The sequence below is a fragment of the Panthera onca genome, chromosome A1 (assembly GCF_046562875.1).
Source record: "Panthera onca isolate mPanOnc1 chromosome A1, mPanOnc1 haplotype 2, whole genome shotgun sequence".
In the NCBI taxonomy this organism is placed as follows: Eukaryota; Metazoa; Chordata; class Mammalia; order Carnivora; family Felidae; genus Panthera; species Panthera onca.
Genome location: NC_138339.1, coordinates 173,201,221 through 173,731,162, shown reverse-complemented (window position 1 = coordinate 173,731,162; position 529,942 = coordinate 173,201,221). Strand labels below are relative to the sequence as shown.

The 529,942-nt window shown below is 40.5% G+C and overlaps 4 protein-coding genes and 1 pseudogene across 11 annotated transcripts; 2 read left to right on the top strand and 3 right to left on the bottom strand.

Annotated features, from left to right (window-relative positions):
- The first annotated feature begins 143,127 nt into the window (after positions 1-143,127).
- Positions 143,128-165,954, top strand: CLDN10 (claudin 10). 2 transcript variants are annotated; one of them, XM_060636839.2, is made up of 5 exons: positions 143,129-143,431; positions 150,198-150,359; positions 150,448-150,529; positions 164,898-165,005; positions 165,618-165,954. In XM_060636839.2, exons 1-5 carry the CDS (start codon positions 143,212-143,214, stop codon positions 165,739-165,741), a joined length of 696 nt encoding a protein of 231 aa, XP_060492822.1. In that variant the 5' UTR covers positions 143,129-143,211; the 3' UTR covers positions 165,742-165,954. The 2 variants fall into 2 exon arrangements, with proteins under 2 accessions (XP_060492825.1, XP_060492822.1); XM_060636842.2 differs by lacking the exon at positions 164,898-165,005 and having other exon boundaries at positions 143,128-143,431.
- Positions 165,955-167,292: 1,338 nt separating this feature from the next.
- On the bottom strand, positions 167,293-223,000 carry DZIP1 (DAZ interacting zinc finger protein 1). 6 transcript variants are annotated; one of them, XM_078432428.2, is made up of 23 exons: positions 222,716-223,000; positions 221,938-222,034; positions 221,348-221,575; positions 220,050-220,299; positions 219,378-219,938; positions 211,857-211,941; positions 209,043-209,167; positions 206,059-206,220; positions 200,459-200,596; positions 197,465-197,527; positions 191,205-191,345; positions 190,708-190,756; positions 189,502-189,558; positions 187,385-187,441; positions 182,265-182,324; positions 176,613-176,755; positions 176,006-176,168; positions 175,573-175,702; positions 174,731-174,784; positions 172,914-173,107; positions 171,316-171,446; positions 169,924-170,098; positions 167,293-168,352 (listed from the first exon to the last, which is right to left on the bottom strand). In XM_078432428.2, exons 4-23 carry the CDS (start codon positions 220,050-220,052, stop codon positions 168,276-168,278), a joined length of 2,568 nt encoding a protein of 855 aa, XP_078288554.1. In that variant the 5' UTR covers positions 220,053-220,299; positions 221,348-221,575; positions 221,938-222,034; positions 222,716-223,000; the 3' UTR covers positions 167,293-168,275. The 6 variants fall into 6 exon arrangements, with proteins under 6 accessions (XP_078288554.1, XP_078288556.1, XP_078288558.1 ...); XM_078432430.2 differs by having other exon boundaries at positions 221,348-221,497; XM_078432432.2 differs by lacking the exon at positions 182,265-182,324.
- Positions 223,001-245,460: 22,460 nt separating this feature from the next.
- On the top strand, positions 245,461-334,931 carry DNAJC3 (DnaJ heat shock protein family (Hsp40) member C3). The gene is made up of 12 exons (XM_060636831.3): positions 245,461-245,687; positions 263,941-264,051; positions 273,960-274,084; positions 276,244-276,318; positions 297,505-297,657; positions 299,164-299,345; positions 299,798-299,917; positions 303,172-303,277; positions 303,362-303,482; positions 328,107-328,239; positions 329,083-329,231; positions 331,169-334,931. Exons 1-12 carry the CDS (start codon positions 245,606-245,608, stop codon positions 331,324-331,326), a joined length of 1,515 nt encoding a protein of 504 aa, XP_060492814.1. The 5' UTR covers positions 245,461-245,605; the 3' UTR covers positions 331,327-334,931.
- LOC132682420 (guanine nucleotide-binding protein G(I)/G(S)/G(O) subunit gamma-5 pseudogene) lies at positions 252,693-252,900 on the bottom strand (annotated as a pseudogene).
- Positions 334,932-340,390: 5,459 nt separating the features above from the next.
- On the bottom strand, positions 340,391-529,578 carry UGGT2 (UDP-glucose glycoprotein glucosyltransferase 2). Of its 2 annotated transcripts, XM_078432418.2 has the most exons (39): positions 529,324-529,578; positions 515,045-515,127; positions 506,724-506,854; positions 506,148-506,260; positions 494,396-494,570; positions 489,579-489,675; positions 482,457-482,529; positions 480,044-480,144; positions 474,143-474,242; positions 471,855-471,915; positions 452,555-452,646; positions 447,661-447,811; positions 437,356-437,475; positions 436,440-436,525; positions 435,749-435,884; positions 429,288-429,416; positions 415,871-416,035; positions 415,400-415,523; positions 415,211-415,309; positions 413,025-413,119; positions 408,077-408,283; positions 403,231-403,362; positions 397,964-398,088; positions 392,319-392,414; positions 387,814-387,916; positions 384,410-384,489; positions 377,885-378,068; positions 372,195-372,353; positions 371,757-371,842; positions 369,999-370,083; positions 364,355-364,440; positions 362,397-362,489; positions 361,211-361,295; positions 357,304-357,486; positions 355,506-355,666; positions 354,505-354,619; positions 353,130-353,246; positions 348,501-348,627; positions 340,391-340,886 (listed from the first exon to the last, which is right to left on the bottom strand). In XM_078432418.2, the coding sequence occupies exons 1-39, from the start codon at positions 529,473-529,475 to the stop codon at positions 340,864-340,866; spliced, it is 4,530 nt and encodes a 1,509-aa protein (XP_078288544.2). In that variant the 5' UTR covers positions 529,476-529,578; the 3' UTR covers positions 340,391-340,863. The 2 variants fall into 2 exon arrangements, with proteins under 2 accessions (XP_078288544.2, XP_078288547.2); XM_078432421.2 differs by lacking the exon at positions 357,304-357,486.
- Between the last annotated feature and the right edge of the window lie 364 nt (positions 529,579-529,942).

The window sequence follows — 529,942 nt, the reverse complement described above, 5'->3', positions numbered from 1 at the left end:
TTGAGTCCCGTGTCGGGCTCTGTGCTGATAGCTCACAGTCTAGAGCCTGCTTCAGATTCTGTGTCTCCCTCTCTGTGCCCCTCCCCCACTCTGTCTCTCTATCTCCCCAAAATAAATAAACTTAAAAAAAAAATCATTACAGGACTCAAAGACCTATTTGCTATACAATTTTATAATTAAGAGACACTAGTGACCTGACTTTTCCATGAAAAGGAGGTAATTTCAAGGTAAACAGTCTTACTCCCAGAACAATGGAGCCTACTCATATATCTAAGTAGTAGCTTTGCCCTGTGGGCCAAGCCTCCATCTGAAACCACTGACAGAAAGTGCCAGTAATCTGGAAGGACATTTAGAAGGAATAGTAATCCTTTAAATCAAATAGGGTCTGTCTGGAAGAAAAGTTCTGCGAAGAAATCCGAAGGGCTTAAAGAAAAAATGTGCTTAAAGATAAGACAAAACAGAAAAAGCACTCAAAGTGAGTTGGCATCTCAGAGAAGAAAAGGCAAAAACCTATGCTAAGATAATTAAAATAGTTCGGTGACAGCAAAGTCATGAAACAGTGGACTCTAATTATGGACAACAGTGCATGAAGGAATTTAGTAAATGACAAAGACAGCAATCCAGACTCTTGAAGAAACATTCTTCAATAAATGGTGTGGCAGTAACAAGCTAACTGAGAATTCGATACATTTGATACAAATTCACACTGAAAAGGTATATGTGGATCAAAGATTTACACATTTTTAAAATGAATCTATAAAAATCTTAGAAATAAACATAGATTATTTCTTTCTAATAATCTTGGCTTAGAGAGGACTTTCTTAAAAAGGCATTAACCTGGACACCACAGAGAATAAGACTGTTAAAATGGATTCAGTAGAAGTAAAAGTTTGCTGCAGGGGGAAAGGAAGGGAAAAATTTCCTTGGCCTTCAAGGTCTTCCAGCTGGACTAAGAATTAAATTTACATGAGACAGATTATCAGGAGAAAAAAACCCAAAGTTTTATGTGCACACGGAGGCCCGATAATCAAACTGAGGCCTAAAGAAATGGCCAGGCAGGCAGTTTTTATACTTTTTATACAAAAAGACAATAGATCTGTGGGGAATTGACAGGATGAGAAAACTTAGCTTCAATTAGAAGGAATTCTAAACAGAGTTTTGCTGGCGTAGTAAATTAGGAAAAAGTAATAAGGATTGTCTTCACAGCCTGCTTGGCTCTAAATTTCCCATCTCTGGTGATAAGGATGTCTCTTGACCTCCTGATACAGGGAGGGCATCTTTCACATGGGAGGTTTATTTCCTGCTTTTGGGGGGGGGGGGGGACCCGGGAGGATCTGAATGTCCCTCCTGCACAGTCTCTTCAGCAACTTTTATTTAAAATAGGTGCACCTGAGGCACCTGGGTTATTCAATCCATTAAGCGACGGACTCCTAATCTCGGCTCAGGTCGTGGTGATCTCCTGTTTCATGAGATCGCATTGGACTCTGTGCTGACAGTGTGGACCCGGCTTGGGTTTCTCTCCCTCTCTTCTGCCCCTCACCAGCTGGCTCTTTCTCTCTCTCTCTCTCTCTCTCTCTCTCTCTCTCTCTCTCAAAAATAAAAAAAATTCAAACATTAAAAAAAAAAGAGGTACGATACTAGCAACCCTACTGAAAATTTAACAAAAGATCCAGAAGATCCTTCATAGGGGGAAAATGCAACTTGCTTATGACCCAGAGAAAAGATGCTCACCCTTGCTCATAATTAGGTAAATGCAAATTAAAACAACAGTGAGGTACAATTTTTCATCTCACAGAGTATAAAAGATCAAAAAATGTATAGTGTTGGCTAGAGTGTGGACATAAGGACCTTTGTAAATCTTGGCGAAAGTTTCTGAAAACAGAAATCTATCAAAATTTTAATGGATGTGTGTTTCAGCACAACTTTGTACTTCAGGAACACATCCTAAAGATAGAGTCATGCACGGGTGTCGGTATCTCTGAAGAGAGATGTTATCACAAAACTGGTTGTGGTTAAATTCATGTGGGGCATTAACACAGTGGAGATCTACCTCTAGGTGCTGATATAGAAGGCTGTCCATGAAATGAGAAAAGCATCAGGGAGAATAGTGTCTTCATATGTGCTATTCGTGAAAGACCAGAACCGCAAGCATATGTCACTCAGGTGTGTTTGTGAACAAAGCGCTTCACAGCACTGAACAGCTGCTGCCCCTGCAGAGGGTGACTGGGGGCTAGGATGGGGGGAAAACTTACCCTTCCTTCCTTAATAGTTTTGTTTTTGGTTTTGGTTGCCCTCAGAATATCTAAAGTGAACAGTCTCTTTAATTTAGAAAGGACTGGGAACGTGTTATTCTGTGACCCTCTTATAGCGACTATCCAGATAAAATATATTTTGATCATGACTTCATAAAAAAAGGTGTGAGTGGAGGGGACTGGGGTGGGTGAGGTGGGGTGGAGTAGGACACGCGCCAAGAATACAAAGGAATTTGGAACGACTATTTTGTTGTAAAATAGAGATACCTGTTGTAATACCTGTTGTAAAACCAGGTACCTGTTACAGACACCAGATTGCTCAGGATAAGTACAGTGTATCTGTAGCCCACAAGATTTGATATGTAATATTTTCATTCTTATTCAAATCTTATTTTAGGGATGAAATATATTTTGTATGATGTGACTATGCTTTCTTTTTTTTTTTTTAATTTTTTTTTTTTAACGTTTATTTATTTTTGAGACAGAGAGAGACAGAGCATGAATGGGGGAGGGTCAGAGAGAGGGAGACACAGAATTGAAACAGGCTCCGGGCTCTGAGCTGTCAGCACAGGGGCCCGATGCGGGGCTCGAACTCACGGACCGCGAGATTGTGACCTGAGCCGAAGTCGGCACTCAACCGACTGAGCCACCCAGGCGCCCCTGCTTTCTTTTTTTTAATTAATTAATTTATTTTGAGAGAGAGAGAGAGAGTATGCATGGGAGGGGCAGAGAGAGAGGGAGAGAGAGAGAATCCCAAGCAGGCTCACAGTGTCCGCACAGAGCCAGGTGCAGGACTCGAACTCAGGAACCATGAGATCATGACCTGAGCCGAGATCAAGAGTCAGATGCTTAACAGACTGAGCCATCCAGGAGCCCTGGTAAATCCATTTTAACTTATTATGATAACTGATGTATTTGGACTTATTTCAACCATCGTATTTTTTTTACTATATTTTCCAAACTTTCCATGATGGGTAGATATTAGGTTTAGGGTGAAAAGATTGGCTAGCAAATTAAAATCATTTTTATTTAAATAATAGAACTGATGACGACGGTGATGAACAAGACCATTCCCGTTGGCCGCCCTTCCTTCCATCCTGTCCAAAGAGCACTGAAGTCGGCTAGCATGTGTGTGCCCCCTCGCCAGTCCCTCGAGCGAGCTTTCCTCTCATGTCCACAAATGGCAATGTCCTCACCTGGCCCTTGACTCCTCAGGGTGTGGGAGGAAAGGGGAGGGTTAAGTGTTGGTGTGTGCCTCCCTGAACACTTAGGGCCTTATCCTGCCATTGAGGCTCCTAGGATATCAGCAGGATGTGGCCCCAAGGTTTTTCCTCTCCGGGCTTCCCCAAACAGAAAATACCGTCCTTTGTCTAGACAGTACTTTGATGGATTGTAGATACAATCATTTTAAAACTTTATCTGAACTAGATGAAAATGTCCTGCAGCCACTTAAAATTTAATTTGTGGAGGTAATGTTTGTTCACTCTTGGTTCCTAGCCTAGATGGAATTTGGCCTTCAATACCTTTTGAAGTGCTTAGTCTGAATTTAATTTTGAAGTACCCTTTATTTTTTGTAAATTCTTGGTACTGTTTGCAATGCGTTTCCATGTTGGTCTGTGTCTCTGTTTAATAGAGTTAAAAAAATTTGTTTTAATTTATTACTTTTTAAATGTTTATTACTTTGTTTTTGAGAGAGGGAGACAGAGTGTGAGTGGGGGAGGGACAGAGAGAGAGAGGGAGACACAGAATCCGAAGCAGGCTCCAGGCTCCTGGCTGTCAGCACAGAGCCTAACGTGGGGCTTGAACCCACAAACCGTGAGATCATGACCTGAGCTGAAGCTGGATGCTTACCTGACTGAGGCACCCAGGTACCCCCATTTTTTCAAATAAGTTAAGCCCAGGACCTAAAAGTAAACTGAAGCAAAGGGCAGCAACTGCTTTATATTGTTTTAGAATAATACACAGCTCTGTCCAGGGCTGTTTTTTTTTTAATTATTATTTTTTTTTAATAAGAGAGGAGACTTCTTTTTTTTTAATTTTTTAAATGTTTACTTATTTTGAGAGAGAGAGAGAGACATAGTGTGAGTGGGGGAAGGGCAGAGAGAGGGGCGGAGAGAGAGAGAATCCCAGGCAGGCTCCATGCTGTCAGCACAGAGGTCCATGTGGGGCTTGAACTCAAAAAAGCATGAGATCATGACCTGAGCCAAGATCAAGAGTTGGATGCTTAACCGACTGAGCCACCCAGGTGCCCCTATCCAGGGCTGTTTTAAAATCTTATTAAATTCTGGACAAGACCAGCTATATAATTTGTAGAACCGAGTGCAAAATGAAAATGTGGGGTTCACTGCTCAAAAATTAAGACTCTCAAAATGACAACAACAGAGCATTATACAATTTCGGGGCCCTCCAAACATGGGACCCTGTACACAGGTTGCACGCCCACAGAGTCAGTGTTGGCCCTGGATACTTTGCTGGGTCCCACCTGAGATTAGATCACATATCAAAATGCACTCACATCCTACATAAAGTATGTTTTTTGTTGGAATCATTTTTGAAAGGATTTTGCTTTGCAGTTGTGGGGCTACAAGTAACTCATTTATTTTATGATCGGCTCTGAGACCTCTCGCCATAGATATATCTACAAATAGTGTATATGTTTAGGAATTCTTATGCAGTAAGAAAATGAGGCCATTCAAATCAGTTTCAATAACAAAACATTTAGGAGCGCCTGGGTGGCTCGGTCGGTTAAGCGTCCGACTTCGGCTCAGGTCACGATCTCACGGTCCGTGGGTTCGGGCCCCGCGTCGGGCTCTGTGCTGACAGCTCAGAGCCTGGAGCCTGTTTCAGATTCTGTGTCTCCCTCTCTCTGTGACCCTCCCCCGTTCATGCTCTGTCTCTCTCTGTCTCAAAAATAAATAAACGTTAAAAAAAAAAAATTAAAAAAAAAAAAAAAAGAATAACAAAACATTTATAAATACTAAAACTGGCAGGTGCCTGGCTAACTCAGTCAGTGGAGCACACTACTCTTGATCTTGGGGTTGTGAGTTCGAGTCCCATGTTAGGGGTAGAGATTACTTTCAACAAATCTTAATTGGCAATGAATGGTGTTGTCACAGATTATGTTGTACACATATTTAATTAAATAACTATTGGGGCGCCTGGGTGGCGCAGTCGGTTAAGCGTCCGACTTCAGCCAGGTCACGATCTCGCGGTCCGTGAGTTCGAGCCCCGCGTCAGGCTCTGGGCTGATGGCTCGGAGCCTGGAGCCTGTTTCCGATTCTGTGTCTCCCTCTCTCTCTGCCCCTCCCCTGTTCATGCTCTGTCTCTCTCTGTCCCAAAAATAAATAAAAAACGTTGAAAAAAAAAATTAATTAAATAACTATAAATCTCAATATTATAGCTTTCTTTTGAAATTTTGAAGCTGATAATTATTTTGTGCACCCAAATATTGGCATAGGCCCTTGAAACACTCAAAATTCCATGTGCTATGACCAGAGCATGTAATGGGGGAAAATAGTGCCAAGCACCCCTGTTCCTATTCTCATATGTCCCTTCATGAGAGCAGGCCAGTCCCCCTCCCTAGTACATCTCTGTCTCTATCTCTGTCTCTGTCTCTGTCTCTCTCTCTCTCTCTCTCTCTCACACACACACACACACACACACACGCACACTGAAGCTCGGTGATTAACCACTTGAGACTTCAAGGCTCTGTTTGGTGCAGAGGACATTTAGGCCCTGTTGTCTTCTGCTTCCCTAAACTTAGAACTGAGTATCTTGGAAAGGTCTAAGAAGGCTCTGAGTGAAGAAAATTTTGCTTTTATTCTATGCTAGAAAGTTATGGGACTGAAGTCTTTTTGCCATTTAACAGACTTAAATGTGACAAAGCACCATATGGACACATGTGGACAGCCTGCCTTTGCTCAGGGGGTACCCTTGTCATCAGTCGGTGCCACTGTAATCTCATCCAGACCCGACTTGGGGAGTAAGGACAACACCAATGCTATTGTCCCCTGGCTTCTAGACAGATATGGGCAGCATCAATGGAAACCATGTGGTAGACTAGAAAAAGTATGGCTGTGAAGCCAAAGGGATATGTTTTTAAGTTCAAACTCGGCTTCTTTACTTGGTTTCCATGATCAGGTTGCCCTCGCAGAAAATGTTTCCTTACTTTCCTTACTCGTAAAATGGAGATACTAAAATGTGCTTCACAAGACTGTCGCAAAGATTAAAAATTATATACATGTAAATACATGTATATGTGTGTATCTATATATGAACACACACTCAGGAGGTTTGGCCCCAAGGCGCTAAATCAATAGTTTCTACTATCGCTGTTGTTAACACTTTATTATCATTAATCACATACAGCATGAAATTATGGCCACCTCCCTTAAAAGGAAAAAAGAGCTCTGCAGAGAATTTTAAATTTCTTATATTACCCCTGCAAAATTAGATTATTAATGTGTCAGTACAATCCAAACTCACTCATGTGTCTTGACTGACACTTTTCTGGTCTATATTCAACATTTGTTGTATGCCCTGATGCTGTGGTAACCCAGAAGATCTATGGACTTGTCTTCAATGAGTTTATTTTCTAGTTGGGGGCACAGATGAACATATGACAAATATCTAGAGAAGTATGTGATCTAGTGTATAACTGAATACTAAAAGGTCGTGTGTAGGTGCCACCTACAATTGGGTTTTAACAAAGGAGATGATTGTCAGGGGCTCAGATTCTCATAGCAGATTTCATACATGAGGCATGTACACATCTCTGTTAAAGGTGTGAACTTACTTTTTAATTAAACAAAATTCTAGGGGCACGTAGGTGGCTCAGTCAGTTGAACATGTGACTCTTGATTTCAGCCCAGGTCATGATCCCAGGACCGTGGGATTGAGCCCCTCATCAGGGCTCTGTGCTGAGTATGGAGCCTGCTTGAGATTCTCTCTCTCCCTTTCCCTCTGCTTCTCCCCCACTCACATGCATGCACTCTCTCTCTCTCAAAAAAAAAAAAAAAAAAAAAATCCATGTGTTTTTAGAAAGTTATTTAAACTAGGTCAGCCACAGTTTTCTTTCTATAAAATGGAATGATGAGTCGTCCTGTATTAGATGCAATGCTTCCAGCTGGAAATTACTTTAACTCAATTAATGGGCTTACACAAAATGAATTATATCATCTCCATAGGCATAGTTGTTATAAGGATGATTCAATAATATCTTTAGGGACCAAGATCCTTTCTTCTTTTCTGCTCTGTCATCCTTGGACTGTCAATTACTTTGCCTCTTGGTCACAAAAAGGCTGCAAAAGCTCCAAACATTGCATCATACCACATCAATATGTAGGCCGAAAAGGAAAGGAAAAGCCTACTACCTCTGACTTGTGTCTCTTTTTAAAAACAATTTAAATTATATTCCTAAAAAAATGTAAGCCAATTTGACAATAAATTATATTCATAAATGTTTTTTTTTTATAACTTTCCTCAGAAGCGCCCCTGTAACAAACTTATCTTCACATCTCATTGGTTAAAGTTGGCTCACATGTCCCTTCCTAAGTCAGTAAGTGACAAGGGAATAGAAATCCTGAAAGGCCTAAGATTCATTTCCTGAGGTGGTTGGATGCACCTTTTCCTTTTTTTTTTTCTTTTTTAAAGTTTATTTATTTATTTTGAGAGGTGGAGGGGGGCGCAGAGAGAGAGGTAGAGAGAGACAATCCCAAGCAGGCTCTGGGCTGTCAGCACAGAGTTTGACACGGGGCTCAATCCTGCAAACCGTGAGATCATGACCTGAGCTGAAATCAAGAGTGGGATGCCTAACCGACGGAGCCACCCAGGAGCCTCTGGATGCATCTTTTTCTAAATCATAGGACCACATTCAGTATAGATACCAGATCCAAACTGGAGCTGGGCCAGCAGGGAAGAAGGGTAACACCCAGCAGTGTCTTTTCACCAGCCCACTCGGCCAGATACCTGGCCCACCCCGCCAAGTGGACTTAGCCACACAAGATTTTGATTCAGGAACTAATGATGCAAAGGGGCAGTTCTGGGTAGAATCCACCCTTGCACAAGCAGTGTTACCCCAGCCAGCTTCTAGAGGTGTGGAGATAATAGCTCTAACAGGGCCTAGCATCCAGGAACGGTGTGAGGGGCCATGTCTGTGGCCAGTGGCAACAGCAAGGGCATCTTTACAAACCTAGCTGGGTGACCCAATCTCGGATATATTTCTCCTATGGACACAACTTCCAATCCTGGTTGTCCCCCTTCTCAACATTTTGTGAACTATTCAAAAGCCTTTCATGGTTTTTTCCCCCTTAAGTTAGTGGTTAGATTCTGTGGTAACTCTGAACCTGATCCCGATCACCAGTCCCTTTCTGAGGGGGGCTAGGTCAGACTGCAACGTGAAAAGACCGTGCAGAACTTGGATGTGCAAGTAGAGAACTTCACTTCAATGATGCTATTTTACTGCTTAATTGTCCAGGAAATCCTCAGTTTGAACTTTAACTTTCTTGCTTGGATAACACAAGGCTGAACTCAGAAGCTTCCATTCTGCTTTCAAGGCAGTTTTGTTTTAAATCCTGCAAAGGAAAGAGTAACCTATGTACAGTGAGCAAGACAACTTCTTCTCTGTGGTTTGTAATGCCTCTCTCACTCTCACTCTCTCTCTCTCTCTTTGTGGTGGCCTCTCTTCGAGGGGATCTCTCTTCGAAGGCAAGATGAGGAGATTCCATACTGAAAGAGAAGGTCCCACAGTGTCCAGAGACCAGCTTTTCCTATTTCATAATAAAGCCAGGCTGCGGGTGCCACACTGAGTCCTCAGCAAGGATGTGGTCGCACCCGCCTACGTACAGGTCATTCGGGGATGTGATGAATCTGTGTATTTGTCTGTGTATTTGTCGGATGCTATGGAGGAACATGTTACAGTATATGTAGACTAAAGATAACATACTAACAGAACAGAATAGAGGTCTCTACTGACCACTGCCGCTCATACCTAAGTATTATGGCCTGCAGTCTTGACCAGCCATTCTTAGGTAATCTTCACTGAGCTTCATAAGAGTAGGAGGCAACCAGACAGGCGTGAAGAAATACCCGTACGGAATTTTTTTTAATGTTTATTTGTTTTTGAGAGAGAGAGAGAGAGAGTGTGTGTGAGCAGGAGAGGCGCCAGAGACAGAGGGATATACAGAACTCAAAGGAGGCTCCAGGCTCTGCGCTGTCAGCACAGAGCCTGATGCAAGGCTCAAACTCATGAACTATGAGATCATGACCTGAACTGAAGTCGGACGCTTAACTGACTGAGCCACCCAGGCGCCCCAAGAAATACCCACGTGGAAAAGCCACATGAACCCGTAGCAGGCTTAGGGCATCTTAAAGCACGCAGGTGTCTAGAGATGATTATGGGATGGACTGTGGCTTAAAGGACAAGGATGCCAGCAAATGTTGTAGGAGCAAGGTCATGGGTCTGCAGATTCCTCCTCTTTCCACTGTGACAACGGAATTGGGTTCAAAATCTAATTCATTCACCAGGATGAGTAATTTCCAAACCAGATTTCCGCTCAAAACAAACGTCCGCATAATGTCTAAACACGACTACCTCCATGTTCTCTGTATCAACCACTGACTATCGCTTCCGTGGAAGGTGTTTGAAGACTTAGTTTAAGTGGGCCGTGCTGGGTGGGTTCGGACTCAAGACAGCTGCATAAAAAGAGAGCATTGCCCACTAGCATGCAGAGTGTGCTGACCTGGTGTTTATGGACTGTCCTTGGTCTTTGTTTTGAACTTGTGGTAACAGCTAAGTCCTCCTGTGGGCAACGACATGTGAAAGTGAGTGGTGCAGACAGTGGCCATGAGACGTTTGCTTTGTTTGAGTGCGTCCAGCCCTCACACAGAGTAAGGCTAACATTGTCTTCAACTCGGTTTTGCTAATTTTTCCAGCACATCAATGATTCTGAACTCAAAGCAAATGTTTATCTTGAACATCTGAGTTAGGCAAGATTTTAGGGGAATCATTTTGTCATAGTTACAAGCAACCTGCATCTTCTATGAAATAAATATTATCTTGACATATTAATCACATTGTTCTAAAGACTCCAATCTGTCGTCGCGAACAAATATGTGCCTTTATTATCTATAATAATTTTAAAGTGGCATAGATCCATGCCTTGCAAACTTTTCATGTTTACACAAATCACCTGGGACTCTTGTTAAAATGTTAATTCTGATTTAGTAGGTCTGGGTTGGGGCCTGAGAATCAGCATTTCTCGTCCTCTCCCAAGTGATGTTAAAGCTGCCGGTTCATGGGCCATATAGGGTAGGGGGCATTTTATCTATCTTTAATCATTATTTCAATTGAGATTTTAAAAACTCTCCAAAATTAAAACAGTGGCTATTAACGTTTTCCTCTTGCTACGAGCATGTCTTATTTTGTTTAGAATATATTTATTAAATGAAAACTTTGGCCTCTGTAGTTATCAGTCTCTTTCTTAAGATGAATAGTACTTATTAGCACAGGAATCTGGGAACTTTATCTGATAAAGAAAACCTTTGTTTACTTGATCTCCAGAAATCAGGCCAGGGGCCAGCATTTGTGTAAAGCTGATTTAGGTTTCCATGGCAATTCAGAGCTTTGCCACTTTTGCTGCTAGGTGGGAGAGGAAAACTCCAGAATAGCTTCTGGTTTTGTTTGTTTCCTCGGCTTGCAGCCTGCCGGGACACAACAGCTGATGTCCATGTTGTGCCTACCAGCTCACACAGGGCCGAGGTGGATGTTAAAGCCCTTTGTGGGCTAAACCCTGTGAGACAGCTTCTTACCACTTCCCTATTATGTGCGTGTTGTTTTATCAGAGGATTCCTCTTCCCCTTCAACAGTTTCTGATGGGATCTTCTGCTTCCTTGAACAGCTTCTGAGGTTCTCGGGGCCTGTTGTCTGATCTTGTGGGTCACACGCTCATCTGTCTAATCTCTCTTGTCTTCTTGAGCACCGATGGGAACGGCCAGCGTTGGGAACTTCCCCGTATTACTGGAAGGCTACTGTGCCTTCACACAATAGCACGATGTCATCTCTGTGTCCCCATAATGCCCTTGGTATCGCGTTGCTCTTCCTCCTTCACCGCTTGGCATGAAAGAAATAGAAGGCCACACCAAGTGCAAAAAGGAACAAGAGAATGGAATTCTTGAGTTTTGAGTTTGAAGGGCACTGGTGCTGGCGCGAACAGTGTAGTTTGCAAGAACAGCCAATCAAGTGTTCCTCCATGGGAGAGATTAAAACCCAGAGCAAACGCTTGGGAACTAGAGGCAGAGAGTTGGAGATCCCTGTCACCGACTGTCACCACCTCCACACCTCCAGGGAGAGGGGAGAGTGAGGGGGTAGAACCCATCTGAGTGTGGCTCGTGCCTCGCCTCCTGATATGAGCCAGCGAGCTGCCAGCTTGGCCAAGGGAATCCCGTGCCATCAGCGTGTGTTAAGAGTAAGTAATTTCCAGCTTGGGTCTAGAAAAATCAGCAAGGGCGAGGCAGCAGGCTTACAGGGGTCTGTTAGCCAGGAGAAGAGAGTGAGATAGAAGAAGATGAAGCATAAATTGTCCACCTGGGGAGTGGATGAAGACCCAGTTACATCCTTCCTTTGAAATCCATAGCAGAGTTGATTTAAAAAACAATGTAAATTTTATTTATTTATTTATTTATTTATTTATTTATTTATTTATTTATACCTATTTATTTTGAGAGAGAGAGAGAGAGCAGGGACAGGACAGAGAGAGAGAGAGAGAGAGAGAGAGAAAGAGAGAATCCCAAGCAGGCTCCATACTGTCAGTACAGAGCCCAATGCGGGGCTCGGACTCACGAAACGTGAGATTGTGACCTGAGCCGAGAGCCAAGAGTCAGACGCTTAACTGACTGAGCCACCCAGGCTCCCCAAAAAGCATCTGCCCTGGAAAGCTGAAATAAGACTTTGGTAACATTTAAGGAACAGCAACAGATAAAGATAGCTCTTTAGATAATAAATGCTCTTTAGAAGATAAATGAGCTCTTCTTAAATCCAGATAATCTGATTTACAGTTAGGTTAGATCTATCACCTCTGTTCTTCATCCTCCACATTATAAACACAGAGACACTGTTGCCTTGTTGATGATGCCATCTTAGCCCATCACCTAGAAGCCCACCTGGTTCTCTATGCACCCTAATGTCTAGGCTCTGTCCCCTCCATTTAACTAATATCCAATCTTCTTCCTCAAAAGAAGGACACGTGGATTATCACTCATTTCAGGAAACTAACTAACTAACTAACTAAAAACAAAAAATATTATATCAACACCTTCCCTATATGAGACCTTCTGGGATAAGAAAAGGAATTAGTCTGTTTCTCTTCATTAGGATTGCCTTCAGGGGTAACAAAGGTAATAATCATTAAAGGTAAAGTGTCCCTTTAATAGCCTCGCAGGCCATGCTGTGGTGGAACAGGAAGAAATCGAACCCTCTTCGCCCAGCAATAAGGTGTGCTATTTCCTAGAGACCTAGCTATAAGGGAGAAGCACTGGGTTAGTTAAGGAAATTATTTGTTTCTTAAATATGAGTGTAGTCTGCATTGTTTCCTTGAGGAGTGATGTCTACCCTCAGAAATTTGTGCCTCACCTCCTGATAAAAGCTAGGTGAGTTTTATAGACCAACTCGTTCTTTCAAATCAAAGAGTTAAAGAAACAGACACTCACAAACCTCTCAGAGGTGGGATTCTTGAAGGAAATCCATCGTCCTGGATGGATACCGATACCCACACTAGACCCAAAAGCCAATGACATCAGAGCATTTTCTCTCTCAGACACCCCTATGCCACTGACCTGTGGCCTGAAAAATGTCCCACCACCCTAGACTGAGTGGTTTAGACTTAATACTTGCACTACTAGCTAGGGGAGTGTAAATCTATTTAGGTGACGATGAGGTGTCTCTATGAGGATGGTTTCCTGAAGGAGATGGGTAGAGAGTCACATGAAGAGAACTGAAGAAGGGCCCTCAACAAAAACCCAAGAGTAAGGAGAACAGTGTTGGCATTGGAAGTTACTCCAGTAACTGGATATTGGTGAATGGCTGGATTAAATAATTTCCATTTTATACTTTGGGGAAAGACAAGTGGTGAAAAACTTTAGCCGTTCCTCTCCTGCACTGAAATACTCTTGAACTTATTCTAACTTTTGAGTTAACAGAATCAGAAGGTCCTTTCCCAGTGTAGTGTTGCAGTTTTAGGGAGGCTAAGAGGACAAGATGGTGAAATGGAAAGGGAGAAACAATCTCCCCCCTCTACTCACTGACCTGCTGGGAACAGAGTATCAATCTTTCAAGTAGACCATGACTCAGAAACTCCAGTGTGGGCCAACAGTTCCATGAAGGGTGACAGAGCACGGAGGTGAAGGGAAAATTCCACACAATATCAGGGAGCTCTCTTTAGTGTACAACTCAAGAATTTTGGTAGGAATGACTCAGTTATCTATTACTACATAACAAATCACCCCAAGACATCTGTGTTTTAAAATAATGGTTACTCGTTGGTTTGTTTGTTTGTTTGTTTGTTTGTTTTGTTTAGTACAATTGTCAGGGTTGATTAGGCAGTTTTGTTGCTGGCTTCACTTGGGCTCACCCATACACCTGCAGATGGCCAGAGGCCAAGATGGCACCCCTTTCATTGTAGCCTGAGCCAGGATGGCTGGAAGAGACGGATGGCCAGGTTTCTCTCACCCTGTGGACTTTCATCTCGGGCTACTTCACAGCATGGTGCTCACAGAGGGGTTCTCTGATGCAGTAACCTTTGAGCTGAGGTCTTCTAAAGGATTACAAGAATGTATTAAGTAGGTAAAAGTAGGGGATTGGTTCATAGGAGGGAGGGAAGAACATGTACGAGACCCCTTGAGGTAGGAGGAAGTACAGTGAAACCTTGGACTGCAAGTAACTTGCTCTGCAAGTGTTCTGCAAGACGAGCAAACGTTTCTAACAAATTTTAACTTGATAAACGAGTGACGTCTTGCAATCCATGTAGTACATGATGCCGAATGTCACATGATCACCACTGAGCCAATGGTGCTTGAAATTCGCTTTGATGTACAAGTGCTTTGGATTACAAGCATGCTTCCAGAACGAATTATGCTCGCAAACCAAGGTTTTACTGTATTATGCTTTCTAGAAAAAAAAAAAAAAAAACAGGGGTGGGTGGGGATAAAATCAGTTTGGTTACTGCACAGGATACAAGAAAAGAGGGCAAGTGGGTGCCAGATCAGCAATTCAAGGAGCTAAGAATTTTCTTTTTTAATCTTCATATTAAGAATAATGGGAAGGCACTGAGAATTTTTAAGCATGACCTGATTTGCTTTTTCAAGAAAAAGCATGGTCAGGTATCTGGCTGGCTTAGTCAGTACAGTATGTGACTCTTGATCTCAGAGTCATGAGGTGGAGCGCTACACTGGGGTAGAGTTTATCTGAAAAAAAGAAAGAAAGAAAGAAAGAAAGAGCGTGGGTATATATGTGAGGTATTGCAAGGGGCTAGAAATAGGGTTTCTCAACCTCAGCACTATTTACATTTTGGACTAGGTAATTCTTTTTGGTGGGGGTCTTGTCCTGTATCTTGCAGAATGTTTAGCAGCATCTCTGACCTCTATTCACTGGGTGCCAGTAGCACCCTTCCCTCAAGTTGTGACAACCAAAAATGTGTCCAGACTTTGCCAGATGTCCCTGGAGGGCCAAATCGCCGCCATTTGAGAAACACAAGGAATGAAACACAAGGAACACAAGGAATGAATAGTGGCCACTATTGCTGCTGTGCAGGAGAGAAATGTTCATCGCTGGGACTTGGGTGGGAGACACGGGGCTGGGATAGGCAGATGGGATTTGAAAGACAAGGATGTTTGGGTGGACAAACCCATCACGATGGTCCAGTCCTCAGCTCCTCTCCCTGCTTCCTTCCTTCAACATTCCACTTGCTCTAGACAAATAATCCAATCTTGTTTGTGTTGGGCAATACTCATAGTCAGATGGTAGAAAGATAACACGTGGACTATAGAGCCAGCTACTGTTCACTCCTTTGTAGTTTGCTGATGCAATGTCCACAAAGGGCCAACGTCTCTTCGAGGAATTAATTGGGGATCAGCCAAGCAGGGTATTTCTGGGCTTGCTTTTGAATGAGGGAAGTCTAGAGATTTGGATAGCAGACTGAGAAATGATGCTCTGGAGTGGAGTTATAGAAGTCACCTGCACACCTCACCAGTGAGGGCTGCGATTGTCCGATGTCTAGTCATCAGCCCGCCTTTCTGCAGAGACCAGCTTGGTTTTGTTTTGTTTTTTTATTTTTATTTTTTATTACCAGTGTCCTCCTTCCCCTTGGTTTTTACACAAAGACTAATGATTCTCTATCCTTTGTCTGCCCTCAAGGAAGTATTGTGAGGGATGGTGAGTCCCCAACCCTAAAACACTTGAATTCATCCAATAAAAGATCCTACCATTATTTTTCTACCCATAGTGCAGTTTTCTGTAAGAGAGGAAAGGTTGTGTTTTCTACTTCCATGAAGGAAAAAATAGAAGCCAAAATCCCTTTCAAATCGAAGTTTTGTTCTTCAGTCAAAGGCACCTCCTGTGCTTCTAGCCAAGTCCAATGAAAAGGCTTTGTTAGATTATCTAAAGCTATCAGAGTTCATAAAGGTCATCGTTTCATTCATGCTGAGCTTGAGAAGTGTGTCCTTTCTTTGCTTCTAACATGCAGGGAAAATTGAATGTGCAACGTTCATTTCATTTGTACCCTACCCTCATTCAGTCGTCTGTGGTGTATGGTCTATTCTGCTATGGAAGTGTCATCATTAAATCCATGGTGGTGCAATCATATAAAAATGTAGAGGACAATATGAAAACCTGAAAACCAATTCTTCTCTGCAGGGTCAGAAGGCCAGTGCCTTTTCATCAACCTCTGATTTCTCTCCTAGACAAAGGTGAGCGTGAATCATCACCACCAGCAACCCAGCCAGCCCCTGGAACACAGTCCTACCCCCTCCCATTGAGAAGTGAGCAGAAGACCCTTTATTACGGTAAATTCTAATTAATAAGCGTGGAAAGGATGGCAGGCATTAGAAAATCACCACGTGGCAAATCACAGTAATAATAGTTGCAGGCAAAAATAAGTGCTAAACTTAGTAGCGCAAATATGATCGGAAATAGGATATTTACACGGCCTCCAAGTATATCCCCACAAGACCCGTACGAAGTTCAATGGGAAAATAGTAAATTTATAGTGGAGGAAGCTGTGATCAAGTTGATGTCATCAGTATTGAAACATATGTAGATCATCCTATCTCCCCATATGATTTCAACTTGACTGGCCTGGAGGTACCCAGATTACACACTGGATGAAATTAATGTCTCAATGGGTGGGCTCAAGAAAGTATACTGTGCTCCCCAGTGTGGGTGAACTCAATCCTTTAAGAGACCGAATAAAACAAAAGACAGCAGGGAGGAATTTGCCCCCTTTTCCCTGCCTCACCTCTTGAGGAGGACATCTCATCTCATCTCATCTCATCTCATCTCATCTCATCTTTTCCTGCCATTCTCCTGAGATGGTTCTGTGTGTCCAGCCACGATTTCAGGAATTTTGACTGTCGGTGGGTTAACTAACTCTTGCCTCTAAGCTGTTGTATCTGTCTCGGGTCAACCTTTTAGTCAAGGGGCAGTCAGAGAACCTGCAAGTACAGAGAGCTGGGGCTCCATGGAGCTGACAGAACAGCTTAGGTGAACTGTTTCTATGCTTGCTTGCTCACAAATGTTTGTCTAACAAGTGACCCTGCATGTGGCAGAGTTCCACTGGAAGTCAGCACTCATTAAAATTTAGTTGCGATGTTGTGGGGGGGAGTAGTTAACCTCCTTCTATTTCTTAACCTTTGGCAGCTGCAGAATCAAATGGAGTCAGTATTTCCAGAAAAGAGGTCACTCCACCAAAATCTACTTCGTGTTTCTCTCTGAAAATCCAAAGGTAAGGGCCCCCTCGGTGGCTCAGTCGGTGAAGTGTCCAACTCTTGATTTCAGCTCAGGTCATGATCTCATGGTTTGTGGGTTTGAGCCCTGCATTAGGCTCTGCACTGACAGTGTGGAGCCTGCTTAGGATTCTCTCCCTCTCTCTCTGCCTCTCCCCTGCTCATGCTGTCTCTCTCGGTCTCTCTCTCAAAATAAATTAAAAAAAAAAAAAAAAAAGAAAGAAAGAAAGAAAAAAAAATCCAAAGCTAAGGATGATTTAGCAAAAACATTTTGGTAAACAGGACTTTTTTTTTTTTCCCTCTAGTAACAGTGATTAGGATTTATTGATTTCAGCCACTTTTAGGCATACAATTCTGTGGTATTAAGTATGTTGTTGTGCACCCATCACCACCATCCTTCTCCAGAACTTTTTTATTTTCCCAAACTGGAACTCTGTGTCCATCAAAACCCTACTCCCATTCTCCCCTCCTCTTACCCCCTGGCAACTGCCCTTCTCCCTCCAATCTATGAAATGTCTCCTGAGGAGTCTGAACAGTAGCCTGTGATGCCCCTCTTTTAGGCTTTGAGCTCTGGTGACCCTACCTCTTCAATTTTGTTCCGTCAGCCCAAGATTTAAATTGTTTCCTGCAGTAATTAATCTTGGGGTGACCTCAGCATCTCCATTTTGTTTTCAGACTTCCAATGCCTCAGTCATCCGTTCTCTGTATTAAGTCCCCTCTGTTTAAAATATGATGTTTTTTAAAAATGCTTATTTATTTTTGAGGGCGAGAGTGAGAGAGTGAGAGAGAGCATGAGTGGGGGAGGGGCAGAGAGAGAGGGAGACACAGAATCCCAAGCAGGCTCCACACTGTCAGCACAGAGCCCAACGTGGGGCTCGAACTCACCAACTGCGAGATCATGACCTGAGCCTGAGCCACCCAGGCGCCCCCTAATATATGAGTTTTTTTTTTTTTAATTTTTTTTTTTAACATTTATTCATTTTTGAGACAGAGAGAGACAGAGCATGAACGGGGGAAGGTCAGAGAGAGAGGGAGACACAGAATCCAAAACAGGCTCCAGGCTCTGAGCTGTCAGCACAGAGCCCGACGTGGGGCTCGAACTCACAGACCGCAAGATGACTTGAGCTGAAGTCGGACATTCAACCAACTGAGCCACCCAGGCGCCCCATATATGAGTTTTAAACTGTTTTGATTTTCTGTTTTCCCAACTGGGTTCTGACTTCTACAAATCCAGAACTCAGGCATTAGGGGAGAAAGAAAAGAGAGAGAGCCAGGCAGGGAGGGTAAGGAAGGGAGACCCTGACTGGAGGCACTGACACACCTCCTCCGCTCTACACTGGACCTGGCAGAAGCAAACTTAAAACTGCTAGATAGGACAACTTTTACAAACCGTGACACATGGAACTCCCACAGAGAAAGCACCTCCACTGGAGGCCATTACAATTTGTAAAATCATAATTATCAGATTTAATAGCAGTGTAGACATAGCTGAAAAGTGGATCAGTAACTTGGAAGAGAAATTGGAAACCATCCAGATGATAGTACAAAGAAATGAAGAGATGGGACACATGAAGCATGATTAAGAGAAATGGAGGATGGGGGCAGACTGCTCTATCAGTAGAACATGCAACTCTTGACATCAGGGTCCTGAGTTCGAGCCCCACGCTGGAGGTATGGTCTACATAAATAAAAGAGAGAAAAGTGGAGGGTAAAATGTGTGAAACGAGAGGGGAAGTAAGGGAGAATCTAGGTAAACTGGGAATTTTCTATAGAAATTGACTGAGAATTGCCCAGAACCGAAGAAAAGTAGGAACCTCTGTCTCAAGTAGGATAAAAAATGACAATAGAATGTGTAAGTGTAATGTTTTTTACTGATTGTGTGCATAATATATGTATTATATTGTTATATTTATCAATCATAAAAGGGATTTTCAGATTGGGCAAGAAACACCAGCTAAATATATGCTATTTATGAGAAATCCACCCCAAACATAATGAAATCAAAGGTTTAAAGTAAAGGAAAATGAATCTATAAAGAACTTATCAAACTCAACACCCAAAAAACAAATCATCCAGTGAAGAAATGGGCAAAAGACATGAATAGACACTTCTCCAAAGAAGACATCCAGATGGCCAACCGACACATGAAAAGATGCTCAACATCACTCATCATCAGGGAAATACAAATCAAAACCACACTGAGATACCACCTCACACCTGTCAGAATGACTAACATTGACAACTCAGGCAACAACAGATGTTGGCAAGGATGTGGAAAAAGACAATCTCTTTTGCACTGCGGGTGGGAATGCAAACTGGTGCAGCCGCTCTGGAAAACAGTATGGAGGGTCCTCAAAAAGTTAAAAATAGAACTACCCTATGATCCAGCAATTGCACTACTAGGTATTTATCCAAGGGATACAGGTGTGCTTTTTCGAAGGGGCATATGCACCCCCATGTATATAGCAGCACTATCGACAATAGCCAAAGTATGGAAAGAGCCCAAATGTCCATTGATGGATGAATGGATAAAGAAGATGTGAGATGTATATATATATCTATATCTATCTATCTATCTATATATATAGATAGATAGATAGATATAGATATATATATGTATATATGTATATATATACATACACATACATATTTACACACAATGGAGTATTACTCAGCAATCAAAAAGAATGAAATCTTGCCATTTGCAACTACGTGGATGGAACTAGAAGGTATTATGCTAAGCAAAATTAGTCAGAGAAAGACAAATATCATGTGACTTCACTCATATGAGGACTTTAGGATACAAAACAGATGAACATAAGGGAAGGGAAGCAAAAATAATATAAAAACAGGGAGGGGGACAAAAACATGAGACTCTTAAATATGGAGAACAAACTGAGGGTTACTGGAAGGGTTGTGGGAGGGGGGATGGGCTAAATGGATAAGGGGCATTAAGGAATCTACTCCTGAAATCATTGTTGCACTATATGCTAACTTATATGTAAATTAAAAAAATAAATTAAATAAAAATTAAAAATAAATAAACATTTAAAATTTTTTTAAAAGTAAAGGAAAATGATATCCCAAGAAATCATTCCCCCAAATAAAGTTGGGGTAACAATATTAAACATTATGGACTAAATGTTTGCATCCTCACCAAATTCCTATGTTTAAGCCCTGCCTCCCACATGACTGTATTTGTAAATCAGATTGTAAGGGAGGGTCTGGATCCCATAGGATTAGTGTTCTTATACGAAGAGGGAGAGGGGGCTGAATTAGTGGCTCAGTTGTTTAAGTGTCCGACTCTATTTCAGCTCAGGTCATGATCTCACACTTCACAGGTTCAAGCCCCACATTGGGCTCCATGCTGACAGTGTGGCACCTGCTTGGGACTCTCTCTCTTCCCTCTCCCACTCTCCCTGCCCCTCCCCTGTTAGCTCTCTCTCTCTCTCTCTCTCTCAAAAATAAATATAAACATTAAAAAAATTTAAAAAACAAAAAAAAAGAAGAGAGAAAGGGAACAGAGCTCTCCCCCTATCTCTGTGAGCACATGTGAGTAAAGGCCATGTGAACACATAACAAGAAGGCAGCTGTTTGCAAGAAAAGAAGAATATTTACCAGAACCCAACCATGCTGGCCCTCTGATCTCAGACTTCTGGCCTCTAGAAGTGAGAGAAAATATACTTCTGTTGTTGAAGCCCCCAGTCAATAGTATTTTGTTATGGCAGCCCAAGCTAATATACTAGCAGAAGGTAAAAGGATAAAGAGGGTCATATTAACAGGATTTTTTAAAAAAAATCACAGAATGCTAAAACAATCCTGAATTTGTACACATCTAATGGTTTAGCATCAAATATATAAATCAGAAGTATGGGGGGGCGCCTGGCTGGCTCAGTTGGTAGAGCCTGCAACTCTTGATCTCAGGGTTGTGAGTTAGAGCCCCAAATTGGGTGTGGAGATTACTTAAAAATAAAATCTTGGGGCACCTGGGCGGCTCACTTGGTTGAGCATCTGACTCTTGATTTCGGTTCAGATCATGATCCCAGGGTTGTGGGATTGAGCTGAGCACGGAGCCTGCTTAGGAATCTCTCTCTCTCCCACTGCCCCTCTCTGCTACTGTCACATGCTCTCTCTCCTTCTCTCTCTCTCTATAAAATAAAATAAAATAAAATAAAATAAAATAAAATAGTCAAAATTATGTAGAATAAAAAAATCATCTGATAAATCCACACTTGTAATTAGAGACCTTAACACATTCTCCTTAGAAATTTTGATCAAGCTTGATCTAACAGATATGTAGAACTCTGTGCCCAGCAAACAGAGAATTATTAAGTGCATATGAAACATTTTTATGAATTTATTTTTGAGTGGGATTTTGTTTAGGTTTTTGGATGCTCCAAGAAAACCTTATTTTTTTATTAAGTATATAGTTGTCACATTTATGAATTTATTAAGCTGCAAAATGATTAAAAGAATTAATATCATATAGAAAACTTTTGTTGACCATGATGCAGTAAAATTAAAATACATTTCAAAGCAATCACCCCGAAGACATACACCAAGAGACCCAAGCAGGCTCTTTGAAAAGGATAACAGCATAGATAAAGGCCTGGAAAGATCAATAAACAAAACAAAAAACAAACAAACAAAAAAAACAGAAAAAGAAAGAAGGCAAAAAACTTTAAGTTTGAGATTGAAAAAGGATGTGTAAAATCAGAATACGATAAAACAATTTAATGCAAATGAAAGTCAACAATATATTTTAGTAGTATATGATAAGTTTACATTAACAATCCAAAGATGGTTTAATACCAGCAAATAATAACAGATATAAGGAGAAAAATCTACATAACTATATTGATAGATTATAAAATCATTCAATACCAATGCACAATTAAGTCTCCGTACTCTACCCAAAAAGGTAAACTACAATTAGAAAGGGAAATCTCTTAACCTATTAAAGGGAATCCATGAAAAACCTGTATTAAATTTATATACTGTTAGATATTAGAAAATATCTCTTCAAGATCAGAAACTAGATAAGTACTCTCATTACCACCACTTCCATTAAATATGTCTATCTTCTTCCTGAATAGCACTTTAAAACACTTTCATTCAGAGAGGGCTTCCTATTCCCTGAATATATTACAAATATACTTTGATAAGAAAAATAAAACAGATCCAAAATGAAGATGTGGGATCCAAGAAGCAACACAGATCGATAAGATTGTCCAATGTTTTAGAATTATGGGTAGGGACACAATTATATTACAATTTGAAAGCTTAGGAAATTTATTCAACTCCTTCTTTTCTATCCAACAAACATTTTTCATATTCTATCGTGGTAAGTGTTTAAAGTTTTCATTTCGGAAAATTTCAAACATACCCAAAAGTAGAGAGAAGAGTACAGTGAACTAATGTTTTGTCCACCTTGTTTTATTACACTCTGTACTTTTGTTGGAGGTGCCTCTGGCATTTAACACAACCCCCAGACAAAATATAATTTCAACCACTGGAATTTCAGACATTCCAGTACATATCTCTAAGAGATAAAGACTTTTTAAAAAGATAATCATCAGGGCACCTGGGTCACTGTCGGTTAAAGCATGGGACTTTAGCTCAGATCGTGATTTCATGGTTCGTGAGTTAGAACCCCTCGTGGGGCTCTGTGCTGACAGCTCGGAGCCTGGAGCCTCCTTCGGATTCTGTGTCTCTCTCTCTCGGCCCCTCCCTCACAATTTGTCTCTCTCACTCTCAAAAATAAACAACAAAAAAAAAGAAATAAAAAAAAAAAGATAATCACCATACCATTATCACATTTCATAATCACCTTATCATCTAATACCTAGTCATCCTGAAGCTGAATATAGATATTTTGCACTATATTCTCAAGAATATCTTGAGAAACTTTGTCAGATGCTTGCTAAAGTCTTAACAGAATCTCACTACAGTTTTCTTCTAACCCATGAGCCTTTATGAGCAAATGTATTTAATTTGGCATTACATTTCTTTATTTATTGAACCTGAGAGGTTGTGCCAATGATCATTGCTTCCTTTTCTAAATCTTTAGAAGCCATCGGTTCAATAGTGCACTTTGGAATTTTACACGATGGGAGTTTGTGGAATGATTCATTTGTTCCCTTTGAAATACGGGATAAATAGCTGCGGTCTTATCTTGATACCACTCCTTTTGTCATCATGATGCAGTAACCTAATCAGATAGCTTTCCACCCAACATCTGAAGTTAAAAATTAAAAATAAGTTTGAAGAGAGGTATGGACATGCGGAGGCCTGCAGCGGTGGGACAGAGGCCATGGGCCCCCCATAGGCAACTCGCTCTACTTGTCACAGTTGTCGGGAGGCTGGTTCTGGTGAAAATGCCATGATGTCTACCTTTGCCCTATACACCCTGGTTTAAAAGCTGGGAGAAGTGACAGATCAGTACCTCAGACTCTTGTCACATTTCCATGCTCACATCACCTCCCTGTGCTGACTTCAAGCCACCTGAATATCAAGGGATATGCTTTAAGCAACATATAAGTTGGCTTAAGAAAGATTTCTGGGGCACCTGGGTCTCTCAATCAGTCAAGCGTCCGACTTCGGCTCAGGTCATGATCTCGCGGTCTGTGAGTTCGAGCCCCACCTCGGGCTCTGTGCTGACAGCTCAGAAACTGGAGCCTGCTTCGGATTCTGTGTCTCCCTCTCTCTCTCTGCCTCTCCCCTGCTCATTCACTCTCTCTCCCTCAGTCTCTTTCTCTCAAAAATAAACAAACATTAAAAAGATTAAAAATTTTTTTTTTTTAAAAAAGAAAGATTTCAGCTCTGGGGCACCTGGCTGGCTCTGTTGGGGGAACACACAACTCTTGATCTTCAGATTGTGAGTCTGAGCCCCACACTGGGCATAGAGATTACTTAAAAATAAAATCTTTGAAAAAAAGAAAAGAAAAGAAAGACTTCAGCTCGGAGACAGAACTCTAGGAGACCTGAGTGGAGTTAAGGGGAAAGGCCAAGGGCAGATACAAGGGCGGACAGGAATAGAAGTGGTTGAGATGGGGGAGGGGAAGGCAGGGGGAAGGCTGGCTTGGGGTCCAGAGGACACTCAGACACTTCATGATCTTCCCTATCTGTCATGGGCTCACTCAAAACTCAAGAGGCTGGTTACATAGACACAGTGAGCCTTCTTTTTTTTTTTTTTTAATTTTTTTAACATTCATTTATTTTTTGACAGACAGAGACAGAGTGTGAGTGGGACAGGGGCAGAGAGAGAAGGGACACAGAATCCGAAGCAGGCTCCAGGCTCTGAGCTGTCAGCACAGAGCCCAACGCAGGGACTGAACTCACGAACCATGAAATCATGACCTGAGCCAAAGTCTGATGCTTAACCAAGTGAGCCACCCAGGTGCCCCATGGTGAGCCTTCTCTTGCCCTCAGTTCTGCTCTTCTGGGAAGGGGAGTGAAGTATTCTCTATGTCTGTGCTGGGAAACCGTGGTCACAAAGGCGTGCGCAGTGATGATCCCAGAAGTTGGGCATGGCCCTCAGCGAGGTGTGGGGAGTCTCTTTCCCCCAGGTCTGGGAGGCATTGTGCTTCAGCTACCCACGGTGTTTCTGACAGGTTCTCCTGTGACCTCCAGGGCAAGTTCTTAATTTATTTGATCCACTTCCCCAGGGCGCTCCCCCATGGCTCTGTCTAATCTGAGTTCTCCGAGAGATGTCCCTATACCTTGCCAGATTTTCCCTGAGCCAACTTGGGCAAAAGCCAAAGGGGCTTCAATTAATTCCATCCTTTTCATGTTCTGGGTTTATCATTGAAATCAAGACCTTTCTTCCATAGGGAAATTGAAAGCTCTCTTATTATGAATGAAAACAGAAGCAGCTTGTTAACAACATCAGTTCTTAATTACCTGTTCTTTGTTTTATGGCTTGGCAGGTTTTCCTGATTTGAAAGGAAAGAAAAAAGGATGTTTTTGCACGGGCGCATGCACACGCACACACACGCACACACGCACAAGAAAAGTGCTAGTGCTCTCAACAGTTTCTTTAACATACATTTGGGTTTTAATGCTGGTCTTCAGGTGCATAGAATTGGCTTTGTGGGTCTCCTAGTGTTGAACTGGGTAAACTCAGGATCAGGAGTTTACCAGGATGAAAAAGTAATCTGTGTGACAGAACGGGCCTATAGCTTTTGTCTTCCCACTGTTTGGTGTTTTCTCCACCATCTGTGAATTATTCTATCTGGGCTTTCTGGAAAGCCTCCACAGATTTATTCCTTCCTTCCTCCTTCCCTCCCTCCCTTCTTTCCTTCCTTTCTTCCATCCTTCATTTCTTCCTTCCTCCCTTTCTCTCTCTCTTCCTTCCTTTTCTTTCTTCCTTCCTTCCTCCCTCCCTCTTTCCCTCCCTCCCTTCCTTCCTTCCTTCCTTCCTTCCTTCCTTCCTTCTTTCCTTCCTGTCCCTTGTGGTAAAATACACATAACATAAAATTTACCATCTTACCCATTTCTTTTTTTTTTTTTAACGTTTATTTATTTTTGAGACAGGGAGAGACAGCATGAATGGGGGAGGGTCAGAGAGAGAGGGAGACACAGAATCTGAAACAGGCTCCAGGCTCTGAGCTGTCAGCACAGAGCCTGACGCGGGGCTCGAACTCACAGAGTGCGAGACCGTGACCTGAGCCGAAGTCGGCCGCTTAACCGACTGAGCCACCCAGGTGCCCCACCATCTTACCCATTTCTAAGTGTACAGCTCAGTAGTGTTAAGTTCATTCACACTGATGTACAACCAATCTCCAGAATGCCTTTCAGGTTGCAAACTGAACTACACACCCAACCACTCATCCCCTGTCCCCCAGCCCCTGGGGACCACCCTTCTCCTTTCTGGCTCTATGAATTTGACCACTCGGCGTACCTCATGTAGGTGGAATCCTACAGTATTTGTCCTTTTGTGTCTGGCTTATTTCACTCGGCACATGTCCTCAAGGTCCACCCGTGCTGGAGAGTGAGCCCACACAGATTCTTCCACCATCCATTTGACTTTTTCTGGGCTTTCTCCTTTCCTCCACTTTCATCCAGTTGTGCTAACAACAGATAAATCTGTCAATTTAGAGGTTTATTCTTTTCAAGACGGAGAGAAACAAGAGAGTTGAAGATAAAAAGGCATAACTGAGAGAAGGGCAAGGAAAAGAAGGTGGGTAGGGAGGGTCTGGAAGCATCGCTGCAACAGTAGAAACTGGGTGGAGAGGGAGCCGCAAAGCATCAGAACTGGGGGTGACAGAAAGGGACCCTGGTCACCATGCCCCCAGGGAAATTCTGAGCGGGGAAATCTTCCTTATCACATGTCCTGCCTCCAGGTAAAGAAATGGCATTTTGGGGCACCTGTGTGGCTCAGTCTGTTAAGCGTCTGACTTCGGCTCAGGTCAAGATCTCACAGTCCGTGAGTTCGAGCCCCGCGTCGGGCTCTGTGCTGACAGCTCAGAGCTTGCAGCATGATTTGGATTCTGTGTCTCCCCCTCTCTCTGCCCCTCCCCCGCTCGTGCTCTCTCTCTCTCAAAAATAAATAAACATTAAAAAAATTTGAAAAATATCTGATAACCGCCCCCCACCAAAAAAAAAAAAAGGCAGTAATGGGAAAAACAAAACACAGATAAAAATAAATAAATAAATAAATAAATAGCAAAGTGAAATGCTGAAATCCAGTCACATCAATATTTACACTAAATGTAAAACACACTAACACTCTAATTAGGGGTGCCTGGGTGGCTCAGTCAGTTAAGCGTCCGACTTCGGCTCAGGTCATGATCTCATGGCTCGTGAATTCAAGCCCCGCATCGGGCTCTGTGCTGACAGCTCGGAGCCTGGAGCCTGCTTCAGATTCTGTGTCTCCCTCTCTCCCTGTCCCTCCCCCACTCGTGCTCTCTCTCTCTTTCTCTCAAAAATAAACAAGCATTAAAAAAAAGAAATGGCATTTTATTTTTATTTTTTAAATATTTTATTTTTAAATAATCTCTAAACCTAATGTGAGGCTTGAACCCAGAATCCTGAAATCAAGAGTCTCATACTCTACTGACTGAGCCAGCCAGGCACCCCAAGAAATTACATCGTCTTTTTATTTCATTTATTTATTTAAAGTTTATTTTTATTTATTTTGAGAGAGAGCACAAGCATGGGAGGGACACAGAGAGAGGGAGAGAATCTCAAGCAGGTTCCATGCTGTCAGCCCAGACTCCTATGTGGGGCTCAAACTCACGAACTGTGAGATCATGACCTGAGCTGAAGTCAAGATTCTGATGCTTAACCGACTGAGCCACCCAGGTGTCCCAAGAAATTACATTTTTAAATTGATCTGAATCAACCTATAATAAATTTGTAGTATTATCAATTACTACCTGTGTTGTATAACAAAAACCTCCTATTTCTGTTGCTGATAAAGGGTTACAGACTAAGAAAGAAAGAAAGAAAGAAAGAAAGAAAGAAAGAAAGAAAAAGAAAGAAAGAGAAAGAAAAGGAAGAAAGAAAAGAAAAGAAAAGAAAGAGAGAGAGGAAGGAAGGGGGGAAGGAAGGGAGGAAGAAAGGGGAGAAGGAAGGGGGGAAGGAAGGGGGGAAGGAAGGGGGGGAAGGAAGGGAGGCCCAGTCTGTGGTGTCCAGCATTATATTAGAAAGGGCCAAACTCCAGGGATGGCCACAACAAATCTTGAAATTTTCCCTGTCTTAGTCTAGAACTCACTCTTCATTTATTAATACGTTGGATGTCAAGAAACAGGTTTTTATTGGGCTCTTAATTATAGTGATGGCTTTAGAAAGTTGTTACTTCTCGGAGATGTTGAAGGTATCTGATATGTGTGGATCAGCTAAAATAGCTGGAGCCTTGCCCCTCCCCCACCCGTGCACATCTTCCTGCCTTATATGAACACAGGAAAAGTATCTACCGAAGCCTCCAGCCTGAAGCTCTTACAGATGGGGCCTGTGGCTTCCTATGTCCAACCATACCAGAGGAAAGGCACAGAATGTTGCCTTGGCAAAGTGGCCCAAGTGAATTCTTTGTAGAATTGCAATATGTAGGTTGGAATTCCTGTGTATTGGCAAGCCTTAGCTAGTTGATGCTGTGGTTACAATTTCCTGACTTTCAGTGGCTTACCATGATCAAGGCTTATGGAAGATGGGCTGTGGGCCTGCTGAGGTTCTGGTCTTCATTCCACAAGGCCGTCAAAATTCTCTCTGGGATATACTGGTCTCAGGACAGGGGGCAAAGAATGACGGTGGAACCAAGGGAAAGATCTTAAACGAAGCAGCACCTATCACTTCCACTTGCTTTTCATTCGCCAAAACAAACCATTTGGCCAAGACTGAGCTTGCTGCACCAGTAGCTAGGAAGAGAGACAAAAATACAGCCTACCAATCGTACAGTGTCAGAGAACGGGGAGGGGACTGAGCTCACAGAACCTGCTGTGTGAACTAGGTTATGCCTTCTTTGCTCACAACTCTTTGCCCAGTAAATATCTGTGTCTTTCATCCTAACCTTGTGAGGCTGTGTAATGGGTGGGGTGGATGGTGGCGGGTGGGAGGGTCTGGCTAACCTTGACCCTGTGTCATTTCTTTATGGCCATCCTTTTGTGGTAAGAGGGAACTCAGTTGTGCACACCCAAACCAGCTCAGGTCAGACCCCTTGTCTAGGTTCCCCGACAAAGGCCGGTGGCTCCACGAATGTGCCCAGTGTGAACCTCATCCCTTCCCGCCTTCTCAAAATTTGGCTTCTGTTCTTTTCCCTGAATCTCTCTTCTGCATCATCAAATTCTTCCTTTTTCCTGAATCCTTCCCATCAGCACACGAACATGCAGAACTTTCTCATCTTAGAAACAAAAACATGGCCCTTGAGGACATTATGCTAAGTGAAATAAGCCAGACAGAGAAAGACAAATACTGTAGGATCTCACGTATATGTGGAATCTAAAATAACTGAATTCAGAGATACAGAGAATAGGTTGGTGGTTGCCCAAGGCAGAGCGTGGGGTGGGCAAAATGGATGAAGGGGATCAAAAGGTAGAAACTTCCAGTTGTGAGATAGATAAATCCCGGGACGTAAAGTATTATGCTTAATACCGCGGTTAACAATACTGTGTTGTATATGTGAAGGTTGTGAAGAGAGTAGATCTTAAAAGTTCTCATGGCGAGAGAAATCATTTGTACCTATGGGCGGTGATGCAGGTTGACTAGACCTATTGCGGTGGCCATTTTGCAATACATACATGTATCGACTCATTTTGTTGTCTACCTTAAACTAATACGATGCTCTATGGCCATTATATTTCAATTAACAAATAAAAACAAACTCTTGTAAGCCCTCAGCTCCTGTGGTCACTGCCTTATGTCTACTTCTTTTTCCAGAAAAGCATTTTCAAAAAATTGTCTATCCTTAACTCGTTTTACTCTTCTAACACTTAGTCATTCACTAACCCACCTCCATGTGCCTTCACCTCCATAATGCCACACAGCTCACATGTGCGGAGATCACCAGGGATCTCCATGTTCGAAACCCAGTGGATGGTGTTCAGTCCTCATATGTTGGTGTCTTCAGGGCACTCGATGCCTTTGCCTACGGGGTTCACTGAAACACTCTCTTCTCCACGCTCCTGTGACAAGACACCTCCTGGTTTTCCCTTATCTTTCTAGACACCCTCTTCAGAAGGTGACTGACTGACTTCTTTTCTGAGCTCCACACATTTATATCCCACTGATCACTTGACCTGCCCACTGGGACGCAGCCCAGGCTTTTCAAGCTCATAGGTCCAAATCTGAGTCCTTGACCTCCCTTCCAAAACTTGTTCTCTGCCCTTCTCCCTCATGTCATGGCACTTTCACAGGTCGAGATACACACTCCAAAAATGCTGTAATTATTCTCGACAATTTCTTCTCTCCTCCCTCACCTCTAGCCCATTTCCAAGCCCCAAAATTTCTACCTAAAAACTACCTCTTGACTCTGTCTCTCTCTCTCACCACCACACAGTCTAGGCTGTCATCATTTTGTGCCGATAGAATTACAAGAACCTTCTCAAGAAAGCCTTGTTTCACTATTAGTGAAAGAGGATTTTGAAAACCCTGAGAGATTTGTTTTGGCCAGAATTTGAAGAGTTTACAACGTCACCATTTGGAATTTGTGATTTGAAGGAAGGAAGGAAGGAAGGAAGGAAGGATTAAACACTGTTGTGCTTTATTCAATAATTCCTAGGCAAGTTCCTGTAAAACATTTTGAACACACGAACACACACAAGACATATCAACACAGCTGTGCATTACAGGTATAGTTTTCATTGGACCAACTCTTGAAGAGGGGCATTCTGGGTGTGCTGGATTGGAAGGGAGAGGAAGCAGTTCCAGGTTTTTCCAGGTGATCTGGGGGGGACCCACTCCCACCCCAGCAGGGATCTTGGGGTTCTGTCTCTGGTATCCCCCAGGACCTAAGGCAAACTAGAGAATGGAGTTCTCCTCATCCACCATCTGCCAGGTAATTCTCAAATGAAACCCAGAGTACCCTGGGAGATGATGCCTCCACCAGGCAGATTAGAAAAGTGTCAAGCAGTCTATCTGGCACGGTGGCATTTACAATTGAGTCAATAAGCATCTTGACATATAAAAATTGTTACCTTTTGGGGCACCTGGGTGGCTCAGTCAGTTAAGTGTCTGACGTCAGCTCAGGTCACGATCTCGAGGTCCATGAGTTCAAGCCCCATGTCAGGCTCTGTGCTGACATCTGGGAGCCTGGAGCCTGCTTCAGACTCTGCATCTCCCTCTCTCTCTGTCCCTCCCCTGGTCGCACTCTCTCTCTCTCTCAAAAATAAATAAAGATTAAAAAAAATTTAAAAAACTACTAAAAAATTGTTACCTTTTTATTTTTGAAGGAAAGTAAACCACACAAATGAAACCATAGCTTTCATTCAAAACGAATGACATATCTGAACGTCAACCAAATTATAGCTCTGATTAGTTTTTCTTACGAGTCCCTATTTCTGATCATTATTACAGCCAGTGATACTGTTCAGTTGTTAATGAAACTAAAACATTTAAAAGTTAATTTTAAAATATGAAAGGGGCCTATAAATGATCCATGCTGTGAAGCCAATTGCTTTTTTGTTTTTATGTGCATTTATAAAGAAAGAAAGAGAAGAAAGAAAAAGCAGTGTCCATTCTGGGTCTGACTCATGAACTTCCTTTTCTCTCTCCTCTTCCTTCCTCTTCTTCAAAATAAATAAACCATTAAACTGATAACCTGAAACACCCCCCTTCAACACCTCCTGATTCTCTTTAATAAGCGTTAGTCAGTGGTCTTTTGGTTGGGGAGAGGAGAGCAGAACCTGGTCTCAGCAACAGTGGGCACTTTCTGGAGAACGAGCACTTCACCTTGGCAATACTTGCTCCAGCGGCGTTGCTGACAGAGAACGGAGAAGAGGGGGTACATTTCAGGGCTTTATGAACTAGCTGTGGATGAGTCAGTTCAATGGATCAGGCTTTCAATTTCTCCTTTCTACAAAATGAGAAGTATTAGAGAAAATGGAGTGAAAAGCCCTTTGTGGAGCTGCATCAGACCTATAAATACGGAGGACAAACTGATGGCTGTTGGGGAGGGGAATGCACAGAAGCCAAGAAGGGGACGGGGAGCTACAGGCCTCGGGGTATGGAATGGGTAAGTCATGGGGATGAAAGGCACCGCACAGGAATTATCACCGGTGAGACTGGTAGAGATGTGGGATGACCGATGGTAGCTGTGCTTGTGAGCTCAGCACAACACAGAGAGGTTGAATCACTATGTTGTATACACAGGAAACTGCTGTAACACTGTGTGCCAACTACACGCAAATTTAAAAGAAGTTTTAAATGACCATTAAAAAGACACATTTTTACGGATGCAGTCTCATTGGTGTTTCCTTTTTTTTTTTTCCTAGTAATTTCTACCCCCAACATAAGGCTCAAATTCACGACCCTGAGATCAAGCCTGGCATCCTCTACCGACTGAGCCAGCCAGGCACCCTGCCAGCAGATCTTCTTATCTTCTCTATAAGAAGACTAAAATGCCCAAGACTACCAGGCTAGGGAGGTGGCAGAACTGGGGTTGGAAAGTCAGCTATTTGATCCCAAAGTCTGCATTCTTAACATCTGTTCTACACTACCTCCATGTTCTCAGCCTTCATTCACTTCCTCAGGGTCATCGTCCTGTCGGTGTCCCTTCTCAGGGTCCCCACCCCATCATACCTTTCTGCAGCCCACCCAAGCCTGCAGAACCGCCGGGCCCAGCAGCCGCTGTGGTGTCTTACTGGTGCATGGCGCCATCTCGTGGCCAGATGGGACAACTGCGGGGATCAATGTTCCATCTATTAAGGACGCTTAGTCCTTTATGTCTGGGTGACAGCAGAGCGCTCTAGCTGTTCCCCCCCTCCCTTTTCTTTAAACAGAGTAACATCGATATGAATCTGATCAGATAATTTATGTTCCTGTGTTAACTGGACTTATAGGCAGGAATAAGAAGTACACAAGCCAATAGAAATAGAAAAGTTGGGATACAAGGAGCAAAAATGTGGCTAGGGGCATTTTAAAATTATTACTATTATTATTATTATTATTATTTTAATGTTTATTTATCTTTGAGAGACAGAGACAGAGCATGAGCAGGGGAAGGGAAGAGAGAGAGGGAGACACAGAATCTGAAGCAGGCTCCAGGCTCCAAGCTATCAGAGCCTGATGTGGGGCTCAAACTCATGAACCCCAAGACCATGACCTGAGCTGAAGTCAGACACTCAGAACCGACTGAGCCACCCAGGCGCCCCGGGAGCATTTTATGGTTAACATAATACCGATGCGTCTTTTCCTGACATGTTCAAGGACACACAAGTACAATCATGCACAAGGTAGTGTGATAGTGTTTTTCCCAAGAATATATAGCATTGTGAGAACAGACCTCCCTATGTACGTATATTCCCAATTTCAATAAATTTCAAACATAAGACAGCAATTTCAAAACCCAGTTACATATCTGCTCACCCTTACTTGCACACCGAAGAGTGGTCCATGACTCTTCTGTGGAAGTCTGACTGAATTCCCTGCCCGGGGATGTGATTTCAGGAAAATCTGAAGGTGCTCTGTTCTCCCCAAGCCTCTGGTACATGACTGTGAACGCTGGGAATTTCTCTGATAGAGACCAAAGCCTGTCTGTCAAGCATTGTAACGTGCGTTTGCCGAATTATTTGGCAATTGGCACTTCTGCTGTAGAAGACAAGGAAACAGACGGGAGAAAACTCCTGTGTTAAGTATAGATAGTTTGTAAGAAAGCCACTCATGACAAGATAAACAGAACTAAGAAGATATAGTAAATATAGCTAGTAAGTCAATTGGCAGTCTGAAAGCCATGCTGAAGGTAGGTAGAATAAAAAGAATATAGAGCAGAACGATTAATATTCATCACAGACAGAAATACAAAAAGATCAAGTTTCCAGGCTTGCTGTAAGCTGTCATGTTTACATCAATCACACACTGGTGATGCCCAGTAGAGCTTCATTCTGGCCCCATACGTGTGCTGCCCAAGAAAGGGAGACAAAGTGCTGAGTGGTTCAGCAGGCCGGCTGGCGAGCTCCAGCTGTGGTCAGGTGTGCATGCCCATGTCTCTGATCTAGCAGGTGGTGTAGGGTGTCCCTTGCACCTGCTGTCTGCCATGGCCCCTTGCTCCAGCTGAAACACTGGTCCTCATGTCTATGCTGCCAGGAGGCTGATGCAAGAGAAAGAGAGAGACAGAGAGAGAGAGACACATCGAGGGAGAGACACCCTCTATGGAGAACTTTGTGTGATCCAGGATTCAGGCAGTGTGGTCCATATATCCCCTTTATACCCTGTCCTAAGGCCTGTGCACCTTGGGCCTCTGAGTCTTTCTGTTTTATGGGTCCTGGGGTAGCTCGCCTCAGAGGTGCTCTTGGAGGCTAACATCACACTCAGGTAATTACATGACAAGTACAGGTAAGGGCTGAATAGTTGGGGTGCCAGAATTTCTATATAGGAGGGGCTAAAGGATAACAATGTGTTGGGAAAAGAGGCCAGGAGACTGTCCTGAAGCTGCGTTTACTTGGTAGATGCACTTTTTATTCAGAGTGATGGAGTTAAGGGGGGCGGGAGGGGCAGCTTTAAAACATCAGTCAGTGAGCTTAAAGACGTTTATCCTGGGACGGTTCAGTCGGTTAAGCCTCTGACTCTTGGTTTCGGCACAGTTCATGATCTCACAGTTGGTGAATTTGAGCCCCTCGTCGGGCTCTCCACCGACAGCGTGGAGCCTGCTTGAGATCCTCTCTCTTCCTCTCCCTTCCTCTCCCTCTGCCCCTCCCCTGCTCTCTTTCTCTCTCTCAAAAATAAATCAATAAACTTAAAAACAATTATCCTGGGAAGGGCACACACAGACTTAAATCCACACTAACCTCCAGATGATAACAGGTCCCCTCCGGAGAGCAGAGAATGGCTTGGGTTAGGCAGAAGGAGGAGGGGAAAACCGCTAAGGAGAAAGGGAAGGGTAAAGAGAAAATGGCCATCATCGGGCTGGGAACTTGGCAAAGGCAAAAATCACAACCTAAATCACAACTTGGACTCAAGTGGGTCCACGTCTGGCAAGTTTTAGAAAAGAAAATCGTTCTGGGCCTCCTAGCTAGCAGTTTAGAAATCTACATTTTCTCCCAAGTTACTAAAAAATGTATTTTTCACGCCAAAGAGACATGGCCATCACCTGTGGTGCCCCTGCCTCGTATCGCAGTCCCCGAGTTCCTGGAGCTGTGTCTGCCGGCTCACCCCGAACTCTGCCGCGTGCCAGGGGCCAGCAGGTTCTGTCTGCAGAGGTCAAACAAATTTTCCTGCAAATGAGAGTTGACCCAGTGCTTCTCGGCCCTGTCGTCAGCCCCCAGGGGCACCAGAAAGCTGCTCGGCAGGGTTTGAAAGAGAAGACCCTCCCAGGAAGAAGTACAAAGCTCTCGCACATCCCTGGGGCAGGTCCACGCACAAACCAGGTACCTGCGCACAAGTAGCCTACACAGGTGGCGGCTGGTGTTTGACTTGTACGCTTATCAGATGAGAGGTTTGCCTAGGCCTCTCTGTGCTCATTGGACCCTAGTGGGGTCTCTGATCTACCGGCCGGATAGGGTGCAATTTGAAGACGGAGGATAAAGATGAGGCTGCTGGGATGACAGGACTGACCTGGGGCACGGTGGGGAGGAGAGACGGCAGGCGATTATTGGGTATCAGTTACGTGCCAGGTGCCGTGCTTGCTTTTCGCGCACACTCATGAATTACACCCCGGGAGGGATTTTATCTGTCTTGTGCATCGTGCCCTGTACAAAGTAGGCACTCCGATGGACCGAGGAATCACCTCAACTGCCCTGAGAAGATCGTAGTTTTGTCCCCATTCTACAAAGCTTAAATAGGTTTTTAAAAATTTTTTAAATATTTTTGTTTGTTTTTGATACGAAAAAGAGTGTGAGCAGGGAAGGGGCAGGGAGACAGGGAGACACAGAATCCGAAGCAGGCTCCAGGCTCTGAGCTGTCAGCACAGAGCCCGACTCGGGGCTTGAACTCACTGACCGTGAGATCATGACCTAAGCTGAAGTTGGACACTTAACCGACTGAGCCACCCAGGCACCCTAAATAATTCTGATAACAAAATTAGTTTGTGTTGCCCAAAGTTGGGCGAGTGGGGATTAGTGATGTGGGGCAGAAGCCACAAGAGCAGGACAGGTGGTGCCTGTGGGCCCACTGGTGCTCAGTGGCGACAGGTCAATACAGAGCACGCTTCTGCTCATTTCCTAATTGTACATCCCGCTTTAAATTTTTTTTTAACGTTTATTTATTTTTGAGACAGAGAGAGACAGAGCATGAACGGGGGAGGGTCAGAGAGAGAGAGACACAGAATCTGAAACAGGCTCCAGGCTCTGAGCTGTCAGCACAGAGCCCGACGCGGGGCTTGAACTCACGGACCGCGAGATCAAGACCTGAGCCGAAGTCGGACGCTTAACCGACTGAGCAACCCAGGCGCCCCTGTACATCCCACTTTAATAGTAAGCTAAAAATATCCTCCAACAATGAAGCATGGCACTACTCTATGCTCCAGAAATCCCACCACGAGGTACACAGCCAGGAGAATCGAAAGCAGGGATCCAGCAGACGTACATTCACGTTCCTAGCAACATTATCCACAGTGGCTAAAACACAGAAGCAGCCCAAGCGCGCATCGACGGGTGAATGGGTAAGCAAAATGAGTTATGTCCACACAATGGAATATTACTCAGCCTTAAACAGGAAGGAGACTCGGACTCGCGCTACAGCACGGATGAACCTTGAGGACATTATGCTCGGCGAAATAAGCCAGTCACGCCAGGACGACTGTAGCGTATTTTCCCTTGTAGGAGGTGATGAGAGCAGTCAAATTCAAACCAGAAGGTAGAATGGCGGTTGCCAGGAGCTGGAAGGCAGGGCAGTTATTGTTTCATGGGTGCCGAGTTTCCAAGTTCGGGAAGATTAATTAGCGATTGCCGATGGGAAAGTACTTAATGCCGCAGAACAGTAGACTCAAAAATGGCTAAATGGGAAATTTTACGTAACCTATATTTTATTACAATTAAAAATTTTTTTTTAATGTTTATTTATTTTTGAGAGAGAGACAGAGACAGAGACAGAGTGTGAGCGGGGGAGGGACAGAGAGAGAGGGAGACACAGAATCTGAAGCAGGCTCCAGGCTCCCAGCTGTCAGCACAGAACCCAACTCGGGGCACAAGCTCATCAACCACAAAAACATGACCTGAGGCGGAGTCAGACGCTTAACTGACTAAGCCACCCAGGCGCCCCTATTTATTTATTTTGAGAGACAGAGAGTGCGAATGAGAGGCAGAGAGACAGAGAGAGAGAGAGAGAGAGAGAGAGAGAGAGAGAGAGAGAGAGAATCCCAAGTAGTCTCCACACTGTCAGCACAGAGCCTGATGCGGGGCTTGATCCCACGACCATAAGACCATGATCTGAGCTGAAGTCGGACGCTTAACCGACTGAGCCATCCAGGCGCCCCTACAATTTTCTTTAAAAGTTAAAAATATATGAACTTGCCCAAGATCACACTGGCTAGTGGGAGTCCAGCCCAGCTCTGCCATTTCCACAGCCCCTGCGCCTTCCTTGCCACCACAGTGCCCTGCTCCTTTCTGTTACCGCCTGGCATCAGTGCCATTATAGAAGCAGACGTTGATCTGGTCACACGTGTCATTTTCCCCTCTTTGCCCCAGCGACCCCAAGCCTCTTGCTCACAGTGCATTGCTGTACCTGGCTTGACAATGGGACCGTCTCCGTGTGACATAGAATTCTATTTTTAAATTCCAGGTTGAGAGTTGATTCACTACAGAATAACCAAGAGAAGGCAGTTCCAACACCAGATGATCATATGGTTATGAAATCATCATCCAGAATCCTGTCTAGAATTTACTCAAATCCGTATTAATTCAGAAAGATGTGTGGGGAGAGGATGAGGTTTTTGATAAAGAGTCCAGAGATGAGGATTCATTTCTGGAAGGAGCTGTCAAGTGGTAGGAAATATTGAAGTGGCATAGGCATTTTCTTTGAAAGATCTTTAATCTTCCTAAAGAAGCCAGAAAGTTTCTCAGGGGAAGTTCGGGAGGTTTTCTGTGAGCCAGCAGGCTGACACAACGCATGCCGTAACTCACACCATTTCTCCACCGGTGCGGGGAGGTGTAGACGCTGTATAGGATTCTGGAGTGGTCTCACCAGGCTTGGATACTACTGGGGTGACTTGGGGGGTGTCAGCCCGAAGTCAAGAAGGTCCAGTGATGTGTTAACCAATGACAATGAAGAAGGACAGAGGTCCAGAAGGTGCTAAAAAAAAAAAAAAAAAAGTTACTACCAGGCCCATATAGACAAAGAGTGAGACACCTGGGCCAGGTAACTGATGTCCGCAAGAAACAGTTTGGAGCTAGACTTGTAGAAGGAAGTGCTGAAGTTAGTGAGCGTTAGAGCAGAGCGGTTCTCTGAACGGGGCTGCGGGGACAACCCTATGCAACCCGTTAGCCACTTGCGATCCTGAGCTGTGTTTTAGGTCCTGTCCTGAACGTGTGTTCTATTTCACAACGAAGAGAAGGAAAGGTGCACTGTATGTGCACAAGGACTGGGGTTTGCTGTGCTTCGGGCTGTTTTAGGCACCATCCCTGCTGTGGCCCATCTTTGTCGTTGCAGTTCAGTTAGGAGCTGAAGGGGAGGCTGTTCCCGGTTTCATGTTCTGCCTCCTTTGAAGTTTCAGGGTGTTTGTGTTAACACTGTGGTCTGGGGTGGGAAGCCTGACTCAGTGCCACTCTGGCCCTTCCCCCCCCCCCCCCCCCCCCGCCCCAGGGATGTGCAGGAGGAATGTCCCCACAGGGTCTCCATACTGTGCATTCAAGGACAGATTTGGGCGACATCGAACATCAAGAGAACCAGCACAGCTCATGCTTGTCTGGGCCTAACAAAGGCTCTTCCCCAACTTTATGACAACTCCTAATTTTGTTTATTTATTTACACGAGAAAGGCCTGAGTCTTTCTACCCTGGGTAAAAGCCAAATCAAGCAGTTTGATTCCACTATATATGGTAGCATCTGACCAATGTGAAAGTGGGAAGGACTTGGCTGTTTGGAAAACTCAGCTCCGATTTATAAATCTGGCTCTTTCTGAGTGTAATACTGTGCATCAGACTTATCGAATAAAGGGACAAATAATTCAGTAACACTTTTCTGATGTAACCACCACAATCCCAGAGCGGGTTGCGTTGTTAATTTCTCCCAGCACTGCTTGCTTTAGCAGACCACCGTTCACCTTACCACCTAGCAAGAGTCCATTATACTTGCTTGAAAGCCACTTAAGAATGAGGGTGGCCAAGTGAAAACACATTTGGCAAGACGATACATTTTATAATTTCCTGCAATAAAACTAGAATCATCACTTGTGATTGTGATTACATTAGTATAATATCAGAGAGATAGATATGGGACATCTACTTCCTGATTTTAGATAATTTTCAGTGACACAGAGCAAGAAAGACAGTTTTTGTTCATGATGAGTTTCACTAAAGGATACATAGGAACATGGACACATCTCTTTATCTCCTCGTATCTGCCCATTGTCAACATATCACTATTTCTCAATCAGGCTTCTTAAGAATATCTGATAGCAGTGAAATCTTTTTTTTTTCTTAAAAATTTTTTTAAAAAATTTATTTATTTTTTGAGAGACAGAGAGAGACAGAGCACAAGTTGGGGAGGGGCAGAGAGAGAGGGAGACACGGAATCTGAAGCAGACTCCGAGCTGTCAGCACAGAGCCTGATGCGGGGCTCAAACTCACAAACCGTGAGATCATGACCTGAACCGAGGTTGGATGCTTAACCGACTGAGCCACCCAGATGCCCCTGATAGCAGTGAAATCTTAAGCAAAGGGTTTAAGAGATTGATTTTTCCCTAAGTCCGAGTAGAGAATAATTTTTTCCAGGTATTTCAAGACCTAAGAATGAAAGTATATGTCTAGAGATCCACTTTATTTCATTTGCATAGTTCCCTTTATCTTACTGTTGCCTAAAAACAGTAAAATTTCATTGCACTATGATGTTGTGAAGAATTGATAAACTTACTCTAAAATGTATGTAGGAAAACAAAAGTCCACCCGAATCAAAATTTAGATAGTTTTGAGAGCTTTCCTGAAGAAATTAGGTGTGAAAGTGAGTTTTTTTTTAAGTTTATCTATTTTGAGAAAGAGAGAAAGAGAGAGAGAGAGAGCATGTGCAAGTGGGAGAGGGGAAGAGAGAGAAGTGGAGAGAGAACCCCCAGCTGACAGTGCAGACCCTGATTTGGGGCTCAAACTCACAAACCACGAGATGATGACCTGAACTAAAGTCAGACACTTAACCAACCGAGCCACCCAGGCGCCCCGTGAAATCAATCTTAAAAGGGGAAGGCAGGGATGTTTAGGCTACTGAGGCAGCCTTGGGGGGGGGCGGGGTGTGGAACTTGGGTTTCTTCCCCGTGAAGACCTGAGAGCTGGGGGGAGTCCTGGCCGATACAGGCCTGTTCCGCCCGGGCTCCAGAGCGCAACACTGAGGTGGGGGTGGGGGTGGGATAGACCTGAAGGAAGTAAAGAGAATCAATCTGCACAGCACTCTGTTCCTCTCGGGGCAGAAGGACACCCACCCATAGTCACAGAATGTAGTCTCTGCTCGCGTCTAGGAAAACTGACTACTTTGTCACTGAGGCAATGGATGCCTTCACACACGCAGTTCTCAATTTGCATTGTTGTTTTGTTTTGTTTTTAAATATTTTAAGTAGTCGCTACATCCAATGTGGGGCTCGGATTTATAATCCTGAGATCAAGAATCGCATGGCTGAGCCAGCCAGGCGCCCCTCCATATGCACTGTTAATGTTTCTGTGATTTCCTATTTCTTCTCCCCCAGCATTTTAGTTTGGAAATTTTCAAGCCAGAGAAGTTGAAATTATGACACAAACAACCTTCAGGCTGGACACCTTCATCCATGTTCACCAAACACCGACATCTTGCTTTATATACTTGATTTGCTTTATGAGCTTATTTTTCAGAACCATTGGAAAGTAAGCTGCTGACGCCTCAACCTTACTCCTAAATACTTCTTTTTTTTAATTTTTTTTTCAACGTTTTTTATTTATTTTTGGGACAGAGAGAGACAGAGCATGAACGGGGGAGGGGCAGAGAGAGAGGGAGACACAGAATCGGAAACAGGCTCCAGGCTCCGAGCCATCAGCCCAGAGCCCGACGCGGGGCTCGAACTCACGGACCGCGAGATCGTGACCTGGCTGAAGTCGGACGCTTAACCGACTGCGCCACCCAGGCGCCCCATAAATACTTCTTTTTTTAAATGTTTATTTATTTATTTTGAGAGAGAGAGAGAGGGCGTGTGTGTGAGCGAGTGGGGGGGGGGGCAGAGAGGGAGAGAAAGAATCCCAAGCAGGCTTCTCGCCGTCAGCGCAGAGCCCGATGTGGGACTCCATCCCATGAACTGTGAGAACATAACCTGAGCTGAAACCAAGAGTCGACCGAGCCACACAGGTGCCCCCTAAGTATGTCTGTCCACCTAAGAACAAGGACATTTTCTTACATTACCACAGCGGCACTCTCACACCTGAGGAACATATCGTTGCTACACTAATGGTGTTTATATAGTCAATCTATAGATTTTCTGGATTATTCCAATGATGTGTCATGTGCAGCCTTTAAAAAAAAAATCAGTCCAGTTCAGGATCTAGTCAAGGATTTACACTGCTTTAGTTTTCAGGTCTCTTAAGCCTGCTTTCACTTAAGCAGAACATCTGCCTGGGCTTCACACAGAGGTATGATGTTCGAACCGCTCTAATTTAAAGCAATTTTATGTCTTTAGAAACTGAAGCAATAGGTTTCATCTGAAGATTGAAAAATGTAAGGTATTAGCTTGTGTGTTTTGTATCAAAGACTTTTTAAAAATATCTATTTATTTCTTTTGTGGAGGAGACAGAGAGCACATGCAAGTAGGGGAGGGGCAGAGAGGGAGGGAGAGAGAGAATCCCAAGCAGGCTCCACCTTGTCAGAGCAAAGCCCATTGTGGGGCCCAAACCCACGAACTGTGAGGCCATTACCTGAGCTGAAGTCAGACACTTAACTGACTGAGACACCCATGGGCCTCTCGTATCAAAGACTTTTTATAATATATGATTTACCATTCTTTAACAGGACTGATGTACTCAAAGACGCTTTGTTGAAGGTAGCTTTTTAAAAATGTTCCTTCTGGGAAAAAAATATGATATCTGGCTTTAATAAAATTTCTATCAAAACCACCATGTCCTGGGGCACCTAAGTGGCTCAGTTGGTTGAGTGTCTGACTCTTAATTTCGGCTCGGGTCATGATGCCAGTTTGTGGGATCAAGTCCCACATTGGGCTCCAGGATGAGTGTGGAGCCTGTTTAAGATTCTCTCTTTCTCCCTCTGCCTTTCTCCCCTGCTTACACTCTCTCTCAAAAAAAAAAAATCATAAAAAACCACGTCCTTATTGTCTTCTAAAAATGATATTCATATACAAAATCTTTCTGATAAAACTAACAATAAAAATTATTTACTATTAAAAAAAGCAGAAAGAGAGGACTTTCCTACCAGATATTAGGATATATGTAGACATGGAAGTAATCAATATGGGTAGTTTCTATTACTAGTAGAAGAATACACAAATGGACCAGTAAATTGGAATAGAGACATAGGACCATGTGTTTACACGAGAACTTAATACGGGATGAAAGTCACAATGATAATGAGAACAGCTTGGGTTGTTTAGCAGGTGGAGGAGGGGATGGGCTTGTTACACGGAAACAAATAAAACCAGATCCTTACCTTGAATCCCGAAATGACAGACTCCAGATACGCTTCACCTGTGGGTGAAAGGTGCATTTCCATAGTTACGTATTTGAAATGCATGTAGCCAGATTCGCTTTGGAATTCAAACCTTTTCAGATTTAAAAGGGCAAGATGGTATATATACCATACATATTACATAATACCCCCAACAGGATCTCGGGTAGCATCTCGCACAGTCAGACACTTCAGTATTTCTGTAGTAAATCATACAAAGACTAAAGTAGACTCAGCTTGGTTCCAGCAGCACTTTGCTGGGCTGAGTATCCAAATCCACCTTTTTGCCTTCTCCACCTTGCTCTCTGCCTGGGAGGTAATCTCTCTGGACCTCACCACAGGTTCCCCTACCCTCTGGCAGAAAGAAGAGGAGGAGGGAAGGGTGGGGTTTCCCAGGCCAGCTCTGGCTCGTCTTCCCACCGAAGGACCTAGTTTTGGTAAGGTGGCCTTCTCCACAACACCTGTCACCTGATTCCAGGAATCATGCCCTTTCCCTCACCTCTTGTGACCATGGCACCGTACTATCTCACCTGGGCTGTCTACACCATTGTCCCTGTCTGGGAGCAACACGTCAATGTCTGGGCACACTCTGGGTTGTCGTGACTGTTGGTGTGGGCATACTACAGGCGTCGCAGAGAGCAGGGCTGCTGCTGAACATCCTACAAGGCACAGGGCAGCTCCTCACAAAGTAGAATTATTGTTTGGCCCAAAACGTCAATAGTGCTGAGGTTGAGAACCCCGTTCAACACTTTAAATAAAGTCCCTTATTAAAGTCCTCTCAAATTACCCCGTGTGAGTGGGCCATCCGTTTCTAGCTGACGGACACGGTGCCAGGTTTGTGAAAGTCTGGAATACTAGATTTCAGAATTGTGCACCAGAGATTATGAACTGCAAAAGAATACACAGGGGGACATCTTGCTATCCTAGGGCAATGAAGGACTCTAAGCAGAACTTGAAAAGCACAGAATACAGAGGAACGTGATCACATTAAAATTGTGAGGCTGCTGGTCTCAGGAAGGACACCACAGACAAATGAAGGGATGCCAGGTTGGGGGAAGAGACAGGAAATGTGTAATACTGGTAAGGGGCTACTCTTCAGAGTATAAAAGAAATGCCTGCAAATCATATAGGAATCCTAAAGGAAAAATGGGCAAAGTCAGAAGAGGAAAAACTAAAAGGTTAAAAGCATGTGAAGTGACACTCAAATTCAAGTTTCCAGATAAATGCAAATTGAAGCAGTGGTATCACTTTGTACTCACTAATCTGCCAAAAATGTAGAGGTTGCATAATGCTAAGTGTTGGCAGGGATGCAGGGACACACAGAGACTCCTGTGTTATATGAAGGGGGAATGGGGATTTCAAAAGAACAAATTAAGAGAGCAGCTTCATACAGGGCAGAGAGGATGTTAGATCACGAATGGGTGTAGGACTAACCCAACCTTCTGCACCTAAAATCAGAAATGAAAGGGAGCGCGCGCGCGTGCGCACGCGCGCACACACACACACACACACACACACACACACACACACACAAGATGAAGTTAGGAGAGACAGAAAAGAGGAGGAAGGAAGGGAGGGAAGAAGGAAGGAGAAAAAGAATCTGCACATCTTATCTTGTTAGAGCAAGGTACTAAAAGATGATGGGAGGTAGAAACCACGTGTGATTCAGCAGGAGCGACCGCGAGCAGGGTGTTCGGAAGCCTGCCTGCTGCTGGTGACTGTCGCAAGGCGCGGAGAACACGCGGTCCCGCCCTCTTCAGGTCCAGGTGCGCAGACCAGTCTCTTCCGGCAAGAATTTACTTCCTTTTGCAGGCAGGTGGCAGTGTGAGAGGAAGGAGGGTAGGAACAGGAAATATGCTGGGCCCGTGACAGGAGATACTGTTTGATTTTGAAAAATGAAAATTCATTAAGTTTCCTCCACCCTCCTCCACCCCAATAAAAGCTGAAAACCTGGAATGATTTGTTTCTCCAGCGCTGAGAGCGTCCACAGGACCCAGGGCATTCAGTGCTAAAACGTAGAAGGACTGGGCGAACCGGAAGGATTGGTTGGTGTCTCTAATCTCAGGATCTTCATTTTTCTAGGAAGAATCATAACAGCAATAAATGATGTATATTTAGCACTTTCTCTGTACTCTACATGTACAATGTCATAATCCTCAAACCAACTTAGAAAGGAGGTATTTGTGATATAAATTTATTAGTCTGGAAGAGCTCACGGATTCCACCACCCCCCCTTCAATCACAGCTGTGTTCACAACACCTTGACAGTCCTCTAGGTGTTTTGTGATTTAAACAGGCTTTTTCTCATATGTCTGTCTTTGCAGGCTTAGTTCTTTTTATTTTTCTATGGTTAATTACAGTGGACTCTTCCCCCTACCTCCACCTGCAATTATGCTTCCAATTCCAGGAAGCTTTACACATGATCAAAAAAACATTTAAAGTTTGGTGTCTCTTAGTAACTTTGACAATGGGATAGTGAACAAAATTTGGTTGAATTCTTCCAGAGAAATAATTTCTTCTTTTCTCCCCAGAGGAAGGTAAACTCAAAACACTTGCAGACTAACCCAAGTGGTACATCTCTTTTTTGTTTGTTTGTTTCTCAGATTCTAATCCTGTAAATCTTTATGCCAAAAAGGAGACTTTAGAATGTATTTACATCTGAAAAGAAATCAAAGTGCACAAAATTCTGGCAAAGTAAGAGACAAATAACTATTTATAGACAGAATTATTTAATTTTTATTGCTAGTTATTGGAAGAATGTTTTATAGTGTCCTAATTAAGCCCTGGAGTCAAGATATTGGCAAAAGAGTTTTAAGAAATCTAGTTGAAATCTTATTATATTTATTTTATTTACGTTTATTTATTTTGAGAGAGACAGAGAGAGAGAGCACAAACAGGGGAAGGGCAGAGAGTGGGGGGCAGAGGATCTGAAGCAGGCTTTGTGTGGACAGCAGAGAGCCTGACTTGGGGCTCAAACTCACAAACTGCAAGATTATGACCTGAGCCAAAGTCAAATGTTTAACTGACTAAGCCACCCAGGCACCCATAAAATCTTATTTTCATGATACAAGAAAATAGGTGGAGTGTTTTTGGGTGGTTTTTCATTTTAAATTGCAGGATTTTCATCTTAAATGTAGAATCAGGCATACCTTTTCTGGGAATTTAACTCACAGTGTGATGAAGAAAAATATAATGTACTGAAAAAGAAGTTTATTGGACTATTTTTTTTTTTGAGAGAGAGCTCTTTCCACTAAAAACATGCAACTAATTTCCAAAATAATCTAAATAGGAATTGAGACTAGGTAGCACAGGAAAATCTGCACAAATCTGAACTTCCAGGATTCTCCTCATTTGGGAGAGATTCACTTATTGTTACTTCCTGATAGGTTACTTGATTTGTTAGAGGTAATTTCTTTTTTTTTTTTTTTCAATATATGAAATTTATTGTCAAATTGGTTTCCATACAACACCCAGTGCTCATCCCAAAAGGTGCCCTCCTCAATACCCATCACCCACCCTCCCCTCCCTCCCACCCCCCATCAACCCTCAGTTTGTTCTCAGTTTTTAAGAGTCTCTTATGCTTTGGCTCTCTTCCACTCTAACCTCTTTTTTTTTTTTCCTTCCCCTCCCCCATGGGTTTCTGTTAAGTTTCTCAGGATCCACATAAGAGTGAAAACATATGGTATCTGTCTTTCTCTGTATGGCTTATTTCACTTAGCATAACACTCTCCAGTTCCATCCACGTTGCTACAAAGGGCCATATTTCATTCTTTCTCATTGCCACGTAGTACTCCATTGTGTATATAAACCACAATTTCTTTATCCAATCATCAGTTGATGGTGTTAGAGGTATGCCCAACGTGGAGCTCAAATTCATGACTCTGAAATCAAAAGTCTCATGTTCTATCACCTGAGCCAGACAGGTGCCCCATGTTATTTGATTTTTAGGGATATTTTTAAACATAAGTGTTTACTTTATTACATTTGGCCACTTTTATTTCTGGCATAGAGTGGATTAGGTATCCTATGTAACCTTCCTGAAACAAAACACCTACAGTCAATACAAAAAAATGGAGGGGCACCTGGCTGGCTCAGTCAGTTTAGCATCCGACTTCGGCTCAGGTCATGATCTTGTGGTTTGTGGGTTCAAACCCCACATCAGGCTCTGTGCTGACAGCCTGGAGCCTGCTTCAGATTCTGTGTCTTCCCTTCTCTCTGCTTCTCCCCTACTCACGCTCTCTCTAAAAAAAAAAAAAAGAAAAGAAAAAAAAAAGAAAAAGAAAACATTCAAGGGGTACCTGGGTGACTTGGTTGGTTAAGCGTCTGACTCTTGGTTTTGGCTCAAGTCATGAATTCATGGTTTGTGAGTTCGGGTCCAGTGTCGGGCTCTGTGTTGACAAGTGCGGAGGCTGCTTGGAATTCTCTCTCTTCCTCTCTCTCTCTGCAGCTCCCCCTTCCCCCATACGCTCTCTCTCTCTCTCAAAATAAATAAACTTAAAAAATTTTTTAATCCAAAAAATATTTTTTAATTGAAGTTTATTTATTTTTATTTTGAAAGAGAGAGAGACAGACAGAGAGCACAAGTGGGGGAAAGACAGAGAGAGCAAGAGAGAAGAATCCCAAGCAGGCTTCACATTGTTAGTGCAGAGACCAATGAAGGGCTCAAACCCACGCACACTGAGATCATGACCTGAGCCGAAATCCAGAGTTGGATGCTTAACTGACTGAGCCATGCAGGCGCCCCTTGAAAAATATTTTTAAATGCACACCTGAGCTAGTAAAAAAGCAAAGGAAATCTTTAGAGGCAAAGAAATGAAGAGAAAACACAAATATAGAAAGGTAAGCCATCTTTGAAGCCAGTGGCTACCCTAAGGGATCCCTGGTCACCGAGATTTTAATTCCAAATTGGCCATAACAGGGGATCCTAGTGCCAGGCAACACTGGAGACTGGATCAGAGAACTCTGAAGTTGTTCCCGCCCCAAAGTAATGACTGCAGTGGGCAAAATTAAAAGGCAGTGCTTCACTACCTCTGCCACCATCGCCATCACTGTCCCCTGGGTGATGGTAAAGGAATGTCCTGTCTCAACCTTGCATTTGAGTATGGGGACAAAAGGAAGTTACCTGAGAATTCCTAACCACAAGTTGACACTCACTTGGGTGTGGCACTAGAATTCACGCTTTGAATGGCTAGTAAAAGATGATAATTTAGTGTAAAGCAGTCTGGGGCGCCTGGGGCACCTGGGTGGCTCAGTCCTTGGGCAGCCAACTTAGACTCAGGTCATGATCTCGAGGTCCGTGGGTTCTAGCACCATGCTGGGCTCTGTGCTGACAGCTCAGAGCCTGGAGCCTGCTTCGGATTTTGTCTCCCTTTCTCTCTGCCTGTCCGCTGTTCCTGCTCTGTCTCTTTCTCTCTCTCTAAAATAAACATTTAAAAAATTTTTTTAAATTAATTAAATATCTGTACTCACAGGACACCTGGGTGGCTCAGTCAGTTAAGCTTTTGACTCTTGGTTTCAGCTCAGGTCATGATCTCCCGGTTTGTGGGTTTGAGCCCCGCGTTGGACTCTGCACTGACAGCGTGGAGCCTGCTTGGGATTATCTCTCTGCCTCTCTCTCTCTCTCTCTCTCTCTCTCAAAAATAAATAAACATTAAAAAAAATAGTCCTGGGTTGATAGCTCACCTAAAAAACAGGCAGAAGCAAATATAAATTCTATCTGGGAGAACAAATGTCCAACTCAGACCTCAAAACATTTTCATGAGAAAGTTGTCAGGAACACGAGCTTACAATCCCAAATCACAAAGCACATGTGTTTTTTTTGTTTGTTTTGTTTAAAGAAAGCATCTTTCATAGGTTTATTGGTCCATTACTTTTAGTTAATTGACATAAAGAAAACTTTTAAATTTATGAGCAAATAGTTTACCAAGCAGTATAAATTCTTTTGTTTACCTTAAAATATAATACTAATTTCATAGTAAACAATGCACAGAATTTTTTTTATACCCAGATATATGACAAAGCACATGTTTTAGCAAACCACTATGAAAGGGTCAGTAAAAAAAAAAAAAAAAAAAAATCAATCCAACTGGCAAAAACTACAGATATGAGAGTAATGAGATATAGAATATAAATTAAGTATCTTTAATACTTAAAAAAAAATAGGGCACTTGAATTATGACTAAAGAACAAGAGATTAGAAAACAAGAAATAGGAGGATACAGAAAAGGATAAAACAGAAACTCTAGACATTTTTTTTAAAGTATAGTATTAGAAATTAGAACCTCTAGATGGATACTAGCAGATTACACACAGCTAAAGAGAAAATTAATAAATTAGTACATATATCTTTTAAAAATCTAGTATACAGCATGGAGAGATAAAGTGGTTAAAAATATTAGAAAGAAGTTAAGAAATAGGACAAACAGAACAAAAAAATAGATCTTATCAGAGTTCTAGAAGGAGATAAAGAAAGAATAGGGAAGAGGTAACATCTCTAGAGGGAAGGGACCAAGAGTTTTCCAGAATTGATGAAAGATATGAATGATTAGATTCAAGAAGTTCAGTAAATCCCAAAGGAGATTACCAAAAATAATCCATACTTAGAACGTCAAATCGAAACTACCAAAACCAAAGAGAATCTTAAAATCAGTCAAACACAAAGCACGAACTAATCTATAAAGAAATGACAAATCTAGTTCTTGATTTCTCTACAACACTGGAAGTCAGATGGAAGTGGAATTATATCTTCAAAGTGATGAGTGGAAACAATTGTCAACTTATAACCGTATACCCCCCCCCCCAAAATTATCTACCAAAAGCAAGCACAGAAGAAATATATTATTATCTGGCAAACAAAAACTAAGAGAGGTAACTACCAACAGTCCCTCACTAGAGAAACTTCACAAGGATAGACCTTAGGAAGAAGAAAAATAATAAACTCACAAGGAAGGTTTGAGAGGCAAAATGGAATAGTGAGCCAAAAAAGAAAAATGACAATATGTAGTAATAATGGCAAGTGCGGGCTAACATCTGGGGAGATAAAACTCTAATTCATGGGACTAAAAAAATCAAACGACATAGAAATAAAGTAATGACATAGGCCAGAAGAGGAGTTATATTAATGTTAAAACATCTTAAGGTCCTTACATTATTCATAAGGAGAATAAAGACAATGATCGATTTTATTTATTAAGTTAAATATGCATTAAAATTTCTAGAGTAACTATTAAACAACACAAATAATGTGCAACTTCTAATTTAATAAGTGGAAAAATTGAAATGTGGAAAAAAACTTAAAAAAATGCAAGAAAGAAGAAAAACGAAATGTTCAAAACCTTTGAAAAGGGTTTGAACCAAGCACGTCTGCTTACGTGTGGATTTTTTTGATAAGTAGAGTACAGTATTATAAATGTATTTTCTCTTCCTCATGATTTTACTAATAACATTTTCTTTTCTCTAGCTTACTTTATTATAAGAATACAGAACATGATACATATAGTATATAAAATATGTATTAATCAATACATATTTATGAGTAAGGCTTCTGGTCAACAGTAGGTAAGTTTTGGGAGATCAAAAGTTATATGTGGATTTTTGACTGCATGGGGGTTGGTATCCCTAACACTGTATATACAAGAAGGAAATCGGATTAAATATGTTAGACAAAAAGATGCTAGAATGAGTCTTAAGTTTAAGAATAAATCTAGCATGGGGCACCTGGCTGGTTCAATCAATGGAGCATGTGGCTCTTGATCTCAGGGTTGTAGGTTTGAGCTCCATGTTAGGTGTAGAGATTACTTAAAAATAAAATCTTGGGGCGCCTGGGTGGCTCAGTTGGTTAAGCGTCCGACTTTGGCTCAGGTCATGATCTCTTACTTCATGGGTTCGTGCCCTGCATCAGGCTCTGTGCTGACGACAGCTTGGAGCCTGGAGCCTGCTTCAGATTCTGTGTCTCTGTCTCTCTCTGCCCTTCCCGTGCTTGTGCTCTCTCTCTCTCTCTCAAAAATAAACATTTAAAAAAGAAAGAAAGAAAATCTTAAAAGAAATAAATCAGGCAAAAAAATGTAACAAGATTTAATTAAAATATTCAATTTTACTGAAAGACATTAAAGAAGGGTTAAATGAAGAGATATACAACACTCATTGGCAGGAATGCTCAACTTTATAAAGTTATTTACTTTCCTCCAATAAACATCCCAGTAGGTATGTATATATGTATAACTTCATAAGTCTATTCTAAAATATGTAAGGAACAGCAAAGAGCTAAAAAAAAAAGTCTCAGATACTCTTGATAACAAGAGCAAAAAATAAGAGACATCAACGAGATCTCAAGAAATATTTATAAATTAGAGTAATTAAGAGAGTATTATATGGGTGCAGGAACAAGCAGATAAATGTAACAGATTACGAGAGTCCATAAACAGACCATGTAAATATTTACATCTGATATGACAGAAGTGACATTGCAAATCAGTAGGGAAACCAGAGACCATTTAGTAGGAACAGAAAAATTCGGTTTCCATGTTGAAAAATGAAATAGATCCCAAATCATAAAACAGAAAAATAAATTCCAGTTTAAGCTTATTTACTTATTTTGAGAGAGACAGAGACAGCTCAAGTGGCGGAGAAGCAGAGAGAGAGAGAGAGAGAGAGAGAGAGAGAGGGAGAGAGAGAGAGACTGAATTCCAAGCAGGCAGCACAGAGCCCCACATGGGGCTTGAACTCACAAAACTGTGAGATCATTACCTGAGCTGAAACCAGTATCAGGAACTCAACTGACTGAGCTACACAGGTGCCCCATTTTTTTAAGTAGGTTTCATGTCCAGCACAGAGCCCAACGAGGGGCTCGAATTCACAACCCTGAGATTAAGACCTGAGCTGAGATCAAGAGTCAGATACTTAATCAACTGAGCCACCCAGCTGCCCTGAAAAATCAGTTCTAGAGGATTTAAGAACTTAAATGTAAAAGCTAAAACTTTGAAATAAGATTAAAAGGTAACGTATTTACTATCTCTGAGGGAGATTTCTTTTTTTTTTTTTAATATTTTTTTAAAGTTTTTAAAAAATTTATTATGAGAGAGAGTTGTGAACTGGACAGGGGCAGAGAGAGGGACAGAGGGAGACTCCCAAGCAGGCTCAGAGTGTCAGCACAGAGCCTGATGGGGGGCTTGAGCTCACGGAGAGTCAGAAGCTTAACCAACTGAGACACCCAGATGCCCCTGAGGGAGACTTCTTAATCAAGATCTCAAAGCACAAATCATTTAGTAAAAGCTTGGTAAATTTAAGCATGCTAAAATCAAGAGTCTTTATCAAATACCTGAATAAAGACAAACCACAAACTGGGAGAAGATATTTACAATGTAAATAATCAACAAATGATTGCTATCCAGGATGTATATAGAACTAAAAATAAATTATAACAAGTCAAGCAACTCAACGGATAAAATGAGCAAAAGCTACAAATGTCTGTAGACAAAAACACAATGAACCAATAAATATGCGAAAATATGCTCAGCTTCATTAGTAATCAGGAAATACAAATTAGTCATCATAACGGGAGAGCTTTACACTCATCAGAGTGGCCAACCCCCCCACTACCCCCCCCCAAAACAAACAAAACCCAGCAATTCTGAAACACCCCAATGCCACATGTCATGAAGTGAGCCAATGAGGATTCACCCACTGGTTGTAGGATGGTAAACAACTAGAACTACTCAGTACAGCAACTTAGTATTGTCAATAAGGTTGAAGATTAGTTCCTACTTATTTCCTGCTTCCTAAGATTTCTGTTTCTAAGATTACCCTGGAGAAGCTCTTGCAGCAGGTGCACAAAAAGAAATGCATGAGAATATTTACAGCTGTTCCCACTGTTATTGAGGGGGGGGGGGGGTGAGGAAGAAACAACACAAATGTTCATCTCCAGGAACATGGATAAATAAATTGTAGTATATTCACTTAATGAAGTACTATATTTCCACCAACTACATTCTTGAACATAGATGAATCTCACGAACATAACATTGTGTGAAAAAGTTACCGAAGAATACCTGCCATATGATTCCATTTCTATAAAGATTCAGAAGCATGGGAGACTAAAGCAATTGGTCAAATAAGCCTTAACTGTTACTGTATAATTTGTACTTTGTAATATCTGCTCGGTGCACGGTTCGTTAAGCTTCAGGCTAACAGAAAATTAAGCATTAACTATGGTACCAGGAAAAAAATATCTGCGAAATCAAAACCTTTAAAATCCATCTAAAATTTTTTAGTAAATCTCCGTGTAGGAAATTAGAAAGATCATCTCAAGCTATCTTTAAAATGCCATCGGTGAATCAGACTCTATCCTGAATTCCGGTCCTTCTGCAGGCCATCTGAGCATGAAATGCTGTTCCCTACCCGCGTTAACCTGCCATAACACCTGTCCGAGCGCTAGTCGCCCGCTGCATGCCTAGCCCACCAAAGCGTTCTGTCTGGACCGTGTCACTGGAGAAGACAGAGCGACATGTCCAGGGCGCAGATCTCAGCTCTTGTGTTTGGCGTCGGAGGGTTTGGAGCTCTCGTCGCAGCCACCGCGTCCAATGAGTGGAAAGTGACCACCCGAGCATCATCGGTGATAACCGCCACTTGGGTTTACCAGGGTCTGTGGATGAACTGCGCAGGTAACGCGTTGGGTTCTTTCCATTGCCGACCACACTTTACTATCTTCAAAGTAGAAGGTAAATATAATGGCTTTGCTCGGGGTGGAAGTAAAATGTCGCTTTTCCCCTCACTGTGCCGAAGCAGCTGCATACAGTTGGCTGTTAACTCTGTAAAGACTGAGTGCTTGTGAAAGTGTCGAGGATTACCTAGGATGGGGCGCCCGGTTGGCTCAGTGGGTGGAGCATGTGACTCTTGACCTTGGGGTTGTGGGGTCCAGCCCCATGTTGGGTGCCACGATTACTTAAAAATAAAATCCTAAAAAAAATTGCCTAGGATGGATGAGGTATATGAACGTGGGCTGAAAGAATTAAATCATGTATTTTATATGACAAAAGGAAGTTAATAATCTCATGAATCTTTTACAAATACCCAGTGCAAATGATAGACTCCAAGGGACAGGGCAGAAATGACTGTTTTATTTTATTTATTTTAATTTTTATTTTGTTTTGAGAGAGACAGAGACAGCACAGGTCGGGGGAGGGGCAGGGAGACAGGGAGACAGAATCTCAAGCAGGCTCCACCCTGCCAGCGCAGAGCCTGACTTGGGGCTCGAACTCTCGAAATCGTGAGACCATGACCTCGGCCAAAACAAGAGTAGGACACTTAACCCAATGAGCCATCCAGGTGCCCCCAAAAGTGATTTAAAAGCTAGTTTCAATTTGCCTCACATCATGGAGGAATCTTTTCCAGACAGGTGTGTATACATACATTATACATCTATAGACACACATATATACATGCACACATGCTGTCAGTAATTCATAGGTTATTCCCAATTCCTATACTTCCCCAGGCCATCTGAGTATATGAAGTACACGCACACACATATATATGTATACTCCTGTACATATTCAAGGGGGTAAAAGCATATGACAAGGAGGACAGTGCTGAGTGAAAAAAGAATTTTGTTTACAGAGGGGTTTCTATTTTTTTTAAATCATATTTAATGATAAAATAGCAGAGCAAGAAGAATTTAAAAAGTAGTTACGTGAAAGAAAATGCCCATGAACTGCCTTTTTGTTGCTTGGTTTTACTTTGTTTAAACATGCAAGCAAGCTTTCATCGTTATGCATGTTAGAAACTCTATTACAAGTATCCGTATCTTAGGGACATTTTTTTCTTGGAAGGCATTTCCATACCTTGGGATACCTCCGGGGAGATAACTACCTGCTCTTATGTCATCACAAGAATCACTATCTGCCTCGTGATTTGATGCCTTTACAAATCTGCCATAAGTTGTGGGTTTATTATGTTAAAAAATTGCCCCTGGTATTTAAAAAAATTTTTTTAATGTTTTTATTTATTTTTTTGAGACACAGGGAGACAGAGCATGAGCAGGGGAGGGGCAGAGAGAGAGGGAGACACAGAATCTGAAGCAGGCTCCAGGCTCTGAACTATTAGCACAGAGCCTGACGCGGGGCTCGAACTCATGGAGTGTGAGATCATGACCTGAGCTGAAGTCGGACGCTCAACGAACTGAGCCACCCAGGCACCCCACCCCTGGTATTTTTTAAAATGTAGTCTTTCCACAACTAAATGGCAAAACTGTACCTTGGACTCAGTAAAGAAAATAAAATTTTAACTAGGAAGTTACTAAAGCATAATATTTTATGGGATTTTGTGTCAAGTACCCCTGTCATTAGTGCACAGTGTGTGCCAAAGGATAAAGAGAGAATACTTAGTTAAATCCAGGAGACTTCTAATGACAAGGGAAATGTTCAAGCTCGGATAGCCCACGTAGGCCCTCAAATAATGAACTTTCTCAAGCACCCATTTGAAGAATGAATGGTATATTTCTTTTCAGTCCCAACTTACAAACTTACTTTGAGATACTTCAGAATCGTTCCCTCTCCTATGGAAGGCCTTGTTAGGAACAAGGGGGAAACTGTAAAAGAGAGGAAGAGTGTGGTGGAGACCACTAGCGTCATTCTGCACATCTCTGGGGTTCTTCCTTCTCTATGGCCCCCTTTGGCCCACTGCCATCTTGGGCAGCAAGCAGACGAGATATTGCGTGGGTAAGTGTATTTCTTTGTTCTTTCTTGGGTTCATTTTTAAAATTTATTATTTTTGTATTTTATTTATTTTTGGGGGGGTTCATTGTTTTTGAAGGAAAAAAACTTTCTTAGAGAGAGAGAGAGAGAGAGAGAGCCAGTGGTGGAGAGGGGCAGAGGAAGAGAGAGAAAGAATTTCAAAGTAGGCTCCATGCCCAGTGCAGATGAGATCATGACCTGAGCCAAAATCAAGAGTCAGGTACTTAACTGACTGAGCCTCCCAGACACCTCAGGATTTTTTTTTAAAGATTTAATTTTTATGTAATCTCTACACCCAACATGGGGCTCAAACCCACAACCCTGAGATCAAGAGTCATATGCTCTATTGACTGAGCCAGCCAGGCACCCCTAGTGGGTTCATCTTTTTAAAAAAATATTTTGTCTTATTATCCCTCATTCTATATTCCTTAACAAAACCCAGTTATTTTGAAAAATTAACACTTAACCTTAGTTCCAAAGTGGGCTATAAAGAATCATGGTAGATTTCTGTGTGACTTCAATAGCTACTTCTCCAAATGCATCTTAGAAAACACGGAGTGAGAAGTTATAGTTACTATGTAGTTCATGGTGGTCTAAATAATCTTCCCCCCCACTTAAAATTTTATCACCCTGGGGCACCTGGGTGGCTTAGTGGGTTAAGCATCTGACTTCAGTTCAGGTCATGATCTTGCGGTTCATGGGTTCGAACCCTGCATCAGGCTCTGTGCTGACAGCTCAGAGCCTGGATTCTGCTTCGGATTCTGTGTCTCCCCCACTCTCTGCTCCCCCCCTGCTTGCACTCTGTCTCTCTCTCAAAAATAAATAAACATAAAACAATTTTTAAATTTTGTCCCCCTGATTTTGCTTTTTATATTAAAGATAATGTATTCTAGATCTGCTGTGTACCCTGCACATGAGAGATATTTTGAAAAATCTGGTCCACTGACAGTGCTTTGATTAGAACATGTAAAATTAATTTAACATTCTCTCTCCCCTTTCTTCCTCCTGAATAAAAATCTTTATAAAATAAACAAGTTGCTACAGAAATCTATTTTCAAAGTCAGGAACACTGATTCATGTTTCCAAAGGAAATGGGGACTCACATTTGGATTTCCTTATTCACATGGAATCATTGCTGACGATACTGGTTGCTTTTCCTTTGCTCCTATTTGAAAACACAACAACAGGGGTGTCGGGAAAGCCTCTCTGCCAGTAGCCTCTCGGACATCCCAGTAATTCCAAATTGAGACAAGAATTCAGAAGTCAATGAGGAATGAAAATGAGTATATCACATTTTAAAATAACAAACTATTGAAGCCCTGCTGTGTCAATTTGAGACAAATCTGCTTAGACTTAGGTCAGATTAAGCCTCCTTTGAGAAAGAAAAAGAAAAAAACTTTCTGAGCTGCCAGGGTTTCTGTTTGTTTACTTTTTGCCTTGCTGGTTACATAACTTCATTGCCAGAGTCGTACCTTGTTGTTGCTAACACTCTCCGCTGTCTCAAGAGCTGCAGGTTTTCAGGGACCCATTCAGAGGACTAGTGACTACAGCCTTTAGAGACTTGATGTGAGCCAGCACCCTCTCTGGACAGGGAGCATTTACAGTATTGAGAAAAATAGAGGCCCTCTTCAACTGCAGTTCTGTGGGGTGGATTTCAGAAACACACCCTACGGATCCTTGTAATTCAGTCCTCATCAAAGCCTGGGAGCTCCTTGACTCAATCCCCAAAGCACGTCACTTTCTTTGGGGGCAATATCCACCACAGGCTATGTCTCTTGTTCCGTCATGTTTTGATTTTCTCTGTCACTGTTAATAAGGATATTTTAACTGTGAAAACAGGGCATCGCTCATAGGGAGGGAAGCGGTCCTTTCTGACGGGGAAGGTTGGGTCCAGAGAGCACTGCTAAGGGGAGGGACTGAATCTGCCTGGTGGGGGTTACCTCGAAGACTAGACTGTTAGGCTCTCCTTATGCTCCTGGCACACACTGGGCTCTGGACAGATATTTGCAACATGGCTGAATGAACAAAATTATGAATGAGATAGATGGTTCCTGATGAGGGCAAAATTGTACTCCTGGAGGAAGGCCAGAGTGTCGTGAATTGAGTGATTGAGGACATGTACTCAGGCAACAAAAAGGAAGATCACTGAATTGCAATTCAGCATACCAAACTTCAAATTCTCTTTTATTAACCAGTCGCCAGACCTTGACTTTGCAAGTGAATCTGTCTCATTCATAAATTTCTTTTCTGTAAATTGAGAGAGCTGGACTCCAACAGTCCCTTGAAGTATCCTTCAACCTGAAGTTCAATTCCAGGGCTTTGTGATGCTTCACCACGTTGCAGTTCACCGAAGAATTACAGCTATAAAAGGCTCCTGGAACATAACTGCTCCAGAGATTAGCCCTTCTTTTTCTCCCCTTATCTATTATCTTAGCTGGCTTCCTGTGTTCCTTACTGTTTAGAATCTTATCTGCATCTGGGTGGAGATAGGTTTAATGACCTTAAATGACCTTATGAGTTACAAGCAAAGTAAAGGTGCCAGGATTTCACTGGAATGAAACCAAACACTATTCTGGACGCTGGCCGTCAAGTGATGCTGGCTGCCTACAGGAGTACGAAGCTTCTTTCTCTCCTCACTTTCTGCCACCTCCGTCTCTCTCTCTCCCCTTACCAGCCATGCCATAAGAATGGGGGCAAAGGAATGGCATTTGCTAGAGAAAAGGAGTTTTCTGTGGATGTTTATTCACTATATGGGGAACAGCTGGGAGCCATCTGATGTCATAAAAGATTTCTTGCTCGCTGAAATGTGTGTCTTAGTCTATGATTAAATAACAGTAAGTAAATCTAGAGGCACCTGGGTGGCTCAGTCAGTTAAGCCTCTAACTTCAGCTCAGGTCATGATCTCACGGTTTGTAAGTTCGAGTCCCAAGTTGGGCACTGTGCTGACAGCAGAAAGCCTGCTTGGGATTCTCTCTCTCTCTCTCTCTCTCTCTCTCTCTCTCTCTCTCTGCCCTTCCCTCCCACCTCCCTCTCAAAATACATAAATTAATGTAATTTTTAAAATATTTATTTGTTTTGAGAGAGAGCATGCACGCGGATGAGTATGCTCCTGCCCATAAGTAGGGGAGGGAGCAGAGAGATAGAGAGGGAGTCAGAGGATCCAAGGCAGGCTCCGCACTGACAGAGGAGAGCTGTATGCAGGGCTTGAACTCACAAACCGAGAGATCATGATATGAGCTGAAGTCAGACGCTTAACCAACTCAGCCACCCCAAATAAATAAACTTAAAAAAAAAAAAAAGAAGAAGAAGAAAAACTCCAAGTTTTGTCTTAGGCTTATTTTGGGGGTGAAAACTGCCAAAGAAACATTCGACATGGTTTTGTCCCGGCAAAAAATGGCATAATTTTTTATGTGTGCTGCCCCAAGGTAGGTGAATTGTATTCTCACCACAGAATCTGGACAGGATGAGCCACCATAAAATTGTCTCTATGCCGAGAGAATGCCATGCATGGGGCTGACACGTGCCCGTGTCGTGGTGAAGGTGGCACTAGAGCTAAAGCAGCCACGGTTGGACTTGGAATTCTGCATCTGGGTGCTGTGTGCTCCTTCCCGGAAGCCCCAGAGATTGTCAGGATGGCTTGTCTCCATTACCAGTCTCTTGGAGGCCAGGACCTTACCTTATTTATCCTGGTATCCTTGGTACCCACCACTGTGGCTGGCTCCTAGCAGGCACTCACTAAAGTTTTGTGGACCAAACAAATGGAAGAAGAAATTGTTCACGGAGCTCAATTGTAACATTTAATGGATGGAGAGGGCATCTCCTGTCACCAAGCTCTGGCCAAGGGAGAAGGCCCCAGGGAAGTACTTAAAAGGAGAAGAGCCATGAGTGTTTTTTATGACGAGATGCAAGACGCATTTTTCGAGACACATAATGATTTAGAGCCTCGCTTCGTAACGTATGGTCCTCAGACCGGCAGCATCTGTATCGCTTGGGAGCTTGCTAGAAATTCAGAATCTCGGGCTCTACCACAGACCTACTGAATCAAAATCTGCATTTTAACAACATCTCCGGGTGTCTCCTATGCACATTAAAAGTTTGAGAAATCCTGTTTAGAGCTTGGTCCTGGAGTCTAATGGACTCGCCACTTACTAACTAAGGGTCTGAATCTCTCTGTGCTTCAGTTTTCTTACCTGTTAGATGGTGTGTACACAAGATAACATAGGCAAAGTGCCTTATACGATGCCAGACAGAGACACTCACCATGGAGGGTAGCGCTCGTTACTGTGACCAGGTCTTTCAGTGCCGTGAAGCTCACATCTCAACTGTTGGGAGGTGACTGTTCCTTCTGTTCCATCAATTTGCTTCTGGCCAGACCACAGTAGCTGCTTCCTGGAATCCAAAGCCTAACAGAAGGATGCCTCTCATCCCTGTGTCACATTTATAATCATGCAAAGGTTACAGCGCTCATCAGAGTCACACCGTTTATGCTTGGGATTCGCTAGGCCTCATAAGGTGAGAGCACGCTGTATTGGGAAGTCAGGTTCTGACCGCAGATGTGAGCCTGTTTGTCACGGCAGTCATGTGTCACATCTGTCCGAAATGGGAAGAAAAGATCCGCTTCGTGCTCCATTTAGGGAAGCAGTGCTGTGTTCACACGTTGGGCAGCCAAGAAAAGGACAAAGCTTTACTCAGGTGCTGCTAGCCCCGAGGACTGAGAAAATCTTTGTGACGGTATAATACATTGATTTGAGTCATATTCACATTTCACAAAGCGCTTTCACAGACATTATTACTTTTATCCAAAAGATAGTATTCCATGGCCCCCATTTTATGGGCAAGGTAACTGAGGCTCACAGGGGAGCATATTTATAACTTTGCATGGTCATCCACAGGTTTTGAGGGGAAACGTTCAGCATTTGGTACTAGCCCCCAAACTTGTGTTTAAGTCCCAGTTCTGCCACTAATTTTTTGTGTGACCTTGTGTAAGTCATTTAAATTCACTTTGTTTCCCCCCCTCTTTTTTTTTTTTTAAGTTTATTTATTTATTGAGAGAGAGAGACAGAGTGAGCACAGGTAGGGGAGGAACAGAGAGAAAGGGAGAAAGAAACCCAGGCAGGCTCCACGATGTCAGCACAGAGCCCCATGTGGGGCTGGATCTCACAAACCACGACCTGAACTGAAGTTGGACGCTTAACCGACCGAGCCACCCAGGCATCCCTGAAATTTGCTTTAATCAGGGATGGTAAGACACACGGACACAAAATGCTGTCCTGAAGGAAGAAGTTTTTATACTCACAGACCCCTAGAGGCAGGAGGCATGGCTCCCCACACTGGACCAGTAGGGACGCTCCAGAGCCTGTCGGGAGGCCGGAGTGAGAGGGAAGCCTGGCCGACGCCGGCACCAAGGTTTTCCCGGGAGGGAGCGGGCGGAGCAGAGGAATCGGGTTAAACAAGTTCCGGATTGGCTGGCCTGAAAGATCTCCGCGGGCTCTGGGGCGTAGGGGCCGTCCTAAATTGTCTGTACAGGGCCCCTGGGTTGATTAGGGTAGAGACCGAGGCTTGCAGTGTGAAAGCTTGAGAATTGAGGTCGTTGGGGGAGTGGGCCTTGGCTTTGTTGATTTGCATACGAAAGGTGCTCTAGATCCGGAGCCTAGGTAAGCCCCGAAGGGCAGTGTTTCCCCCAGCGGTCACGTGAGGCTCTAGCCGCCAGAGCACTGAGAATGCGGTAACTAAGAACACGCAGTCAATATCGTATGATAGCTGCTCCCGGGGTGTTTGCAGAGGTAGGTCAGCGAGGCCAGCGCTTTCCCATTTCGCTTCTCCTTCGGGCTTCGCGTGCTTGCCTGGTTTTCGGCGCTGGTTTTCTCCTGGTAAATATTTCTTGTGGAAAGGGTTCAGGTTTATTTTTCACAGGGTTCACTGCTCTTCTCTCTGCCCACGGCCCATCTGACCACACATGCGACAAGTCAGCTCTACCGTGTCTCCTCCGCACGGATTCCGTTACTCGTTCGTTCTCTTCCTAAAAGACACAAAGGACGCTGTCGGGGCAAACGGTATGGTGGCGTTAGTAATTTCAAAACGTCCTGCTGCTGCGCACTTTTAGGTGATACCAGGGTGCTTCGTAACTCCGTTGCTCTTAAATGAACCTGGGATAATGAAGCTTCCAGGAACCAGCTGGTTTACAACTGGGCTTTGGCCAGATTTTTGTATGTATTACGGGAAAATTGATTACCAAAGGTTGACAATTTGGCAAATTGCCGTGATGCCTTATTACAACTACAAAGGAACCCGGTAAATAGTTCATTCATTTATTCACTAATAAGTGCCTTCATAAAAGCGTTCATTAGAGTCCTTGGCACACAATATAGGTCTGGGGACTCAGTGAGGAAAAGGACATAAGCTTATCCTCAGTGGAGGTGCTGACAACCGTGTAGCTGACAATTAGCTCAGAATGAGAAGTGAGATCTGATGGTAAAGTTCAGGGGGGAGGCAGACTTCCCAGAAGAACGAGTGCTTGATCCGGCTTGAAAGATGGGTAGAAGTTTGCCAAGGAGAGAGACAGGGAGTGCATTTCAGGCTATGGGACTCCTCCAGCTCTACAATTTATTAACTGCACGACTCCGGGCAAAACGCTGGACCCCTGAGCTCTCCATCTGTAAAATGGGAACCATATCCCCTCCTTCAGAGGCTGGTGATGAGGATTAAGTGAGTTAACTTGTAGAGAGCGTTTAGAAGAGTGTCAGGCACAGAAAGCAAAGGCCTCAGAGCCAGAGGGAACCAAGTGCCTCAGGGAACTGTGAGCAGGAAGGGGGGGGGGGGGGAGGGACGTGAAAAGTCAGCCTGCAGGTATCGCAGAAGGGGAGCTTGCCAAGGGACCTTTAAGCTCCCTGAAGAAATGTAGACTTTGTCTCAGAGAGGCTGGAGAGCTATTGAGACATTTCAAACAGAGAATACCGGATAGGGCCTGCATTCTAGAAAGATCGTGCCGTATTTCGTGTTAGAACCTGAACCAAGGGGACAGCAGTGGGAACAGACAAGGAAGATACTTAGGGGTAGAAGTGATAAGACTTAGCAATGTGGTGACTCATGAGGGGCGAGATGCATTAAGGACGCTCCTGAGCACTCCTGTCTGGAGATATGATGAGCGGTGACAGAGAAAGCTGCTGCAGAGCAGGTCGAAAGCTTAATGCAACCTCAGGGAGTCACGTAAGAATATCAGAATTAGGAGGGTAATAGTATTACCCCATATTCTGTAGTTCCATTGTCTTGTGCTGGTCTTGGGCACCATATTTTAAAGGATCTGGACATAAATCACATTCGTTGACTCTAGAGGACAATGAGTTGGAGGATGAGGGTTCATGAAATAAATTCACAATGGCAATGGTCTAACCTGGAAAAAAAGGGGGGGGGGGAAGAATATGGTCGAGGAGGGGGAGTGGGAAAGAGACAAGTATTACCACTGGGTAAACTTTGCTTTGGAATCAGATGTAGGGGCTCTACAAAGAAGAAACTTCTACTGGAGCTGCCCAACAATAGAATAGGTTGTCCCACAAAGAACTGGCTAGAAGGATCCAGGGGAGGCTGACGATTCTCTGCTAAAATTTTGGTAGAAATAATTCCTGCACTGGCTGGGAAGGTAGAATAGTCATTTCCAGTTTGAGATCTGAGATTCCGTGAACATGTCAAAAGAGAAAGAGATATTTAAACATCAATTTTCCTGATTTGATGTTGACTTAAATATTTTTGGACAACTGTTGGGGTCTGTGCTGGGCACTTGAGAACATAGCAATAAAAAGGCTTTGTCTTTGCCCTAGAAGGGAACATCAGTTAAAGTAGTAAATGTTCTAATATATATGTTATATTAATGTTATTATATTTGAACCAATGTATTTATATGTTAGAATTAAAATAATGATTATGTAATTCCCCATCTATATTGATATTTTACAGACTCTTAAAAATTTTTTTTTTAATATTCATTTATTTTTGAGAGAGAGAGAGAGAAAGAGAGCAAGCGAGCATGAGCAGGGGAGGGGCAGAGAGAGAGGGAGACACAGAATCCGGCAGGCTCCAGGCTCTGAGCTGTCAGCACAGAGCCCAATGCAGGGCTGGAACTCACGAACCATGAGATCATGACCTGAGCCGAAGTCAGATGCCCAACCGACTGAGCCACCCAGGCACCCCTATATTGATATTTTAAAAGGTCCTAAGCAAATCCAAGGGATGCCACCTAACCCTTGCCAGGGAAGGAATGACTCCTAAATTTAAGCATAAAGCTAAGTGATGGGGACTGGAGATTTGACAGGACAAGTCTTGCCTTTTTTTTTTTTTTAATGTTTATTTACTTTTGGGAGAGAGAGGGAGAGAGAGTGCGTGCAAGAGGGGGAGAGGCAGAGGGAGGGAGACAGATCTGAGGCAGGCTCCACACTGACAGCAGAAAGCCCGATGTGGGGCCCTGGGGCTCGAACTCACAAACCGTGAGATCACAACCTGAAGTGAAGTCCCACGCTTAACCAACTGGGCCATCCAGGCACCCCAGGACAAGTCTTACCTTTAAATTTCTTTGGCTCAATATTTTTGGTTCATATGTACTAAATATAGCCCATGTATAAAAACCAGACCAGCCATCCTCTTGGGAGACTGATTCTCTCCAGAACACAAAATGTGGACTTTTGGCAAGTGGGGCAGAGGGAATGAAGGCTATTTTCTATCTAACTAGAGCCAGATGTTTTCATTTAATCCACCAGCAAACACTGAGCCAGTTTTATCTGAGGGTTTCAGCCCGCTCAATAGGATTCCTATAAATGTCCCTACCAAACTGATTCTCTGCTATGTCGAGATCCTTCCTTGGCCCTATGCCCTGGCTCCATGTGCTTACTGCTTTGCTCAGCCTCCCAGTTCCCGGAGATCAGCTGATGCCCACTCTCCCTCCTGTTTGAACCTGGACTTCAGACCCCTTGTTTCATTCTGCCGGCTAATGTTTGGGTTCCAGGCCAGACCTGTCTTATTACTCTCCTGCATGATAATTCCAGCCTGCTTGCCCACTCAGCCCTGACCCATTGCCTTCTCTGAACTCAACTGATCTGCCTCCTGCTTCCACTCCCTCACCAGAACACGCTCTCCTGCCACCCTGTGCCTTGGGAAGAACTACCGGGGGATATCTCCAAGCTGTGAGCATTTGGGGGAAAAGGAGAAGCAGGTGGGAAAGGGTGAAGCAGAAATACAAAGCCTAGTTGACAAATGGAAGTGCCAACAGTCGGTTGTGGCTTTGATAGGAGGTGGAGCCACAAAGAGGGACCAGCGGACACTATTATAGAATTATCTGGAATCCATTTGTATTATATTATATTATTAATATTATATTAATATTATATTGTATTATTATATATAAAATATTATATATATGTATATATACTATATATACATATATAATATATATATGTATATATAGTATATATACAATATTATATATTGTATTATATTATATTGTATTATAACATGGGAAAATACCAGTGTTATCCTACTGACAACCTCTATCCCAGATTCAAGTTAGGACTGGGAACAACAGTCCTAGTTAGGACTAGGAACAAGTTTGAGCCTGAGAGAAGGTAGCGCTTTCCCCTTGAAACTTCCTATTCCAGCTGTAGCTCCAACTCTATCCTGTAGGGGGCGCCGAGGTCCTTGTGGGCTCAGTATTATGGCCTCTGCTCTGTCTCGCTCTTTCTGCTTCTGCTTCTGGTGCCTTCGTTAATCCTTCCTGGGAGTGGTGGGGGCAGGGTGGAGGTGGGGGTCTGCCTTTGCCCAGGGTGGTGAGCCATCCGGTTTGTGGTCCAATTCCACTAGAATTATACAGCAGATTCATGCTAGCGTGTTCGTGCCACGTGGACATGCACATGTGGACCCAGCTGGTTCTTCAGCCAACTATACAGCCGTACCACTCTCACCATGCAGACACACTTACACATTCCACACACACGCACACAGGCTCACATTCACCGTGTGGGTACGACACACACACACAGACACCAACCATTCAGGTTCCACGTCGAACCACACACAACCATCCACCAGTGCAGAACCTCGCACGTATCGCACACAATACCCAGAGGAGCCAAAAGACAGACTCCGAGACCGAGGTTTTCGCGAACAGTTAGAAATGTGGAACCACTGGACCGAAAGTTGAAGATCGCTGCTTGTCAGCACCAGAATAGGAAGAAATTCACACTGAAGCAGGGGTCAGCAGAGGAAACTTAGCTTCTGGCCTCATCCTCAATGCCTCTCACAGCCCTGGAGTACAGTCTCCACCACACTGTCCTCTTTGTCTACTAGATGTACTTTTAATCACCTTACCTCCTTCTGGGTCTCCTAGCTTGCTAAATACAGGTGAAATTTGAGGCCTGGCACGTTGTGAATCCTCCATAATGATCAGTTTCCTCCCTCCCTCCTTTCCTTTCCTTTTCTTATCTTCCTTCCTTCCTTTCTTCCCACCTTCCTCCTTTCTATTTCCCTCCCTCCTCTCTTTCCTTTCAGAGTAGGGACCTTGAAACCTGACTTCCTGTTCAAATCCCAGGCCTGTCATTACTAGCTGCGTGACCTTGGTCTAGTTACTTAACCTCTTTCAGTTTCCTTATCTTTAAAATGAGGTTAATAATATTTTCCCTATGAGAAAGGTTAAATGAGTTGATATACATATGAGTTAGCCATTATTGTTGTTTGCTCCAAGCCACAATTCTAGTCTTTTAAGACTGCCTTAAATCATGAAATTTGGTCATCTTTATGTCAGCTACTTTCCCAGCTTAGCATCATCTAAAAACCTGCAGCATATTCCCTGTGGTCTCTGTGGGTTTACTCCTACCCTTCCCTGCTCCTGCCCCAGAATTCCAGATGGCTGCACATATTTCTTTTCTTTCTTTCATTTATTTTTGAGAGAGACGGAGCATGAGTGGGGGAGGGGCAGAGAGAGAGGGAGACACAGAATCCGAAGTGGGCTCCAGGCCCTGAACTGTCAGCACAGAGCCCGACGCAGGGCTCAAACTCACGAACCAGAAGATCATGACCTGAATGGAAGCTGGAGGCTCAACCCTTGGAGCCACCAGGTGCCCCGCCCTTGCTTCTTTCAAACTGCTGGCTCCAGGCTTTCACCAAGTCTTCCCTCTTCAGAATTCCATGCTATTTTCTTTGTCTCCTCCCCACAACCCCCTCCTGACTTTCCTGCTTGTTTGGATGAAACCAGCACTCAGCTGGTCACCTAGGCTAGAAACCTGGAGTCACATAATGCCTGCCTGGGCTTCTTCAGACCCCATATCCAGTCACTTGCCTAATCCTGCAGAATCTGCCCACCACACCCTCCTCTTCTCCTGGTTGGGACGTTTGCCTTGTCTCTGGTTCAGCCAATTGCCTACCTGGGCTCAGTCTCTGGGTGCTCCCTGCTGAACTAGATTGGGACCAGATATTAGAAAGACAGATTTTTCAAGGCACCTGGGTGGCTCAGTCGGTTAAGTGTCTGACTTCTGCTCAGGTCATGATCTCACCACTGGGGGTTTGAGCCCCGCATCAGGCTCTTGCTGACAGCTCAGAACCTGAAGCCTGCTTCCAATTCTGTGTCTCCCTCTCTCTCTGCTCCTCCCCTGCTTGCTCTCTCTCTCTCTCTCTCTCAAAAATAAATAAACATCAAAAAAAAAAAAAAAGGTTTTTCTGCTCTTCTACTTGCTCTAAAATTCTCCAGGTCAAATGCAAAGGGAGACTTTCCAATTTAATTTTGGCCTTTATTCACTGCATTTAGGAAGCACTTACTCTGTGCCAGACCCCACTTTACATAGCGTCTCATTTAATTCCCAGAGTGACCATCTGAGGCGGGCACTACAGTCACATCTGTTCTATAGGTGAAGTAACTAGAGTTTAGGGAAGTTACATAAGTGGCTCAATTTCATGGCTAAGGTGGTGTCCCGGGCAGGATTCAAATGTCAGACTGTGACTCCTGAACCCAGTCCATTGTCCATCTACCGAGGATGTGCCGTGGATAATTCCCAGCAAAAGGAACACACCACGATGGTGCTGACTTTCTTTTTTTTTTTTTTTTTTTTAATTAAAAAAATTTTTTTTTAATGTTTATTTATTTTTGAGACAGAGAGAGACAGAGCATGAATGGGGGAGGGGCAGAGAGAGAGGGAGACACAGAATCAGAAGCAGGCTCCAGGCTCTGAGCCATCAGCCCAGAGCCCGACGCGGGGCTCGAACCCACGAACCGCGAGATCGTGACCTGAGCTGAAGTCGGACGCTCAACCGACTGAGCCACCCAGGCGCCCCCGGTGCTGACTTTCTAGTCTCCCTGCTGCAACCAGACTGCCTTGTGCTTAATCTTTTTCCTAGTCTGTGCCTCTGCTCACGCCATTTGGGGCAAATGCCTTTCTTCGTCATCCCTCATGTCTTTCTCCCTTCAACCTCTACCTTAGATTCCACCTCTCATGCAAAGGCTTTTTAATCTTCTAACCAGAAGGGACCTTTGTCTCCATCTGCCCCCCCGCCCATGGCATTGGGTACTTTCCTTATTGTGATTTTGTTTCTCTGGCTTGTATTGTGGTTACTTGTGTACTTGTTTTTTGCCACCACTCGATTATAAACCCTGTGAAAACAGAGGTTGAACAAAGTCTTTCTATCCCTTGCCTGGAAGAGTGCCCTGCATAAAATCCATGCTCTGAAGGTGCATGCTGAGTTAGTGAATTTTTGGTCGGGTTGAATGAATGGTTGCAAGGATAGGACCACAGGGGCTGGCCGCTATCCTTGGTGCCATCATTGAGCCTATCTGGGGGTCTACCAGGCCTGTGTCTCTGCTTCCTGTCCCAAAGCATGGTGTGCTAGAAGTTGTGAGGCATCTTAGGAACCCAGTAACCACTCTCATCGAAAGGGAGTGTCTAATTCGGTGCTTCTTGCTCTTAGGAATCATGCTGGCTCCTGACAGGACCTTCTTTCTTTACTAAGAGCAAACCGTCTCTTAATTATCTATTCTAGAATTTACCTGGGGTTTGCTACCAAGCTTACCAATGTCATTTCTGGCATTTGGGACATTTCCGTGATCCCTACCCTTCTCCCTGATCTTGTTTTCCTTCGCTGTAAGATCACATATGGTCCTCTCATTCAGATGTTAACATTAGGAGAAATCTCAGGCACCATTCACAATGTTCTCTTTGGGCCATCGAAAACAGCCTGCATTTGAAAGGTGAACTGAGAAATCAGAATGAGATCAAAAGGACTCTGATTATTCTAATTATTTGAACAGACTCACTCTCTGAGGATTTTCTATACTGTGAGTGGTTCTGGGCTGAGTCCGCCTCTTGGTAGTTAATGACTGGGAGATATGGATGTGGCTGTGGGTCTTGTCCATAAATCACGCAGCCACGCGTGGCCACAGTCAGCGGAAAAAAGACCTCTCCAGCTCCTCATCTGCTGGATTCTGAAGACTGGCGGGACCGCATGGCCATTTCTGTGAGGGTTCAAGTTTCTGCACGTTATGAGCAATCGGTAGAAAGTGCAGGGTAAACAGAAAGTGCCATTCACTGACAGCAGAGCCTAAATTACAAGCCCTAACCTTCTCGAGATAGCTGGGTACCGGCTGGGTTATCTGTATTACAAAACAGGTCTGAGGATGATTGCTTTGGAAATAGTCCCGCTTTTACGTGTCTTACTTTATTTTAACTCACACGGTGGAGATGAGGAGCGGAAAATCATTTTCTAACAATAAGCTATTTCCTTCCTGGAATTTTTTTTTCTGTCAGGATTTTCTCTTAGTTACCCGGTTCCCCAACCCCACACACATCCTGCCACTCTGCTGTATTTCCTTAGCTTCGTAAAGTATTTGTGATTCTCTTTTATTACGAACTTAATTCACAGGTCTTCTCTTCCAATTTATAAATCTTGACTCGCCCTTTAATCAGCATGTATTTATTTATTACCTTTTAACCTCTCTTATGTCTCATGACTTTTATTTTGTTTTTCCTATATGTAAAAGTGATGCTCTCCACTGTACCAGTGTGTGGGGACCCAGGCTATCGTCGTACATTTGTGCCCCAATTCAAGTGCAGTCCAGGCAGAAATCAGACTTTTTCGGGGGTCTTGCTCTCAATATTTTGGAGCTTCCCTGGTGATGCTTGTAATCATCTCCTCATCTCCTACCTGCTGTTTTCCTATGTTTTCTATGCAGTTGTGGCTTCTAGAGAGACCCCTGCTTCCCTCTCCCCACAACACTGCTGTGCATAAGCTCCTCACACTTAGAACTCCCCTGCCATCTTTTCTCCCTCAAGGTCATATTCCCACCACTGCTGGCCTCGCATGTCCCTGTATCTACTCTGTCTCCTTCTCTCCTCCCTCCCTGTGTTAATTTCAGGTAGACTGTCCCAAGGATCCCAAGACTGGTAGCAATTTCAATTCACCTCTGGGTACATGTTTCTCACAAAATACACCCACAGCCAGGACGGCGAAGTCAGGAGATGGCTCATGTTGGGGCCATGTTGGGTCAGGACCCTGCAATCCTCTCTAACAATTTAAAGAAGCCTGATGCTGGGACCAGGTCATGGCCTTAGGCTCTTCTCCCTCTCTCCCCACCCTTTTTGGGGGTTGACTGCAGGCTGGGAAGGAAACTGTTGCCCTTTTTGCAGTCTGGCCCCATCTTGGGGGCTCAGTGGAGATGGTAGTAGAGGGCAGTGTGTGTATGTGTGTGTGTGTGCGTGCGTATGTGTGTGTGTGTGTGTGTGTGTATGAAAGGAAGATGTAGAGAGGCTGTCAGGGTCCCAGTTCCTTTCAGAAAACTTGGTCCAGTGAAAACCTGTGGATCTGAATAGACACTGATGGCAAAGAGTGCTGTCCAGCTCTGTGTGCCTGCAGTATGTGATTTTTAAATGCAAAGGGATATTTTGGGGGCAGTGTGGTACCTAATTCCATCCCCCCTTCATAATCAAGTTTGAATTTCAAGCCTGCAAGTCCAGTTAAAAAAAAAAGTCATTTTACAGAAATCCCTGGCTTGTTGATTTTTTTCTGCTAGTGGGACTTTCCTGCCTTCTCTACAGTTTGTTCTGTACTGCCTGGGCTCTGGAGCCACAAAAGAAGTTGAATATTCCCATTTCTGGAGGCTTTGATGATTCCTGGGCTTACCCTGTCTTCATACATCTTTTTGTGGTTCTCTGAGCCTGTGTTCCACCTGGTTCCCAGGAAACAGGCCACAGGAACGGGCTCAGGCAGTGGCCTCGTTACCATTAGAAAGCTGCCTCCCTTCTCTCCCTAGGGACCAACTGGGCAAGTAAAGCCAAGGGCCTCCAAGGACATGGGTCCCTTGATTTTCTCTGCCTTGGGCCTCCCCTCCATGAAGCCTGTGATCTCCTAGGGAACTGGTGCCCCTCCCCCAGGCTTTCCCTTCTTTGCTGTATTTGATAATGAATTTGAATATTGGAGGAATATTTCCACCATTTTTTGTGCTATCCACAATGCAGTGACTGTAGACATGTCACATTTTGAAGTCTGATCTGCATTTAAAACACTTTATCATTTTCTTAAGACAAGAAAATGAAAACATTGAACTAAGTCTAGGTTTGCAGCACTTGCCAATCTCTGTGGTGTAAATGGTGTAAATACTCCTAACATGGCAATTTCAAACTACCCACGTGATGTTCTTGAACACAGAGTTGGAAAGATATGTGCACTGGCACAAAGTCGTGTGGATGTAATAGACCTGAAAGCCTCCAGAGCATAGAGAATGATTTAGGAAGTGATGTGTTTTGAGTATTTATTACCTTCGTCTTCAAGATAACTTATTTCATTGTAACTTTACATACTATTTTATTTTATTTTATTTTATTTTATTTTATTAGAGAGAGAGAGCATGTGAGTGGGGGAAAAGGGCAGAAGGAGAGAGAGACAGAGACAGAGAGAGAGAGACAGAGAGAGAATCTAGAGCAGGCTCCATGCTCAGCATGGAGCCCAACTCAGGACTCGATCCCACGACCCTGGGATCATGATCTGAGTCAAAATCAAGAGTTGGATGCTCAGCCAACTGAACCACCCAGATGCCCCAATCTTTTTTAAAGGCTGTGTTTAAAAATGGGCACGCGTCTCCCTCTCTCTCTGTCCCTCCCCCGTTCATGCTCTGTCTCTCTCTGTCCCAAAAAATAAAATAAACGTTGAAAAAAAAAAAAATTAAAAAAAAAAAAAAAGAAAAAAGGGGCGCCTGGGTGGCGCAGTCGGTTAAGCGTCCGACTTCAGCCAGGTCACGATCTCACGGTCCGTGAGTTCGAGCCCCGCGTCAGGCTCTGGGCTGATGGCTCAGAGCCTGGAGCCTGTTTCCGATTCTGTGTCTCCCTCTCTCTCTGTCCCTCCCCCGTTCATGCTCTGTCTCTCTCTGTCCCAAAAAATAAAATAAACGTTGAAAAAAAAAAAAATTAAAAATGGGCACGCAAAGTTCCTGAAAATTTAACAATTGGCTCTCAAGAGCTGGTATGAGCCAGGGAAGTCAGCCTCAGTATATGGCTGGTTACAGATGAACGTACTGTATCTCCCCTAGACTTAGATCTAGCAGGACAGGCTCCAGCCTCATTGCCTCTGTTTTCCATTTAGCATCTTACACATAGCATGTACAATATGACAACATGGAAGCCAGCCAGAGAAAATATGCTTCCTCCTTTTGATCTGCCTCACAGGTGACAGCACTTTTCCTATGGCTCCGGTTTCACACTACTTTGTCTCACTATCACCAGTACATCTGCTTCGTTTCTCCTGCTACATGTTAGCTTCTTGCAGCTTGGAACTCAGTCTTGATCATGGTCCTGGACTCCTGGGATCCAGGACATATTAGACCTCCTCATTCCTTGATCTTTTCAATGATGGACAGTTTACCTTTGTCCAATCACAATTCACCTCACTTTCCATTGTTCTCTTGGATTCCTTCCTACCCAGAAACCCTGCTAGTCCTATGTTTCACATTTGGGATGTATCAGTTCCCTTCTCTTCTCACCTTTCCTCAGGGTCCTCTCTTAGAATGGAGGTTGCGTTCTCCTTGAAGCCTTGTGCCTTATTCTTTTCAGCTTTATAAGTCCAACAGGTAGCAGAGCACCAGGAAAATGAGGCAGGGTCAGTGCAAAGTGCTGGGTGGATGGATGAAGTACAGCAGAGGTAAGTCAGATGGCACAAGGGGCACGGATGAAGCAAGGAAGTTCTCTTTTCTTGGTCTTTAGCTTCCGATCCAACATTTGTCTTAGCCAGGGCAGGAGAAACATTAATCTGCTCACTCATTCATTGTACAATATTTATTGAGCCCCTACTATGTGCTACCTATTGTTCTGGGCACTGGAGACACAGCAGAAAACAAGACAAAGGTCTTTGTCCTCATGGAGCTCAGGTTCCAGTGTGAGCAAGAGGACATGAGGAGGGTGCAATGGTCTGAATGTTTGTGTCCCCTCACCCTGAAATTCTTATGTTGACTCCTGACCCCCAACGTGACGGTATTAGGAGGCGGGACCTTTGGAAGGTGATTAGTGAAAGGATTTGAAGGGATTAGTGCCCTTATGAGCCAGGAGCTCTTTGTTCTCCTCCATGTGAGGGTACAGTGAGAGGTCAGCAACCAGGAAGCGATCTCTCAGCAGACCTGCCCGTGTGGTACCCTGATCTCAGACTTCCAGCTTTTGGAACAGTCAGAAATAAATTTCCATTGATAATCCACCCTGTCCGCGGTACTTCGTTACAGCACTTGGCACTAAGACATGGGGACAGTGGAACAGCCCTCAAAATGCCATCAGTGTCATAATCATCCTTTCTGTGTGAATGTTCAGCAGCCTTAGCTACCTTAACCTTTTCAGGAAGACTGCATCATGGCATTTCTGTTGCTTTCCATACTTTGTTTCATTGAATCTTGAAGAACTATTGTTTGAGAAACAAGAAGCAAGGTTGGGCCATAGATGGGTGAAATGGAGATTTTTCTCAATATGTTTCAGAACTATAGGAACATTTGGTTCTACTTGTCTATTAGTTTTTGCTAAAGGTAATTCCTCCTAAAGTTACATGGGCTCACAGCATTGCTCAAAGGAAAACGTACACCTGATATACTGTACTAAGGATTATTTCCTATAGCCCCTGATGGAAAAATATGTTTTAAAAATTCTCTTCCTGTAGCCTACTGGCTAGCGGCCATGGAATCCAATCCAACCAAAACACACATGTCCTATCCTGGGGTGCAGTGTGACTTGTTAGACTTCCCCCACAAAGAATGTTCAACATCTTCTCAAAGGTGCAAGGAAATTGTTCATATTTATTTCTTTGTGACATTTTTGATTAGATTAAACACCAATATAAGTTGAATTTAAACTAATGGTAAATTTTTTAATAAAAAAACAAATTCTAAGCTCCTGAAGAAAAGAAACAGTAACTTATATTTCTCCCTATATTGCACAGTACTTCCCTAGCTCAGAGCGTGGCAAAAATAAGGGCTCTGTAAGTTCATTTGTTGGATGAATGAATTTATTTATTCATGAATAAATTCTTTATTCATGAATGAACTTATTTATTCACTCATTACTTTTCTTCCTTCCCTTGCATTTTATCTGCTGTTTTCTTTATTCTTTTGACTCAGTAATACTTTTCATATCATTTTCAATAAGAGAGCTGAATAAATGCATATTGACCTGAATTGAAAAGAGAAATGGAAACAGACAGAAAATCTCTAGCAAATTGGACCAAAAATCTCCCAGTGAGTTGCAAATTAATCCAGTGAAATATTCCGATGTTTTGGATGAGGGAGTTCTAGCCCAGACAGGTCACACTCTCTTACTAACCTTGGGTCTGGTTGAAGGAAGATCCCTCTAATCCAAAACATCCTGTGACTTTAATTTAATTTATGAAGCAACATATTGTGCCAGTGAAGTTGGGCTTGGAGATGACTTAGCAGAAAGTCTCCAGTTTGATACTGAAAACAGATGCCATCTGACGCAGCAAGAAGGACTGTGTCAGGCCAAACCGTCGGAGACAGGTGCAAAAAAGCCAGAGGTGGCTTTTATTTAACATGATGTTAGGAGCAATAAAAGTTTGTGTCACCTGGGGTTAAACTTTAATTTCACATCCTTTGAATATAAACCACACATCTTGCTATCTGCACAGCTAGTAGATCCGCTAGCCATCTCTACACATTCGCCTTACTTTTTGAAACCCAATTTATTTTTAGGTTCCGCCAGCTCTCCTTTCCTATCTTTTACATCTGTCTAAAAGTCTTAAATTTGAAGGCAAGGTTGAAACAGAAGGGAGAATAACGATGGAGCTGATGTACACGCAGGTAAGACACGCAGAGACCCTAGATGCTACCAGGCTGTGAACAGCAGGTCCCCAACCAAACTCCTCATGTTCCCCCACAAAAACACTTCCTTTCTAGCCTCCCTTGTGCTGCCATGCCCTCCAACCTCTCCTCTGTCTCCCAGTAGCATTTTATTGTGCCCATCTTGTATCTGGCTCTATCGTTGTCATCCATGCATTTATCTACTTGAGGATGGTATCTTAAACCTGGAAGAGGATGGCAGGTCTGATGCCTGGTCACCTCCACATCTCTGGAGATGACTCTGGCTTCCCCCATAAATAGGGGCTCAAAAACCAGTTGTTGAGCTAAATTAAATCCTTAGAGTTTCATAAATTTAACAAAATCTGCTTCTGATGAAACAACCATCTTCTACAATGTGGAGTTAGTTTTGGATGCAAATGGATCCTCTTTCTTTAAAAGGCCAGGTGTGTGGCTCAGGGAAGACCAAAGCAAAGTTGTCTGGGGTTCTGTGCTTTGCATGTTCTTTTTTCCAAATATCTTATGTAATCTGTATCCCTAGTGTGGGGCTCGAACTCATGAGCCCGAGATCAAGAGTCACATGCTCTGCTGACTGAGCCAGCCAGGTTCCCCTCTGCACATTCTTGATAACTGATAGGAGAGCCTTGGTTGTCTGTTTGACCTTCTACTTGGCCAAGCACATAGGGGCATTCCCTGTTGCTACCACTGTTTGTTCTATTCTATTCAAGCTTCAAATACTCTGCAGGTAGAAATTACCTTGATTCCTCCCAGCTAACAGATATCATTTTTTGGCCCTCAGTTTTCCTGGAAATGCCACTACTAGCCTAGAATTTGATGGTTTCCAAATAAATATCCCTCTCAAATAGGAAACATAGCCTGGATTTGTAGTTATGGTATCTGACCCTTTTCCCTCCTGGTGGCCTCGTGGGAAGCCAGACTCCCTGAAACGAACCAGCCATTAACGTACGAGTATGCACAGAGATCTCTCTCATCTCATAAGGGTCTGATAAAAATGGGTTGGCATATGAATTAGCATGGGCAGAAAATCACTAGGTAACAAACACCCATAGGCCCTCTTGGCCAATAGCCATAAATATTCATTTCCTGCACCTGTGATGTTTAGCCAGTCTGAGCTGGGCTCAGTTGGGTGGCTCTGCTGATCTCAGCTGGGGATCTCATTTACTCCTCTGGGGGTCTGATGGGGGTTGGCTGATCTTAGGTGGGACTGGTTAGAGTAATTTGGTTTTGCTCTACCTCTCCATCCCCTACAACTGGGCGGCTCATCTGGGCGTACCTTTTTCATAGCGAAAGCAGAGCGGAACAAGCTGGCAAGTGGTTTTGTAAGCCTCTTCTTATGTCGTATCTTCTGACATCCTCTTGGCCAAAGCAAGTCATATGGCTGAACTTAGAGTGATGGGATGGAGAAATACCATCCTCATTGTGACGGAAGACACTGCAAAATAAGGGTGTCCAAGGGCTTGGTTATAAGAAGCGATGAGTTGGAGCCATCAGTGCAATATGTCACAGTTGGAAGAACATTTAGCAGTGACCTCCATTCATCTCCTCTCCTTTCTTGATGTTTTGTATTCTTTGCTCTTTTCAAGTAATAATAGCATGGCCTTGAGTGAAAAAAAAATTCAGCTACAATAATCCAGTACCTCTTTTCTTTACCATTCCACAAGTCCTCGATGTCTACCCCTCACAAGGGAATTGTTGAGTAAAGGGAAGGACTCTACTGAAGGCCCTTATTTATGCCAAAGATCACTTTACTTTTTTTCCTTATCATTGATCCCCATTTACTCTCCAAACTTTTTTGGCTTTTCTTGTTTTATGGTCAAATCTCCAGAATTCTACCTTTGCGTTCTTTCCATGCTCGGACCCTATGTCTCCGTGTTGTTTGCACGACTGTTTTCCTGACCTACTAATGGTTTATGAAGCCCAGCTTTCCCTGGGAGGTCTGAACTATTCCAGGAAAAAAAAAAAAAACCTCTGAAATGAAACAATGTCAACTTCCTAAGCCAAATTCCTGAAGGTAACTTGCTTTAAAAAAGATTTTTTTTTTAACATTTATTCAATTTTTGAGAGTCAGAGAGAGCACAAGCAGGGGAGGGGCAGAAAGAGGGGGAGACCCAGAATCCGAAGCAGGCTCCAGGCTCTGAGCTGTCAGCACAGAGCCCGATGCAGGGCTTGAACTCATTAAACGCGAGATCACGACCTGAGCCGAAGTCGGACACTTAACCGACTAAGCCACCCAGGTGCCCCGGTAACTTGCTTTTTAAATCAAAGTGAACCATTCCTGTCACAGCGCAAGTGCTTGAGTACTGTGTCCTTCTGTGCGATACAGAACAGAAGAATCCACTCTTTATAAAACACTTTACATGTGGGATTTAAACTCGCTTACCAGGTTGGGTCTTTTTTTCCTCCACATCCCTGTAAAATGGTCACAAGCTCTCCACATTTTCATGTTGTCTAAAATATACACAGAAAGCATTTACCCATGCCTAGGATGTCTTGTGGGTTGGGGGGGAAGGATAAAGGGACAGGGATGCGGTGGGAGACCTTCGTAAATGATCACAACTGAGGGAACAACTGTGAAGGGTGTGGAAAGGGCAGGAGGGTTACCAAATATCTTTTCGGGGGAATGTTGGATTATGATCCTTTGCAGGACTGTGTTACCCTACGGAGGTGAAAGCCCTTGTCTTTCCTAGGCTATTTTACAACTCCAGGAAGGTAGAAGTTAACTTGTAGAAATAGTCATATAAGGGATTCCTGTTCATGGCAATGCAAACAATCCCTGCTCAAGGCAATACAAAAGAATCTTGTCAGGTAGAGACTATATAAAAACCGGGTGTAATGTTTTACTGATTCCTTCATAAATTAATAATAATTAATAATAAAAAACTCATGGGGCTCCTGGGTGGCTCAGTTGGTTAAGTGACCCACTCTTGATTTCAACTCCAGTCATAATCTCACAATTGTGAGTCTGAGCCCCAGGTCTAGCTCTGTGCCAACTGTGAGGAGTCTGCTTGGGATTCTCTTTCCCTCTCTCTGCCCCTCCACTCATGCTCTCTTTCTTTCTCTCGCTCTCAAAATAAATAAATAAACTCAAAAAAACTTTATAAAAATAAAGAATGATGGCCTTTTAATATTTGCATGAGAGTCATGATTTTACTTATTTTTCTTTTTTGTTTTTGGTTTTAGTTTTTTTTTTAAATTTTTTACATTTATTTATTTTTGAGAGACAGAGAGAGGCAGAACACAAGTGGGGGAGGGGCAGAGAGAGAATGAGACACAGAATCCAAAGCAGGCTCCAGGCTCCAGGTTCCGAGCTGGCAGCACAGAGCCTGGAGCCTGCTTCAGATTCTGTCTCCCTCTCTGTCTGCTCCTCCTCCGCTCATGTTCTGTCTCTCTCCTTCAAAAATAAATAAAAACATTTAAAAAAATTAAAAAAAAATCACTACCACTAAATAAATATGACTTAAATGGGAACCCTCCCCATGAGATAGAGGAGGAGAGCTAAAATCATATGGTTTAGGAGCAAATAGAAATACATTCATAATAGACAAAAAGGAATAGGTTTTGACTGGTGCCTTAATATTCCGTGTGCTCCTCAGTCTTACTCCAACCCCAGCTGAATTAGTTTTAAGTGTCAATATCGAAATAATATCGAAATTATTTTATCCATAAATATTTTAGTCTTTATCTGAAAAAATAAGGACTTTTAAAAGTATAGGCTCATAAACACCATTGCACCCTTCACATTTATGGTATTTCCATAACTCCATCAAATATCCAGGCAATGTTCTGAATATCTCTGATTCTCTCATAGATTAGTTTTTTTTTTTTTTTTTACAGTTAGTTTGTCCAAATCAGGCCCGTATATTGCACTGAGTTGATGTCTCTTAAATCTCTTTTAATCATAGGTTCCCCATCCCTCTTTCTTTTTTATGCAAGTTATTTATTGAAGAGCAATAATTTCTACAAGCCTGTAGAATGTCCTATACTCTTTTTTTGTTGTTGATTATCTCTCTGTGGGGATGTAATTCCTATAACCATTTACCTTAATCCATTATTTCACTAGAGGTTGCAAAATAGTGATATTCCAATTGTAGTATCCCTCTGCATGTATTAGCTTAAATTCTTCTAAAAGAAGAAATTTACTTCATAAACTGTTTGGTTACCTTGTATAGCAACTTTAGTTCTGTAGAAGAAAGAATCAAGCAATTATTTTGCCTTTCCCCCCCAGTTTTTTACACTTCTATTTATTTATTTATTTATTTATTTAGTCAGCACAGAGCCTAGAGCCTGCTTCAGAGTCTATGTTTCCCTCTCTCTGCCCCTCCCCTGCTCGTGCTCTCTCTCTCTCTCAAAAATAAATAAACATTAAAAAATATTTTTTTAATGAAGGAATCACACGTTCCACTGATTGTACCAGCCAGGTGACCCCCCCTAGTTTTTAAAATAATGAGTTGGATTCCTAGTTTCCTTCAAAGGTGTGTGTGTGTGTGTGTGTGCTGTAATTGTATGAATTCACAGATTTTTAACATATTCAATGCGTTTCAATCCTTTGCAGTTGTTATTGTTTCTCGTGCTGAAATTGTATAATCTCTAGCCTATGGGCTCTTCAACTTGGTTCCTAAGCCTTTTGGGCATGATTCTGTAGTCTTCAGTAACTTCCTTGCTTGCTGCTTTGACAAGATGTTCCAAGCTCATCCCTGAACCCAAATTAATCAGCCATTTCTCCAAGGAGCTCTGTTCCTTTTAGCGGGAAATGGTGTTTAGAAAGCACACTCTGGGGGCTAAGGGTGCTCATTGCTATCAGTTAGTCAAGGTGTCAAGGCCTTTTCAACAGACAGAGCTAAAAAGAATTTTATTTATTTATTTTGAGACAGAGACAGAGAGTGTGTGCACACACGTTGGGGAGGGGGCAGAGAGAGAAGTGGAGAGAGGATCCAAAGCAGGCTCTGCACTGTCAGCGCTAGCCCAATTCCCGGGTCGAATTCACAAACTATGAGATCATGACCTGAGCCGAAATCAAGTCAGATGCTCAACCTACGAAGCCACCCAGGCACCCCTAAAAAGAATTTTTTTAACCAAAAAACATACTTATTCTTAATAATATTTCTTTTTTTCCTCACTAATATTTCTAATTTAAACTTAGGATACAGGATTTTGATCCGATATTTATATATTTTTTTTCTTGCACTGAAAATCTTGGTTCCTAATTTAAAAAAATACTTAATTTCCTTAGCTACTAAATATATTATTGTTTCATAATAACTGTACCTGACTATCAGGAAATATGATAATATCAAGGGGGAAATCATGTTAAAAAGTAATTACTGACAATCATTTGAGATTTCTTTGCAGTTTGGGGTATTTCTTTTTTTTCCTCTTGGTATATACCCTACCAGGACTGTATGGTCTAATTACTGTGGTTTAAAAATAGAAACATTTAAAAAGTCTAGATTCAGCTGACAGCTGGGGAATTTTAGCCAACATTGAAGGTAGAAATGAGAGGTTATGAGCTTAATGATGTAGCCAACTATTAACTCAAGTTTCTGCTAATTCAGGGAAGGGTATGTACATAGTTACATTTACCATAATTGCTTTAACTTAACCATCTCCATTTAGTAGGAGTTAGACTCTTGCTAATGATCAATTACCCTGAGAGTTCATTTCACTCATGAGGCTTTGGTCTTTAGGCGGAAAGGGCAAAGTCCTAGAACCAAGGAGGGTTGGCTACTGAACCTTACAGGTCATCTGATTGAATTACCTCTGTTTGCAGAGGAGGAAACTAAGATCCACTAGAGTCTAACATGTAATTTGCCTACATGGCACAGCTGGTTAGTGGCAGGGCAGGGACAGAAACCATCTGCCATCTCCATTCCACGTCACTGCGCCCTGCTCCCTTGTTCTCCCAGGTCAGTGCTGAAGGATATGGTCATTCTTGCCACAAGCAAAGCAGGTCCATTCTGAAAGTTTAATCTCAAGACTCAAGATAATAAGTGTTTATGAGAATTTGCTCAGTCATTTGGTAAATATTTAGTAGTTGGTTCTGAGTACGTAGTAAGACAGCCTTTATTGTCTACTTTTGTTTTTGCTTATTTTTTATTTTTTAATGTTTATTTTTGAGAGAGAAAGAGACAGAACACCAGCAGAGAAGAGGCAGAGAGAGAGAGAGAGAGAGAGAGAGAGAGAGACAGAATCCAAAGCAGGCTCAAGGCTCTAAGCTGTCAGCACAGAGCCCGATGTGGGGTTCGAACTCACAAACTGTGAGATCATGACCTGAGCTGAAGGCCAATGCTTAACCAACCGAGCCACCCACATGCCCCTACTTTTTGTTTTGTTTTTGCTTTTTGACTTGTCCAGGTAATAAATCAAAGAGAACCTGTATCTGGTACAATGTGATGACTGGAGACTATTTCAAACATTTAAGACAATTTTCCCACAATCTTTTTACCAAGAAACATTACTTTAACATAATTTCTATTGTCCTGATTATAAATGTTCCTTTGTGTTTGTTTATCTAACTCAATACACCATGACCACATACAAAGCACTGAGCTCAAGAGGATTTTCCAACAATTAGAATCCAACATGGAGCTAGCTGCCATGGACAGAAGGCTGTGAATTGTTATCAGAGACCTACAGAGGGAATTCCTGCAGAGGTCAGAGGAGGGGATACAGTGATATCCAGTGTCCTTTCCAACCCTGAGATTGGGTGAGAGATTTCATTCTGTAATTTGTGTGATGTCCCAATGACAGTGGCTTGCTTGTGGCAGAGAGAAGCCAACCATTTCTACAAAGACACACAATCTATGTTTCCCTCCAACTTCAGTTCTATATACAGCCTTGCCCACAGACACAACATTTCAGAGAACAAGCCAGAATGAGCCCTTTGGGGAAAGTCTCAGTGCCATTTTCATCCAAGGGACCCCTCTTCACAATGAAAGGAGAGGCTCTATGGGAATCACAGCAACTTTCCATTGTCTGTACACTTCCTGAAATGCCAAGTTCTTTTCTTCCTTCTTTCTCCAGATGTCTTCTGTTTAAATCATATACTTGTCTCTTCTTCTGAAACCCTCCTCTCATCTGAGGTCGATTAGCATCTAAGTTCTTAGCCCAAGGATAAAAGAGAAGCCAGTGGACTTGGAAAGTTATCCGCCTACAGCCTGTGTGTTTTCAAAGTCATCCAACAAATACTTGAGCCCCTACTTTGTGCTCTGAGAGAGGTGCTGGGGGCCCAAGAAGGAGACTCCATTGGTGCTCTTCCAGGCTAACTGAGGAAAGAAGAGGAGAAAGGAACAGATACAGGAAAGTCGATGAGGGGGAGATCAGGGAAGGGGAAGGTCCTAATCTCATGGAGGAGGAGATTTGCTGGCCAAAGGGTATTTCACTTTCCCCCTGAAGGAGGAGGAAGAGTCAATAAAAAGGGGAAAGGAGCTGCCAGGCAGGGGAGAGGCTAGTCCAAAAGTCCAGAACAAAAGAGACTTTGGTGAATTTGAGGATCTGAAAGAGGTTAAGAACTGTTGGAGTGTAGGCTAGAGAGAGATAATGTCTTGAAATGAAGCAAGGGAGGAAAACAGACACCAGATAGAGGTGGGGCTTTTCACAGAACTCTCTCAAAGTGTCCACAATATTTCCAACTTGACCTGTGGATATATTCTTCAGTACTAAAAGAGCTCTTTCCCAGCTTCTTAAATGGCAGATCAGAATTTTTCACTGAGTAGTCAAAACTCAACATTTGTTGAGCACCTACTAGGGTGCCAGGCATGGTACTAAGTCATGGAAGAAAAACATTGATAACCAGTGGCTCTCTTATTAAGGAGCTAAAAAAATAATGTTCTTTTTAAAACACCAAATATTAACCACAACAAATATATCCAAGCATCAAGAGATAAAGGGTACCCGCGTGGTTTAGTCAGTAGAGTGTTTGACTCTTGAGTTTGGCTCGGGTCATGATCCCAGGACTGTGGGATCAAGCCCTGTGTGATTCTCTCTGTGTCTTCCTCTCCTTTTGCCCCTCTCCTCCACTCTCATGATCTTTCTCTCAAAAAAAGAAAAAGAAAAAAAAGGAATGAACAAAAAATTAAAGGCTAAAAAAAAACCCTACATCAATTCCTTTAGACTAAATTAAAAAACATTTTTTTTTTTTTAATTTTGAGAGAGAGTGAGCATGCCTGCAAGCAGGGGAGGGGCAGAGAGAGAGAGAGAGAGAGAGAGAGAGAATTCCAAGCAGGCTCCACACTGGCAGCACAGAGCCTGATGAGGGGCTCAAACTCACAAACTATGAGACCATGACCTGAGCTGAAATCAAGAGTTGGATGCTTCACGAACTGAACCTCCCAGGTGCCCCCAGACTAAATTTTAAAAGAATAGGATACTTATTACTACAGGTAATATGGTAAATCTAAGGCAATAGGGTTCTAATTCCTTTGATAGAATGCTTATTTTTAAAAATTGAGATATAATTGACATATATGTGTTTCTAGTATAAAACATAATTTGATATTTGTATATATTACGAAATGATCACCACAATAAGTGTAATTAACATATACCATCACAGTTACAAAAAAATTTTTTTTGTGGTAAAAATTTCTAAGATCTTAGTAACTTTCAAATATACAATATGGTATTATTAATTACAGTCACTATGTTAAACATTACATCCCTAGAATTTCTGTATCTTTTGACTGGAAATTTGTACCTTTCGGCCCACTTCACCCATTTCACCCACCCCTCACCTTTGTCAAACACCAAACTGTTCTCTGTATTTACAAGCTTGGTTTTGTTTTTTGGCTTTTTGGTGGGGGGTTGACAGAATGTTTGAAAATTAAGAATGTAAGAAGAGGGGGACCTGGGTGGGGCTCAGTTGGTTAACTGAGCAGGGGTGAGACCTGATCTGATTTGCCTTTGTGGAAGAGGCTGCTATCCCATAAACCCTGCTACTTGTAGTCCATGGACCAGCAGCGGGGCAGCACCTGGGAGCGTAGTTAGATGTGTAGAATCTCATCCCCATCTGGACCTGTTGAATGGGAATCTGCATATTAACAATATCCCCGGGTGATCTGTATGCACATCCAAATAGGAACAGCGCTGGCACCAATTATAGACCCGTGGACAGATGGAGGAGAAGAATGTGTGGTTACTTAATGGAGGCTTCTTGGAGGTGGCACCTGGCAATGAAAGCCAGTTGCCATTTGGGAAGAAATGAGATCTTTTGTCTACAACCATGGTTCTCAAACTTGGCTGCAGTGTGGAATCGCCTGTGGTATTTTGAAAAGTATTGATTCCTGGGGCCCCTGGCTGGCTCAGTTGGTAGAGCATGTGACCCTTGCTCTCAGGGTTGGGAGTTCAAGTCCCAAATTGGGCGTGGAGTCTACTTAGAAAACAAAAAAAAGGGGGTGTCTGGGTGGCTCAGTTGGTTGAGCACCTGACTTTGGCTCAGGTCATTATCTCACGGTTCGTGTGTTTGAGCCCCACATTGGACTTGTTGCTGTCAGCACAGAGCTTTGGATCCTCTGTCACTCTCTCTTGCTGCCCCTCCCCCACTTGCTCTCTCTCTCTCTCTCTCTCTCTCTCTCAAAAATAAATAAAACATTAAAAAGAATATAAGTAAATAAAGATGAAGACCCTAAGATTTAACATAAAGAAATAAATAAAAAGTGTTGATTCCTGCCTCCGCACCCCAGAGATTCTGACTTCATGGAGACCAAAACTCAGCGCGGGGATTTTACAGAGCTCCCCAGGTGATTCAAATTTGCAGCTAAGCTTGTGAACGACTGCGCCCTTCGCCCTATTTAAGATATAATGGACTATACCTGGATGAGGCAACGGTACACAGTGGTCAGGTGCTTCCAGTGCAGGACCAGCAGCTCCTGTTTAGGTGTTTGGAGGGTGGGACGCGTGGCAAGAGGAGAGGAGGTTAGGACCTGGACCCCTCCTGCCCTTCCTGTGCCCTTCCGGGTCCGCGCGCCACACCTTTTCACGCTCCTCACACGGAGGTGTGGATTCTGCTTCCCCCTAGTGGCGGTTTTCTAGTATGACACAGCTGTCTCCGGTTTCCTACACATCCTGCGTTCCTGACAAACCCGAAAGCCTCCAGGTGTGCTGTCGATGGGTGGGAAATCCTAGGAATTGTGCCCAGGGAGCAGCTGGACAGTGACTTCAGGAGTTGCTTCTTCACAGGAAAGCTCAGGGAGTTCTTTTTTTTTAATGAGGCTTCATTCCTTGTTGTTGTTGTTGTTGTTGTTTTTTAGTGTTTATTTATTTTTGGGAGAGAGAGTGTGAGGAGGGGAGGGGCGGGGGGGGGGGTGCGGGTGGAGGATCCGAAGCGAGCTCTGTGCTGACAGCAGTGAGCCCGATTCCGGGCTTGAACTCATGAACCATGAGATCATGACCTGAGCTGAAGTCAGATGCTCAACCGACTGAGCCACCCAGGCGCCCCAGGGAGTTCTTTTTCTGTTTCGTTTCGTTTGTTTTTTATTTTTGAGCGAGAGAGAGTGTGAGCAGGGGGAAGGGCAGAGAGAGGGGGCACAGAGGACCCACGCTGACAGCAGAGGACCCAATGCGGGGCTCGAACTCATGAACCATGAGATCGTGATCTGAGCCAGCTGAAATCAGACACCCAACCGACTGAGACACTCAGGTGCCCCACGGGAGTTCTGTGTCTCTGGCCAAGCACTGGTCTGACACAGGGCTGTGACTGGAGCCTAAGTGGCTTCCTGTGCTTGGGGTTTAGGGAAATTCACCTTATCAGCCAGTGGCAAGTGCCTATGACATCAAGCATCAGGAAACCAGGAGGTATAGGTAACATTCTTCTACAAAGCACAGCCAGCCCTTATCTGTCTCTGTGTGGCAAGGATGTGTCTTTGCTGAATTATCACATTTAATATGAACCCAAGCCTGGCAGGTGTTAGGATCCCCATCTTATGGACAAGGAAACAAGCCCACGGAGCGTCAGTAACCTGCTCCAGGCCGTACACCTTGCATGTGGCAGATGCAGACTCTGAACCCATGCCGGTAGGACTACACCATCGGTCCCAGCTGCTCCTATGTCCCCTGCGTGGAGGGGGGACCCCGGACGTCTCGCTTGCCCAAAGACTTGCACTGTGGCTTCAGCCTGAACTCCATTTGAGTTCAGAGGGTCCCTCCAGGCACCTGCAGCTCCTTTTTCTCCCTATGATGCGTGGACTCTTGTACTTCTCTCTGCAGGGCAGCCCCTGGGAGCCCCCCATTTGGCAGGGGGACACCCTTGCCCTGTTCTGGCAGAAAGCCTCTCCCTGCAGCCGACTCTGGGGTGGGGAGGATCAGGCCGTATTACGAAGAGCGTCTCCCTTTGACCTGGCTTCCCCCCTCTTTTCTCTCCTGAAGCTTCCTGCTTCTCCACTCCGTCCTCACTGCGAGTGCTTCTGCAGCTCTGGTGTGGGTCAGAATCACCAGGGGGAGCTGGTTTGAATGCAGACTCCTAGGCTCCAGCCCCAAAGACTCTGATTCAGGGGACTCACAAGTGGGGCCTGGGAGTCTGCATTTTTGAAAATTCCGAACCCTGTGGATTCTGATGCGGGTGGTCCTCAGAGCTTACTCTGAGAGCATTCAACACACAAGCCAGTAAGATTAGTGGGCCCCACATCAAGAGCAGAAATGAAGGCCCATACTATATGTTTAAGTATTTAGAAGTTAGGAATCAAGCTCCCAAATGGTGAAATATACCTTCACAAGTACCTGGCAGGCTGGGATTCCTGCAGTCTGGAGTTCCCAGCCGGAAGGTTGACAGCACGGGGGGAGCTGACCCCAGCCCCTAGCATCCCCCCCCCTTTCTCTTCCCACCTCTGGTTCTGACTGACCCTTTCTGTGCCCTGTAGAATCTGCTACTCAAGCCAGAGGACACCCTGCTTCACATCCAAGCCCAAGCCACCTTCTTCCCACCCCATAAACAGCTTATCTTGACCCCCTGACCGGCTAGGAGATGGACCCTGCAGAGACGGTCTGCTTTAGCTCTGGAGGCAGGAATTCTAGGGTTCTAGGTCCTCAGGGCATGACCTAGATGGGGGAGGGGAGCTCCAGGTAGACAGCCGCATGTCCCCACTGGCTGCTGCACCCTTGGGATGGTGCGACCAGAGGATGAGGTGAGCAGAGCCATCTAAACCAATGCTCCTCACTTTTTTTTTAAGTTTGTTTATTTATTTTGAGAGATTGAGAATCAGAGAGAGAGGGAGAGAGAGAATCCCAAGCAGGCTCTGAGCCGTCAGCGCAGAGCCTGACGTGGGGCTGGATTCCACGAACAGTGAGAACGTGACCTGAGCCGAAATCAAGAGCCAGATGCTTAACCGGCTGAGCCCCCCGGGTGCCCCTGTGCTCCTCAAATTTTAATGTGAGGAGGAATCACCTGGGATCTGAAGATTTGGAATCAGTAGGTCTGGGGCATAGACCAAAATTCTGTGTTTCTAACAGCCTCTGGGCAAGGCCAGTGTTGCTTGGTTTACAGGCCATACTTAGAACAGGGCAGCTCTGGGGCAGTGTGGGCAAGGTTTCTCTGTAAAGGGGTAGGGGGTCAATCTTGCAGATTTGTGAGCTACACAGACTCTGTGCAAATCCTCAGCTCTTCTGGCAAAGCACAAAGCAGCCAGGCCCAGACAAAACGTAAATGAATGAGCAGGGTCATGTTCCAATAAAACCATACTTATGGGCACTGAAATTTGAATTTCATGTAATTTGCCTACGACACAAAGCATTCTTCTTTCGATTCTTTCAGCCCAAAATGTAAAAACTATTCTTAGCTCATAGGCCAAACAGAAACAGATAGTGGGTCAGACTTGGCCCCAAATCTCTAAAAGATAAGGATGTTGTAACGTAACCCCAACACCAACATCACACCTAAAACTAATTAGCAATAATTATTTAACAGATACCTTTTAAATGTTTGAATTTCTAATTGTCTCATAAAGATAGGTTCACCACCATTTAAAAATTTTGTTTTACTCAGTTAACAGTGCAATGTTGGTTTCAGGAGTAGAATTCAGTGACTCATCACTTAGTACAACACCCAGTGCTCATCACAACAAGTGCCCTCCTTAGTAGCCATCCCCCAACTAGTCCATCCCTCATCCAGCTCCCTCCAGCAGCCCTCGGTTTGTACAGAGAACAAACTGTCTCCTGTGGTTTCTTTCTCCTCTCTCCACCCACTTCCCATACGTTCATCTGTTTTGTTTCTTAAATTCCACATATGAATGAAATCATATGGTATTTGTCTTTCTCTGACTTATTTCACTTAGCATAATAACCACCACCACTCTTTTTAAAAATGTTTATTTATTTACTTATTTGAGAGAGAGAGAGAGAGAGAGAGAGAGACACACACAACAAAAGTGAGCAGGGGAGGAGCAGAGAGAGAAGGGAACAGAGGACCCAAAGCAGGCTCTGCTCTGACAGCAGAGAGCCTGACATGGGGCTTGAACTCATGGACTGCGAGATTACGACCTAAGCAGAAGTCAGATGCTCTACTGACTGAGCCACTCAGGCACTCCATAGCCACCATCATTCTCAAATACAGAATCCCTGTCCCATCTGTCCTTTTACTTGACTCCTCGTCCCCCATAGTAACTCTGCGTCTCAGACCCGGTACATGTGGTCATACTACATTTCACCAGTAGATGGCACTAATAATCACGACATTTGCTGACCTCCCTTGGCATTTGCACAAGAGAAAACATCATTTGTATGCAATTTGCAATTACAGGTGAATATATATATGAACACAAAAAATTGAAAATAGGCTGTTTGCTCCGTGTAACGTGTTCAACCTCAATACATCCCAATTCCGAGGAAAAATTATTGATGTCAAACAAATTTTCAATTTGTTTTCAATGAAGAGAGTATGGGAAGCCCTTTGCTCAACGTTGAGGTTTATCTCTACTATGTCAACATTTTCAGTGTTAAATCATCGAGGCCACTTATGTTTGTATGTTCTTCTGTTTAAGAAAATAGCAAATTGAATCTGTTTGCACAATTGATCTGTGTGTTGAATACTCATTACAAATGAACTGCCTGAATTGTACTAAGTGTGCCAACCTCTGAACAAAATAGTTTCTTTTCCAAACTTCCTCTAGCATGTTCTGAACAACAAGGAATCAGGATGTGAGATTTGGATGGAATGCATAAGGCCCCCTCAGCTAACAGCAGACATGAAATCTTCCTATGTGATCATATAGCAATTTGACTGTTTTCTGTTGACATTTGCCATCATTCTGCCGGTGATCTCCCTTCTTCCTCCCCCCACCACCCTGCGAGAAGCTTAAACTGTTAAAAAGATCTAACTGCTCAATTATGATTAATATTTCATTTTAAGGACACAAACCCTGAATTGTGCCTTTTTTTTTTTAATTTTGAGAGAGAGAGAGAGAGAGAGAGAGAGAGAGAGAGAGAGAGAGAGAATCCTAAGCAAGCTCTGCATCGTCAACACAGAGCCGATGCGGGGCTCAAACTCAACAACCACGAGATCATGATCTGAGCCGAAACCAAGGGTCAGACGATTAACTGACTGAGCCACCCAGGCACCCCCCATATGATGCTATTAATCCTTCCCTTTTCTGTCCTTTCAATATCTTCAGCAAGAACATTTATTGGATACTATAAATGGCCACTTTTGTGGCCAAGCAAGACCTTCTTATTTTCTTGCCCCGCTGGGTCTTTTATTTGAGGTCTCATCTTGTAATTCCCTAGATAGAAATTAAGACATGTTAGGACATCAGCCTGTGTTAAATTTCTAGTGGGTATCACATATGGCCGTTTCTGGCAGATGATACAATAACTCTGCGATTTATTTGTATATCCTATTCTCCTATATTCAAATTTACACAATACCATAATGGCCTTTCTGCTCTTAAAGTCAAATCCTCTGTCCAGGATAGGCCCTAACTTCGCTCTTGGAAGTTAGTTCTCACCAGATTTACCCTGAGAACAAGTTCCTTATAGTAGATCTTCCCACTTACCCTCCCGGATGTTCTGGAATATCTGGGCTCTTCTCCCCCCTGCAGGGCCACTCACTGCCTCTTGGCTGCAGTCCTCTGCCCTGCGTTTCTCAGGCTCTGCCTGTATCGCATCTCCCCTCTTGGTCTCAGCTACCAAACCTTTCTCTACATAAGCTTCTGACTTCACCGGGCAGTTACATTCCACCTGGAAACAAGCACACAATCCTACCCGAGGCATTCAGCCCAGGAACACCTTCCAAGTGTGTTCTGTAAAGAATTCATACGTGGGGAATTTCCACACTTCAAAAAGTTTGGGAAGCAATGGGTTTAACAAACTTACTTATTTTTATTATCTTTTTAAGATTTATTTATTTTTGAGAGACAGAGAGAGACAAAGCATGAACAGGGGAGGGGCAGAGAGAGAGGGACACACAGAATCTGGATCAGGCTCCAGGCTCCAAGCTGTCAACACAGAGCCGAAGGTGGGGCTCGAACCCACTAACTGTGAGATCATGACTGGAGCTGAAGTCAGATGCTTAACCGACTGAGCCACCCAGGCACTTCTGCTTTAACAAATTTAAAGAGCTTTCTTTAATGCAGGACTTTCCAGAGCCTTTGATTTTCTAATAGACATTGCGAGTCCTTTCAGATAGTGAGTAAATAATGAGCATTTTCCAAATTGATTTGATTAAGGAACACCCTCCCCTATATTAGTCAGCTCAGGTTGCTATAACAAAATACCACAGACTGAGTGGTTTAAACAGCTGTAACATTTACTTCCCACAGTTCTGGAAGCTGGGAAGTCCAAAGTCAAGGTGCCAGCAGTTTGGGCTCCCGGTGAAGCCCACGTTGTGGCCTGCAGAACTTGTCTTCTCACTGTGTCCTCACCTGGCAGAGGGAGGAAGCAAGCCTCATCTAAACCTAACTGCTCCCCTTGGCTCTGTCTCCAAGTACCGTCACACTGGGGTTGGGGCTTCAACATTCTGTCCGTACATCCTCCATCTTTCTCATTGTGTTGTCTGTAGTGTGTTGTATGGAACAAACCCTGGGACACTTACTCCAGTGCAGGCTCTGGAGTCAGACTGCCTGAGTCGGGGAATCAGACAACCCGGTTTCAAGCCCAGCTCCGCGTCCTAGCTGTGGGACTTTGGATGAGTTTCTCCATCTCTGCTTGCCACAGTTTCATGGTCTGATGGGATAAAATGGGGATAATAATGGTGCATAGCCCCCAGGGTTGTTGTGAGGGTTCAAGGAGTTGAAACATAGCAAGAGAGTGCAGCACAGAGTAAGCATTCAAAAAGGTTAGGTACAATTGTGAAATATTATTACTGACAACGGATTGTATCATTAAACCATTTATTGTACTGACTACTAGTAAGCATGATTAATAATGAATAACACTTATTATAAGGCAATATTTAATTTCAGTTTAGGGTGAATACTGTATTTTACAGCTGGGTCAGGGGCAAGCCTCTCTTTTAGGTCGCAGGCTCCTAGAGGGCAATGCAGGGCTGAAGAAATCGCGAGAGGGGATGTTGCAAATATGTGCCAGGAATGTGGAAGTGGTGTGGCTGCGTGTAAGGGAGAAGGGGCTGCCGACCTCTGTGCCAAGGCTCCACGCCAACCGCCACAGCCCTGGCAGGAAGTGGAGCTGTGAGTCTGCAAAGGACAGACCGGCCACAAAATGAGGACAGCAGGCCTGCTTGCCACAGTGGTGCTCGTGGTGAGTAACACTGCCATTCGTGTTGTCTTTGAGCACAGCAATTACACGTCCACAAGCACCTTATCCAATAACCCTCAAACAGGGAGGCTCCAACACTGTGTTCCCCTGGAGTTTCAAGGGTGCAGAGATTCCTTTATGTAACAAGGCAAGGGATTTGTGCCAGCCAGGAAACCCAAGTGCTCAAGACCTGTTCAACATTTTTGCAGCCAAAGAGCAAGCTGCCAAACATTTTTCTCTCAAAAGAAAACAGGCCACTGAATGAATACTAGTGGGGGAGAGTCCAAGAGAAAAATCAAAGAAGAGAGGGAAGGGATGTCTTAAGAGAATTAAAAAGATGCTGAGTTTAAATTGAGAAGATATTGAACTTGAATATGTTTTAAAACACACACACACAAAGAGAAAAAACAGAATGCAAGCTGATTTTTTAAAGCCAACTAAGAGAAAATTTTACAATCTAAAACAGGAATTCTTTGTTGGGGATCCTGAGATCGGGATGTCTTCCCAAGCAAGGACTTAAAAGGTCAGAATCATGGTCTGAAGCAAGTATGTCTTTGGAGTTCACAATTCAGCTCTCATTGCCTGGCATTGTTGGTGCCTCCCCCCACCCCCAGCCCATTAATGTTTTATTGAAATCTCACTGGATGCGCGGTGCCGATCCCCAGATCCTCATTACTTACATAGTCCTTTAGTAGAGTCATAGTAGAAAATGTTCCAAAGATGTTCTTGTCTTTCCCTAAAGACTCTGTGAGGAGCAACCTGCATGGATCAAAGGGGTTACCATGCAGTGAGCAAAGAGAAGAGCATGCCTTGAAGAGGGAACAGCAAATACAAAGACCTTAAAATGGACTAAGTATGGTGTATTTGAGGCCAGGGTGGCTGGGATACAGTGAGAGAGGGAGGACAGGGAGAATGACAGGAGCTAGTTCAGGTAAAGTTTATAGCCAAGTACAAAAGGATGCCTAATTGATGTGTGGAGGAAATGAAAGGAGGGGATCTTGGCAAGTGGAGGATCTTTGACAGATGCACTGAGGGAAGCATCGTGTGTTCTGGAACAGGAGTTTTTGCTGTGAATGATGATCAATGGGAGACAAAGCTGGATAGTTGGGTTGGGACAACTATAACAGGCTAAGGAAGGAATTTGGACTTTACCCAGCTAGTGACCATTAGAGGTTTTTGATTAAAGGACTGATCTTATTTTTATTTTAAAAATGCACTTGCAGCCAGGATGGGTTAGAGTAGAAGAGAGATATCATCCTGCTAAGGAACCAGGAGAACCAAACTGAGCCAAGAGATAAGATGAAGTAGAGAGGAGGTAGCATGTAAGGCAGATATTATCAAGGGCAGATTTACTTGGTCTTCTTGAGGAATTGACCTTTCATCATTATGAGATGACTCTAATCATCTCTAGTAATTCCCTTTGTCTTGAAGCCTTCTTTTTGTCTGATATCAATATAGTTACCCTAGCTTTCTTATGATTAGAGTTTGCATGGGTATCTTTTTCCATATTTGTACTTTCAACTTGTCTGTGTATTTATATGTAAAGTGCATCTCTCATAAGCAACATATAATTGGGTCTTGTTTTTTTTTTTAATATTTTTTTAATATTTATTTTTGAGAGAGAGAGAGAGAGAGAGAGAGAGAGAGAGCATGAGAGGGGGAGAGGCATAGAGAGAGGAAGACACAGAATCCAAAGCAGGCTCCAGGCTCTGAGCTGTCAGCACAGAGCCCAATGTGGGGTTCAAACTCAGGAACCATGAGATCATGAACTGAGCTGAAGTCAGATTCTTAACCAATTGAGCCACCCAGGTGCCCCAGGGTCTTGTTTGTTTTTTGGTTTTTGTTTTTGTTTTTGTTTTTGTTTTTTTTAAGTCCAGTCTAATAACCACTGCCTTTAATTGAAATGGTTGTTCCATTTACATTTAATGTAATCACTGATATAGTTGGGTATAAGTCCGCATCTTGCTGGAGTTTTCTCTCTTTGTTCTATTTTTTTTTTTTGTTCTTCCTTTCCTATCTCCTTTTTAGTTACTTGAATAGATTTTAGTATTCTATTATTTTTTGGAGAGAAAGAAAGAGTGGGGGAGGGGCAGAAAGAGAGGAGAGAGAGAATCCCAAGCAGGCTCCATGTTCAGTGTGGAGCCCAACACTGGGCTCAATCTCACAACCTTCAGATCATGACCTGAGCCAAAATCAAGAGCCAGATGCTTAACTGACTGAGCAACCCAGGTGCCCCAGATTTTAGTATTCTATTCTATCAGCTCTATTGACTTTTAGCTATACTTCTTGGTGTGTTTTTTTTAATAGTTGTTCTAGGGATTACAGTACATTACACATACATAACTTATTACAGTCTACTTTGAATTTATATCACCTAATGTAAGAATTTTATAAGAGTAGTCCCCTCTCTTGCATCCTTTGTGCTATAGTATTTTTCTTCCGCACAAGTTATAAAGGATGGGTTTACATGGTACTCACTAGATTTCAGAGATGAAGAAAAGGGACAAGTTTAACTCAACTCCTAGGTTCCCAACTTGGGCAGTTGCCTGCAATTCATTGAGAAAAAGGAGCTTAAAAAAATCATCACTCTGAGAGTATAAATGAGATCATAATTACAGTAATATTTCAAATCTTGATGTTCTGTCCTCTCACCTGCTGGATTACAGAGAGTCTCATATTCTGGGAGCTCCCTCCACTCATGTCTGAGAAGCCCCAGGGGGTGGTTTCTTTCTCTAGAAATTTGCCTCAATGCTCATAGTGTGGGACGTTTTAGGTCAGGGAGATGCATACTTTCCCAATGCATTCTACTCAGTAAAAGGGGTCTCTCAACAAAGATGATGTTTCTGGAGCCTCCACTCTTTCCAACGGACATAGTCATATACATGATTGAAAGGGTGGGAGGTAAAACTCACAATCTCATAGATTTCCAATGCTCATTCAAACATGCTGGTTTCTTGTGAGGCCCACCCTGTGGTGTGGTTGAACTTGTTGAAATACTTCCTGTCCAGGTCAGAAGAAATGGGCTCACAGATGAAACTTGTATTGGGTCTGTATCTTGGATATTTCTTCACTGGAGATCTCCAGTATGCAGCTAAAGATGTTAATCTCAGGACAGAAGTCAGAGCTGAATATGTAGATTTGCATAAACGTGATAATAGAAGCCATAGGAGGTGGATCTGTTCACCAAAAGGGAGAATCTAAAGGAAGAAAAATAGAAGGCCAAAGACTAAACCACAGGAAGTGGCCTATGTTGGGAGTTAAGAGGCTTTAATAAACATCCAGACACCAAATTCTGAAGAATGTATTTCCATATAAGGCCAAAGGAAAGGATGCTGTAAAAAGGAGTGGTTATGGATACTTCATGGAATTACAGGAAAAAGTACATGTTCAAATATACCCTGGATTTGGAAATTAGGAAACCATTTGAAGTGGAGAAAGGTTGTCAAGAAAACCAGCAAAGTAATCAAAAGGATTCCTGAAGAAGCATGTCAACCAAAGGAGAGAGACATAGTTACAGAGGGGAGTAGAGGACTTCTCCTTTCCAGTTCACAGGTAAGGAGCTCGGAAGTCACCACTCCACTCTAATAACAAGTAAAAAGGTGAACAGACTGAAAACTCAACAACTTTTCTTGGATCCATAAGAGACAGGATTACACAGGGCAAATCCTGTGCCCTCCAAGACTGGAGAGACAGGCAGGCCAACGCAGGGAGTGCCAGCTTACCAGAGCACACACTCAAGGAGCAGAAACCGCTTTGGGAGTTGGTACTCAGGGACGAAAACCAGAACTATCACTGAGAAATTGCTGGAGTCTCAGTGCAGACAAATCTGAAAATTAAAAACTCCAGTAGGGCCCAGTCATAACCTCTGAATTTTGTGAGATTCACCTCCAGGAGCTCAACCACATTCCCACGGTACATGTTGGAGAGAAAGAAATCCCCTCTTGCTTCTAGGAGGGGGAAGGGAAAAGAAACCATTTTTTTTTTAATATATGAAATTTATTGTCAAATTAAAAGAAACCATTTTGAAATATACCAGAACACTTAGTTCCTCTTAACGGAGCCTACCCTCAGGGGAAACTAGTTAAACAGAGCCTAACCTGTCAGGCATTATCAGCCTGTCGGGGCATTATCAGAAAGGGAAATAGAGTGAAGTGTGTATTTTGTTAAGATATGGAAAACTATATACGGGCACACTTAAAGGCAGGAGAGAAAGAACATTCTGTCTACATCTATTTTTAATTTTCCCACTAATCCTCTACAAGCAACACTAATCATGAGTATCAGAATATGATGTGATCTTTACCCATTCTTTAAAAACGTCCATTTGTTTCTCTACGTAAATCACTGTTGAATATTATTACATTGGAAATTCTCGTCAATTTCAAGGTATTAAAAACGTAAAATTGGATTTCCTGGATCCGTTTCTCTGGAAATTTAGCATAACCCATGAGTTTGAAAATGTAGGCATTGTTACGGCCACATGGTTCATTTATTCCTTAGATGCATAGAAATATATGCAAGGGCCACAGTCTTTGGTTGATTTTGGTTCCCGCCCAGGCCACAGTCTCTTTGCGGCTTATCTGAAGGATAGTTTTGGCTCCTTGAGAGAAGCCAAGATGGCTGTTGGCAGCAGCCATTCAAATACCATTCAAAAGCTCTCAGCTGTCTGTCAGATTACTGCCACAACACACTTCATGCACTAATGAGGCAGTGGGCAAAGCACATGTTTGCAAAGGGAGGTTGACCTGTGTGAATGCTTGAATGAAATACAATGGAGGCACCAGTAACTTTGCTTGTGGCAAGGCTATGTGTTAAAAAGGGGATGAGTTAATCCTTGGTAGGGTGTGCCTGGGGAATTCAGCCTCACTGCCTAGTGTCTCAAAGGGTGTCCCCTGCTGCTAGCCAGCCTAAGGGGTCCCTGTAGCTGCTGCTGGGGTGTGTGTGTGTGTGTGTGTGTGTGTGTGTGTGTGTATGTGTGTGTGTGTGCGTGTGCGTGTGCGTGTGTGTGTTGAGCCCGGCAAAATGATAGGATCATCTCTGTCCTTGCCAAGTCCCTTCTGCCACATTAACCTTCCCTTTCCAGACATACAAGAACTATGATAGAGTTTTCTTCAGAAGAGCCAGGCAGATCTCAAAAGGGCAAGCAAGGCCAGTCAGGGCAGGAAGAATAAAAGGTAGACTCTCATCCCTGAAGCCTCAGGCCTCCAGAAGGGAGGTGCTCCCCACCATGGATGCTTCTCTCTCTCACCCAGTCTTTCTTGTGTTACTCTGTTTGCCTTTCTTTTAAGTAGGCTTCAAGCCCAGCCTAATGCAGGGCTTGAACTCATGACCCTGAGATCAAGACCTGAGCTGAGATCAAGAGTCGGATGCTTAACTGACTGAGCCACCAAGGCACTTCTTATCATATTTCTGACATCTCAGGTTTGACATCATGTCTGCTGCCCCTCTCTTCCGGAGACTCCACTCCCTCTGCCTCCTGGGGAAGTACTTTTTTTTTTTTTAACTTTATTTATTTATTTTGAGAGAGAGAGAAAGAGAGAACAATGTGGGGAGGACCAGAGAGAGAAGAGAGGAGAGAATCCCAAGCAGGCTCTGCATCGTGCAGGGCTCGAACTCACGAACCATGAGATCACGATGCCTCCCGGGGAAGTTCTGCCTTCTCAACCCACCTGGTGCCTGTAAACCCCCGCCTCTCCAGTTTCAGCCCCTCTTGCTCCATAAAGGGGAAGGTGGACCTGGTCCTGTTGGAAGGGACAAGGGTCAGTGGGCCAAGTCCAGTGCATTATCCCCAGTAGCTGATTTCTTTGCTATCCTATCTAGGAACAAGAACATCTTGCTAAAGTGAACGTTTTATCTCTTCTGAGGCAGGAAACACTGTTTCCTTACGAGGTGGCCAGCTGGCCGGGGAAACTCACACTTCTTTGGCACAGTAGGCAGCTGCGGTGACACTCTCCCAGGGCCACCGTCCTTCCACACCCAGCAGCGCTGGTGCCCAGCATCATTCTGGGAAGAGATGGTCATCTGTCTGATCTTGATAAGAGGCACAGGCTAGGTTCCACTAATCTTGTAAGAAGATCGCTGGAGAGGGGCGCCTGGGTGGCTCAGTCGGTTAAGCCTCTGACTTTGGCTCAGGTCATGATCTCATAGTTCATGGGTTCGAGCCCTGCGTCTGGCTCTGTGCTGACAGCTCAGAGCCTAGAGCCTGCTTCCAGTTCTGTGTCTCCCTGTCTCTCTGCCCCTCCCCAGCTGCACTCTGTCTCTTTCTGTCTCTCAAAAATAAAGTGTAAAAAAAAAAAAAAGATCGCTGGAGAAACCAGGTCAAATCCCCTCTCTCCCCAAAAGGGAGGTGAAGGAAAAGGAAGGTTGCTATACCACATACTCAGCAGCCCCCCAAAGGTGACCTCCCTTTTATCTCCCAGCCCTCCTCTTACACTGATGTGTGGAGTAGAGTCTGGGGGCAACAGAGCTGAAATGGAGTTTTTCAGCAGGCCATGGGGGATGGGGGCAGGTGTGGACAGAGACAGGTACTCTGCTCTTTATTTTCTCCCCACGGGCCCTGGGAACCTGGTGCTATCCCGTCACATGTGCTCGCAAAGCCTCAACACAGCGTTAGTTCGACCAGTGAACGCCACTTTCCATGGGCATTAAAAAGAGGCATAGGAAGGTGCATTTGCCTTTGAAAACACCCAAGTTTCTCCATTGGGAAAAAAATGCTCCATCAATCCAGATATGAATTTTAGCTCTTATCCTAATTTCCAGCCACCTTCCACGGATAAACATTTATGACTTGAGGGAAGGGTGGGGTCGAGTCTCGTTACTTTCCACCTCCTTTATTCCTACATCCTTTTCTATGTCAGTAAGAACAGTGTGGTACAGGGGAGGTATGTGGTCTTTCAAGGGAATGAACTGGGTTTGAATCCACATCAACCATTGAGAAGGTAGGGCTCAGCATCTGGCATTTGGACCTCTGAGTTTCAGCTTCCTTGTTGGCAATATTTTTAGTTTCTTAAAGATAAACCTATTTAGGGGCGCCTAGGTGGCTCAGTCGGTTGAGCATCTGACTTCGGTTCAGGTCACGATCTTATGGTTCATGAGTTCAAGCTCCGTTTCGGGCTCTGTGCTGACAGCTCAGAGCCTGGAGCCTGCTTCGGATTCTGTGTCTTCCTCTCTCTCTGCCCCTGCCCCACTCATTTTCTGTCTCCATCAAAAAATGAATAAACGTTAAAAAAAATTAAAAAAGAAAAGATAAACCTATTTCGCAGAGTGGTTGTGAGAATGACTTGAGATTATGTATGTGAAGCGTCCGGCATCCCCAAAACTAACAAAGGTTCAGCCTTGTCCCCACTTCCTATTCCCCGCTGCCTTTCATATTACCCCTCTGAAGCTACCTGGCCTAAGGCCACCATTAATGTCCTTGTGCCTACGTCCAGCCTTACCATCACTCTCAATCTCTCCTCTGCATCAGTATTATTGAAAGACGATCCCCATGAAACATACATCTTTGTCTTCCCACCCCTTACATTGTGGTACCACACAATAAAGTCAAGTACATATCACTCCCCATACTGTATTCCTCCTGCCTCATATGCAACGCCTGTACTCAAGCCACCTGCCCCAGCTACAAGGAAAATCAAGTCCAGGACAAACAGTTATGCAAACATGTCTCAAACATCAACTAAATGTTAGGCAAAGGGGACACAAGGCCAAAGAGGACATGGTTCTTGCCAAGTAATAAGAAAAGCAGACAGGTACCCGACTGTGTATGTACTCAGGTGCCATAGGAGGCAAGAGCCTGGAGAGGGAGACCCCTGGATCAATCTGGGTGTCATGGACAGTTTCTTTTTAGTGGTGATTTTGAGCTGTATTTGAAGGATGAGTAGGAGTTAGTGAAATCATGAAGTAGGTGCAGAGACTAAGGGAGTCCGGTGGCAATTCCAGGCTGAAGGCACGGACCGTGCAAATGCACTGGGGTGTGGCACAGCACGGTGTAGCTGACTATCTGGAGAGCCAGATGGAAGGGTGGCTGTGAGGGAGTTGAGAGGAATGTTGAGACTGGAGGAGTAAACAAGCCTGGTTTCATGAGGCTTTGTGAGCTGATGTGAGGAGCTTAAACTTTATTGTGAAAATTCTAGAAAACTTTTGAAGGAATGGGGAAATGGGACACGATCAGATTTGGGCTTTCTACATGCGACTCTACTGTGGAGCATAGGTTGGAGGACATGGAGGCTAAAGGCACAGACCCCAGATAATTAGGACATTTTTGTGGGATTCCAGGGAAAAACAGATGAGAACTTGGCATAAGGCGGTGGTAGTCCCAGCGGAGAACAGGTGTTAATGATAATACGTTGGCTGCTTAGATGTGGGCAGTGAGGGAGACAGAAGCCAGAGATGACACCCAAGGTTTTATTTTGGATAACGACTTAGAGGATAATAAACAAGTTTGGAATGTAGGAGAGGGTAGAAGCGTTGGGGGAGAGATCATGAATGTGGTATTGGATGGGCTAGGTCTGTCCAGAGGCAGCAAGTGTATGAAGGTCCGCCACACCGTGTGGCCAGTCAAATCTGGACGTATATACTCCACAGGAATCAGGCCGCAGGGACACAGGTGACATCCTTGCATGAAAATTGAGTGTAATGAGATCATGGCCACCTTACTTCAGAGGTAAGCAGCAGGAGTGTCTACGGGCAGGGCCAAAATTCTGTAAGAATTGTTCAGACTCTGCTCCAATGACAGAGAAACAGGTGGTCAGGCCACATGGCAAAGCCACAATAATTTTAGCTTCATAAACATGTTAGGAGTTAGGCAGAATATTGCCAGATTTTTTAGAGAAATCTTTAAAAAAATTTTTTTTAAATGTTTACTTATTTTTGAGAGAGACACACGAAGTGCGAGCTGGGGAGGAGCAGAGAGAGAGGGAGACACAGAACCCGAAGCAAGCTCCAGGCTCCGTGCTGTCAGTACAAAGCTCGATGTGGGGCTAGAACTCATGAACCACGAGATCATGACCTGAGCCAAAGTCAGGGCTTAACTGACTGAGCCACCCAGTTGCCCCAAAAGAAACCCTAATTGAGCTCTCCTATAATACAAAGCTCAAGCAACTCTGCCCTCACCTAAAGATGTAAAGTAAGTGGTCCCACTCCTCTGGAGGCACACCTCTCTCCTGTTGGTTCCTAGGTCATGCACTCAACCTTCTAGAAAGTCATTGGTGGTTTCCTGCCACCTTGTCTTTGTTGCTATGCCTCTGCCTCCTTATTCCTTTTTTCTACCCACTCATGTTGATCTCCTTTCTCTTCCTCACACACAACCACCATGATGGTTCTTTGACCATAAGCCATGCATCTTCAGGTGGTGGGTGTGGTGGGCACAGGGGGCTGATTTATAGAGTCTGCCATTTCTGTTGCAAACTACGTAGACACGTTGTCAATGGCCTCTCAAAATCTCTAAAATTTGAGCAGTGGGAAAGCCTTTGCAGAGGGCTCTGGCACACCACTGCTGAAATGGAGAGTCACGTTGAATGTGGTGATGGTCCTTCCACTGCCCTTGGGAGGAAGGCTGGAATGAAAATGGATAGCCTGGCTTACAACTGAGGATGTCTCTCAAGGGATGAAGTTTGGAAATTTCTACCTTTGAGTTTGGCTTCGGCCAATCTTCCATATTCCCTGTCTACCAACCTAACAGAACACTAGACCCCTTTAGAAGCCTTCTGTGGTTGTCCTGCCCTCTCTGAACAAACATTAACGCGTGTGAATTCCTTCCTCACTTTGCCAGTTTGCAGAACTTTGTATTTTGCTCCAGGAGTCTCATTCTTCTTTTTTTTTTTTAATGTTCTTATTTATTTATTTTGAGAGAGAAAGAGTGCACATGCGTCCAGTGGGGAAGGGACAGAGAGAGAAGGGGGGAAAGAGACAGGCAGAGAATGGGGAGAGAGAGATTGGGGGAGAGAGAGAGAATTACAAGCAAGGCTCTGCCCTATCAGTGCAGAGCTCAGGCTCGATCTCACAAATCGTGAGATCATGGTCTGAGCCAAAATCAAGAGTCAGATGCTTAACCACCTGAGCCATCCAGGCGCCCCTCCAGAAGTCTAATTCTTTGTGCTAGCATTGATTAGAGAATGTTTGTTTTCTGTCTTCCCAGGTTGGTGGTAGACTTCTTAAGGGTAAGGATCTTATCTCTACACACAATTGATTCTGGAACATTTGACTGCCTGCTTATTTGTTAAGCCCTTCCCTGATGTGCTCTGTCGTAATCTTTACTACGCCCTGCATTTAAAAAATTTTTACGGCTTAATGATAAAATGGGTGTATATTATCTGTTATATACTATGAAAATTTAACTATGTTTATAATCAAGCAAAAAGTCTGCACAGTCAAGAAATCTTTCAATATTGATAAACTCATAAATTATGTTGCTAGGAAATTTATGTGATAAGATATGCCAGTTCGTTGGAAATGTACCTCTATGACTGACTGCTTTGCTATCTGAGGCAAGTTATTCAAACCTCTGGCCTTCAAATATAAAACAAGAAAAATAAGAAATCTTTCAGGACATTGGAAAGGCTGTGTCGGCCAAAAAACCGTAGTCAAACTCTAAAGTAAAAGTACCCTATGAATATGATGTATTTGTCAAGCATAAGAATTTTATAGAAAATAAAGCATCTTGCACTGCAGGGTTCACTTTTTAAAACTCAGAGATTCTTGGAACATCTACAAGATTTAGCATTTGACAACCAGTTTTGCCAGAACCTCGTCCAATCTTTTCATATATCTGAAAGTCAGTCAGCTGGAAGAACCCAAAACAGCATTAAGTAAAATAAGATACTATAAATACAGATTAGTATCATTTGTCCAAGCTATTGTGGGATTTTCTTTGGGTGAAAAAAGCAAAGCCTACAATAGAATGGCAGAGAACTAAAAGGAAAGAAAAAAGACGCCCCAAACAAGGTGATCTTTCAAACCTACGTCTGTTTATTAACAGAAACAAGTGTTAAGAAACTTGGGTGATGCGAAGGGAACTGGCTTCACAGAAAAGCATTTCTTTGTGCAGGGGTTTTCTGCAGGAGGCATGAGTGAGAGAAAGAGCTGAGGACCCTCCTCTCAGGGGTGTTCAGACCCAGGCCAGCAGCATAACTAGGAAAAGGCATTTCATGTAAAGATTCTCTTCCTTCCTCCCTGTCTCCCTCTCTTTCCTCCTACTTGCTTTCATGTATGTGGGAACAATATGTTGGGTCAACCCATCACAAGGCTCAGAGGGAGAGAGATGGGTGAATGAAGACCTAGGGAATGTTTTCACTCCCTTTGAGGTAGGCGGCTGCACCCAAGGACAATCACTTCATTTCTTCCACACAGGATGCTGTCCTGGAAATTTCCCAGAGGCGCAGGGCAGCTACGGCCCGGTGCCATCTACTCCCAGATACCTGGTGCCATCTCCTCCCTGCCACCTCCACTGCTTGTGCTTTCGGGTGAGCTGGGAGGTGGTGCCCTGTGACCCGGGCTTCATGTCCCTACGGCTGACCTGGGAGACCGGACTGAACCAGAATACAGAAACTCTAACTTTCTGCACATAAAGTTGTTGGCTTTGTTTGTTTGTTTGTTTGTTTGTTTGTTTTTACCAATACCTGATACTCAATAAATGTTTTATTAACTTGAATTTTGAATTTTCCCACCATTGTAGAATGGTCCTTATAATCCAAAGTCATGAGGTTCTACATTATTCATTACTCAATAAGTATTTGAGGGGCGCCTGGGTGGCTCAGTCCGTTAAGTGTCTGGCTTCGGCTCAGGTTGTGATCTCACAGTTTGTGAGTTCTAGCCCCACGTCGGGCTCTGTGCTGACAGTTAGGAATTAGATTCTGTGTCTCCCTCTCTCTCTCTGCCCCTCCCCAGCTCACACTCTGACTCTCTCTTTCTCTCAAAATAGATAACCATTAAAAAAAAAAGATATATATATGTATTTGGGTATCCACTCCCACTCTCTGCCGGGCACTGTGCTAGGTGGTGGGTACACAGTGGTGAATGAGAAATTTATATTTTACATAACAAAAAGCAGGGCTTACTCTATACCGAAGGTAGGCTTATTTTCTAATAACATTAAGGCTAAAAATCATTTCACTGAAGGAGTTCAACTATAAATTCGTTCTACTTCATACCATCCGACATCCCTTCCAGCCCTTTCTCCTTCTGTGCCCTCTCCTTAGCCAACATCCTATCTTTTTATTGGCCTTATGGATTTTAAAAACAGCAAATAAGAGGTTTTCCCCCTGAAATCAGGAAATAATTTTTTTTTGTTAATATAGGAAACCTAAGAAAAGAAAAAGTCTTTGAAAAAGAAAACCCTTGTATGTGGAACGAGCTCTTACCATTAACTCATAAATATATTTTTTGTTTTTTAAAATTTATTTGAGTAATCTCTATACCCAGTGTGGGTCTCGAACTCACGACCAAAGATCAAAAGTCAGTTTTTCCAACTGAGCCAGCCAGGTGCCTCAACCATAAATATGTTTTGAAAACTTACTAGACCGAATAGGAATGGGACTAGGGTTGAGAGAGACCCTCCCTCATAGACCTTACATTCCAATCTCTGTCTATGAGCTTTGGAGACAAACAAAACAGTAAATGTATAAACACACTATTCGCGCTTTTCATGGGTGCCATAAAGGAAACAAGCAGTCACGTGTGATACACAATAATGCACTGGGACACTGGAGCCAGCGCATGTTACCTCTCAAGAGCAGATTGCTACGTTTCAGAAATTTTGCCCGCTTATGGACTTCACGTTGGTAGCTTCAACTCAGCTGTGTAGTATATTTACACCACAAAAATCGTCAAACACTAGCAATCAGGGATTCTCTCCCTGCCCTCAAAGGCAGTGGTTAAACATCTACCAGCCCCCCACAGATAATGGGGTAGAGGAACTGGGTGGGGTTTTTTGTTTGGTTTTTTATTTTAGAAAGACAGAGAAAGAGCATTAGTCGGGGAGAGGGTGAGAGGGAGAAAGATAGAGGCTCCATGCTCAGCGTGGAGCCCAATGCAGGGCTCGATTCCACAACCCTGGGATCATAACCTGAGCCAAAATCAAGAGTCAGAGGCTCAACCGACTGAGCCACCCAGAAGCCGGACTGTGTTCTTTTTATGTAGAGTGGTAGAAGGTGCCCGGTCTATGGAGATAACATTTAAATGGAAACTCAAAAGTTGTAGAAGAGTCATGTTAAATGCTTCAAAGTTTCAAGAAGCACAAAGGCCATAAGGCAGGTGACCTGAAGGGTCTTCTACAAATTGTCAGCAGATGAGGGTGGCTAGAGAAGAACAAGTGAGGGGAATAGAGGCCAACATGAGCCATGGATCACAGGATACCGGGCTTTGTAAGTCAAGGCACAGCGTTCTGGTGTCCTTTGGGAGGACACTGAAGGGTTTGAGGGGGCAAGGGATGTGTGTGACATGATGATTTTAATGTTAGGAAGCCCCCCCCCCCCCCCCCCCGGCTACTGTGCGGAGGGTGAACTGTAAGGCCATAGGGCAAGCGTGGAGGCCATCGAGGTGTCTGAGATGTGAAGTGATGTCATGTGGACTCACGCAGGGGTGGCCCGGAGGCAGAAGGAGTAGACAGGCTGGGGACACACTGTGAAGGAGGAGCTCCAGCTTGCACTCATCATAGTATTTTTCAAGAAAGAAAAAGGTTACACACAAGAAAGGGATGACTACATTTTGTGGCATGAAAGTCTCTCCATTGCGTGAGGTGAGGCTATGAGTTCAGCGTCCCTAAGGACGAGGAGCTGTAGTATTTGAGAAGCCTTGGGTTCATCTCAGAGTTTGCCTTCTCTACTGTGTCAACAAGCCTCCTCCTTTGGACTGGATGCATCCCGGAAGAGGTGGTCCCGGCTCCTCCGCGCCCCCTTCCGGACCACCCACCGAGGGGAAACAGCGCCACCTGCTGAAACCCTGGACCTCGGCTGGCTTGAGGACAGAGTCCCTTTCTAGTCCTCCACTGAACTTGGGCCTATTTGGCTCCGGATTAATTTAAAAGCACATGTTCCTTTCTCTTTTCTGAGAGAAACTCAGTTCTTTCTTTTTCTTTGAAATATAAGCACTAACGAGGTGCTATAAAATCCCCACGGTGACGAGACTTACTTGTGAAAATGATGTTGAGCTCCTTGCTCCAATAACCAAAGGGATTTATTTGGCGACTTCTTGTTTCCTTAGCGGCCATAACGCAGACAGTGGGTCCCATATTGCTATTTGACCCATTTTTAAATATTCAACTCCCTAGAAGAAAAACAGGTGAAGGAGAGCCTGGAGTTTGTTTTTGTTCTTTTTTGTATTGGGTAAGGAGGGTTTGGCAGGCTATCTGGGGAAAGATTTTGTAGTGGTGTTTTTATAAGGCTTTTCCTTTCAGAAATACTAGGGACTTTTCTGACAGATCGGTGCATTCTTATTAACTACTAGAAGAAGTTTTTATCGTGACAGATGGTAACTGCACAACACGGTGAACGTTTTGTAATGTATTATCGAATCACTATGTTGTACACCTGAAATTAGTATAATACTGTATGGTATGTCACGTATACTTCAATTCAAAATAAATCTAAAAAAACTGAACTATCCAATGGGGGAAAATGGCAGGTGTCCCAAGCTGGCTTGTTTTTTAAAAGTTTTTAAAAAATGAAGACATTTTGTAATTTCAAAATAATAGGTGTTAAACTATCCAAATAAATAACTGCGATAAATGTATACCGACTAAACAGAGGGAAAGTACTAGAGCTTCACGGTAATAAAACATTTGTCGTGTGTATCAGGTGGTGCGGAGCCATGAAAATTGTACAGTATCGTTACATTCTAAATCTTCGGGCCGACTAAACGGTATTTTATACTATAGGAAACAATGTGCAAGTGCAATCCTCTAGAGAACTTTGAAGATCATAGCTTGAGGCAGAAAGGATCCACAGAGAAGGCTTGTGCTGACTAGAGGTTTGCATTCAGACTAAAGAGGACATACCTTCAAATACGTGGCTGTGTTTTAAGGGCACATTACTTTGTGATGCCTTCAAGCTTTCTTTTTTTAAAAAACTTCCTCTGAAATCCAAGAGGATAATGTTTTTACTAAAAATATTTACAAGGAAATGGGAAACTTTAAGTGATTTCCCAAAGAAAACCAATTTCCAAAAACACTTAAAGCCCCTGTTATTAGGCAAACAAATACTTTGCAAAGATTCTGGGTCCCTCTGCCATTCCCAAGGACTTGTCTGGGGTGGTCACAAAACTTGCCCAGCGGCTTACAGAAGACTTCTGGTCTTTGCGTTCACAGAAGGGCGATGAGGGGATCCTATCTTCTTATAGTCTTCATACTTATATTATGAATACTGTACTGTATAAATTAAGAAGTTAATCAGGACTTATGGTGAGAGGAGAGGTTCCTTCCTGCCAGATACATGACTAACCATATCCACTAACCATAGGCAATATTTACCCAGAGTCACTTGTGAGGAAGCCATTCTTCCTTCCTGCCTGCCTACTTCCTTCCTTCCTTTCTTCCTTCCTTCCTTCCCACATTTTTTTCCTTTCTTGCATGGATTTTACTGAGCACTCACCCCTGCACTGTGCCAGGGGCTAGAGATACAGCACTTGCCCTCCGGGAGCTCTTCCGACAACAAACAATGAGATGGGATGAAAACCTACTGGCCTTAGGCATATGGAGAGAGGAGAAGGGTGCAATCAAGGAAGAAAAGTTGATAAACTGAATCTTAAAAGCTGGATGGAAAATTGCCAGTGAGACAAGAAAGAATAAGTGGTCTAGGTGGAAACTAAAAATATGTCCTGGGTGCCTGGGTGACTCAGTCGGTCAAGTATCTGTGATTTTGGCTCAGGTCATGATCCCAGGGTCATGGGATTGAGCTCCTCACTGAGTGTGGAGCCTGCTTGAGATTCTCTCTCCCTCTTCTCCCCTCCCCTGCTCTTCCTCTACCCCACTCGTGTGCTCTCTCAATCTCTCTCTCTAAAATAAAAAAAATAATACTAAAATATGCTCTATTTTTTTCTGGTAGAATTATAAATAGGAACCATATTAATAGCTTCTGGGAAGATATTGGCTACTGGAGTCTTTAGCTTGGATATTTAGACAGTATTAATAGATCCAGTATTAAAAACAACATCTTTAAGGCTTTATGTCCTTCTTTTTTCCAAAAGAATTTTCAAGCAGCTTATAATAATATACCCAATATAAAAGAAAACATGAGTGAATGAGGCAAGAAATATAAGGAGAAGATCATATTAGGAAAATGAAATAAAGCTACTGCCTATCACAGGTCTTTTACAGTTAATGTGGGTGGGTCAGCAGATATGGCAGCCGGCCTCCCTACCGTGTGGGAAACACAATCAGGTACATTGGTCACAGCGCCCATAAAATAAAATCAAGCAGAATTTCTCTCACAGATGTAGAAAGTGGACTGTGGTGGAGTAGGCTAATTTTGCTGCGTGGTGTCCAGCTATTCTTGCCTGATAACTAAACAACAATTTTCTTCTGGGGGTCATCCGCTACTCATCCTGATCTGTGTGTATCTTGTGGATTTGACTCCATCCTTCCGTCTCAAGCAGGGATCAAATACATGGCTCACGCAAGCCTGGTGAATGCATTGCATCTGCCTGGCCTCCAGGATTGGTTCAGAGATAAGCACATGACCCAGGCACGGCTACTCAGATCACCTGGATTTCTGGGAAAGATTCTGAACTTGCACATGAAAAGGCGTGAATGCTGGAGCTGCTCCTGCTATTTAGAGACCTCAAGAGCAGAGCTTATCTGAAAGGATGGGGTCAAGATAAAGACACAGAATGAGAAAAGTAAATCCTGCTGACATCACTTGACCATGGATCAAGCAGTCCTTGAACTACATCCAGACTTCTAAATTCCATAAGCCAATAATTTCCAATTTTGCTTTAGCTGGTTTGTGTTGGATTGTTTGTCCTTCATTCATGTAATGACATTGTGTGATAGAACAGAAAACACTTCCACTAAGATCATTGCAGTAAACACAAAATTTTAGAAAACTTTTTTGTACCATCCCTCAAAGCAGGTCAATTGCAAAATGACAAAGCACAGTCAAGTCAATTCTAAAGGGAACCAAAGCAAGGTAGTCTCAAATGACACCGTCGGCTTGAGCCAAGAATACGGATACACTTCATACTCTCCAGTAGATTGTCAAAGAACATGTTGACACCACACTTTACAGCATGCAATGAGGGTTTTCTGATGCGACTCTAAAGGGTAGCTATTCTGTGTTACCAACTAAGAAATCGAGTGTATGCTTGATAATCAATGAATATTCTCTTGTTAGACAGGACATATTCCTAGGGTTCAAATTCCTTTTCTGTCACTTATTAGCATTTAAGAATTGTGGGACAAGGAACTTAACATTTCCTTGGTCTTGGTTTCCTCATCTGAAAAGTGGAGATGATTATATTACCCATCACAGAGTTGTTGTGAGGATAAAATGCATGTATGCATTCAAGTGCTTAGCTGTACTAATCATTTCTGGGAAGATATTGGCTATTGGAATCATTAGCTTGGATATTTAGACAGTACTAATAGATCCAATATTAAAAATAACATCTTTAAGGCTTTATGTACTGCTACACACCTAGCACATATTTTGCTCAATAAATGTTTAGAAATCCTTGTCTTTATCACTATCACATCCTCACAGAGAATCCTTGGGGGCAGGGCTTTTGAGATTTTACTCAAACAGTTCTGATATACTCTAACACCCAGAAACGTTGGTGAGCTGTGTCCCAAAGTTCTGTCTTAGATCACATCAGGATTATTTACTTGAGAACATTAACAAGACCTGCACTTACCAATTGCAGCCATTAAGGAAAAAAGAATTCCATCCAGGGGACATCTGATTTTAGAAAGGACAACTTCCGGATGACTGCTCTAAGACAGAGTAGCTCCTGAATGGACCCTAGGAAACTCAACAATACTAATGTGACCAGAGCTGTGAAACTGTCGGTAGATGTTGGTCACGAGAAAAATATTTTTGTTCAGGGTGTGATCTTGTATCATATTTCTGACAATAATAAAATAATTGAATCAATTGTTGAGGCCTTCCTGAGTACGTGACAGCCATCAGTAGGGCCACGTGACATTGGGTAAACTGGTTAATCTCTCTGCACCTCAGTTTCCTGTAGAAGGGCTGTCCTGGGGGTTAGAGAGGATAATGCATGTCAGGGGCTTGGCACATAGCACAAGCTCATTAGAGGCTAGGATGTCAGGAGAGTTGTTTTTCTCTCACCGAACAAGAAATCTGAAGGTTGGTAGCCCAGGGCTGGTCCAGGGGCTTGAGAAAACCGAAGCAAGGTCTCTGTGACTCTGGGCCTTTCTCTCGTGTCTGGTCACAAGATGATTGTTGCAGCCACGCATCCAGGCTTCATGCTTTAGGCAAGAACATCAAAGTCTGGGGTCTGTTGGGGTTTGTTTGTTTGTTTGTTTAAATGTTTATTTATTTATTTTTTTTTTTAATTTTTTTTTTTCAACGTTTTTTATTTATTTTTGGGACAGAGAGAGACAGAGCATGAACGGGGGAGGGTCAGAGAGAGAGGGAGACACAGAATCAGAAGCAGGCTCCAGGCTCTGAGCCATCAGCCCAGAGCCCGACGCGGGGCTCGAACTCACGGACCGCGAGATCGCGACCTGGCTGAAGTCGGACGCTTAACCGACTGCGCCACCCAGGCGCCCCAATGTTTATTTATTTTTAAGAGAGTGCAAGCAGGGAGAGGCAGAGAGAGGAGGACGGAAAATCCAAAGTGGGCTCTGCGCTGACAGGCTGACAGCAGGAAGCCTGATGGGGGCTCAAACTCCCTAACTGTGAGCTCATGACTTGAACTGAAGTTGGAGGCTCAACCAACTGAGCCACCCAGGTGTCTCTGGGGTCTGTTAGTTTTTTAAGAAGAGGGAGGATTGGTGTGACAATCTTCACTGCAGTTAGCTGTTAAGCATGTTGGAATTTATCACACCAAACTTCATAATAGCCCCGGAGAGAAACAAGGGCGGTATTATCTCTATTTCATTAATGTGAAAACGGAGGCTAGAGAGGCGCGGAAATTTGCCTGGGGCTGTATAGTAGTGAGGGGCAGAAATAAGCTGCTAACTCAGGCTACCATGCCTCTTGCTTTTAGTTCGTATCTCTTGCCAGCATACCAGCCTGTCACAAGGGGCGATTCTTTGTTGGAGGTACATGAATGAGTTTTAAGCCATCAAATGAAGAGGTTAATGGAAGGCAGTGTCATTAAATGTAAATTGAGATAATGTGCTGCAAAATGTTCTGAGCATCTCAGGGTCGAGGTGAAGAGGAGAGGGAGGAGAGAAGTTCAAGATTAAGATGGGAAGTAAAGAGAGAGTAAATGCAAATCAGATATGAAAAGCATATGAAAATCTAAAGTGCAAAGAAAGAGTTGCTCTTATAATTATGACTTTGCGTTTTCCTTCGATGTGGCTTGAGGGATATAGTGTAAGTACATGCATGTAGATGAACATACCTTCACGTGCTCAAATGAGTGCATCCAAATGGTGCCTGATAGACACCACCATGTTAACAAAATCAGAAATGATACAAGGTTAATCTTTTTAGATTAATAGTAAAAGCTTTCAGCCCACGTACATCAACTTTATGCAAAAGTTCTATATTAAAATAGATTTCCCATACATTACATATATGCTACATTTGATATAATTTAAGCAACTTTTAATATTTAAATACATATTTCATATCAAATGACCCCACAATAACAAAATTCATTTTTGTGCATTTTAAAATAGGGAGGAAGAAGATGACCATCACCATTAGAAATCATCATAAAAATTAATCTTACCTGAAATCAGAGTTTAATTAAGTATTTCTGTAATGATGAAAACAATTAGCACGATAGAAGGAATTGTGGGTGTTGTAGCCAAAGAGAGCTGCCTGGATCGAAGTCGTGGTTGCATTGTTTCCTCTCGGTTTCTTCATCTGTAAAGTGGGGATGACATTTACCTCACAGGGTTGTTTTGAGAATCAAATTCGATAATGTACATAAAGTACTTAACACAGTGCCTGACATATAGAGAACATCCAGTATTAGTACATTTTCTTATTTCAGTAATTGGATTTTAGTTTCTCTTATCTTATAGAATTGGCAAAAACATTTCTAATGTTTTTTTTAGAACAACATTAACATTTTATTTTAAAGCTTTAAAATTTTTATTAAGGTTAAAATTCCAAAGGGTGTACCTCCTTACTTAATCATACAGCTGCTTAAAGAACGCTAGGCGTAGAAATAATTTCATGGTCATAGTTTATATGTTAAAGTGCAACATTATTTTTCTAAATTTCAAAATAAACTTATTTTAGTGCTACAGAAATGGCCTTGGGATTTAAACTCCATTGTCCATCATTAAAAAGTAAGAAACCTAGGGGTACTTGGTGGCTCAGTCAGTTAAGCGTCTGACTCTTGATGTTGGCTCAGGTTGTGATCTTGGGGTCGTGGGATTGGGCCCTGCATGGGGCTCAACACTAAGCATGGAGCCAGCCGGGGATTCTCTCTCTCCCTCTCTCTCTGCCCCTCCCCCACTCGTATGTGTGCACTCCCACTCTCTCTTTCAAAATAAATAAACAAACCAAAAATAAGAAACCTAGAATCATTTGCATTATGGAATCTGAACACACTATCCCTGCCTTGATTGGTTACACCACAGTACTTACTTGGGCTTAAATCCAGTGTGCAGCCATCTTGACCTCTCAGTGCTAGGGGTCCATAAGAAACTTTTCAAACTGAGTGGATATAAAGGCTTCAGCCAACTGCTATTACTTTATGCAATGTAGAGAATTCTGTTCCACTGGGATCCACATCTCCAAAGATTTCCTTTAATCTCAGTAGTAAACATTAGAATTTCAAGCTTCCCAAACTACGCAAGCATTTAAGCTCAAACATGAAAGACTGATTCCTCAAGAACTATCAGCCACAAAGTTCCTCTTATTTTGTAAGACACCTTCCTCTGCAAAGGAGGGGGCTGGGTGCTGCAGGTTAGCCTCAGGCTTCTGAAGAATTGGAAAAGCTGGGGGGGAAGGTCTTTTGGAATCATTTTGACCCAGTTTGGGCTTACAATTCAAGTACACAGACTCATGCTACTTATTTTAGCCTTTTAAGACTTTACTTTATTTTTTGCATTACCATAATGCCATTTTCATACATAGCAGGGCCCACAAACTGCTTGATATTTCTCTAAAAGTTTTTTTGAGCTTGTAGTAGTTTCCTCTGCTTTTTTTTTTTTTTTTTTAATGGCATTTACTTGTTGAAGAGATCAAGCCATTTCTCTTATAGAACATCTCATAGTCTGGATTATTTTGCCATTCACATAAAGTACACAATCCACTTGGAATTGGTTTATGTGTGTCATGTGATATGGAGAGTTAGTTCATTTTTTTCCATATGGATGTCTTGTTGCCCCCAGCAGCATTTACCGATTTACTGAAAGATTTGCTTTTTAGAATCAAAAATCTATCATCTATCTATCTATCTATCTATCTATCCATCTATCAGTGCAGGACTATTTTAGTGCTCTGCATTCTTTCCTTTTGGACTATTTGTCTAACACCACTGTGTCTGAATTCCTGCATTTATATTTGTATTTGTATCTGTAATGAGTATTTTATATAGTAGAGTAAGGAGTCGCAATTTGGGGCTTCTTTGAGAGTACGTCAGCTATTTGGGACTTTTGCATTACCATATAAATTTTAGAATCAACTTGTCAGGTTCCACAACAACCTGTTGGAATTTTTATTGGGGATAGCATTGAATTATCAAACAATTAGGAAGAATTGCCATCATTATAATATTGAGTCTTCCAATTAACGAACACGACATATGAATAAACATAATCCTCAGACTCAAGTGAGTGGGGCCTCTGCCATGGACGCCAATCTCAGGCCTTCTGTGGATTGTACCCCTTTCCCATGGGATAGAGTCTTCTGGGTCAATGGGATATGTCACTCAGAGCTGTCACTCCCTCCTAGACTGTAATCTGGGTGTCAAGATCCTGGAATTTCCTGCTCAGTGGCTTTAACCCACTTCCAGAACCTGCACAGCCTCTTCCCTAGCGTGCTCTCGTCAAGGCAGAAATCCATAAGGAGCGCAGATCCTTATTCCTGAGGATTGGCTAAGGGGTAGTCAAGTGGTTGTCAAGGGACACAGGTGTACAGGTAGAGCTTGAATGTGTGGACTGGTGCGTCCACATACGCACATGAGAGTCTCCTCCCGGTAAAGTGTAAGATGGAGCCAGGCAAGGAAGGAGAAGTGGGGTAAGTGGGGGCTGTGAGCTAAGGGCTGTGTTCCGGCACTTTTAAATATTTAGGTGTAGGACACGCAGGCCTCTATTTGTGTTCTTGCCCCGGGTCCCACATAAAGTGAGAGCAGGGCTGATAATGCATTGTTTTATTTTAATCTTCCTTAATTTCATTCAATAATATTTTAAGGCTCTCCACCTAAAGATCTTGAACATCTCTCTTAAAATTTATTTCTGGTTCTTTGATATTTTTAATTCTTTTTTTTTAATGGAAAAAATAATTTTTTAGCTGTTGGCTACATTTACATAGAAATTTAATTTTTGTATGTTTGGATTCAACAAACTTGTTAAACTCTCCTATTTTATAAAAAAGACTATTTATTTATTTATTTATTTATTTATTTATTTATTTAGTAAGTAATCTCTATACCCAACATGGGGCTTGAACTCACAACCCCAAGATCAAGAGTTGCATGCTCCACTGACTGAGACAGCCAGGTGTCCCACTCTCCTATTAATATTAATAATTTATCTGTAGATTCTCTTGGATTTTCTATACAGACAGCTATATGTCATCTGTGAATAACAACAATTTCATTTCTTCCCAATTTCCCAGTACCACATGTTGTTTATGCATTCATCAGTGGGTGGAGATTTGGGTTGTATTCACCATTTGGCCATTATGAATAATGCTGCTAAGAGCATTTGTATACAAGTTTTTGTATGAATATATGTTTTCTGTGCTCTTGGGTAGATATACCTAACAGAGGAACTTTGGGGTCATACAGTAATTCTATGGTTAACTTTTCAGGGAACTGGCATATTATTTTATACAGTGGCTGCATCATTTTACTTTCTGACCAGCAAGTTATGAGAGTTATAATTTCTCCACATCTCACCAACACTTGTTTTTTGTTTTTTTGTTTTTGATTAAAATCATTTCAGTGGGTATGAAATGGTATCTCATTCTGGTTTTGGTTTGTATTTTCCTAATGATTAATGGTATTGGGCATCATTTCATGGGTTCATTGGCCATGTATCTTCTTTGGAGAAATGTCCATTTAAATCCTTTATACATTTCCAAATTGGGTTATTTGTCTTTTTATTATTGAGTTGTAAGAGCTCTGAATATATTCTAGATACTGGACTCTTATCAGATTTGCAAATATTTTCTTTGATACTGTGAGTTGTTTTCTTAATCCAAAGTGATATGTAATGTGAGCAAGAAATAAACCTATATTGTTGAAAGCAACTGAGATTCTTGGGTTGTTGCTGACTGTAGAATAACTTAATGAAAATTGGCTAGACAACTTGTGTCTAGCTTTGTGTACCTGTACTATCTCATACCCCATTTGCATTTGCCCCATTGGGCAGGGTTGAGTAGCAACTATGTGTGTCACATTTCTTCTAAGTAGACTTTCAGTCACTCCTGCTGTTTTTAGTCCCACTTCTGTCTCTTTTCAAATATGCCTGGGACCTTCTAATTGTGGCAGTTCTACAATATAATTTGGGTTGTTTTTGGCTTTCCTCACTGCCAGTTTAGGATTCAACCTTCTCATTTCTGTTAGGCAACTTGTCATTTGTGAATCTTACTTCCAGATTCCAAAGTTTTATGTTCTTGTTTCCTCTACCCCCACTTTTTGCTCTTGATGGTTTTATGCAATAGTGTTTTTTATGTTTATTTATTTTGAGAGAGAACGAGAGTATGAGCAGGGGAGGCACAGAGAGAGAGGGAGAGAGAAAATCCCAAGCAGGCTCTGTATTGTCAGCACAGACCCCGATGCATGGTTCGAACACACAAACTGTGAGATCATGACCTGAGCCGAAATCAAGAGTTGGATGCTTAACCGACTGAGCCAGCCAGGCGTCCCTATGCAATAGTGTTTTGTTTTTTGTTTTTAGGTCTGTTTACTGTTTTTTTAGTGAGTTTCAGGAGGAAGCAAATGTAAATATGTATGTCTACCATATTTACCCAGAAGTCTATCTTCTCATTTCAAGTGCTAATCGAATACAGCCAATCTGTGGCCAGTGTATTATCACCCTATGGCCATGTGCAATTCTATGTATCCAAAGGGAAAGCACATCCTCATCCATAAACAGGTACAGCTATTCACTCTAGGAGGAATGTGGCATTTGTAAGGGAAAGCTTTTTGCTCATCAACTACAGTTGAACTGGATGTATGCTGAGCTACCGACCTCCAAGTTTGGTGGCAACATGGAGATTTTCTGATTCTATGATCAAGTACCATGATCTAAACGTGTGTTTGGGGGCCATATGAAGTACTTACTGGCATGCTTTGTTCAAAATCCTTTTGGGGCGCCTGGGTGGCGCAGTCGGTTAAGCGTCCGACTTCAGCCAGGTCACGATCTCGCAGTCCGTGAGTTCGAGCCCCACGTCAGGCTCTGGGCTGATGGCTCGGAGCCTGGAGCCTGTTTCCGATTCTGTGTCTCCCTCTCTCTCTGCCCCTCCCCCGTTCATGCTCTGTCTCTCTCTGTCCCAAAAATAAATAAAAAACGTTGAAAAAAAAAATTAAAAAAAAAAAAATCCTTTTTCTTCTCCTGTGTGACTATATCTCTATAATGCCATTATATTCAAGTGAGTCAAACATTCTGGTGTCAAATATTTCTTGGTTTTCAAATACAGTATAAGAAAAAGCAAGCAAGCAAGCAAGAAAGAAAGAAAGAAAGAAAGAGAAAGGATATCAGCTAAAGGAAGCCAAGGCCTAGATGAATGAACCATTTGCTAAAAATTAAATGCAAATAAGATATTGGTAATGAATAAGATCAAATAGAAATAAATATGATGATTTTCTTGCCCCCAAAGGACTGACAGGCAAATTGCATGAAGAAGCTAGCTCTAAGGAAAGGGAGCGTGTCCCCACCAGTCAAGTGTGGTGTTCGTGGGAGCAGGAACAAGAACAGACACCACAGCAAAATCAGTCAGTGAGATTGGACTGCGTTAATGGGCCATTTTATTAACTGGGTAGTTGGCAAGAAAAATACAGTTTCATTCAACAAGTTGGTAACACTGAGTTAAAGAGAGGAATTAGCTAGGTCATTAAGACACCACACAAACTGATCTCTAGAACTTGAACATAGCAGGAAATGTTTCTTTACAGAGAATTAGAAAAGGTGCCAACGTACATGACTGATTGATGGCCAATGGGATGCTTTGTTTCTTTTTGAAACAAAGCTGGAAACAAAGATTTTTTTTTTTAATGTGGAACTGGTTGGGTCAGTGAAATATTACTGCCCACACCTAGTTTTTTTTCTAACATATATTTTTGTGTGACTATGATCGTAGAGATCCATGCTATTATATGTACATTTCTAAACTGAAAAACAAAGTCAAAATAATCAGGAGAGGGAAATTCAACAGAAGCTCTTAAAATCTCTTCTTGCTTTATGTACCGATTTACTTCTTCACCCAGTAAGTCAGTGCTACTTTCTTTTCCAATGATTAGGAATGTTTTCCCCAGAGCTCCTGAAATATTTCTTCCCTGGCAAGTGAGATTTCCAACTAATTGAAGTGAATAAACACGCTTCTTTCCAAAGAATGTGCCATGTTACATAGAAAACAGGGCTTGAAAGGAATTGTTAAGAGCCATTAGTCTTATTAACATGTTATTTTTTTGATATTGTCAAGGGCATAGGGAACTAGTCCTTCGCAGTGGAGTTCTTAGCTTTTAGGTGAGCCTGCCTCCAGGCTGGAATAATTTAGTCACCTGACTTTCCTGTAACTCTTATTACTTTTGGCTTCATGAGGCAGCATTCATGCTCGAGTGGTCCTTTTCCACTCCCCAAAAGTCTTTTGTAGGACACTGCTAACCTTTTTTCTTTGCCTACTTCTCTGCATGAAATGTACAAAAATCCCTAGTCAGACACCCAGGGTTGATATACAAATAAGAGATACAACTCGGATTCTGTCTTTCTATTATTTGTTTCAATATTGTTCTATTTATTATTTGTTTATATTTCTTGGTTTAGCAAAAGACTTCTCTCCCTCAAAACTAGCTTATTAGATCTGATCATCTGATGCTGCTTTTAATAATTATAGTGAGGAAAATATTGTAAATTATCCTATAGTCAAACCAATAAAATTGTTATGGAGGGTCACTTTTATTATTTAAAATGCTGCATTTATTATACTTAAATTAAAAAAATGGATACTCAGAGTATATAAACTTCATATCCTAAAACATCAGGCCACATTCATAGAATGATTTTTAATGCACACCAACACAACTAGAAAGTTCATTTCTTGGTTCACATCTCCAAACACTCATACTTGTTTATTTTTGAAACTGGAGGGAAGAGAGAGCATCAGAAAGTTTGCACAATGCCCCACAAATTATTTAAATCCATTTCCTGTGCAGTGAAAGCCCTATGACATTTCCAGAGCTGCTGTTTATTTTGGGATGTGAAGGATGTTAAAATTCTTTGTGTTTAAACCACAACATTTGTGAGTGGCATGAGACAAAGACTCATGGCAGACTGTAAGTGGCCAGACAATCCCTACCGGAAGGAAAGAGGCTATTGAATTACCAGAGTCCAGGGCAGGCAAATTCACCTGGGTTGGCAAGCTTAGCGGAGGCTGCGAAGAAAGACTGACATCCATTGTTCCTCTCACCTGCCTGAGTGTATTCAATCTAAAGGAGCAATTTGTTTCTCTCTACCTTCATTAGTGCAGAGACCAAACTCCAAATTGCATAAAGGAGAATGTTAATATGCTGGTTATAAGTTTTTACACAAAGAGGAATACCCACTACACAGATGTTCGAGGAAAACACCTTGTGTTTATCAATTATCTCATACCATATATTTTTGGACTGTTTTATCTGTATGTTTTACTAAAGTGTTTCCCTGAAACTCACTAACCTTTACAACACCCTGTTGTAATAGGAACAGTCTAAAAACCACTTTATTTTCTTCTTTTTTTATTAAAATTTTTTTTAACATTTATTTATTTTTGAGAGACAGACAGAGTGCACACAGGGGAGGGGCAGAGAGAGAGAGAGAGAGGGAGACACAGAATCTGAAACAGGCTCCAGGCTCTAAGCTGTCAGCACAGAGCCCGGCACGGGAATTGAACCTACGAAGCACAAGATCATGACCTGAGCTGAAGTCGGATGCTTAACTGATTAAGCCACTCAAGTGGCCCTTTATTTTCTTCTTTATTTTTTCTTTCTTTCTTCTTTTCCAATGGAGTTATAACCGACACATAACATTATACTAGTTTCAGGTATACAACGTAATGATTCAGTATTTGTATATACAGTTGATCCTTGAACAACACGGATTTAAACCATGTAGGTTCACATATATGCAGATTTTTTCGATGAATACAGTATAGTAATGTAAATGTATTTTCTCTCCCTTATGATTCTCTTAATAACATTTTCTTTCTTAAGCTTACTTTGTAAGAATACAGTATATAATAGATATACAAAATATATGTTAATTGACTGTTATGTTATTAATAAGGCTTCCTGTCGACAGTAGGCTATCCTGATTTTCAGGAATCAAAAGTTATAAGCAGATTTTTGGGACACCTGGGTGGCTCATTCAGTTAAGTGTCCGACTCTTGATTTTGGCTCAGGTCCTGATCTCACGGTTCATGAGTTTGAGCCCTGCCTGGGGCTCTGTGCTGACAGTGAGGAGCCTGCTTGGGATTCTCTCTCTCCCTCTCTCTCTGCCCGTCCCCCTCATGTGCACATGTTCTCTCAAAATAAATAAATTTAAAGAAAAGTTATAAGTCAATTTGACTGCACAGGAGTTGGCACCTTGAATCCCTGCACTGTTCAAGGGCGAAATCATCACAACAAATCTAGTTAACATCTGTCCCCATAGTTTTCTTTTTTCTTTCATACTTTTCTTTCTTTCTTTCTGCTTACAGAAAGAAAGAAAGAAAGAAAGGAAGGAAGGAAGAAAGGAAGGAAAATCACTTGTCTAAGTTCATATACCGAAGTCTTAGAAATACCCCTTGCTATTCAACTACTTTAGACTCCTCTTGGGTCATCTTTATTAAAATATGGTGAACCTCAAATTAGGATTTAATGGTAGTAACATCATTCTTTATTTTGCACTTTAAAGGCCCCCTTCCAAATACAAATCAAAACCACACTCAGATATCACCTCACGCCAGTCAGAGTGGCCAAAATGAACAAATCAGGAGACTATAGATGCTGCAGAGGATGTGGAGAAACGGGAACCCTCTTGCACTGTTGGTGGGAATGCAAATTGGTGCAGCCACTCTGGAAAGCAGTGTGGAGGTTCCTCAGAAAATTAAAAATAGACCTACCCTATGACCCAGCAATAGCACTGCTAGGAATTTACCCAAGGGATACAGGAGTACTGATGCATAGGGGCACTTGTACCCCAATGTTTATAGCAGCACTCTCAACAATAGCCAAATTATGGAAAGAGCCTAAATGTCCATTAACTGATGAATGGATAAAGAAATTTATATACACAGTGGAGTACTACATGGCAATGAGAAAGAACGAAATATGGCCCTTTGTAGCAATGTGGATGGAACTGAGAGTGTGATGCTAAGTGAAATAAGCCATACAGAGAAAGACAGATACCATATGTTTTCACTCTTATGTGGATCCTGAGAAACTTAACAGAAAGCCATGGGGGAGGGGAAGGAAAAAAAAAAGAGGTTAGAGTGGGAGAGAGCCAAAGCATAAGAGAGTCTTAAAAACTGAGAACAAACTGAGGGTTGATGGGGGGGTGGGAGTGAGGGGAAGATGGGTGATGGGTATTGAGGAGGGCACCTTTTGGGATGAGCACTGGGTGTTGTATGGAAACCAATTTGACAATAAATTTCATATATTGAAAAAAAAAATAAAGGCCCCCTTCCTTTTCAAATAAGGATTTCATTGTATTCAATGATCAATATGAATGTAAAGTCCTTAAAAGAGAGAGAAGTTGATTCCTACTTTAAAGTTACAAGTTCTCATTTTTTCCAATAGGTTATTAGCATTTATTATTATTATATCCTCCTTATGAAATTCTTACCCATATTGTGGTGTGTAAAGGTTAAATAAGGAGATGATCTTTAAGAAAGAAACTTCTGGATGTTGATTGCTCTGTACTGACATTAAAAAAATTTTTTTAATGTTTATTCATTTTTGAGAGAGAGAGAGAGAGAGAGCATGCGAACACATGAGCAGGGGAGGGTCGGAGATAGAGGGAGACACAGAATCTGAAGCAGGCTCCAGGCTCTGAGCTGTCAGCACAGAGCCTGACATGGGCCTCGAACCCACAAACTGTGAGATCATGACCTGGGCTGAAGTCAGATGCCCAGCCTACTGAGCTACCCAGGTGCCCCCTGTACTGACATATGTTTAAAGATAGATAAGTAGACCTGCACTTACACAAGCATTTTATTTTCAGCAGAGGCACCAAAGCAACATAAGGGGAATTTACACAATTGGTGCTAAAATAACTGGAGAGTCTATGGAAAAATGAGCCGTGACCCCTAACTCACACCAAACATAACATTAATTAGGGGTAGATCATAGGTTTAAATATAAAAGCTAAAACCATAAAGTTTGAGAGGAAATTATAGGGGCACATTTTCATGACTTGGGGGTAGGCAGTTATTTCAAACAGGCCATAAAAAGCAATAACCATAGGGAGAGAAGCAAGTAAAATGTCAATGTAGCATCTAGATGGTGGGTCCAATGTACAGGTATATTAGTCAGCCTGGGCTGCTGTAATGAAATACTATAGACTAGGTGACTTAAGCAACCAAAATGTATTTTCTTACTGTTCTGGAGACTAGAAGTCCAAGATCAGACCAGCTAGGTCAGTGTCTGAGGGCTCTCTCCTTGGGTTGCAGACAACCACCATCTCACTGTGTGCTCACATGGCAGAGAGAGAGATTGCTTTTCCTCTTCTTATAAGGTCACCAATTCTATCAGATTAGGGCCCACCCTTATGACCTCTTTTAACCTTAATTACCGCCTAAAAGCCCTTTCTCCAAATATAGTCACAATGAAGGTTAGGGCTTCAGCACATTTGGTGGGGATACAATTCAATCCATAGCAATGGGTGTTCACTATACAATTCTTTCAATGTTGCTATATATTTATACCTTTTCTTAAGAAAATGTGGATAAAAAGAAAGTAGATTTTTAAGAGAAAGAATTAGTTTTCTAGTGATCTTTACATACACCATGTCCCTAATACTGATTTGCAGAATTGCTTTCTGCTCAGACTATTTTATGGAAAATGATTGACTAATTTGTTCAAGCCATTAAAAAATAAATCAGGTTGGTATTTTTGAGTATCTTCTAGTAATAGAGGTAGAAGGAGGTAGAAGGGAAGAACCTTAGGTCAAGTAAATTAAGAAGCATTCATTGAGCATTCCCGATCTGTATACCCTGTGAGATACAAAGATATGGGAGACCTAGATCTTACTTGTAGGGGCCACGCTGTCTTTGGGCAACCCCAAAGAATGGGTCAAAGTTCAGGTCTATAGACAATCCAAGTGAAGGCTAAGTACCCGGTGCCTAGCAGTGCTGATGGCTAGCCTCAGCATGACACCTCCTTCCACACTCACCCCCCTCTGACTGCCTCTTACCTCAGATCCCTACACAGCCTGCTGGCTGTATCTGCAAGGCTTTCCTTCTATACCCCTCCTGAGTATCCTCCTTCGTTCACCAAGCCTCAGACCTAGCTTACTTCCTCAGGGGCATTCTTCCTGACATAGAGGACAGGTCAGGTTCTTTGTTATATAGCTTCAGAGTACAGTAGTCCTTTATTCGTGAGCATTTGACTCTGTTCCTAATTATAGGGTCATTGAAGGGATCATTTGGGTAATGTGCAATCTCTGCTAGGTTTTAAACTCTGTGACGAATAAGCTGTATTTCCTGTTTAATTCCAATCATATCCCTAGCAATTCACAGCATCAATTATATAGGAGGTTACACAGGAAAACACATAGGAACTGTTGTTGGGTTTGGGGTGTGTGTGTGTGTGTGTGTGTGTGTGTGTGTGTGTTTTCTCTCAATAGGAAAGAAAAAAATCTCCACATTATTATAACCATATGAACTATGGCTAGGATAGCTTGTTAAGAAAATACATTTATGAAAAGACTTTTTTTTTTTTTAAGTCAAAAGAAGAAAAATGTTTGTAGAATCAAGGAATCTTGGGCTGGAAAGGAGATTTGAGGTCATTTGGTCCACCTGTTTAACTATACTCCTGTCAAATTTATGAATGTCTTTAGTAAAATTTTTTAAAGAACTATTTATATCAAACTGTTGAAGTGAAACCAAATAAATTCTCAATTCTCCAGAAACTGATCATTGTATAAAGCATTTAGTAGAATTCTTGATTCACAGTAGTAGTTATAATACTTATTATTGGTACTAGCAATATTACCAAGAAACCTTCAATTTATAGTGCATTATTTCAAAAAGAGCACAGCTTTTAGACCTAAAAACCCCAAGATTAAGTCACAACTCTGCAACCAACTGGATACATATGGCTTTGAACAGTTCACTTAATATCTCCAAACCTCATTTTTTTCCTCCTGGCATTCAATAAATGGTAGCCAGTATGGTTATAACAAAAACTACAATAAGGATGAATCAGATTCTGTGTTGACTCCCAAATATCTCTTAGGACAGTGGAAAAATAGGTAAAAACTCCACTTCTGTGTGGTTGATGCAACAATGGAAGCGTGCTGCCAGGAAGAATGGGGGAGTAGCCCTCACACCTGGCCTGTTGAGGAGGAAAGAGTTTGTTTAAAAAGTTAATGAAAAGCAATTCTCCAGACTGATGAAGAAAAAAAAAGACAATCTTGGCAGAGGAACACTGTGAAGTGGTTTTGGTACGATCCCAGCTGAGTGTTCCAAGGTCAGGTGTGTCAGAAGATGGGCAGCAGATTCTGGGATATGTTTTATGTTATGATAAAAGTACACAGATTTCACACTGTGGGTTCTGGAGAACCAGTAAAGGGCTTTAAAATGGGACAAGACACAATCAGATCTATCTTTTAGAAAAGTCACCTGGGAGTCATATGGCTTAGAGGGGTAAGGCTACAGGCAGGGAGACCAGTCAGGAGGCCATAGCGATAGTCAATGAAGTGATGAAGGCCTGAATCAGGAAGAGTAATGTGGGCATGGAGAGGGGAGAATGATTCAAGGGATGGTTCAGGGATAGAGTCAGCCAGATGGGGTGATGCGGAGTACAGAGGACATGAGGGCCCCAACATGATTCATAACGAATCAAGACTTGCTAGAGAGAGTTGGTGTTTCATAAGGACAGAGAAGGAAGAAGGGGGAGGAGGAAGCAAAGGAAAGCTGAGTTAGAGATGAGAGGTTTGATTTTGGATAGACTGAGTTTGCAGTATCTATAAGGTCCCCAACAAAAGGAGAAGGTGTCCAGCAGGGACTGGAAATTGGGACTGGGTCAGGGAATTCTGTTTTGGAGCCATTAGTTTGCCCAGGGAAAGGGTGTGATGTGAAAAGGGGTAAGTGCCAAGCACAGAATGCTGGGGATGGCACCCAGTAAGCAGGAGATAGACAAAGAACCATGGACAGACAGAGAAACAGAAGTGAGAACAGACTTGTAGAAACCAAAGAAGAAAGTATTTCACAAAGGAGGAACCACTGGGCCTCTGTGTCAAAAGGTACAGAAAGGTCAAACAAGATGCAAGATAAGGAAAGGGAGAGGGAGATGTCTACTAAATCCCATCACATGGAGCCACTTGTCACCTTGCTTGTGATGTTTCACTCGAGTGAGAAAGGTAGCATTGGCTTCAGAGGTCAATGGGATGGTGGAGAAAGAGATCGTGATGATAGACAACTCTACCGAGATGCTTGGATGAAAAAGAAAAATGAAGAAAATTTTCAAAATGTTCCCCAAGGTATCTTTAAATATATTTATGTATTTCCCTACATCTGAAAGAAACATCTCCTTGAGATCTGCTTCATCCAGGCAGAAAGACCACTCAAGGGACAATTTGTCCCTATCCATACAAAAATTATAGTCTTAAGAGGAAGGTCGATGCTTACCACTGTTTTCTAGAGAAGACTAGCCCTAAGAAACATTGCTTTGTAATTTAACATAGGGCAAAAATTCCTAACACATTTTGATTTAAAAGAAAACGATAGATTCCTAATGCTGGGTCCTTCACATAGCCGTTTTTGCCTTGCAGTGGCAAAATCTTGACCTTGAAGCTCTGCTAATATTGTCTCCACAATGTCTTTAACATCTGTTCTTTCTCCTCCTTTCCCACGGTCTTTAAAACAAAACTGTGTTTATTTTTAAGCCATTGACTACATTTTTTAAAAGTTCACATTTAAATGTCTTGACAACTTTTATCCAAAAGAGGGCGCAAATTTCTCAGGAAATATAGTACAGTATTTTACAAAATTCGCTGACTCCTGGTAACAGATTTCACAGCTGCTGTAATTTAATGCAGAAACATTATTTCTGTGGCATATGCCTATGAATTAAGTCCCATTGTGTGAGTGCTAATTAAGAGCTCTTTGCGTCTTTAGGGTAGTTTCAGAGAAGAGCCAGACTAAGTTGAAGCCAACATTTTTCTATTTTGGGTAGCCAAATCAAATTAAGATAGACATTTTAAAATTAAACATTAAATGGGATTTCAAAAACCCAGTTTGTTTACAATCTTCTAATTTTAGGGTGTATTTCCATTCTACTATGGCTGAAAGAATCACTAGAGAAGTAGTATAGTTCAGACCTGTGTGTGGGTGGTTAATAGCTAATTGGGGGTATTTTTTTGTCTTGTTTTGCTTTGATCACAGCTGGAATTGTTCATTTTTTTGAGTTTATTTATTTTATTTTGGGGGGGGGTGCATGAGCCGGGGAGGGGCAGAGAGAGAGAGAGAGAGAGAGAGAGAAGGAGGGAGAGAGGGAGAGAGAGAATCTCAAGCAGGCTCCACACTGTCAGCACAGAGCTGCATGCAGGGCTTGAACCCATGAGCCATGAGATCATGACCTGAGCTGAAATCAAGAGTCGGACGCTTAACCTACTGAGCCACCCAGGTGCTCCGGGAATTGTTCATTTTTTAAACACCCAGTATGTACAACTGTTCTCAGATACAAGAAGCCTTATGACTGGTGAATAGAGGGGGATAATGTGAATTCTGGTCTTCCTTTAGGTTGAATCTCACCATGATTTGCATATGTTTTCTCAGGGAAATGATATGACAAAGGTGTGCTAAAGTTCTGGTGGGCTTCCTAAATACAAGTTATGGAAATCAAAAAAAATGCAAAGGGGAAGTCATTTTTTCTTTCTTGCATTTTATTATTATTATTATTATTATTATTATTATTATTATTATTAAATAATCTCTACTCCCAATGTGGGGCTCAAACTCATGATCCTGAGATCAAGAGTCTCATGCTCTACAGACTGAGCCAGCCAAGTGCTCCAAGGAAGTCATTTTTTCAATGGTAGTAATATACTATTGGTACCTTTTACTTAACAGAAATCCACTTGACCAAATTCTGTACTTCAGATATACATATTAAGACAGAACCTCACTCCACAGATGGCACTTCCAAATCCAAAAATTCTACGCATGTATTAGCTTACTTTTGCTTCTATAACTGGCTTCCCTAGATATAGTATCTAACTGGTAATTTGCTGGTGCTGGTAACAATGAACACTTAAGTGGGGGAAACAACACCATTTTGATTGGCTTCTGGCCCTCAAAATGAAACGAACTATGAGTAGAGAATCACTGAAACTTTATTTGTGAATTGATTAGACACTGAGGACTATTAACTAGGATCCCAAACAACCACATCCTCCAGTGGCAACACACAAGTAGCACTAAATGAGAGCAAAATGAAATTCATGGTCCTTATTTATGCACCACTGTACAATGACATTGCCAAGAAGAACTTCATGTGGATAAGGAACCCACATGACAATAAGAACCAAACATAATTTCCAGTTTTCATTTAATTACATACCTAAGACCCACTGCCAAACAATTTCTAAGAATTACCAACAAGTGCTCATACCTACCCTTCTTATAGGATCATGAAGTGTTATAATTTGATATATCACATTGACTTCTGCTTGTGTCTAGCCAAAACTTCCTTCATTATGTACACCATCCAATGGGAAGGCCAATGTCTGTGTTCACCCAGAGATTCCCATTCTGCATCTTGTCCAGATTCTTCCTTTCATGACTATAAGATCTAATTTCATCTTCTCTCAGGCCTGGCCCAGACCACATTTTCTTTTCTGTGTTTGGGAGGGACCATGACTTCTTTCCTTTGCCCCTGCCACAGCCTACACCCTCGCTCTGTTGTACCCCATATGGTAACACCCCTCACCCCCTTAGATTTCATTCCTGTAGACTCCATCAAGGAGGTGCTTTTTAAATACTCTACTTGTTGGATGATGCCAAATTTTGGTACATTCCTGAAACTTTCTCTTGCTCTTCAGTAATAGAAACCGGATCAACCAACCACCAAAAATCGTTTAAGGACAGCTATGTGAAGGTGGATGGTGTGAAGGAGTCAAAGACACAAACGCTGCAACAACAATAGAGAAGAGAGACTGAGGACGCTGGTGATAGGATTGGATTTTGAATCTGTTTTTGCGTCCAGTATTTACATAGAGGCATTTGGGGATATGGCATTGTTTCAGTATATCTTCTCTGAAATGACCATTTTCCAGTTGGTACATGACTTTAAAAGGCTTGCCACCTTCACTGGTGTAAAACTCACATACCAAAATCGATTTGTTTAGAAAATGAATCTGATTTATAATAAAAGTTAAAAAATTTTTCAGTCAGAAATATGCAGTGAGAAAAAGACTGTTGCATTATAAAAGAGCTTTAATAATATATAAAGGTAAATGGGTAATAAAAGCCAACTATGAGATGGCTTAATTTCTTATTGAAGTTATATTTTCTACCTTTCCAGAATATTGTCATGACAACACTTGCACATTCCCTTTTTTTTTTTAAAGGAATATTGTGAACATAAGAAGATGTGCATTATTTTGAGCTCAAATGCTTATGATTCTTTTGGTTCTTATTCATCTTTCAAAGGATAATCTTGATCCTTTAACAAACATTTACCTTAAAGAACAGTCTACCACTGAAATCTAGCAGGATATATATTAAGTTACAAAAGACTACTTCTCAGGTGTTAGTCTGGATTAGATAAGAAACACATGGCATACTTGAAAATATCAGAAAAAGCTAAACAAAAATCAGGTTCTGGCTAGTGCTTCAGAATGCAAAATGATATTAATTCTTAAAGTCAGCTCCCTTTGTTACCTGTAAATATATGGCCACACCTCTAACTTAAGAGCTTGAGTAATTGAGTAAAATTTCATGTTTGTTAGAATATTCCTTCTTTCCATGAAACTGATAATATCAGTTTACTACCTATGACACTTTTTGCTTAGAACTGAAAGAGGGGTGCCTGGGTGGCTCAGTCAGTTAAGCATCCAATTTTAGCTCAGGTCATGATCTCACGGTTGGTGGGTTGGAGCCCCGCGTTGGGCTCTGTGCTGACAGCTCAGAGCCTGGAGTCTGCTTCGGATTCTGTGTCTCCTTCTCTCTCTGCCCCTCCTCTGCTAGTGCTCTGTTTCTGTCTCTCAAAAATAAATAAAAGTGTTTATATATATATATATATATGTATATGTATATATATGTATATATGTATATGTATATACATATACATATATACATATATATACATATACATATATATATATATGAACTGAAATAGGTATTCAGTCCTTTTAAAGTTTGGAAGTTATGGTAGTGAGGCTTTTTTGAATGTGTTATGTTTAATCAAGCTTGTTTCCAACCACGGGCGTAGGAAGTTCCTTGCAGTTGACAAGTATGAGATTTGGAACACTGTGTGGAACAGCCTGGTGGCCCCACGGCCCCATGACCCATGCACACAATGAGAACTCAGCAGCTGTGCATGATAAACCTGGTTCCAGCATTAACCTGCTGTGGGACCTTCTACAGATTGCTTAATTCTAGACATGAGAGTAAATATTGTTACCAGTTTCCTGGAATAGATCTGCCTTTCCTTCCTAACACTTTAGACAAGGAGGAATTTGGAATGAGCAGGCTGTAGGCTACTGTTCTTTGCTCCCAATTAAGAGGCAAATATAAGCACGTGACCATAAGTAGGAGGGAGTTGGGGTAAGAATGAACAAAAAGTAAGCAAAATTTGAGACTCAAGTGTAAATGTCTGGAGTGGTAAGGAAGATTTCTCAGCGACTGTAACTCTCCTGCTGGTTCCCGATATGGACCATAGCTGCACCACACTCTAGCTACTTTTGCTCTTTTGAACCGTTCTTTCTCCATTTCTCTTCTCCTTTGACTCTCCCATGCCTTCTCGTTTTCCCTTTGTTGACGTTTTTTGAAGGGTAGGAGGAAATAGTATTCTCCTATGCAATTAAAAAAATTTTTATGTTTATTTATTTTTGAGAGAGAGAGAGAGAGAGAGAGTGCAGGGGAGGGGCAGAGAGAGAGGGAGATACAGAATCTGAAGCAGGCTCTGAGCTGTCAGCACACAGAGCCAACACGGGGCTTAAACTTGTGAACCGCAAGATCATGACTGGAGCCGAAGTCGGATGCTTAACTAAGCCACCCAGGCACCCCAAAATAAATAAACTCTGAACAAAAAAAGTAAGGCTCATAGTCATAACCATAGTTTAAAAAAAGTCATAATCATTAAAGTCCCCCATTCACATTTGTTCAGTGAGTAGGTAAGGCAAACATTAGTATATATATATGGGGGTCTAATATCCACCCTTTTGAGAACTCTCCTGCTCTGAGAGTCAGCCAAAGCTTTCCAGGCGGTGAAGAGACAAGAGCAGCGCCATTTTAACCAGGTAGGCTTGTGGAGATGTGTGCTACTTAGAGTTGAGCTTTTTTTGCTCAACTGAGTTGAGTTTTTTGCCTAACCCAGTGAAACACAGTGTCTTGAAAGTCAAAATTGATTGGCTGTTAGGAAAAAGGATGTAAGAAACTGGTGATCCTAACCTATGCATCAAGTTGCCAAGTAGCAATTCTGGATGGATTATAGTTAGTCAACTCTGCTTACAAACAGAGCGAAACAGGGGTGTCTGGGGGGCTCAGTCAGTAGAGCACACCATTCTTTTTTTTTTAAAGATTTTTTAATTTTTAAGTAATCTCTACGCTCAACGTGGGGCTTGAACTTAGAACCTTGAAATCAAGAGTCCCCCAGTTACACTGGGGACTGACCCAGCCAGATGCCCCAAGCATGTGACTCTTGATCTTGGGGTTGTGCATGCAAGCACCATGTTGAGTACAGAGATTGTTCAGAGACTACTAAAACAAAACCAAAGACAGCAAAACAAACTAATGAAAAAACATACTGTGTGTTCCTGAATTCCTATTGTGTGATGCCAAACCATCTGTAGAAAAATCATTTAGTGACAAATATATTATTTATAAATGTATATACAAATGTGTTTTAAGAGACAAAAAGAACAATTATTTGAGGATTAATTTGATCATTTGAAGTATAAACTAAGGCCCTATATTTGTTGCAAGATTATAATTTGAAAGAATATGACTTTCCCTTCATTTAAAGATTATTTACTTGAAAGGAGTAAAATTAGACAATTACAGATAGTTTTTGAGAGTATGCTTAACATTCCGTCCAACATTATAAGCTGTCCTTTTTGACTGATAAATTAAATTCAATGACTATCAAATGCCCATAATACTGTATATACAGCTTAATAACATCTGTGCTTTGACTTATTTGATCCTGCCTATCTCATCTGGAAATTAACATGAGATAATGGAATTTTATTATTCACTTTTCTCCTCTATGGTATATAAAATCTAGAAACTAACAAATAAATGATCAGCTTGCTTAACCAAATTTCATTGGCTGCTTTATTCACCATGTCAAAAAACTACAATATAATCTTTCACATAATGTTTTGATTGCAAGACAAAACATTGCTTAACTCTATAGAATCACATATGTGCATGAATTGCACAGTGGGGAAGTCGTTGACTTAGGGCATATTTGTTTGTCAGGAAGATTTATGTCCCAGGTCCTAGAGGTGTGGCAGTTTGTAATAATCACAGGCAAAACATGACATCAGCCTTGTTCTTTAGATCTTTTTATTAATTCTTTACAAACCCTAAATCAAACATAGAAACAGCTATTGCTTTGAACCACGAAGAAAAGGTGTGTCTATTATCTGTCTACCATATTACCGGTATACAACTTCATTGTTACTTCCTTTCTTTTGATGTTACTATTCAAAAGTCATTTATAAAGATGACTTTGCATTAACCTGAAACAAAAACCTCCTGGTGATATACTCGTAAATAGTTTGTCAGCACAGATATATCATTGAGGAGAACAGTTTTCAACTTCTAAATAGTCAAAACTTGCTTGTAATTCAGATTTTTCTTCTGCACTGAAATCAGGTAGTTCTTCAAATTTACCATTTTTGAAGAGTAACATACACAAAATGTCATTGCAATTGGTACAGTACTGCAATATTCACTTTACAACTTAACATATATTAAGAAGTCACTTAGGGATTCTGATTTCCTCATCTATAAAATGTTGAATTAAATATATATATATATTTTTAATTTTTTTTAACATTTATTTATTTTTGAGACAGAGAGAGAGAGCATGAACGGGGGAGGGTCAGAGAGAGAGGGAGACACAGAATCCGAAACAGGCTCCAGGCTCTGAGTGGTCAGCACAGAGCCTGATGCGGGGCTCAAACTCACAGACCGTGAGATCATGACCTGAGCCGAAGTCGGCCGCTTAACCGACTGAGCCACCCAGGCGCCCCTGAATTAAATATTTTAAAGTACTTTGTAACTCTCATATTCTAGAACTATAAAATGTGTGTGCCATTGTTTTTAAATGATATCAAACTAATGTGTTTTAGTACAAAGTCAGATAGACATAAATATAGATGGAAAATCTGCATCTGAACTATTTTCTTAAAGAATTTAACCAGGTGACAATACACTGGGGAAGGGGGTGGTGACAACAGCAGTTGTGAGGCGGGGCTGCATATGGCCTGAGACCCTGTGCCCATAGTCTGCCCTCCAAGCTGCCGTACAGAGGAAAGGGCACCTTTCCTGAACTTACACAAAGGAACACAGCAGGAGGTGATTATTTCTCTCATCTTAAAAAATAAAAAGTTAAATAAAAAAACAAAACACCTTTCATGATTCACTTTCCTTCCAGTCCCCACACCATTTCTCTCCTCTCTTTAAGGAGCTGTTCATACTTCCTACCCCCAGTTTTACCTCCCATTCTCCACTGACCCCACTCCCATCTGGTGTGTGCCCCACCCTCTCCATAGAACCGCTCCCGTCAAGGACCACCATGGACTTCATTCTTCGTCTTCCTTCAGCTTGTCCCCTCAGCCACATGTGACACCATCAATCACCCTACCTCTTCCTCCTTAAAAAAAATTCTTCACGTGGCTTCCAGACTCTCTGCCCCGGGTTTTTCTATGACTTAGATGGCTGTGCCTTCCCAATCACTTTTGTTGTTTCATCCTCAATGCCTAGAATATCTCTTTCCCATCTACTTTCAGTCTGAGAGACTGGCTAGTCTCACGGCTTAAATGCCACCTAACCACAGATGACTCCAAAGTGTACTTTTTAAGCCTGAAGCTCTGCCCTCAACTCTGGACTTGTAGATACAATCGCCTGCGTGGCTCCTCCTTCTGGATGTCTACTGGGAAGCCTAACTCAAGATGTGTGAAACCGGACTCTTGGGGCGACTGCGTGGCTCAGTTGGTTAAGCATCTGACTCTTGCTTTCTGCTGTGGTCATGATCTCACAGTTCATGAGTTTAAGCCCGGAATAGGGCTCTGCGCTGATGGTGCAGAGCCTGCCTTGGGATCCTCTCTCTCCCTCTCTGTCTGCCTCTCTCCCGCTTGTTCTTGTTCTATCTCTCAAAACAAACAAACAAACAAACAAACAACAAAAAGAAACTGAATTCTCCTTTTCACCCCTGAACCTGTTTTCTAGAGCTTTCCTCAATTTAGGAAACAACTCCCCCCTTTGGCTGAGGCCAAAACCCTGATGTCTTCCTCTGCTCTTCTCTCTTACTCATACTTCACAGCCAGTCATTTGTGAATCTTGTCAGCTCTACCTTCAAAAGAGAACCAAAAATGCAAAATCTGACCATCTCTCACCACTGCTCTTGTACCAGCCTCATTAAAGCCACTGCCATCATTCAGCTGGATTGTTGCACTTGCCTCCCAACTGGCATCCTGTTTCCTACACTGACCTTCCTATTCTGAGTGATCCTACCTAACCTGGATACCTCTTCTTCTCACAGAACATGCCAGTGTCTCCCCATTGCAGTCAGAATAAAAGCCAAAGTTGTTGTTGGGACTTACGGAGCCCTCCACAAGCTGCTGAGACTTATATACAGCCCCCCACATGTACACACTCACAAAGACACACACAAAGATGCATGGGCACACACACAGACCCACAGAGACGCAAGAACACACAAACAGATTAAGTACACATAGAGACACTCAGAAACACACAGACACTCGGGTGCACACATGGACATACAGGGTCACACACACAGACCCCGTTCCCTCTCTCCGTCCCCATCTCCCACTACGTTCCCCTTCACTTTCTCTGCTGCAGCCACACTGGCCTCTCCAATGTTGCCAAGACAAGGCGGATGTGCTCCCTGCTCTGGGAATGGCCTGCAGAAAACTGGCCACATGGCTAACTCCCTCATTTCCTTCAGGTCCCTACCCAGAAGTCATCTTCTCAGGGAGGGCTCCTCTGGCCACCTAACTAAAATTTTAAAACCAACCTCCCCCTTCCCCACCCCCACACTTGGTATAACACCCCCAACTCCCCAGTGGTTTAAATTTTTTCTCCCTAGCATATGACATCCAATATACTAAACATTTCTCTTTCCTTATTCTTGCCTCTTCCAGTAGAATTTAAGCTCTGTTTGGGTGGAGATTTAGTTCATTTTGTTCACCATATCTACAATGTGGGGGAGGATGCCTGGAGCATAACAGGCACCCAATGAGTCTATTTTGAATTGCTTCAGTGAATGAATAATGCTGTTCTCAAAATGAAAGCAAAAAGTGAGTGAACCATATGGGCTGTGTGAACATCTCATGGCAATGAGTCCTAACTTACACTGGCTTCTCCAATCCTTTGACTCCCCCATATGTCAAAATGACCATCTCACTGTAGCTTTTTCAGGCCACTATTCCCAAAATAATTGGTCATTCCTCCCAGGTTTCAGTGATGTTCAGCAGTTTCTGACCACCTCTGTTTTCTCAATCACTTCCTCAAGGCGCCTCCAACAAGCTCTGTGGCCAGTGGGGATGCCTTCAAGGGTGGAGTAGAGGAAATGGAACACAAAGATTAATGGCCAAGAAAACGTGCATTTTGGGCACACCTAGCAAATAAAACATAATATTCGGCGTAGAGGAGATTCTGATTACAAATTTGTTTTCTAACACTTGGACCATCAGTTCTGAAGGAAAAAAATAAAGAAGAAATGGGTTGTGCTAACATGACACTAATGCTTAATTCAGTCATTGTGTTCTACCTTTTCCTCATCTTCCAAACATGAACTATCGCTCTTCAGATACGTTAAATTTCCAATGCTATATATCTATATCTATATCAATATTTGAGAGTAAAAGAGGGCTAAAGCAACACAGTGAAGCAGAAGTTGGTCAGTGGTCCTGCCTCTCTCCTCAAGCCCCACATATATATAAGCTCATACTGAACATTCTTTTCATCATCTCCTACCTTTATCACTTTCATTCCCAATCAATGTTTTAAAGAGAAAACATCTTGGGGCACCCTGGTGACTCAGTCGGTTAAGTGTCCAACTTCGGCTCAGGTCATGATCTCACAGTCTGTGGGTTTGAGCCCCGCATCAGGCTCTGTGCTGACAGCTCACAGCCTGCAGCCTGGTTCAGATTCTGTGTCTCCCTCTCTTTCTGCCCCTCCCCCGCTCTTGCTCTCTCTCGCTCTCTCAAAAATTAATAAACATTAAAAAAATTTTTAAGAGAAAACATCTTCCTTTGTTATTACATGTCACTCTTGTTTCCCTTTAACTTCTGTCTCTTTATTTCTTTGACACACACACACACACTTGCCTCTCTAAGATCTCTCTTCCTATACCCCTATTTTTCTCTCATAACCAGATAAGAGGTCAGTGGAGAACATAAATAGTAATGGACCTCAAAATATTCAAATAATGACCTGTCTTTTAACTGTGGATGTAGTAATGTCTAGAACTTTTTTTTTTAAGTTTTATTTATTTAAGTAATCTCTAAACTCAACGTGGGGCTTGAACTTAGGACCCTAAGATCAAGAGTTGCACGCTTTTCTGACTGATCCCGCCAGGCACCCCTGGAACTTTTTAGCATTTGTATTTTTCATCTTTAAAAACGTATCTTTGGGGCACCTGGGTGGCTCAGTCAGTTAAGTGTCTGGCTTCAGCTCAGGTCATGATCTCGCGGTCTGTGGGTTTGAGCCCCGCGTCGGGCTCTGTGCTGACAGCTCAGAGCCTGGAGCCTGTTTCAGATTCTGTGTCTCCCTCTCTCTTTGCCCCTCCCCACTCATTCTCTCTCTCTCTCTCTCTCTCTCCCTCCCTCCCTCCCTGCCTCCCTCCCTCTCAAAAATAAGTAAATATTAAAAAAAAGTTTAAAAAGGGGTGCCTGGGTGGCTCAGTCGGTTGAGCGTCCGACTTCAGCTCAGGTCACGATCTCACGGACCGTGAGTTCGAGCCCCGCGTCAGTCTCTGGGCTGATGGCTCAGAGCCTGGAGCCTGCTTCCAGTTCTGTGTCTCCCTCTCTCTCTGCCCCTCCCCCGTTCATGCTCTGTCTCTCTCTGTCTCAAAAATAAATAAACGTTAAAAAAAAAAATTAAAAAAAAAAAGTTTAAAAAAACAAAACAAAACGCATCTTTGAATGCCCTCAGAATTTGAATGACTGGGATATTAAATAAAATAAGAACATGAACTCTGGAGATGGATAACCTTGGGTTTTAAAGTAATATAATAATTATATAGTCAGATAAAACAAGTATTGTTAGAACTTGAAAGAACAAGAACCATTCCACCCTGCTATGGTCATGTCATGGGATACAGCTCTTCCAAAAACAACCCAACAGTACCTAATGAAAAAGAAAAAGAAAAAGCTTGCATTTTATATCTGAATGGGACACTTCTCCTTTGTTTTATCGTAGCACACCCTTTGTTAGCTAATATGGGTCAAGACTTCATCAGAAAACAAAATAAAGAAAAGACAGTCCATAGCGAGGTAATACCACACACCAGCAAACACCAGTTCAGGATAGTAAGGGAGGAGGGTGGGTACTCATCAAATGCTAACTGGCTGAGGATAGCACAGGACTCAAAGCATGGAGAAGACAGAATTAACAGCACTCTAATGAACTTTTTATAATGTGTGTATACACATACATATGCACATATATTTATACATCTGCACACACACACACACACACACACACACCCCTTTTAAGAGAAGTATTCCAGACACCAACTGTGATAACAATGAATCATTGCCTGGGACATTGTTAAACAGCATGTTCATGAACTTCAGTTCATCCGTTACAAGACTTAATCACACAATGAAATTAAATAAGGAAATTAGGTATCCTGTTTAAATACTTCTGATTATTAAAGCCATTATCCTGAAAAATGAGGATAAATACAAATTATCTAGAATTGTTTTAATTCATTTTGTGTCTACGTTTGGTCGTATACCCAGTGGTTATTGACTGACTACATAACTACGCAGACTGTGTTGGTAGAAGGCAACATAGTACAAAGGAGCATGACTCCGGGACTCTGCGGGCTAAGTTGAAACCCAACTTCCACCATGTCCTAGGGCAAGTTACTTCACCTCTCTGTGGTTTGGTTTCCTCAATCTCTACAATGGAACGAAGACAGTACCCACTCCTTCGGGTTGTGCTTAAACGGGTGAAGTACTTTGACTGCTAACTGGTCCCTGAAAGGTACTCATGTAAGTTTTAGTAGATAAAAACAGGAGAAAGTCTACCTTTTGAAAGAAATCATCAGTAATCATTTGCTTATGGGCGTGTTTCTGTCAGAATTTGCCTCTTGAACTCTTAACGAATTCATTGTAAACTTCCAGTAATGTTTCCAATGACGTGAGCCAAATGGCAGACATGGTGCTCCTGAGTACTTTGGAAAAAATTCTCACCCAGCTCTATTCTGAGAACCAGGGAGAGGGGAAAGTCTCTTTGTGTGTAGCAGTCACTGGAATGTTCTGCTTCCTGCCCTTACACTCATGCGGGAAGGTGAGGGCTGTGGACACAATTCTCCACTCTCCCTCATACCCTGCCATCTCCTTTTCACCTCTATCTTGCTCTTCTTGGCCGATGTTTAATGGTCGCTCAGCCCCCCCCCCCCCCCCCGCCCAAGTCTGTTTCCCTTACTCTGTCATGTAGCTGTCCACCCCCTCTTACCTTCAACTGCTCTCTAGTTATATTTTTCACTTTTGCCGCACTTCTCTTTGGACATTCCCCCATCCCAGTTCTTTCCCTCGGACTAATCCTGCTCTTGCTTCCTGGTTTCTCTCTTCTTTGTGGGCACTCTACTGAGCACTTTGTTTCTCTTGCCTATTTCCTCATCTGCCCTCTGTCTCCTACATCACCCTGCTTCATAAGCAAATTGAACTACTCTGCTTTATCACATGTTTCTAATAAACAAAAATAAGAGTTGAAAATAAAATTACACAGAGATTTTAGAAACGTTATCTTCATGCATCCCCCCACCCCCATGCCCATACATATAACAGCCCTTTCAATATAGCGAAGGAGGGAGAGCAATGGCAGAAAATGGGGGTAGAAAAGAAAGCGGGGGGGGGTGGTGCGCCTGAGTGACTCAGTGGGTTAAGTGTTCAACTCTTGATCTTCGCTTCAGGTCATGATCTCGGAATTCCTTGGTTCAGGCCACACATAGGGCTCTGTGCTAATGGTGCAAAGCATGCTTGGGATTCTGTCCTTCTCTCTGCCCCTCCCTCACTTGTGTTCCCTCTGTCTGTCTCTCTCTCAAAAAACAAACAAACAAACAAAAACTTAAAAGTAAAAGAAAGGCAGCAAGGAGGACAGCAAAGGAAAACTCTTGCCTCTCTTCTCTCCTTGCCGATTTGGTGTGTCACTGGTCAAGTTCATGAGGAATCCGACTCAGAGACTTTGAGTTGAAAGTGGTTTTGGATGCCATCCAGAATAACTCCTTCATGTTACAAACGAGGAAGCTCCACCTCAGACAAAAAACCCCAACTTAACCAAAACATACTGATTTACTTGCTGCCTAGTCTCAGTGGGTAGGTTTTAATAGTACTCATAAGATGGTTATTGACCAGCAAAATACAACCAATCCATCTGCAAGCACTGGAAGGTTCCAGCATCCCAGAGTGAGAGTAGTTCCAGGCTGAAGTATTCACCAAGACAGCCATGAGCTGCTGGGGGCCAAACCTTATCCCTCTGGGGTTTCAAGTGGAATCTAGATGGCCCTAAGATACCTTAGAATTGGGAACGCGTTGGGGCATTTGGGTGGCTCAGTTGGTTAAGCGTCCAACTTCAGCTCAGGTCATGATATCACGGTTTGTGGGTTCAAGCCCCATGTGGGGCTCTGTGCTGACAGCTCAGAGCCTGGAGCCTGCTTCAGATTCTGTGTCTCCCTCTCTGTCCCCCCCCTCTCAAAAATAAAGAAACATTAAAAAAATAAAAAGAATTGGGAATGAGTGCATTTTAAATGAATGCAGGAAAAACAAATTCATAAGATACATGCCACCCACTTGTAATAGGCCCACTGAAACATTCTGATACAGTGCAGCCTCAAAGGATACCAAATGCCAAAACAAAACACCCTTATAATTTGCAGAAAAATCACACACACACACACACACACACACACACACACAATTAGTGATGCAGTGATAAGCATGAGTGTTCATCCCCATAGTATTCTTATCACTCTGTAGCTTTCATGCTAAGGAGATTACAAGTATCATAGAATTAGTGTAGAGCATTAAGATAAACAGAGAGTCTTAGGGAAAACGGAAGGAAATAGAACACAGACATGCTATTTTACTATCTTAGTATCGGCATTAATGTCTTCTCTAACACGGTGTAACAATATTTGGCTCCTGGGCAGTTGTTTTTTTAGTTAATACCATATTTATCAGGACTTCAGTTTCTTCCCACCTGATTAGCAGCACCCGCCTCATTGGAATCTAGGAAGGAGCTAATGTATACTGAAACCAAATTTGATGCCTAGAAAATCCTTGAGTTGTTAAAAGGCACACCTGTGTTGTTTGGCAGGTGAGTTGAATCTCAAGTAAAGAATTTCTGCAAATCTCCTGTTTAGTCGGCTAAACTGGTTTCACTCCTATTGAACAACCCTGGGGTGGGGGATCCTCTATTTTCCCTTAATAACCATAATAATGCCAAAGAAATAACTTCCAGTGTTAATCTCAGTGGTTTAGGTCTCAAAAGTGGAAAGGCTCAGAATATATTTCAGGACATTAAATGTCTTCATGTCAAATTTATTAATTTATGGATTAATTATTAGTTTTCATATTGGAAAGAATCTAGGTTTTTTTGTAAAGACCAAATTATTGTTAATTAAGATGTTAATCTGAATAATTTAGAGGGATGTAGTCACTTTATATTCAAATTAAGGATAGATTGTTACAAATAATTAAATAAAATTTTCAGTTCACTGAATCCTAAAGAAAATAAGGAAGCGATTATCAGTGGAAAGGTACTCTGTAAATGGGTTTGCAGATTAACTGCAAAGGTTATTTGGGATTCTATAATCTTAAAGTGAAACAGGCCACTTACGTATTACTTCAAAAAAATCCCTATTCAGTCTGTTTTCATTTTCTGGACATTCTTATGCTGGGTTATGTTGTGTGTGCTACACTTAGGTTTCTTCGGAATAAACCGGTTTTGAAATGCTTAAGATATAAGACATTTTAAAATAAATGCTTGATTCATTACATAATATTCTTTAGGTATTATAGAGAAGTTAACATTTTCATCTTTTGGTCAGTGTTTGTGGGCTCTAAAATATAACTCTCTATAGCAATTATGCAGTATGTGCCAGGGAAGAAAAAGAAAAGAGTTTAGGGCTGTCCAACCTCACAGAACTGACAAAGGATAAAAGTAGAGGAAATTAATCAAGTTCACAGGCGTGACGACCCCAGTCTGTTTCAGCTTGCAAAGGAGCTAATAGTGCTGCCATCCAGATCTTAATTTATAGATTGCTTACAGTATTTTCAACTCCTTTGAAGTTGAAATTGTGTGCTACAGTCTCTACAGTAAAAGAATATTTCTTTTTTCAAAGTTTTCAACCAAGAGATTAATATTCTCTCGGTAATGCACACCATCTGTTTTACTAAATTAACAGTTTATATGCATATATATGCATCTTGACCAGTCAGAGCTGTGGTTCCCAGCCTGGCTATGCATTGGAAGCTTTGTAAAAATCACTACCAGAGCTACCCCCAGAGAGTCTGGCTTAAATGGTCTGGTGGTGCAGCAGAGAGAGAGAAAGCCTTTCTTGGAGTTCCAAGTTGGAATTCTGAATTTATTTTCTCTGGAAACGATGTTGCAGTGGTGGTATGGGTTTACAGATTTTTTAAGGACAATAAGTAAAGCTACATGATCTGTTAAATAAACTTTTGGGGTCTGGTCTAAAACACCAAGCCATTCTTCATAGTTCTTTCTTTAAAACAAACAAGGAGCTTTGGGTTCTAAACAACGAAATTTATAACCAACCTGTTGATAAATTAGGAACTGCTTGAGTCTTCAGAGTCACAATGCCATTCTTTTTGGTGTGTCAAAGTGGCTCAGGTTTTGCCTTAAAAAAAAAAAAAAAAAAGGAGAAGGAATCAGTAATTTTAGTGAGTACCTACCATGAGGAAGACACAAAGAGACTCTGAGACAAGGCCAGAAACAAAGTACAAAACCAAAATTTGTGCAATTTTGAATTTTTGGAAACTCCTGGTTCATGACTTTTTGTGTTTTCTGAAGAGTAAACTGGGTGAGAAATAGGCAGATCATTCAGAAAGGGATATGACATAGAAATAATGGTGGAAATATGCTGGAGGACAAGAAACCAGATAATAAAAGCACTTTAAAAAGGCAAATCACGTAGAAGAATAGAGGACAGTTTGTAGTCAACAGTCAAGGGTGATCGATTTGAATGGGAGAAAAAATGAGAAGGATGAGGCTAGCTAGGTGCTTCCCAAACTGTTTTTTAGCTTGATACGCCAGGACAAGTTGGGACCAAGATCAGTAGAGAAGTGGAACCATGTCTGCATCCTACCAATGTGCAAACCACCTTCACCCGCATTCTCATTCACACAAGCCACAAGATGACCACGCACACACAAACACACCTCCTGAAGCTGCTGCATGGCTCAAGGATAGGACTCACCCTGTGTTGACTATGGCAGGTAGGTGGGAGAAAAAGAGACAGATTGGAATTCATTGTGAAGAAAGACTTTCTACAAGGTTGTCAATACTATACAAAACAAAACCAGAACATATGCACTGGACCCCATGACCTGAAGGTTGGAGCATGAACTAAATATCATCTCAAGAAGTAGAATAACTGGGGGGAACCCGGGTGGCTCAGTCAGTTAAGCGTCCAACTTCGGCTCAGCTCACAATCTCACAGTTCCTGAGTTCGAGCCCCGCATAGGGCTCTGTGCTGACAGCTTGGAGCCTGGAGCCTGCTTCGGGTTCTGTGTCTCCCACGCTCTCTGCCCCTCCCCCACTCACACTTTGTCTCCCTCTCAAAAATGACTAAACTTCAAAACAACAACTAAAAGGAACAGAATAATTGGGCTGAGTGTGGAGCGGTGCCCTAATGGTCTCCAATGGTTCTTCCAAATATAAGTTTTGATGATTCTATAGTCCAACCTCCTCTTTTCTCCACAGACATCTAATCACTTCTAGTTTCATTCTGTTTGGTTTGGTTAAAGCCAAAAGTGACAAGGGTACGCTTATCGTGATAAGCGCTGAGGAATGTATAGAATAGTTGAATCACTATATTCTGCACCTGAGATATAGAACACATTAACATATTAACATATATAACCCCATATGCTAATTATACTGGAATTAAAATGTTTAAAAAGAAAAAATATGCATATATTAAAAAAAGTGACAGAGAAGAATTGAGAAATTCTTCACAATGAATGAAAGTGTGAAACAGGGTTAACAACTAGCTTTATTATAGAGGACTGATTCATAGGTTTCAGACTTTACTTTGGCAAGATGTGACTCCTGAGAGTCACTGCAAGAACTTTAAATGGGCAAATTAAAAAAAAATGGACAAACTTTAAATGGACAAATAATAGCCCTCTAGTAAAGCCAGTGTCTTTGTTCCCCGATTTATGCGCAGGTTTATGGCCTCAGAAACTGAAAATACACGCTGATCTTTATGTTTAACTCTTGAGACAGCAATGAAGGAATGAATGAGTTTATTCTTCAATTACGTGCAAAAGGTGGAAGTCCTTAAAAAAACCCAAAACAACACAGAGCGGTTTCCACTATGACAGAACCACCTGTCGATAGAACAGACTCCCAAAACTGGGAGCTGGAAAGGACTTACCTGGAAAATGTCTTAAATACATGTCCTATGTGTAGCGCGTTAGCACAGGCAGGCCAGCTATGTGGCTGGAACATTCAAGATCGAAATCGCAACGACGGCTCCCATGGAGCCTGCTTCCCCCACACGCTGCTGTCTTGAATTTAGGCCTATGCCACACACCTGTGTACAATGACTTTCCGCATATCACGGAGCCAAAAAGAACTGCAGGATTTTAGGGCAAGGCCGATTTCAAGCCCGGAACTGCAGTCACCCCTCCGTGACAGGCTGAGGAGAGTCACGCAAACGAATGTAGCACGAAAACCTTTAGAGTTCAGCAAGGCGAGGGCTGTGGCATGACCAGGCCGTGTCCTTTCAGGGCTTACAAAAGGCTTTTTCTGCTCTGCTTTTACAAGGTACTCTAGAAGCCAAGCTATTTGCCACAGGTAGGGCTGGGGAGCGGGAGGGGGGGAGGGGAAAGGGTGGGGGTAGGACGCTACAGGTCGTCCACATCCGGCTCCCAGTCTGTCTAACAGGATACCCGCTCTCCGAGTTCCCGGCCCCGAGACGCGGGAGCGGGGGGCGAGAGGAGCGCAGGCCAAGTTTTTCCCGACCGTGGGCGCCAGGTCAGCTGGCCCTAGAGAACCCGAGCGGCGACAATAAGGGCGCCCCGCGAGCCCTCTCCGCCCCCGAGGGCGCGACCCGTCCTGGGGCCCGTGCGCGCCCCCTAGCGCCGGCCCGCGGGCGGGGCGGGGCGGGGCGGGGCCGGGCGGGCCGGGGGGCGGGGCCGCGGGGCCGAACGCGCGGGGGTCGCGGCGCCCAGTGGGAGCGCCAGCGCGAGCGCTAGCGCGGCTGCAGCGGGCAGCATGGCGAGCACGGCCTCGGAGATCATCGCCTTTATGGTTTCCATCTCGGGCTGGGTGCTGGTGTCCTCCACGCTGCCCACCGACTACTGGAAGGTGTCCACCATCGACGGCACGGTCATCACCACCGCCACCTATTGGGCCAACCTGTGGAAGACGTGCGTGACCGACTCCACGGGCGTCTCCAACTGCAAGGACTTCCCCTCTATGCTGGCTCTGGATGGTCTGCATCCCCTCGGGCCCCCGTCCCCTGCCCTCGCTCCTGTCCGGCCAGGCAGCCTGGCGCCCTCTTGGCCCGGGCCGGACCCTTCCGTGGCCGAGCCTCGCCTTCCCCCCCCCCCCCCCCCCAGAGCCTGAGGGAGCCGCGGAGAGCCCCCGTGCCCGTCGGTGCCGTACTGGGACGCGTGTCCCGCGGGGCGCCTGTCCGAGCCCGTCGCCCTGGGACTGGGGTGGGGTGGGCGACTCAGGCGTTGGGGGGGTTGAGGGAAGCACCTTTTCAGTCCTGAGAGTCGAGGACACGGTTGTAGGACCCCCATCTCTCGGGGACTGTTAGGATACGGAGTGACGCTTGGCTCCTTCACCCAGCACTCCCCGAAAGAGCTGGATCCTGATTAAAATGGTATCGACTTGTCAAAGCTAATTCTGCTTGTCCTGAGCTCCCATTAACCGTTTTGTTAGTTCTTTTAAAAGTAGGCAAGAGAAAAAGTAACATGTTGCAGGGAGTGTCACTCCAAGCCCCCTCCCCCTAGAAAAAACAACCCCACGCTTCAACAAACGTGTCTGCCTGGGCTTTAATGCTTCCTCCAAGTTTTAGGAAAATAAATAACCCTTGTCTGTGCCGCAGTGGGTAGAGAATCCTGGCTAGCAGGAATCTTGTGCCAGAGACTGCCAAGTTCTGTGTCCATGCGTCCCGCGTCAGCTCTCCAGGTCACTTACCTGCTGTTCTTTTGTAGGTTGTTTTCTACATTGTTCTTGCTAGTTGGGCTCTATACTGTATTGAATTAGAGCAACAAGCGGATGTTCTAGAAAACTGGCTCTGTTTTAGTTTCAAGAGAACGGTAGATGTCAACGCAGGTGCAATGATTGCTCAAGTTCTAGGCTGGTTTCTTCCAGGATTTTATAGCACAGGACTAGATAGAGCCCAGCAGAAAGTTAAAGATAGTCATTTGCATTATCTCTAGATTTGAGGTGTTTCTTTTTTTTTTTTAACTTAAAAAAAATTATTCCACTGCAGGTTTTTATTTGCATAGCTGATTCAATAAAAGACAAGAATTAATTCCCCTAAGATGGTGCTTGCCACGAAAAGCAAACTGTTGTTGCTCAGTGTGGTGGTATTTGATGGAACCCCCCATATCCCGGGAATATGTGCCTGATTTTGAATGGATGACACTCAGGTCTTCGTCCTCTTGTGTAAAATAAGTATCTGGGTCACTGTTGATCCCCTAGAATTACTGTTGAGTTTCCTGTGCTCTGTAGAGCACACATTCAGGTAGATGCTTTGAACAGGCAGGCTCTTGTTTCTGTGGTTTACGTTGAGAATTTGGGATTGATGGTTACGGTCCAAAGTGCCCTCTTACTGTAACTGCTGTACTGTAAGGTAACCGTATTGTTACCTGGGCTAGCTCACCAGATATGCCTGCTTCCTTCTGTAGGACAGTTGGGGGAGGAGAGAGGGGAGTGAGAAGTAAATGCTCCATGAAGAGCGTTGGGTGCAGAATAGAGAAGTTTTCACATTGTGTCTCTGATGTGGGAGTGGAGTTGGCATGGGGACTTGGGGGCGGGTGGGGTTGTGAGGAGGAAGGAGGGCAGAGCCCTCGGTTATGAGGCTGTGGAGGGAGTTGAGGAGGGAGAAGAGAAAGGAGTGACATTTATACACAACCCTGGTTGCAAAATGGCCTCTCGTGGGTGCTCGTGTGTCTAGAAAATGACTTAAAAAAAACCCAAAACACAAATGTCTTCATACTCCCCCTTGTTGTACAATGTTCTAAAATTAATTAACGTATTTGTCCAAGTCAGTACGTAGAGAAGTAACTCTAACAAGTGCATGGTATTCATACATCTGGACAGGCTGCTGTATTTAGCTGCTTTCTCACTGTTGGGGAATGGACACTTTCCAGCTTTTCACTGTTGTCAGTGCTATACTGAAAATCTTCATATTTGTCTCTCTGTGCACGTGTATATTTCTGTGAAGTAGATACTGAGAAATGGTACCTGTCAGATTATTCATTTTAATGTTCGGTTTATACCTCCAAATTACATTCCACCACCAATGAGCGAGAATGCCTATTTGTCCACATTCTCACCACAGAGTTTTTCATCCAGTATTGTGGGTGACATATTATCATGCTATCATTTTTATTGGTGTTTCCCTGGTTTTTACCAATGATTTTTACCATCTTATCCTGTATTTATTGACCTTTTTTTTCTCTTTCATGCATTGCCTGTTCATATCTTATGCCCAGTCTGTTTTTTCCCCTTGATGTAAATGATTTGTTTTTTAAAATTCTGGGTGTCAATCCTCCTTGATTTTTTATTTATGTTGCAGTCTTGGCCCATTGCTTGTCTTTTAAACTTACGATGTCTTTTCTTACACAAAACTTTGAAATGTGTACTGTGATCAGATTTATCAGTTTCTTCCTGCCGCCTCTGCTTTCTGTGGCTTAAGAAGGCATTGCCTATCCGAAAGTGATAAATCTTACTCTTCTGTGTCTCCCAGAATAACATATTGAGGGATTTAATCACACCGCTACGTTTTCACCTAGAGAGTTGATTTCTCCTCCTACAAGGTGACCTTTCCAGAGCAGGCCTCTCGGCTTGTAAGCTGTCTGCTGCGTCCCTGGAGCAGCCACATCTGCTGGGTGCTGGTTCTGAGGCAGGTCCCGCCGACATCACACTGCACATTGGACTTCCTGATGCTGCTCTGAAGTGGCAGGAGAAGGCTACATTACTGTAGGCTGTGGTGACCACAGGCCTGAGCAAGCCAATCCTCCCCTTAAGCCAGGAAGAAGCTCTAAGTTCAAAAGAGAATGCAGAAAGGAGGGAGAAGGCCCACGGCTCTCTCTCATCTAGCCTGAGGTGGGAGAAGGAGCCTCTTGGGCGCAGATGATGGAGACATTATTCTGAATTTTCTGTACGAGGTCAAAGCTCTGATTCCTCATCCTCAGGGGGGTATCATTGCAACCCCAGTTTTCCCTACAAGGAAAATGAGGCCGAGAAAAGCTAAATGTGTAGATTTGATTTTATGTCAAGATCCCAACTCCAAGTTCTGCTTAGAATTAATCTTAGTATGATGGAAGGGAAGCTTTGATGAGATTCTTACAAATCACCAGGCACTCTGTTCATATTATTCATCCTGTGAAGTAAGTGGTCTTATCCCTGTTTTACAGATGAGAAAACTGAGCCTCAGAGAGATAAGGTAATGTAATCAAGGACACACAGCAGGTAAATAGAAGAACCAGAGCTGAGATTCATAGTTCGTGCCTTCCTCCGATCCCACCCTTCTTTCAGAGGATTTGCAAAAAGTACACAAAGCTACTAGCGTAGGAAAAGGCCATTCTTTTCTCTCCCTTCTATCCAGCAACAGGCACATGTGCTACTAGGGAATTGTCTCCACCAAGTGGATATTTTCATTTTTGCTAGTTTGAAATGGAAAATGAGGTACACATCATTTGGAAAACGCTTAATTTTTAAGGGACGCCTTGAAGGTTTCCTCCAACAGAATTCGTTATTGTAAAGTCACTGTATTTTACTAATTGGAACTTTCACGGTTGAACGAGCTAGTGATTTCTGTTTATCGCCAGCTCATATTCCTTTCAAAGCACCACTTGAACTTCAGCTGAGAATCATTTTCAGCCAGGTTGTTTTTAGTATATGCCATCTATTTTTGTTCGTGGAAATGTTTGCCGTTTCTTCCAAGAGAGTGAACTATAAATTATACTTCAGAGAACTTCTGAGTAAATATGTTCATGCCTCAGCACTTTAATGTGTTAATTAGCTATTAAAGGTGTCAGTAAATTCAACCTGTCAAAAATAATGGCCTCCTTGACTAGGTTTTTACTACCACTCCACTTGCTGGTGTTACTTAGAAGTTTTGCCCTCCGGAACTGTTAAAAGCAAGGTTGTAGAGGTCTGCCTTGCAAAAGATAAACTCTGAGTTTGTTGGAAGTCACCTAAGGCCTGAGTCTGTGGATGTTTTAAGGACTGGTGGCCCCTAATTTACACAACCAGGCTTACCAACACCTGGATTCCGTTTAGAGCTGGCAGTGGAGGGGGTGCGGTTTATCCCCAGGAAACCCAGTGTCTGCTCTTTGTTCCCTGTTTCAGAAAATCTAACCAATGATTGTGCATGCAGTAAGTTAGCATAGTTAGCCATGTTAGCGTAGTTAGCAAGTTACTGCTACCGTTCCAGGCTGGAGAGAGGTGCCTTTCCCTCCAAGTCAGGGTTCTGGTTGGCACGCGGGGAAGGACCCGACCACATCAGAAACAGTATTTCTCCTCTCATATTCATGCCAAGAGACCAGTCCTGCTGCAGGCACGGGGGCTGAGACAGGAGAACAGAGTGAGAACCTCAGAAAAAAAATACTATGAGTCATGGTTGAATAAAGTTTAAAGACTACTGTTATTTTCATATTAAGTCATATTAAGGATTGCATGCACCGGCCTGAGGTTCATACCACTGTTTTCATCTGGGAAAACACATTTGAGTTCTAAATGATCAGAGTGTAGGCCTTAACCATTTGCCAGGCTCCTGCATTTCCTGTTCATAAAGACTATACGATGACTCGAGTAAATGATAAACTTGGCTAATTTTTTAAAACATGTATCACAGAGGCTACGTCTACACACATGCTGTTTTGTGTAGTGACTGCAGTGAGAATCCGCTAACATACCTCAAAACCATAGATTACTATAAGTCTCAGGAGGAAATGAAACCACACTGTCCCAGTAGTGGTTGTCTTGGTAGATGGTCTTTAATCTTATAGGGAACCAGCAGCCTTCCCCTCTGTGCTTATGCCTGCTCCCTGGCTTCTGGCAAGGGGACTGAGAGTTGAAATTTTTAAAAAACCCGGGTCATCAGAGACCCAGATAGCCCTACGGTATGATTATTGCTACTGAAATTAGCCTCCATTATCTTGTTGGGCTAAAAATAAACTTGTTTTGCTGTTTTTGACAGCCTCACCTCCAGTGGAATTATTCCTGGAGGCTGTTCACACTATAAAATAGAAGTTCGTTGTCTTTGCAGTCTGCATTGGTGGAGGCCGAACTTTGTTGCAATTAAACAGAGTATCTTCTTTGTACTCTTTAAAATGGACCCTAGGAATAGTATTAACACTTTAAAATTTCATTCTTTCCCAAAGGAATGTGGGTTGGAGGCTCCCTGCCAGGATTATTTCTTGAATTTACAATTACTGTAGTCTTAGAATTATTATTTATTGTGGGTTTTACCTGAACACTAAGAATGAGTGACTTGCTGTCTTTATGAGGTGTTTTTTCAAATTAAAAAAATAATCCCACATGTGAACTTGATGTACATGCCTATTCATTGGCTCCACGAACATCTGCTTATACCTAGGATCTGCCATTGCTACTCCAGATTGATACATGGCACTGTTTCCCGCTGAAAGGAAAATGACCTTCTGTGCTAAAAGTGTATTGGTTTAAATTCTATTGATTTAGAATTTGTTAGTGTCTGGACAAAAGCCACATTGAAGTTTACCCCACCCTGGCTGTGCAAATAAGAATAGGTGATTAAGAAAATCGGTGGTGGGGCACCTGGGCGGCTCAGTTGGTTAAGTGTCTGACTTCGACTCGGGTCATGATCTCATGGTTGGTGAGTTTGAGCCCCACGTTGGGCTCTGTGCTGACAGCTCAGAGCCTGGAGCCTGCTTTGGATTCTGTGTCTCCCTCTCTCTGCCCCTTCCCTGCTCTCTCTCTCTCTGTCTCTCAAAAATAAATAAACATTAAAAAAAATTTTTTTAATTAAAAAAAAAATGGGTGGTACCAAAAGATGATCAGACAACCCAATAGAACAAGGTTTTAGGGTGCTTAGAAAGCATCCACTTATATGCACCCAGTGAATTTCATAATTATGAAATAGTCTTTTAGTAAACAACCACTGCTTTTTGAAACCTAGTTTTATTCCATGTGCCCTGAAAGTAATAATGTCATTAAAATACTTCTTGATTTAAACTCATCATTGGTTCCTGATGATATTCTAGTTGGTCTCATTTGTAAGCTTTCACTGATATCAGAAACACCTTGCTGCCCAATTATAAATTTTATAATGTCAAAACCATTAAAGCATCTATTTAAAAGGTCGAATGTGGGATGCCTGAGTGGCTCAGTCAGTTAAGCGTCTGACTTTGACTCAGGTCACGATCTCATGGTTCATGAGTTACAGCCCTGTGTTTGGGGCTCTGTGCGGACAGCTCAGAGCCTGGAGCTTACTTTGGATTCTGAGTCTCCCTCTTCTCTGCCCCCCCCCCCGCCCCCCTGCTCGCTCGCTCTCTCTCTCTCAAAAATAAATAAACATTAGTAAAAAATGAATAAAAGGTCCAATGTACAAAGGAGGAGGAGGGTTGAGATGGTGGTGGATGGTATTTCTTACAGAGAGGGGTAGCGTCGCATGGATTTTATAATCAGAAGCGGATGGAATCCGTTTCAGCCTCTTACTAATTCATCTCTGACATAGCCTATATAACCTTTGGTGCCTCAGTGTCCTCCTCCGTGAACGTGGGAATAATAACACTCAAGGAATCTATCCTGAGGATTATGCATAGGGCAATCCTAAAAGTGGGTGACATAGAACAGGCACTCCATATAGATTAACTTGCTTTCCCTTCTGGCTTCTCTTACTATGTGTTTTAACCACTATGGGTATTTTTTTTTGGAGAACGGAACCCTCATTCAGAAGGATGGTACAAAATGAGGAGGATGTCTCCCTGGAAAGCCACGTGTTTTATGCTAACACAGATGACCTCTAATTGCAGGTTATATCCAGGCATGTAGAGGACTTATGATTGCCGCTGTCAGTCTGGGCTTTTTTGGTTCCATATTTGCCCTGTTCGGAATGAAGTGTACCAAAGTCGGAGGCTCAGATAAAGCTAAAGCTAAAATTGCTTGTTTGGCTGGAATTGTATTCATACTGTCAGGTAAATAGTAACTTTCTCCCAAACAAGGCACTTCACGATGTTATTGAAATGACACTAACCGTGGTACTTTCCTTCTGATACTTTGCAGGGTTGTGCTCAATGACCGGTTGTTCCCTCTACGCAAACAAAATCACAACGGAATTCTTTGATCCTCTCTATGTTGAGCAGAAGTAAGTCCTCTTCTTGGTCTGTATGTTTCTAGCTTCTAGGAAATGTATGCGAGTGACTCTTCTAAATTAAGATACATAAATTCCTTACATGGCTCGTGAAAGTGAGACACTGATAAATACTATTTGATGACATCATTTCAAGAGTAAACATTTCATGTGCTACGTTGGCAAAAGATGCATTTAATTACTGCATTGGTGTCACATAGTGTCTTGTCTAAAAAGCTCAAGGCGTAGCATTTGAAATTCTGGACTTCATCCACTGTACGTCATTAAATTGGGGTGAAGTAGAGGACAAGTGGAAGAGAGACGTAAGGTGGGGAGGAAAGGATGATGATGTGAGACAACAAAAAACTGACAGCTTGCTTCGATTGTTGTCCACCCAGATTGACATTTGCCGGGTGCTGGTGTCTGAGCCGGTTTCCATCATGGTTTCAAACACTGACATGGAACATGCTCCTGAAGATTAGCAATCTGTAAATGACATTTAAATGAAGTATCATCTTTTCATGTTTAAAAAATATTTATTCATCAATTTTGAGAGAGAGAGAGAGAGAGAGAGAGAGAACAAGTGGGGGAGGCAAAGAGAGGGAGGGAGAGAGTATCTCAAGCAGGCTCTTTGCTGATGCGGGGCTCGATCTCACAAACCAGGAGATCATGACCTGAGCTGAAATCAAGAGCCAGATGCTTAACTGACTGGGCCACCCAGGCGCCCCTCATGTTTTCATTTTTAATTAGCCTTTTAAATTAACTCCTTAACAAGCTCCACTTAATAAAGCTTTATAAAGAAACTACATTATGCAGGGTTTTTATTTTATTTATTTATTTAAATTTATTTATTTTATTTCTTTTTAACATTTATTTATTTTTGAGACAGAGAGAGACAGAGCATGAACAGGGGAGGGTCAGAGAAAGAGGGAGACACAGAATCTGAAACAGGCTCCAGGCTCTGAGCTGTCAGCACAGAGCCCGACGCAGGGCTCGAACCCACGGGCCGTGAGATCATGACCTGAGCCGAAGTCAGATGCTTAACCGACTGAGCCACCCAGGCACCCCTGCAGGGTTTTTAAAAAATGCCCTCGGAGTGGTACAGACACCACCCAGGTGTGACCGGTCTGGGTTGCAGGCAGTTGCTTTGGCATTTACAGATCAGTTTGTTGTTGATGGTTGTTTTTTTTAACTATGGGCAATTGCTTTTTATAGTTTCTCTAGGCTTATTTCTTTGCCTTGGGAAAACCCCAGGGATACCAAATTAGAAATAATGATATATGCAATATTTTGTCTTCCATGAAAATATACCTCTGTAGAAAGCCACATCAGTATGTACGTGTATAGTTAACAATCAGTCTGGTGCTTCTCTTTCAGTCTTCAGATAAAATGTGACAGGATTTTAAAAAACAGTTGCTAAAATAGCTGGTCAGGTGTGCATTACTTTTTTCTGGTGGATTTAAGTTTCTTCAGGGAATTGGTTTTTTAGTTCTGTCTTTGGTGTCTTTTATTTATAAATAATAAATGCTTATATAATGAAAATAGCAGCTAACACATGTTGGGCCCCTCCCATGTACCAAGCAGAGCATTGCAAATATTATTCTGTTTTATTATTTTGTTTTATTCTTGGAACAGCCTTATAAAGTAGGTTCTCTTGGTACAACCTTTTTTTTTTTTTTTTTTTCAAATGAGGAAAGAGGTCAATTAATGTGTGCAATGGAACCTAAACTCAACTAGGTACTGTCTGATTAGACTATGAGTCAGACCAGGAATGCTTGCTCTAAGACCCATGATTTATAATACTCCGTTTCATGATTTTTGGTGACAGTATGCTATATATATTTTTTGCATGTTTTCAAAAACTATTTTAACTTTTGTTAAATGGGAAACAAAAATGGGTGTTTGAGACACCAGTGTAATTTTTACTCACCTGCTTATGTTGGAAAAATGCGTTCTGATTTTTAAATTCTTAAGCATCCAACTTTGGCTCAGGTCATCATCTCACTGTGAGTTCAAGCCCTGCATCGGAGCCTGGGGCTGCTTCACATTCTGTGTCTCCCTCTCTCTCTGCCCCTCCCCTGCTCACGCTGTCTCTCCCTCCCTCCCTCCCTCCCTCCATCCCTCCCTCCCACTTTCTCTCTCTCTCTCAAAAATAAATAAAAATTTAAAAAAAATTAAAAAAAAAAGAAACACGTTAATGATATTTAAACGAACTAATAATTTTCATTAAATGATACATTTTTATTTCAGGCTTTGGTATCCTAAATCTACAACAAAACTGGTTTATTTTATTAAAGACATTGCTGCCTTTTCTGGATTATCTTTTCCACATTGCTGTCTTTATTTTCCTGACAATTATTAAGGATGTCTTTGGCAGAATCTTAAAAATCATTTTTATCATTCCTCAAAAGGTCAAGCAAGGCTAATTCATATATGCCCAGTAACTTGCGTCTGTCCTTTGTGTGACTTTTCTTCTGTGTTTGCTGTATGCTCAGTCGCCTAACTCAGTTTGGTGCCATTGGGATTTCTGATTTTCTTTCAGGTTTTGGTTAAACTCAGTTCAGTAAATATGGACTCGGAGGGGTTTTCCTCATCCCCCCCTCATGTCCTGTCGGCACTCACTCTCTTCTCAACTTCTGCCTCCTGTTTCCGTATTCTCATCCTGAAATCAGGCTAAGAATAGAATTTTCTCATAGACTTAATGTGGAAATTAAGAGAGTGTATATAGATGCTCAGAACTGATTAGAAAAGAGGAAATTGATTACTGTATTGTATTAGCTGTTAAGATTGATTTTTAATTGTAGCTTATCTTTATAGATATTTTTATTAGCCTTTTCTGAAGTGACTTAAAAATATAACACCTGGGTGCTCAGTCGGTTAAGTGTTCCACTTGATTTTTGTCTCAGGTCGTGATCTCATGTTTTGGGGTTCAGGCCCCACGACAGGCTCTGTGTCAATAGAACCCAATGTGGTGCTTGATCTCATGACTGTGAGATCGTGACCCGAGCCAAAATCAAGAATTGGTTGCTTAATCGACTGAGCACCATCCTTTTATCAGGTGCCCCATCCTTTTATCAACATTTCTAGTAGAGGACAGAGAAATAAAAATTTGAAAGATTAATAAGTTAAAAATTGGCTACCTACACAAAATAAACTAATTTCATAGGTCTTAGAATTTTTAAAGTGAGATTTTGATATTTTTTTTTAATGTTTATTTTTGAGAGACAAAAGGAGACAGACTGTGAGTGGGGGAGGGGCAGAAAGAGAGGGTGACACAGAATCTGAAGCAGACTCCAGGCTCTGAGTGGAGCTTGAACTCAAAAACCACAAAATCATGACCTGAGCCGAAGTTGGACACTTAACCGACTAAGCCACCCAGGCGCCCTAAAGTGAGATTTTGATTTGGCATATTCTAGGGGCTAGTGTTGCCTCAGCTAGCATTTGCTAAAAATTCAGCCATTGGTCTTTGACTTAGTTTGTGCATGAACTGAGGAATGCTTTGGAGAATCAGGGCTAAAGGCAGGACAGCCCTAGGTGGGTTGAGATTTGGAAGGTACTACAGCAGGAAGGTTCTGACTTTCTTTGGTGTCTTCATTCACTTGCGTGAGAGTAAATTCTTTGAGATTAGAAAGTGCCCCTTTCATCGCTGTCTTATTAGCCAAGCACAGTGCCTGGCAAGTGAGTCTTATCTGCAGAGGTAGTCCTTTCAGAGTTAGGGGAAAAGCTTCCTGTGGTGTCAGCCCACTGAGGAGAGAAGGAAGGACACTCACTCCTCTCTCCCATCCGTATCACACACTCCGCTTCCTAAAACTAGCTACCACCAAGTGACATCTCTCCCTGTCCACAGTCACATGTGTGCTTGGCCTTTAGGAAGGCAGTGAAGACAGCTGCTTGTGGTGTGCTCTACTTTAAATTTCTGGTGAGCAAATCCTAGCTATCCCATACCCGAGCCCTGAAATGCACTGGAAGACAGTCTGGGCTCAGAATCTAGTTTTTTTGATGTTTGTTTTGTTTTTCTTAAGGTTCTGTGCTATATTAGGGCACCTGGGTGGCTCAGTCATGAAGCATCTGACTTTGGCTCAGGTCACGATCTCACGGTTCATGAGTTCTAGTCCCATATCGGGTGAGCTCGAGCCCTACTTCGGGTAAAACATGAGCCCCGCTTTGGGTGACCCTGCTTCTCTCTCTCTCTCTCTCTCTCCCCTTTACTCACTTGTGCCCCCCCCTCAAAAAAATAAAAAGATTCTGTGCTATATTAATTGAATCTTTTCTGTGGATTTCCAGGACATTCCTATGTAAGACCTACCTTGGTTGCCTAAGTTAGAAACACAGACTAAACTCATCAACAAAATTCCTGCTAGGTTCCTACTATGTGCAAGGAACTCAGTAGGCACTTTATTGGTGAGAAAAGATGAGTGGCTTCTAGTGCAGCTGGAGTAAAGATCAGAGGCTGTAGCACTAAAAACAGTATCACGCTCTATGCTCCTGGCTCTGTATTTCCGAAATCCTTCCTCTCCCTCCATATATCTGGGAAGTTCTTTCTCCCAGGCTATAGTCACAACACAAATGTAATTCTTTTTTTTTTTTTTTAATGTTTATGTATTTTTGAGAGAGAGAGGGAGAGAGACAGAGTGCCAGAAGGGGAAGAGCAGAGAGAGAGGGAGACACAGAATCCGAAGCAGGCTCCAAGCTACCAGTGCAGAGCCCATGGCGGGACTCAAACTCATGAACCATGAGATCATGACCTGAGCCAAAGTTGGACACTTAACCGACTGAGCCACCCAGGTGCCCCCACAATTGCAGTTGTTTAAAGAGTTACATCTGACTGTGGTCGTTTCTGCCATGCCCCCCAACCCGGCCCCCGCCTTTTTTTTTTTTTTTTTTTGGCGTTTGTTTTGCTTCTCTTGCGTTCATTCAAGTTGTGATTATGTTTCATGACTCCAGGATGGGCTGCTGCAAAGCCTTGAAAAAGATTTCCCAACTCTTCCCTTTGGCTGTTTCAAACCAACTTCCTCCTTTTTATTAAAATAAAACCTACCAAATCCAAAAAAGTCTACCATTCTCAAGTTTATGGTACCAGGCATCCACTACCCTGTGACCCACCCTCCAGGGAGTTGAGATTTAATTCAGTTATTATTTCCACTACTGCTTTGTTGTCCGAATGACTTAACTTCCTAAAGGTCTTGATTTGTTTTCTTAAATAAACTGTTCCAAGTAAGAATTTATTGACACAAAGAAACTTCTTTTCAAATTCGTGCAATGTTGGAGCATTAAACCAAATGCCCTAATTGAAGAAATGGGACGTCATAATCTTAGATTTATTCTCTTTTAGTATATGAAATTTATCATTAGTATTTTGGCTCAGATATTCTCATATTCAGGTCTTATCCTTCAGGCTTTTTTATTTTCAGAGTGTTTAAAACCGTGGACTTATTTATCTCTAACACTCATTCTTGGCATATATTTAGTTTCTACTTTAGGATTTCAGCTTTACTTGGGAAAACCTGTTCACCTCTGTGGCTATTTAGTAGTTAGAAATAAACAGCTGTCTACTCTCTGATAAATGTTCTCATGCTTGCTGTCTGTCCAGTTAAATGAACAGTAGATCATTCAAGTAGATCATTCTAGAAGGTACCTTTCTAGATTACACATTTTCCTGGGTGAAGTTCAAAGGAATATCAATCTCACTATGTGACCTTGCCAGCATATTTGGCTTCTGACTTCTGTCATTATTATAATGTAATGAATTATGGATGTTCGTTTATTTAGGCTTACTCCACTCGTGAGTTATTTGGAGAATGAATTAATGTTGGTAAACAGCTCACAGATTCTTGGATAAGGGCTTCCTTGGAGGTACCATGTATTAAGAACAAAACAATTCAGCTGTTAAATATTAAGAAGCGTTACCCTGTGCCTTCGCTGTTCAGTGGTGGCTCAGATCACCATAATGGCTCGGATGCTTTTGTTAACACTAGCGTGACTTTAAAAATATGCTTGCGAATCAAGTGTTGGGCAACTGTGTTTTGTTTTTACTGGCCAGTACATGGAGTCACAATTCCTGCCAGTTTGCCATGCTTCCTGGTGACTCCACTCGGACCCCTAAGCCCCCTTTCCCTTTCCTTTTCACATGCTGGCTGACACCAGCCATCCTGCAGGACTTGTGTTCTGGGTGAGGTGCCCTCCCGTGTGCTCCTGTTCCACCACCTGGTGCTTCTGTCATAATGCTGCCATGCAGTTAGCACTTACTTACTGGTTCCTGTCCCAAACCAGACCAGGAGCATCTGCGGGCAGAGACCACATCTTGCTGATTTTGGAGTCTCTTGTGCCTAGTGCCTGCTCCATGACATTTACAGCAAGGAGGCCGGTCAGCAGTGTTATAGGACTGTCTGTCTGCATCTCTCTTGGAGTGGGAGGACTGAGCATGTTTGTGGATGTCTGGGACCTACGGGCATGTCATGTGGACATGAGGGCAGGAGGCAGCATACACACAGTGTCAAAGAGCAAGGCCCTGGGTCCAGCACCTCCTGGCTGCCTGGGAGGAAAGCCCGGCTCTGCTGCTTATTTGTTGTATAACCTTGAAGAAGGTCCGTGTCTTTTCTGTGTCCTGCGTCCCTCCTCTGTGCTATGGAGGGATATAAATATTCAGCTCTTTAGAAGCATGCATCACACGGTAGGCACTCAGTAAATGTTCACTGTTATTTTTAAGGATACTGGCCCTTAGCAGCGTGCATCAATGTCGCAGTTCATTACTTGAGGTCGTGTACTAAGGTGAGCCATAGAGTAATGAATATTGAAATGTTGGAAGCCCGGTAGAAGTGATAACTGTTGTTAAGACGCTTGGCTCTCAAATAGAAGGCAGGTTTGAAAGGGACCATTTAAAAGAAACCATTTAAAAGAAACAAGGCTTGAGTAATTTCTTCTTTTTTTCTAATCGCCTCAGTCGTAGCATTGAGTTGGAGACGTGCAACCCCCAGGAACTGTCAAATTCATAGACATTCTTGAGACCCTTCCCAAGAGAGCCATCCTGCATACATCTGTCCCTGGTTTGATTCTGAGACACTTTCAGGTAGCCCGTGGGGGATTCTGAATAAAATGCGGGATCTGCTTTTAAATGACTCAGGCTCTTTTGCTGCAAATTCATCCGTATGTTTTTTCTCTTAACACAAGCAGATGCGCACACTCACCTGCGCACGCACGGACTCTAAGCTCTGGCCATGCCCTCAGGGGTCGCAAGGCAGCTTCGACGTTCCAGGAATTTCCTGTCTTGAAGCACAGCCCCCTCTGCAGTGTCTGCTTGTTCAGACTTCACAGCGTGTGTGCGAACACGTTATCACGCCTGCTGCCTGCTTTGAGTATAAGGACTCGGCACATCATTTTCACTTAAAACCAAAGAGGGCCCAGGAAACCCCCCAATTCTCCATATGACTGGAGATCGAGCTAAACAACAGATTTGTTTTGGAATTGGCCTATGTGATTTTGGGGGACAGGACATATTTCTTTTAAGTTGTAATTTACCTTAGCTAATATTATATTGTTACACTGTGAATTTTTTTTTTTTAATTTCCGTGAATACTTGGCAGGAATTAGGGCTTCTGTAAAGATACTTCCTGTGCGTGCAGATGGTTGGAGGGGGGGTGGCGGCAGATAGGCTAAGAGGCAGGTTTCAGAGTTACACCCCGGCTCAGCTCCTGTCCCTGCCCTCGCTCCTCTGGGATCTTAGGGGAGCTGCAGTTGTCTGTCTGGATAAGAGAGGTAATCCCTCCTGCTTCTCAGTGTGAAGAGGACGGAAGAAAATAACATAGCTAGAGCACTTACCACATCAGCATGTTATTAATATATAACGTTTGTAGAATTTTGTTGATAAATCACAGCACATAGAAAAGAAACGCATGTATGTCTGTTTTAATCTAGCCACAGGAAAGCAATTTAGAACTGACACCAAAAAGATCAATCTTTATTTTGGGTTTCCTAAATGTGAGAATTCTGCATGAAGTTTCCGTGTAGAAGTGGATGCTTATTATTTAAATTCTACGTTAGCCGCCATTTGGGAGGTACCTGTTAGTACTTTGTAAGTCTCCTGGAAGCTTCGGGTGAGAAATCCTGTGGCATCTTGTGGGCAGTGGGAGAGAAACCATTAGCCGATGGGATTGTGTAAGGGAAAGCTAGACTGTGAGCAGGGTGGGGAGGTACACAGGCTGGGTGGGCATGTGGCAGCCCATCCTTGTAACTGGGCCCCCAGGAGAGGGTGGAGGGGGGGGCGGGGGGGAGGAGTGTTTGTAGATAATACCTGCAGAATACTTATTTAATATAAAATCTACTCATGTAGTTATCTAGACCTTGGATTATATAAGCCTATGAGCTGAAGAACGTTTATTTTAGGTAGTAATCTTTAAAACAATGCCATGCCAGTGGAATTCAATTTTAAAATGTTTATGTTGGTAATACGTGGTATGCTTTCTAAACTTTAAACTCGATAGAGATACATGATCGATCAATTGATCGATCGTTAGTTTTCAGTTAACTGGAATATTTATTTTGGCTGCTACCACTCTTGTTAAAATGAGGAGTAAGACAATGTGTTTGAAAAAATGCTATCCCAGATGCCAAAGACCTGACTCCTAGCTCTGCGACTTACAGCAAGGTCACTTCGCTCCTCTGGGGGTCGTACAAGGAGATTTTTTTTCACTCGCTAAACACTTTTTGTTTTGTTTTTGGAGGCGCTGCATTTTCTGTTTTTTCCAGTCCAACATGCCCTGATTTTAATTACTACACTCACCTCTTTTTGTGCTGGGTGAAAAGACAGCCTGAGGGGAATTCAGAAAAAATTCCATACCCTGGAGCTTGTGAGCCACTGAGAAGGCAGTGAGCCGCAGAGAGAGAAAACGCCCATCTCTCTGAAATGACAAATAAGAATATATTGCATTGATGGTATTTTCTCATATTGATAAAATCTTTTACTTAGCTAAGGTATACTACGTAAAGGGAAGAAAGAGTGATGGTTAAGAGCTTGAGTTTTGGAATCACAGTTATGGGTTTTAAATCCTGGTTTTACCATTTACTTAGCTGAGGTATGTGGCAAGTAACTTAATTTCCCTGAGCTTCAGCTTCCTCATTTGTAAAATGAGGTAGCAATACCTATCTTTCAGGATTGTAATGAAGATTGAATGTAATTATGCAAAAAAAAATTCTCAGCACACACACAAAAATCCTAGTACAGTGAGCTGACAGTAATGCTGGTTATAGTTGTAGACACTCACCTGAATGACGTCTGGGTGGATCTGGGAGAACAGGTAATGTTTACTTGGCAAAAACATACTCTTCTGATGCTGTTGTTAAATTTCATTGTACTTTGCTAGTGTTACTTGCTTACTATCTGACTATTGTCACTAGACTCTGAGATCCTTGAGACCAGAGCTGTCCTTCTCTTGTACACCTCAAAACACATGATGAGCACAATGCCTCCTGGCACATCATTTCTGTGGTGGTGACCTGGGTAGGCTACACGAGCTCCCCATAGATGGCAAATAAGTCATAATGGGTTTGGATGCAAGGAAGACAAAAAAATAGGAGGTGCAAATAAAAGGGGTTCTTCAGTCCATTCCCTCGGATTACCGTGAAGGTTATAGGGCTGAAATATGAGTTGAAGTATGAGATGATTAGAATGAAGGCCTCCAAGTGTGGTACTAGCTCTCTAGGGCTCCAGGCACAGCCAGGCGGGTGAGAATAATTTCACCCAATACTTCAGAGGGTGTTTTATTTATGTATGGTTGTATATATGTATGTATGTGTGTGTGTATGTATGTATGTATGTCTATTTTTGAGAGAGAGAGAGAGAGAGAGAGAGAGAGAGCACAAGTGGGGGATAGGCAGAGAGAGAAGGAGACACAGAATCTGAAGCAGGCTCCAGGCTCTAAGTTGTCAGCACAGAGCCCAGTGCAAGGGCTTGACCCCACAAATCCTGAGATCATGACCTGAGCTGAAGTCGGACACTGAACTGACTGAGGCATCCAGGCGTCCCAGTTCAAAGGACATTTTAATGCCTTAGTTCTTTATGGTTCTTTTTTGGGGGAAATTTTAAGTGATTATATATAAGTAAAGTTTTCCCCTGCTTGCTAACTTACATTCAATTACATAAGTGAATTAAAGTCATATAGGCAGCTTTTTATTAGTCCTATCAACTGAGAGGATTATTTGAGATACTGTAGAAACAATATTTTGATCCATAAAATGGAGCTCTGTCCTCCCCCTGACAATCATGGATCTGTCTGGTGCTAAGCAGATTTAGAGCTTTTCAGAATAATGAAGAAATGTTGGCGATCGTAACAGTCCAATAAAGAGGGCACGCTCTGAGTGGGGAAGCTGGTGTGGGTCCAGGAGGATATTGTTAATGGAAGAAAGCCCTGCAACAGAGCATCTGAAATTTGGTAATCTTCGGAGGCATTGAAGTCAGCTTCTTAGTATTACCAAATAAACGGAGAAAGATTTTCCAGGCAGAGACTAAGCTTCCCAGTCAGTGTCAAAGGAAACATGCTCTGGAACAGATTTGAGTGGATATTATATTGCTCTCTCAATCCTGTGTTTCAATAATACCAGCCAGTTTTTGCCAGATCATGCACACTGATAGGTGCGAATTTGAGTCCTTGCTGAGTAAGTCTGCTATCCGTGTCTTTCCACAGAATGAAGAAGAAAAAGTCTCTGCAAGAGAAAGAACCAAGTCACAAAACCAAATTGTTAGAAATTGCTGATGTAGATGTGGAGTCTCTTAAAGACTTCAGCTCTGAGTACTATTTGTCTCTGAGAGAACTCACAAGGAACTCAAATGGAAATGGTACTTTTCTTGGAATAGAGTCTGAATTTACTGACTTAAAGTTAAATAACATGAAAATATATTAAAAGTCAGGAATAAGCGAGCCAGTATTTTAAAAAATTTTTTAAAAATGTTTATTTTTGAGAGAGAGAGAGAACGAACAGGGGAGGGGCAGAGAGAGAGGGCAACACAGAATCCGAAGCAGGCCCCAGGCTCTTAGCTGTCAGCACAGAGCCTGATGTGGGGCTCAAACTCATGTACTGCAAGATCATGACCTGAGCCAAAGTCAGACACTTAACTGACTGAGCCAACCCGGTGCCCTGAACCTGTTTTTAATATAAGACAAACTCATGATTCTTGCAGAAGGTTCAGGATGGCTTAAATGAGTATAAAGACACAAGTCCCAACATTTTTCCTGCCTGAGTAATTTATCCTCTGATTTGTGACGACACTGTGTACATGTTTGCATGCTCCTTTGAGCGAATTCACAGTGCCAAGCTGTAGTTTATGATTTCTATGATTGTCACCCCTGATTGACCACTATTAATAATTAGAGACTTATTTTTAATCGACCATGGTATCCGGCCCTGGAATCTGATTTTAGAAAGCTCAATATTTTTTAAGAAAAACCTTAGACTGTTGCTTCCGGGGGTATGTACACTAAGAGTAATAACTAAGTCACGCTTTTATTAGGAGTGAAGACAGCCTGAACTCTAATGGGAGGCCCACGATAGAGAAAAACAGAAAGTACCATTAGACCGTAATCCCACAGTCCTGTCCTCCAAGTAGAAATGTTCAGTGTGCTCACTGTTAGCCGTCTGCAGCGAAAGCGTGACGGGGGGCATCTGAGAGCAGCTTGCTGTAGGACTCACGGATGTTTTGAAGAGGTCGGATGACCTACATCTAACGACCTGGCAGGCAGTCTGCTGGTTTTATGTGCATAATTGTGTTCAAACATCATAAAAGAAGAGCTGGTGGTGGAAATCCAGGATATCCTTTTTAGGTGGATTGCATGGTGTTTAATGTAGGCATCTTTTATAAAACCGTGAACTTTGCACTCTTGGTCCGGCCAGCTCTTTTTCATCAGTGCACTTCAGCCTTGAGTCCTTTCGGTCCAGTGTTTTTGTGCACTGAAGGTGTTTTGTTGCACTTTACCCCAGTCTTCTGTTTCTGCCATCGCCACTAGTGGGAGCGGTTGGAGAAGATTCTTGTTTACGGGAGCATAATTAGTGCTGTAGTGCGGGATGATGTGCTGCCCCCTGTTGTTGTACTCGCTTCAGCTGTCACCTGGGTTTCCCAGAGAAGGCAACACGACAGTGAGAAAAGAAGGGACCACAGGGCAGCATGTGTTGTGTGCATCACTTCTTCCCAACTGTGAACACAGGCTGTGAAATTGCCTCTGTAGCCAGATCTGAAAATGAGCGAGTGGACGATACCTTCCTGATCTTCTGTTAGGGTCGCTTCCTGCTTCCCCAAGCTGGCAGTCAAGGTCACTCTTCCATTACCATTACTGTGACTCAGATCATGGGAGAGATCCTGTCCTGCCCGGCTGGGAGTTCAGTCAGTGATATGGCACGTAGAAACAGACGAGGCAAAACTCGGGACAGGCACAGGTGGTGGGTGCATGCCAGATGCTGTCAACAGCGTGGTGTGGCCTCGAGACCTGAGTCTGGCCCTGCACCTCCTTTGGGGGGCAGGCTGGGGAGGGAGCCCACCTCAGACCTGTCTTGTCCCTTCTCACCCTCGCCCCCTGCTTTTCTGTCTCAGCTCTTCTGTGGATTCTGCATGACCAAAAGAGACCCCTCCCACTTGGGCTTCATTTTATCCTGAAAACTACCATTAGGCTGGGAATGGCATCCGTCAGTTTTTGCCTTGCAGTGGAAGTCTGTGGGCCAAAAAAGCTTGAGGATCACTTCTTTAATTAAGAAAAAAACCCTATTCTTCAGAAAAAGCATAGGCAAGCATGAGAACACACAGCCCCTAACGTTTTGGCATACTTTTCTCATTCCTTACTTGTTTTTCTGGGTGAGTGTTCCTCCCCTAAAAGGATTTCCTCTGGCCCTCCACAGTAAGTGATTTCCTTTCTTGTTCTCTGTAGCATTATTTGCCCCTTTGTGTGGGGACATCCCCTAGGCAGCAGCTGCCTTGTCTATCTTTGTATTTGCTCAAGGCATCAGCAGAGTACTGTGACCAGCCATATAGGAGGTGTTTATTGTTTATTAGCAATCTATCACTAAATAATGTTATTTTGTATTTGTCTCCCACTAGATTGTGGTGGTAAGCAAGATAGCACTTATCTAGCACGGACTTTTCACGGGCTCTGTAGAGGAGGAAAAATTTAACCTCTTTCCCCCTCTACTCTTCGAGGTTCTCAGCTGAGACCCTATAAATTAGACTGACAAAAGATGGTTTAACAGGAGAAAAACAGTTGGTCAACCTGAGCATCATGCATACACGTGGGAGCACCCAGTGATGACTAACTCAAAGGGCCAGTTAGAACTTGGGCTTATATGGCATCTTAACAAAAGAACAATACGCTCACAGGTGACAAGACAAGGGACAGGGCTTCTGAGCTCCTAGGGCGGCAAATTGTGGGAAGGCAGATCTATGGAGGAAGTACTGGAAGGCAGGGCTAGTTAGTAAAGTGTTATGGAGAGCCTCCTGGTGCCGTTTGTGAGCTGATCAGAGTGTATTGTTGTCTCTGGTGATTAACTTCTGTCCTTCTTGGTAGGAGGGGTAGGCGGCACAGGGGACATCTTTACAAATTTATGTCCTGCTTTTAGGCAAATGGGGAAGGGCAGAGAGCTTTTCTTGTATCTTCTCAGTTGCCTTCCACTCAAGATAATCCCCATGCCCAAGTGGCCTCTTTGGGGATGGCACATTCTGCTGATCTTCAACGTGTATTTGTACGTGATTTGCAAATAGATGTTTATGAAATGGAATTAAACTGAAAGCAAAGGCAACCTTCCATTTTCTAACCAGAGTCTACCTGAATAATTTACCCTGTGTGGGGTGCCTGGGGAGATCAGTCGGTGAAACGTCCGACTTTGGCTCAGGTCATGATCTCGCGGTTCGTGGGTTCGAGCCCCACATTGGGCTCACTGCTGTCAGCACAGGGTCCACTTCAGATCCTCTGTTTCCCTCTCTCTGCCCCTCCTCTGCTTGCACTGCCTCTCTCCCTCTCTCAAAAATAAATGAACATTAAAAAAAATAATAATAAATTACCCTGTGCAACAGAATAAATAGATGGAAAGCTCTGTGAGCCTTAGAGCCCAGAGGAAAGATACTGGTTGAGTCAGGAGGCCTGGGCTCTGCAGTTGGCTTTGCCTCTGCCTCGCCTGCAGGGATCACTTCCTCTTCCTTTTGGGAGATTGGGGAGATACAATCAAGTGATGGCCAGAAAAACACTTTGAATAGAGTTTAAGGCGTTATGCAGATACAAGTGTTCTTATTTCCTCTGCAAGCTGCAGCGGCAATTTCTGATGAGCATTAGTAAAGGTTGGCTTGTTAGGTCTTAAATACTGTTTACTCCCCAAAAGAAGTAAGCCGTAATGCATGTGTAATGCTTCCTCACAGGTATGAATTAGGAGCTGCTCTGTTTATTGGATGGGCGGGAGCCTCACTCTGCATAATTGGTGGTGTCATATTTTGCTTTTCAATATCTGACAACAACAAAACACCCAGGTATGAAAAAGAGATAAAAATGACCTGTTAAAGTTACTACACGTGCGGCAGGTTCTAGATCGCTCACACGATTCTTAGACACGTCGAAAAACAAAACACAACAAAAAAGAAACTTCAAAAAACTAGAATTGGCAAAAGTGAGGAATATATAGTGAATATAATATTCAATATAATAAATATATTGAATGGAATAAATATATACTTCGTTAAAGTTAGTTTAAAAAACAGAGCTCATCATTCTTACATTCCAAAGCTATTTCTGTAAGCAGAAAGACGGGTCTTATGACAGGGTGTGGTGTATTCTTCACCTTGACCTCATCATTTTCACATGGGCAGACATTACTGATGAAGGTCACTAGGGTCCCCCAGGGTCCAGGAAGAGGAGTTTTAAAAGAGAAACAACAAATGAACAAGCCATGAGTTTCCTCTGCTGAGATTCCCGTGGTCCCGCTAACTGGTCAGAAATGGCAGTGAAATGTTTGGGGGTACAAGAGAGAGTGCTAACTAAAAGCAGTCAGGGAGGCTCTGAAACTTGGCTGGGACAGAAATGGGGGAAATGGTTTCTACTTACCCAAGTGTAAGAAAACGGGCTCTCGGTGTTTTGCCTTGCAGAATGGGATACGCATACAACGGGGCCACATCTGTCATGTCTTCTCGGACGAAATATCCTGGCGCAGGAGGAGATCTTAAAACCACAAACCCTTCAAAACAGTTTGATAAAAATGCTTATGTCTGAAAGGAAAACCGCCGCGAGCTGTCTTTACTATAAAAGTGAACTGTTCACAGATGATCCCCGCAAGGCCCTCCTGTAATTCACACTCAAACTATTTTCAAAACATGAATTTGGAGAATTTGCTGATTGTATGGATGTAAATGTTCTTACACAGTTATATACTAATCATTTTCTGTTGTGGCTTTCTATAAGAAAATAAACAGGTTATTTACAGGATTTGTATATATCTGATACATTTATAGAACATGCATTTAGCACCGAAGGATCAAGGATTTGTAACGTATCCTTAATCATTCAGACGTTGCAGTCTTTGCCCCCATTCCTTCTTTTCCTTCATATATTAAATAGAAGGGGTATTAAGGAGTGGTATCTTGTGAACAGTGTGGGGGCAATCCGAGCCTGTTCCTCGAAAGATGCGTGGGTTGATGGACAGGTTACAGTCTGCGTAGCATTGACTTGTGGTTTCTTACGCCTATCACTACTGCGATCTCTGTGAGCGCTCAAGGAAGGGCTCCTGCCCATTGCCTGGCATGTCCACCTTCAATAACTGCTTGGGTGTCTCTGTAGAAAGCAGGTTCTGGAGCGGAGCATCAGCACGAGCTGAGTGAGAGATGCTGATCATGCCTGACTTTGGAGCCCGCAGAGGAAGGTCCTGGAGCCTGGGTGGCACCTGCTTTTGCAACACAGATGTGCCAACTTAATTTAAATTTGGGGCTCACTTGGCAGAAGTCCACCCCCTTCCGTCAGGAGTGAAGATGTGGCAGACACGGAGCTTGGAGCCCAGGGAAAGCCTGCTCTTGTCACTTCCTAGCCGAATGGCCTCCGGCAAGTTACTTAATAATTCTTCTTTTGTCACATCTTTTTTTTTTTTAAGTTTATTTTGAGAGACAGTGCGCACAAGTGGGGAAGAGGTAGAGAGAGAGCGGGAGAGAGAGAATCCCAGGCAGGCTCTGCGCTGTTAGCACAGAACCTGAGGCAGGGCTCAAACTCATGAACCGCAAGATCATGACTTCAGCTGAAGTCGTATGCTTAGCCAACTGAGCCACCCAGGCGCCCCTCCTTTTGGCACATCTTCAGGATGAGGATTATGAAGTTGTTCTGATTAAAGGAACTAACGATGCATGTTAAAAAAGCAAAACAGACCCAAGGTCTGTTACATAAGTATCTGTTAAATAAGTATGTTAAATAAGTATCTGTTTAAATAAGGTTGAAATAACACAGTGGCCCCTGTGCCTTTGCAGGCAGGATGTGGCTTTTGTGTGTTGCTTATCTCTGTCCTACTACATGAAAATTTGAAAGCACTTACATACAAAGTGAGTACATCTGCATAAAATGGCCTGGGGGAAGTGTTAGAAAGGGTGCAAGCAGACAAGTGAAAGGGACCCCGGAGGAAGGGGCGAGGAAGGGGCAGGGAGGGGCAGAAGCATAATAAATTGTTGTGACTTTAGATTAGGCTGTTGTGGCACAGCTAACAGGGCAAGCCTACCCCCCCCCCCCAATAAAGTAAGTTTAGCTCAGAACTGTCTTTAATGAGTAACTCAGCTACAGTCACAGTGATGTAATGGAGGCCTTTACTTAAAAGGTTGGCAAATTGAAAAAGACATCCAAAACCCAACAGACCATTAGTTAAAATGTTACCTTTTTTTTGGAAACAAGAGTACACGTAGTACCACAAAGTACAAAAAATGCAAAAAACAGTTTATATGAACTTTGCGACCATTGACAATTGTTAAGAACAGAACTAATAGTTTTGAGGTATTTTATAATATGGGTTGGGCATTTGAAAAAAGGGGGAAAAACCCTACATACACATATGAATTCAGTAATGACCCAATCTTTTCATATTCTGATAACTTGATGTTTAAAACAGCTACATTTTATTCATAAAATATCCAAGGTAAAGGTTATACTGCAGAAATGGTGTTTAAAGTTCTAAAATAATTGTTTAATAACAACATGCTTACAATGGCTCAAAGCTGAGTCTGGTACAGGTACTTCTGGAAAATGTATTTAGCGTGGGCCTAGCTATATTTTTATAATTCTAAACTTATTTCTATGTGAAAAATAACCAGTCTACTCGTAAGATTTCACTGATTCCACTAATTCAGTTTTAAGCATACTAACAGAATTTTATAATAAATCACTTCCAGTGTGACAATGTATATAAGAAAGGTATTTAAAAAAAAAGCTTTAATTCGAACCCAAACTGGCTATAAGTTTAAAAAAAATTCACTTAAAAATTAGTCGAAAAAATGCGCTTAAACACTAGAGTACTGCTCTGAAGAGAAAACTTTTTATGACTTCAATGACACATTATTTTTAAGCAGCAGAAGTCTTAAACACCTTTGTATGCTTCGAAATACTGTTGACAGTTTTTGTTTTCAATACTGAATTAGGTGCTGTTAAAGAGACCCTTGTTCTTTGAATCCGCTTCCTTGTTCTTGTGGGAAATACCGTAGGGCAAGAGCGTTAAGGATCCTGTGGGCAGATTACTGAAATCCTGTTGGCGTCTGGACCTTCTGACTCTTGGGCTGTAGTCACACATCTGAAGAGTCACTCCAATCAGTCACAGTTACTAAGCTGCTTTTCAACGTGCTTGATTCATCTTGAAGTCCTGTGGGGGGAGGAAGAGGAGGCCTGAGTGATCAAACCAGCACACTGAGGAGCCTGTAAAACTCTGAAACTTGGGTGTCTGAGTCTGTTCACCCATCCGCAGGCCCCAGCGTCCGCAGGCTGTGGAGGAGGCTGGGTGCAGTCTGGCCACGGAATGGCCACGTCTCCTGGACACCCTCACTGGACCCCTACGTGGAGGCTTCCACTCAGCATCTCTCCTTCCCTGCATTCAGCACAGGGTCTGCATCCTGACTGTGCTCGATAATGTTTTGTCACTGTTACGGACTCTGAGTAGTAGGTGTAAAGAAAGCAGAATCAAATTATAATAAGCCAAGTAGGAATTAAATGGTGGGGAAAAAAAGGATTTTCTAGGGGATGTGGGCTTTAATATGATGTTAAGAAGTGTGCTGAGCCACCAAAATAGTGTGGTGCAGAGATTTCCACTTGAGTGTCCTCTAGACATCTTTTCTTTGAGGGGCGTGAGGTCATGCCACGGGGAGAAGAGAAAGGGAAGGTATTCAGAGCATCCTCTCGGTCCCGTGTGCATACAGTTACTGTAATGTACACACGGTCGTCAGGTTGTGACTGTCAGAATCAACCTTCAGACAGCACAGGCAACCTGGTGATGGGCACGGTGTGGCAGTATAGGCACGGCTCCCACCCTGGAGGAGAGAAAAGTTGACTTGAAGGGCGGACATGGCAATGGCTCCTCTTGGCATCTTACAGAGTGAGGTGGCAAGAGATCTTGCTGAAAATGGAAAGGACAAAGGGAGAGGTCTGCATGTATTAAAGCTACCAATAGGGGCCTGAAGACCCTGAAGAGGGGTCATGAGAGGTGTAGTGAGGGGAGAAAATGAGCCAGACCCCCGTCTGTCTTAGCAGGACACCAACAGTTAACGTCTACAGGTGTTGAGTCTGGACACTAGCGTAACCCACTACTCACATGTGGGGGAACTCGAGGTAACGTACGAGGTGAGGGGCACACAGAGGAGCCCTTCTGTGACCCTTGGCTTTCACCATGGGCAGAATTTCTTTGATTAAAAAATACATAGATTACATTTTATAATTTTAAAAATTAAACATACATTGAGACTTAAGTTCCCGGACTTAGCCAGATGCTAGGTCTCACCCAAGAACAATGTCACCTCAGGGTTTCATTTGTAATTCATCCCACTGGCTACGATGTTGCAAGAGAAATCTTTCTTCAAAGAAAATAAAAACATTTGATGTGTGAGCAGATTAATTCAGGAAGACTGCCAGAAGAATGGCCCCACTCAGGTGTGTGATCAGAAATTCTAATTTTCTGCGAGGCATCTGCATGAAGCATGAATATTTGTATGGGCGTTCTCAAAAATAATGTTAAAATTAAAGTAATAAAATTAAAATCCAAAGATTAGGCCCAAATTAAATAAATATATACAGATCAGATGTTGTGCACATTTAGTCCTTTTTAAAATAACATAAAGTATCGATACTTGTATGATATATTAAGTTTAATTAGATATTTATAAGGAAGAAACACAAATAATTAGAAAGTAGACCAAGCTCCTGTAAGACGTTAAAGCAGCAAACCTTCTCCCTTTGGCCCCTGGAGATTAGATGCAACCCAGGCATTTGGCACTTGAGTAGAATTTGGCTCATTCTTCAAAGGTAGATGTTCCTTCTGTTCTTGCCCAGTTTTTTTCCCTAAAGATTTTTCTTCCTCTAAGGATGATATGTCCCAGTCTTCATCGTCCACATCTGTGCACTAAAAGAAAAGGAGAGTAATGAACGTTTCATAAAGACGCGGTCCATGTTAGCGCCCCTTGGTCGTTCTGTTGGCTAGACTGAGCTGCTGACACAGAATGACTTGAATTTGGGGAATCTCGGAGGATTGCCCATCTGGTCATTTCTGGAAGGGAATGAAACGAACTTGGAAAGCTGTGTTTTGAAAGCAGACAGAACCACCTCTTTTATTGTTTTTGTTTTTTGTTTTTTGTTTTGCCATGGAAATGTAGGTTTCCTACCTCCTCTACCAACCATGAGTTTCCAAAATCCCAGAAACACTATGTTGTAGTAGTAAAGTAAGGGTGCTCCCTAAGTAGGAACTAGGCAGGGTCTGGGGCTCTTCCCTCTGTGATAATGTGACACTGAACTTCAGGAGACGCCACATAAGGGCCCTGCAGAAAAGGCCCCGACTGAAGGAGCACACATTTCTACTGCCCCTTTTCTAAGGAAGACACATTAGCTTTCTCTTGCTTGAGTGATACGTTTTGTCACTTTTGGCTTGTACAATACAAATAACACTACTAAAAGTAGTTTGGCAAAATGCTCTGGGTCCCTAGATGGGCAGGAGAAGAGTTAAATCTAAGCAAGCAGTGACTTGGAAGGCCCACTGGAAGACCCAGTCGGCACAGATGAGCGACGCCCGGAAATACAACAGGAGCCCTCCATCCACAGAAACACTTCCGGTGTCCTGGCGTTGGGACCTCAGAATGTGTCAGGGCCTCTCCTCCCTTCAGGAGGAAGAGCTTGGGCTCTGCCCTCAGATCTCTGATGCATTTCTCCACCAACGCCAGCTCCCAAGTGGGGCCAGACCTCGACAAGTCCCCATTTTACGGTCAGGTCATGCCACCGACTCGGATCTGAGGCCCCAGGTTCTAGTCAGTCACACGTTTCTGTGTACAAACCGTCTAACACCTGCAAGTGTCAAGCCCGACATGTGACAGGCATTTGAAAACCTGTAGAACTTGATAAGCACATGTTGCCTTATTACCAGTTAGCACCCCAGTATCTTTGATTCTCTACAGAATGGAAAGAAAGGCAAGATGGCAAGTGAGATAAGGTAAAAGTCTCAACCTCTGGCTACACCAAGTAACTAGGTTTGTTTAATATTTCACTACAAAAAGGACATACAATTAGTAAGGATAACCCGTTAAAAGATGAATTTCTCTGTGTGTGTCTAGCAAGCAAAAGTGATTTCACCTTCAGGTCTTCTTTCAGTTCTTTCTTGATGAACGCCTCGGCAACGTTAATCCCACCAAATGGCTTGTTCACACTTCCATGATTTGAAACCGTCTTTTCAACTTTTTCGGTCAGCGTTTTAATGGAGGTTCCTATGTGACCAACAGGAAATAGGTACAGTTAAAAAAAAAAAATCATTATCTATGTTTGGTTCCAAAATAACTTTACAGGCGACTTTGAAAAAAATGTAAGCTTTGCAAAAAATCATATTTATTAAATTAAAATCAATTGATATATTTTGGGCATTGACAAAAAGTTACATTAATGCCCTTATAATAATCCCTTTTAAAAAGATCATGATCCCCTAGACTAGAAGTAATAAAGTTTTCATTTTAAATCAAAGAAGGATGGTTTCATTCAAGTTGTGGTCAGAAACGTTCATTTTGGACGCCTGGGTGGCTCAGTCGGTTAAGCATCTGACTTCGGCTCAGGTGGTGATCCCGCAGTTTGTGGGTTTGAGCCCCACGTCGGGCTCTGTGCTGACAGCTCAGAGCCTGGAACCTGCTTCGGATTCTGCGCCTCCCTCTCTCTCTGCCCCTCCCCCACTCACACTCTGTCTTTCTTTCCTTCAAAAATAAATAAACATTAAAAAAAAAAAAGAAATGTTCACTTCAGCAAGGTAGTCTGTATAAGTGGAATATTCACATGGGTATTTTCAAAAACAGTATTAACTGTTTTGAAATTAATTATATTTTACATAATTATGTGTACATATATAAATTGTATACAATACGATAAATTAATGATATCTGAGGTGTTTGAAATATATAATGTTTAACTGCATTAAGCAGAACTTCTTTTTTAAGAAATGACCCTTATGCCCCACTTCTCTTCAAATTATCAGCAGTCCTACACTTGGCTTTTCTGCTCCTCTAGAACTGCCACACCCAAAGGCAGCACGGTGCATAAGAACAGCCATTCTTACAGGCACCCAGTGTATGGGCTGAGTTGTATCCCTCCATGTGCATATGTTGATGTCCTGACCCCCAATATTTCAGAACATGATCTTATTTTGAGATAAGGCCTTTAAAGGGGTAATCAAATTAAAGTGAGGTCATTAGGGGGCGGGGCATAATCCAGTATGACTAGTGTCCTTATAAAAACGGGACATTCAGACACAAAAACGAACAGGGGCAAGGTGATGTGATGAGACACAGGGACCAGACGGCCATTGGCAAGCCAAGGCCAAAGGCTCACACCAGATCTTTCCCTCGTGGCCCTCACAAAGAACCAACCTTGCCACCCTTGATTTTGGCCTTTCAGCTTCTGGAACAGAGACAAGAAATTTGTTCAAAGCCACAAGGCGTGCAGCACTTTGTTCCTAAAGCCCTAGGAAACTGACACACTTAGGTATCCCCAGCTCCCTCCTCGCCTTCCACTTGCACATCAGTCAGTTGCTGTGCCCTGTCTGTCTTCCTTCGGCAACAGTAGCTTTTGGATTAGCCCCATCCTTCCTGTGAGCACTTTCCCAGCTCAGACTCCCAGTGCTTCGTGCCCCTAGTTAGGAAGCACTGTCCTAAACAAAATTTCCTGAAGGATTTTCAATGACAACAGCTCACCTGTGGGCTTGGGAGAAATATCGGAGTCCTCGATTTCACTACCCTCGGTCCAGTCAGTGTCACTTTTGACAGTGTTCTTTCCAAAGCTATTCTTGTTGCTTTTGGATGACTGCACGAGAAGTAAGTCTGGGGATGCGCATGCCTGGATGAGGTCCTCACCATCCAACTCTTCCTCTGAACTGAAGGGCGGCGTCCTAAACAAATGAAAACCCAAACGGCATTGTTTTCCCATTTCAGGATTTACAATGATTCAGGATTTTCAGTCACTTCACATTACAGGATATGCCTTTTAAAAGAGCATTCTATTTTACAGTGAGAAGTTCAGAGTAGTGTTTGTTCATTTAAGAATATTCTTTGAGCACTTAGGGCTCCTGGGTGGCTCAGTCGGGTAAGTGTCTAACTCTTGATTTCGGCTCAGGTAATGATCCCAGCATCATGGGATCAAGTCCCGTGTGGGGCTCCATGCTAAGCGTGGAATCTGCTTAAGACTCTCTCTCTCCTGGGGTGCCTGGGGGCTCACTGGGTTAAGTGTCTGACTCTTGATTTCAGCTCAGGTCGTGATCTCACAGGCTCATGAGAGCCCAAGCTGGGCTCTGCACTGACAGCATGGACTCTGCTGGGTATTCTCTCTCTCCCTCTCTCTCTGCCCCTCCCCTTCTCTCTCTCTCTCAAAAAAAAAATATTCTTTGAGCATTTAAATTCCAGACAATGTTGTTATACTACATCCCATGAAATAAGGCTCTTCCTATGAGATTATGTACATGAAGAGTGCTTTTGAAGGGTAAATCATTTTTATTGCCTCTACTATATTTATACTGTCTGTAACTATATATATATAAGTTAAATATATATTTATATATAGTTATATATATAGTTTATATACATATAGTTTATATATATATAGTTTATATATAACTGTATATGGTTATTATATATATATTTATATATAGTTTATATATACATAGTTTATATATATATTTATATATAGTTGATATATACATAGTTTATATTGTCTCTACTATATATACACAGTGCCTCAAGAAGAGATATTTACAGTATTAATAACTCCAGAAAAACTTGATGATAAATTTCAGTTATGATAAAATTAAATTTACTTATAAATACTCAAATTTATATTTAAATTATATTCCCTTAAATATAAATTATAAGTAAAATAACAAAACTAAAAAACATTATAAGTAAAAACAAAAATATACCTATAATTTATTAAGCCCCCATGAACTGCCAAGCACTGAGGCAAGCCCTTTTCATGTATTAATTTGTAGTAGAACTATCCTGTGAAAAAGGCAGCATCATCCCATTGAACAGATAAGGAAACAGGCTTAAACAGGTAAACTACTGAATCAGTGGCACACAGTTTATGAGTAACTCAGCTAGGATTCTTAGTATCCCGAGAGGGCCGAAGACAGTAAGGTCTAGGGCCATTCCTGATTTCCACAAGGAGCGAGAAGACTGAAATATCATCTGACTGTGCTACCAAGAATCCAGCCGCTAAAAGTTGACATCATCCATTTAATTCTTTGTGCTTATTGAAAAGTACTGGACACTGAGGGGAGTAACGGAAATGACTCAGGGCGGTCTCACTTCTTAGTGGAGGTCAAGATGTGATAAGTGCTACTGACTTACATAAAATCTGGTAAAGAAACAAAGACATGTCATAAAAGAGTAACAAATCAATTACGATGTTTAATCATTAGGGCTTTAGTTAATCACAGTGCACACACTAATTTACGATAAAAGGAATGTTCAGTGAAAAGAATTTTTTAAATGGCTGCTCCCCGCTCCCAAGTACTCACGTAAGAGTTGAAGACTTTTTGGGAAAATGATCTTCTGTGATATTTTTCTTAATTCTAAAAAACAACAGAAAACGATTTCTAAACGGCATGGACCAATAACATAATTTAATGTAAATTTCTATGGGATTGGTGATTGTGGCTTTGAACGTATGTTAACGAGGATCAGCAGCAACGAGTGTGCCAGTGCCTGTGACAGGCCGGAGCTGTACGTGTGACTCTTGGCTGAGTCAAACCTTGTTGTGGGGTGAGTGTGTGTCCCCCTAAAATCCGTGTGTGGAACCCCTAACCCCCAATGTGATGCTCTCAGAAGAAGGGGTCTTTGGGAGGTAATTAGGCTTATCTGAGGTCATGAGGGTGGGGGCCCCCATAAATGGATTAGTGTCCTTTTTAAAAAGAGGAAGAGGGATCAGTCCTCTCTCTGACTGCCATGGGAGGATACAGTGAGAAAAAAGGGAAAAAAGGCGTCTGTCTGCAAGCCTGGAAGTGAGCTGCCACCAGAACCCGACCATACTGCACGCTGATTTCAGACTTCCAATCTCCAGAAGTGTGAGAAAACATATTGCTGTTGTTTAAAGCCACCCAGTCTATCAGGGGTGCCTGGGTGGCTCGGTCGATTGAGCATCCGACTTTGGCTCAGGTCATGATTTTGCAGTTCAGGAGTTCAAGCCCCGCATCGGGCTCCATGCTCACAGCCTGGAGCCTGGAGCCTGCTTTGGATTCTGTGTCTCCCTCTGTCTCTGCTCCTCCCCGGCTTGTGCTCTGTCTCTGTCTCTCTCTCTCAAAAATAAATAAACATTAAAAAAAACCTTTTATACAAAAATTTTAGCATTAAAAATACTCACTTGGGAACAGATGTCCTATCAGTGAAAACAGGTCTTTGCCTAATCAGTTGTCTGCTTTTGGGAGGAAGTTGCACTGCCTTGGGTATTTCTCCAGTTGAGAGGGTATCCATTTGAGAAGCACCATACTTATCTGGAATAGTAGTATCATTCATGAATCTCCATTGCCTTGATGATCAGTGAGTGAAGAAGAAAATACCACAATACTGTCTACACTGGCAGTTGAAACCAACAAACTCATCTCTTGGGTCTAGAGTCCACACCACAGGCAATTTTTAATATAAAAATAAAATCCGAGACCCAACATATAAATGGTTCATATGGTATTAGACTTGCCAATCAAGTTCTAGAGTTTGTGAGACATTTAAAATTATGAAAGAGAACTGGATTTCGCACCTATGTGCAGAAATGCAATGGCAGCCAGTTACGGGCTTACCTGAGGACAGTAAGTTTCTCTCCTCGATTTTACAGCTGACCTCACGTTCAAGGAATTCTCGAATTTGCTGAATGTTAGGTATTTGTCTTTCTCGCTCATGTCTTGCTGATTCCACAGTTCTTAGCACTCTACTGAAGTGATCACTTGAAATACCACGTATATCCTGAAGAGATGAACCGTTAACCGAATTATCCTGGCATGTTCTTCATTTCATGAACATTTGTTAGCACGAACTATGCCAACCTCTTGTCTTTATGGCTGCGTGTGAGGTAAGCGGATGCCCTAACATACCACAACACGCTATTCTGACCTCGAAAGGCACTCCCAGCGCAGTGGGACAGGGGATGTGTGAATGACTTTACATGATTGGTTAGCGGTGAGAGGCTGTTGAGTGCTAGGACCAAATGCACAGAGGGGTGTGTGTGTGTGTGTGTGTGTGTGTCTGTCTCTGTCTGTCTGACTAACCAACAATGCAAGGTGGGCCATCAGGACAGAATGAATCCACAAGGACAGAGCAGACATGCCTTCTTCTCTTCTCTGATCCCTTCCCATTGAGAAAGCAAAATAAAGCAAAACCAACAAGTGTTCCTGAAATGAATGAGCTTACCGCATTAATCCCCAAGGTTTCCAGTTTCTCCAGCAAACTCTGCTCCAACATGTTTCTGATTTCCTTATTGAGGGAGGGGTTACCCTTCAAAGCTTTCCTTAAATGTATCTTGTTGTTACTTAATTTCTGTTCATTCTCCCTTCCTGAAATAAGGTTTACAAAATGTGTTAAAAAAAATTAAATATTCCTGAACTGGAGTGTATTATGCTAAGCGAAAATAAGTCAGAGAAAAACAAGTATCATATGATTTCACTCACATGTGGAATTTAAGAAACAAAACAGACTGAACATAGGGAAAGGGAAGGAAAAATAAGATAAAAACAGAGTGGGAGGCAAACCATGAGACTCTTAAATACAGAGAACAAACTGAGGGTTGCTGGAGGCGATGGGGGGGTGGAGGATGGGCTAAATGGATGATGGACAGTAAGGAGGGCCCTTGTGATGAGCACTGGCTGTTATATGTATGTGATGAATCACTAGATTCAACTCCTGAAAGCAATACTACATTGTATCTTAACGAACTTGGATGTAAATTTAAAAAAGAAAAGAAAAGAAAAAAGAAAAGAGAAGAAAAAAGAAAAATACATAAAATCCCTAAGCAGAAAATGGCAAAACACCACTTTTAAACAGCAAGCAAGCATTTTGTAATACAGTTTTTGGGTCGTTTGGTCATTCAAGCACAATATATAATGCTGAAGTATCACAACTTTCAAAACTATCTTAAGTTTGCTTTAAAACTTCAGTGTCTTGGGGCGCCTGGGTGGCTCAGTCGGTTGGGCGTCCGACTTTGGCTCAGGTCATGATCTTGCGGTTTGTGGGTTCAAGCCCCGCGTCAGGCTCTGTGCTGACAGCTCGGAGCCTGGAGCCTGCTTCGGATTCTGTGTCTCCCTCTCTTTCTGCCCCCCCTGCCCCCCATACTCTGTCTCTCTCTTCTTCAAAAATAAATAAACATTAAAAAAAACTTCAGTGTCTTTAGGGGCACCTGTGTGTCTCAGTCGGTTAAGCGGCTGGCTCTTGTTTCTGTCTCAGGTCATGGTCTCACACAGTTCGTGGGTTCAAGCCCCATGTCTAGCTCTGCACTAACAGGTGCAGAGCCTGCTTGGGATTCTCCCTCTCCCTCTTTCTCTGCCCCTCCCACTTAACTGAATTATAACTAGATAAATAATGCAAGAGAAATGTCTCTATAGAAGCACGGTAGAAAAAATAAATTCTTTAGAAGTTCAATGGTTTATCCTAAAATTATTTTGCTACTTTCTGAAGAATTCATCTGTCTTAAATTCAGTTAGAATTTATGTATCATTTTATGAAGAAGCCCAGTTTACATTAAATAATTAAGTTTTTATTTAATAAATTCGGTAGAAGTTTATACAAAAATTTCAAAACATGAAAATTATAACCCCTCCCAAAATATTTACCAAAATGAAAAAGAGGTTAATACAGGTCTTGGGAGAAGTATATTCTGTTTAAAAGAGCCTTTCTAATTAAAAGCAAAGAAAAAACAATAGGCCATATTCTAGCTTTTCCTTCCCACTAAAAAATGTCTACTTCAAGAGCATTTGGAGAAGGGGCATGTCTACATGACCCTGAACTGAGTCCGATGTCAAAGGAGCTGAGAATTTGATGCAAGAGGCCTCACAGTGGGCTGTTCAGACCCTTGGTGAATGTCCCAAGCCAGATCTGAGAGAACACATCACCAGTGCTATCATTTTGGAGTCTATTCTCCAAACAGGGGTGTTTCACCCAACAAGGGTAGCACCAGATGCCAGCATCTAGTGGGTCTGGGGCTCCAGGGGCTCCAGAGACACCCATTCTTCCCTCCCCCACCTCAGTCCATGGGAAGTGTAGGGACCCACGGCACTCAGATTGACAGAAGACCCTCAACAAAACGCTCTGTGGTTCAGATGTTCTCTAAACCTTAGTGCGATACCAGCAGGTAAAGAATGTTTCTGCTCATTAATAACCGGTTTTGCTGAGGGCAAAATCAGTCAAATGATGATATGTACATTAAATAGAAGGAAAGGTCCTGCATGATAATGCTTTGCTATACTTTGGTACTGCGGCTTGCTAAACTGAAATTATGAAATTTTGTAAGATTATATATTAATATAAGTCAGAAGTAATCTCAAATTTTATAGTCTCAGCATTCATGCTGTTTTCCCACCAATGTTTTCCCGTATTCTGTAGCCACCTTAAAAAAAAAAAAAAAAAAAAAGCACTTCTGGGACGCCTGGGTGGCTCAGTTGGTTAAGCGGTTAAGCGTTTGACTTCAGCTCAAATCATAATCTCACAGTCTGGTCTGTGAATTGGAGCCCAGTGTTGGGCTCTGTGCTGACAGCTCAGAACCTGGAGCCTGTTTCAGATACTGTGTCTCCCTCTCTCTGCCCTTCCCCCACTCACATTGTCTCTCTCTCTCTCTCTCTCTCTCTCTCTCTCTCTCCCTCTCTTTCAAAAACAAACAAACAAACAAAAAAGCACTTCTGTCCTAGGAATGGATAATGCATCAAAATCCAGAGATAATGCACCAAAATCCAGCTGCAGCCATGGCCGTGTGGTTGGCTTTGGCTGCTAGTTGGCCATCAAGTGCACAAATATCTAGGGCTAAAATGAGAAGAGGTACCAAGAGATGGCCTGGGAGTCATGGCGCTACCAGTGAAACAGACACACCTCTCGCCCTGTTTACACAAAGGTAATTTTGGGGTCAGTATCCAGGATGTAAAAGGAACTGAAGACAAGCACAGCCAGAGAGGCTCCAGGCTCTGTCTGCTCCAGGACTGGGGTCAAGTGAACTGAATTTGTTTGCTGATTGGTCTGGGTTCATTCTCAACCCTGATGACAAATTCATTCTGATGACCGAGTTTCCCAAAATGACTGCAGATTAAACATTTCCCTCTGTCCTCAAATTCACTTTATATGTTGATGCTTGCTTTGGATTATTCATTTATGAATAATTAGAAACCTCTTGGTAGGAGGCTCTCAGAAGGCTGGAGCTGGCCGATAAGAAGCAAAAGAAAGAATATAGAATGAACAGGAGAAAAAACATAAAGTTTTTATGTAAAGGTGGAATTAATCACTTGAAAGCCAATCACAGCTGAAGACTTTAATTAAAGCACATACCGCTCACAAGATCAGTAAGACAAAACTTTCTAAGGATCAGCATTTCCTCTCATTAAAAAATTTAAGGCATGGGGTGCCTGGGTCAGTCGGTTAAGCACCTGACGTTAGGTCAGGTCATGATCTCACCACTTGTGAGTTCAAGCCCCGCATCGGGCTCTGTGCTGACACCTGGGAGCCTGGATCCTGCTTTAGATTCTGTGTCTCCCTCTCTCTCTGCCCCTACTTCTCCCTCTCTCTCTCACACAAATAAACATTAAAAAAATTTTTTTTTAAATGTAAAGCATACCCAGGTAGGTGGCCAGTGGATAACAGCCCACACAAATGATCAGTTATATCAGACTAATGACACAGCATTCATGGTGAGCAAATAATTGCAGTGCGAAGCAAACAGTAAAAAAAACCAAAACAGAATTTCTGAGTCAGAAGGGACTTCATCATCTAGTAATTAATTGTCTCATTTTTCACCTGAAGACACTAAAAACAGAGAGGTAAAGAGACTGCTCCAAGGGCACCCTGCCAGTCCTGGACCAGCCTGCCTTTCTCACTTCATTCCTTGCATTAAACTACGGAAAGCAGAACACCTGGACTTTAGTTCCAGTCCCGTCGCTAATGAAGCCCAACAGCTTGGAGCAAGCTCCCGATCCCCCTGTGTTTCGAGGTTCTGAACAATAAAACGGCCCCTGAGAGCCCTCCTGGCCCTCACATCCTAACGTCCTATAGGACAGCAAGATCAAATATGCCTCTCTGGGACTGTCAAAAAAGTACGGACGCAGAAATAGTCATGCATGCCTTACTTCTTGGTAACAGCCACAGCGCTTTGCAAACAAACCACTGCCAAAATTTAGCTGCACAGATATCATCGCAAAATGTTAGCACAGCTGAGGAATTTATTGATGGCAATTAATCTGCTGGCCCCATGGAAGCACTGGAAGGATTCACTGGGTCCCTGGCTTCTGTAACAGTGTGCTTGGGACTCAGGGCTTTCTGGTGGTCTCCAGCCCTTTCCTATGTCCCACTAGAGCTGTGTCTGAACGCAGTCGAGGGTGGCAAAGATTATTTTCTTTCCCAGTCTGGTCCCGTGCATGTGGCAACACAACCAATGACGGTGTTTGCTGCCCATACTCACCCCCTACATGGTCTGGGTAGAGAATTTTAAAAGAAACAGAGGCAGAAGGGTGCAGCGGGAGGAAGCAGGGCCCCAAGTGATGGTGGACAAAGCAGGACTCCTCTTGGAACCTAGCTGACTCGTTTTTTAAATGAGTGTGAACCGTATGATTTGGGGCTCCTGTTTAAAAATTTTGGACCCTTTCTATGAACCTCCTGATGCATTACATAGATTCTTCACAGAATAAGATATTTTGTGTTCCAGACATCAGTAAATGACATGGAGGAGGGAGAAAGCATGTTACTTGAAAGCAAATTGAAAATACACATTGCATAGATTTTATAGATGTGCCTGGTTTAGTCACTTCTCAATTTCCAAACAATTTGGAAAAAGTTGTCTAGATAACACAGAAGAAGTTATAACAACTATTAAGAATTTGCAAATTGGAATATATAATTTTAATTCTCGGGGCAGCTGGGTGGCTCAAGTCTGTTAAGCCTCCAACTTCAGCTCAGGTCATGATCTCATATTTCGTGAGTTCAAGCCCTGCGTTGGGCTCTGTGCTGACAGCTCAGAGCCTGGAGCCTGCTTCAGATTCTGTGTCTCCCTCTCTCTCTCCCCCTCCCCCACTTGTGCTTTCTTTCTCTCTCCCTCTCTCTCTCTGTCTCTCTCTCAAAAATAAAGATTAAAAAAATTTTTAATAAAAAAATTTTAATTCTCTAACACAAATGGCAAGGCCAGAATCTATATACATATTAACCATTTGCTTTCTCCTGAAGAGGTGATAAATGGTCAAGCATTATCACTGTTAAGGAGAAAATGATGATAAACAGATTCAGATGTAATGGTGTTAGGATCTACAAGTCTGGCATAGAAAATACTCTTAATAATGTGGAACATTTTTCATAAACTTCAAAATTAATGGACAGAAAGTGATTTTGAGAACTGCCAAATGAATAAGCAACAATTGCTCTAATTATCTCCCCAAACCTTGAATAGCTCCCAAATTTGCCCACACAGATATTATTCTGCACCTAAATATTCTACATTGAGAGCTTAAACATTACGATTTTCTTGCTATTAAAATCATTTTGAAATGGGTACTTCACCCACTCCTTTCCCAGATCCAGGGTGTGAGAAATACCTACTGTGCGACGAATATTTTTGTTATCTTTGGGCACACGACTGACACAAAAATGTCTTATTCAGATGCTAAGAATGCAGGAACGCAGGGGAAAGAAAATATAACAGCATGTTCAAGGAGTAAGATGACAGATTACTACAGATAGACAGAAAGCATAATCTCCAAACCTAAATGTCTTCCCTACTTTGGATACGGTGTGACAAAAACCACTGGATCGGATTCAAGGCTTGCGTTTTGGCATCTAAATAGACTCTAGGCAGGTAGGACCCCTGATGGAGCCCTTGGTTACCTTTTTCTTCCTCTGAAAGCTCTTCTATTGGTTCCAGTATGTGCGATGGGAATGCCTGTTCTATCGATGAGGAAAAATAAGAACAGTACAAACAGGACAACAGCAAAGTAAAATTAGTTTCCTTGCAAACAACTTTGAGACCCATATAGTTCCGCAGTATTTTAATCATGCCCCAAACAGCAGGATTCGCTGGGGGAAAATATATGGAGGCAGTCAGTTAAAGCTGGTCACTTTTTCATGATATCTTCTCTTTCCACGTCTTTTCCATCAAGTCCCCTCTCAGGAAATTATATTTTCAAATAATTACACCCAGTTTCTCACTCAGCAACCTCGTGCCTGATGTGATTCTTTTAAGGACACAACTGCAAAAGGTCTTCTTCACTTATCCACCCCCCCCCCCCAAATACTTTCCTTATAAGGTATTTTGATAGGGTGGCTAAAGAGAAAATTAATGAAGCGATTTCAGTTCCAAAAATAAAAATATTTGAAAATGCCCAAGGCTCTGGGATTCCCACTTGTCATTAGCCCCGGGGCCTTTAAGTGGGAGGACCGGGATGGTGGAGGACGGGTGGCCCGAGGGGCAGTGGGAGGACTAAGACCCTGTCCTTATACGCCTCTGTGTCCCCAAACCACGGTTCAACACCTGCTTCCACTCCGGGAAAGCCACCAGGGCAAGGCTGCGGACAGACTGCACGTGAAGGCAGGCTGTTCCCAATCCCACCCCAGAACAGGGCCCGGTGGGAGGGGGGGGTGCGGGGGGGGGGGTGCGGAGATGAGGCCTCCTGGTGACTGTGCACTAGGAAACCCATACGCAGCACAGATAAAGCTAAATGCCATCCCATCAATAGAGGGAAAGTTCCTTCCTGGGGAAGGTCAGGTTTGGGCGTCAGGCAGTCAGGTTTCAGACACGGGATAAAATGCAGAGATCTAGCTTAGGAAGTGCGTGCTTCGCTCGTCTTCAGCTTGGAGACTGCCACAGGGACCTCCCCAGGGAGCTCTCCACCTGCACCCACAGGGCCGAGGCCATTTCATTCCACCACCTGACCCCAGAGTGGGTGACCTTGAGGGTAGTAACTGCCAACAATTACTGAGAGCCCACCAGCTTGTCGGGCACAGATCTATGTGCTTTGCACAGATTCCCTAAGATTTAATACCCCCTACTCTGATGTTCTAGATTTAATTTGCTGAAGGGTACTTCTGGTACTCTGTTTTAGGCATCTACAAACATATGCACACATGTACAGGGACACACAAATAAATACATATATGTTATACTTAAGTATATATAAATAGGCTCTTATAGCTTATTCAGCAACCAAGTCAACCTATCTAACGTTGACTGGGAGAAATGCATTTTAAACTTCTGGAACTTCTGGAACACGGCCTAGCAAATAGTAGTCTAATTTTGAAACATGAACATGATCACACAAAGAAGCATTTAATTACATCCATGGACCACGGCTGCTGAACATTAGAAATGTGCTTTCGAATTTGTCATTCAGCAGCAAGATTTTAAAGTCATATATAAATAAAGAAAAAATCCTGTAATTATGTGTGGCGATGGATGTTAACTAGACCCTGTGGTGATCGTTTCACAATATATACAATTACCAAATCATTATGTTGTACACCTGATACGTGTTATAGATCAATTTTATCTCAGTAAAATATTAAAAAAATTAAAAGGTAAAGTTACACAAATAGACTATTTACTAGTTTGAACTGCTGAAAGTAGGGATTTTCAGGAGGAGAGCTAATTTCAATTTTTAAAGTCACATGGTATATATTTTATTATACTTTGTGAAAATGACAAAAATAAAGTTATGAGGAAAATCTCCCTAAAATCTCCCCAAACCATCATATGCATATTTATTATCATTGTATTACAGAGATCATCTTAGGACTTATTTCTCTGGAGTCAGGATAAATCTTCAAAACTGTGACCTTTGCTCCTGTGGGGCAGAGGACAGGGTTCTAGGGGAGGGAAGCCAGGCTCCTACAATAAAGCAAGTGAGGCCCACCAGACCCCAGCTCCCTAAACTAGCAGACTGATGTCCAAGTGTGAAGAGAAGGGCCTGCCATTCTTATGCCTTATAAGCCACAGGTCCAGCCTCCAAACGACCCAGTTCCTGCCCTGGTTTGAGATCTCCATCCAGGGTGAGAGCTGAAGTCTCTCCCCTGTGAACGCTCCAGAGGCTTCCAGAAAAATCGTTATGTCAGTCTCCTACCATAACCTCCAGAAGACAGACTCTTAGATCTCTATCCAGCCCTTTGGCACTTGTCGGCCGCACCCCAGAAGCTAACGTTTGGCCAGGGCTTGCTCACTGGCTCCTGTTCCAAAGGTCCTGCTTCACCTGATCCTCACCACAGCCCACCAAAGTAGCCAATACTACTCTCCCCATTTGTCAGGCAGGGAAACCCAAACCTACGGCTTCCTGAGTCAACTATGAATCCAGACTGTCTGCTTCCCTTCAAAGTCTAGGCTCTTGGCCATGAAGCCATGTGCCTTCCCACTGGCAATGGCTGCATCTGTCTCCCAGAGTCCTCTAAATGGCACGGTCTCCGTGAGCTCATCGTGTTCTTAACCCTTCCCTCATCCTCACCTGAACCATCTGCACCTGTACCTTTCCACCAATTCCCGGGAATGGCTGGTATGTCTGCCCCCTCTTGTTTCAAAACCTCAACCCCAATTCCTAGGTGAAGAATCTCCTGTAGACCACTACTCGAGCCCCAGCTGGTCTCTCCAGCTCTGATTCTTTGAATACACTCTGGTCAGGCTAAGCTTCCGCAAGCTTAGCCCTCCAAGTCTGGCCACACCCAGCCTCAAGAACATTCAGAAGCTACATAATGTCACAAGAACGGCCTGAACAGCTATAGTCTGGCACACGGCGCTTGCCATGAACAGTCTCAACCAACCTTACTTCCTTCAAATCTCTTCTGCATACTCTATGCTCAGCCAAATAATTCATCTGCACCATTAATTCACATCTAGTGCGTTCCTGTTACCTTTTGCTTCTATTTTTTGCTTTGTCTTGGCTGAAAGGAGTGGCCTACACCCCTGCCTCCTCTCTGGGACAGCCCACATCTTGTAACTGATCGCTCGATCCAGGAAAATTCTGAACTGCCCATCCCAGCTCTAAAGCCCCCGGTGAGATCTGACGAGGCCTCCACTGCAGCTGTATCTGGGTTCAACGTCCCCTTCCACCCACGTCTTCTCTCACGGGGGTTGTCCAAGAGCACTGCCCAATAACCTCCCACCTGCAGATCTCCAACCTAAGACAGTGAGTAATCACGACATTTCTCACAGTAAAGAACCTCATCAAGCTCTGAGATGGAAAAGGAAAGACTGAGACGTAATCGGCCTAAATAATGTTATGCAATACAGACTTACTCTCCCTGCCCCCTCCCCCACCCCTACCGTTGGGGACACTGCCATGGCCGGGGGTGGGGGGCAGGTCAGTGGGCCCCCGTACTAGCCTCCTCCTTGCTCCTGCCCATTGAGATGCTCACAAATCAGCTCAGATCCCAATCCAAAGACTGCAGGCCTCATGCCAGGTCTGGCTGGCATTTAAAACTAGCATTTTAATCCCAGCAGATGCCAACAAGGGGGCATGGCTGGTTCATGCAGTCCAGCTCCAATCAGGGCAAAGTCCATAAGGAACACAGTGCTTTGAAACTGATGGATTTGTCAGGACTCTTGAATTAACTCCAGACAGCTTACTTACTTACTTACATACTTACTATAGGGGTCCAAAATACTAAACATACTTACTATAGGGGTGCCAAAAATATTTATATTTTTTGTTTTAACAAAGAAAATGTAGACCTCAGACACTGTCACACAAAAGGCTAATGATAACAAAGTAACAAAAGACAGAAGAAGAAACTATAGCACGCTGTGAAAGTACAGAGAAGCAGTCGGCAATGCATTATAAAAATCAACCCTGAAAAAGAAGGCAAGACAGAGATTTTAGACCCAAGATAAAGAATATGAGTAGAGAGCAATTGCCAGGGGAAGTTTTCTTGTCTATTCAATATTAAAGCAAATTGACATAGATGCAACATACACTTTATCTCTTTTACTGGCCCAGAGGGAGAAAACCCGAGTGTTCTATAAACACTTGCCAATAATAACACCCACTAAGTAGGGAATTTATGCATCACATAGTGTGAACACATATGCTCAAGGGTATTGATCCTCCTGAAATGCCTGAAATGACCTTTGGAAAAAAAAAGTGAGGGGCAATAAACACTTCATGAGTCCATCAGTGAGCAAAGAGATAATTACAAAAGGCCACGATCATATGAACCACAACACTTCTGAAGACACAAAGTCTGATATGACTGACCATGGATTTAAGTCTAACTAAAATGCAATGAAGTAATCATTTACATTCCAGAAGCATTTGTAGATAGCAGAAAAAAGTTGATTCCTCTCCCATTTTAATTCAGTTAATACACAGGTGACCACAGGAAAACAATGTACTAAAAACATGCTTGCAAAGACTGTAAACACTTTAATAGTATAAAAATAAAATACGGCTACAAAAATTCACCCTATCTATTGGATCATGTGATTAACAATTATCATCCTTGTGCCCCTGGTCCAAGAATGGACTCCTGGCAGTGATTTCCACCAGTGGTTCCTACTTTTCCCTTTGGTTTCTGTCACATGTCTTTTCTAGATTTTTCCAACCAATCGCTGAAACTGTTTGTTTAAAAAAGGTGATTTGCTGCCACACTGAAAGTTACAAAAACAGTCACACATGCCCTGTGGCACATGCTGGTTGGCTGGTCTAGTAGAAAATCACCTTCTTACCCAACACCTACTACTTTCCGCCCGAAATCACACATAATCAAAGTACTACTCAAAGTTAAAAATCTCTGCTTGTGAGTCCAGCAACATATACAGGTTTTACTTTATGCCTTTAGTAGGTATATTCACAGTTTACGATAATATTACATATGAAGGCTGTAGTTTTATTAACTGTTTTGCATTTGCTAAAACGTCTTCTGTTTTGTTTTGCATAATTACCCTCACAGAAGCACTTTTAGTTAATAAGTTCTCTGACTCAGGGCAGAAACTGCACATAAAATGCTGAGACTTGGCTGAAACTTACCGTGTGCCATTGTTAGACTTGGTTTAGCATCCAAAGTCTGTGGGGCTGAGGCAGTCACTGAAACAGCACAAAGAGAGAAAGCTCACAGGCTCCCGTAACAAAAGCATAAGCATCTCAACTTGATAATCAAGCACTCCTCCAATAAGTCAAGATATATACAGATCCTAAGGGACAAATGTTTCAGGTGACAGTCACCAGCTAACCTAAACCAATTCTCTGTAACAGCTTTATTGAAATGCGGTTTGCCCTTTGAAAATACAGAATTCAGTGGTGTTTAGTGAACTCAGAGCTGTACAACCATAACCACTACTAATGTTAGAACATTTTCATCACACGCGCCCAAACATCCATTAGCCACGACTCCCCATTTCTTCCTACCCACGGTCCCTGACAAGCACTGATCTACTTTCTGTCTCTGTGGATTTGCCTCATTTTGGGGCATTTCATATAAAATGGACTCAAACATTGGGGTCCTGTGTAAATGGCTTCTTTCACTTAACACCACATTTTCAAAGTTCATCTGTGTTGCACATCGCATGTTAGCATCAGCCAATTCCACTGTATGGACTGACCACATTTTATATATCTATTCATTAGATGACGGGTATTTGGGTGTTTCTACTTTCTGGCTGTTGTGAATAATGCTGATATGAACGTTCATGTACAATAAATCAATTTTAAAAATCCAATCACTGGGCTGGAACACATTGTGAGAAGGCATTAACTCAGTCAAAGCCTTTAGAGAGAAGTCTGATTCAAGGAAGACTAAATGCTTTCTACTTTTAAAATATCGTCAGAAAATTAGATTCCACAGCCTCCCTTCCAATATTTGACAATTCTTACCTGAGGTTCCTCTCTGGACTATGTATTTGTCTATCAGTTTTCTCTTCCACTAGCTTATTACGATAAATCTTTAATTCTAATCCTACTCTGAAAAATACTGGCCACAAGCCTTAGCTTCCTCCATGGGCATACATTTTTGTCTTTACAACGGCCACTGGTGAAAGTGTTCAACTCCTAGCTGTGTGTAAATGACACACACAGACCCTAGAAACAAGACCCTGAAAGCCATTTGCAACTTTCATAATCTAGATCAAGGTTTGCAAAAGTAAAACCCATGGAACATACTAGTCCACCATCTGTCTTTGTAAATAAAGTTTTAGTGGAACAAAAGATTGTTCCAGTACTGTGCCAAGTACAAAGTATGAACAATAACAATTTAATGCCTTTTAACCTTGTCATCCTTCTACAAAATGCATTTTTTCCATAAGATGTAAGCCCAGCTTTTACCATCCCCTCAACCCCACTCTTGGCACGAACCTGCCCTTCCCTCCTCAGCACTTCTCACCCTCTTCTGCTTGCAGAAGTAACATCGAGAGGCCTCCAGAAGCATTTGAGAAGACTGAGCGGTGAAAACCATTAGCATTTCCCAGTCAATTGTGCCAAATTCCCAAACATGCTCATCACTACTGTCCTGGGCCCATATGAATGGTACCGTCACTCAGCGCCTAGCCTCAGCCTGAACCCTTCCCTGGTATTCTGATCCCTGTTTGCACACACGTCCTCTCTTGTCCAGGATCACCCTTACTTCCTCCATCCTTACGCTTTCCTGAATGGACTAAAAGAATAATAAGAATATTTCAACTGTTTAACTATTATTAGGAAAACAATCTTTCCGTTTCTAAACTCTTCAGATTATGTCTTTGTGGATTATAGCCAAACCCTGATGGTTTTGCCGAGCCCTCCTCAAGTGAGTGACTGACGGAACACCAGGTCAAAGCCTGCAGCACTGACCCTCAGCGATGCCAAAATGTGGTGGCCACCCCACACAGTCACATTGTAAACCCACAAGTACAAGCATGGGAGGGACACAGAGAACAGACCTGACAAATAATAGGTTAGGTATGGCTAACCAAAAATCACCACAAAATTACATAGATATTTACAGTCTTGTCTTGGGTTTTAGAACTAGGTCAAAGCCAGGAATCAAAATAGATTATTATATACTTTGCAAACACACTGGTTTTCAAAGAAGAGTCTCTAAAAATAATAAGTCATGTATTGGTTTAGCACTATTAAAGTATCTTTTGAACCCTGAGGCTATTATAGAAACTTACTAGATACAGCTGGGGCAGTTGGCTTAGATTCGAATGTTTGCCAGGTTAAAGGATTCCCTGAAATAAAAAAGTTAATTAATTAATAACAAAAATCACAAGCTATGGGTCATATTTTGCCAGCCCTTATACTAATCTTTTCCCTCAGGAAAAAAAAAATTTACCAACATATAGTCACTCATCCAACAGAGTAAAGGTGTTTAACATAAATCCTTATAAAACTTTTTCCTAAAATTATGGTCAGTCAAATATTTATGCTAAGTAATTATACAGGTATTGCTCACTACCTGGACTCTCACCGTTTGAAGAGAAGTTATAGGGGACAATAGCCCTTCTCAAAGCTTTATCTCAAAACAAGAGGGAACCAAGTATGTAGGTCAATGAACCCCCAGGACCCCCAGATTCAAGGAGGAAATGTAGCTCATGCACCCATTACCAATCCCCAACCTGTGCTCCTCAAGCAGACAAGTACCCCTTTAACAACCTGAGACAAGCAGGACCTTGGATTATTTGAAAGGGGTCCAGACAAAGGTAAATTTTACGCTTTATCAGGAAACCCTGCACTTCTGGCTCCAGCATCCCTTCTAGACTCGCTCCCGAATGAGACGGGGATTGTCTGTGCCCCAACTGTGCCTAGAATAAATCTTTAATCTCCAACTGCCATGGCTGAGAATGACACAGGAAGCCTCTCCAGTACTTTAGAGAAACTGAGGTTAGGGTCATTAACAATAGTTGTTGCCAGTGTTTAACAGGTGCACTTTATGTATGCTCTCCCATGTAATCCTCATAACAAGACTATGATGTAGCTAACTCTTCATACTCCAACTTTAGAGCTGAGGAAACTGAGGCAGAGACTCACAGAGCCGCACAATGCCGGAGATGGGCGCCGAGCCCAGTCTGTCTCTAGACCTTTTGCTTTTAACTGTAAATTCACCTTATGGCACATCAGTCCAGAGGTATGGTTACTAAGGATGCATTTTGTGCATAACAGTATTCTGATAAAAAGTATATAAGGCCATTCAACAACAGTCTAGGTATTTAAAATTCTTCAACTTTCTGGATCTCAGTAACAGATCGCTAAAATTAAAGTCACCACAGGAATGTCATCTTAGTGCCTGTCAACCATCGGGACCCCACATTCTTCTGATGACTGGTGCACGGTTAGGGAGGCCTGCCTTGCCTCCAACACTGGGATCCTGGTCCACTCACCTTTGGGTTCACTGACACTGTTTAATGGTCTACTGGTAAACTCTTTAATCTGCAAAGAAAAACAGTTTTCTAACGATTCATGTTTGAAACCGGATAGGGACATGCTAGATAATGGACAAGATAACTGTACTTAGCAAATTAACTTTTTTCATGAAATCCCCCAAAGACAGGGGACAAATGGACTTTAGAGACATGAAGGCAAAAGTTTAATAGAAGCAGCATTTGGATTGGGCTTCTTCTCAAAGTAATCACGAAGAGAAATTCTTCTCTTCAAATTTATTCTAAATTCCAGTTGAATAAATCTGCTTGCTCTTTACAGGTTTTTAAAAATACCTTGAAAAAACTACTGGATGTGCTTTTACAAACAACCATATGGAAGAAAATATCCTACGTCCTTTATCTTATCCAACTTACAAATGCTCTAAAATAAAACAAAATGTTCTTAGATAAATTGCGCTACTTAAGGAAAAACAGTGCCAATATATAGCCCCAAATACCTGTTGTCTCTGCGTGATAATCAGTTCATTCTGTTCCTGGAGTCTCTGCCCTAGATCTTCTATCCTTTTCTTGTAGAAAACATTACTTGCATTTAGATCGTCTATCATGGAGGTTCGAAGTTTCTCTATATGTGACAAGAGCTGGAAAAAAAAAAAAATCAAGGCATCGGTCTGCAAACTGTATGTGAAATGTCTCCATTCTGCGGTTTGTATGTATACACCCTGTGGCTCTTTGCTGGCCTTAGGTTATCTGTGCACATCAAGTCACTGACTCCATCTTTGGGTACTGTATACCATGGCCTTGGCTGTATGAGGGCTTCATCTCTGTTCCTGGGGAGCTTGTGACCCACGACACACAACACTGATAGCATGAACAGCTGTGTGCACCTGAGCACACCGCATGCAATACCACAGGAATGAGCACTGATAAAGGGTCAGGGCCCCCCCCACTCCACCCCACAGAGTGGTTGCAACCCAATGCGGTCCTGAACCCTCAGGCGTCCACATGTGCCTGGGGTGGAGAGTCCACCTTAATTATTCATATGTCCAATGATCAAGTACCATCTCAGGCCCTTGGCAGGTTCCCAATAAATATTCGCTGAGAAAAGGAAGGTGGAAGGAGGGAGGAGCGTGGGAGGGACACAGAGAACAGAAAGATACAAAGATTCATAAACAGATTCATCTTCAGAGATTTCATTTCAGGAAATGGAATCATATACTAGACATAAAAACCTTCAGGAAGAATTTGCTTTCAATAATTTAGGGAAAGATTATTAAAGCAATTTCACTACTCATTAAACAGAGGGGAAAAACACATGGGTCCTTGGAGCTAAGGACATTCCAAGCCTACACCCTGGAAATGGAGAAGGTTGTGTAGGCCAAAGAAAGGGGGCCGGTGAGCGTGCCTAGGAGAAATACAAAGAGCGTCTAAAGCAGCATTTCCCAACTTGCTTGGCTTTTTAAATCAGGGGTTGAGGGTGGGATGAATAGACAGAGCACAGAGAATTTTTAGGGCAGTGAAACCATTCTGTATGATGCTATAACAGTGGCTACATGTCATTTGACACTTGTCAAAATCTATAGAAATAGGAAGTGCAATACCAGGAGTAAACCCTAATGTGAACTATGGACTTCGGGTAACAATGATGTGTTAATGTAGGCCCAGCAATTCCAACACAGGTACCACCGTGGTGCAGGATGTTGATAATGGGGGAGGCTGTGCGTATAGAGGGGGGAAGGGGTATTTGGGAACGTTCTGTGCTTTCTGCTCAGTGTTGCTGTGAACTTAAAACTGCTCTAAAAAAATCTATTTACATTTAAAACAACAGCAACAAGTTAATGCTCTCTCTCAATACATTGCATGGTCTTCCCACTGGAGTGCTCTGTGCCCAGAGAAGGTGAGACAAGCACTGGGTTGAACCAAGTGGAAAAGGTTTCCTGAGTAAGGATGAAGAAGAACCTTTCGTGTCCTAGCAGATGCCAAGAACCTCCCCCAGGAGAACACTGCCAACAACCTTCCCCACATTTTCTACAGACCATGAGGAGAGTGCCCCAAAGCAGTCTGGGAAATGCTGAGCTGGAAAATAGAAGGAAAAGCCAGTGAAAATGTCCAGGGGTCTGGGTAGGAGTTTCTGATCAACAACATGTAGAGTCCGTCCAGACTCCCAGAAGATGGAGACACAGGACAAGCTAAGGGTTGGCAACATTTTGATATCGGAATTGAGAATGGACTAGAAAAGCCCAGAAAAGAGTCTGCTGAGAGAACAGTCTAAGCAAGGGACAGCCACAGATTATTTCAGAAAGTTGGAGCTCTTGAGCCCATTTCTTGTGGCCTCCTACCATTCCAAGCACTATGCTCCTTTCTCTACCAGAACACAGTACTCTGTCCTCCTTTCCTTTTGTTATGTGACCACCATACAAACTCCCAAGCTCTACAGTCTTCTGTCGGGTCAAAAGCGCATGCCATCGTTTATCTGTGACTCCCTTTGAACTCCTACCAATGTTATTTAAAAAAAAAAAACAAAGAGCTGCCAAGAGGCCTAGGTAAAGCAATAAAAAGTTGGCAATCACAACTTCCCTTAAACAGAGAAATACAATATGTGCATTGTAGGAACAGTAGGCAGCAATCATGTGGAATAATTAATAGTTAGGTCTCAGGCAAAGATTACTAAACCTGATTGAATTCTCCCCTCTGTTAGGGTTTAAGAGAAGTTAAGGAAGGAGAAAAGCAGCTTCTGAACAGGCAAAACCAACAGACAATGGAGCAGCGTAGCCTAGCGGCAACACAGACTCTCCACACTCCCAATACTTGGGGCAGCTCAGCCGACTCGGAACCAGGGAAGGCCTCTCCTCCCTCCACCAAACCACCAACAGTCCATCTTTCCATCACGCCTCGCAGTGGCCAAGAGTACAACTCTGCAACCTGCACTCTATTCTGGCCGGAGGGCCACCGGAACTCCTACAACGGTCTGGAGCACAGGAGGCTTTAAAGGAGCAAGGACTAAACACCATCCGCATTTGAAAGGAGGCCTGAATTCTGTCCCTAGATACCAACGCTGTAAGACGTCCTGAAGGACAAGAGTTGAACCTCAAATCATAAGAGCAGTTGTTCAAACCATGGATCCAAAACAGAAACCATCCTAGACTAAATCAGAATCTCACTGAGTGGAGCTGGGCAAGAGTATTTTGGGAAAGAGCCTCTGGTCATGCTGAAGTGCATCCTGGTTAGGAACTACTACCTTAGAGCATCTTGAAGGGAAGCTAGAACATTCTCCCAGAAAAGCAACCGCTCTAAGTTGTCACTGCCTCTTCTCTCAAGCTGACTCAGTGCCTGAAGCATGACAGGTGAGCAGGGCAACAAGGTAGACCAGCATGGCCTTGAGTTTAAGGGGGCCCGGGTTCATACCAGGGGCCTGTGCTCATACCAACAGATGACTCTTTCAACCCTGCTCTTCTGACCCCTCCAATCAGCATTCCTCCATCCATAACAAGGTTGAATGATCTCCTTGTTGGCCAACTAGCAACCTTCCACATTCATTCGGCAAATATTTAATGAATGCCAATCACACTTTAGGTTAGTCAACGTTGGGAATACAACAGAGAACCAGATAGGCAGAGTCCCTCCCTCGCAGGGCTAGTGATCCGATCAGAGACAGTAAACAAGTGAATAAATAATCTAACTATGTGAAACAGCAATCAGAGTTACACTTATGACATGATGGGAACCGTAAGGGAGGAGGCTACCTACTTAGATGGTGTCAGATGACTTGTAAGCTAAGGCAAGAGGGGGGCTGAATTCTAAATGGCCCTCAAGTTTGTACCCCCAGACTACACACCCTGCGTAAAACCTTTCTCTTGGTAGAGTTATGAACTGAATGTTTGTGTCCGCCCCTCCATTCATGTGTCGAAGCCCTAATCCCCCACGTGATGTATTAGGAGGTGGGGCCTTTGGGAGGTGATTAGGTTTGGATGAATTAGGGTAGGGTCCTCATGATGGGATTAGTGCTCTTAAAAGAAACCAGAGAGCTATCTCTTGCTCTCTCCCTGCCCCATGAAGACACAGTGACAAGGCATCTGCAACAGGGCTCTTACCAGGAACTGAGCCGGCCCCCTGACTGTGCAACTTCTCAGCCTCCAGAACAGTGAGAAATAAACGTCCCTTGTTTAAAGCCACCCAGTCTATGGTATTTTGTTATAGCAGCAAGAGCAGACTCGAAGACATGAGCTGGTTAGAGTCTGAGATGTGCTTCTAACCAACACAAGACAGCAAACGTGAAGAGACTTAGCAGATACATTTAAAGCCCCCAGTCTGGGGCGCCTGGGTGGCTCAGCAGGTTAAGCGTCCGACTTCGGGTCAGGTCATGATCTCATGCATGGCTCATTAGTTTGAGCCCCACGTTGGGCTCTATGCTCACAGCTCAGAGCCTGGAGCTTGCTTTGGATTCTGTGTCTCCCTCTCTCTCTGCCCCTCCTCTGCTCAGGCTCTCTCTGTCTCTCTCTCAAAAATAAACATTAAAAAAAAATTTTTTTTTTAAGTCCCTTATCTGCTGACTCTGAGTTAATGCAAAGGGAGATTACCCTGCACGGGCCTTAGTCAGGCGAGCACCTCTCTCCTGCTGGCCTTGAAAAAGTCGACAGCTGGGTAGTGAGCTGTGGAACTAAGGGTCCTGATCCTACTGTTAACCCTAAGGAGCTGCATATTGCCAATAACCTGAACGGGCCTGGAATGACCCTGAGCCCCAGATGAGAAAGCAGCCAAGCCCACGTCCCAAATGCATCTGTGAGACTCCGAGCACAGGACACCACCAGGCCTGTGCTCACGGACACTTGGAGAAGATGAATTGCTGGTAATTTGCTACGAGGCACAGAACACTAATACAGAGGGGAAGGACAGCCATGTGAAGAGCAAATGGAAGGATGTCCCGGCAGCAAAGACCTTGTGTGAAGAGAAAAAGGCTGGCACGTTCTACAAGTGTCCCGAAGGCGATTGTGGTCAGAAAGTGTAGGTTCGGAGAGAGGATCCGGGATGAGGTGGCAGGTGGTGGCCAGCAGCCAGATGGTCTTGTCTGCTCCTTGGAGAGCAAACTGGGAAAAGGGAAGGTTGGAACTGGGAGACCAGTTACAGGGTCCTTTTCGAAATGGCGGGGGCTCGGTGGAGGGTAGGAGCAATGGAAATGGACAGAAGAACGTGGATATGAGACACGCGGCAGGCCCTGCTGATACCCCCGCGCTGGGTGCTGAGGGAGACATGGCTCAAGGCGTGCTCCTGACTGCTCAGACCAGGATGCCACCGAACAACAGAAAACCACATCTGGGGACGAGCCCGAGCACCTCATCTGAGACATATGACACCTGGGAAGCCCGAGGAGATACCAAGTACAAAGCTGGCTATCTCATCTGGAGCTCAGAGGGTAGTTTAGGCTGGAGAAATCAACATGGGCTTTACACCTACACGCAGCCACGACCTCACTTTAACAAACTCTCTGCTCAATCCCTAGAGCCCCAGAACTATGAGAAATAAATATCTGTTGTTTGTAAGCCACCCGGTCTACTGTATTTTGTTATAGCAGCCAAACCGACTAAGACACAGCAGACACAGGGCTACAACGTACATATGAAGTGAAAAGATAGATCCAAGTTTTCCTGTCTCAAATAAAAGTACTTTAGATTTTCTGCACCAGTGCAATAATGCTTAAATTTGGGATGTACTCAGTTGAAAGGCAGTATTATAATCAAGCTGTTTTCACTAAAATGGAAGAATTGTTCACATTAAATTATCTTTATTTTTTTCTTAATTTTTTTAATATTTACTTATTTTTGAGACAGAGAGAGACAGAGCATGAACAGGGGAGGGGCAGAGAGAGAGGGAGACACAGAATCCGAAACGGGCTCCAGGCTCTGAGCTGTCAGCACAGAGCCCAACGCAGGGCTTGAACTCACGGACCGTGAGATCATGACCTGAGCCGAAGTCGGACACTCAACCGACTGAGCCACCCAGGAGCCCCAAATTAAATTATCTTTAATAAAATTAAAGATTATTTAGACTACTGACGTGCAATGTGAAAAAATCAGAAACGATGGGTTCAGCAATAAAGGGATGATTAATAATAACTTACGATACATCTACAAGATCATTCTATAGCCATTAAAAAAATTATGATTTTGAAGAATATGTTTAAAAACACGAGAATACTGGGGAGCCTGGGTGGCTCAGTTGGTTGAGACTTCGGCTCAGGTCATGATTTTATGGTTCATGGGTTTGAGCCCTGCATCAGGCTCTGTGCTGACAGTGCAGAGCCTGGAGCCTGTTTCAGACTCTGTGTCTCCCTCTCTCTACCCCTCCTCTGCTGGTTCTCTGTCTCTCTTTCTCTCTCAAAAGCAAATAAACAATTAAAACACATACACACACACACACAAGAATGTTAAAAAAACAACAAATCCCCAAAAAACCAGAAGTTTACAATCTATTAAGTGAGAAGCGTACACAGTGATAAAGCATGATTCAAAATTTGTAAGACCCTAAGTATGGGTTTCAAAACATACAGAAATGCTACATTTATGGCACAGAAAACAGACCAAAAGAAGTTACAACAAAGTAGTTAGCAGTGGTTATCATTGGTGTAGAAATTATAATTTTCATTTCTGTCACACATTTCTCCATAAAATTTGTTAAGCAGATAAACACTACCTTCGCCATAGAGAAAAAACATATATTCTTTTAAAAAATGACCCACCGACAGACCCTGGCTTCTTAGTCTTACCCGACCCTTCTCTTTCTTGTGTTCTTGGTGAAGAGCTTGAACTCGGGCGGTCCACTTGCTTTCCTACGACACAGTAAAACAACAGTAATTTATGTGCAATAAAATTGACTCAAAATGGAAGCTTCCTTTGTAGTGAGTACCTCTGGAACCCAACTACCTACTTGGTAAAATTTTAGCAAGCATTTTTTAGATTATAGACGTTCAAAAGTGTCTAAATACATTTGCACATGGTTATCATCTTAAACTCTAAGGCAGGGGTCAGCAAACATTTTCTCTTAAGGGACTAATAGTAAATATTTTAGGCTCTGGGGCCAAAGGAGTCAGTCACCACTACCAGCAGTAGGAGAACATCCACTAGATAATACATAAATGGTGGGCATGGCTGTGTTCCAATAAAATTTTGTTTTCAAAAATAGGTGCTAGTTTGGCAGTCGAAGGAGCTAAAAGGAAACACCAGGGTTTCTTTTCTTTTTTTAATGTTTATTTATCTTTAAGAGAGAGAGAGTGCAAGATGGGGAGGGGCAGAGAAAGTAGGAGGGAGACAGAGAATCCGAAGTTGGCTCTGTGCTATCAGCACAAAGCCCAATGCGGGGCTTGAACCCACGAACTGTGAGATCGTGACCTGAGCCAAAGTCAGGTACTCAACTGACTGAGTCTCCCAGGTGCCCCAAGAAACACCAAGGCTTCTGAGGCCTTGGGTTCTGACCTGACAACACAGCTCACAGGAAGGAAACAAAATAATTTTAGGTGGGACTTTGGGATTCATAATTAGGTCCTTCAATTCCTGAGCCCAGCTCACAGGGAGCAACTGTCAACAGTTCAATACAAGACACAATTCGCAGTTCCCTACCACATGCCAGGGGCCTCACTGGGCTGTCGTGGCCGGCTGGGCGAGGACTGAGGGACACACTCTGCCTTGAATAGGAGGAAAGTGGACCTAACAATAGACAGCCCCCCCATAAGGTGCATGTGAGCGAACTTCTCAGGACCTCTGCTTGAGGGAACTACCCAAATGCAATAGCCCAGAGGTCCAGGAGAACTCTCTAGAAGAGGTGCTGCCCCAGCTGAAGAATTAAGCCGCAGGTCCTGAAAACTGAGAGGTGTGTGACAAAGAAAGCCACAAGGGCAAAAGCAGAACCACAGAATGCTGTCTCCTGGGACCCATGAGCTGTTTGGTGCAGCTGGGAGCGTTGAGGTAAAGCCGAGAACAGTGCGGGATACCACAGGGTCCAGATCCTCAGGGACTCTGGCTGCTGGTTAAGGATTCCAGACTTGGCTCTGTGAAGAATGGGGAGCCGTGGGAAGATAAGACAGCACAGTGACGTGACCGGCCTGGCTGCACGGTGGAAGGGCAATGGCCAGGGAGAGAGGCAAGATGTGAGCAGCAACGTAAGAAACAGTGGGAGTGGTCTGTATTACAAAAATACACTTACTTTTTAAAATGATACGTATATATTTTTAAATATAATTTATTGTCAAGTTGGCTAACACACGGTGTGTATGGTGTGCTCCTGGTTGGGGAAGTAGATTCCCGGGGTTCATCGCTTACATACAACAGCCAGTGCTCATCCCAACCAGTGCTCTCCTCAATGCCCATCACCCATTTTCTCCTCTCTCCCATCAACCCTCAGTTTGTTCTCTATATTTAACAGTCTCTTATGGTTTGCCTCCCTCTCTGTTTGTAACTATTTTTTCCCCTTCCCTTCCCCTATGGTCTTCTGTTAAGTTTCTCAAGTTCCACACATGAGTGAAAACATATATCTGTCTTTCTCTGACTGACTGATTTCACTTAGCATAATGCCCTCCACTTATATCCATGTTGCTGCCAATGGCCAGATTTCATTCTTTATCATTGCCAAGTAGTATTCCATTGTATATATAAACCACATCTTCTCTATCCATTCATCAGTTGATGGACATTTGGGCTCTTTCCATAATTTGGCTATTGTTGAAAGTGCTGCTATAAACATTGGGGTACACGAGCCCCTATGCATCAGCACTCCTGTATCCTTTGGATAAATTCCTAGTAGTGCTATTGCTGGGTCGTAGGGCAGTTCTATTTTTAATTTTTTGAGGAACCTCCACACTGTTTTCCAGAGCAGCTGCACCAGTTTGCGTTCCCACCGACAATGCAAGAGGGTTCCGTTTCTCCACATCCTCACCAGCATCTGGTGTTTCCTGAGTTGTTAATTTTAGCCACTCTGACTGGTATGAGGTGGTATCTCAGTGTGGTTTTGATTTGTATTTCCCTGATGATAAGTGATGTTTAGCATCTTTTCATGTGTCTGTTGCCATCTGGATGTCTTCTTTGGAAAAGTGTCTATTCACGTCTTTTGCCCATTTCTTCACTGGATTCTTTGTTTGTCGGGTGTTGAGTTTGGTAAGTTCTTTATAGTTTTTGGATACTAATCCTTTATCCAATATGTCGTTTGCAAATATTTTTTTCAACAAAATCCTAAATTCATAAACTTTAATCTCCATTTGTTTCCTGGTAAAAAGCAATGTTCCCCTAAACCAGGAGGGTGAAAATTGCCAGAATGACAACTGCGCTGATTATGGACGCCACTTTCCACATGACTGTAATTAGGTTTCATAAATGAAGAAGACCATCAGTATAGCAATGCAGCCAGATATTTCAGCTCTAAAAATAAAGTTAGTGCTTCATTATGCCTTTCTAGGCCTTTTGACAGCAGGGACCTACCTCTGAAATACGAAAAATAAACTCTAAGGTAATCCCACACAATTCAAGTTGATACTGTGTTAGCCAAAAATGAAATAGTTTTGCCAACTAGTCTATATCTGCATCTGTTGGTCAATCAACAAGCATCTAATGAACGGCTATGATTAATTATATGTGTATTAGGAGACAAGAAGAAAAGAACTAGCTTCATGGTCACGGGAAGAGACAAACCCTTTTTTTGTAGGAAATGCTTGTAAACTGCTTCAGGAAGAAAAATCAGGCCCCGGCTGCAGTTACTGGCCACTGGCACATACCTGACTATCAAGAAGTTGCATCACATTCTGGAAATCCTGGGGATACTGAGGACGTTCTTCTTTAAACTCATGTGCGTCTTTTAATGTGCCAATATTGGACTTGATCTGCATGTTGGACTTCTGGATTTCTGACAATTGCTATGAAAGAAAATAAATGCAAACTCACTGGTGCAGATATTTATACTTTTAAAAGACTGAACACAAATAAAATTGGGGAACATGTAGCCACTTTTATTTTCATTTAATTTTTTTTAATGTTTATTATTTTTTTTCAGACAGAGAGAGAGAGAGAGAGAGAGAGCAGGGGCAGAGGAGGGGCAGAGAGAGGGAGACACAGAATCTGAAGCAGGCTCCAGACTCCACATTGTCAGCACAGAGCCTGACGTGGGGGTCTAACTCACAAACTGTGAGATCGTGACCTGAGCCGAAGTCGGATGCTTAACTGACTGAGCCACCCAGGCGCCCCAACATGTAGCCACGTTTAAATCCGACTATCCTTACTAGATGCTTGTTGTGCTTTCTCCTTCTCCCACCTACTGGTTTTCCGGTTTTCTTTCTGCTGCTTTCCAGTTTTTCCAACAGCATACGTACAGGGTGATTGCAACAGAAAGGACAACCTAACTTTCTAATCTTATACAATGGGTCTTAAAATTTCTGATGGGCACACAACAGTGTCCAGGAACAGAGGAACTGAGTGCAGCTGGTTCTTATGATTATTTATTTTTATTTTTTTACTTATTTGTATTCCTAATATAAATACAATTTTTAATGTTTATTTATTTACTTATTTATTTATTTTGAGAGAGGCGGTGAAGGCAGGGGGGCATGTGCAGGGGAGAGGTAGAGAGAGAGAGGGAGATGGAGAATCCCAAGCAGGCTCCACCCTGTCAGCATGGAGCCCGATGCGGGGCTCGAACTCATGCACTGTGAGATCATAACCTGAGCCGAAACCAAGAGTCAGATGCCTGACTGACTGAGCCAGCCAGGTGCCCAGGTTCTCATGACAATTGAGTGGTGAGGCCACCATCATCGTGCAACTGTATCCGTGAACCCATTAGGGACAACATGTTTTAATTTTACCTATTGCTTGTTATGTTATTCCTAAAGTTAGCAGCGGTAAAAAACCCTCAGAAAAATCACAGAAGGTAATACGTTAACTGAAGAAACAAAAGGGTGGGGAGCATCGCTCCCCTGCTTAAATCTGGGCTGAACACAGCAACTTCTTTTCAAAGAGTACAGTGTGAAATTGGTGGAGGCTGACTTCTCAGCAGAGAAACTTGACCGACACAACCTGAGCCGGGTGATCAAGGTCAACACCAACAACCATTAATCATGAAGAGAGTATTACCCTTCAGATGATGTGATGAAAACTGTAACTTTATCAGTGAGGGTTTCATCCCCCATACCCATAAGCCCAGTCTAACCAAGAGAAGACTCCTGGGTGAATTCCAGTAGAGGGGCGTCCTACTGACAAGTAAGGTACTCCTCAAAATTGTCCAGGTCACTGAAAACAAGTCAGAGAAACTGTCTCAGACAAGCTAAGGAGGTGTGACAACTAAATATCATGTGGTATCCTGGAGAGGACCCTGGAGCAGAAAAGTGACATTAGGTAAAAGCTAAAGAAGTGGAACCACAGTATGGAGTTTAATTAATACTAATATATCAGTATTGGCTCATCAACCGTAACAAATGTACCAGACTAAGTTGTCAGTAAGATGGAAAACTGTACAGGGTAGGAGAGGGGGGTGTTACATGAAATTTTCTGTACTGGATGCTCAATTTTTCTGTAAGCTTAACTATTCTAAAAAAATGAAGTCTATTATAATTAATAATTTTAGGGGCACTTGGATGGCTCAGTCAGTTAAGCATCCATCTCCTGGTTTCCACTCAGTTCATGATCTCTCAGTTCATGAGTTTGAGCCCTGCGTTGGGCTCTGGGCTGGCAGCACGGAGCCCGCTTGGGATTCTCTCTCTCTGCCCCTCCCCCACTCATGCTGTTTCTGTCCCTCTCAAAATACATAAATAAACTTAAAAAATAATAATAATTTTAAAAACCATCTATAGCTAAAAATGGGTAAACAACCCACATGTTGTCAACTGATGAACAGACAAATGAAATACGATATTCATGGTTGTTGGCAAGGATGTGGAGAAAGAGGATCTCTTTTGCATTGTTGGTGGGAATGCAAGCTGGTGCAGCCACTCTGGAAAACAGTATGGAGGTTCCTCAAAAAACCAAAAATAGAACTCCCCTAGGACCCAGCAATTGCACTACTAGGCATCTATCCATGGGATACAGGTGTGCTGTTTCGAAGGGACACATGCACCCCCATGTTTATAGCAGCACTATCAACAATAGTCAAAGTATGGAAAGAGCCCAAATGTCCATCGATGGATGAATGGATAAAGATAATGTGGTATATATATATACATACATATATATATATGTATATATATATATGTATGTATATATATACACACACATACATACATAATGGAGTATTACTCAGCAATCAAAAAGAATGAAATCTTGCCATCTGCAACTACGTGGATGGAACTGGAGGGTATTATGCTAAGTGAAATTAGTCAGTCAGAGAAAGACAAAAATCATAGGACTTCACTCATATGAGGACTTTAAGAGACAAAACAGATGAACATAAAGGAAGGCAAACAAAAATAATATAAAAACAGGGAGGGGGACAAAACAGAAGAGACTCATAAATATGGAGAACAAACTGAGGGTTGCTGGAGGGGTTGTAGGAGGGGGGATGGGTTAAATGGGTAAGGGGCATTAAGGAATCTACTGAAATCATTGCTTCACTATATACTAACTATTTTGGACGCAAATTTTAAAAAATAAAAAATAAAGTTAAATTAAAAAACAATCTGAAACTCTACATAAAAAAAAGAAAAAGAAATACGATATTCATGGAATGGAAAATCATGCGGCAACTACAGGAATGAAATAGTGATGTATATACATCCTTATGACGTGGATGAATCCCAGAAACATTATACTAACTGGGAAGCAGCTGCTCACAAAAGATCACATATTGTATGATTCAATTCACACGTAACGTCCAGAATAAGCAGATCCACAGAGACAGAAAGCAGATCTGTGGTTGCCAGTGGCTTGGGGGAGGGAGTGCCAACGGGCACAAGGTTTCTCGTGGTGATGAAATACTCCAAAACGTCTATGAGGATGGATGCACAACCCTGTGAACATACTAAAAACTACCAAACTGTGTACTCTAAGTGGGTGAATTTTATGGTATAGAAACTATATCTCAATAAAGCCATCTTTTTACCCCCCATCCCCCAAAAAAGGTAGGAGTGGTAAAAAAGCCCTATGTGGGGAAAAGTCCCAATCCACTATTAAAATTATCCCGGGAGCAGGGAGCTGGGGGCAGGATCCTGGATGGAACCTTAGGCAAAAGAACTCTAATTAGCAGCTTATCACAAAGGGAAAAATGAGTACAGCCTTGATGAAGAAGATGTGAAAAGCCAGTCTTAAATTGGTTAGTATCGCAATCCACCAGTGGGTTATACGGCATCCCACTTTGAACCACAGATAGGAGTTCAGGAAAGGTCCCTGGTGCAGGGGTCGAAAAAGAAACCACGGATAGAAAAATTACTGCCTAGGTGTTCTGATGCTTAGAAACAACAACCAAGGATAGGTGATATGGAATGACTGAACCAACAGGAAGTTGTAGCCCTACAAAAAAGACACAGTGAACCATCCAAATTTATTCCCTTTCAACTTTTTATTTGCAAATTACAACTTATAGAAATGTTGAGGGGCACCTGGGTGGTTCAGCTGATTGAGCAACTGACTCTTGATTTCGGCTCAGGTCATGATCTCACAGTTCATGAGATTGAGCCCTGCATTGGGCTCTGCACTGACAGCATGGAGTCTGCTTGAGATTCTTTCTCTGTTCTTCCCCTGCTAGTGCTTGTGCACTCTCTCAAAATAAATAAAAATTTTAAAAAAAAAGGAAAAAGAAAAGTTGAAAGAATAATATAACGAACACCCATTTGGACCAATTGTTAACATTTTGCCATGTTTGCTTTATAAAGATATGGCGGGGCTGGCAAATTTTCTGTAAAGAGCCAGACGTATTCTGGCTTCGGGAGACACATAAGGCCTTGGTGATAATCACTCACCTGTACGGCTCTAGCACAAAAGCACCACAGACAAAGTGTAAAGGAACACATGTAGTCGTATGCCAATAAAACTTATGGACACAGAAATGTAAACTTCATGTAATTTTTATGTGTTGTGACATATTCTTCTTATGACCTTTTTCAACCATTTAGAAATATTAAAACCTTTCTTGGCTCACTGGCCATACAAAGATGGGTGGTATGTCAGATTCGGTTCACAGGTTGTGGTTTCCCTACCCCTATGCAAGAGTTCAAGGCGCTTTAGAGAAGGCCTTGAGCCATATTCCAAAAATATCTTTCCATTTTAGTTTGTAAAACTTGTTGGCCCCTAGAGGGAGCTCAAGGATCTTGCTTCCTTTCCCCAAGGGTGACCCGGGACTGGGCTGCCCATCCAGCTCAAGTCATTCTTCGCTGGAGGACAGTGATCACTGTCACAGAGGTTAAGGTCCCAGCCCAGCAAGCCACGTCTCTGTCTATGCATGTGACCAGGGCAGTGTGGAACAAGACTGCTCCTATAAGGGATGGAGACTCATTTAGTTACATTCTGCTTGCTCAGAACAGCTGTCCTTCCCACCGGCCAGGAAGGGACCTGGCAAAAAAAATTCTACTTCTGTCTTTGTGGGTTGGCTTTCTTCTTCCACATTGGTGATCTGTGTCAGTCTTTCCAGAAAGTCCCTTTGGAACTTAGAAAGCTTCAGAATTCAGGGAGGAGGCTTATGGCTTATTGGCTATCCTAATGAGCTAAGGAAACAGAGACCCTCTTCTATGATCTGACCAAGGGTACCAAATGTACCAAGTGTTCTTTTTTTTTTTTTAACATTTATTTAATCTTTATTATTTTATTTTATTTTATTTTATTTTATTTTATTTTTAAAAATTTTTTATCCTTTATTGATTTTTGAGACAGAGAGAGAGCATGAACAGGGGAGGTTCAGAGAGAGATGGAGACACAGAATCTGAAGCAGGCTCCAGGCTCTGAGCTGTCAGCACAGAGCCCGACGTGGGGCTCGAACTCACGGACTGTGAGATCATGACCTGAGCTGAAGTCAGACGCTCAACCGACTGAGCCACCCAGGCGCCCCATAATCTTTAGTTTTTTAGTTAATCCCTATTCCCAACATGGGGCTTGAACTCACAACCTCGAGATTAAACATTGTATGCTCCACCGACTGAGCCAGCCAGGAGCCCCTCAAATGTACCAAGTGTTCTGCACATGCGTTTGGAGCCAAAGCTCCCACTTTCAAAGAAATGACTTTCCTGACTTGCTCTGTCTTCTGTATGTCTCAAGCTCCCTCAGGACTCTCAAGAAAGGGGCTGTCTGGACCAAGGCACAATAAAGTGATTTCTAGATCCACTGGCCATAATGCCATTCTAATGTTACCTCTCAAGGCAACAATCCTACCAATACTATGAGGAGTACTTGGTTTAATACTTACATATTCTAATGCTGAATTCTTGGAGGTCAATTCTTTAAACTCCTTCATAAACATTTCCTTGACTTTTTCCATTTCATCAACTAGTTTCTCCTTTTCTTCTTCTTTCCATCTATCAAATAACTTCAGAAATTCTTCCTCTTTTGTTTTCTGCATTTCATATTCCTGAAATTATTTGAATGCATGGTTTTAAAAGTTCTATATGAAGCAAAATTTTAAATAAATGGACATAGCTCCAGCTAGTATTGAGTGTATCAGTTAGGTGTGCAATAGCACTTCATATAATGGCAACGTCCACAGCGATTTTTCCAAACCAAAAACAGCACATGGCATCCTTTCATCCTTACACCTCTTAAAATACAAACACAGAGGTCCAAAGTCTCAAGAGTTCGGTGATCTATGAACTTGTATAGTAGATATGCAATATGTAAAATGTAAACATCCTTTAAAAGAAAACGTCTATTGAGCAGAAGAACCATTCTCAATACTGTATCAATTTGGATAGAGTAGCCCCATCTCACTCCCAAAACACAAATTCCTATTTATACAAGCTAAATTCATGTCTAGTCAATCAGCCTTTGATTTCTCAATGACCTTCAGTTTTGGGTTTTTTTGTTTTGTTTTGTTTTGTTTTGTTTTTTTACCTAACTGCAGACTTAACACAATAAACAAACTTAGTCTGACATATACAGAACACCCAAGAGCAGCAGAACATACATTCTTGTTAAACGCTCATGGAAGATTCACCAGGAGAGAGCAAATGTTAGGTCACAAAAGAGTCTCAAAAATTTTAATTATTTATTTTTAAGTTTATTTATTAATTTTGAGGGAAGGGGGAGAGGCAGAGAGAGAGGGAGAGAGAATTCCAAGCAGGCTCCCCCACTGTCAGTGCAGAGCCCGATGCGGGGCTCAAATCTCATGAACCATGAAATCATGACCTGGGCTGAAATCAAGAATAGAATGCTCAACCGACTGAGTCACCCAGGCTCCCCTCTCAATAAATTTTAAAAGATTGAAAGTGTGCTAAGTGTATTTCCCAACCACAGTGGAATGAAGCCAGAAATCAATAACAGAAGAAAATCTGGAAAATTCACAAATACTTAAAAAATTAAACACTGTACTCTTTTTTTTTTTTTAATTTTTTTAACGCTTATTTATTTTTGAGACAGAGAGAGACAGAGCATGAATGGGGGAAGGTCAGAGAGAGAGGGAGACACAGAATCTGAAACAGGTTCCAGGCTCTGAGCCATCAGCACAGAGCCCGACGTGGGGCTTGAACTCATGAACCGCGAGATCATGACCTGAGCCGAAGTCGGACGCTTAACTGACTGAGCCACCCAGGCGCCCCTAAACACTGTACTCTTAAGCAACCAATGAGACAAAGAAAAACTCACTAGGGAAATTAGAAAATACTTTGAGATGGATGAAAATTAAAACACAACATACCAAAAAACAAAAAAAACAAAAAAAAAAAAAAGAGAAACCAAAGCAGTGCTAAGAGGGAAATTTATAGCTGTAAATGCCTACGTTAAAAAAAGAAAGATGTCAGGAGACAAAGGTTACTTAACAATAATAGAGATCAATTTATCAAGAAGGTATAAGAATTATAAATATTTATGTATCCAACATTGCAGCATCTAAATTTATAAAGCATATACTAACAGAACAAAAAGGAGAAATAAACAGCAACACAGTAATCATAGGGGATTTTAATACCCACTCTCAACAATGGATAGATCACCCAGACACAAAGTCAATAAGGAAACCCAGGATTTGAACACTTCATACCAAATGGACCCAATAGACATATAATATCCAACAGATAGTATCCAGCAGAACACACAGTCTGCTTAGCTCATGTGGAACTTTCTCCAGGATAGATCATACATTAGATGACAAGTCTTAACAAATTCAAGAGGACTGAATTTATATCAAGTATCTTTTCTGACCACAATTGTATGCAACTAGAAATCAGTAACAGGAAGGGGGAGAGTGGGAGGCTCATTTGGTTAAGTGACAGACCAGCTCAGGTCATGATCTCTTGGTTCATGAGTTTGAGACCCACATTGGGCTCGGTGCTGAACAGCTTGGAAACTGGAGCTTGCTTTGAATTCTGTCTCTTTCTCTCTCTCTCTACCCCTCCCCCACTTGTGCTTTCTCTCTTTCTCCCAGAACTAAACATTAAGAAAAAGAAGAAGAAATCAGCAACAGAAGGAAAATGAAAATTTACAAATATGTGGAAAATAAACAATACACTCCTGAACAACCAATGCATCAAAGAAGGAATCAAAAGGGAAGTAAATAAGATCTTGAGATAAACAAAAACGGAAACACAACATACGAAAACGTATGGGATATGGCAAAAGCAGTTTTAAGAGGAAAGTTCACAGCTAAAAATGTCTACATTAAGAAAAAAAGAAATATCTCAAGTAAACAATCTAACTTTATGCCTCAAGATCTAGAAAAAAAAAAAAAAACAACTAAGCTCAAAGTTAGCAGGAGGAAGGAAATATAAAGATTAGAGCAGAAATAATAAAATAGAGAACAGAAAAACAATGGAAAAGATGAACAATACTAAGAGTTGGAGCTTTTGAAAAGATAAACAAAATTAACAAACTCTTAGCTAGACTAACCAAGAAAAGAAAAAGGACTCAAATTATAAATGAAAGAGGAGACATTACAACGGACACTATAGAATTACAAAAGATTATAATAGCCCACTATGCATATGATTATATGCCAACAAATTGGACCATCTCAAAGAAATGGATAAATTGCTAGAAACATGCAACCTACCAAGACTGAATCATGGAAAAACAAAATCTGAACAGACCAATGAATAAGGGGATTGAATCAGTAATCAAATACCTCCCAACAAAGAAAAGACCAGGACCAGATGGCTTCACTGGTGAATTCCACCAAACATTTAAAAGGAATTAATCCCAATCCTTCTCACCATCCCACCGTTTCCGAACTCAGTACCATACCTTAGAGAACCTGACAGCATGGGCGTGCTGTGCAGCCTCCAGCTGAGACTTGGTGAGCTGCAGCTGCTCCTTCAGCATGTCAATCTCACTCTGGAGCTTATCAGTCTGTGCCTTTTTCTTATACTCTGTTGCAACAGAAATATTTTATTAAAATACCACCTCTACTGAAACCTATCTGAAAACTTACAGGGTCTTATTGATATGACAAAGACAAAGGAAACTGCTCCAACTTGGGATATTATTACTTTTTTGTGCCACATGAGCCAATTTTTGCTCGCAGCCCATCGTGTTACTGGGCACTGAATTACTTTCAGCAGATTATTTCGGCCACCGTATTGGATTACCCTCCAGAGACAGTGTGAGAGCCCATTCAGGGAATAATAACGGTGACAAGGAATAATCCCGGGCTCTTCTTTGAGATGCCTGTCTCAGTGAGAGAAGGGAAGCTTCCACGGCAGGTCACTATCTTTCTGGCTCCCACCACATTCTCCTGAGAACCCCATCAGTGCTAAGACAATCAGAGGCTGGCATTCAAGATGCAAACTGGGGCCATAAACTGTTCACAGGGCCAAAAAGAGGTAGCAGAAGGTTGTAAAAGGAAGCAACAAGTGAAGGGAAGATACTTATGTACATGTACTTACATGAAGATGTGCACATGACTGAATGGATGTACATGTGTCTGTGAGTGTAGACATGCAAGGTATGAAAGCCAAAGTGGAAAGTCAGAATCTCAAAGATGACCTGAAGAAATAATACTCATTTCAGAGTCCGAAATACTCTCTGAAACGAGTATGAGATAGAATAAGATACTGAAACAGAAGAGAAAGAAGGTCAGTTTCACACGGAAGAATGGTAGATTAATTAAACTATTTAACCTTCCCAATCTCTCCACTATATTGCTAAGTAGTATCAACGGTCCATGACTTCCATGTGGAATTTTATGTCATTCGTATTGTTTACACAAAGCTTAGCTATTTTCCTAAATCGATCTGTTTGTCCGAAATAGGCAGGAATGGAAACAGACTGGCAAAAAAGGGAGGTTTCGGAAAGCAAGTACTTAGTGACAAGTTAGGAGTACGTACATCTAGATATGAAAACATTAAGATCATAATGAGAATTCCAGTGGGTTACTGGTCTGTAGGCAATCTGCAGAATGCTTTGATCTGCAAGAAGAAATAGACCTGGTGCTTTTTATTTTTAAGAATATTTAAGTAACAGGAAATCTAGTTGATAAGCCACCGAACTCCTGCCCTCTCTTGCTTATTTTCCTCCTCTATACATGGTTAATTCATATCAGCACCCAAACACATCTTTGTATCTCCCGCATCAAATGAAACAAAAATTTTCCCTTTGTTCCACATTTTCTTCCAGACAATGCTTCATGTCTCTGCTGTCCTTCCCAGCAAATGTTACTGAAGCAAATGTCTACAACATGACCACTTGCTCACCTGATTGTCAGCTCAGCTCACTCCCCTTGGGCTTTTGTCCACACCAATCCACTGAAGCTGCTATGTCAAGGTCAACAACAGCCATCGTGACAGCAATAACCAATTCTCAGTCTTCATCTTACTCTACGCCTCAGGTACATTCAATAAATTGGTCACTGCCTCCTTTCTGAAACACTTGTTTCCCTTGGTTTCCATGACAACACACTCCCCAGGTCTCCCTCCTGCTTCCATAACTATTTCTCACCCACTAGGCTGCTCCTCCTGAGCTCCTGATGTTGGGAGAGCCTTGAGGCTGGCCCCTAGCCACCTTCTCTTCTCTGTCTAGGTGAGCTCATCCAGCCCCGCTCTGCTAACGACTCCTGGATTTGTATCTCCACCCTGGGCCTCACCTTGACCTCCAGAGCCCCTGCATCTCCACTCGCATGGCGTTTGTATGTGTGCCTCAGATTTACCCTGACCAACACACACTCTCATTCTCCTTCCTTCCTCAGCCCACCTCCCACCCCTAGATCCCCTCAGTAGACGTCACTGCCACTCACCCAAATGTACAGGACAAAATCCAAGACTGTCTTTCTCTTATCTCTCGTTCTCATGCTAAGTCACATGTCTGTGGGCTCTGTGCAGAACACACGTCCTCTCCATCTTCACTTCTCTGGTCTTCCCTGGTCCCGTCCTGGTCCTGCTGCCACATCACTCACCTGCATTACCCCAGTAGCCTCCTCACTCTTCCACCTGCTTCCACCACCACGGCCCCTACGCTCTTCACCAGCCGCTACCCACATTCCTGGCCCGGGCCTTCAATGTCCCACGTGACCTGGCCTCCTCCCTTCCAATGTCCCCACACACTACTGCCTTGCTCGCTCTATTCCACTGATCTTCTCTCTGTTCCTCAAACATGCTGTGCTGCCTGCCCCTCACACCTCCGACACTCAGAGCTCCCCATGTCTGGGATATTCATTCCCCAGCTTTTCCCCGGGCTGGGACCTCCTCATCAATCCAGTCTCTGATCAAATAAGGCCTCCTCCATGAAGACTTTGCTGACCACCTCCACCCCATTCTTGTTTTATTTTCCGTGTTGCATTTGCCACCGTTTGAAAGGAACCACTCATTTATTTAAGTGTGTTTCCTCTGCCCCTCCTAACAGAATGTAAGACCCCAGAGGGCAGAACTTGGTCTGTTTCGTGTGCGCCCATAGCCCCAGGCCTGGTGCTGTGCATGGCACATAGTAGGCGCCCAATATTTCATGAATGAACAAAGACTATGATACTTTTAGAAGGACTGAGAGATGCACTGGACCATGCCTCACTGAAAATAGAGAAAGGTACCAAAAGGAAAACAGCTCTGTGAAGCTGAGCTCGTGACTTACCAAGGTGAGAATCTTCAGGGTGGCGGCGCTGAATGTGACTTTGTAGAAAAGCTTGGTTCATAAAGGCCTTATCACAAAAATGGCACTGAAAAGGAGACAGCAACAAATATGAATGTCTGTAACAAGTGCTCTCCCACCTAATTTCAATTAAAATTGGGGTACCTAAAGCACCACCTCTTGGGAACAGTCCCCCAAAAGATATCATCCTGGCAAGGGATACTAAAAGCAGGACTAAAAAGACAACTGTAAACCAGGGTGTTCTCTCCAAACTGAGAACAAGGCAGTGACAGCTATCTCCCGACAGCCAGAGTAGCCCATTTGGGTGCCTGCAGGAACCCCTGATGCTGCTCCTGTTCCACAGCTGGTTCCCAGCCTGTCACCAACTTGTTCGAGATACCCCAGCCACGCCAGTCTTCTTTCTGTCCCTCAAGCAGGCCAAATTCAGCCTCTGCATGAGCTCGTGCCCGGCCTGAACCTTGCCCAGACCTTCCCCCCACTGGCTCCTTCCTGACATTCAGGAGTCATTCCGGGAGCATCTTCCCCACTGGGCACATCCTCAACAAGACCTTGGCAGATGGCCCTCCTGCCAGTCACTGTCCCACCACACTTACTTTCATCATTGCATGTCTCACCAGTTACTATTTCCACGTTTAGCCACTTCACTTGTTTATTGTTCTCTGCTCAATCCCTCTTGGTTCTAGAATGTCACATTCCTGACAGTGTGGGCTCTTGTCTATCTTATTCATAGCATTATTCCCAGAGCCCAGCATTAATAAATCATTGAACACATGCTTAGAAATACTTGGCCTCCTAAAATGAATTTTACTGAAAAAAAATCCACAAATATTTCTATTTTCCACTTTAACACAGATTCAAATTTTAAGCAAAAATTCCACTTGTTTCATCTATATCTTTGTTCCTGGATTACCCTGAATTAAAACCTGGATATTATATATTTCATTTGTTAGTATTTCAGAATCCATCTCTAAAAGGACATTTTTTTTCTTAATTTTTTTTAACATTTATTCATTTTTGAGAGACAGAGCGTGAGTGGGGGAGGGGCAGAGAGAGGGAGACACAGAATCTGAAGCAGGCTCCAGGCTCTGAGCTGTCAGCACAGAGCCTAAAGCAGGGCTCAAATTCACGAACTGTGAGATCATGACCGGAGCTGAAGTCAGACATTTAACCAACTGAGACACCCAGGAGCCTCTAAAAGGACATTCTTAGAAAAAAATTTTATAGTTTGTTTTGAATCAGGATCCAAATATGCTGCAACTGCTCATTATGTCTCTCCACTGTCTTCTGGTCTATAGACCGCCCCGGCCCCCCATATCTTTTTTATCTTTGCAATTCTTTTGCTGAAGAAACTAAACACGTGTCCTACAGAGTTTCTTCCAGTTTGGATTTTGCAGTTTCATTTTCATTGTGCTACTAACATGTTCTTCTATTCATGTGCAGTATAGCTTACTCCAAATCAGTATAACTGCATCAGAAGTTCAGGGTCTCTTTCCCAGAAAGCCAACATTATGGCATATTTCTTGGCCTTGCATTTTGGGGAGTCTTTAAAGTATCTTTCCAGCTTTCTCTGCTCTTGATGACTGCTCAAGTTTAGTATGTCATGGCCTGCCCACTGGACTCAGATGTCGGTGTGGGCTTTAGGGCCAGGCACAGCACTGGAGAAAGGAAAGGATGAGGCTTTCTGGAAACTGTGACTTTTAATTTCTAAAATCAAAAAATAGATATTTGAACTATTTGAACAATACAGAAAAGCCATGAACTCAGGGTAAGAAGGGGTAGGAAAACCTAAACTGTAATTGACAAATTGCTGGAGGCTCACAGTGGAAGAGTCTAAGAGTTAAAAACTCCAGGGAAGAGGGGAACTTTCCCAACTTGGTAAAGACTAGCTACAACAAACACCTACAGCTAATATCACGCTTGGTGGAAAAACTCAAAGCTTCCCCACTAAGATCAGGTACAAAGCAAGGAAGACCCTTTTCACTGCTGCTTTTCAACATTGTACTAGAAGTCCTTGCTAATGCAATAAGGCAAGGAAAGGAAGTAACAAATACACAGATTAGGGAGGAAGATACAGAATTTCTTTGTTTGCAGATGACATTAATGTCTTTATAGAAAATCCAAAAGAATTGGCAAAACAAACAAAAACCCACAACAACCCCAGAACTAACAACCAGGTATAGCAAAGTTGTGGGATAGAAGGTTAATATACTAAAGTCAGCTGCTTTCCTATATTCCATAATGGAAAGGTAGAATTTGAAATTAAAAACACATCACCCTTTACATTAGCACCCCAAAAATGAATACTTATGTATGAACCCAACAAAGTTTGTATGAGATCTAGGGGCACCTGGTTGGCTCAGCAGGTAAAGTGTCCAACTCTTGATTTTGGCTCAGGTCATGATCTCATGGTTGTGGGATCAAGCCCAGAGTCAGGCTCCATCCTGGGCATGGGACCTGCTTAAGGTTCTCTCTCTCCCTCTCCCTCTGCCCCTTCCCTGCTCGTGTTCTCATATGCATACACACTCTCTCTCAAAAAAATAAAATAAAATAAAACATGTAAAATATCTATAGGAGGGAAACTACAAAGTTCTGAAGAGCAAATCAAAGAACTAAATAAATGAATATCTGTGTTAATGGATAAGAAGACTCAATATTGTCAAAATGTCAATTTTCCCTACGTTGATCTACAGAATCAATGCAACCCTAATCAAAATCCCAGCAAGTTACTTTGTGGATAACAACAAACTGATTCTAAAGTTTGTATGAAGAAGCAAAAGTCCTAAAATAGCCAACGAGGTATTGAAGGAGAAGGATGAAGTTGGAGGACTGATGCTACTCGACTTTATGACTTACTATATAAAGCTACAGTAATCAAGACAGTGTGGTATTGTCCAAGGAACAGACAAACAGATCAGTGGAGCAGAAGAGAGAGCCAAGAAATAAACCCATATAAATATCACCACCTGATCTTTGACAAAGGAGCAAAAACAATACAATGGAACAAAGACAGTTTCTTCAACAATGGTACTGGAAAAACTAGACATCCACAAAGAAATGAATGTTGACACAGACTTCACATCCTTTACAAAATCGAACTCAAAGGGATCACCAACCTAAATGTAAAATGCCAAACTATAAAACTCCTAAAAATAACATAGAAGAAAACCTAGATGATCTCGATGATGCCTTTTTAGATTCAACACCAGAGACACAATCCATGAAAGAAATAATTGAGGGCGCCTGGGTGGCTCAGTTGGTTAAGCAAACAACTCTTCATTTTGGCTCAGGTCACGATCGCATGGTTCATGAGTTCAAGCCCCACACGGGGTTCCGCAATGTCACAGTGTGGAGCCTGCTTGGGATTCTCTCTCTCCCTCCCTCTCTGCCCCTCCCTCATGTGTGCATGCGCTCTCTCTCAAAATAAATAAATAAAATTTTTAAAGAGAAATAACTGATAAACAAGACTTCATTAAAATTGAAAACTTCTGTTCTGCAAAAGACAATGTGAAGAAAATGAGAAGACAAGCCACAGACTGGGAGAAAACATTTGCAAAACACACACAACTGATAAAAGACTGTTACCCAAAATATACAAAGAACTCTTAAAACTCAACAAAAAGAAAACAAACGACTACAAAATAGTCCAAAGACTATAACAGACACCTCACCAAAGAAGATACACAGATGGCAATTAAGCATAGGAAAAGATGCTCCACTTAACGTGTCGTTAGGGAAATGCAAATTTAAACAATGAGATACCACCCTACACCCATTAGAATCACCAAAATCCAGAGCATTGACATCAGCAAATGCTGGCAAGGAAGTGGAGCAACAGGAACCCTCACCCATTGCTGGTGGGAATGCAAAATGATACAGCCACTTAGATTACCTATGTCCATACAGAAACCTGCACACGTATCAGTTTATAGCAGCATTATTCGTAATTGCCAAAGCTTGGAAGCAACCAAGATGTTCTTCAGTAAGTGACCAGATAAATGAGACATGGAAGGACATTAAGTGCATTTTATTAAGTAAAAGAAACCAATCTGAAAAGGCTAAATCCTGAGTGATACCAACTATATGACATTCTGGAAAAGGCAAAATTACAGAGACAGTAAAAAGACCAGTGGTTGCCAGAGGTTGGTTAAGGGTGTGGGGAATGAATTGGGTCACAGCATTATAAGATGCATATTTTAACCTATGTCTCTCTGACTGCAAAACGCATGCTTTTTTTTTTCTTTTTGTTTTTCTAATGTTCATTATTTTTGAAAGACAGAGCAGGGGAGGGGCAGAGAGAGGGGGAGACAGAGAATCTGAAGCAGGCTCTGCGCTGACAGCAAAGAGCCCAACGCAGAGCTCAAATTCACAAACCGTGAGATTGTGACCTAAGCTGGTCAGATGTGTAGCCAACTGAGCAACCCAGGCACCCCAAAATGCATGCTTTTTTCTACCCCAACACTATCTCCACTGAAAAACTGCAACCAGGGTCAGAAATTCACTGACATAGATTCCAAAATCTGCCTGTAGTGCTAAAGCATGGACAGGAATCTGAGTCTTCCAGCTGCGAAAACAAAAGTTCTTCTTAAAATGAGTCTAAGTCCTGTTATGATACACTGGTATTTTTTAATTTCATTAAAAAAAATAATTTGACAACCACATCATTGGCACACACTGGCCTTTACACATGGCCATGAGACTTCCCCAGCTTTTGGAGGTCTCCATAAACACAAATTCATGACTGCAGGCTAAAGTCAAATAGCTATTTAAACAAAATCAATTGTCTTCCTATAAATCTTATCATAGGCCAAATATCCCCACATGTCCGAACCTGGAGTTGAAATACTTGTAACATCTTGGACCCCCAGCTGGCCTATGTGCCAACTATTCTTAGAAGCAGACTTGACTTCCCCTCCCTGAATCACCGCTTCTTACAGCATCATCACTGCAACCCCTGGCCTTCTTCCGGTACCACCGCTATTCACCTCCTAGGAAAGGCGCGAGGCCTTGCAGAGATCCTGAGGAGTCACAGCTCACTACCAAGAAGCCAGTGTGGAAATCAACACCACATGTCAGATGCCATTTGCTGAGACTTCCTTATGCTGCATGTGCATTAGCTCATGGAATTCTCAGAACAGCCCTAAAAGATACCTACTACTAATGTTCTCATTTTCCAGATGAGGAAACTGAGGTCTAGATGTTAACTGACTTGCATGGTGGAATAGTTAGGATTCAAACCCAGACAGTCTAACTCTGGAATTGTCACCCTAAAGGGCTCACACTGCTCAGTCCATCAAGAGACAATGGCAAGGCACCTAAGAGAGCAGAGTGTATCTATACCACACTAAGTAGGAATAAATGGTCTGGGCAATCCTACCTCTACATGGTCACACTGGGGCACGCCATACACCCAACACTGTTATTCAGAGGCTCTGCTGAGTGGCCAACTTGGCAGGTGTCAGTCATTAAATAAAACGAAGCCCTTACCTTTATTCATGTGTATCATTCAAACTTGAAAATCTTTACTAATAGCTATTTCTATAGTAACTAAAAGAATGAAAAAATGTTCATAAACATAAAATTTCTGTATGTCATAGCTGTTAACATATCACTGATTGCTACCAAAGCTAAATTATTTTTAATGTCTAAATAGAACCTATTCTATTCGTTGTTTAATAGATGTATTTATCAAAGGCCATATCAACACTATTTATAAATATGTACATGGCATTTATGAAACAAATAGGCAATTAGCAACATTAGGTGTCATTTGAGTATTATATCTCAGGGTTGTGTACCCAAGGCTAAACACTAAGCCTTTCTAACAGTATTCTGTCCCAATTGTTCACCTATCTTAAGTACACTTCTCTCAAGACTCCTGTTGGGTCAGTCCTAAGCACTAATGACCACATCATAATCTGTGCCTACATCCAGTTCTCTGCATTTACTCACGCCCCTAGTACCTAAGTGCACTGAGGCTTTTTTTTCCTCCCAGTAAACTCTACTCCTACCATGGGGCTCGAACTCACAACCCTAAGATCAAGAGTCACATGCTCTACTGACTGAACCAGCCAGGCGCCCATTCACTGAGGCCTTTTAATTCATATTTAGCCAAAGTGACTACAATGTAAGGATATGAAATCAGTCTTGTCAGCCTGTTGCTTCTCTGATAACTTTATCAAACATTGTTGATACCCTTTGCATTTTCTCCATCTAATCAATAAAAAAATATATACAACTGATTTCTATTATACTAAAAAATTACAATATTTATCTTAGCTCAATATCTAACCTGTAACAGTTAGAGATTAAACACAGAAAAGCAAGAGGTTTCACTTTTTTTAATACTATTCTTACATTAATAAAATATATTTTATTTTACTTTTTAATGTTTATTTATTTTGAGAGAAAGAGAGAGAGAGTACACATGCAAGTGGGGTAGAGACAGAGAGAGAGAGGGAGAGAGAGAATCCTAAGCAGACTCCATGCTCAGCACAGAGGCAGCCCCCAGGTTAGATCACTGGGCTAGATCTCATCACTGAGCCAGAAAATCAAGAGCACGATGCTTAACCAACTGAGACACCCAGGCGCCCCATAAAATATACTTAAAATACTACATGTTCAGGGGTGCCTGGGTGGCTCAGTTGGTTAAGCTTCTGACTTCGGCTCGGGTCATGATCTCGTGGTCCATGGGTTCAAGCCCACAAAGTCAGGCTCTGTGCTGACAGCTGGGAGCCTGGAGCCTGCTTCAGATTCTGTGTCTCCCTCTCTCTCTGCCCCTCCCCCACTGGCACTCTGTGTGTGTCTCTCTCTCTCTCAAAAGTAAACATTAAAAAATTTTTTTTAAATACCAGTTCAATTAACAAATACTGTTGTTCTATATCACTAATATTGTTACATTAGTCAGTGTTCTTGGTCTTAGGAGATATGCAAACTGAACTACTTAGGAGTCTGGAACTCACTGGCCAAGGGTTCAAAAATAATATGTATATATAGAATGAGAAAATAAAGCAAATGTGGCAAATGTTAACAACTGGAGAATCTGGGGGAGGGGTTTATGAATTTCTTTGCACTATTCTTACAACTTTTCAGCAAGCTTGAGAATATCTTGAAATAAAAGCCCCACAAATTTAATCATTCCAGATCATCTGGGGCCAGACCTCGACGGCAATTTGTACCTGGTTTATTTCTCATTACATCAATTAGGGGGAGGACACAGTTTCTTAAACAGCCAGCGTTTATAAAAAGGACTTTCAGCAAAGCACGACAGACAACATTGCTTGTTTAATTATTAATCCTCTGGTTGTCTACAGAAGGTAACGAACCATGTCAGCTGTTGGTTAAAATTACTATTTTGCTTAACTATGTTGTTTCTTCTGATTTGCAGTAAAAATCTCACAAAGGGGGAAAAAAAATCGGTGATCTAGGAAAGGACTCTCAATACCGAGGTGGGAATCGAGGATGTTAAACTGGATTATGATTCGGAATCACAACGCAGCGTCCCACCTGGTAATAGCTGGCTTTGGTCTCGATCATCAGCTGCTGGGTCGAGATTATCTTTTTCCTGCGTTTACACTCTTCCTTGAGTAACTTGATCTCGCCGGCCTGCTTGGTGAGGAGCTTCCTGCTCTGCTCGCCATCGGCCAGGCTCAGGCGCAGACGCTCTTCCAGGTGGTGCAGCTGCGAGGTGAGGAACTCCTGCGAGTGCAGCAGGTACTCGATGGTGAGCTGCGCCAGGCGGATGAGCTTCAGCAGCACCGGGTCCACCCCCGACTGGCAGTGCGGGCACTTCTCGTCCTCCAGCTTGCAGAAGGTGATGTTCATGATGTTCTCCTGCAGCGTGAGCACGTCCACGGCGCCCGCCACCTTGTCCACGTCGATGGCGCTCAGCCGCCGCCAGTCGACGCTCTCCAGCCGCGGCCGGAACTGGAAGAAGGGCAGGGGGACCGACGCCACGCTGGGGGGGCCACAGGCCATCGTGGCCGCTCCCGCCGCGGCAGCTGCTGCGCGGGCGTCGGGTCCTTCCAGGCCGCTGCCCAGCGGGTAGTAGACGTGCTTCTGAAAGGGCTGAGGGGAGGAGGCAGCGTAGGGGTGGTGAGGGAGCTGGGAGTCCCGGGGAGCCCCGGCCGCCCCCAAGTCCCACATCGCCAGCAGCCCGACCTCCCCGCTCTCACTTACCATGCTTGGAAGCAAACCCGCGGCCTCAGCTGGTATCCGAGGATGGGGCGGTCCCGTCTACCCGGCCCCGGCCGCCTCCCGGGCCGCCGCCGCCCCACCCTTCGGGAGCGGGAGATGGCCGGGTCTCCGGCGGCGGCGGCGGCGGCGGCCTAAGGTCTGGGCGTCCAGGCCGTTGCTATGGCAGCGCCCTGACCCGGACTTAGAGCAAAGGGCGCGCCAGCCCCCGCACAGTCAGCGTGCGCCCAGGGCCCTGCGGGACCAGAGGAGACCTCGTGGGCGAGCCCGTCCACGGAAGAGGGCACTTCCTGAGCGCCAGCTCACCGGGCCACCACCCTCCCTGGCTCTGGGGCTGACCCTCCCTGTCCTTAAGGAGTGGGGAGCCACATCCCCGGGAACTTTCCGTTCCGGCCGCTAGCCTCCGGTTATTCACCCCTGTCCTCACCTTAGATTTTGAGATCAGAAATGCCTATTCATCCTCCTCTTTTACACACAGACTTAAGAAACGTTAAACAACAAAACTATGTAAAATTAAATGGGATGGAGGGGAACTGGCTTCAAAACAGCAGGAAGACACTTTTGGGGCTATAACAGAAATATTCTGTTTTGATTGTGCTTACTGTTTGTTGATTACCGGGGTATATACATTTGCCAAAACTTATCGAATTGTGCACTGAAAATTAAGGGTGCATTTGTACATTATATCTCAATAAAGTTTTAAAAATTAAAATAGTGGCAGAGCTAATTATATCTGACGGCAGGCTTTCTAAATTTCTTACACCCGAAATACTTTTTAAAATGGGGTCTCTTTTCCTCTATGGATTGCCTACATATAAAAATAAGGTACTGGTAAGTACAAGACACTGATAAAAGTACAAATTAAGGGGCGCCTGGGTGGCTCAGTCGGTTAAGTGTCCGACTTCAGCTCAGGTCACGATCTCGCGGCTTTTGAGTTGGAGCCCGGCATGAGCCCCGCACGCACTGGGCTCTGTGCTCACGGCTTGGAGCCTGGATCCTGCTTCAGATTCTGTGTCCTCTCTCTCTGCCCCTCCCCCGCTCATGCTCGCTCTCTCTCTGTCTCAAAAATAAATAAACATTAAAAAAAAAGTACAAATTAAGGAACTTCCACAGATATTATTAATACTTTTTGTACTTGTCTTCCCAAAAAGATACCTTTTCAAAATGTGAAGGTAAAAAAATTACATATATATATATATATATATATATATATATATATATATGGAGGGGAACTTTAACCATCAGCTTTGTACCATCAAGTTTTAGAGGGCCCCGGTGTTTACCTTACAAACTTGTGAGGCAGCTGCATTCTGTGATCTGCAGAGATCTGCAGCATCTGCTGCTAGTTGCTCTAACAGCAACTTGTAGACATCAGGCCTTTCATTCTTGGGGTCTTTTGGGTGATGCCTGTGGCTACCACAGAGATCAATGAGCTGAGGAAAAGCCAGACATTCCTCAATCCACCGGGGTGTCCCTGCGTGGACCAACCATCAGGAATTTTTTTTTCTTTCCTAACAGCCAGATATGTGAGTAGGAGAAAGGAAAATACCATTCAGAGTAACTTCAAGCAAAGTTGTTATATCAAATATTTTTAGCACTCCCAGATATTGTGAACTAGAAATAAATCCATATAAAAACATCCAAGAAATAAAGCATGCAGTTCATATGACTTCATATAAACTGTACATCCAAACAACTTTTAATGGGCCTTTAGGAAAAAAGAACTATTAACGGTTCACTGCAGCCAGTATAAAATTAAAGATCTAGGTTCAAAGTTTGATTTTTCCATATACTTGCTGCTTGACCTAGAACAAGTTATGTCAGTCCTAGGCCTCAGTTTCCCTATCTGTTTAAAGGACGTCAGGTTACCGACCTGGCAGGTCTGTGTCCTGTGGGCTCCATCCACTGGACTGCAGGATCAGCGGGAACAAGGGCCGTGATTTCTTTTGCTCACCGTGTGTCCCCAGCACCTAACAACGGACAGGCACAGTGAGGAGCTGAGAATTTGCCAAATGGACACGTGGATAAAGAATGATTGAATGAATTAGACGCTTAAATAACTGTTGGCTCCCGGCCGGTATCCCTCCTATTTTCTGTGCCTCTGGCCTCTTAAGGGATTCACCCGTGCTCTGGGCCCAGGCCCTCGGAGCTGAATGAGAGGGCTGGTCCGCACGCCCCCGCTGCGGTCCAGGGAAGAGGCGCGCGGGACTGAGGTGCCCATCTCCGTTCGCCGCCACCACTCCGGCCCAGAGCGCCGCGCTGCTGGCCATCCTTGCCCCTTTGGTTGAATCTCGGTCGCAAGATGGCCGGAACAGGAAAGAAGGGGGCACGCTTTCCCGTTCCCTCCGTCCCCCATCCCGCGGCTGGGCAGCAGCCCCGCGCGGCGCAACCAGTCCTTGGTGCACTGCAGGGCCGGCCAGCTGAACCCGCAAAGACAAAGGCCGAGCTAGGTGGGCTCCAGCGAGGGCTCGGCGCCACCCGTTAGAAGGTAAACTGAGGGTGGGGGCTGCCGCAGCCTTGCCAGCGGGGTCTGCAGTGCCTAGCCTCGCAGCCGGGGAAAGCGGGCGGAGGCCCTGGCTTCGCGGGCCCCGAGATGCCCGGTCCGCCGCAAGCTCCCAAGGTCTCCGGGCGCATCCCGGGCCTCGGCTCACCCCAGTTGCGCGCTCCTTGGCGGGAGCCGGGCGCCGGGCGCTGCAGGCGGACTGGGGCGACGCTGGGGGGCCCAGACCCCAGAGGCGCTGCTGGCGCAGGCGGGGCCCGCGGAGGCAGAGGAGCAGCCGAGCGGGAGGCGGCGGGCCGGCTCCTTCTTCCAGGGCGCAGGATGAAGCCTGTCTGGTTTGGGCAAGTTGCGGCGTGGCGGGCCTGGCGCTGTTCGGGCCTTTCCAGACTCGCGGCCGCTGGCGCCTCGGGATCCCCCACCCCCCACCCGCCCCCCTCCCCTCTGCGATCTCCCTCCGGCCTCTCCTCTCGGCGTCCCAGCTCCTCTGGCAGCTGGGCGGGACCGCGCGCGTCTAGACCGCAGCACTAAAATGCGCTCCGCCAATCCCGCCGTTGGTGCAGACACGTGGTGCCGGGGCGCGCTCTGTTGCTGGCGTGGGATGTTCTTCCCAGAAAGGCTTTTCAAAGAGAAACCAGGTTCAGTCCAATCCTTCGGGTGGCCTGGCCCTCACCATAGGGGCTTTCTGTGAACTCGCTCCCAAGAAGAGAGGAGTTTTCATTGCAGAAGTCTGCAGATGCAAGGAACCTTGAAGAGGCTATCTAATGCAGCTGTGCATTTGAGTGACGTGGAAAACGGGATTAGGGTCTGTGCACAGAAGCACACACGGAGTAAACCCACGTAGGTTTCCGCGTTCTTTCGGTTTTGTCCACTTCAGGACGCGAGGCACGTATCTCTGTTGGTACAAAGTTTGACAGTGGGGGGAGACGGGATATCGCAGTTCAAGAGTAGTGTAGTTATTTTTTTAACCTAAAATTGGAACACTTGGTCTGACAATTGGACAAAATTCAGTATTTTAAAATAAGTAGTAATCCGGAAAGTATGTATTCATGTATCATTTATAACAGCCATGAGCTTGACCCAGATTGAGAAATTTGAGTGCGTATTTTGCATAATTTTAGCGTCTGCTCTAGCAAAAAAATGTTCTTCACTTAGAAAGGAGTAACTACAGAATCTTTTCAGGATGGTAACATGTTTTCCCTGTGATTCTCCCTGACCCAATCAATTTTGTACCGCATTTTATTTAGCACAAGTCTTCAAGCATAGTAGTAGCTTAATAAGTATTTATGTGAATTCCTTTCTTTAGTTTTTACTTGAAATCATGAGGCCTTGCACAGCCTTGTGAGATTTTTAAATATGTTGAATTTTAAAATGCTTCAATTCGAAAGTGAATCCAAGATCCCATAAGAATCCTCTAAAGTAGAATGGTTAGAGGGCACCTGAGTGGCTCCCTCGGTTAAGCTTCTGACTTGGGCTCAGGTCATGATCTCACAGTTGGTGAGTTTGAGCCCTGCCTCGGGCTCTGTGCTGACAGCTCAGAGTCTGGAGCCTGCTTCAGATTGTGTATCTCCCTCTCTCACTGTGCCTCCCATGTTCATGCTCTGTCTCTCTCTCTCTCTCAAAAATAAATAAACTTAAAAAAAAAAAAGTAGAATGGGTAAAGATCTCTAGGTAGAATTTTCAGGCATTATGAAGTAGAAAGGCCATTGCTTTTGCAAAGTCTATAGTCTGTAGCCCTTTCTGGTATGTGTGTGAGTGTGTGTGTGTGTGTGTGTAGCATGATTGTTGAACATTATTTGATGATACACTATTTGAGTTCCTCATATCCATCATTCCCCACGGTCAGTACCTTACTCCACATATATGGAGTTGGAAGAAATAAAGTGAACCAGTTGACTTTGGTAAGGCATGGCAATCATTCATACACTCTTGATTCTTTCAAACTTCTCATACCAGTTAGCACAGCCCAGCAGGAAGTGGTTATGATAATTACACAATTCACTTTTAAGAAGGTATGTAGGGGGGCACCAGGGTGACTCAGTTAAGTGTCAGACTTCAACTCAGGTCATGATCTTGGGGTTCACAAGTTCGAGCCCTGCATCAGGCTCTGTGCTGACAGCTCAGAGACTAGAGCCTGCTTCAGAATCTGTGTCTCTCTGCCCCTCCCCTGCTCATGTTCTGTCTCTCTCTCTCTCTAAAAACAAACAAACAAACAAAAAACTATTTAAGTATCTGTCTCCAATAGACAATGAGAACTTCAGGTATTCTAGCATGTTGAGCATGTAGTAAATGCTCAAATAAGTATTTTTTGAAGACAGAAATATCCTAAAAAAGGAAAATAGAAATATTGGTGAATATTGATTCTTATAGTAAGTAAACAAAAATGTAGTTTAATTTATTTCAAAATTTTGTTTCTATTTCTCTTGTTTGAAAATAGCAAGTGTGAGAAAATGAAAATTACATTGAGGTAGGCAGTTGGGGTAGTGATTAGCACCCATTTATTATCATTTTTTTAAGTGTATTTATTTTGAGAGACAGAGAGCAAGAGAGCGTGGAGAAGGGGCAGGGAGAGGGGGAGACCGAGAATCTCAAGCAGACTCCACACTATCAGCACAGGGTCCGATGTGGGGCTCGATCTCATAAACTGTGAGATCATGACCTGAGCCAAAATCAAGAGTTAGATGCTCAACTGACCGAGCTACCCAGGTACCCCCACATCGATTTATCATTAAACACAATCAGGCCTTACATGAGTAAAAACAAGATTAGATACCGAAAGTGGGACTATGAAGCAAAATACTTAAAATGTATTGAACCAGACAATACATGTCATGTATGCCCTTATCTTGATCACCTGACTAATGTCTTTTAGTCATAAGTATAATATCCTATATATAGTATGAACAGTCTATAAAATGTATATGCACAATTTGAGGAGTAATAGAATGAATACTTGTATACTCACCACCCAGGTTAAGAAATAAAACATTCCTAGCATTTTGGAAAACCCTCTCTATGAACCCCCACTATCACGTCCCTCTCTACCTTCCTATTTAACAATTGTCCTAACTTTTGGGTTAAGTCATTCCCTTTTCCTTGTAATTTATACGCTATATGTATATCCATTATTATACACTATATTCTTTACTTTTGAAGAACTGAGTAGCAAGCCCAAACTCTGTAAAGATGAGTCAGATGACTACCTGGGCCCATACTGCCTTTACACGTCAGCAAGAGGACTTTCACCCCAGCCTGGCTGTTTAGAAAAGTCCAAGGAGCTAGTGGACCAGGCCCTCCAGTAGCCTGTGCTTTCCCATTCTAGACCATGTCCCAGCTGCACGGAAGCCCAGAATTTCCTCCGTAAACAGCCATGCTGACTTCCAGAACCTGCATGGGCTGCTTCCCGAGTCTGCTCAGAGATGGACTGCTGCTTCTGGTTAGCACATGGGATGGCCTAACCATTTTAGCACTTCTAACAGAGTTATTTAAAAGCACTAGATAGTGTAGACATACAGGTTGGTGCTTATACACCTGTGCACACAAAGCCCCTCACTTGTTCGGATGGTGCCAGCTGGGAAGAGAAGAGTTGCTGCCCTGGGAGCTTGTCTGAGAATCCAAGAATTCTGCCTTCAAACCTGGCTTTTCAGCCTTAGCTTCCTTTGAGTAACTTAAAATGGGGTGCTGCTGGCAGGCAGTTGTAGATGTATATTGCAAACTCTAGGGTAACCATTAAAAAAGTTAAAAAGAGAAGTATTACTGATATGCTAAGAGAGAAGATAAACAGAATGATATATAAAGTGCTCAGTAAAGGGGCACCTGGCTGGCTCAGTTGGTAAAGCGTGCGGCTCTTGATCTCCGGGTTGTGAGCTCGAGCCCCATGTTGGGTGTAGAGATGACTTAAAAAAAATCTTTAAAGAAATTACTTAAAAAATAAAGTGAAATAAAATAAAATGCTCAATTAAAACCAGAGAGGGCAGGAAAAGAGGGAGAAAAGAAATAAAGAACAAGTACAATGAATAGAAAATAGTTACAAACATGTAAGATGATAACCCAATTATATCAATAATCATTTTAAATGTGAATGGCCTATGCCATTTGCAACTAGTGGATGGAACTAGATGGTATTAAAGCAGATTTCAGAACAAGGAAGATGGTCAGGGATTTAAGAGGTACTACATAATGATGAAGGAATTTATGTTCCAAAAGGACATAATGATCCTTAACATGTACGTACAGTTGACCTTTGAACGATGCAGGGGTTAGGGGTGCTGACCCCCAAACAGTTGAAAATTCATATATAACTTTTAAATCCCCCAAAACTTAACTACTGATAGGCTACTATTGACTGGACATCTTACTGATAACACAGTCATGTTACATACTGCATTCTCACAATAAAGTAAGGTAAAGAGAAGAAAATGCTATTGAGAAAATCATAAAAGAGAGAAAATGCATTTACAGTACTGTACTATACTGAAAAAAAAATCAATGTATAAATGGACCTATGCAGATCAAACCCGGGTTGTTCAATGGTTGACTATACTCCATCCAACAACAGAACACATGTTCTTCTCAAACTTACGTGGAACATTCAGGAAGATAGACCACATTCAAGGCCATTTAACACACCCTAACAAATGTAAGAGAATAGAAATCATGCAAAATATATTCTCAGGTAACAACAGAATTAAACTAGAAATCAATAGAAGAAAGATAGCTAGAAAATTCCAAAATATTTGGAGATAAAACAACATACTTCTATGTAGGACATGGCTCAAAGAAGAAACCTCAAGAGAAATTTTTAATTTGGGACTAAATAAAAAAGAGAACTTATCAAAATGTGTGAGATGCAGTGAAGGTAGGGCTTAGAGGGATATTTGCTGGTTACAAGCAAGTCACTTTTACTTACACCCAAGGGGACAGCAATTAGTTTTGCCTTTTCAAGGGAGGACGCCTCAAAGATTTTGAGGCCATATTTTGAAATCACCACAGCAACCCATACCTCCCTTTGGTTGTTCACTGTGGCCTAAGTAGTGAAATGGCCTGGTGGCAATTTCAAGTTAGAATTCAACTGAGCAGGGGCGCCTGGGTGGCTCAGTCGGTTGAGCGTCCGACTTCAGCTCAGGTCGTGATCTCGCGGTCCGTGAGTTCGAGCCCCGCGTCAGGCTCTGTGCTGACAGCTCAGAGCCTGGAGCCTGTTTCAGATTCTGTGTCTCCCTCTCTTTCTGACCCTCCCCCATTCATGCTCTGTCTCTCTCTGTCTCAAAAATTTAAAAAAAAAAAAAAAAAAAAAAAACGTTAAAAAAAATTAAAAAAAAAAAAAAAGAATTTAACTGAGCAGCTCATGGTGGCTCAGTCGGTTAAGTCTCTGACTTGGGCTCAGGTCATGATCTTGCAGTTCGTGAGTTTGAGCCCCACATCGGGCTCTGTGCTGACAGCTCAGAGCCTGGAGCCTGCTTTGGATTCTGTGTCTCCCTCTCTCTCTCTCTACCCCTCTGCCGTTCATGCTCTGTCTCCGTCTCTCTCAAGAATAAATATTTAAACAAATTAAAAAAAAAACAACAATTTAATTGAACCATTAATGTATTGCCTTGAACTGACTCAGATCTGGAAGACAGGTTAAAAACAAAAACAAAATCCCAAACCTAACTGTCAAGGAAGGTGGCTCAGTCCTGGCGCTTGTGGTGGTGGGGGAAGGGATCATACGAATCAACTCAGGACGTATGGTTTCATGACATGCCACACTCTGGAGCTACCTAATTAATTTATCACAACTGGGGGAGGGGGGGGATATCCACAGGGGCCGGAGTATTTTAATTGGAATCTGATTGCCATGGCCACGGTACTGCCTGCCAGGATAACCAAGTGCAGTTTACCCCTGGTGGTTAGCAGCTTTCACATGGGCACACGCATCTTGAGCTCCTCCCGTTCCCCTGAGATCTGGGAGCCCATCCCAGTGACAGCGCTTGCACTCAGCATTCCGTGTTGAGAGAAGGCTTTTTGTACTGAGCTGTCACCTCTCTTAGGAGACGGATACAGAATCTGTTCACTACACCTTCATGCCTCCTTCCTTAAATGTATCTTCTTGCTCTGCAGAGGCTGGAAAGCTAAAACCCATGCCTTTCTCAGACTCCTTTCTAGCTCATATTCTGGAAGCAAATTGGTTTCTGCCAATTAGATACACTCTTGAATGACATGAAAGAGAGAAGTGGGACAGGAACTATTTGCCTGCCGTCGTTTTTGCTGGCAAGCAAGGCTGTGCGATCAGTGTCAGTAGGTAAAGGCAGCTGTTGAACTAAGTGTGTCTAGGCACAACTCTTGACAGCATCAAGTGGCTGTTGAGACAGCGGTGCCTTTTCCTCTTATCGGAGGATCAAACTCCAGAATTTCACAGCTCCGATGCTGTCCTGCCCTCCACACACTCCTGCATCTCTGTTATGATTTTGCAAGCATCTAATTGGGTGCAATTATCTTACTGCTTAAACTACCTGCAGTGGTTTCACTTTTCCTACCGTAACACTGGTTCCCCTTAACAGTCTATATGTTTTGCTATGAAAATGAAAGTTTATGTCAAAAATGTGGTGGTGGGGAGCTGCCTGGACTAGGTGAGCATCATCTATCCAATCCTTTATTCCCTTTTCCTCGAGTCTCTGTATTCTTTCCTTTAGACTTGTTAAGGGATTTCTGACTTTTGAGATGTAATTGGTCGTGGGACAAAGTTCTGTACACATTTACATCGAATGGTCTTTCCCCAACTTGTTATGCACTGAATATGCAATCTCTGGAGGTTCCCCGTATCTGTACATTCTTCCACGTAGAATATGGGGACCATACTCCTTATCTAACAACCTCAAAGTCTAGTTCCCCATTCTCCAAGTTTCGGAGGGGACATAGGTTAGCAAATTTCTACAACTTCTTCTAGACTTCTAACTCTGGTGTATCAGTTGTCGGGATTACCTCCCCCTCCCCCTACCAGGGCCATTTGAAATTTGTGGCTGGTTGCCATAGCAACCGTGTGACTTGGGCTCTGAGGAAAATTATTAGTTCTCACATGCAAAGGTGGCAACGTGCCCTTGGCCAAAGAAAGCAGGGTGAGGGGTTATTTCAAGATGGTTTGAGGATTTCAGTTTCTTTTATGTCAGTTCCTCTCAAACTTTCATCACAGTCCCCCCGCTCCCCATCAGAGCTGTGAAGACATCCTAAACCTGACAGCTATGAGCCCACCTGAGAGTCTCTGATTTAGTAGGTCTGGGGCAGGGCTAGAAAATTTGCATTTCTAACAAGTTCTCAGGGGATGCCAATACCATCTCAAAGATGCACTTCATTCAGTCCTACAAATCCTCTTCAATGTTGCCTTTCCCACTAGCCTGGATGCACTGCCTCCTGATCATTTCTCCAACCTTCATGTGAAAGACGTACAGAGACTTGTGAAGTCAACTCGCAAAATCAGTTTCTGGGTTTGGTTTGTACGTCCTCAACCTTACAGCTTTAGAGAGGAACCAATTTTTTTTTTTTTTTTTTGTCAAAGTTGCAGAAAAAACTGGCATATCACCAAGGTGAAATTTTGAGATTTGATTTTGTTCTCTTGTTTTAAGTTATACATTGAGTGAAAAAATGACCATTATACCTGGTTGTCCGCCATTTGTCATCCCTTTAATTTGGTCAGTGAAGCAACTACGAGGCTCCCAGAGCCCCAAACTTATTGAATATTATCAGGAGTCTCAGATTCTTTTGCCTCATAGTAGTCAAATAACTAATTCCAAACACCCCACATTTCCCCATGGGTGCCCTTTTTCTGGCACCACTTTCCCTGTTAATTAAGGTTCTTTGCTTGTCAATAACAGAAACTGATTCTGGCCTGGGATGACTGGCAGGATAGTAGGTAGTTCACATTATCAAAGGAGAAATCGATCAGCCTTCATGAAAGACAGTAACCAGGTGAGATCCAGAGCTCTCTGTAACTCAGGGCAATCCCACTGCCCCATCTACCCTCAGTCCTTTGAAATTCTACTCCAGATTCCATTCCTGTGAGAGGGAATGTGACGGACCTAGTGTGGATCATGTATTTGATGGACCCTAAGGTGGTAGTAGGAAAAGGGGCTTTGATAGAGATACAGTCAGTGGTTCAGGACCCAACACGACTGCATGGAGAGTGGAGTGAAACTCCCCAAAAGGAAGATATTCCAAGCAGAAGGGTAACAGATGTCTGTCTAGTCTGAACAGTACTGACTCTCTTTTACCACCCAGCTCTACGACCTTGCTTTTAGGAAAGGTATCCTGATGCTTTTCTTCAGCAGGTTCTCTCTCCCTAAAGCGAAGGGTCAAGATTTAAAGATGCAGATAACACAGGACAAAGGATAGCATCTTTCTTTCTTTTCTTTCTTTCTTTCTTTCTTTCTTTCTTTCTTTCTTTCTTTCTTATTTTGTAATTTACATCCAAGTTAGTTAGCATATAGTGCAACAATGATTTCAGGAGTAGTTTCCTTAATGGGCCTTAGCCATTTAACCCACCCCCCCCACAACCCCTCCAGTAACCCTCTGTTTTTTCTCCATATTTAATAAGAGTCTCTTACGTTTTGTCCCCCTCCCTGTTTTTATATTATTTTTGCTTCCCTTCCCTTATGTTCATCTGTTTTGTATCTTAAAGTCCTCATATAAGTGAAGTCATATGATATTTGTCTTTCTCTGACTGACTAATTTTGCTTAACATAATACCATCTAGTTCCATCCACGAAGTTGCAAATGGCAAGATTTCATTCTTTTTGATTGCTGAGTAATACTCCATTGCGTATATATACCACATCTTCTTTATCCATTCATCCATCGATGGACATTTGGGCCCTTTCCCTACTTTGGCTGTTGTTGATAGTGCTGCTGTAAACATTGGGGTGCATGAAGATAGCACCTTTCTATCCCTTTGAATAGTTTGGATTTTTCTGTCTCAGGGAGGTACATACTCCCTACTTATTGATTCTCCATCTAGATTCTGGGATCTTAGCTTCCTTCATACAGATACTAGGATCCTAACCAGCTCAAGACAGGACAGTCACTGTTGCTTAGAAAAGCATAGAAAATCAAACACATTCATAGGAATTTTCCCATTCTTTTTAGGGATGTATGCTGTTGCTTATTTTTTCTTCTTCTGTCTTGTTCTCCTGCCTTCTAATTTTAGCTTCACCTGCAATAGTAAGGGGAGACAGCGTCCTGCTTCTGCCTCTTGGCCCTGCTCCTTGTGAAAGCCAGTCTCCCCCGCACCCCCTCAAGCACACATCGAGTCTTTATTCCAAAGGACAAGATGGCTTTCAGGTACCAGTACATAGTATGGGTAGTACCAGAGCGGCTGGCAACCAGAAACTGTATCAGTTGGCTTTCAGCAGAGTAGCAAACAATCCCCCAATATCATATTGAGGATAGGAAAGTCTACTGTTTATGTTTTACATCGGCTGTAGGTTGCTGTGGCGTTGATGCATGTGGTCTCCTTACAGGACCTAGACAAGAACAGCAGCCCCTTTTCTGAGACATGCTTTTCTTTTGGCAGAACAGCTAAGTCGCATGTTAGCTCTTGAAGAGGGAGTGATAAACCCAAAGTGGCAAATGGGGCACTCCAGATGAAGGGTGTATGAGGATATTTTGTACTATCTTTGGAACCCTTTATAGTAGGATATAGGTTTCTCCCAACGCTGAAAATACGGCATTCCTAGGAAATCTTCTGTAAGCTGCAATGATATAAGGCAAACAAGCAATTACACTAATTTATATGGAAAATGTTTTGAGCACTCCCAGACCCCAAAATTTACCTTTCTTGGGCACATCTTATGGATGCACAAAATACAGAGAGATAAAGCACAGATGCTTGCAGGGACATTTCAGAACTCTGGTGGCCTTATGGCTGCAAAGCCGAGTCTAGTTCCCAGGGATCTAGGGGCTTGCACGCTTGCTGCTCACAGCACACGCTGCCGGTATGAGGGCTCCCTGCAAAACAAGTGCTGGACATTATTTCTGCTTTTTTTTTTTTTTTTTTTTCATAAAAGAGAAATCCTCTTCAGGTTTCTTTTGGTTGGAGAAAACAGTTACTAATGTTGGTCTTTCCTAAAAGTGGAGTGGCATACCATGAATTTTTGAAAGGGTGGTGGGGTGAGGGTAGCTGTATAAATGTGTCTCATGTAAAGGTGTCCTGAGGAAGTGTTGGGTCACTATACTGTACACCTGAAACTAACAGGATACAGTATGTTAACTAACTGGAATTTAAATAAACACTTAACAAATAATAAGGGCAATCTCGAAGAAGGCAGTGTGGGTCTATATACTGGCTCCATGAAGTTACCAGGCTCCCAGCTTCTCCCAGCTCTCTGCAACTTTCCATGTGCCCTGCCCCCTTGTGGTTGAAGATGGGTGCTGCAGTTCCCACAATCACCCTCTAGGTCACTGCATGGAGTAAGGGGAGACTATGCTTGTTAACATTTAAGTGTAAAATTATGTCAAAATAAAAAGTTAGGAAAAACAAGTGATTTGTGTAAACATTTCTCTTTTTTTAAGTTTATTTATTTTGAGAGAGAAAGAGAGCACAGGGGAGGGGCAGAAAGACAGGGAGAGAGAATTCCAAGCAGGCTCTGCACTAATGGCATAGGGCTTGAACTCAGAAACTGTGAGATCATGACCTGAGCAGAAATCTAGAGCAGGACCCTTAACCGACTGAGCCACCCAGATACCCCAACACATTTCTTTTTTAAGTGAAATTTTAATAATTATTTTAGCTAGGTATCATAATGGGAGTCGTGACAGTGATGAATCCAATCATTTAGGATTTCTAGAAATTTGAGGGACTAGAAATTTAAGATTTTGACAAAGGGGATCATCAAATGGGAAAGAGGATCTAGTAAGAAGTGAAGCTTCATTATTTTTCTTGGAGGTAAATATAATATATAAGTCCAGGAAAAATTTCTTCAAGAATGACTCATAGGAACAATATCCTGGTGTTTTCACATGTTAAAAATGGCTGATCTGTGGCCTTTGTTCTTTTGTGTGTGTGTGTGTGTGTGTGTGTGTGTGTGTGTGGCCTTTGTTCTTACATAAGTTTTGCTCAATTGCCTTATAGAAATGAATGCCCAGCAATACAGAAAGTATAGACCCACCCAGTCTAAACTTACTTTATCTAATATATGACCTGAACTTTTTGTCTGGCTGTTCATAGTGTTACTTCTTTTTCTTTAGAATTTAACATTTTTACCTGGATATGTCTCAAGAGTGATAGCTTTGAAACAGTTTTTCCTGGTACAAAGCGTGTTCTTTTAAGGTACAGATTCAAATCCTATTCTAATCTTGGAGAATTGTTTTATGTATTGATACATGTGTTCTCTTCCTGTATTTCCATTTTCTCTGTTGGGAACTCAGAAGTGTGTGTAGAATTGGATATTGCTTGCCTGCTTTCTCATCGATATTCTCTGCCAATCCTTATTTTAATTAACATTTTTATTGAAGTATAATATTCCTATGAAAACTGCACAGATCATAAATGCATAGCTCATTGAATTATCATACCCATGTAGCCACAACTCATACTTTAATTTTTACAAACATTTTATTTAATTTCATTTTGATTCCTTTTCTCATTCCTAAACTGTACGTATCTTTCTAGGTTTTCAGCATGATTTTCCTTTCCAGTTTGACCTTCAATGCTGTAACTGCTTCTTTTTTCTTCCACATTTTTCCCCGAGTTCTGTCAGCTTTCAATTCTCCATTTCCTCCCCAGGCTCTGTATCTCTACTTGTTCTTTTGATGTATTGCATATTTACAGGAAAGTGCTACATACTAAGTATATCCTACCTATGATCATGCAATATATGCAACATCTAAATATATCATGATCTGTGGTCCATCAAAATACATAATATTTCCAATATGTAGGACCCCATATACTCTTCACAGGTAATACCCATTACCCAGAGGTAATTTCCATTCAGGCCTTTTTCACTATAGATTAGTGTTGTTTCTTCTTGAACTCTTTCATATAAATGGAATTATCCAGTAAATTGTCTTTTGTATCATTATTTTTAATTGTGGTAAAATATACATAGCAAGGGGCACCTGGGTAGTTCAGTCATCTGACTCTTGATATTGGCTCAGGTCATGATCTCGCAGCTCCTGGAATCAAGCTCCACGTGGGGAACCTGCGCTGACAGCATGGAGCCGGTGTGGGATTCTCTGTCTTTCTCTGCCCCTCCCCTGCACATGTGCACACACTCTCTCTCCCTCTCAAAATAAATAAAAAGTATATATGTAACAAAAGCTTACCTTCTTAATCATTTTAAGTCTACAGTTCAATATTATTAAGTATAGTCACATTGTTACAGTACGCACTCCTTTGTGTTTATATTTGTAAAGTCATTATATGAATGAGTTTATCATTTTTTAAAAAATTCATTCTCCTGTTGAGATATTTTCAGTTTGTGACTATTATACATAAAGCTGCTGTGAACATTATTGTACAAGGCTTTTTGCGGACATATGTTTTCATTTTTCTAATACCAATGCCTAGGAATTTCTAGGTCATCAAGTAGACATAGATATAATTAAAAAAAATTTTTTTTAAGCTTATTTATTTTTGAGAGAGAGGTAGGGGGGAGAGAGAGAATCCCAAGCAGGCCCTACAGGGCCGCACGAAGCCCAGTGTGGGGTTTGAACTTATGAACTGTGAGATCATGACCTGAGCTGAAACCAAGAGCAGACACTTAACGACTGAGCCACCCAGGCGCCCCAGATATAAATTTAACTTTGTAACACATTACTAAACAGTTTTTCCAAAGTGGTTGTAACATCTCATGCTCACCAGCCTTGTGTGAAAGTTACTGTTGCTCTAAATGCTTGCAACCCTTGATATTGTCAAACGTTTTTCATTGTAAGTCATTCAGATGGGTGTGTAGCAGTATCTCATTCAGGTTTTAATTTGCATCTCCTTGGTGACAAATCATGTTGTGCACTGTTTCATGTGCCTATTGGCCACTTGATTCTGTCCTTTCTGATTACTTATCTTTAAATGAAGTGAAGTTTTCCTAAAGCTGTTTTTGTAGGAAGTTTGTATAGAGGAAAATATGGGGCTGTGTTCTATGCTGGTCCTCATTTTTCTTATGATCCAAGGATTGGTATGAATTGATCTAGTTTTCACTACTTCTGTGCAAAGGGAGACATGTAAGCACAAGGCTGTTTATCATGTGAAGTTTCTCTTCTCTTCCATGGTGATACACTGCTTCTGGGAAATGATAATCAATTATCATTTATTGATAATAAATAACATCATTTATTTCAAGTCTATATCTTTTGTTTCTTGGAACTAGAGTGTGCTCTAAGTAGCTTCTGTCACCAACCAGTGTATCTCATTCGTCTTGTTGCAAGCCAGGTATTTGGGTTTTGCAGTATAGGAAATGCCTCTACCTTGGAGAACTATCTTGCTGCATTTTTAAACTTTTTTTTTTTTTTTTTTTTTTTTTTTTAGATGTGCATTATCAGGCATCCTCTCTCTGATTCCTCTACCGTTTGGCATTTCTCCCGCTTACTTTGGGAATTGGAGATTCAACATTCTTCTACATTTTGTTGAGATTGCAGTTAGCTTTCCTCTTTCTTATTTGTTGTGGTGATGCTGGTGACTTTGGGTGATTTCCAAGATGGAAAGGAGATACTGACCTGACACTACCACCTTCAAAGTAGAAGTTTTGGTAAATATCAATTACCAAATTAAAGCAGTTAGTTTGCTTCCATATTTTGCTGAGATTATTTATTTATTTTTAAAGTTTATTTATTTATTTTGAGAGAAAGAGAGAGAGAGAGATCGCAGGGGAGAGGGAGAGAGAGAGAGAGAGAGAGAGAGAGAGAGAGAGAGAGAGAGAGAATCCCAAGCAGGCTCCACACTGTCAGCCCAGAGCCCAACATGGGGCTCCATTTCAGGAACCATGAGATCATGACCTGAGCTGAAATCAGCAGTTGGATGCCCAACTGACTGAGCCACCCAGGCACCCCTATTTTTTTTAAACATGAATGGGTGCTGTATGTTATTTAAGGATTAAATATATTAGAATGATTTTTCATCTACCTGTTAATTTGACATATTTCATTGAAAGACGTTTTGATACTGATCTATCCTTGTATCCCAGGATAACCTCTTCTTTATCTTTCATTTTTAACTACCTGAATTTGATCTGGAAATATTCCATTTAAGACTGCTTTATCTAGTCTCATAATTTAGTTGATGACTTTCTTTTCTTTCCAATTTTATCATCTAGCCTCTTAAAATGAGTTGGAGAAATTTTCCTCTTTTTGAAAATACTCTGAAATACTTTGTATATAGCAGGGATTACAAATCTGTGAGGGCCAGGTGGCTTTTTTTAGGAAGAGACACATAATTACTAATTTACTTTCTTTAACACCTATTGGCTTATCCAGACATTCTATTTTTCTTTTCATCTCTACTTTCGAACTTATTGGCATAAAGACAATGTTTTATTTATCTTTATCTTATTTATCTTTCTCTTATTTATCTTTATTTATCTTATAAATTAAAACATCTCCACCATATTTGTAGTTGTGTGCTCCTTTTGAATTCTAATCTGCCTTTTCTCGATTTTTTTTTTAGCTTGTTCTATTTATGTCTATTTTGTAACTTCTATCAATAGTGAGCTTTTTGGTTTAGATCCCTCATATTTCTTTGCCACTCTGAATACAGTAATTTCTGCTCATTTTTTCATTATTTCTTTCCTTCTATTTCTTTATTCCTGCCTTATAGTGTTTCTAGCATCCTGAGCTGAACATATCGGCCATTTCACTTGCTGTAGCAGTATTCCACAAATTACAATAATGTAGCATTTTCATTATCATCTTGTTTTGTGTAATTTGGAATTTTCGTGATGATTTTGTTTTTACCATGAGTAATTTAGATATATATATATTTTTTTGTTTCCAAGCACATGACTTGGAAAAAAAAATCTGCTTTTTGTGGACTTTCAATTTAATTGCACTAAAGTGAACATGAAATGAACATGAAATGAATGTAAAATGAACATGAAATGAAAGTAAAGTGAAGTGAAATGCGTGATAGTGATTTTTTTAATGTTTGTTTGCTTATTTATTTATTTATTTATTTATTTATAGCATGAGCAGGGGAGGGGCAGAGAGAGAGGGAGAGAAAATTCCAAGCAGGCTCCAGGCTCAGCACAGACCCCAACTCAGAGCTCAAACTCAGGAAAGGTGAGATCATGGCCTGAGCCGAAATCAAGAGTAGGATGCTTAACCAACTGAGCCACCCAGGTTCCCCTGTATGATAATGATTTTTAGGAATTTGTAAAATTTCCTTTGTGAACTAGGATTTGGTAGATTTTTGTAAATGTTGCGATTTGAAAAAAAAAAGTCCTATTTGATAGGCAGAACATCATCTTTTTTGTCATACAGAGCTCTTAGATAAAGTATTAGAAAAGCTTGTTAATTTTTGTTCACATTTACTAAGATTTTCTGGGGGTTTCCAATCCTTACTAAGATTTTTGTGTGTGCCTGGTCTAAGAGTTTCTGATAGTGGTATGTTTTAAATTTCAGGAACTAATCTTTTTTTTTTTTTTTTTTTAATTTCCAAGATTATTTATTAATTATTGTGGTGGGTTAAATAATTCCTCTTACCCCCAAATTCTAGTTTGCTCAGAGCCTCAGAATGTGACTTTATTTGGAAATAGGGTCTTGGCAGATGTAATCAGTGAAGAAAAAGAGGAGAGGACACACACAACAATGCCACACAAAGGTGGAAGCCAAGATTAGAATGATGACTACAGGCTAAGGCATGCCAAGGATTGCTAGGGACCACCAGAAAGGAGGGAAAAACCAGCAAAGATTCTTTTCTAGAGCCTTCAGAGAGAGGATGGCCCTGTCAGCTCCTTGATTTTGGACTTCTGGTTTCCAGAACTATAAGAAAAATAAATTTCTATTGTTTTTAAAGCACACAGTTTGTGGCAATTTATTATGGCAGCCCTAGGAAGTTAACACAATTATTCTTTTTTATATCCTCCTGTTCTCATTTCATTTATGCCTATTTTGTTCCATACTTCCTTTCTTGCATTTGCGGATGTATTGTATTGGGTGTCTTGTGTGGATGTTCTTGTATTTCTTGCATTTATGTCTATAAAGCATCCTTAGTCTATAAAGTTAATTTCCTCTTCTGTGAATTCAGGCTCCATTGCCCGTCTTTCTTGGCATGACAGCTCTTGATATGTTTTGAACTTTTATTTTGCAGTTCCATTTTGGGTGGACAAGTAGGTTTGTATTTGCTATTCCTCTGTGAGCCTCCTAAAGTGGCTGGCTCCTTTTCATAAACGAGGCCTCATTTACTGCCCTCCATCCATCAGCAGGCCTGTTGGCTCCACCTCCAAAGTAGATTCCAAATCCTACCACTTCTTTCCATCTTGGCCATTACCACCTTGAGCTATAAAACTTTCTGACTGGTAACTCTGTTATCACTCTTGCTCACTGAATCAGATACACTGATTGTCAACTGTGTGGGTGCCCCAACAAACTCCCCAGTGCCTTTGAAGTTACATGGAGTCATGTCTCTAGTTATGGCCAATGGAAGTGTAAATGACATGTGTTCATTTCACATGGATTCAAGCTCTATTTTTCTTTCTATGCCTGGGCAACCAGAAGACGTCGGATACATTATTGCCTACTTGTAGGGAGCTGTACAGGAGTTGCCTCATGGGGAGTTTCATAGGAACTGTGTTGGAATTAGTGTACGTTAACTGTATCCCAGAAATTTTCATATGTTGTATTTTCTTTTTTATTCAGTTCTAATGTTTTCTAATTTCTGTTGAGGCTTCCCTTGTGACTCATGGGTTACTTAGAAGTGTGTTGTTTAGAAATATTTGAAGATTTCCCTATTACCTTTCTGTTATTGATTTCTTGGTTAGTTGTATCATGGTCAGAGAACATACTTTATATAATGAGTTCTTTTATTTTATGATTGCAATTATTTTAAATTGGTGAAGTTTTGTTTTATGATGTAGGATATGGTTTATCTTGGCGAATATTCCATGTGCACCTAAAAAGAATGTGTATTTGTGGGGCACCTGGGTGGCTCACTTGGTTGAACGTGTGACTTTGGCTCAGGTCATGATCTCACAGTTGCTGAGAGAGCATTGGGCTCTGTGCTGTCTCTGCTATCTCTGCACTTTGGATCCTCTGTGCCCCCCTCTCGCTGCACCTCCCCTGCCCATGTTCTCTCTCTCTCTCTCTCAAAAATAAATAAACGTTTTTTTTAAAAAAAGAATGTGTATTCAGTAGTGTTCTATAAATGTCAGATGGATTCAGTTGGCTAATGAACAGTTCTTCTCATTTTCCTTGCTGATTCTGTGTACTCATTCTATGTATTACTGAGAGAGAAGTATTAATGTCTCCAACTAAAATTATAAATTTCTCTCTTTTACCTTTCAGTTCTGTTAGTTTTAGCTTCGTGTATTTTGAAGATCTGTTGTTAGGTGCATATCCTCTAGAATTTTTATGTCTTCTCATTGAATTGATCCTTTTATCATTTGTAACGTCCCTCTTTATCCCTGGTCATTTTGTTTTGCTTTGAATTCTACTTTGTCCCATATTAATCAGTCATCTGGCATCTTTCTTTCTTTCTTTCTTTCTTTCTTTCTTTCTTTCTTTCTTTCTTTCCACTTATTCATTTTTGAGAGACAGAGAGAGACAGAGCATGAGCAGGGGAGGGGCAGAGAGAGAGGGAGACACAGAATCTGAAGCAGACTCTAGGCTCTGAGCTGTCATCACAGAACCTGACACGGGGCTCGAACTCACAATCAGGTGGAGATCATGACCTGTGCTGAAGTCGGACGCTCAACCAACTGAGCCTCCCAGGTGCCCCAGCATTTTCTTTTTTTTTTTTTTTTTTTTTTTTTTTTAAATTTTTTTTTTAACATTTATTTATTTTTGAGACAGAGAGACAGAGCATGAAGAGGGGAGGGACAGAGAGAGAGAGGGAGACACAGAATCTGAAACAGGCTCCAGGCTCTGAGCGGTCAGCACAGAGCCCGACGCGGGGCTCAAACTCACGGACCATGAGATCATGACCTGAGCCGAAGTCGGACGCTTAACCGACCAAGCCACCCAGGTGCCCCAGCATTTTCTTTTTTTAAATGTCTTTTTCCACAGCTGTCCTGAGATTTAGTACATTTTAAAAATTGTGGTAAAAAAGGTATAGCAAAATAAACCCTATTAACCACTTTTTTAGAAGTTATTTTTACTTTGAGAGAGACAGAAACAGCACAAGTGGGGGAGGGGCAGAGAGCGAGGGGGTGAGAGAGAGAATCCCAAGCAGGCTTTGCTCTGCCAGCACAGAGCCTGATGAGGAGCTTGAACCCATGAAGCCACATGCGCACGCTAAGGAAGCCTTTTCAGGTTGTTCCTGGAGTTGGAGATTAGGGAGAGAGAGAACATGAGCAGGGGAAGGGCAGAGAGAGAATCCCTTCTTGACAGTGCAGAGCCTGACATGCTTGATCTCATGAACCATGAGATCATGACCGGAGCCAAAATCAAGAGTTGGGTGCTTAACTGACTGAGCCACCCAGATGCCCCTAACCACTTGAAAAAAAAAAGTTTATTTATTTATTTTGGCAGGGGGGAGGAGGCAGAGAGAGAGAGAGTCTCCGGAGAGAGAGTATATCCCAAGCAGGCTCCAAGCTATCAGCACAGAGCCCAACGCGGGGCTCAATCCCAGGAACCATGAAATCATGACCTGAGCTGAAACCAAGGGCCTGATGCCTAACTGACTGAGCCACCCAGGGGCCCCATGTTAACCACTTGTAAGTGTACCATTTAGTAGTCTTAAGTATATTCACAATTATTATGCAATAGAGCTTTTCCATAATGTAAAACTGAAACAACAGCTCCCCATTCTGTCTCCCTCAAACTGCTGAGAACCACCATTCCACTTTGTTTCTATAGGTTTGCCTACTTTAGATACTCACCCCAGCTGTCTTTCTTTTGATTAGTATCTGCATGATAAATATTTTTTCCATCCTTTTACTTTTTCTTTTTTTTTTTTTAGAGAACTCTATTGAGTTATAATTGATATAATTTACTTATTTTTAAAAAAAATTTTTTTTAACGTTTATTTATTTTTGAGACAGAGAGAGACAGAGCATGAACGGGGGAGGGTCAGAGAGAAGGAGACACAGAATCTGAAACAGGCTCCAGGCTCTGTGCTGTCAGCACGGAGCCCGACGCAGGGCTCGAACTCATGGACCGCGAGATCATGACCTGAGACAAAGTCGGCCGCCTAACCGACTGAGCCACCCAGGCGCCCCTATAATTTACTCATTTAAAGTGTACAGTTAGGGGTGACTGGGTGGCTCAGTTGGTTGAGTGTCTGACTCTTGATTTAGTCTCAGGTCATGATCCCAGGGTCATGGGATTGAGCCTGGTGTCAGGCTCAGTGCAGAGCATGGAGCCTGCTTAAGATTCTTTCTCTCTCTCCTTCTGCCCCTCTCCCCTGCTCACATGTGCTCTCTCTGAAAAACAAAAAAAATAAATGTGTACAATTAAATATTTTTAGTAAATTCATGGATATGTGCAACCATCACCACTACCTAATGTTAGAGTATTTTCATCAACCCCCTGAAAGAAACCCTATCCACATTAGTAGTCACTCCCTATTCTTTACTCCCAGCCCCAGGATACCACTAATCTTGCCTGTATGGATTTATCTATCCTGGTCATTTCACATAAATGGAAGCCTACAATTTGTGGCCTTTTGTGACCAGCTTCTTTCACTTAGCATAATCTTCTTCAGAGTTCATTGATGTTGTAACGTGTATCAGTACTTTATTCCTTGTTTATAGTCAAACAATATTTTATTGAATGGATTTAGCACAGTTTACCCACTCTCTTGTTGATAGGCACCTGAACTGTTTTTGATTATATAAGTTAGGAACGTCCGTGTAACAAGATTTTGTGTGAACATGTTTTCAATCCTCTTAACTATATATCTAGGAGTGGAATTGCTGGGTCATATGGTAAGTCGACATTTAACATTTTGATGTTTGTTTTCTAAAGTGGCTGTGCCGTTTTACATTCTCAATAACAATATGTGAAAATCCCCATTTCTCCATATCCTCACCAACTCTTGGTTATAGCCATTCTATCAAGTATGAAGTGGTACCTCATTGTGGTTTTGAATTGCATTTCCCTAATGGCTAATGATTTGGACTATCTTTTTATGTACGTATTGACCATTTACATATATTCTTTTGAAAAATGCCTATTCAGATTCTTTGCGTATTCAATTGGGTTGTCTTTTTATTCTTGAGTTGTAAAAGGATATATATATATATATATATATATATATATATACACACACTTTTTTTTTGGATACAATTCCCTTATCAAATCTACAATTTGCATTTTTTTTCTTCCATCTTGTGTATTGTCTTTTCATTTTCTTGGTATCCTTTGAAGCACAAAAAATCTAAATTTTTATGAAATCCACTTTAATTATTCCTCTGTGCTTGTGTTTTTGGTGTTGTATCTAAGAACCCTTTACTTAACCCAAGAACATGGAGATTTACTACTATCTTCTTTTATGAGTTTTATAGATTTTATACTTTATGGTCTAAGTAGGGAAGGGGTCCAACTCCATTCTTCTGCACATGGATCATTTGTTGAAGTGACTACCTTTGCCCCATTGAATTGTCTTGGCATCTTTGTTGAAATCACCTGGCCACAAAAGGAAGTTCATCATACCATGTAGACAGCTTTATAATTGATACGTTATTTCCTTTATTGTCCATTTTGACATTATCTGTCCTTTAATTATTGTGTTTACAAGATTAAATGCAATTGTTTCTATGCTTGGAGTTAGATGTAAGGATATAATTTAGATATGAGATAGATATTAATATCTATAAGTATATTAGATTTAAATATTTAGATATCTAGATATTCATTTATATAAATCTATAGACATGAAATCTGGAAAAAATAAAGTCCTTATTATTTGTTATCATATTTTCACAAGAAACCTTTATAAAGACATTGACTATTAGAATTCACTTTAGAAAGTTTGTTTTGAAGAGTTTACCCATTGTATGTAAAACATTTTATCACTAATTCCATATAATCAAAAATCAGAAGGCATAGAACTGTACCAATTTTTACATTTTTTTATTGAGCTATAATTGACATACATTGTATTAGTTGTAGGTGTACAATGATTTGATATGTGCACATAGTACAAAATGATTATAGGTTTAGTTACTATCCATCACTATAGTTACAATTTTTTTCTTGTGATGAGAACTTTTAACATCTGCTTTCTTAGCAACTTTCACATATACAATACAGTATTGTTACTTTTTCAAATTCAGTATTATTAACTATACTCTCCATGTTGTACATTATATTCACAGGACTTATCTTGTAACTGGATGTTTGAAACTTTTGACCACCTTTGACAACCACCAATTTGTTCTCTGTATCTGAGTTTTTTAGATTCCACATACAAGATCATATAGTATTTATTTTTCTTTGACTTCTTTCACTTAGCATAATGCTCACAAGGTCCACCCATGTTGTTGCAAATGGCAGGATTTCCTTTTTTATGCCTAAATAATACTCATGCAGGCATGCCACATTTTCTTTATCCATTAATTCATTTGTTAATGGTGCTTAGATTGTTTCCATGTCTTGGCTATTGTAAGTAGTGGTGCAATGAACATGGGGTGGCCACAGAGCTGTTTAAAAAAATCGATATTAATTCATTCCAACTGTCCAAAGATTCATCTATTTATTATCAGTATTACATGAACGTTTTATTTATTTAATACTCAGTTGTATACTTATTGGTAAAGTAATAAGTTTATGCTTGGCAATAAACACAGAACAGCATTACTGTTTTACTCCACCTAAAACATCACTGATGTACAGCTTGCGAGCTGGATTGTGTTGGGGACGCCAGAGAAAGTGGCTTTGAACAAAACTTAACGCTAAAGCGAGTGACTTGAATCTTATCTTGTTCAACTTCCTATCTCTCTTGTTGAGTTTCCTTTGATGAGGACATGATGCAAGATCCTTTCTAACAGGTCTCCCCCCTCACCCCCCCTTATGGTTGACGTTGGCTACACTCTCCAGACCCCCTTGCTCTCTTAGCAGCTGTGCCTCCCTGGTTGTTTCTTCGCAGAATCTTTCAGAATTGTTCTCTTTTCTGGGCACGCTGGTCCGCTGGCCAGTGGTGGGGAGGGGGTTCCCGGGCTTCCAAACCATTCTCGCGGGCCTCGGGTCACTAACGTATTTCTGCCCGGCTGTCCCCGAAATGCTCCGGGCCCCATCAGCTCACCCTCCTCTACCGAGCCTGGGCCTCTGGCCGTTTCTCGAGCACTCTTCAGTGGAGTCTGTACTCGGCTGGAGGTAGCAGGCTCTGAGAATCCTGCAGTTCGCCGGTCCATTCCGAGACCTCCACTCCAGGCGCTCGGACTTCCTGGGACCTGGCTTGGCCTTCTCATTGCGGGCGCGGCGGCTTCACCTAGCTTGCCAAACAGCACACCGGAAAACCTCCTCCTCGCTAACCTCCGGCTCCAGGAGCGACCCTAAAAGGCTTCCGCGGCCTGCGCATGCGGACTCGGCGGCCGCCACACAGCCGGCCCGGCCGCCTCCCTCCCGCCGGCCGCGGCCGTGTAGAGCTCCCTGACAGCTCCACGACCAGCGGACGCTGCCTCGTCTCGTGCCTCCACGTTGTCCTATCAGAGACGGGGCGGGGCGGCGGCCCCCGCAGCCTATCAGCGCGAACCACGATCCCGGCGAGCCCGGTAGGCGCGGGTCCAGGAAGAAGGCGATTGGGCGGCGGCGGCGCTCGGGGCGTAGCGTCGCCCGGACCCCGCCCACCGCTGCCTTCCTCTGCTGGGCGCCAGCTGCCGCTTAGGCCTGAGCGAGAGCCGACGGCGGGCGGGCGCAGCTGCACCCTGAGCGCCGGCGGGGCTGGTGGGCCCCGCACCCTCTCTCCTCCTTACTGCCCGCGCCCTTGGACATGGTGGCCCCCGGCTCTGTGACCAGCCGGCTGGGCTCGGTGTTCCCCTTCCTGTTGGTCCTGGTGGACCTGCAGTACGAAGGTGAGTCCTTCCCTGCTCTGGCCGGGGGAGCGGGCGCCCGGGCCAAGCCCCCTGGCGCTTCCCCGCCTGCGTCCCGGCGCGAGTCTTCCGGCGGTCGGGGCCGCGGGGCGGGCGCCGGGGACTCCGCGCGGACCGGCTGGGCCTGAGCCCGCCCCGGGGCGGGGGCCGGCGCTGGGTTCCGGGTTTGTCCGGGGACGGGGTGGTGGGACCGGCGGGCCGCCGGGCGGGGACGGCGGGTTTGGAGGGAGGAGCGGGGCCGAAGGGGGCCGAGGGGGTCTAGGGGAGCGGGGCACCCGGCAGCGACTTCGGGAGTGTCCTGGGACGCGGAGTCTGGAGCAGCCGTCGGGCCCCGGCCTCGCTTGGACCCTCGCTTGGCGCCTGGAGACACTTGGTCAGTGGTGCTGGGAGGAGGCAGTGAAGGTGGCCAAAGGGGAGGCTTCTTTCGTTTTGGAGTTCCGGGGGGAGGGAGCAGTGTGTCCGGCCGCGTGAAGCGGTGGGGGGGACAGTGTTGACCGTAAAAAGTTGAGTAACCATCGCACTCCTGTACTCTGCGGTGGATAGAAGTTGTTTGGTTGTTGCCGGTGCTGGAATTCAAGGTCCCGGAGGGCAAGGCACAAAGTTTGTGGTTTTACTATGCCCAGGATGGTGTCCTTCTACTTAGGGCTGGTTTTCCTTTTTCCGAGTTCTCTTGGGGGGGGGGGGGGGAAGGCCCCCTTAAAGGTGCAAACGCTTAAATTTCTCTTGGGTCCTACAGGTTGGAGTGTTGGTTACTCTAACAATAGCAAAAGTAGAGGGCTGTCCCATCCTAGAGGTCAGCGAGTGGAGTAAGAATTAAAGTTGAAGGTGCCAGTTGAACTAATGCTTCCAGCCTGGTGACTGTGACAAATAATTGGGCATAATGACCTATTAGAGTCACTGATCTACTTTCCTATGCAAAGGGCTAGTAGTCAAGGGGTCACACATTTCAGTATGAAACTTAATGTTAGATTTAGAGGAAGTGAGGAGCTGAGGTTGGGACTTGTTTATGGTAAAATCCCCTCAAAATTCTCAACGTTGTTGATGTTGTTCTCCTGGTGAACATATTCTTTTCTGAACCCCAAATCAGAACATATAGCGTGACAGCACTGGGACAAAGAATTTGACATTTGTATTGCGCCAGTCTAGGAAGTTGAGATTTGAATGCCTGGACCACTTTTAATATGGGTCATGTACCTATTCCAGTTCTCTTGCATTTTCTAATGCTAACCCTCCCCCGCCCCAGTGTCACATTTATGTCCAGTTACTACTGGTGGTTTATTTTGACCACTTAAGAGAAAGTTGCCTATGTTCCATTTAATGCTTTTTTTTTTTTTTTTTTTTTTTTTTTAATGAAAGTGCACACTTCTATGTGATTTTCTTTTCCTGCTAGCTTTTGGACTACCTTTTTGGAATTGCTGTTCTGTATATCGTTCTGTAAGACTCTTTTATTTTTTTTTTTAAGTTTATTTATTTATTTTGAGGGAGAGAGAGGCGGGGTAGAGAGAGAGGGGGAGAGAGAGAATCCCTAGCAGGCTCCACACTGTCAGTGCGGGCCTGACGTGGACTGAAACTCCTGAACTGTGAGATCTGAGTCACCCAGGTGCCCCTGGTTCTGTAGAACTCTTAATATTTCATTTCCCTCCTACAGTATTTTCCAGAAGGAAAACTTTGTTAGGGAGTTTTTCTGTATAGGAGCTATTGGTGACAGTTCTCAGAGGAAAGCCAGAGTGCTGTTTTTCAGGAGCATTGTCTGTATGAGGGTAACAGGGACTTGGTACAGGTGGCAGGGAAGAAAGGGAAAAGACGTTAAATTTATTAAAGGTCTGTGTGCCAGGCACCTTTCTATGAGTGATCTCTTATGGAGGTATTTGATACTATTCCTCCTTTACAGATGCATTTAATTAAGCGTAGCTATAAGGTCACAGAGCTGTTAAATCTAAGAGCCATAAGTTAAGCTCAGTTTTTCGACTCTGAAGTTCATCTTGTGTGCAGGCTGGAGGCAGAAGTTAAGTGGCTGACAGCATCATGTGGGCCCAAACATTTGTAACTGGTGGCAGCTGGGAAAAATCAGCATTTTGTTTGTTTTTTTTTGGCCACTGGCGGTAATGAACAGAAAGTTGATTTCCTGGCATGTTTAAAAGTGGTCCCCAAACTTGAGTGTGCATCAGAATCTGCCTGGAGGGCTTTTAAAAACTGAGTGCTGGGTTCCCCTACCAGTGTTTCTGATTCAGTAGGTCTGGGTGGGACCTGAAATTTTGCATTTCTAAAAAGAAATCACTGGTGAGAATCACTGGTCTAACAAGACATATAGAGGAGTAGATTAGGTGTCTGCCATGTACCAGACACTAAATTTGGTGATGAGGATATAAAGATAAGAAAGAACCTCTTACCTGAATTGGCAAACTGTTAGCTCCTGTTTTCCAAAATAAGTTGTGTTTGGTTTCAGTAACCTCAGAGTCCTTCAGGGGGATTTAAGTCTGAGGTTTGGAGGGAGAGGAACTGAAGGAGAAGGGTGTGAGAAGAGTGAGTGTGAAGCAACGAGAGCTGCATGTGACTGAGAGGGTCACCAGTAATTGGCTTAGTTGGCCTAGTTTCTTCCCTACTTAAAAATACTCGTCTTTGGTTTTTTCTAGGCTTTTCTGTTAATTGTAATCCAAAGAAAGAAACTATGTAGCAGTCTTATGAATTGAAAGATTACATCTCTTAGCACCCCCTTTTAAAAAGGCCCTTGAAAGAAGGAAGTCTAAAGCACTAGGTTAGGAGTAGAATTTTTGGAACAGAAAGAAAACTTTAGTAGTGTCTAGTATTCTCATGTTACAGATAACGTAGCTATTTTAATTCTTTGCTAATGGTTTGTTCTGTTTCAATGGGAGCACAGCCTGGGAACCAAACTTTCTTTTAACTCTTTTTCTTACTAACATGCTACTGGGACTCAATTTTTCTTTATTTCACTGAACTGACCTGACTAAACTGTTTATTTGGCCATAGGAAAAGAATAGTTGGAAAATTTTAAGTATAAGTGATATTGATAACTTCTATATTCGCCTAACCCACTGAAAGTATGTTTTGTCTTCTCTAAGATTTTCTGACATTATTTAAATTTGGAAAGAAAAAATAAAGCAGGGAAAATGAGTGACTTTAAGTAATATATATACATTAAGTATTTATTTTTATTTTTTTTAATGTTTATTTTTGAGAGAGAGAGAGAGAGAGAGAGAGAGAGAGAGCGTGAGAGAGCGTGAGCAGGGGAGGGGCAGAAAGAGGCAGACACAGAATCCAAAGCAGGCCCCAGGCTGTCAGCACAGAGCCTGACGCTGGCCTCCAACTCATGAGCTTCGAGATCATGATCTGAGGTGAAGTTGGACGCTTAACTGACTGAGCCACCCAGGCGCCCCTATACCAAGTATTTTAGCAGGTGGTCAGATAGCTTCTAGAATTATTTTAATGCAATATGCTGTAGTTAGTAGTGTAAAAGTTCCAATTTACCTGACTAGTTATCGTTTGCTGAACAAGAGCCTGAAATGTAGTTTTGATTCTGTGGGACAGGTTGTTCTCTGATGGGATTCTTTGTAGAAATTATTAGGCTTTATTTTCTCATATGAAGTGAATTAATTGTGGTTAAGTTGAATTTCTAGTGTCATGGTTTTCCTCTGATTAATGTCCAGCAGTTTATCTTTGTTCATATGGAAGTATCATGGGAACCCAGTCACCTGCTTTTTAGAACTAAGACATTTCAATTATAGATTTATTTTTCTTCCAAGATCTTTAGAAAGCTGTTTTTAAAAAATTTTGTTTATTTTTTGTTTTGTTTTGTAAATCGATGAGTTTGTGTCATTTGGAGTTCTGGATATGGGAAAGACTCATTTAATCAGTCAGCAGAGGCTTACACTGTAGTGCTTTCTGATGAGATACACATAGTGTGGAACTCACAGTTTTTGTCATTGAGCTTACCGACCACTTGGGGGTATAAGACATGCTTTGTAAAGCATATATATTCTTTTCCCTCCTTTCTCAGTTTAGATTTAGTGGTCCACCTTGTAGTTGCTCTATTGAAAACAGCCTTTAATTTCCTTGCTTCTGTATTATTTTGTCTTACTCACTTGGCAAAATTTGACACCTCTTCAGTCCAACTTGGCAGACTTGTTTGTTGTACCTCAGAGTTGAACATGGCTGGAGAAAAATGGAGATAACCTTGCTGACTGGTTTCATTTTAAGCACATAATCTCAATTTCAAATGCATATGCAATACTGCCAACATTCCTACAATTGCCTTGTGTGTCTGTTCTTGAAAATCTGCATTTCAAACCTTTTCTTTCCTTAAATCTCCAACGTAACCCTCCTTTCCTCCCTTCCTTTACCTCATTCTCTTAGAACGTGTCGTTGTTTGAGAAAATGAAGGCCATCACAGGGTAGTTTCCTTTTCTTTCTTCCACTAAAGGCACTAGCTTACGTGTATCTGTACCCAGTTTGCTACTTTTCTTATGTTAAAATGGATAAAGCATCTCTATTCCTGGCAAAATCCAATTCGTATACTTATGTCCTGGATTCCATTTTCTCTCATCTTCTGAAAGTATTGCTCCTATAGTTATCGTTTTTCTCCTGCGTCATCACTTTGTTCCTCTCTGTGGGATCCTTGACATCAGCACTCCCAAGATGCTGTAGTGTTTCCATCCTAAACTGTTCTTTGATGTAGTGTGTCCCTTCAGATACTGAACTGTATCTTTGCTTCTCTGGACAGCAGGACTTTGAAGAGTTGTGGATAGTCTCTATTTCTTCCTCTTCTGTTCTCTCTTCAACACGTTACTCCGCTGATAACTGCAAAGCCTTACATATCAGACTCTTATTTACTTACACCTATTTCGTCCTAATCTTCCCCTCATCGTTAGGCTCCCACCACACAACTTCTTTTACTTCCAAATGCCAACCTCATTTCTGACTGAGAGTCTTGATTCTTGCTGTTCCCACGGTTTGGAAAGCTTCATATGAGGTCTTCAAATGAACATTCGTATTTCAGAGAGGCCTGACATACTATGTTAAAAAGCATGCTCTCCTTCAGTTAATAGTCTCTGTTTACCTTTTTGAATTTTCTTCATAAAATTTCACATTGTCTGAATTACCTCGTTTACTTTTCTTGCCTGTTATCTCAAGAATATAAGCTTTGTGGAAAGAGCTCTTATCTCTGTACCTAAAACATGTTGAGATGAAGTAGATTAAATATTTTTTAAATTGGTGAGTGAAGTTGACTGAGCTTTTGTTTGTTTGTTTTTTGTTCTGTTTTGTTTTTGCAAGGACTCTTCATACTTATTTTCTACATTCCTTGAGCAGGGGATCACATCACAACATTTATACCTTCACAGTTAATTGAAGCAAAGACAGGCAATGTCCACTGAAATTGAGCAAACCTGGTTACAATAGATTTTATTTTCCAAGTTCATCTAAGGAAGATTTCGGTGCAGACATTTAGTTCAGATGTATTACACAACTACTCAGCCTTTTTTCCTTTCATTTTGGCTGAACCACTTTTTAGGTCATAATGACTTTAGGGTTTCCAGCTCAGTGTATTTTTATTGAAACTCTTTTGTCATTGGTCCTTAGTTGACTATGGAATTGCTAAGATAATGCACTTTTTGCTCTTTCTGTGGCCAGTTTCCACTTTTTCTGTGTTTCTGCCATGAGACTTTCAGACTCTGCCCCCCTCTTGCTTGCGTCTTGGATTCAGATCAGATCTTTTATAGACAGTATTTTGTCCTTTTTTTTTTTTTTTTTTTTTTTTTGGCCTCATGTGCCTTTGTAGAATGACCTTTGGGTTTTCCTCATCCCTAACATTTTTTTTCTTCCCTTTTAAAGATTTTATTTTTAAGTAATCTCTACACTCAATATGGGGCTTGAACCTACAACTCCAAGGTCAAGAGTTCCATGCCGTACTTACTGAGCCAGCCAGAGGTCCCTCTCATCTCTCACGTTCTAAGTGCTCCAACCTGAATAGCCATCCTGGGCTTGCTTCTGGCCCTGTCACCTGGCCTTAGCTTGAACCTTAGTATCTTTGACCCTTGTTGTTGCCTTTTTTGTTCTTGTTCTTCAGTCTTGATTGTGATTCTCACCACATCATATTCTTTTTTTTTTTATTTTTTTTTTAAACGTTTATTTTTGAGACAGAGACAGAGCATGAACGGGGGAGGGGCAGAGAGAGAGGGAGACACAGAATCCGAAGCAGGCTCCAGGCTCTGAGCCATCAGCCCAGAGCCCGACGCGGGGCTCGAACCCACGGACCGCGAGATCGTGACCTGAGCTGAAGTCGGACGCTTAACCGTCTGAACCACCCAGGTGCCCCACCACATCATATTCTTAACCCCTCAACTTTACATTTCTTAAAATTCTTTAATTTTGCTCTTCAAAATATGATGGATTTCAGTACTAACTTCATTGAAGGACTTAACTACTCTACCTTTTTTCTTATGCTTCCTGTATATTTTGCTGACCTATGGTTATGCTCATCTAAGGAGGAACCTATTGTTTCATGCTGATTAGGCAATGGCATGATGTTTGGTTGCCTAATCAGAAAACAGGAGATAGCTTGTTACCACTGTCACTGTTATGTGGCAAAGGAATAAAAAGTATCCATGGCTGAAAATAGGGTTGAGATACTACAAAAACAGCCATGATTTATAAATAATTTTTTCTTTTTACATATTAGTGTCTTTATGAATCTTTGGTAGCATCAGTTTGATTTGGTACTTGTTATCACATATTACATATTACACTAAGTATTTTGTTGTATGCTGCTGCCAGTGTATGTAAAGTATACATATTCTTGTGAAATAGAAATTTATGAAAATGCAGAGAGATGTTAAGGATTGACAAAAGTAGAATTTTAGTATGGCATATGTTTAGGGATAAGCTTTTCTATAGGCTTCAAATGTAGTGCTCCTTTGAATATTCACTGGTTCATGAAAAGTGGGTTAGAAAACCATCCACAGATTCATTTTTCTACCAAAAGGAACAGACCTTCTGGGGTCTGAAGGGATTCCTACTTGAAGTTACAGTAGTCAGCAGGGGATTGTGTTGAACCTTGTACAGACAGAATTGTTTCAAATCTGCAGCCGTTTGAGAAAACTTCACAAGCTTGCACTCCTGCTTCCAAGGGAGCTGTTGAACCCCCTGCTTCATAGCCACAACCAGTGGAGGAACCAGACATTGGATTTTATTATTATGATGAGTTGTGATACATTTAAGAAGGAAGATAGTTACATCAGTCAGTGAATATTGAGTGTCCACTGTGGGCAAGGTACTGGATTAGGTGATATAAAGAAGAAAAGATGGTTTCTTCTCTCAAACACGCTTTTTACCTGGGTTGGGTTCTCAGGGGTTGTGAGAGGCCAGCAAACTGTGAAGGTCAGTAATTGAGACAGTGGTATTGCAACTTAAACTCATGTACTTTTGAGTGTGGAGATGTCATAGGAGCACAGAACAGGCTTTCTCCCACCCACCCTCTCACTGCAGTAGTTAGGGGAGGTCTCACAAAGGAGCCAGCATGTGAGGACGGAATCCTATTGGGGTAGAAATATCCCAGGGGGCAAGTGGGAAAGTCCTTTTCATGGAACAGCAAGTGCAAAGGGATGTGGCATGAGAACACAGTCTCTTCAGGGAAGTACAACCAGTTCATGCTGATACAGGAGTGTAAAGAGGTGGAGGAGTGGTCATGATGAGACTGGACACACATCATGGGATCTGATCACGAAGGGTCTTGTTTGCCTTCAGAGCTGAAGGGGTTTATTTTTATTTTTATTTTTTAAAAGTTTTTCTTTTCTTTTCTTTTCTTTTCTTTTCTTTTCTTTTCTTTTCTTTTCTTTTCTTTTCTTAATTAAGTAAGCTTCATGCCCAGTGTGGAGCTCAACATGGGGCTTGAACTCATGACGCTGGGATCAAGAGTCAGCTGCTTAACTGACTGAGCCACCCAGACACCCCAGATCTGAAAGGGTTTAGATTGAACTTAGCCAGCGATGTGAAAATACCGCATCCTTTTTATTAGGAGTGCGTTTTTGAGGGATCACTTTGGCAGCAGCATGGGGGGCTGGATTTGGAAGAAGGTGAGAGAAGATCCCAGTTAGAAGGCACACCACCTCTTGCAGAGAGAAAGGCGCCTATGCAACAACCTTTATGCTGTGGCAGGGTCTGTTTGGGAGACGTGACCAAGGTGCACTGAAGGCATAATCATTCTTTCTGGATGATTGGAGAGGGCCACAGAAAATTCTTGTAGAGGAGGTGGTATTTACTTATCACATTAAATAGAAATTATATTGGACAGAATTGTAACGTAATAAAGATCTGAGTTTCATTTAGAAGGGACAGAGAAATGCTGGATACCTCTTATAATCCTAGAAGGTGAGAGAAATTTAGTTTGAAGAGTAACTTAACTTTTGGGGTGAGAGTAAGGCATAACTTTTTTGGAGGGTATATACCAAATTAGATTTATCTGAGGGAACAGTACAAATGAAATAACTTAAGTGGAAGTGTTGGTATAGTTTACAGAAAAGTTAAAGGTAACTTCAGCGTGCATGCTTATCTTTGGTGACCAGGGAAGTCAACCTCATGACTATGTGAAGCCAGCCTAAGGCTTAGCTGTCATTGTTACTTGTCTCCCAGGATGTGCTTATCAAAGAGATACTCTGCCATACCAATTCTGGGGCCCCCATTTTTTGATGGATTTCACCTGCTCATTCAGGTAATAAATGTCAGTGAAGTCACATAAGTAGGGGTCATTTTTGTCAGTGACCAGTTTGTGCAGTATTGTGCATTCAGTAGTGACAGATTTATGCGTTTTTCCAAGGTAACACTTGCACACTCTATTGCCTTCAGTCAGCTCTCTCACTTACTATGGTTTAGTTTCTTGATATCCTGAAAGATTTGAGATTTGGTCACCTGGTTGGTTCTGCAGCTTCCTCAGTATCTTAGCATGTGTCCTCTCTTGAGATTGGAGAAGAAAATATCTGACAAAGTTCTTCAAAGCCACACCATTGAGGTCAAAGTAGTAAGGCATGGAGGCAGGAGTAGGTAGAAGTAGGAGGCAGAGAGCTCCAGGTTGATCTGGCAGTTGATGGTGGTCCCTGGTTCCTGGTTGTAGTTCTGGCACACCTGCAAGGGTAGCCAAGGAGGGTTCTTCTAAGGGCACTGTGGGGAGGTGGTGGAGAGTCAGTTGGCTGTTGAGCTCTGGTTCTTCCAACTACTGTGAAAGCAGGAAACCACAATGACTCAGTGAGGAATGTCTGACCCAAAATGACTTGATAGAATAGTTCAAAGAACTTGGCAAATGCATTCCTTGCTTCTCACTAGTCCTAGGTTCAAATCAGCCTTGGAGGTTGGAAACCATTGTGCTAAAATGTCATATTAAATGATGGGTCGAGTGAATGAAGCATACCGGGCTTAGTAACTGAGGGACACCTAGCCTAGATTAGATAGGGAAAAGGATCATGGCCTATGCTAAAAAGAAAGTTGGGCTTTGGAATCGAATTTTGTTTTGACAGATACTGTGAGTCTTCTAGCAGGATGGGTAACTTCTTTAAACCTCAGTTTTCTGAGCTGTAAGAGTATGAAACATGTTTATTTTCTAGGGTTGTGAAAATTAAGTGAAATTATGACACTGAAAGTATCCAGCCCATAGTAGGTTCTTAATTCCTTTTGTGTTACATCTTTCCTGTTAAACATTTTCATAGTTGGATAAGGAAAGCATTTTCACTAATAGTTTATCTCATGCCCAAATTTCTTCCCTCCTCGGGCAGTCTGGAATCTTGTATTGAGTACATTGATCTGATCCTCCCTTTGAGAAAATGTATCAGGAAAATGTTTTATTTATTTTTTTTTTTTATTTTTTTTATTTTTTTAAATTTTTTTTTTTTTTCAACGTTTTTTATTTATTTTTGGGACAGAGAGAGACAGAGCATGAACGGGGGAGGGGCAGAGAGAGAGGGAGACACAGAATCGGAAACAGGCTCCAGGCTCCGAGCCATCAGCCCAGAGCCTGACGCGGGGCTCGAACTCACGGACCGCGAGATCGTGACCTGGCTGAAGTCGGACGCTTAACCGACTGCGCCACCCAGGCGCCCCGGGAAAATGTTTTAAATGAAACCTTCATACTATTTTGAAGACTACCCCCTTCATACCCCCTGCATTTTGAGAATACACAGAATCCCATCGACATGCCCCTGTAATTACTTGAGCCTCCTGTAATGGGCTGGATTGTTCCAGAGTTCACACACAGTGCTTTCACCATTCTTATTTGATTCTTAGTCATTCTCTACTTTAATTTACCATGGTTCTGTACACACATTTCTCCCTTCATGAGCGATGCACAAATTTTTGTATTTTACACTAGGCACTATAAATGTTTATGGATGGATAGCTTATATTAGAAATTATCTTTTAAAAAATGAAAATGAGCTATCTTTAACTGTTTTAATATTCCACCCCTAATCCCTTAAAGAGATTTAATATAAAATTTTATTGTGGAAAATTGCACACATTTACAAAAGTGGGGAATGGTATATGAACCCCTAGGTACCCATCTCCTAGCTTTAACAGTTACCAACTCATGATTGATCTTATTGCATCTATACCCATGGATTATTTTTAAACCTATCATACATGCTCTCATTTCATTCATAAATATTTTAGAATCTGAAAAGATAAGGATTGTTTTAAATTTTAGGATCTATATCACCTATATTCTCTGCAGTATCTGATTATAATGCTGTCCCTTTGAACTACACTTAAACAAGTGAGGCAGGGTGTTATTGTTGTTGTTGTTTTTGGGGGTGGGAGGAATGAAACCATTTTATTGAAGTGCTTGGGGGAAAGGTCCAGGGGTAGGAAGACAATGAGATCTAACATCCTCCGTCCTGTTGGAATCTCTCCAGCTGCACAGTCCTCTGAGAAAGGAGGCAGGGTTATTTTGCTTTTCTTTCCTGACTTAATTGGCTGCTTAGTTGTAAAATATTATATGTATATAGTGTTTGCAAATATGCTTTACAAGAGTTTTCAGTTGCAAGTGATTATTCATTCAATCGAACATCTTTCTCAGTTTATTAAGTTTGTACTGTATTAGTACATGAGTACATTTTTACTGGAAAAAGTTAATCTAAGAATATATGTTATATATATATTTTAAGCATAAATGAAATCAGAGTGTATACTATAATGCAGCTTGCTACCCACCACACTTCTTCACATTCTTGTCTGCCTCTAATCTCTTTTCTACACTGCAGCCAGCAGGGGTCTTTTTAAAATGTAAATCAGGTAGTGAGTTCCTTAGTAAGACCCATCTAATGATGTGTCTTTGTACTTTGAATAAAATTAAGTTTCATACCTTGGCCTGAAAGGCCCATTGTGATCTATCTTGCCTGCATCCTCTATCCTTTTTTTTTTTTTTTTTTAAATTTTATTATTTTTAAATATTTATTTTGAGAGAGAGAGAGAGAGAGAGAGAGAGAGCACACATGTGCTTGCACATGAGCAGGAGAGGGTCAGAGAGAGAGGGAGAGAGAAAATCCCAAATAGGCTCCACCCTGCCAGTGCAGAGCCCTACATGGGGCTCTGTCTCAGGAACCGTGAGATCATAACCTGAGCTGAATGGGCTCTATCTCAGGAACAATGAGATCATGACCTGAGCTGAAACCAAGAGTCCGAAGTTTGACTGAGCCACTCAGGCACCTGTCCTCTATCCTTCCTAACATGCTGGAGCCTCCTTTTGATTCCTCGAAGGTGAGCTTGGTCCTATCTAAGCCCTTTGCACTTGTTTTGTACTCCTTGTCTGGACATATTTTGGCATTCTGTAGGCACTTGTCATTCAGGATCCTCCCTATCCCCATACCCCTTTGTGTTTTAACTCAAACATTATCTTCTTAGAGAAGACTTATTTGACCCCTTTGTATTAAGTACTCCTCCTTTCCTCTGGCAGTTTGTTATGGCACTTAGAAATGATTTTATCTGTCTTTTTCTCCACTGCTACAGCAATAAATGAATAAATAGTTGGTCTGTTCTGTGTGTTATGAATGCTGCATCCTTTTGAATTTGTAAGAATGGCCATTATATTCATTTTTAGAATTTTTTTACTATTTGTTCCACTAATTATTTCCCCTAAATTCTCTTACTTGGTATTAGTTTCTTAAAGATTGATTTTATGATTATCTTTGTAAATTTCAGAATTGCTCATTGCCAGTGTGAGAGCAGTTTGTGGGAGAAGGCCAATTGTCTGGAGGCTGGGAAATCCAAGGGTCCCTTCCTTTTCCTTGTATTGGAGTTTGGAGCACAAAGGACTGCATCTACCTCCATGGCACACATTCCCCGGAATGGTGTTTGTATGTGATTTTGCCAACTAACCCTATTCTGTCCTTTCTACATCTTTCCCCTAAGATTTCTGTTTCTCTGATGGCCTTCTTCTTTAAATAAAAATTCCCCCCTTACCCCCAGCAAGGTTATGCATTTATTCTTTAAATAGCTTCTGTAAATTTGAGTATGTTGGGAGGTAGGCTCATGTGCTAGTCCCTGTGGTCCACTTACTTCAAAACATTTTTGATGTAAGAGATTTTTTTTTTTTTAATGTTTTATTTTATATTTGAGAGAGAGAGAAAGAAAGAGAGAGCGCACGAGCAGGGGAGGGGCAGAGAGACAGAGACAGAATCTGAAGCAGGTTCCAGGCTCTGAGCTGTCAGCAGAGAGCCCAATGCGGGGCTTGAACTCATGAACCATGAGATCATGACCTGAGCCAAAGTCAGATGCTTAACCGACTGAGCCACCCAGGGGCCCTAGTGTAAGAGATTTTTATAAGCCAGTTTTCTCTTTATTGAAAGGATTTAAATTTTTTAAAAACTTGATTTGGGAAAATCTTAAAAATATACCAAAGTAGAGAGAATAGTATTGTGAGCCAGCTTCAGAATTTATCAACATATGGCCAATCTTATTTCACTTATACTTTCATTTTTCCTTTCAAGATTATTTTGAAGTCAGTGCTGTTCTTCATATTATATATTCTGTAAATACTTCAGTATGTGGCAGAGATGCCAGTGTAATGTTCAAAAACAGCCTTTCTCCAGAGTCACTGATGGGAACCCTGCCCGCTAGGGCATTCTCATAAATGACTAAAGCCTGAGGGATTCTCCTCATTGCCTCTTTGAGGAAGACCACCCTGTTCATCTCTGTTATGGCCACAGTTTAACACATAGTGTATATTCAGTAACATTTGTTTAATGAACTACCTTGGTTTCCGTAGTCTTCATTATGAAAAGCAGGTTATTTTTGGATATGGTATGGAATTAGGTGGAACTACAGGTGACCCTCACTGTCAGAACGTAACTGGTTTCTGAATCGTTACTGCGTAGTGAATTTACAGAGCAAGAGCCTATATTCTCATTTTTAAAGGGAAAAATAGGGGTGCCTGGTGATGAGGTTTTGGGATGATAGTGGGGTTTGTGGGGTCTGGAGCCGACGGCCAAGAAAGAATTCTTGAAGACATCTTTGGTGCAAAAGTAATTTTATTAAAGCACGGGGACAGGACCCATGGGCAGGAAGGGCTGCTCTGGGACCCTGTGGAGAGACTGCTTATAGAGTTGGGATTTGGTGGGAGGTAATGTCAAGAGGAAGTTACCAAAGAGATTTTCATCTGCTAAAGAAGACTCACAGGATACTGGAGGCCTAGCTATTGTCAAGCTAAGGTGGTTTTTCCTCTAGCAAAGCATTAGCATTAAGACAGTAGGGAGTTCCTGGAGAAACTCTAGCCTCAGGTAGTTGTTAATGGGTTGCAGGTTATAAGGAAATTTAATTTATCTGCGGTTTCCTTCTGCCTTTGTTTCCCACATCACCTGGGGGGCTCAGTCAGGCGTCAAACTCTTGATTTTGCCTCGGGTTATGATCTCATGGTTCATGGGATCTTACAGTGCTTGAGGCCTGGAGCCTGCTTGGAATGCTCCCTCCCTCTCTCTCTGCCCTTCCCCCTGCTCATTTTTTCTCTCTCTCTCTCTCTCTCTCTCTTTCTCAAAATAAAGAAATAAACATTAAAAAAAATAAAGGGAAAAATAATGCTTTCCCAGCCCATTGAAAACTCCCAACTAATTTCTCTACATGTTACTCACACACTCTTAAATAGGGTAGACATCTTCACATTGTTGCCCCAAACAAACAGGGTTCACAGGATCCTAAGTTTTTGAGGCCATCAAGTTAAGGTTTTCTCCTTCCCTCCCTCCCCTTCCTTGTCTTCCTTGTGTGGAGGGGTCCATCAGGCAGCCAAGGTAATAAGACACTGCACAGAAACTAGGAACACTGGAAGCTGAAAAAGCTACTTTGTTTAGTAGGGAAAATAGCAAGATAGAGTGCATTTCTTTCAGCTCTTTGCTATGTTAGATGAAATAAAGAATTCAGTTGCTTTTGATGGCTAAAGTGGCAGGCTCACATAGTTGCCCACATTGTTGTGGATATCCTGGACCCTGCACTCCTGGTCTTTCTTCACCTGCCCTCCACATCCAGCCAGTCACCGCAAGTCATGTGTAGTTGTCTTTCTCTCTTCTATTCCTCTGAGCAATCTACTCTTCTTTTTTTTTCATGGCTTCTACTCCACACTCCTACTCCACACTCTCGATCGCCTCGCTGTCAAGTTACCTGGGTTGTTGTAACAGGATACCTTATGATTTCCCTCTTCTGTGCTGGCTATTTATGAGACTCACCTAGCACTTAAAGTGACCCACTCCAGAATAATTAAATCATGATGGAGAGGAGAGAGAGCTGAAATGCAGGACTTTAATTTCTCTGATTAATTTCTTTGAAAGCCTCATTAATTCTCTTCTGTCTGGGCATTTAAATGTGATGTCCTTTGTGTTTGGAGTGTTGGGTTTTTTTTCCCTCTTAAGGCTTTTTCATGCAGGCGGTATTGTCCCCATTTTTCCTTTGGGTTTCGGGTGATACTTCGGTAAAACCCCCCTCAGTGCCATCTAGTAGAACCTTCTATGATGATGGGAAGTGTTCAATATTATGTGCACTGTTTCCTGGACTAGCTGGTAGCTTTCCAGCACTTAAACTGTGACTAATGACTGAGAAATTGAAATTGTTTTCATTTTTTAAAAAATTTATTTTTGAGAGAAAGAGCAGGGGAGAGGAGGAGAGGGAGGGAAGGAGGGAGAGAGAGAGAGAGAGAGAGAAATGAATGAATCTTAAGAATCTTAAGCAGGCTCCACGCTCAGCACAGAGCCTGACACAGGACTCCATCCCATGACCCTGGGATCATGACCTTAGTTGAAATTAAGAGTTGGACAATCAACCCACCAAGCCACCCAGGCACCCCAAATTTTAAATTTTATTTAACTATAGGTGTTAGGTGCCCTAACTTGTGTCCTTACAGCACCCTGCGTGTATTCCCTCACTACAACACTATATTGTATATTTTCTGAAAATTGTATTATTAAAACATTTCATAAAGTTGAAAGAATTTTGTAATGTATGCTCCTATATCCATCATCTCGATTCTGCCATTAATATAATTATCATACTTGGTTTTAACACATATTTATCTGGGCATTTCTCTACCCATTAATTCTTTTCAAAAAAATATATTTCAAGGGGCACCTGGGTAGCTCAGCTGGTTAATCGTCTGACTCTTGATTTTGGCTCAGGTCATGATCTCATGGTTTGTGAGATCGAGCCCTGTATGGGGCTCTGCACTGACAGTGTGGAGCTTGCTTGGGATTATCTCTCCCTCTCTTTCTGTCTCTTCCCCCACTCAAAATAAATACACAAACATAAATATATATATTTCATAATAATATCCGTGCAGATTTCCCTAAACACTTTAACATGCATATCATCAACAGCTTTTTGGGGGGTAAAATTTATGTATAATAAAATGTCCGTATTTTAAGTGTCTATTTGCTGAGTTTTGATAACTGCACCTCCCTGTGTACCCAAACCTCTATCAAGATTACAACATTATCATCACCCCAGAAGGTTCTCATCTGCCCTTTCCCAGTCTGTCCTTTCTCCCACCTTCCCAAGTGATGATTGTTCTGAAATTTTTTCGGGCAGTGTCTATTTTAGCATCATTCTAAGTATCTGAATAGTGGAACCTCATGCTCACCATAAATGAGAAATGCTTTGGCTTCTTAGTTTCCATATACACCCTTCTACACACGTTACATTCAATTTTGTGTTTGATTTTCAGCTCAATCGGCTGTGTGGCTACAAAAATAAGAAATTGTTTCAGGGCTGACATGGAAGCTCGCAGAAAGAGACTTGAGCTGAGGGCTCGGGCTGAGCTGCTTCTTTCTTTGTCTCTGAAAGTGCTCTAATGCACTCAGAAGAATCCCCTCGCACCACAGTCCTTACCTTCATCACAACTGTTATTGGGGTCAAGTGCAACAACAGTCTCGGTTTTCTAGTTAGCATGGGATTACTGTCAACCACAAATGGTATCTTGATTAATTATGATTCTAATACCTGACATCTTATTTCTCATTACTGACATCTTATTTCTCATTGACAATGAGCTCATCACTACATTCAAGCTCAAGGATATGACCAAACTTGTCCTTAAATCCTGTCTTTGTGGGTCTGCTAGGACCATTCCCCAGTGCCAACTGTATATAAGTCTGGATCCATTCAGGAGACAGAGACCACAGAGTAATTTAAAAGAGGGAAGTTTAAAGAATTGTTACACTATGATAGGAGAATAACTATAAAGATGTAAAGGGAGCTCTAAAGGATACTCTGGGGCTAACAGATGGTCCCCAAAGAAGGGCCAACTTAGAGGGGTGAACTACTAAAGTCTTGGGTTTAAAATCTTATTAGAGAAGGTAGAGGTACAACCTTAAGTTGCTGGTAGAAAAGTTTGCTGAGTTGCTGAGATTAGAGCTGGTCCACTGTAGCTGGGCAAGCAGGAAATAACCCTCTTAAGTGTAGTTGAACCTGGGTTGGTTGGCCTGTGTGTGGGGGGGAGTCAGGGTGCTGTGTGTGGGCATAAAACCTGGACTTCATGGTGTCCTCATTGGGAGGTAGTGCCTGGTCAAGGCTACCAGGTTGCTGAGGGACTGGACCCAGGGGCATATGGCTAGGACTGGGAGCCACTGGGTATTCTCCCCATAGGTACCGTGCAGTAGGAACCAGAACAAAATAAAGATAGCAACAAGACCCTGAAGGTGTCTTTCCTGCAGTGCCCCTTCAGTACCTTTTACTTGACAGAGTGTAATATTGTACTCAGTATAAAGAAGAAATGCTTAAAAACTCCAGTCCATTTTTAAAGCCAGGTACTGAAAGATGAATTCAGAGGAGAGAGGTAGCACATTGATAACTGGCCTGTTCCAGTCAGAGGAGGTTATTTTACTCACAGTTCCTCACGAGCTCCCCATTTTACCCAGAGTGAAACCAAAGCCGTACATGGCCCTCTGCTTCTTGACTTCATCTTCTAGTACTGTTTTCCTTGTTGGCTCTGGGGTAGCCATCCTGGTCTCCCTGCTGTTTCTGAAACATAAGCTGGCATTCTCCTGACTTAGGGCCCTTGCACTAACTGGTTCCTCTTAGAAAGTTCTTTTTCTACATATCTGCCTGGTGAGTTCCTTCCTTTCCTTTGTCTTTGCTCAGATGTCTGCTTCTCCATGAGGCCCGCCCTTGACCATGTTCTTTAATACTGGAAGCACCAGCCCTTCTGGTGCCCTCATGTGGCTTGACTTTTTCCATGGTACTTCTCACCTAACATACTGTGTAGTGTATGTATTTCTCGTGTCTGCCTTCTCCCTTCATAATGTCAGGTGCCGTGAGTGGCAGAGGTGTGTGTGTGTGTGTGTGTTTTGCTCACTTATCCCAAATACCTAGAATAGTGCCTGATGCATTGTAGATGCTTAATTAGTACTTGAATATTAGAGTGGACTCGGTGATAATACCCATTAAAATGAGATTCCATTTTAACAAAGGAATTCTGACTTTGTTGTTCGATGTATTTTTACTACTGGGTTATGCAGTTTCCTTTATGTTTTGGAGACAGTTACATTCTTTTGATATGACCAGGGTGTATTTTTGGGTGGCTTATATGCTTTAAATGAAGCACTGTGCTTTATTAAGTTACCTTTTCTATAGCTAAAGCTATGTCTTTGGCTTCTGTGACTCTTATCTGGGCAAATGCTTGAGGGAGATAACTGTATTTTTAACATTTTATTCAGAATTGAATCTTGGTCATGGAGAGTTAACTGATTTTTGTTGTTGTTTTTAGGTGCTGAATGTGGAGTAAATGCAGATGTTGAGAAACATCTTGAATTGGGCAAGAAATTACTTGCAGCTGGACAACTAGCTGATGCTTTATCTCAGTTTCATGCTGCAGTAGGTTTGTATCTTGGAACCAAAACCCTCAGTGGCCATCCTAGTTATTTCTAGTTAACAGCATTTGGATAACATTTAAAATAAACATTATTTAATGTTGAAAGAAAACATTTAAAAATATTTGCAGGATTCTGGGTGAAATAGATTAATAAAATAAATACACAACACTTAAATGCATATGTATCTAACACAAGAGAATTTTCCAGATAACTACATTTTCTACTCTAAGTATCAAGAATAAGTCAAGATAATTTTTTTTTTAAGATTTTTTTTTTAACCTTTATTTATTTTTGAGAGAGACAGAGTGAGAGCAGGGGAGGGGCAGAGAGAGAGAGGGAGACACAAAATCTGAAGCAGGCTCCAGGCTGTCATCACAGAGCCCGATGCGGGGCTCAAACCCACGGACTGTGAGATCATGACCTGAGCTGAAGTCGGACGCCCAACCGATAGAGCCACCCAGGCGCCCCAAGTCAAGATAATTTTGACAGAAAGCTTTTCTCACTGTATTATATAGTTTTTTACCCCCCCTTAAAGATTTCACTAAAGACGGTTTAATTTTCTTGATGACTTGAGATCAGAAGTATAGTTCTTTTACTTTGAGGCCCTTGGGGGTTCCTGCAGTCCGTTGCCTCTTCTGTGTTGGTCAAACTTCCTCACTCCCTTAGGCTGGACATCCTGTTGCTCACTTATGTTTGTCTATAGTTTCTACTCTCTGCAGCTTTTAATCTATTGGGACTGAGAGGAACGAGATGGCCACAATAAATAGGTTCTAAGTGAGGGCTTAAAGGATTTTCTATATGCTTTTGTGCAGGACTTTCTGACACTGACTTTTTGGAATCCTCTCTTAAATTATACATTCTCACTTTTATTTGGGATGGTTAAGAGTGACAAGTTAACCTGTAGGGTAATGAGGTGGGTTTTTTTGTTTATTTTTTTCTATGTTTTTGATAAGATAAAGTTCTCACCAGAAGAATGATCATCCCACTCCTGTAATTTACTTTGTAAACAGAACATAATTAGATTTTGGTTTGGCAGTATTTTTCTTAATGCTTTTTTGTAAACTCACACTTTTATTACTGGTATTATTAACCCTCTGGAATAACAGGAAACCAAGGTTTTTAATCTTGGGTTTGCCACTTGATAATCCTATGATTATTGGTTAAGTTATGTAAGTAAATATAGACTTAAACAAGTTACCTGCATATTCCTAGCAGTTTTCACTGTGCCACCTAAAAGGATTTTTTGTGAAGATTGGTGAGAATAATGTATATAAAGATTTTTTTTTGAAAATAGGGTACAATCACACATGTAGGATCTGTAGAAATATAATTTTTATATCTCTGAAAATTAAGACTTTTAAAAAACAGACTTGATATGTTAATAGAATTTTCTTAACTATGTGAAATTTCTGTTAGGTAGGATTTTTCATTTTAGCAATTAGCTCACCTTGGGAGGTGGTAGGTAATCGGCATAGCAATTTGTACCAGTTAATTTTCACTGGAGACCATATACTAAATGACCATGTCACTACTGAGTCCACACTGTTCTGGTGGTTTGAGCTCTGCTGCAGCGTGGTAGTTAAAAAAATTTCAATTATTGTCTTAGATAAAGCATATCTTAAAAAATATTGATTCTTCCCTAGTACTGCAAGAATATTTGCAGAAACTTACACCTCCTACCTATTTTCTACTTTATTATTTGCTTTTTTAAAATCTCCCTTTTAGCAGAAACGTTAAGGCCATGGCATATTGTTACGGTCGTTTAAAATGACTTCTTGCTTTTCTTTAGCTTCACTGCTGTACTTGAACTTTTGAGATGGTTCTTCCCCAAAATACCCAATAAAATATTATATTCATTGTCAGATGTCAGTTAGTAAAGCTAAGAACTGATAATTTATTTGTGAAATTCGGCGAAGGGAGAAAGTGAAGCAGTGCTAATGCATTCAGAGTTCAGAGAGCTGTAGAGCTATGTGCCCTTTTGTTCGTCATGATTTGGCGACTTACAACAATTCTCAGAATGTTCACATGTCTTAATTTCTCAGAAAGACCTGTGTAGTTTGGGACATTCATCATCTTAGTTTGTGTCAAACACAGATTATAGCCCACTGTAGAAAACAAAGATTAAATTGTATATGATGGCAGTATACAGGAGATGGTGAGGGGGGTGGTGGTGTCATGGCCTACTGACCCTCCTATTAAAAGTGTGTTTATCAGAAAAGAACGTTAGATCCTCTGTTTCAGTTGTCTGGTTTACCAGACCTCACATTTAGCATGGCCACACTGGCTGCTTCAGGTAGCCCAGTGAGTTAGGGAAAGCGTCTCACCAACAGTGAATTTGTCCGGGTCTCCTGACTTGTAGACTAACAAGTTGTGTGCTTGTTGCTGTAGGCGGTAGAGCTGGGCTGCTGTAAAATATATGCCAATCTTCTGTGGTGAAATATCACCCATGGTTTAATACATTGCTTTAAACTGACTGTGTAAAAGAGTTCATTAAATGTTTATTCATTTGTTATACTTCCCAGCTTCTAAATTTTGTGATGTACTTTATTTAACTTCTGTGATTAGAAATTGATGTGAAAGTTTGTAATAGAATTTGGCTGGCAGCATTGTAAGTATCAATGAATCATTTCTTATTATAATGCTGTAGTTGACATTATTTATGGTTGTGGCACCCTTCCATTTTCATTCTTGAAAAATTACTAGGTGCATTTTGAAAATTACTTGGGCTTGGTATGTTTTATGATTACATTTTTAACACAAGAAAAGGTTTATGTATTAAAATTCAGTAGTGTCACATTGTTCCTACAGAGTGATACGGGTCTATCAGTGATATGAAGTTTTTTTGTATCTGGCATATGAATATTTTTTGGCAGGAGTTTTAAGATTTAAGATGGGGAAATATTCTTGATCTGTCGGAAACTGTGATTTAAGGAAGGATGTTGATTATCACTTTCCAATTAGTCTTCTAAAACAGTTGCATCCATTTCAATGTTATGAAGTAGTCAGACACAAGTATTGTTTAGAGATTTATCATTAGAGAAAACTGCAGTGCAATGTGAAAATGACCTGACTCTCATTCCTGCTGCATGGTCTTAAGGAAATAATGAATTCTAGGGTCTGAAATCACTTTTTTGATAGACCTAACAGAATGTCTGAGCTATATTGGGCAGGAATGCCTGTCTAATGTGGTGGATTAAATGGTAGGCATGTCTGAAATGATAGTTTTCTCTATTTGCTTGGAAAGAAAATCAGTATCACATTTATAGTTTTGCTAAATCAGAAAACAAAATCTATGCCTACATTTATTTGTCACAAACGTATCATGGTGCTTTCTCATCACATTTGGACCTCATTTGTGAAATGGGGATGGGCATTTACTATTCACATTTACAGAAGGAAAGAAAGTACCTTAGTGACTTTTTAAACATCGTGTTCTAATGCAAAAGATTGTGAACTTCTTAAGGATAGGTAGAATCTCATTGTTGTTATTACCATTGTCATTATTTTTACTGAAGTATAATTAGTATACAATGTTAGTTTCAGGTGGATGGACAACATAGTGATTGACAATTCTACACATGATTCAGTGCTCACCACAATAAGTGTAGTCATGTCATCATACAACATTATTATAGTATTATTGAGTATATTCCCCTACTGTGTATTTCATCTCTTTTTTATAAAATAAATAATTCTTTTTATCTATTTTACCCATCTCTCTACCCCACCCCATCCAGTAGTCATCAGTTTGCTCTCTATATTTAAGAGTCTGTTGTTTGTTTGCTTATGCTGTTTTTTAGATTCTACATATAAGTAAAATCGTATGGAAGGTGCCTAGCTGGCTCAGTTGGTAGAGATGTGACTCTTGATCTTGGGGTTGTGAGTTCAAGCCCCATGTTGAGTGTAGAGGTTTATTAAAACTAAAACCTTTAAAAATAAAATAAATGAAATCGTATGGTATTTATCTTTTCCTGATTTATTTCAGTTAGCATAAAGCATAATACCTTTTAGGTCCATCCATGATGTTGCAAATGGCAAGATTTAATTCTTTTTTTCATGGCTGAGTAATATTCCTGTGTGTGTGTGTGTGTGTGTGTGTGTGTGTGTGTGTGTGAGAGAGAGAGAGAGAGAGAGACAGACAGACACACACACATCTTAAAGATAGGTAGTATCCTATTTTGCCATTATTATTTTAATCTCCGGTAGGTGCTCAGTAAAAGTTTAAATGAAGGGATAGAGTTGGGTTAGCTGGGAGCAAGAATAACATTTTTCTGTATTTAGACAAGTGTGGTCTTTCTGTTTTCCACTACCACTGTTTATAACATCATTTGTAATTGGCTTTCTGATGTATTTTCTTCATTAGTTGTATTTTATTACAGCTTATCTTTTCATATTTGAATAGTAGTTTGAAGATTAGACCTTAAATCCATCTCTCATGTTCAAGTTTCTAATAAACGAGTATAACAATTTGAATGGCATGTTTTCACATGAAATCTAGTATTTCTATAGGTAGGCTTGCAAGTATTTTAAATAATGAACTGTATTGTGTATTGAATGGATAACAGGATAAGTGATTATTTTCAAGGTTGTCAGATGTTGTTTTATGAGAAATTAAGCATGAATTTTTAAACCGATCCTTGTTCAGTTGCTACTTCATGCACAATGATACAGGAATGGACACTAGTTCTAGGAACTGTTGGTATTTTAAGATGAAGATCTAGGGAAAACTATTTTGTTTTGCCATTCACGTGACCTCATACGACTAAGAACATTGATTTGAAGGCAAGGGAAATAAAAGGACAAATTAACTATTGGGACCTCATCAAGATAAAAAGCTTCTTCACTGCAAAGGAAACAATCAACAAAACTAAAAGGCGACTGACAGAATAGAAGAAGATATTTGCAAATGACATATCAGATAAAGGATTAGTATCCAAAAACTATAAAGAACTTACCAAACTCAACACCCAAAAAACAAATAATCCAGTAAGAAATGGGCAGAAGACATGAATAGACACTTCTCTAAAGAAGACATCCAGATGGCCAACAGGCACATGAAAAGATGCTCAACGTCACTTCTCATCAGGGAAATACAAATCAAAACCACACTGAGATACCACCTCATACCAGTCAGAGTGGCTAAAATTAACAACTCAGTAAACAACAGATGCTGGCGAGGATGTGAAGAAATGGGAACCCTCTTGCACTGTTGGTGGGAATGCAAACTGGTACAGCCCCTCTGGAAAACAGTGTGGAGGTTCCTTAAAAAATTAAAAATAGAACTACCCTACGACCCAGCAATAGCACTACTAGGAATTTATCCAAAGGATACAGGAGTGCTGATTCATAGGGGCACATGTACCCTAATGTTTATAGCAGCGCTTTCAACAATAGCCAAATTATAGAAAGAGCCCAAATGTCCATTAACTGATTAATGGACAAAGAAGATGTGGTTTATATATACAGTGGAATACTATTTGGCAATGAGAAAGAATGAAATCCTGCCATTTGTAACAACGTGGATGGAATTGGAGGGTATCATGCTGGGTGAAATAAGTCAGAGACAGATCTCATGTTTTCACTCATATGTGGAACTTGAGAAACTTAACAAAAGACCATGGGGGGAAGGAAAGGGAAGGGGAAAAAATAGTCTCAAACAGAGAGGGGCAAACCATAAGAGACTCTTAAATGCAGGGAACAAACAGAGGGTTGATGGGAGGGGCAGCGGAGAGGGGAAAATGGGTGATGGGCTTTGTGGATGGACTTGTTGGGATGTGCACTGGGTGTTTTATGTAAGCGATGGATCACAGGAATCTATACCTGAAACCAAGAGCACACTGTATGCACTGTATGTTAGCTAACTTGACAATAAATTATATTAAGAAACAAAACAAGGTGTTCACTGAAAACATGAAAAAAAAAGAAAAAAAATAAAGAGCACATTTATTTATTTTGAGAGAGAGAGAGCAAGTGAAGGAGGGGCAGAGAGAGAAAATCCCAGGAGGGGCAGTGGGAGGTGGGGGGAGGAAATAGAGAGAGAGAGAAGCAGGGGCTCTCCTGAAGCAGGGTTCGTGCTCACCTGAAGCAGGGCTCGGCCAGTGTGAGACTCAAACTCGTGAACTGTGAGATCATGACCCGAGCCTGAGTCAGATACTTAATGACTGAGCCACCCAGGCACTCAGAACATCGATTCTTGATTCATATGTTGAGCCATTGTCATTTGATTACTCAATTTTGTAGGTTCATTGTTATAAAATGGGTCTCTAATCTGATTTCATATCTTAAAAATACCTAAAAACTGAAGAATAAAGTAAATGAAAGTGTTCCAGATTATTGTATATAAACATTTTTTAATATATGTGTAATCAAATACTTAAAAGCTGTGTCATATGTAATCCTCATTAGAGGTTTTTCTGCATGGACTGAAATGGTCAGTTTTTCCCCAAATAGAAGTGTAGGTACCTTCTTGATAAGTTGCCCAATGCTAGCATTAAGCATTCGTTTTTTTTTTTTCTTGAAAGAACTAGATACAGAGGTCAAAATAACCGACATCTGTTTTTCAACATGCCATTGCTGATTTCATATGGGAGAACAATCTGAATATCCTGGTGAGGCACATCTTTTTAAGAGCCAGGTCTGTTCTCTGGAATCCCTGCGTGGGGTGGCTGGCAGGGAGAAAGGGAACTGGGTGACCAGATGTTTGTTTGCTTTGCCTCCTGGATGGAAAGCACTCCAAATGGAAAGCTTACCCGGACCAGTGAGGTCAGAATCTACAAGCAGCAACTCTTTGAAAAGCAAGAGATGGCAGTGTCTGTCATACCCTCTGTGCCAACTTGGGAGGACTGCAGGGACCAGAGGGCGGGCAATGCAGCAGAGACTTTAGCCCCCTTCCTCTTTTGTCCCCTCTGAGAAAAACCTCTTCTGGACTGGACAGAGTGTGACAACAAAACATTTGCTCCCTGGGTTTACAGACCTGGCTCTGGAAACAAGACCCATGGGAAGTGGACCATATTCATCCGGAGGCTGGGAAATGTTTCTCTTGGTCTGTGGCAGGGCTGATGTTGGCGTGCTTCCTCCTTGTCCACAACAGGATGGCACTAGGGAAAGCAAACAGAACAGAAGCCAATGTGAAGGATTTCTTGGGCTTTCTCAATGAGAAGGACCCAGGAATCAAAGCCAGAAGCAAGGGAGGAGCTCCTGGGGTATGGTAGGGCTGAGGAGACCCTGTGAGAAAGCTGGCTAGCTCCAGGGACCCGCTGAGTACTACAGTGTCCTGTGGAAATGAAAGAAAGACCAAAGAAGCCATGTCTGTACTGACTTTAGCCCCTTGCTTGTCCTAGGCAGGTCTCAGTGTTGGCATTTGTTGTGGTGATCAGGAATTTGTTTCCATTTCCTTTTATTTGAATACCTTGGGCCAGGTCATATGGAGACACTCGAGTGAATTCACTCAAGGAGTTTTATTTTCTCTAGACTGAGGTGTGTGTATAAATAATTGATACCAGAGGGAGTGATAAGTGTTATGGGCACAGTAAGAGGTATACTGTATTATAGAATGTTATGGAAATTGAAGGAATGGAAGGTATATATTTCACATGTGTCATCAAATGAGTCATTTGAGCTGTGCCTAAAAGATTGAGTAGGATTTGGACATACGAAGATGATCATGTGTGATGTAAACTCCAGGTCTTAAATCATGTTACTTCTAGTATTTTTTGCTTAGTGTAAATAAGTCATGGAAAACTTAATTTTTTTTAAATTAATGAATATAAAAGCACTCTGTTTATTATGAAACATTTTGGAATGTGTTTGGTATAAAGAAGAAAATCTGATCTCTCTGCCCAGATAACTACTGTTGACATGTGGTGAATTTCCTTTTACTTTTAGAGGCAGTCACTTAAAAGTGACTGGTATCAAGTCATTGTTCAGGCCAGTTATGCTGCCCAGACTCACATATTTTTAATTTATTGTACATTCTAAATCAAATATAAACTGAACCTAAAAATATTATATATCATTTATGCTCTTAAGTATAGTTACTCTATATCTTACTTTTTCCTCAGGCTAATTATAGCATTTTGTAGGAAATACCCTATATACAGGCGGCTGACTATGCTCTTTTTTTTTTTTTCCTGGTCTCCTGAGCAAAATTGATCAGGAAAGAAATTTCAGTGATGCTTAGCTGGGATCTATGGATTGTTTTTGGTTTTTGTTTCAGATTTGAGGAAAAAATAGTTCTTTAATTGTTAAAATGCCCAGTTTTCATAGCTTTTCAAAAATATGATCCTAATAAAATAGTATAATGAAAAGTATGTTACAAAATTTTACTGTTTTGACCATTTTTAAGTGTATTAGGTTAGTGGCACTAAGCGCATTCACATATTTGTGCAACCTGCATCGCCATCCATTTCCAGAGCTTTTTCATCATCCCAAACTGAAACTCTACCCATTAAGCAGTTGTTCCCCATTTTTCTCTCTCCCTTTCTCTCCTTCCTTCCTTTGTTTTTGTAATAGCCATCTTAATGGATGGGAAGTGGTATCTCACTGTGGTTTTGATTTACCTTTCCCTAATGATTAGTGATGGTAAGCATCTTTTCATGTGCTTTTGGCCATTTGTATATCTTCTCTCATATATGGTTTTATAGCTTTACTTTATCCTCCTGCCGTCTTTTGCTCAGCAGTGGTTCAGGTAGGTTAATGCCATTAACAACTGCTCAAAACCATGATTTTGAATGATGACAAACCATTCTGTCATAGATTGCCATTGGTCATGTTTTTCAGATGATAAGACCTTCAGGGGTAGAACTTTCAGAGAGTTTTAGTTGTAAATCTTATAATGATAGAACTGTGCATAAATAAATATTTGTTTAAGACACGTGGCTGGATTTGGTCAAGATATATATGTATATATCTATATCTATATATCTATATATACACACACACACACATATACACACACATATGTATTTCAAAATTGCTTTCTAGAAGGACTGTTTGGCAGCACAAGGTTTACTTCCACTGAGTAAAGTAGAATTAGCTAAAAAACCTAATCATCCATCTGTTTTCCTTCTTTTAAATATTGGTAACTTAATTAGTCTTGTCTCATTTCCCTTCTCCTCCTTTGTCCTAAGGTTTGTACCTTTATTTCTTCACTGCCATTTTAATTGGAATTTGTGAGGGAACAGAGATTGTACATTTAATATGTCAGTTTAATTGGAAGTCTATAATTTTCTTAACTCTGAATAAAGCATAGTCACATTCTCAGTCAGTATTTTTAAAAAAAAATTTTAATGTTTATTTTGAGAGAGAGAGCATGAGTGGGGGAGGGCAGGGAGAAAGGGAGACACAGAATCTAAAGTAGGTTCCAGGGTCTAAGCTGTCCACACGGAGCCTGACACAGGGGCTCAAATTCACGAACCATGAGATCATGGCCTGAGCTGAAGTCGGATGCTTAACTGACTGAGCCACCCAGGTGCTCCTCAATCAGTATTTAACTTAAGGAAATTTCAGTAAAGACAAAGACTGAATTGCATACTTATAAAAGTTGTGAGTCGAATATAGTTAATATTTTAGATCAGAGGTTGGCAAACATTTCCTCTAAAGAGCCAGATGATGAATATTTAAGCTTTTCAGCCATACAGTCTCTGTGCATTTATTTTTATTTTTATTTTTTGACAACTCTTTAAAAATGTAAAAGATATTCTTGAAGCCTGTGGGTTGGATTTGGCTCAGAGACTATAGTTTGCCAATCCTGTTCTGGATTTATTTGTAGTGATCTTGCTAGTCAACTGGACCCATTATTGATGGAAAGACTCTTAATGCCTTAAGGGAATTGCAAACTCTAGTATGGTTCAGGTGATTTGTGTTTTTAAGGAAATTACCGAGAGCTAATATTATTTATTATTTTAATTTTCAGATGGTGACCCAGATAACTATATTGCTTACTATCGGAGAGCTACTGTCTTTTTAGCTATGGGCAAATCAAAAGCAGCACTTCCTGATTTAACTAAGGTGATTGAACTGAAGATGGATTTTACTGCAGTAAGTGCATCTAAACTTTCTTTAAAGAAAACTTAAGGAAGTTTGGAAGAGGTAATTTGTTTTTAAAGGTGAGGATCCACCTGTTAGGCATAGCTGGGGAGCATAGGAAGCTGCTGTGGTGTAGTAGACTGGGCAGCAAGAACAATCCAAAGTCCCTGGAATCAAAGATCTGTGTGAAAAAGGAACAGTGGGTAAATTTGGTGAATTTTAGAAGCTTGGCAGTGACATCATCCTTGTGGCTTAGAAAGACCTCTGTTTTTGGGGGGAGTGTAGGGCAAGATGTGAGGCTGAGTAACCAGTTGATCAAGAGGCTATTGAATTAACAGGCTGTCAGGTGACTGACAGTAGTTCCAATTAAGGCTGTCATAGGAAAGATAAAGAAAAGGAGATAGGTCACTTACATAGTGGTTTGTAGTAAGGACACAGTTCTGAATTAGATGGCATCCTCCCCTGCAACCAACACACAAGCTTCAGAAATGGAGGAATTTACAGTCTAATGGGATATCCTGATGTTTGGCATTTAGTGTAATGGCTTAAAATAATGGGATAAGTTAGATGCTTTCAAAATTAATTTGGTAGCCCGTTTATTGTTTATATCCTGCCATAATCTAAAAAGGACTTGGGATAACTGATTAGATATGGGTGAATGTTTGGTTTGAAATATTACTATTATTTTAGGATGGAATTGCCAAGTGTCAGACTTTCTTTTAATCTGTTACTTTACCTAGCTAACTGAGCACAACCTTTCACAAAAGTTGAGTAGTTCATTTTCCTAGTATTATTAGTTAAAGTGGCTTCATTTTCCTTTTTATGTGTGTTGATGCACTTAACAGAGGATCAGGGAAATTTTTTGTACTGTCAAAGTAATGTGTTTTTTTTTTTTTAAATTTTTGTTTCTAATGTTTATTTATTTTTGAGACAGAGAGAGACAGAGTGTGAGTGAGGGAGGGGCAGAGAGAGAGGGAGACACAGAATCCGAAACAGGTTCCAGGCTCTGGGCTGTCAGCACAGAGCCGGATGCAGGGTTCGAACCCATCGACTGCGAGATCATGACCTGAGCTGAAGTTGGGCACTCAACCAACCGAGCCACCCAGGCGCCCCAGTAATGTGTTAAGTTTTAGTGGAATGTCAGTGTGGTTTCTGTCTTATGGTCACATTGGTCATCAGAGAGTTGGTATTCTTGGAAGAGATGGGATCATGCACATGAGAAAAGGAATACCAGAGATGGAGGGGGAAAAATGATGCATGGGAAAAGGGAAGAGGTGTTATTCGGTTGTAGTAGAGTGAATATTTCCAAAGTTAATAAAAACAAAATTATATCTAGAACTTTGATTGGTAAAGTCCCAAATTACACAGCTTTTTTTTTTGTGGTGACAAAAAAGTTATTACGATGGCCAAAAAAAAAAATATTGAGATAAAATTCACATATCATCAAATTCATCCTTTTTTAAAGTGTATAATTCAGTGGTGTTTTAGTGTATTCACAAGGTTGTGCAGGCATCACCACTGTCTAGTTCCAGAACATTTTTATCACTCCCAAAAGAAATCGAGTACCCACTAGCAGTCACTCCCCATTTATGCCCTGGACTCTGGCAACCACTTTTCTTTCTGTGTGGGCTTGCCTATTTGGACATTTCATATGAATGAAATCATTCAGTATTTGTCCTTTTGTGTCTGACTTCTTTCACTTAGCATATTGTTTTCACGGTTCACCCATGTTGTAGCACGTGTCAGTACTTCATTCCTTTTAATGCTGAATAACAATAGCAATATTCCATTGTGTGTGTGTGTGTGTGTGTGTGTGTGTGTGTGTGTGTGTGTATGTCACATTTGCTTATTGATTTATTAGTTGATAGGAATTTGGGTGATTTCTACTTTTTAGCTATTGATTTGAACATCCATGTACAAGATTTGTGTGGATACATATTTTCAATTTTGGGGGATATAGCACAAAAAGTATTTTTAAAGAAGCATACTTAATGCTTAAAAATTGTACACATTCATTGGTTCCAGGAATTGTTCTCAAGAGTGCCAAGTCAAATGGGCATTGGAAAAATAAATATTTCGTTAATAGTTCATTAGTGTATTTGGTTTCATTCTTTGTGTTTAAAGAAAATTTGGTAATGCGTGGTTCTCAGAACGCCCTTTCTTTTTTCTAGGCAAGATTACAGAGAGGTCACTTATTACTCAAACAAGGAAAACTTGATGAAGCAGAAGATGATTTTAAAAAAGTGGTAAGTTCAGCTTGTATTTGGCTTTATGAAGATGTTGAACTCCTTTATGAAGATGAGTGAACATGTTGGACTTATTTTTTTATATAGTAAGACATTTAGTAATAACTTTGTGGCTAAAAGGGAAAATCATTTGATTTGTATATATAAAAATCACAGTTTCTGTATTAATACATAGTGGCTGACATGAAAGAATCACTTTAAGAGTTGGAAGATAAAGTATATGGAATGAATATATAATTTTAATTCAGTTTATATAGCTCACGTGTTCTGCTTTGTTTTCCGTGAGGATCTAGAGATATCAACTGAACTATTCTAAAACTCCTCTAGATACCCCTGGGAAACACTTCATTTGATTTAAAGGAATAATGAGACATTCTTAAAAGGGAGTTTTGTAATTTCCTGTATGGCTACTCTACAAAGTGTAGTGTTTTGAATTCATTGGGGGATGTTATAGATTACCTATAATTGAAAAATGATTTGTTGGAGAGACAGCCAAAGTCTTTATGCCCTCATGAAGCTTATTTTAAGACCTGCATTTTCGTTCCATCTGGATTTGTTTCTGAAGTGGTCTAGAAAGGGCATATGTACAGTTGACCCTTGAACAAAATGGATTTGAACTGCATGGGTCCACTTTTATGTGGGCTGTATAAGTACTGTTAATGCATTTTCTCTTCCTTATGATATTCTTAATAACGTTTTCTTTTCTCTAGCTTACTTTATTGTAAGAATACAGTATATAATACGTATAACATACAGAGTATGTGTTAATTGACTATGTTATTGTTAAGGCTTCTGGTTAACAGTAGACTACTAGTAGTTTTGGGGGAGTCAGAAGTTTTATGAGGATTTGACTGCATGGGGTGGGTGGCATCGGTGCCCCTAACCCTGTGTTGTTCAAAGGTCAACTGTATAAAACCCCATTGTTCATTATTTGCATTTTTGTAGTTTATAAAAATACTTAGTTACTAGATGATAACCACTATGAAAATAAAACTGAAATTTCTAATATTTTCATAACCTCAGTATTTTATACCCTTAGTATTTCATAACCTCAGTGTTTTCACAGTACTCAGTCATATGCAGAGAAATTAAACATTAGACTTAATTGTATTAAAATCTAATCAGCAGCTGTCTCCTGGTCTCAGTAAAACTGGATGTCCTTTTATGTTTATTTAATTTTCCTTACTACTTGAGAAGGTGCTTGAGAACAGGCTGAAGGATAGGTCGTGGGATGTGATGGCAGCTGAGTCCCCAGCCTCGTTCTTACACATAGCAAGTGTTGTGAGAAATTTGTTGAATGGATGGATGAATGATAAAACATAAGAATGAGTTTCCTTCTTTTTAACAAATGCCTAAATCTATTATGTAGAATTGTTTTTCAATCATAACATTAGAGTAGCCTTTTAGGAATAACACAATTTAGAAGAAAGCTTTAGCAAAAATTAATCCTTACTGGGCATTGGATATATCCTTCTGGAAAAGTGAGTTCTTTGAATTTTGGGTATGTCTTCAGTTAATGTCTTTTCTGTGATCAATATTAAAACCTCACAGAGGGGTGGCTGAGTGGTTCTGTCAGTTGAACATCCGACTCTTGATTTCAGCTCAGGTCATGATTACAGGGTTGTGGGATTGAGCCCTGTGTCAGTTTCCACATTGAACATGGAGCCTGCTTAAGATATTGTCTCTCTCCCTCCCCTTCCCCCTCCTTCTCCCCTCCCTCTCCCTCTCTCTCCTCTCTCTCTTCTTTCCTCTCCTCTCCCTCCTCCCATCCCTTTCTCCCTCCCGCCCCCCTCCCTTTGCCCTCCCCTGCATTTGCTCTCTCTCTAAAAAACAAACAAACAAAAAAAACCCTCCCAAACCTCACAGAAACAAAAGGGGGACTTCCCACTTTTATTTATTTTTTAAAATTTATTTATTTAACTTCAAGTAAGTTAACATACAGTGTAGTATTGATTTCAGGAGTAGAACCCACTTACATATGACACCCAGTGCTCATCCTAACAAGTGCTCTCCTTAATGCCCGTCATCCTTTTAGCCCATCCCCCTATGCACCTCCCCTCCAGCAGACCTCAGTTTGTTCTCTGTAGTTAATAGTCTTATGGTTTGCCTCCCTCTCTGTTTTTATCTTATTTTTCCTTCCCTATGTTCATCTGTTGTGTTTCTTAAATTCCATGAGTGAAATCATATATTTGTCTTTCTCTGACTTATTTTGCATAGCATAACACCCTCTAGTTCTATCTACATTGTTGCAAATGGCAAGATTTCATTTCTTTTTGATGACTGAATAATATTCCATTGCACACACACACACACACACACACACACACACACACCCACCCACCTCTTCTTTATCCATTCATCAGTCAGTAGCCATTTGGGATCTTTCCATAATTTAGCTATTTTTGATAGTGCTGCTATAAACATTGGGGTGCATGTGCCCCTTTGAATCAGTATTTTTGTATCTTTTGGATAAATACCTAGCAGTCAAATGCTGGGTAATAGGGTAGTTCTATGTTTAATTTTTTGAGGAGTCTCCATTCTGTTTTCCAGAGTGGCTGCATTCCCACCAAGAGTGTAAGAGGGTTCCCCTTTCTCTCTTGCCAACGTCTCTTGTTTCCTGAGTTGTTAATTTTAGCCACTCTGACTGGTGTGAGGTGGTATCTCAGTGCGGTTTTGATTTGTATTTCCCTGATGATGAGTGATGTTGAACATTTGTAACTTCCTGATGAGTGATGTTGAACATCTTTTCATGTGTCTGTTAGCCATCTCGATGTGTCTGTTCCTGTCTTCTGCCCATTACTTCACTGGATTATTTGTTTTTGGGTGTTGAGTTTGATAAGTTCTTCATAGTTTTTGGATACTAACCCTTTATCTGATATGTCATTTGCAGATATCTTTTCCCATTCTGTTGGTTGCCTTTTAGTTTTGTTGACTGTTTCCTTTGCAGTGCAGAAGCTTTTTATCCTCATGAGGTCCCAGTAGTTCATTTTTGCTTTTGTTTCCCTTGCCTCTGGAGACATGTCAAGTAAGAGGTTACTGTGGCGAAGGTCAAAGAGGTTGCTGCCTGTGTTCTCCTATAGGATTTTGATGGTTTTCTGACTCACATTTAGGTCTTCCATCCGTTTTGAATTTATTTTTGTGTATGTTATAGGAAAGTGGTCCAGGTTCCTTCTTCTGCATGTCGCTGTCCAGTTTTCCCAGCACCATTTGAAGAGACTATCTTTTCCATTCCATATTCTTTCCTGCTTTGTGGAAGATGAATTGGCCATACATTTGTGGGTCCATATCATATCTAGGTTCTCCATTCTGTTCCAATGATCTTTGCGTCTGTTTTTGTGCCAGTACCATACAGTCTTGATGATTACTGCTTTGTAATACAGCTTGAAGTCCAGGATTGTGATGCTTCCAGCTTTGCTTTTCTTTTTCAACATTACTTTGGCTATTCAGGGTCTTTTCTGGTTCCATACAAATTTTAGGGTCTTTTCTGGTTCCATACAAATTTTAGGATTATTTGTTCTAGCTCTATGAAGAATGCTATTATTTTTGATGGGGATTTCATTGCACGTGTAGATTGCTTTGTAGTGTCGACATTTTAACAATATTTGTTCTTCAATCCGTGAGCATGGAATGTTTTTCCATTTCTTTGTGTCTTCTTCAGTTTCTTTCATAAGCTTTCTATAGTGTACAGAACTTACTTTTTTGGTTATTAGGTTTATTCCTAGGTATCTTAAGGTTTTTGGGGCAATCGTAAGTGGGATTGTTTTCTTAATTTCTCTTTCTGCAACCAGTTTCATTATGTTGATTTTATATTCTGTGACTTTGTTGAATTCATATATCAATTCTAGCAGTTTTTTGGTGGAGTCTTTTGGGTTTTCCACGTAGAGTATCGTGTCATCTGTGAAGAGTGAAAGTTTGACTTCTTCCTTCCTTCCTTGTATGCCTTTTATTTCTTTTTGTTGTCTGATTGCTGAGGCTAGGACTTCCAATACTAAGTTGAACCACAGTGGTGAGAGTGGAAATCCCTGTTCTTGACCTTAGTGACAAAGCTCTCAGTTTTTCCCCATTGAGGATGTTACAGCTGTGAGTCTTTCATATATGGCATTTATAATGCTGAGGTATGTTCCTTCTACTCCCAACTTTCTTGAGAGTTTTTATCAAGAAAGAATGCTGTATTTTGTCAAATGCTTTTTCTGCATCTATTGAGAGGATCCTATAGTTCTTTTTTTTTTTTTTTTTTTTTTTAAATGTTTGTTCATCTTTGAGAGACAGAGAGAGACAGAGCATGAGGGGGGAAGGGGCAGAGAGGGAGACACAGAATCGGAAGCAGGCTCCAGGCTCCGAGCTGTCAGCACAGAGTCCAACGCAGGGCTTAAACTCACGAACTGCGAGATCATGACCTGAGACAAAGTCGGACCCTCAACCGACTGAGCCACCCAGGTGCCCCTGAGAGGATCATATAGTTCTTATCCTTTCTTGTGTTAATGTGGTGTATTGCATTGATTGATTTGAGAACACTAAGCCAGCCCTGCAGCCCAGCAATAAATCCCATTTGATCATGGTGAATAGTGCAGTTGAGTGTCTCTTAGTTTCGGCTCAGGTCATGATCTCATGGTCCTTGGGTTTGAGCCCCCGTGTCGAGCTCTGCACTGACAGCGTGGAGCCTGCTTGGGATTCTCTCTTTCTGCCCCTCCCCAACTCACGTGTGCATGCTCTCTCTCTCTCTCTCTCTCTCTAAATAAATAAATAAATAAACTTAAAAAATAAAATAAAAAGAGAATACTATTTAAGAAAATGAATGTCTGGTAGAATTCCCCTGGGAGGCCATCTGGCCCAGGACTCTGGGAGATTTGTTTGTTGGGAGATTTTTGATAACTGATTCAGTTTCTTTGCTGGTTATGGGTATGTTCAAATTTTCTGTCTCTTACTGTTTCAGTTTTGGTAGTGCATGAGTTTCTAGGAATTTGTCCATTTCTTCCAGATTGCCTCGTGTGTTGGCATATAATTTTTCATGGTATTCTCGTACAGATGTTTGTATTTCTGTAGTGTTTGTTGTGATCTCTTTCATTCATGATTTTATCTATTTGGGTCCTCTCTCTTTTCTTTTTTATAAGCCTGGCTAGGGGCTTATCAATTTTGTTTATTCTTTCAAAGAACCAGCCAGCATTGCCACTTTTCGATTGTTTTCTGACGGTCATACTTCTGCTAGTGCATTCTTAAAATTGCCGTTGCTATTGTTATTACAGGATACTTCCATGACAGTGTGCAACTGAATTGAATGATTTTTTATTTTTAATTGAAATTTGTATTGAGATAATTGTAGATTCCCATACAGTTGTAATTAATAATACAGAGAGATCCTGTATACCCTTTACCCAATACCTACTGTCACCCAATGATAACATCTTGTAAAACTGTAGTACGATATTACAACAAAGATATTGACATTGATACAATCTGTCTATTCAGATTTCCTCAGTTTTAGTAGTAGTGTTCATTTGTTTTTGTTTTTTTTAATGTTTGTGTATTTATTTTGCAAGAGACAGTGATCGGGGGAGGGGCAGAGAGAGAGGGAGACAGAGAATTCCAAGCAGGCTCCTCACTGTCAGTGCAGAGCCAGATGTGGGGCTCCATCCCACGAATTGTGAGATTATGACCTGAGCCAAAACCAAGAATCAGATGCTCAATGGACTGAGCCACCCAGGCCTAGTGTCCGTGTCTGCGTGTGTGTTTAATTTGATACACGTTTTATTTACACCACAGTTAACATACTGAGCATTTCTGTTGCCACAAGGATCCTTCCTGTTGCCCATTTATAAGCACACCCACTTCCCTCACATACTGTTTTGGCCCCTCATCCACTTTCGGCAACCACTAATTTGTCACTCATTTCTTTAATTTTGACATTTCAAACATTATACATGGACAAATGTTATATAACCTTTTGGCATTGACTTTTTTTTACTCCATATAATTCCCTGGAGATTCATTCAGATTGTTGCATATATCACTTAGTTCCTTTTAATTGCTAAGTAGTCCATGGTATGTGTGTGACACTCATTCATCAATTAATGGACATTTGGGTTGTTTCCACTTTTTCACTATTATGAATAAAACTGGTATGAACTTTTTTTTTTTTTAATGCTACAGATATTCTTGTCTAGGTTTTAGTGTGAACAGAAGTTTTCATTTTCCTGGGATAAATGCCTAGAAGTGCAATTTCTGGGTTGTGTCATAATTGCCTGTTTAGTTTTATAAGGAACCACCAAACTGCTTTTCAGAGTGACTGTGCCATTTTATGTTCCTCTGCATCTTTGCCAGTATGTGGTTTTGTCACTGCTTTTTTCTTTTTAAAATTTATTTATTTTGAGAGAGCACATGGGTGTGCCTGCTAGCAGGGGAGGGGCAGAGAGAGAGAGGGAGGGAGAGGGAGAGAGAATCCCAAGCAGGCTCCACACAGTGGGCACAGAGGCTGGGAGCTTGGTCACATGAACCATGAAATCATGACCTGAGCCAAGATCAAGAGTCGGATGCTTAACTGACTGAGCCACCCAGGTGCCCCTCTTTATGTATTTTCAATACTTTATCACATGTGTGGTCGGCAAATATGTTCTCCCAGTCCATAGCTTGTCTTTTACTATTCACAGGGTGTTTCAGAGAGAAGATGTTTTTAATTTTGATGATATTCAATTTATCCATTTTGCTTTTTCTTCTGCATACACTGTTTTTGGTGTCCTGTTGAAGAACTATTCTCCAAGCCTTACATTCCGAACGTTTTCTCCTATGTTATTTTTTTTTTTAAAGTTTTATGGTCTTATGTTTTACATTTAAGTCTGTGTTCTATTTTGACTTAATGTTTGTGTAATGTGTGAAGTTTAGGTTGAGGTTGATTTGTTTTGCCTTTGGATATGCCATTGTTCCAGCACCATATTTTGAAAAGGCCTTCTGTCCTTCACTGAAGTGCTTTCACACCTTTAAAAATAAGACGTTTGCTGTACTTGGGTGGGTGTATTTCTGGGTTCTCTCTTCTGTTTTCTGTGTGTCTATCCCTCTGCCATTCCTGTACTCTGTTGGTGTTTTAGCTCTATAAGGAGTCTTACTAGGGAGTGGAATGATTCCTTCTCACTTTATTCTTCTCTGTCAGTATCGTTTTAGGTATTCCCTGGCCTTTACCCTTTTATGTAAATTTAGAATAAATTTCTCTATGTCTACAAAACCTTGCTGATATTTTGATAGGAAAGGAATCACAATAAGCCTAAAAGTCAGTTTGGGGAGAAATGAAATACTTATTATGTTGAGTCGTCCAATCCATGAACATAATATGCCTCCCCATTTGTTTAGGTCTTTGATTTCTTTTATCAGTGTTTTGTAACTTGCAATGTACAGATCCTGTACATATTTTGTTAAATGTATATACCCGAGTTCTTTTTTGGGTGTGGGAGGGATGATTTAAAATGGTACTGTGTTTTTTTGTTTTTTTAAAATGTTTTTTACATTTATTTATTTTTGAGAGACAGAGAGAGACAGTGTGAGCAGGGGAGGGGCAGAGAGAGAGAGTGAGACACAGAATCAGAAGGAGGCTCCAGGCTCTGAGCTGTCAGCACAGAGCCCGATGCGGGGCTCAACCCCACAAACCGTGAGATCATGACCTGAGCTGAAGTCGGACGCTCAACCGACTGAGCCACCCAGGTGCCCCTGGTACTGTGTTTTTAATTTCATTTTTCACATTGAATAATCTTTGTGATTTTTTTTTTCTTCAGGAAAGTGTTCACATATTTAAATTTGTAGAATAAATTAAAAAAAATTTTTTTTTAATGTTTATTTACTTATTTAGAGAGAGAGAGTGAGCAGGGAGGGGCAGAGAGAGAGGGAGAGAGAGAATCCCAAGCAAGCTCCACACTGTCAGCGTGGAGCCTGACGCAGGGCTCGAACCCACTAACCATGCGATCCTGACCTGAGCCAAGATAAAGAGTCAGACACTTAACCAACAGAGCCACCTCAGTTCCCCATGGGAATACAGATGGGAGGCCAAGTTAAATCTTAACACTGCAAAAGCTATGTTTAATATGTAATAACAATTTTGTTGTGTGTAATAATAATTATATTAGATTGGATTGGGTTTAGAGAAAGATACAAGTACAGAATTTATTATTTTACAGTTATTTTATGTTTCACTTGGAATAAATTGGAAATACCTGGACTTAAGATTCAGATTAATAATTAGAAAATCTGACATGTGTATCTTTTGTCTGAACAGTAATTACAGTGTCCCAAGGGTGTAGGTGTTAGAGCATCATGAAATGAGAATATTGAGAAGAACTTATCAGTTAACATATGTATACAAATGATTAAATTTTAAGCATTTGGAACCTTGATTCTACTGGGAAAATGATAAAAGAATGTTATCAGATGGACAACACGAGATATAAACCCAAACCCAGTGTCTACAGTGTCCAGTCTTTCTAAATGTAAAGATGAACATTAGAACTATTCACAGGACCACTATCTCTTATGTTTAGCAAAAATAGATAACATACAGCCCAACCCTGATTGAGACTTTAAGGAAATGTTTCCAGTTATATAATACTGTTGACATTGCAAGTATAAATAGAACTTTTACAGAAAAATCTGGCAGTAAGTATTATGAAAGAAAAACATTTTGCCCAAAGATACTTATTGGAGTTCTATTTGTTTTGGAAACTATTAGAGAATATTGTGTCAGTATGATGGAATAATATTCATGAACAAGAATTATTTATGTTTGCTATTGATTTATAGACCTACATTACAAAATAAAGTCAATTAAAGGGCAAAATAAAAATTGTGTGTAAATGCTATTTCTGATTACAGAAAACTTTTGTGTGCTAAACTGGTATAAGTGGCAGTTGGTTAAAATTTATAGTTTTTTTCTGTTTTAAAGTTGTATAAAACAAATTCTGAAGAAAAAAGACAAGTTTTGGAACAAGAGGCAGGAAGGAGCGTTGGGTTTTAGATCTACTTTTGTACTTTAGCCATGGTTTGTACAGCACTCAGCATGCACGGGGCGTATTGCTAAGGACTTGTATGGATTATTTCACTTAATCGCTATTCTGCCTCTGTGGTCTGGTATACTGGTAGTCTCATTTTCAGCTGAGCAAATAGAGGTTCAGAGAAGTTTGGTGACTTGCCCAAGATTACACCAGTAGGAAGCAAGTAGGTTAGAAAATTCTAGAACCTGCATTCTTATGCACTGTACTGTTGCTCTCTGCTGTCATTAGTAATTGTATGCATGCTCTGAGGGCTATTCCTGTCGAATATGGGCACAGGACTCAAACGTGTATGTGTTTCACATGGTGCAGAACATTTGTTGTTATTCGCGTTAAGAAGTGTGAGAAAACATGTATTTGCTTATATACAGACAAAAACCTCTGGAAAGATAAGCAAGAAACTGATAACATTGGTACTTCTTGAAAGAAAGGTGACTTTGAGAAGTTCTTCCCTTCTGAGCACCTTGCTTTCCTCATTGCAAAGCATAGAAATTGTATAGATGACATCCTATCTTTAAAGTTTGGTACCATAAAGTAGATGATTTCTGGGTCTTGTTTGAAAAGATAAATTTTGTGTTATGACTGTATTTTATTTTTAAAAATTAAAGAATCCTTATTAATTTTTAAAGATTTGTGAATATAGATGATCCATAATAACTTGTTTGCTTTATATATTTTTTAGTTAAATGGACTTTTCGTGGTATTTAGGAGCATTTACGAGCCTGTTACATATAGTAAAGATTTAATCATACTAGTAAAGTGCTATATACAACCAGGTAGATGTATTCAACTACACTTTACATAACGGAACAGAAATTTGAATATACTTAATCTCTTTTTGGGCTACAGTGAGAAACTCGTTCTTTGTTAGGTGTACAGGTTACTCTACTGTTGGAGGCTGTCCTGTAAATGAGCATCACGTCAGGTCCATACCAGCTATCCTAATCCTGATCAGTACTTTACGTGGTTTAGTTTGTCTTGGAGCCATCAGTGACTCCTGCTGTAGCCAGTGCATGTGGTCATTTGTTAGGTCAGTGAGCATTTGAGTGCATATTATTTGCAAGGCAGAATAGTAGGTGTTAGAGAATTGCTGATGAAGAAAACTAGTCTCAGCCTTTGGAGAGATTGTACTAGGGTAAGAAATAATCTGGCGAATATGATACCATATGACAAATGTTGTGATTTAGCCCTGTGGGAACAGACAGAATGGTCACCTAACTTAGCTGGGATTTGGGAGTCTGGAGTCAAGAAAGGCCTTTTTAAAGGAGGATGTACTTGAAGTCTGAATGGTAAGAGAATGAATGAATCTGTGTTAGCAAAGTGGCTGGGAGGGCCATCCAGGCAGACGGTGAGCATCCTGTCATTTAAGAAAACAACACCTCTAGTACCACTGGAGTAGGGGTTTGAGAATGCTGGACAGGTAAGCAGGGGTCTGATTGCAGAGAGGACATATGTAGTGCTGGGACCTGGGTGTGTGTTTGTTCATTCGTTTAATAGCCATTGAAGGTTTATGCTGGGAATGTCATGATCAGGGTTTTGCTTCAGTAAAACCCAGACTACTCTGGAAAATGGGTTGGAAGAAGACGAGAGTGGAAGTAAACAGTCTGATAATTAAGCTGTTGCAGTAAGTAGTCCAAGTGTGACTTTATGGAGGCCAAAGATTAGGCTGGAGTAGGTGGGGATTGAGAGAAATAGGTGGACATTTAGGAGGTTGGATCAAGAGAGATGCAGTGATTGTGCTAAGGGAGAAGGAACAATTAGGTATGATGCCCGGGTTTCTGGATTGTTCAGATTGGTTACATGTCCATGCTATTCCCTCAGATAGAAACTCAGAGAACAATTATTTAGGAGAGAAGGATGGGTAGAGAAAATATGCCTGTCTTATACTTTTTTTTCCTCAAGTTTTTATTTTAATCACTTAGTGCTCATCACAAATGCACACTCCTTAATCCCCTTAATCACCCACCTACCCCGCCCCCATCCCCTCTGGTGACCATTAGTTTGTTCTCTGTAATTAAGAGTCTGTTTCTTAGTTTCTCTTTTTCCCCTTTGCTCATTTGTTTTGTTTTTTAAGCATCTTTTTAAAAAAAATTTATTTATTTTGAGAGAGAGCATGAGAGTGAGTGGGGGAGGGGCAGAGAGAGAGAGGGAGAGAGAATCCCAAGCAGGCTCCGTGTTGTCAGTGCAGAGCCCTATGTGGGGCTTGATCCCACGAACTGTGAGATCATGACCTGAGCCAAGACCAAGAGTTGGACACTCAACCGACTGAGCTACCCAGGCAGTCCTGTTTCTTAAACATCTTCTTTATCCTTTGATTAATCGATGGACACTTGGGCTGCTTCTGTATCCTGGCTATTGTAAATAACACTGCTATCAATATAGGAGTGCATGTGTCCCTTTGAATTAGTGTTTTTGTATTCTTTGGGTAAATACCCAGTAGTGTGATTGCTGGGCCATAGGGTAGTTCTATTTTTAACTTTCTGAGGAACCTCCATTCTGTTTTTCAGAGTGGCTGCACCAGTTTGCATTCCCACCAACAATGCAAGAGGGTTCCCCTTTCTCTGCATCCTCGCCAACACCTATTGTTTGTTGCGTTGTTGATTTTAGCCATTCTGACAGGTGTGAGGTATAGTTTTGATTTGCATTTCTCTGACAGTGAGTGACGATGAATATCTTTTCATATGTCTGTTGGCCATCTGTATGTCTTCTTTGGAGAAATGTCTGTTCATGTCTTCTGCCCATTTTTAAATTGGATTATTTGTTTTTGGGTGTTGAATTTTATGAGTTCTTTACATATTTTAGATACCCTTTATTGGATATGTCTTTTGTAAGTATCTTCTCCCAATTTGTAGGTTGCCATTTAGTTTTTGCTGATTGTTTCCTTTACTGTATAGAAGCTTTTTATTTTTTAAATTTGTTTTATTTTTTAAAGTTTTTATTTTAATTTCCATTAGTTAACTTACAGTGTTATATTGGTTTCAGGTGTACGATACAGTAATTTAGCACTTCCACACATCACCGTGTAGTCATCACAACAAGTGCAGAAGCTTTTTATTTTGATGTAGCCTTAATAGTTTATTATTGCTTTTGTTTTCCTTGCCTCAGGAGACATATCTAGAAAAAAGTTGCTCAGCTGATGTCAGAGAAATTACTGCCTGTGCTCTCTTCTAGGATTTGTATGGTTTCAGGTCTTACATTTAGGTCTTTAATCCATTTTGAATTTATTTTTGTGTATAGCATAGGAAAGTGGTCCAGTTTCATTCTTCCACATGTTGCTATCCAGTTTTCCCAACACCATTTGTTGAAGAGACTTTTTCATTGGAGAGTCTTTCATTGGATGGTCAAAGATTAATTAATTGATGATATAATTGTGGGCTTATTTCTGGATTTTGTATTCTGTTCCCTTGATCTATATGTTTCTATTTTTGTGCAAGTACCATGCTGTTTGATTACTACAGCTTTGTGATATAACTTGAAGTCTGGAATTGTGATGCCTCCAACTTAGTTTTTTTTTTTTTTTCCTCTTTAAGATTGCTTTGGCTATTCCAGGTCTTTTGTAGTTTCATACAAATTTTAGGATTGTTTGTTCTAGTTCTGTGAAAAATGCTGTTGGTATTTTGATAGAGATTGCATTAAATGTGTAGATTGCTTTGGGTAGTGTAGACATTTTAACAGTGTCCTTCCAATCTATGAACATGGAATGTCTTTCCGTTTCTTTGCATCATCTTCAGTTTTTTTCATCAGTGTTCTATCGTTTTCAGAGTACAGGTCTTTCACCTCTTTGGTGAGGTTTATTTCTGGGTATCTTACCATTTGGGGTACAGTAGTAAATGGGATTGTTTTCTTAATTTCTTTTTCTGCTGTTTCATTATTGATGTGTAGAAGTGCAACAGATTTCTGTAGAGTAATTTTGTATCCTGCGACTTTACTGAATTTGTTAATCAGTTCTAGCAGTTTTTTGGTAGAGTTTTTCAGGTTTTCTGTATATATAATATCATGTCAGCTGCAAATAGGGAAAGTTTGACTTCTTCCTTATAGATTTTTATGCCTTTTATTTCTTTTTGTTGTCTGATTGCTGTGGCTAGGATGTCCAGTGGTATATTGAATAGAAGTGGTGAGAGTGGACATCCTTGTCTTGTTCCTGACCTTAGGGGAGGGGCTCTCCATTCTTCCTCATTGAGGGTGATGTTTGCTGTGGGTTTTTCATATATGGTCTTTATTATGTTGAAGTCTGTTCCCTTTAAACCTATTTTGTTGATGGTTTTTATCGTGAATGGATGTTGTACTTTGTCAAATGCTTTTTCTGCATCTGTTGAAAATGATCATATGGTTTGACGCTCTTATTCTTTTTTTTTTTTTTTTTTAAAGTTGACTTATTTTTGAGAGAGACAGAGACAATGTGAGTGGGGTGGCAGAGAGAGAGGCAGAGTGAGAGAGAATCCCAAGCCGGCTCTGTGCTGACCTGAGCTGAAACCAAGAGTTGGATGTTTAACCCACTCAGCCAGCCAGGCGCCCCCGACTCCCTTATTTTTATAAAAATATCCTGGAGCGCCTGGGTGGCTCAGTTGGTTAAGTGTATGACTTCGGCTCAGGTCATGATCTCATGGTTAGTGAATTTGAGCCCTGTGCTGACAGCTCAGACCCTGGAGCCTTCTTTGGATTCTGTGTCTCCCTCTCTCTCTGCCCCTTCCCTGCTCATGCTCTGTTTCTCTCTCAAAAATAAAAAATAAACATTAAAAAAAATGTTTTAAAAATTTTCCTGATTCTCAGCAACTCATTTTATTTAATAATTTGTGATCTATAAATTCTTCCTTCTTATCAACTTCAAGATACAGTAAATGCACTTTAAACTCATTTGTTTTTGGACTTCGGTGTTTTATCTTTTCCTTATTTATCTTTGCTATCAATGCTTTGGGTTTAAGTGAAAAATCTTTAGATCAAGGCAGTGTTCCATGTGATCCAAATACAGTGAAGGTAATGATCAGTTTAAATGTTTATTTCATATTTCGGTATTTTTTATTTTGATGAAATTGGCAACTCACATTTTGTTTTTGGTGAGCAGCCATATTATTAGATAAATATCAGTGCCAATTGCAATGTAATTTTTAATTTAAGTACAAAGCTTTGGTGTGATTTTTAATAAATAAACTCTTCATTGGTAGTTTATGTTACTTGAAAACAAACTAACATAAATCTACCAAATGCATCAATATAACTTTAGGCATTGTTTTTTCCATCTTTAATCTTTTAGTACAGAAAGAATGATTGTGGTGCTTCAAGTTAACTAAATCAGAAATAACCAAAGTTAAAAAAAAATACTAAGTATTATGAACTAGGAAGAAAAGGGAGCAGTACTTTTAAAGGCATGAAATAAATTTGGTTATAATTTAATATAAAGATAGCAATGTGTGCTATAGCTTGCTACAGTTGCTCTTGTTCTTTGAATCAGAAATAATGCTATAAATGGGTAATAGTATAAATATGCCATAATTCATCAGATATAAGGAGCTATCAATTGTAAGACATGTTATTATTTTATGCTGTATTAAAAGAATAAATGCTGCTGGTTAATAATGCCTTCTTATAACTTAATATTTTTATTTTGTGCTTATAGAAAGAGCTATTTGAGACTTAGACACAAGCTTTTATTTCACACTGCTCTCTCTGCTCATTGCCTTTCTGTTATACATTAACTTCATGAAGACTTTGGCAGTTAAAACCTGTATGTATAGTACCAACGGTGTTAATACCTGGAGTCAAGCGTGCTAGACCATTTTTGTGCATATGCAGTCATGTTGATGGGCTGATGGTAAGACTCATTCCACTGAGAGAAATCAAAGTATGCTTTATCACCTTGCTTTAGATGTGAGGCAGAAAGGGAAGAGGGAAGGATGAGGCTTAAAAGATAGCAGCAGTAAAATGGAGTTGGACTCCTCATTACATCAAGGAAAGAGGAATCTAACATCCTAAATAATAAGAGGAGCCATTTTTTAAAAAAATTTTTTTTAACGTTTCATTTATTTTTGAGACAGGGAGAGACAGAGCATGAACAGGGGAGGGTCAGAGAGAGGGAGACACAGAATCTGAAACAGGCTCCAGGCTCTGAGCTGTCAGCACAGAGCCCGACGCGGGGCTCGAACTCACGGAGCGCGAGACCATGACCTGAGCCGAAGTCGGCCGCTTAACCGATGGAGCCGCCCAGGCGCCCCAAGAGGAGCCATTTTTGAACAGCATGGGATGGTGACAGTGGCAGTGGGTTGGGAATGGGACGTGGAATTCTTCTTAGCGAAACGCTGTTAAGATGTCTTGCTGGAGATGTAAGGTGGGCAGTTGCATGTTTGGCGTCAGTGTACATGTAAGAGGGAGCGGTTAAGAATGTAGGCTCTGGAAGTGACTTTGAGCCATAGTTTCCTCCTGTGTAAAATGGAGATAATCCAAAATGCCCTTTAGGGCTTTTGGTTTAGCTTTAGAATATTGCCTGAAACCTAGAGAGGACTCAGTAAATGTTTTCTGCTGTCATGATTGATCTTCATCATCACCATCATCCAAAACATGGGCTTTGGAGATACAGACCTTAGTTGGAAAGTAAGCAAGACTTCTGGCAAGTTACATAATCATTCAATTTCTTTATCTAAAGTTGGGGTAGTAAAATCTAGCTCATGGGTAATAGTATAAATGAAAAAAGAAAGATAGGCATGCAGTGTAGGCATTAAGGCATATGTCCTGTTTTTAGCAGTTTATACTTTAGTTGGAGGAAATAAGCGCTAAATATGTAAAAAATTAATAGCACAGAGATATTTATAAGAAGTGACATAAAGATTGGATAAAACGATAAGATTAAGAATTAGGAACACGACTAGAAGTTGGGAGTCCCACCTCACTTTTTCTCCTGATTAGCTGTGTGATGTTGGGCAAGTTATCATTATCCTGTCAATACTGTGAGACTCAGTATTTTCATTTACAAAGTGCGAGTTGATTGGGCAAGATGATTTCTTAGGTTACTTCCTTGTTAAGGGTTTCTTACGTGATTTCGGCATTTAGAGAGAAGCGATTACTACCATAGTATGGAACAGTTAGGGAGGCTAGGAGGAGATGGGACGTGAAAAGGGTGTTGGTTTGATGAAAATTGTATCAGGGAACAAGAGAGTTTTGGAATCTTGAAGATACCTTTTTTCTTGTGTTATAATTGTGAGAAATTAGCCTATCCTCACATTTCCATGTTTCATTTCTGGTAGGTTTTATTTATGAATTTCACAAATATTTGAATTTATATTTTGTCAGGTTCATTGAACGTTCTTGCTCGTTTTCCTTATACGTGCTGCGTCCCTCTGGGGCAGCAGTTCTTAGGATGGCTCTCAGGATCCCATTATACTAGTCAATATGGAGGCCTCCAGAGACCTTTTGTTTAGCAATATTTACGGGATTAGAAGTTAATTTTAGAAATTAAAAAATACTTATTAATTTAAAAGTAACAAACCCATTATGTTAATATAGATTTTTTTGCATGCAACCTAACTATATTTTCAAAAACAAAAAGTTTAATGAGATAAGTTTTACATTTTTACAAATCTCTTTAATATGTGGCTTACTTGAAGACCATCAGATTCCCAGATCTGATTTATATTTTGGTTGAAGTACTATTGAAGAAAATGTGGTTTATACATATAAGCAGTTGGAAAAGGAAGAATGTTTTAACATCTTTTTATATAATTGTGGATACTCTTTTTTTTTTTTTTTTTTTTTTTAAATTTTTTTTTTCAACGTTTTTTATTTATTTTTGGGACAGAGAGAGACAGAGCATGAATGGGGGAGGGGCAGAGAGAGAGGGAGACACAGAATCGGAAACAGGCTCCAGGCTCCGAGCCATCAGCCCAGAGCCTGACGCGGGGCTCGAACTCACGGACCGTGAGATCGTGACCTGGCTGAAGTTGGACGCTTAACCGACTGCGCCACCCAGGCGCCCCTGTGGATACTCTTTGATGTTACACCAAAACTCCAGTAGTTGTTATTGGTTAGTTGCAATGTGGACTCTGAAATCCTGCCAGTGAACTTGTAGTAAGTACTCTGTCATAATGAAATCCATTAGTTTAGCCTGCATTTTGAATGAGTACTTTGTCTTTTATCCATATGTGTTTTGGCCCCACAGACCCCCGAAAGAGTATTAAGGATTCCCAAGGGTCCCTGGATCATACACTGAGAATCACTACTATAGGATATATACCTAAGAGGATAATTGCTACTTTGAAAGTTATGGGCATTTTAAACCTGGTCAGTTTGGCACTGTCTCGTTAAGTGGTTATTCCAATTTATATTCCCACCAGCAGTTTAGGGGGGTTCTATGAGCCCCATAACTTCAATACCACTTGGTATCAGTAGTATTTTTGCTGGCTAGGTTGGTATAAGAAATGCAACTTTACATCTTTTGTGTCTGTTTCTCTTAGATTCTATTTATCCAACTGTTCTTTTGTGTCAGTGAAGATAGTCCTTAAGAATATCTTTTTCTCTTAGTCATTACTTCAGGAATTTCAACATCCATGCTTACTAAGGTTTACAGGTAATCAATATCTTTAGCTTCCTCCAGAAAATTACAGGGGCCTTAGAATACTTTAACTCAATCACCTACTCCCTGGCTTGGATATAATTATTTTTCAAAAATTGGGGCTTTTTATTGACATTCAAATTAGTATTACTTTTGTATAGATCCTTTAAAGACTTAGGAAAGAATTGGTGAAGGCAAATTCTAGGAGTTGCTAGAGAATATTGCAATATACCTCAAATATTACATATTTTTCCATGTTATCAAATAGTAACAAATTAAAAATGTAAACTTGTGCTACTTACCTCTTAAAACCATAATTAAATTTAATAGAATTGGAAGATTAATTTCTTGAGCAACAGGCAGTTTGGTGAATATATTTTATGCTAAAGTCTAATTTTATTTTGACCTTGAGTCAAATTAAGGTTTTATTATTCTGGGGCTTTAATTGTAAAGGCATCCAGTTCAAGTTGGCTGGTATGGAATGCAATGATAAATAAATTGAATGGCCTTTTAAAGTGTGTATTATGTCTTGCATCCTGTCCTCATTATGAATTTATATATTATAGAAAGTTCAAAAAAGGAGCTTGGAATTTTTATTAGCATTTTTTGGAATACTCGCTATGTGGTGGTCCTTTTGATTTCTCAATGACTGCTCCTCAGGGTGTAAGCATTATTATTCCCCTTTTATTGGTGAAGAAAATGCAAATAATATATAGATAGTAAGTGATAAAGCCAAGGTTTGGGCTGAGGGTTTGTTTTTTTTCCCCATTTAGATTTTATTTTAAAACATTAATGGTAGAAAATCTGTTTGGAAATACTCACAATCTGGCCATTGAAAAATGGTAAAACCATTATATTAGTTCTCTGTTGCTGCTTAACAAATTACTCAAAGTTAGCAGCTTAAAGCTTCCTACCTTTGTGATCTTACAGTTCATGGGGTCAGGAATCTGGGCAGGTTTAGCTGGGTCCTCTGCCCCAGGGTCTCTCCTAGGCTATAGTTAAGGTGTCAGATAGGCTTGCAGTATTATCTGAAGATTTGGCTGGTGAAGGAACTACTTCCAAATTCACTTTGTTGTTGGCAGGATGTAATTCCTCTTGAGGTGTTAGGTTGAGGCCTTTGTTTTTTCTGAGTGTCAGCCAGAGGCTTCCCTTGGTTCTTTCTTTTGTGGGTCTCCCCATAAAGCATCCCACAGCAGGCAGCTTGCTTCGACAGAGTGAGCAGGTGAGAAGGCAAGAGATGCCAGCAAGAGAGTGAGTGCTAGCAAGATGGAGGTCACAGTGTTTTGTACCTAACTAAGGAAGTGATGTCCTGTCACCTTTGTCACATTCTGTTTCTTAAAAGGAGTAGGAGAGGGGATCACACAAAGGTATGAATTCCAGGAGCCTGGGGGTTTTTTGGGGCCATCTTAGAAGTCTGCCCACTACCACTACCAACCTGTAGTTTTCACTTGAAATCCCAGAAATGGGAGTGTATTTAGATTAGATTAGAGAGCCGCTCACCCCTTTTAATAAGCCCCCCATCCCATAGTTATTACGGGTTTATATCCAAAAGCTCAGTGATCGCAGTAAATGGTAAGAAATAAGAAATAGAATATTGTCATAGGTAGCGGTTTGGTTGAAAGGGTCTGAAATACGAAACACTAAAGAAGAGAAGGGATATCAAGAAATGTGAAAAAAGGAGAGGGAAATGCTAGCAGGGTCCATTCCGTACATGTAAATATCTTGGAGGAGCCCGGCCTGTGGTAAGAGTGAAAATTTTCATCTCCTTTAATCCTCTTTGAAAGTCCTCAGGGTTACAAGTAAGTCCTTAGTCTCAGACTCCTTTCTTCCCTCCTTGCAAGAATCTCCTCCCTCCCCTAGTTCCCTCCAGCCTCAAAGAGCTCCAGACGACCTGACCTCACCCCCTCTTTCTCATTCCCATTCCCATTGTCTGAGCACCAAGTGAGCCTGAGCTCCATCCTCAATCTCAGGCTTTCGGACTTTACCCGCTCTCACCTTCCAGCAAGAAAAATTGTGTGGTAGAGATTAGACTGTAAAGTTTGAGAGAGAAAAGGTGCAAATTCCATACAAGAGGCGATCTCTAATCCATTCTAATGTATCCTATTCAAAAAGGAGTGGTAGTATACGTACAGGAAACAAGTTATCAATAAACTACTTTTACCCAGAGCAAAGTGATGGTGCCTGCACATTTTCCTCCTTCCAATGTGGTCTGGCAGAAGTATTCAAGACCAGCCCGAAGATGATGAAACAGTCATAGATAAACATGCCACGGCCTCTCAGCAGCTCCCTTCAGCTGGATAATTCAGTCATGCAGGGACAGTCCTTGCCAGAGCAAGCTGAGGTTGTGAGTTCCTAGTTACCTATGAATACTTAGAGTCCTGTCCATTCCTTCAAAGCTAAGGATTAAACAGACAAAACAGAATACCTTAAGTATCCTGAAAACCAAATGGAGAAATGTAGAGCCTCTACCAAGAAATAATATGCTCAAGGTTTCTCATGTGGAGTGTTCTCTCCTACCAGGTAGCTAGTAGGGTGTTTTTTTAAAAAAATGAATCCACTAAAAGGAGAAGCAGTATGATTGGTCAGTCAAAGGAGAGACATTTCTAGAAATAATCTCCCATTGGCACTACCTCACCCCAAATTGGAACCCATCAACTATGATTCCCATCTTGGTAAGAATATTAGATTTCAGAAGTTATTACATATAAACTATAATTGCCATGAAAAAAGTCCCCCCCTCACCCAAGTCAATAGCTTTTAAATGTAGGCACTCAATTTTTCTAAGCCATTAAGGTTAAGATTTTCCATATGGAGGAAGAAATTGTTCAGAGTCCCTGTGCCTAGGCTGGGCTGGGAGCAAGAATGAACTGTAAGCAGTCACAAGGGATCTTAAAAGTTTGACAGAAATGGCCTAAAACTGTGGTAGCGGTCACATACTTGGTACATTTGTTAAAAATCAGAATCACATATTTAAAATGCATGAATTTTATGGTATAAATTATACCTTTATAAAGTTATTAAAAAAGAGAGACAATGTGTACATGTCTTAAAACTCCATTCGAAGCCTTGTAATAAAGTATTACTCTCATTTTCCCCCATAAATTCTTCCTTACTAATTACACCTTAGCCCCTCTGGTGCCAAATCTTTGTTCTATAACCTCTAAAAAATACTGCCATCTCCTCAGTTTCCCTATGTTTTTCATTATTTTGGTAAAATCATTTTATTCTTAAAAATACACATTTAGGAAATAGAACTAGAAGGCCCACTACATGAAACTCTCGTTACTCCGCAGAGCTTAACCTAAGAGTGAGGAGGGTGCTCTCTTTACTTCATTCATCTCTGCTCTTTCACAGTCCTAAGTGTGTTTGCATCCTAGGAAGGTGCGGGGACCATAGGTCATTTCACAGCTCGCTCCTGTGTACCTTACAAATGGAGGTAAAGGTGCTCTCATGCTGGTCAGCCCTGGGGGCAAGTTCTTGCACAAGCCAGTTTTGCCAGCGTCTCTTACCCTTTTTTCCCCTGATGAATTTAAGTATTTACGATGGTCAGATCGTTGTGTGTACTATGGGTATTAGATTTAAGAGATTAAAAATCCTGCTTAATTTCTCTTCTCATTCTTATAGCTCAAATCTAATCCAAGTGAAAATGAAGAAAAGGAAGCCCAGTTTCAACTTGTGAAATCTGATGAAATGCAGCGTTTGCGCTCACAAGCGCTTGATGCTTTTGAAAGCTCAGATTATACTGCTGCTATAACCTTCCTTGATAAGATTTTAGAGGTAAGTTTCTTAGACATTGCAGCTGGCAAGCCTGACACATGCTGTGTTTTACTCTGAGGCACATTCATGCACTTTGACATGTTATGTATCACAAGCAACCTAGAGAGGATAAGATCACATTGGTCCTTGGGCTTTTAGCTCTTAAGTGAGAGATGGTGTTTATGTGGAACAAAATTTGGAACTGGAGTTTGCAGTAAATGTACTCGATGTGCTGTGGAATGGGAGTTACACATTTTTATACATTGCTTGCTTTACTGTTTTTGTTTGATTTTGCATTGGGGGGAGGCTGGAGAGAATTCTAGAAGTTAGATAAAGGGGGTGAAAGATGAAAGAACTGGTTGAAGAAAAAGGAAAAGTAATGTTTCAGGGGAAGAAGGTTTAGAGTGAGAAGTCTATAGGGAAGAAGCAGATGGAATGTTGACAAGCCCCAGAGGTCAAGACAAGAGCTCAGTCTATAGTTTCCTTGCCTCTGAAGCACTTAATGACAGATGGTTTCAGAAGGAAGTCTACTGAGATATTCAAGTAGGAGCAATCCTAATTCTTGTTTATTTATCATTTTCATGGCACTTTGATGTACAATTGCATTTAATCATGGCAGGAAACTTAACATATGTAGAGTAGGTGCTTCTTTGATAATTTTATAGAGGAAATTGTGTGATACAGTCGAGTGGAATTCATGTTTTATTAAATTATTTTGTTTATGATTTGTTAAGGAAACATAAAGTTATAATTTTTATCTTCCAGGACTTAGATAACTATTTTTACCTACTTGATTAGCCAAGATATTTAATTTATGTACGTGTTGATTTTGGTATCTAAAATATGTGAAAAGTTGATATGACCTTAGAACAGCTCTAAGAAATGTGTAAAGATACTTCCACAGGCCCTATTGGTGACCTTTTGGGTTTACATTTTTAAAAAAAACTCATGCATTTATAAACATTTTGACGGAGTGGAAATGGTGAAGCCTCCACCTTCTCACATTGTTCTCCTCTTTTCTTTGTTTTTGTGGCATGAGAATTTAATTTCAAGGAGATAACATTTTACAAAAGAGAGTTCTATTTAGTTATTAGTAGAATAGAAGTATTTTGCAGGTTTAGAACCTAGATTTTATGATTTGGAACTAGAAATTAGAATTGTTGATTAAGTACAAAAACCTGACTAAAGAATATTCTTTTCAAAATCAGATGTGCTTCACTGGGAGCAGCCTTCTAATAGTAATGCCATGTATTCTTATTTTCAGAGTTTTAAAATTATATAATTGAAGGAAGTAGGAAAGGGGCCTTGTTAGCGTATACATCCCTTCCCCCATTAGAATTGAAGATATCCTTGGAGAAATTATTTTGTCGCATCTGAATTGTATCGGCCTTTTTAATACCTTACAATATAGAAATCACAGTAATTGAAGATGGTTTCATGTTGATAAGTGTCAGCAAACTACGCGGGATGAAGTATGGGTGTGCATAGTTTACTGCTTCTTAAAGTCTAGTTCTCTTGTTTCTCAAGGTTTGTGTTTGGGATGCAGAACTACGGGAACTTCGAGCTGAATGTTTCATAAAAGAGGGGGAACCTAGGAAAGCGATAAGTGACTTAAAAGCTGCATCAAAGTTGAAGAATGATAATACTGAGGCTTTTTATAAAATCAGCACACTGTACTATCAACTAGGAGACCATGAACTGTCCCTCAGGTCAGCTCTAGTGACATACACATCTCGTCCTCATCCTCTTTTCACTGTTGGCAGTAAGAAAATAATCCCGTTTTTAAAGACTTTAATTTTAAATTAAAACTGTGGTTAAGGTTGTTTTTATATTCTTTATTTGTATATTTTGTATTTTCCCTAAGTTATTCTATTTCCACATAGTTTATTTTCATGAGCTATGCTTATTAAAATAGAGGTATATTTGCAGAAAGAAAATAGGGTGTTTAATGTATAATTCTACTTAAGTTATTATAATTTGAGTTAATACGTGTGTGTGGCACAATGCCACATGTAAAAGTATAGGGTCAGTTGTTAAGTCAGTGTGTTTTGTTTAATCGTCACAAGCAAAAAATACCTTTAATGTGATTTCTGTATTGTGGAAAACCAGTCATTAATTATTTTGACTTGGAGTATTTTCCTGTTTTTAAATACATGAGCAGTGAAGTTCGTGAATGTCTTAAACTGGACCAGGATCATAAAAGGTGTTTTGCACACTATAAACAAGTAAAGAAACTTAATAAGCTAATTGAGTCAGCTGAAGAGCTCATCAGAGACGGCAGGTAAGAATGTGCTTGTCTGCAGTCTACAGCCTCCCTTCTCTGGCTTTTCTGGGCACAAAAGAACAGTTGAACTGCTTGCTCTTTTACTCATCAGCCATTGAGGATAGACTATCCTAGATAGCCCTGGGCCTTGGCAAAACTACTGCAGCTCTACTTAATATTATTATTTTTTAAATATTTATTTATTTTTGGGATACAGAGAAAGAGAGAGTGCGAGTAGAGGAGGAACAGAGAGAGAGGGGGACCCAGAATCTGTAGCAGGCTGCAGGTTCTGAGCTGTCAACACAGAGCCTGACGTGGGGCTCGAACTCACGAAGCATGAGTTCTGTTGGATGCTCAACTGACTGAGCCACCCAGGTGCCTCTGTACTTATTTTTAATAAGGCAGGATATAAGTAATAGTAACTGCATAATATTCTTACCAGCAGACTTATTTATATTTCACCAGATATTTATTGAGTATCTCCTGTGTCAGGCACTGACAATGTACTAAGGGGTGCAGAGATGAATATGACATGGTTTTTGGTGTTAAGAAGCTTAAAGATTCGTGTGGGAGATGGACATTTAAACTGATTGTTAAAAGATAATGTGGGATCTAGAGTGATAGAGATGTATACAGAGTATATAGAGACTTCCTTGTGGTATAAGATTCTCAGTTAAGTCCTTTTGTTAGAGCACCTGAAAAATATTGTACCACTTCTTTGTGGCCTCCATGGTTCCTGATGAGAAACCCATGGTCATTCTGATTGTTTTTCCCTAAAATAACATATTTTCCTCTGACTGCTTTCAAAATTTGTTTTCTATGTTTTTAGTATTCAGAAGTTTAATTATGGTGTATCTTGGTGTGGATTTCTTTGTTTTTATCCTATTTGGAATTTATTTAGCTTCTAGAATATGTAGGTTTGTGTCTTGTCAAACTTGGGAAGTTTCAGCCATTACTTCTTTTTAAAGATTGCTTATATTTTAAATATTTATTTATTTTTGAGAGAGAGAGACAGAGAGCGTGCAAGTGGGGGAGGGGCAGAGAGAGAGAGGGAGACACAGGATCTGAAGCAGGCTCCGGGCTCCGAGCTGTCTTTAGCGCAGAGCCGGATGTGGGGCTCGAACCCATGAACCATGAGCTCACGACCGGAGCTGAAATCAAGAGTTTGATATTAACTGACTGAGCCACCCAGGTGCCCCTTAGCCATTATGTCTTGAAGTATTTTTTTAGCTTTACCCTCTATCTCTAGTTTTTGTCTTAGATTCTGATTGACATAAATGTTAGCTCTTTTGTTTCAGCCCCACGGGTCCCTGAGGCTCTGTTCATTTTTCTCCATTCCTTTTCTTTCTGATCAGATTTCGTATTTTTTTTTATCATTCCAATTCACTGATTCTTTTCTCTGTCCCTCCATTCTACTGTTGAGCACGTTCAGTGAACTTTTTATTTGGGTTTTTCTAGTTTTCAGTTCTGATAACCAAACGTTATTCTTGTATCTCTTCTGTTTCTTTGCCAAGGCCGTCTATTGCTTTCATTTCTTTAAGCATGTTTGTCACTGCTGCTATTGCCAAGGCTACTTTAAGGTCTTTGTCAGATAATTGGTTTTGGAATTTATTGTCTTTTCTCGTTCAGTTTGAGATCTTACTGTCTGTTGGTATGATGAGTGGTTTCTGATTGAAACCTGGACACTTTCATTTTATAAGACTGTTTTTTAATTTAAATCTGTTTTGCCTGGCTTTTTTCAGACATTGTTCCAGCAAAGCAGGGGCGGGTATCACTTTGTTGCTGTCTGGGAGGTAGAAGTTTTCCCCGTTGGCATTTGTTGATGGCTGAGGTGTGGGGTTTCTCACTACTGCTTGGAGCAGGTGGAGGTTGGGGGATATTTACTTCCAGCCATGGATGAAAGTCCTAGCTTCCCACTTGGCCTTCTCTGACACCACCATGGTGGGGGTGTGGGCACACCTCGTCATAGCCTCTCCACTTGACCTGTTGGCATTGGGAGGGAGCCTTATTTTTTCTTCTGTGGCATTTGGCTGGAGTGGAGCTGTTATTGTCATAAATTTTCTGTCTTGTCAGGCTGCCCTTTGCAGGTCCTGTGGCTTGAGAGAGCAGGCTCTTGCTGGGTTTTGGATTTTTTGTCTGCACCCATTGGCATTTCTGGGTTGCTGGTCTCTTCAGCTCCAAGTCTGCAGTATATGAAACAAACAAAAAAACCCGGGAAGCTTTCCCATATTGTGTTTCCCTCAGGCCGCATGTCCTGGGCTGGTCTGCCTCCTTCTCTCCCCTTGCTGAGTTTTTTCATATGTTGACAAATACGTAATGTGTAGGGGTATTTAATTGTACCTAGTTGGCGGAACTGGGGAAAGTACATTCACTCCACTTTCCCAGAAGCTACCTTTTTTTTTAAGTGAGGTTCAGTATTTCTAACTGAACTTTTTGTTTTGATCTAATCATCATTTCATATGTAGTTGTAAAAAGGAAAGCAAGGTTTTGCATGCTCTGTACGGCTTCCTACAACTGTTGTACTATCTTGGAAAACTACACAACACTATCCCAGCTAGGATTTTGACATCAATAACTTCTGTTTTAAGTGTTCTGCTGAAATCTGTGTTTTAATACATCAGCATTTAAATGTGAAGATTGTAATGCATTTTGGGAAAAATGTGCCACAGTGGCATATAAATATATTGTTTAGTGTGCCATTACTGAGGAAAGTAACTTCGTGTATAACATGGCTAATATTTTTCACCAGTTTAGAAAAAAAGGCTGAAATAGCTTTTATTGTTCTCAGAAAGCTAGTAAGTTGGGAATTTAAGCAGGTTCTTTTTGCAGGGAACCACATTGTACTTAGTTGTGAATATTGACATTCATTGTATAAAATGACATGTAGATAATGGGCTTTGTTATTTCATGAAGGTGTGTAGGGACCAAGAAATAAACCTGATCTCTATTTTGCTGAAAAATGCCATGTGTAAGTCAGACTTTAACAAGATGTTTTACTCCGTTTCAAAATCATAAGCATTATTCTGTAAAGAAATTCATCATTTTGTTTGATTGGTATTCACAGGTATGCTTTGATTTGTACATAGACATTTTCTGTGGTCATGTGTTTTATTTCCCAGCTTTTGACTGATAGTAAGGTAAAAGTCGTGTTTGAAGGCATGTACTCATTTAGGTGAATTGATTAAGCAATGATTAGTGAAGAGTAGAGGGCTCTTTCTTTAACTCCTGAGATAGAATTTCATTGTTACTCATCATGATTTGCTCATTAATAGATACACAGATGCGACCAGCAAATATGAGTCTGTCATGAAAACAGAGCCGAGTGTTGCTGAATATACAATTCGCTCAAAAGAAAGAATTTGCCACTGCTTTTCTAAGGTAACAGTTGATTCATTCGCAGAAGTGTGAAAACTTAATATATGGCAAAACAGCCATAAATCCTTTTCTCACATTTACTTATAGGATGAGAAGCCTGTTGAAGCTATTCGAGTGTGTTCTGAAGTTTTACAGATGGAGCCTGACAATGTGAATGCCCTGAAAGATCGAGCAGAGGCCTATTTAATAGAAGAAATGTATGATGAAGGTTAGTCTTCAAGGAATTTGATTTGCAGTATCTAAACGTTGATGTATATGAAATTAGCACATGTTTAACATCCTTTTGTTGAGAACAAGTTTACCAGAGTTGCTGGAAGTGTTGATGACTTTAGGAAGATGGCATTGAGTTTGAAAATTAGTCTTCCTTAGTGGAACTAGTACACCATATGAGGAGAGATTTCTGCTGTTGAAACCAGTTCAGGGGGATATAAAAATAAAAATTTTAGCCTTTTTTTTGTTGTAGACAAGTTAGAATAGATAAATAGCAAAATAAAAATTTAAATGATAGATTTCGTATCATCCAGAGATAAATGCCGTTCATTTGGGATTTATATCTTTCATACTTTTTCTGTGCATATATATTAGTCTATGTTTTATGCATATATATGTGCGTGTATGTATGTATAGATATTCTATGCATGTGTACAGTATACATATTATACTATGCATATATTCTATATATATACATTCTATGCATGTGTACGGTATACATATTATACCTACAACATATATATGTCATATATGTCCTACATATAAATGATCTTTTTTTAAATTTTTTTTTTTTTTAAGTTTATTCTGAGAGAGAGAGAGAACACGAGTGGGGGACGAGCAGAGAGAGAGAAAGAGAGAGAATTCCAAGCAGACTCCGTGCTGTCAGCGCAGAGCCCGATGGGGGCTCAGTGCCATAAGCTGTGAGACTGTGACCTCAGCAGAAATCTGGAGTCGGTGGCTTAACCGACTGAGCCACCCAGACGCCCCTAAAATGATCTTCTGTGACCAAAAGCAGATTAGTAACATTAGGGTAGTTGCTTATCCTTCTTTGTTCAAGTTGAAGTAACAGAGTTTCCTGTTAGATGTTTTAAGGACCTTGAATAAGGGCAGTGTCCTATTTTCAGAAGATAACTAAAGTATATGGTAATATACATTAAAAAAAGGAATCCTTTCATATTTATTGTTTTGTGGCTTTTTTTATGTGACCGTATGCCATGAACATTTAAATAAGATGGTTTTTAAAAGAAGTGAGGCTTACAGCCCTTATTGCAAAGTTTTCATTTCAATCAGGTAAAGCATTTTAAATTGAGAATGGTAAGAGTATTTTTCTGGTGAAACTTGGGTTGTGGTATTCTTCCCCCCCCCCCCCCCCCCCCATTAAGTGCTGAATATTTACTTAATAAAAAAGCATGCAACTATTAATATGTATTACATTTAATGTCATGTTAAAGTAATTATGATATGGTAAGCGGTAACCCTGGTTAATACTTTAAACATACCGAGAATGTATCTGTAACAATGATAGATTACATAGGTTTGTGGCACTCATTTTCTTTTAAGACAAACTGATCATTTGTTTTCTGCTTTTCACAATTTGAAAAGAATCTTGCTCCTAAGTGGTTTCCTATGAGTGCTGACAATTCTAGTTACTGCTATTTGTGGGACATTTTATAGTATAGTCCTTGAGGTTTGGTTGGGGCTTGGAATGTACATAATCCAAATGATCTTCAAGAAGATCCTATTAGCATCCTTGTTCTTTTCACTTTTGAGCTACTGTGTCTTCTCAATGAGATTGGCCATACTGTAGGATTCTGCATTCCCGTTAGTGTTTGGAACTCTTCATCAAAGGGACTTTTGCCATTTGTATTTAAACCCTCAGCTCTAATTGTGAAATTAGAGAAGCCACAGAAGAATATGAAAAGCACTGTTAAAAAAATGGTTAAATCTTGTAGGCTACTAAATATAATTTGAAGATGCTTTTGTAACTTGAAAGCTAAACTGACTTGCTTTTTAGGGAAACTTGACAGCTTAATTCTTAAAAAGATGCTTCACACTAATTTAATAGAATAGATCTGTCTTCAGAGTCTGTTTTTTCTTTTAAAATTTCTTTTAAATAGGAGTCTATTGGGGTGCCTGGGTGGCTCAGTCACTTAAGCGTCTAACTTCGGCTCACGTCATGATCTCATGGTTTTGAGCCCTGCATTGGGCTCTGTGCTTATAGCTCACAGCCTGGAGCCTGCTCCCGATTCTGTGTCTCCCTCTCTTTCTGCTTCTCCCCTGCTTTCTCTCTCTCTCTCAAAAATAAACAGACATTAAAAAAATAAATAGGAATTTATTCTTTGTCTTTGTTGGTGGGTTTGGATTATACACTGGGAATCTTTCTGAATTAAGGTTTTCAAGTAAAATGGCTGTTTGAGTCACAAATATGGCAGTTAAGCAACCTCATGGAGAGACTGAGAATGGATTTCTAGGCCTCTCAATTTGGGGGGAGGTGCCGAGGACACCTGTATAACTAAAACTGAAGGCTATTACTTATTGAATTGAAGGTTTAGTAAATGATGAGATGAGTAAGTAATCTTACTTACCTAGGCTAAATAATATTTTGAAATCCTGAGTTAAAATATGAGGGCTTTCCATATTCTGTTTACTGGCTTAGCCTTTATTTAAATAAGCAATTAAAAATGATGGTAGGAATGTAGTGAATAGAGAAAAACAAAGTTTTAGGTTAGTGAATAATGGAACATGGAGACTTATTAATTTGGAGATTCTGGCAGAGTTATCAGGAAAGATATTAGGGGATTCCACTCATGAGAAAGTAAGATTGTTGTTTGAGGATGCCTCTGAGATCATGAAAAATGAAGGAGGCTCTTCAGATAGATGAGTAATTAAAAAATTTTTTTTAATGTTTTTTATTTATTTTTTGAGAGACCGAGTGTGAGCAGGGGAAGGGCAGAGAGAGAGGAGGACAGAGGATCCAAAGCAGGCTCCATGCTGACAGGCTGACAGCAGCAAGCCCAATGCAGGGCTCGAACTCACCAACCATGAGATCACAACCTGAGTCCAAGTTGGAAACTCAATTGACTGTGTCATCCAGGCGCTCCGAGTAATTCTTTTCATAGCTTTTCAGAGGAACAAACTGACATTGAAGCGATACTAAACAGTTAGCAAAGTTCCTTTGAATATAGGGATGATTCAAGTGCCATCCTCATGAGATAAGGAGTTAAACTGGCTAGAACTTAAGCTACATGACAACCTGTGTCTTTCTTTCATTAACTGATCCATCTCGGCTACTTGTGCCTGGCACATAGCAGGCACTCCTATGTTTGCTGAATGAATGAAGGTAGGTAGTTTATCAATAAGTTCATAGTGGAAGGAGTATGGGATTTAGAATTAGTCCTATATTTGAGTCTGTGTCATTTATTTTATTTTTTGTTTTTACTTGTAGGAAAATTAACATAACAAAATTGGCCATCTTAGCCATTTTTTTTTAAGTTTTATGACTGGTGCTCATCACCACAAGTGCACTCCTTAATCCCATCACCTATTTCACCCATCCCTCACCCACTTCCTTCTGGTGACCATCACTTTGTTCTCTATAGTTAAGAGTCTGAGGGGCACCTGGATGGTTCAGTTGGTAGAGCATGACTCCTAATATCAGGATCATGAATTTGAGCCCCATGTTGGGTAGAGAGATTACTTAAAAAAAAAAAGTCTATTTCTGGATTTGTCTCATTTCCTTTTTTCCCTTTGCTCATTTTTTTTTTTTTTTTTTTTTTTTTTTTTTTTTTTTTTTGTGTTTCTTATATTCCACATGTGACTAAGATCATATGGTATTTGTCTTTCTCTGGCTGACTTAGTTCACTTAGCATTATGCTCTAGCTCTATCCATGTCATTGCATATGGCAGTATTTCATCCTTTGTTATGGATGAATAATATTCTGTTGTAGATATATACCACATCTTTACCCATTCATCTATTGACACACACTTGGACTACTTCCATATCCTGGCTATTGTAAATAACGCTGCTATAAATATAGGAATGCATGTGTCCCTTTGAATTAGTGTTTTTGTATTCTTTGGGTAAATACCCAGTAGTACGATTACTGGGTCATAGGGTAGTTCTATTTTTAACTTTCTGAGGAACTTCCATACTGTTTTCCAGAATGGGTGTACCAGTTTGCATTCCTACCAACAGTGCAAGAAGGTTCCCCTTTCTCTGTGTCCTCGCCAACATCTGTTCTGTCTTGTGTTGTTGATTTTGGCCATTCTGACAGGTGTGAGGTGGTATCTCATTATAGTTTTGATTTGCATTTTTCTGATGATAAGTGATGATGAGCATCTTTTCATGTGTCCATTGGCCATCTGTATGTCTTCTTTGGAGAAATGTCTGTTCATGTCATCTGCCCATTTTAATTTTTTTTTAAATGTTAATTAGGAGTTTTAATGCATCAAATAATATGATAAAATAAAAAAATGTAGGTGAAAAGAAACATAACATAACATATAGAAATTTTTAGCATCAATTTTTCATGAAAAACCAAGTGGTCAAAAAATAAACAACACTATATAGAGGATTTGAGAAGTATACCAGGACTGTAAATTTTGAATTCTATAGTATGCAAGTAGAGACTAACTCTTTTCATAGTCCCTCTGGACATTTGTTAAAATTAATCCTAAAATAACACTCAAAGAAAAATTCCATAAACTTTAAAAATAAGAGATAATATTCTAATTTTGTGCATTCAACAGATTTTTTTTCAATTAATTAAAACATATATTTGTCACAAAACTTAAAATAATAAACATGAAGCTGTATCTTTAAAAATTACTGATAATGGTTTCATATTGATGGGAGTAATGACATCTTTTGATATCTTTCATGAGGTGTCTATATGCAACTTGGCAAAAAGCTTAGGTTCTAGGTTAAGTTTAATACCTGGTCGGTTTATTTCCTGAGATTTGACTTCTGTCAATTTTTAGAATACAGATTCACTGTAATGAGTCAGGATGGTGGCAAGTGCTGGGGGCTCTGTTAGATGGAAATGATGGACAGAGCTTACTGGTGACTGCATTCAGATGGTAACCCAACCAGCATGTCCACATATGGTGCCATGGAGAAGGATTCCTACTCCAATCTGGCTTCATTCAGTCCTGGAAACTCATTCTTTATGTTCTACAAGCATCTGCATATGGTGTGAAAATATGCTCAATAACATGCCATTGATTTTATTCTTGAGCAAATGAAGAACCATCAACGGTAGCAAAAGAGCCAAGCTTCACAATTAGTTGTTTGCACATGTGTCCCTTATTCTTTTTTAAAAAATTAATTATTTAAATTTACATTCAAGTTAGTTAGCATATAGTGCAATAATGATTTCAGGAGTAGATTCCAGTGATTCATCCTCTATGTATAACACCCACTGCTCATCCCATGAAGGGTCTTCCTTAATGCCCCTTACCCTTTTAGCCCATCCCCCCACCCACAACCCCTCCAGCACCCTCAGTTTGTTCTCTGTGTATAAGAATCTCTTATCCTTTGTCCGCCTCTTTGTTTTTATATTGTTTTTGCTTCCCTTCCCTTATGTTCATCTGTTTTGTATCTTATATTCCTCATATGAGTGATGTCATATGATATTTGTCTTTCTCTGACTAATTTCGCTTAGCATAATACCCTCTAGTTCCATCCACGTAGTTGAAAATGGCAAGATTTTCTTTTTGAATGCTGAATAGTACTCTATTGTATATATACACCACATCTTCTTTATCCATTCATCCGTCAATGGACGTTTGGGCTCTTTCCATACTTTGGCTATTATTAATAGTGCTGCTATAAACATTGGGGTGCATATGCCCCTTTGAAACAGCATACCTGTATCCCTTGGATAAATACCTAGCAGTGCAATTGCTGGGTTGTAGGGTAGTTCTATTTTTAATTTTTTGAGGAACCTCCATACTGTTTTCCAGAGTGGCTGCACCAGTTTGTATTTCCATCAGCAGTGCAAAAGAGATCATCTTTTTCTGCATCCTCGCCAACATCTGTTGTTGCTTGAGTTGTTAATGTTAGCCATTCTGACAGGTGTGAGGTGGTATTTCATTGTGGTTTTGATTTGTATTTCCCTGATGATGAGTGATGTTGAGCATCTTTTCATGTATCTGTTAGCCATCTGGATGTCTTCTTTGGAAAAGTGTCTATTCATGTCTTTTGCCCATTTCTTCACTGGATTATGTTTTTTGGATGTTGAGTTTGAAAAGTTATTTATAGATTTCGAATACTAACCCTTTATCTGATATGTCATTTGTGTATATCTTCTCCCATTCTGTTGGTTGCCTTCAGTTTTGCTGAATGTTTCCTTTGCTGTGCAGAAGCTTTTTATTTTGATGAGGTCCCAATAGTTCATTTTTGCTTTTGTTTCTCTTGCCTCCGGTGACGTGTTGAGTAAGAAGTTACTGCGGCCAAGATCAAAGAGGTTTTTGCCTGCTTTCTCCTCGAGGGTTTTGATGGCTTCCTGTCTTACATTGAGGTCTTTCATCCATTTTGAGTTTATTTTTAAGTATGGTGTAAGAAAGTGGTCCAGGTTCATTTTTCTGCATGTCGCTGTGCAGTTTTCCCAGCACCACTTGTTGAAGAGACTGTCTTTAATCCATTGGATATTCTTTTCCGCTTTGTCAAGGATTGGTTGGCCATACATTTGTGGGTCCATTTCTGGATTCTCTATTCTGTTCCATTGATCTGAGTGTCTGTTTTTGTGCCAGTACCATACTGTCTTGATGATTACAGCTTTGTAATACATCTTGAAGTCTGGGATTGTGATGCATCCAGCTTTGGTTTTCTTTTTCAGGTTTGCTTTGGCTATTTGAGATCTTTTCTGGTTCCATACAAATTTTAGGATTGTTTGTTCTAGCTCTGTGAAGAATGCTGGTGTTATTTTGATAGGGATTTCATTGAATATGTAGATTGCTTTGGGTAGTATTGATATTTTAACAATAATATTTGTTCTTCCAATCCATGAGCATGGAATATTTTTCCTTTTTTTGTGTGTGTCTTCTTCAGTTTCTTTCATAAGCTTTCTATAGTTGTCAGTGTATGGATTTTTACCTGTTTGGTTAGGTTTATTCCTAGGTTATGGTTTTTGGTGCAGTTGTAAATGGGATCAATTGCTTGATTTCTGTTTCTGTTGCTACATTGTTGCTGTATAGGAATGCAGCTGATTTCTGTGCATTGATTTTATATCCTGAGACTTTGCTGAATTCATGGATCAGTTCTAGCAGTTTTTTGGTGGAATCTTTAGGGTTTTCCATATAGAGTATCATGGTGTCTGCGAAGACTGAAAGTTTGACCCTCTCCTTGATGACTTGGATGTCATTTTTTCCTTTGTGTTGTCTGACTTATGAGACTAGGGCTTCCAATACTGTGTTGAGTAACAGTGGTGAGAGTGGGCATCCCTGTTGTGTTCCCGGCCTTAGGAGAAAAGTTTCCCCATTGAGGATGATATTAGCAGTTGGTCTTTCATATATGGCTTTTATGATCTTGAGATATGATCCTTCTATCCCTACTTTCTTGAGGGTTTTTTTTTTTTTAATCAAGAAAGGATGCTGTATTTTGTTAAATGCTTTCTCTGACTCTATTGAGAGGTTCATGTGGTTCTTTTTCTTTCTTTTATTGATGTGATGTATCACACTGATTGAGTTGCAGATATTGAACCAACCCTATATCCCAGGTATAAATCCCACTTGGTTGTGGTGAATAATTCTTTTAATGTATTGTTGGATCCAGTTGGTTAGTATCTTGTTGAGGAATTTTGCATCCATGTTCATTAGGGAAATTGGTCTGTAGTTCTTTTCAGTGGGGTCCTTGTCTGGTTTGGAATCACGGTAATGCTGGCTTCATAGAATGAGTTTGGAAGTTTTCCTTCCATTTCTATTTTTGGAACAGCTTCAAAAGAATAGATATTAACTCCTCTTTAAATGTTTGGTAGAATTCCCCCAGAAAGCCATCCAGCCCTGGACTCTTGTTTTTCGGGAGATTTTCGATTACTGGTTAGGGGTCTGTTCAAATTTTCTATTTCTTTCAGTTTTGGTAGTTTATATGTTTCTAGGAATTTTTCCGTTTCTTCCAGCTTGCCCAATTTATTGGCATATAATTGCTGATAATATTCTCTTATTTTTGTTTGTATTTCCACAGTGTTGGTTGTGATCTTTCCTCTTTCATTCTTGATTTTATTTATTTGGGTCCTTTCCCTTTTCTTTTTGATCAAACTGGCTAGGAGTTTATAAATTTTGTTAATTATTTCAAAGAACAGCTCCTGGTTTCATTGATCTGTTCTTTTTGTTGTTGTTTTTGTTCTTTTTTTTTTTTTTTTTTTTTTTTTTGCTGTTCTTTTTCCAACTCTTTAACGTGAAAGGTTAGGTTGTGTATCTGAGACCTTTCTTCCTTCTTTAGGAAGGCCTGGATTGCTATATACTTCCCTCATATGACCACTTTTGCTGCATTCCAGAGGTTTTGGACTGTGGTGTTACCATTTTCATTGGCTTCCATGTACTTTTTAATTTCCTCTTTTACTTCTTGGTTAGCCCATTTATTCTTTAGTAGGATGTTCTTTAGTCTCCAAGTATTTATTGTCTTTCCAAATTTTTTCCTGTGGTTGATTTCGAGTTTCATAGTGTTGTGGTCTGAAAATATGTATGGTATGATCTCAATCTTTTTGTACTTCTTGAGGGCTGATTTATGTCCCAGTATGTGATCGGCTCTGGAGAATGTTCCATGTGTACTCTAGAAGAGTGTGTATTCTGCTTTAGGATGAAATGTTCTGAATATCCATCTGGTCCAGTGTGTTGTTCAAAGCCATTGTTTCCTTGTTGATTTTCTGTTACATGATCTGTCCATTGTTGTAAGTGGGGTGTTGAAGTTCCCTACTATTGTGGTATTACTATCCATGAGTTTCTGTATGTTTGTTATTAATTGATTTATGTATTTGGGTGCTCCACGTTTGGAGCATAAATGTTTACAATTGTTAAGTCTTCTTGGTGGATAGACCCCTTAATTATGATACATTTCCCTTCTTCATCTCTTATTACAGTCTTTATTTTAAAAAATCTAGTTGTTTGATGTAAGTATGGATACTCTGGCTTTCTTTTGGTGACTATTAGCAGGATATGGTTCTCCATCCCCTTTTGTTCAATCTGAGGGTGTCCTTAGGTGTAAAATGGGTCTCTTGTAAACAGCATGTAGATGGATCTTATTTTCTTATCCATTCTGTTACCCTGTGTCTTTTGATTGGGGCATTTAGTCCATTGACATTTAGAGTGAGTACTTAAAGATACAAATTTATTGCCATAATGTTGCCTGTAGAGTTGGAGTTTCTGGTTGTGTTCTCTGGTCCTTTCTAGTCTTTATTGCTTTTGGACTTTTTTGTTTTTGTTTTTGTTTCTGTTTTTTTTTATCTTTTCTCACAGAGTCCACCTTAAAATTTCAGGGCTGGTTTAGTGGTCATGAACTCCACTAGTTTTTGTTTGTCTGGGAAACTTTTTATCTTTCCTTCTATTTTGAGTGACAACTTTGTTGGATAAGGAATTCTTGGCTGCATATTTTTCTAATTCAGCACATTGAATATATCCTGCCTCTCCTTTCTAGCCTGCCATGTTTCTGTGGATGGGTCTGCTGCAAATCTGATCTGTCTTCCCTCATAGGTTAAGGGCTTTTTTTTCCCTTGCTGCTTTCATGATTCTTTCCTTGCCTGAATATTTTGTGAATTTGACTATGATAGTCCCTGCTGATGGTCAGTTTTTGTTGAGTCTAATGGGAGTTTTCTGTGCTTCCTGGATTTTGATGTCTGTGTCGTTCCTTGGTTAGGAAAGTTTTCCACTATGATTTGCTCACATAAACCTTCTACCCCTTTTTCTCTCTCTTCATCTTATGGGACCCCTATGATTCGGATGTTATTCCTTTTTAATGAGTCACTGAGTTTTCTAATTCTTAAATTGTGTGCTTTTGCCTTAGTGTCCCTCTTGTCTTCTGCTTTATCAGTTTGTCCATAACTTTGTCCTCTGTATTGCTGAATTCCTGCTCTGCTTCATCCATCTTTGCCACTGTGGCACCTATTTGAGATTGTATCTCAGTTATGGCATTTTTAAATTTTGACCTGACTGGATTTTACTTCTTTTATTTCTGAAAAAAGGAATTCTATGCTTGTTTCCACCCCAGCTAGTATTTTTATTATCGTGATTCTAAATTCTGGTTCAGACATCATGCTTGTATCTGTGTTAAGTCCCTGGCTGTCATTTCTTCCTGTTCTTTCTTTTGGGGTGAATTCCTTTGTGTTGTCGTTTTGAAGGAAGGAAAATAATTAGTAATGTAAAAAAATTAAAATTAAAAAATTGAAAACAACACACAAAAAAATCAAATAAAGGATGCTAGATCCTATGTGTGTTTTCATCTGGTTGTTTTAAGAACCTTGATAGAATAGAGAAAAAAGGGAAAGAAGAAAAAAAAAGGAAAACATTTGAAAATATAAAAAATGAATACAATAAAATAGAATGAAATGATGAAAATAAAGTAGAATTTAAAAAATTTACAAAAATACAGTAGAAAAATTAAATATTTTTTATAAAACAAAATAAAAATAGATTTATCTTTCTGTATTCAAGAATAAGAAAAGGAAAAGGGAAAATAAATTGGATACATGGACCAGTGAACAGAATGAAATACAATTGAAATTATATCCAGTTTCCGCTAGAAGTCAAACTACGAAGCACTTTAGAGTCCATAAACTAAGCAGGCGGAGAGACTTGTGTTCCTCTAGAGCAGTTAGCCCAGTTGGACAGGGCTTGGTGTAACACTTTGTTTTCCACTAGATGGTGCTGCTTAATTACTAGGGTGGATCGTTGTGGCGTGTGTAGACATGTATGCCTCTGGGGGAGGGTCTTACTGAGCAATGGCTGGGTGCCGGCCCACCCCCAGGAACGTTGGGGCGACTGCGCTGCTGCAGATGCCCCAAGACTGCAACTGGGTTTTGGCCCACCCCAGAAAAAACCCAGAAAAAGTTCACGTGATCGTGTAGCAGCAGGGTTTCAGGGATTATGGTAAATCACAACACGCATCTGGCACCAGATTTCACCCTTAATGTCCTTCTTCCAACACCAGTGAACGTGGCTGTTGCCCAGGGTCTGCTGGGACCTTTGCCTGTGGCGAGGCTGCACAGCCTCTACCCAGTGTCCTCCCAGCAGGGGAACCACCTCTCCCCCTGTGGCCCAAGGACCTCTCAGACCTCATTCTCTCTCCTGGGGATTCGTCCTTCCCACCAGAGCTCTGCCAGATATTGAGCTGCAGGGTTTCAGACTCTGCACTCCCTATAGAGTCAATGTTATTTAAACCCTCTCCTTTCTCCCTTTCTTGTTCAGTCACTTGCGGGTATTTCCACTTTTTCTCTTTCTCCTCAGCTGCTCTCAGGGGAAGTGCTTTTCCTGTACTCTCCTCCCTGTCTCTGTCCTCTCGACACAAACAAAAATAGCTCCTTACCCTCCATGGCTTCTCCCTCCCCCAGTTAACCTCTCTGCACTACGTACTTGCTGAGTTCTGTGGTTCACATTGTGCAGATTGCTGTGTTAATCCTCAATTCAGTGTTCTAGGTGTACAAGATGTTTTGGTGTTGATCTTAGCTGCATTTCAGGGACAAGAGAGGCAAGAAAAAACCTTCCATGCTGCTCTGCCATCCTGGCCCCTTGTCCATTTTTAAATTGGATGATTTGTTTTTTGGGTGTTGAGTTTTACAAGTTCTTTATATACCCTCTATTAGATATGTCATTTACAGATATCGTCTCCAATTTTGTAGGTTGCCTTTTAGTTTTGTTGATTGTTTCCTTTTGCTGTGCAGAAGCTTTTTATTTTTTAATATTTTAATGTTTATTCAAAAATTTTTTAAATGTTTATTTTTGAGAGAGACAGAGCATGAGTGGGGAGGGGCAGAGAGAGAGAGGGAGACACAGAATCCGAAGCAGGCTCCAGACTCTGAGCTGTCAGTATAGAGCCTGACGCTGGGCTTGAACCCACGAACTGTGAAATCATGACCTGAGCCAATGTCAGACGCTTAACCGACTGAGCCACCGAGGAGCCCCAATGTTTGTTTATTTTTGAGAGACACAGAGACAGAACACAAGTGGGGGAGGGGCAGAGAGAGATGGAGACAGAATCTGAAGCAGACTCTAGGCTCTGAGTTGTCAGCACAGAGCCTGATGTGGGGTCGATCTCACAAACTGTGAGGTCATGACTTGAGCCAAAGTCCAGAGTCGGACGCTTAACCAACTGAGCCACCCCGGTACCCCTGAATGTTATTATGTTTGTGTCACTACATCTGATGGAGTCATGAGTTCCCTGGGTCTATTCTCATTTTGCATAATTCTTTTTACTCTCTTTTGTGTTCAACTAGATCTCTTTCCGTTCTTGTCTTCTAGGTCATTAGTTCATTCCTCTGCTTCTTCCAGCCTGCTGTTCATTTCATCAAGTGTGTTTCTCACTTAATTTATTGAGCCCTTTATCTCTGCTATGTTATTCTTTATCTCTGTTGTTTCACTCATGTTCTCCACTCTTTTCCCAAGTCCAGTGATTATCCTTAAAGTCTCCCTCCACCAGGCATGTTACTTGTATCCGTTTTGCTTTAGATCTCTGGCAATGGCCTTGTCCTATTCTTTCATTTGGGACTAATTCTTCTATCTTGTCATTGTGTCTAAGTCTCTGTGCCTGCTTCTGTGTGCTAGGAAAGGCAACTATCTCCTGTTCTTGAGGGTGATGGCTTTATGAAGAAGAGGTCCTGTAGTGCTCTGTAGTGTCCCCTGTTCCCCAAGGCCTGGCTCTTCCAGGAGCGTCTCCAGTGTGTACTGCGTGTGCTCTGCTCTTGTGCCCCTGCTGCTTTATCCTTCAGGCTGGTCATCTCCAGAGCCTTTCTTTGCCTTTTGTGGACATTGCTTGATCCCTGGCCTGAACGTGGTGAGTTCTAACTAGTTGTGCTCTGGTCGGCTTGTGAAATGTGAAATGTTGTCGCTGCCGCTGGAACTGAGGCCTTGGAAAACTCCTGGATGGGGAGATGAGGTGTCAGAAGGGGTTTCGGCTTGTCTGGGGGAGGGTGCCAGTCACACTGGGACTGAAGTGGGCCTGACTGGGAAGGGCAGTTCTTCTGGTGCGTGGGGGGAAGGGGAGCTTGGTGTAAGCAAGTTAGGTAGTGAGCGTCCGGGCTCTGTGCTTATGCTCAGGGGCAGGGCAGGGAAATGGTGCTGACCGGTTCCTTTGTTCCCAGAGGGGGCCTATGTTTGAATGCTGTTTCTTGGGGACACACTCTGAAATGAGCAGCTAACCTCCCACTGTGTGCCCCTGGTGCTCTTCCAATTGCTGTTTCCATGCTGTATGTCCGCGGGCTCTTTGCCCAGCCTTTTCTCCAAGAGCAGTACAATGTGCTCTAAGTTCTCCCAGAGCCAATCACGCTGACCCTAAAATTCCAGTCTGTAAGCCCCGCTGGTTGTAAGAACCTGCAAAATTCGGGTCCTATCACTTTCCTAGCCAATTGCTATGGTGATTTATTTTCCCTGCGTGCTCCTCTGTGTGGTACTCTGTCTCTTGCCCTTCTCTATGACTCCAGCACTGTCCCCACCACAGTGGCCACAATCTGTTTTTCTCCCAAAGAGTGTCTTTGCACTTCCTGCCTCTTTTGAGGTGGCCTCTTCTCCACTCTTAGTTGTGGAGTTTGTTTTTCCTGTCTTCAGATGGATTTTGGGGGTATTGAGGATGACTTCATAGTTATGTAGTTGTATTTGTGGGATGAGGCAAGCCTAGGGTTCTCTTACTCCTGCTGTCTCCAGCATCTTTAGCTGTTTTTAAGGTACGAGTACGTTCACATTGTTGTGCAACCACACGAAATGACAGGACAGTTTGTGGCCTCAGCTGGAAAACTCCAAAGATAGTGGTTGGAGTTATCTGAAGCCTTATCTAGTCACGTGGCTTGAGGTTGATGCTGGCTGTTGGCAGAGGCCTTAGCTGGGGCTGGTGGCTAGAGCACCTGCCTGTACCTTCTGCATGTGGCCTGGGCTTCCTCACAGCGTGCTGGCTAGGTGCCAGGGCAAGTATTCTGTAATCCCAAGCCAAAGACTTTCCTACACTGGGGACCTCGTTCTTACCCATGGTGTTTCTCCACCTTCTCTACCATCAGACGGGGAGAGGATCACTGGCAGAAGCCACAGTTCCAGGTCATGTTGTTACCCTCACCCCAAAGACCAGGAAAGCCCCAACTCCAAGAGACCTCTCAGACTCCAGAATACTCCTCCTATGTTTTTTGGTACATTGTTTCCATTATATTCATTTTCAGGACAGTTGTTTGGACCTTGCATTGACTTCTCTCTATAAACAGTTGTATGGGATGCCTAGCTTCTAGGTCCAATCTGTGACTGCTGCATTAACTCCATTTGACACAGGTGTTCTGGCATTACTATGGATATCCAAAATTCTAAGAAAAGGAGCCGAGTAGTACTTTTTCTAGATAAAGAGCTGGTCTGGGCAGAATTGTAAAATAGATAAAGTTTGTCTTTGATGTCCTGTGTACAGATTCTTGTGTCCTCTTGCTTATCCTATCTCATGACACTCTCTAGGCTCACCATCTTCCACAAAAATATTCTGTGTTCAAGATTTATACCACCTCCTTGCTTCAGTGCTCTTATGCCCCCCAGTACAGTAGTATTTGAGGAACAGTGGCTAATTTTAGGATATTTACATAAAACACGGATAGATTTCTATTCCTCATGATATAAGCAAGTGCCTGTGCCACCACTTACATGTTAGGCAGTGTTGGGGGCAGGTATAGAGCTACAGGGCTCATCCTGAGTCAGGAAGGACTGAGAGTGGATCATATTTGTCATGGCTGCTGCTTTTTTTTTGAGGTCATTGGCCAGATTCCCTGGCTCCTAATATATGGGGAGAAGGAAGGGAAGAGATTGGTTGTATTTAAGATCATACCTAAAGTTAGCTTTGTAAGTTGGAAGCTGCTTGTATACAGTTGACCCTTGAACAACATGGGTTTGAACTGCATGGGTTCACTTACATGTACATTTATTTTGATAAATACAGTACAGTAGTGTAAATGTATTTTTTCTTTCCTAGGATTTAAATTTTGTTCTTTAGCTTACCTTATTGTAACAATACAACGTATAATATATATACAAAATCTGTGTTAATCCACTGTTCATGTTATGGGTGAGGCTTCCGGTCAGCACTGGCTACTATTAGTTAAGTTTTTGGGGAATCAACAACTATATACAGATTTTCTTTTGTGTAGGGGGGGTCAGTGCCCTAACCCTGACAATGTTCACGGGTCATCTGTTCTGATGATGCTAGTCATATAACTATGGGCCCACGTAGTCAGAATCTTGAAAGCAGGTATTTTTGAACCTTCCACGTCTTGAAATAGGTGCATCTCCCTTAGCTTCACCTAAGGAGTTAGAAGCAGGTTGTTAGCCTAGAAAATGGCTTAGTCCTTTGCAAAGACAACTAGTGTAAGATGCTGTATATGTGGATTGCTTAAGTCCTTTGGTTATAAATTCATGAACTGTATGTCTGGCCTCCATTTTTATTTACATACAGACTGCTTAGCCATAGCCCCTTCTTTTCTTTTTAAAAGTGCATGGTTTCAGGGGCGCCTGGCTGGCTCATTTGGTAGAGCCTCCAACTCTTGCTTTTAGGGTCATGAGTTTGAGCCCCACGTTGGGTATAGAGATTACTGAAAAAAATAAAAGTGCATGGTTACAGGGGAGACTACGAAGCTCCCTGCTCTGTGGGGATTAGCACATTTACCAATCAGCTTAGATTTAGCACATTTGCATATCATATATTACTGGGCAAAACATGGTACCACTTGTATCTTGGCAACACTGGGACTTCCTCTAGGAAATACCAAGGAATCCATGAGCTTAATAGGAGATGGAGAAATGGAAATATTTACAGTAGTTCAGCAGCATTATGCGGCAGAAAAAGATACGTTACAAGCTAATTTCCAAATGATCAAAAGCTTAAAGTATTGGAAAAAATATTAAGGAAAAAAATTGGGACAGACACCAGGTGTGGGAGATGGTAGCTGGAACAGAAGTCCAGGGGCAGGAGAATGATAGGGTCCTTTGCTTTTCCAGTGGTGACAGGCACATCTGACTGGACAGAGGGGAAGTTTGGATAGGGGGAAGAAAGACATTTGATAGGTTTTTGTGTAACCTCAAATATTGAAGTGACTTCTTTAAGAGAAATAAAAACAAACCCAAGTATTTATCATGTTACAATAGAGACAGACTAAGTACATGGAACAAGGCCTATATTTATGTCTGTCTACTCCAGGGCTTAAATACAGTTGGTGAGATCTCCTGACTATTGATAGAGAAATTATAGTGCAGGATTTAGAATTTCATAGTCTGACAAACTGAAATTCTCTCTTTGTATTTTACTGTTGACACTATCTCTTTTCCAACTGAAAAATTCAACACCTATGTATAGAGCACATTGATATATAGCTTCAGTTAGTGTGCAGGCCATGTTATGTCCATGTTACGGACTTCCTAGAGGAAGTCCCAGTGTACAGAATTAAACCTCTACACTATTTAAATCAGCCTAAAATGTAATGGTTAAGCTTGCCTTCAGTCTAATGTTGGAATGCAGTCTACTGTAGGAAGTAGTTACATGCATGGAGTTTGACTTTAATAATATCAGAAATAGCTCACTGTTTTCTTACATGATGACGCTATATTATAAGAGTTCTTGGATAAGGTCGTTGTCTTAAGAATGAGTATGTAGAAAACAAGGTGGTAGAAAATTTATGATTTCCATTGTCTTTATTAGGACAGCCTCAAAGCAGGGAAACATTCCCCCTTACATGTGATTATGAGAAATTTCAAATACAGAGAGAAGTAGAAAGAATTTTACAGTAAGCACTCATGTCCTCACTATCTAGATTCTGAAGTTAATATTTTATTATGTTTTGTCATATTTAATCTGCCTATCCCTCTATTTTTCTGTCAGTTCATCTTTTTTAGATGCATTTCCAAACAATGTAGACTTTAGTTTACTTTTCCCCAAATACTTCAACTGGCATATCATTAACTAGAATTTGTTTACTGTTTTCCTTTTTATTCCTTATTGAGGGAGAGTAGTTTTAGATACAATGAAATGCACAAATCTTAGGGATACCAATCCTGAGTTCTGATACCCATGTCATCTATTAAAAAGAAAATTATTTGTGACACTTGTTAAAGACCTTAAGGAAGGCTTTATTCTTGTGAAGGGGAGTGGCTAATCACCATAGGTGTAGGGACCACTACTGCGGTGTGGGGTCTTGCAGTGAGTGGGAGACTGGGTTCAACTCTGACACCAACAAGGACAAGTGGGGATTTATAACCAAGGAGCATCGTGGGGGTCACTGGATGGAAAATTACCAAGAGGAAACATCATGGAAAGGGGGGATTCTTGCTAGATGGACTCAACTGGATTCTTGCTGATGGCAGGCCAGGGTAGGGAATGAGAAAATTGATCAGATACAAATTCAGATTTGGTCAGATACCAAAATCAGGGAGAGGTTAGCTAAACTGACTTAGCAGGATTTTTGCTCAAACTGGATTCTATAACAACCAAGAGGAAAACCCAAGATCAGGCCCTTAGAAAGAGGTCTCAGAGGAGCCTGACTAAAATTTTGGTTAAAGAGAGTGTCAAACGCAAACTCCTATCAAGATGCAGAACATTATATTTTCCTCTTGTCCCTTACCAATCAGTCCCGATCCACTGCTCAGGCAGCCCTTGTCCTGATTTTCCTCATTTAGTTTTTTCAATTCTAGATCTTCATATTAGTAGAACCATATCGTATATCCTCTTTTTTTTAATGTTTATTTTTGAGAGAGTGTGCATGAGCACAAGCAGGCAGAGAGGGAGACACAGAATCTGAAGCAGGCTCCAGGCTCTGAGCTGTCAGCACAGAGCCCGACGTGGGGCTTGAATTCACAAACCATGAGATCATGACCTGAGTAGAAGTCGGATGCTTAACCCACTGAGCCACCTAGGCGCCCCTCTTTAACTTCTAATACTGATAGTTTTGTAATTCTTTTTTTCCTTCTTAATATAGCTTGAGTTTGGCCAAATTTATTGGTCTTTTAAAGGCAACAACTTTAGGGATTTATTGATGTTTTCTATGATTTTCCTTTATTTCATTGATTTCTTCTTTGTTTCCTTCCTTTGACTTATTTTGGGTTTACTTTGTGCTTTTCTGGCTTTTTGTGGTTGAATTGCCACTGATTTTAGGTCTCTCTCTCTTTCTTTTTTCCTTCAGTATAAGCATTTAAATTTTTAATGTTTTTATTTATTTTTGAGACAGAGAGACAGCGCATGAGTAGGGGAGGAGCAGAAAGAGAGGGAGACACAGAATCCAAAGCAGGCTCCAGGCTCTGAGCTGTCAGCACAGAGCCTGACGTGGGGCTCAAACTCACGGACTGTGAGATCATGGCCTGAGCCAAAGTCAGATGCCCAACCGACTGAGCCACCCAGGCGCCCTTCAATATAAGCATTTAAAGCTGTACGTCTCATATTTTGTTTTCATTATCATTTGGTTTGAAATGTATTCTAATTCCCTTCTTTTTTGACACATGGATTATTTGGATTTTTTTTAAATTTTGAAATGTTTGATGGTATCTTATTAATTTTATGTGGTCACTGTACATACTTCATGTGATTTCCTTCCTTTTAAATTTATGTATACCTGTCTTTTAGTCCAGTATGGTGTCTGTTTTTGCTGACTGTTCTGTGTGAACTTGAAAATAATGTGTATCTGCAGTTGTTGCATGTAATGTTTGTTAGTTTTCCCATCAATTGCTGAGAGAGGAGAGTTTTCAAGATCTTTAATTACCTGTTGTGAAGGTTGCAAACTTTCTTATCTCTCCCTTTAATATTGTCCATTTTTCCTTTAAGCACTTTGAAGGTCTGCTATTAGCAACGCACGTATCTGTGACTGCTAAATTCTGCTCGTGAACACCGCTTCCTGTCTCATATCCCCTCCTACCAAGTCCAGAAAGGAGTATTTCAGTACTCTCAAAAAACTCTGAGGAAGAATTATTGTTTACCCCAGATTTTTATATACAGCAAACTATCAATTAGGGTAGTTTTTTGTAATTATTTGGAAATTTTCCTTTTCAGTTCCATATCTTTGTGGAAAGCCTGTGACTTTATTTCTCTGTGAAAATTGTTCTGTTTAGTTTTTCTTTTAGGATCAGTTTGTGTTACTCATTTGAGTTTTCAGATTTAGCAAAGTAGTCTCATTATTTTAATTTCTTCTATCTTATTTGTCACTTATTTCTTATTTTTGGTTTTGATCCTGCTTTCTTTTCCTGATTAGGTTAGAGATATGTATTGATTTTTGCCAAGAACTAAGCCTTTTGACTTACCAGTTCTATTCTTTTTCTTCTTCATCCCTCCTTTGGTTGTGGTTTCTCTAGCTTTCTCCTTGGTGAGTTCATCCTCGAGGGGTTCCTAGGAAAATTTATTTTCTCATTTCTTTTACGTTTGTATCTTTATTCTTAAAAGGATGGTTTGGTTAGATAAGAAAATCCTTTGCTCACACTTTTTCTGTATCTTGAAGTTATTGTTCCATTGTCCCCTGGCACAGAATATTGCTCTGGAAAATCTGGGGCCAGGTTCAAAGAGCCCTCATCTTTCAAATGCATAATTAGACTAGCCAGCATAGGTCTTCCTCTTTACTGTTACCATCCAGTTTGCCCTGACACCTAGTGTGCCCTTTCCTGAAATAACAAATGAATTTACAGATTGAAAATGTCTTAAATTTAATCTGGGGGCGCCTGGGTGGTTCAGTTGGTTAGGCGACCGACTTCAGCTCAGGTCATGATCTCGCAGTTTGTGAGTTTGAGCCCCGCGTTGGGCTCTGTGCTGACAGCTCAGAGCCTGGAGCCTGCTTCGGATTCTGTGTCTCCCCCTCTCTCTATCCCTCCCCTGCTCACACTCTGTGTCTCTCTGTCTCTCAATAATAAATAAACTTTAAAAAAATTTTAAAAATATTTGAATTGTTTTGTTCTACTGGTTTGGTTTTCTCCTTCCGAGATCTAATTATGTGTAGATTGTATTCCCTTTGCTTGTCAGGTATAGCTGCTGTTTTTTCTCTAGTCTTCTTAAACTCTTTATTTCCATTTCATTTTGTTAGATCCTTATTTTTTTCCATATGATGCTGCTTCCGGTGCTCCTTCTCATTTCATCTGTAATTCTATGATAGTTGTGATCTTCTTGAGTATTGACTACTCACGTTTTTGTCTCCTCTTTGTCTCACTCTCTCTTTGCTGAGTTCTTATTCTGCTTTGTGATTACCCTTACAAGAGGTGATTGGATAAGTTCTAAAAATTCATGGCATGTTTGCTCAGAATTCTCATGTGTTCGGCTACTGTTCTGATGTGTGTTCATCAGGTAAGTCTTGGTGCTCTTTTCCTGTCTCTATTTAAAAGCTGTCCTTGAATTGATGCTATACCATTTTCTTAAAAATCTATTTTGAGAGAGAGAGAGCGCATGAGCAGGGGAGGGGCAGAGAGAGAGAGAGGATCCCAAGCAGGCTCCAAGCTATCAGCATGGAGCCCAACATGGGCCTCGAACCTAGGAAGTGTGAGACCATGACCTGAGCTGAAACCAAGAGTCAGGCACTTAACTGACTGAGCCACCCAGGTGCCCCGATGCTGTACCATTAAAATGAATTATCCTGCCCTAGCTATTTGTGGGCAAGTCCTTTGGTGTGTGTGTGTGTGTATAAGGGAGTGCTGGGGACAGGGCAGCCTTCTGTACTTAGCAGTTGCAGTCCTGTCTGCTTCACTGTTTCCACAGACATTCTGCCTCCTGCTAAAATGGCCTTTCTACATAGCTCTGCCCTCTCTGCTTCTCTGAACCAAACCGTGTCCAGGTCATCAGCTGCCAGCCCTGCTACCCCTCTGCCCACTTCCTTTGCTACCAAAGGGGTATATCTTTTACACTTGAGGGTGAGCCCTCACCTTCAGAGAGCACATAGTTGCTGGGGTTTTCTGAGATGTGCTGCTCAGGGCTATTTTCTCTTCTCGTATTCTCTTTTTTCTCTCTGTCTTTTCCTGAGTAAAGTCTTTGCTTTATCTCCACTCTGTCTGGCTTTGGGTTTCATGGTTCTCATAATATGCAAAGGATATAGGTTGTCACTTTAGGGTGAGCCCATACTCCTAGAAAGTTTTTGTTTTTGTTTTTGGGCTTTCTCACTATTGCTTCCCCCTCTCATCTTGGATTCATGGCTGATATTAGCTAATTTTAGCAGGCCTTGTACACTTTGTTTTGCATGATATCCTGGAGGAGATGGTTGGTGTCCATGGACATATTTATATTGGGGTCTGATGTTCTTTTTTAGAGGCTCTCTAGGTCCCTGTACTGAGAATAGACTTTTAGGGGGATAAGGGTAGAAGCCGGAAACAGCTGTTCAGGTGTATTAACGGTGGACTGCGTATGTCACATTGGTCATTGGAGAAATGGTGAGAAGCAGGTAAATTCTGGACATAGTTTTTGGGATTTGCTAGTGGACTGAAGGACTGAAAGAGGCAGTCTTTTGCAGCTGTGCACATCTGTCTTTGAAATGCTGCTTCTGCACTGGGGAGCTTAAAGCAGGCTTTAAGTGGGTGGGACTGTTCGCAGGGAGACTTCCCCTGTGGCGCTTGCCATCTGGCCCCGTTGCCAAAATGAACAGGAAATTAATCATTTTACTTATTGGGTGGAGTTCTTGTCCTTGTTTAGTCCAGGTCTGTTGTAGAGATCTGGAGTGTCCGTGGGCTTGGTTCTGCCACTCTTCCTGGTTTCCACAGCCACATCGGGGGCTGCGCCACATGCGCGTCTTCTGTTCGGTTCAGAGGCTGATTCTTGGGCCCTGGTGGGGCGAATGCAGCAGTGGCGGCTGCACACTCACAGGGAGAGCCCGCCCAGACATCCCTCAGTTCTCTCCCGAGCTGTCCTGGTGGTTGCGTAAGCTGCCCCTGCTTGCTGAATGCTGAACTGAGGATCCTTGGCCAAACACAATGGCTCCCACATCTGTGAGGGCCTCTGCTTGCACTGGGGTTCTCTACACATAGGAATCAAATGGGATCATGGTAATAATGAATAAACCTTTCTTTCAGAAATTTCTGAAAATTTCTGGTCTGCTGCTGTTTTTGGTGCTACCATGATTCTATTATTTTTGTGTGTGTCATTTCTGTGGGAGAGTGGGATGGAAGGGATGTGCCCTCCTCTGTCTGCCAGCTTGGTCTAGTTTGCTTTGTTCCCTAGGAATCGACTGGGGAGACTGGCAGAAAAAGGATTTGGGAAGATTTTTTAGATTCAGAGGATAGAAAATGAGTTGGCTGATATGTAATAGACGGTTTATTCAGGGCCTGAATATTTCTGGCTTATTCTGCTTTTCACGGATGCTTAATGACAGTATGGGATAAACATAATTGGATGTTACTTATTTTTATTTTTTTGAAGATTCCTCCTTAGAGTGTGGAATCGGAGTAAATATAATGTCCATGGGAAGTTTTAACATCACCTATAGTAAGTTTCTAATTAAATTACCTACCTGTAATCATGTGAATGTAGGAAACAACCTATATAATTTTATATTTTTTCTGTATGGAGAAAAATGTGCCTACCTTAAGTTTTAATAAAAGATAGAAGACTGCTTCGAAGGAGACAGTCTGAACGTTTAAGAATTAAAACATGTTTAAAATGTAGAGTTTGCATTAATAGCAAAATGGCATATATTGAAACATTTTGTATTAAGTTCCTTCAAAGTACATTTCCTTACTAGATTGTGGCATCAAGTGCTATGGGTATTAATTGTAAAGTTAACCCTCACTACTATTTATGATGGTTTTGTGTACTAAATTGGAAAGGTATTTTATGCTGTCATTGTGGATTGGGTGACTGTAATAATGTTTCATATTAATACGCAATACTAATGCACTGAGGTAGGAATTAGGATAAAAATTTAAACATACCCCCCGACGGGCCAAAGGTAGCATGGGTGCATTTTCTATGGAGTGCAGGCTTATGACAGTAACTGTCCCTTATGCAGGGGATACCTTCCAAGTCCCCCAGTGTATGCCCAAAACTGCAGATAGTACTGAACCCTATATATACTGTTTTTTCCTATACATACATATCCATGATCAAGTTTCACTTATTAGGCACAGTGATAATAAACAATAATACAACAGTATTAATGAATAATAAAACGGAATAATTATAACAAAATACTGTCATAAAAGTTATGTAAATGTGGTCTCTCGAAATACCTCATTGTCCTGTACTCACCCTTGTTCCTGTGATGATATGAGATGATGAAATGCCTGCAGGATGAGTCGAAGTGAGGTGAATGACACAGGCATTGTTGTGACAAGGCATTAGGCTGCTCTTGACCTTCCAGCACTATGTCAGAAGGAAGGATGATCGGCCTTCCTACTCCCTTCCAGGATCAGCTGTTGCCAAGACCAATGCTCAGGCAGGCATGTCATCAAGAGAGAGGTCTTTTCCCACAGTGCATTGCACTTTCATAAAAACTAGAATTTGCATTCAGCAGTCCATTATTTGAGATGTCTGTCCAGGGAGAACAATAAGACTTGTATTGGAGCTTCTCAAGGCCGCTCCTAGATTTGATGATTGGGTAGGAGGACACATGAGACTCAGCATACAGTTGTACTCAGGCTAAGATTTAACCTAGTGAAAGGATACAAAGTAGTATCAGCAAAGAGAAAAGGCATATGGTGCAAATTCCAGAGGAAACCAGGTAGAGGATTCCAAGAGTCTTTCTCTGTGAAATTGTAGGACAAGCTAATTCCTCAAGACGTGTGAAGTGTTGCCTACTGGGGAAGTTTGGTAGAGAGCCACCACCGAGGGTGTTTATTTGAGGCTGGTCAGGTAGGCACCTTCTGCCCAGCCCCTACCCAAATTCCAGACTCCCAGAAGGAAAGAAGATGTTTAGCATAAACCACATTGTTTGTACAGACATTTAGGCACGGTGAGCCATTCTTACCAGGGAGTGGTGGGAACACTCCTGCAGCCCGTCTTTCGAGAGGTCAGCCAGGACCAGCCTTACCAGCAGGCCCTTCCTTCTAAGGATAACAGTTTCAAGCTGGCTATGTTGGCTCTTTTCTGGGTGACTTAGATATCCAGATGCCTTGTGTTCTAGATATTAAAGTATTTGAAAATGAGATAAAAGACATAATGTGGATTGTTATCAGACTTCCCATACTGGGACAGTCAGTGTGTGTTGTTTTGCTTTGATTCATACTTTAAAAAACATCAGGTTTGTAACAGCTCCTGTTGAAACCCCTGGGTGACACAGACATTCTGGTTGCTGATGGTTCCTCTTGGGCTCCCTTTATAAGCCTCTGATTCTTCTGAACTGTGGACCCATAGCTGACTGTGCAGATTTTCTTTGCCATGGTCTTATTTTCCTTTGTAGCAATCACTTCAATCTTAGTGATGGTTAAGACTGCTTTGTATAAAGTATGGGTATTAAAATACCTCAAAGATGTGGTGAAGGTAATGTGGGAGGGTGGGCAAGTAAACAAATAGCAGTGATTGAGTGGGAGTAAAAAGCTACCTAAATTCAGCCTTAATTATGCTATGCCTTTCATAAGTTTGCTAACAAAATCATTACTATAACTTCTTAGGCTCTTAAGCAGTAATTGCACGAGAGTAAAGGGTCGGGATAGTGACTTTAGTATCAATCTTACCGGATAAGTAGAGGTTATAAATTGCATTACCTTTAACAGCATTATCTTAAACATAATTTGACAGCTATTCAGGATTATGAAACTGCTCAGGAACACAATGAAAATGATCAGCAGATTCGGGAAGGTCTAGAGAAGGCACAGAGGCTACTGAAACAGTCACAGAAACGAGATTATTATAAAATTTTGGGAGTAAAAAGGTGAGTTATTAATTTAAAATTTACATTAACTGTTTTAAAGCTTATCATTGCTCTTCCTTTTTTCTCTGATTCATTGCTTTCCTTATGTAATTTCCGTCATGGATTAAACCTAACCATCTTTAACATAGTGAAGCTATTTGGTTACAGGCAGATTTCTTTGATAGCAACTAGTACTGCAGTGATAGGGAATTAGTAGTTGGTGACAAAGGTAGGACACTGTAGCATGAATAGATCCTACCCTAGATTATTTAGGAAGGGTAAGGAGGTAGGAGTGAGCTTGCTTTTGTGAGGACAGGAGAGAGAGAGGGGGAAAGAAAACTCTAGGCCTAAAAATAAAGTGGCACTTTTGAGAATTAACTTATACACACGGAGATCTACAAAAGCTGGGTAATGTCAGACCCACTTTCCCTGAAGAAGGAACCATCAATCTTTTATCAAAAGTTGAACCTTTGTTAAGTAAGCTAACCAGATGCAAAATAGAAAGTGGGTTTCAGACTCAGAGTATCTCTTTTAATGCCAAGATTTGTATCATGGTAGGCTGGAAATTCAGAAAGCTTAAAAACACATCTGTGTGATTTTTTTTTTTAAAGGGAACATTGCAAAGATCAAAAGTAATTTCTCCCCAGTGAGATTCTGATCTTAGGGAACAAGTATCTGAGGAAGCCTGACCAGCTTTAATGATCATCCAGTCTGGATATTTAATGTTCAGCCTGTGACACCATGGGCACGATTAGAAGAACCAGGTTGCTAACTTGCCGGTGGGATCATAACTATCTTTTAGTTTTTTGTGGCTGTGTGTTGGGCACTGCTTAACTAATGATTATTTATTTTAATACTTCTCAGAAACGCCAAAAAGCAAGAAATCATTAAAGCATACCGAAAATTAGCATTGCAGTGGCACCCGGATAACTTCCAGAATGAAGAAGAAAAGAAAAAAGCTGAGAAAAAGTTCATTGACATAGCGGCTGCTAAAGAGGTCCTCTCTGACCCAGGTATTGTTTGTCCTTAGCATTTTCTGTTCTTCTGAAATGGCCGAGTCTGCGATGCGCAGACTTCTAGCTCTGTTCCTTTGCTGACTTGGAGACAGGGTCACACGGGGGACAGGCGGGCTGCTCAGGGCCACCCCGTAGGAGCTGGGGACCACTGGGTCCCCCGCCTGGCAGTTTCAGAAGTCCAGATGTCATGCCTGCCCCCGTCAGACTCAGGGCCTTTCTGTCTGGCTCAGTGGAAAGACCAACAAGCTTGGAATCAGAAGGCCTGATTTGACTCTTAGCTCTACTGCCAAAGTTCTTAGAGCTATTTGAGCCTCAGATTTTACACCAGTGAGGGGGATGTCTTAGGTTCCTTCCACCTTCCCGGATCACTGATGAATTCTTTATACCAAACTTCTAGGAGCTCGATTAGGAAACCAGAATGCCTTGGGGGGGTGGGGGGCGGGCGGGCAGTGAGGGTGGGAGGTGTATACCTAGCCCAGGAACCTTGTCCTGAATCAAATGTTCATTAGATTTACTGGTTGCTGGAATGTTTTTATCATATGCTAAAATGGCCTGGAAAACAAGAGAGAAAATGAAGAAATTAGGTAATACTGAACAATGCTTAGACATTTCCAGAGGGAATTTAATGTTAAGCTAATACCTATTGCTTTTTTGTGCCTTTCCATGTCAGTAGGAGTAGAAGCTATGACTTGAGCTAGACAAATTCATCAAAAATAGAAGGGACTCAAGATTTATGCCCATTTGGCAATTTTTTTTTTTTTTTTAATTTTTAAAGTGTATTTATTTTGAAAAGAGAGAGAGGGAGAGAATCCAAGCAGGCCCCACACTGTCAGCACAGAACCTGACATGGGGCTCGAACCTACATGACCTGGGCTGAAGTTGGACGCTTAACCGACTAAGCCAACCAGGTGCCCTCCTTGGCAAATCTTTTTTGAACATCTGTTCCTGCTATGGAATCGAAGCTGTATGGCCCTCTATTTGCATTTATAATCCTGTAAGGGAGGTGGAAATGGAGTTAATGAGCACAGCAGGATAGTCTATCTTTTCACCCAGCAAACGAGTGCCAGCAACATTCTCAAATGGTCTGTCTTCAGCTGGCACAGTGGACAGGTGGGGGGGCCACAATGGACTGGGAGCTGGGAATCTTCGGCGGGGGGTGGGGGGTGGTGGGCATGTGGGGAGACGACCCTGGAGCTGAGCTCTAAGGATGGCAGGGAGCCAACCACTGGAGTTGGGGCCGATAGTCACAAAGTACCTACAAATGCAGTTCTTTTCTTGATGCTTAGGAGTTCTTTTGGTTCTGTTCCTTTTTCTTAGCCCCTGTTCTTATTTTAGGGATGAATAGTTTTTTCTAGTCTGAGTGTAGTCACTTGCTCTCCTGCCACCTGCAGGATTCCTTTCTCCCGTTTGCCTGCATTAGTCTCTGTCTCGTCAGAGACCCTCCTCGGTACTGAGAGGTACAGCAGTGAGGGCAGCCTCCTGTGCTGCACAGCAGGGAACCTTAAGTCCAAACAGAAATAAGAGTGAGGCCTGGAAAGCTGTTGAGGCTGTGTTACTGGGGTGAGGACGGTGATGTGGCTCTTTGATCATAGGCGTGTGACTTTTGGAGGTCTCTTTCTTTGCAATTATTTTTTTCCAGAGAATTTCCTTGGGTGGCTTCTTGTGAGGAGAGAACATTCAGGGGGCCTGAATTTCAAGGAATACCCATTTCCAGCCCTGAACCTCAACCCTTTTTCTGTGACCGGTATTTCTTCTCTAGGCTGTTTCTCCTGAGACCAAACCTGTGAGCTGGGCAGGAATGGGGGAGCCGGGATCTGTGTGTCAGGCATGACTGATTTGATAAGAGAGAAGCCAGGAATCCTGTGATGCTCCCTTCCCCCTCCCCAGGCCTTAGTTAATACCTGGGTCTTCATTTTCTGGTTTCTTTCTTGTAGAAATGAGGAAGAAATTTGATGATGGAGAAGATCCCCTGGACGCAGAGAGCCAACAAGGAGGTGGAGGCAACCCTTTCCACAGAAGCTGGAACTCATGGCAGGGGTTTAACCCCTTCAGCTCAGGCGGACCTTTTAGATTTAAATTCCACTTCAATTAAACCAGCTGTTTTTCTGCTCTTCTTCCTTAATTTTTTTAAAGATTAAAAAGAAAGAAACCTTGTCCCGGGATCCTAATGGAAAAAAAAAAAAATTCAAATCTCTTAGTTTGTCCATGACCAAAGAGTTGTTTTAATAGGAAAAATCCGTTCTTACCCATTTTAGACTGGAGGTTGATGGGTCTGAGAAGGCAGAGAGGCGAAGACTCGTTCTATTTCTGACAGAGCAGCTCATGTAAGTGTTTGAGCCTCTGGAAGAGGGTCTGAGGGAGGTGTGCCTGTGCAAGCGCTCACATAGTTTTCTCACCGGAGCGGTAGACGTTCTTCTTCACAGCCTCGCATAGCCCATCAGTGCCTGCACGAGGAGGGGGAGCTGTAGTTTTCAGGAGAGCAGGTTAAGTTTTAGTATTCTTAGAATATTAACATTTTGAGCTGTGCGGTCCTAGGGACACCTTGGCTTAGATTTTGGTCAGTCCCTTTGCTTGCAGATACCTGTGCAATTACAGAGCCTCGTGAATGCACGCGCACTTGCACCTCTGCTGGCGTGAGCACGGCTGGCACTGAGGGAGGGACGGAACCCGCCTTTTAGAAAGCCTGCTGCCTGGTGGTAGCTGACATCGCCAGGTGCAGACTTTGGATGGGTATTAAGCGTGCATTTTATGTCCAGTACCTGCAAGAGAACCCTGAAGACCACTGAAACAGAATTGATTATAAAAATCTATGGGCCCTTTTGTTTAATATGAAACAAATTAACTAAAGGAGAATGGGTAATACAGCAGTGGTGTTACCTAAAATAGAACCGAGGTGCGGATTGAAATACTTTAATAGCTGAAGTTGTGAGTTAAACAGAATTTCCTGTAACAGGATTGGCTTGGAACTGTCAAGTTGCTCAGTTGACAGAGAGAGAGAGAAAGAATGCCGTGTGCCCCACTTGTAATCAGGGTGGTGGGGCAGCTTCTCTGACTGCCTGGCCAACCCTCTGGGGTTGCAGTCACTCCCACATGGGACTGTTGAGGCAGGAGTTAAACTGTAGACCCGCCCCTTGCCCAGACCTCGATGCGTCTGCTGTTCTCTTGCCAGGAAAAATACACATTTACAAATCTAGTCAGCTCTGGCTGTATTTCCATCATCAAGATGGCATCTCTTCTTGGGATTCTGTCTTCTTACCTTTTAAGAAATTAAGGTATTCAGTCTTTGTGTACTGGATAATTTTTTCCCTAAAAAGTATTATTTTAATCAAGAGCATTAAATATTTATGGAACTATTGATGCTGCATTTAAAATCTAAGAGAATTACTTTAGATAAGAATGATTACCTTCATTCTGGAAAGGTTTTCGTTTTTTGCCTCAGAGCATTTTGACGAGTATGGGTCTCTAATATATTGTTTTTATGAAGTCAGGCATTTTAATTTTAGTGGTGGGAAGCGTCCTGACCACAGCAGCCAAGCACAGAGCGTTTCCTTCCATGGTCACCCTGCAACGTACGTGAAGAAAATTTCTTTGAGAGACAAAAATCACATAGTTGAGTTAAGCAAAACATATATGTGCTTTTTTACATCTACTTAGAAGTCTGTTTCTTACCAATAAACTTAACAGTGCATTTGGAAAATTAGGGAACAGTTTGCAGCTTTCCTTTCCTTTTAGTATCTTAAAATTCAAGCCAGTGTGAAGATGATTTCTAAGGGAAATTCAATTTTGCTTATTCTTTAATCTCAGTAATCTCATTACTCCACTGTGTCAGCAATATATTTTTTCCAGTCTGGTTCTTTGGTGTCTGTCGTCACTGACCGTTTTGCAATCTAGCAATGGCCTCTACCTACTTTTGAAGTAAGAATTTTCATGCAGAGTCAGAACAAAGAAATATCCAATCACTTGCCTTTCCATTCAGAGAAGAGGTCTAGAAGGAGCCCGAGGGAGTCAGGACGGTGGAGGGCTGGGCCGCGGGAGATGCATCCCCGGCGCCATTACCCCACGGACCGTCCAAGCTGCCCGGACGGTGGCTCGCGTTTTCTCTACTTGCAGTAACCGTCGTTCCTGCGCCTAAACCTTTCCCGTGGATTCAGTCTAGTCGGCGTAGCTGAAATGTGCAGTTACTTGCTCGTCTTCAGTGAACAGAGGAGAGAAGCTACGGTGCCATGTGCCAGTGCCACAGAGAGGGCTCAGTGACAAAATAATGACCCGCGAGTCCAGCCCTGCTGGGCGCCAGAGGCCACCGCCTGTCAGGGCAGACAGTCCTCCGGGTCATCGAGGGAAAGTCGCTCCTCCTGCTGGCCCGATGGGTGAGGTCATCGCACGGACTGAAAAGGCACTTGTTTTGGGGCTCCTTCCATGTGCCACTCTCTAGGCTCTTGTCTCTGGGGCCTGCAGGTGCCCGGTCACCATGATGGCTCTTTCTGGAAAAGTAAAACCAGAGAGGTGCCAAGCCTTAGCTGTATTAAGGTCCTCCTCCCTCCCTCCTCAGTAAGCTCCAGAAGCGAAGTCTCACTTGTCTGTACACTGTGGACACTTTGCCTTCCACAGCAGCCGGGAACAAGCACAGCAACCTAGAAACGCGAGAAAGGTCCTAAAAGAGAATAAACTAATTTAGTGCCCAGTTTTGAAAGTTTGTGCTTTCTTTCCATGGATAAATGAAAAATGGAGGACAACCTCAATAGTTTACTGTGAATTGGATGAACGTCATGCTAACTTTAAAACGTCTTCAGTCAGTGTTAAAAATGTATCTTAAATATCAGTATGAAAGCAGAACTTTTGGGGACTCTGATAATGGAATGTAAAAACTACCTTTTTTTTTTTTTAAGAGAAAAATGCTGATAACCAAGTAGGGAAAAAGTTCCTAGAATCACAATTTGAAATTGGCAGCATTTCCTATTCATGGTGGAAAATGAAAGATTACACCTTTAAAGGCATGAAATTGGTCAGCAGTTGTGACATTTACCATGAAAAAAGTGCGTAAGAGACTTCCATTAAAAGTGGTTCCTCGGTCAGGTTGTGTTTGAGCCGCCTGCCTTAAAGCCCAGAGGTCACAGTGACGGGCCTTACAGACATTTTCAGAGTACACGTCAGCGGTGGCACCTAGAGAAGTTCACGCAGCCTCGTTGAACGTAGTGATTTTTCTGTATTTATAAAGGAGGAAGGCAAATGCTCATTTGTCCACAAATAACATCCTTACTCTAAATCAGATCATTCCTTTTGTTAGAGTCTATGCTGTAATTGCAAATGATGTTAATAGGTGGGGATAATTTTTTTTTTTTTAATGGATGATCTCATTTGCTGAATGATTTAAGAGTCAGATTAGCCACTGCGTGGCCTTGTGTATAAGTAACAGGTTTTGTTGCACTCGTCTGTGGTCGGCCCCTCCTGCCTGCAGGGGAAGGAAAGAGTGTGGAGGAGGTGGATCCTGGAGATGTTTGAGAAGTTAAAATATTACTCCTACTATAAGGCTATAGCTGGTTTTGAGTGAGCAAGACTAACTTAATCCATCCCAAGTTAGTGTTTTAATAAAGAAACTGAAAATTAATTGAAATGGGTCTCAGATATGTCTGCAAATATGGGTAATATTTTTATGCCCATGTATTTTCACATTTAATAAAAATATTTATGGTCAAATCATTATTTTCTTGCTTTTGCTTCATTTTTAGTCATTTGGAGAAGTCTCTCTTCCAACTTCGCCTGACGTGTAGTCCGTGACCGGGGTGACCAAAGGGCTCCTCCTTCATGTTGAGGTGAAGGAAAGTCCGAGCACAAAACAGAAATAGCTAAAACTTCTTACCCCAAAAGTCCTAGAACAGCTAGGCCTTAAAGTGGACGGTTCTTCAGTTTCAATACTGTTAAAATCTAATACTTAAATTGGCTTGGTTGGAAGACTTTTATACTTAATTTGCACATTTCTGTTAAAGTAAAACGGGGTTTGCAGTGTGGTCTCAGATTTCCAACTACAGACCCACATAGCTTTCTTCTCAATTAAGTCTCCTGCATATCCTAAAAGACTAGAATACTTAGGACTTTCCCAAAAAGCGCAGTTTCCAAATTCTTGCTAATAATCCTGCTGTCTTTGCAATCTATGAGCCATCAGCCTTAGTCTGAAGATCATGAAAATATCAACAGATGTGACAGCTGGCAGGAAAACAAGAGGAAGGGAAGATCCATTTTCTCTTCCCAGATCCTCAGGGTTTTTCTCGGTGTGAAAGATGCTTCAAAGATAGCAAAGGATAACTCTTCTAACAAGTAACATTTCACTGTATTTTCTTAGGATTATATTAATTCTATCACCTGTTGCAGTGTTTGGCTTCTTGCGAGAATTTAATGCATTTTATAAGTTACTAAGACCTCATGAGTGGAAATTGTACAATTTTTGTACAAAATAGCATCTCTTCCACCTGGATCCACTCTGGTTATGCTAACATGCAAGGAAGGCCTTGTAAGATTTGGTCTTTACACCCGGGGAAGTTTATTATGGCTGCTGTGCAATGGAGAAAAATGGCACCAAATCCCAGAGAATCCTGCTTGTCCTGGTATCCGTGAGCTGTTACCTGCTAGACCAAGTGCTGCAGAACACTTAAATAGGACTGTCAGAAAAATAAAAATAAAAAAATAAATAGGACTGTCAGGAAGCCGTGCAGGCAGAAAGATACTGAGCAATTCTGGAGAAGTGTTCATGGATGGCAAAGCCCATCACTGCATTTTAGGACCACAGCACGAAAGCTCTTCCTGTGGTCTGCAAACTCTTCTGCATGACCCTGTCACCCTCTCCCCCTCCCGGCTAGCAGCCGGCTCCCACCTCGAGTTTCGTCCCCCATGTCCCTTCCTTCCTGACACTTCCCCTTCATAACATCTTCATTTGGAGATTTATTGAATGCCATCTGTTCTGGTCTGATAACTTCAAAAGGACACATAGTAGGTACTTAAATAGCTGTTGGATTGGTTCAGGTTATGGAAACTTTATATTTTGGCCTTCCTCAGATGAAGCCTTTTGGACACATTTTCTGGTAGCAGAGGCAGGTTCAGTGACTTTTGTATGAGGAGTTGGTGCTGCTCTAGATTCTCCTCTATACGATTAGTCATGTTTACTTCAAAATTCCTCTCAGCAAGGTCACTACCGTTCTTCTTCCTTCTCTACCTTCTCCCCAATTTTAAATTAAACATGAAGTTGATCTTTGTCATTCAAACGTTTTGGTTTTGAACCAGTCTTTTAAAATTTAATTTGTATTCCCTTAATTCTTATCAAAAACCTTTAATTAGGGGAGATGTGAAAACATGGGTGGTTTTCTTTTCAAAATTTTATTTAAATTCTAGGTGGTTATCATACAGTGCAGTGTTAGTTTCAGGAGAATTTGGTGATTCATCACTTACCTTCAACACCCAGCGTTCATCACAAGTGCCCTCCTTAGTACCCATTACCATCTAGCCCACCCCCCACCCACCTCCCTCTGGCAACCCTCAGTTTGTTCGCTATCCTTAAGGGTCTCTTGTGGTTTGTTTTCCTCTCTCCCCCACTTCCCATATGTTCATCTGTTTTTTCTTAAATTTGACATAGTGAAATACTGGTCTTTCTCTGACTTACTTTGCTTATTAGCATAATACACTCTAGCTCTATCCATGTTGTTACAAATGGCAAGATTTCATTCTTTTTTGAGGGCTAATGTTCTATTGTGTGTGTGTCTTTATCCATTCATCAGTCAGTGGACACTTGGGCTCTCTCCATACTTGGGCTATTGTCAGTAGTGCTGCTATAAACATCAGGGTGCACATGCCCCTTCGAATCTGTGGTTTTGGGTCCTTTGGGTAAATACCTAGTAGTGCAATGGCTGGGTCGTAGGGTAGCTCTATTTTTAACTTTTTGAGGAACCTCTACACTGTTTTCCGGAGCGGCTGCACCAGTCTTCATTCACACCAACAGTGCAAGAGGGTTCCCCTTTGTCCACATCCTTGCCAACATCTGTTGTTTCTTGTGTTGTTGATTTTAGCCATTCTGACAGGTGTGAGGTGGTACTTCATCGTGGAAAAACCTTAAAGTGAAATCATATCTGGTAGGAAACAAGCCTGATATAGTTGGGCACGTCCATGTGATCAAAGACAACTTTTAAAATTCAAGTAATTAAGAACTGTAGGGAACAAGATACCTTCCCAAACCTGAAATTTTTAAACAAGGTTGTTTACAGTAACTTTTAAGTCAAGAGGTTCCCCTCTGGAATTTCTCAGAAAACAGAAGTTTGTATTTGATAATCTGAGCTTTATAATACACCATAAAAAGGGAGCAGCTGTCCCATTTCTATGGTCCCTCTGGGCTCCAGAGCAGCAGCACAGGCCCCCAGGGATCCCTACGGCAGACCATGCACCCCTGGGCCACAGAGTTGCCTATAGGTTGAACTCTGGCCATCAGAGCCCTGGACCTCCCTGCCACTCCTCTCACTTTGCCACCAAAGGTAAGATTTTAACAAATCAACTGTTTTTTTGAAAATGAGTGGACTGCCTTAAGTCTACCAAGTCAGAGAAGCAGGCAAGAGGGGGCCGGACAGTACCTTAGACTTCATGGTACTGAGCCTCATCAGCACCTTTCCTCTGGAGCCAGGGATCCGAGACCTGTAGAGTCCTTCCGTGAACAGTCTTATTTGTTCTAGTGGGAAGTTAAATGTCACTAACTTCTTTGCTGCTATAGCTCAAAGAATGTCTCAGCCATGCTTTAGTCACTGAAGGATATTTGGACTTGACATCTACCTACCTTCTGCCTTTAAAACTGTCCTGCTGGGTGCCTGAGTCAGGACCTGGTACGTAGTACATAGGAACAACCATTTCCTTAAGCACCCCACCCCCTGCCCCCCCGCGCCCTCCACCTTGTGTCGAACTACATGTTTCCTATTAAAGAAAAGCCTGATTTTATTTGTTAGCTCCAAGGCTGAGATGGCGTATGGTGCTTTCTGGAAGTATTCTATTCTCTAGAAGCTCCGTTGTCCTCTGAACTTGACAACCGGAGCCAAAGGATGGGCACTTCCAAAATCTAACCTTTTGCATTGGAGCTTCTTAGTGGTGCGAACACCGAGTTGCCTTCAGTCTCAGTCTCATATTCTGGGTTTACTGTATGCCTAAAACATACAGGTTTTTACAGGATAAGCTCAAAATCTGCCAATTCTTGGATAAACCGTTCAGTCTTCTTAAAGGAGGGGGAAAGAGAAGTGGATTATAACTTCACAGATAGAAAATGTTTTCTTTTTCTTCTAGGGTTTGATTTTTGTTAAAGTTTGATACAGGGCCTGCACCTGAATTCAGGATCCAGAATGTACACTAAAGCCCCTGGCCTGGGCTACATTTCAGCATTTCCAGCTCAATGGAGCTGGTGGCTTTCTCTGGAAGAGCTGCCCACATGCTCAAGTCAGACCTGAAGGTCAGTTCCCACACTGTGTCCCTGAGGGGGGGTAGATTTTTGTATGACACAGCAGTCTATAAGCACTTAGCATAAAGATGAGCCATTTTATCAAAGAATTGCCCCGTGAGGAAGTATCTGTTTAGAAATCTGGATTTTTATTTTGTATTTTTTAATTAAAAAAATTTATTTATCCTTGGGGCACCTGGGTGACTCAGTTAAGCATTCAACTCTTGATTTCAGCTCAGGTCACGATCTCATGGTCATGAGATTGAGCCCTGCATCAGGCTCTGTGCTGGGCGTGGAGCCTCTTTAGGATTCTCTCTCTCCCTTTCCCTCTGCCCCTCCCCTGCTCAAGCTCTCGCCCTCTCAAAAAAAAAAATTACTCTTTTAAGTAGGGTTCATGCCCAATGTGGGGCATGAACTCATGACCCGGAGATCAAGAGTCTCATGCTCTACTGACTGAGCCAGCCAGGCACCCCTTAAATTGAGATTTTTAAATGCAAGCTATCACTCACCTGAAATGAGACTTGTACACTGTGCCCTTCAAATCACAAGATACAAACTAGGAGGGGAGCATCAGGACTTTATATTAGTCTGTAATTTCAGCTTATACTGCATGAAATATAGAATCTAGCACATGGGAGATGGCAGTTAGTGATAGACATGGGAATTAGTGCCTTTACCTACCCGATCCTTCTCCCCACAAAATTCTTAGACAAGCGAAAGCAGAGACTGACAGTGAAAGAAGTGTAGGTACCATCTTACAGTCATCTGGGGATTCTGTCCCGAACACCACTGCAGACCTCAGGTTAGCTGGGTTGGAGCATCTAACTCACTTGAGCAGATTATAGAGTCTCTTATCTATAAGCTTTATCAAACCATCTAGAACAATCTGGTTCCATCAGGGCAGGCCACACTCCATTTTATCACAGACAAGAACAAGTAACAGAGGCAGGGTGAGCAGGAGAGGGAGAGCCCTTGTGACTTCTAATTAGAAATGAATGAAGCAGCTGGGAACAGGGAGGCTATTTTCAAATACTCTATGGGCTATGCTGCTGAATAGAGAAGGGCTACACTTGTTCAGTAGAGCTCAAGAAGCAGGAGGAGAAACCACCAGTGGACCGTTCTGGCTCACTGTGGAGCTCAGATGGACCAGCCTGCCTCCTGAAGCGGACAGCTCCCTATTGCCTTGCAAGGGCCCAGGGGGCTTGAGGCTCCACTAGGTGGGACTGCCATGGTGGCTGGGACGCCCCACTATTGAACATTTCCCACACCACACTCATCAGGAGACCATATGGAGACCTTAAGCAATCATGATTTCCCATTCTCAGCTCAGCCCCACTGAATCAGCTTCTTCAGGGGATGGGATTCAGATGACACTGAAGTCTCTTCCATTACTGAGATCTGATTTAGAATAGCTGGAGAGTTTTTGAACATTTACTATTCCTATTCATCTATTATTAATACACGGCAGGAAAACAAACTTCATATTCTTAACTTAGTTTCCATTGAAGTGACTACTTTTATACTTCTTGTTTATACTTATTTTGAAGGCATACAAAGCTCAGTAAGTCCATGAATATAATTTTGTGAAATAAAAATTAGAAACATTAAGAAACTACAAATGCAGCATAGGATGAAAACATCATACTGTTTAAGATAAATGATTACAGTACCACACAACTTTCATTTAAAAATAAGTTATAAATGGACTTAATTTTTTTTATTATTCAGTGGTAACCACAAGTCCTTTTTTCTTAGAGGAAAAAAACACAAAACAGCTTTCTTTCATTTTAAATGCACTTTGAGAATAAGCAAATATGGGTGCACAACGAGCTGGAATACACAGACACAGATGGTTTGATAAATCCCCCTGAGAACCAGCTAGTCAGGTATGTTCTTCTACTGGGCTATCTGGCAAAATATCACTTTAATGGGTGAAAACCCAGGGTCTTAAGCAATAAGGAAAAAGAAATAATCTAGTTTTAAATACTCAATGGCCATTTTTTATATAACTTAAACTTATTCAATACATTAACTGCATGTATTTTTAAATATTTAAATTGAAGAATATGTCACTGATCTTTAATGAAATTTCCAAAAGCCTTGGCAGTAGTTCCACACTTCCCCAGCAAGTGGCAGATTTCTTGAAGTACTTTCGTCGTCTTTCATAAGCCAGTGCTAGAGTTCATCATGTGTCAAAACTGTAGAGGAGGAAAGTTTATTTAGTGATTGAAATCTTAAATATCAAATGAGCTCAAATGTCACCCGAATCATAGGTGCTGGCTGAGGATCCTTTTGTTTGGTTAGTACCTTTTTGCTTCATTATTAGTTGTTTGTACATTACTGTATCATAAGTACTTACATTTTACCACCTAGAAGGGAGCTTTCATGAGTCTATGAGGACAAGGACCATATCTTTGTTATCTCTGTTATCTCTAAAGCCTAGCACACTGTCTGGCAATTTGAAGCCTTGAAAAATACGTATTTATTACTCACTATGCACAAATAGCCTATCACTAATGTAATGGAACAACAAAGAGCAGAAGCCATATATGGTCTCCTTCTGTGATGGGAAGAGAGAGCAGTCAAATACTGATTTAGCTGATACAAATGCGAGGATCAGTGAAGACTATCAGAGACCAAAATGGTTTCTTTTGTATTACTGAGCTGTCACATACTAACTGATTTTAAAACACTGAGAATTCAGAATATTTTCAGGCAGAAATGAATTAAAGTACAATGTAAATGCATCCTATTCCACAATTTGAGATGGTTAGACTATGTTTCTTCTTCACCAAATTTCACCTGAGAGAAAATGTAAAGGGAATAATAAAAATGAGCGTAGGGAAGACATTAATTAAGATGTGATTGCCCCCTTCAAAAATAATCAATAGAAGATAAAGTAAAAAAAAATTTCCCTGAACAGAGAAAAAAACTGGGTAATAGAAAATATAACCACAGAAATACAAAGGATCCTAAGAGACTACTATGAACAATTATACACCCAAAAAAAAAACCAGGGACAATCTAGAAGAAATGAATAAATCCCTAAAAACATACAACTTACCATGAATATACTGTCTCATGAAGAAATAGAATACCTTAACAAACCTGAGACTGAATCAGTAATCAAAACCTCCTGAGAAACAAAAGTCCAGGACCAAAAGGCTTCACTGGTGAATTCTACCAAACATTTAAGGAATAATACCAATCCTTCTTAACTTTTCCAAACAACAGACAGAGAAGGACACATCCGAACTCATTTTATAAGATCAGCATTAACTGGATTCCAAAACCAGAAAAGTGTACTTTATAAGAAAAGAAAATTACAGGCCAATATTCCTGATAAATAAAAATGCAAAAATCCTCAAAATATTAGCAAACTGAATTCAACAATACATTAAAAAGATCACACACCAAGATCAAGTGGGATTTATTCCAGAGATGCAAGGATGGCTCAATATCCACAAATCAATCAACATGATAAACATCAACAATATGAAGGATAAAAATCATCTCAATGGATGCAGAAAAAGCATTTGAAAAAATTCAACATCCATTTATGACAAAAACTCACAACTAAGTGGGTATAAAGGGACTGTACCTCAATGTAATAAAGGCCATATATGACAAGTCCACAGAAAACAAACATTATATTCAACGGCAAAAAGTTGAAAACTTTTCCTCTCAGATCATGAATAAGAATGCCTACCCTTGCCCCTTTTATTCAATATACTATTAGAAGTACTAGCCATAGCAATTAGGCAAGAAAGAAAATGCATCCAAGCTGAATAGACATAAACTGTATTTGAAGATAACATGATATTATATAGAAGAAACCCTAAAGACCACCAAAAAAACTGTTAAAACTATAAATGAATTCAGTAAAGCGGCAGGACATAAAATCAATATACAGAAATCTGTTGTGTTTCTATACACTGATACCAAACTATAAGAAAGAAAAAGAAAATAATCTATTTACAATTGTATCAAAAAGAATAAAATACTAGGAATAAATTTAACCAAGGAGGTGAAAGACCTATACCCTGAAAACTCTAAGACACTGATGAAGACACAAATAAACGGAAAGATATTCCATGCTCACGGACTGGAAGAATTAATATTGTTAAAATGTCCATACTATCCTAAGCAACCTATAGGTTCAATGCAATCCCTATCAAAATTCCAATATCATTTCTCACAGAAATAGAACAAGAAACTTTAAAACTTATGAAGAACCACAAAAGACACCAAATAGCCAAAGTAACATAGAGAAATGATGAAGCTGGAGGCATCAGGGTCCCTGATTTAAAACTGTATCACAGGAGTGCCTGGGTGGCTCAGTCATTAAGCATCTGACTTCGGCTCAGGTCATGATATCATGGTTCGTAAGTTGGAGGCTTGCTTTGGGTGAGCTCGAGCCCCACTTTAGGTGAGCACAAACTCTGCTTCAGTGAACACGAACTCTGCTTTGGGTGAGCCCCACTTCTCTCTGCACTTTGTGGGAAGATTCTCTCTTTCTCCCTCTCCAAAAAAACAAAACAAACAAACAAAAAAAACCAAGAAAACTATATCACAAAGCTACAGTAACCAAAACAGTTTGAGATTGCCATAAAAACAGATACACAGGTCACTGAAACAGAATGATGGGCACTTATGACAAAGAAGCCAAGAATAGGCAATGGGGAAAGTACAATTTCTTCAATAAATAGTGTTGGGAAATCTGGACAGCCACATGCAAAAGAATGAAACTTTGCCCTATTCTTACACCAAACACAAAGATTCACTCAAAATGGATTAAAGACTCAAATGTAAGACCTGAAATTATAAACCTCCCAGACGAAAACATAGGCAGTAAGCATCCTGATATCAGTGTTGGCAATGATTTTTTGAATTTGTCATCAAAAGTAAAGATAATAAAAGCAAAAGTAAACAAATGGGACTACATGAAACTAAAAAGCTTCTGCAGATGAAAGAAACTATGTATCTGATTAGGGGCAATATCCAAAATATATAAAGAACTCATACAACTCAATAGCAAAAATCTAAACAATCCAAGTAAGAAAATGGACAGAGGCTGTGAAGAGACATTTTCCCAAAAAAGATAAACAGGTCAAAATCACTAATCATAGGGAAATGAAAATCAAAACCATAGTTAACATCTTGTACCCGTAGAATGGCAATTATCAAAAAGACAATAACAAGAGTTAGCAAGGATGTGGAGTAAAAGGGAACCCTTGTGCACTGTTGATGGGAATGTAAATTGCTGCAGCCACGATGGAAAATCTATGGCAGTTCCTCAGAACATTACACAAAAAGAAGGAAATCCTACCCTTTGTACAACATGAATGGACCTTGAGGGCATTATGCTAAATGAAATAAGTCAGAGAAAGACAAATACTGTATGATCTCACTTATATAAGGAATCTAAAATAAAACAATACTGAGCTCACACACACAGAGAATAGATTAGTGGTTGTCAGAGTGAGGTTGAGGGATGGATAAAATAGGTGAGGGGTCAAAAGGTACAAACTTCTAGTTATAAAATAAGTAATAGGGATGTAATGCACAGCATGGTGATTATAGTTAACAACACTCTATGGTATACTGAAAGTTGCTAAGAGACCTTAAAAGTTCTTATCACAAGAAAAACAAATTTTATAAGTATCTATAATTTCACAATATACAAATAATGAATGTTACATGCTTGAAATGAATATTATAGCTATCATATCTTAATTTAAAAAAAGGAAAAATAAAGAATAATAGGTCATGACCAAGCTGAGTTTGTTTCTGGAACACAGGAAATTTCAATATTAGTAAATCTATTAATATAGTCTATTATATTAATAAATCAAATATAAAAACCAAGCAGTTGCTTCTATTTTTGTTGAGGATGTGGTTGATAAAATGCAACCTATTCTTGATAAAAACACTTATTAGAACAGGAATCAATGGATATTTCCTCAACATAAATTTTTTAGTCCAAAGCCATTATCTTAACAGGGAAACACAGAAGGTTGGCCAAACAAAGTGAGAAAAAGAAGCTAATATTTAACATCATATTAGATATATCAACCAAAGCAATTAGACAAGAAAAAGCAATGTGAGGTATAATGATTAGAGGAAAAACCATTTTTGTTTGCAGATAAGATGTATGTAATCCTAGGGGAAAAAATTCAAGAGAACCAACTGAAATATTACTATAAATAATAGGGGGATTCAGTATGATCATAAAGATTCATAAGCTGAAAACAATAATCTACCACAAACAAATACCAGTAAGATACACTGTAAGAGAAAATCCCATTTATAATAATAACAAAAAGATGAAATACCTAGGGACAAGCTTAAAAAAGATATGGGTAAGACCTATATGATTAAAATGTTATGATTCTTGACAAACATAAAACTGAAACTGAACATAAAGATACATCATGTTCTTAGGTGCAAAGAACAGTTTTCACAAACACGTCAATACTCCCTAACTTAAGTAATAAATTTAATGTAATCTTCCCTCCATCCTCTTCCCTACCCCCCACCAAAAAAGAAAAACCGAAAAATTTCTGGAACTAGATGATTCTAAAGCTTATATGGAAAAATACACAAGAATACCAGGAAAACAACAACAAAATAGTAATGAGGGGAGATGAGCCCTACTCAGTAATAAAACATGCTATAAATCTTCTAATTAAAAAAGTATATAATAGGCACATGTATAGACAGAGATAAATGGAACAGGATAAAAAATGTGCCAAATGAGACAGAAATAATGCAGGAATTTAGTGTATGATAAAGGTGGCAACACAAATCTCTGAAATAAAGACCATCAACTTTTTTCCAGTATTGGACAATAATCCTCTAGAAAAAATGAGCAAAGGATAAAAATAAGCAGTTGAAAAACAGAATTACAAATGTCCCTGAAACATATGACCAGATTCTCAACTCCATTCATGTTACAGGTTGAACTGTGTTTCTCCAAAATTCATATGATGGAACCCTAACCTGCAGGACTTCAGAATGTGACCTTATTTGGAGACAGTCTTTACAGAAGTAATAAGGTTAAAATGACATCACCAGGGTAGACCCTAATCTAACATGACTAGTGTCCTTGTAGGATGAGGAAATCTGCCCAGAGACATATACAGAGAGAAGACAATGTGAAGAGACGCAGCGAGAAAGTGGCTACCTACAAGTCAAGAGAAGGCCTGGGACAGATCCTCCCTCACTGCCCTCAGGAAGGAACCAACTCTAAAGACACCTTGATCTTGGACTTCAAGCTTCTAGAACAGTGAGACAAAAAATTTCTTCCGTTTGAGTCAGCTACTTTGTGGTACTGTGTTAGAGCACCCCCAGAAAACTAATACAGCTTATAATAAGAGAAATGCAAAAGTTATAAAACAAGGCCTACTATAGCCTTAAAAATGATTGCTTGTGTTTGAGTAAAAGAGGTCTTCCAATTTTATTCTTTCTATATATAGTACTTCCATGTTGTTTTCATGTTTATAACAGACTTACATTTGTAATTCAAAATTAAGTAAAAAATCCAAAAATCTTTTGTAAAACTTATTTTTACACATTCATAGGTATGTACACAAACATGCCATTTTTATTTAAGATGGGGCCAATTACAAATATGACTACATTTTTAACTTAAAATATGCTATCCACAAAATACATTTATCTCAATTCTCTTGAAAGACTACAATATTTCTTTGTATGTATTGACATTTATATAATCAATCTTCTATTAATGGATCAATTATTTCTATCTCATTATTAAAAACAATGGCATAACATGTGTACATATTTCTCTTATTTATTTATTTATTTATTTATTAGAAAGAGAGAATGCGTGTGCACACATGAGTAGAGGAGGGGCAGAGAGAGAGGGAGAGAGAGAATCCCAAGCAGGCTCCACACCGTCAGCACAGCCCAATGCGGGGCTCAAACTCACAAACTGTGAGATCATGACCTGAGCCGAAATCAGGAGTCAGGTGCTTAACCGACTGAGCCACCCAGATGCCCCTCACTTCTCTTTTTAAATGTAAACCTGACACAGATATTTTAGTTTTTATACACATTGTAAAATTTCCTTAATTTATACAGCTGCTGTATGTACGAGCATATGAGTGCTCACTTGTCAGTAACCTCACTAACTCTGGCTATTATTAATCCTTTAACTCTCTCCAATTTGGGAAGAGAAACATTTCATCCGTATGTTCTGTGCATTAAAAAATTTTGAGGCAATTGTGTAAAATTTCCTTTCTGTCTTCCTTTCCCCACCCCCTTTCTCCCCTGTTTTCTGTCTTCTTCAACTCCCTTTTAAAACAGTTGTATCACACCACTTACAGAATCTTCTTCTGAATTGAAATGGTGTCTTCAAATTATTTAAATTAATTAAAAATAGGGGCACCTGGGTGGCTCAGTCGGTTAAGCATCCAACTCTTGATTTCAGCTCAGGTCATGATCTCACGTTGTGTGAGATGGGGTCCCACATTGGGCTTGGGATTCTCTCTCTCTCTCTCTCCTCTCTCTCGGCCCCTCCCCTATGCACTTTCTCTCTCAAAATAAATAAACAGTAGAAAAATAAATTCATTAACAAAACATGGATGTGTTTTAAATACTCAACCTCTCAGAAAATAACTGCATTGGTTTTGTTAAAGAATACAAAAAGATGAAACACAATTTCATGCTTATGTGAGAAAGTTTATATATAATATTTTTTTAAGTTTATTTATTTTGAGAAAGAGTGCAAGGGTGCACATGCATGTGCTTGCTCAAGTGAATGAGTGGGGGAAGGGCAGAGAGTGGGGGGGGGGGGAGAGGGAGAGAGAGAGAGAGAGAGAGAGAGAGAGAGAGAGAATGAATGAATCCCAAGCAGGCTCCACACTGCCAGCACTGAGACTGGTGCAGGGCTTCAACCCACAAACTGTGAGATCATGACCTGAAATCAAGAGTCAGACACTCAACCAACTGAGCCACCCAGGCGCCCTTATGTATAACATTTGTATGTTTATATTTAACATTTCAGCTTCTAAAAAAAATAAAGCTGAGGGAAATAAGAATATTATTCTGAACCACTGGGAAGAATTATTGTTGAGGATTAATACAACCTGTTTGAAAGTCTCTAACACTGGAGCTCAGTGCTATTTTTAAAAAAGAGTAAAGAAAAATTGAGAGAACTAGGCACTAATGAGGAAAGAGAATTAGGAGGCAATCAAGAAGTTTACAGCAGCTTTAACAGAATATTCAACACTTACTTGTTGAAGGTTTATGTAGAGTGATGAAACGCCTAGGTAACCACATTTTAATCTTACAAATGGAAGCACATCTAGTCCAAGTCACCCTCCAGCCCTGAGGAGGTTACTAGAACCAGGAACACATGGGAAATCCATATTCCACATGGGATTAATTCGGGAGATAGGAGGTAATATTTCTAGGTTCCATATAAGTCTTTCACTAAACTTTAGGGCTTGGATTTTCATATTTGGGACATTTGGTGTAATCCTAAAGACAAGCATATTTTCTACTTTTATTTTCTACCTCTTGTGTCAGAAGGCTAATGCTTTGGCACCCATTTATGTGGTGATATGAACTGAAGTTACATCCATGGGGAATAGATTCTCTATCCATGTTTTAAATTTGTGAGTTTAAGTCCACATAAAATGAAGTTCTTAATAATATCACAAATTTTCTGAAAGAAATTCTGACCTGATCATTTACTAAAGTCACCAAGAAATGAGTTTGTAATCTATTTTAATTTCACTTCAGGCAACACATGATTCAGACACCACCACAGAATATTGACTTACTTGCATTTTTCTTCTTGTTTTCTAGGTGCTCTAACAGTTGTCGTATCTCAGTGTCATACTCCACCCATTCTGGGACAATCCTGGCAGCAGCTTTTAGCTTAGGTTCTTTTGTTTTGGGATTATTGCACTAAAAGTTTAAATAAAATTTGGTTAATGAAAAATGACTTTCCTTGTATGTTAATTATGCTTCGTTTAAGGAAGGAAGGGCGGGCGGGCGGGCGGGCGGGAGGGAGGGATAGAGGATGAACAGATCATTGTCCAGGAAAAAAGGAAATACTTGAGATCATTACTATGTCACTACAGCATACAAAATGAATTTTATAAAAAGCAGAGCCCTAAGTACTAAATATTTAAAGCACTAACAAATAAAAGTACTTAGTTTAATAGGGAAAGGATCAAGCAAAATGACAAATAATAGTTTATGTAAGCAGTAAGTATTTAATGCAAATACCTCAATCAGAAATTTAAACAAAAATTGTTTAAAAACATTCTTATGGTTAACAAGGAGTCTGTCAAACACTTCTCCAAAATGTTTTGGCAAAAGATCTAATTACATGATTATTTTGTAAAAGAACATAGCAGACTATATTAATAAGTATTCTTTTATCTTTCTTTGGACTAAAATCTGGTTTATATACTTGTGTTTTCCACAGACAAATGTTGTTAGCCTTTAGAAATTCCTCGAGTTTGTTTAGCAAAAAAGCATTCCCTCCCCTTCATATGCTTCTGTTCTAATTAGCAACTGTGGCGATATTAAAAATCAGTTAACTGGAACTCGTGTCAAAATACTGATAGGGTGAAATTCACAGGAGTTTATAAATCTCATGTCTAAACATATTAACTAGTCTACCTGACAGATACAGTGGAACAACGATGGGTATAGATCCTCAGTCCTCATGGTTCCAACTCTTTGCTTACTGGTAGTAAGACCCATACATTTCAGTTAACTGTGTGTGTGTGGGGGGAAGATCTTAGCTTCATCACAAGGGAGGAAGCTGAAATAAGATAATCTCTATGCTTCCACGGATATCTGACCGATGTAAACGACTCAGCGAGCAGTTGGTCCTATTATGGGGTTTCTTGGGAAATTAAGAGGTCAAAAGGCAAAGTGAACAGGAGAAGGATCTGATTCTGGATGTATGTGACGGTACAGCCGACAAGATGCTAATGTGCTGGATGTGAGGTGTGAGGAGAGAGGTCAAAGATGACCCCAGAGTGTGGGGCTTGAGCAACATGAAGAATGGAGATGCCATCGACCAAGACATGAAGGACTATGGAGGAGGACAAATGTCACAAAGTTCCAGAAGCATCCCATTTGCTCTTTACAAGACATTAATAGAGAACACATCTTGAGCTCACTTTCATGCGACATCTTGTAGTTGCCGCAACTTGCTTTCTCCCTAATTCCTTATGGGAGAGCTACTGGTTATGTACGAGCCATGAGCCTATTGTCTTTTTTTTTTTTTTTTTATGTTTATTTATTTTTGAGAGAGAGGGAGAGACAGAGCATTAGCAGGGGAGGGGCAGAGAGAGAGGGAGACACAGAATCTGAAGCAGGCTCCAGGCTCCCAGCTGTCAGCACAGAGCCCAATGCGGGGCTCAAACTCACAAACTGCGAGATCATGACCTGAGCCGAAGTCGGACGCTCAACCAACTGAGCCACCCAGGTGCCCCGAGCCTGTTGTCTTAATCCCTTCCTCATCAAATATTTTCACTTCATTCCATTGTGTATTTTTTCCTATAGTATTATATTCCTGAAGTGGGAAAAGGAGATTTTCTCTGCAGAAATTAACCTTACAGGCATTATGTTCTATAAAGTAAAGATAATGGAACTATTTCCATTTTAATCCTGTCAGAAACTGTTAAAATACTGTGTTTCCCTTAGTTTTCTGTCTTACAATCCTCCCCCCCCCCCCCCCCCCCATCTATATTGGTGGTGCTTACATGGGTTATCATGCCCCCCAGGGGAGCTTTGGCAAGGTCTGGACACATTTTTGGGTGTCATGACTGGGGGGTGGTGGGGCACTACTGCCATCTAGTGGGTAAAGCCAGAGATGCTGCTAAACATGCTCCAGGGCCCAGGACAGCCCCCCACAATTATGAATTATATGGTCTCAAATGTCAATAATGCCCAGGTTGACTGAAACAGAGCCGAGATGGTACCATGATATTCATAAATGCTCTCATCCTCACCTTTGATACCATTAATCATGCTTTTTCCTCTTCATTGGGCCATTTCCTTGGGGTTTGTCTGCATTCCCTTAACTTTTTTCCCAAAGAAGTTGGCCCAAATTAGCATGTTCTCTCATTTTTAAGTGTTTCTGTGGGAGGGATGGCTACCTGTCCATGAAAATTTATGCCATCTTTTTTCTATGTAGACCTATCACTAAGTAGCAGCTGCCCATCTGGGAATGACATTTCTTAGCTGCCCTTACATCTAAATGTGGTCCCACAACGAATCCACCAAGGGGCCGCAGCTTTTAGGAGTCAGGAAGCATTCCTCATACTCTTTTTCTCCCCTCCAGATCAACACTACCCAACAGAAATATGATGGAATTTTAAATTTTCTCGTAGCCACATATAAAAGTATAAACGGAACAGTTGAAATAAACATACAAATATATCAAAAACACTATCAGTCAATATGTAATAAATATAAATACTATTTATATTTTTATATTCTTTTTATTGTGCTGAGTCTTCAAAATCTAGTGTGTATTTTATACTTTACAGCACATCTCAATTCAGGTCAGCAATATTTAAAAAAATTTTTTTTTCTAATGTTTATTTATTTTTGAGACAGAGAGAGACAGAGCATGAATGGGGGGAGGGTCAGAGAGAGAGGGAGACACAGAATCAGAAGCAGGCTCCAGGCTCCGAGCTGTCAGCACAGAGCCTGACGCGGGGCTTGAACTCGTGAACCATGAGATCATGAACTGAGCCGAAGTCGGACACTTAACCGACTGAGCCACCCAGGCGCCCCAGATCAGCAATATTTTAGCTCAATGGCCACGTGTGGCAAGTGGCTGCCATACTGGACAGATCAGTTTCTGATGGCTACAGATGATGACAGCACCTCAGAGGATGAAGGAGCCACAAGATGGATGGAGGCTGGTCCCATGATGGACAGGGAAGCTACTCACTGACAACACCCACTTAGATCTGGACTTAGGTGAGTGTGACACCACTGAAATCTGGGGTTTGTTATAGTTAGCTCATGTTAACCTAAGTGTTAGAGATCCCAAGGAGACCGTATGTCACTAATGTATGAGTCACAACCTTATATGTCACAGCACAACCTTAACATCTTATGAGTTATGTTCAGTAAGGTTCTTGGTCTCTCTTTAGAAAATTCCCTTGCTTTCTTCTTAACAATGCCACCTCGATTCTGCTTTCTATCACCTTTGACGGCAATCTGACAAGTTGGCGTGCTACCACTTTCCTATACATTTCTACACGTACCTAGAAAAATGTCCCTAGATTTTATTGTCCTGTCTTCTTATGTTCAAAACTGCATGAATGCTAATATTTGGATAGTTTATTTTTTAACGGAAGATCTTACAAATAATTATTTTAAACTCAAATTAGCACATAAAAACAACATGGTCAGAAAAAGAATGACGATATAACTATTAAAGACACTATAGTACTGGAATGTAAGTTCAAGATAGCTAGACAATACATTAGCTTGAAATATTTCATGTCTAGGAGAAATAGAGCATAAACTGTTTAAAACTAAAAGTTAAAAATTTTTCTCAAAAGGAAGGAAAAAAAACCCAGACATGTATAGGATAATTCAAGTAGACACATTTGGGAAAAACATTGGCAGGAGAACCAAACTGATTGTGTATTAAGATGATAGTTAATCCAGGAACATTTCAGCAGCTCATGGTCTTTCTCTCAGATGCCGCTGTGCATTAAAGAGGAACCCAGCAAGCCTGAGATCGCTATCCTTGGAAAGGCCTGCTTGCAAGGAGGGGCTTCGGCTGGCATCTGGGAACTTGGGTTTCAGGAGTGTTCCCACCATTCCTGATGAGAATGGCTCACCATGCCTAACCTGTGCCAACCACATAGTTTATGCCAAACATGTGCTTTCCTTCTGGATGTTGCGAATTATAAGCTTTTAAAGTGTGAAGTGCCTGGTATGTGACAGGCAGAGGCGTGCTTATGGGACCAGCCCTCAATAAGAATCCTGGGTACTGGGTTCCTAATCAGCTTCCCTGGTAGACAACACTTCACATGTGCTGTGAAATTCCTTATAGCTTCAGGGATTAAGCTTGCCCTGTGAGGCTGCATGGGGAGAGGGCTCTTGGAAGCTGGCATCTGGTCTTCTCTGGACTTTGCCCCATACATCCTTTCCCTTTTGCCCTGTACCCACTGGAATAAAGCATAGCCATGAGTATGATGATATTCTGAGTCCTCTGAGTCCTCTTGTAATTCAGCAAACTTGGGGGTGACCTTGGGGTCCCCCAGAGACAGCCCTGTACTTGGCCAACTTAAGTAAATAGAGCAAATAGACTAAGCAGCAGTGTGCCACATGTGTGCCATTCCATTTGTAAAAGAGAAGATACTTCTATTCGAACATTTTCACATCTGCTTATACACAAATGACAACACACACGCACTCACCAGATCGATTGTTTTGGCTCTCTGTTTGGATTCATCGTCACACCAGGTTTCACACCACAGCCAGTCTTGAGGAAGAGACTTAATGGCCACTTGGTAAATCATATTATTGGGAAGATCCTATAGAAGAAAAATGATTTAAACACAGAGGTATAGAAATTAGAGTCAGAGGGAATGAGGTTGATGAGGCCAATTAAATTAAAAACGGGTCCGAAGAATCATATGCAGATCTAAAATATCTATTTGAAAAAAATTTTAACGTTTATTTTTGAGAGAGAGAGTGTGCACGCACATGAGGGGGAGGGGCAGAGAGAGAGAGAGAGAGAGAGAGAGAGAGAGCGAGGGTGAGAGGGAGACACAGAGTCTGAAGCAGGCTCCAGGCTCTGAGCTGTCAGCACAGAGCCCGACATGGGGCTCGAACTCACACCGTGAGATCATGACTGGAGCCAAAGTCAGATGCTGAACCAACTGAGCCACCCAGGTGCCCCTAAAATATCTATTTTTAAGCTAGTAAACATTTAATCTGACTCAACCATCTTGTGTCATGATGAATCCATGCCCTAGAACTATGCCCACAGCTGCGCTGGACTTCACCCCTCGTGTCAGGAATGGAGCGGGAAGCCCAGAAACCCACCGCTCTTCACTGCCCCAAGCGGATAGCCTCAATGCCTCTGCCTGACCTGAAACAAGGCGACCGATCACCCACACCGTGCCTGCTCTTGCTGTTTATGGCTGCCATCGCTGTGCTCTCCAGATTTGGAGGTGACCTTTCGTGTCCCTGTTAGGAAACAATGCTCCAGGAGAATTCTCACATTTCTGCATGCTCGGGGCTTTCTAGGTAAAGACTGCTGGCACCTGCGTTAAAGGAAGTTTAAATGGCAAATGAGCCTCACAGGTGACAAAGCCCTGAATCATGCCCACAATCATGTGAGTGACCGACCCAGTCAAGTCTTCAGATTAGATGGCAACCCCTGGGTCCACAAAGACTTCAGCGTTGTGAGAGACTGCAGCAGAATGCCCAGCAATGTCAGACCCAGATTCCTGACCCACAGTTACTGTAAGTGGCTAGGTTTTCAGGTAAGTCATTAGGTAGCAACAGATAATGAATACAAGATTGTTGTGGGATTTGGATTTGACAAACAAAGCTGCTACTATTCATGCACAAGTATTTGTGTAGACATATGCTTTCATTTCCCTTCAAAGAGAATAACTGGTCATATGGTAGGTTTAAGTTTAAATTTTAAGAAAACCCCAAACTGTTTTCCAAAATGGAAAGGGAGGGAGAGGCTGAAAATATAAGGTTTTAAAGTTTACAAGCAGGGAATTGGAGCAGTCTGGATCTATGCACTGCAAATGAGTCTAAGAACGTTCTACTTACCTGATCTAGGTTTGACAGACTGTTTGGATCTTGACTGAGAGCTTGGTACTGGCCCCGGAGCCTGTCACCGGCTGCAATTCTCCTGAACTGCTTGAGATCCACTACATACAAGGCACTGCAAAGGTGAACAGTCTTTGGTGGCTCATGTTGTTCACGTGTTTTTACTTTCCCCCAGTGACTATTTACAGTAATGGGATTGACTTCAGATATCCCTGGGTCTAATAACAAGTCCTTTCCTAAATTTTCGCCCAATTCTAAAACTGTTTCCAAGGGTTTGAAGTTTGTTATAATACTGTTAGGATCCATATCCTCTTAGAGTCACCACAGGTTTTTCCAAGATACCATGGAACTCATGGCTCTACAAAACAACATATTTGAAGACAGCATGTTCATTTTGTTATATGACAAACCAGTTTAAGTCTTCTGTTGTGGTCAGGAGCCTCTCCCCTGAGTTCTATTACTTGGTTTAACTCCTGGCTCAGTTACGCACTAACAGCGTAAGCCTGGGCAAGTTACATGAGTGCTTCATCCCTCTGAAACATCTATCACATGGGGCTGATAACAGTATCTCAAAAGGTTGTCACAGAAATTTTATGAGTTGATACAGGTAAAGTCTTGGGGTGCCTGGGTGGCTCAGTTGGTTAAGTGTCTGACTCTTGATTTCAACTCCAGTCACGATCTCACAGTTCGTGGGATTGAGCCCCGCGCTGGGCTCTGCACTGATGGCACAGAGCTTGCTTAGGATTCTCCCTCTCCCTCTTCCACTTGCCCCTCCCCTGCTTGTGCTGCTCCTCTCTCCCAAACTAAATAAACAAACAAATAAATATTAAAAAGAGATGAATCTATGTTTAAAAAATATATATATGTAAAGTCTTGTAAGAGCGATTAGCACATAGCAAACACCAATTGGTTGTCATAATTGTCTGATTTCTAAGAAAACAGAGTATTGAGATCCAGTAAGTTATTTGGTTACTAAAAAGTAAGAGTATGGATTTTCTTACCTGATATGGTATTTCCTTCTTAAAAGATGTGATGCCCAGTATCCCTTTTTCCAGAAACGATACCCATCCATTTCAGTGCGGCTATCACAAAATGGGGTATACCCGTAGGGTGCTCCATCCAAATCAAAATCTCGGAGTTCTTTTAGGTCATGTCTTACAATCTAAATAATTAAAACAGTTTCTCTGATGAAGCCTGTACAATAATATAACATTATGCTATTATAATAAGCACTTTTTAACGTGAATCTCAAATTGTCACCTGACTGTAGAAACAGAACTGTGTTTTCCTCACAGCTCTTTCTTTTTTAAAAATTGTTTTTCAACGTTCATTATTTTGAGAGACAGACAGAGTGTGAGGGGGGAGAGGCAGAGAACAAGGGAGATACAGAATCTGAAGCAGGCTCCAGGTCTGAGCTGTCAGCACAGAGTCCCAACACAGGGCTCGAACTCACGAACCATGAGATCATGACCCAAGCTGAAGTTGGACGCTTAACTGACTGAGCCACCCAGGCTCCCCGCTCACAGCTCTTTCAAGCAGTAGGGAGTTTATGAAGTTCCCTTTTCTCTTGTTCGTACAGATGAAGAGAAACCTAAAATGCATATGCCTAGTCTATAGGACAGTGGTCTTATTAATAAGAATAGTCTGTCATGTCATCTTAATCAAGATTTCTTAAACAATATGCGTTTTGGGAAGAAATTAAATATTTCACAAGTTCATCGCTCTTAGTTTATCAAGGTATGGATTAATAATTCAAAATCATTTTTATGATAAATCTCCAGTATTTTATATTGGCCAATATTAGTCTGAATGATGAAGAAAAACCTCTTAATTATCCTCAATGGCTTTAATGAAATAACATTAGCGTGTTCCAGTTTTTAATAGACTCTAGCCTGCTGGAAAATGTCACTGTGTAAGCTGGGGGAAGGTAGGAGAAATATGTTTTATGTTAGACAATATGTTTTGAAATGCTTAGTTCGTTATCCACATTTTCCTGTTTTCTTCATTTTTAAGGATAATGATTCATATTTGTCAACTTGGAAACTAACACAAAAACAACAATAGAGTTAACAATACAAGTAAACTCTAATAGAGGATTTGAAAATACACTTTTGTCCTAAATATAATACTAACTTGTGTACTTATTTTATATAACATTATTATTTACTGTTCTTCTTAAAGATTCTGTGTATTTTGCAAATATTTTTTCCCACTAGTGATCACAAAGGCAGGCAATGCAAGGAGGGAAGGGGAAAAGTCGTAATTTTTGGATATGTAAGTTTTGAAAGAATGGGTTTTTGGGGGATAAATTTGGGACATTTTCCCCCCTTAAGTGTAAGGATGATGAGGTTTTGGCTATTGGCTAAAGGCCCAAGAATGCTGTGGGAGGTACAAGCAAGAGAGGAGAGCTGTCTGTAATCGCCAACTTTTTCAGCAAGAAGCATAGCTCCTTTTAAGCAAACAGCTCATACATTCATAGGAACTCACACAACTACTTTTATCATGACTAATTTCAGTACTTATTTTTAATTACCAAAACCAAAAAACTACCACTTCAGAGAGAAAACTGCAATGTCCAAATAATAAATGGTACTGCTTGTGATACACTGGATTTTCCCCTGGAATTCTGACCGTTTTTTTTTGAAGATACTTTCCTTACATATCACATTCACGTCTTCCACATTTATGCAGCAGGGCAACAAAGACAATAACGAGCACCAGCAACATGAATTGAGTCCCTGTACTCAGAAGTGCAAACACAGTTTAAGTATTACTGAAAGCAACAGTTAATCTTATTACCTGGTCAGCATCAACAAAAATGATTTTGTCCACCGCTAGGGGAAAAAGGACATCGAGGAAAAGAATTTTGTAACCCCAAATAATCCTCTGTTTTTCCGTCTGCTGGTGAAGCCAGCGGGGCCACTGATACTGCACTAGCTCGTACTGGAACCCATATTCCTCAGCCATGTGAGGAATCACCTCCTAAAAATGCGCACACACACACACGAATCAAAGAATATGTTCATATGTTTAGAGAACAATTTAACATTTGAAAGAGTTTACCATAAATTATTACAAACTAATTGGTAAAAAAGTGTAAACTACTTCTATAACTTATACCTATTAATGAGGAATAGGAAAATGCTGACAAATATCAAAATAGAAGTATACATAAAACTATATGATCTAATGACATTAAAAAATAGGTACACCATATTAACTAGCAAGCTTATCAACTAAGATCAATGTTCCCCTAGTTTTTATCACTACTGTTTGACTTGAGAAAGCCTGACTATAAAGGAAAAGCATTTGGATCTTGGAACATCGACACAGCGAACAGTTTATGTTTATGTCAACATACTGGCTGGTCAGACAGCTACAACATGAAGAGGGGTGCAAAAAACCACAAAATGAGTTGTAAATTGATGAATTAGGTTCTCCCCATGAGTTTCATGTCTGAGATTTATGACTATCTAATTCAAGGATTAAAAACGCAGGGTAGTCATTGTGGGTGTGAATATCTGATATTTGATTCAGAGTCTTAGAGACTTAAAGTATCTTATTCTGTTTAAACCAGAGCAGTTAATGAAATACACTGTTGGTTAAGTTTGGTTCAAGAGCCCCACGTGAGAGGGAGAATGGTAAAGGGGTGGGGAAAGACAGGTTAGCACACAGAGAATTTGCTTTTTCCTGCTCAGTTCTCATTTGTAGCTAGCTGCTTGTTATATACTTAAATTTTCTCCTTGCTTTTGTAAGAACAACGTAGATTTAAATTATGTTCCTTAGCATAAGCATTGGTTTTTATTTATGAATTATAATGCTGTAATTATGGCTAGACCAGTTGTTGAGAATCACTGTTTTGATTTCAAAATTTAAAAATATGTATTAGGAAAAATTAGAAAAATTTTCTAATTCAGCAAATATGTATTAAAATTTTCACTGAGGGGTGCCTGGGTGGCTCAGTCAGTTAAATGTTGGACTCTCGATCTCAGGATCATGAGCTCCAGCCCTGCACTGGGCTCCACCCTTACTGAGCATGCCCTATGTGCCAGGCACTATTTTAGGTCCTAGGGATACAGATGTGAACAAAACAGATACAAATTGTGGCCCTCATGATGCTTACATTTTAGAGGTGGTGGGTGGATTAAATGAAATCAGTAAGTTATCTATAGAAGACAGAGCTAGGAAAAAATAAAAAAGGAAGGGAAGCAGAGTGAAAAATCAGAAGGGACTGTAACTTCAGACTGTGTGGTCAGGAAAGGACTATTCCCTACGCAGGCAGAATTCATTAAATGTTTGAAGGAAGAGAGGAGGTACATTTTGAAAATTGGAAGGAAAGGATCTAGGGTACTAGTAATTTCTATTTCTATATCTAATTGCTGGTTACACAGGTGTTTTATCTTTGTAAAAATTCATCAAAGCTGCACACTTACGATTTGTACACATTGTACATGAAAAGCTTCAAAAAGAAACATTTTAAGGGAAAGGAACAAAATTCCAAAAAGAAGGAAAATATTATTTCAGATATGGTATTACTTTTGGCCATGTGGGAGAACAAGACCTTTATGCAGACACAGCACTATATTTCTACTGAATGGTATATTTCCTGCTGAGAGAATCTTACAATTGTATTATCTCAGTTTATGTAAAATTAACCAATCCCCTTATGCAGTATTTGCCTAGTAGGATAACATCAAAAACTTGCTGACAAACTAGTAGGACTTGTTGTTTATATGAATGGGTTCTTTTTCGGTTTTATCTACTGCTAAATGCACACAGGAGGCGGCACTCTTGGTGGTTGCGAAGATGCTGTTACGTGAGGGTTAAGCACCAGGCTGTGAGGGCAGCATGCCTGGATCAGATCTCAGCTATCTGCTGAATTAGCTGTTTGATCTCAGGACTCTGCTTTAAAGGACAAAGCTTGCTCAGAGAAAGGTTAGACCCTTTGTCCCAGGCTCCCGGTAGGTAACCTCTATGCCTTCTACTGTCCTGCCTCAGTCAACACCAAATAGTCTATGCCAACAATGCAACTTACCGCTGGGACTGTGAGCCACAACGTATCAGCTGAACCTCTCCAGGGGCTGGAGGCAAAGGTAACACTGTGGCAGTCAACTGGGTCTATGTGGCCAACCCCCAATAAAAACCGTGGACACCACAGTCTGAGTGAGCTGCCCTGGTTGGCAATACTCCATGTGTATTGTCACGTTTTTGCTGGGAGAAATAAGCGCTGCTGCCAAACCCACTGGGAGAGGACAACTGGAAGCTCTGGGTCTGTTCTGCCCTACACGTCTCTTTGTCTTGCTTGTTTTAACCTGTACTGCTTTGCTGTAAACTGCAACTGTGAGCATAATGGTGTTTCTTTCTTTCTTTTTACGCTTATTTTTGAGAGAGAGCAAGTTGGGGAGGGGCAGAGAGAGAGAGAGAGAGAGAGAGAGAGAGAGAGAGAGAGAGAAGGAGACACAGAATCAGAAGCAGGCTCCAGGCTCTCAGCTGTCAGCACAGAGCCCAATGTGGGGCTTGAACCCATGAACCATGAGATCATGACCTGAGCCGAAGTTGGATGTTCAACTGACTGAGCCACCCAGGTGACACTCTTTTCTTTCTTTTTTTTAATTTATTCATTTATCCTGAGAGACAGAGAGTGCGCAAAAGTGGGGGAAGGGCAGAGACAGAAGGAGAGAGAGAGAATCCTAAGCAAGCTCCACACTGTCAGTGCAGAGCCTGACACGGGGCTCAAACCCACGAACCATGAGATCATGACCTGAGCTGAAGCTGGCAGCTTAACCGACCAAGCGGGCCAGGCACCCCGATAATGGTGTTCCTTATTTCTGTGAGTCCTTCTAGTTAATCACTGAACCTAAGGTGAACTTGGATACCTCCCCATTGTGCAGGCTGGTTATGTAATTTCTGAGTCTTGGTTTTCTGTGAATAGAACTTTATGAAGAACAAATAATGTAGGTAAATCACTCAGCAATGTGCCTGGCAATATTAAGGAATAACAACATGGCTGGCTATTTTTATTTCTGCTTTTACCGCTGGCTTTGGTTTAGAAAAAGAGAACTCCTTTGAACTGCTACTGAATGAGACCCTAACTTGCATGAAATCTGATTAGTCCGCAGTGAGAATAGGGGGAAACAGGGTATACTTTGTAGCAAGAGTGTGAGGCTGAGTACAGGGGAGCAACTGTTGGCCCTCTGAAAACTTCTCAGGATAAAATGCCTCAGACTTCTGAATATAGTCCCCAAACCACTACCACAGCAGTCACCGTGCTGCAGAAAGATCAAAGAGCCTTATTATTCCTGGGACTATCGAACTACTTCCTATGGTACAGTTTTCATGTTCTCTGGATACTACTGTTCTAGTCTATCTTTGTAAAATTATGACAGAATCTAATTCTTTTTATTGACAATCTGTACATATCTTTCACTGCCAAGTTTAATTATATTATCATGAAAAACCACTAATCCTTCTGATTTTGAGTTTACTTAAAAATAAACCATCTCCTTCTGTCCTCCTAAACACTTCTCTGAATAAAAACAGTGTAACATTTTTCTTAAGCCAGATAAAACAATGAATACCAAAACTTTAAAATTAGAAACAGTAATTTCAAAAGGCTCATTCTGAAAATGTCATGAACTTACAATGACATAAAGAATTTACTTTTAAACATTGAACCACTCTATAATAAAAAGGTTAATGTACTTACTTTAAATGTTGGTGAGAGATAATTTTTTAGAAACCAGAATTTCACAGGTGTTTTGGTGTTACGTAAAACAGAAAGCATCATAATTCTGTATAAAGGAACATTTAACCCAGTAAGTTAATATTAATAGGAGTTCATCCTGCTTTTCCTAAGGCTTTTTAATTATTATATATATACATGCAATAATTATTTAAAGGCATTAATTTTTCACTATGAATTATGGGGAAATAGACTGAAGCACCTTCACAAATTATGGTTACTTATCAAGTATGTAATGTGTAAGGAGGTGTGTGTGCGTGTATATATATATATATATATATATATATATATATGCACACAATATATATATATATATATATATATACGCACACACACACACACACACACACATGCACACACACTATACAGAATAAATTGATTGCTTTTTGTTTGTTCCACTTGACTCTGAAATACTCTTGTTTAGTTGATTACATTCTAATCTCCACTCTATTACTTTGTCATTAACGTCAAGTATACAGAACTGGAAGAACTGAATGATGTATACTAGTAAATTCATGGGATAGGTCACTTGTTTTGCTACGCCAGACCTCTGACTGGAAAAGAGACAGATGTATCTAATATACCACATATAGACATATACTTGAATATCACATCTTCAAATATTTTTGAGGAATTCTCTGATATCCTTCTATATGAAAAGTTAAAAACAACAGCCCTAAGGTTCGGAATTTAGTTCTCCTCTTATTCCCCCTCCTCCTTCTTATAAAATAAAAGGGAAATTTACTATATATATTTTTTCTCACATATTATTTTGTCTTAAAATATGTTCCTTTCCTAGCCTTAAAGAACACTGATATTCCAAATCAATTAAACTCAAGAAATTCGACTACATTTTAAAGATATACTTCTCTCATAATCTTAGGTTAAAAAAAGAAAAAAGCAAGGTGCAGAACAACATATACTTTGTTACTGCTTAAGTAAAAAGAAGTTAAAAAATGAAGAAGATATATATGCTTATCTACATACATCCTTGGCAAGTTACAAAAATAATATCGGTTTCCTGTTGGAAGGAAACTGGGTAATAAGGAAACAGGTGGGATTCTTTTCACTGTACATTCTTTTATTCTTCTGAACTTTTGAAATTCTTTTTGAACCACTTTTCAAAGCATTTGATAAAAAATATACCTACCTTAAAAAGCGTTCATATAAATGGCCAGAAGCAACTGAAAAAATGTTTAGAACGTCTGCTTCATCTTTTTCTTTATGCAAACTTCTTGTGAAACTTGGAATAAAAAAGTAGTGATTGACAAGTTCTTAATCTGCATTTGCACACTTTACATACCTAATTTAATATGCATACTAAATTTAATATGCAATAAAAGTAGGAAAGCCTCTCAAAATAAGCTCCATCTCATACACAAAATTACTGAATCTTTTTATTTGGAGTATTCATAATTATAATTTCTGTTTTCTTCAGGTGTAAAAATGTATTTAATTAAAATTTTCATTTTTATAGGCACAGATATTTAGAACGACTAAAATTTGGAAAAAAATAACTTACAATCACCACAGATGTATTTTGCCAAATAGGAACTGTTATGACAGAGTATTTTTCAAATCTTATTATAATCTCTCAAATAAGAAAAATACAGTTGATACTCCAAGTTAGGGTTAAAATTTGGATAAAAAAGTGACAGCATGATAATATACACAATACTTCTGTAAGCTGAAGGAGCTTCCCTCCTGAACATGTCTTTTCTCCCTTCCTACACAGCGGTATTTGTTTTTGGTACCCTTTCTGTACAGCAAGTGCCATGCTATTGTTTAACAATTACCTATATTCATTCTTGTCTCCACTTTCTGGTTTTAATGGAAGATTATGGAGAGATACTCTTTAAAAAGCTCACATTCTGCTTCATTATCCCGTCAAATATACCTACTCTCCAGATGATCTCAAAATGAGGGGGTCTGAGACCTTCTCAATCAGTAATAGTTCAATGCACATAAAGGGACAAGAACACCATTCTTATCAAACAAGGCACCAACTACAGAAAAAGAGGCCTAAACTGGGCAAGATCGCAATGATAGGAGTGCCCCTGATTGGCGTAACACAATCCACTTAGGTTGCTGAATCTGGCTGGCTCAAAGTCAGAAATACAGAAATAGACAACTGATAGAAATTATCTCTGGGAGATAATAATCTCTCAGTGGTTCTCTCTCATAAATCAAATGAAGCTCAGATCTCTAAAACTGGCTTTCAAAGTTCTCTACAATGTGGATCTACAGCAGACGCCTTTGTTTTTGCCCATCTAATGTCCTTTACGTTTCTAGTAACAATCGCCTGGTATTTTTCTGGGGGAAGCATTCCTCCTCCAGTTGCATTCTGTGAGTCTACGACAGGCCTGCCCACTCGTTCTAGAGGTGGGCATACGACCCAAGTGTGGTTAGAGTCACAGGAACCAGTTCAGTTTGGGACAAATGGCTAACAACTGGACTAATGAGTCAGCCCTGGAACTTTTGCTGGCACTATATGGAAAGATGGCAAACTTTTCCTTGTAAAAGTTTCTCTGAAAATGAGGGAGGCATAGAGAATAGAACTAAGACATGGAAAAAGAGTTCCTAGGCCACGTCACCCGAATGCCCAAAGCCAGCTCTACTCCTGGACTCTCTACATGTGAGCCAATATATTCCTGTTTTGATTAATATTTATTAATATTATTAACATCGATTCCTGTTTGATTAGGCCTTGACCTAATTTATAGATTCCCTATTATATTCAATGCCCCAGTGTTCTAGCTAAGCTGGGCTATTTTCTGTTTAATCTCTTTGACTTCATATAACCAGGTACCTTCTCTCTATCTCCAACTTCTGAAGTCCTGTCCATCTTTTAGAGCGCATCTTAGCCAAGAAGTATTTCCTGAGGTTCCTCCTAACTAAAGTCTTCTTCTCCTGTGGTTCTCAGGGCACTTGATTTTCAGCTGTCTTATAGCTCGTTTCCTATCCCGTTTTATCAACACTTGTGTATCAATCTCACCCCACATGAAGAGAGATTCTGCGTTACTTAGATGTTTACCATCTGCAGGCCTTCCACATACTAGACTCCTGATGGATCTATCATTATATGTTAAAATATTCACTGGTAATTACCTTTTAATAGAATCCCACATTCCTTTTTTCTTCTCATCTTTATCGGTTAGGAGATCTTCCTTAATTTTGTCTGGCTTTTTTTGCACCTAGATAGCACGGTAAAGAAAAATCTTAGAATTGTGCAGCTTTAAGTATTATGCAACGTGCTTAGAAAGTTAGAAAGTGCAAGGTGACCCCTGTAAATCTAAGACAGTTGCAGTGACGGAGCCAGGGAAGATCTTAGTACATTACAGACACAATCTGGTTTCAATTATCAGTTCAATCTCATCGTTAGCTCTTTTGGTGGTTACCTCCATTCTGTTAAATAATGTGCTTATACTTGTATTTACTGATTTTTCAACTTCAGGCTTTATCTACCAGCATATCTGCAACCACAGAGTTTAGGTATTTTTCATTCTTTGGGACGACAGACAAGCAGCTCCCTTCTATTGGTCTGCCTCTCTTTGTCTGGAAGTTTTGGGAGTAGTATCATTACCATTAGTTCTTCTACTGAGTATCTTTGTAGCTTCAAATAATACTTAAATGTCTATTTTTTGTTCCAACAATTTCAGGTTTCTCTCGCATGTAAGATAAGAATACTAATGGCATTTCTACCTTTTCCCTCCGCCTCCCACCTTACATTAGCTGAACTTTTACTTTAGCATCATATAAGGATAGGTACTACCTACATTTACGCTGGTAAACATAATTGTATCTACTGCATTTTGCTACGTTTATTTTACAACTTGAAGATCAGCAAATAGTGCTTATTGTGAAGATGTAATTATTATTCACTGCAGAGTCTGCAAGGCCACTACAGCTGTATTTCCTCAGTGCAGTTATAGTAACCTGACCATCGTGCCACTCATGGGAGACTCTGGATATTTCAAATGGATTCTGTTTTCTTACATCCCACCAACACAGAAACATTTTTTCTTGGAATTTTATTGCATTTATTTTTCCTTGTAGTGAGATATGTTTCTTCCTTACCACATACCCAATATTTCCCAGTTTATTATTCATGTTCATTGCCTGGAATTCCTGTCTTCTTGGAAATGTTTTTTCCCAGAGCTCAGTAATTAACTGCCTATTTCTTTCAAGGATTTCTTTGCATTGTTTTTCAGATTAATTTCACCATTTCTTGATGTACCTATCTTCCTCTTTCTTGGTCTTCATCTTCATTGGACTGGCAAACATCTTCAAGGGGTGTGAAAAATTTTTCTAAACCTTCACTCTTCAGAAAATAACTTTAAGAATTTGGTTAAAGAATCCTAGCTTCAAAATAATTTTCCTCAAAATACTAAAGGCTTTGTTTTGCTGTCTGGTAACATTCATTTTGAAAATCAAAAGTCTGACGCTAGGGTTAGTGTCATTCTATGACTCTGACCTGCCTTTTCTCCCTGATAGTTATTAGGGTCTCATGTGGGCCATCTTTCACTCATGGTAATTTATGGACCCTTATGAACATTATTCCCTCTCCTTCTCTGTGAAATACCCTCCCTCTTTTTTTTTTTTTTTTTAAAGATTTTTAAGGAATCTCTACATCCAACATGGAGCTGAAACTTACAACCCCTAGATCAGGAGTTGCGTGCTCCACGGAGCAAGCAAGCCAGTGGATTGTCCCCCTCCTCCATTGTCTATTCTTTCTCTATGGAATTCCTATTCATGGGCTGTGGAATTCATGGGCTGATCCTTAACATTGTTTATCTTTTCTGCTCTCCCTTTTCTGTCTTTTGATATAATTCTGAGATGGATGGTGAGGAGATAAAACGGTGTTATTAAAAAAACAACAGAAGGACCGAGGTGGGTGGTCTGATTCAGGTAGGGCATGATTATTACCTCAAAGATTTGATGGCTATGGTGAAAGAGTTCAACCTGCTCTGTACTATAGACCAAGAAGTCAAATTAGAACTGATAGGCAGAGTGCAAAAATTCAGCTCAAGAAAACCTAAGCGGCCTTTCAATGGTCAAAATAGCTCAAAGATGGAACTGTCCTCTCGTCCCCCAGCCTGGTAGAAATGGTATTTCTTTCTTGTTTGCAGGGCTAGGATAAAACTTCCTGGAATGCTGGTCCTATAGGGCTTGGTTGAGTTAGTATCTTAAGTAGCTGGTCTGGGTTTTGTGGGGTTTTTCTTCTGAAATGACCAGAAAGAAATGTATTCAAGAAGAGACTGTGTTACTATTGAGAAAGAAAATCAAGGTCAATACAGGAGGAAGAGAATCAAAGATGAATGTGAGCAACATGTATAACTGATCACAGGATAAAAAGCAGAGGTGATAAGGAATAGGTTATGATATGGGATGCAAGGTAAAATTTGGTGATACAGTAGTTTAGAATCTAGGCAATATGTAAGGTGTGAGGTTTGGTAGCCTGCTGTTATTGGATCTTAGAAATTACAACCACATTGTATTTTCTAGTTATCTTTGGAAATTAATTTCTGCTCTACTGCGCTGTAGATGGAGGATACACCCTGTACAATTTCATTCTTCTGAAATTTGTTGAAACTTGCTTTTCAACTAAATGCAAAGTTAATTTTTATAACATTTTATGTGTATTTGAAAGATTATTCACTTGGTGTTACTGGGTGTTGTGTTCTATATGTGTTTAGGTCAAAATTTATAATCTGTTCAAATCTCTATCTCTTGATATTTTGGTCAGTTTATTGTATCAGGTACTGAGAGATGGGCATTAAAAATAATCCCAGCATGATAGAGAACTATAAATTTCTCTTTCTAATTCTATTCCTGCCTTATATATGTAAAATGACTTTATCTTAGTAAGGTTATTTGTCTTGTTGTCCTATATCTCTGGTATTAGTATAGCTATGCCAATTTTCTTTAGCTTAGTATTGGCCTAGAATACTTTTGCCACTCTTGTATTTTATTTTCATCTTCATCCTAAAGTTGTATTCTTAGGTATGAGGTGTACTTTCCACAAATGACATGTAGTTATAATTTTAAAAAATCCAATATCACAACCTTTGTCTTTTAATTAAAACATTTAGTCTATTTACATTTAATGTAATTGGGTTAAATTCTAACTTATTATTTTGTTCCTCCTCCATATCCCATATATTCTGCTTTATTTATTCTCCTTTCTTAGTCTGTTTATATTATTTCATTCCATTTTTCCTTTTTATTATGACATTATGCCTTGTTTCTATTCTTTTAGTGGTTATCTTAGAAATTAAACTCATATTTGCCTGAAAGTCTAAAAGTAATCATTACCCTTGCTCTGATCAGTATAAGAATTTTACATGTTATTGAAAACAACCCTATTTATCTTATGGCTTAAATGCGATTGTTATTTTTAAATTCTGTATATTTAAAAAAATCCTTCTAAGACATTACTTTTGTTTTATATATTCACTGTTCATAGAATTATCCACATAATTTACCATTTTCTTCTCTCTTTAATCTTTTAAAACTCAAATGTCCCACTAGAGGTATTTTTTTTTTCTGCCTGAAGTACCTCTTTTAGAACTTTCTTTAGTGTGAGAGTGCTGGTGGCAAATTCAGTTTTTTCCATTTGTCCAAAAATACCTTGTTTTATGTTTCCTCTTGAAAGATATTTTTAGGGTAAATTATTCTAGCTTGGCATTCTTTTTTTCACTGAGTGCTTTTAAGTATCATTCCAGTATCTTTTGGCTTTCATTTTTACTGCTGAGAAATCAACGGTCAGACTATCTATAGCTCTTTGAAGGTAATTTTTCCTTTTTCCTCTGGTTTCTCTCAAGATTTCTCTTTGTTTTCTGCAGTTTTTTTTTTAATTTTTTTTTTTTTTTAATGTTTATTTATTTTTGAGACAGAGAGAGACAGAGCATGAACAGGGGAGGGGCAGAGAGAGAGGGAGACACAGAATCCGAAACAGGCTCCAGGCTCTGAGCTGTCAGCACAGAGCCCGATGCGGGGCTCGAACTCACGGACTGCGAGATCATGACCTGAGCCGAAGTCGGCCGCTTAACCGACTGAGCCACCCAGGCGCCCCTGTTTTCTGCAGTTTTATCATAGGTGTAAATTGTCTTGCTTGGTAATCACTGGACTTTCTGAATATGCAAATTGGTAACAGCCATCAGTTCATGAAAATTCTCAGCCATTAATGCTTCAAATATTATACTTTTTTCCTTTTTTAATGTGAGTATAGTTGACACAATGTTACACTTACCTTATTCTTTCATTATTGTCTGGAACTCCATTTGAAATGATGTTAATTATTCAATACTCATAAAGCACTTTACAAACTGAACTATCTTATCCTTATAACAAACATGTAAGGTATTATTACCCCCAATTTATAGATGAGGAAAATGAAACAAAGAGGCTAAGCAATCTGTCCAAGGTCACACAGCTAGTGAATGGCAGAGCCAGGTTCACTGCAATCCTGGTCTCAAATTTCTCACTCTATTCTCTATGTCTTTTATGCTCTCTGCTGTACTATACTCTTTTTAAATGTCTCTGTTACATTTGGAATATTTTCTGGCCTTTCAGCTCACTAATTCTCTCTTTAGACATGTAAAAGTTATCCACTGAATTCTTAATTTTGGTTATTGTATCACTCAGTTTTAAAAGTTCTACTTAAAAAAAAAATCAGATATACACTTTTTAATAGTTTTTTGGTCCCTGCAACTGTTTTCAAGTTTGTCTCTCATTTCTTTAAACTCTGTAAGCACAGTTGTTTCAGAGTCTGTGTCAATAATTCTAATACAGGAAGTGTTTATGTGCCTGCTTTCTGTTGTTTGTTTCTGTTGGTTTTCTCTGTGTATTTGGAGATAGTAATCTTATTCTAGGGATATATACGTGTTTCTTCCAAATGTCTGTAAAACCTCATTAATCTGGAACTAGTTTAGTGCAAATCCAAGGCTCAGGGTTCCCTGGACCACTTGCCTGATACAAATTTGGGTTAAAAGACTGTGTGGAATAATTTACTAGGGTTCATCCTTACCCTGAAGCTATAGCCAGCTTATTGTAGAGAGGGTCTTCTAACAGATTACCCACTTTATATGGGTCCAGGATTTTACTTTCTGTCCCCATCACCCTGCAAATTAAATCAAAATGGTAGTTCAGGAGTACCAGGATGGACAACTGTTCTCAGGACAAGAGAAGCTTCTGTGCTTACTTCACTAGGCTCTTATTTTCCCTGTAATTTTGGTTTTGTATTTCCTTGTTTTTCTTATTATTTTGGTACTGTCAGTTCCTCATTGCTTTTAAGATGTTTCAAAAACACTTATCCGACATCTTTACTAGTTTTAAGTAGGTAAGTTGGTCCAAAGAAATAAATTTGCCATCATTAAAAACTATTTTTCTATCTTTTTTTTTTTTTTTTTTAATAAATGAAAGAAACATCACTTTTTCTTTCAGGGCTAACTTTTCAATCTGTGCTCTTGATCTCAACTCTAGAGCCTAATTTATAACACTATCTGGCTATGGATACAACAGATATGACAGACCCATCCTAACTTAGAAAAAGTCTTTCCTTTTCTTCTACCTTCAAGTTCTCTGCCTTTCTTTCATGAACTTAACTCTCTTCTGCCTTTCATGCCACAGTTCCAGTATGACACTTTAGGTAGTAAAATTATAAGATTAGTTTGCAAATAATCAATTAAGGACAAAAAAGAGAATTCTTAGTCTAAGAACAAAACCCATGAAGAGCTTCTGCCCCACACACTTGCACTTCCAGTATTTTGCTCTTGAAGCTGTTTATCACAACAATGACATCTCCCAGGTCTGGTTGAGAGTCAGTTCCTTCATGCCTAAAAGCAGAAAAACCTGTAAATGTCTATAATCAACTCAAGAAGAGACATGTAATTATGATGGTATAAATAACAGAATAAATTCATTTTGCAATGAACACAAGTATAACATCACTGTGTATGTATATTTGCTGTTTCTATAGTCAATTAAGATATGCTATAATACACAATTTTCAAAATTATCCAATTTTAACTTGATACAAATTAAAACTGTCCAAAAGTAACTCACTAAATTCCATATTGCCTAATCACTGAGCAAGCCCAAATTATCGCTGATCTTTGCCGTAGTATACCAAGATTACTGCTGAAGTCAAACCTTTCAGGTGTTTTTGGTATATTGCAATGATAATTAAAATAGGAAGTGTTTTTGAGACTTTAAAATAAGTTGTCATATATCATAATCGAAGGAATTCTACACCAACAACTTTTCAATATCCACCAGCTATTTTCAAATAGCAAAATTCGAAGTATTAAACCCATAAAACTGAAGATGTGTCTATTATGCTCATCTGCATGACCTGAATGTGTTTTATATAATGTATTTCATTGTCCAATTTTTGAAACTGCATGAACAAATCAAGTATGATAGCTCTGACCAATAATTTTTTGGTAATCATTCTATGTACAGAAAAATGCTGTGAAAAACATTTACAATAAAGCAACAAAGCTGAATTTCGTCAATGAGGGAAGGCAACCAGATGTCAAATTAGTAGATACTTTGAGTTTAGTCAGGTTTAGAACACACACCTGAACATTTTCCTGAAATGGAAATCTGAATGGTTACAGGAGTATGTTGACACATGCCTCTGACTCCCTTTTTCTCCCAATTCCCCAGCTGAGGTGGCTAAACCAAAGTAGAAGGCACAGCCATCCCCAACAGTTACCCCCAGGAAAAAGAAAGGGTTCCAATTTTTGTGCTAGTAATGTCAAATTTCTTAAAATTTTCAAGAGTTTCCAGTCATAAATGTTGCTCATAGACATCAGCAACTTTAGCCACTGAATCCACTGTCCCTCAAGAGCAGGTAGAGCCAGGTCGCACACACTGCAGCTAGACCCACACAAGATCTAGAGCAAACTCCCTCCATCCAACCAGATAGTAGAGGTAGTAGCGAGGAAGGCTCTTACTCTATTTCAGGTATTATCGCAAGCACTTTAGAGATGTTATCTCATTTGATCCCTACACTCATCCTTTGAGGAGGGTACGATGATTATCCTAGACCCAAAAAGCCCAGGTAGTTGGATGTTCACCACTGCACTATTCGATCTTTAAGTGATGCTAGGCAACTAAAAGTCACTGGATACATAAGGACAGTCAGCAGCTTCAATGAAGGGAACAAGCTAAGCAAGCAGTCAGAGGCCATGGACTTCACTGGGAAAGAATTAATGCAGGGAAAAAGGGGAGCATTCAAATAATTTACATTCTCAATGAGATGTGGAAGAACACAGTATCTCAGTAAAAGCCATTTGCTGCAAAATGAAAGGATTCACTACATGTCAAGAAGCATAACTTTTTTTTTTAAAAAAAAATGGACACATACTTATTCTCCTGGGAATCCTAAATATAAATATATTTTAAATTTTTGTAGAGGAAAAATAAATCACCCTCTCACTTCTTATCCAAGACATTAAAACCTTATTTACACAAAAATTTTAAAGTGGTTTATAGAACTCACCCAACTATTTGATAAATATCTTCAGATTTTCCTTGGCGTAATTTCAGTATCCAAGCACCTGGATTTGCTTTTAATTGAAAATATCCCTTTTAGGATGAGAAAAATATGATCACAGTTATAGGACTAAAAGCCTCCAATTGTTCAAAAAAGATTATACATGAATCATTCAGGAAAGTGTTTACTAAACTGGAGTGGATGAATTCTATAAATGAATTACAAAAAGGAGATTTTGCCATAGCCTGAATAACACATCCTGAAAGTATGATTCCCTTCATTTTTGTTTTACTTAATTACCTTATTTAAGGATCAATTTTGTTTTCTGGGAGCTTTTCAGCAATAGTAGGATAAAATCTATTTCATCTTGTTATCAGGAAAACTTCGAGGATTTCCCCCAAACATGTAATTACATACAATCAATTAAGTACTTATAATACTTACGAGATTGGCCATCACTATGGTATCGACCAAAACAGGTTTGCTTTTTGTGCCTAGTGTAAACTGCAGACCCCGAGGAGGTTGTTCTGTCATTGTATCGAAGCAGTGTCCTTCAAGTAGTAGATATTCCAGCTCATATTCTGCGGTGACAGTTCTCTCAATCTATGGGGGAAAACAGGTCATTGTTTCTGGTGTTTAGTAATTCTCATAATATAAATTTTGTAATAAATAAACGTAATTAATATCAGTCAATGTATTGTGGGGGCAACTTCAAGTCTTTCATACTAGTGACTTAATGGTTGAGTCAATTTCTTCAAGACCAAAACTCATGATGAGTTTTTTTCTCCTTTCCCATGACATCAGCTCTACTCCCAACCTCATGATATATGCACCAATATCACGGGAAGGAAAGATGACATCAAGTTGGAGTATTTGAAGATCTCTTCAAGAGAGAGTGAGATGGGAAACTCAAGGAATCTGCTTCATTGGCTGTTGTCCTTGAGCTCCTCCAGATCTGGCAAGAAAGCCAACTTATCACCTTTCTTGTAATATAAAAAGTTAATATTTCATTGTTTTGCACTCAAAATAAAATATGCTCATCAAAAAATTGAGCAAATATAAAAATGTGGAAAAGAGAAAAAAACAGAAATTACCTACAGATTTAACATTCATTACACAGAACACATTTCTTTTTCTTTTCTGTAATTTTTTTTCTAAGAAAATCTAACCAGCTGTTTCATTAAATAGTTTTCTATGAACACATCCCTGTCTCTACAAATCTCTTTTTAAAGAGCTAAGACTTTTGGGCACCTGGGTGGCGCAGTCGGTTAAGAATCCGACTTCGGCTCAGGTCATGATCTCACGGTTTGTGAGTTCGGGCCCGATGTCGGGCTCTGTGCTGACAGCTCAGAGCCTGGAGCCTGCCTCGGATTCTGTGTCTCCCTCTCTCTCTGCCCTTCCCCTGCTCATGCTCTGTCTCTGTCTCAAAAATAAATAAAACATTGAAAAAAAATTAAAAAAAAAGATCTAAGACTTTTTCCAGATTTCCCTCTATTGCAAATGTATTTTAGGGATAACACTTTTTCTCTACTTGATATGAAAAACACAAGCAAACATGAGGCTGAATCAAATGGTAAGTGACTTTTACATAGTTTGGTAATTTTGTTGAGCAGACGAAACAGTGATGCTCACTATATGGTATCATTTTATTTCGCTGTGAGTTTTTGACACTATTTTTTGGTGTGTTTAGGATATAAAGTATTACAAAACATTCTCTATTGGATAGCTGCTTTTCCTCACAATCACCACAGAAAGAATGATAATACTTGTGTGCAGCATTTCTCTTCAAGTTCAGGTCTTAAGAACAAGAGGTAAGTACTTTCTTTGACAACAGTGCTTGTTTCAACGTTAGCTGGGATCTGAATTACTTGAACTTCTACTAGTCTAGCAATGAGCTTCACCTACATCACGCACGTGTGCCCCCAGTCCTGACAGCACCACGTGTGCAAGGAAACATTCACAGGAGACGGTCTCAGGAGGGGAGAAGAGTGAAGTCAAAACAAAATCACAGAACTTTACAGACGAGGAACCGTACCTCACAGTGGTCACGAAGCTGAAATATTTTTCTTTAGGAGTTACATATTAGGGCAGAGTCCAAATACACATCAGTTTGAGACCAGTAATACTTTTATTTTATAATATATTAATGTGAAACTTTCTCTTGTCCCTATAGATTTGGATAACAGACATCAATTCTACGGACTTCCTCAAACTACAACACCAAAAACAGACAATCCATTTTTCAAAGAGTTGTTTCTAGTGAATATCATAAGTTCATTTCAAATAATTTCATAAAGGTAATTTAAGTTAAATTAGTTTCTATTATCAAGGTTTATTTTTATCAAGGACAGGAGTTTGTGGTCTTTTGTGATGTTTGCATTTCCTTTATGTGCTTACTTATCTGTTCTAAATGTTAGCTTATTGATATGAGACATGAATTTAATACCTTACAAATATAACTTTGGGTGCATATTAATATTACTAAATATAAGTGTTTATTGTTCTGTGGCTAAATAGTAAGGAAGTTAGCTTCTTCCTTAAAAAAAGTATAAGTTTAATTATAAAGATTATCATTTGGATTTATTAACAATTATCTATGGTAGTAAAATATGAATTCTTTCACAATTACACTGGTTACTATGAGCACTGGGTGTTATATGTAAGTGATGAATCACTGAATATTACTCCTGAAACTAAAATTACATTATATGTTAACTAACTAGAATTTAAGTAAAAATTTGGAAAAAATTAAATTACAGCTGGCCTTTGAACAACATGGGTTTGAACCGCACGGTTCCACTTACATATGGATTCTTTTTTTATAAATACAGTACAGTACTGGAAAAGCATGTCCTCTCCTGTATAATTTTCTTAATCAGGTTTTTCTTCTCCAGCTTACTTGGGTGCTATACATAAGTGATGAATCACTAAATTCTATTCCTGAAATTATTACACTGTATGTTAACAAACCTGGATTTAAATGAAAAAAAAATTTACATCCATGTTTTTAAAAACCACTACGATAGTGTTAAAGATAAATATTGAAATAAAATTTCCTACTATAAAAAAAGAATTTTAAAAATTAGTAATTTATGAGAAGTACAATATATACGACATATAAAAAATATGTGTTGATTGCTTATGTGAAATAAGGCTTCTCGTCAACAGTAGGCTATTAGTAGTTAAGTTTTGGGCAGGAGTCAAAGTTATATGCAGAGTTCTGACTGTGTGTGTGTGTGTGTGTGTGTGTGTGTGTGTGTGTGTGTGAGCGTGTGTGGCGGGGGCGGGGGGAGAGGGGGGCGGTGTCAGCAGCCCTGCCCCTGTGTTGTTCAAAGGTCAACTGTACTGCTGTTTCGGAGGCAGCTAATACATTGTTCTATGAATTCCTTTTTAAATTTTTTTTTTTTTTCAACGTTTTTTATTCATTTTTGGGACAGAGAGAGACAGAGCATGAACGGGGGAGGGGCAGAGAGAGAGGGAGACACAGAATCGGAAACAGGCTCCAGGCTCCGAGCCATCAGCCCAGAGCCTGACGCGGGGCTCGAACTCACGGACCGCGAGATCGTGACCTGGCTGAAGTCGGACGCTTAACCGACTGCGCCACCCAGGCGCCCCATCTATGAATTCCTTTTTAACACAGCCACCTCCTATTATCCTTTAGCAATCTTTTATTCCTCACTTTCTCTTTAGGGGTAAACATACACTAGTGTTTCAGGTGTTTTGGTATTTTTCGGATACAGGCTGTGATTTAATATAACTGAGGAGCCTTTGGATGAAGTTCTAATAACAAGCTCTGAGGAGAACCACCTCTAAATTCCAGGGAAGAGGATCATCTCACTTTAAGCTTCCCTAGAACCACTTCTGTCACCTTCGATTTTGGCATTAATGATGGTTGTGTCATAAACACATGAACAAAAGTCCTGGTGAGGGAGAGTTTTACGCCATCAAATGTTTTTAGGTGTCTATGAAACGTCCAGGGATTAGACGCGAAGGAGTACTTGCATGAGCCAATGCGTGGGACAAATCTCTATCTGCCTCATTTTTGTCAGCCGTACTTTCCCTTCTACTTGCAACTCCTTCCCTCTACTCCATCAAGTGTCTCTACTTTGTGATTTCAGATTCTTCTAGGATTGTTGCGGGTCATACTGGAAGTATGCACAGAACGTAGCGGGAGAGAAGAGACTTACAAGTAGTTAACTTTCATAGCCCCGAGAATTTGTAATTTCCTTTGGTTTATTCATATCATCTATGAAGTAGTCAGAAAAAACTATTTCTCTTTATTTTAATCTTCTAAAATAAATGTAACTATTGTTCATTTAAATAGCTTCTAGAAGCATCTGGCTGGCTCTTTGTATAATTTTTTTTTTTAATTTTTTTTAACGTTTATTTATTTTTGAGACAGAGAGAGACAGAGCGTGAACGGGGGAGGGTCAGAGAGAGGAAGACACAGAATCTGAAACAGGCTCCAGGCTCCGAGCTGTCAGCACAGAGCCCGATGTGGGGCTCGAACTCACAGACCGCGAGATCATGACCTGAGCTGAAGTCGGCCGCTTAACCGACTGAGCCACCCAGACACCCCATGTATAATTTTTAATATGTATTTTAATATAAATACATTGTATATTTATTAATAGCTTCTAAAAAGACACTGCTGTATCTGCTAGTCACAACAATGTGTAGTTAATCTCCATTAACTGTTTAATAGCTGCTTAACATTTTACCACAGATTCAATTTAAATCTTTTCTAAGCCGTGTTAATTCTCCCACCTCAAACTCTTTAGCATTTGGGTTGGAACTTATAAATTCATCTTATTGGTATAGATCACTGAACTCTCTTAATGGAGAATCCAGACAATCCTTTAAGAGAGCTGGCTGATCACAGAGAAAACAGGATTGTTTTTTACGTTTTGACAAACTCATTTCTGAATTTTCTCTCCTGGATTATGTTATTTTGCTGCTTTTCTATTCTTTCCCGATATTTGAAGGACTGATTATTGGTGATGGCTATGGCAGGGTTTTAGGTCCTTCTCTGGGTGGCTGAGGCTGACAGCAGTAGGTGTGTTCCCCAGAAGTGATGGGAAACCACACAATCTATTCACAACTGGATCCGAAGAAACCTGCCTGGAAGGAAAGTCTTTAGACAAAGGTAACACATGAGAAACAAATATGATGAACAATCTTAACCATTTTATCAGCGGTAAAATGTTCACAGCCTAGGTTAAAGCAGTAGCTACAAGCAGTTGCCACACTCAGAGCTGGAAAACAGGTCAGGGCTACGCAGAACCAAGCCAAGAGGGAAGACACTAAGAAGGAGGGATTTGCTCCCTTCTCTGGATACCTATTCTCTAGGTAAGCTCTCCTAAAATGCTTCTGTTTTTAGGAGTATTTTGGGGTGCTTCAGTGATATCCAAGAATTCTGCCACTGGTCCAGTAATGTCATTAGCCATGAATCAGTTCTGACTTCTGAATCCAATTTTTTGAAAGACCGAGTGTATTTTAAAATAGTCTCCTCCCCTTTTGTGGGCCCTGGGCAGAATGTAATAGGTGGGGAAGAGAAGGCTGGACATTTCCTGGAGAAGGATCACAGGGTGGGGGTGCAGGGGGTGGGGCCAGAGGGTGGGCAGAGGTAGGGTAGGGAGTGTAGGGGGCAGGTGGGAAGCAGTGCACCCAGCCTGCAGTTTTGAGAGCGCCCTGTTCCCTGCTTTCTACCCTAATCTCGTTCGGGCTGTTTTCTCTGGCCACGCGCTGTGAGGCAAAACAGGGTTTCAGCTAAAACTGTTCCTTCCAGAGTTAAAAACAAAACCTGAGGGGCAAAATAGGTATTTCACGGTGTTGTCGTAAGTCATCCAACTCCATATTTCCTACGTCGTTCATCTTAGAGGAGCACCTGTGAAGTAGGGGTCTGAGGCAACAAAGAAGGTAAGAGTACCTAGGAACCTGGAAAACTAGAGAAGGTGAATTTGTAAATTAAGGAAACTCAAAAATCAAAGGAAAGACTGGATCAGGACCTAGAACCATAAGGAAGAAAATTCTGGGAGCAGCCATGGCATGATCAGTCATTGCTTACAATTACAGTGGCTGACAAGAATGTACCCTATTCCTCTTATCTTATACAACTTTACAGGACAACTTACATCCTTGAGGTGAATATTATCAAGGTCACAATTGCTGTGTACTGTTTCAACCAACCAGCCTTCAGGAGTAATCATGTTGAGGGTTAGAAGGGGTGCTTCAGGGATATCCAAGAATTTTGCCACTGGTCCAGTAATGTCATTACCCACTAACATCAGTTCTGGCTCCAGAACAAAACGATAAAAGCTGCCAACAGAACATAAATAAAAATACATACTATGACCAAAACTGAAATTTCTTCTAAAATATTTAAAAACTGAAAATCACTTACGAACATGACCAAAAAGTCTCAAATTAAAAAGACTAAAACACACTGTAACTGCAGAACAGTTAATGCTTATAAATGGTACACAGTCTGTTTACACTGTCATCTATTACAAGATTGTATATATCATATATCCTTGTTAATTATTTCTTAATGAACATGGTTAGAATGCTTTTAGGATATACCGACTTATGTGGGTTCTAGTATTATGAGCTGTATTTGCTCACTGATCCTTCTTCAGATTTGACTATTTGTCAGCCATTTTATTAAATGTTGGCACCACTAATTGTATGAGGAGAAATGATAACCAGAAAGCAAGTAAATTGCTAAAATTCAAGCTAAAATTCTGATGAAAGTTCAATTAAAAACAAATAGGACTGGGGCACCTGGGTGGCTCAGTCAGTTGAGTATCTGACTCTTGACTTCAGCTCAGGTATGATCCCAGGGTTGTGGGATCAAGTTCTGTGTTGGGAAATGCAAGGTGCAGGGGGAGGTACAAGGTGAATGAGGGGTGAACAGGGGGTATGAGCCACCCCTGAAGAAGCTGAGAAGAGAAAGAATGCAGAAGAGGAGAAAAAGTCTGGGCTCCAGAGGAGAGGTTACTAAGAGAGCAATTTATTTCTTTAAAAAAAATTTTTTTTTAACGTTTATTTATTTTTGAGACAGAGAGACAGAGCATGAACGGGGGAGGGTGAGAGAGAGAGAGAGAGAGAGAGAGAGAGAGAGAGAGGGAGACACAGAATCTGAAACAGGCTCCAGGCTCTGAGCTGTCAGCACAGAGCCCGACGCGGGGCTTGAACTCACGAACCACGAGATCATGACCTGAGCCGAAGTCAGATGCTTAACCGACTGAGCCACCCAGGCACCCCTTTTTATTTCTCTTCTTAAATTGAGTAAACTCTCAGGACGGAAAGAAAAGGGCTGGCAGGGAGGTCAAAGACATGGAACAAAGGAGCTATGTGACAAAGCAAGTGTGGGTTCCAACAGGAAGGGAGGATTAGCTAAGAGGAGATTCAGCACCCCTTCCCCTACCCCGCAGGAAGGCTGGGACACGTGGGAGACACAGCAGGGTGCCCACAACCTGTGCCACGTCTGAGAAGGAGGGACAGTATTCTAAAAGCAAAGGGCTTGGGGACCAATGTGTCATCTAGTTTTCTTGATAGATGCTACCGAGTAAATAATACTCTGTTGAGCCCATAGTTCCAAACCAGTTTCAAAGTCTTTGTGTTGCACAGCATTATTAACTGCTCAAAGCATCTGTCTGGTACATTAAGGGTCATTTCACCTTAGGTCAAGTTCTTTCCTTCCTAATGGATTATGCTTCCTTATGTTCAATATTCTTACTCTTTATAGAGATACTATGGAGAACATCTCTAGTCATGTGAATAAAAATTCTGTACTCACAGAGCTAACTGACCTCTCTCCATTAGTGGCTAAAATAAGATGAAAGCTTTTGTTTGGATTTAGAGGGACGTAATAAAATTTGAAATACACAAGATAAATGAGAAGTATGAAAAGTGAATGAGATATGAGGACATGAGTCTCAGGAAAGGAATGAATGTACCCTAAATTTTCATCTAAATTCCTTACATTTCCCATTTTATTGCTTTCCAAATACTGTATTAAAAATATTTGCCATGTTTAAAATATCTGCTCAAGGCAATAACCTATGTTTATCAATTACAACAAATACAATTCAATAAGTAAACAAGGGACTAACCGAATGCAACTTTTCTGTCTTGTGTTTGCATGGTACATTGACAAGCTTTTTTTTTTTTTTTTTTTTTTTTTGCCCTGTGACACCTGAAAGATCCTGCATATTCCTATCAGAGACGGTGGCTCAAAATGATAGTGACCCTGATCCAGAAAGGGGAAGAGGGATAAGTTTTTGTCCCCACTTTAGAGACCATGTTATTTCAACAGTTTTAATGTGAAATATTTGCATCTGTTCTTGTGCCAGTACCATACTGTCTTGATGATTACAGCCTTGTAGTAGAGGCTAAGGTCTGGAATTGTGATGCTTCCCGCTTTGGTTTTCTTTTTCAACATAACTTTGGCTATTCAGGGTCTTTTGTGATTCCATACAAATTTTAGGATTGTTTGCTCTAGCTTTGAGAAGAATGCCAGGGCAATTTGGATTGGGATTGCACTGAACGTGTAGATTGCTTTGGGTAATAATGACATTTTAACAATATTTGTTCTTCCAATCCATGAGCATTGAATGTTTTTCCATTTGTGTCTTCTTCAATTTCCTTCATAAATTTTCTATAGTTTTCAGCATACAGATCTTTTACATCTTTGGTTAGATTTATTCCTTGGTATTTTACAGTTCTTGGTGCAATTGTAAATGGGCTCGATGTCTTGATTTCTCTTTCTGTTGCTTCATTATTGGTGTATAGAAAGACGACTGATTTGTATACACTGATTTTGTATCCTGCAACTTTGCTGAATTCCTGTATCAGTTCTAGCAACTTTTTGGTGAAGTCTTTCCAATTTTCCATGTAGAGTATCATGTCATCTACAAAAAGTGAAAGTTTGACTTCTTCTTGCCAATTTGGATGCCTTTTATTTCATTTTATTGTCTTACTGCTGAGGCGAGGACTTCCAACACTATGTTAAACAACTGAGAGTGGACATCACTGTTGTGTTCCTGATCTCAGGGGGAAAGCTCTCAGTTTTTCCGCCATTGAGGATGATATTAGCTGTGGGCTTTTCATATATGGCTTCTATGATGTTTAGGTATGTTCCTTCTATCCCGACTTTCTTGAGGGTTTTATGAAGAAAGGATGCTGTATTTTGTCAAATGCTTTCTCCATCCAAGGTAGGACCATACGGTTCTTATTCTTTCTTCTATTAATGTGATGTATCACACTGATAGATTTTCAAATACTGAACCAGCCCTGCAGCCCAAGAATGAATCCCACTTGATTGTGGTGAATAACTCTTTTGATACACTGTTGAATTTGATTTGCTAGTATCTTGTTGAGAATTTGTGCATCCAATGTTCATCAGGGATATTGACGTGTAATTCTCCTTTTTAGTGGAGTCTCTGGTTTGCAAATCAAGGTAATGCTGGCTTCATACAATGAGTCTGAAAGCTTTCCTCCCATTTCTATTTTTGGAACAGCTTGAGAAGAATAGGCATTAACTCTGCTTTAAATGTCTGGTAGAATTTCCCTGGGAAGCCATCTGGCCCAGGACTCTTACTTATTGGGAGATTTTTGATAACTGATTCAATTTCTCCGCTGGTTATGGGTCTGTTTAAATTTTCTATTTCTTCCCATTTGAGTTTTAGTAGTGTGTAGGTGTCTAATTTGTCCATTTCTTCCAGGTTGTCCAGTTTGTTGGCATATAATTTGCACAGTATTCTCCGATAATTGTTTGTATTTCTGTGGTGTTGGTTGTGATCTATCCTCTTTTCATTTGTGATTTTATCTATTTGGGTCCTCTTTTTGAGAAGTCTGGCTAGGGGTTTATCAATTTTGTCTGTTTTTTTTCAAAAAACCAGCTCCTAGATTCATTGATCTGTTCTGGTTTTTTTGTTGTTGTTGTTTTTTTGTTTTGTTTTGTTTTGGTTTTTTTTGATTCTGTATTGTTTATTTCTGCTCTAATGTTTACTACTTCTATTCTTCTGCTGGCTTTGGGGTTTCTTTGCTGTCCTGCTTCTAGTTCCTCTAGGTATGCTGTTAGTTTTTGTATTTGGGATTTTCCTTGTTTCTTGAGATAGGTCTGGATTGCAATGTATATGCCTTTGCTGCATCCCAAGGGGTTTGGACTGTCGTGTCTTCATTTTCACTTGTTTCCATGTATTTTTTTAAATTTCTCCTTTAATTGCCTGGTTGACCCATTCATTCTTTAGTAGGATGTTCTTTAACCTCCATGCATTGGAGGCTTTCCAATTTTTTTTTTCTGTGGCTGATTTCAAGTTTCATACTGTTGTGATCAGAAAATATGCATGGTATGATCTCAATTCTTTTATATGTTTGAGGACTGTTTTGTGACCCAGCATGTGATCTATCTTGGAGAATGTTCCATGTACACTCTAGAAGAATGTATACTCTGCTGCTTTTGGATGAAAAGTTCTGAATCTATCTGTCAAGTCCATCTGGTCCAGTGTATCATTCAAGGCCATTGTTTCTTTATTGATTTTTTTGCCTACATTATCTGTCCATTGTTGTAAGTGGAGTATTAAAGTCCCCTGCAATTATAGTATTCCTATCAATAAGATTGCTTATGTTTGTGATTAACTGATTTATGTATTTGGGTGCTTCCAAGTTGAGAGCATAAACATTTATAATTTTTAGCTCTTCTTGAAGGATAGAACCCCACCATGGTACTGGCACAAGAACAGAAACATAGACCAATGGAATGAAGAACCTGGAATTGGACCCACAAATGTATGGCCAACCAATCTTTGACAAAGCAGGAAAGAGTATCCAATGGAAAAGAGACAGTCTCTTTAGCAAATGGTGCTGGGAGAATGAAACTGGATGACTTTCTGACACCATACACAAAAATAAACTCAAAATAGATGAAAGACCTAAATGTGAGACAGGAAACCATCAAAACCCCAGAGAAGAAAAACAATCTCTTTGACCTCAGCTGCAGCACCTTCTTGTTTGACACATCTCCAAAGGCAAGGGAAATAAAAGCAAAACTGTACTATTGGGACCTCATCAAGATAAAAAGCTTTTGCACTGCAAAGGAAATAATCAACAAAACTAAAAGGCAACCGATGGAATGGGGGAAGATATTTGCAAATGACATATCAGATAAAGGATTAAACTTACCAAACTCAACACCCGAAAAACAAATTATCCAGTGAAGAAATGGGAAGAAAACATGAACAGACACTTTTCCAAAGATATCCAGAGAGCCAACAGACACATGAAAAGATGCTCAACATCACTCATCATCAGGGAAATACAAATTAAAACCACAGTGAGATACCACCTCACACCAGTAAGAGTGGCTAAAATTAACAACTCAGGAAACAACAGATGCTGGTGAGGATGTGGAGAAATGGGAATCCTCTTGCATTGTTGGTGGGAATGTAAACTAGTGAAGCCACTCTGGAAAACAGTGTGGAGGTTCCTTAAAAAATTAAAAATAGAATTACCCTAAGACCCAGCAATTGATCCTGCATGAATCAATACAGGAGCGCTGATTCAAAAGGGTACATGTACCCCAATGTTTATAGCAGTGCTTTCAATAATAGCTAAATCATGGAAAGAACCCAAATGTCTATCAACTGATGAATGGATAAAGATGTGTTTTACATATACAATGGAATACTACTTGGCAATAAGAAAGAATGAAATCCTGCCATTTGCAACAATGTGGATGGAACTGGAGGGTATTATGCTAAGTGAAATAAGTCAGTCAGAGAAAGACAGATATCATATGTTTTCACTCATATATGGAACTTGAGAAACTTAATGGAGGACCATGGGAGAAAGAAAGGGAAAAAATAGTTTCAAACAGAGAGGGAGGCAAACCATAACAGACTCTTGAATGTGGAGAACAAACTGAGGGTTGACAGAGGGGATGGAGAAAGGGGAGAAATGGGTGATGGCCATTGAGGAGGACACTTGTTGGGATGAGCACTGGGTGTTGTATGTAAGCGATGAATCATAGGAATCTACCCCCCAAACCAAGAGCACACCATATATACTGTATGTTAACTAACTTGACAATAAATTATATATAAAAATTTTTAATTGTTTATAATTTTTTATAATTTTATATATATATCATATATATATAATAAATATATATATAATAAAATATATATAATTGTTTATAATTTTATAATTGTTAAAAATTTTTAATTGTTTATAACAATAAACATTTTCTGTATTATTAAAAGATTATTCTACACTAACTACATCTCAATACTTCCGAATAAGAAATGAGACAATATCATAAAGTTCATTTTGATAATTCAGCTCTGAAGTACTGAAAGTATACAAACACAAAAATGGTTTAATTCAACTTTATATAGGTATTTCTACATCACATTTTCAAAAATACCCATGGACAAACATAAATCCATGTAAATACTGTAATTATGTCAGATCAATTTTACTGGTTATTATAATTTTGCATCCATTAAGGTGAATAAATTATCTTTGGTCTTCTGATCTTTTTTCAGTTAACCATCTTGTGAAGAAAAAAAAACAGACCCAGTAATTATGGTTCTTTCTTTTAGTCTTAGCATCTGCAAACTTTTTGAAATGAAATTATGTTCACTCAGACTCACCTTGTTAAAGGGGCTTCTGAAAGCTTACCCCTACAGTTCATGAACAACTTTATCTTCATGTTGATAATCTTGCCAAGTACCTGTGAGAAAAAAATTCCCATATTTTATATTAAATAATCTTAATATCTAACATTTATTAGGCATTTACTATGTACCAGGCACTGTGTTCACACCTTTAAAAAATGTTTTATTTATTTTTGAGAGAGAAGGGGTGGCAAAGAGGCAGAAAGAGACAGGAACAGAGGATATGAAGAAGGCTCTGTGATGACAGCAGTGAACCTGATGCGGGGCTTGAACTCACGACCCAAAAAATCATGACCTGAGCCAAAGTCTGACACTTAACTGACTGAGCTACTCAGGTGCCCTGCGTTCACACTTGATATTCATTATCTCATGTGATCCTCATAACAGCCTTTAGAGGCGACCACCTTCACAGCTGAGCCACAGAGAAATGTAGTAGTAATTCACCCAAGATCACACAATAAATCATGGCCAGGGTCAGATTTGAATCCAGACAGTTGATTTCATTGCTCAAGAGTTACGCGGCCTCCCTTTTGCCTAATGTGACCTTCTTTCATGGTCTCCATATTTCCTTAGTATTGAAGAATAAGTAAAATAATTGCTGGAACTATGACGTATGAATACAAAGTGCTGTCCTCACGGCAACAATGGCCAGGGTGCCCCAGTCCATTTGGAATTCTGCCCACGTGGTAGAGATGTAGGAAGTTCCTAGCTACATATGGAGGAAATACTGTCTCTTTTCCTGGGGCATATGATGTAGGAGAATTATTAATTTTGGTAGTCCCTACCTCTAGAAGGCAAGTCAGTGCAGATTTGAAAGATATTAGTCAACAGAGGACATAGAGAAAGAAGGATGAGAAAAGGCACATAGAACAGGAAAGAACAGGCTTGAGAAGGAATCAGGACAGACTAAGGATTTCAGAGCCCTATTTCCTATTCTATCATTCCTCATATTTGCTACAACAGAGGTCACTGAGGCAGTTTTTCTCAAGTGTTCAATGAGAAATTATCCATTTCTTCCAATAAATTATGTTTTATAGCATAAATTTTCCTTATGGTAAGAAATAATAAATTATATGAAGTGCTGAGGTGCTCAGAAGGAAACATGTTATTATTTCCAATCACATAAACTGGGATCCAATCCCATATTTTATATTTCCATTTAAATTCCTATTTTATTCCTAAATTCTACCTTTACATAAAAACTTCGGAGGTAAGCAATGTTTTTTTTTTTTTTTCTGAATAATGACTCTGTAGGAATAGGTATTTATACACTAAAATGCATCATACTAGCTCCATGCCTTACAGATACAATGACTGATTACTGCTTTCTTTTAAATTTATTTATTTTGAGTGAGTGAGAGAGAGAGAGAGAGAGAGAGAGAGAACGAACACAAGTGCGGGGGGGGGCGGGCAGAAGGAGAGACAAAATCCCAAGCAGGCTCCATGCTGTCAGCGCAGAGCCTCATGCAGGGCTTGATCTCACAAACTATGAGATCATGACCTGAGCCAGTATCAAGAGTCAGATGCTTAACCGACTGAGCCATCCAGGCACTCCTTGATTGTTGTTTTTTAAAGAAAAATCCGAATAGTGTGTCTCAGGAAGTTCAAATGTGAAGGTACACAAATGTTAAAAGAAAGGACGGAAGTAAGTAAACCAACTATGGAATTGTTTGCCTTGCTTATATACTGAGCATGTAGAATGGCAAAGCCTTTCCAAAATTATTTGTCCAAATAATTATAACAGAGATCTATAATCCCCTTTTCCAATATGATTTGCTAGGACAAACTAATTTCTGATGGACACTGCATTTTGAAATTCAGTGGCATATACACCTGTAGGACCCGGCTGGATCCTTCACATCTTCCACCAGACTTAGTACCTAAATACTTTTGCCTGTTCCCAAAAGCGAGGCCACTGTCAAAGAACAGTTTTCACTTCTGAGAATACTTTTTAATTTTTTTTAATGTTTGTTTAGTTTTGAGAGAGCAAGAGCGAGCACAAGCGGGGGAATGACAGAGAGAGAGTGGGGACAGAGGATCTGAAGCGGGTTGGGCCCTGACAGAAGTGAGCTTGACACAGGGCTCAAACCCAGGCGCCCCTACTTCTGAGAATATTTTTAAAATATGTCTTTAAAACAAGCAATGAGTAATTTCAAATAGGAGTACTCCACAATTTTGAACACCACTAGAAAAAAAAATCTCAATTTCCAATGTAAGTAGCTTATGTGATTTAACCACTGAAAGCTGCATCGCAACTCGAACCTCTAAAGTTTTCAGTACAATGCAAAACCACAGAATGTCCCTTCAGAGTCTGCTAGCGGCCTCCTGGTATCCTTCTCCCCACTTTCTCAGTGAAAGAATGTTCAGTGCACAGCTTCCAGGCTCCCTTGGAGCCGGGTGTAGCCCGATGAGTCGCTACAGTGTGGTCAGTGAGACAAGACTGGATGGGTACGCCCTTGCTCTCCCCTTCCCGCTCACAGGAACACAGAGGTGGGTCAGAGGAGCCTGACTGGATCTCAGGCCACGAGACACCAGCCGCTTCAGGAGGAAGACTGAACCACCACACAAAGGCTGGCCGAGCCCTCACACCGTGGGGCCGCCTTAGCCACTCCAGGCTGCTGTGAGATGAGAGAAATAAACTCCAGTCTTGAAGGTTCTGTTACTTTGGCCAAACTTTCTGAATCTAACCTTCACTCACCTGTTTGGCTATTGTTACTTATTACACCATCGGCTTCTCCAGAAGCCATTTCTTCAGAACTCGAGACAGGGTGAAGACAGGAAGACCATGTGTTAGTTAGCTCAGAATGCTGCCACAGAATACCACAGACTGGGTGGCTTAAACAACAGAAATTTACTAATTTTCAATCAAGAGGCCGGCTGATTCCATTTCTGGTGAAAGCCCTCTTCCTGCCTTGGAGGCAGCCACCATGTTGCCACGTGCTCACATGACCTCTGCTTTGTGTGTGTGTGAGGAGAGAAAGAGAGCTCTCTCTCTTCCTCTTCTGTAAGGATATAAATCCTATTGGATTAGGGCCTAAACTGTAAAATCTCATTTAACCTTAATTACCCCCTAAAGGCCCCATTTCCAAACACAGTCAGAGGAAGGGTAGGGCTTCACCATATAAATTTCAGGGGAGGTGGAGACAACAATTAAGTCCACAGCAACATCGAACCTTGGGCCTGCTATACACCTCGTGCACTGGCTTATACGACTCAATTTTCTACATTGAAATATGATTAAAATGTTATACAGAATAAAGAATCAAGAGGACATAAACACTATACTTGAAAACAGACCTGACAGATTAATGATAAATTTCAAAACAAAAGTATATAATAAAATGACATATATAGAATATATAATAAAAATATTATCTCACAATCAATAACTGGGCCATCTTCTGTGCCTCTCTTGTCAATGGATCAACAATAGCAATGACATCAAAGAACATATCATTCTCTTGAGGATTTATCTTTATAATGCTAGAAAATAGAAAATAAGATGAAAGGGGATGAGTTAAATCTCTTTAATTATCTAATAAACCTTAATCTCACTATATACATTCTTATAAATTGTTCTCTTTCTCACTAGATTAAAAAAACCTGGTTATTTCACAGATGAAAATGCAAATTTAAAAGCCTCATGTTTGTGTTCAATAAACTACAAAACTGGAAGGAAACAGAGAAAATAAGAACTTATGAATGAGTGATTTTTAAAAACTCTTCAAAGAACAATACTATTACAGTGAAAACTCTAACCTCCCCCAAATTCTCATGGACCATACAACATAAAAAATAAAACCAGGTTACTTTTGTGTTGGTTGAATATATTTTTTCAGATTTGAGAATAAAATTAACTGTTCAGTAGTTTTTTGAATTTAGTATTTAAAAAACTCCAATATATCATACAACAGGAAAGTTCAGGAGGTAAAAGCCCAAATTTATCATACTTATTTTTGGCCCCAGGCACCTTCTCCTGAGCTCCTCCTCTCAGTCTTCCTGCTTGTTTCTTTCACTGAACTAAGTTCTAAGTTGGAAGATGGACTCATCTTTACAAGGAACACAGAGCACAGACGAGGCCAGTGAAAGATAATAAATTTTATATTTAATGTAATTCAAAGTTAAAAGTATATACTTGACTAAAAGTACAGAATATTCCAATTGAGTTACTGTTTTAACACTGTAATAATACAGGAAGTCAGTTTTTTGAGATGTATGAATTATATTTTATGTATTACAAAGGGATGAAGGTTACCAAATTAAAATACATCCCTGTAAAATTACAGGGATATAGTCTTCTTTGGTGCAGAAAGACTATAAATAGCTAGACTTTTTGCAGCGAAGGGATGAATTTCTCAGCAATAAAAGTTAATGTAAAAGTCACTTCAAATATGGGTCCTTTGACAAAGAAATGAAAGATATTTTATTTTATATGAACTTGACATGATTTAATTTTGTGAAAAACAGGAGTGACAGAATCAGACAACATATCCTGCTACGGAACTATTACTAGAAATAAGGACTACAAATCAGATGTTTTAAAACTGAAGAGGGGCGCCTGGGTGGCGCAGTCGGTTAAGCGTCCGACTTCAGCCAGGTCACGATCTCGCGGTCCGTGAGTTCGAGCCCCGCGTCAGGCTCTGGGCTGATGGCTCGGAGCCTGGAGCCTGTTTCCGATTCTGTGTCTCCCTCTCTCTCTGCCCCTCCCCCGTTCATGCTCTGTCTCTCTCTGTCCCAAAAATAAATAAAAAACGTTGAAAAAAAAAAAAATAAAACTGAAGAGACTATCTACAGTGGTTAATTACTTTAGTTATGTTGGTGACAATTTTACCAATTATTGCTATACTTGCAGCGTTACTCAAAACTTGTATTTTCTGTATGCGCTGTTATGGTGACTAAAAGCAGGCATCTGTTTATTCAGACTACTGCCGATTGGCTAAAACTGCCAATATGCCCAAACTGCCAAAACTGGTTATTTTCTGTTATGGTGGCTAAAGCAGGCATCTGTTTACTCAGACGACTGCCGATTCTGTGAGGCTGTCTGTATCCGAATCCAACAGTCCCTCCCCATCATCTATTTACATGCATTGATGTAGACTCATGACCATTTTCTGAGCAAAATCCTGAGCCTATTAGTAGGTATTACATTGACTAATCTAAGAATGGAAGCAGCACATCTCTTTTCCCATACAATATTAACAAAAAGATGCTAATTCCACCTACACCACCTTTTTAAGGCAATGGATGTGTATTCAATTGCCAAGAAACTAGTGTTACACTTTATGCCATTAGCCAGGAAGAATGATGTCAAGTACAATGACAGTCAATAATTGTTAAAAGCTTAAGTCAAAGAGAGCCATGAAGGTCGGCTTGAGGTAGGTATGTTCAGGCCTTCAAGTCTTTGGGATAAACTAAGCACATTTCAAACAGGCCACCGCAGCAGGAAAATGCTCAGCCAATATCATATCCATTCCATGCAGAGATGTTCTACTGAATTAAGTCTGTTATGATGTTATTAGTTTGTATATAAAGACAGGTCAAGCCACCCATCTTAAAAGATGTTGAAGACACTATTCGTTCTATAGTATTCCCTTCGCAAAGATTTCTCAGAGACTTTCTGTGTCCTCCCTCTTCTAAAAACAGTTACATTTCGAGGGTTGATGGGGGGTGGGAGATGGGTATTAAGGAGGGCACCTGTTAGAATGAGCACTGGGTGTTGTATGGAAACCAATTTGACAATAAATTTCATATTAGAAATATTAATAATAATAAAAATAAATAAATACAGTTACATTTCACCTGAACAACTCTTCTGTTTCCATTGTGGACTTCGTGAAACATGTAAACTGGAAAGCTTACGGTGAAACTTGGGGTGTGCTCATGGCAGGCAGAAAGAACGGCCATCCGCCTTGCAACCTCCTTTCCTTCCTGCCTGCACTGTGAGCTCCAAGCTCCAGTATCAATAGCCTCAGAACGACTGCTTAACCAACTACTACAATTGTGTAAGGTCGAACCCTACAACAATTCTTTTATAAATGAATAACGAGTTCTCATCTACACAACCTCCACATGTGTATGTGCACATGCGTGCGCGCGCGCACACACACACACACACACACACACAGCATTCCAACTGCTCTGACTGAGCCCTGCTTGTACAGTCCAGCATTGCTAATGTGCTTCTCTCTACCTTTCCTAGGCTTCCAACACAAAATCCAACAAAGTCATTTTTCCTTCATTAAATTAATACCTTCACCTAGGTTATCATTAAGTTTTGCTGACCTGGATCCTACTTAAGGTAGGTATTCACATCTCTCCCCAGATTAAGAGGAGTTGATTTTATGGTTTAACTTTCAGGTCTAATCTTCTTTCTCTTATTTCCAAGTGTCATTATTTGTGTAACAAATACACATAATAGCTGCAATGCATTAAATATTTATTATATTCACAGCAGTAGGCCTGAGTCTCATAAAACCCTGGAAGGGTAGGACTCGACACCTGCATTTTATAGATTAAGAAACTGAAGCTACGAGAAGTCACAGGGCCATGGTAGACTGGGATTCAAAAACTGGGTTTTTTGGACAAGAAAGCTCATGCTATGCTACACAACCAATGTTGATCCAGATGAATTTATCAGCATGGGTAAGCACATAGAAAACAAAAGTTAAATGCCTAAAGTATATGCATGAACTCAGAAAATGGCAAATTATCTTATCTGCATGTTATAGAAGGCAGGCATTAGGTATTATTGTATAAACAGAGATGCACATTAATGTGTACATATTGCATATCCATTTATACATTTTTATAAATAACAGAAAAAATTGGAGAATTGCAAACCAATATCAAAAAGTCACATCATACCTTCTGTCTATATAAAATAAGGCAGTAGGCTTGAAAGCAGCAGATGCATTGAGAGATTTGAAAGTTAGAGAAAGGGAGCCGAAACTAACCGACAATAAACTATAAAAATCAATTGTTTCAGACATTTAACACGGGAGTAAATAAATTCCAAACAAATCAAAATTCCTAAGTACAATATAGCTTAACAGAGCAGTCTAGTGACTAATGTTTACAGTGATGGTTTTGAGTAATTTGTGTTAAATTATTTTAGCACATGGCATTTGATTCTTGATTTAGGCTCAGATCATGATCCCGGGGTAGTGGGATTGAGCCCCGTGTCAGGCTCCACGCTCACTGTGGAGTCTGCTTAAGATTCTTTCTCTCTCTCCCTCCGTCCCTCTCCCCAGCTCTTGTGCTATCTAAAATAATAATAAACACTTAAAAGTATTGAATCTTAGTTATCTGAAAAATAAAATAAAATAAAAAATAAAACTTCCTTCCCAACAGTGCTCCCTTCTTTAGAAAGTTATTTTCCCTGATTATACAACTGCACATGTGTAAAGACCTCTTGAAAGTCACACTTCCTGGAGCTACAGCACGTATTACCATCTAGTAGTACACATGAGCAATGTAAGATTGCATCTACCACAAAATCAGAAAACTTACAAGGTACTCTTAGCCATCTTGAGTCTATGTTAAGGTATTTGTCTCAGTTTAGTTTTATAGGAGCACTGATTAGAAAAAGATCACACAACGAAACATGTCTATAGGTTAATTATATAATGTCTGTTTTTTCCTCCAATTCTATGCGGTCCCTAATTAAAAACAACAGAAAAGGTTCCCTTCGGGGGAAACAGATAATTGTATGTAAGTAGACAGAGCTTGATGAATTCCATTTCAAATATCTCAGAGCTGGAATTTCTTTTCCTAATCTTGTCAAATACATTTCTTCTCTAACAATTTTTAATTTGCTCTAAATTCTGCTATAAGTGGAAACCATAACTGAGTAAAGGATACAGTGACAGAAAATATATATTCTTACCTGTGATTCTCTCTAAGAAATGTGATATCATACCGAGATTCACGTTTAGGCAAAGAGGAAATAAGGGCATCAACTTTCATAACGAGGTCGCTCATGCTAGGTAAACAAGATAAACAACAGATGAGTTTTTCTGAGGAGAAAGGTCCATATTTCATGTCACAATTAATGCCCCGAGAAATGGAAATTTAATGTAAAATATCTCCAATAGACAAGCTTTATATAAATGACTTTTCTTCCAAATTTGTAAGTTGAATTTGTCAGTTTTTTTAAAAACTTATTTTGAGAGAGAGCAAGCATGGGGGGGGGGGAGAGGGAGAGGGAGGGAGGGAGGGAGGGAGGGAGGAAGGGAGAGGGAGAGGGAGAGGGAGGAAATCCCAAGCAGTGTCCACGCTGTCAGCACAGAGTCCAACGTAGGGCTTGACCTCATGAACTGTAAGAGATCATGACCTGAACCAAAACCAAGAGTCGGATGCTTTGCTGACTGAGCCACCCAGATGCCCCTAGAATTTGTCAGTTTAAAGATGACTGCTGCTTTAAAAACCATCCTTTTTTTTTTTTTTATCATTGACATGATCTTTAAACACTTATAAGTAGTGTTCTTAACAGCGCCTGTAAGGATACGGTGCGTCATTCAATTCAAGGCAATATTTGCTGAGCACTGGTCATGTGTTCAAGCACTGGAGCCCACCCAGGAGAGAAAGAAGGGCAGGAAGAACAAAAGGGAGAATTTCCAAAATAACTAAGAAGTCCAGACTTGTATGGTCACAAATTAGTTTGAAAACTAATTACAACTGCATAAAACAAATACCTAGATTAAACATAACCGAGTTTGAAAATTCATGCCAGAGGAAATGTATTATATGTTCACGGATACATTGGGGCAGAAAATGTTGGCTAAACTTTAAGGAAAGTTTTTGAAAAGAAAGAAACAAGAAAAGAAATGATAAGCAATTCTTTTTTATAAAGAAATTCAGATGCAGAGTTGAGAACTTGTATCTCTCTACTATATCAGCTTTGACTATAAGGTTCTGACATGTAGGACTTCACATTACTTCTATTTGTATTACACACCATATCTTTCACAGAGCATTGCTTAATGACCACTTAATAAACCTGTTTAAAAAAAATTTTTTTTACATTTATTTATTTTTGAGAGACAGAGAGAGACAGAGCATGAGCAGGGGAGGGGCAGAGAGAGAGGGAGACACAAAATTGGAAGCAGGCTCCAAGCTGTCAGCACAGAGCCTGATGTGGGGCTCGAACTCACAAACATGCGAGTTCATGACCTGAAGTCGGACACTTAACCGACTGAGCCACCCAATAAACCTGTTTTAAATGAGTAAATTAATCAAAATCATAATCTCTATTCCTAAACTCCCTCAAAGGTATTTATTAGCCACATAATCTCTAATATGTGAAATTGTAGACACAACAGAGGAAATATGGTTAAACATGTTCCCCATGATTCAAGGAGACCATATGCACTAAGTGAAGAGGAAATGAGGAAAGGGAAAATTGGGGGCCCCAAACAGCCTTTTTGTAGATTCTGTCACTTCTCTCTTTTTGCAAAATACTCTGCACTGCAGAAGGGAACATGCATGAGAAGGTCAGCACCTCCTGTTTAAGGAGTGGAGATGGTCTCCGAGCAGAACAGGCAGTAATCACTCTGCTCCAGAAACAGGTGTCACGTGCTCCCCCAGCAATGGTTCCAAGGACTCTGTCTTTTGCACCCAGAGTTCTACCTTCTGAGGTAGCTAACTCTTGGAAGACATGAAAATAAGGACGCATATCTTAAACATATGTTCACATTTAAGCATATATGCCTTTATTCTAACCACAACATGACGTGTTTAGCATTATGTGTGTGCGCACATGACTTCAGACAATTAGAGGGGATGTTCTTATAGTTTAGTGTTGGTTTTTGTTGTTTCGGTGGTGGTTTTGGTCTGAAATCCACCTCTAAAGTGGCTGAAATAGCTTCCCAAACCTATTTAAAACTATTTTTTGCCAGATCAGATTAAAAAAATTGGTTCTGAAATGTTAACAATATATTCACAAAATTCAGTATGAATTATATGCTTTCCAACATAAGCTAGACCTAAATTATTTAACCAAAAATAACTTTTTTTGCTTTTTAAAGTTTTCTTTTTAAAATATCCACTTGAAAATAACTGTGGATATTATCTCTTTACTGCAGAAATGCCCTTACACTTTCCTACTTTATTTTTAGTTTTCTATGTTAACATCATTTCCTAAATGATGAATTACTTCCTAAAGGAACAGATTAAGCAAGGACATCCATTTCATCCGAATCAGAATTCTGTATTTAAGACTAAGAATCAGAATTTTTAGTTCTGGCAGGAAGCCTAGTTGTATGCCATAAGATGTGTGGGTACACTGAAAGTAAATGGAAAAAGATAAAACAGAAAAGCATTAACCAAAAAGAATGTTGATGTGGCTTAAATATGAGACCCCACAGACTTTAAGACAAAATTATAGCAAAAGGAGTAATATATAATGATAAAAGGAACAATTCACTAGAAACATAATTCTGAATCAGAGTATATATAACTATAGCTCAAAATATTTAGAATAAAATTTGACAAAGTTGCAAGAATTAAATGACAGATCCATAATCATCATTGCAGTGTTTTAACAAACTTCATCTAGTAACTGACAGATAAAGAATAATTCAGTATTTCGATGGTTGGAAAAAAAATAGCATGTTCAAAATAATAAATGTGTAAAATCTTCCACACAATTAGAGAATAAGCCTTAAAAAAATCAGGCATGGAACAATGATAAAGATTAACCCTGTCTCACAAAATTTGTAGAAATAAATACCAAATAATTGATTTTCATAAACCATGTTCTCTAATCACAGTTCAAAAACAAACTGGAAATCAATTAATAACACACTGTGCCACTTAAAAATTTTAAAATGCATCTTATTCATTTATTTATTCAATAAAGATTTACTGGATGTCTAACAAGATCTAGGCACAATTCCATATAAGGAAGATAAAAATGATAAAATGGACAAGGAGTTTGCCTTCATGAAGAAGACACTATAAATATTTCAAAACATCTTAACAAGCAAATGTTAAAAAACCCAGAAATCTGAACATGTTAGCAATGAATCATAATGAAGCATTTATATATCACAGCTTATGTGATACAGCTAAATAGAGTTTAGAAAGACACTTTTAGGCTTGTAATTTAAGGGTATGTAAGGAAAAAAATGTGATATTAAAAAGCTTAGAACCCAACTTGAGAAGTTTATGAAAGAGAACAGATGAAAAAAATAGTACAAACTGAAACTGATAAAAACAACCAAAACAATTAAGAGCCTGCCAGGTCCTAAATCTACATATATGAAAAGTAAAACAGTAAAATAAGTCTATCCTAAATTAAGCAAACTAGAACAAGAGAAAGGCCAACAGGAGATGTTTTAAAAGCTAGAAGTTAAAGTACGAAGCTGTTACAATTCACAAATGACATGAGCGTCTAACATCAGATAAAATGTTACAAAAAATAAGAGAGTTGAGCAAGGAAGATCAATATAGAATTTATTATTATTCCTGTAATTTAGCAATAAACAATTTGAAAATATAATTTAAAGTACACTATTTATAATATGGGCTAAAAGTATAAAGTACAAGGGAATAAATCTAAAACTACATGTGTAAAAACTCATGGGAAAAAAACAGAAGCTTCACCAAAGGACCCAAAAGGAACACTAAGTAAGTGTGTCAAACTATCTACCTACATATTCTTATATACATATGTTTATATATAAATCATATACCACATATAAATTGTATGCCAGATACATCAGTTATATACCTATATGTTATTTTATATGTTTTATATATTATACATTCATATAGCCATACATAAACAATATATGTATATATTTAACAGACGAGATAATTTAATATTACATAAAGATGGCAATTCTTAAACTAATCTATAAATTCACGGAAATTCTCATAAAAATTCCAGGACAGTTTTTTGTAGAACTTGTTATGCTGGTTCTAATTACATTTATGTGGAAAAACAAGTAGCAAAAAACAATCAATGCAATTTTGAAGAAGAGACAGAAGAGAAAATTTTTGCTATTATCAAAATTTATTATAAAGCTGTGGTAACTGGAGTGTGGGACTGGCATGAGACAGCATACCAGTGGAACAATATAAAGATCTAAGAAGAATTAAGGACATGATCTCGGCTCAGGTCATGATCTCAGCTCAGGTCATGATCTCAGTTCATGGGATCGAGCCCTGCATGGGGCTCTGTGCTGACAGTGCAGATCTGCCCCTCCTCTGCTCACTCACACATACACACTCTCTCTCAAAATAAATAAATACTTTTTTAAAAATCCAAGAAGAACTAAAGATATAAACCAATAAAAAAGCAAAACTGGAAAACTTTTAGAAGACAATAAAGGAGAATATCTTTATGAACGCAGACTAGAAAAAAATTCTTATACATCCTACAGATACACACACACAGACCACAGACAAACCATGACAGAAAAATCCTGATAATGTTTTGACATTAAAATAAAAATCATCTAAGTATTTGGTAAAAAATTGCAATAAAAAAGTAAATAGTCATGTCACAAACTAGAATATTTGTAACACATATAACTGATAAAGATTAGTATACAGAATCACAGAGAATATGTTTATAGATCATTAAAAGAAGAAAAAAAGCCCAACAGATAACTGAGCAAAAGACACAAACAGGTATTTTACAGAAGGGTAAACGTGAATGAAAATAATCGTATGAGAAGATACTCAAAAGTCAAAGAAATGCAAAGTAAAACAAGCCACAATTTCACATCCACCAGACAGAGAAAATTATCAAGTCAGACAACTCCAGGTATTGGTAAGAACCTGTGGAAACAGAACTTTCACCTTTCTGGTGGGAGTGTTAATTGCTGCAATGACTTTCAAGGGTATTTAACAACATCTGGTAAGGCTGAAGACACGCACACCCTACAATCCAACTGCAACACCCCTGTGCTCTAGAGAAACTCACACTGCACAAGGAGACACTGAAAGCCGGTTCACTCCAGCACTTCTGTAACAGTAAAAACACTAAAGCCAAGTTCACTGTACCTCAGTAATGGACTGCATAAACGAGCTACAGCATATTCATTAAACACCGAAAAGGAATTAAAATGAACTGTGTACATGAACCTGGATGAAGCTCCAGAGGAAGTAGAGTGCAGAGGAACCTACAGGAAACAGAGTTTCTCTATAAAAGTCAGGCATTCGGCCCAAACAACACTGCTCATGGATATTCAGAAATGAAGCAAAGTATAAATATGAGTATGGAATCATGCACACAGCATTTAGGAAAATGGTTACTTCTCAGGGAGGATGGAGACTGTGTAGGTGGGTAAGAAACAAAGAGGACAGTAAGATCCAAGGCAAATAAAACAAACCATTAACATGTACAGTTTGGTGGTGGTGAGTATGGATGTCCTTTATTATCATTTTTAAATATTCTCTACATATCGCTTATATCTTTAATTGTGTACATATTTGAAATATTTTCTATTCTTAAAAAGAAAAAAATAAGATGCAAAATAGCACATCCTGAAATGAATTGCTCTTACGATTTTAAATACTTACTTCTTTGAGCTGATTTTCATATTTTCAACAACGCCTTTAATTTTCTCTACTAAATTAGTAAATGTTATCTTTTCCAAGAAGTAAAAATCTTCTGTATAGAAATTTTCATCTAAAGGTCCTAAGAACTTAAAATAAAAGTAGTTTTATTATTGTATACCTTCTAGAAGATACCAGTTTGGGACAAATATTTTCTCGTCAAATAGATATTTAAACAACCGATTACCGATTAAACAGACGGTGGCGATCAATCCCACCACTTACTAAATCTACCGGGAGACAAAGAGAAAAAGGTTTTCTCACTTTCATATTACAAGTAACATTTGCATAAACACCAATATCTAACTGACAAAATAGAAAAGCAGTAAATTATTTCCATTAGGAAGTTTTACTTTGAAACATAATGCTTTCAAAAACCTAAGGCTTTTCATTCTAAGGTAAATTATGAAACGGTCTGTATTTCATAAGTCTTTTATTTTCAATTTGCTTTTCTATTCATCTATCAATTGTGGCCTACATGACGTAGATACAACCAAAGACAAACCACATAATCACTTAAACATACCAACCCATCTTCATCTAACTGATGCTGTATAAATGGTTTGGACCACAGTAAGGTCATGTATGCAGGTCGGCTGTGAACCAGTTAACTCTAGAGGAGGAGTTGTCAAATTGTCACACGCCTAATTTCGAAATTAATCCATGCAATCATCATCATATTATGAATGCAAGCACCGATGTAGAAGGTGAGCCTGACATAGTCTTAAGCCCTAAACACTTACACTTAATGACAACCACAAAGTATAGCATCCAGAATCCTTTTTTTCTTGGTAAACAGACCAGAATTAAATGGTTGTAGCAGATTTTCTCACTCCCTCGACTGCTTCATCTGCTTCTGCAATTAATATTTTTCTAAAAATGAATGAGGTATAGTTCTTGAATTTTTTATTATTTGCTCATATCACAGGTGATATTAGCTGGGGTGTTAGCATTCCAACTAAACAAATATCATGTTTCACCCTTAAACATATAACATGGGCTCTTCAAAATGAAAAAATGGATACCATAAAACTAAAAGTACACATAGAAACATTTCATTGCCTTAAGATTTGGTATCACTTTTGAGATACTTTGAAAGCACTTTCAATGTTATATTTTATGGACTATGAATAGGAGGCCTGGAAAATAGCTGAATTTTATCTGTACCACCTCTATTGATTTGAGCAGTTTTGTTAATAACTCAGAAAAAGGAAATATAATCTCAAATTATTTTCTTAAGGGGTTAATTAGATTGGCTCTCTTCATTGATTAAATTCACCAGAGAACTGGCTCTATTTCACCTATGTGAGTGCAGTGTGAAACAGCTAGGAGAAACTTGATTCTTGTGGGATAAAGAAACATAAACAGTATAAAATCACATAATGTCTAAGTTGGGAAAAGGGACACTGAACTTGAAACTCATGTACAAACATAATAAAATGTATCTGGTGCTTCCATCTTCTTTACAACATTTTGGAAATGTGATTTTTCAGTTATACGGAATAACTGCTGTAACAGAAATGCATTACCTCTGACAGCTCATTAAAATTTTAGAAAACTCTGTTAGAATGTTCATCCACACACTGAGCTTTATAAAAATCTCTCTCCACTCATGGACATCTCAGTATGATTCTATATTGACTCTCTCATCAAGTGTAACACAAATCAGGTCTACAAATGTACCCACTATTTCTCATGACAGCCTTCAAATATTTAAAGAGAAAACAGGAATTAATATTTACTGAAAATCTGCTCTGTCTGGGGTTGTTTTATATGCTTTACCTATAAAAGTGTATTTAATCTCTGACAACTCTGTAAAATAGACCATCACCATTCCCACTGTCCAAATGATATTTCTAAACCAAGTCTCATAGAAGTCATATAATTAATTAATTAATGGTGAAATGGAATTCAAAGAGAAATTTGTTTGGCTAAAAAAAAAAAATAAATAACAAAAAAGGCCCTGCTTCTCTACTGCCTGCTACGCCATCTTTCGCCAATTTGTAAACATGTAGGTTAATGACAATAAATCTGTTATAATTATAGTGGCAGTATTAGAGTTTTATTTAATACTAAAAATAAATGCATTTTTAATTCTTCAGCATCTTAGTAAGAAAGTATGAGATAATCACCACCCCCCAGTTTTGATCATTCATAAGCAACCTGAGTATGTTCCAATTCTAACAAACATTTGGACAGGTTCACGATGAAGGCTGATTCTAAAATGTCAGATTTCAAGGATTAAACGATCTGGCTGAGAGTTGTACCTATCTGCTGCAATTGCTGTGACTACTGTGCTTTAAAGCTTCACTCTGAGAGTAACAAGCTAAGTATTACACAGCTAAGTATTACACAGCTCTAAGCCACAGTACTTGCTTTCAGATACATTATACTTTTCTATTCAAATTACAGTTCCATAAATTAAAAAAATAAAATTATAATTTTCTACTAATCAATGCAAAAGCCAACATAATTTAACTTAATATCTACCTCCAGCCCCAACCTCTTCCCTGAATTCAACTCATATGCTCAAGTGTCAGCCCAAGAGCAGGCACAGGACCAGAACTGGCCACTGAACTCTTCCTACATCCGGAACTGAATTTCCATCTTCCCTCCCCTTCCACTCGTCCTGAGCAGCCTCACTTTGCCAGTCACACGGTTCTCTCCATCCCACCCCAAGTCTGTCAGTAATTCAGGTCCACTCTTCCTCCACAATACATCCCTCACTTCCTCCTCCAGGGCCATTCCAGTCCAAGTCACCATCAGCTCTCACGTGGACTACTGAACTAGCTCCTGACTGCTCTCCTGATGCCCTATGTTTTATTCTCTATTGAACAGCCACTAGAGATGCGCAAAGAAGACATAAGTCAGACCATGTCAGTCCTCTGCCCACAACTAAACTTCACAACTCACTCACAGTAAAGCAGGAGTCCTTACACTGTCCTGAAACCCTACGGGATCTGGTCGGCAGCTACTTTTCTGAAGCTTCTCTTCTGACTACTCTCTGTACTGGCTATTTCTAGGACACAGTAATCATCTCACCTCAGGACCTTTGTACTCACTGTTCCCTCAATCTAGAACATTCTTCTTGCACATATTCCACTCGGCTTGCTCTACCCCCCCACCTCCCTCCCTGCCTCCTCTGGCTCTCTCCAAATGGCACCTTATCAATAAGGATGCTACTTGTTAGGTGTCACTGCCCACCAAAATATAAACTTCATGAAAACAAGTTTGTTCACTACTATACTCTCAGAACCTAGAAGATTGATCACAGCAGGTGCAAAATTAGAATCTGAATATTTTTGTCAATTTCAAGGAAGATGAAGAGAAACAATTATTTTAGGAGAAATAAGGTAAATATAACTATAACATTTGCTATCGATAACATGGGTAATAGGTGAATTACATTAAGTAACAGCAAAGAAAACATAGGGTAGCCTTTCCACAACATATAATCAAAAGGCAAGGTACTGAATACAGCTGGTGTAATTTTTTTCCCTCTTCACCCTTACAGTGCTAGACAGAGCCAAAGGGACAGAGCCATATAATGCAAAACTGTTCTAAAAAGCCACATTTCCTCCCCAAACAACTGTTAAAAATAAAAAGCAATGACATTACTGGGCTTCCACAAACCTTGCTTATCAAATTCACAAATGCTGTGTATTAATGCAATAAATGGCAACCATTGTCACCAATTTATAAAAGAGCACCATACAAAGATGAACACTTAAATACAATTAGCCTGAAAACTGCTACATTGAAGCAGATATATTTGATCTGCAGAGGCTTGTGGATGTGAGACCCTCACTACTCTCCAGTTCCTAGTGTTTATAGAGTCAGATAAGAAAAAAATGAGCATAATTTTCAGGGAAAATGATAGGGGAATAAAACATTAGATAAAGAGAGCTTCACCTAGAAATGTAGAAAACAAAAACGTTAAGAGCGCACTAGACCTTGGAAGACAATTTGGGTTATATAATTTGGTAGTTCAAACAGAGGATGCCAAACATATTGCATTAGTTGATTTCTTTTTTTTTTTTTTTTTAACGTTTATTTATTTTTGAGAGAGAGAGAGACAGAGCATGAACAGGGGAGGGGCAGAGAGGGAGGGAGACACAGAATCTGAAACGGGCTCCAGGCTCTGAGCTGTCAGCACAGAGCCCGACGTGGGGCTCGAACCCACAGACCGTGAGATCATGACCTGAGCCGAAGTCGGACGCCTAACCGACTGAGCCACCCAGGCGCCCCGTAGTTGATTTCTTAATAAATCTATGCACCAGATTCAATTTTTTTTTTTATTAAAAAAAAATTTTTTTTTAACGTTTATTTATTTTTGAGACAGAGAGAGACAGAGCATGAACGGGGAGGGGCAGAGAGAGAGGGAGACACAGAATCGGAAGCAGGCTCCAGGCTCTGAGCCATCAGCCCAGAGCCCCACGTGGGGATCGAACTCACGGACCGTGAGATCGTGACCTGAGCTGAAGTCGGAGGCTTAACCGACTGAGCCACCCAGGTGCCCTCCAGATTCAATTTTTTAAAACTTAAATCATTACTGAGAAAACAAGATTCTCATACTCAAAAAATATTAAGTAGATATTATTAATTTTGTAGGTCTATAAAGACCTCTCTAATAAGAAAATGTTTCCGATATACCAAGAGAAAAAAAATGTGATATAAAATTTTATACATGCATGTATATAACAGGATTAAATTATGTATTTTTACAAATCAGACATGCCTATGTAGCGTAGAGAAAAGGGTTAGAAGGTAAAACAATAAACTATGAATAACCAATTTCATTAGGAGGGTTGAAGTAAGTGATTTTTCTTATAGATTTTAATGATTACATTAATAACTATGACTTTATATTTCAAAAATAACAATTCGGTACTTATGGAAGTTAACACAGTCAATTGTAGAGAAAAGCGACAAGAAGAAAAAGGCATCACAACGTACTTTCCACATCTATAGCAACAGTGGCTCTTAGTCACAATGTTGTAGTAGTTGTTCTAATCCTTACATTAGAACACAGTAACAGCTATTCCCATACGAACGCTCTTTCGCGCCACATTTGATGCGTCCATCTCTGGGGGAAGGGGTGGGACCACAGGCAGTTTATGCTGACCCCTGTCCGCTGTGTCTAGCACAGGAGCCGCATCTCCTGCGTGTTGTGACAGGCCCCCAGGTCACGGGTCAGTGAGAAAAAGCGAACAATTGCGTTTTCTACTTACTTTCCCATTGCTGACAATACCTATTTCTCCAGGACGAATTTTAAGTACATCTTGACAGAACAGCTGATGAGTTCGGAAAATATTCACTCCAATGGTATTATATTTTTTCTGAAAAGCGTTCTTATCCATCCCCTAAACCATAAATTAAGAAGGATGAAATTAACAAGAGAAATATAGCAAATCATTTTTTATTTAAAAAAAAAATTTTTTTTTAACACTTATTTTTGAGAGAGACACAGAGTGTGAGCAGGGGAGGGGCAGTGAGAGAGGGAGACACAGAATCCGAAGCAGGCTCCAGGCTCTGAGCTGTCCACACAGAGCCTGACGTGGGGCTCAAACTCACAGACAGTGAGATCATGACCTGAGCCGATGTCGGACTATTAACTGACTGAGCCAACCAGGTGCCCCAGTAAATCATTTTAACAAAGCCTACTTTAATATATTAATGCAAAATTTGAAATTATTCTAAATTCTGATTTAAAAAGCACTATTTTCATCTGAAACTACATTTTATTTTACTTATTTAAATTTAACTTTATTTTTTATTTTTTAAAATTTACATCCAAATTAGTTTATAGTGAAGCAATGATTTCAGTAGATTCCTTACCTATTTAACCCATCCTACCTCCCACAACCCCTCCAGCAACCCTCAGTTTGTTCTCCATATTTATGAGTCTCTTTTGTCCCCCTCCCTGTTTTTATTTTTGTTTCCTTTCCCTTATGTTCATCTGTTTTGTCTCTTAAAGTCCTCATATGAGTGAAGTCATATGATTTTTGTCTTTCTCTGACTAATTTCACTTAGCATAGTACCCTCCAGTTCCATCCATGTAGTTGCAAATGGCAAGATTTCATTCTTTTTGATTGCCGACTAATCCTCCATTGTGTGTGTGTATGTATGTATGTATGTATATATATATATATACACACATATATACATATACACATATATATATATACATATATATATGTGTATATGTATATATGTGTGTATATATATATATATATCTCACATTTTCTTTATCTGTTCATCCATCGATGGACATTTGGGCTCTTTGGCTATTGTGGATAGTGCTGCTATAAACATGTGGATAGTGCTATAAATAGCTTTGGCTATTGTGGATAGTGCTGCTATTGTGGATAGTGCTGCTATAAACATGTGGATAGTGCATGTGTCCCTTCGAAACAGCACACCTGTGTCCCCTGGATAGACGCCTAGTAGTGCAATTGCTGGGTCGTAGGGTAGTTCTATTTTTAGTTTTTTGAGAAACCTCCATAATGTTGAAACTACATTTTAAAAAAGGATATTTCTTTGCCAAGCCAATTATAACATTTGTAAATCCTGTTACAAGTAGATATCACATGCCACATTCATTCTTTGAAGATTTCAGGTGGATTACTGACTAGTAATGCTAGGGAATATGCTAGGGAACATCAACTTAAATACAATTTATCATTAAAGAAATTAAACAAATGTTAATTAAATTCTGAACTCAGTACCCCATTTTGGTACCCTCAGTGAAAAAAAACAGTGTTTAAAATAGAAATACCCATCACACCCCATTATACCAACCTCACAAAACCAATTCAGTAATAGTGCATTTTATTTCTGAAATATAAAAGTAATCCTTGGTGAGAGTCAAAAAATATATGGACATTCACAGAAAATAAACCATGAATAGCTTCTTCACATCTTCACACTAAGAAACACTCTCCATATCATACTTATCAAACTTTAATGTGCAATCACCTTGTTGAAATGTAGTTTCTACTTCAGAAGATCCAAGGTGGGGCCTTAAATTCTGAATTTCTAGCAGGTTCCTGGTACGCTCCCGCGATGGTAGAAATGTTCCACTAAACAGTCCAATATGCCAGCCACAGCCATGGATGGTTACTGAGCACTTAAAATGTGGCTAGAATGACTGGAGCACTGAATTTAAATTTTAACTTAATTTTTTTTAAGTTTGTTTGTTTGTTTGCTTATTTATTTATTTAGAGAGGGAATGAGTGTGGGAGGGGCAGAGAAAGAGAGGGAGAGAGACAGAATCCCAAGCAGGCCTCCAGCTGTCAGCACAAAGCCTCACATGGGGCTCGATCTCATGAACCATGAGATCATGACCTGAACCAAAATCAAAAGCTGGATGCTTAAACAACTGGAATTTTAACTTAATTTTAAGTTTAAAAGAGCCACATGCAGCTAGTGGATACAGTATTGGACAGTGCAGCCTGAGATCCCACTTACATCCAAAATCTCCATCTCAATCATCCCCTCTGACCACAAACTCCTCGATTTCCGGCTCATTCAACCTAGTGTCACCATACCAACCATTACCCAATCCCTTCTGTCCTCTGCCCCTACCACCTCGTTATTACCCATCACACCTCCCATAATTTCCTCCTGAGTTATACCTCAAAGGCCTTTACTGCAACACAAACTTGCCATGCTTAGATCCCTGGAATGCTTCCCTGAAGTCATATTCACCTGGCAAAACCTCAACTCTGTTTAAGCACGACTCTGCTTCCCCTGTAACTGGAACCAAAATAGTCTTAATACAGCTGGAAAAAGAGCTGCAACTAATAGCGACCTCACTTTCAGTTTACAGTCGTTAACATCTAGTGGGCCCTCAGAAACCCTCCCACACTAATGTAGTTAATTCACTTTCTCTCTCTCAGAATAAGAGAAGAATATGTGGCATTTGCTCCTCTTCCCTCAAACCTCTAATAATACCTACTCTCACTCTATTACTTAGCGAATGACCTGAATTTCTTCTGAAAATGAAAATAATCGGAAGTCCTTTATCCTGCTACCACCAACTAAATCTACCCTTCTGCAGCCATGCTCATATATTCTGCCTTCTCTCCAGTAAAAATGGATGAATGGTTCCTTTTCTTACGACCAACTGTAAACACCTGTCCAGGGGATCCCAGCACCTCTTATCTACTCCAGAACTCTGCTTCTTCTCTGCTCCCCTCCCTATCCTCCTTTCTCATTGTTTGGATGGACTGTCTCCATTAGCATACAAAAAGTAACATCTTGCAAATTTAGAAAGTCTTGACGCCAAGTCCTTTTCTGGCTACAAAATATTTCTCTGTTCATGGGAAAATAAAGTTTTTTGAAAGAGCTACTTATACTCACTATCTCTAGTTCCTGATTTCCCATTCTCTTTTCCATCAAGTTTACTTTTATACCCACTACTCCACTGAAACTATTTTCATCAAAGTCACCAATGACCACCTTAACAAGTAAATGGTCAATTATGAAGCCTAATTTCAGGAACATCTGCACAGTTGATCATTCTGTCCTTGAAATACTTTCTCCAACTGACTTTCAAGATACCATATTCTCCTGGTTATCTTCTTAACTTATGGCTGTTCCATCTGTCTCCTTTGCTGGATCATCCCTTTCTTGCATACCTCTATATGTTGGAATATTCCAGAGCTCTATTTTTTAGCCCCTCTTCCCTCACCCAACTAATTTCTGAGGTATCTCACCCAGTTTCTTGGTTTTAAATGATATATAATGTTGGTAACTCTCGAAGTGATGTACTCTAAAAATACCCTGATAACCCTGAGTTGATTTCAATACTCATTAACTCAACTGTCAACTCAACATCTCCCCCTGAATGTCCAACAGACATCTCCAACTTAACATGTACAGACTTAACGCTTGATCCTCTATGTGTCCAAATCTTCTCTTCATCTAGACTTTCCCATCTCAAAAAAAGGCACCACCATTAATTCTAGCTGCTCAAGCTAATATGTAAGGATGTTACCTTCACATATCATATACAATTGATCAGCTAATTCTGATTGTAACGAAAATGTACCAATCACCTCACCATTCCCACCACTACTACCTAGTCCAAGATACCATTATGTCTTGTCTAGATTACTGCAAAAACATTCCAATTGTTCATCCTATATCCACTCTTGTCTGCCTACTACAAAATTTCACATGGCATCCAGAGTCACCTTTTTAAGGGTTATTCACCTCTTCAAGATTCCTCAGTGGTTTCCCATCATACTCAGGAAAGACTTCAGTTCCTTACCATGGCCTACAGATTCCTGAAATATCTGGGTTATGTTTCTGACCTCAGCTCCTACTACTCTCCACATCACGCTCCCTATTTTGCTCATGATGATCTTCTGCCTGTACCTCAAACCTGGAAAGACGGTCTCTGCGTCAGTCCTTTAGACTTACTGTGTTCCTGGATCTGGTACATTCTTCTCACAAATTTTCTCATTACATTCAGACCTCTGCTCAAACATAAGCTCTTTAAGAAATGCCTTCCCTGACCACTTCAGCTAAAAGAGCATCCCTCAAACTATCTACCCTCTCATTTCTTTATATTTTTCCAGTACCATTTAGTTTGTCTGCCTTTCCCACCACCGTGGAAGCTCCACAGGAGCACGGACTCAACATATCTGCCTTGTCCACGAGTATACCTCCCTTGTATGGCAGACAATCAATTGATATTTTTGAGTGGATTAACGGATCTTCTTTCTTGAGGATCATCTTCCATCTTTAGAATTTCCCTCATACTGGACCCTTCAGTGAACTACCTGAGTATGACTTACATAGCCTTGAACTCTCGATCTTCACATACAAGTCCTAACTAGAATGCAATCAACTTCAAGGATCATACAGTAGTAGCAGAAATACATGAAATTTGGTTGGCTAAGTGCCTTGATGCAAAGTCACATCACTGTCTTTTCCCATTGAAGGAATGTTTATTATCCCCAATTGATTATACTTATTTATTGACATTTTTCAGTAGCATGACCACATTGGCTTATACATTCTAAAAATGCAACAGATACTTCTTACTCCAAACAAATAGCCACTGACCTCAGTAAGGAATGTGTGAATTTTTTCTCCAGAGTAAATAGCTGTAGCAGTTTCTTCCTTCGCCAGTTTCCTGAGAAAGTTTTTCAAAAAGCTGTTTTTCTGTGTAAGAAAAGCTGCCAAAATTCCTCTAGAAATAGCGGTGTTTTCTTCATTTATTTTCGATGTAGGATTATAAATAACTCCCAACCGACTATGAACACTTGTTTTCTGCAAAACACATTTATGGGTGGAAAAGATCGGTATCTCACATATCATTTTACAGCCGAACTTTTCTCTTTCCATTCGAGCTTGTTCACTTTAACACACAGAAGCCCTCACTGCAGAGGTCTTTCTATGTGGATGGTACTGAACGTGTACCTACTGACATAGCCAGAAAACAGTCATTTTAGGAACTCTGACTGCTTCACCTCTTTGTATAACGAGTCTTTTAGGAGATACTTTAACCACTTTTTGTATATGAAATAACACATATAAAACAATACACGAAACAAAAATGTAGAATTCAGTGAGTTAACCCATAAAACTATAACCCAGGTCGAGAAACAGAGCATTGCCAGCAACCCAAAGACGTCTCTCAGACACCCTGCCAATGACTACACCTTTCCACTTTTCTAAAAACAACCATGATCCTGTTACTTATTTGTAGGATCATTCTTGCTTCTTCTTCTGGTTTATCACCTAAGTTTCATCATGAAACATTTAACCTATTTTGAGCTTCATATAATCATACAGTATATATTCTTTCCTGCCTTGTTTCCACTCAACATAATGGTTGTGAGATTCATCAACACTGTTTGTGTATCTTTAGTTGCTTTATTTTTCAGGACTGCATAGATTTCCACTGTACGAATATACTCTTTTATACATTCTATTGATGCTGGACATTGAAATTTTTTTTCAGGTTGGTAGTGTACAAACAGAGCATGAAGAATACATCATCACTCATGAACATGCGGAAGCTGAATCTAATTAAGTCAGACATAGCTTCCAGTGTAGAGGAGATATAAGGGCTAAGGGACAAGTTAAAAATACTGTAAGGAAAAAAAAAATCAGTGAAATTTGTAAGGTGGGATTTTTCTAAAAGGCAACCAGCTTGGTCTCTTTAAAAAGTCAATAGACAAAATGTGGATGGGACTGTTCTATAATAAAAGAAACTAATGAAACGTAACAATGAAACACGTTTAGATCCTAGCTTGAAAAAAGAAAAGACATCTTTGTGTGAACAATTTAATGCAGGCTTAGTACTAGCAATGGGATAGTGGTATTGCAGTTATGTAAAATATCCTAATTCTTAGAAAATGCATATTAAAATACTAAGGGATGACGTATGCTGATTTCTGTGACTTACTTTAAAATGTATGTACTTTAAAATATACGCTGATTTCTGTGACTTACTTTAAAATGCAGACTATTCTGCCCTTCCTCCCCACTAACAACAGATAATCAGATAAAACAAATGTGGCAAGATGTTAAAATTATAGAATCTAGGTATTAGGTATATAAGTGTTCATTATGTTAGTCTCTTAAAGTTTGTGTAGCTATGAAAAGAAAACATGGTCTCCAAAAAACAGACTCAGAGAGAGATAAGGAGAGACCCCATGAGAGAAAGGCAAAAGTTAAAAGCAAGCTGGCTGAAATGAAAATGAGAGAGGCTCAAAATATAATACTGGAAAGAATAAAAATAAGAATTGATACCGCAGATAATTCAATTAATGAACCAGATCAAGAGTTAGCAAATGACAGCCTGTGGGTGAAATCCCATCTGGAGCGTGTTTTTACATGGTCCTCCAGGCAAAAAAACGTCAGGTGGAATGAGAGATCGGCCATGGGTTTAACAGAGAGAGAGACCCAGAGAAGGAGAGAGATGAAAAGAGCTGTCCTGGGATCACACTCATCCCTGAGGTTCCAGAAAACTGCATCTGTGTTACAGTGGCCCCACTCAGGGTAATGAGAATGGGACAGGGGGCACACTGAAGGCATTCCCTAAACAAATACTGCTAAATAAAAAGGTACTCTGACCCAGGGGCAACTGCTAGGAAGTCAAGTTTAAAAATAATATTAAAGTCCTTCTCGGCAGTCTGGAAGACCAAGCCAAAGGTTGAATCTTCTCAGGAGTCATCAGGGAAATTCCAAGATATTATTCCACTGTGAATGTGGGGCAAAATCATAAAATCTCTAACCTGGAAAGCAGCCTTTAAGTCAAGCAGACATCCAACAGTAAAGCGTGAACATCTAACTGCCTGGGGGTATTTAAGTATAAACTTTGAACAATAATTGGCTTTTGCTGACTCAGAGGCAGTCTCCAGGAAACCAAGATCAAAGATAAAAACAAGGGAAAAAGTCTGAGCAGGAACATCAGAGAAAAACAATGAGAGGGAGATAGACTACAGAGAGAGTTCAGTCATATCACTAAACAAACAAATGACCAAACAGTCCAGGTGATGAAGTGGTATGGGATCCAAATGTGCTCCAGTGTATTATCTAAAATGTTTGGTTTTCAGTAAAAGATTATGAGATATGCAGTGAAAGAGGACAGTATGATTCATACTAAGGAAAAATACCAAGCATCAGAAACTATCTTTGAGGGACCTTAGATGATGGACTTAACAGACATACACGTATCTTCAAAGAACTAAAGAAAACCATGCTTAAAGAGTTAAAGGAAGGTACAACAACTTATTACACTGATGATAATAACAAAGCAATAGAAATTATAAAGAAGAACCAAATGGAAACTCTGGAATTGGAAAGTACAATCACTGAAATGAAAAATTCACTAGTGGGGTTCAATAGATTTGACTTGGCAGAAGGATCACTGAATTTAAAGATAAATCAACAGAGCTATAGTCTGAAAAATAGAACATAAAAAGAACTAAAATGATCAGATTCTTAGAGAAATGTGGGACACCATTAAACATACCAATATGTGCATGATGGGAGAGCCACATACATTGGAACTACTGGGAAAAGGCAATCTGTCAGCCTCGCAAAGAACACGCTACTAAAAATTCTTGAGAAGAGACAGAAGGCAGAGGTGATGTACTCCATAGACCTCAAACACCCCTTTTTGAATGTGCTGGTCTGCAGGGCTTGAATGAAGCCAGAATGTGTTCTGAGACTGCCTAACATGACATGAAAATTCTCCCAACTGATGTTATTATGTTTCGTCTAAAATGTATTAACTATTCTTGATGTGGTAGTGCCCCTCCAAGATGGCCCCCGATGATCCCTACTTCTTTATACTTGTGCTTCCATATTGTTCCTCCTCATACTGGATAGGAGCGATCTGTGTCATCAATAGGATATTAGGGAAGTACAGTGTGTGACTTTTGAGGCCAGATCATAAAACACACTGTGGCTTCTGTCTCTTTAGCACTCACTCTGGGGAAAGCCAGCTGTCACGTTGTGCGGACACTTAGCAATGCTAAAATGGGGTCTATGTGGCAACGGAATGAGATGTTCCGTGAGGAGCCAGTGACAAACTGAGTCCCCCTGCCAGCAGCCATGCAAGCCCTCTTAGCAGCTGATGGCTCTGGTTCCAGTCAAGCCTTCAGACAACTGCTGCCAGAGTCCTGACTGCACCCTCACAAGAAACCCTGAGCCACAGCCACTTGGCCAAGTCACTCTTGAATTCTTAAACCCCAGACACTCTAAGAAAACATTTATTGTTTTTAAAACATTAAGTTATGGGGTAATTTGTTATCAGCACTGAATTTACACTTAGCTAATGCAAAACAAACAATTTCATAAAATACTTTGAGTTACGGTTTGTAGGTGTTTTTAATCTAGACAAACTTTTATGCTCCCTTAGAAATATGGAAGGTTATAGAAGAGTATTTTTAAAAAATGTTTATTTACCTTAATGAGAGAGAGAGTGTGAGTGGGGGAGGGACAGAGAGAGAGAGAGGTGGGGATAGGGGGTCCAGAGGAGGCTCTGTGCTGATAGCAGCCAGCCCGTGCGGGGCTCCAGCGCACAAACCAGATCATGACCTGAGCCAAAGTTGGATACTCAACTGACTGAGCCACCCAGACGCCCCATAAAAGAGTATTTTTAAATAGATATAGAAATGTATACTATCGAAGTATATTGGTTTGTAATTCTCTAATAACAAAAAAAATTAAGGTTGACTTAAGGCTTAAAATACTCTTCAGTGAAAATTTATTTTCTTTTTCTTAAATATTCAGAGAAAGAAAGTGCTGCCTGACTATGTGATGTAAAACCGCTCTTACAAACTGCTTTTGGTAAAAACTAGATTTGGTGTCATTGATGTAATGGTAGGGTCTGGACCATTCACTCTGTTTTAATAGCCTATTTATAACTACTATGTCTTAGTTCCAGCTGCTACAACAAAGTACCCATAGACAGGGTGGTTTATAAACAACTGAAATGTACTTCCTACAGTTCTGGAGACTGGGAATCTAAGAGCAGGGTGCCAGCACGGTCAGGTTCTGGTGAGGACCCTCTTCTGGGCTGCAGACTACGGATCTGTCCATGTATCTACACATGATGGACAGAGGGTGAAGTAGGCTCTCTGACCTCTTCTTACAAGGGCACTGATCCCATTCATCACCCAATTCCTTCCTAAAGGTCGCACCTCCAAATGCCACTGCACTACAGATTAGATTTGAACATCTGAATTTTATGGGAGACACAAACATTCAGTGCATACACATTGCAGACAAGTATATGTCTAATAGCAAGGGCAAGCAGGGAACACACAGGTCTGAATCATGGACGACTTGCAGGGTTTTCTTTTCCTGGTCAAATCTGCCTATTGTACATGGAGACTGAATTTGAGTTCCCATTTTCGCCTCCTTATCAACAAGCTGAAGGACTTAAAACATTAACATGGAGGAGAATAAGATTGAATGCACATTCTTCATTTGGCTTTCTCAAAATTAACAACAAATTATAAAATTTTTGTGGTAAGAGTATCTAAATACTTACCATGTGCTTTAATGCATTAAAAAGTAGTTTTCGTCCAGATGGTTTGTCAAAATCAGCAATAATCCAGAGAGTAACTGAAGAAATTACATCATCATCTGAAAGTATCAAATAGTTTAGTCAAGCTGCCTCTTTATAAAATTAAACTAAAAGCAGGGGACATTTCCAGCTAACAAAATACATTAAAAAGTATTAAGCTAATTTTTTGAAAATAAGAAAATATTGCTAAAGATTACACACACACACACACACACACACACACACACACACACACTGACAGGCATATAAAAACACTAGAAGAGTGCTATATAAGCTTTAAATAAACTCGGATACCAAAAAGTAAGAATAGTCTCTAAGGGACATACCTGTGGAATACTTTTATTAGTAGACAAAAGTTGTATTATACTTATGTTTTCGGAATTGGCAAGCAAAATGGTCTTCCAGCTACAGCTATATATTTTTTTTAAATTGAGAATTATACCCCACATAGATGTAAAACTAGATACAATAAAGCTTATTAATAGATACTAAAAACAGCAATATTAGCCTACAATTCATTTATTCCCAAACCTCTATTATTAACTTGGTCTAATTCACATTACCTGTGCCATCAACATTAATACAATTCTATTTTTCAGAAAAATTTGAAAATTTGGAAACCACAAGGAGAAACAATTTTTAGTTCTGAAGTCACAGTTAAATGGGTTTAATTTCATCTAGGCTCTGTATGCATCACCTGTACACTTGTCTAGCCATCATTAAAACCTACACAAAAGCTAGTCCTTTAGATCACATAACCTACTTGAAACAATTATAAAACGTTTGCCAGACCAAAAACTTACCCCTGAATAGATGTGAGGCCACCATTACTATCACACTCAGTGATATCTAACTATACGAAAACTTTAACAGAAAGAGGGCTGACATTGAATTCACATTGAAGCAATTTAAGTGTGAGGCAGTAGCAGCACATTCTTTTCAAAGAAGAAAGGTAAAGAATTCTAATGCCTTCTTAAGGTCAGCACTTTCACCATCATAGTTAGTAAACTGAGAACTATTTCAAAGTGCTAAGTAAATTTCTCACAACTCCATCAGTTCTTTACACGTTTATATAAATGCCAAGCAAAAGGAAATCGGGTGTTTCCCAGTTAACATTCTTTTAAATTGCTAGAGATTTAAGCAAAGGGCATTAATTATAGGCTAACTTATTCTGATGCCCAGAGGGAATTTTTGAAATACACCTCAGAACCTGAAAAATAGACTTCTCCTATTTTTATTCCTTGTTTCTGTTTCCTTTTCCCTTCCCTTGTCACAGTCAGGACCTTATTCTGCCATAACATAGAACTGCATTGTATTTTATTATTTGTTGGACTTCTTGGAGACAGACCACTTTATGAACATAAAATCTGGGATCTGTTAGGAAGTAATTCTGGGGCCATCTGATCCAATCTTGACTCCATGGCATTCTAAAAAACTGGCTGGGTGGCCTCTGCTTAAAACTCTCTCTATAAAAATATACCCCTTACTATGAAGTTCATTTTATCTTTAGATCACTCTCATACACTGAGACAAAACTCAGTCTTCTTTTATCTTTCACATATTGGCTTTCATTTTTCTCTCTAGAGCAAAGATCATCAAATAAAACAAAGCAAAACTGAACCAGCTGAACTCCAACTATCCGTGTCTATTTCGAATAGGTCACTGTACTCTAACAAGGCTTGGCTCCACCATCAACTTCCCTGTCCAGGCTAAATGCATATTTCCCAGTACATTCCTGTATAGGTCTCCCTTCTTTTCTTATAATCCCCAATGTAAGCAAAAATCCAGAAGTTTAATCAGAGGGTAGAACTACTTCTCCTCTGATCTGGGAATTATACTCTTATTCATGCGTTATAAGACACGAGGTTACAGTCTGGAAAGTCTTTTATCGCTTTCTTAAAAAGGTGAAAAGTGGAACAGCTTGCTTTAAGAAAAGGCAAAAAACCAAGATGAGCCCCTGAACATATAACTAGGGTAGAAGGTATTTTCCCAGCACAATCCTTGTATCCTAACAAACTACAAACTCTGAAATTGAAAACCAGACCTCTAGTCAAATGGCAACATACAAATTCATTATGCAAACACCTCACTAAAATTGCAAATTTTGCTACTTTAGGAATAAAGTCAGGAAAATAAAATATGCTCATTACCTTCTTGGGTTAAATAATACATGTTCTTTGCTATTACAGCACTCTTATCTTGCGAATCCAAGAAAAAGAACGTAGAGAAATCTTCAACATCAGCAGTTACTGAAAATTTTCATATTAAATGTTAAATAACCACTTAATAAAACACGCAAAACTCAGTAAGCATTGTAGAAAGTATATGGATCATTTTACCTGATGTGGATATTAAATTAAGGTACTGCCATTTAGCATGCAAAATCAAAGGATTTATACGGGGTACAACATTATTCTTATCCATAAGGAAATCAACTGCATTTGTTCTATCATTTAATATGCCCTGAAACAACAAAAATATTACTTAGGTAACACAGATAATTTATAGGCATATGTTCTAAAGTTATGCACAGAATATACTTAAAGGCTAATCTAAAAAAAAAAATAAATAATTTAGGCAATTAGGATTCATACAATAAACTTTACAACAAATATTCCTGTAAATACCTGAATTTTTTTCCAATTAAGCATTTCTGATGTAATTATGCACAGATAAACTTAGTTAATTACTTTTAAATTCATTACTAAGTGATCAGGATGGAAACTTTTGCTACAGAAAGTTGTTTTAATGCAAAAAATCATTTATAAAAATATCATCTATCATGTACTTCCTCATAAATGCTTGCCTACCATAAAAACGTCCCTCTGTAAATGTACCGTCGCGTCCATCATTCTGCGAAGAACAGCCATTTCTAGTTCTTTCATACTGAGCTCTTCAAGCTTAAAGGGTTCTCCGTTATAAAGAGCTTGAGGCAAAGGACCCAGGCCAGTCATCTTATAAAAGCTTGCTCCCACCTATTTAGTTCAAAAATATCAAAGTTAAACTGAAAAATGTCTGTCTGGAAAAGAAATGCATACGTAAAAGAAGGGACGGGCATTGGCGCATTTTGATACGCCACAGGAAAAAAAGGTTAATTGTGCTAATTTCATTTGTCCTTTCCAAACATTATTTAAAGCAAAGTAATCTACCTATGGAGCAAGAATCAGGAAGCTTTTCCTGTAAAGGGCCAGCTAGCACACATCGCAGCCTCTGTGGGCCATCCAGTCACTGTCTCCACTACTCAGCTCTGATGCTGTAGTGTAGCAGGGGTATACACCGATGCAGCGATGTGGGGCTACCTCCCAAGAAAACTGTATATATAAAAGAGGCAGTGGGAGGGCAGGATGTGCTGACCCCTGTGCACAGTATAACATTAAAAAACATACCATTTATCTGGATCAGAGATTCATTCATCTCTGCATTCATTTGTTTCATTAACAATTTTTGAATTCATGCCATCAGCATTAAACAAGATGCTGTGAATACAAAGCTGAAAGTCGGCCCTCAAGGGATTCACACAGACAGGGCCAAAACAGAGGCACATGCGGCAGCCAGGAAGAAAACTCGAGGATGGAGAGGAGGGGGTCAGAGAAGCCTCTGGGAAGGGGTGACAGGGAAAGTCTTAAAGGGTGAGTAACATTTGCTGGGAAGATAAAGTGGGAGAAGTGCATGTGAAGACAGGAATTGGGGGGAAGAAAACACAGCCTCAGGCAACTGCAAGTAATTTTTTTTTTTTAATATATGAAATTTATTGTCGAATTGGTTTCCATACAACACTCAGTGCTCATATCAAAAGATGCCCTCTTCAATACCCATCACCCCCCTTCCCCTTCCCCTCCCTCCCACCCCCCATAAACCCTCAGTTTGTTCTCAGTTTTTAAGAGTCTCTTATGCTTTGGCTCTCTCCCACTCTAACCTCTTTTTTTTTTTTTTTCCTTCCCCTCCCCCATGGGTTTCTGTTAAGTTTCTCAGGATCCACATAAGAGTGAAAACATGGTATCTGTCTTTCTCTGTATGGCTTATTTCACTTAGCATAACACTCTCCAGTTCCATCCACGTTGCTACAAAGGGCCATATTTCATTCTTTCTCATTGCCATGTAGTACTCCATTGTGTATATAAACCACAATTTCTTTATCCATTCATCAGTTGATGGACATTTAGGCTCTTTCCATAATTTGGCTATTGTTGAGAGTGCTGCTATAAACATTGGGGTACAAGTGCCCCTATGCCTCAGTACTCCTGTATCCCTTGGGTAAATTCCTAGCAGTGCTACTGCTGGGTCATAGGGTAGGTCTATTTTTAATTTTTTGAGGAACCTCCACACTGTCTTCCAGAGAAGCTACACCAGTTTGCATTCCCACCAACAGTGCAAGAGGGTTCCCGTTTCTCCACATCCTCTCCAGCATCTATAGTCTCCTGATTTGTTCATTTTGGCCACTCTGACTGGTGTGAGGTGATACCTGAGTGTGGTTTTGATTTGTATTTCCCTGATAAGGAGCGACGTTGAGCATCTTTTCATGTGCCTGTTGGCCATCCGGATGTCTTCTTTAGAGAAGTGTCTATTCATGTTTTCTGCCCATTTCTTCACTGGATTATTTGTTTTTTGGGTGCAGAGTTTGGTGAGCTCTTTATAGATTTTGGATACTAGCCCTTTATCCGATATGTCATTTGCAAATATCTTTTCCCATTCCATTGGTTGCCTTTTAGTTTTGTTGATTATTTCCTTTGTTTGCAGAAGCTTTTTATCTTCATGAGGTCCCAGTAGTTCATTTTTGCTTTTAATTCCCTTGCCTTTGGGGACGTGTCAAGAAATTGCTACGTCTGAGGTCAGAGAGGTCTTTTCCTGCTTTCTCCTCTAGGGTTTTGATGGTTTCCTGTCTCACATTCCGGTCCTTTTTCCATTTTGAGTTTATTTTTGTGAATGGTGTGAGAAAGTGGTCTAGTTTCAACCTTCTGCATGTTGCTGTTCAGTTTTCCCAGCACCATTTGTTAAAGAGACTGTCTTTTTTCCATTGGATGTTCTTTCCTGCTTTGTCAAAGATTAGTTGGCCATACTTTTGTGGGTCTAGTTCTGGGGTTTCTATTCTACTCCATTGGTCTATGTGTCTGTTTTTGTGCCAATACCATGCTGTCTTGATGATTACAGCTTTGTTGTAGAGGCTAAAGTCTGGGATTGTGATGCCTCCCGCTTTGGTCTTCAAAATTACTTTGGCTATTCGGGGCCTTTTGTAGTTCCATATGAATTTCAGGATTGCTTGTTCTAGCTTCGAGAAGAATGTTGGTGCAATTTTGATTGGGATTGCATTGAATGTGTAGATAGCTTTGGGTAGTATTGACATTTTGACAATATTTATTCTTCCAACCCATGAGCATGGAATGTTTTTCCATTTCTTTATCTTCAATTTCCTTCATAAACTTTCTATAGTTTTCAGTATACAGATCTTTTACATCTTTGGTTAGGTTTATTCCTAGGTATTTTATGCTTCTTGGTGCAATTGTGAATGGGATCAGTTTATCTGTCTTTCTGTTGCTTCATTATTAGTGTATAAGAATGCAACTGATTTCTGTACATTGATTTTGTATCTTGCAACTTTGCTGAATTCATGTTATCAGTTCTAGCAGACTTTTGGTGGAGTCTATTGGATTTTCCATGTATAATATCATGTCATCTACAAAAAGTGAAAGCTTAACTTCATCTTGCCAATTTTGATGCCTTTGATTTCCTTTTGTTGTCTGATTGCTGATGCTAGAACTTCCAACATTTTGTTAAACAGCAGTGAAAGTGGACATCCCTGTCGTGTTCCTGATCTCAGGGAAAAAGCTCTCAGTTTTTCCCCATTGAGGATGATGTTAGCTGTGGGCTTTTCATAAATGGCTTTTATGATATTTAAGTATGTTCCTTCTATCCCCACTTTCTCAAGGGTTTTTATTAAGAAAGGATGCTGAATTTTGTCAAATGCTTTTTCTGCATCAATTGATAGGATCATATGGTTCTTTTATTAATGTGATGTATCATGTTGATTGATTTACGAATGTTGAACCAGCCCTGCATCCCAGGAATGAATCCCACTTGATCATGGTGAATAATTCTTTTTATATGCTGTTGAATTTGATTTGCTAGTATCTTATTGAGAATTTTTGCATCCATATTCATCAGGGATATTGGCCTGTAGTTCTCTTTTTTTACTGGGTCTCTGTCTGGTTTAGGAATCAAAGTAATACTGGCTTCATAGAATGAGTCTGGAAGTTTTCCTTCCCTTTCTATTTTTTGGAATAGCTTGAGAAGGACAGGTATTATCTCTGCTTTAAACATCTGGTAGAACTCCCCTGGGAAGCCATCTGGTCCTGGACTCTTATTTATTGGGAGATTTTTGATAACTGATTCAATTTCTTCGCTGGTTATGGGTCTGCTCAAGCTTTCTACTTCCTCCTGATTGAGTTTTGGAAGCGTGTGGGTGTTTAGGAATTTGTCCATTTCTTCCAGGTTGTCCAGTTTGTTGGCATATAATTTTTCATAGTATTCCCTGATAGCTGCTTGTATCTCTGAGGGATTGGTTGTAATAATTCCACTTTCATTCATGATTTTATCTGTTTGGGTCATCTCCCTTATCTTTTTGAGAAGCCTAGCTAGAGGTTTATCAATTTTGTTTATTTTTTCAAAAAACCAACTCTTGGTTTCATTGATTTGCTCTACGGTTTTTTTAAATTCTATATTGTTTATTTCTGCTCTGATCTTTATTATTTCTCTTCTTCAACTGGGTTTAGAGTGTCTTTGCTGTTCTGCTTCTATTTCCTTTAGGTGTGCTGTTAGATTTTGTATTTGGGATTTTTCTTGTTTCTTGAGATAGGCCTGGATTGCAATGTATTTTCCTCTCAGGACTGCCTTCGCTGCATCCCAAAGCGTTTGGATTGTTGTATTTTCATTTTCATTTGTTTCCATGTATTTTTTAATTTCTTCTCTAATTGCCTGGTTGACCCATTCATTCTTTAGTAGGGTGTTCTTTAACCTCCATGCTTTTGGAGGTTTTCCAGACTTTTTCCTGTGGTTGATTTCAAGCTTCATAGCATTGTGGTCTGGAAGTATGCATGGTATGATCTCAATTCTTGTATACTTATGAAGGGTTGTTTTGTGACCCAGTATGTGATCTTGGAGAATGTTCCATGTGCACTCGAGAAGAAAGTATATTCTGTTGCTTTGGGTAAGGGGGATCCTGTGAGACAAAGTACCAGAGACATCGCTACAAGCATGAAACCTACAGACATCACAATGACTCTAAACCCATATCTTTCTATAACACTGAATGTAAATGGACTAAATGCGCCAACCAAAAGACATAGGGTATCAGAATGGATAAAAAAACAAGACCCATCTATTTGCTGTCTACAAGAGACTCATTTTAGATCTGAGGACACCTTCAGATTGAAAGTGAGGGGAGGGAGAACTATTTATCATGCTATTGGAAGTCAAAAGAAAGCTGGAGTAGCCATACTTATATCAGACAAACTAGACTTTAAATTAAAGGCTGTAACAAGAGATGAAGAAGGGCATTATATAATAATTACAGGGCCTATCCATCAGGAAAAGCTAACAATTATAAATGTCTATGCGCTGAATATGGGAACCCCCAAATATATAAAACAATTACTCACAAACATAAGCAACCTTATTGATAAGAATGTGGTAATGACAGGGGACTTTAACACTCCACTTACAACAATGGATAGATCATCTAGACACACGGTCCATAAGGAAACAAGGGCCCTGAATGACTTGACAGATATATTTAGAACTGCGAGTAATTTTCTATGTCTACGGTGGGGAGAGTTCTGTGTGTGGGAGCAGTGAGATACAGGACAGAGGCCAGCTCCTGAAGGCGCTCAACATCTGCATTTTACCTTGGGAATGACAGAAGTTACTAACCAATTCATCTGCTATTCACAACTATGTATTATTATAGCTACCATCATTGCTAACATTCTCACAATTACTCTGTGAAGCTAAGTACTACCATTACACACATTTTACAGATGCTGAAACACACACGCAGAGATGAAATCACCTCCAGGGCCACCACGTGGCTACTGCATTTCATTTAATTTTTTCTTTTTCAAGTTTTTATTTAAATTCCAGTCAGTTTAACATACAGTATAGTATTAGTTTCAGGTACAGAATTTAGTGATTCATCCTGTACATACAATTCCCAGTGCCCATCCCAACAAGTGCCCTCCTTAATGCCCATCACCCATTTACTGGGCACTTACTGTGTATTAGGCTTATGAGTGCACATAAATAACATGCAAATTCTGTCCTAAGGGAACTCATAGCTTAACAGAGGAAGAGATGGACCCATTAAAAACAAGTGTGAGTATAGCACCCAGGGGTTCCAAGGAGGGCATGGTCAGTTCCATCTAAGAAGAGGGTAAATACTGTTAAGTAATAGGATCAGGTGTGCTTATTTAAAAAAAAAAGACCACAGCAGCAACGGTGAGAAGGAAAGACGTGGGAGAACAGGCCCTGGGAGTGTCGCTCATGGGCTACAACAATAGCGTGGGAAAGAGAGCAAAAGCAGAACAGAAATCAGGGGTGATGGGCAAGGAGAGAACGAGGCAGTTTCTGAGACATTCAGCTGGCTGGACGGCCGGAACATAACCCTGTACTGTTTGGGATGGTAGGAGCGAAGCAGTGGGTTAGGATGGCCATCAGGCTTCTTGCATAGGTGGCCAGGGTGAATGATGATGCTACCCTGTAGGACAGGCATAAAGAAGAACAAAATGGGGTAACAAGGAAGATGATGGGCGTGGTTTTAGATTCTTTTGATTCAGGATCCTTATGGGCAATCAACCAGGTATGGGTATGTCTCTGCTGGAAATACAAGCCCTCTTCTGATTTACTCCATGATTTCTAATTAGGCCACCCGCCCATTCCAAAAGCTTTAAGTACCACAAATAAGCCAATGACACTGAATTTTATATTTTTAGCCCTGTAAGAACAAGTTGCCAAACAGGGACTTAACACCTAATCTAACTGCAGCTTCAGTCTCCCTCAGAAATTTTTCCATCAGATCAGTACCAATGAGTCTGTCACAAGGGCAGAGAGGTAGTCTACATATTAACCCCCCTGCTTTTCCCCTAAGGGAAAGCCTCCTTGCCCAAAACAATCCTTTTCTTTTGCTAATAACGTTCCTGCCCCACCCTCCTTCTCTAAAAATCTTTCCACTTAGTGTAACTCCTCAGATCATCCTTCTGTTTGCTAGAGGGGATGCTGTCCTATTCTTGAGCATTAAAAAAAAAAGCCATTTAGAAACTTAAAAGTTACTCCGTTGAATTTGTGTCATTTAACAGATTTGGTGGCAGCAACGGGGTCCAAAGTGAACTTTGCCAGCATTTGGGGGCAAGAAACACAGGTGTAGGACCCACAAACCCTTTGAGCTCCTGGTCTTTCCTGCCACTTCTAAGAGCTGTGGGTCAGTTCCTGTCAGTTCTCTCTTCTGAGAGACAGACAATCCCATACACTGTGCCCTCCAGCGACTGACTCAAAATGATGGAGAGTGTTCTTTCAAAAACAGGCAGGTCACGGTCACCTCACTGCTCAGTATCTTAGACTTTTTACTGTTGCCACGGTCTTCTTCAACTGTTCTGAGTTCCAATTAGACACTGTTCACTGTGCAATCTGCCCCCTTCCTTCCATGACACACACACAACACAACTCCACTGCTACCCACACAGAGGCAACACCAATTGCTCAGAGTTCTTCACAACTCTGGACTTCCTAACACTGTCTTCTGGGATGTCAATCTCCTGTCACTTCCTTGTTTTCTTTGATTCAACTTTTCGTCCTACTTCAGGACTCAGCTTGCCATCCCCCACTCAGAGACGTATTCCTTATCTCCACCCCCAGAGCACTCCCTTTCACTCTATGTGCTGTGTACCTGGGGGTCCCTTCCAGTGAAGACACATGTCCATCAATCTCGGGGACTTCTTGGTGTTATTTCTCTGATGCTTTCCTTTCCTTTGTTTTCTCTGTTCTTCCTGAGTCTTCTGGATTGAGACTCTACTGGTTTACCATTTATTCTTATTTTTATTTCTTTCTCTTAATTTCTCTCTCTGCTCTATTACATTTTTATTTTATTAAAAATCTTCAGGAGATCTTCCTTGCACGCTATTCTTTTACGTCTTGTGCTTGAACATTAGAAGTACTCAATAAACATCTGTTGAAAGTGCAGATAAAGTTTGGATGGAGAGAGAAAATTACGGGAACATGAGCTGAGGGAATAAAGGCCTAAACTCGTCAATTTTCTTCATGATGCAGGAGTTGGAATGATTTTCTAGGTGTGAAGAGGAAGGCAGGAAAGGGGTTTAGGGAATGGATGCAGGTTTAGAGTAGAGTTTGGGAGGGGTAGGGAGTGGAGAAGACCCAGCTCAGCTGAAGGGTAACACTGGGACGGAAGACGTAGACCATCCTTACAGGACAGTCGCAGGGAAGGACGGCAGAGAACCAAGAGCAAACAGGGGGCACGTACGCACATAACACAAAAATGGAATTTAGTATTTCTGAAGAGTGTACTGTGTCCCTAATCTTTACAAAAATCCTTAATATTCGTAACTTCAGGAGACGATGACTGCAGACATCTTAAAATAACACAACAATACAAATTTCACTACTTAAAAGTGGGTTTCTGATGAAATACGGTAGGTTCATCCACACACATGCTTACTTCTTCTCTCTTCACACATTTCACTAAAGTGAGAATAACAGAGAACGTAAGAGCCCACAAAGAAAAACGGGAGAAAAGACAAAAAGCAGGCGAGCAAAGTAAAAAGTGAAGTCACACCTGTGCAGACAGAACGGAACATGAATATTTTTCATCATCGCTGGAGACACTCCGGATCCCGGACGGAGGATGAGAGCAGAGAAAGCGGAAACTGGCTGAGAGTCTGCACAGGGAGCAGCTGGCTCTCAAGGGCCCTCTCTCAACCCCGAAAATCCAAACTGTTCTGCTTTTCTTATTCTCTGCTGAAACTGAATCACAGAGACCAGCCTCGGTGATGGCAGGCAAGGTGGAGAGCTGAGAAAGGGGACGGAGACCAGGCAGGAGATTCAAGGAACGTTCCCATCCTTCACACCCAGTGCTGGACCACAATAGTGGGTTCCTACACATAACCCGTGCCCTCACCTCCCACAGGTGCACCCTCTTCTGTCACATGTACTCCTTCTAAGAAGAAAATAAAGAATTCTTATTTGAAGAATCAAATGCTGCTTTGATTGCAGGTCAGCTCAGCTCCCCGAGCGAGGCTCACCAACTCACAAGGCCCATGTGTTTGTGATCCGCTTTTCAGGATTTCATACTTCCATGTGAAAGACAACCAGACAGTGTAAGACATCTGACAAATGCTTCGAACACAAAAGAGAGAAATCGAAGCAAATGAGAAAATGGAAGCTTTAGAAGGCAGAGGTAATGCAGGGAGCACAACAACACATCACAAAACACTTGTAGCTAAGACAGTATATTGTGTCCATGAAAGAAAAACTGGGATGCTATAAAACAGGAATATGATACAAGAGGCACCTCCAGAAAATTTTTAAAAAACTGAACGAAAAAGACAAAGGAACAAAAAAAGAAGAAAAAGCAAATAGAGACCCAACTCAGAAAACTCAGAAAGGACAGAGAAAATAAACGAAAGCATTAGAGAAAGAAAAAAGAAATCCCCAGAATTATAGATATGAATCTATTAGAAGGAACTCACCAAATACTCCCTACATAGAATGAAAGAGGATCAATACAAAGACAGATCATGAGATTTCCAAACACCAGAGATAAAAAGATTCTAGAAGCTTTCAAACTGGATTAAAAAAAAAAAAAGAAGACAAAAGAATTAAAATCAGAATGATATCACTGGTCTCCACAGCCTATCAGAAGATAGGAGACAGTATAGAAAAGCCTCCAAAATTTGAAAGAAAAATGGTTACCCACTCCAACTACCAATAAGACACAAATACAGTATAAGATTTTTGAACATAAAGGAGTGATAATTTTTCTCTTAAGCATATTTGCTTGGGAGAGAAGTAAAATCAGAAAAAAAAAAAAATAGGAAATGCACAGTGCTAGCAAAACCAGAGATAAATCAGAGAGCCTGTAAGTGGGAACAGCAAAGGCAGACCCAGAAAGGACAGTGGTGCTTCAGGCCCAGGGGATGGCCAGTTCACTTTAGAGGAAGGGGCACATGGCTACAGGAGGCATTCTGGGGGCTGGTGTGCGTGAAGGAATGTGCCGGTTTGTTTGTTGCTATGTTTATTTGTATGAAAATCTCTGGATAGATATGTGACCGATCTACTGACTATTTGGATACATTTGCAGTAAGAACACTCCACAAATGGGTAAAAATATGGAGCAAGTCTTAAAGTTTAAAAAGAGTTACTAAAAAATGGAAGGACAATCATAGTATTTGATTTACTAAACAGGGAATACTTAAAAACTCAGACACACTAAATATTCACTTACCCAAAATGTGTTAAAAACAGAGCTGATAATCAGCTGGTTTGCACTATACAGACTTTACCACTTCCTAACGTAATGAAATACTTCTGTACCACTTGGTAAATAGCTGCTGTCCTGGGATGGCAATTGCCCATGAGAACCATCGTGACCTCTTTGTCACACTCCCAATGTCGACATGATTCAGCCATTACAGGGTAACCATCAGCATGAGGGCCTCAAGACTCCACTCCAGCTCTAGGACCTGCCTCGGGTTGACTCTCTCTCTGACTGGTTGCTTGTGAAGCCACAACAGTTTTTAAATATTTTAAGTAACGCCCCTAGACTTGGAGAGACCAAGTGAAGGTCTGGAGGTAGGAAAGAGCTCAATCCCCCATGACTATAACAGAAACTCAGCAAATGTATCTAAAACTTAAGATGTGCTGTGCAACTGAAGGAATACAAAAGATGACTCCTTTTCTTGAAGTAACAACAGTCCAGTTGGAAATGAAATTTACATCCATATATGGTATGTATAAAAAAGGCAATTAATGGGAAACGGTAATATTGGGTTGTGAATACCAATATTTAAGGATAACATGGTGTTATTCAGATGATGTTTTTATGGCAACTGATAATAAGTACTATGTTTTGGCTATATGAGAGCTCAACTTAAATTCATTTGTGTATCAGCAGAGACTACTGTTATATTTACCCAGAATCGACATGAATAAATGAATCCATTTCTTTCCACATATAACTTAGATTATGAATATTTTAAGCTAAATAAATATATTGAAATTAAATAAACAGCTTGAATATTTTTACCTAGCTGTTCTTAGGAATGTATTTTATTTAAATGCACTTCATAGCCTTAGGTACATAGGTGTTATAAAAGGCTTTATTCATTAATTTTTTAAAGTTTATTTATTTAGAGAGCCAACGCAGGGGAGGGGCAGTGAGAGGAGGGGAGAGGCAGAATCCTAAGCAGGCTCCACGCTGTCAGCAAGGAGCCCGGTGCAGGGCTCAAACTCGTGAACTCTGAGAACATGACATGAGCTGAAATCAAGAGTCAGAGGCTTCACCGACTGAGCCACCTAGGCACCCCACAAAAAGTTTTAAATACTATGATTAACTTGAACCAGAAAAAGTTTTTTTTACAGAAACAAAGCATATACAAATCAGTAAAAAATCAATAGGCTGTTACAGATTTATAAAAAAAAAAAAAGGGCAAATCAATTAGAAATTTTTTTTTTTTTTTTTTTACTCTGGAATGAGAAGTGATTCTTAGTATCACCATTATGCATCTATCAGGCAGGCAGGCTCAAGAGATACGATTTCTGCACAAGTGTTAGTCCCTAAGGAAGGTAAGGTCTGACTAGAAATTGTGCTCTACCACTGCGTAGCAAGCAGAGAAGAGCCCACTTCTTTAAAAAAAGTAAAATAGAAGGGGCTCAGTCGGTTGAGCGTCTGACTTCGGCTCAGGTCACGATCTCACAGCTCGTGAGTTCGAGCCCCGCGTCAGGCTCTGTGCTGACAGCTCGGGGCCTGGTGCCTGCTTCGGATTCTGTGTCTCCCTCTCTTTCTGCCCTAACCCACTTGCGTTCTGTCTCTGTCTCTCTCAAAAATAAATAAACATTAAAAAAAAAATAAAATAAGATTAAAAAATTAAAATAACATAGAATAAAAATATAAAAAATAAACAAAAAAAAAAAGAGAGAAGAAAAACACAGCATGTAAGGTTTAAGAACAGAATTACTTCCAGGACTCCTATAATTACCATTCACCATCAGCTGATATTAAAACCCAACTGGTGCAACCTTTTGCTTTCAACCTGTGCAAATAGGATCCTTGCTATATAAAAATTCACTGTTTTTCTATTTGGTGAGTTTACATAATCACTATAGGAAATTTGGGTTCCTCTTTCCCTGTTAAGAGTACCTGAAGTATATTTGTAAAAAAATAATTTTCTTCCTAAATTTCCTTGGTCCGGTGAATAGTTTTATTAAAAGAGATGCCTCTATGCAACTTGGCCCTACACGTTCATCTTGATTGCTTTTTAATTTTTTTTTAATTATATGAAGATAGAGTCATGAAAACAATCAATGAAACTCTCGCTTTTGAAATTATGATTTGGAAAACCATTTGTGCAGGACTAAAAAAACTCCCTAATTCCTACCACACTGGCTTTCAATTGCATTGAGACCACTGGACTCCTGGCTCTGCTTCTGTTTTGGTGCAGCCTGTGCGCCCCAGAGGGCTCCCCATGGGCTACTGTTGGGGCCTCTCCCAAGAAGGCCGTGTCCATATCCAACTATGACACTTCACCCTGACAGCACTTTACCCAGCAACCTCCTTCACTCGCATGCCCCAGTATCTTAGACTTTACAAAAGACACTCCCATAAATTTAGGGTAGGCATTTCCAGCAGAAATTCAGCAGCACAGCAATTCTTATACATGGCTTTACTGTACCCCCTTCCTCGCCCCCAGAGCAGCAGTCTCTAAAACTTCACTGCTCTCGTGACGTTCTGTCCCACTGCGCAACCCTCACTCTCAGATGGCTTTGTCTCCTCAGTATTTCATTCAGTAGATGTTTACTGATCACATAGTATGTTCTAGTCACTGGGCCCTGGGCTTGCAAAACTCAACACGAGCCATGATCCCCACTCTCACTGAGGATGTGGACCAGTGAGAGGGCAGGTAATGAACAGCCAAGTGTAACCAGCATTATGCAGGAGTACACAGTACTATTTCAGCATGTGAAATTAGCATGAACAACTTAATCTCACCTGGAGGGTTAGGAAGGGATGCCCAGAAGTTCTTTCCAAAGTGTTGCTTTTCCCCCAAAGTAACATTAAAGCCAAGCACTACAGAGAAGCAGGCACAGGCTAGGAAAGAAGGGAGGCAGTGTGCAGCAATGCTCAGGAGGAGCCCATGCAGCAACCTGAACTAGTCCGACTGTGTGGCGGGAACAGAAGAGCAAGGAAAGAAAAGAGTCGTGAAAGGCAAGACCAAAGAGAAAACAGGGGCCAAGACGGGAGGGGGCGGGGTGTGGATTACAACACCAGTGATCCTGGCCTTCGCCGTTACCATGGAGAAATACTGCATACAAGAAAGCCAGGATCAGATCTGTGGTCTAAAACCTCTTACAAAATGCAAGAACCCATCTAGAAAACTTGACGCCTGTAGGAGCATTAGAAATTCAGGCCCAGCGGTGCTCCATCTTCCCAGGTTTGGTTCTTGCCCCAGCCTTTACCTACAAGGCCAGCTTTCCATTTCTTCAAATACAAATTACGTTCCTTACAATTTTTTAAAAAAAATTTTTAACGTTTATTTATTTGGAGACAGAGAGAGAGCATGAATGGGAGAGGGTCAGAGAGAGGGAGACACAGAATCCCAAGCAGGCTCCAGGCTCTGAGCTGTCAGCACAGAGCCCGACGTGGGGCTCGAACTCATGGACCACGAGATCAAGACCTGAGTGGAAGTCAGACGCTTAACCGACTGAGCCACCCAGGTACCCCCCGTTCCTTACAATTATACCCGCAAGTTTTCTATCCTATAAATCCTGAGAATTCTCTTTTCTCGTACTTTTCGAAAGGTCAACAGCAATTTAAGTACTGGGGTACAACTTGCGACAGGTCTGAGGGTCTAAAACCCCAATCATGAGTTAATTTTATTGAGATCCTTTATTCATGAGATTATAGTAAAAGTTTCTTGGATTCTATTTTCAAAAACTTACATTCCAACTTACCTTTCTGTCATTATCATATTTAGAATGAATTCCCAAAATATCCCAGATATTAGCATCTGGAAAAACATTTAGAACACTCTTCACATTGTCCACAGTGAGTATATTGTCATTCTTCACTTTTTGGTACATCTGTAGAAATAAAGATTTATAATTAATTTTCATCTTATGGCAATTAGTTTTCTTTCTTTCCCTGAGTATGCCGACAGATTTATAAAAACAAGCTTTCTACTTTGTAAGTTCTAAGTATACCATATACATACATATATACACACATTCCCCCATTCACAAATAATTTTATTACAAAAATTTTTTTTTCCACATTTATTTATTTCTGAGAGACAGAGAGAGACAGAGCGTGAGCAGGGGAGGGGCAGAGAGAGAGACACAGAATCTGAAGTACACTCCGGGCTCTCAGCTGTCAGCACAGAGCCCGATGTGGGGCTCAAACCCATGAACCATGAGATCATGACCTGAGCCCAAGTCGGATGCTTAACTGACTGAGCCACCCAGGCACCCCGATAAATAAATCATTTTAACCACACAATATTTCTTCTTCCAACAAAAACTGCTTTATGAGAATTCCATAGCTTTCAAAAATACTGTAACAAATTTATGTTATGTTCTATTTTGGTCTAACTAGACACTAGGATTCTTAGTAAAATGATGGTTTCCGTCATTTAAAAAGGTATGTATAAAATATTTCAAATACCTTATTTCACAAAGGCTTTATTTTCATTCTAGGCTTCCTCTGTACCTCCGTTCTTCACCACCCCACCCCCCGTTCCTACCCCACCTCAAATGTTGTAAGCGCACTGGCATGAGGTAGGCTGTTACTCCTTTATTTTCTTGTTTCACTTGTCCCTCATTGCAGACCATGCCAGGCACTCTGCTAGGCATGTGGAAAAGGAACTCCTCTGCACCAAGAGAGAAGGCCTCTCTGAGCAGAAACCTCAGCTGAGACATAAACATGAACACAGAGTTAGCATTAAGGCAGAAGAAACCAGTAAAGTACAAGTACCATTAAGTAGCAGTTTGATACACAGGTATCCCTCGCCTCTCAAAAGTTCACATTATGCCACTTTTCTATTACAAGAGTGACATCTGTTTTCACCAACCAAAAGAAATCCAAAGAGGATTTTTGCTTTTATGAAAAATGGTAAAAATGTGAAAACAGTGTTCAGCATCTGTTTTGCAGTGAGTGAGGACAGTGGCCCCACCAAGCTCCTTCCCCAGGAACTACACTCAGGAGCATCTCAGCATCCAGCCACCAGAGTCTCAATTGTGTCTATGAACATCTGTGCTTAATTTATTTTGTGCATATCATTAGCAAGGTGTGTCCTAAGGTACCAGAAAAGCCTTGAAAGAGGTTAGTTTTTGGTCCTGGAAAATACTAGAAACATTTTTCCATATAAACTGATGGTAACTGCTTCTTCACTTCATACCATTTGTGTCTACAAAAGGTTTCAGGAATGCTCTACTTCAGGAGTGGGGGAGACCTGTATTAGTTGAGAGTATTATTCTCAGTTTCAATTCACTTCTATCATTATGGCCAGAGACAATAAGGAATCAGCATTCTTCTTCATTTTCATTTTCTCAGTGTAAACCTGGTAACCTATTCCTTTAAAAAGAGGCAGTCTATAATTAGATCACACAATTTAGTTTTATGAGCTTCTCAATTTATGGGCAGGTTTTCTTCTCATATTGAGCAGCACATGCTATGATCTTAGTAACTGAAAAAAAAAAAAAGCAAAAATTTCAGCCTTCTATAAAGCATAAACAGGGATTAGAAAAATGATATTTTGAATACAGCAAAAGCTATATATGAGGTTACTGAGACTAGTCCTTTTACAAATTAGTCATTTTAAAATAGTAGATATTCCTAAGGTATCTAAGGCAGCTAGAATGTCTAAATTACTTAGATATATAATGATCCAATCTTCTCATACATTAAAAAAAAAAATTTAAACTATTATGTAACTCGGTAAGCAAAAACAGCAATTTTGGGTCTCTACTTCTCCATACAAATTTTACTTATTTTTCTGTTCTTTCTTGCTTTATTACGGTGTAATTGACAAATAACACAATACATTTAAACTGTACAACATGATAATTTGGTAAATGAACACACCGTGAAAGAACTGCCACCACTAATTAACTAATATATCCATCGCTGCACACAGGTTTTCTTTTTGGTGAGAACACTAAAATTCTAGTCTTTGCAAATTTCAGTTACACAGAATAGTATCATCAAACCATAGTCAACATGCTGTATATTAGATCTCCAGAACTCATTCCTCTTAAAACTGGAAGTTATACCTTTCGACTAACATTTTCTCACTTTGCCCAGCCCTGTGCCAACCACTTTTCTACTCTCGGTTTCCAAGACTTCAGCTTTTTTAGATTCCACAGACAGGTGATATCATACAGTATTTATCTTTGTCTGATATATGTCACTTAGTCTAATGCCTTCCAGATTCACCCATGTTGTTGCAAACGGCAGGATTTCCTTCTTTTTAAAGTCTGATGTTCTAATTCATGTATATGATACACCATTTTCTTCGTCCATTCATCCACTGATGGACACTTACATTGTTTCCATACCTTAGCTCTCATGAATAATGTTTCAGTAAACGTGGGAGTACAGACAGTTCTTTGAGATACTGATTTCCTTTGGAAATACACCTAGAAGTGGGATTGCTGGTTCAAATTGTAGGAACCTCCTACAATTTTAATTTCTTGAGGAACCTCCAGACTTTTCCATAATAGCTATACCAGTTATAGTCTCAGAGGGTTCTGTTTTCTTTACATCATGCCAGCATTTGTTTTCTTGTTTGTTTGATAACAGACACCTGAGGTGAAAGCTCATCGTGGGTTCTGATTTTCATTTCCCTGAGGATTAATCAAGCTGAGCATCTTTTCATACACCTGCTGGTCATCGTTATGTCTTCTTTGGAAAAATTTCCATTCAGATCTATTGCCCATTTTTAAAAAGTTTTTTTAAATGTTTTATTTTTGAGAGAGACAGAGCACGAGTGGGGGAGGGGCAGAGAGAGAGAGAGAGGGAGACAGACAGACAGACACACAGAATCTGAAGCAGGCTCCAGGCTCTGAGCTGTCAACACAGAGCCCGACGCAGGGCTCCAACTCACAGGCTGTGAGATCATGACCTAAGTGGAAGTCGATGCTTAACCGACTGAGCCACCCAGGAGTCCTTCTATTGCCCTTTAAAAAAAATTTTTTTTTTTTTCCTTTTGATGCTTATTTATTTTTTAGAGAAAGAGAGAGCGGGAACGGTGTAGGGGCAGAGATAGAGGGAGACCAGAATCCGAAGCAGGCTCCCAGGCTCCCAGCTGTCAGCACGGAGCCTGACGCAGGGCTCAAACCCACAAACCGCGGGACCATGACCTGAGCCGAAGTCAGACGCTTAACCGACTGAACCACCCAGGTAGCCCTTATTGCCCATTTTTTAAGTGAGTTATTTTGTTTTGTTGCTGTTGAGCTGTATGAATTCCTTGTATACTGCAGATATTAATTCCTTACCGAATAGGTAGTTTGCAAATATTTTCTCTCATTCCACAGTTGCCATTTTGTTTCACTGATGGTTTCCCTTGCTGTGTAGACATATTTCATTTTGATATAAACCCCCTATTTTTTTTTTTTGTTTTTGTTTTTGTTGCCTTTGACTTTGTTGTCAAATCCAAAAACCATTGCCAAGATCAATGACGAAGAGCTTACTTACCCTCTATGCTTTCTTTTAGGAAACAGTTTCAGGTCTTATGTTCAACTTTTTAATCCATTTTGAGTTAACTTTTGTATATGGTAGAAGATAGGGATCCAGTTTCATCATTTTACATGTGCATATTCAGTTGTGCCAATTTACTCCACTCTGCTTCCTATTAATCCTAACTTTATGTTGACAAATGTTAAATTTTAAGTCCCAAAATAGATCCATTTCATCCTCTGCTCCTTTGTACAATTATTGTCATTTGTACTACATCTATATGTTAAAATCTGCTTTAGTCAATCTTGTGCAATTCAAACACAATAAAATATATTCATATAGCCTTTTATATTCACCCGTATATTTACATTTTTATTTATGGTTACCATTTCATTTTTGTGTATGAATTTGAGTTACCATCTGGTGTCATTTCCTTTCAGCCTAAAGGATTTCTTTGTGTTTCTTCTTGGTATTTCTCCTGAAGTAGCACGGAATTGGAAAGATCCTAGTTCGTGTTACTTCTCGTTGAACTTCTGAAAATAAACTTATTTCATGTTGTTTGTCCAGTTTTGTGCTTATGGTGAGATGGTTAATGTGTTGTCAGTTACCTATCATGGCCAAAAGTTAAAGTCTTAAAGCACTTTTGCATTCTCAAACACGCATTCAACAAATATTCATCAACTATGTAATATCCTATTTTTCGGATCTTAATCTTGTAAGGTAGGAAGAGAAAATCAAATTACTTGTAAGTCTGGATAGCCAGTGTGGAGAGCTGAGATACAAAGTCAATTGTTTTGCTATAAATACTGTACTTACTCTACCATAACTCTCTAACACATTTCAATAATTTTCATAGACTTTTATAATTTTGTCTGCTATAATATTTCTTTCTGATACTATATTTTCAAATTATTTCATATAGATAAAATAATTTTCTCATGAAAGCAATGGAATAATATTAAAGAGACTTTATAGTTCAGGTATTTTACTAAAAGACTAGATTTTGCTCAAATTATTCTGAATTAGTGAAGCTAAGTCACCTAAAGGATACAATACATTTACAACAGAATGGTATTAGCTCAATCATGTTTTACTTTTCCATGGGCTACTGAAATTTTAGGGTCAAGAGCATACATTGTTGTTTTTTTTAATGTTTATTTATTTTTGAGAGTGAGACAGAGAGAGCACAAGCTGGGAAGGGGCAGAGACAGAGGGAGACACAGAATCCAAAGAAGGCTCCAGGCTCTGAGCTGTCAGCACAGAGCTTGACACTGGGCTTGAAATCACCAACTGTGAGATCATGACCTGAGCCAAAATTGAATGCTTAACCAACTGAACCACCCAGGTGCCCCAAGACCATACATAGTTTGAATAACCATGACCATTCTCACACTTCAGACCCTGGTGAATTCTAGTATGTTATAGGTATTCCTTCCTCATTCATTTTTCCCTCTCTTTCCTCTAATAAGTTAGCACAACTTGTAGGCTATGGCACACATTTAATACTTTTATGCTGCTTTGTAGTGAATCCTATGGTTTCAAATGTAATTTGTTTTTCTAAGATACTACAGTACTATGCTGAACATCACAGTAGATAATTCAAAAGGCAAGCGATTGAGAAATATGCCATCATATGCAAATTAATGTCTGATATAAGAGTCAAAGGAGAGAATTAAGATTACTTAAAGAGAGTTTCAAAGGTCTTCAAGTTTCGTTAGTTTTGAATGTCATACTGATCCTTTTACAATAAGGTAGCCAGACTTCAATAAAAGATATGTCAATCTGAAGTCCTTATAAACTCTTACACTAATCAGTTAGTAAAACAGACCGAGATACAAGAATGACACATATTCCACAGCACTCTTACAGAACAAAGTGTATCGCCAAGTCACTGAGGTGCAGGTTGTTTCTGTGTCCCAGGACAGTGAATGAATGAGGTATTTAGTGGTTTTCCTGGGGCTACGGAAGCAGGGTAGGGAGTTTACAGGGCTTTGGTAATTTCATTCTCACTTTGAAGAAGAACCAGTCCTTGTTGTAATAACGGTTGAAAGCAAAAGACCAATGAATTAATGAAACTAGTTTTTAATCTATGATCTGACATCCTTAATGATAACAATATAGTTCTTTAATATATCTTTTCCATGATGGGCCATAGTAGTTTCAAAACCTCAATTACAAAATAATCTTCTCACCTCTTGTTCTTTAATCAGGTCCTTACCAACTTCTAACTTTTCTTATACCATCTCTTTGTCAAACTCAGTACCCATCCTACCATTTCCCCCTCAATTTGCTGTCATGAAGTGATCTCCTTCTCCTTTGAAATTCTCTAGGGAGGGTCTACATATTTTGTCATTTAGAATGTTTAACTTTGCAGTAACCTCTTTTATTCATAATCTTGTTCAAGACCTCATTCAAGAATTCATCCTTGACTAATCATTTTCTATGAGTATGTTTTCTTCTAAACTTCTATATACAATCTAAATTCCATTAGTGGCTGAATAAACCCAAGAAAATTCATCCACTCTGGCAGAGTCTCAGTTGCCTAATTTGTAAAGTGGGGACGACATTATGTATTTCAGGTAGAAGCTGCAAGAATTAAATTCATCATCTGTATTAATCCTCACAATCATTTTTTTATAAACTTTGAAAGATAAAAATAATAAATGATAATAATTACAGGAATAGTGCAGGAAAACCCACTATACTTTCTAAAGAAATTATACCTCATGCACACACTCACATGTACTACAGAAATAAACGCTTGTGACACATCCTGTTCTTCTGCAATATAGTTGAAAGCTCGCCAAAGAGCGACACCGACATCGTCTGCTCCATCAACTTCATCATCCGTGTTAACAACGAACACAAAACCAATTCTGGGAAAAGAAGGTGAAGAAGGAATGTCACAACTACCCCTTGAGTCACAACCAACCACCATTTTTAAACATTACTAGACTATAACATCTAGATGGACGGAATGTGTTAATAGAGGGGTAGGGGAAGTACTTAATTTGAAAAGGTTTGATTTGTAATGTCTATTCACCAACATCCGCCTACTATTGGATTTCTCCAAACTGTCAAACTCTCTCTGGTGGCGATATTATTAAATAATTGTGTTTTTCCAAGAAAAAAAAAGGGAAAGTGTATTCTTAACCCAATCCCAGGGAAATGGATCCATCTATAAGCACCCAAAGTAATCAGATCACTCTCTCAGGAAATAACGGGATAAATGAGATTACCAAGCAGCTTTGATTAACATAGTCGATCATAAAGGTAAATGATACTTCACAACAGAGCTGTGTTGTGTTGGGCATTAGAGACCACCATTGCTTTGAATCCCACATTAACACTCGATGCAATACTCCTTAATACAACATGAATTTCACAGATTTCCTTCAGTTGATAGTTTAATGTTATAAACTGACAATTACCTAAGAGGAATTTTGTGATAATAGAGAAGTTCAGCAAGTTTTATAAAGTCCAAGGTATATTCTTGGGCAGGATCAATAAACAGAACCTAAAAGAAAGTAGATAGTTTATAATCACTATTTTGTTTTAACATTTTGGAATTTTCATGAAATTCAAGTTTAGTCTGATTCCTGTAGCTAAAAGTATGAAATTCAAGGTACAATCTTTTTTTAAAGAAATTTCTAGCAATACTAAAGAATTTTATATAAGAATTTCACAGATAATGAAGGATTTCTAAAGGCTGCACATCTGAATAAGACATGGAATTTAATTACCAGATTATTCATCCTCTTTCTGAACCATAGCACAAAGAAAAATTTTTTATGTGAAGTGAAATATAGTATTCTAAATGTGCACTGGATTTTAATATTTTTAAAAGATAGTAATTGAATTTTGAAAAAAAATAGCATTAACATAACTGCTCTCTCTACATTGCTGTAGGAAATTTGTCTTTGTGGGGAAAAAAGTATTTTCTACATATTTCAAAGTTCTATAAGGTTATTTAATATTGTAATAGTGAACTCAGACATGGATGGTAAAGTGATATTTATGTGTTTTTCCCTGAAATGTATTAAACTTTAATCATTAGTTCTTTATTATACAGAAGGAAAAAGTTCAACCAAATTCCTTTCAGAAAATGTAAAAGTAACTCACCACCAATATCATATTGGTATTATAAAAGCACATGTAAACAAGAAGAGGCAGATTATGTGACACTGCTGGCTTTGGACAGTCAGTCATGCCACCTTAAGCTTGTTGCATCAGGTAAGTATTTCCCTTCTTATTACACAGATGCCTATTTACCAAGAACAAGGTAATCCAAAAAGAATGCTGACATCTCTATAAAAGATGTATATAAAATGTCAAAATAAAACTCACCAAATTATGAAAATTACGCCTTATGGAAGGTACAGTTCCAGGGAACACTGGCTTTAGAAGCTCCTGGCAACTTGTAGGCCATGTAACGTATAGATCATCATTTTCTAGGTCATTGATCCACTAGAAAAGAATCCAGAAATCTTTAAGTATATTAACACTTAAATCATTTTCAAAGCCAATTTTTATTCTATCAAACAAGTAAAATCATACACAGAAATTTATATATTTCTGATTAAATGGAAGAAGCCAGTTGAATATTCTTTACATTAAGGAATACATCATGTACAACAATTTTTATTACCATGGCCTTTAAGAGTAAGCCTTCCCCCGCCAGAACTGACTTCTATTGAGGTTTGTTTTTCATATTAAAAAATAAAATTGGGGGTGCCTGGGTGGTTCTGTCAGTTGAGGGCCTGCCTCTTGATTTCAGCTCAAGTCGTGGTCTCATGGTTATGGGATCAAGCCCCTCATCAGACTCTACGCTGGGTGTGGATCCTGCTTAAGATTCTCTCTCTCCCTCTCCCAGTAGCCTCCCCCAACCCTCGCACGTGTTCTCTCTCAATAAAAATGAATAGGTAAGATTGCATAGAAATTACTCTCCATAAACTATTTGAGAGAGATAAGTGTTTATCTTAATTATCAGCAGTAGAGGAGGCAATGAGGTCCTCCACCTCCCTTCTCAAATTTAAACCCTCAGACATAAGGAAAATAAAACATGATACCTTGGAAAGCCAATTAGAATCAAGAGGTAACTACTTACACTAGACTAAGCCGCCTGCCTGAAACATGCTAAAAGCGGGCGGAAAACATATAAACCGTTGTTTACATGGAGGTAAGGTCAACCAACAATCAAGAGTCAAGGAGTTACAATCCTTGAAAACAGGAGGCATTAAGGGGAAAACTCCATGTTCACCTCAATTCTATCCCTAGGGGCATTTTCAAAATTGCAGCCTGGAAGAACTAATTTAAACAGAAAGTGACAGCCATATTGTGCTGGAAAGACAGAAGTTAAAATTAGGGTTTCCTAAATGGTAGGAACTGAGCCAGGGTGGGGGTGGGGAGAATCCAGGAGAGGAGGAAACTGCAGGGAAGAAAACAAACCGTCTTTATACAGATTCCTCTCATTTGCTGACTACTAACCTGCACACGTGAGCATACACACACATACCCGCCTCAACACTGCCAAAGGAAAAAAAAAAAAAAAAAAAAAGAAGCTAGGGGGAATTGACACTGGGAAGTTGAAACTGCAGCCAGGGCATGGTAATAAGGAGACAGAAGTTGAAGTTCAAAGTGTTAAGACTTTGGTAAACACTGTGCTTTGAGAAAGGGAGAGGGAGGGCTAGCCCCTAGAAGTGAGACACACAGCAGAAGAGCTCTCACAAAGCCCAGAAACCTGCCTCAACAGAGCCGGGGGAGGCCTGCTGCCTGGACTGCTGGGCAAACCTTACAAGCCTTTGCTTCTGTGACTTTACATCGGCAATTTGGGGCTCCTCTCCAAAACTGCCATGTAAATAAAAGACCAAATATTACAACGTAAGAGAAAAACCAGAGAAAAACCAGATAACATAGGACTTACACAAGGACTTTAATGATTTACATATTAAAAAAATAACAAAAATAGGGCCACCTGAGTGGCACAGTCGGTTAAGCATCTGACTTCGGCGCAAGTCATGACCTCATGGTTTGTGAGTTTGAGCCCCGCATCGGGCTTGCTGCTATCGGCATTAAACTCGCTTCAGATCCTCTGTCTCCCTCGCTCTCTGCCCCTCTCCTGCTCATTCTCTCTCCCTCTCCCTCAAAATAAATAACTTTAAAAAAATAAAAAGAAAATGGATGGAAGGATGGAAAATGTTAAGAGAAAAACCTATTTTTTAAAAAAAGAGCCAGCAGGATATTCTAGATTTTACTTAGTTTTTTAAAAAAAATTTTAAAAATGTTTATTTTTGAAAGAGAGAGACAGAGCACAAGCAGGTGAAGGACAGAGAGAGAGGGAGACACAGAATCCGAAGCAGGGTCCAGGTTCTGAGCTGTCAGCACAGAGTCCAACATGGGGCTCAAACCCACAAACTGTGAAATCATGACCTGAGCCAAAGTCAGTTGCTTAACTGACTAAGCCACTCAGGCGCCCTGGGATATTCTAGATTCTAAAACTCTATACTTAAATCCTCCTAATTAGTTCTTACAGTTCTTAACTGTAGACTGGCCACGGAGGAAGACAGTGATAAGTCAGCTGGAGACAGGTCAATCAAGTGTATATTAACTAAAGTACACAGAGAAAAAAACAGTGCAAAAATTCAAACAAAGGGTAAGAGAGATGAACGACACAGGCAAACGGTCTATCACATGCCCCTGAAAGTCCCAGAAGAAAGGAGGGAGGAGACCATTGGGACTGAAGAAATTAGGCAGCTTCTGCAGGGTTCTAGAGGTTTTGGAGAGCTGAACCAAGTCAGAGGCAGTGGTTTCAGAGAGAAGACTAAATTCAGAGACACACACACAGAGGGACAAGTAAGAGGGAAAATCTAGGGTAATTCATGGCTTTCAGAAAGGAGCAGCATACCAACACTGAGACAGCAGCTGTAACAGAAGCAGGCTGTTGAGGGGAGAGGACAGGAAAGGGAGATGGTTCAGTCCGGGACGTACTGAAGAAGTCCATAAAGACACGCAGGCAGGGGTAACTGGGTCAGCTGCAACAATTTCCATTTTGTGGTTAACAAGTATGATGGGGACCTGTGATTAGCTTACTTCTGCTACCATCTGTCCTGGTAATACTGAGGGGAGGGAGAAGGGAGAACTTCAGTCTCCCTGGAAAAGTAGGTAGTGATATATCTTGTTTATGTTTCTGAGATAACTCCTGCCAAGATGTGAAGGTAATGGGAACAGTTCTAAAGATCCTGGCAATATGCTAGGAATCCCCTATGAACTGGAAATCTTGGTAGACTCTAGCAGTGTCTAGATCAGTTCATTGTTCTCTGGGAATCTGAGGCCAGTGGAGGAAAAGGCACCAGAGTAGAGGATGTGAATATCTGATCCCCCTGATCACTTAATATTGGTTTTATGTGAAAAACTGGCCTTATAATGCTTTATGTACCTGTCCCACTGAACCTGATTAATGATTGGAAGCAGAGTCACTTTTAATATGATCAAACTAGCTGGAGGTGTTTACCGAAAATGCAGATTCCTTGGCCGACCTTCAGACCTACCAAATAGCAAGAATCTCAGAACAGGGCCTAGGAATCTCCATGTAGAACAAGTGCCCTTGGTGATTCTTACCACAAATACTGCAGTTAGAACGAACACTACAGCAATGGCCCAATTTATAGCATGGGTGCTGGGTAAACTCACCTACGTGATACCCTGATCCACTTTGGAGAACTACAGAGACAATGGAAATTGGGTGCAGAGGCCCAGAGACTGAACTGCCCATTTCTCACTTCAAGTAAATTTACAGAAGCAGCAGCAATGAGCTTTGTGAGCTTTGTGAGCGTGACCTCACAAAGCTGCATCGAGAGCTGGCATTGAAATTCCAATGAACTACCTCTATTAGTTTTGTTGATCGGAACTCTGGCCTTTGTATCTACTGGGTTGCCAAGATACTGAATAAAAGACATTGTTATTAACAGAGTAGAACCTACCAGACAACCTCCTCAGTGTCCTAGGAGCTACACAGGTCAGCAAAAGGACACAAGGCTGGTCATGGTGTTACACGATGACTCTCTTTCTGAGAGAAGCAAAACACTTAACAGATTTATAATTTATACCTTTGGGTTTTCTTGAGGGAGTGGCATCAGCAAAATGGCTAAGGAATTCCAAAACTCCACCCTTACATAAAAGCAACAAAAAACTAGAAAATCGGGGGGGGGGGGGGAAGTCAACATCATAAGAACTATGAAAACTAACCAAAAGCTTGCAGCAACCTTGAGAATATTTATTGAAGAAAAATGGCTGAGTCTCAGTAAGAGCAGTGAGATTTGTGGTGTGGTAAGGTATCCCAGCTCTATCTTCTGCTACCAAGCTTATCAGTAGCCTTGACAACAACAGCCTGAATTCCAGTACCAATACTGGAGAAAGTACAATGGACCTCATTCTGAAAGAATTCTAGTTTTTGTTTGAACGGTCTGGTGACTTCCTAGAAAACCCACTGAAAACCAGGGCTTTATCTGACTGAGTCATAACAGTGTTAGAGCTGCAAACCCAATTTGAGGAAAACATTTATGGGCAAATGTTTTAGTTACTCCTCCCTGAGGCAACAGAAAACGGTTGGGATGAAAGCAGAGTAGTCAAAATCCAGTGACGAAAGGTTGGGGAATGAGACGTTTTGGGAAATAGGGTTTTAAGACATTCTGGCATATTCCTGGGATTTTCTAAACGGCCCTGCACATGCCCAGGGAAGACTGAGAAGGCCCCGAATTCTCTTCTCAGGTTGACTCTGAAGTTCCGTGCAAGCAGGGAGTGAAGGCTGAGGCACATGCACACCGCTTGGCTGAGGGTCTGACCCAGGCTGCCCCCTCCTCCCTCAGCCACACACATAGAGCCCCTATTCAACACTGGGAGGTTTTCTGGGTCCGGGGATTTAAGTAAATCTCTGTCCAAAATTGAGTAGATGACTAGGCTAGAATAACAGAGATTTCCATGGCCACACACAAAAAAGAATATAGACTTTACAAAGTTAGTTCAGAGAAGACACTAAACAAATGATAAAAACAACAGCAAACAGGAACAACAAACCCAGGGAAGGTGAGAATCTGACTTCTAGTTCAAAATGTCCCATGCTCAACAAAAAATTAAGAGGCATTGAAAAATCCTAAAATATACATAAGAAAACAATTCCATTTACAATAGCATCAGGAAGGATAACATACTTAGAAATAAGTTTAACAAGTAGTAGGCTTGTACACTGAAAGCTACAAAAGATCACTGAAAGAAAATAAAGACCAAATGGAAAGGCATCCCATATTCATGGATCAGAAGACTTAATGTATTAAAATAGCAATACCTTCTAAATTATCTATAGGTTCAATGAAATTTCAATAAAAATGCCAACTGTCCTTTTTCCAGAAATGGACAAAATGATTCTATAATTCATAATGAAGGGCAAGGGTCCTAGGAGTGCCAAGATAATCTTAAAATAAAATAAAACAAAACAAATTTGGAGGACTCACAATTCCAATTTCAAAACTTACAAAAACTACAGTAATCAAACAGTGTGGTGTCTGCATAAGGGTAAGATATAGATCAATGGAACTAAGAGTCCAGAGTAAACCCATGTATCTACGGTAAGCTGATTTACAACATTATGGGGCTTGGATGGGAAATTTGCTGTCATAGACTGTGGGGCCCACTGTGGGTAGCAAGTTACATTCTTAATCTGGATAAAGAATTCATTTCCTCTGCCTGTGCTGACTAGTGTTTGTTTTTAATCTTATCACTGTCATTTTGTGACAAAAACAAAGAATTAGAGCTGTTTTGATAGGATGACAAATGGCTAGGGTGACTTGGGAACTTTAAAGAAAAGGAAATTGAAGAAAATGATCATAAGCAACTCAGGAATATGGCTACATCACGGATATCCCAGAATAGAAGACAGAAAATTGCAGCTACGGGCAGGGGTAGTTTTGGTGGAATATGACCCAGCCCCCTTCATGATGGGGGGTCTGGCACATTAGACTGAAAAGGAATTACAAAAGGAGCCAAGCATACAATTGTATGGTCATTTTTACAGAATTTAACAAAATACTAGTGAAACCTGATGTACTGTGGCAAGACAAGAAACAGGGAACTAAACTATATAAAATTTAAGTTGTGTCTCCTGACGTCTGGTGAGAGAAACCTAAAATGGTTAACCAAGGATGGGAGAATATTCAATGACCCTCTTGAGTTTTTACTCAACTTTTAAGCAAGCAGATTTTAAGAAATAAACTGCCAGGGTTTGTTTTGGGGAGGGTATAAATACAGAGGTCGAAGTAATCTAACTCAGTGACTCAGCTTTTTCTGTAAAGACAAAAAGTACAGAAACAGATCCAGGGGGAGAAAAGGAATTAAACGCAAAGTATTGCTTTTGTTCATGAATAACTGTTTTGACATTAAGGCATCCAACAGATTTTCTGAGTGCTTCCTATGTGATAGGGCCTGATGGATACTGAGGATATTTAACAAAGTCCTGGTTTTCATAGAGCTTACATGCCACTGCAAGAAGACTATATGTAAACAAATAAATACATATCATATTGGGAGGTAGGCAAATGCTACTAAGCAAAAATCAAGCTTATGCATGAGTTAATTTTGCTTTCACAGACCAAGGTGAAGAGTACTCAAACCCAGAGCTCTGCGTTTCTTGCCAGTTTTTTTTAAAGGAATCCAGAGAATGAACTCTCAACAAATAATTATCTACTGAAAGCAGGCACTTTCCAAGTGGAAAAATAAAAGCATTTGAGACACAAAATTTCCCTTAATAATATGCAAGAAAGGGTATTTAAAAAATTAAGCTATCATTTAGCCTTTAAAAAGAATAAAATTCTGCCACATGCTACAACATGGATGAACCTTGAAAGCAGTATGCCTAGTGAAATACAGACAGAAATGGACAAACACTATATAATCTCACCTTTATGAAGCACTTAGAAAAGGCAAATTCATAGGGACAGAAAGTAGAACAGAGGTTACCAGGGAGTTTGGGGAGAAGGGGAGAAGGAGCTATTGCTGAATGGCTACAGAGTTTCCGTTTGGAACGAAGAAGTTCTGGAAATGGATCTTGGTGATGACTTGACAACATTGTGAATGTACTTAATACCACCAAATCACACACTTATAAAGGTTAAAGGAGCATATCTTATACACATTTTACCTCAATAAAAAATTACTTTGATACTCTTAGAATGGAAAAGAACGTCTCCTAAGGTGTCCAAGAGCTGGATCAAGAGAGCTGTCACAGCAGTGCAGTGGGGAAATGGCACTGGGGGGACAAGGGGCAATGGGAACAGCATCAGGCTGCCCCTCTCCAGTGGTGACTGGCCTTCGTGGCCAACCCGGGAGGACCAGGATGTTATTTTATAAATGGAGCTGCAAGGTTTCCTTATAGATTTATTTCTTTTTAAGAGTAGTCTTGAAGACTACTTTCCTTTTCTTATTGTAGCCCACACTCCCAGTGTCTTCTACAAATGCACGAATGCTTGAAAGTCACAAAGTATTAGGATTACTAACATGGTCATTCCTTTTTCTGATGAAACATTTTTAGAGAAGACATCTGTTAATGGAGCTTAGAGATTTCCAAGTCAAAGTAAAATCTAGCCAATGAGACAATATGGTCTAAAGAGCAGTAAAACACAGTAGCAATAAACATTTATAACAAGGCACTTAGTGTTCTAGAGAATACACTAATAATACACTAGAGAATAAACTAATTAATAACTTAGGGAATATGGCATTTCGTTGTTGCTGTTGTCTTTCCATGATTCCTGGATGGTAGACTAAATTTGTAAGTGAGAAGGCTTTTCAGGTAGGACAGAACTATAAAAACTGAGATACTTCCAAGAAAATCCCTTAAATTTTTACATGAGACAGTTAGCAAGATGTTCAGAGAGGTTATGCCTCTTTACATTAAAAAAAATTTTTTTTTTTCTGGGGTGCCTGGCTGGCTCAGTCAGTGGAGCATGTGACTCTTTCTCTTGAGGTTGTGAGTTTGAGCCCCACGTTGGGTCTAGAGATTACTTACAAATAAAATCTCTAAAAAAATTTTTTTCCCCGATCATAGAAAGTAAAATATACCTGCTAAAAATTTGGCCTTTACAGAAAGCATGAAGAAAAAGACCCAACTACCCCTTAAACCACATCACCCATTAATAAGAACATCTTGATACATTTCCTTCTGATCCTCTATCTTATCATGTAAGATAATCTTTTTTTACTTAACATGTAAAACATTTTTTTAATTTAAATTTTTTTAAAATTTAAATTAAAAAAATATTTTTTACTTAACATGAGAGCACAGTCATTGTTCCTGACACATCCTTATACACACAATCCTTATAAACATAATTTTGGTGTCTGAATAATACCTGAGCACATGGATATAAAATTTACAACATTTCTCTATTACATACTTAACTCATTTCTATTTTGCTTTAAAAACATGCAGTGGTGATCATATCTTTGGGTATAAACACTTTTCTCCATTTCCCACTATTTCCTTATGTGAGTTTCCAGTGAAATTACTTGATCAAAGTCTGTAAATGCTGTAAAGGCACCACAGCCACAACTGCTTCAAAGTCTTTGCCAATTAATGCTCTTTCCGTTTGTCTTTATATCTGTCTCTATTTCCTCAATTAAGTTGCAGTTTGTATTATTCATTATTAAGATTATTACATAGTAAAGATATTATCCAGGTACTTGCATTTTTATATTATGAATAAATCATTGTATCTTCCAAGTGGCTTTTGGAAATAAAGCTTTTGATCTGCTGTCACTTCAAACCCATTTTACTAAAGTCTTATTAATTGTAACAGCTGTCTTGGAGGAGTTTTAGTTATATAATCTGCCACATGATACTTTTATTTTCTCCTTTCTAACTGCCAAACTTTTTTATACTAATGTTAAATCATAATGGTGATATTATGTTGTAATTAGAATGTTCCTAGTTTCACAGCTAAAAATTATGTTTTATGTTGGTTTGAGATAAATATTTACTTATTCATTCAAAGAATATTTATATTTATTGAGTACCTACTAAAACCAGGGGTATAATGGTGAGAGGAAAAAAATGGATAAAAATTCCTACTTTCAAGTTTATATGGTCTAGTAAGAAACAAAGTCCTCAAAGAATCACAGGACAAAATTGCAAAATTATAAAAACTAACTGCCCAAAGTATAAGGAAGGATTGGTAATCGTGTAACAATAAATACGTATACAGACACACACGTGTGTGTACGTGGCGGGGTAGAAGGGGTTAACTCAGTGGGCCGCGCTGCTCACACTTTGCACGTTCTGTACAAGGGCTTGTTTCCGTGACAAAGGTCTTGGCTTCCGGTAACTGAGCCCTTAAGAGGTTCCGACTGCGGCCTCTCTCCCGCGCGGAGGACCTCGCTGCAGGCTCCGGCAGTCTGTACAGAGCGAACGTGAACATGACAGGATGAACACCTGCCTTCCGTCTAAGGGCCGGGAGCTTGAGTGGCTGACCTCAGTCACCCAGCCACCGTATGCCTACACGACACACCGGCTCGACCGAGCCTGGCGTGCATGGTCACGCGGGAAGTGAAGCACGTGGGAGCTTGCGCTCGGTCTCCCCTGGACTTCACCTCGTGCTTTCTCCCTCTGCGGACGCCACTCTGTGTTCTGCTCACAACAGCCTGTAACCTCGAGTATGACAACTTCGAGGCTCCGTGAGTCCTTCTGGCAAATCGCCGAACGTAAGGGGATGCTGGGACTCCTCTGCACAGGGCACACAGGAACACATCCTCCAAAGCTGCTCTTGGTCCCAGCTGTTGGGAGCTGCAGCCGGAAGAGCGAGCAGGAGCCGCCCGGCTGGAGGGAGCACGACGAAGGGAAAGTGGGGGGAAGAGTATTTCACAGCCTAGAAACAAAAGGAGGGAGAAGGCCACCGACAGCCTCACGGGCCTCACTTGGGAGGGCATCGGAGCTGCGAGCAGGCGGGGACGTGAGCAGACGCCCAATCCCGCAGGTGCAGCACCGACCGGAAGGCTTGCGGCCACTGTGAACCGGCCAGACGAGCTTGTCGTGATGGTAGGTGGCATCCTTACATTCCACTGATTTTAATAGTGGATGTTCAATTCTTGCTGTCGTTCATGGGGTTATTTGTGTTTATTATTTTTTTTTAAAGCTGGGACGGATCCTGAACGAGTGAGTTCTTGCGAGGAAACGCAGAGAACAGGACGGACAGGAAAGCTAATACAAGAAATCAGAGGGGAGGAGTCTATATTTTCACTTTCTTCGGAGTTCTCCTGCAACCTTCTCCAAAATGCTTACATTTATTTGAAGGCCTGCCAACAATGGGTTTTACGTTCAGTCTTAAAGCTACTAAAGGTTTTTAAACTACATGAGGGCCGCCTGGGTGGCTCAGTACGTTAAGCGTGTCGGACTTCCGCTCAGGTCACGATCTCCTGGTTAGTAGGTTTGAGCCCCGCATCAGGCTTTTTACTGACAGCTCGGAGCCTGGAGCCTGATTCAGACTCTGTGTTTCCCTATCTGTCTCTCTCTCTGCCCCTCCCCTGCTCGCACTCTGTCTCTGTCTCTCTCTCAAAAATAAACATTAAAAAAACCTTTTTTTTAAAAAGGAACTACACATAAGCACTTACCATTATAGAAGAATGCCTAATATCTAATGCATAGGTATGGTCCCAAACATGGGATTTTAATTTTAAAAATTTGCTCGTATCTTCTTTGCTGATCCCAAGATTGTGAAGGCCATTCATTATTTTTCCTTCTAGTTTCAGCATATCCAAAATTCTTTTAAAGAAAAGAAATGAGTTTTACTTTCATTTGCCACATTAAAAAAAACTTTAACGTTTATAAGTTTCTTAAAGCATTAGAAACAGATTCCACTGGTATTTTTATGAATATCAGGAAAAACATAAAACTTATTAACAAACAAGGAGTTCTAATTATCTAGGGTAAGCTCATGTTGACTTTTTGTGTACATTGACAAAATCTTTCTATTTAAAAGGCAAAGCAACCAGATATATTTATTACACTCTTTAGCAAAGAAGTGAAGATATGCTCATCCCTGAGCAAACCAAAAATGAAGGGAAAAATATACTAGGTCACCATTTTGGTAAATCAACTAATAAAACAAGGGGACCCATGATATAAAATTTTAGCACAGAAAAAGCCCCATTAAAACATGAAAGTTCACATCTGTTTAGAACACACACTAAAATTTCTCATCATATATGTAACACTTTGAGAGCTCTTAAACACGACAGGAAGATTACTGCTAAAAATAACAACATCAATATACAATCCCACTGGCAAAAAGTTTGGGCAATTTGATTCCTTACACTTCTACTGATCAAGCTCACACTGTGTTCCAGGTAAGTCTACGTCCTCCCCAAACAGAGCGCACCTCACAACCGCCTCAGGACGTCCTGGTGATGCAGGCGAGGCCCAGACAGGTGGTCTCCTGCCCAGGCCTCTCAGTGGGTGAGGACAGAGCTGGGGTATGAATGCTATAGGAAGGCAGTGCTTCCCTGTATCTGTAAAGGTAAGACTTTACGGGTAGTGGTAAAGTGTGTGTGTGTTTTTGCAAAGGTAAAGCTTTCCCAGGCAAGAAAGCACTTTATTGCTTTTTGAAACCAAGTGTTAAAATTCATATTTATAATAGTTAACCGAACTGCTTCATCACAAAATCCAACCATGGAAGAAGTCGCTTCGCTTTTCAGAAATGAACAGAATCAGAATAAAGCAATGTGTGGATTTCAGAACACCATGCTCAGGCAGGCCTGGAGAGATCTACATTTAGAAGGCTGAGATCTAATGTCCGAACTCTTACAAAAGCTGGTTTTTGTTAGTGTTTTCAGCTGGCCTGGATGACTTGCCTCTGAATGTCTGTACCCCAGGCACTCCTGACCACTGCTTTACAAAGCACCGTTTTTACCCACCCGCCTCCAATCTATGGGAAGATGACATGTATGCTCAAAAGAGCACTAGCTTAGATACCCCAAATCCCAATCTGATTATAAGATTTAGTCTGGGCTACCATGCTACTTCACGTGAGGCTTCTTGAAATTCTTAACCCCTTTGGTCTACATTCCCTTATTTTGTAAGATAAGAATTGTGGATTGCTTGCCAGTGCTCTCTCCGTTTTTAAAATTTTATGATGCGGGGCATCTGGGTGGCTCAGCTGGCTAAGCCTCCGACTTCAGTTCAGGTCATCGTCTTGTGGTTCGTAAATTCAAGCCCCGTGTCAGGTCCTGTGCTGACAGCTCGGAGTCTGGAGCCTGCTTCAGATTCTGTGTCTCCCTCTCTCTCTGCCCCTCTCTGGCTCATAGTCTTTCTCTCTCGAAAATAAATTAAAAAATGTAAAACAATGAACATTTCATGATGCTTACTGGTCACTCTTTTTGGACAACTTTAATCTCCACAGTTTTTGTATCTACCGTCTCTGTTATCCCAACCTAGTCTCCAAGGAAAACCATCGATGGAAAAACCTTATCGACTTACACGGCACACTGGAAAGAGCATGAGGTTTTGAATCCTGCTTTTTGCCAGCTGTATCCCTATCTTTGAGTGACATTAGTGTCATTTTCCCATCTAAAAGAGAGAATGGCGATAATCACTGTATAAGGTATTAAGATTAAATTAACTCACTACTGGGCATACAGCTGTCCTCTATAAGCATTATTTCTTCCTTGCTCTTTTCAAATCCTGAATTTTGGCTACCAATGGAAAAAAAAAAAGGTTCTTTAAATATGCTAGGTCTATTTATTAAGAAAATGCCTTATATCTATAGATTGTGAAACAAAGTAATTTCTCATGCTTCTCTTTGAAACAGGTACTATCTTTAGATTGGCTTAGAGCCCTTCACTGGCTTCTCCAGCCCTGAAGACAAAAGGCAAAAATCCGAAACTGGGTCGCGCAAGCTGACTCTTCTCACATGTGTAGCCTCAGCTTCTTCTGGCTTCTCACTCCACAGCCCGGCCAAAGGAGTCCACTGTCATTTTCTCCAAATACCCCATTGCTTGCAGAACCTCTACTGTCCACTTTGCCTGATTCGTCCTTTAAGTGTTAGCTTAAATTATCACTTCCTTGAAGAAATCTGACATTTCTACTTGTCCCTATGTTCCACCAAGAACTAGTTTAAATCTCTGGAGTTATAACCTCCCAGAGCACTGGGAGCTCTGGGAGGTTTATCTTTTATAATTCACACTGTCATTATATATTTGGTATCAGTTACCCGACTAGACCACTTATTTCTATCTCTACCATTATACCTCCAATATCGACCAGCTTCTGTAGCATGCAGGCACTCAGATATTTACTGAATTGAATTTTAATATTGAATTAATTTGCAATACTGAATTCTAATGCTGTGTGCATTACAAATACGTATTTATCAAGAGCCCCGAAGGATTGTGAGTCAGATAACTTCAGATACACAAAGAAGCCCCACACAAGTAGGGATATCAAGACGCCTTTGTTCCGTCTGTCTCTTTGGCAGGTATACTGTGGTGACACCACTCAAGCAGAACACGTTGGTTATCAAAATGCTTAATATCCACTCGTCACCAGCTTGTCTGGTCAAATCTGTGGCTGAGGTGATTGTTCAAAGAAAAAGATGAGTCGGTGGCTCTAGGGCACAGGTGTGAAACCCCATTTATGGAGCTCCTCAAATTTGCTCAGCCCTACCTGCCTTCCTCCCTGGTCACTGCTACAGCCTCCTGCTGTCTAACCTCACTGGGGAGGAGAGCCAGGCTTGGCTTGGGCCATGACTGAACCACTGCCGGCCTGACCCATGGAGGCTCCAGCTCTTCCCACTACTTCCAGGACCTGAAGGTCACAGTGCATGGTATCAGGCCTCAACAAGCCAAAATGCAATGAGACAGGAGATGGGAAAGAAGCTAATTCCTCACTCCCAGTCTTTTCTTAAACAGGCAATTCTGAAGTACTAGTGGCACAGGACCTTGCTCTAGATTTAGGACATAATTTCAGTAATAGGATATTTTCCTTCCTTCTCCTCTCTCCTGAATCACTTCCTTTCATGCTCCACACCGGTTTTATTCTACATGTTCTGATTTCTTTTGGAGAATTTGTTTATTTTGGGCTAAAAATGCCAGAAAACCTCAATATCCTCACGCGTTTTCTTTTCCTCCTTGGAGGGAATTACAGTAGTTACGACTAGTGATTTTGTATTACGTGTTGTGCAGATCTCTACCTACCAGGTGGAGGAGCCAAGGGGGCTTTATTTCTTGAACAGCCTAAAGCCTTTCTAAATTACTGGGCAAAATGTTCCTATGAAGACTTTACTGAAATCTACCCACCATTCTTCTCCCTCTCTCAAAATTTTTTTTTTAATGTTTATTCATTTTTGAGAGACAGGGGTTGTGCGGAGACAGAGAGGGACACAGAATCTGAAGCAGGCTCCAGCCTCTGGGCTGTCAGCACAGAGCCCGAAGCGGGCCTCGAACTCACGGACCTCGAGATCATGACCTGAGCTGAAGTCAGATGCTTAACCGACCGAGTCACCCAGGCATCCCTTTTTCTCCCTCTCTTAAACCCACTTTCACTGTTCCTGAGCACAGATGAAGTTTTGTCCCCCTGAAGCTCACGGGCCAGGAGCTAACAACCACTCTACTCTATGTACAGTACTTAGCCTACAGATACTTCATTATCATTTTTCCCAAGGATCCAACTAAATAAAGAGAAAAGCCTCATTTGAACTACTATGTTTCTAAGTCATTCCTATACTTTCCTACTCTTTCCAAATTGGTAAGAAAAGAAGATAAACATTTAATTAACTGAAGTTCAATGAAAGTTTATTCAATTGAATTAAAATAGAATATCTGAAGTATTGTGTTTACTCAGTTTACCTTATTAATTTTTAAAGTAGTTTTATGCTTCTCTTTAAATGTAAAATAATTTCAGATTGAGTTTTCTTCTGTTTGACCCTTGACTAATTTATGAATCAGTGGCCATGATAAACACAATACTTTGTAATTTTGCCCTACAGCATTTTTCAAGAATTGTTTTTGACCTAAACAGATAATACCCTGCATTCTATAATTTCAAATTTCCTTTCTGACAAATACAAGTCCTTTAAACTCTTTTTGTTTTCATTCTTCTGGGGAAATGTGTCATGTTCCTTTCAGTTCCTTTCTGGAGGGTAGAAGTCCTCAGCTGCTCAGCCCAATCCCAAGGAACTTCCCTGCTAACGGACAGACCTACTCATGAAAGACCGTTCCCAACAATGTGACAAGTATAGGACGAAAGTTCAGAAACTTCAATTTTCACATCTGAACAGATGTTGCCAAGGTCTCTCCCAATTCTGCGTTCTAAGACAGTTGTGAGTACTCCACCAGAATAATAACAGAATTCTGCCCATGACAAATACAAGACTTTCTGAAGTCTTGCACAAACACATGTATTTGACTTTCCTTTAAAGTAATTATTTGCATTTTGGCAAATACAAAACTTAGGACAACATTTGCCTTTATACAAGTCATAGTTAGTTTGTATCAGTAATTCAATACTTACCTAAAAGAATCATAAGCACTCATATCCACACGAAGTCCATTTATGAACAGACAAGCATCACCTGGCTGAATTTCAAATCTAGCATGAAGACCCTTGAAATAGAGCAGGGGAATGGTTAACCAAGTCATGTACCAACAGTGATCTATGCCAGGAGTCAGCAAACTTTCTGAGGGTCATATAGTAAGTAGTTTAGGCTTTGCTGGCCACATCACCTCTGTCACAACCACTCAACTCTGTCCTTACAGCAAGAAAGCAGACACAGACGTGTAAACAAATGGGCGTGACTATGTTCCAACAAAACCTTTATTTATAAAAACAGGTGGCAGGCCAGATTTGGCCTATAGCTGCAGCAGTTCACCCACCCAAGCTAAGTGATGGAAATCTTATGATAGGTTAGAGATACAAATACCCGAATATTTTGATTCTGCAATACAGGATATTAATGGTCCACTTCAGGGCGCCTGGCTCTGTCAGTTAACCATCTGACTTCAGCTCTGGTCATGATCCTCGTGGTTTGTGAGTTCAAGCCCCACATCGGGCTCTGTGCTGACAGCTCAGAGCCTGAAGCCTGCTTCGGATTCCGTGTCCCATCCCCTTTCTCTCTGCACTTCCCTTGCTCTCAAAAATGAATAAACTTAAAAAAAAAAAAATAAAGTTCTAATTCTACGACAATTACTTAATTCATTTTGTATCACGTGTGTATGCAGTTGTACACACACTTAGAATTTGATAGGTGCCACACACCTAACCCAGGACTCAAAACTTGGGTGTATCTGTAAATATTTGTTGGAGATCACTCTAAGTTCATAAAGGCTTCCATTAAAGACTTATCTCAATGTTGTTTTTTCATTCAGTAAATATCCCCTGAGCACGGGCTCTGAGCTAGAAACCACTCCAGGCATTAGAGCAGTAACAAAAGTACAGAATGTGACCTTCTTGCCAGTGAGGGGGTCAAATCAACTTTAAAGCCTAGTCTTGCTACTTAGTCACGGTAAGATTTGGATACAGTTATTTGCTTCGTATGTCTCAGTTTCACCATCATCATCATCTGCAAAACGGGTGTACTTATTCCCATCTCACAAGTTATAGGCTGTAGATGTGATATATATTGGTGCCTATTCACATATGCGGCACTCACAAACGAAGCTTTTATTATTATTGTTAGCAGGGCAGGCAAATTCATTTAGAAGGAAAAACAATTTCAAAACAGTGCATTTCAGTGATGCTATGTGAGTGACCTAACGGAGACTTCTATAAATTATTCTGGAAAGGCAGGTGAAGCAATTAACGTGAGGAGATTCAGAGAAGGCTTGGCAGAGGTAAATTTTTCTCTATGGTGATCACTCACCACGACAGGTTACATAAAGAGAAGGGAGAGAAGGAACTAAATTTGTAATAGGTCAGAAAGTATTTCCACTTGATTTACAGAATACTAGCAAGAGGTTAAACCTGCGAAGATTCATAGGTGAAAATAGGATTTATCTTTAGCTATTTCTATGCCTTTCTATCGAAGACTTATTCTAAGAAATCTGCATTCCAACTTCATAATCTACAGATGTCTAATGAACTCATCACTGTTTTCCCCAAAACTTGCCCTGAACCTTCACACACATGGCCTCCAGCTCTCTCCAGCACCTCATTCATTTTTAGGCATCTCAACAGTAAGGAGACAGCATATCAAGTACACAGATCTATACTAAATTGCTAATTCCCTCAAGAATGCTGATGCCAGCCCCTGTGCCTCGAACAAAGAAGATACTCAAAAAAGGGTAATAAATTAAACTCAGTGGATTTGATTGCTAAAATACTGTCTACTGGCCGACAAGTTCTTTCTCATTCCCCTCAGAGGAGTGAGCCTTAAATCCTGGAAAATTACCCTGAGAATATGATTTAAGGTAGCTTTTTCGCAAAAGGTAACACTTCAGTTTCCAACAATATGATGAACCAGAGATCCTGAAATTCTAACTAAAAAAAAAAATACAACATGCTGGATTAAAATATTAATAATGCCCTCTAAATAAATGGTTTAGTTCTTAAAAGTAAAGCATCTAAGGGCAGAAAAGAAGTGGGAAGAGGAGTCAAGGATGTAAGTGAACACTGAAGGCCCTGCCCCCAAGGAAATCTCAAGCTTCCCAGGTAGCCTAAAGCTTAGGGTTTTAAGGGTGGGCCCACCCAGGGCAGGGAGGAATGTCAGATCCTTGTGCGCACAAAGGAGTGTTATACTCACAGTGAGCCTGGCAGAAACAGCATAGAAATTTGCCGATCTCCCCTTGGTTCTTGGCGGGGGAAGAACAAGTTTTCAGTAAGGATTCATGACCTCTTTCATTTTTAGGAGTTTGAGGCTTGACTTCACACTATTTTTAAGGTCTAAAACACACACACAGACCTTTTATTGGAAGTGGAATTAAGCTGGGGGTGCTCCTAGGCTTTGAGCAGAAATGAATACAAATTCCCAGTGAGAAACAGGACCTCATTCAAAAAAAGAGGGGATAAGCTGAGGCTGAGGAGAGATCCAACTGGCAGAGAAGTAGGGAAACCTGTAGTTCCCTCATCCCTCAAACACAGCAGTGTTGAGGCCAAAGGACTTTGAATTCCAAGAGTCCAGGCCACAGAGTGACAAAGACGTCTCCAGGGACCCATGGGGACAACCTGGCGGGTCATAGGTGCGTGATTGCGAACTGGGAAAGATAAAACAGGCTGCATAATGCAGGGATGGGAGGGATCCCCTTCTGCACAGAGACAAAGGGATGAAAAAGAGAGACTAAGGAAGCGTAGGACTATATCTGGACAAGAGAAAAACCACAGAGCAGGACAGAGAAAGATCCAGTCTCTAACTGTGGGGCTTCCTCTGAACTGAGGCTGGCTCCCCTGTTTGTGCACCTGGGGAGGAGGGGAGCCAGCCCTGGGCTCGGTACCTAGTTCAGAGGTGCAGTCTGCAGTGGGAGAAAGTGATCCTCTCCCTGGAGTGCTGTGGGAAGAAGGTATATAACCATTCAAAGGACAAAGGCTGCCTGTGCCCACAAGCCAGAAGTCATATCTGCCACACGGAGTGCCTCTTCCCCGGAACTGTGGTGCACAGAGCAGAGCCCTTTAAGACATCGGGGTTTAAATCCCAGACGTGAGCCAGGGAGATGCGAGAGTTGGGGGAGTGGGGCAAACTGCTTCATTCACGCCCTCCTGCGGCACTGCAAGGATGGCCTGAATGAGTGGTTTGGGACACCTGGTCGGTGAAGGAGAGACTGGAGTGTCGCCATTTTTCTCCCCACCACCTCCAACATGTGGCATCAGGGAAGGGACAGCAGGTTCACAGTGGAGGCGGGGACCCGCCCACACCAAACCATGCCCCTCTGTGCCTGCTGACTCTGGATCTACTGGGACAGGACAGATGTTAACCAGACAGCCCCTCCTCCAGACCAGTGCTGCCCCTGGTTCCAAGGCCCCCAGTGGTTTTGCATTTTCTAATTCTTGGACAATTCTTGTTTTGTGTATGTGTACGTGTGTGTATATATATAAATACACACACGTTTTTTTTTCCCCCCTCTTCCTTTTCTCCTTATTTCTTCCCTTCTCTAGTCTGGTTATTCTGGTTGTTGGTTTGTTTAAGCAGACATATTGAATCTATTCTCTTTACTATTCTATATCTCCTTCAGTTTCCCCTCTGTCTGGATTAAGCCATAGAGTTTCTCTGGTCAATTTTCTTTTCTTTTTCCCTGCTCCTGTCATCTCTCTCTTTGTATGGGATAAGGCCTCTTCCATCAACACCATCACCCCGTTGTTTTGCTGTAGCTGGTGTTTTTGTTTTGTTTTTCTGTTTTTTGTTTTCTTTTCCAAGGCTACTTCAGCAAACAAATCAAAGCACACCTAGTGGAAGGTCCAAAACATCACGATGGGTAGGGAGATAAAGCAACCACAGTCACAACAACAGAGAGCAAGTAGCACACTCCAAAAAACACCTCCTGAAGGGCCAGGCCCTGGAGACTGTATGACCCCTCTTTAATATAGTAGTGCAGGACACATAGCAAGCTTTTAAAACACATAAGGGACAGGGAACTAGCCAAAATGATGAAACGGAAGAATTTTCCTCAAAAGAAATTTCAGGAAGAAATGACAACTAAAGAATTGATCAAAAGATATAAACAACATAAGTGAACAAGAATTTAGAATAGTCATAAGATTAATTGCTGGGCTTGAAAGAAACATGGAAGACAGCAGAGATCTATTGCTGCACAGATCAAGGAAGTAAAAAATAGTCACGATGAATTTAAAAATGTTGTAAATGAGGTGCAAAATAAACTCGAGGCAGTGACAGCAAGGATTCAAGAGGCAGAGGGGAGATTAAGTGAAAGAGAAGACAAAATTATGGCAAAGATGAAGCTGAGAAAAAGAGAGGTAAGAAAATTCTGGACCACGAGGGGAGAATTAGAGAACTAAGTGGTAAAATGAAACGGAACAATATCCATATCATAGGAGTTCCAGAAGAAGAAGAACAGAGAAAGGGGCCGAAGGTGTACTTGAACAAATTGTAGGTAGGAACTTCCCCAATCTGGGGAAGGAAACAGACATTGAAATCTAGGAGGCACAGAGAACTCCCTTCAGACGTAACTTGAATCCATCTTCTGTGTGACATGTCATAGTGAAACTGGCAAAATATGAAGAGAACTCTGAAAGCAGCTAGGGATGGACAAATTAGACACCCACACACTACTAAAACTCAAATGGGAAGAAACAGAAAATTTAAACAGACCCATAACTAGACAAATGGGCCTTAAGGTCTACAAGGGTACCCATAAGGGTAGTAGCAGACCAATCTACTGAAATGGGGCAGGCCAGAAAGGAGTGGCAGGGAGTTTTCAACGTGCTGAAAAAGAAAAATATGCAACCAAGAATCCTTTGTTCAGCAAGCCTGTCGTTCAGAATAGAAGGAGAGATAAAGGCTTTCCCAGACAAACAAAAACTGAAGGAGTTTATGACCACTAAACCAGCCCTGCAAGAGATTCTAAGGGGGACTCTGTGAGTGGAATGTTGCAAGGACCACAAAGGACCAGAGACATCACTATAAGCATGAAACCTACAGATAACACAATGACACTAAATCCGTATCTTTCAGTAATAACACTGAATGTAAATGGACTAAATGCTCCAATCAAAAGACATAGGGTATCAGAATGGATTAAAAAAAAAAACAAACAAAACCAAAACCCATCTATTTGCTGTCTACAAGAGACTCATTTTAGACCTGAGGACACCTTCAGATTGAAAGTGAGGGGATGGAGAACCATCTATCATGCTACTGGAAGTCAAAAGAAAGCTGGAGTAGCCATTACTTATATCAGATAAACTAGATTTTAAACTAAAGGCTGTAACAAGAGATGAAGAAGGGCATTATATCATAATTATGATGTGTATCCATCAAGAAGAGCTAAAAATTATAAATGTCTATGCACTGAATTCAGGAGAACCCAAATATATAAAACAATCACAAACATGAGCATCTTATTGGTAAGAATGTGGTAATTGCAGGGGACTTTAATACTGCACTTACAGAAATGGACAGATCATCCAGACAGAAAATCAATAAAGAAATAATGGCCCTGAATGATACAATGGACAAGATGGACTTGACAGATATATTCAGAACTTTTCATCCTAAAGCAGCAGAATATACATTTTACTCTAGTGCACATGGAACATTCTCCAAGATAGATCATATGCTGGGTCACAAAACAGTCCTCAATAAATATAAAAGAATTGAGATCATACCATGCACATTTTCAGATCACAATGCTATGAAACTTGAAATCAATCACAGAAAAAAAATTGGAAAGCCTCCAAATGCATGGAGGTTAAAGAACATCCTACTAAAGAATGAATGGGTCAACCAGGCAATTACAGAAGAAATTAGCAAATATATGGAAACAAATGAAAATGAAAACACAATAGTCCAAACCCCTTGGGATGCAGCAAAGGGAGTCCTAAGAGGAAAATACATAGCAACCCAGGCCTATCTCAAGAAACAAGAAAAATTCCAAATACAAAATCTAATAGCACACCTAAAGGAACTAGAAGCAGAACAACAAAGGAACCCCGGGCCAGCAGCAGAAGAGAAATAATAAAGATCAGAGCAGAAATAAACAATATAGAATCCCCCCCCCCAAAAAAAAACAAAACAGTAGAACAGATCAATGAAACTAAGAGCTGGTTTTTTGAAAAAATAAACAAAATTGATAAACCCCTAGCCAGACTTCTCAAAAAGAAAAGAGAGATGACCCAAATAGATAAAATCATGAATGAAAATGGAATTATTACAATCAATCCCTCAGAAATACAAGCACTTATCAGAGAATACTATGAAAAATTATATGCCAACCAGCTGGACAACCTAGAAGAAATGGACAAATTAGACACTCACACACTACTAAAACTCAAATGGGAAGAAATAGAAAATTTAAACAGACCCATAACTAGTAAAGAAATTGAATCAGTTATCAAAAATCTCCCAACAAATAAGAGTCCTGAGTCAGATGGCTTCCCAGGGAAATTCTACCAGACATTTAAAGCAGAGTTAATACCTATCCTTCTCAAGCTATTTAAAAAAAAATAGAAACGGAAGGAAAACTTCCGGACTCATTCTATGAAACCAGCATTACCTTGATTCCCAAACCAGAAAGAAACCCCACAAAAAAAGGAGAATTACAGACCAACATCCCTGATGAACATGGATGCAAAATTTCTCGACAAGATACTAGCAAATTGAATTCAACAGTATATAAAAAGAATTTTTCACCATGATCAAGTAGGAATCTTTCTTGAGCTGCAGGGCTGGTTCAATATTCGCAAATCAATCAATGTGATACATCACATTAATAAAAGAACGGATAAGAACCACATGATCCTGTCAATACATCCAGAAAAAGCATGTGACAAAATACAGCATCCTTTCTTCATAAAAACCCTCAAGGAAGTCGGGACAGCAGGAATATACCTAAACATCATAAAAGCCATACATGAAAAGCCCACAGCTAATATCATCCTCAGTAGGGAAAAACTGAGAGCTTTCCCCCTGAGATCAGGGACACGACAGGGATGTCCACTCTCACCACTGTTGTTTAACATAGTGTTGGAAGTCCAGCTAGCTAGCATTAGCAATCAGACAACAAAATGAAATAAAAGGCATCAAAATTGGCAAAGAGGTCAAACTTTTACTTTTCACAAATGACATGATACTCTACATGGAAAACCTGAAAGATTCCACCAAAAGGCTGCTAGAATGGATACATGAATTCAGCAAAGTCACAGGGTACAAAATCAATGTATAGAAATTGGTTACATTTCTATACATCAATAATGAAGCAACAGAAAGAGAAATCAAGAAATTGATCCCATTTACAATTGCACCAAAAGCCATAAAATACCTAGGAATAAACCTAACCAAAGATATAAAAAGATCTATATGCTAAAAACTATAGAAAACTCATGAAGGAAAATGAAGGAAACGGAACATCCCATGCTCATGGATTGGAAGAATATTGTTAAAATGTCAATACTGCCAAAAGCAATCTACACATTCAATGCAATCCCAATCAAAATTGCACTGGCATTCTTCTTAAAGCTAGAACAATCAATCCTAAAATTTGTATGGAACCACAAAAGACCCCGAATAGCCAAAGTAATACTGAAAAAGGAAACCAAAGTGGGAGGCATCACAATCCAAGACTTTAGTCTCTACTACAAAGCTGTAATCAAGACAGTATGGTATTGGCATAAAACAGACACAAAGACCAATGGAATAGAATAGAGTACCCAAAACTGGACCCACAAAATGTACGGCCAGCTAATCTTTCACAAAGCAGGAAAGAGTATCCAATGGAAAAAAGTCTCTTTAGCAAATGGTGCTGGGAGAACTGGACAGCAACATGTAGAAGAATGAAACGAGACCACTTTCTTACACCATACCCCAAAATTAACTCAAAATGGATGAAAGACCTAAATGTGAGACAGAAAACCAACAAAAACCTAGAGAAGTAGGCAACAACCTCTTTGACCTCAGCTGCAGCAATTTCTTGCTCTACACATCTCCAAAGGCAAGGGAATTAAAAGCAAAAATGGGACCTCATCAAGATAAAAAGCTTCTGCACTGCAAAGGAAATAATTAACAAAACTAAAAGGCAACTGATGGAATGGGAAAAGATATTTGCAAATGACATATCAGACAAAGGGTTGGTATCCAAAATCTACAAAGAACTTACCAAACTCAGCACCCAAAAAACAAATAATCCAGTGAAGAAATGGGCAGAAGACATGAATAGACACTTCTCCAAAGAAGACATCCAGATGGCCAACAGGCACATGAAAAGATTCTCAATGTCACTCATCATCAGGGAAATACAAATCAAAACCACAATCAGATATCACCTCACACCAGTCAGAGTGGCTAAAATGGGCAAACCAGGAAACTACAGATGCTGGCAAGAATGTGGAGAAACGGGAACCCTCTTGCACTGCTGGTGGGAATGCAAACTGGTGCAGCCACTCTGGAAAATAGTGTGGAGGTTCCTCAAAAAATTAAAAATAGAACTACCCTACGACCCAGCAACAGCACTACTAGGAATTTAGCCAAAGGATACAGGAGTGCTGATTCACAGGGGCACATGTACCCTAATGTTTACAGGAGCACTTTCAACAATAGCCAAATTATAGAAAGAGCCCAAATGTCCATTAACTGATGAATGGATAAAGATGTGGTTTATATATATAATACTGCTTGGCAATGAGAAAGAACGAAATCCTGTCATTTGCAGCAATGTGGATGAAACTGGAAGGTATTATGTTGAGTGAAATAAGTCAGTCAGAGAAGGACAGATATCATATGTTTTCATTCATGTGGATTTTGAGAAACTTAACACAAGACCATGGAAAAGGGAAAGGGAAAAAAAAAATAGTTACAAACAGGGAGGGAGACAAACCGTAAGAGACTCTTAAATACAGAGAAAAATCTGAGGGTTGATGGTGGGGGTGGGTAAAGGGGAAAATGGGTGATGGGCATTGAGGTGGGCACTTGTTGGGATGAGCACTGGGTGTTGTATGTATGTAAGCAATGAACCATGGGAATCTACCCCAAAAACCAAGAGCACACTTTACACACTGTATGTTAGCCAATTTGACAATAAATTATATTAAAAAAATAAAGCAGAGGCTGAAAAAAAAAAAAGAGGGAATACACTGTAACATATCCCTTTAACCACCAACAGAGCTGGGCCATTACCAGAAACTAAAAAAATTCCAACTGGGTGGACCCCAGAAGACTGGTAGAGCTTTATCATGGTAAATTTGCTTATAAACACATCTGGAGGGAGGCCCCCAAGCTGAAACTGCATCCATTCTGGATTTAAAATTTGAAGTCAGATATATTGTAATATAGAAGAGGTTCTCCCTCCCCTGCCCCCAGGATGAGTGATGAGAGAATAGAAGATTCTAAAGAAAATGTTTTACAGAAGAACTTTTGGGAAGGATATTCTAATCTTGGGATTTTTCTCAAGAATTCTAAAATTGTTGTCTCTTCTAAGTAATTAGTTCACATAATTAGAGAAGGTGTGAGCTTTTATTTGAATTAGATATAATCCTTTACTTGGATCTTGTATTTAAATACCTGCATTTGATTATGTAATTATGAAACTGAAACAATCTGTTTTACACTGAAGTAAAAAACAACAACAACAACAAAACAACAACAACAACAAAGTTACCAGATCACCCTATCATATCTCCATTTTATTCCCCCAAACCAAAAAATGTTATGGAACACTAACAGCTCTTACAAGCAAATAGGAACAGATACACAGTAGACTGACATTTAATTTAAAATCAGGAAAAGCAGCTTCTGGTAAATCTCTGATCAAAATAACAATTCTGAACTTCGAAGGGAAATGTGCCATAGTTTGGAGTGAAATCAGTTGCCTCCTGAATAAAATCAAACCCAAATATACTTATGTACCTTCAGCACAGTCATAATATTTCCAGAATAATCTCTGCATGAGTTCAAAGTCAAACCACATAAAAACCTCTACACAATTCTCATGCCCATTCTGGCACCTTTCACTCTGTCTCCCAGCCTCTCTTTGTGGCCCGTAGAGGTGACCGGGGTTTTTCCCCCCCACCGTTTCTCATTCATCCTTCTGGTGTCCCTTTATGCAAACACTAATACGTCCAGATATACATCTCGTTTTCCCTGCTTTCTTTCACAAAAGATAGATCCGCTCGCTGATTACACTATCAAACTTTCTAATTTTTAAAATCTGGTGTCTCAGTTTAACTTGGACCTGTATTTCTATTAGGAGTGAAGACAGATCATCTTTCTACATATTTAATGACCACTATTATTTCTTTCTTATGCATAAACCTCTTGTTTACACGTTTTGTGGGAACTGTACTCTTTGGTGTGTGGGGAGGATATGTCACAGCAGTGATGTACATCATGATTGTTCCAGTGCTTAGTCCACACTCAGGAACACTGCAAGGGAACCTGGGATTCCCGGCCTCTAGTCCCTACCACCCTCGTCTCCGTTTTTTTAGGTACCACTCACATGCCCCACACGGTAGCAGGTAACATGCACTACTGGTCCAAACCATTTAGCCAAGATTAATGACAGGAAAGCCATTACCATTCTTGTCCTTCTCCCAGCATGCTCCAAGGGAGATGGCTGAGACAGCAATATACACCACGGTTCCTTAGTTTACGGATTAAATTCAGATTTCTTGCTCTGAAATCAAAGCTTATTTCAAAACTATTTCACTGATTCCAAATGGAGGAGAGGTAGAAAGGTGATGGCAGTGGTGGCCCCAGTGGCCCTGAGCAGGCTGGAGTGACAATCCATGATGGCATGAACAGTCTGTGCTGGTGTCCCCACGGGGCAGGTCCCTACTCTTCTTTTAAATTTTCCACAGTATCCCTGGCTATTATTCCTTGCCTATCTTTTCCACGTGAAGTTTTAGATTTGTCAAGTTTCAGAAAAAAAAAAAGTAACCTTTGGTATTTTTATAGGTTCTGATTACAACTATAAATTAACTTCGAATTGACTTCGTTGTCAAGATGCTGTTTATGTTACTATTATAAATGGAGTCTTTCTCTCTTCTGACATCTTCCAACAAGTTGTTTGAACTAGTTGTTTGCAATATTTGGAACCCACTGATTTCTCTATATATTAATCGTGTAACCTATTACCTTTTGTTGGGGACTAAAGCACGTCCCTCTCCAAATTCAAATAACTGAAGCCCTCAACCCCGATGTGACTATATTTAGTGACAGGACCTACAGAGATGTAATTACAGTGAAATGAGGTCATGAGGGTGGTGCACTTCGTATGAGAGAGAGAGACAGAAAGGCCATGTGAAGACACACCAAGAAGGTGGCTGTCTGTCTACCAACCAGGAAGATAGCCCTCACCAGAAACAGAATCTGCCAAAACCACGATCTGAGACTTCTAGGCTCCCAAAATGTGAGAAAATAACTTGTCGAAGCCACCCAGTCCATGGGAGCCTGAGAAGACTAGAACACCTTTCTGTCTCCAGTTTTTGGCTTTTTCACAGATTCTCTTACGCTGCATTTCCCCCCAATTTTTATACTTCTAACATGTTTCTCTTAACTAATCATGTTGGCTAACAGCTAATACAATGATAAATTACAAGGACAATAATGAGCTTCATTGTCTTGTTCCTGATTTTGGTAAATATACAGCTGTTTATGTTGCTATTATAAATGGAGTCTTTTTCTTTTCTCACATCTTTTCCAATAGTAAGATGGTTTTTAAGCTGAGATACACACAAATACACATGTGCACACTTTAAAAAAAGGTCTCATTGATTTCTTTACGAAGTTTTTAAAAATGTTTTTACAGTCAGGAATAGATCTTGAATTGTGTAAAATGCTTTTCAGCATCTATGGAGAAAATCATGCCACTTTACAACAAATATCCAATGATATTATTATACAAACAGACTTCCTAATATTGAACCATCCTTGCATTCAAGTAAACTTGATTATGGCATATTATCCTTTTATTAGTTTCACTATTTTTGTCTTTTAGTGCATTAATTTTTAACCTGTATTATTTTCTTCTGCTTTCTTTTGATTTTCTTTATTGCTTTTCCTAACCTTTTAGGTCCTAAATTTAATTCCTTTATTTTTAATCTTTTATTTTTACTGATGTAAGATTTTAAGGCTTTTCTCTGAACTTTGTTTTGTGCCCCAAAGATTCTAATAGCTTGTCTTTTTTTTTAAATTTATCAAGAATACTGCAATTTTGATGTGTATTTTATTTTCCCTTCTACTTAAGAGTAAACAGAGTTTTAATCTCCCAGAGAAGAAGCCGTGTTCTCCTGATTTCTTTTTTTTTAATCAACTTCCAGTTTGAGTGCACAGGGATGAAACAATGTTTTTTTCTATTATATCTGCTTTCCAGTATTTTTTTTGGGGGGGGGGGTCATTACTCCATAACAATTTGGGAAAAGACTTTTCTCTGTTATCAGGATATAAAATTTATTATATATCTGTAACACCTATCACATTGATAATGTTTGGTCGTATCTTTGTTTTTTGACTACATCAGTCTTAGGTAAATTCTGTTTTTCCTTCCATCTCCAGTAGTTTGTTTTATGAATATTCCTACAGTGCTTTGATGGATAGATATTAATAATTGTTACACTTTCATCAGTCTCGTACAGGGCCATTTTTTGCTCATTAATACTTTCAGGCCTGAACCTGGCTTTATGGTATTAAGATCACTACCCCTGTAACACAGTATTTGCTTGGTCTACCACTGCCCCATCTTTAATCTTTAACATTTCTGAATTAGTTTAAGAGTTATTTCACATTTATGAGCCTAATGATTCAAACTGACAACTCTTGGTAATGTCAAGTTTATTTACATTGGTTGATACGACAGAGAGTAGCTGCAACTGTCATTCTTCCATGTTGCATTCACTCTTTCCGGGTGTGTTTCTAAAATTCATTCATGAATGGATTGTGGGGGGGGGGGTGGTGCATGTACATTTCTTTTAGGTTCTTTTCCAAGGGCAGATTTAGATCTCTGTTCCACTAGCTACTCTTACACATGTATCTTCATGGAATACCCTCAGCTCTTTAAAAGGTATCTAATGATGCTATTATAAAAAATAATTAGTTTTTAACCTCTTCCTGCTCTTGCACAGCCCACTTCTACTCAATAGCTTTCTACTCATTAGTGGCTAACTGTGCACTTTTAAGTATGTTTAGGCTCCACTGCGTGATTTTTCAGCTTTAATCCACTCCCATGATTCCCGAGTATCTCCGTTAAGGCAGTCAGCAAATTTATTCTATTTACCACCTCCCTACTTGTATTAGTTGCAATATTTTACTATGTCAGAGTGGACGCTATTTACATACTGCAGCATCGCCCTTTCCCTCACCTGCGTCTCTGTTTTAGTTGGACAATAAACTCATTCAATGCCCAACTAGGCAGTTTTTCTGCCAAAGCATCTTCTATGAGTTCTTGATCAGAAGAAATTCCTCAGGGAGCATGCTTTCCCTGAATTCTTGTTGTTCAACATTTTTTGTAGTCTATATATGCATACCTATCTGAGAGACAGTTTGAGGGACAGTTTTTCTTTCTCTGAGAATCCCATAGGCAGAACTTCACTGTCTTCTGGGGTTGAATACTGTTTTTGAAAATCTGATGCCAATTTGGTTTTCTTTCTTTATAATCCTTATTGCTAAATGCACAAATAATTCCTTTTTTCCTACAGCCTTTATTTTGATGATTCTTGGTCAATTTTCCTAGTTATATGGTGTATCCTTTAAATAATGTGGATTCAAGTCTTTTATTTCAGAAAATGGTTTAATTACAGTTTTAAACATTTGCTCTGTCCATTTGTTTGGTTTTCTATTTCAGAAACTCTACTATAGGAATGCTGGATTTCCTTTACCTGCCTTTTAATTATCATCTGTCTTGAATCTTTTCTGCTTTACTTTCTTTGCATTTCTTAATTCTATCCACTATGTCTTCTATGGGGTTTTCTAGAAGTTCAATTCTCCCTTGTGCCTGCCATTTGTAGTTTTAGTTTTTACTTCTGAAATGGTTGCTTTCTATATCTTTGCAAAGCCCTCCCAGCTCTGGTTTCCCATTCTCTGGTCCTATTCTTGGCCCATCTTCACTGTGAGTCACTGTAATTCTGTACTGTGTTGCTTCTCGACTTCAGTAGCTTTTCAAGCACACATCTGAATGTCGTGTTGCAATCTTCCTCTGCTTAGTGAGGTTTCTTCATTTACAGTGTAATTCTGCTCCTCCTTTCCCCCTTTACAGGGAGATCTTTACATGGATGTAGTAGTTCTAGCTTTCTGATAAGCATATCTGAATCACTTAGATTTTCTTGCACTAGACATTAGCAGGGGAGATGGTTTGGGAGTGAAAGAGGCAAAATTAGCCTTCCAGGTTTCCTGCTTTGAAGTTTCCTTATTGTCATCAACAGTTTCAGCTGGGTCACCCAATGTAGACAGTCTTCCTCAGATTCTCAAATATTAGCCCAGCTGAGAGGCTCTAATCACCAGGCACTTTTTCTCTTCACTTTGCCACTAAAGGATGATGACCTGGTCTCTTGGATGAACCACCCCACCCCCACCCCCCAGCTAGATTTTCTTAAATCTGCCACTTCCGTGCACTTCACATGACTCCTCTCTCCCCCTCCTGCAGCTGATGTGTGTGTGTGTGTTTAATTTTTATGAGAAATAGAGATCATGCAAGCATGAGCGGCAGAGGGGGAGAGAGAGAGAGAATCTTAAGCAGACTCCACACAGAGCCCGATGTGGGGCTCAATCCCAAGACCCTGGGATCATGACCTGAGCCAAAATCAGGAGTCAGACGCTCAACACACTGAGCCACCCAGGCGCCCCTCTCCTATTTGTTTTTAATCCTGCCCACCCCAGTGTTCCTACTCAGAGTGGAGCCCTCTCCTTTGAGGGTGAGTACTTGCTGATGATTGCTGGGATTGTCATGCTGGGACTCCTGCCATGTTCCATTCTTCCCCTCCATGCAACTGTAGCTTTATACTTAAGTTCTACTGGTGCTGGCATTTTCCACCACACACAAAATTGAGAGTTTGTAGGTTTTTGCCTTCTGATAGTTTTGCTGAAAACGTGGTTTCATTCTTTTTGTCGCTATATATGAATTCTACTCATTTTCTTTGTTGCTCTGTATGATTTTTAGGAGAATAAATGGGACTACTTTAAATTTGGCTGCAGCCATATTTCTATTGGAACCAGTCACTATATTCTTAGTAATAAAATGTCAACTTAGGCCAGCTTCAATTAAAAATGTGATATAACTAAATAAAATTAACCATAGCCAGACTTCCCAGCTAAGTTGGTAATAAAATGCTGAACTATGCAAAAAATAAAGATATTAAAATTGAAAAGATCCAAATAATTCCTAAAAAATGAGAAGATAAACCAAATACTAGGATTGACACATAATGTTAATTCTGGATAATGTAAATGAAAGAATGACCTTTTTTAAATGTAATATTAGAATAACTCTTTCTGTAAGAATTCTAACCTTAAACTTGTCATTTTGACTACATTCCCATGATTTCTGCCATCTTATAGTTGTATATATTTACAAAATATGCTCACAGATTATTCTAATCTGAACTGTGTAATTACATTTTACAGAAGAGGTTTAAAGAGAACTTCTCAAAGCTAGTACCAGGAACTAAACCCACAACTTCTGCCTTTCTCTCCTAATTCCATAGCTACTTTATTCCTTCACCTTTTCCAATAGCCCTAAAATCACCCTTTTATAGAGCAACAGACATTATTCTGCATTTCTTTGAAACATAGAAACAGTGTTTAATAGTTTCAGGAGCATAAGATAAAATACAATTTAGCAAACGGAAAAGTAACGTATAAAGCTTAATTATATTTGATATTACAGCATCCAAGTTCTTAATATAAAGAATCCCCGAATCTCAGTGGCTTCCCAGAGGAAACACTGATTTCTTGTTCATATCACATATTCACACCTTCAATTATCTTTGGCTCACCCCAGGGCCTTTTTCATTTCAGGTGCCAGACCAGGAGAGCAGCCTCTATGTGGGAGAGGCTGAGAGAGAGAGACAGAGACAGAGACAGAGACAGAGAGAGAGAGAGAGAGAGAGAGAGGGAGAGAGAGGGAGAGGGAGGGAGAGGGAGGGAGAGGGAGGGAGAGGGAGGGAGAGGGGGGGAGAGGGAGGGAGGGGGGGGAGGGAGGGAGAGAGAGAGAGAGAGAGAGAGAGAGAGAGAGAGAGACAGAGGGAGACAGAGGGAGACAGAGGGAGACAGAGGGAGACAGAGGGAGACAGAGGGAGACAGAGGGAGACAGAGGGAGACAGAGGGAGACAGAGGGAGCGTGAAGAAGCCAAAAGGCAACGAAACCACAAAGCTGCTGCTTGCACATGACATGTGTATTTGCTCATTTCATATTAGTTAAAGCAAGTCACAAGTGACATGGCATCAGTCAACATCGTAGGGGCAGAGGAGCAGACTCCTCTGACAGAGGGAAGAGAGTGACTATTTGTGAATAATAACATAATCCATCTCAATACTTCATGTTTTCCCTCTGCAAATATACCAACCAATGATCTTAAATTTTTAAATTGTCCTTCCCTATGACTTTCTATTTACTAGTAATATGAAACCTTTGGGCATAAAGTACTATCGTGAAAGTAACATGGTCTCCCCCACTTTTCTACCCAGCTACTGTCTACTTCTGGAGTCATCTCTTGCCCTCCCAGAGAGAAATGCAGGGACCACTTATGTATTACAGCTCAACTACTGGGACTGAGAACAGAGATCACCTGAGCTGACATTACTGAACTATTACAGGAAATTCTTATCCAGGAAGATAAAGCTATAAATGAATAAATAACCATTTGCTTCAGGAAATTCTTACAAACAAATAGTTCCAGGCAAACTTGGAACAGAACTACAAAGTGGTCTGGTTTGCCCATCTGAACAGTTACCTCATCTGGGCAAAGAGCTTGCTTATAACAGTTCACTCATCAAAACCATCACTATGGTGTTGACCAATACTCAACTACTGTTAAACCACTTGAACAGAAGCCCTACAACCCATAAGTAATCTACCATAATATCCTTCTTTTGAGACACTAAGAAGATTCTACCAAATGTTGTTCCCCCTTACTGCGGTAAGTTGATTAAACTCAGCTTTGCTTGATCGACAGGTTTCCCTGTTGATTTCTGTAGAGGAATGACAGTTTACACTAGACTCCTCATATTCACCTGGTTTTATTAAATGCAATTTTCTAAATTTTGTATGATGTTCTTCTGGAAATAGCAGTCATTCAAGAATTTTTAGAAGAAAAGAAACTACACCAAAATTTCTTAATCTCCTCAAATACCCTGTTTTCTAATCACCTGGCAAGATGTTTGGCAACTGAACAAATTCAAAGTGCTTATGAAATTGATCTAAAATGAACTGTCTATCAGAGCACAAATTCTGGTTCTTTTACCAACTCTGTGACCCAACAGAAATCACTGGATCCCATTCTATACACTGGAATATTAATGACTCCTATACTCTCTCTCTCTAGAACACTTAAAAAAACTACCTAATGCTAAACATTCAATGTATCACAGATAACATTTAAACATTCAACAGTTTTCAATTCAACCAGTATTTTTGAGGGAATGGGCTGTATCAGGTACCATACTCATTCAAGCCTCTAGATTCAGAGTTTCCTGATCTACTCATTTCTATCAACTTCCACTTCCACTCTGCTGCAGCAACTAGCTTTAGCAGTCACCCTGTGATCATGAGGTCATACGGGTCTACCTGAGAAAATTTGGGTCTTCAGTTCCAGTTACTTCTCTTTCATTCTCACAGTATTTCTTCTGTAACCTCATGAAGTCCTCCAGCATTTGGACCCCAAATCACAACTTAATGTTCTGATGACCTGAACACCCTCTCTGGACTATTAAATGGGCAAAAAAATATACTGGACTGGGTGAAGCCACTGAAACTTCAGCATCCTTTATTTCTCCTCCCTTTTCTACCCTCTCTTCTTTTCCTGCTGCAGGTGGCACTATTCAAACAAAACTCACTATTAGTACAGGAGCTTTTACAAGAAAATCACTCTGTTCAAAGAATGGTAAGAGCAATTAGGAAAATTAGAGAAAGGAGTAATACCACAACCATTTTGGGAGGATAAACAATAATTTCTCAGGTGGTAAGCTAGGCAAAAAATATCCTACATAGGGATGATGTGTGATGGTTCCCAACACTCGTGCTCCAAATGTGAATTATGCATCTACTCCTTCATTATTACTGCTGTAGTTGCTGGCCGCCATCACAAGAGCTGGTACCTACTGAGAGTTCATTCTGCTTCTGTGTGACAGGCACTGTTGCCTGGCTAAGTTAACCCACTTTGCTACCTCCATTACTAGAAAAGTGAGCACTACTTTTCTAGCCTCCCTTGCAGCTAGAGATAGCCATAGGACAAAATTCTGGCCAGTGAGTTGGAAGTCAGACAGGTGACGCATTCCAGGAAGGCATTACGGAGGACTAATGTGGTATTTAATACCATCTTCCTGCCTCTTTCTGCTTTAAATACAAATAAGAAGTCTTAAGCTGTGGCCATAGAAGGAGTAAACCATGTCTGTAACTGCTCACTCTGAGACTTCTTTTATGTGAGAAAAACAAACTCCTACTGTTCAGCGCCCTGTGCGTCTTGTATTTCTTTAAGCCAAGGCAGTCCTATGTAATGAAGCCAGGCGGTGTTCGAAGCACTTCACAAATAGCACACAACTAGGATCATTTGGGTTCTTACTGTGATTTAAGAGACCACTTGGCAGAATCTTATCAAATTACTGATCAATTGTGCCCTTTATGCCACAGGATTCTAATGATGTTTCAGCAGTCCAAACCTGACTCAGGCCTTACAAGCTTTTAAAGAAAAACTGATCATGAGAAACAGAATAATTAACTCACAGCTTTATTCTTTGTCCTGTAAAGACAACCATACTACGTGGGCAGAAGGTCCGAAGTATACAGGGGGAGTGAAGAAGTAGGTAAGATGTATGTCAGAGAAGACTTGCTGTTATCACAGACTGTGAGCTATATAAAGTAGACAATCTAAAAGTGGAAAATCTGAACTGTTTTAATAATCAAAAAGCACAAATTAACATTTTCTTTTCTGTATGGAAACTGAAGATCCAAAGTCTAAAATCGTTGATATTAGTGTAGTCAATTTTTTTAAAAAAAGAATTCAAACAAACCTTTTGGTTTTCCTGTATTTCCTCCCTCATAAGATGATTTACAGCAATTCTGGTCAGAGATCTGGAAAAAAAATACTGATATAATTCATTTTTACTTAAATGTTTAGCACAATCTATAAGTCAGTATAATATAATACTCTGGATAAGAACCTAAAAACTCAGAATGCTTCACGACCAAAAGTGCACATTTCCATGTAGCTATTGGACAACTGGCACCACGGCTCTCCTTTGACAAGGGCGTCTGACTGTGTCTGATTCAGGTGGATTCAAGACTGACAGGAGCTCATGCACACCTGGGTGACGGACCAAGTTGCTGAGTCACTATATTGTACACCTGAAACTAACACGACACTGTATGTTAACTACACTGGAATTAAATAATTAAAAAAAAAAAAAAGAGTTCATGGGCACAACTGTATGCATTAGGTACAGTCGGAACCTGTTTACTACTAGATACTTTTCAGATATACTTGACTGAAAATGCTATTTTGTGCTGTTTGGCCCATTCAGAGAAACTTTGTATAAAATGACCAATATGACACATGTGTCAATGCAAACAGGCAAATTTCAAAATACTTGCACATAAAAAAGAGTTTTGGTAAACCTGGGATCTTTACCAGAGTATATAAGCTCTAAATGACTAACAATACTGACTTCCTCCATATCCACTCTTGAAGAACTTATAACTCCCTCATAGCTTAAAGACAGATTTTTTAAAACAAGTTTATTAACTACATTTATTTGACTTGATAACTCCTAGGAAAATTAGTTACATATTTGTCAGTTTTATGCAAACAATTTAAAAATTAAAAGACCGTTAATGCAGAGTTCTGCTTTAAAATAAAACTCCCACAAAAAGTGTAGATTATCTCCTAAAATTTGGCAGCATTTAAGAGGAATTACAATGTATAATTTGTTATCACAAGTTTTTCATCCATTTAGCAGATATTTTAACAAACATTTAGTAATGGTTTATCAAGTGGCTTTACAGATATGCTCAAGCCTGTAAGTTAGCCATTCAGCAGTGTTACCATAGTTTGCATTCTTTTTAAATGATCAACCACAAATTAAGAGCAGAGTTTAGCACACAACCTTGAGTTGCAACTGACTTACAGTCAAAAGAGTGAATAATCTTCTTAACACTGAAGTTATTTTACTTTATTTGTATTTGATCTAGTAATTTTAAAAACAGCAGTGTAACTAAACATTTATACACATATGCACATTTCAAGTTTTAAGTATGCAAATATTGACTTCTCAAATTCTTGGCTCTTTAAAATTAACAGAAGAGTCATCAATATATTGATTCTTAATCTGTAACTGAGTTGGTGCATCTCTCTATTTTCAGGGTCCCCTAGAAAGGTGGTTATCTTTTGGCCAACTATGTGTTAGTTATTTACCCACAAAGGAACGAATATCTAGATTTAAGATTCAATACTTTGCACTGTGGATAAATGTACAGCATAACGCATGAGGCAAAGAGAGGTCTGGTGATCACCCACAGGCTAAGAGAGGGTGCTGCTCGTGCAGGGGTGCTCTCCCCTCCCCTCAGGAGAACGCTGCTATGCTAGCCACACACTCCATGTCTTCAAGAGAAGCTAACTTATTTTCTGTTTTACTGGTTGCTTATAATTTCACATCCTGTCATTCCTAACCAGACTACAAATGAATAAGCGTTTTGTTATTTTGTGAAAGTACTGATTACTTTTAGACATGCAAATGTATTATCTATTAAACTGCAAGATGTGTTTAGTGTAAAATCAGTATTTCTGGAAGCAGTTCGTTTAGGTATCCTACTGGCAAAAAGTATTGCACAAAATATTCCATAAAGAAGACTTGTTTAGAATCTGAAAGGGCAAGAACATGATCTGGCCATATTCTGGGCATAAATCTATTTAGAATAATGCTTTTCATCACCCTCCACCCAGAAAAGAGGAAAATATTCTCTCATTATTCATTGCTTGAATAAGTCTTATCCTGGATTACCGTATCACTATTTTTGTTTAAGCAACTTTAATAAATTACTTTTCCTTCCATTTGCCTCTAATTCAAGAGTTCTGTTTTTCAGTATGTGTACGCATGTGTGCACACGCCAGTATTTTCCTCTGGTAAAAACAAAAACCAAAAAACAACCCAACACGCATAATAAAGAAATGCCCTATTTTCATTAAAACTGTATCTGTTAGAATTAGTTGATATCACAATGTTAAATGAAATCAGCTATTTTCATAAAGTTTATTTAAGGGAAAGAGTTCTGGCTGTAATCAAACCCATGAACTTTAACATACCTGGCTTTTACGGGGAAGTTCTGTGAAATGTCTTTCATTAATTTTATGGCATCATAAACTGGCGTAGACATTATTTGAGAAGCTGCCTGGAAACTAAGATCTGGAAAAAAAAAAAAAAAAGAAATCTAGCATCATGTCAGACCTTCATAGACATTTCCAGGTAATTTAAATAATTTACTCAACATTTCTAGCCATATATTTATTATACAGACATGTTAACACTTACATTTAGCATTTTTCAAAAGTTTTAAACAGAAGGCTATCACCAATGTCCAAATAAGGTAAGCTTTACACATTTTTGAAGGGCTAATCATTTACCAAATAAGGTAAGCTTTACACATTTTGAAGGGGTAATACCTATTGTTTTCCACAAATTACAGTATAACTTCAAAAAGAGATATATGAAAAGAAACGTTAATGCCAAGCTATTTTTTCTATACTTAAGGTTTAACAAAACATGCAACAAAAAGCTTTGATAAGGATAACAAGAGGAAGGAAAAAAGAGCTTTGGGGAACTAATTCTGGAAAGAACTTTAAGAAAGATCCGACGTGTTTATTAACTCAGTACATATCAAAAATTCACTTTTTCTTTCAATGTATTACCCTTATATGACAATAAAAATCAAATCCTAAACTTAGTATTTTACCGGATACAAAAGTTCTACGAAAAGAAAACTGTGTGGCTTAGGTAGTCAGTCTCCAATATGTCGGAAGCAGTCATCTTAATCTTGTCCCTTTGTTCAAGAGTCAGAAAAGATTTTAAAGCTTAATTCTGTTTGTTACTGAATAGTGAAACATACTCTTTCTCTTTAACATTTCGCCACAGGTAGAATCCTAGTTTACCATACACTAGTAAAATAACCAGCTTAACATAGTAAGACTAGTTTCATTTCCGCATTCTCAGTACGGTGAATCGAGCTGGAATCAAAGCTTAGGAAAAGGTGTTCTTAGCACAGCTTACTGTGGGATAGACAGCCTAACAACCAAGGTTCAAATTCTAGCTCTCTTATTCACTTTCTAGCTGAGTAACTTTAAATCACATTTCCTCAACCTACTTTAGCATGTTTCCAGCCCCAGCACTGCAGCAAAGCCATCAGTACTCATGAGTATCTCCTAATCACCAAACACAATGGATAGTTGTCAGTCCTTATCTTATGAAGATCCTTTTGCAAGAGGGTGATTACATCCTACAAAGAAAAAGTACTGACTTTCTATTCAGTAAACGGTGCTGGGAAAACTAGACATTCATGTGCAAAAGAATGAAAATGGACCCCTATCTTATACAATACACAAAAATTAACTCAAAATGGATTAAGGACTTAAATTTAAGACCTAAATCCATAAAATCCTGAAAGAAAATATAGGGGTAAGCTCCCTGACATCAGTCTTAGTGATGATTTTTTGGATATGACACCAAAACCAAAGGCAGCAAAGCAAAAATAAACAAGCAGGACTATATCCTACTCAAAAGCTTCTGCAACAGCAAGGAAATCATTAACAAAGTGAAAAAGCAAGCTACAGAATGGGAGAAAACATCTGAAAATCATATATCTGATAAGGCACCAATAACCAAAATACAGAAGAAACTCATGTAAACTGGTGTAGCCCCTATGGAAAACATGGCAATTCCTCCAAAAATTAAAACTAGAACCACCATATGGTCCAGCTTCTGGGTATGTATCCAAAGGAAATGAAATCAGTCTCTCAAAGAGATACCTGGACTCCCATGTTCACTGCAGCATTATCCACAACAGCCAAGGTGGCCATAATCTAACTATCCATTGATGGATTAGAAAATGTGGTGTACATATACAATGGAATATTATTCAGCATTATAAAGAGAGGAAATTCTGCTATTTGTAACAACATCAATGAACCTGGATGACATTATGCTAAGTGAAAACAAAGATAAATATTGCACAGTATCAGGTACATGTTTAAAAAAAAAAGTCAAACTCATACAAACAAATTAGAATAGTTGCCTGGGGGCTGGATAGAGGGAAAAAGGCGAGGTTGGTAAAAGGGTATAAAATGAAGAGGGTCTGAAGATCTAATGCATACCACGGTGACTGGAGTTGATATCACTGTATTACATAACTGAAATTTGCTCAAAGAGTAGAAATTAAATGTTCTCACCAAAAAAGAAAAAGACCTGATACACAAGTAGGTGCTCACTAAATACTGATGAAAGAATAAATGAATAGTCAAATTACAAGTAAGATTCTTTATGTTCTGTTTCTTATTATTCTATTGCTATTAAAGGCATTTATAAGCAACACAATTTTTAACTCATGGGTATATATTTAGGAATATATGCACTTCTGGGCAAGAAAACAAAATTGTTATTTACATGACTGTGGGGAATAAGCTTAGAAATTCCCTGGGCTTACACCAATGGGTTAACAAGGAAAAAAGTACAAAGCCATAGGATGCTCACACCTGAGAAGACAACCAAGAATAGGGAGGTGCAAAGGTGCCCAATACATAGGTATATGAAATAAACAAGATTAGATATATCAGGGTGAAAGCACCCCCCCCCCCCATTTAGTACTACAGCAGAAAGCTGCTTTCACAGGAAAAAAGGACCAAGTTAGGTAAACAGGTGAATTGGGATATAGATGGCTGTGCTGCAGGTGAAGCAGCCCACAGCGGAGATGATTAACAAAAGAAAAGGTGCCTTGTTAACTCTGAGGTTATTTGTCCTACCTGTCTCATCCCCTAGGCTAGCTAAGATAAACAGAGGTGGTGCCTCACGTCTGTGCCATAAACAACCTTCAGCCTGACTGCCTGGATTTTGTTTTGTATTAACCCAAACCCCTAACCCCGAATATCTTAAAGACCCCCTTTCCGTCACATCCACAAGTTAATGTTCACAGATTCATTGTCTCTTTGTGCACGTCCGTCGCCATGTTTGTAAGCCTTCTGATCCTAATAAAACTGGGCAAGGACCCTTATTCTGGGCTCTTGTCTTTTCCCAGACATAAGCCATCTCTCATTTTTCATCCTGCGTCCTGCTCTCTTGCTAGACAAGAGAGAACTTTATACCCAGAGTCTACGACACATGACTGAATGGGTTAATGACTTATAAAAGAGGAAAATGGATGATCAAAGATCTTGCCTGATGGTATTTGGCTGCTGTACAATGTCATACTCAGAAACAGTAGAATGCGGTGTGGAAGAAACAATTTAGACTCATTTTAGATATCCTTGATCTGTGCTTTATCATATTCGTGAACTTGGACTAATTATTTTATGTGTCCATTCCTGATTTCCTCATCTGAAAAGTGAGAGATCTAACCTCATATGAGTTTTTAAAAAATTAATCATACTGTATACAAACAGCCTAACACTTTGCCAGACACAGTGTCGGCTAATAGTTTTATCATCGTCAATCCACCGTCGTGATGATCCTTCTACCACCTTCTACTCAGGTTTGACAGCACTAGTCTTTTAAAACTTTTTATTAACACGAACGTAATTCTCCTTTACATGACCAATCTTCTGAGCACAACTTATTTGAAAGCCCCTGAAAATTCACTTATGAAGTCAGATAGAGTATAAGTAACAACCAAATGAATATATTACCAGATTCTATTAACACTTTTTGCTTTGTTCTAATCTGTCCATACCTATTAACTCACCGATAGCTATTTAAGTCCTACGCTTAGCCTCGGAAACCCAGATCCCCATATTTAACTGTTTTACGACTTGGACACTTCAAAAGCAACATGTTTAATCATAAGTTTGTAATATTCCTACCCCATCTTTGCCCATATCTGGTCCTCTTTACTCTCCTCTTCTCAGCAAACACTGTCCATGCAGCTGGGCAAACCATGATCTTACAGTTCTTAGTATCTTTCTCCATCACATATCCCTATCCAACCTCTCCCAATGATCCCTGTATTCTCTCTAAATAATCCACCCCCAAATTTATCCCAACCCTTCCTGAGATCTCACATCAGCTGCCACTTACTGACACTGAGGAGGCCTCTCGCTCTCCCCAGCGCTTACCCCCACCAGATCAGGTCTTCCTGGCACACACCCTTCTTAATCCTACCTACCTTTGCTTTAAAGCAATTACAATCATAATTTTTACATTGGTTTTCTAATTTTTTAACGTTTACCTAAGATCCTTAGAAGACACGCAGCGTCTACTTTAGCTCATCTTATCTTCAGAATCTAGTGTTTTTCAAAATGTCAGTTCGAACCCATTAGTCAGTAGTGACATCAGATTGAGTAGGTAATGTGAAGTTATTTTTCTAACAATATAAGGTAGAAAAGACAGTTTTCCAGAATGAATAAAATGTAGTAAACATACATGTTGTGTATGTGGGAGCTTTTTTTTTTTTTTTTTTTTTTTTAAGTTTGAACCTGTCAGTGTATTCTTACATTATATACTCGTGTACGGGTCCGGATGTAAATAAAACCCGCTGCCTCTGAGCCAGAAATCATAAAACGAAAGAACACAGGTATTGCTCACTCTCTGTGTCCTGGAAACCTACTCTGTTTGGCTTCTATCAGGTGCTCCTCACGGGCTCTACTTCGCATCCCTGGACCAGCGCCACAGCGCCCGCCCTCATGCACCGGCTGCTCACTCCGCACTATCAGTTCCCCCTCCTCTTGAAGACCTTTATGCTGAGACGCCCACAGCTCTTCCACTCCTCTCCTTTTAACTACGGACTTCCTGTTCAGCCCACTACTGGACCCTGTCATCTGAATGACATCATCAAATGCAAGCAATCCATTTCACTTCAGTCTCTTTATTCTGGAACTCGATCTTCAACCCGAAAACATACTTACATGTTTTACATTCTCTCTATTCAGGCTCAAAGCTGGATGTCTTAAGCCATCTTTGACTCCTTTCATCTCCTAAACATTTGCTAAATCCAGCCTTCCTTCTGATGCCCTCTGCCACAGTCACAGTGCAATCTCTCACTGTATGATTTCAAAGAGGTCTTAGCCAGAGCTCCTGTTTCTAGTCCATTGAAATCCATCTGACACAGACATCAGCCAGATCCATTAAAACGGATCGCACGTTCTGTTTATAGGCCTTCAAAAGCATCATCTACAATTATCACCTGTAATTATATTTTATAAATTAGGGGATCCTTGGAGAACATTTTGAAGAAGAAAGTAGAATGGTGCTTGCCTCCAACAGTTGGAGAAACTGGGGAGAAATGGGGAGTGACTGTTAATGGGCACGTGACTTTCTTTCTGAGGTGATGAAAATACTCTAAAATTGTGGAACAGTTAAAAAAAAAACTCAGAAAATATACTAAAACCCGTTAAATGGTACATTTTAAAGGGATGAATTGTATAGTATGTCAGCTGTCTCAATAAGCTGTTCATAAAAAGTTGAGTGATAGAAACTATAGATTACACAGAAAAATGATGCCCCCATGACTGACTAAAAATTACAAGTAATAAAGAAAATAAACCGAAAAGCAGTTACAGTTCAAACTAAATTTTGGTCATAAGATATGTGCTTAGAGGATGTCAGCACAGAGGCTGTTCTAAGCTACAGTGAAATATGCAATGTTCTATTAAGATCAAAATTTTAAACAGAAGAAAACTAATGATTTCCTAATTTTGACTGACTAGTCAAGATTTTTAATCACTGTTAAAGACAACTTGAAATGTGATTTACTACTGGAGATGAACCTATAAGATAAATCAGTGTATACTTTAAAAATGATAAGAGCAAATAACTATATTTCACATAATTTTAACTCTAATAAACATAACCATATGATCTGCTTGACAGCCTTTTAATTAAATACGAATTTCGACAAAAATTCACATCAGTTAACTATTACCTATGAAATAATTTATATCATATTACATAAAAGCTTATTGAACAGAGATCAGTTACCAAAATGCTGTGTTATGGAAGTACTGTACCTTGCAGTTCCCAGACTTTCAAAGGCATCATTTCTTTGCTACTCTCAATCAGGTATTTTTGGAATGCTGTCAGATTATCTCTAAGATCTGAATATCTTTCTCTGCATTAGAATATTAAGTCATGTTAATTGTCATCACCTACTACAAATTATACAAGCAGTATATTTTTGAAATTAACTTTTTCAAACTAGACACAAAAACCTGTTCCATCCAGATAATAAATTATGATACAGCTATATCCACAGAACTTAAAAATGATGAGGTATATATGTCCACTTTTTTAAATATAGAAAACAACCCAAAATCTGGAGGGATGTACTCTCAATTGTTACTATGTTAACATTAACTAAAAGGGATTGAAGGACGAGGGCAGAAGCATTAGCTTTTTACATTCTATACTTTTTAACATTTTATAAATTACAAGTATTGCCTTTATAATTTAAAACAAAACTATTTTATAAGGAAAACATTAATGCTTCCTATACAACCTTAGAGTTCCATCTTTGAAACTTATAAAAATCTTCAATAAGACAATTTTGCCCGATGTTAAACACATCAAGGTATCTTTTTAGAATGCCAAATAATAATGCAGTAGCAATGACATTTTACTATACATATGATATACACTATAACTTCTGGGCACATGGGTGGCTCATTTGGTTGAGCATCTGACTCTTGTTTTTGGCTCAGGTCATGATCCCAGGGTTGTGGGATTGAGCCCCACATCAGGCTCCATGTTGAGTGTGGAGCCTGCATAAGTCTCTCTCTCTCTCTCTTTCTCTCTCTCCCCCTCTCTCCCTTTGTCCCTCTTCCTCTGCTCGTGCTCTCTCTCAAAAATTAAAAAAAAAAACAACTATAACTTCTTTTTTCTAACTCATGAAATCAAGACACAATGCCATTTCAGATTTAAATTCTTTTTTTAAAAAACCTTACCACCAACACAACTCACAAAACACATATTTCAACAGCAAAAAGATTTTAAAAAGAGAAAAAATATACAGAACACATACACAGAAATGCATTAATTATATAGTTAACACTAAGTAAATACACCACAGTGTTGATTTTATGCAATTTTATTACAACACGGGGGCACGTTTTAAAAATGAATGAAGACTGACTACAACTGTTACAGTGAAAGGGCAATAGAACCTCTTCCAAAAGGAAGTTCAGTTCACTATGAACTAAATTAACCCCTCCTTTATCAATTTAATTACAGAGCAATATTAAGTTTATAAGAGCTATATTACTGGTTTTCATATTTAATAATAATCTTAAATTTCACTGCTAAATTTATGTAAATCAGACAAAAATACATTATTCATATAATACCTCAAAGCAAAGGGTTTTGCTTAAATCAACTGAATAGCTGTGTAAGAACTAATTTTGAGTACCTCCTCTTTTAAAAATGGCTCCCAAGGCTTTTTGTAGAATGTGCAATTTATTCCCATAAAAAGTTTTATGTTTAAAAAAGAATAGAACTGTGGATTCCACGAGGCTGAGATACAGCTGACAATGGAATAAAAGTGTATTATTATCTACTAAATACCTTACTTAGAATAAATCCATTTTGCAAGATGCGCGAACTTTTCAAGGCCAATTAGCACACCACTGCACCAATACTTTAAAATATAACTCCGTCATCTATATAAATTAGCACAGTCTCCACAAACGTTCCCCTGCTCTGTAGAGTACCTACTCGCCAGGAGAACTGACCTTAGTGTCCTTTATAAATACTTGCAACATTAAGTAAAACTTAAAGCTATTAATAAAAACTGTCCTTTACCTGTAATTAATTTTGCCTTTGTAATGAAGCCACAAACTTTCCCTTCTTGTAACTAAGGGAAAGCACATATAAAACGACAACAATCCCCATTCATGAGCATTCAGAGAGCACTCACCATCCCATTCTTGGTCTCCAATCAGTGACGCAAGACAGAAAAAGGGGGGGGGGACAACTTTAATATCTGAACAGTTACTTATAGGTGTATATGAGATTAAGACGAGATATTAAAAGGTTTTCGATATAGCAATCTGCACATAGAAATTTAAGAAAAATACATCTTTTCTTTTGACGTATAAAAATTTTGATTACTTCATGCAAACAACCCAATACTAACCATGATTTTTCTAACCCAGTAGATCTGTAAAAGATGCTCTAATGTTTTGGTTTTTTTGACAAAGATAAGTTTGATCATTTCTAATTCCTATTTTTCTAATCATACTCATATGTGAAATTAGTGATTATTTTTCAATTTTGTGTTTTGCATTAGCCATGTATTACTTTTGTAATAAATAAAACCAATTACATGTATATTTTAAGAACTGAAACATGTGCCAACACAGCACACTGAATTCCTTTAAGGACAAACTTAAGGTACAGAAATAGAACTTCATTTCCATTCAGACTTACTTTAGTTTCCCGAAGAGAAATCCTTGAACTTCATTTGTTTCAATCCCATCCTCTACGGTAGCATTAGTCACTGCTATTTTGGAAACGAAACAATACAAAAACATTTTCAGACTGGAAAAGGGAGATGTAATAAAAAATTAGAAGAACGCGAGATTAGATTCCTTTTGTTTTACCTTGTTCTTCTTTCGCGCATCAGCTCACTGATACACGCATGTGCACATGCTTTTATTTCTGACTGTGCTCTTTTTAAACAGGCTTGGATCGTTAAATATTTAACAAATGCTTTACAGATTATTTCACAGTCAAGTTCTATTTTATAACCAGAATGATAAGCCAAAGTGGCTGCAACAAATCCTGGGCTTAGCTCTTAAGCCAGGCAGGAGCGCCAAACCCTAACAAATATAAGCATGCATGCATATTTCCAATGCTTTTAAAGATAATCAAGAAATCTTTAGGAAGACCCCAAACTCATGGCCTCAAAAAGTAAGGATATAACATTTTACAGTCATCTCTCCCTTTCCTTCTCCATTACTCACCAAATAATACAACATACAGGGCAGTAAATGGTACATGTAAAGGGTACCTGGGGTCACAAGAACTCGTGACCTCCTACAGCATGGGGCTGCTTTCGGGGTGCACCAGTGCCCCTCAAGTACACTCCTCCCCTCTCCCTCTTCTGAAGGCCCGCACCTCAGGGCTACAGCTAAAAGCCCTGGGTGTTCGGATCTAGTCCTCCTTCTCCTCCCTTTTAGTCCTTCATTACACAAACATTTGCTGGCTGTTTGCTAAGACTCCTGCCACATACACACCAGGAAGAGAGACACAAAAGAAAGAAACTCCAGTTGGGGGAAAGGAGAGAGACAAATAGACAATTTTAAGGCACTGTGTAAAGTTTTCATGAAAGCAGCACACAACACATGGGATGTAGAAAGGAGAAAACCACCCTCGACAGAGACAACGGTAGGCAGCCATCTCACAGGTACTAATGGATAGGAGTTTTAAAAGATGCGTAGGCTTTGATGAAAGGCAAGTGGGAGAAGATGGAAGGTTTCAGGAAGAGGGAACAGCATATGCTAAGGGATAAAAGTACTCTATAGAGGTCATAAAGGCTTCGCATGGAGCCAAACATGGAGGCATCCAGGGAACAGAAAATTATTCTGCATAGTTTAGTGTTGCAGAACCAGAGGGTACAAATGAGAGGCTATGGGAGAGTGACAAGGCAGAAAGAGGCTGGAGTATGAAAGCTTTCTTTGCAACGCCATGGTATTGTAATTTATGAGGGCGGTTATGGGGAACCACTAAGGGATTTTAACCAGTAGTATCACGAAGTCAGATTTTCAGCATAAGGCATTCAATCTGAAAGCACTGTCGGGAATATCCATTAATTTATATGGGGGAGGAGGGAGGGTCAAGGTACAGAAGGCCAAAGATCAGAGAGAAGGCCAGTTAGAAGTCTGACACATGTATGCAAAGGGAAAAAAATGAACTGAGTTAAATATGTAATATAGATCATTCATGTGGTCACCGGAGTTTTAAATTTTTTTCACCTAACATTTTTTAAATTATTTTTTATTTTTTTTCAATTTTTTTCACCTGACATTTTAAAGAAAATTCCACAAGCCCAAGGATAGCTAGAAAATGCCTGTAAACTATATAACTGTAAACTAAGATACTAAATTATAAAGCATTATAAGGCTATATATAAGCAATATAGAAATACATAAAATCTGACTATTACTTTTCCAGTAACTCTTTAACCGGTAGGACTTAACAGTAATACAGATCTTTATCTGAAGCACATTCAGGAGGAATGGCCAGAGCAAAGTCTGTGATCAGGGCAGGGCCTCCAGGACCAGATCCTGGATAGAAAAATAAAGTTGAAGCAGAAGCCACATCTGAGAGCCTATAAAAAAATGAATTAAAAACTCTTAACCAAGAATCAGATATAAATAAATTTCAGATGAACCAGAGAAGAAAAGATTTTCCTAAGAATCTGAAAACTTATTCATCTTTTTCAGGTCTCCAGAGTCCTTCATCTGGGGCCTGCAGTTAGAAGGCACAACCATGGACAGATATCAGTTTGTAGACACAAATCTAATCAATCTACTTCATCCAATGTAGCAATTCACAGGCCTCTCCTGTCTTACTTCAAGAACAGCATCATCATCCTAACTTTATTATGATTACTTGAGACAAAGCTCCCTAAGACCATGTGTTGCCAATGACTTTCAGATTTACTGAGATACTGATCCCCTGAGACACCTGGTCCCCACCCTGGAGGTGGCTGGGCACATCATGAGCCAGTCACCTCCAGTCATAACCAGCCTCATTACCTCAGTGTGCCTCACACATGTTACCATTTTTTATATGTTGCTGAAAATGGTTGGGAAGCCACTGGATAAAGGAAAATAATATACTATTTCAAATTTCTAAAAAAGTTTTTGGGAGCACAATATTAAACATATTTCTTTCAGTTTAAAATTAAATTCTACAAAATAGAAGGAGAGATAAAAAGTTTCCCAGACAAAAATTAAAGGAGTTTGTGACCACTAAACCAGCCCTGCAAGAAATAAGAAATTTTAAGGGGAACTCTCTGAGGGGAGAAAAGATGAAAAAAAAAAAATATATATATATATATCTCAAAAGCAACAAAGATTAGAAAGGACCAGAGAACACCACCAGAAACTCCAACTCTACAAGCATCATAATGGCAATAAATTCTTATCTCACTCTAAACTATCTAGTACTCACTCTAAACGTCAATGGACTCAATGCTTCAATGAAAAGACAAAGGGTAACAGAATGGATCAGAAAACAAGACCCATCCATATGCTATTTACAAGAGACCCACTTTAGACCTAAAGACACCTTCATATTGAAAATAAGGGGATGGAGAACCACCTATCATGCTAATGGTCAACAAAAGAAAGCTGAAGTAGCCATACTTACATCAGACAATCTAGACTTTAAAATAAAGACTGTAGCAAGAGATGCAGAAGGGCATTATATCATAATCAAGGGGTCTGTCCACCAAGAAGACCTAACAACTGTAAACATTTATGTGCCAAATGTGGAAGCACCCAAATATATGTTAATTAATCACAAACATAAAGAAACTCATCGATAGTAATACCGTAATAGTAGGAGACTTCAACACCCCACTCACAACAATGGACAGATCATCTAATCAAAAATTCAACAAGGAAACAATGGCTTTGAATGACATACTGGACCAGATGGACTTAACAGATATATTCAGAACATTTCATCCTAAAGCAGCAGAATATACATTCTTCTCCAGTGCACATGGAATGTTCTCCAGAACAGACCATATACTGGGACACAAATCAGCCCTAAGTAAGTACAAAAAGACTGAGATCATACCATGCATATTTTCAGACCACAATGCTATGAAACTCAAAATCAACCACAAGAAAAAACTGGGAAAGGTAACACATACTTGGAGATTGAAGAACATTCTACTAAAGAATGAATGGGCCAACCAAGCAGTTAAAGAGGAAATTAAAAAGTATATGGAAGTCAATGAAAATGATAAAACCACAGCCCCAAACCTCTGGGATGCAGCAAAGGCAGTCATAAAAGGGAAGTATATAGCAATCCAGGACTTCCTAAAGAAGGAAGAAAGATCTCAGATACACAACCTAACCTTACGCCTTAAGGAGCTAGGAAAAGAACAGCAAATAAAACCCCAAACCAACAGAAGACAGGAAATAATAAACAGTAGAGCAGAAACCAATGCTATCGAAACAAAACAACAAAAAGGAAACAAACAAAAAACCCCAGTAGAATAGATCAATGAAACCAGAAGCTGGTTCTTTAAAAGAATTAACAAAATTAATAAATCACTAGCCAGTCTGATAAAAAAGAAAAATGGAAAGCCCGAAATAAATAAACTCAAGAATGAAAAAGGAGAGATTACAACCAACACAGCAGAAATAAAAATAATAAGAATATTATAAGCAATTATATGCCAGTAAAATGGGCAATCTTGAAGAAATGTACCAATTCCTAGAAACATATAAACTACCAAAACAAACAGGAAGAAATAGAAAATTTGAACAGACCCATCACCAGTAAAGAAATCAAATTAGTAATCAAAAATCTCCCAAAAATCAAGAGTCCAGGGCCAGATGGCTTTCCAAGGGAATTCTACCAAACATTTAAGGAAGAGTTAACACCTATTCTCTTGAAGCTGTTCCAAAAAATAGAAATGGAAGGAAAACTTCCAAACTCTTCTATGAAGCCAGGGTTACCTTGATTCCAAAACAAGACAAAGACCCCACTAAAAAAGGAGAACTATGGACCAATTTCCCTGATGAATATGGATGCAAAAGTCCTCAACAAGATATTAGCCAACCGGATCCAACAATACATTAAAAAAATTATTCACCACAACCAAGCGGGATTTATACCTGGGATGCAGGGCTGGTTCAATATCCGCAAAACAACTAATGCGATTCATCACATCAATAAAAGAAAGGACAAGAACCATACGATCCTCTCAATAGGTGCAGAGAAAGCATTTGACAAAATACAGCATCCTTTCTTGATAAAAACCCTCAAGAAAGTAGGGATAGAAGGAGCATACTTCGAGATCATAAAAGCCATATATGAATGAGCCAATGCTAATATCATTCTCAATGGGGGAAAAACAGAGCTTTTCCCCTAAGGACAGGAGCAAGACAGGGATGTCGACTCTCGTCACGATTATTCAACATAGTATTGGAAGTCTTAGCCTCTGCAATCAGACAACACAAAGAAATAAAAGGCATCCAAGTCAGCCAGGAGGAGGTCAAACTTTCACTCTTCACAGATGACATGATACTCTATATGGAAAACCCAAAAGATTCCACAAAAAGCTGCTAGAATTGATTCATGAATTCAGCAAAGTTGCAGGATAGAAAATCAATGCACAGAAATCAGTTGTATTCCTCTACACCAACAATGAAGCGACAGAAAGAGAAATCAAGGAATCGATCCCATTTACAGTTGCACAAAAAACCATAAAATACCTAGGAATAAGTCTAACCAAACAGGTGAAAAATCTATACACTGAAAACTATAGAAAGCTTATGAAAGAAGACACAAAAAAAATGGAAAAAGATTCCATGCTCCTGGATAGGAAGAATATCGTTAAAATGTTGATACTACCCAAAGCAATCTCATTATTCAGTGCAATCCCTATCCAAGTAACACCAGCATTCTTCACAGAGCTAGAACAAATAATCCTAAAATCTGTATGGAACCAGAAAAGACCCCGAATAGCCAAAGTGATATTGAAAAAGAAAACCAAAGCAGGAGGCATCACAATCCCAGACTTCAAGCTATACTACAAAGCTGTAATTACCAAGACAGTATGGTACTGGCACAAGAACAGACACTCAGATCAATTGAACAGAATAGAGAACCCAGAAATGGACCTACAGATGTATGGCCAACTAATCTTTCACAAAGCAGGAAAGAATATCCAATGGAATAAAGACAGTCTCTTCAGCAAGTGGTGCTGGGAAAACTGGACAGCGACATGCAGAAGAATGAACCTGGACCACTTTCTTACACCAGACACAAAAATAAACTCAAAATGGATGAAAGACCTCAATGTAAAACAGGATGCCACCAAAATCCTTGAGAAGAAAGCAGGCAAAAACCTCTTTGACCTTGGCTGCAGCAACTTCTTACTCAACAGATCTCCAGAGGCAAAGGAAACAAAAGCAAAAATGAACTACTTGGACCTCATCAAAATAAAAAGCTTCTGCACGGTGAAGGAAACAATCAGAAAAACTAAAAGGCAACCGACAGAATGGGAGAAGATATCTGCAAATGACATATCAGATAAAGGGTTAGTATCCAAAACCTATAAAGAACTTACCAAACTCAACACCCATAAAACAAATAATCCAGTGAAGAAATGGGCAAAAGACATGAATAGACACTTCTCCAAAGAAGACATGCAGATGGCCAATGACACATGAAAAAATGCTCAACATCACTCATCATCAGGGAAATACAAATCAAAACCACACTGAGATACCACCTCATACCTGTCAGAATGGCTAACATTAACAACTTAGGCAACAACAGATGTTGGCGAGGATGTGGAGAAAGAGGATCTCTTGCATTGTTGGTGGGAATGCAAGCTGGTGCAGTCACTCTGGAAAACAGTATGGAGGTTCCTCAAAAAACTAAAAATAGAACTACCCTGTGACCAGCAATTACACTACTAGGCATTTCTCCACGGGATACAGGTGTGCTGTTTTGAAGGGACACATGCACCCCCACGTTTATAGCAGCACTATCAACAATAGCTAAAGTATGGAAAGAGCCCAGATGTCCATCGATGGATGAATGGATAAAGAAGATGTGGTGTATACACACACACACACACACACACACACACACACACACAATGGAGTATTACTTGGCAATCAAAAAGAATGAAATCCTGCCATTTGCAACTCCGTGGATGGAACTGGAGGGTATTATGCTAAGTGAAATTAGTCAGAGAAAGACACAAATGATATGACTTCACTCATATGAGGACTTTAGAGACAAAACAGATGAACATAAAGGAAGGGAAGCAAAAATAATATAAAAACAGGGAGGGGGACAAAACAGAAGAGATTTATAAATATGGAGAACTGAGGGTTACTGGAGGGGTTGTGGGAGGGGGGCTGGGCTAAATGGGTAAGGGGCGCTAAGGAATCTACTTCTGAAATCATTGTTTCACTATATGCTAACTAATTTGGATGTAAATTTTAAAAAATTTTAAAAATTCAAATAATAAAATAAAATTAAATTAAACTCTAAACTAAGGAGAACATGTCTAACCCAAAAGATCAGAAGGATCGTGAGGCCCCGCTTTCACGGTTTGTATTGGTACTGAAAATCAAGATCAAGCGAGCTTTTGCCCTTCTGCTCCACGGGAGGTTCTTGTCCTCCCTGAGCTCACCTTAGGACACCTGCATTACCGTTTGACAGGTGTACTGCCCCAAACTCCCCTCAAATTATCATACATAAGACTATAGTCATTACATTTTTAAAAGAACAAAGTTTGTAAGCCTCCAAGTTTTTATTCTATTCAAGTAGAGAGAGTAAACTTACTTTTAACTTGAGTATCATCCAAAGCTTTGTATTCTGTACTCTTAATTGCTAGCTCCACACCGTAGCCAGATAAGTACATTTTCTGTGAGACTGGTTTCTGTTCAAACACATTTATTTTTTTTAAAAAGAGAAAATATTGATTCAAACATCTTCTTTTAAATTCAATATGTTTATTAGGACATTAGAGTAAATTATTAATATTGACTTTTTAAATCACTGAATTATTATTTGGGGGATATTTATACTCTCTCTAGATAGTTTATCAAGGACCCAGAATTTGGTTGATTACCACTTCTTTACTTTCTAAAAACTTCACAATGACTCTAATGTTTTAATTTTTTTAAAGTTTATTTATTTTGAGAGAGAGAGAGGGAGAGAGAGAGCATGCGCACACAAGTAAGGGAGGGGCAGAGAGGAGGAGAGACAGAATCCCAAGCAAGCTCTGTGCCATCAGGACAGAGCCCAATGTGGGCTCAAAATCATGAACCGTGAAATCATCCCCCGAGCCAAGATCAGGAGTCAGACGCTTAACTGACGCCACCGAGGCATCCCAAATGTTTTAATTACTCTTTACAAGAAAAAAAAAATCTGATCTTTTTCTGTTTGTGGTAACTTCCCCATTTCTTCCAAGAGTTAATTAACAGAGGCTCCAATACAATCAAGTTTCAATAAAACTGTACTCCTTTTGGTGAACGCCACAAGATTTCCTAAACCAGCAAATGCTGTTTGCTTGCTCGTTGTCTAGCTGTAGGACAACCAGAGTGGTGCCAAGAGCAAATACTGAAGAGTAGAGGCAAAAGACACACAAGAAAATGCAGTGTCTTGAACAACTTGATTACATTTTCTTCATGTTTTTAAATGATTAAAATACCCAATGCCACAAATGAGTATCTGTTCTTCAATGAGGGGCAACAATCGCTTCAAATGGAGCGGTCTGAAGTAACGGGCACATACAAAATATACTTGTAGAGACTACCCCACCAAGGAAGAGAAGTCACCACATCTTTTCAAATAAGAAGATAGAAGAATTAGTTTCAGATATGCAGACAAGTATTTAACACTGCTGCACACAATGACAATGTAACTTGCTAATTTCTCAGGCATGTGCTACAATGAAAGATAGCATGAGAAAACTGAATTGCTTCTAATTATGGTCATCTGAAAAAGTTAAAAATATTTTAAAGAGTTTTCAATTTCATACAGCACAATTTAAAAATGCATTCTGACTATCCACTAAAAAGGCAATCAGCTGGTAGAGAAGCAAATTGAAGCTCCAAGTCCATATATTTTGTTATAGTTCATAAAAGAAATGCAATTTCATGTAACCAATTTCCATTATCAATTCCAAAATATTATTAGCTCCTTGGGAACAAAGATAAATGTTTATTAAATTCATATTTACTGTCTCCATTTGAAAATGTATTAATATAAAATTTGAATGGTAGGTTAGTAAGTTTGGGTTTGCAAACCAAAAATGATCACAGACTAAATCAATTGGTGAGAAGAATCTTTCTTCATCTTTCTATTTCTTCTCTCCCCATAAAAAGGCATCTGTTTCAAAAGCAGCATAAATAAGTTCATTTTATTAGAATTACATTGACTAGATTTAAAAAATAACTATTTTGAATGTACAATAGGTCATTCGTTAAAAAGAAAGCCGTAATTTGATTCTACAAAGTGCCCAGATAGTTGGCTAGTATGATTTCATAGTATATTTAATGGCTGCATTCTCCAAAAAATAATTCGGGACACTGATTCTCAGTAGATGAGCATACCTCCCTATAGTGTACATTAGTCACGTGGGGGACATTTTTTTTTTTTAATTCAAGTTAACATAGAGCATGGTCTTGGCTTTAGAGGTAGAACCCAGTGACTCATCTCTTATGTATCACACCCAGTGCTCATCCCTAAAAGTGCCTTCCTCAATGCCCATGACCCATCTAGCCCTTCGGCTGTTCCCTCGTCTCAGTTATGGTAGGTAATGCTGCCGTGAACACGAGAGCACAGAGATCTTCTCAAGTTAGTGCTTTCTTTCCTTTGAATGTTCACCCAGAAGCAGAAATGCTAGACCACATGGTCGTTCTTCTTAAAACTTTTTGAGGAACTCCAAGCTGTTTTCCATAGTGGCTGCACTAATTTACACTCCCATCAACAGTGCAAAAGGGCTCCCTTTTCTCCATATCCTCTCACACTTGTCTTTTTGAGACCTTTTCATGTACATGTGGCCATCTGTAGGTCTCCTTTGAAAAAATACCTATTCAGGTCCTTTGCCCAATTTTTAATCAGATTGTTCTTTTGATACTGAGTTGTAGGAGTTCCTTATATATTTTGGATATTAACCCCTCCTTACATAAATGATTTATAAATATTTTCTCCCATTCCAGCCATTGCCTTTGGTTTTGTTAATGGTTTCCTTTGCCGTGCAGAGGCTTAGTTTAGTTTGATGTAGTCCCACTTCATTTTTTCTTTTCTTTTTAATTTTGTTGTTCTTTATTTTTACTTTTGTTGCCTTTGCTTTTGATGTCAAATCCAAAAAAATCACTGCCAAGACCACCGTCAAGGCGCTTTTTTCTTAGGTTTTCTTCTAGGACTTTTACAGTTTCATTTTTTTTTTAAGTTTATTTTTATTTTGAGAGAGAAAGCGAGCAGGGGAGGGGAAGAGAGAGAGGGAGAATCCCAAGGCTCTGTGCTGTCAACATGGAGGAGGCTAAGGCAGGGCTCAAACCCATGAACTATGAGATCATGATCTGAGCTGAAATCAAGAGTCAGATGTTAACCGTCTGAGCCACTGTGGCACCCTCATGCTTTCACATTTTACGTTTAAATTTTAAATCCATTTCAAGTTAATTTTTTTTGAGTGTTATAAGATAGGGGGCCAGTTCCATTCATTTGCATGTGGTTATCTAGTTTTTCCAGCATCGTCTAACTGAGTAGGCTTGGATCCCCTGCTGAATATTAGTTGACTATACACGTATGGGTTTATTTCTTGGTTCTCTATTCTATTACACTGGTCCATGCATTCTTATTCCAATACCACACTGTTTTAATACTACAGCTTTGTAATATAGTTTGAAATCAGGACATATGGTGCCTCTAGCTTTGTTCTTCTTTCTCAAGACTGTTTTAGATTTTAAAGCTGCTGCAATTAAAATGTTATATTTGTGTAGAATAGACCTATATATTACTGGAGCAGAGTCTAAAAACATACATGCCTGTAAGAAAACTTGGTATGTGATGGCTTAGAATAAAGACTTAACTGTTCAATAAATCATGTGGGAGCCAATACTCTTCTATATGGAAAAACTAGAATTCTATCTCTACCTTACAGCATATTCAAATACATTCCAGAGGGATTAAAGACCAAAACATAAAGGATGGCATTTTGTCACAAGAAAATATAGGAGAATGCCCTTATGACACCGCAAAGGAAACCATTAAAGAAAAGGTGGATAAGTCTGATTAAATCTCTATACTTGTGCTGAACCAAAGATGTCGTATTTTTTTTTAATACTAGAAATATACTAGAAGATGTTTGCAAGCTATGGAAGATTAGTATTCAGAATATATTTGTTAAAATCTGTATATGAGAAAAAGAAAAACCCAAAGAATCTAAGATAAAAATAGGTGAAGAATATGGATAGGCAATTAACAAGTATATCTGCAATGCTTTTATTATTTTATACATTATTATGCAAGTAATTATATATTTCAATATAAAACACTCTTTCCGTGTTGGGCATATAGCAGTAAAATAAGAAAAGTCCTTCTAATGGTCATTATATTCTAGTAAATATGTGTGAGTTTGGTTGTGTGGGGTGGAGGGGATGGATAGTGCAGAGGTATAAAAGAAAACTTGAGATATAGCAGTGAGTGCGACAAAGTCATTAGACCACAATAATGTGATAAAAGTGTGAGAGCAATGAGAAGTTGAAAAGGTGGGAACGCATTTGACCAGAAACTTGAACAAAGAAATAGTCACCTGTCCAAAGACATAGTTAAGAGCATTTCTGGGGGCGCCTGGGTGGCTCAGTTGGTTAAGCGTCCGACTTAGGCTCAGGTCACGATCTCACAGTCTGTGAGTTCGAGCCCTGCGTCGGGCTCTGGGCTGATGGCTCAGAGCCTGGAGCCTGCTTCCGATTCTGTGTCTCCCTCTCTCTCTGCCCCTCCCCCGTTCATGCTCTGTCTCTCTCGGTCTCAAAAATAAATAAACGTTACAATAAAAAAATTAAAAAAAAAAAAGAGCATTTCTGTATCAGGGTTCATATGATATATATAATCAGTATTATCAATTAGATTTTCTCGAAGTAATATTTTCATTAAAAATAACTATGAATCTTAGCAAATATTATATGCATTATGGTTTTGGTTTTTATCCAAGCTTTATATCTGTTTCAGATTTAAGAAGGAATCTGAAAAGAAATATCAACATGATAATTCCAGAAAAGGATACAGAATCCCAATATATTTTTCCACTAAAATTCACATTTGATAGTTGTATTAATTTTTTAAAATCTTTAGGGGTGCCTGGGTGGCTCAGTTGGTTAAGCATCAGACTCTGAGTTTTGGCTCAGGTCATTATCTCATTGTTCAGGAGTTCAAGGCCCACATTGGGACTGCACTGACAGAGAGGAGCCTGCTTGGGATTCTCTCTCTTCTCTGTCCCTTCCCTGCTCTCATGAGCTCTCTTTTTCAAAATAAATAATTTAAAACATTTTTTTTAAATCTTTAACCGTTCAGGAAGAAATCATGTAAAATCTGGTAAGGAAATTATTAAACAGGTTTTTTTATAGCCAAAATAATCTCGGATAAAACTGTACCTGAATATAATGTCGAAGAACATATAGGATTTCCCCATTTTTTGCTTTTTCAGACAATACTGGGTGAAATTTACCAAATGCTCTGGTACCCATTTCAGCATAGAGTATAATCACTGGTAAGTTCTCTTTGTTTGTAGGAAATTTATGATCTCCTTTAAATAGATAAGGTCTGGGCCTAAAATGAAAACAAAACACAAACTTTTAAAAAAGTCAAAGAACATATGGGAAATACATCATGACCTTTTATAATTTCTGCTTATCAAACAACTTACAGATAAAATATACACACATTTTGTGTGTGTATGTATATGTGTGTGTGTGTGTGTGTGTGTGTGTGTGTGTGTGTATCACCAAAAAGAGTTTAAACTTCCTGTGGTAAATTTTCATTTACCACAGTTAACATAGTAACTACTATGGGAGAATTAAAAAATGTAAACAAAATATACCTGCAAAATAACTTTACTCATACACAAAACAATACACACATAAGACAGAATACAATATAAACATGCTGCAGAATTTTATGGATATATGTCAATAACTGAAAAAGAATACATCTAATATATGAAATCAGAGGGAAGCAATAGAAAGTGGCTTCTACTAAAGACAGAAAAGAAACCTGGTTAACCCGAAACTGAGTATTACGAATATTTTTAATGACGAAAGTTCACAATCTTTAAATAACAACATATAATGGCAATATATTTTTCAATGAAATAAAATTTATATTTTGTTCAATTAGAAGAGTATATAATTTTTCATAGCTCGTGTTTCCTGAAAATGGGTTCCAAATATTTAAAAAACAAAGGCACTATATCAAAGATTAGCAGTACTTAATATCAGTAACAACTCATTAAACCCGCAAGGATAATCAGAGAAATACTATAGTCCAGCCCTATCATAAACAGACTTTGATATCTTTTAATTTTCCAGGCACTATGCTAGATTTTTTGTACATATTACATTCTATCTTCCCAACAATTCCTGTAGATAGTTACTATCATTTACTTAATACTTTAAAGGTTTCTGAGGCTCAGACAAGTTAAATATCCACAGCAAGTTCAAACAGAAAGCCAAATTTCAACTCCTATCCATAAATAGGAATCCTAAAGCCACATCTTTTAACAATTATATAGGTAGAAAGAAAAAAGAGATACTGAATAACAAAGGTGTTGAGAAGTAACATTTAATGAATTCAGATCTCTATAGCCTTTTAGTCATTTACTACCTTTAAAACACAAATACAAAGAAAAGGGGAGAGGGAAAGGGGGTATGAATAACAAAGCTACAGCATGCTAGTGAAAAGGCTGTGGGTTTTGAAATTAGAAAGAATTGGATTCAAGTTCTAATTTAACTACTTACTAGCTATGTGTCCCTGCACCAGTGATTCGATGTCTCTTGGGCTTATTTATCTGTTCAAGAGGAGGAATTCTTGCTACCGCCTAGGTAGCTTTACCAAAAGGACTTGCAAATCATCTAGCAGAGCATGAAGCACATGTGTGATGCTCAAGAAATGATCATTTTTCTCTCCGTCTAGCAAACCTCCATTTACTTAAACTATCGACCAAGAGTACCATCAAGGATCCACAGAACATCCAACCAAGTGTTGGACGTTATACCACCATTAATGATGAAAGTAGGGGGTATTTATCTATGTAGTTATGATTATATAATCTTGATTATTTCCAAAAGGACATACAAGAACTTAAGAGCACTGTTGATTATGGAGAGTTCTAGAAAACTGGAATAAATAAGAATCATATAATTTGCTGTATGTATATGTCGCATTATTCTAATTTTCAATGTTTAAACTTAATACATTGGGAACATGTCCTTTTAGTGTAAATAAACATAAAATGCATCAAAGCAATAAAGACACAAATACTACATTTAGATGAAAATACTGAATTGTTAGGTCATTTTCTATTGATTCCCTCAGGTTTCATACACTAGATACATATGGGATTCTTTTTCACTTATTGACATAACTATAAAATTTTACAGCATGTTTATATTACAATCTTATTATATGTTTATTATATTGTTTTGTATGTAAGGGAAGTTATTTTGTAGGCATATTTTCTTTACATTTTTTTAATTCACCCACAGTAATTAACCTGCATAGTGTAAGAATGAAAATTCTCAATCAAAATTTAAAATGAAAATTGAATATTTTTATCAAGAAGTATAATCCTAGGGGTGCCTGGGTGGCTCAACTGGTTAAGCATCCGACTTTGGCTGAGGTCACAATCTCAGGTTTTGTGAGTTCAAGCCCTGTGTCGGGCTCTGTGCTGACAGCTTGGAGCCTGGAGCCTGCTTCAGATTCTGTCTGTCTGTCTGTCTCTCTGTGTCCCTCCCCTGCTCACACTCTGTCTCTGTGTCCCTCCCCTGCTCACACTCTCTCAAAAGTAAACACTAGAAAAAAGTTTTAAAAAGTATAATTTTAAATATGAAAAATTACAGAATATTCTATTACTTATTTGAGCTAAACAGAAATTAATAAAATCATCTAGTGATAACCATGGCCTGTTAGAGAAACATTTCTAAAATACTGATAAGAAATTTACAGACTTTCTACAACAAACTATGGTAAATAATTAATGTTTCAATTTTCTGGTATGGCTGGAAAATTGTACATGTATAAATTATACCTTCTAATAGAGAAATTCAAATTTCTATTTTGTTTAATTATTACAGAATAAGGCTTACCAATGAGTATAAGTTTACTTTTACATTTTAAAAAATGACTAAAATACTATGTTCCTGGTTATTAGCTTAACTTTCTTTAAATCCAAATCACTCAAGTGCTCAATAAATCTAACAGAATGAAAACTTTCCACCAATTATTTGGCTTAAAGCATGTGAAATTTGTGGACTTTAGTATGGGGAATGGGGTTTACTTCAGGTGTATAAATGACCTGAGTTCAAGCATCTTTACACTGGTTTACAGAGGACTTTCACAGTATGTATGCACACTCATCAGCATTCTTCTAATAAATTTCTTTTCAAGCTTTACACATTCATCTGTATTTATTAGCATTTAACATAAGATAGGAGTTTACAAATATTACTGTTAATGTTTGGATATTTGAATTTTTTTTTAAGTTTATTTTTGAGACAGAGCAAGACAGAGCATGAACGGGGGAGGGGCAGAGAGAGAGGGAGACACAGAATCGGAAACAGGCTCCAGGCTCTGAGCCATCAGCCCAGAGCCCCACGCAGGGCTCGAACTCACGGACTGCGAGATCGTGACCTGAGATGAAGTCGGACGCTTAACCGACTGAGCCACCCAGGCGCCCCAACGTTTGGATATTTGAAACCTGAAACGAAATCTTATCCAAAGAAGAGCTGAATTCACAACATCTCTTCTGCAACAGATGAAGACAGATAAATACACAAAACAAGAAAACGGAATGAGTTGCCATTTTTCGTAGGATCCTATTAATAAACACACCAAAAAAATACTAAACCCACACGTCACATTTAAAAACTAAAAAGGAATCAAACTAGATGAAATTATTAACATCATTTATTTTCACTGATACCTTGGAACTCACATGGCACTAAGTCAAATGGACTGTCATGTAAAAAACTGATTTTTATCAAATCAGTACTACAGAAGTACATTTCATAATTTATACAGGATACCTTACATTTTAATATTAGTCTGAAAGATAATTCTTTCAAATAATTTGCTATTGTTAGTAATTGGAAAGGCTGCTAATGAAACAATGCTCGTAGATAAATCTTTAGGTTGAAAATAAAAACTAGAAGGGAACAGATTTTCCAGAGACAAAGATCTCCCGACTGTAGATCCCCCCCACCCCAAATTCATGTATGAATACGAAGACTGGAAAAATTTCATCTGAATATTAATCATGCAATTCCCTGTACTTCTGTGCCCGGAGAAGCCTTGGCTTAGGCCATGTATGAAGACTGACGCCGCAGCTACAAGGTGCAAGTTTAACAATCTTGGAATTGGAGTGACATGTGCCACTTTTAGGTTTAATGTATTTGGGAAAAGTGGGCACAGGTTTCCACTGGGGATGGGGATTGCTTTTTTGACCCTTTTATCGTCCCCAGTGAATATGTGCAGTGCCAGCAAAGATCAGGTAGATATAAACTCCCTCGTACAGGTTGTAAGCGATGAAAGACTGACGTTAGACTACATCCCATCTGTCCAAAAGAGGACATACTAGGCCCCTTGGGACTTATTCAGAGTTGGCTGAACCTGGAACCCTGCGGGCATGGCTGAGGCTAAACCTGCAGATGGACCTCATCCTGCCACTTGGAGTCCTGTTGACAGTAGCCTTAACTAAACACTTTAAGAGACAACAGAATCGCTCATAAAAATATGAGTTTGGTCAAGAATTTGCCAGGCCAAGGGATGGATTGTTGGGAGAGGCACTCTGCCAGGGCCCTTGACTGTCCTTCTGGCTATGTCAAGACTGAAAGACTGACAGGCCATTTCTCAGGGTTCGCAGCAAGTAACTTTGAGGGGTATGTTAGCATCTCACTCTGGGACAAACAGCAGGTTGCTTACTGCTTGTTATAAGCGATAAAGCTCCCCCAGCTCTGTGTCCTTCAGCTACGACCTACCCACCGACCTACCCACCGCTTGTGTAGTATTCTTGTGGGTCCATTTTCACCCCGGGGATATGTGGAGCCATGGGAACTGGTGCTAACCATATGCTAATGCATGGCCGTTGTGTCCATGAATAGTTCTTTGTTTCTGTCGAAGAGCCTCCTGTCTTTGGTCAGAATCCATGAAACAGCCAGAGGCAAGCTTATCAGCTTGTAGGTAGGGCCAAATCAATTCCACAGCCTGAGAGAAGCTATTTATAGCATTAGGTTAACACACTTTTCTTTTTGTGAATCTTAGGCACATAATCCTTGGTTCAGGACACACTATCAATATTCATCCACAGTGGTTGTTTTCTTATTTAAGCAAATAACATACATATACATACATCTATATCTCTATCTATACACACACATATACACATACACACACACATACATACGTATATACACATACATATAAAGTATGTCGGTAACATACTTTTTCCCCTCTGTAGATGTTTCTCATCCCTAAATTTTCTTCAGTTTTCATTTTCTTTCATGTTTTCTGGGTTAGATTTTTAGTTTTTCTTTAAAGAAATGACTGATTAGTAACAACAGAAAAGGAAAAATTCTATTACCTTTGCATTCATGTTATTTTCTTATGCCTTGAGCTAAACCCTTGGTTTATTTTTTCCATTTTTAAATCATAAAAACAAAAAATTAAAAACAGGAACTATGCTAAGTTAATTTTTGAGAGAGAGAGAGAGAGAGAGAGAGAGAGAGAGAGAGAGAGAGAGAGATGAGGGAGGGGCAGAGAGAGAAGGAGAAAGAGAATCCTAAACAGGCTCCATGTCATCAGTGTGGAACCTGAGACAGGGCTCGATCCCACGAACCACGAGATCATGACCTGAGCCAAACCCAAGAGTCAGATGCTGAACTGACCAAGTCCCCCAGGTGCCACACCGTTCTTTCCTATGTGGCATTTTTATCATCCCAATTTCAAAAAAACAAGAGACAAAAAACCTCCTTAATAGTTTTATTTCCCTGTTGGGGACAGGGAGGAGAAAAATCATACTTACCTAGGATGCCAAGGATTCCTGTCACCTTCTCTCAAACACATAAGCACGTTTTAATATAACATCTGTCAAATTCTAGGGCAGATCCACAGCACAGATCTTTGATCAGGAGGTAGGGAAAAAAATCATTCTACCTTTTTTTGGCTAGTACACTGTTATGTTTTAAGTGGTAAGCAGCTTAACTTGACTCAGACTAAAAGAATGGGTCTAACACCGTGTGTATCTACTCAGACTGGCAGATGGGAAGCTGTGATTTATTCTCGCAGCATACAGCCCCAAAGAGGGGTGCCTATGCTTTGCCAGTTGGTAGTCCCCCAACTGGCAGACCAGACAGGTAGGCCTCTGGCAACAGCCCAAGAGTCAGTATAAGTGTACCAAATTTCATCAAGGGGTCAGAGGTAAGAGGACTGCCTTGAACTCTGCCCACTGAATGAACACATCTGCTGTTGGTGTTACATAGCTGGGGCCTGACTGAACAGCAGCAGCAGTCTGCCGACATCACCAGTTTTGGAGCACCTGGCGGGGGGCTGAGTCGGTTAAGCGTCCGACTTCGGCTCAGGTCACGATCTTGCGGTTCATGGGTTCGAGCCCCACATCAGGCTCTGTGCTGACAGCTCAGAGCCTGGAGCCTGCTTCAGATTCTTTGTCTCTATCTATCTCTCTCTGCCCCTCCCCTGCTCACATGCTGTCTCTCTCAAATATTAAAAAAAAAAAAAAAAAAAGATACATCCAGCTTTAACTTAGCTGAACAGACCAGTAACTTAGTCCAGGCATTAAGGAAAAACCACTGTGGACTGAGAGCTCCACTGAGCCAAGAAACTTCACTTGAGGTAGTGGAATGGGGCACATGGTTTGTCCCCAAGGGCAGCTACCACTTTTTCATGTAAATCTAAGATCATGCTAAGAGCAAGACAACTATGCTCTTGAATATACCATTTTCAACTGACCAGAGAGACTTGTGGAGTCCATCTATCTCATTAGTCACTGAATCCTACTTGACCTATGCCAAAATGTAAACATCAGATGTCAGAGTCATGAGACTTCCCTGGGTCAGGTCTTCAGGTTCAGTAAGAGCTCTTACTAAGAGCTGCTTTTGAAAAAGGGTTACACTTGGTGGCTGAGTCAGGTAGGTGGCGCTGCTGTACTCGAAACTGCCTCTGGGAATTCCAGCAGCCACTCAGTTATTCAAGTTGGGATTGTAGTTCAACTTTCTCCCCTTGGGATTCTAGGTTTTATTCACCTGGGAACAGACAGTACATGTGGCAGTCCCTGAATGAGTATCTCCCTGGAGACTTCATGAGCATTCACCGTATAAACATATACAATATCAGTACCAGTTGCTATTCACTCATGGAAGCTAAAACAATAAAACTTCACTGAATTGGTCTAGAGATCATTCTAAACTCTTGCCCATTGTGAACACCTTTGAAACCCCATCAGTTGAGTTTGGGTGCCTCTTCCTGGAGGAACACATATCAAGGAGTCGTGGCAGGGGCTACAGCAAGTTATCAGAAAACTGCTATCACCAAGCCAGGAACACAGAGAGTACAAAATGGCAGAGGGAGAGAGAGGAGCAGTAGGAAAAAAAAAAAAAAAAAAAAAAAAAGTGTTGAGCTTTTGTCTTCACCAAACCATGGGGACCTTGCCCTTCCTTTCCCGGAAAGCCATAGTCTGTCAACCTCCTACCCTACTTCCAAAAATGGTCAAGAACTGGGGTGCTTGCGTGGCTCAGTTGGTTAAGCATCCAACTTCAACTCAGGTCATGATCTCACGGTTCACGAGTTCAAGCCCTGCATTGGGCTCTGTGCTGATGGCTCAGAGCCTAGAGACTGCTTTGGATTCTGTGTGTCCCTCTCTCTCTCTGCCCCTCCCCTGTGAAATATGGACCTAAATGGATAGACACTACACAAATAGAGGGTATATGTTATAGCTGAGGGACACTAATTGGTGAACTACTATTTTGTACCAAGCAGTAAAGAAGCCTGCTCTTCTTTCCAAAAGGAAAAAACATCACTTCATTCCTCCAGGTTGCCTGCTGTAAACACAACCCTGAGAAATGGCTCGAGTAAAGAGCCACTTTCTACTGGTCAGACCAAGAACATGCAAGGACTCAGAAGGCCCACTGCAGACTGCCTCTCCCAAATGCTTGATGCTAATATTTTTCTTAATCTTAATTTAACTTTACGTTTAATATTTAAATATTGACTATTTAAGAAAATTATCAAGTCAGTCATCAAAAATTAAGAATGTTGAAAGTTACCAAAAATTATGCTTAAAAATGCACTAGGAAAAGAAAAAAAATGCATGAGGGCTGACAATTTCCCCAGTTAGTGTTATAAAGCTATAAAGGAATTGAAGATTCTGCCATTTGTGACAACAGAGATGGACCTAGCGGGTATTAAGTGAAATAAGAAAAAGACAAATACCATATGATTTCAGTTATATATGGAATCTAAAAAAAAACAAAAAAACAACCAGAAACAGATTGATAAATACACAGAACAAACTGGGGGCCACAGGAGAAGAGTAGGGGGGATGGGCAAAATAGGTGAAGGGGATGAAGAGGTTCAAACTTCTAGTTATAAAATAAGTCAGTCATGGAGATGAAAAGTACAGCAGAAGGAATATAGCCAATAATGTTATAATAACGCTGCGTGGTGACAGAGGGTAACCACACTTCTCATGGTGAGCACTGCATGATGGACAGAATTGTTAAATTACCACGCGGTGCACCTGAAATTAAAAGACAATGTTGTATATCAACTATACTTAAATAATAAAAACAGAACAAAATTCAGTGCTGGACCCCTAAAACACAGCACAGGGTACTTTCCACAGAAGCTAAGGGATCTAAAACTTGCATAAGAGTACTAAACACCTGGATCAAACTCCTTTGAGAAATAAGTTGCTGTATTTTTAAAAAGGAATTGGTAATTTCTATGGTATACTTATTTTCAATGATATTTATATGTAAAAGAATACCAGAATTTACAAAAATAACATGGTAAGTTGTCTAATATACTATATGAAGCTAGAATGATTTAAAAAAAAAAAAAAAAAAAAGGTGGCATTAGCCTCAGTGGCTCAGTTGGTTGAGCACCTAACTCTGGATTTTAGCTTAGGTCATGATCCCAGGATCATGGAATTGAGCCCTGTGTTGGGCTCTGTGCTGAATGTGGAGCCTGCTGCTTAAGATTCTCTCTCTCTCCCACTGCCCCTCTCTCCTGCTCGCTCTCTCCAAAAAATAAAAAGATGGCGTTAATAATTTAAATAATAGCTAATCTAATCTCATCTATTAAAAAAGAAGCATGAATCTTAATGAAAACATAAGCAATCTTTTTTTTTTTTTTTATTTTTTTTTTTTTTTAAATTTTTTTTTTTTTTTTTTTTCAACGTTTATTTATTTTTGGGACAGAGAGAGACAGAGCATGAACGGGGGAGGGGCAGAGAGAGAGGGAGACACAGAATCGGAAACAGGCTCCAGGCTCCGAGCCATCAGCCCAGAGCCTGACGCGGGGCTCGAACTCACGGACCGTGAGATCGTGACCTGGATGAAGTCGGACGCCTACCCGACTGCGCCACCCAGGCGCCCCAAAACATAAGCAATCTTAAGAGAAATTAAGATAATCTCAGACCATTAACAAATGCAAAGATAGTATAATATTTTAACATTACTATAATACACAGTATGTCCAATGAGAAAAACTTTGTATTCATCTCAATAGATTTAAAAAAATTTACATTTAAAAAAAATTTATTTTGAGAGAACATGCATGCAAGAGGGGGAGGGGGAGGGGGAGGGGGAGGAGGGGGAGGGGAGAGAGGAGGAGGGGGAGGGGAGAGAGGGGGAGGGGGAGGGGAGAGAGGGGGAGGGGAGGGGAGAGAGGGGGAGGGGAGGGGAGAGAGGGGGAGGGGAGGGGAGAGAGGGGGAGGGGAGGGGAGAGAGGGGGAGGGGACGGGAGAGAGGGGGAGGGGAGGGGAGAGAGGGGGAGGGGAGGGGAGAGAGGGGGAGGGGAGGGGGAGGGGAGGGGGAGGGGAGAGAGGGGGAGGGGGAGGGGAGAGAGGGGGAGGGGGAGGGGAGAGAGGGGGAGGGGGAGGGGAGAGAGGGGGAGGGGGAGGGGAGAGAGGGGGAGGGGGAGGGGAGAGAGGGGGAGAGAGGGGGAGAGAGGGGGAGAGAGGGGGAGAGAGGGGGAGAGAGGGGGAGAGAGGGGGAGAGAGGGGGAGAGAGGGGGAGAGAGGGGGAGAGAGGGGGAGAGAGGGGGAGAGAGGGGGAGAGAGGGGGAGAGAGGGGGAGAGAGGGGGAGAGAGGGGGAGAGAGGGGGAGAGAGGGGGAGAGAGAATCCTAAGCGGACTCCACGCTGTCAGCAATGGAGCCCCATTTGGGGCTCAATCCCACAAATGGTGAGATCATGACCTGAGCCAAAATCAAGAGTCAGATGCTTAACCGACTGAGTCACCCAGGCACCCCACTATGTCTGATTTAAAAAACACAGATTACTACAAAACGTTAACATTTTAAAAGACAGTATGAATAGAAGACATACCATGTCATCTGTTGCGAGACCCAGTATAATAAAGATTCAATTTTTTTTTTTTTAATTTATTTTGAGAGAGAGAGAGAATGAGAGGGTGTGAGTGGAGGAGAGGCAGAGAGAGAGAGAGAGAGAGAGAGAGAGAGAGAATATGAATCCAAAGCAGGCTCCGTGCTGTCGGTGTGGAGCCTGATGTGAGGCTCAGTCCCAGGAACTGTGAGATCATGACCTGAGCTGAAATCAAGATTCAGATGCTTAACTGACTGAGCCACCCAGGAACCCCTCATAATTCTGATTAAAATCCTACCAATGATAATTTTTGCAGGAGAAAAGGGACTCTAGTGTTAATTTGAAAGCATCAAAAAATGCATAGAACTATAAAAAATTTGGAGGAAATAAAGTAGCAATGAAATTGTATCATTAGGTATCAGAATATATTTTAAAACAAATACTAAAACAGCATGGCATTGCTATAAGAAACAGGCAATATACAGAGTAGCTATGTCATAGAGCATAACAAATATAATGAATATTTAATTGACTAGCCATCTGAAGGGAAAAAGATCCGGCTCCTTACCTTTGATAATAATAAATTACATGAATTAAAAGTTTAAAATTAATGGATTAAAAGTTTAAGGTAAAATGAAAGGAAAAATTTTAGGAAAGCAACTGTAAAATTTAGTAACATCTCTCATGCATGTTTGGAAAAACTATAAACACACACACCCACACACACAAAATTTGCCTACATAAAAATAAAAAGCCTTCTGTACATTAAAATTAATACAAAATATAAGCAAATATTTTAAAAGGTTTCCAACAACTAAGGGAAGTACTGATATGAATTACTATATCTATATTACTGTTTAACATATAAATAGCTCTTTCAAAATTAGAGAAACAACTTTAATACTTTTGAAAGTACAGATAAATCAGGCACTAAAACACACACTGGTACAAATTAATAATTTCCTTCTGACTATCCATATCCTTTTGTGTTAAATATGTAGAAGTAAAAAAATAAATAAAGTTTTGAATAATACATTATAACAATGCAACTCTATACTCTGTATTGTTGTATTATTAATTTTTTATTCCCAGGTTATACATTCAGCTTAAAGAGATGGAGGCCAGGGTCACCTGGGTGACTTAGTAGGTTGGGCTTCCTTCCGACTCAATTTAGGATCAGGTCATGATCCCAGGGTCATGGGATCGAGCCCCACATTGGGATTCATTCTCTCTCTCTCTCTCTCTCTCTCTCTCAAAACAAACTTAAAAAATAAAGAGAAGCAAAATAAATACACAATTTTGCATGTTTGAGAAAACATTTTATGATTATATAAAACATATTTCATGTATTTTATGGTATTTTGATATAATTTATATTCTAAAATCAAAAGCTAATTGAGACAAAATACTGAAAGGACTTAACTACCAGCCCATTCAGTTTTTCAATCCAGAGTACATGCTTTAATACAAATTTTTAATAATGAAGACATTGCTTATTATAAGAAATTTCTATTTTAACCCTCATCTCTTTTTATAAACCATACCTTTCACTAAAGGCTATTATTAACTTACCTTGAAGTAGCCTTCTTCAGCAGCTTTTTAATCTCATTAATTTTACAGGTGTGTTTTTTATGGATAACCACAAATGCATCACAACCATCTGGCGGGGGCTCATCAGCTGCAATCTAAGATTTCAAAGATTATATTTAGCTACAGTAGTTGATAATTACAATATAATCTTTAAAACTCATGCATTCCTTTGATTAAAATAACTCATCAACTACTATCAAGTTATTGCTCTAAGTAAAAAAATATCTACACGCAGAATCAAATACTTTAACAAAATCAACTTCATAGTAGGAAATACATGCTTCAAAGTTATTGAAAAAATTCCAAATTAAAACTTTCATTACTGTTCATGTCAATAATGATTTGTCCTCATAATCTCCTTATTCCACAGAACTATAAAATTATATAATATATTCAATTACAATCAATAACAATGATAATATAATCAATGATAGGCCACGGAACCAGGTATTATAAGTTTGTAGATTCTTTGGAACCAAAGATACTCACATTAAGATAGATTTATGTATACTACCAGCATGCCTCTTTGTCAATTATAGTTTGGGTATTTTTACGTACCTGTTGAAACATCTGAATAGTTGGTGAGTATGCCCTTATAGAGAAAGCAAACTTTAGGAGATTGATATGTAAATTGTCTAAGAATTGCCCAGCTTTCTTCAGGATTAAATTGTAATAAGAATAAGCAGATTCTATAAAAAAAAATTCAAAATAAAAGGACGTCATTTCATTTTCAATACATTGGCACACCTCTATTGTAAAACTAATATACAATCATTTCTTAAGTTTGGTTATGGCTGGGGTTAGAGAAAAGTGGAAAATCAAGATCTGTTTTATTAACTTCATTTGGATCTTCCAGTGAGGTACAATCAATGTAAGTCCAGGTAAAAATAATATTGTCAATCTATTTGGAAGATGCCAGCATATCAGATCAATTCACTCCAAGGTTATGGAGTTATAATAACAAGGAAAAGATACAGGCTCTACTTATCATTTAAGAGGAGACTATGAACAGCACGCAAAAATTGAAGAATATGATCGTTAATAAATTTTAAATGACATGTATAAATAAATTCTACTCAGATTTAGTGCACATAGCCAAATGCAATTAGTATGTCCAGAATACTTTAGGAGACAGAATTTGAAACAGACCTTAAAGAAGAGAAAGGTCTTCTTGTATAGAATAACCTGAAGCTGGTTTCCTCTAAACCCATCTCCAAAGATCCTGAAGACACCAAAGAGGAGGATGAATCCTAGAATTTAAGAACTCTGACACCCCAGGGGAGACAGATTATTCTGATGGAGAGGGCCAAGGAGAACAGAAGCTGAGAGCTACAGAGGGCCTGGTGACACTCTTGGAATAACCAGGGAAAGAACTATATTTTTGCCCTTTTCTTTTCTCTACACCACCTGAGGTGTACTTATCATCTGCATTGTTGCCACTGTGTCAGTCAGAGATGGTAAGGTAACAGCACAGCAGCTCAGGAGCCAACTGGCACAGACACCCATAAACTGGCCCCTAGACATTCCCTGGTCATGTCTTCTCTCCTTTACTCCTTGGCATTAAGCTATCAATTGATGGAAACTTCATTAAAAGAGCTGAGCTGGGGCAGACCCAGATCTTCACTCACAGTTCCCAGATGTGAAAAGGGAGGACAAAAGGAATGTGCAACTACAGACACCCTCCTAGGGGAGGAGGAAAGGGTACTGTCTGAATGGAGAAACTCTGGGGGTGGTGAGGGAGATTTGGGTGTTTGCTGACTGCCACAGTATTTACTGCTTGCTCAAAGGCACTGGGCTCTTAACCCTTGCTTGGTTCCTCTCCTTAACTCAACCCATTCATGGTACAGGTGCCATCTTGACTTCTATGTTGCTCTATGGGAACTGGGGTTCAGGGAGCCAGCACAAATAATGTGGACATGGTGGGTACTGCTTTTTCTTTGAGTAATAAAGCCCTTTGCCTCTCGTCCAGGGTTTCAGGTCTTCTGTCAGTATCCATGAAACTAATCTGTTAGCTTGGAAATGGTAAAATCTCAGATCCTTCACAGTACGTGACAGATCAGAGATGGATTGCTGACAGAAACATGGATTTTTGGAGGAGAAAAGACCCAGCTCCATGGGTCAAACTGACAGGATTAGAAGAAGTCCTTGTTAATTGATAGTGAACATACTGACAAAATAGTATGGTCAATCAGGCAAAAAGTGGTCCTCTACTTTGCCTATTATTGAAAAGAAAATAAGAGATTACAGTTCAAGAACTGGGCAGTACATTCAAAAATTTCCCCTAATCAGGTCTTAGTGGTTAACTCTCTTCCATGCAAGGGGACTTCCCTACCAGTGGTTCTGTCAGCTTCAAGTCCAACCCACTATGACAAGTACAAAGACCTATCTTGGATGAGGTAAGGTCTGACCTTCATCAGACAATAGGTACAGACACACATATCTACATGGAGTGAAAAAGGAAGGAAATCTGTTACCAGTACGGACAGAAGGCCGGAAACACATTAGAACTTTTGCTTGCCAAGCAGAGGACAGGGTGGAGTACGTAATGCAGAATTACAACCAACTTATGATTCAATAGTTCATATGGTCTATTGTGCCAATCACAGATCCTTTCGAAAGGCCAGTAGTAAGTCTCAAGAATTACTGTGATGGGTCCTGGCTGATAAGAGAAAGCTGTGGACGACTGGGGAGATTTCCCTTGGTCAGTTATAAAGTCTTTCGGCTCGGATCCAGAAGTCTCATGTCTCATGTCTGATCCTTGAAACTGTGGGAAGCTAAGTTTTTGGCTTGCAAGTAAGATAAAAAGAAAACCTCAACCCCCTTACAGCTCTGGGTAAAAAGCTCAAGAGTGAGAGAACTAAAATACAGGGGGATATGAAAATTGTACTGAAAGAATGGAGGAAAGAACGAGAAAGAATACCATAAAATACAGACTAAACTAGAGGTAACACCAAAGTAAAAAGAATTGGGAAAAACAGAAATACCAAATGCAGGGGAAATAGACAATGAATCAGAAATAAAGGAGGAGAAAATGAAAAAAAGATCTGAGTAAATGACAGATACAGAAGTCAGGCCAAGGAGACCTATAGTATGTATAATTATATCCCCAACAGAGAATCAGGGAAATAGAACAGAACGAACAACAATGACGATACAAAACCCCGTAATTCAAGAAAACTGTCCAGAATTAAAGAGGAACAATGAATCTATATACCTAAGAATGAAGACTCAGAATGGTTAGCACTGCAGCACTTTCCAGTAAAACTATAGGACCTTAAAGTTAAAAACCTGAAGTACAAAATGCACACACACGTACATAGTCATGCATGTGAAGAACTCAAGGTCATCATTCCTAGGAGTTATTCATGAGGCATCAACTAGGCAGCAAACTTCACATAACCAAGAAATAATTGGAGGAAATGCAGCATCAAGTTTGAGGGTGAGCTCTGAATATACTTAACTAGAACAAGAATAACTGAAGGAGTGGAGGTTTACAGAAGACTAGGTCAACGCTGCACGCTCCGGTGACACAGAAAAGCACACAACCAGCAAAACTACCACAAAAGGGAAATTAAGTGGAAAGTAACATAAGGTTGGAGATTCCTCACAAATATTATCTGGGAATGAAAGAATATCACCGAAGCCAACAGAGCACGTAGTCGAAGTTTATGTATACTTAAGAATACAAAGATAAAGACTAAGAATACTGGCGGACAAAATCAGATGGCAGTAAGGGGAAGAAAGGATTGTCAGCCAACTCACTACTGCTTATGGGGGACCAAGACACAATGCCCAGAGCTAGAGGGGGCTAATCACTCAGGGCCTTCACACGATGTTCCTTCCGTTTGAAATGCAGGAGGGTAGGCAGTGCATGTTCAGCCAACTCCTATTAGCACACCTTGGCTTAAATGCCACTGTTGTGGAAAGAGTTTTCTCTGACCTCCCAGCCCAGATCCTGTCATACACTCTGACAGGGCCATACAATCTCTAGGTCAATTCTCAAAACTGTAATTAAAAATTATTTGTAACTTAATAATGCTGTCCTTCCATTAAGCTATAAGCTGCGAATGCAGGAATCTTTTCTAGGCTTTCAATTGTACCTTTCTGCTCCTGGCACATAAAATAGGCCTTCAATACATTTCTGGAGTATTTAAAAAATGAGGAAGTCTCTTCATTCTAGGCCATGATACTTTCCCAATATAGTACTTTTAAAGAGTTCTAGAATAGGTGTGCACATTCATTCCTACTTCTTTAACAAACTATAAGGGATTTCTCAGGAAGTTATGGTTAGCTTCCCTCAAGAATAAAAAAGTAACACAAGTAAGACTCACCTTCAACAGTAAAAGCAGTACAGATTAGAGAAATGATCTTAAAAAAGACATAACAGCTGCAGGGCCAACAGAAAAATAGCCAAAGTTAATATAATAACATAACTAAGACTATATCAATCGAACAGGGATCAGTCCTTCATGAAAACAGGGAAAATCGTCAACAGAAACAAACGTCAGTAGTGCCTGTCAACTGAGATCAAGTTTTGTCACTGGTCACTGTCAAGGTCTCTAAGGTAGAGATGGATGTAGGTAGGGGTCAGGGGTTTATAGAAAGTAAGCATCTGTTATTTAGGCTTAACTTGCACCATCATCTCAATCGTGAGATGGAGGTGTTGGACTACTTCAGCTGAAGTTTTAAAATCACTGAATCCAGACTTACCAACCAACCTGCTAATAACAACTTGGCCCTCTCAATATCCTTCCTCTTTTTCCAGCCTCATGTTTTACTTGATTTTTGCCTATTGGCATTTAATATACATAAATTACTCTCACCTTTGCGGGGGAGAAAGCAGCAGCCTCCATAGGCTGCTACTGATTCATCTTATTTGCTTCACAATCTTCCCCACCTCCCCCCCCCCCCCCCCACCCAGGGGTAGAATTTAGCAATTGAACACTTAGATATACAATACCCGGTGTTCATCACGAGTACATTTCTTAATCCCCATCACCTATTTAACCCATCCCTCCACTCACCTACCCCCTGGTAACTCTGTAGTTGAGTCTGTTTCTTGGTTTTCCTTTTTGTTTCCCCTATGTTTGTTTGTTTTCTTAAATTCCACATGAGTGAAATCATATGGTATTTGTCCTTTTCTGACTTACTGATTTAGCATAATACTCTCTAGCTCTATTCAGGTCATTGAAAAGGACAGGATTTCATTCTTTTTTATGGCTAATATTCCAGTGTGTGTGTGTGTGTGTGCGCGCGCGCGCGCACACACACACACACACACACACACACACACATCTTTATCCATTTGTCAGTTGATGGACATTTGGGCTCTTTCCATAATTTGGCTATTGTTGATAATGTTGCTATAAACATTGGGGTGCATGTGCCCCTTCAAATTAGTATTTTTGTATTCTCTGGGTAAACACCTAGTAGTGCAGTTACAGGATCACAAGGTAGTTCTATTTTTAATCTCCCCCCACCCCCAGTAGGCTTCACATCCAGAATGGAGCCCAGCATGGGGCTTGAACTCACAACCCTGATTATCAAGACCTGAGCTGAGATGATGAGACAGACTTAGATTACAGAGAGATGAAGAGACTTAACTGACTGAGCCACCCAGGTGCCCCAGTTTTTAACTTTTTGAGGAATCTCCATTCCATTTTCCAGTTCGCATCCCTACCAACAGTGCAAGAGGGTTCACTTTCTCTGTATCCTTGCCAATACCCACCCTTCCCAAGTTGTTAATTTTAGCCATTCTGACTGGAGTGAGGGGATATGTCACTGTGGTTTTGATTTGTATTTCCCTGATGATGAGTGGGATGTTGAGCATCTTGTCATGCTTCGCAATTTTGAAAGACTTAACGATACTTATCTCTGCTTCGAACCTCAACTCATACCTCAACCTACCATAGTTATTATACCAGTGAAACTACTAAGTCATCAATAATTTTTCTGTTGTTAAAAGCTTAATATTCACATTATTTGATCTGTCTATGCTATTTGATAACATCCATCACTTATCAATATTCTCCTGGCTTGCATGACAACGTGCTTTCTAGGTTTTCACCTGCCTCTACGGGTACTTCTAGTCTCTATCCTCTAGTTCTTCCTCTGGTTGGTTCTTAAACATTGATGTTCTTCAGGGTTCTGCCCTTGGGATTTATTTTCTTCTCCTTCTATACCTTCTCCCTGTAACTTCAGTGGCTCTCTTCATGTTGATAACTCCCAAATCCTACCCTTTAGCCTAGATTTTTACCACCTAAATCTCCGTCATCTATCACCTTATGGGAGATCTTCACTTGGATATTCGACAAGCATTTCAAATGTGATACATCCAAACTGCAATCATCCTCCTATCCAAACCCAGTTCTCAGTTACAAGTAACTGAATTAGAAATGTCATAACATTTTCTGAAAATCTTTCCATTAAAATACATAAGCAACTTTACTTATGTAAAAACCACAGAAATCTTCAAGGACTTTGAGAATGAGCTTCTTCTATGTGGAACACATAAGTAAAAATAAATAGGGACTCTGGAATTAGATAAACCTTGGTTGACATTTCTAACTCACCACACAAAACTCATAGGTTAGCTAATATCATGCCACTTGAATCTTGAAGCATTGACAAAAATAGAACTCTGTAGCAAAACCATCTAAAATGGTTGCAAAACCAGGCAATTCAATGTTTAAAAAGGTCTTAATTTGCTCACACATAATGTAACGTGTTCTCACTAAATGGCATGGAAATAGCACCTGTATTCGAAATGTTAAATCTTCAACATTTACAACTTTTTTAGACAAGCAGATCACCGGAATTATTCTTCAGTAAAGAGTATTTACAGGGTCTCATGGAGATTCAACAACCTAAAAAATTACAAGTAACTGGGGATTTAAAATGTTTCCTCTAGGATAATATCTTGGAAGTAAATTCAGTAAATCTGACAGTTGTTGACATATTTAACTCCTCATATACGCCATTCTCTCCTACACCTAACAACATCAGCAATGATGCAGCTTATGCACTTTATTCTTGCCATTATAAATGATTTTAACAGAATTATATCTTCAGTGTTAGTAATTCTTATTTAGTAGAATTTCTTTCAGGTTCAACCCTGAAATACACACCTCCTACATTATATGCTTGAAGCAGAGCTTACATATTCCTAAACTTATATTCCAACTTGTTAATAATCATCTGCCATCAGATTGTCCACGCATGTCATTTCATTTAGCTAAAATATGTGGCTACATATAAGCAACTTAAAGAGTTCAAAATTTGTAAAAATAATTTTCCAGATTGCTTCCCCAATGGAAAATGGCACTGAATAAGGCTATAAGGTACATACTGAGAACCAAAGATTTGGGATAGTTGCATTTAGGAGGTTAGGTGAGAGACACAAAATTTGGTGGATTTTTTTAAACTATCAGAATCTTACATATTAATCTAGCCTATTTTTACCTTAAATACCAAAACCAAAATTGTCAGGGCAAATACAAAGCCAATCAATGACAGTTTCCCATTGATTTGCAAGTTGACTTCTAAGTGGTCAAAATTCCTCTGTGCATTCCACCCTCTCTCCTGCTTTCTTCCCTTCCCTACCACCTGGCTGTCCCTGTCTTCCAGACTCTACTCCTACACTCACCACTAGAAAGGCTGCCCTGCTCTCTCTGAAATAATAACTGCATGCCCTTTTTCATGCACTTCCATGTCGTCCATATCCCGCGAAGCTCTTAACATTCTTCTGTTGTCCCCTTCACAATATTGTGGGGTCCAGGGACCATAGATCACATTTATTCATCTTTGTATTCCCAGTATCTAAAGCAGTGCACAGTATCTCTTGTGACCCAAATAATGATAATAATGAAGCTTTTCAGTAATAAAAGTTTTTTTTAAAAAGCAAATTACTTGGTTTGAAAAGATTTCAGTTTAAAGTATCACTAAAGGCATGTCTGCTCTATTTTTTAAACCTATCTCATGAAATCATCAAATTGCTGAAATTCAAGGCCACTTGAGCCAAAAGGAGTCCAATAAATGAACACTTAAAATATTCAAAACTGTTGTTTCTCTTACATTTACACTCCAGAACAAAATCATAAACTAATCACCATAGTAAATTTTCTCTAAACTATTTAATCTCCATAGTAAGAAGTTCTCCCCATGTCTACCAGGCTAAAGAATTTGCTCTTGAGGGGTCCACATTAATATTTATTCCATTCTCTGTAGAGTCAGGAAAACAGCTTTCCTTTATAATAATTAATAATTAACCTTTTAACCTGTGCTGCTAAAACCTAATTTCATTATCTTTAATCTACTGACCTCTAAGAATACATTAATAAACACATGCCCATTCTAAAGATAGATGTATGTACACATTTGTAATATATATTTGTACATATTTAAAAAGCAGGAATCAGTAACTATCTTCTAGATAGTGAAATGAAAGCATACAGATTACCTGATTTGTTACAGGCAAGTATTAAAAAATCTCTTTAAGAGCTTACAAGTATTTTGGCCAAAAAAAAAAAAAAAAAAAAAAAAAAAAAAAAAAAAATCAACACTACTAGATACAAAAGTAATACTATTTCATATAAATCTAGGTAAAAAGAAAGCCATAATTCAACAATTTCTATTTCTCTTTGATTATAAAACAATATGCAAACACTGTCAATTATATGAATTTTCTTAAAATAAAGCGTTAAGACCTTTATTTTTTGGAAATGGATGCTTGGAATATAGGAAAACATCTTTTCAAATTTAATATTCAGATTTACTAACACAATTAAGCATTTACACTTCACCCTTAATGTTAAAAATAGACATATCTAATGTATGCACATAAATCCAAACCTTTAAGTTATAATATGCACATCACCTACCTGTTTGCTTATAAATGGCTAATTCTTGTACAGTTTCCAAAAACTGCCAAAATTTTTCATTACTTTCTTCTGCCATAAATTCACTATTAAAATAAAAGTAATCAGTTAATAGATGGGAATGAGAAATGAAATGAGAAACTATACCTTAGAACCAAATTATAACTTATGGTTAAAGACCTCCAAAAATTAAAGTGACTTTCATTTTAATGAAGAGAACAAATGGATGATTCTTACACAGATATCATTCTCAACAGACAAGCATATATTCATGACTGGAAAAGACTGCACAAGAAATCACTTTTGGCTTTTCCTCATTAGCTATAAGTAAAAAATGGATTTATTTTGTTTCTCCATGTGAAATACCACTGAGAAGTATAATTTTTTGTTTTTATTTTAATTCCAACACATAGTTACATTACTTTCAGGTGTACCATATAGTGATTCAACAATTCTATACATTACTCGGTGCCCATCATGGGAAGTGAGTGTACTGTTAATCCCCATCACCTACTTCACCCATCCCCCCCAGCCACCTTCCCTCTGGTAACTAGGAGTTTGTTCTTTATAGTTAAGAGTTAGTTTCTTGGTTTTCCTTTTTGTTCCTCCTATGTTCGTTTGTTTTCTTCAACTCCACATGAGTGAAATCATAGGGTATTTGTCTTTCTGTGATTGACTTCACTTAGCATAATACTCTCCAGCTCCATCCATGTTACTGCAAATTACTGAGAAGTATAATATAACCGTGATGGAGTATTATATAAAAGTAACACACACACACACACAACCTGGTGTTCTATAAAAATTGGTTCTATAAACACTTTTTAGAAATACTGTCTAGGGGCACGTGGGTGGCTCAGTAGGTTAAGTGTCTGACTTTGGCTCAGGTCATGATCTCACAGTTTGTGGGTTCGAGCCCTGCATCGGGCACTCTGTGGTCAGTGCAGAGCCAGTTTTGGATCCTTTGTCCCCCTCTCTCTTTGCCCCTCCGCAGCTCGCACTCTGTCTCTCTCAAATAAATAAACTAAGAAAAATGAAAAAAAAGAGTATTATCTAGGGATGCCTGGGTGGCTCAGTCAGATAAGCATCTGACTCTTAATTTCAGCTCAGATCATTATCTCCTGGTTCGTGAGATCTAGTCTTGAGCTGGGCTCTATGCTGGCAGCATGGAACCTGCTTGGGATTCGCTCTCTCCCTCTCTCTCTGCCTCTCCCTCTGCTCACACTCTCTCAAACTTTAAAAAATAGTATTACCTATTATTTTTATTTTGTTACTTATTTATGTAGACAATCTTTTTATCATTTAGAAGAGAAAATACCATAATGAAAAAACGAATAGGAAGTTAGTGTATCGAATTAGGTCTTTGGCCTTGAATCCCAGACACTTCGATTTTTCCCCAGAATGTAAGTCATAAAAAATGACCAAAGCCATTTAAAACCTCTGGAAATGATGAATTAAGTGAGAGGATATTCCGTTCCGTATAGAACAAAGCACAGGACACCCAAAGCAAGTAGATTCAACCGTTTAAACTAGAGAGGAACCAGGCACCAAACAGACAGTACAGATTTGTTATCACCCATCTTATCTTTCGAGTCTTGGTAAACTTTAATGCTTAACATGAATGGGAAGTACAAGGACATTCAAGACACATGCAAAGTAATTCTTGTGAGTTTGGTTACTAAAGAGAAAAACTGATTAATTCATCCACATAAACAGGACAAGCACTAGAATTCAAAGCAATTGGTAAGCGGTTCTTGCTAGCAACGGTGTCCAACTCAATGGCATTAAAAAAAAAAGAGAAGCTAAAAGCAGAGGAAATAATGGGATAAACAGAACGTGTGATCTGAAAAGGACAGGAATGGTACAAAACGTTAAGCAAAGCAGGGAGCACCACCTAATACCTAACTGATCTGCCTAGACATCTACAGACCTGTTCAGAGGCTGTGCAGCCACAGACATCAGTTTTATCAGGGGAAAGAATCAGCCAAAGAGAAAGTAATATGGTAGGTCCGCAAACTTCTCGATGCCGGAATTTACACATCGAAGTATAAGCCTTCCAAGACCTTGAGAAAGTCTTCGAATACCCTTATTCCCTCAACATACCACTGCTCTCAGCACTTACGGAACTCTTCTAGAATTTACTTTCAGAGGCAATTTGCCAGGAACTCATCATTAAGTTTAGAGAGAGAAATAACCTTGAGAGATTATCTAAATCAGCTCCTCCTCGCCTTAAGTTGAAAAAAGTAAAAAAAAAAAAAAAAAAAGAAAAAAAGAAAAAACTGGCATTTTCAATTTGTTCACTTGTTTTATACATCTAGCTCCAAATAACAGTGTTTCCCAAAAAATTCTACCACAGAGAAAAAAAGTGATTTCTACAGAATATGTTTATATGTACAAAAGAGCTTGACAGCAGTTATAAGTAAAATTCCAAAAAATATTTTTGGCAAGAGCAACACCAGTGGAATAAATTCAGTTTAGATGTGGAAGTTACAGGTTATAAAAATTTACCCTCATCAGCCTGTAATCATCCCTAGCAAATAATACTAAATTATAAATTAGGTAGGGGACATACTCAGTCATCTTTGCTTCCTACACAGTACCATGCTCAAAATAGGCACTCAAATTTCTAGGCTGAACTAAAAGATTCTGTGTAGAGAGAGGCAGAGGCAGGAGAGGCAGAGGCAGGAGAGGCAGAGGCAGGAGAGGCAGAGGCAGGAGAGGCAGAGGCAGGAGAGGCAGAGGCAGGAGAGGCAGAGGCAGGAGAGGCAGAGGCAGGAGAGGCAGAGGCAGGAGAGGCAGAGGCAGGAGAGGCAGAGGCAGGAGAGGCAGAGGCAGGAGAGGCAGAGGCAGGAGAGGCAGAGGCAGGAGAGGCAGAGGCAGGAGAGGCAGAGGCAGGAGAGGCAGAGGCAGGAGAGGCAGAGGCAGGAGAGGCAGAGGCAGGAGAGGCAGAGGCAGGAGAGGCAGAGGCAGGAGAGGCAGAGGCAGAGGCAGGAGGATGGGGAGGGGGAGGGAGAAATTCCCATGAATGCTTTAAATATATATATAAAAAAAGGGGGCATCCCAAACAGAGAGCTAACAGTTCTCTTAAGTTTCTATCTCCCAAGCTCCTTCAATCTACCCAGTGTTCTCAATTCTTCCTATTCTACACTTATTCCCCTCAACCTCTTTGATTTTCCTACAATTTTTATTAAAAGAAACACTAAAAGCCAGATGTGAGTAGAATAATGGAGTCTAGAAAACACAAAAGAAGTGCAATGGTTGAAGAAACTATAGGCTGCCAGCCTGCTACACTGTCACAAAGGAGAGATTTGGTTCAAAAGTATAAAGTCAAGACCACTAGATAAAAATTATAGTGGGAAAGAGTTCAGTTTACCGAACAAAGGACTTGCTGACAATTTATATTTGTTCACAACAGAACAGGTAAGTGCATGAAGTAACACTAAGCGTCCTAGCTGGATTACCCCGGCAGGACACCAGTTTTCCATAGGTCAGGTACACAGCTAGAGTCTAGAGGTAATTCTGATGGTGGTTTGAAGTAGACACTACCTAATATAAGTCCCTTCCACTGCGTCGACATTATTGGGCACCTGATCCTGATGTACTGAGCCTTGGGAAAACAAGTATGAATAAGAAATACTCGTTGCTTCTGCTGAGCTAATACTTATTACTAATACTTGTTGAGCACCTACTTTTGTGCACGGTGCCTTGGTAAAATATAGATTTTTACCCCCTGCAGCTCACATTTTACAGCAGAGATCAGCATACATACCTTTCAATAAGGATTATTACAGAAGTATGGACCAAATGTTAGGAGAACATACTAGAAAGACATCAGTTTTATCAGGTGAAAGAATCAGCCAAAGAGAAAGTAATATGGTAGGTCCACAAATAGGGTATCAATGAAGAAAGGACCATAGTAGAGTGTTATGTTAACCATATCAAATTACCACATAGTGGCTTAAAAAGAAAGAAATTTATTCTCACAGTTCTGGAGAAAAAAAAGTCTAAATTCTTGGTGTCAGGGTTAACACAACAGGTCCCACAGGTCAGGATCTAGACCTGTCTTTTGGGGGCCACCATTCACGCCACTAAAGTCCACCCTGGGCTCCGCAGAATCCACATCTGTCCCACATGCAAAATGCATATGTTCTATCCCAACATCCCCCACTGTAATCTCAACCCATTAGGGCATCATCTCTAAACCAAAAGCCCATGTAAATACCACCAGAAGTCTCAAATCTCATCATGTAAATCATTTAGACGAGGTAGGCGTGAGACACTGGGTACGCTCCATCCTGAGGCAAAATTCTCCGTATGTGGACCCGTGAACTAGAAAACAAGCTGTCTGCTTCCAAAATGCAGTATCGATACGCATTCCAAATTCCAAAGACAGATATTCCAATTCCAAAAGGTAGAAATTACAAAGAATGAAGGAGTTACCAGTCCCAAACAAGTTCAAAATACAGCAGGACAAATTGTGTTAGGTTTCAAGTGGTGAGCAGAACCCTCAGCGGCGTGCTGCTCCACTCTCTGCTGCATGCCACGGCTCTGCCCTCAGGGTCATTACTCCCTTTTCTTGAAGGAAAAATGTTTGCGTGTTTGCAGCCAAGCAGTTTATCAGCCAATTTCCTGCCTATGGAATTTCGAAAGTCTGACAGCCTTCTCTCATTTCATCCCGTCTCTGTCTCTTTTGGCAACATTTTTGCTGATACAACGTAATCAAAATCCTTTGGGTCTTTTGTAGATCTCACCAGCATCATGCCAGAAAAACCTTCTTCAGATCCATCCTGGACGAATCTACCCCTCCATTCCTGGCTTCTACTGAGACGGTGGAATAGACCCATGAGTCACAAGCCTAACCTATACAGAAAAAGACTGACCAGCCACAAAGTTGGTCTTCTTTCTGAAGCATGCATCCCCAACACTGGGTTTCCTCATTTTAACAGTCTTTGCCATCTGGGTAGCAGGAGAAACTCCCAGATTATCAAGTGTGGCTTCCTTTTTTCTGAACAGCTCCTTCTTCAGTTTCTCTCCGTCCTCTTGCATTTTACTATAAACAAGGCAAAACCAGGGGATACCTTTAATGCTTTGCTTGGCAATCTCCTTAGTTAGCTATTCAAGTTCACTGATTGCAAGTTCTGTTTTCCACACAACTGTAGAATCCAATTCAGCCCCATTTCTGCCCCTATAAAACAAGGATCATCTTTGTTTCCAATAACAGGTCACTCATTTCCTTCTGTACTCTTACCAAAAGAGCCTTTAATGTTCTTATTTCTACCAACATTCTACTCACGAAGACATAAGTATTCTCTATGACAGAAGCTTTATTAATGACCATGCTCCCTGCTTTCCTCTAAGTCCTTAGCAGAATCGCCTTTAATGTCCCTATTTCTGCCAACAGTCTCCTCAAGGCATGTAGGCTTTTGTTTTTTAACCACATTTCTCAAAATCCTTCTAGCTTTTGCTGGACTTACCAGCTACTTCTACATTTTTAGCTATTTCTTACAGCAGCACTCCACTTTATCAAGTCTGTATTGGTTTCCTAGGGCAGCTGTAACAAATTACCAAAAACCTGGCAACCTAAAGGAACAGAAACTTATGGTCTCACAGTTCTGGAGGCCAGAAGTCCAAAATCAAGGTACTGGTGTGGCCTCTTCAAGCTTCTGGGGGCTGCAAGTGTTCCTTGGCTTGTGGTTACATCAATCCAATCTCTGCCTCTGTTCACATAGCCTTCTCCTCTTCTGTCTCTTATAAGGACATTGGATGTAGCAGCCATCCAGATAGTCCACAATGATCTGGTCTCAAGACCCTTACTAATTACATCTGTGAAGATCCTTTACCCAAGTAAGGTAACATTCATAGGTTCCAGGAGTTAGGATGTAAACTTTTTAGGAACTGCAATTCTCCACTACAAGTGATGCAGTTGGTACATAGATGGAGGTCAGATTATGAAGAACCTGAAGTAGCATCCTACAAAAGTTCCAGCTCTAAGAGACTCAAGGCAAATACAAATGAGGACAATGTAACTACAAATCCAAGATTGGAAGAAGTTAGACTGCAGATCTGGAACAGAGAATGGGATCAGATGGATGCAAACTGGGAGAAACAGGGGAAGAAACAGAGGAAGAGGACACACATTAGGCTCGAATATTTTATTCAATACAACTATTTTATTACATCTGATATCATAAAATACAATGGATTACAAGATAATATGAACAATTATGTACCAACAAATCAGACCACCTAAAAGAAATAAACTCCTGGAAACAATAAGCTATCAAGACTGACTCACAAATAGAAAATCTGAACCAATTACTACCACAGAGATTGAGTAATAAAAAACAAAACAAACAAACAAACTCCCCAAAAAGGAGCACCTGGATGGCTCAGTAGGTTAAGCATTCCAATGCTTCAGGAGTTTAAGCCCCATCTCAGGCTCTGCACTCATAGTTCAGAGCTTGCTTGGGATTCTCCCTCTCTCTGACCCTCACCTGTTCATGGTCTTTCTCTTACAAAATAAACAAACAAAAAAACAAAACAAAACAAAAAACTTCCCCAAAAACAAAAGTCTAGGACCAGATGGATTCACTGGTGAATTCTGCCAAACATTCACAGATTTAATACCTATTTTTCTGAAACTCTTTTAAAATCTTGAAGAGGAGGAAATGCTTCCAAAATCCTTTCACAAAGCCAGCATTGCCTTGATACCAAGGAACACACACACACACACACACACACACACACACAGAAATTACAGGCCAATGTCCCTGATGACCACAGATGCAAAAATCAACAAACTATTAGCAAATAATACATTAAAAGAATCACACACCATGAACAAATGGGATTTACTCCAGAGATGCAAGGATGGTTCGACATCTACAAATTAGTCAACATGGTATACTATATCAACAAAGTGAAAAATAAAAATCATATGATCACTTCGACACAGAAAAATCATTAGACAAAAGTCAACGTCCATTTATAATAAAAACTCTCCACAGACAGGGTACAGACGGAATAAACCTTAACATAAGAAGGGCCACATATGACAAGCCCACAGTTAACATCATACTCAGCAGTGAAAAGCTGAGAATTTTCCTCTACAATCAGGAACAACGATGCTCATGCTCATCCCTTTTATTCAATACAATATTTGGAATTCTAGCCAGAGCAATTAGAAGAGAAAAATAAATAAAAGATATCCAAATCAGAAAGGAAGGAGTAAAACTGTCACTGTTTGAAGAAGACAGGCATCATATTATATATAAAAAACCCTAAAACTTCACCAAAAAAACTATTAGGACAAATTAAATGATAGGATACAAAATCAGTATACAAAAATCTATTGCATTTCTGATACCAAACTCTCAGAGAAAATTAAGAACAATCCCATTTACAAGTACATCGAAAGGAATAAAATACCTAGGAATAAATTTAACCAAGGAGGTAAAAATCTGAACACTAGAAGTCACTGATAAAAGAAATTAAAGACATAAATAAATGGAAAGACATTCCATGCTCACAGATGAAAAGAATCAAGTATTCATACTACCCAAACAATCTGTAGATTCAGTGCAATCCCCATCAAAATTCCAATGCCATTTTCCACAGAAATAGAACAACCCACAGTGTTATCCACACCGGATAAAACTAGTCCAATGAGAATATCCTGAAAAGGATTTACAGAAATTGACACCTAACTTCTGGCAAAATGCTAAACACTTGCTGGAAATCTCCACTGAGCAATTGCAGTAGCTTTTCCTAAGCCTGTTGATTGAACAAATTTTAGGCTGGCACACAAAAGCCTAGTGAACCCATTCATGACTATTATAATTGACTCCACAAATTGTCTTTAAATTCTGGTCTTCCCTTAGATGCTGAATCCACCTAGGTAGCATTTAACTCTATATTCATTAATGGGTTGAACTTGATCCTTCTCCTTTAGGAAAAGGACCAGAGGTGAATGGGAAACTCTGTTCACTCCAGATTCAGTCAATTTGGCAAACTAGCTTGCATACATCCTACATGCATCACCCAAAAAAGACTGATAAAATTCTTAAAATTCTTATTTTTTAAATTTTTTAAATGTTTTCATTATTTTTGAGAGAGACAGAGTACGAGTGAGAATGGGCAGAGAGAGAAGGAGACACAGAATCCAAAGCAGGATCCAGACTCTGAGCTGTCACCACAGACCCCAATGCGGGGCTTGAACTTGTGAACCACGAGATCATGACCTGAAGTCGGAAGGTAACTGACTCAGCCACCTAGGTGCCCCCAAAATTCTTAAAATTCTTGATTTTCATCTCCAACAAATGAAGGGCCCTAAACAAAACCCAAAACCTAGTTTTTACTATTTGCAAAGAGCTAGGGCATTGGGGGGAAAAATCTGTTACCAGCTTAAGTGCTCCAGGCACCTTCAGCCAGGTAGCCAATATTCCCAGTGTCCTCCTAATTCCCAACAACAGGATTCCGATGAGTTCGAGGCTCTTCCCAGTCTCCCCTCTTAATCAACTCAGAGAAACCACTCACCTGCTCATGCTCTTTCTCTTACAAAATAAAGATTGAGAATGCAGCTGTCTTTATTGACACCAGACGTACACTCTTAGTGCTCAATCCCACTGCTAAAAACAGCCCCTGCCCTGGAGTACTAAAATGGTTCTAATGGGGGGTGGGGAGTCTCTAATAAGCCTCAACAGGTTTATAACACAGTCGCTGAACCTACTTCCTTTAGTCTAAGGGCTCTGATACACATACCTTTCTCCTTAGTTGCTGTGCTGCTCTTCATTTATTGGGCTGAGATTTCTTAGAAAAATATACCAGAGTTCCTTTCTCCCAAAAGGAGAAATAATACTAGAATTTGACCATAGTAATAAAAATAGGCAGCCAGGTAAATTAAATGACCCTTTGACACCCTCAATTCGCTCTGAGTCTGATAGCACTATAGCCGAGTCTGAGGACACTGATCATTTATCCCTGTCGGATCCATCCTCTGTGGGCGACATCTTCAACAGATACTGGCAGCATCCACAGTATACCTCCCATCAAGATTCAAATAGATTCCTCAAAACATCCCCCTAAATTTAATGAATATCCTATAAATAAAGAAGCCTTTCAAGGCATCAAGCTCATAGATTACAAAGCTCAAGGCCCCATTATCCCCTGTACCATTCCCTTTAATACACCTATTTTACCTATGAGAAAACCCAGTAGCCAAGGATGGTTTGTCTAGGACCTCTGGGCAATAAATGACAGTCATCCCTCGGCACCCTGTTGTTCTTAACCCATATCCTGACAACCATTCCCACCGGATGCAAATTTTTCACTGTAGTCGATCTATGCAGTACATTCTTTAGTATTTCAGTTGCTTTCACTTGGGAAGAATGGAAATACACCAGGACAGTAATGCCCCACCCAGAGTTTCAAAGGGTCCTTCTTACTTTTCACAAACCTTAGAAGCGGATTTGAATGGTAGGTTTTCTGCAGTCTCTATCTACTTTGTTACAATACCTAGAGGATTTGCTCCTCTGCTCCTTTTTTAATGTTTATTTTCGAGACACAGAACATGACCAGGAGAAGGGGAGAGAGAGAGAGAGAGGGAGGGAGACAGAATCCGAAGCAGGCTTCAGGCTCTGAGCTATCAGCACGGAGCCCTATGTGGGGTTCGAACCCATTAACCATGAGATTATGACCTGAGCTGAAGTTGGATGCTTAACTGACTGAGCTACCCAGGCGTCCCTCTCTGCTCCTCTTCTTAAACCACTTTACAGGAAGACAGTATCCACCTGTTAAAAACTTTTGCCCTTAAAGGGAAATAAAGACTCTAAAGAAAAATTGCTATTTGCTCAAACTCAGGTTTGATACTTAGGGCATCTGACCTCAGAACATTTGGATCCAGAGAGACTTCATGGCTTTCCAAACTTTCCAAAACCTAAAACTAAGTGCCAAAAATGAGTTTTTCTTGAACTGGTTGGCTACTGTCAAAACTGGATTCCAAACTTCTCTCTTCTGGCTCAATCTCTATATGTTTTACTAAAAAATATAAAACCTCACCCTATTATTTGGAAAAATCAGAAAGACTTGCTTTGGGGACTTTAAAGAAAAGCCTATTAAACCCACCTGCGCTCAGACATCCAATTATCAACTTTCCTTTTTCCTCTTTGTATGGGAGATGGGAGAGAATACCCTTGGGATTACTCACCCAAAAACACAGGGTATTACAACCAACAATTTGACCCTGTGGCACAGGGCTATCACCTCGCTTCAGAGACATTCCTGCCACTGACAAAATAATCATGGAATCCCTTTCAAGCATCCTTGTATTTTGGCCGGGGGCAAAACTTCAAACATTTATACTGAGAGCTGGTATGCCCTTGGGATAGCTCATGACTTTGGATTATGGAAACAAGGTTTCATTACCTCCAAGAGGGATAAAATTTAAAATGGCTCTTATTTCCAAAATTTGTTATATACCACACTTTTGCTGGCTACTTTATTATTAAGGTTCCTGGCCATTCCAGAGTCAACTCTCTGGGGGCCAAAGAAAACCTTCTCATTGATATTTCTGCCCAAAACACCACTCTCAAAGAAACTAATAACCAGACTCCTGTTATGGTCCAAAGAGATGTTCTGCCAAATGATAATTCAGAAAGACGACACCCAACAATTGCCTCAGAAAGGGAAAAATATTGGAAATCTAGTCATTGTTGGTTCAATAAGGAGAGCCCTGGTTTGGACCAAATAAATATCTGGCCCTACTAGAAATTCTAAAGTTCTTATACTTACCACTATACATGCATTAAACCATCGTGGTCTACTGACAATAATGGCATTCATGAACCAATACTGGTGGGGAAGTGTTAATGAGGTTGCAACAAGTGCCTATGTCACTTGCCCCACCTGTCTAAAACAGAACCCAGAGAAACCTGTCTGCACAAATGGATTTCATATAGCTTTCCCACTACATGAATAGAAACATGTTTTAGTAATGGTCTATATGTGTTCTCACGGGACTGAAGCTTTCCCTTCTAGACAGGCTGCTGCTGCTTCTCTGTTAGAAAAAATTATCCCTAACTGGGGAACCCTCTCAAACTTCATAGTGATTGGGAACCTATTTTACTGGTCAGGTGCTTTGACAAGTGTGTGCTGTTTGGCCAGTTTTACAACACTGGCATGGTGCAGATTGTCCTCAATCCTCAGGGTTACTTGAACATATTAACAATACTGTTAACACTCAACTTGTAAAAATTTGTACAGATCCTAAAATACCTTGGCCCAAAGCACTGCCATTGGTTCCTCTAAATCTTGGCTCCACCCCTTTGAAACTCCTAGACTGTCACCGTTTGAGATCGTCACAGATGCCCAATCCACTTGGCCTCTGTACCTCCTTTGACCTACAGTAGATAAAAGAGGAGATATACTTCAAGACTGCAAGGGTCTAACTACTTCCATGAAAAATAACCATGCTTTAGTAGAGTGATCTTTTTCAAAGTGCATTCCTAGAAGACAGCAACCTTAAGCATCGTATCTTGCAAGCTGGAAACTGCAACAGGCACCTCCACAAAGACTATTCGGTCTTGCTGAAAAGGCTCTTATCAAGAACTGCTAATCCTGATGGCACCAAACTGCAAGGAATAGGCTCTTGGATTCACATGAATCCAAGGAGAAATCACCAAACCCTACCAGACCTGCACACCATCTGGTAACCTGCAACGAAAGTAGAGGACAATTGACAATACAGCTTTTTCAACATACCGGGACCAGGCCTATATACCTTTTCCTCACTGATTGCTTCTACCAGCTCTTTCGTAGAAAGGAAATGCTCTAGGGGCACCTGGGTAGCTCAGTGGGTTAAGCATCCAACTTCACTCAGGTTATGATCTCACCTTCATGAGTTCGAGCCCTGCATTGGGCTCTGTGCTGACAGTTCAGAGCCTGGATCCTGCTTCAGATTCTGTGTCTCCCTCTCTCTCTTGTCTCTCCCCCACTCATGCTCTGTCTCAAAAATAAACACTAAAAAAATAAAAATTAAAGAAAGGAAATGCTCTTGTGCACATTTCCCAAAACTTTGTGAAAGGGAGAAAACCTCTTCTCTTGATTAGGCCTTTGAGCAACAGCCTCATCGTGATCCCAGGACAAATTAAATTTTCACTTGCTTTTTCTGAAGGGCTGGGTTGAAGGTTCAGAATTCATCTTTCATCTGATTCTGAATTCTTATCCAAATTCATGGTTTCTGAATTTGCAACCTTACAGGCTTTATCACTAGATAAGATTTATTTTCAAATGGTTTCTTTGAGATAACAACACTGTTTTAATACATCTTTGAAGTTTCACTAGTTTTGCAAAAAGTTCATTAGTTATTGCCTCATGTTTTTACCTGCACGGAATCTTCTCAAATGCACTTGGTTAATTCTTACGGTATTCACTATTTTGCTTTCTTGGCTACTACAGGTAAGGACTTCCAGGAGGCATACATGACTCCAATGGACCCCATAGGGAGAACTTTTTTCCCCTAAATTGGAATTAAGTGCCAATAAACACTTTCAGCTGGATACTTTCTGACCTAGGGTCCCGGATCGGAAGCATCATACAATTTCAATGTTCCTTCTTCTGTTTTTCCCTAATTGTTTTTTTGTATTTAGTTGCCTGTCAAACTTTTATAAAAATGACGTACCCAATTAGGAGAGGATCTCCAATACTTAAGGTCTTGAAATGATACAGACTTTAGATGGAAAGTGCCTCAGAGTTCCACCTCCTAACCTTGCCTGTTAGTCAAATGTGGCCTTACGTGGTTTCCAACCGTTATGTACTTTCCCTCCTATGTAGGGACAAGACAATCAGGAAAGATCCTTTCTGGCACTGAGGGACAAAACCACTAAATATGAAAAACCTGACTTTTGGTCAGCAATGCTTTCAAGGAAAGATTTTGATCAAAATGATGAAATGGGAGTATTAGAGAGAAACCTCACTAAAGTGGACTGGGGGTATGGGAAGCTGTACCACTCAACGTCAATTACAGACTTCTATCAGAACTTTTTCCACAGGAATCATCAATTACAGGCCCCAACAGAGAAAGAAAGTACATTGCATCTCCTACAAGAAATTGACTAGTCCTGCAACTCAGCCAAAGAGAAACTGTCATCACACTGGGTTCCTGCTTTTCTCCAAAGGACTTTTGTTCCAAACCACCCCTCCATGCTTTCTCCTTCTGCATAAAATAATGTTCCTCTCCTTTGTTAGACTTCCCTATACCATATTTTGCTTGTCCCTATTTGCAATTCTCTATTATTCCCGAATAAATCCATTTTCTGCTGGTAAAATAACTTTTATTTTTAAGGTTAACAGGTACAAACTTTCAGTTATAAAATAAGTCATGGGAATGTAATGTATAGCATGGTGGCTACAGTGAAGAGTGCTGTATTGCATATTTGAAAGTTGCTAAGAAATGTTAAAAGTTCAACACAAGAAAAAAAACCTTTTGGATACATGTCAGGTGATGGATGTTAACTAGACTTATTGGTGTGATCATTTCGCGATTCAAACACTGAATGTTATGTTGTACACCTGAAATCCTGAAATTAATATGTTGTTAATTACATCTCAATTAACAAAACTTCTTCTATCTTTTTATATGCAACGTGGTACCAGGTGATGGGGAGTCTCTTTTTAGTTCCATAAGCTGTTTCTTTGAACGGACAAAAGCAACGGGAGTTAAAAGTTCATCCTAACCAATGAAAGGAACTTCCAAATTCTGTTTAACCTCTAGAATACTAAGAGCAAAATTCAATAGCTACAACTTTTGTTTCTGCAAAGTGACATGAACTAATTTCAATGGAGGAGATTCGGGAAGAAACAACTTGGGGGAAGCTACCTTCTCCACAGGAAGCTCATCACTGGTGTTATTACGACACTAGGTGCTTCCAATACGTTTCCTTAAAAGAACTGCCCCACATCAATGGAATTGCCTGCATTAAACCCCACACTCCAGCTCCTATTCCTCTTTTTCTTAAATGTGAATGAGATCCAGACGAATTAAACAGAGGCCCTGAAGTCTGAGAAACCGTAGGTGAGGCAAAGTATGAACTGCGAGGAAAAGGAATTGCAAGTGAGCGCCGCGCACGGGGTAGCCAGAGTGGAGGGGATGCTCCAGCGCCCAGCACGAGGGCGCCCCAGCAGCAGAGAGGGAGCTAGAGGGCCGGCAGACGGCGAGATCGGGCCCGAGAGACCCCGCCGATCCTCCCTCCGCGCTGGGCTCGGCAGAGGGGCCGGCCCGCACCCACCTGGCCTCCAGCAGCAGCGGGGTCTCGGGCCACTTCGCGGCCAAGTGGGCCGTCACCGACTTGGACGCCGAGGCCGTCCGGGCGTCGAGCAGGGAGAAGCACAGCGCCGTGGAGCCCAGGAGCAGCCGCACCACGTCCGTGGCCTTTGCCATGGCGCGGAGAGAGAAGCGCTAGCCCCTCGTACCCGGAGCCCACAGCCCGCAGCCGCCACGGCACAGCCGGCTCCTCTGGCCGCGCGGCCGCCCACTTCCGGTGGGGGGAGCTCCAGTCCGTTACTCGGAGCCGGGGCCTGGCCGGCACCGAGCGCATGCGCGTCCCGCTCTGGGGCTGTCCCGGGAGCCCCCCGGGGCTGGATCCTGGAGCCACGTAGGTGCGGGCGGTGCCGGAACCTGCGGCGGCGTGGCTGATGCTCCGGCGGGTCCGCGATCCGACCCCCTGTTATCGCGCAGGGGCTGTGGGACAACGGGAGGGGAAGCTAGCTCCCGGAGGCCAAACTGGGATTGCGGCCGACTGAGGCTGGGTGGAGATACCAAAAACTGGAAGCAAAGGCAGAAACCGGCGTGGCTTTTACCCATGTTTTCGCAGGCGGAAAATAAGGCCCATCCAAGTTCAGTTGTCT

Excerpts from the sequence above, each read along its gene's own strand:
- CLDN10 (XM_060636839.2), top strand. The coding sequence starts at position 143,212 with ATGGCGAGCACGGCCTCGGAGATCATCGCCTTTATGGTTTCCATCTCG. Across the intron at positions 150,530-164,897 it reads CCTCTCTATGTTGAGCAGAA|GTATGAATTAGGAGCTGCTC; the intron begins GTAAGTCCTCTT and ends GCTTCCTCACAG. Across the intron at positions 165,006-165,617 it reads GACAACAACAAAACACCCAG|AATGGGATACGCATACAACG; the intron begins GTATGAAAAAGA and ends TTTGCCTTGCAG.
- DZIP1 (XM_078432428.2), bottom strand. Across the intron at positions 175,703-176,005 it reads GAGAAACTTACTGTCCTCAG|ATAAGTATGGTGCTTCTCAA; the intron begins GTAAGCCCGTAA and ends CTACTATTCCAG. Across the intron at positions 170,099-171,315 it reads AACTGAAAGAAGACCTGAAG|TGCACAGATGTGGACGATGA; the intron begins GTGAAATCACTT and ends CTTTTCTTTTAG.
- DNAJC3 (XM_060636831.3), top strand. The coding sequence starts at position 245,606 with ATGGTGGCCCCCGGCTCTGTGACCAGCCGGCTGGGCTCGGTGTTCCCC. Across the intron at positions 274,085-276,243 it reads TGAAGATGGATTTTACTGCA|GCAAGATTACAGAGAGGTCA; the intron begins GTAAGTGCATCT and ends TCTTTTTTCTAG. Across the intron at positions 297,658-299,163 it reads TCCTTGATAAGATTTTAGAG|GTTTGTGTTTGGGATGCAGA; the intron begins GTAAGTTTCTTA and ends TTGTTTCTCAAG.
- UGGT2 (XM_078432418.2), bottom strand. The coding sequence starts at position 529,475 with ATGGCAAAGGCCACGGACGTGGTGCGGCTGCTCCTGGGCTCCACGGCG. Across the intron at positions 413,120-415,210 it reads GTATTATTTAACCCAAGAAG|ATGATGATGTAATTTCTTCA; the intron begins GTAATGAGCATA and ends TGATACTTTCAG. Across the intron at positions 340,887-348,500 it reads AAACAAGAAGAAAAATGCAA|TTTTGACACATGATGAACTC; the intron begins GTAAGTCAATAT and ends CCTCCTCTACAG.